At 38.0% G+C, this 576,716-nt stretch overlaps 2 protein-coding genes and 1 pseudogene across 8 annotated transcripts in view; 1 reads left to right on the plus strand and 2 right to left on the minus strand.

Moving 5' to 3' along the window:
* MAPK10 (mitogen-activated protein kinase 10) overlaps nucleotides 1–114,107 on the plus strand; it is a gene marked incomplete at both ends in the record, with an annotated part of 154,016 nt that extends 39,909 nt beyond the window's left edge. Inside the window, 10 exons of one of the 4 annotated variants that reach the window (XM_079769755.1) lie at nucleotides 25,769–25,898; nucleotides 31,360–31,418; nucleotides 33,076–33,214; nucleotides 33,936–34,101; nucleotides 36,441–36,512; nucleotides 62,260–62,442; nucleotides 64,980–65,104; nucleotides 99,216–99,279; nucleotides 101,024–101,101; nucleotides 113,965–114,107. In XM_079769755.1, coding sequence (XP_079625881.1) covers nucleotides 25,769–25,898; nucleotides 31,360–31,418; nucleotides 33,076–33,214; nucleotides 33,936–34,101; nucleotides 36,441–36,512; nucleotides 62,260–62,442; nucleotides 64,980–65,104; nucleotides 99,216–99,279; nucleotides 101,024–101,101; nucleotides 113,965–114,107 — 1,159 coding nt within the window. Of the gene's footprint in view, nucleotides 1–25,768; nucleotides 25,899–31,359; nucleotides 31,419–33,075; nucleotides 33,215–33,935; nucleotides 34,102–36,440; nucleotides 36,513–47,086; nucleotides 47,159–62,259; nucleotides 62,443–64,979; nucleotides 65,105–99,215; nucleotides 99,280–101,023; nucleotides 101,102–113,964 lie in introns of all 4 variants that reach the window. The other 3 variants (XM_079769756.1, XM_079769757.1, XM_079769758.1) reach the window with 3 other exon arrangements.
* Nucleotides 114,108–127,874: 13,767 nt separating this feature from the next.
* On the minus strand, nucleotides 127,875–377,372 carry ARHGAP24 (Rho GTPase activating protein 24). Of its 3 annotated transcripts, XM_079782175.1 has the most exons (9): nucleotides 377,354–377,372; nucleotides 314,420–314,676; nucleotides 187,733–187,855; nucleotides 170,880–171,087; nucleotides 151,030–151,162; nucleotides 148,649–148,722; nucleotides 146,271–146,392; nucleotides 136,716–137,793; nucleotides 127,877–129,703 (listed from the first exon to the last, which is right to left on the minus strand). In XM_079782175.1, the coding sequence occupies exons 3-9, from the start codon at nucleotides 187,836–187,838 to the stop codon at nucleotides 129,460–129,462; spliced, it is 1,965 nt and encodes a 654-aa protein (XP_079638301.1). In that variant the 5' UTR covers nucleotides 187,839–187,855; nucleotides 314,420–314,676; nucleotides 377,354–377,372; the 3' UTR covers nucleotides 127,877–129,459. The 3 variants fall into 3 exon arrangements, with proteins under 3 accessions (XP_079638300.1, XP_079638302.1, XP_079638301.1); XM_079782176.1 differs by lacking the exons at nucleotides 314,420–314,676; nucleotides 377,354–377,372 and adding an exon at nucleotides 267,592–268,271 and having other exon boundaries at nucleotides 127,876–129,703; XM_079782174.1 differs by lacking the exons at nucleotides 187,733–187,855; nucleotides 314,420–314,676; nucleotides 377,354–377,372 and adding an exon at nucleotides 180,667–181,037 and having other exon boundaries at nucleotides 127,875–129,703.
* Nucleotides 377,373–446,416: 69,044 nt separating this feature from the next.
* LOC307092622 (large ribosomal subunit protein uL4-like) lies at nucleotides 446,417–447,638 on the minus strand (annotated as a pseudogene). Its single transcript has one exon. The product of its transcript is annotated as a large ribosomal subunit protein uL4-like (transcript).
* Nucleotides 447,639–576,716: the final 129,078 nt, after the last annotated feature.

Here is a 576,716-nt window from a genome sequence, read left to right on the forward strand (position 1 = left end):
ACGAGGTTGTAAATCTTTCCATAATGATAGGCAGTTCTCTGAAGGGGGATGGGCTACATTCCAATGTTAGCTCCTATGCTCCAGGGCGTACAACTCTCAGCAGGTTAGAATGTGCTTTCTCTAATCAGAACAGAACCATCATGGTTAACAGAGCATGATTAATATTTCTTATAATTATAATTAGTTTCCAATATCCTATTTCTGCCCCCTAACATTTCCATATATACTGGGTGAGTGACCTGAAGTAGGTTTCTTATAATCTCTGATCCCTTTTTATAGTGTCGACGGAGAAAGTGCCCATCTTTGGATGCATAGTAGGTAGTTAATTTCTGTACTTTACCTTCTTTAACTATGACAAAAATTATGAAAAACAAATGGATTTTCTCCAAAAATTATAAAGGAACAAGCAATATTTTCTGTCTCCTAGGAAAATAAAAATTCTATGAATAACTTTTAAATGAAGAATGCTATTCAATGAAATAATTGTAAAAATAATAACAGGTCCTTTATATGTCAGTTGATTTTGGGGGAAAGGGGTTGGAATCTCTTAGATTTTTGTTAACTAAAATGGAAGGAGAACTATTTTAGGATTATTTTAGGACTGAGCCAGCTTGGGCTCCACAAGGGCAGGATTGAATATTGACTCTCTGGAAGCAGCTGAATCACCAGTCTGGGCAGTTTGTATCACTATCTGGGTCTGTCTGTTGATACTTCAAGGGACTGACATAATTTGGAGTCCTAAAACAAAGTAGCAAAGCAGGTAGATAATCTAGCTGGATTATCTGGATCATCAAAAGGATGAAATTTATATTACTTTTTTGGTGGTTTGAATGTAATACCTTCATAATTGAGTTTTTCCCCCCATGGAACAATTAAAATCCAGCTGGATTTGTCCTTGTTCCATGTCAGAAATTATAATTGATTTAGAATGAAGTGAAAATTAATTGATAAGCAGGGAGATCTGGTGACTGGATTCACTGCTAAAACTTTTTCGCTTGAGGTCTGTCTTGTTCAGCTCAAAAGACCATAAGCTTGGTGGCTTATAAACAGCAGAGATTTATTTCTCAGTTCTGGAGGCCAGAAGTCTCAGATTAGGTTGCTCACATGGTCAGGTTCTGTGTCTGGTGAGAGCCTGCTTTCAAGTTCATAGATGACTACCTTTTCACTGTCATCACTTGTTGAGAGAGGAAGCAAGCTCTCTCAGGACTCTTATAAAGACACTAACCCCGTTCCTGAGTGTCCCAACCTCATGATCCCATCTCATTCTAATTGCCTCCATTGACCCCGCTTTCTAATACTACCACATTAGTTTCGACATAGACATTATTCTAGGGCCGTGGTCAGCAAACTGCGGCTCGCGAGCCACATGTGGCTCTTTGGCCCCTTGAGTGTGGCTCTTCCACAAAATACCACGGCCTGGGCGAGTCTATTTTGAAGAAGTGGCATTAGAAGAAGTTTAAGTTTAAAAAATTTGGCTCTCAAAAGAAATTTCAATCGTTGTACTGTTGATATTGGGCTCTCTTGACTAATGAGTTTGCCGACCACTGTTCTAGGGGGTGACAAAAATATTCAGTCTATACCAAGGTCTGTGGTAGACACCCCCTTATTTGTCAAACAGATAGAACCTGTGACTGACTTCTGATCAATAAAATATGGCAGGAGTGATGGGACAGTCACTTCCTTGATTAGGTTATGTCATAAGAACTCTACCTTATGAGACTCAGTGAGAGATTCTACTGCTGGCTTTGAAAAAGTAAGCAGACCATGAACCTATAACCCACAGCTAGCCTCTAGAACTGGGTGGGGATTTTCTGGCCCTTGGGCCATATAAGGACTGTGAAATAATTTGATCTGGCCCTGCCAAGGCAGTAGGGGTGAGTTCATTAAATGTTTGATCAAATATAGCAGACTAATTTTAAGTTGATAATTTTGTATGGACCTCGAAAGATATTATAAATATCCAAATGGCCCTTGGCAGAAAAATGGTTCCACACACCTGCTCTGGAAGCTGATAGGAAACTTCTGGATGATAGCTAATAAGGAAATAGAGACCTTCATCCTACAACAACAGAGACTGAGTTTTTTTCTGACAACCATGTGAACTCAGAGGAGAATCTTGCACTCTCAAAAGTTTCTTCAGCCTGACACCTTGATTGCAACTGCTGACACCCTGAGCAAAAGATACAGCTACACTATGGTTAGACTCCTGATTCACAAAATCTGAGATAATGTTTGTTTTTAAGCCATTAGATTTGAGGTAACTAATTATGCAGCCTGTAAAATTAATACGAAGTCATCTCACTTGCTCTCCTCAGGCTTCCTCAGTTGTTCCTTATAAGCTCACTAGAGGCCTGGTGCACGGATTCGTGCATGGGTGGGGTCCCTTGGCCTGGCCAGCGATCGGGGCCGATCAGGGCCGTCGTGCCCAGTCCTGATAGGGGTGATCAGGGCTGGCCGGCCGGGGTTGGGGGGAGGGAGTAAGGGAGGTTGGCCCACTGCGGGAGGTTGGCTGTGGGAGCATACAGACGACCAGACAGTTCCTGCATTGAGTGTCTGCACCCTGGTGGTCAGTGCGCATCATAGCTACCGGCCAGTCGTCCGGTCGTCTGGTCATAATGGTCACTTGGGCTTTAATATATATACTAGAGGCCCGGTGCACGGAATTGTGCACTGATGGGGTCCCTCGGCCTTGCCTGCTCCCTTTCACAATCCAGAACCCCTCAATGGATGTTGGATTGCCGGTTTCAGCCCCATCCCCACAGGCCAGGCCAAGGGACCCCATTGGTGCACAAATTTGTGCACCAGGCCTCTAGTATGCATATAAGATCTTTGCTTAATCTCTTCCTGCCCTCCCCCTCCCCCCAAACATACACACACACATACACACACACACACACACACACACACACTCACAAACATGTGTGCACACCCACACACACAGACATAAAAAGAGCTGGTGACAACTGTTTGATCTAGAAAAACAGTTATTCTCTATTCTGGTCTGGTACTGATTGTTTTTCTAAGTGTGAATTATGTTTATCTGTTTTTCATCACCTCAGTATTATATCAAAACATTGGGTAAATTCTACAGAGCTTTGTTTTCTCCCAACAGCTTTTTAAAATATCTGGGCCCATACCCTTGTTCCGATAGGAATGGCTTCTCTTTCTGTTTGTTAATTTCTCTTTCTTGCATGCTGTGACTGATAATCTTTACTATCACAAAAAGGGGATGGTGTTTTAAACCTCTTTTGGTCAGAAAGAATAACTGAATAGTGTTTAAATTGAACACAGAATTCTCTCTACCCCTGACTAAGATATGGACTTCATGACACAATTTCCTCAGGTTACTACAGTTCAGGGGATTATCTTGTGTCACTACATCTGAGACATATGATGTACATATAGTAGCCTGTTCAACAGTCAAATGTCTCTTGTTCACCATGGGACTATACTTTTTTGCAAGATACTAGCATCATTTTTTGTGTGTAAACTATCCTTTTTGTAAGATGGTTTAAGAATTTCTTCATCTAAATCTTGGTGATTAAGCATGCTGAGCTTGACCTGTGTGTTTTAGTGTGGCTGAACTCTTTAGAACATGGCACAAGATCTTATAGAACCTGGGTCATGAATAAGCTGTGAGATTTGGATACGTTATTTTCACCCTTAGCCTCAATTTCCTTATATCTAAGTAAAATGAGGGTATTGATTCAATGATTACAATCTTTCAGTTAAAAATTAGCAGTCTTGATATGTAGACCATTTGCTATTTATAGAAATGCACAATATGCTTTTTTCTTCCCTTTTGAAAATTGCTGCTGACAAGCACAGTGGTTTGAGTGTTTTGTTTGAAGTATTTATTGTGCATCTGGTAGGAAGCAGAGCTTGGGAGCCTACAAAGTAATTACCAAGTCTCAAGTCTCTAGCAGCCAATAGTTAGTTGTGTGTGTGTGTGTGTGCGTGCATGTGTGTGTGTATGTGTGTGTGAGTGATGGCAATGGGATAAAGGGAATGCCATTTGCAAGATTTGATGAGTAACTGCCATTAACTGAAGTTCAAGTTAGATATTTTAAATCTAAAATTTAAAATTTATCTGACAAAGGACCTTTTCTTCTTAGTGGCATGAATAATTACACTTAGTATGCATAGGAGGGGAATGGTTATTGAATCTAGAGCTAGGGACACTTAATTTGGAGAGAGGTTGACTTTTCAGGGACATAAAATCTTCAAATATTTGAACATACCTGTCTGTGTGTATAAATGAGTAAACTTGCTCAGTTTGGCTCCAGAGAACATACATAGGATTAGTAGGAGTTAGATTCTGGTTCGATTTAATAAAGAATTTTATCAGAGTTAGAGCTATTTATTAATGGGTTGTCTTCCTTGTGAAGGTGTAGAAACTGATAGTTTTTAAGCAAAAGCTAGCTGAATAATATACCTTAAGGATGTTGTATTTTACATAAAATTTTACTTATTTGTGGAATGTTGAATTAAATGAAATTTTAACTTTTCTTCCCATTCTAAGTTTAGGTAGTTTTTGTTGTTGTTGCATTGCAAACATTTACAGTTATCACAATTTTCAACAGAAAATCTGCTCCTACAAGGTGACTAAGTTAGTCTTATATTTAGAGTTGGAATCCGATATCTCTTCAACTATTCACATGTTGGCAAGAACTGAATCTCAGATGGAGCCACAGTGAAGATGTCTGGCTCTACAGCCAAAATATGAATCTAAAATTCTGGCTAGGTATGCTGGATTAATACATGTTAACACCCACAGAAAGAGTATCTGAAAGTTCGAACTCTTCTCTAAACACAAAACTATAGACACATGTCTTAGTTTATTTGGGCTGCTATAACAAAATATGATAGACTGGGTGGCTTATAAACAACAGATATTTATGTCTCACGGTTTTGGAAGCTGGGAAAATCAACGTGCCAGTAGATTTGATGTCATCCAATTTATGAGGACTCTGTATTCATGACCTAATCACCTCCCAAAGGCCCCACCTCCATATATCATCTCCCCAAGAGCATAAGATTTCTACATATGATTTTTTGAGTGGAATTGTGGGTCAAATAGTTTGTCCTAGTTATTGGTTGTATTCTGCACACTATTTTAGCTATAGGCATGTGAAATTCTATATTATGGACAGGGTACATCTAGGATTTGCTGGGCCTTAAGTTTATAAGAAAGTTTTAACAAAAATCACAAATATAAAATAAAGAAAATTATTTTTTAGAATAAAATAAGTTACATGAGGGAGGGTAAGGATAAATAGGTGAAACCCAGAGGACTTTTAGGGCAGTGAAATGCTCTGTGATGATACCATAATGATGGATACATTTTTCCAAACACATACAATGTACAACACCAAGAATGAGCTATAATATAAACTATAGGTTTGGAGAGATAATGATATGTCAATGTAGGTTCATCAATTGTAACAAATACACCATTCTAGTGGAAGATGTTGATAATGGGGGAGGCTGTGGGTGTGGGAGGTGAAGGGAAACCTCTTTACCTTGCCTTCAATTTTGCTGTGAACCTAAAACTGCTCTACAAAAGTAAAGCCTTAATAAAAATAAATAAATTATTTGAAAAAGTTACAACAAATTGCAAATTATTAAATAGCTCGCAAATACCACAGAATCATAAAATCCAGAAAAATCATAATTTTATTAATGAATTGATATAATACTTCTTTTTACTATGTTTTTAGCTGCATACTCTTTGAACATGTCTTCATATGACAATTACTTGGTAATATCATTACTTATAGAGAAAACAATACAATTCAGTCTCTCTCATCATAGTTGGTCAAAATGTATCTTTTATTACTGATAGTAAATATTTTTCGGCTTCACAATTCATTACTGATGATGTCATATATATGTTTAGAATTGTCAAATTTGGGATAACTCTTTCTAGTTTCTTTTATATATGGGCTGTACTAGTTGAAAAAGTTGTTCACAGACTACCTTCTGGATTCATGTAGTATTTCAAACCTTGCTGTGTTGTTGTTTTTTTATCACTACCTTTGTACCCACATACTTTGAGTGTCAGGCAGTGTTCTAATTGGACCCAATATTCGTGGCAATCATACCTATACTAGGAAAAGTTGCAGTGACTTAAATACATAAATGACTTTGAAGCATACAATAACCCACTGAACCCAAATAAATATATTCCCAACTTAATTTCCCCTTAGTCAGATTCCAAAATGTTTGTAATCACTTCAATTCTACCTGATGTAAGGGGCAGTTGATGTAAAAGAGGCTGGAGTATAAAGTGGTCTTAATCCTAGAAAATTGGAATGTAAGCCACATAAGACTTGTTCTTTTAAACCTTATACAGAGTGGGGCAAAAGTACGTTTACAGTTGTGAGTACACAAAACACAGTGTTTACTTTTGTATTATCCTTTATTAATTATTGGATTACTAGAGGCCCAGTGCATGAAATTTGTGCACTGGTACGGTCCCTAACGGTTGCTGGCTGCCGGCTGCTGGCCCAGTTCACTGGCTGGGGCTTCCCTCTCTTCCCCCGGCCGGCCCCGCCCCCTAGTCAAACTCCCAGATGAACTCCCGGTCAAGGGGACAATTTGCATACTACACTTTTATTATATAGGATTTTTCATACAAACAACTGTAAACCTACTTTTGCCCAACCCTGTATTATTTTTAAGTTAAAGGAATCAAAATTAGGATTAAGTACAGAAATAGTAGAGGCAATGTTTTGCTGAACTATATGACAAAATAAATCAGTTTGACTTCATAATCTTAAAAATGAATTTTTGATGCTTATTATAGTCAGTCAAAATTTTCAAAAGTCATATATGCTGTGTACCTTCAATAAATAAGTTTACTTGTTTAGGTGCATTTCCCAATGCAAAAAAAATGTATTCTGCTTGAGTTTTCTTTTCAGCAGTCAATAGAGGGTAATATAAAGTCATTATAAGGATAATTACTATAATATTCAGTATTTTAACTCAATATGGAGCAGCAATAAAATTACCAAAGAGCCAAAACCGGTTTGGCTCGGTGGATAGAGCGTTGGTCTGCGGACTGAAAGGTCCCAGGTTTGATTCCAGTCAAGGGCATGTACCTTGGTTGCAGGCACATCCCCGGTAGGGGGTGTGCAGGAGGCAGCTGGTCGATGTTTCTCTCTCATCGATGTTTCTAGCTTTCTATCCCTCTCCCTTCCTCTCTGTAAAAAATCAATAAAATATATATATTAAAAAAATTACCAAAGAATTATATCCAAGTCTTATTGAAGTATGAAGGATTATTTAAGTTGCTTATTAACTAATTATTTGAGACCTTTATGGGCTAGAATAGTATCTTGTTTTCTAACTGGAGACAGAAGAAAAATGAGGTAACCGAATGGAGTTAAGATCTAGGTTAGTATTCCATTACACTTATATTTGATAAACCCTTTTTGATCCAATACACTTTAATTTATTTCATTACTCTTAGAAAATATTGTTGACTGTGTTTCCCAAGTTAATATTTCAGTCTTATTTAATAATTTTTTAATCCTCACCAGGGGATTGTTTTCCCTTTGATTTTTAGAGAGAGTGGAAGGGAGGGAGGAAAGGAGAGAGAGAGAAACATGGATGTGAGAGAGACATCAGTTGGTTGCCTCCACTCACATCCTGGGGTTGAACTTGGAACCCAGGTATGTGCCCTTGACCAGGAATAAAACCCAGTACCCTTCAGTGCTGAGGCTGATACTTTAACCACTGAGTAACACCGGCCAATACATTTTGATAGTCAATGTCAGCATTTATGTAAAATTCTATTTGTATTGTCTCATAAACAACATGACTTAAAAATATGTAGTGGCAAGCTAAACACTTGTTAGCATTAAAATTTTACATTAGTTACTGACCTATAAACAGGATTTATGCTAAAACAATTGACTAATTGCATTTTTTGGCACAACATCTTGCCAGTAACTTGATCATAAAGTTGTGGAATTTCCTTTTTTTTTCTCTCATTTTCTACCTTAAAACTGCAATAAAGCTATAGTTTATGATATAAGCTGGAGAAGAATTATAGCTTTGTTTTAAAAATACAGTGATAGTACAGATGCTAAGATAAATCTGTAGCTAAGTAGGTATTTCCCTAACTATGCTGTTCAAAACTAACATATTAGTTTGGATTTTATTAAATCCTCAAATGCAATACCACATTCTACAGTGATAATTCTTTATGTTTACTATTTTCTATATTTCTACTTGACTGCTAAACTTCCTGTATGCCTGTTAAGTTAGATAATAAAAATAAAACAAGCAAAAATACCCATTAGATTTTGCTTGTATGTGTTTTTGATGATCAAATTGAAGCTAAATTAACTCTCAATGAAAAATTTTATTTCTGGAAGAAGTGATGCATTTGATTTGATATTAGTACCTTATTTTCAATAAATCTTCAAATCCACAAGGGCCTACAAATCTACAATTTGTCATCATTGCTTTGTTCCTGACCACCTGCATGTATTAACTTTCCTCCTTACAGAGCTTGGATGTTCTGTCTCATATTATAACCTATCCCCTAAATAAACTCTCAACTATCTTCTTTCTTCCTTCCTGGCAAAACTCAAATTCCGGTTAAGTCTAACTCCTCTGCACCAAGATAGATGAACATGGCTGGATAGAAAAACATTGAATTGTTTTGACTGTTCATGGCTACATTTAAGACCAACAAGATGAAGTGGGCCTTTGTTACTGCCCAGGGTCTCTAGTCCATTTACATTCCTACCATCAGGTGACAGTTTTATCCCTTTTCTTTCCTGTCCAAACTTTTACCTCTTCTCCAGGTATTGATCTTGCTTTCTATTTTACTGCAAAACTAAAAGCCAACAGAAATGAACATCCACAAGCTCCCCTCCACCACCATATCTACTTATCTACTGGCATCTGAACCCATTTAATCTACTTTCCCATGTTGCTATGCACAGTGTTTTACCTCTTGTAAACTAATTCCTACACTTTGCATCTAGACTCCACTCCATTTCACTACTTCCACCAATTATCCTCTTTTCCATCCTACATATTTCCTTAACATTAGACCTTTCCATTATCATCTAGTATTTTCTTCTCTCATTTTGGACATATTTCTAGTTTGTATTTTATTTCTCTCTCTTGTATTCCCCAATATTTGAGTATAAGAAACATGTACATTTTTCATCTATCACAATAAATATTAACCAGTTTTTGCTTAACTTTATAACATATGACATGATCTATTAACATTTAAATTGAACTTTCTTCTATGATGTTTTTTACTTTATCCAAATAAAAATATCCAATAAGTAAAAATAAAGATATGGTAGAAGATCAGTAAATATTTGCTGAGTGAATAAAGAGAGAACTATGCAATAGTCTTACGTGAACTTGATTTTCAATGAGTATCAGTTCAAATTAAAAAAAGAAATGCTGTAATAGAATTCCATTTCCTTATAGTGCTTAGCCAAAAGACAGAGGTATTATTTTTATAACACCAGAAGAAACAGAATAGAAGTGGTCAGATGGTTTCACTTATGTATTAGTATGGTGTTCCAGAATAAGATGATTAATAAAAAATGCTTACGCAGATGTGTGCACGCATGCACACACACAAGCATATATACATACACAATGCTTTCATTTTTACCAATGACAGAAAGAACCTTTGTGAGAAGAGAATTTTACTGTTAAAGTGAATCTTGTACATTGTGACCTTCCTCTAAACTCAGGGTGCCTCACAAAAGAGAACGTAAATACATCTTTTTTCCATTTTGGTGCTTATGAGTGTTGGGTACCTTGTGTTCCTAAACTGAGTACACATGATACCGCAAAAGCAGGATGCAGTGGGAGGGCTGCTAAAACCAGCTGGTCAGGAAATCCATTTGAGGTTAGTAAACAGGCTGTTAATGACATCAACTAACAGGAAGAAGTGAAGAGTACAAGAGGTGGGTATACGTTGTTTAGGAGTAAAATCAATACTTGTCTTTGATTGGTGGGGTACTTTTTTTCATAGCTGTGCAAAGAAATCCCATTGTGTAGTCTCAAAATGCCAATTTTTTATCACAGTTTAAAATTCGCAGGGGCATAGGCTATCTGAGAAGAATACTATATAGACCAAACTTTGAACAATCATGTTTGTTTTAAACTAACAAAGAACTATAAACACTTGCAGAATTTGCTATCTATTTATCTGGTTTTACCACATTTCTCAAATAAATTAATCTTATAAAAAACAATTTTGTGATTTTTCTATGGTTTTTGTTTTTAGTATTTACTGGAAGCTCAATTTGGTTTCTGTTATAAACACAAAGAGTAAAGCTTCAATAGGAGAGAAATTGACCACCAGAGCACTCATGTACAAATTGTTTTGTGAGTTATTTAACCATTCCGTGCCTCAGTTTCCTTAGCTCTAGTTCACCAAATGTTTATAAAAATACAGCAAGTTAATATTTCTATCTGTCCAGAAAAATAAATGCAAATTGTAGTTATTATCATGGCGTTAATTTTCTATTATCACTCTCTCAGTTATCTAAATAAATGTTACTTAACTATTTGTTGATCGAATGTATAAATGTATGAAAGAATGAATTAATGGTAAGATTACAATCAGAAAGGCTGAAATCTTAGTGTAATGTCTTACAAATATGTCTAGTTTCTACTTTAAAAATAAGGAAATTGTAGAAAATTCTAATAAGTTCCAGAATTTTTTGTTACATATTTATAACAAAAATGTTTTACCTTTCTTTTCTTTTCTTTTTTTTAAAATATATTTTATTGATTTTTTACAGAGAGGAAGGGAGAGGGATAGAGAGCTAGAAACATCGATGAGAGAGAAACATCGACCAGCTGCCTCCTGCGCACCCCCTACCAGGGATGTGCCCGCAACCAAGGTACATGCCCTTGACCGGAATCGAACCTGGGACCCTTCAGTCCGCAGGCCGACGCTCTATCCATTGAGCCAAACCGGTTTTGGCAAAAATGTTTTACCTTTCATTTCAAAATAATTTCAATGTGTGGAAAAATTGCAAGAATAGTAAAAATAGCTATAACAAGACTATAATAATACTCATTTCATATGGTTTTGGTGAGGATCAAGTGAGTCTAAAATGTTAAGAACTATAGAAGCAAATGAGTGGAAGAAAAACTTCTTAGAACTAATAAATACTGATTGTTATTAAACTTTGTTTTGTTTGTTTTTTACTTGAACAATAGGAGTGATAAGAGTGCCTAACTTATAAGATCATTGCATGCAAAAAAGTTAGAAACCCAGGGTTTTTCCAGCTTAAATTAATAGCAGCTCAAGGATGAAATCCAATCTTGGTTTCTAGGATTACTGGAATAACACTAAAATAAAATCAAAATGACTTATGTATAGTTCTCTCTCTTTTTGTTTTTTACCATTTATTTATTTTTATTCTTTAATAGTCACCATGATGTACATGACAGCCCTAGGACTTACTATTATTATTATTTTTAATTTTTATCTTTATTGTTGAAGTATTACAGATGTCGTCCCCCCTCCCCCCCGCCACCCCTTAACCCTTCCCTCCTCTTCCTTAGGCCTTTACCCCAATCCCTCCTCTTCCCTAGGCCTTTACCCCACTATTGTCTGAGTCCATGGGTTTTGCGTATATGCATGTAAGTTCTTTGGTTAATTCCTTCCTGCTCCCACTCCCCGCCCCCACCCCCCCACCCCCATTTCCCTTTGAGAATCCTCAGTCTGTTGCATGCTTTCATGTCTCTGGATCTATTTTGTTTGTACATTTATTTTGTTCATTTTTTCCACATATAAGCAAGATCATGTGATATTTGATAGTTCTCCTTTGAGCTAGTGTCAACAATTATATCAACTGTTCCCATTTCGGATTTACCTAGTCCTAGGCTTCAAATCAATAGTGAGGATGAATCTAGTTGATTTTGCTAAAGTGAACCTGATAAATGATTTGATATTAGGAAAATATTTACTGGTGAAAGTCACATTGTTGTTATATAAAAATGCTAATAAAATTTTGGTGAGAAAAACAAAACCCAGTCCATTTTCAAACTGGAGTCTTTGTGCCTCAGGGTGGGGGCTGGGCAGGGAGGGGTGCAGGGCAGTGGGCCAGGAGTGCTCAAGCTCCATGATAAACATGGCAGGTCTTCCTGGAACTCACATTTCATGTCAAGATTGAAATGTTGATGGGGAAATGATATTTTATATTAAAACACACATGGATCCATATGGAATTAAAATACAGATATTATATGACTTTAAAGATGAAGCATAACACTTACATACTTTAAAACTATTTGACTCATGTTTATAAAATTCTGAGAGCTATAAATTCACTCTGCTTTACTATTAGGAGTACTTCAATCATCAATTAGTTTACTTATTTAACAAGTACTTATGTACGGTCAACTATATGCCAGACGCTAAACTATACTCACAATGCAGAGATGAACAAGACTCTCATTGCAGCATATTTACAATACCCAACACATGGAAATAAACTAAGTGTTCATTGATGGCTGAATTGTTAAAGAAAATGTATATTTTCTCTGACCAGTGTCACTCAGTGGTTAGAGTGTTGGCCTGTGCACCAAAGGGACATGGATTCCCAGTCAATGGCATGTACCTGAGTTGCAGGTCTGATCTCTGGCCCCAGCTGGGGTACTTGCGGAAGGCAACCAATCAATGTGTCTCACTCACATTGATGTTTCTCTTTCTCCCTTCCACGCTATCTAAAAATCAATGAAAAAAATCCTCAAGTGATTAACAAAAACCAAACAAAATAAAACAAAAAAAGAAAATGTATATGTAATGGAATATTATTCAGCCATATAAAAAAAGTAAATCCTGCCATTTGTGACATGAATGGATTTTGAGGGCATTCTGATAAGTGAAGTAAAATAGAGAAAGACAAATAGTGTATGATTTATATGTGGAATAAAAAAATAACTGAACTCGGCGATACAGAGAACAGATTGGTTTTTGCCAGAAATGAGGGTCAGGGGAGCAGGAGGATGGTTAAAAGTGGTCAGAAGTCCAAACTCCCATTTATAAATAAGTAAGTTTTGGGGATGTAATGCTCAGCATGGTGACTATAATTAACAATACTGTATTCTTGAAAGTTCCTACAAGAGTAGATCTTAAAAGTTCTCATCATAAGAAAAATATTTGTAATTCTGTATTAACTATACTTCTGGTCATCATTTTGTAATATATATGTATATTAAATAATTATGTCGTACACCTTAATATAATTTTGAATGTGAATTACATCTCAATAAACCTGGGGGAAAATGGTGCCCAAGACTCATTGGCTTCTGCCCTCATGGGACTTACAATCAAGCAGTGGTACAAGTTTTGTTTTTGTTTTTTAAGTGAAGCTAACTTAATTTTCATAACAACTTTATGAAGTTTTATAAGTTATTTTCATTAATACTGTTATAATCAAGAGTTTTCTGATAAGGACTCAAATTAAGCAGGATTCTCAGACACAAAATAATATGGCCGTGATAGCCCAATTTAGATATAATGAGACTGAGGATGGTGAAGTATGGATTGGAAAGAAGCACCATTAATGCAAAGAGACCATGTAAGGGGCAGTCTGTAGTACATGTGACAACATGGTAATGGAAATGGAGTTAGACTTGGTTTGTATTTGAGTCATGGCACCAAAAAAGAAATAGAGTTAGAATTTAGTGGATCGGGAAATATACGTTTGAAGGTAAATATAAGCCATCTTCATGGTTGGATAAGGGGAGGAGATGCAAAAAGAGTAAAATTGAGTTCCCTTCTAAACTTGAACAAATGGGTATTTAAGGGGAAGATTGGCAGAGGGCAATTTAACATTAAGAGAGAAATCAAAGATTTGTTGCTTGGAGCCTATTAATTTTCAGGTATTTCCGAGTCTTCAAGTTAGAGGTGTTCAACAGAGAGTTTTATCTGTGAGTCAAGAGCTTTGAGAAAGATATTTTAGCTAGAGATAATGTTTTGGCATCTGTGTAACACAGCATTATTTTAAAATAGATGCTCAGTTTAAACTTTTGTCTCCTTTAGCTTTTATAATGCCCTCTTCCTAACATTTATAGCTCTGGAAATAAATGTTTAGCAATTACAAATATAATTTCATTTGATGTAGGAGATACAGAGCCAAATCTTTCAGGATTTGGGCCATTAAGGAGCACAACAACTATAAGGAGCACAACAACTTGGAGGATAGAAAAAACAAAAGCAATAAAAGGCAATATATAAGTATACCATAATGATGGCACAAATACAAACTGTTGCAGAGAGAGTTCAATTTCATAAATATTAGCATGGGGAAGTGAATAAAGATAAATAGTACACAAAGAGGGCCAGAGTAGTCAAGAAGGAAAGAAGTCCAGGGGGGCATAAATAATAGCTAATACACATTTTTAGATGTACCTGTTGGGAGATGTTTGGGGCCATTCAGACTGGGAGGGCATTCATAAAGCCAGAGCCTGTGCTGGTGCAGCCTTGGAGCAAGAGAGAGTAGGCCCATGGGCCGGGCAATGACGTTTATTCCTGTCATAATTGTATGTCCTATGTGCAGGAACCATTTGTGATTCTGTGGGTCACTTAATGGGTCTCATCAGTTTTGCAGGTGTCAAGACATAGTAGCAACCTGTGAGCCAAAGGAGCATCTTACTGTCTTTAGTTTGTTAATTTTAGACAGCACATTCTTACTACAAGGCCAACTTGAGTCACTGATTCAGAGTAGTTACTTGAACAAATAAAGGTGATGTGCTCAATAAACTTCAACTCCATAGCTAAATGACATCATCCAGGCTCTAATACTCACCCGAGTTTCCATGTAGATTTATAGGGAAGATCTTGTTAAAATAAAAATATGTAATTAAGTATGATGCCACGTGGGTATTTGAAATATTGGGAGGATCACTTTGTAAATTGTATGATTGTCTAACCTCTTGCTGTGTACCTGAAACTAATTTAAAATAATACTGAATGCAAATTTTAACTGAAAAATAAGATTAAAAAATATTGAATATAAATAACACTTTAAATTTATTGCCAGGAAAGGACCAAAGGTAGGGATGTAGCAGTAACCTTGGAAAAGCGGTCCCTTGCTTCTGCCTCTTCCATCTTACAAAAACAATGTGTAAAAGCCTCTTTATCCAGAAGCACAGTGGTCCTGTGTAGCAGGGGACCATAAGAGTTATCTCTAATTTGGGGATGTAAAAATAGTGCTATTGAAATTTGATTAACTTATTCTTAAAAATACAAATAAAATTTATTTATATTCATTGCCTAAATATTTTTTAAAATATATTTTATTGATATTTTACAGAGAGGAAGAGAGAGGGATAGAGAGTTAGAAACATCGATGAGAGAGAAACATCGATCAGCTGTCTCTTGCACAACCCCCACTGGGGATGTGCCCCCAACCAAGGTACATGCCCTTGACCGGAATCAAACCTGGGACCCTTCAGTCCGCAGGCTGACGCTCTATCCACTGAGCCAAACCAGTTTCGGCCATTGCCTAAATATTAAAAATATAACATGAGAAGATTATTCTTGATATGTCCTCATGTATTTTAATCAACTGAAACTTTCTGTCTAGCCCTATCTCTCTGTAATAGTGTTTTACTGGTATTTTCGGAAGAACTCATTTTTTAGATGTGATTTAATTATTTTTAACCTTTGATAATTTCTGGAAATCTTCAAAATTGCATAATATGGTTACTAAATTTTAAATAACTAGTGACACCTTCAATATAGATCCTCATATTTTTTATTTAAAAAATAGTCTCCAAATGGGCTAAGATGCCTGATAAGAACAAATATATTCTCAATTCTAGTTTATTTTGTATTATTATATATAAGTGGTTCAGCCCAGGTTTTTTCACAGAAACTGCCCTTCTTCATTTAGAATTCCTTTATCAATTAATAATATTTTAAGACAGAACTTGTCAGAGATGTTGCCTATATTTATGATCTTGTTAATGGTTTGCCAAATTTAGATGTTGGAAAAATATAAGCCTTTATAACATACTGATGAAGTGCAACATAAAAATATTCTGAAATTAGGAATTCTATCAAATCCTATAGAGAATATAAATGTATTATAAAATTAGGAACTCTACCTAAAAATTATTCTCATAAGTTGTATTAAGGCATATTTATGGAATTAAAAAATTAAATCTTGTCCTTTGAGAACTCAATATTTGATATGTTCAGTTTCTTTCTTGCCTCATTTTCTTTCAGCACATTTTAGTGTGCTTTTATTGCAAGTTTTTGCTTATGATAATAGCTATTCCCTAGAAGTTTCAAGAGCTAAAGTATTGTGGTACTCCATTTACTGAATACTATGATTAAAGATTTCCAAGTGATTTTACAGAAAAAAAATGCATCTAAAAATTAGGATGTGTTTACAAAAAGTTGTTCTTCAATCACAACTATGAAGGATGCCAAGAAATTGGGGATTACCTTGCTGAAGCATCTTTATTTTTAATTTTTTTATATTTTAATTTTTAAATTAAAGTTTACCTTCATTATTATTTTGTATTCATTTCAGGTGTATAATATAGTGATTAGATAATCATATACTTTACACAGTATTCCCCCTGATATTTCCAGAATCTCTTTGATATTTCCATTGAATCTGCAGATTGCATTGGGTAGTATGGACATTTTAATAATGTTAACTCTTCCTATCTGTGAGTACATATATGCTTCCATTTCACTTATTTTTATCTTCTTCAATATTTTTTCACCAATGTCTTACAGTTTTCAGAGGATAGGTCTTTCACCTGCTTAGTTAAATTTATTCCTAGGTATTTTATTTTTTGATGCAATTGTAAATGGGATTGTTTTCTTAATTTCTCTCTATGATAGTTTGTTACTGGTTACAAAAATGCACCTGATTTCTGGATATTAATTTTGTCTCCTGCTCTAATTTCTGTGGTGATGATTTGTTTAGCATGGTTCCTATCCTTCATCACATCTTTGTGTGATCTCCCCATCACTAGTTCGCTGAAGAACTATAAAGTACTAGCAGTTCAATTTCTAGTACTCTGTTTTGAGCACTTGGCTTTTGAACCCCACACATTGCCTAGTTTCAACTGTGTTGTTCATCAAGTGCAAAATGGTTTTAATAAGAATCTGTGTAACTGGGCTTGATCATTTAGGTTAGTTTGTTACACAGGTGAAATGACTTTTCTTAATGTTGAGCTCTGAGTTTTGCTACCTTTTACTTAGAGAAAGATCCAGGTGAACTCTGTGGTTTATTGCTGTATTTGACCATGAATTACTGCTTGTCAAATGTAGTATTCCACAAAAAATACACTTGGAGGTGGTGATCACTTGTGAGAGGTTTATTAGGAAGTGTACTTGGGTTAACTCCCATGAAATGGAAGGGAAAGAAAGCAGACAGAAGTTTAGCTGCAATGCAATCTCAATAGAAGCCCTATCTGACCCTTCCAGGAGTTCCGAAAATGGAAGGAGCCTGAGTTGTGGTGTGGCCAGGCTTTTATAATTTCATGTTCAATACTCACTGAATGAAGGCTGCCTATGAAGAGAGCAGAAGCTGTACCTGAAGGAGGGTAAGAGCTCAGGGATGTCTGCAACAGCACTTCCAGCTGCTGGGACAATAAGTGGTTTATTCCTGAAGGGGAATCTTAGCATGCATCACAGCACCTACACTTCCCTTTGATGCAATTAATGCAGTTCTATAATTGGCTTTTTTTTCTCCAATATGCTGAGAACATATTTGCAGAAAATCAGAAGCCCAAAGTGCTTGGGGCTCACAAAAGTTATAATGTATCCCTGAAACATGGATATGCCTACTTCTAGACTTTCTGTTATATAATTAATGTTTTTATTACTTAAGTCACTATTAGTCAGAGTTCTATTACTTATAATTAAAAACATCCCTAACAAAATATAACAAAAATGATACAGCCAATCTATTCAAAGATAAAAATAACCAATAAAAAAATTTCCCAACAAAAAACCCAACAAACAAACAAACAAACCCGAAACTATTGAGTTCTGATGGGGTGAATAGGGAGGGTATCTACTGAGAAGGACACTTGGGCTGCAACCTGAATCACAGGATAGGGCCAGGCAGGAGAAACATCCCCAAAAGCCTGAGTTCACCAGCATGGCTGTCAATGGTGGAATCAGTATCTCAGTGGTAATGTTTGGGCATGAAAATGAGATATTTGAGGGCACTGGGTGCACATTTTTTAATAGTTTTCAACTAATGTCCAGGCCTCTGGAAAAGGTCAAAGTGATAATGTGGGAATATGGAAAAAGAGCAATAGAGGTGCAGGGGTACATCTCAGGACAGAATTTGGCTTGTTGGGCTATAGCTTATGATGTTTCATATACACCAATGACACTTTTAAAAAAATTCTTTATTGTTAAAGTATTACATATAGTATTACATATGTCTCCTTTTCCCCCCATTGCCCTCTCCCCACCCACCCCACCACCCAGCACATGCCCTCACCCCCCAAGTGTCTGCATCCATTGGTTATGCTTATATGCATGCATACAAGTCCCTTGGTTGATCTCTTACCACCGCTCCTCCCCTGCCTTCCCTCTGAAGGTTACTTCATTTCATGTTGTGCCAAAGCTCCCTTAGGCTCTCCTCCTGCTTTCTAATATTTTTTCCAGTTGCTGTTCAGATTGGGTGTGTTTTTCTGCCCTATCTTCTAACTCATTAATTCGGTCCTCTGCTTCTTCTAGTCTATCGTTGAAACCTTCCATTGTGGTGTTGTTGTTTTTTTTTTGTTTTTTATTGTAGCTATATATTTTATTTATTTATTCTCGATTCTTACATAAGTTGTTGATTTTCTCATCCATCCAATTTATGAACTGTATGACCTGTACTCTGAATTCTTTTTCTGACATACCACATCCTCTGTTTCATTTAGTTCCTTTTCTGGCAATTCCTCCTTTTCTTTCCTTGGGAGGTTGTTTCTTTGTCTCCCTATTATTCTGTGTCTTTCTGGCCCTGGGCACCCTGTTTGGGGTTTGAGAGGTTGAAGACCCTGTCAGGGCAATTGTCCAGAAATCTTTAGCCCAGAGGCTGGGTCTGCCTTGAGTCTCATGCCTTCATTAACTCTGCTCTGAGTTGTATCCCCTTCTCCCATGGATCTGGTCCCTAAGTTGCCTGCTTCAGATGCTCAGGGTGGTGGGAGCACATTTACAGTTCCTCTGGTGTGTGACTCCTTGTGAGCCCTCTGGCATGCACTTTGCTGTGCAATCCCAGCACCTGTGGCAAGGTGGCACCCCAGGTCCCTCTGGCAGCACACTTGCAGAGTGGTCCTGTGGCCCCTGCTGGACTTGCTCAGGGTCACCCTGGCAGTGATCTCCTGTGGCCCAGAGTGAGGTGTGTGCTGGGTTGCTCTGGGTAGCCCCAGCACCAAGACCCTGGGCTCAGGGTGGAGTAGGTGCGGGTTGCCCTGGGTCACTCAGTTCGTGCTTTCCTGCTGTTCAGAGTGAGGTGCATGCTGGGTTGCTTGGATGGCCTCAGCAAGACTGTCCCAAGGTCTGGGGTGGAGCAGGTGCAGGTGGATCTGGGTCACATAATCAGAGCTCTCTTGTGACCCTTAGTGAGGCGTGCACTGGGTTGCTCCAGGTCACCCTTCCTGGCCAGGGTGAAGCAGGTGTGGGTTGCTCTGGGACACCCCAGCAGGGTGCCAGGTGTGGAGCAGGCACCAGTTGCTCTGGGTAACACAGGTTGCTCTGGATTACACAGTCCCTGCTCTCCTGTGGCCCAGAGTGGAGCATGCTCTAGGTCAGTGGTCGGCAAACTCATTAGTCAACAGAGCCAAATATCAACAGTGCAATGACTGAAATTTCTTTTGAGAGCCGAAAACCGACTTCTGTGCATGGGCCACGAAATTTCAATCACACTGTACGTGCGCTCCCGCATGTGATATTTTGTGGAAGAGCCACACTCAAGGGGCCAAAGAGCCGCATGTGGCTCGCAAGCCGCAGTTTGCTGACCACTGCTCTAGGTTGCTCTGGGGACCTAGCAGTAGGTCCTGGGGCTTGGGGTGGAGTGGGCACCAGGTGACTCCAGGTCAGGCTAGCCGCACGGTTTTGGGGTCCAGGGCGGGGATGGGGTGCAGGGTTCCCCCTGGCTTGCACTCACTGCAGGGTCTTGGAGCCAGATCCTAGGATGCTGGGTCCCAGCATGCTGATGAGGAGGCCTGGTGCGGGAGCTCAGTCTGTCGGCACGTGTATCCTGCAGATGTCTGGAAGCCTGCTGGGAGGTACTGCGCTACTCACTGCTGGGGCATGGTGGTAGTTCCACATGGGTTATGGCTGGCAAGTGGTGTCCTCTAGGCATCCTCTGCCCTTCCTTATTGAAAATTGTCTCCTCAGCTGTGTCTAATTGGTTAATTCAGGGTGGATGTTCTCCAATTTAGTTGCTTTTCTGGCCTGGCCCTAGGAGGAATTGCATGACACTGCAGCCTCTTCAGCCACCATTTTCTATTCTGAGACTTTATTTAAGAGATAAAGTTCTCATGATGACCAGGGATTTTGTTTTCTTTTGTTTTGTTTGTTTGTGTTTTTTTGTTTTGCTTTGGTTTTTGTGGTTTTTTTTCTTAATTAAATGTTAATATGATCAAGAAGATTTTTAAATGTGAAAGGTAAGGGGAACAAAAATGATCAAATATATTATTATAATGTAGGAAGAAAGATATTTGTACAAGAGGTGCCTGCAATTGCCAGAAAAAAACACACATGATAAGTATATTGAAAATAAGATTTATCTGCAGGGGTGTGTGTGTGTGTGTGTGTGTGTTTATTTATATAAATATGTTTAAGGAGATAAACAGCTTTATAGCATCATAGAACTGTATTAAATGGTAGGAGTATGCCAACAGAAGGCTGCATCTTACTTTTATGCATAAACCAGGTAGAAGTGAAGCTGACTTAGTACTGTAGGTAAAAAAATTGCTGGAATATTTTCAGCAAAATTGCTGTGACTTTTTATTATCTGCATGAAGATAAAAGAATGAGAAACCACTAAAAGAAAAAAATAAGAGTCTATGGACCAAGACTTAAAAAAAAGATGACTCAGGAGTAACAAAAACCTTTCAGACATTAATTTCTTACTGTACAGCACCAATGATGCCAATGTGCAGATGTATTTGCTAAATTGCTGCCAGTAATCACTCAGGAATTACAGACAATGGGAAAGACTGTAGGGTCAGCCTGGGTTCATGGCAGGAGACAGAAACATTTTAAGTAGGCAGAGATTTGATACGGTAAGTTGGGTGCTTGCAAAATCACTGGAAGGCCTAGAGAGGTGAGCACTAGTCTGGGTTTCCCAAATGACTCCCAGACATGCCAGAGCAGACTCATCAGGAAAGCTTCAACCTCCGAGACCATGGGGTTTCCAGAACGCCTGATTGTAACAGAGGTTTGGGAATTACAGAGCTGGAACTGTGCACTCATCACTCTGCTGTCACTACTCCATCGTGCGAGTGACTGCGCCCTGGAACCTGGAGTCCACCGCAGTATGTGCTTCAACTCCTCTGCCAAGACTCTGGAGGGTGCTGTCAATCATTGCTTCAGAAGAAGATCTCACATCTCCATCAGACCTTGCTTGCCAACCAAGCAGTGTTAGAAGATGACCACCCTCACTTCTGCCTACAAATCTTTCATAGTTTCATCAGTGTCACAGGACCTTATTGGAATCCAGAGCTCTAGCTGTAAAAGCATCTGGGAATTATATATTTAACGCTTAAGTCTCCTTGATGAAGGCGGACATAATACAAGGTGATCAAATGGAAGTTCAATGAGCCAAACCACAGCATTCCACACAACTCTAGACAGGCAGTATTCTTATTCTTTCAGAGGGAGGAAAGAGATGATAAGAGATACCTATTGACATTGGTTCTCAAATTGGTTAAAAAAGATACTCTGTGAGCCATTAATCACTGGGAATAGGGAGTTCCTTAAAAAACAAGTTATACTGGATAGCTTATTAAAGTGATAAGTAATAGAACTGTATGGCTATAATGTATCTAGATTTTAATAAAGCTTTTGCCTCAAACTTTTATATCATGGGGCAAACTTGTGAAATGTGGTCAAGATAGTGGTATAGTTAAATGGATTTGTAATTAACAGACAGATTAAGAAATGCTGATTAGTAGATAAACATCCAGATATAACACACACTGTAGAAATTTATGTTGATCTTGCCCTGCATTACACAATGACTCCAGCAAGGACATTGACTTTTAAAACTAGCCGTAGTCGTAGTCAGTATTTCTTGAGTGCTCACTCTAGGTGAGGCACTATAGATACATGAAGTTGTTATTATCTCCATTATAAATATGGGGAAACTGATGCCAGAAAGTGCAAGTGGGTTGCCCATAGCTTTGTGTCAGGTAAGCAGCAGTACTGAGATTCATACCCAAAATTGCTTTAAGGAAGAGGTCACAGAGGGAGACAGAATGCTACTACATTTCTAGGAGAAACTGGCCAGTGTCGTAACTGCTCAGAAAGCTGGGGAATTGCCATTCTCCATTATCCCACAAGAAGTCCAAGGCTGGCCCATTATCTTGCAGGATCTGGTCAGTATCTCATGGACTCAAACTCACATTGACAAGTTTCACTTAAAACTCACATAATAAAACCAGATGCCAATTTATTAAACTACTAGAGGCCCAATGCACAAAATTTGTGCAAGAGTAGGCCTTTCTTCCCTGGCTGCCAGCACTGGCTTCTCTCTGGTACCTGGGACCCTGGCTTCCCTCTGGCCACGGGCAGGCACCCGGGACCCAGGCTTCCGTTGGACCGCTGGCAGGGACCAGGTTTCCCTCGCAGCCCTGGCTTTGTCCAGAAGGATGTCCAGAAGGACGTCCGGTCTAATTAGCATATTATGCTCTCATTATTATAGATGAGAAATGTGACAGTCAAAGTGACCAAATTTGGACACTATTCTTGCCTGCATCATCTGAAAGAGAGCCTGATAAGCAAACGTTGATTGCAGAGGATGGAATCAGCCCGAGGAGACACTGATCAGAATGCTAACAGGCTATAGTCTCTGACATCACAACAGGAATGCAAACATCTACCTGGGAGGCAATCTCTTATTTGGCCAGGCAGTGTCAGAATTTGCCTTTCTAATGCCTTTTTTTTTTTTTAAATATATTTTATTGATTTTTTACAGAGAGGAAGAGAGAGGGATAGAGAGTTAGAAACATCGATGAGAGAGAAACATCGATCAGCTGCCTCCTGCACACCCCCCACCGGGGATGTGCCCGCAACCAAGGTACATGCCCTTGACCGGAATCGAACCTGGGACCCTTCAGTCCGCAGGCCAACGCTCTATCCACTGAGCCAAACCGGCCTGGGCTCTAACGCCTTTTTATACACTTTTATGACTGATTGCTATTCGTTCTTTAGATATTTTAATGATTTCAACTAAGTTGTTTTGGATTAAAAGTTAGGTGTTTTTGTTTTTCTCTTTAAGATGATTATTCTGATCAGTTTACTGCTGGTAAAATTACTTAACCTTAGAAATTATAATTTCTGTATTTCCAAATCCACTGTTGTCCTTGTGCACTGCCTTTAGACTGCAGGCCCATCTGATTCCTTTACCTGTGCTTCCATTGGTAAGTTAATAAGAACAAATAAGAACAGAAGCACCAGTGCTGACAAACAGAGTTAAATAGCAGCACAAGTTTTTTTTGTGTTTTTTTAAAGACAACATTTTCATTTCAATACACTCACTGTGAGTCAATAGTGTGCAATGTGTGGTTATCAAAGAATCCAGGAAAGATTTCCCTGTATTAACTGTGTCAACATAATGAATGAGCGACTGAATGTCTGAGAGAGTTGATAGCCTTACCCTTCATTGACATTCCATGCCTGGAGTAACAATGTTTATTTAGTGCAGGGCTCACATTTTCAGATGATATTCACAGACTGGAATATATTCCGAGGAAACTGATCAGATGGTGATGGGCTTTGAAATAACATTCTGACAAATGGAGGTAGGACACTGGTGATATTTAGCTTAAGGAAGAAAAGATTTAGGAGAAAAGCTAAGTGTTATTGAGTGCTTATAGGCCAGGCGTTGTGCTCAGTCTTTTAACGGACTTCGGGCATTGTGGGTCTATCATAAGGAAAAGGAAATACTTCACTTTGAGTTGCCGTGGAGGCAGGGCAGACAGTAATCAATACATCCCATGGAAAGACAACTCTGCTTAGTAGAATAATGGCATTTCTAACTCTCAGAGCTGTTCAACAGCAGAAGGAGCTGCCTTAATGTTAAAGGGGCTCAAGTTTTTGGAGATGCTCAAGGAAAGATTGGTCAGTCTTTTGATGGAGATATTTTGGAGAGGAATAAGTGCTAAGTGGAGGCATGGATCAGAGGAACTCTGAGACTTTGTCCCGCCTTATCCTGTGAGTGTATCGTTATCTTACAACACAGTTATCCTTTTTGTTTGTCTGTCAGCTTAGTGGCATTAACCTTAAATTGTAAATGTCACTTCCAATTCAATGGATTAATTGCTGTGGGGACACTAGTTGCTGTGTCATTCCTGGAAATTAAGACAACCCTTCCTGGCAACTCAGACAATTCAGCACAACTTAGAGTTGCAGGGATGGGAAAAACATTTGTGAGTAGGCCATTAGATATGATAGCAAGAAGAGGCCAACTTCCTCATTTGTCCCAGACCCATGTATTCCGAGAATGGGAGAAACAGGACCATATATTGATTGCTTTTTCAAAGCATGGTAAATGATCATTCTCAAATAGTTTGAAAGCTTCAAATGTAAGTGGCATTCATTTCCATGTTTGTATTTAAATACTAAATATTATTGATGCATCTGAAATCCCCTCTGATTGCACTCCCTATTTTGAGCTTTGCTATAGTTAATGAGGGAACTTTGAGTTTCAACCAACCTGTGCTTTCATGGCAATCAATATCACACCTTAACAACTGGTACCTTTGAATGGGGAAAACATGAATGTCCACATAAAATAACCAAAGAATGATGAACCTAGAGAACACCTAACTATCACATCAGACTAGAGGAGAATTGCAAACCTAGAGAGGTGAAATGACTCGCACACAGTCACGTGGCTAGGGGGGAAGCTGAGCACTTTTCTTTCTTCTCTTGTCCTCACTCACTGATGCAATTATATGTTGTATTCCTGCCACGATTCCTTTTCTTCCTTTCTTCTTTATTTATATTTTTGCAAGTAGAATTTTTTTATATTGGTCACTCATCTTTTTTTAAAAAAAAATCTTTATTGTTGAAAGTATTACATATGTCCCCCTTTTTACTCCATTGATTCCTTCAAGCCCTCTCCCCTCGCCTGCCCGCCCCAGGCCTACATCACCCTATTGTTTATGAACATGGGATATATATATATAATATATATATATATATACACATATATATATATATATATATATATATATATATACACACACACACACACACACACAAAGAATTTATATATATATATACACACACACACAAAGAATTTGGCTGGTCTCTTCCCACCCACCCTCACCTTCCCTCCGAGATTCAACTGTCTGTTCCATGCTTCTATATCTTTATTCACAGCCTTGTTGACCTGTGATGTGAGGAGAGAGTATCTGAGTAGGATTCTAAATATATATATATATATATATATATATATATATATATATATATATATATTACCCATATCCTTAGTTCTGTAGGCAGGAATTATAAGGACTCTTTTGTTTTTAATCCTGGATTGTTCTTGGATCTCTGCAGTGCTGCGTATGATGCTGTCCTTGACAGAAATGTGGCCATTAAGAAGCTCAGCAGACCCTTTCAGAACCAAACGCATGCCAAGAGAGCTTACCGGGAACTGGTCCTCATGAAGTGTGTGAACCATAAAAACGTGAGTTGTTTTTTAAAGCTCTGATAGTGGGAGTTTGTGAGATCGGGGAAAAAAAAATTAGTATTCCAACTTGAGTAGGAAAAGCTTTCTTTATTTTGCAATTTGTCTTTTAAGGTTGTTTATCCTGTCCATATGCTACATTTAATTTCATTATCCTCATGGTAGCTTTCTGCTTAAAAAAATCATCTAAAAACCATATGGCATGGAGGGGATAAATTTGGTAGATATTTCCCTGTTATGAAATTAACCATATTTGGTTATTGTGCTCCAAATTAAGCGGAGATCTCCATTCTTCTCCAAAATAAAAACAAACACAAACAAAAATATCCTATAGAACAATATGCAATGCTTCTTTACAATTTCAATTTAATTATTAACAGATGAAGATTTTTATCTCCTTTTTCTTTTACCTATAGTCTGGCAGTGGCCCCCACCTGTTCAGTACACACGCTGTGCTTTGGCAACTTGTTTTTGTAGGGCTGCGCAGCCGTGCAGGGGGATATTTGCGAAGCACTTAAGAACAGGATCATCAAGAATATTTCTCCTTGGAACTCAGTAGGGTTCAACCATTATGGAACTTTCTTCACTTCCAAGTATAAGCTTCTTCAACCACAGGCAAAGGCCACTAGAATTTTTTCTATGTTTTCATTCTTCTTAGTAAGGATAAATGGGAGGTAATTCATTATTGCAATAATGACTATTATTAAGAAATAAAATATAATAAATATAGTACATATAAATATATAATAAAGTTATCCTATATAATAAAAGCCCAATATGCTAAGTGTCTGGCCATCCAGTTGTCTGTTCACCCAATGAAAGCATAATATGCTAATGATATGCTAAGGCCTCTCAACGGCTCACTATGACGTATACTGACCACCAGGGGGCAGACAGTTGACTGGTGGACCAGTTTCTATGATGTGCACTGACCACCAGGGGGCAGACAGTTGACTGGTGGACTAGTCGCTATGATGTGTACTGACCACCAGGGGGCAGACAAGTTGACTGGTGGACCAGTTGCTATGATGTGCACTGACCACCAGGGGGCAGATGCTCCAACTGGTAGGTTAGCTTGCTACTGGGGTCCGGCCCATCAGGACTGGGCAATACAGGGACGGACATGCCCTGGAGCCCTCTCATGGTCCCTCCTGTGGTTCCTCCCTGGCCACCAGCCCCAATCAACCCTGAACAGGACTGGGCAAGACATCCCTGATTGGCTCCGATTGCCAGCCAGGCGGAGGGACCCCACCTGTGCACAAATTTGTGCACCAGGCCTCTAGTTATACTATAAATTATTATAATACAACTGTATAAACAGTAACTATTATAACTCCCAACAAAGTTTTTCTTAAGTAAGAAAATCACACAGAATATATGAAACTAGAGGCCCAATGCATGAAATTCGTGCATGGGTAGAATCCCTAGGCCTGGCTGGCAATCAGGGCCGATTTATGGGATGACTTGGCAGGGAACTCAGGAGGTTCCCTGTTGGCACACACCATGGCCAGCCTGGAGCTGCCCGCTTGCCGGCCCTGCCCCCCAATCACTCCGCCAAGGCCACCAGTCACCTCCTTCTGCAGGGCGACCAGCGGGGCGATTGGGGGGCCACCACTGGCACCCGCCTTGGCTGGGCTGGAGCCTGTGGGCTGGGGGCAGCTCCTGTGTTGAGCGTCTGTCCCCTGATGACCAGTGTGCATCATAGCAACTGGTCGTTCCACCAGTTGTTCCACAGTTTGGTCGATTTGCATATTAGGCTTTTATTATATAGGACTAGAGGCCCGGTTCACGGAACTCGTGCATGGGGGGGGGGCTTTTATTATATAGGACTAGAGGCCCGGTTCATGAAATTCGTGCCCAGCCTGCACCCTCTTCAATCTGGGACCTCTTGAGGGATGTCCGACTGCCCGTTTAGGCCCGATCACACTGAGATCAAGCCTAAACAGGCGGTCGGACATCCTTCTCACAATCCAGGACTGCTGGCTCCCAACTGCCCTTTCCCGAAGGCCTGGTCCCCTCCAACTGCCCTCCCCTGCTGGCCTGGTCCCCCCCAACTTCCCTTCCTTGCAGGCCTGGGTCCCTCCCAACTGCCTTCCTCTGCTGTCCTGGTCACTCCTAACTGCCCTCCCTGCTGGCCTAATCACCCACAATTACCCTCCCCTGCAGTCCTGGGTCCCCCCCAACTGCCCTCCCTTGCTGGCCTGGTCTCCCCCAACTGCCCTCCTCTGCTGACCTGGTCACCCCCAACTGCCCTTCTCTGCTGGCCTGGTCACCCCTAACTGCCCACAACTGCCCTCCCCTGCAGGTCATCTTGTGGCGGCCATCTTGTGTCCACATGGGGGCAGCCATTTTTGACAACATGGGGCGGCCGTCTTGTGTCTTGGTGTGATGGTCAATTTGCATATTATTCTTTTATTACATAGGATTATCAATGTAAGCTTATAAATAAATGAATTTGTCATAAGGCACATTTATCAATGGCACTAAGATGAAGCAAATATATGAGTGTTTAGTTGAAGGATATTTGAAATACAAATATGTGGATTCAGGCTCAATGGCATTGTTTTTCTTTTCTTCTATTACACTGTTCCAATGACTTTTTAGTTTAGTCATTTGACAAATATTTGTTGAATGAATAAAATGTGCCAGATATAGATCTAGATATTCTGGGTACTAAGAACAGAGCAGTGAAGATACCAGAGATGGAGTCCTGCCCATGTGGAACTCATGTTCTAATGGCAGAAAGACAGTCTACCAAACAGATAGGTAAAAGTATGGAATGGCAAATGGTGATTAGTACTATTAAGTAAAACAAAGCAAAGAAGGAAGATAAAAATTCTGGTGAATGTGGGGTGGAGTAGGGTTATGCTTTTAAATAGGCTGAGCAAGAAACGCCTCTCTGAGAAAAGGAAATATTATGAAGTATGTACCCATCTTTAATTTTGCTATGCAAGGAATATGGTACTTCTAGAAAGCAACATAGAAATGATGGAAAAAATAATTCCTAAGAAAAGTAATTCTACTAAAGCAATTTGTTCTTTCAATATGTTAAATAAAGACAAGAGCAAGAAAACCACATAACCTATGCAATCTATTTTTATATCAGCAAAGAGCATGAGAAATATTATAGGCAATGGAAGATGGATGGATACTAGTAATGAAGCAACTGTATGGAAAAGTATGACAGTTTGTGTTTTCATATGTTTATATTTTCCTAGTCCTCCTTCCTGCCCTTATATATAATAAATGCATTGCAAAGAAATTTCCACTTACTTGGGAATCATACTCCCCATTGTTGATGGGGAAGTTCACATTTATGTGAAATATGGAGGTTCACATTTATGATACCTAAAAAGAAGTTCCAAATTGAAGTGATAATTTGTAAATGTCATCCTATCTGCTACCACCTTTTGTGTGTGTACGCATGTATGTAGCCATGCATGCATGTATAAAAGTTTATGGAAATAAATTCTGGAACTTGTTAACAGAGAGGAAGTTCACTTACAACCAAGTGTAAATTTCACTTTAGTACTTGTAATATTAAATAAAAGCAGTCAGAATGCAGAACTTTGTTAATGCTGTGGAAAGTAAAGTGAAACAGTGAAGTAATTTCAAATAAACATTTAATAACAAAGAAGAGCATCCATTTAGAAAACAAATACTTAATTCTAGGAATTGGTAGCTGGTGTGACTGTGAGGCCCTGACAAGCACTGATTCATAGTTGTGCACTTTAAGATACTGGAATAGAGGGGCTGAATCAAACTCCTGCCTGGACATTGTTCAACTAAAATGGAAATACCTGTGATGATCTGTTTCTAAAGACAAGATTTTAAGTGCTTATTAGTAGGAATTAGAATTCATAAAGGAGCAAAAAAGAAAGAGGAGAAATCCTCAAAAGGAAATCAAAGAAGTTGAAAGTGATTTTTTTTTAAAGGGCATAGGGAAAGGGAAAATAAGAATAGATAGTGGTGTGAAATTTACCTTTCAAAATAATAAATCTTGATACGGACTATTTGTGTGTATTGTGTTGTATTTATATGTGTCTTACACCTAGTTTCTGGTGTTTTTATTTGAAAATGTCAAAATGAATTACATTCTAATACTGATAAAATACTAGAAAACCAGACCCACTATAAATATGTTCCAATGAGAGATGTACTACATTGACATTTTTCAACACGGACTATAACTAAGTATATAGAATGACAAGGTACTTTACTAACAAGCTTTAATGATAGTTTGAAATGATTTTATTTCTTTATGAATATTCCATACTGTACGGTTGCTTTAGTAGAGATGATCTTGGGTTTTTGGTATGTTATAACCATTGACATATATATGAAAATAATGGGTGATATTATAATATTTTTTCTTAATAATTCCTCAACAAATGAAAACTACTTAAGGCCTAAAAGCATTCATTAGAATTGATTGCTTTTCTTAGATGATTAAAATAATTTTGTTTTATTTTATTACTTCATTTGTTTCTGTACAAGTTATTGTTTATTAATTCATGTTTTAAAGTTGTATAAATCTTAAACTTGTACTTATAAAATATTTGTGAAATGGTTGCATCTATACTGTGAGTAGAAGATAGTTATTATATATTTTTTATTTCCCGTTGGCACATTAGTTCAGAATATTTAGCAGAAAGAACATTTTTAGTTATCTGTGTGTGCAATCTATTTGGAAACATGTCAAAGGAGATTTTTTAATTTACTTATACTAGAAGGTGAAATTCTTTACTATCAAATATATAGCACAAAGCAGGAAACAATAAGTTTAATACTAGTAAACAAACTTTTGAAACCTTTTTCCCATTTTCTACTAAATTTGTTATTGGTATCATCCCAGATATACCTTCCCCACACATACTATTGGAACATTAGTTTAAGTAATATTTGAGTGTGAAATAGAAGCAAAAGAAACTAAATTAACAATAAAAAAATCTTGAATTAGAGGTTCACCTTGAATTAGAGGTTCACCTTGAATTAGAGCATCATCTTGAATTAGAGCCCCACCTTGAATTGGAACACCACCCAGCTCACTTAGAGGAAAAACATGGCCTTGCTAAGTCTTGTTGGGTGTTTCACTGCTGCTCCCTTTTCTTACATGCTTTTCCTTCTTTGTTTAATGACCTTGTATTCTACCAAGTAGAACCATACTCTAATGTAGTATCACAATTACATATCTTCTCTGACTCTTTCTTTTGCCTAAGAATTTCAGCTTTTTAATTGTATTTTAACCTGAAGACAAACTATATGTCCTTTCTGAGTACATTTTTTTCATGTTCTGTGAGACAGTTCTAGAATTTTTTCCAACTTTTCTATTTCTATCATAGAGCTAGAGTGTGACTTTGAGTTGGAAAAAATGCTAGTCTAAATATGCTTTTAAAATAACTCATTCTCTCCCTTTTTTCTTTCACTCTTTCTTCTGTCCTTTCCACTGTCTCTTTTCCAGATTATTAGTTTACTAAATGTCTTCACACCCCAGAAAACGCTGGAGGAGTTCCAAGATGTGTAAGTAACAAAACTCATGAAGGAAGGAAGAGCATAGCACTCTAATAACTCAAGGGAAATTGACAATAATAAAATAGATGAACTCCCTTGTAGAGATCAAAGGGACATGAAAGCTGGCAGCAAATGAAATGGATCTCTAGTGACAGGACAGAGTTTCTGTTTCTGGTGTTACTTCTGGTTCACTGTGCTTTGTTGTTCCATGTTCTTGTTTCAGTTGGAGAAGATATATTATTAATTATGTGTTTTTCGTTATTGTTGATTCTGTGAGTTATTTAGAATGAGTTAATTCCCTTTGAGAAATATTACTAAAGAGAGATCTGATAATAATTATCTGTAATATTTGTTTTTATGGTGCCTTTGATTTTGTGTAAAAAGAATCTACCTAGAGGTATAGTGATGACAAGCAGAGGAGAGAAAGTGAATCATAGTACCTTATCTTGTGTAATACAGATGCATTGCATTTAGTGGAAGATGCTATTTGGAAAATTTTTCTTATTTATAATCATAACTAGAGGCCCGGTGCACAAAATTTGTGCATTGGGGGCTGTGTCCTTCAGCCCAGCCTGCAACCTCTCCAATCTGGGACCCCTTGGGGGATGTCTGACTGCCAGTTTAGGCCCAATCCCTGTGGCTGCTGGCTCCTAACCACTCACCTGCCGGCCTGATTAACACCTAACTGCTCCCCTGCTGGCCCGATCGCCCCCAACTGCCCTTCCCTGCTGGCCTGATCATCCCTAACTGCTCTCCCCTGCTGGCCTAATCTTGCTCCCAACTGCCCTCCCCTGCAAGCCTGATCTCACCCCCAACTGCCTTTCTCTGCCAGCCAATTTGGTTCTGATTGGTCAGTTTCTATGCCAGTCAAAAGCTCTGCCTCCTAAGCAGCCATTGGCTCCTCACAGTTGACCCAGATTTGGTTCTGACTGGTCAGTTTCTATGCCAGTAAGTGTGAAAAGCTCGGCCTCCTAGGCAGCCATTGGCTCCTCACACTTCACCCAGATTTGGTTCTGATTGGTCGGTTTCTATGCCAGTCAGCGTCTCTGGGTCTGATCAGAAAGGCGGGGCTGATCGGCAGCCCAGGTGGAGGCCTGGAGAGAAATGGAGGCACAGCTGCTGACCAGGCCTGGAGCTAAAGAGAGGCAAGTGCTGATCAACAGCTGCCACAGAGGCTACGGATCAGACCCTGATTCTCTCTTTAGGCCTCTCTCTGGGCCTGATTCGCAGCCCCCTTAAGCAGTCAGTGCTGGGTCACTGTGCCTGCAGCCATAGCAGTCAATGCTGGGTTGCCACGGCAACCCAGCGCTGACTGCAGGACTGACTTCCAGTTAGTCCAGCCTCCCATTCGTTGTGGACATGATGGACTCAGGGATTTTATATATTAGGATACTTGGGAAAGAGTTTCAGGAAATTCAGGGAAAAGTGAGAACAAGACAAAAGTAGGAAATATTTGGTAGGAACTACACACTAAAAAATGCTTCTTCTATTAGCAACGTGTGGTAGAGTTACCATGAGTTGCATGCATGGTAATTTTTCATATTCTTGATCCAGTCAAATGTGGAGCTGGGGAGTTAGAAAGACTTCCAGATTTAGAAGAGGATTCTGATGTTATTTGAAGGATTAAACAGATGATTTGGAACTAAACTGTGGATTTGTCTTCCAGTTACTTAGTAATGGAACTGATGGATGCCAACTTGTGTCAGGTGATTCAGATGGAATTAGACCATGAACGAATGTCTTACCTTCTATACCAAATGTTGTGTGGCATCAAGCACCTTCACTCTGCTGGAATTATTCACAGGGTAAGAGCACCTACTACAGAAATATAATGAAGATGTTTTAGAGAAGAGAAACTAACTGTAGATTATTTTCTTTATGTATGGGGCTTAATAGACTGTCCTTGGTTAAATATACTGTCCTTCCTCATTTCTTTAATGTTAGAATTAGCACATAATTCACTAGTGTGTAGAAGGAAACTTTAGCTATACTGTAGTTGATGTTGTTAAATGTTTTGTTTCAGCTCATTGAGAGTCAGCTTCTGAGAAGCCTCATGTCTTCTAGTCCGTGATTGGCAGAGGTCAATATGTGAAGTTGAAATAAGACAGTTCCTTTATTCAGTTTGTTTCTGACAGAATAGACAGCTGCCCCAATCTGCTCTCCTGTCAGGCCATCATGAAATATAAGCTGAAAAGTTTATGTTGCCATAAGGAGAAAGCTAACAGATGACAATAAATCCCCCCCTCCGCCACTGAAAACGTTTTTCAATATGAGCCTAAATTGTAAAGACGATAGTACATTTCTCTTCTGTGTTTAACAAGGTTTCTGAGATTATTACAAAAACTCTGAAAACTCATTGTAAACTCCTTTGGGGCAAGAATCATTTGCATTATGTAGGGCTCTGCAGTAGGGGGAGGGGGCCACCAGTGCTCCTGCAGGACTACCATGTTGATTAAGTAAGTAAATGAAAATCACAGGTCCCGTGTGATGCTGGCTTTTCATTCCTTTTCTTGTTCCTATTGTCAGGATTTAAAACCAAGTAACATTGTAGTCAAGTCTGATTGTACATTGAAAATCCTCGACTTCGGACTGGCCAGGACCGCAGGCACGAGCTTCATGATGACTCCTTACGTGGTGACACGTTATTACAGAGCCCCTGAGGTCATCCTGGGAATGGGCTACAAGGAGAACGGTAGGGATGCTTCTGACTCACAGCCACGGAGACTGTGAAGGAAATGAGTACATGTTTCAGATAGCCAAGAACAATGTTCTCTTTCATGTATATAAATATTATTTTTAATAGGGCTGCCAGCTTTCGTAGTCAGAGGTGTTTGTTTTTTTTTTTTTTGTGTGTGTGTTTTTAAAAAACATACTACTAGAAAAACTCACTCATTAAAAAGGTGAAAGATGCCTCCGAGAAGTAAGCTTTGCTAGAAGAGCACTAAAATGTTATAGCTGCTCCCTTTTCTTACATGCCTTTCCTTCTTTGTCCAACTAAACAGTGAAATGGATACTACTGAGCACACATGCTTTAGGTACTGAGGAAAATATGCTATTTGAGTTGCAGATCAGCTCAAAGTGAGTGAGAAAATAGGAATAAATCTGTTACATTTAACCATTGGCTTTATGTCATATATTAGAGAGATGGCTCTAGTCCTAGGGAAAGACAAACAAAAATACACCACACATCTTTGGAGTGAGAATCTTTACAAATGTACAATGAATACTTGATTTAAAATAATCCAGATTGTTCAAGCTGGATAAGAGTTTCTTTATTGCTTTAAACTGATCTGTATGTAGTATTTAGGGTACCAGTTTTTTTATAAATTCCAAAAACCATAGAGAGAGAAAAATATTTTATACTACTGCTTTCATAAAACAAACCTTGTAGTCATGACCACTTTAAAAGAAAAGGTAGAATCTTAAAAATGTATTCCAATATGATTTTATTGATTAAAATGAAAGATTTATAAGTACCTATCAGAAAGTACCGCAATATGTTACTTTGAAAAGAATTTCTAACAAATAATATAGCATATTAAAAATAACATATCTAATATATTTAAGAATTAAAATAGTTTTAAATTACAATTTTATATGTACTCAGTACCTTTCATATTTATTTTATACTCTATTCTATTTAGTCCTAGCTGTCCATTTTATTAAGTTCTATAAAAATGATCACCATTGTATTTTTATGTGCAGGTACTATAGGTTAGGTACTTTTATGAAAAATTTGGAGCCATCAAAGTTTTAAAAAAATTTGTGTACTTCCAGACTAGAAGAAAGCCAATACTTTTGTGCATTTGTATAGAAGAAGAGAAAAAGTCAGCCCCCAAGAAAGTCAGGTTCACTTTGATGGACAATTGGAAAAGTCTGTTACCTTTGACTTGGAACAGGCAAATCTAGTCTAAATTATTTGGAAAAGCAGATATTTGTATACATTCTTCCCAAGTTATTTTTTAAAATCAAAGGTAAACAATTTATAAAGTCAAGAAATCAAGGATCTACAGAGGCAGGGGAGGTCTGAATTTGCCTGTTATGGGTTTTCAGAGCTTTGCTGCACAAATGGTGCATAATCTCACCCCTTCTCCTTTCCTCACTAGAAAGGGTTGCAAATTACTGCCTTAGTTTTTTGGCATCTCTAGATCCGTGGAGAAACTGCACCTAGCACCTATGCTGTTCTCCCACTTACGAATAGGAGGAATGTTATCATGCAGAAAAACCTGCTTGCTACATCAGGCATGTCCAGCTAACCCGTGCACCTAACCCTGCCTTCCTTCCGCAAGGGGTGTTTCAGCCTAATGTTTTTGCCTCCAACTTCCCTTTGTCCTTACTAAAAATCTAGTTGGAAGAGGAGAAAGACTGGGAAGAGAAGGTGAAGCATGTTTGGTTAACAAGTATGATAAATATATGAATATAACAATTTTTAAAATACCTTTAATACCTTTTTTTACTTTACTTCCAGATGATTCTATTAAACATGTGCTAATTAATGTTATGTTTTTTAAAAATTTTCAAGTAGGTATTTATTTATAAGAATTATTTATGAAGGAAAAAACTAAGTCCTAAAACCAGGGATTCAAATACTTCTGCCTTAAAACTATGGTTCTGGCCATTCCCTAGTTTCTTGGATTGGGTTGCACGTACCAAAAAAAAAAAAAAAAAAAAAAAAGTATTTCATGTAACTGAATAGGATAGAAAATGGAAACAGCCACTGTCCGTGTTGATGAAGATACTTTTAGTTAGTTGCTGCTTTTCCATGTCACTATTTCCTGGCACTAAAGAGGCAGTCTAAGGCACCCATAAAGTAATTTTTAAAAATTAAATTGAGCTCTCATACTAGACATTAGACATTGATTATGTAATATTATAGTGCTGATTTTAATTCACCTTCTTGGTCAACTTTTGGTGGGAAACAAAAATTGTACCTTCTAATCAACTGTTCTTTTTCCTTCTCCTTCAGAGATCAATTATCTTAGTTAACTTTACTTTCCTCCCTTTTCTTCACTTCCCTCTCTCCTGTTCTAGTGGATATATGGTCTGTGGGATGCATTATGGGAGAAATGGTTCGCCACAAAATCCTCTTTCCAGGAAGGGACTGTATCCTTGTACCTTTTGCTGCAGCTTTACATGTCTTGTTCTCTCTCCCTTTAAACACCTAACAGTTTTACCAGGAGAGTAAAGATAGAAGCAAAAAGTTGGGTAAGTGGTGTAATTGTGATTTTTTTAAAAAGTGATGATTTCTATAATCTGACCAGTACTGAAGACTATCTACCACAATGACTTAATTAAATTTCAGTGGGCTTTTTTCTTTTTAAATTATTTTGTATAAATCTCAAAGTAGCAGTGCTATTTTTTTTCATAAATAAGAAAAGCAACCAAATCCCAAATTGTTAAAATATGCTTATCTTTATAACTAGAAAAATAAGCCACTATTTGCAAGTATTTTCCATCTGCTTTCTAAAACTAATTTATGCTTCTATAACACTTAGGCAAGCTTTTGTCTATAGCTTCATTCATTTGAATTGCTCTTGACACTATATCCAGTCTTAAATAGGTCATTATAGCATTTTCTTCTTAAAACATGAGTTTCCACATTTAAAAATCATAATTATTATTCAAATTGCTGGGTGCCTGGTGGGTTTAAAATAGGCCTCTCTCATTTGACTTGGATATGTGACTTAGACATAGATAATTACTTTTCCAATGAAATGTAGAATTTTTAAAAGCAGTGTTGATTTGAGTTCTACCACTGAGTCCTGTACTAGATTCCATTAGAAATTCCTTGGAGTGATATTTATGATCTGGAATTATTAAATGAGCTGGTATATTTTTGAAATGAATAAAAGTTTACTCTCTAACAAAGGCACATATTTGTCATTGGAATATATAGATAATAAAGTTTATATATTAATAGAGAATATACTTTTTAAAATACAGAAATACCCTGCTAATACACAATAGTGAAATATAAGTGCAGCAAAAGTTGAGAACTTTCACAATGATAATGCAAGATTGAGTTCAATATATTTACTACATAAGACATTTTTTTGGAAATTACCAATAAACATGTGGCCCATAACACTACTATATCTTATATTTGACTAATAAGAAGGCTCTTTAAGGAACTCTTTTATGTAAGAAAGATTATGATTGATATTTAGTAGAAATAAAAGAAGAAAAGGCCTATAATAAAAGAAAATTGGACTCAATAAGAAATTAATACCATATTGAGCATATATTTATGTGGACATTTGTTTATTCTGCTGGATATTAATGAGATATTCTCTAAATTTCAGTAATAATGTAAGAGTAATGACAACTTCTAGAACTATACTGCCCAATAGGTAGCCACTAGCAACATGTGGATATTCAGCACTGGAAATTACAGCTAGTCTGAATGGAGATTGTTATAGGTGCAAAATGTATACTAGGTTTTGAAGGTATAAAAAGGAAGCATGTAAATATCACATTAATCATTTTTATGTTGATTATGTATTGAAATACCATTTCATTTTACTTTATATTAATTATTTACATTTTGAGGATCAATTTTTTATTCAATACAGTTGATTTGAATAATATTAAAATTCATATTTATATTTAAATGTACTGATTTCATACAAAAGTAGAATTTTTTTTCCTTCATGCTTTTGCCTTTAGGGTATAACACATTTCAGATTAAAAAAAACCTTCTCAATCAGTACTTAAAGACGTCTATTTCTGTAAAGCATTGTTAATGAAATACAAAAAGTCACAATGCCTCATTTCCATGTGACGTTGTTGCAGCATCTTTGATTTTTTATTAGCATGGTTCTCTGAGATCTGATTTAGCTCTTCAGACGTTTTTTTTCTTTATTGATTAAGGTATTACATATGTGTCCTTATCCTCCCATTTCCCCCCCCCCCCTCAACCCCCCACTCATGCCCTCATCCCCCTGTTGTCTGTGTCCATTGGTTAGGCTTAAAGACATTCATACAAGTCCTTTGGTTGATCTCTCCCCCTTACTCCCACCCTCCCCTACCTTCCCTCTGAGGTTTGATGGTCTGATAGATGCTTCTCTGTCTCTGGATCTGTTTTTGTTCATCAGTTTATGTTGTTCATTATATTCCACAAATGAGTGAGATCATGTGATATTTATCTTTCTCTGACTGGCTTACCATAGCTAAGATTTGGAAACAGCTCTTCAGACTTTTATCAGAGTTGCTTTTTACTTATTTTAACAGTTTTAATGTCAATGAAATGAGAAGGAAAAAGAACATTTTCAACCCCTTCAGAAAACAAGCAGGCAAAAGATAATATTACCATATTAATAATTCTTTATTCTTCCAAAAATTGTTCTCTTGGACTTTTTATTCCCCCTTTTTATTTTAATTTATATTTCAGAAAAAATGTTTGTAACTGAAAGTAAATTATGCAAAAATCAATGCATAAAATAAATAGCCTTGATAAGTTTGATTCTAGAAATTGAATACATCCTACTACACAAAATGTAGATTGTGATAAGAGCTTGCATTCTGAATTCCTTTATCTCATGTTATGATTATGAAGAGTGGTCTTTGATAGCCTCCTGCCATTTATGATCATGAGCCTGAATGAGGACCTAATAGTAAACAAGGAAGTTACATAAAGACATTTATAGTGGAAGACATTTTGCTTAAGTTAGATTCTACTTAAATATGGGTAAATAATTTTGAAATTGAAACGAGTTAGAACTGCCATCTTATTGAAAATGTATCAATTTGGATTTAAATCCTGTTTATTTTACCTGTAATTAAAATTATAATTTAACATTGCAAGTCATCGCCACAGTTTTAAAATGAACTAAACCATAGAAATCCCAATTAAACAATGAGCTACACATACTCTGTGTTGTTTTTTTTAGTGGAATTGTTTCATTAATATTTACATGAAATTATTATCATTTTATGAGTACAGTTTTCTACCAAGAATTGAGAGGTCTTTGAATTAATTTCACTAAACAATGATGGTCAGACACAAGTTGAGGGGCTGATGGAGATTATGTATCAGAAGAATCATACCAATATTTTAGCATTTAAATGATTCCAGCATGTACTGGAAGGAATATAAAAGATTGGTATATGCTAATTGATACCTTGATTACTTCCATGATTCTTCAGAGACTTAAAAATAAAAAGATCATAGGTTCTCTTAACTTTCACTTAGAATTATTCAGTTTTTCTGAGGCTAAAAAGTGTTTCATAATACTTTATCATCCCCAATCAACATTCAACATTATTCCTCTCTCTCCATAGAACTTCTTAATCCTAATTTTTCTAATCTGAACCTTAAACACTTTGACAAATTGAGAAATCCTATGAAATTGTTATTGATGACTACAGTGTTAGCTACTTTCCTACATTGAAACTAGCTGTATTTGAGAAATATTTTGTAGGTTTCTTAACTACTGAAATATGACTCAGATGATATCACATGATAGATTTTTAATTACTAAATTAAAGGGTTGGCTAAATGAACAAATAAATATACATATTTGCTTTTGCAATTCAATAGGTTGATAATTTTTTAATATCCAAAGTAAATAAAATACTTAATATTTATTGTACACTTTTAATTTATATGAACATATAATATTACACACTCAATTTTCATTATAGTGCTATGATTAAAACTTATTTCATACATGTATGTTGACATAATATATAGTATTAGCCAAAAGTCTTAGACCCATGCTGAATTCAAGTCAGAGAGCAATAGATATGCCAGGTCAATTATTTTCTTTACATAATCCAAATATCACATGAAGTATGAGTGACTTCACGTTTCATTCAGATTCTGTTTCTTTTAATAAGAACTCACAATAAAGCAGTTTTATGATGGTTTTTTTGTTTTGTTTTGTTTTAGAACTATCTAGTCACTTACTCCCTTCATTTACTTCACACACAAACCAGGGCTTGCCATTTTCTTGATTACCGAAGGCTTGTATTATACCAGTATACTTTTCATGACTTCTTTCCTTAAGCCTGCTTCTTTTAGATACATTCTACTTTATTTTTCCCCCATCTTACTTCACATGGTAGCACCTTCTTTGAGCAAGACTTATAATGTTCCTTTATCTAACATTCTTGGCCAGAGTTTTCTGGACCTGGGTGATATTAAAGACAGATACACCATCCTTAGACCTCAAGTATATTATCTCCAATTAATGCTCATATCTGAGCTGCTAAAACACCACCTCTTGCCTTTCTGTCTGAAGATATGAGAAATTTCAGTTAGAATGAAAAGGATATATACCTATAACCTTGCCAAAGAGCCAAGTTGTTAAGAAACTGGTAGATGATTTTTCAAAATATATTTGAAGAAATAAAGAAAACACTCTCAAAGTAATTGACTGTCATATCTTTTCTAAGCTCAAACATGAAAATTAGGAATAATCAAAGTAAATGAAACAAAAATTGAAGGTTGTGGATGATTATCTCCAGATAGTGTAGATAGATGCTCTTAGTCCTTTTATCTCCTTGAAATAACTGCTTCCTTCCTAATAGTTTGCAACTAATACATTCCTATAGTTACAATCTGTTCCTCAATAATAAGGTTATACAGGGTTATCTCAAACAATATATAATCTTGACTTCAAAGAAAGTTTGGAGGTAAAAATCCAGTAGTCATTCTTTCACATTCATAAGCAAATTGCAGATAATCATGAATATAAAGATTATTCATTTATTATTTCTCTGTATTTATTTTTTAAAAAGATTTTAAAATATATTTTATTGATTTTTTTACAGAGAGGAAGGGAGAGGTATAGAGAGTTAGAAACATTGATGAGAGAGAAACATCGATCAGCTGCCTCCTGCACACCTCCTACTGGGGATGTGCCCGCAATCAAGGTACATGCCCTTGACCGGAATTGAACCTGGGACCCTTCAGTCCGCAGGCCGACACTCTATCCACTGAGCTAAACCAGTTAGGGCTTCTCTGTATTTGTTGAAAAGAATATATTTTCAATAATATGCTTACTATTTTTTTCTTTTATTATTAGTTTGAGAAAATCTGAGTGAGACAGGAATCTCTAGAATGGAAGCTAGGGATTTTGAGGTATCTGAAAAGATGGAAGTACTTAGTTATGAGGAATATCCCTTCTCCAAGGTGGTTAGAGAGGACCAGAGTCCACTAGAGGGCAGGAGCAGGCATAATGGTCACAAAAGGAGGATTGAGGGCTCTACAGCAAAGGAGGCAGAAAGTGAGGGAGGACACAGAGAACCGACTTCTGGGGTGGAACAAAGGCAAGAAGCTGAAGAGCTGGACCTGGACCCCGTAAGGCCTTGAAGAGGAAACATTAAGTGCTATCAGGCACAAAGCTTCACTAGGGCCCCAAACATTCCCTGTCTCCTGGAAATACGTTTGTAGAAAGATTTAAAAGCATAGTGTATGTTTCTATCCATCTAAGTTCTATAGAAAGAATACTGAGTCATTTTTTAAAATGAAGTGAGACACTGAGGGGGGACTGCAAATAATGAAATGCATCCCTTAGTCATTACCGTGACATTCCATTTAAGCTGCCCTTGGGCCATTTGGCCCTTAGGACAGAGGTCATGAGTGGCGACACCCACTATGGGACTCTTCCCTTCAGCCCTCAAATAAGTCTTGAGCTCATGTGGGAACAGGGCTGCAAGAATGGCTTCTGGTCCTATTCACTTTAGTCCTGTGACTTACCTCCTACATGTCAATTTACTTTATAAAATACCTTCTTGGCCTATCTTACAGGATTGTGGTGATGAGAGTCATTTGATACATATAAAACATTAGATATTTACAAACATACACATATCTGCAAATACCTTCAAATATAAGTAACTTCAATTTTTATAGTATAAAGTTCATTGGGGGAAACTCTAGCCCAAATAACCTTTAAATTGAATTAGATAAGCTATAAAAAATGAAAATAACTAAAAGGCCATCTAGAGTAAAAAGTAATTCTCTCAAATGATGAGAAACCAAATATCCATGAATCAGAGAACAGGAAAAGAAAAACAATGAATTAATTACCATTTACTGAGGCACTTCTGCAAGTTAATGTACGGAATGAAGTGAGGACACACTTGGATCTGAAGGGAACATGAGTTTAATTTGGTGATAATGTGAGATAGCCAGAGCCAGCATTACACTTTGTTGATCAGAACATAAAATGTTTAAAGTAAAATACCTTTCCATCATTAGAATTTCTTTAAATTACTTACTATATACACCTCAGAATTACATAGATTTTTAAAGATGAAAATTTTTAAAAATGTGATGCAATAAAAACATTACTTAAGTGTTTTATGGCAACATATTTTGTAAGTTCATTAGTCTATAAATTCAATTATAATATAATTATAAACCTAAAAGCTTTCTTCTTTATTGTAAGTTTCTCCATTATTGTAAGTTTCCATGGATATTTCTGTTTTGTAAAAATGCAAGTAAAACTATAAATGATTTTAAATAAAGGTTAAAATTAATAATATGATGCCATATAAGTTATAAAGAAAGAAAAGCAAGTAAAACATGTTGATTCAAGGAGAAAATCTTCCTTTGATTTCCTGGCATTAGAATATTTATGTTGTGCCTCATGGATATTGTTTCTTTTTCTTACTTAGATTCACATGTGCAAAATATGGACCTTCTAAATTTATTTATGCATACAGTGGTCTTTTATAATTCCATTTTGCATCGAAGTTTAAAACAATGTGCTTTTGGTAAATATCTAGTTGAATTTTTAACTTTTGAAACATAAGTGTTTCAAAGAAATACTGTTCTAGTTTTAGAAAACCATATTAAATTTTGCTTTTGTACTTCGAGGTATCCAAGAAAATGTATCAAAGCACATTGTCTGAATCCTATGCCAAATGAAGGTATAATTATGTTAAGGGGAAAAGCAGTGTGGTTTAAAAATCGTGTTACCAGAGCCATGGAAACATTTGTCAGGATGCTGAAACGAAGCTTACATAGTCCAAAAAATATTTTGTTGTGAGTAACAACCCAAGTCACTACACAGAGTGCAGAAGCAGCAATACATTGCTTTTTAAATTTAGACTTAAGCTGCCAGGGCCTACATTATATTATTTCTATTATCTTGGCTAAAAGTAGAAAAAAGATAATTCAGAATAATCTAATGCCTAACAAATGACATGACACCTGATATTTTTTGTAACTTGGAAAATTAATAATCATATTTTGTTAGCACCAAAATTTACTAACATTCATTTTAAGAAAAGTGAGTAAGCTTCTGAGTGTTCATGTTGCAAATGAATCTGCTTTCTGTCCCTGGGAAACAGATGATGGGAGGGGGAATGTAATGAATCAGAATAATAAAAGCAACCAGAATTCTACCTGGGTAGCATTAATGTACAAAACTCTTATGGAGACCCAAATTCAGTTTCTAACCGTGATTGGATTTGCTAATTTCTCCTAAGGTTTTCACAGTTGGTATTCATTGGAATATCTTGAAAAGTTCATAAAATACTCCAGTCACCTTGATAAACATGAAATTTGGTTCCATGGCTTTATTTTGAGAAATAAACCTGTCTTGAGTAAATAAAAATTCATATAAATTCATATGCATACACTCCACTTTTGTAATTCATAATGATAGAGTGCATAATTTCCAGGCACAAGGCTTAGCAGTTTAGCATGTAGGTGTCATAAGCATGAATAGGAATAATGAATAGTGAGCAAAGTTAAATGGAATTTGGAAAAGTTTCCAGGGTATTACCACCTAGAAAAGATACATTAAAATACAGAAAATGGAATAGAATGTATATTCACCAGTAGTTCAGATATAGATTTTATATCTGTGCATAGTTTTTATGCAAGATCCTCTATGACTTATTAAGTCTATTTTGGGTTCTGACATGAAGATACGTTTCCCAAAATGTTCTCCTTTTACTTTGGAATATCTGTATCCAGCAGAGCCACCCAAAGGAGAACTGGCAGATATACAGTTACTAACACCAGTTATTCAACCTAGAACTTTCTAGAACCAATTGAGACTAGTGCAACATAGTGACTGAAATTCCATTTAGGTCAATTGTTATTGTTGTTGCTGTTGTTTAAAGGCATATGGGAGAAGTGAAAAATCCAGGGCTATTAGTCTGAAAGATAGCAATTTTCCAGTTTTAGGATAGGAGTGGTCAGGGATCATAAATTATATTCATATATTTAAAGATTATTATTTGGATGAGGGAACAGGGTGATTGATTAATTCCTGTTTAGAACATGGAGAGAAGTTCCATAGAGTCAACTGTGGTTCAATATGTGGAATGCCTTGCCAAGTGCTTTTGTAATTCATAATGATAGAGTGCATCATTTCCAGACACAAGTAGTGAGAAGGATCATCTAGTGAGTGGTGAGTTTCCCTCATTGGAAATATTTTTTATTATGGTATATAAGTAAAATATGTAATATAAATATAAAATAAATGACTTTCATATACATAATTTCAATATACATTTAATTCATGATGATAATGATAACTAACATTAATGGAGACTTACTATGTACCAGGCAATATGAAAATATGTTTATCAGGCATAATACTTTCAAAGTCTATTAAAAATTCTACATAAATGCTATTTATCATTTGCATTTTAGAGGATGAAATTGATATTAAGAGAGATGAAGTAATTTGTTCAAGGTTACAGTTAGAAAGCAATGGAATTGGTTCTGCAGCAGGAAAAAAGAAAGAGCATATGCCAGAGATATCACATTGAGTTTTTGCATTCAATAAAAAAGTGGAAATAGATGTTTTCTAAGTTGCAAATAGGTTTGTGGCAGAAACAACTTTTCCCCAAACATTTGAATAGATACAGGCAAGGGGAACCCCTGCATACTGAGTTTTTAGCTCTCTCTATTTTTTGTCTCTCTCTTTCCCAGTACCTATTAAAAACACACAGATACACTGTAAATAGCAACTTAGTCAGACTGGTCAATTTGGATAGTATGATAAGAATACTTGCAATTCAAAAAACAAATATCTTTTCAGAGATCTTTTCCTTTTTTTCTTTAAATCAAAAATTCTCACAGTACCAACCTCTTGTGAGACCGATATTATCTGGAATTACAAATGCATTCATATTAAAGGGGTGCGCAACTGTTTGCTCTATCTTTCCCTGATACTTTTGCATGTCACTTGCTTTCCTAAAATGGAAGCAAATCAAATTTGCTTCCTTCGGTATGCTTATCACCTTCAAAGCTGTAACCATTCCTTTGCAGTGATCACTGTTTAGGGAGTTGAATCAAACTGAAAACTTTGAGTGGAATCTGAGTGAGATTTTCATCACAGTGGAAAGAATCTCATGAGGAATTATTTTTTAAATATATATATTTGTATTGATTTTGGAGAGGGAGAGAGAGAGAGAGAAAGAGAGAAACATCAATGATGAGAAATAATCATTGATTGGCTGCCTTCTGCAGGCCCCACAATGGGGATCAAGCTGGCTATCTGGGCATGTGCCCTGACTGGGAACCGAACCCTGACCTCCTAGTTCAGTGGTCGGCAAACTCATTAGTCAACAGAGCAGTGAGCCGCGGTTTGCCGACCACTGTCCTAGTTCTTAGATCAACGCTCAACCACTGAGCCACGCTGGCCTGGCTCATGAATTCTTTAAGGTCACTGCCAAATTACAAGATGAAATTTGAAGAGTATGTGCAGCAAAATTATAGTGCGCTGCTATCTTAATGTCTTTCCCTATTTGTTCCCCCTTCAACACCCTTTTTTCTTCTAGGTTATTTCCACTCCTAAAAATGACCTCTTTCTCTTTATGACTTTTCAGTAGGAGCAAGTGGGTAACCAACTGCAGTTAAAGAGAGAGATTTCACATTTTTTTTGCTTCACCTTTCCCCACTTTGCCCCTCCCTGTGAACCCTCTGCCCGAGCTTCCTGGTTTTAAGTTCTGGATGATAACTGGCAATAGCGGACATTATAATTTCACCTTAAATTTTAGGTTTCTTTTGATTCACAATTTCCAGAAGAAGTATCAGCTCTCTATCATGTTGTTTATTTCATGTTGAACTGTCCTGTTTTGAAAGCCAGCATTTCTTACTATTACAAAGCAACCATGTTTATAAAGCAAAGCTCCTGTTTAGAAATTTGCTCCTTTGATGGAACTGAGCCAGCATATTCCAATACATTCATTCTTGAACTACCATATCACTTCATGAAATTTATTCATATTTATAAATGAATAAATGTGTTTTGTGAAAGAAATCCTTTCTTTTGAGTTACTGGCAGCTCCCCCCATCCCCAATGTAGTATACAAAAGAATAAAAATTAACTGATTTGCACGGTTCCCATATTCACACCATCTAGAATAATTTACAATACAAATCAGTAGGATTCTAGTAGATGAATGCAAATTAGACCTTTTAAATCAGAAGCTAAGTTAATCAATGAATTATAATTGCAAAGTAACATTATCATGCATTGGGTAACACTGAGTGGTATTGTTACTTTAATTGCATAGAAGACAGGGCCCTGGCATTCTCCCCCTTTCACTGTTTTAAAAGACTATGAATGATCATAAGACTGGCCTCTAATTCAATCAGTGAAAGATCGGGCCATTGCTCTATGGCATGGATAGTCAAGTGTCTTCATTTATTTGCTCTTCTATTCCTGTCTTCTTGTTTATCTCCATGTCATTTTTGTTTTCAGTTGACATGTGGTCAGTAGGGTGCATCATGGGAGAAATGATAAAAGGTGCAGTGCTGTTTCCTGGCACTGATCGTATCCTTCTTAGCAGCCAGTGTTCTCTGTGGGTGTTATTCTCAGTCAATTTCCTTTGGTTTGATTATACTATTGCTGATGGGATACATTTGCTGCCTTCTATGAGACTCCAATGTCAAATATTTACCAGCTAGCATCATGGTACAGTAACTGTGTCTAGGGCTTCTATGAGACTTCAATGTCAAATATTTACCAGCTAGCATCATGGTACAGTAACTGTGTCTCTTAGCAAAATCTTATGTGGATTATATAGTATCAAATATGAAACACAGAGCATGGTATCAAAAGGTCTGTCTTAATTCAGTTCTATGAAACTAATAACAATGATATACACTTCTCTATTGATTTTTGTTGTAGATGTTTCAAAATCAAGTTCTAGTCATAGCTAGATAATAAATGACAAAATATTTAATTTTAAGATTTATGCATCTATATCACAGGAAATACTCACTTGGCATAGAAAATTTAATCAGTTAGATTTATGTTCACCCACAAATACAATAGGTTTATTTTAACACATATTGAAAAAGTATGCATGTGTATTTTGTTTTTAAATTGATGGTCTTCTAAAGTTCTTTTTCTCATTTACTTCATTTATAGGAATGATTGCTCCAATTCCTGCTATTATTTTCTTCATGTAATTAACAAATGTAATACGTAAAACCTCATTAATTAATAATAATTATATAAAACTAGAGGCCCTGTTCACGAATTCATGCATGGGCAGGGTCCCCCAACCTGGCCGGTGATTGGGGCTGATCAGGGTCGGCTGGTGGGGGGAGGGACTGTGGGAGGATGGCTGCGTTGAGTGCCTGCCCCCCTTGTGGTCAGTGCGCGTCATAGCTACCAGCCAGTCATCACTAGTATATATATATATATATATATATATATATATATATATATATATATATACACTAGTGGACCAGTGCACGAAATTCGTGCATGGGGGGGTTCCCTCAGCCCAGCCTGCACCCTCTCCAATCGGGGATCCCTTGGGGGATGTCTGACTGCCAGTTTAGGACTGATCCCACAGGCCTATCTGGACCACTGGCTCCTAACTGCTCACCTGCCTGCCTGATTGCCCCTAACTGCCCTCCCCTGCCAGTCTGATCTTGCCCCCAACTGCTCTCCTCTGCTGGCCTGATTTTGTCCCCAACTGCCCTACCCTGCCAGCTTGATCTTGCCCCCAAATGCCCTCCCCTGCTGGCCTGGTTAACCCCAACTGCCCTCCCCTGCTGGCCTAGTTGCTCCCAACTGCCTCTACCTGCAGATCGCCCCTAACTGCCTCTGCCTCGGCCCCCACAACCATGGCTTTGTCCGGAAGGAAGTCAGATGTCCAGAAGATGGCTTGTCAACCCAGTCTAATTAGCATATTACTCTTTTATTAGTATAAATAGATTATATAGGATAGGATTGCTTAAATGGGGGGGGGGAGCCTTTTTCATCAGGAGGAGATGCTCTTGGTAGACAAAAATACATAATCCTTATATCTGGACTGATAGCCAGCCATATGCACTATACTACTAAACCAGTCATTAAAAAATTGAACCACTTTTTTACACCTTACACCAAACAGATGTTGCCCTTAAAACCCCTCCTCAGCCCCCACCTTAGGTTCTGCCTTCGCAGTTCACCCAGATTAGGTTCTGATTGGTTGGTTTCTATGCCAGTCAGTGTCAGAAGCTCAGCCTCCTAGGCAACCATTGGCTCCTCACAGTTCACCCAGATTTGGTACTGATTGGTCGGTTTCTATGCCAGCCAGTCTTTGGGTCTATCTCCAGGCCTGATCAGAGAGGTGGGGCTGATCAGCAGCCCCCGCGGAGGCCTGGAGAGAAAAAGAGGCATGGCTGCTAGTGAAGCCCGGAGAGAAAGAGAGAAGCAAGGGCTGAGCAACAGCTGCCACAGAGGCTGCGGATCAGACCCTGCCTCTCTCTCTGGGCCTCTCTCTGGGCCTGATATGCAGCCCCCTCAGCAGTCAGTGCTGAGTCGCTGTGCCCGCAGTGGCGGCAGTTAGTGCTGGGTCACCACGGCAACCCAGAACAGACTGCAAGACTGACTTCTGGTGTTCGTTTGAGCCTTCGGTCATTAAGGACCCTGGGTTTTTATATATTAGAATATCTGAAGAAATAAATTTATATCATTTATATTAGTAAAAGGCACCCTCTGTTAGGCTGCAATTAGTTAGCAAATAAAAATTCCAAGTCTCTGCAGTATTAAATATATATGAAATGAACATTTGTCCCCTGTAAATTAAAATGGTTGATTTTCATTACTTTCCATATATTTTTATTAAAGAAAATCTGATTGATTTTCACAACTGAATTATTAAATACAAATTAACATTTTTTAGAATCTATTTCTTGGGAGGAGTTGCTGAGTGATTAGTATATGGGTGTATAATAACTTATTTTTAAGTGAGTTAACTATCTTCCTACACTCAGTCATTGTCATTTATGAAAATAATATATCCTCATCATACTAAAGATAACATCTCTGCTTAAATGATCATAATTCAAAACTGAAGTTGAACCTATAATAATGGGGTTACAATATATAATTGAAGTAAATCTAATTACTAATATAGTGTATCCTAACCATATTATGATTAGCCATTTACTTTGAGGGTTTATAATTACATATATGGTTACACATATAGTTTCACACATACATTCTTTGTGTGTATTAAAGGACCAGTTTACAAAATGAGTGAAAGGCATTCATTTAATTTTCGTTGAATTAAAGAACTTAACCGAAGCTATTTTATTTAGTAAAAATAAAGCTTCATTGTTTTAACATCATTCTTATTAAAATCTTGTTCTAATCTTACATATGACACACAATTATTTAAATTTTTTGGTCTATTTGCAGTTGTTTTCTACATATACATTTCTTTAAAACATCTACAATTTATCACATTCATGTTAAGGTTAATGCTATTTAGAAGTATGTTACTTGATACAAAACTTATTTCTTTGATTCTGAACCATTTATAAACTTGAGTTTGGCCTTTGGACATAAATTTGAAATAGTAATTACATTTAGGCTACTTTTAGACATTTGATTAAAACAAACTCAATCTGCTAACTTTGTACTCTTTGCTTTTTCAGAAATTCATTGTGGCTGAATAATTGATGAGTGAAATGAATATTTGCCCCCTATAAATTAAAATGATTGATTTTCATTACATTCCATATATTTTCTTTTAAAGAAAATTGGATTGATTTTCACAACTAAGTTATTAAATACAAATTAACATATTTTAGAATCCATTTCTTGGGAGAAGTTGCTTGGGTATCAATCACTTCTGAACTTTGGTATCAAAATCTCTTATAAGTAAAGCTCTAGGCTGCTGCTAATGCTAAAGTTCATATTAGATGCCCTTTCAATGCCTGAACTTGATATTTGATATTGAGTTATTTCTGAAACTCTCATATGGGGATACATTTGTAAATTTCTTGAAGGGCAAATGGGAAATATTTTTTAAAGTGCCTTCTCTGAGTCCAAGATGTGGTCTTTTAATGATTTCAAACATGTTAAAGTTTAAATTAGTGTTTTCCGTGAAAATAGTTTATGAACACTAATATCTTAAAATTGACCTCTTAAAAAACAAGACAGGTTTTTAAAAAATTCACTATTATTATAAATTACTTATCTGAGAGGCAATAAAATTATATCTGAATCTATTAAATAGAACCTTTAAAATGGAACTGGAAATATACAATATGTACACTATACATCTATACAATACACCATAAAGAATCATTATTATTAATCAAACATCTTCACTTACATGAAGATATTCTCAAAGTAAATGATTTCTAAAAATTCTTGTAATTATAAATTTTGCATGTCTTCTTAATATAGAAACTAATGCAACCGCAACACTTACAGTATTGATAAGGTCTTATACCCATTATCTTTCATGCCTAAAAGAATTCAACACATTTTTTTTCCAAAATTTAAATAGGCAATTTTTTAAAAATTTTATGTATTTATGTGTTACTTTGTTAGTAAATATATTTTAAGTACATATTAATTAAGTTTTATTCAATTGAAGTATGTTTTTAACTCTACAGAAGGATCAGAAATCAGCTGTTGACATAATTTTCCTTAGAGATCTCGTCTAATGAATTTCTTCATGCAGATATTTTTACTTTAAAAATTGCAAAATTCTTTTATACAAGCAAATTAATATTAAATATATAACTTTTGAACAAGATCAATAAGATGAACATGTATATACTACTACTTAGGTTAAAGAAAAGAACATTACCAATAAATACCTTTGAATCTTTTTGTGTGCACCTCATAAATCATATTCTTTCTTCTCTCCACAGAGATCACTACTGTCCTAAATATGTTTTTATAATCTCTTTTACTTTCCTTATATTTTTACCACATATATATATCCTTAATATATGGTTTAGTTATATGTGTTTTACATATATTATTATCATTATTATTTTGTGACTTGCTTTTTTAAAAGTTAACATTATATTTTTGAAATTTATCCATATTGATGCATTAAAAATAGTTCATTTATTTTCATTTCTGTATAGTATTTTAGCCTATGAATACTGTATGGCGGGTCCATTCTCCTATAAATAGGTTGGGTTATATTCATTTTTTTGTTTTTATAAACAATGATGATATAAATATATGTCTCTACGAGCACATGAGCAAGGCATTTTGTTTTATTTCTTTGAAAATGATAAATGCCAGGTTTATAGGTATGCATATGTTTAATTTGACTATGTAACATCAAATTGATTTCCAGAGTACAGTATATAGATGTAACTCTTTACTTCATAACCTTACTAACTCTTCATATTGACAGATTGGTTTTAAAATTTGTTAACAAACTCTTGGATATAAAATACTATTTCAATAGAGCTTTAATTTATATTTCCTTGACTACAATGGAGGCTAAACATATTTTCTTGTTTATTGTATACTAGAGGCCCGGTGCACAAAATCGTGCACTGGGGGAGTGGAGTCCCTTAACCCAGCCTGCACCCTCTCACAGTCCGGGACCTCTTGCTCCTTACCACCCGCCTGCTCACTGCTCTTTACAGCTCGGCTTGCTGCTCCTTAGGGCTGCCGTGGAGGCAGGAAAGACTCCCACCACCACTGTTGTACTCACCAGCCATGAGCGCGGCTTCTGGCTGAGCAGCACTCCCCCTGTGGGAGCGCACTGACCACCACGGGGCAGCTCCTGCATTGAGGGTCTGCCACCTGGTTGTCAGTGAGCATCATAGCGACCAGTCGTTCTGGTCATTCCACAATAAAGGTTGCTTAGGCTTTTATTATATAGATTAGTGTTTTCCCTTGGTAAAGTGTTTCTTTGTTCTTGTAAAACAATATTTTTCTATTGCATTATTTTATTGATTATTAGAGGCCCAGTGCATGAATTCATGCATGGGTGGGGTCCGGCTGGCTTGGCCCCAATTAGGATGGATTGGGGCTGGGCATGTTGGGAGGAGGAGACAGTGGGAGGTTGGCCAGCCAGCCCACCACGATCGAGGCCCGATCAGCGCCAGGCTGGCTGGCTGGGGGAAAGGTACATGGGAGATTGGCTGGTGGGCCCCACCCCAATTGGGGTGAGGGAGGCTGATTGGGGGAGGGGCCGGCTGTGAGAAGAGGCTTGGGGCCGTGGGCCAGCTGGCCCTGCTCCTGAATGGGGTGGGGGCATCTGATCAGGGGTTATAAGCCAGGGAAGGGGCCATGGGAGGTTGGCCAGCCAGCCCCACCCGTTATTGGTGTGGGGGGGTGATCAGGGGCGGATCTGGCTGGGGGGAGGGGCCGTGGGCCAATCCGCGTGGGGGGGCCCATCGGGGGCAGTCCAGCCGGGGAGAGGGGCCATAGGCAGTTGGCCAGCCAGCTCTGCCCCTGATCAGGATAGGGGCGCTGATCTGGGGTGGAGCCAGGAGGAAGGAGGGGCTGCAGGAGGATGGCCGGCTGGCCACGCCCCCTTTTGTGGTGGGAGGGGCAATCAGGGGCAGTGCTGGCCGGGGGGAGGGGCCTCGGGAGGTTGGCCACCTGGCCCCACCCCCCAATCAGGCCAGTTTGCTGGCTGCAGTGGGCGTCATAGCGACTGGTCATTCTGGTTGTTACAGTGTTCTGGTCACTGGCTTTTTATATATATAGATGAGGTCTTCTTTATATAATTGGTCAGCTAATTTTTGGCAGTTTTATGGGCTGCAAATAACTTCTCCCCTGTAGATTATTTTTCCATTTTATTTTTATAGTGATATTAAAATTTGGTAATATTTTTTATGGTTCATGTATTTTTATATCTAGTTTAAGAAATCTTTGATGCCTTTGTTTTGTCTTGTAATTTTACCATGAATGTTTTAAACTTTAACTTTTTACATTTAAAAGCCTTTAGTCCACTTGTCATTAATTTTTATGTATGGTGTGAAAGAGGGATCCCATTTATTTTGTTTTACTTCCATTTATTGATCAAATATTCTTTCTTCATCGATCTATAAGGCTGTCCTTATTGTAAGTTTCCACATATTGGGGGAGAGCTGTTATATTCTGGGCTCTATATCTGATATTTTTGTCTGAGTCTATATTAGTACCACCCTTTCTTAATGAATACAAATGTGTACTATGGGCTTATATTAGGTAGAGATAATTCCCTTTTTTGTATTTTTCAGCTTAGCTATTAATGAATCATTGTTCTTTCATACAAATGTTAAAATTGGCTAGTCAACTTCTCTAAAAATATTTCTTTTGGTAGTTATATTGGAATTGGTTTAAATCTATAGTACCATTAGTGGAGAATTGCTATTTTAATTAAGACATTTAAAAATCCTTCTCTTGCCGAAACCGGTTTGGCTCAGTGGATAGAGCGTCGGCCTGCGGACTCAAGGGTCCCAGGTTCGGTTCCGGTCAAGGGCATGTACCTTGGTTGCGGGCATATCCCCAGTGGGGGGTGTGTGGGAGGCAGCTGATCAATGTTTCTCTCTCATTGATGTTTCTAACTCTCTATCCCTCTCTCTTCCTCTCTGTAAAAAATCAATAAAATATATTAAAAATAAAAATAAAAATCCTTCTCTTGAGCATATAAGGATATTAGCACACACTAATATTTTTGTTCTCATTTTTTAGCCTAATACATTGACAATATTATAATGTTATGTATATATAGGTAGAGTTTGTTTAGATTCACCCTTTTGATTATCATTTTCTTGGCTTACCACTACTTGCAATTTGGTCCTTTATTTTGAGATTATTTTCTTTCTTCCTAAAGTACCTGCTTTAGAAGACTTTTATTGTGGAAGTCTTTGATGATAAAACTCTATTTTTTAATTGGGTTCCTTTACTTTAAAAATAGTTTAGTTGGATATAGAATTTGAGATTGACAGTTATTTTCTTAAAATAATAAAAGGCAAATATATTAGGAGGTGATAATGGCTAAGGGATATGGAAGATCAAAATGCTAGGATGGGGTGCATAGATTGTCTCCTGCTTTTTTTTTTTTTTAATCCTCACCCGAGGACATATTTTTCATTAATTTTCAAAGAGAGTGGAAGGGAGAGAGAGAAACACCGATGTGAGAGAGACACATTGATTGGTTGCCTCCCACATGCCCCTACCAGGACTGAGAGTCTGAAACCGAGGTACAAGGTACATGCTCTTGACCAAAATCGAACCCAGGACCCTTCAGTCTGCAGGCCAATGCTCTATCCACTGAGCAAAACTGGCTAGTGCTCTCCTGCTTTTTAAAAAGTTTAAGCATAAATGTTTTATCAGGTATGCCTAACAAAATAGCATGTGTTGTTGATCTCATGCAAACTTGACTGCACCTTCTTAACCACCCTTTTAATTAGTATTATACCCAGCAATGGAAGTAATCTTCAGAGCCTCACAGATCAGTCACTACAACTCCCTTAAATAGACATCTATATTTCTGTTAGTGTTAGAAACTATTTGTGTAAGCGCCTTTGTTTAAGATCATTTTGTTTACCAATGTTAAAAGGACATGGATATTTTTCAATTATAAAACACACATGTCAAATTAACTGATCTCCAAAGCCTCTTCCCAGTTTGAAAATACAGAATCAGATCATAAGGTGATAATGGCATACAATTTGAGGAGGGTGTTATGTACAAAAAATAATTAACATTATAAATACAAAATTAGGTACAGAGTCTTACAAGGGTCCTATGCAAATGAGAGGCCTCAAAGATTAACCTTTAATATCTTAATGAGAAGTCTACCATTGTGACACATATTCATTAATATATACTTGATTTGCTTATATGTGAAATGTCACTCTTTTTTGCTTTATATGTAAATACAGATCATAATAATAAATAGATTATAGTAAGATCCATATACAGTATGTCATGTTCCAAACACCAGCCTTTGGATATTTCATGTCCCACAGTATCCCAATAGCAATCTGCGCCCAGTGAACAAATAGTCTGTTACTCAAATTGTCAGCTTTGAGTTTTGGATGTGTTCTGGCTCATAATATTTCCTCTTGCTATGGTCATTTATAATGAAAATGAGTGCTAGTTCACTACTGCATATTAAATCACTTATCCATACTTCATGTTATCAGAATTTGAGGGGAATTTTTGAGAGGAAAAGACTATTTTTAAGTAAAAAGGAAAGAGTAAAAGTATTTTTAAAGGAACAAAACAACTCAAAACATAATCATGAAAATCTAGATGCCGAACTCTTTTTTATGTATATATATATATTTATATCCTGATCTTTAAACTTGTCATCCTCAGAAGAATTCTTTTGAGACAAATTTTATCATAGAGAAATATGAAGCAATTACTGAAATAAATTGTCAAATATTTTGAACTTTATATTGAGCAGTGTTTGCATTTTCTGTTTGTAGCATCCATAGGTAAAAGCATCATATAATTTCAATCTTTCCCTGGATTATGATGGGTGGAATACTTCTCCCTCTGCTGGGAGCCTAAGTTTGCCATTTGCTGAGGATTCCCAAGGTTTTTTCCGGAAAGTTACATGGGAAAATGAGATTAGGATTTTTCTTTACCTGAATATTTTCCGGTGATTGACCCCTAAGTTTTTCATTAAATATAGGTGTGGTTTTAAACTTTTGCTGAATTTAAAGCTATTTTAATTTGCATCATAAACTGAAACATGTTAGTACTTTATTCTTAAATCTGGATTTAGTAATTGACAAACTACTGATGGTATATTCTACATTGTTATTTAGTCCAGAAGCCATCTGAATTGCAATTACTATTGATGTTCTTTTTAGTAATATTATATCAGACCTATGGACTCAGAATTATGTAGATCAATGGGAAGAGGGGAAGGGTCTGTATTTTGTAATTTCCCTATGTTATGAATATTCAAATTGGAGAACCGCAGTTTTATATCATGATGCCTAACACATGGCATGCATGCCTCCACTTCCTTATTGCATATTCATTGTGGAAATTACTAATTGGTTGCAATATTCGTTCCTACAGGACTGACATAAAACCATAATACTCAACACAGAGCCTAAGCAGATGGATGGCTTGACAGATAAAATAACCTCTCTTGAAACTATTCTTTGGCAACATAATTTTTTAAAAACATAGTTAAGAATTTGGAGATAAACACTGATATTCTTTATGTTGCAAATAGGTGTCAGAAAATTTTGCACAAAATATTGTCTATAAGGCTTCAATTAGGGGAGAAAGCAAGTCTGAATTTATGAAGTCATTAACTCTGGAAACTGTATTTATAATAACAAAAGGTAATCAACTATGGAAGATAACATAAAATGAAGATACAGTTTTTCGAAGGGCATAGTAGAATGAGACCATTAAATACTCTTTTTGAATCTACTTTGTAGTTTCTGAAAACTTAAATGTGCATTGTATAAATTATGTTCATAATTATGACTTAAAATACCCATTAAAAGATAAGGTATTTTTCAGATATTATGTTCAAGGCAGTTTGTGATATATTTTAGAAAGTTCCCAACCAAAGAAGTTAAAGTAAAAGGAGTACATGAAATGTAAGCTTTTTGCTAACTGATAAAATTAACAAAGAATTTTCAATCTTAATATTTAAGATAACTCATTTTTACAATCCATATTTATTTTTTATTCATATATTACAATACTATTTACTGAAGACATCAGTTAATAGTCAATATTTGCACATTATCTTGTCATCATACTCTATAGTCAAACTTTTTGTAATATGATTATTTTTATGTAGTGAATTTAGAATTAGATGAGGAAATTTAGTGTCAAATAACTCCTATAAAATGATATTTTTCAATTTTTATTAAATGCTTTTGATAAATATGTTAAGGGTGATAAATTTCTTACTGAAATAGTAAATAAAAATATAAAACATATTTATTATTTTTTTAATAACTGCATAGTCTGGACTCTGTAAATATTCAGATCCATATGCATACAGTATAAAAATAATGGCCCTGGCACTGGTGGTCACATTTTGATTCTCAGGCAAGGGCATGTAGCTGGGTTGCAGGTTTTAGCCCTTGCCCTCATCGGGGCATGTCGGGGAGGCAACCAATCAATGTGTCTCACATCGATGTTTCTCTCTTTCTCTCCTCTTCCCCTCCATTGCTCCTTCCCACTCTCTAAAAAGCCATGGAAAAAAATATCCTTGGGTGAGGGTTAACAACAAGAAAAAATAATAGTAATGACTTATGAGTTCTAAAGCAACTAAATCCTTTCACAAAATTACTTTTGGCCATTCTTTAAAAAATATTTACCATGTTAACATTCATACATAAACACAAAAATCAGTTAATATTTTATATATTTAAAAAATGTAACCATGTGGAAATCTGATGATTAAAAATTTTTAAACATATATCACCTTATTTTTTACTTAAAATATTAATAAAAATTAATTGTTTTAGGTCAGTGGTTGGCAAACTCATTAGTCAACAGAGCCAAATATCAACAGTACAACGATTGAAATTTCTTTTGAGAGCCAAATTTTTAAAACTTAAATTTCTTCTAACGCCACTTCTTCAAAATAGACTCTCCCAGGCCGTGGTATTTTGTGGAAGAGCCACACTCAAGGGGCCAAAGAGCCGCATGTGGCTCGCAAGCTGCAGTTTGCCGACCATGGTTTTAGGTGAATATGTTAACCTGGCAAACTAAGGAGGCGGTTTCAGAGACATTCTTTAAGGGAACTGCTTGTGACAAACATACCATCAATTTTATGGCCAAATTAAAACAATTTCTATCAGATAAGTTTCAAACTTGCTCTTTTCCTTACTGGAATTCTTGCAACAAGCATTGGACTTAGAGTCAGGAGATATGACTTCCAGTCTTGGCTTCTATTTGGTTAATAATTATTATAAAGGAAAGTCATGTGGTTAAAGAAATATAGTTGGCTTCTATTTGGTTAATAATTATAATTATTATAAAGGAAAATCATGTTGTGATCCTTTGAACATCTGGGAAAGAAGCACTAACACTTAAATATAATTTCATGTATGGGGAGAAAGAACTTAAAATGGATTAGTTAAAATAAAGACACAAACTTTTAAAGATGACTATATCATCTTTACATTTGAAGTATTAACATTCAAGTATTTTATGGACAATAAAGATTCATGCCTCCTTACATTTTGTAAACTATTACATTAAGAACCATTATTGTGTTTTATCTAAAAAGGTAGAAAAATTCATTGAGTGCTTCTGTAGGCTCTAATTATCTATACTAATAAAAGGGTAATATACTAATTAGACCAGACATCTTCCCGGATGTCCTTCTGGACAAAGCAACAGTGGCAGGGCCAAGGCAGAGGCGGTTAGGGGCGATCAGGCTGGTAGGGGAGGGCAGTTAGTGATGGTTGGGCCAGCAGGGGAGCAGTTAGGGGGCAATCAGGCTGGCAGGCAGAGGTGGTTAGGGGTGATCAAACTGGCAGGGGAAAGCAGTTAGGGGCTACCATGCTGACAGGGGAGAGCAGTTAGGGGGCAATCAGGCCTGCAGGGGAGAGCAGTTAGGGGGTGATCAGGTTGGCAGGCAGAGGTGGTTAGGGGCGATCAGGCTGGCAGGGGAGAGCAGTTAGAGGTGATCAGGCTGGCAGGGGAAGGCAGTTAGGGGCAATCAGGCCAGCAGGGGAGGGCAGTTAGGAGGCGATCAGGCTGGCAGGGGAGCAGTTAGGGGGCAATCAGGCTGGCAGGGGAGCAGTTAGGGGGTGATCAGGCCAGCAGGGAAGCTGTTAAGGGATGATTAGGCTGGCAGGGGAGCAGTTAGGGGTGATCAGGCTGACAGGCAGAGGTGGTTAGAGGTGATAAGGCTGGCAGGGGAGAGCAGTTAGGGGCTACCAGGCTGACAGGGGAGAGCAGTTAGGGGGCAATCAGGCCTGCAGGGGAGAGCAGTTAGGGGGTGATCAGGCTGGCAGGGGAGCAGTTAGGGGGTGATCAGGCCAGCAGGGAAGCTGTTAAGGGATGATTAGGCTGGCAGGGGAGCAGTTAGGGGTGATCAGGCTGACAAGCAGAGGTGGTTAGGGGTGATAAGGCTGACAGGGGAGACCAGTTAGGGGGCGATCAGGCCTGCAGGGAAGAGCAGTTAGGGGGTGATCAGGCTGGCAGGCAGAGGCGGTTAGGGGTGATCAGGCTGGCAGGGGAGAGCAGTTAGGAGCTATCAGGCTGGCAGGGGAGCAGTTAGGGACGATCAGGCCAGCAGGGAAGCAGTTAGGGGGCAATCAGGCAGGAAGGCAGAGGTAGTTAGAGGTGATCAGGCAGGCAGGCAGGCAGGTCCTGGATTGTGAGAGGGATGTCCAACAGCCAGTTTAAGAGAACTGCTTGTGACAAACATGAATTGGTTAAAATAAAATTGGTTAAAATGGATTGGTTTTTGATATAACTGGCAGTTGGACATCCCCCGAGGGGTACCAGATTGGAGAGGGTGCAGTCCAGGCTAAGGGACAAACCCCCCTGCCCCCCCAGTGCATGGATTTCATGCACTGGGCCTCTAATCTATAATAATAAAAGTGTAATATGCTAGTTAGACCAGACAGCAAAGGTTCTTCCAGATGTCTTTCCGAATGATCTTCTGGATGAAGCCGGGGCTGAGAGGACTGAGGCAAGCCAGTACGGCTGCGAGGGCTGAGCCCCTTGCACGAATTTTATGCATCGGGCCTCTAGTAACTTATAAAAAGAAACATTTTAACTGTTCTTGTATTAATAAATTCCACACTATTTGACTCTCCTTAAACTTTGCTCTAAAAATAACATGGAATAGTTTGGGGAACACTACTTTAAAAGCAATAATTTTTTTTACTGAATAACTCTACAACTCTAGTTAAATATAACTAGAATATAATAGTGGGTTACCCCTTTTTTAATGACACTTTTACAGAAAACATGATAGCTTCTTTGCCTCTATTTTTAGGTTGACATCATCTGTAAAATCCTAAGGAAGTTTGACCAGTGATTAAATGATAGCTTGGTAGGACTTGATAACCTAACTGTATTTGAGAGTAAACCTCTTTTCATAATTTACAAACCAAGACCTTGAGATTTATTTAGCTGTACTAACCTTATCTATTTAAATATGTTTAAATAGTACAAGCTTAATTTTATCTATAGTACTAATGTAAGTTTTTGCGTAAGAGTAACTTTAACTTTAATCTTTTGTAACATTATTAGCTCTTTTATTTCTAATTATTCTGACTTACTACAATATTCTCATGAATAGTATTCAGTTTTTCCCCTTTCACTTCATTTTTTGATATTACACAATCATATATTTTTTTCATCCCAGTAACTAAGAGGTTGTAAAATAATTTAAATTTTATACAGCCAGATTACAAAGGAGATAGAAGATTAGCAAATTAACTTAATTTTATCTCTGTGCAATATCCTATCTACTTTGTTTGCATTATATATTATGTCTGTTAAATATAGTTAATGATTTTTGTCAGGACTGCTGATCTTTTTTAGTCCAACTGTATTGAATAGCTAGAGATAAGGAGTTTACAAACCTCAATTAAGTAATATTATGGTAAGTTCCCTGAATTGTTGCAAATTACGTTAGCAGAAATGAATTAACTTATTAACTAATGGATAGAGTTGTAAAAGAATAAACAATGCAAAGGTAACACTTCCTGTGGTATTTGATTTAAGAAGAATTTCTAAGGCTTTTATCATTCATTGACATATGGCAAAGGGATTTCTTTCAAATGAGTTTCTTCCAGTTCTTCAGAGTTTTCATTAGTGGAATTTATCATTCACAAAGTTCTGATATAACAAATGCTAATAATAAATGAAAAAGAGAATCTCATTCAGTGTCAAAGAGCTAGCTCCAATTTGGGGGAGTATTAATATTCATAGCAACAATATTTTTCCTGTAGAATTCTGCATGCTTAATGTACTTTTGAAACACATGCACTTGGATGGAATTCTATTATTTTAAATTGAACGTACTATGCTTACCCTCATGTCTTCTTAATATTCAGGGAGACAGGACACAACCAAGAAAATATGAGACTATGACTACTTTGATAAATAGAAAAGTTTTTTTAAGTCTTTGTTAGGAATTAATGGATCATCTAATAAAAATTATATTAATCTCATAAGTAATGCATATGAGTAGAAAACATTAACAGATGATGAAATTTCTTATTTGATAGAAAAAGGAAAAAAAATCTTAAGAGGAATTTAAGAAACAGGTAAATGAATCTTATGTAAATATTTGTGCATTTGTCATATTTAGGAAATAAATGATTGAGGTAATTCCACAATAAAATATGTGTCATATTTTTATCTTTTAAATTGCATGGTTATATAGAAGTTTATCTTACTATAAGAAATTCTTCTTGTGTTATTAAATACATTTTCATGTTTACAGCCCAAAGTCTATCTCATGATATCCTATTTTGTTAAGTAATGCTAGTTCTCCAATGGTGTATATGTTCCCAAAGTAAATTTAAAGTTTTAAGAGGATTTATTGCCTTACAATTCTGATTTTACATTTTTTGTCCTTTTTTGCTTATTAAAACTTCAGTTGTGTTGATGAGTGCTCAGGATTCTGAGGAGCAGTTAGTCTTCCAACTAGTGAAAGACAAGAGGTAGTAGCCTGTACTTTTGTTTGCCCTTAACTATTCAATTCTCAGATATTGACCAGTGGAACAAAGTAATTGAGCAACTAGGAACACCATGTCCAGAATTCATGAAGAAATTGCAACCCACAGTAAGAAATTATGTGGAGAACCGGCCTAAGTATGCAGGACTCACCTTCCCCAAGCTCTTTCCAGATTCCCTCTTCCCAGCGGATTCTGAGCACAATAAACTCAAAGGTAAGCCCACCAGGGACACCTGAGAACCGCGATGTGGGCGTTGGGCTAAACAAGCAAATGATAGAGATACCTCTCTAACGTGAACTACCTAAATTTAAGGAGAGGTATTTCTTATTCTTTTATTGTATTAGAATTTTATTGTGTTGACTATACTTGAAATAAGTATTGGGTAAGGCTGGAAAGTCTTTATAATAGTGAGGTTTCCATTATGATGGTGTTTATTGCAAGAGGAGCCAAACTGTAATACAATACAATTACAATCATGAATATAATTATGACTGTGTAAGTGTTGAGGGAATGCAGTAGGAAATTAATTAAAGACAAGTCATCCTAGGATTCCTCCAAGGGGTGCTGATTGATTCAGGGAGATATCCTGGTTCAGGAGAGGTATTTGATAAAAGATCTTTCTTACAAAGGGCAAGTGATGAAGGATTTTAGAACTGTCTGGATATCCAGAGAGAAGGATAATGCTGAAGTGTGCAACAGTGGTCCAGGTTAATTATTTCATGGGGCTTATTTAGAATCTTAAAACTATTTTGTCATGTAACTCTAAAGGACCAATGTAACATACATCAAAATCATTGTTCCAATTCTTTTTATTTATTACCTGGAAAATATTTTCAACACAAGTTTTTTTTTGTAAAATCTCGGAGAAGCAGGTGTCTGAGTTTTATTGTATTTTAGGGAATGCTTAGTCACCTTTTTTTTCCATTTAGAGTGACATGGGATTTTTACCTACACATTTTATATTCAGTATAAACACTTTCATTAATAAGTATTCTTTCAGCTACTTTGTCTATAGCTGTGAACTTTAGTAACAAATCTTAGTTTCTTCACAAAATTGGGATAATAATACCTCAGTAGTAGGAATAGAGACAAGGAATAAATTTGGCAAAGCTATAAAGTATAATATAAATAAATTTCTAATTCTTTTTTTAACAGGACATTTCTGAGAACATGATTTTGAAACAAATTTGATTTTTCCTTCTGCCTGGGCTCAAATCCTGGCACAATAAATACTCAATAACTGTTAGATATAAAAATAATTAATGTAATTATTATTATTTAAAATGATTCTATACATTATAAAAACACACACATACTTTTGAAATTTAACCCCATATATTCAGGGGAGCAATGTATTAGTTACATATTTAATTTCAAGGCTTAATTTGTAACTACTATAGATTTAAATGAGACAGGGAAACTAAAATGTGGCACTATTATTTCCCAGGCTCTTATCATCTCCTCCAGACTTTCATCTGGCGTGTCCTAAATGTGCAGCCTTGTTTTCGTGTCTGTGACATTACCCAGCTGCATTCCTTCAGCTGCCTCCACCAGCTCTCCGAATGGCAATAGACTAAAATTTTAACTTGTAGATAACCTAGACCCGTGGTCGGCAAACTGAGGCTCGCGAGCCACATGCGGCTCTTTGGCCCCTTGAGTGTGGCTCTTCCACAAAATACCACGGCCTGGGCGATTCTATTTTGAAGAAGTGGCGTTAGAAGAAGTTTAAGTTTAAAAAATTGGGCTCTCAAAAGAAATTTCAATTGTTGTACTGTTGATATTTGGCTCTGTTGACTAATGAGTTTGCCAACCACTGGACTAAATCATTACTAACTCTACTGCTTTTAAGATCAACACTGCCTATATACAGATCGAAGAAGATCTATGCCTATATGCAGATCTATGGATCGTTCTGCAACTTTTTTCCCCCACTTAACAACATGTCCATGTGAATATACTATATATCAACCTCATTCTTTGAAATTGCCAAATACATTTCCATGGTACGGTTGTAGCAGAGGTCATTTGGTTGCTCTATAAATGGAAATGTAGACTGGTTTATAACTTTTTTATTCCATAACCAATGCTGCAATGAACTTCCCTTCTGTGTGAATTACATGAACATGTGCAATCCTTGCTCAAGACTGTATAAGTAAAAGTGGAACTGCTGAGTCATAAGGTATTCACATTTTAAACTTTAATAGATACTGCCAAATTTGCTCTCTAAAGATCTGCATCAATTTACATTTCCACCAACATGAATGAAATTACTTGGTGTTCCTGGACATTACACCATCTTTTACTGTTGCAAATCTGCTAGGTAAAAATATTTCATTGTTTCATTTTATGTTCCCTAATCACTTGGTGAAGTTATCTGATTTTTGGGATGAAGGTACTAGTTGATCTTTGGTTTCTTTTAAAAAAATATATAAATACTATTTTTATTTTTGAATTATATTTTTATTGACTTAAGAGAGGAAGGGAGAGGGAGAGAGAGATAGAAACATCAATGATAAGAGAGAATCATCAATCGGCTGCCTCCTCCATGCCCCCTACTGAGGATTGAGCCTGCAACCTGGGTATGTGCTCTGACAGGGAATTGAACACTGACCTTCTGGTTCATAGGTCGACAATCAACCACTGAGCCACACCACTAGGCAATCTTTGTTTTCCTAATTTCTTCTCCCTCCAACAAATGTCCTTGCCAAAATAAAAACTTTATTAATTATTTTTCTCCTTCATCATTTCAGCCAGCCAAGCCAGGGACTTGTTGTCAAAGATGCTAGTGATTGACCCAGCCAAAAGGATATCAGTGGATGATGCCTTACAGCATCCATACATCAACGTCTGGTACGACCCTGCCGAAGTGGAGGCGGTAAGGCCTAAGCTTCTTTTACTTTCCTTCCACAAACAAATCATAGTAACTGGGTGCTCAGTGTTGAAAAGTGAGAGAATTAGAAACCCAAAGAGCACATCAAGGACCTTCATGAAATTCCTAAGTCACAAACTTATTACTTCCCCTCTAAAAGTTTTCTTCTACCTGTGTTTTAAATGTATTTCTTTTTCAGGATTTCCTGTGAGAGACGGTGATTTAGTCCAACAAACCTTAGCTGTCCATGAGATATTTGCATTTGTTTTTGTTAAATTGTTAACTCTTCCTTTGTGTTTAATTATCAACCTCTCCTGAGGCAAACTAAAAAGCAGAAAATGTGATAGAGGATAAGTTACTTTCTCTCTATTTCCTTGATAGGACGCCTTCAGTAAAGTTTAATACTGAAAACATTTAGATTATAAAGCTTCTACCAGGCCATTGGTGGCTTTGTGAAACCTTGCCTGAATTAGATGAGAAAATTGGATATTCCAATAAGGACATTATTTTAGGTTCATTCTAAAATGACTACCACAATAATATATATCTCCATATTTTAAATCTAGACATCTATACTAATAAAAGGGTAATATGCTAATTAGACCGGGAGACCTTCCGGACATCCTTCCAGACAAAGCCATGGTGGCGGGGCCGAGGCAGAGGCAGTTAGGGGCAACCAGGCCAGGAGGGGAGGGCAGTTGGGGGCGATCTGGCTGGTGGGGGGCATTTGGGGTCGAGCAGGCCAGCAAGGGGGGGCAGCTGGGGGTAAGAAGGCTGGCGGGGGGGGGGGGGCAGTTGGGGGTGAGCAGGCCGGCAGGCAGAGTGGTTAGAAGCAATCAAGCAGGCAGGTAGGTGAGCGGTTAGGAGCCAGCTGTCCTGGATTGTGAGAGGGTTGTCCAACTGATGGTTTAGTGGGATTGGGCCTAAACCAGCAGTTGAACATCCCCTGAGGGGTCCCAGATTGGAGAGGGTGCAGGCCAGGCTGAGGGACAACCCCCCACCCCCCAGGCACGAATTTTGTGCACAGGGCCACTAGTAGCTTAAGAATCCCCTTGGAAGCATAACTCTATCTTTTCTTTCTTTCTTTAAAAAAAGAAAACTATTTTCCAGCCGTTTAATATCTTAAATCACTTTCTTACATCTTTGCCTTTCTCCTTTTCTCTGTGTGGCATCAGGACTGTACAGTGCAAATGGGGTATTGTTGCCCATGTGTGTTTTATAGGGCTACTATTGGGGATGCCCTTTTGTCCCTCTTTTAATGGTAATATCATTAATATTACCTTGTACCCAAAACATCAAAATCTCTTCAAATTCTTAGAACACCTGTACTAAATGATCTCATTTTCTTTCACATAATACCTTCAAATTACTTTATTTGAATTGGTTCTTAATCTTCTATTTGGAATGCTCTTTTTGTTTTTTCTCTTGCATCCTTTCTTGTACCCCAAGTTAATCTTGCTCCAGCATAATTTTGCTTTGTTTCAGCTTCATTTCCTCTTCTTCATTGTGTGCTTGCCCAGGTCAGAGATGCTAGATTCAAACTGACCTAGTTCTTACCCTTTCATTCCTTTTTTTTTAAATGTATTTTTTTATTGATTTCAGAGAGGAAGGGAGAGGGAGAGAGAGATAGAAACATCAATGAAGAGAGAGAATCGTCAATCAGCTGCCTCCTACATGCCCCACACTGGGGATGGAGCCTGCAACCTTGATGGAATCAAACCCAGGACCCTTCAGTCCTCAGGCTGATGCTCTATCCACTGAGTCAAACCAGCTAGGCACCCTCTCAGTCTTCATTGGAGAAGTGAGATCTGATGGATGGGAGTGAGGATTAGGTAGAATCAAATTTTATAGACATAGTATTTAAAAAGCTACTTTTCATAGTAACCCAATCCTTAAGTAGTCACACATTTCAGAGACAACACTTCGGTGATAAATGAGTCTCCCAATTTTGGAGACAGGTGTGCAATCCTTGATGACATTTTCTTAAGATCTGCTCTCCTCAGCAGTTTTACAGCCATGAAACTTCATTTTGTTTCATATTAATTTTTAGTCACTTGAGTTTTACAAAATAAAAGCCCTAAAAGTAAATACTTAAATTATAATGCTCTTAGAACTAAAAAACTACTGTTCTTACAACTAAAAAAAAATAGAATCTTTTTCAATCTCTCACTCTTGGGAAAGACTTTCAAAAATGTTCTTGGGGTAGAATAAAGTAATGAAATAAGTAAGATAGAGTATAATGTATATGTATGGGACAATTAAGTATAGTATAGAATTTTTTCTGTGATGATTTTCAAGAAAATATTTTAGGTTATGTTGATAAATTTTTGAGGCAAACATACATTATTTGAAATTGTTGCTCCTTATTTGTTTTGGTAGTTCAAATCATGTGGCATATTTTTCTTACATCAAGTGTAAAGTGTGCAATCTGGTTTTAATGGATTGTGGCTAGTGTTTAATTGGGGTCAGAAAGTCTGCATTTGTAATTCACTTGTAATTATGTTGCCTATAGAAGAGATGGTTGCTAAGAATCTATAACAGTATATTAATGAATACTTTCAATGAGCTTTTAAACTTATTTTAATTCTTTATGAAAATTCCTTTGAAGGATAAAGAGATGAAACTTAGGGTACTAAAATGGCTAGAGCCTTTTTTTCAACCATGTCAATATTATCATGTTGGGGCAAGGATAGCAACAACTTGAGACTTATGAATTTTAGGAGAAGGATGTGATAAAGCCTGAAGGTCAAGGAAAAGGGGTCAGTTAATATATAGAGCAAGTTAGTATTTAGCACCTTGACTAAGATCATTAGTCATACAAGGGTAAACTTTTCACATCTAGAAGTGTTGCAGTGAATAGGTTGGAATCCTGACCCTTGGGCATGGTTAGTTTATTGCTCTGTGAAATGCATCAAGAGGTTACAACTCAGGATGTTAGAAGCAATGATCGCTATGCTTTCTGCAACACCCTTAGAATTAGTGCCTCTGTTATTGCATGGGAATACATATTTAAGGTATGATGACCTTTCTTTACAGACACATGGCAAAGCTATAATGGAATCATATGTTTCCTGCCAGGACTGACAAGACTGTTTTACAAAGTAAACTCCAGTGTGCCTCTGTAATCCAAATAAATGCAAGTGTGAAATAATCAAAATTTCCATGGTTAAAAGTCATCAGAAGATCCAAGATTAGACAGCTTTTAAGTAACTTACATCATGTTAGAAAGAGAAGGAAATCAAAAGATGAAATAAAAATCAGGTTCACTGGAAGTAAATAAAGCAAGTGGAGAGAGGGATAAAGGAGAAAGTGCAAAAGAATGTGATGTCTTCAGAAAAAGTAGAAAGGATAGCAGAGAGATGCTGTGTGTACTAATATGTAAATCATATTACTATCTCATCATGTTTCCAAAAGTGCCAAAGTACTGGATGAAAAGAGAAGAGCATATGAATGCTGTCATAATTCTGAGAGAAAGTTATTCATGTAATCATGAAGTTGAACATTTTAAAAGTTGAATGTCAAGGTTAATAGTGATCTTATCTGTGTAATAGTCCAGAAAGATTTTGACATTATTACTGCTCAAATTATTCACAAGTTATTATTCAAATAATGTTCAGAGTCATAAAATCATGTGCCCCAGAATGAACACAAAGGCCACACTTCATGTCAATGCTATTTCATGAAACAACTGTGGGAGGCGCTCTAACTCTGCTTCGGTATCCATCAAGCGGGCGAAGATATCACACACACACCCATGTAGTGTATTGGGTTGTGTGCATCTTCGCAGCTGTAAAAAAAATGGGTTAGGTTTAAATTTCTCTTCTGCCACTTACCATCTGGTAAAATTTTTAAACCTTTCTGCCCCTCAGTTTTTGTTGCTGTTGTTCTTGTTTTTAAACTAAGATTAGGAAACAGCCCCACGTACTGTGTAGTGTTCTTCTGAGAATTTTAAGAGTTGATGTTCATAAAGTGCTTAGAACAATACTTGGCAGCCAGGGAGAGTCATATAAATTATTATGATTCTCATTATTATTACTATTATGACTTTTACATACAAGGCTTTACTAGCTTTTGATATTAGTAAAGATAGGTATGTATATATTCAGGGAAAAAGACCAGCTGCCCATGAAACTTCAGAAATATTCTACAACATTAAAAATAACCACTGAAAATTATCTAGTTCCTACAAGATTTTAAAATGTTGCTCCTTTTCCTTTTTATCTTTTTAGCTGATATATATCCACTGCTACCTTCTAAGTGTAAGAGAATCCAGTGCCATTAATTGAAATAAAGATACAGACATATGATACAGTTCATAAATCCTCATTGTAACTATTATTATGAAACTAGGGGATATTCAAGGTGGTTTGTGGGAATCAATTTGAATATTTGCCCTGTGCTCTGTTGGAGGGAAATATGGAAATAGTGAGGATTAGTTGCCTTGTTCCTTACCCGATTCTTGAGTGTAGACATCCTGCTACGGCAGAGGGTGGTTTTCATCTTGCAACCCCTGAGAGTAGAGATGAAGAAACCCTTTAAGAGAATTTTCACAAGCTAAGGAGGAATTGATTAACTATGTGTCCCCACATAGCATATAAAAACATGAATTAAGAAGAACATGAAATGTGACCATTTTTTTTAAAGACACAGTTTTATTTGTCTCAGAAACTCCAGAACAGACCAACAAAATGCTAAGAGCAGCAGCCTTACTAATGGTTTCTGCAGTTGCTCTGCATTGCTAGGGGTGGGCGAGGGAGAGGGGGAGGAAAGAGAGGGAGAGATGTGCTTAGCCACCACATCTCACAATCCAGAAATTTACAACAGTAGAGAGCCCCTGCCAACCTTAGAGCAAGGAGATGGTTTACTGGAGCCCAGGCATGGGAAATGATGACATCAAAACCCTGAGCAATCATCAGACAGAGGCCAATTAAAACTTACAGGGCCAACGAAGGATGTGTCCTTACTCCTCAATTCATGACAAAAAGAAAGGATGCCGACCTGATACTAGAAGCATCTAAGAGGAACTGGGAGTGTTCAGTCAGATCTACTGTTGTGTTGATGCCTTCATGTCAGAGAGGCCCAGGAACAGTCTTGAGTGGTCAAAACATTACTCTGGGAATCTGGATAGAGGGGCAGGTTGAGCCAGTTAGGCAGCTAGTAGCTAAGATTCTATACTTGAAAACCCAGAGGAGGGGTGGCAAGTAACATAGGACCTTCTGTATTGCAGCCACATCCATGTTACAGGAGAGAATGTTAGAACAGAGGCTTGGAACATGGGGCTCCAGCTGAGAAGTAGACTGAGGAGAGAGGTTGGGCATGTTTTGGTGGGAATAGAAGTACATGTATCATTCTTACAGAGACTGAGGGAAAAATTGTGACCAATCTAACCAGTTTAGATGGAGCGTGATTTGGGAAGCAAGGCCCATGCTGAGCTTGTTTATAATTTCTTACCTGATTCAAGATTAATTTGGGAATTGGGATATGGCTGGGTGGGACTTTAATCTAGCTGTACAGATCCTGAGGTAAACAATCTGGTCTTCAGATTCCCAGTGAGAGTGTAACTCGAGAAGCAGAGTAACACTTACATGTATTAGTGCTGAAGTTGAATGAAAATAAGCACTTAGAAAGTGTAAAGCCAGAATAGTTAGTAATGTTACACATTTACTGTTTGTTTATAACATAAGGTAATTAACAGAGTCTTAAATAAATTATTTACTATTTCATTACTTTAGGGATTATGTTACTTTTTTTGCCTACAGCAAAATAATTTATAGGAACAATTACCCTGATTATTATATTAAGCTCTATTATTGTAAGGCCATCATAGATTTTATGCCCTTTGAGCAGAGTCACTAGTAGGCAGTATTTTAACCTTGTATTTTATTGGTCATTACCAAAGAGAGCACATGAAAGGGATGACCAACTATGCAGGAAATGCAATGAATTCTTGTGACATAGATATGTACATTTTAATGTGTGTGACATAGATATGTCCATTTTAATTTACCTGGAAAATTATTCAAGGTAAATCCTAAATGAGAGCTTAGAGATCATTGTAGAATGGATCTGTGCAGCAGTTCAGCAAATATCAATATTCAGAATATTAGGTCCATAATTGGGAGTAGCTACAGGAACCCAGGACAAGAAATTATGATGAAGACAGTAGAATAAGGCTAGACATGTGATTGTAAAATATTGAAAAGAGAATCAGAAGCCTGTGGTCAAAGTAGTACAGCTTCCAGAGCTTGATGTGAACAGTCCCAAGACACTTGGACAAATCCAACAGGTGAGGTTGTTACAACCAGTTCAGAAGAGACATTTGGTTCAAAGTTAGAGATCTTAGCAAATGCCACACTAAAGGGCATTGAAGTCAAGAGCATATCCTTTTAGAACAATCCAGAAATTTACAACAGTAGAGAGCCCCTGCCAACCTTAGAGCAAGAAGATGGTTTACTGGAGCCCTGGCATGGGAAATGATGGCCTATCCCCTGGGAGCTGGGATTACAGACACAGAGGAGATATGGCTGCTTCTGGACAGAGCAATGGGGAGAAATGGCCTGGCTTCTCCTCACTCCCTCATCTCCTAGTGATATCTCCCTCCTGTTGACTGAAACTAGCCCTAAGCCATCTGATAGGTGAAGCTGGAAATGCACCCTGCAGGAGTCATCCTTTGAGATATAGAGCAGATAAAGGATGAGGGCTCTCTCTGTAGGCAAAGAGGCCCAGGGTTAGCAAGCACCTATTCATTCTTTCCTCATTCACATCTCTGAAATCCCCAACTAAGTAAAATTAAAGTAACCAAGTGGTTATCCACACTTAATTTGGACAGGAGAAGGCTTTGGGGCCTCGCTGGGCAAAAGTGTAGTAAACATTACCCCTTACAACCCCTAATAACTATCATTTCCTCAAGGATCTTATGATTTCACAAGTTCTATACCAACCTGAGAATCTTGGCATAAGAATATTTTTCATTGGGTTTTCAAATGAATGTGTGTACTTCTTTCATATGTTGATGTTACCTTTTTCAGTTGTTTGTTATCTGGTTGATGAGGAGCGTATACTCTTCTTCTACCAAGTAGGTAAAATAAAAAGACATCTCCTTTTTGTCTTCTCCCTCACCCCTTTATGTCTTCCTTCTCTTCTTAGCCTTTTCCCTTTTATTTTTTTAAAATCAAGCTCTACAAAGTTGTTTACATAGACTTTATTTGTTTAGAGTTTTAGTTATTTTTTCATCTATTGTGTAAAAATTTATTGAACCCAAATTGTGTGTCCCACACTAACTTAGATGCTGGTGATCCAGCAATGAATTTTAAAAACAAAACACAAGGTGCTTGCTTTCATTAACCTTGGTGGGTTTTTATGTATTTAATAGCTATGGAAATATTTATTGAGTGGGACTCTTATAACTCATTATCTTTGGACATAAATTCCTCCAAATGTGGGTTATCTGTCTTATTTGACAATTTGACTTGTTTAGTATTTAATTTTCTGAATGTAAGAAGAAGCTGTAATACATCCTCACAATGTTAATTAGTTATAACTAAATTGCAGTGACTGCCTTCTAATCTTTAACCAGGTGTGCATCAGTTGCTTTAAATTAACAAATTATGATGATCTGTGTCTAGCTATGATTAGAATAAAACAAAACTATTTGGCTTCAAATATATAAATCAATGTGTCCTGACCAGGTTTTAGTGGGTAAAATGTATAGATTCTTTTTTTTAAAATTTAAATTCTTTATTTTTTTTAAATATTGCATAAGTCTCCTTTTTCCCCCATTGACCTTTCCCTGGCTGCCCCCACCCCCCAGCACATGTCCCCTCTCCCCCGTCTGTGTCCATTGGTTATGCTCATATGCATGGATACAAGACCTTTGGTTGATCTCTTAACCCTTCACCACCCGCCTTCCCTCATAGGTTGGACAGTCTGTTTGATGCTTCTATATCTCTGGTTCTATTTTTGTTCATCAGTTTATGTTGTTTATTATATTCCACAAATGAGTGAGTTCATGTGATATTTATCTTTCTCTGGCTGACTTACTTTGCTTAGCATAATGCTCTCCAGTTCCTTCCATGCTGTTGCAAATGGTAAGAATTCCTTCTTTTTTTTACAGCAGTGTAGTATTGCATTGAGTACCTATACCTTAGTTTTTTAAACCACTCATCTGCTGATGGGCACTTAGGCAGTTTTGAAATCTCAGCTATTGTAAATTGTGCTGCTATGAACATAGGGGTTAATATATCCTTTCTGATTGGTGTTTCTAGCTTCTTGGGATATATTCCTAGAAGTGGAACTACTGGGTCAAATGGAAGTTCCATTTTTAATTTTTGGAGGAAATGCCATACTGTTTTCCACAGTGGCTGCACCAGTCTTAAAATGCATAGATTCTTAATGAATAATCAGAGAATCATGAAGTTGGCATTATAAGCAATAGAAAGACTTCATTTATAGTTTAGAGATTCATCTATAAATACTGTATATTTGCTATTTGGGATCTTTAAATAAAATTAAAATGGTTGAAGGTTATGGTAGGGAATTATTCTTATTCTCTACTCCTAATTCTCTTGAATATGTTTTTATAAAAAAAGCTATCATTTGATTATGAATATCATGTATTAACTTGCTCTATTAAACCTATTTCATGAGTGAGTTATTGTTTTATCTTTATTTTCATTAACTTAGCTAGTTGTCTTCTACTGAATTCTCTTGAATCCATTAAGTTTCTAAAATAATGTGATATAGAATATGGTATGGGATAGGCTTAGAAAATGGGTGCAGTTATATATGTATTAAATACATCTGTATATACATTTAGGATTTAGAAAAAGACTATGAGCTACCATGAATATGAACAGCATCTAATGTTCAAACAATTCATCAGTAGCTGTCTACTTTTTGGTGATAAGCCACTGAGTAAATTATATATGTGCTTATTTCAAATATTTTATAATCTGGTGAATCTGAGTTTGTGTTATGTAAAACATGAAATACCTAGAAGAGATCATTTGAATGAGTTATAAATTAAAACATCTTTCTGTACAGGCTATATCTCTCCCATTGAGATGAAAGGGGATTAAAGTCTTTGTAATTGACATTTTCCTTCTGTGAGTAATAGCAAAAGGTTAGGGCATGTCTCAGCACAGCTTCTGAATAAGTAATCAACCTGGAATTCCGAAATGACTGTTTTTGTTTGCTGATTTCCCCCACAGCATACAGACACATGCTTAAAACAGTCTGTAGATGTTATTTTTGTTTGCCTTTAGTGTGCCTGAGAAAGAAGCCAGTTTGGATATGAAGTTTGTTATATAAAATTTAATAGTAACTCTCATAGTGTAGAAAAGATTTTTTAAATATATAAATACACATAACCTGCAATATTTGAGTTAATATTTTTTTAAAATAATCTGAACATTTTTATCGAGGAAGAAAAATTCTATTTCACCAAAATAATAAGAAACTAGTTGCTGTTAACATTTAATGGATGAAAAACCTCCATTGCTTTTCATTAAAAGAAAAAAAGTGTTATGTGTCTGCATATGACCTGAGATTTTACTAGTGAGCTTATTACTAGTTTGCTTTTTGTTGCTATATAGCTGTGCCCACTTTTAGTAAGAAACAAAACAAAACACAAAAATACTATTTTTACATCCTTTCAATAACTTTTTTTGCCTTGAATTTAAATTGAGAAAACATAATTTTTTTTTCATGTTTGCAACTACATGTATCATGACATGTGATAAAGCATATTCAATTGAATTTTCTCAGGAAAGCCCTATATGGAGCTTTTATAAAGGGAATTACTCTCAAGTCTTCTCAGGTTGTTTCTAGCATTTTAACAATACCAATAAAAAAAACCTGGCTGGTGTTGCTCAGTGGTTGAACATCGACCTATGAACTAGGAGGTCATGGTTCCATTCTGGTTAGGGCACATGCCTGATTGTGGGCTTTATCCCCAGTAGAAGGCATTCAGGAGGCAGCTGATCAATGATTCTCCCTCATCATTGATGTTTCTATCTTTCCTCCCTTCCTCTCTGAAATCAATAAAAATATATTAAAAAAAACACACTACCAATAAAAAATATTACATATTTATACATGTAGGACAAAATACCCCATTACAGAGTGTGGAAAAGGATGATTAACTATGATACCTGAAACTTGTAATGTTAGTGATTCCACTCCATAGTGTAATATAGCATCCACTATGTGTTTTAAGTGTGACCATTAGTCTAAATATTTCCCAAGTGCCCATCACCAGACTAATATGTAATCTGTGTGAAGGTCATGGGTGACGCTTTGTTCTCAGCAGTTGGGAAGGGGAAGAGATTGCTGACTGAGTGCTGCGGGGAGGTGAAACATCATTCCCTTCTCTCCATTCCAAAATTGCCATCATTTAAATTCTGTTCTTCTGACTAAATGTTCCTGTGAATTCTTTTAAATATGATTTTTCTCCACTCACATGGAGTTAATAAACTGGCTGAATCCCTCTCTCAGCTGTTCTCTCCATCTGTCCCGACACAAGGACTCCCTCTTTGAGTCTTATGATTTCTTATTGCAGCATGCAGCCTGCTGTGAGACAGTGAGTGCCACACGCCGGCAGGCTTCACTTGAGAAATAGTTTAGTGCCATCTATCTGTCATGGAAGAGCCTCTGAGTATGGAGTTTGTTATACTCAGAATGTATATGGGTTTAGAAATAAGTAGGAAGAAACATGGGCCACAATGAATATGAATTTGATGCACTCTAATTATGTATTTAATTATAGAAAGAGCAACTCATATTTTGTGGTTCTCATTGGCTTGGTGGAAGTCAAATCAATGTCTAATTCCTAATATCTGCCGTTTGTGGAATTCTAAATTTCCATCTGTTCATGCTGATGTATTCTTTCAGCAGCAAAATGTGAGCAATTTACTAATTGCCTTCCAGAGAAAATATAACTTAGCATCACATTTCCTTTGCCCAGTGCCTCAGCTGGTAAAGATAGCTTTTGAATCACATTGGGATCATTTTTGATGCCATGTATTATGTTGGTAGGAGCCTGTCAAAATGTTTGTTGTAGATAGATTTAGCCACCTGCTTTTAGTGGCCCCTCTCTCTGCGTGACTTACAAAAAGAATATGTACTTCACTCAAACGCTAATTCATTTGTCTCTAATTTTAGTGAATTATTCTACTGAAAATAAACATTCTTCTTGCTTTCAAATCATTGGTATATTCAGAGCCCAATGAAAACACAAGGGTCTGGAGTGACTAAGCTGTACCAGTTGAATAGTTCATTCTCAGGAGATAACTGTTTTGCTGATGGGTGGAATCTGTGTTCAGGTTTTGCTTTTCATATATTTGAACCCTTTGGACAGTGACGACTGTTAATCTCTTGAACAGACAGACCACTGAAGGAGAAGTCTTTTAAAAAGGTGGTGAGGGTGCCCAGCTGGTGTGGCTCAGTGGTTGAGTATCGACCTATGAACCAGGAGGTCACAGTTTGATGCCTGGTTGAGACATATGTCCAGGTTTTGGGGTCGATTCCCAGTAGGGGGCGTGCAGGAGGCAGTCAATCAATGATTCTCTCTCATCATTGATGTTTCTATCTCTCTCTCCCTCTCCTTTCCTCTCTCAAATCAATAAAAAAAACAAAACAAAAACATATATTTTAAAAGGTGGGGAGGAAACAAATTATTTTTCTAGAACATTCTACATCTGGTGCTGTCTGAAAGTCTGAGTTATAATGTCCTGTTGGGATTTTCTTTTTTTTCTTCTCTCTTATTTGATCTCTTAGGTATTGTGGGATCCACTTACTTAACCCAAGGGAATAAGAATTTGTGAGAATATATTTTCTTTTCTTAGTATTTTCATCCTGGAAAGAAAAATATTATCTAATGGTGACATCTGTCTAGGGTGCCACAAAGTAGTGTAATCTATAAACTGTGGAAGAAAAAAAAACACAGCAAACACTGTATTGCTTTTGTCTTTTAGAGCGGCTCCTGAGAGGTAAGCTAGTAAGTCAGTGTGGGAACTTGTAAAGTGTTCTGTCAATGAACAATTACCACACTTTTTTAGTGATAGAAATAATAAAAAGAGGGGAAAGACTAGGAGTAGCTCAGAAGAGAGAACCTCTGTTACCTCTTTCACCCTTAGATAAAAAGAGGTCATAAAAGTGGCGATTCTTTAGGAAACATAATTTATTAGGTAATTTGCATTCCTGCCTTGTTTGCCTATCTGCACTGTTGCTAAAATAATCAAACTATACTGTTCCCTTCCCACGATGTTTAGTCTGTCATATAAGAATCTCCTGTAAACCAGTGTGTATGTAATTTCAAGGGCAGCTCTAAGGCACTCCTATCCATCCTCCTGTCATTATGTTTTCAACATAGAACCTTTGTTGACAAAAAACTGATACTTCTCTGCGGAGGTGGTGATGTTTTCTGCAAGGCCCACATGTTAATTATTATACATAAACCTTGTAATTTAAAAGCCACCTTCCTCCTGTTGCCAGCAGTAATGTTTATTTGGCAGGTAGCCCCTGTTTAAGTTTCTAAATCTGCTCTGGTTTGCTACTTAAAATGTTTTTCTTGGTTCCATCTCTACCAGATTCAATGAGGTTGAATTGCATGATAGGTTCTTAATAGCATATTTTCCTTTTTAAAAAGATCACCAAATATACACGTGCCCATTCTACGCAATTCAATATAAAATATGTTTATTGTATCCATGTGCTGAGCACTGTACCAGAGTGAAGATGCACAAATGAGGGAACATTTCTCTGCCTTTTGGAACTCACGTCTAGCACTAAGCTCTCTTATCTTGGGATTCATTAACCCCCTTGGATAGGCCTCTTAGGGCTCCTAAAAACATCCTGAAATTACTTGCTTATAATTATGTATATACATCTTCCTAGGCATATAGCTCAAGGACTTGGTGAGATTTTTGGAACTTTTACCTCCAAATTTAATTCTCAATATTTTGAAAAGCACTCATCTGGTAGAAAAAGTTTTGGATGATGGGGCTACAAAATTGTGGATAATTTACTGTTAGATAGATACTTAACTGTTATTAGTTATAGACATAATGCACTTCTTAGAAAATTGGCTTATTTCCTTGAGGTAGTTTTTTATTTGTATGAAAAGACCTTTGCACCTGTAAAGTTTCTACTTTTTTCAGGAAAAGGATGTAAGGGGAAGTGACAGGTAAATATAAAGCACTGTGCTTTCAATTTTCATTATTGTAATTTTTAAAATTTACCAGGTATTGAAAATATGAAAACGTTTCCTATGGTCTGCTGAAAGTTAAAAATGACATTTCTTCAAGGACTAGCAATGAACAGCTAGTGTCTACTTTTCACATAGCTAGCTCTTTTCTTTTGCCATGAAGCTTTCAAGAGTTCACTTGGCATGTTGATTTGTAGCTTTATGGGGGGTTGTTCTACAATTAATATAATAGATGTCTAGAGAATGAATGACAGGTCCAACTTTCCTCACAATTTGCTTTCACTTTGTTTCTCCTAAGAAAGAACATAATTCCTTTGCATTGTCCATTTTTCTCTGCCATGTTTGTTCCCCAAGATTTTTGTCCATTTTCTAAGAAGGTGGTTATGTTGTATGTTACAACAACAAAAAATGAAACAAATGAACAGCAAAAGCACATAACAAGGCCTAAATTTCTTTACTATGAAGGGGAATCATAGGTTAAATTACTCAATCATCAATTTTAGAAGTCATGCTTAGAGTTTTTTATGCTTTCAAAGTTAGGGGAGAAATTGAGAAGTTTCACATTCTAGGAGAGAGGCGAAAATCATTAGAAAGTATAATCCTTAATGATGCTGAAAATGAACATGTGTGGTCATGTGAAAACAGATAGTTATTAAACCTGTGTGATTATTTAGACTTTTTAAGTCCCAAATGAAAATTGTAGAGATGAATTCGGCATGTTATCAGAATTGTGCTAAAAACAAAAATCTATAGACTGAAAGTTTTAAGAATCAGAAAAAGGAAGTATTCTTAAGTGTTAGATCATGGTAACCTTCAGTTTCAGGATCTGAACACTTTTTCCCCAAGTATAGAACCATTGCTTAGGCCCGAGGGCATTGGCTATAGGAGAGGGGAAGGTAGAATAGACTCATCCAGCAATGAGACAGAATATTGAAAAGGTTACACTCTCTTTTTATAAGTCTATTAAAAGTTTATGGTCTTTCACAGAGTATGTGCTATAATAAAACTATTATGTTCCTTTCTATTGAAAAGATGAAGTCATAAGAATGATAAAAACCATTTCCATAACTTGCTACGGGTTTAATATGAGATTCATAGGGTCATTTGTGTAATATTGGCACACACTATCTTGTAAAAGAAGGGATTTATTGTTTATGAAAAATGCTTTTAATTGATAACCAAAAGAAATTCCCCACAGTTTCCAATTTCGGGGAGAATGTGATTTCCATCTTTATGTGCTTTTGGAAAGCTGAACTCCTTTCATGTTTCTGTGAAAGAAGTGAGAATAAAATAGCTATGCCTCAGGCACGTTTTCTGAAGATTTCTTCTCAGATGTTTGTTATTTTGAATTGAATTCAGTAGGAAGCACTTTTGGTGACTTTAATGACATATGTTCCAGAATGCTGTCTTCATAGTGCAGCAGTCTGTCACCACTTCCTTTCCTGATGGAGGCTTGCTCATGTTCCCTGCTCCATTGCCTTGTGACTCCCGTTCCATCACAATAAAATGTTTATTCCTAGCCAGAATTCTTACACATGCATCCACAGAGGATCTGAAGTAATGAGTAGATCTCCCCAAATAGAAGGCTTAGCAACAATCTAAACAAAAATTGTTGGCTTGTAATGAGTTAATTTATAATATTGTGGCATATAACCTAGCTTCCTCCAACCATGAGGTTCTAGGCGGTGAAAGAAGACAGAGCTACAGAATGTGGGGACCCAGGTCATGATACAGGGAGGTAGTAGAGCACAATGAGAACTACTCAGGTCCACAACCCGGAGACTCAGACTCAAGACCTCATTCTACCATGGAAAGGTCCTCTTTGGTCATTCCCTACATTTTTATTGAGTATCAATTACGCATGGCTATTGAGGATTTCTTAATTAATGTTAATAAAGGACCTAGTTCCTATTATTTAGTATGGTAGGGTTGATAGATAAATAAATGAGAAATTTTTACCACTCTGATAAATTCTATAAAAAGGGAAGCACAACATGCTACAAAAGCCAAAGGAATATTGTACTATCCATCTTTTAGTAGACAGGAGAGGCTTTCGGAGGAAAAAAGAGTCTTAACATGAGACCAAAGCATGGGCAAGAGTTAGCCAAAAGAAAGGAAGGTGGAACAGTAAAATCTTCTAGGCCAGTGGTTGGCAAACTCATTAGTCAACAGAGCCAAATATTAACAGTACAACGCTTGAAATTTCTTTTGAGAGCCAAATTTTTAAAACTTAAACTTCTTCTAATGCCACTTCTTCAAAATAGACTCGCCCAGGCCATGGTATCTTGTGGAAGAGCCACACTCAAGGGGCCAAAGAGCCGCACGTGGCTCGCGAGCCGCAGTTTGCCGACCACGGTTCTAGACAAAAGAAGCAGCCTGTTCAAGGACCAGGAGAGAAGCAAGACCTTCTTGAAATTTACCTGAGGAATGGTGAGGTAATTGTGTTACCAGAAAGAGAGCACTGAGAAATGTGAACAGAGACCAGATCAGGGAGCACCATTAAGTCACCCCCAGCAAGCACCTGAGGCAGGGGGAATGATTGGAGAGATGTGTGTTTTAGGTAAACCATTCTTTCAGGCTAGTAGGATAATGAATATTAGTAGAAAGACCAGTTAGGAAGCTAGTGGAGTAGTTAAGATGAGATATGATGATAGAATAAACTTCAGTGGTAGTGGGGATGAAAAAAAGAACAACAGATTCAGAGCTATTTTTGATGGTATAATTGTCACAAGTGATCTTCACCTAGAAGATACCGAACAATGTTTCAAGATCAAATATTATATGTGAAAGTGCTCAATAAACTTTGAAAATATGTAATGGTACCAGAGAGGGACTTTTTAGCTTATTGGTATAATTGAAATAGTTTAAAACTAACAGTTTTAACCCATTATGGCACAAGGGAAATGAAAATGTCATTTATTTCTACCTTATTAATGAAAAGCTTAATTAGAATTACTTTCTTTTTAAATAGGTTCTTAAAATATTTCATTACTGAATTAAAGTGTGTGTTCTGTTTTAAGAAAATCCATCATATGAAATGTCTTAATTAGTGGAAAAATGGGTCAATGGGAATGCCTTACGTTAGTACTCGGTTCTCTATGATTGTGTTTGTAAAGAGGAAACTTGTGATTCTCAATTTTCTGTCTTCCACAACATACCTGAGAAAAAGTTATGACTTATTATGGTTAGCAACTCATCAACACTCATTAAGGCAATGATTCTTGATGGGATGTGTGGAGTATGTCAGATTCATGTGGACAAATAATTAACTAGAAATAATTCCTCACCCTCAGGTGATTCTGTTCCCCTCCCAATCACCCCCTGGCTCCCAGTACCCTGTCCCCACTACTCTAGGAGCAATTTGAGGATAAGGATTTGGTTTCACTCATTTGCATCATCTATGTAACTATACGTATATTCCTAGCACAATGTAGGTTCTCACAACTATTGTTTGAATTAATGAAATGTTTTAATCACTTTCATATTGTCTACTTTATCTAACCTTCCCACCCATGTTTCTACTCTTTCCATCCATGTTTCTACTCTGCATTACTCCAAAAGAATCCTTACCCTCATTGCTGGGTACCATTATTCCTATTTTACAGAACCTTAAAATGACTTTTACATAGTCACACAACTAAAAACCAAGGTTCTAAGCCAGTGTACATTTCATTATATCACAATATATATCCTATTATATATTTATAAAATATATAATATTTATATTATAAATATCCTATTATTTATTTACTAGAAGCCCGTTGCACGAAGTTTCGTGCAATAGACTTTCCTTCACCTGGCTGCAGGCACCAGTTATCCGCCAGCAGCAGTTTTCCTCTGACCACCCGCCGATCAGAGCGCCTCCAGCCAGCACGATCGGCCACCTGGAGAGGAACTCTGATCGGGAGGCGCTCCGATTGGGCGGGTGGCCAGAGGAAAACTGCTGCTGGCAGAAAACTGGTGCCGGCAGCCACGCAATGGGCCACCCCGAGTTCCGCCACCAGCGTCTTCCGCTGGCCCCATGGGTCCTTCCGCAGCTGTTTAGGCCGGCGGGAGGAGCGGGGGTCGGGGACTCGCGAGTCCCCGACCCCCGTTCCTACCGCCAGTCAATCGGCCACCCTGAGTCCCGCCCCCTGCGCCTCCAGCCAGCCCAATAGTGGGCGTAGCGGAGTGATGTAATTTTCATATTACCTTTTTATTATGTAGGATTTATATTTTTAAATTGATTTTTATAGAGAGAAGAAGGGATAAGGAAAGAGAGAAACTTCGAGATTTGAGTGTGAAACATTGATTGGCTGCCTCCTGCATGCCCCCTACTGGGGATTGAACTCACAAATCGGGCATGTGCCCTGAGTGGGAATCCAACAGGCAACATGTCAGTGCATGGGATGACACCCAACCAAGTGAGCCACACTGGCCAGGCTGTCACAATTTCCTTTAAAAAGTTATATTTTACTTCACAATAGAGGCCTTTTAATAATTTATGCACCAGTAAAATATAGAATAAAAATGAATTTACCATAATAATGTTTGCCAATTTTTACCTGATAAACATATGTGCATAAAAGTGGTACATGGCCCAGCTGGTGTTGCTCAGTGGTTGAGCGTCAACCTATGAACCAGGAGGTCACAATTCGATTTCTGGTCAGGGCACATGCCTGGGTTGTAGGCTCAGTCCCCAGTGTGGGGCATGCAGGAGGCAGCTGATCAGTGATTCTTTCTCATCATTGATGTTTCTCTGTCTCCATTTCCCTTCTTCTCTGAAATCAATAAAAATATATTTTTAAAAAAGTGGTACATGAATATTTTCTTATATAATTGGCCAGGTGTATTGAACCTACATAGATGGAACAAGTGGGAATTGATTAACAGAACTCTTCATACCTGGTTGGAAATTTTCATGAATCCAGGACATTTATGTAATGTTCTAAGATTTTTCAGAGATATCAATTATAGGAGAGGGGGAAAAAAGTAAATATTTGCAATTAAAAGTAGTACATTTTTTAATTAATTAGAACATTTTGGAATTAAAAAAGTAAATTTTAAGTTAAAATCAACTTGTATTCCTATAATGGCAGTTGAGTGTAGGCAAATCACTTTTCCTTGCAACAGTTTCTAATTCTGTAATTCAGTTTCTGTATTTACTGTGGATTCCTATCCTGGGGCTGCTCATTTATGCTAACTAGATGAGTATGCTTTCCCCCGGGTAATGTCTCTAGGATGTATTGTTATTGAGTCATGTTACTGATGTGGGAGTGCTGAAATCTTCTTTTCCCTGATCATTTTGCTTCTGTTTTGTGAATGTATGGCAGAGATGCAAATGACATGTAGCTTTGATATGCTGACTCAGCAGCGTTTGTGTTGGATGTGTTGGTTTTCCACCCAGAATGTTTTTCTGGCTCCCATAGAGTTCATTTTTTGTCCTAGAAGGTATCATTGAGGCTACTGTGGCCTTTTGCCTGTGGAAAGTCTTGTAATAAAAGCTGTTGCTTGTCAGAATTTTAAGTTAACATATTTTCTACAAAACCTTCCATATGCCATTATCATATCACATATTATGTTGGATTGATCCATTTTTATGTTTATCTCCCCCATGTTTACTGCTCTAAAGTTCCTTGGGAGCAGAAATGCAGCTTTGCCTACTGAGTGGCTGATAAATATTGTATGATCAGCACATGCCATTTGAATTTAATTAAACTGCACTGTGCTGAGCACTTCTCTAGTGTTTATAAAAAAACCTTTCTCAAATCCAGTCTTATTAAAGCCTCAGAAAAACCCTCTCAAATGATGAATGCCTTCAACCAATGTTACTGAACTCATTCCAACTACTCCACACAAGCATCATCTCTACCCTGGACCATGTAATAGTCTCTATCTTGTCTCAGCTCCATTCTTGTCCCCTGCGGTCTAGTCTCTAGAGTGCCAAGAGCTTTCCTTTAAAAATGTGAAACCAGGTAAGTGATTTCTCAGGCAATTATCTCCAATGGCTTCTCATTGTATTCATAACGAAACTCAAACTACTCACAATGGTTTACAAGGCTCTGTTCAATGTTGTTCCAAATTTTATTAAAACCCATAGTAAAAAGGTGTTTTACTTTGTGACCCAGCATACATATACTCATTAACACACACACACACACACACACACACACACACACACCCTTCATACTCTGATATATTCTATCTCAGTCTACTTTTCTAGGTTACATTAAAATGTGCTAGTAACGACCCACCAATTTGTTTCATGACTGCAGCTTGGAAAGCATGCTCTGCTTTACCTGGCTCCTGTCTACTTTTCTGATTCCGCGTTTTGTGCTCCCCCTTTCCACGTGGCTCCCATGTGCTGGCTTCCTTGCTGTTCACTAACTATGCCAAGCAAGCTCCTGTATCCATTAGAGAGGAAGAGTGCCCTACCTGTAATCAAACCATGACCTCCTGGTTCATAGGTCGGTGTTCAACCACTGAGCCACGCCTGCTGGGCTCTTTGCACTTTCTTCTGCCTGGAACAGTCTTCCTCCAGATATTCATAGGGCTCCCTCCACTACTTCGTTCAAATCTTCGCTCAAACATTTTCTCAAAGAAGCCTTGTGAATGTCCATTATGTGCTATATACAGTGTTAGACTCTGATCAACAAAGACACAATCTTTGTGCTCAAGATTCTGTCCGACTCTCGATTCCAATAATTACAGGATGTTGTTGTTCCTTGTGATTAAGCCCCTATCCCAGTGGTCGGCAAACTCATTAGTCAACAGACTCGCGAGCCGCAGTTTGCCGACTACTGCCCTAGTCTATTGAGAAGGAAAACAAGTAAATTTTGAGAGCTAAGAGCCCACATTTTAAGCTTATTTAAGCACATAGAAAAACTCAACTCAGTAATGTGGGTTAGAGAAGAGTCCTTGGAGGGACTAATATTTAAATAGAAACATGGAGGGTAAAGCAGGAATTACCTAAGTGAAGAAAAATAGGCAGAAGGAAGTGTGGTGCAAAAATCCCAGGGTCAAGAGGGGGTTGGGAGAACTGCAAATCTTTGGGGGTGCCTTAAAGGAGAAGGGTGAGAAATGATTTGGTCTGCTGAACAGGTAAGGAGAGTCTTTAAACACTGTGATGGAGCATGCAGTCTATCCTAAGATAACGGGAAACCATTAAAACTAGCAAGCAGAAGAATAGCATTATCGGGGTTGAACTTCTAAAAGGTCACTCTGTCTGCAAAATGAGGCTGGAAAAGAGAGAAGGAAGATGGAAGGCAGGGGGATAAATTGTAGTAACATAGGTTAGAACTGATGGTGGCCTGTGAGCAGACACGGGCAGAAGATCAAGGAGATGTTTAGAAGCTAACAATCAACATCGATTATAAATAATTAGATTTTGGGCTTAGGTATAGTAAAATTCAAGGATGACTTATAGCATAGAGTATGTTGGTTAATAAATAGATGTTAAATGAATGAATGACAAAGAAACTTAAGACTTGGACACTGGGTGATTGATTGGTGGTACAATCAGTCAGCCTTTTTGATGTAAGAACCATAGAACAATTTAATTTCCAAGGAACAGTAGCTAGATTTTCCATTTTCATGATTTGATTAAATTTTTTGATGGTATAAAGCTAATAAATTTGTGACCTGACATCTGAGAAAGCTACAGAACAGAATGAAAAATAGAGAAAACTGAATTTAACTTTCTTGTCAAGCCACTAAAACATTAGTTAATTAAGTTTTCTAATTACACTCAGTTCGTGTTATAATTACAATTTACATTACTAGCTTTTAAAGGTTTCTCTGGACACTTAGTGCTATGATATCTCTGAACAACATCAGTGCTTTTCATATATAATGAATTATAATACAACTAGAGGCCGGATGCACAAAATTCGTGCATGGGGGTGGGGGGTCCCTCAGCCCAGCCTGCACCCTCTCCAATCTGGGACCCCTCGGGGGATCAGGCCTAAACCAGCAGTCGGACATCCCTCTCATAATTCGGTACTGCTGGTTCCCAACCCCTCGCCTGCCTGCCAGCCTGATCACCCCCTAACCACTTCCCTGCCAGCCTGATTGATGCCTAACTACTCCCCTGCTAGCCCGATTGCCCCCAACTGCCCTCCCCTGCTGACCTGGTCCTCCCCAACTGCCCTCCCCTGCTGGCCTGGTCACCCCTAACTGCCCTCCCCTGCTGACCTGGTCTCCCCCAACTGCCCTCCTCTGCCGGCCCGGTCACCCGTAACTGCCCTCCCTGTTTGCTTGATTGCCCACAACTGTCTTCCCTTGAAGGCCTGGGTCCCCCACCAACTACCCTTCCTTGCTGGCCTGGTCTCCCTCAACTGCCCTCCTCTTCTGGCCTGGTCACCCCTAACTGCCCACAACTGCCCTCCCCTGCTGGCTATCTTGTGGTGGCCATCTTTTGCCCACATGAGGGCAGCCATCTTTGACCACATGTGGGCAGCCATCTTGTGTCTTGGAGTGACGGTAAATTTGCATATTACTCTTTTATTAGATAGGATGTTTTGCACATTACAAGTTCTCAAGAGGGGTTTGTTGAATTATCTGGAGTAGTATTTGTTATACATTTGGATTAGTGTCTTCTTAGATAAAGCAGTATATGAAATCTTTCCTGATGACCAGAACTTATTGCAAACTAAGTGACTTGCCCAAGGTCATTTGTCTTGCTTGGGTCAGAGTCAAGGGTGCTCTGAGCCCTGTGCTCTTCCCATTGTTCCTGGTGGGAAATCTGTGACTTATTAAAGGGGCTCAGAGATCCTCCTAGCTCACTTTGGCTGAATTTATTGTAAGATACAAATATCATGTCATTTTATTTGTGGTTCACAAATTTCCCTGTTTCTATTCTTTTTAAAGCCTTAGCATATGATGATTTCTGTCCCCACAGTTCATTCTATCAAGAAATAGATATCATTGAAGATGAGAGAAAACTAGTTTCTTTATCTAAGATATTTTCTCCTGTATCTATACAAAGAAAGCATACATAGGCAATTGACAAAACTTTGATTACCATATAAATTAGATAGGGCAGAGGTCTTTATCTTGATTGCATGATAAAATTACTAGGGGGCTTTTAAATATTCTGATGACCAGATCTTACTACAGATCAATTAAATCAAAATCTCTGAGGGTGGCATTCAGGCATCAGCATCTCTAAAGCTCTCAGAGGATTTCATTGTGCAACTATAGTTTAGAACCCCTGGGTGAGAGCAACTTGATGAAATGATGAACTCTTGCTCAAGCACCTTTTACTTGATGTTTGTTTTTTTCTAACCACAAGGTGGCAGCATCACAATAGAGCGCATGCACAGACCAGCCCCTCTGTTGAATGGACAGGGAAATTTGTGTCTGTAATACTAATTAAAAGCCTTGGATGGTTCCTCCAGACAGCATTGACTTTTCTGTTTCCTGTTGTACTCTGTTGGTTTGCTTGGCTGAGAAAACTTTTAGATATATTTATTTTAACAACTTAAATTAGCAGGCACTATAGTTGAGTGGAACAAGGCAAAGAACATGGATTTTGTAGTCAGATAGATTTAGGTTTAAATATTGTCTCTGCCACTCACCAATAGTAAATGTAATATCTTTGTGCTTCAGTGTGTGCCGAGAAGAGGAGGGTTGTTATAAGGACTAAATGAAGTCATATAGGGAAATCAACTTTGTATGATATGGATGGTAGGGTGATGAAGATGTTGAAGAGGAAGTAATAATTCTGGGATGGAGCCAGATACACAGAGTCCAGGAAAACCCAGGATACAGTATTTTTTTCATGTACAGTCTTTCTTTTTTCCATGTGGGTCTCTTTTTCACCTATGTAAGTTCTATCTTTCACTTTCCACCGGTGATTATACAAATATGCATGCTCTTAGTCGCTTTCATTTTAAAGAACAAATAATCAAAGTCAATTTTTGTTTTACTATACATTTAGCAATGGAAGATGCCATTAGCAAAGGAAATACCTTCTACCTTTATTCTCAAGTTTCTGTAAAAAATTATCCTATGTTTATTCACAATTATTCTAGTTCAGTTCTCAAACCTTGCAACTCTCTAAGATCACCAGTGGCCTCCTAGGAGGCCAGATGTAAAGAAAATTGGCATCTCATGCATCTTTGCCATTTGAGTTAGTGGATAACACCCTCCTTCCCGGTACATTCCCCCTTGACGGCTGTGATGACAGCTCTCCTGTTCCTCAGTCTCCATTGCTGAGTGTTCCCTTAGAATGTGACTCCCAGAAATTCTCTCCTGTAGCCCTCACTTCTTTTCTCCGTGGAAATCTTACCTTTGACCATAGCTTAATTTTTTATTGTTGAAAGTTTTACATATGTCTCCTTTTCCCCCGCTTGACACCCCCACCTCCAGCCATTCCCACCCTGGGTAAGCCCCCACTGCCCCAGTGTCTGTGTCCATTGGTTATGCTAATATGCATGCATACAAGTCCTTTGGTTGCTCTCTAACTCCCCTCCCCTGCCATTTGTCTCTGGATCTATTCTTGTTCATCAAATTATGTTGATCATTATATCCCACATATGAGTGAGATCATGTTACATTTATCTTTCTCTGGCTTATTTCACTTAGCATAATGCTCTCCAGTTCCATCCATGCTGTTGCAAATGGTAAAAGTTCCTTCTTTTTTAGAGTGGCATAGTATTCCACTGTGTAGCTGTACCTTAGTTTTTTAATCCACTCATCTGCTGATGGGCACTTAGGTTGTTTCCAAATCTTAGCTATTGTAAATTGTGCTGCTATGAACATAGGAGTGCATATATCCTTTCTGATTGGTGTTTCTAGTTTCTTGGGATATAGTCCTAGAAGTGGAGTTACTGGGTCAAATGGGAGTTCCAAAATTTTTAACTTTTTGAGGAAACTCCATACTGTTCTCCACAGTGGCTGCAGGAGTCTGCAATCCCACCAGCAGTGCAGAAGGGTTCCTTCTTTTCCACATCCTTGCCAGCACTTGTTGTTTGTTGATTTGTTGATGATAGGCATTCTGACAGGTGTGAGATGGTATCTCATTGTTGTTTTGATTTGCATCTCTCAGAGGATTAGTGACTTTGAGCATGTTTTCATATGTCTCTTGGCCTTCTGTATGTCTTCTTTCGAAAAGTGTCTATCTAGGTCCTTTGCCCATTTTTTGATTGGATAGTTTTTCTTCCTTTCGTTAAGTTGTATGAGTTCTCTGTAAATTTTGGAGTTTAAATCCTTATCTGAAATACTATTGGCAAATATGTTCTCCCATGCAGTGGGCTTTCTTGTTGTTTTGTTTTAATTTTAATGACCACAAACAAAACTGAGATCTCTACATTGTCCCATATAGCTGTCCTGAGTTCCAGATCTATAAACCTCACAATCACTGGCATTTAAATTGGTTCTCAAAATTAACATATTAAATATTCAACTGGACATATCCTCTATTGGCACAAAACCTGCTTGTTCTGCTCCCTCACATTATACCTTTCAATCTAGGGCATGACTTTCCACCCAGATAATTGAGCCAATTCCCTAGGAGTCATTCTAGATTCCTCCCTCACGCCCCTTCATACCCAACTTGTCAAAGCTTATTAATTCTTCACCACCACCCACAAAATACTTCTCAAAGGACTTACTCAGTCTTACAATTTTTTATTTCTTACCTCTCACTTACTCTTTAACACAGCGCAGTTTGATTTCTGCCACGAAACAGTTCTTGTTAAGGTCACTAACTTTCTTGTGTCATTCATGCATCCCTATCCGTCCTCCTGCCCTTACTCACCAGGGGCTCAGAGAGCACATCTCCAAATGACCACTTCCATTTGAATCCCCTCCTGGAGCCATGCTGGGGGCCAATGTAAGACAGCCTGGGAAAGAAGACTGAATGAGTTCTCAGAGGCAGATTTTACTTGCCTCTTATTCCCCATTGTGGAGTACTTTTAGCTTTTAAAGGCATTTACTTCATCTGCAGTATAAAATGTTTAATTTCTTTTCAAGAGCACTGGCACAGTTCCTAAAGCTTGCCTAAGCACATTTTAAAAATCGTCAGATAGTGCCTGACTAGCTGCCATTTGTCTGCTTTTAGAAGGCAATGAAATTTTTAGTAATTGCAAACTATATCACTGCTTACTGCATAGTAAGTTTACAATATAGATAAACTATGTAACTCTGGAGAATTATATTTAGTGAATCATGTTAATTGTGCATATTGCTATCACACTCTATTAATTTGGCAACTTGTTGCTAAGATTGTTAAGCAAATATTAAACCCTGTTGTGGATAATGAACTGTTCTTGGTGCTACAGATGATATAAGGTTTTAGAAAAAAAAAAAGACAGTACTAAGTAGTCATTAGCTAAAACTAACTAAATAAATAAAAATAAAAGTACATAGCATCATTGAGTGTGATATAATAATTATTCTATCTAGCCCTGACTGGGTGGCTCAGTTGGTTGGAGTGTTATCCTGTGCACCAAAAGGTTGCGAGTTCCATTCCTAGTCAGGGCACATACTTACCTTGCGGGTTCAATCAGGGCACTTATGGGAAGCAACCAATTGATGGTTATCTCTTCTCTCTCTTTCTTTCTCTCTCTCTCTCTCTCTCTCTCTCTCTCTCTTTCTCTCTCTCTATTCCTTATATCATTGGGTCAGATTAAAAAAATAGATAATTCTATCTAATGATTTTTCTAATGAGGAGGTCAAAACTTCAAGAAGTTCTGTTCATCAAAAATTTTAAATTCATTTGGGCCCTGGCCAGTTGACTCAGTTGATTGGAGCATCATCCTGTACACCAAGAGGTTGCAGGTTCAATTTCTGGTCAGGGAACATACCTAGATTGTGGGTTCCATCCCCATCAGGTTGAATTTGGGAGACAAGTGGTTGATATTTCTCTCTCTCTCTCACTCTCTCCAAAACATCAATAAAAACATATCCTTGATGAGGGTTAAAGAAAAAAAAATACATTTGGAAAACTTATTCTATGTAGATTTAAGGAAATATAAAATCAAATTTGGCACCTTTTCTTTTTCTTTTTCTTTTTCTTTTCTTTTCTTTCCTTTTTTTGTTTTTGAGGCGAGAAAGACCTGCGTGTCTTTATTTATTTATTTTTTGTTTAAAACTTGAATTTATTTGTATTATCATACTTTTTAAAATTTAAATTCTTTATTGTTTAAAATATTACATGAGTCTCCTTTTCCTCCCATTAACCTCTCCCTGGCCGCTCCTACCTCCCAGCACATGCCCTCACCCCCCTACTGTCTGTGTCCATTGGTTATGCTCATATGCATGCATACAAGTCCTTTGGTTGATCTCTTAACCCTTCATCCCTCACCTTCCCTTATAGGTCGGATAGTCTGTTCGATACTTCTATGACTCTGGTTCTATTTTTGTTCATCAGTTTATGTTGTTCATTATATTCCACAAATGAGAGAGAGCATGTGATATTTATCTTTCTCTGACTGGCTTATTTTGCTTAGCATAATGCTCTCCAATTCCATCCATGCTGTTGCAAATGGTAAGAATTCCTTCTTTTTTACAGCAGTGTAGTATTACATTGTGTAGCTGTACCTTCCTTAGTTTTCTAATCCACTCATCTGCTGATGGGCACTTAGCTGTTTCCAAATCTCAGCTATTATAAATTGTGCTGCTATGAACACAGGGGTGTATATATCCTTTCTTATTGGTGTTTTTGTTTTCTTGGGATATATTCCTAGAGGTGGGATTACTGGGTCAAATTGAAGTTTCATTCTTAATTTTTTGAGGAAACTCCATACTGTCTTCCACAGTGGCTGCACCAGTCTGCATTCCCACCAGCAGTGCAGGAGGGTTCCTTTTTCTCCCCATCCTCACCAGTACTTGTCATTTGTTGATTTGTTGATGATAGCCATTCTGACAGGTGTGAAATGGTACCTCATTGTTGTTTTGATTTGCATCTCTCGAATAATTAGTGACTTTGAGCATGTTTTCATATGTCTTGGCCTTCTGTACATCTTCTTTTGAAAAGTGTCTGTTTAGGTCCTTTGCTCATTTTTTGATTGGTTTGTTTATCTTCCTTTTGTTAAGTTGTATGAGTTCCCTTTAAATTTTGGAGATTAAACCCTTATTGGAGATAACATTGGCAAATATGTTCTCCTAAGCAGTGGGCTATCTTGTTGTTTTGTTGATGGTTTCTTTTGCTGTGCAGAAGCTTTTTATTTTGATGAAGTCCCATTTGTTCATTTTCTTCTTAGTTTCAATTGCCCTAGGAGCTGTACTGGTAAAGATATTATTACGACAAATGTCTGCTATTTTGCTGCCTATGGCTTCTCCTAGGATTTTTATGATTTCCCATTTTACGTTTAAGTCTTTTATCCATTTTGAGTTTATTTTTGTTTATGGTGCAAGTTGTGTCTAGTTTCATTATTTTGCATGTATCTGCCTAATTTTCACAACACAATTTATTGAAGAGACTGTCTTGACTCCATTGTATGCTCTTGCCTCCTTTGTCAAATATTAATTGAGCATAATGGCTTGGGTTGGTCTTTGGGTTCTCTGTTCTGTTCCATTGGTCTATATGTCTGTTCTTGTGCCAGTACCAGACAGTTTTGAGAACAGTGGCTTTGTAATATAGCTTGATATCTGGTATTGTGATCCCTCCAACTTTGTTCTTCTTTCTCAAGATTGCTGCAGCTATTCGGGGTCTTTTTTTAATTTTTATTCCAGATGAATTTTTGGAGAGTTTGTTCTAGGTCAGGGGTCCTCAAACTTTTTAAACAGGGGGCCAGTTCACTGTCCCTCAGACCGTTGGAGGGCCGGACTATAGTTTAAAAAAAAAACTATGAACAAATTCCTATGCACACTGCTAAGTAGGCTGCTAAATAGGACAGGCAGTGGCGGCAAAAACACCCGGCGGGCCGGATAAATGTCCTCAGCGGCCCGCATGTTGCCCGCGGGCCGTAGTTTGAGGACCCCTGTCTAGGTATTTGGAGTATGCTGTTGGTATTTTAATGGAATTGAATTGAATCTATAGATTGCTTTGGGTAGTATGGACATTTTAATGATGTTGATTCTACCAATCCATGAACATGGTATAATCTTCCATTTGTTTATGTTTTATTCTATCTCTTTCTTTAGTGTCCTGTAATTTTCTGAGTACAGATCCTTTACCTCCTTGGTTAAGTTTGTTCCTTAACCAAGGTATCTTAATTTTTTTGTTGCAATAGTAATGGGATTTTTTTTTTTTTTTTTTTTTTTTTTTTTTTTTTTTTTTTTTTAGTTTCTCTTTCTGTGAGTTCATTGTTGGTGTATAAAAAAGCCATAGATTTCTGGGTGTTAATTTTGTATCCTGCTACATTGCCAAATTCATTTATTAAGTCTGGTTGTTTTTTGGTGGAATCTTTATGGTCTTCTATGTACAATATCATGTCATCTGCGAATAATGACATCTTTACTTCTTTTCCAATTTGAATGCCTTGCATATTTTCTTAAATGGAATTTCTGATCTAATTTTGTACTGGAATTCATTCTTCTTGATTGAAGCCTTGTAATAAATAATGCATCTTTTGGCAATCCTCCAACTGCAAAGGTTAATGAGGGAAAAAAAAGGAGATAACATTATTTTCTTTGGTCCAGTTTCTGAATTAATGGAGAAAGCACACACTGAAAAACAATGCTATTTAAAACTCTCATTGACATTTTCAAGGGGGCAGCTGAACACAGAGAGAAAAAGTGGAACATAACCATATTGCCTGCTTAATTAGGACAAAAGAAGTGGAATACAAACATCAGCAACTTGATGATTGTCATATGGTTCAGAACATGACTGATTCGGAAAAAATGTTAATTCAGGGCTCAAAGATGGATAAATGGAACAACATTGTACAGCTTGGATTTCTTATATCTGTTTCTCATCTTTTTTGAGATGCACGTGTGTAGAGTTCATGATGTTGTCCAAGATATTTTGGCAAACAGCATTGAGAAATATAAGTGTTGACTACTTGGGTGATAGTTGCCAGATCTAGCTACATGTATAGAGTGACAGAAAATTGGAACAGAAATCAGAGTGGCAGACTCACATTTGCCACTAATGTAAGTCTTTTGTAAGTGTTGAATTATTCAATTTAGCATTTCTTCAACCCATAATAACTTTGTTATTCTGTCTTTTTTCTAAGAGATCATAGATTTTATTCCTGCCACTAATTAACTCCATGACCATGTACAAATCACTTAAGCTTTCTGAGTTTTTATATTCTTATTTGCAAAGTGAACAAAGGTGGCATTAGGTAATTTCTAAACTCTCTTCTAACACTGACAATCTATGATGCTGTTGAAATAGATTTATCTTGAAGATTAAGGAAAGAATCAATTCATACATTTTATTCAATGAAGAAGTATTATTTAAATATATGATATAAAATGAAGTCACATGAGAGAGCAACTTGTGTCTTAGGAAAATCAATCAGAGATTTGAATAGGTTCTGATTAGAGATCTCTTCAGCAAGAAATCATGCCCGGCAACAAGAACCAAGAGAATGCCAACAGAATTCAGATTCCTCAGTCTCAATTTTATTATATAGAATTGCACTCTTTTATGTACTTTCTGGCAAGAGGCATATTTTATAGCTAAGTTTTATATTTCTAAAGATGGAGAAAATGCAAGGAAATACTGACTTGATATCTTAGGGCAACAAAGGGTACAGCTACAATTGTTGAGACCCCAGTGGTAGGGAATTGTTGTAATTCAGTTGTTTTCTTCATCCTTTAATTACCATCTTTGTGAGATCTCTAATATGCCATGTCACAACATTGCCATGTAGGATTCTCACATAATTAGCCCCAAAACATTTATGAGTGTGAAATGACCAGGGGCTATTAAAAACTACAAAGACAGGCAGTTGTGGAGTAGAGGGATAGAAGGGATCAATGGGGTAATACTTTCAACAATAAAGGTAAATTTAAAAGAATAAAATAACTACAAGGACAGCTAGAACAAGCCAGGACTCTTTGGGGCAAATTGAGACCTACAGTCTCCCTATTGGCTTGTGTTTCAATTCTTGTTTTATAAAGATGTTGACTTTAAATATTGTTTCATTATATCTTATTTTAGATTCATCTCAATTACCATTTGCTCTGACTTATTCTTTAAATTGGGTTTTAAGCGAAGTCTCATCATTAATTAGCTATGTAACTTTAAGATATTTTAAAAGGAATTTCTTTGAGTCTTAGTTTTCTAATCTGAGGATTATTAGGACATAGATGGAGCCTAGTTTATATTCTCAGAAAATAAAAGTGCCTTCCCTTAGTTAAAGAAAGAACAGTTCTCTATCAAGCCCTCAAGGATAGTTGAGAGAGCAGATATGAGAGTATTATAAATGTCTTTTTTATCTTTTCAGTCTCACAGTCTGTTGTACAGTTCCTTTTTGTTTTATTATATACAATGTCTATATTGGTAAGAGGATATTTCTCCTACATTGTTCTGATTATTTAGGTGTTATCTTCTACTAATGTTCCCTACTAAGGACCTATCTGGATCTTTCTAAGTATGATGGCAGTTTTTAGTTTTGGAAAATTCTACAGGGTTTAAAGTCATAGTTTATTGTGCCTTGCAAACCAAAATCTTTGTTTCTCTTTCAAGAAACTTCCAATTATTTCCTCTTTTTGAAACTCTCTGATCACAGGACTTCGGTAACACTGCAATATCTTCATTCTCCATGCATGTTTCTAAATGATGCTTTCCTCCTCTCCCTCCTCCCTTTTCTCTTCTTCCTCCTCCTCTTCTTTCTTGGACTTGTGCTCCTCTGGCCAGCCTTTAACCCTTGGTATCTGACAGGGTCCACTTTGACTTTTTGCTCTTTCTACCTGCATTCCCTCCATGGTGACCTCATTCATCCACTGTCATGATTTCAGGGAACACCTCTCAAATCTGTACATCTCTAGCCAACAACATTCCTGTTTAATAAGGTGGGGACAGGGAACAAGTGGGCAGTAGAATACTGGCTTCTCTGTGCAGATGGAGGCAGGGAGTGTAATGGACCATGGCATGCTAACGGTTGCTGAGTAAGCACATGTGTATGTGTGTTTGAATATGACATTACTCTCTTTGGTTTACTGGTAAATTAATCTCTTATATTGTTTTGTAAGAGACATTTTTATGTGAATGTACCCTTTCACGGCAGGTGATTGCATCCCTTCTTTAAAATAAAAAAAGAAAGGAAAACAAAAACCCTGAACATGGAGCCCTTTCAGCCATAACTATAATGCAAGTGTTTTTTAAAGCAGCCCTCTTGGGTTTTTTGAAAAGAAAAATATTGGACTCAGTACTCTGCTTTCTTTCTTGTGGTTGTTTGTGGTTAGAATTTATGTACTTTGTAGTTTATATATCAGCAACAGCTGGATGCTGAAGCTCCAAGAAAAACTTCTCTCAAAATAGTTTTGTTGCAAAGAGAAAATGGCATTCATGAACTTTGGCAGGAACTGTACTCTTGAGCTATGTTCAGTTTTGAAACTTGAAAAACCCACTGCATGGAGAAGCCAGCCATACAGGATCCTGAGCTGGTCTATTGTTACAGGAGGAAAGTAGTGTCAACAATGCACAGAGCTCCTGAGACCTCTGAGAACTTGTGCACACTGTGTCCGGCAGGGTGCGTAGGCCAGGCCCACTTAGATGGGGACCTTACCACAGAACTACACAAGAGCTCAGGAAGAGGCAAAGCAGGAAACCTGTTACTCTGCAAAGTGTCTTTCCATGACCCGAGTTGGCTCTGCATTAGCTGACTTAGAAGACAGCTTCACAGATCTTCAAAAATGACTTTGTTTTACTCATTAAATCATAAAATTCATATAATTTTTGAGTCCTTTATAATTAAGGTAGAAGATTCAGCCTTAGTCAGGTCTCCAGGGCAGTGCCCTATTATCCCAGTCCCCTTACCTTTCAAGTCAGTGTTTCTGTGTTCTCAGTAATGTTGTGGGGTAGGAGGGTCTCATTCTGCTTAGCCCTTTCAGCTGACCACGTCTGAATCACAGGAGCTGGTTTAAAGCCTTAAACCCCAGTAGCAATCACTGTTGTTAAACGAATATCTGACCTCATCAGTACTTATCCTACATAATAAAAGGGTAATATGTAAATTACCATCACTCCGCTACGCCCAAGATTGGGCCAGCGGGAGGCGCAGGGGACGGGACTCGGGGTGGCCGGGGTGGCCGATTGGGCCGGCGGGACGCTGAGCTCGCGTTGCCAGCGGTGGTGCGAGCTCAGCGTCTGCGCCATGGCTGTGCTGCGGCACAGAAGGGGCCTCTGGGGCAGCGAGCCCACATCCTGCTGCGGACCATCAAAAGCGGGGAGCGAAAGCGGGGGAGCTGGCTGTCTGTCCGCTCCGGCACCAGGCCTTTCGAAAGCCTCCGCTGCGCTTTCGAAAGGCCTGGTGCACCAGCGGACAGACAGCCAGCTCCCCTGCTATTGAAAGTGGGGAGCTGTGTGTCCGCTCCAGCACCAGCGGACCCCCTGCCATCAAAAGCAGGGAGCAGGCTGCTAGCAGTGTCCGCAAAGCGTGCTAGGCTTTGCAGGGCAGTGGATATGGCCTGGATGGCAGGTTAGGCCTAGGGGACCCTACATGTGCATGATTTAATCATGCACTGGGCCTCTAGTTGCTCAATAATTAAGTTGCCCCAAAACAACTAGTCAGTTTTCTATTTTTCCTATGCAGCTGCTTCTGTAGTATGTGAGGCTGTCCCAGCCTGCCAGGGCTAAGACCCCTCTGTCATGATCCATGCTACTAGAGATCTGGATGCAGTAAAGAAGAGCCCCTATGGTATGTGGGTGCTGCTCGTGGGCCAGAGACCCTTCCACAGAAGCCAGAGCTGTCTCTGAAAACCTTGTCCAAAGCCTTCCTACAACAGCTGTCTTGGAGGGATGTGTGTCCTAATAAGCCTGAGCCACTTTGTTGAGTACCTCTTTTAGTTTCTCACAGAAACTGTTGCTTTAGGAGTGTTGGACAGGATGAATCCTGGAGTCCCCTCTCTCATGGCATCTGGCATTTTGTAGTTCTTTTCTTTCACTCAATCCGTTGCCAGCTGAGGCAGCTCTCTGCCCCTTCTCTCTTTACCTCCTGGAGATTGTTTTTCTTGTCACTTGGCCTGAATTGGAACTACCTTAGGTCACTGTGATAGATCCTCAGGTCCAACCACCAGGAAGAAGAGGTCAGGAAATTTATCTGCGATCCTCCTTCCTGGCTGAAAATTTCTCCTTTTCCTTCTTTGAACTTCTCATAGCAAGAGGACTGCTGATTCCATGTCAGACTGAAGGCCCTGTCTCATCATTTCTCCCAGAAAGGACTGACAAGGAGCCACTCAGGGGTTCAAAGTGGCCAATCTCTATAGACAACTGGCAGCTTCTCCTGCCTGAGTGGGAGCAGAATATCTGAAATCATTTACCTATAGGGCACAAAGCTATACATAAAAGTGTTTTATTACGCTTCCTGAGACATAAAAGGGTGATTAGATCCGGATATTCCTTTACACTGGAGTAGTACTAGGGTCTACTGAGATGTATTAATCCCTCTTTTGCTGGGGGGTCTAAAAATGGAACAAAATCTTATCTGGGATAGTTTTAATAGGGTTCTCTCATAGGGCAAGTGAATGGATGACATCGAAGCTTCTGGTTTCTTGTAATCAAGTGTCTTGCTTGCTTTTTAAAGACTGGGTGTTGGTTGGGCTTGGGTTTGGAATCAGAACATTTGGGTATATGAACTCACAAGATTTGGATTCTGCTGCCTTATTCAGTCAGAGCAAATATTGGCATATAAATGAATCCTCCATAAATTTGTGGGAAAATGTTAACTTCTGCACCATTGTAATTACTCCTTATTTTATGAGATTCTGATCACCACCAAAATCAATTGCTAGCAAGGAATCTCATGCATTGTAAGACTTTAGTCATTTTAATTTATTGCACAAAGTTTATTGTTTGTTTTTATTTTTCAGCCTCCACCTCAGATATATGACAAACAGTTGGATGAAAGAGAACACACCATTGAAGAATGGAAAGGTGACTCTACTACTTAAATAAAGTATACATTTTACTTATTGAAACCGCAAAATATTCTCAAGTCTTTTTCTTTTAAAACAACTTAGTAAGAGAGGATTTTCTAATTGCTACCCTCTTATAACCATTTTCAAAGCTCCTAAAACTAAATCTACCTTTTCATATTACTAGTAATACTTCATTTACTCAAGAATGAAAGAAATTAAATACTGACATTTTTTAAAATAGTACTGATTATCAAGGTATTTGCCATGGTGGAGGGCAAACTTTTCACAATAGTTTAACATTTCACAATTAAACATGTTCTGTTTGTATATAAATTTATACAAAATGGATAAAATCATGTCTGAGATGATTTAGACATTAGAAAATAAAAGATAATTAATATATTAATTCATTCACTTGATATGTAGCACTTGAGAATTTAAATAAAAAGTACACTAAGTAGCTTATTTTCTTTAAAGTTAGAAAGAATGAATGAATCCATTAATTCATTTTTTCCCAAACTGTATGACTGAGATTATACTTAGACAGAAACTATAAAGAATAGTTAAACTAATATAACTAATTACAGAGTAGAATAAATATGACAAAACCAAATACAGATTAAATGAGATCAAAATTAAGAGGAACATAAATGGAAGATCTAAATGGAAGAAATGTTTGTGCCACGTTGAATAATTAATTCTTATAATTTATAATTAGGAAAATGAAAAAAAACACAGAGGAAAATTCGAGAATGAGGACATAAGAGGAAAACAAAGGGTAGATATGAGCAAGAGGTATCATAAAGATAGTAAAGAGACTCCAGTGGTCAAGAGGTCATGTTGAAGAATATGGAAAATGAACATCCTCCTTCCTTTCTGTGCTATTGCAAGAAAATGTAGAATACAAACAGTGGATCAAGTAAAACAAAAAGATATTAAATGATGGATGGAAAAGATTTAATTTGATCAAAATAAGGACCAGAAGGCACTCTTTGGGGTTTGTGTTGAGTAAGTAAGTGAAAGGATATAAATATCACTTAAGAAGATAAACATGGACTAAAATGTGAGCAATTGGATAAGTAAATACCTGCAAATGTATAAAATCTGTAAGCCATGTTAAAGCAGGTATGAGTAGCACTGAGTGATTGCTAGTTAGAAGGGGCAAAGTAAAACAAAATGAAAATATACAAGTTTAACTCTAGTAACAAAAAGCCAAAAATAGATGCCAGTTTGGGAATAAATGTAATAATATTTTAATGGTGGGTTTAGGCAAGTTTGGTTTGATAATTCCAAGAGTTGAGTCTGGAAAAAAGGTGAAGTAAGAGTTAAAAAATTGATAGAAACTAATGGTTTGAAGTCATGAGAATGTTATTTATACAAAAATATAGTGATTTTTTTACAAGAATAGCATGACACCCCTTACGAAGAGAGTAGAAAAGAAAAATGAATGTTCAAAACTGAACCATTAAAATCCTTAAGAGATAAGTTAGAATGTGTTAGGAATCCCCCAAAGAATTCAGAAAACAATTAAAATGTGTATTCCTCATACATTTATTTGGCCAAATGCTTTATTGAGCAACTACTTTTACCAGGTTCTGTGCTATTGCAAGAAAATGTAGGATTAGAGGAGTAAAGGACTCCCAATTGTGTTCTAATTTACTCAGCCCCATCAAAATATTATTTGTCATTAAATAAGGAATTTTCTTTGTGGACTAGGAAGAAATTTATTTTTTAATAACACTGATTATTGTTTCTTACAGAACTTATCTATAAAGAAGTAATGAATTCAGAAGAAAAGACTAAAAATGGTGTCGTAAAAGGACAACCTTCTCCTTCAGGTACTCACTCTCAGTGAATAACCAATAAACCAATACTTATGTATTTCTCTTGGCCTTGAGCAGGAATTGCGACCAACAATATTGCTTATAGCGCTTATGAACAAGTATCACATGACTGTTTTCCTCTAACAAATTTAGTTTTACTCCCCCACCTTTTGTTAGCTAGAAGAGGCAAAATGAAAACATACAAGTTTAACTTCAGTAATGATAAGCCAAAAATTAATGCCAACTTGGGAATAAATGTAATAACTTTTTAACGTTGGTTTTTAGGAAAGTTTGGTTTTACAGATTCAAGAGTTGAATCTAGAAAAAAGATGAAGAGTTGACACATTTATGGGAAATAATAGTTTTAAGTTCAGCGTGACATTCTGACTATTCAGATTATGAAGACCCAGCACAGGAGTTCTTTTAGAACTTATTTTAAGATAATGAGTCTTGCAGAAATGTTAACATGGGCTGCTTCAAAGGTAACTGCTGCTCATCCAAATGCAGAGCTGTGAAGCCCTGTCTACCAAGACAATAGAGAGGATAAGAAACCCTGCAGCCCAAACCTCTTTCCTCATTCACTCCAGTGTTTGAACTCTTCACAAGGTTGGTGTGACAGTAGTTGAAGCATTAACCAAGATGGGCATCAATTAATGTCAGCATGGAAAACCTTTCAGTTTGTGATATACAGATTTGTGCATATCCTATCTAATAATAGAGTAACATGTAAATTACCATCACTCCACTACACCCATGATTGGGCGGCGGGAGGCTGGGGGGCGGGACTTGGGGTGGCCTATCCGGCCATCGAGAGGCACGGATCCGATGCCACTGAGGGGGGCTACGCTGCTGTTGAGAGGCGCAGGGGGCGGGACTCCTGCCCCCTGCGCCACTCAACGGCCAGATCGAGGCCAGATCCGTGGCTGCTGAGGGGGCCTGCGTGGACACCCAGCTGCACCTCTCAACGGCAGGGTAGCCAGGTGTCCGCGGCAGCCCCCCTCAGCAGCCGTTGAGAGATGCAGGGGGCGGAAGTCCTGCCCCCTGCGCCTCTCAACAGCAGGGTAGCCCCCCTCAGCGGCCACGGACCATCAAAAGCGTGGGAGCTGGATGCCTTTCCGCTCAAGCACCAGCAGACAGGCACCCAGCTCCCCGCGATCAAAATCAAAAGTGTGGCAGCTGGATGCCTTTCCGCTCAGACACCAGGCCTTTCAGAAGCCTGACCTCCAGACCAACTGGATGTGAGGACCCACTGTGTCTATAATGGAAGAACTGCTGTGCTGGAGACACTCTTATGGGGCAGGACTTGCTTCAGTGGGGCTTTGGTGCTCACTGAGTCTGCCTCTTGAATGTGTCACTTATGGATGTGAGGAGTTGAAATCTGGTGTCGTCTCACACTGACCACTAGGTACACTGGCTACTGGATCTCCAATGGGGTGCAGGTCAGCTACTGTCTGAGGCCACCCAGCAGGAGCTACAGCAAGAACTACAGTTTTCTCCTCTTTGCTTGGGGTTTGGAGGTTTTGGAGCTGTCTGACCAGAGCTGCAGTTTGTTAGGTTAAGCTGCGATAGGGCAGGCCATTTATATGCAAAAGCTGCTTGGGTGGGTTTGTAGATTGTGTGGGGCGGGGTCTCAGGGATTCACTAGGCTAGGGCGTGGCAAACATCGATGGCTGCCAGTCAGCCATCTCTGTGTCTCCGAGTTTCCGCGTCCCTGCATCTTGCGTCCCAGCGCAGTAAACAATGATTCCTGCACGCAGCTCTGCAAGCAAGCCACCCTCACTTTCCAACCCAATGGCAGACAGTCCAGCTTCTCCCCATAGGAGTTTGGGTCCCCAGCGTCTCTCCAGAAACTGGAGTTCAGAGTAATCGGGAGCTTGTCTCCCTTTGGGTTGAAAGAAGCAGGGCACCCAGACACCCGCTGCCAGCCTGATTCGTGTGCCTCCGTACCTCAGCTTTTCAGCACTTGTGCACATCTCAATGCTCTTTAACTTTCCTTCTAGTTGTAGAACTTCCACTCATCCAGCTTTCCCGTGGTTCTGGGTGATAGACATTTTGTCCTTTAGTTGTAGTTTTGAAATTGTTTTGCAAGGCAGCAGTTCAGGTGTTTACCTAAACATCTTGGTTTCCTCCTCGGTCTTTAGCACTGGATGCTGCTTTGGGGGTCGCACTCAACTCAGCGCCTCACTTGGTGCTTCCCACAGCGCAAGTCAGGGGCCGAGAGGCATGGGGGTGCCCGGGCGGTAGGGACGGGTCCCTGAGAGCGGGGCACACAGAGGCTGCAGCACCACGATCCTAGGGTTCTCTCAGTTCATTTTTCTTTTTCCAAAGCAATCAGAATCATGCTACCCACTTCAGGACACCCCTTCTTCTGCTTTTTTCTCTTCCATTTCCCCCTCAGCCATAACCAGGTCTCCACAACAGCTAATCTTTGATGACGTAAAATTCGCAATTTTCTCTTTAACACTTTCACAACACTTCTACAAAAATACTCTTATTTCTAAGATTCCTTTTATGTAGCTCAGGGAAGGCAAAAGGGAACTGAGGAGTGTAGAAGTGAGATTAATTAATCATTAAAGGGATGGGATGAGTGGTCTGCCATATGAAGAAAGCTTTAAATATTTGGCAAAGGAACAAAGTTTGTATATAATCAAAGCATACTTTTTTAATCATTAAAACAATAGTTCTTATACAAAAGAAAGTGAGGACATGTAGTAGTTTCTTTTAACTCATTAATGAAGAAAATGGCAGAATGACAATGGCAGGTTGATGAAGATATAAGAAATTAGGATTTATGTAATCTGTGTGTGGAGGTGGGAGGGTAAGTTATAGATTTGAGCAAGAATTCTACTGATCAGTGCTCTCCAATGGCTTTGCATCACTTATGATTTAAGCTTAGTAACCTCTTGCTAATATTGATGGCCCTCTATAATATACCCAGGCTTTTTCACATGGCACCCCTTCTAGGGTCTTATATTTTTACTAGAGGCCTGATGGATGAAAATTTGTGCAAGAATAGGCCTTCCTTCCCCCTGCTGCCAGCACTGGCTTCCCTCCAGCCCCGGCTTTGTCAGAAAGGACATCCGGAATGATGTCTGGTCTAATTAGCATTTTACTCTTTTATTATTACAGATATGGTGAGGTTCACCACCCTTTAGGAGTTCTGTTTACTCTAAAGTGTTTGCTTATTAAATACCACATTGTCCCCAAATATCTTTTATATTTGTCCCAAAAGACTTTTCGTAACATCCCAAATGAGTAGGATCTTTCTGCCTTATGGGTATTACTAGTTCCTGTATTTTAGATGTTGTCTTATTACACCTTTAGTGATTATAAATTCATTGAGAAGAAAGCCTGTATGTATTCATCTTGTGTACCATGCAATGCCTAATTGCTGTGCCTTGTGCATAATATTAACTTGATAAACATTTATTAATTTAAAAATTGCTACTCAGGCCCTCCCTTAGCATATTTCTTGGTGCTCTTCCAAAGACAGAATTCAAGACAGCATCATAACTTTAACACAGTTTGCAATTCAGTATGTTCTGATGCTAGTAAATATTTATTCACTCTATTAATCACTATGAGATAAATGAGCCAAGAATCAAGTATATGAAGTGTTGCTACTGACATTTGCTTATGTGTCAGATAAAGCTTCACTGCTTTCAGGTAGTTATTTGATTTACTCATTTTTGGTAAATCAAATGTATATTTCTGATTTTTTTTGCAGGTCTGTTTATAATGTGTTAATGATTAATTGTAAACTATGTCACTTATGCTCTACCTACATGTGAGAAGGCTAAACCACTTTTTAACCACTTCAAGTACTTATAGCAATCACAAATTATCTACCTTATTCACATGCCCTAAATTATAATTATATAATTATTAAATGAATTTTTTATTTTGCTGACTTAACCAATTTATAGGAAAAATGAGTATGAATTTAATCTTTCACTTCATGATTTTAATGTAAAATATTCATTGCTTAATTGAGAAATCATGTATATATAACATCTGTTATGAGATATTTGCATATGATGTATTTGTATGCATAATGCAGAGACATAGGACAGCCATGCACTAGAGCCTACCCTTCTAACTCCTGAGAGCCAATTGTGCTAATCTCTCCCAACTATGAGTTTATTGACCTCATATTGGTAGCTTGAAACCCACCATGCAGGATTTAAGACATGGAAATTGCCTAATTCTACAAGTCAGATGGCCCTGGAGAGCCAATTATTACATTTTTATTGGCACACCCCTGTGTTTTTGTATGTGTGCAGGCACAATATATACATATGCAGAAAGCCATGCTGGAAAGAAAAAGCAACTATGCGAAAAGTCAGCTTTCTTGCATTATTCATTATTTATCTGCATATCATAATTTATTTTGTAAATAGCTAAGATGAAGTAATATTACAACATAGACTCCCTTAATATTTAGTCTTGGCAACACTGGGAACTCAGCAGCAAGTGAATAAGTTAATGCAGTTTCTCAGGGACAGAATGTTTCTTAAACCCAAAACCATGTTTTAATGATGCATTTAAAATATAAATAGGAAGTGAAATGTGCATTTGCAGAAAATACATAGTTTTGAAATTTATTTATGGAATTGTTGTATATCAATAAGAAATACATCTAAATTTCAGATACATTTCTAAATAAATAATTGTACTCCCTTCTGCTATCTGATTCCACTTGCATAGTGATTTATTTTCAAGAATAGCATGGCTGCTTGCTTTCTGAATTGATTTGTAAAGACTGCTGAGGGAATTTCAGCTCATGAATAGAAATTAATTTTCTTCTGAAAGCATTTGTCATAGAATGTTAGAGCTAGAACAAATATAAGAGGTCATCTAATCTAAAAACTCTGCTCACCACCTCCATTCCACCTGAGAAATAAACCACGCAGAATTAACAATGACTCACCAAGGTACCGATGCTGAGTAGGATGGATAGAGCTTTAGCAGAATCTCTAATTGAAGATAAAGCTCCACAGATCATTATAATCTACTAGAGGCCCAGTGCACAAAATTCATGCACGGGATGGAGTGGGGGAGGTCCCTCAGCCCGGCCTGCACCTTCTCGCAATCCAGGACCCCTAGGGGGATGTCTGACTACTAGTTTAGGCCTGATCCCGCAGGGATCCATGAGGGATTGGGCCTAAATCGGCAGTTGGACATCCCTCTCGCAATCTGGGACTGCTGGCTCCTAACCGCTTGCCTGCCTGCCTGCCTAATCACTCCTAACCCCTCTGCCTGCCTGCTGATTGCTCCTAACTGCTCATCTGCCTGCCTGATCACCCCTAACCACTCACCAGCCTGCCTGATTGCCCCTAACTGCTTGCCTGCCTACCTGATTGCCCCTAACTGCCTCTGCCTCGGCCCCTGCCACTGCGGATTCATCCAGAAGGTCATCTGGAAGGATGTCTGGAAGGTCATCCAGCTGTCTGGTGTAATTAGCATATTATGTTTTTATTATTATAGAAAACCTCTCCCCCAACTATATTCCACACACCGTCGAAGTGTGTTCTTCCCAATTAGAGTCACTGTTCTAGTCCAATAATATTGTTTTTCTTAAAAATCTCAGCCCCAAACAAGTTGAGGCTCAATGTCATGCAGAAAGAGAAAGAAATATATTTCAGTGACTTTTTTTTTCATTTTAGTATTTCTTATAATTCTTCATGTCTATTTTTGTGTGTGGATAGGTCAGGAAAACTATTTCCTTTAAAAATGCAGAACAACATTTTTCACTGAAATAATAGATACCTTTTGGCTTGATAACTTTGAGTTGAGAAATTTTCAATGATGTAAGTTACTTCTTTTCATGAAATGAAAACTTTCTCGTACAGGTACAGTTGAAAGTAGCTAGTAGGTGGTATTCCTTATTTGCAACCTGCTAGTATTTTCAGTACTTTAAATTCCATTTTTATTTGCAAACATTTATAATTCTTTATTGATATCAAAACATTTCTTTAAATGCACATGTCTACCTGTTTCCCTGAAAACAGTATAATAGGAATATTTATCACATTGTTAGGATATCCAGGACAAGTGGCACTATAATCAAATTCAATTCAGTTCAGTTTTGTTTAGAAGATTTTCACAAACTCTTTGGCAATAAATTAACAACTTGAAGCCAAGGTCCATGTCTTGACTCTTATATTTGTGTTTGGTTTTATGGTCTTCAAAGTTTATTTATTGCCTACATGAAAACAGTCTTAGACGTATCATCCAGTAAAGCCATTATTGGCTACAATCAAGCAGGCATTTATTATAGTGCAATACAGGAAGTCACACAGAAGATCTTTCATAGAACAGTGAGGGACTGGTTAATCTTTAACAACTATCTCTTTTAAAAAATCAGAACTGATTATATAGTATTTACCAATTTCTGGGGTGTAGGTGTTCTCACTGTGACCAATTTCAGGCTACCAATGTGACATCAATGAAGGCAGAATGGAAAGAGATGCTAATAACTGGCTTTCAAAAGCCACTAAAAGCCAGCCCAGCATGCTACTTTAGTTTTTGCTACCTCCATTCAATATTATTTATAAACTAATGGCCTGGTGCACGAAATTTGTGCACATTAAAAGGGAATTAATTAGAGAAAATATTTTAATATTGCTATTTGCCCTTTCTCTATAATTGCACACAGGCAGCATTATGTCCCAGGCGGGGGACACACGCAGGCAGCATCACGTCAGCCCTGGGCGGGGATGCACGCATGCAAGGTCACATTCCAAGCTGGGGACGCAGGCAGGCAGCTTCCCCTCAGCACTGGGCAGGGACACATGCAGGCAGCGCCACGTCCCAGGTCAGGGACACAGGCAGGCAGCGTCATGTCCCTGGCCAGGGACGCAGGCAGGCAGCTTCACCTCAGCACTGGGCGGGGACGCACACAGGCAGCAGGACACTAGCACTAGGCAGGCCTGCACACACCTCCGCTGGGAGCGGAAGTCCCTGCCCCTGTCCCCGCCCACCAGGTCCTGCCTACACATGCCTCCATCGGGAGCAGCCTCCACCTCTGAGGCAGCATGACATTAGTGCTGGGCAGGCCTGTGCATGCCTCCGCTGGGGGTGGAAGTTCCTGCCTCCGTCCCCACCCACCAGCTCCTGTGCCCGCGCAGCCTGTTGACCAGTCTTGACTGGGACACCATTAGAACCAATTAGCATATTACCTCTTTATTGTATAGATGTAAATTTGTGTTTTTTCTAGGAAAATTTCCTCAGTGTTCTTTGTATAATTTCTCTAGCTGCTAATGTTGTGGTTTTGTGTTTATTTACAATTTGATTAAACATCAAATTGTTTTCTTATAAAGGAGCCTTATCTCAGTTAAGTCCTATCATCCTTGTTTGAATCAGTCCTCAGCTTTCACTGTGACAATTAGAACAGATCCACACAATCAACTGTTTTGGGCTAAGGAGAAACACCTATCTCAAGAGAAGACCAGGACTATCACGTAGAGATACTTTAAAATACTGTTTGGTTTGCATTATTACAAAACTTTATTTTAAAACTTTTAAATTGTTTATTTTGTCACAATTTAAATAAAGCACACTAGCAAAAATCTTCCTGGTTACATGAATGTTTTGATTAATTATACTATTCATGAGATGCATATTTTATCATTTGCTCTATTTAGTTTCCAATTCATTGACACTGAAACTTCCTATTCATTAAATCAGCTGTACTTCTACAAACTAGCAATGAACAGAAAACAGTTCCATTTACAAGCATGGAAAAGAATAATATGCTTAAGAATAAATATAACAAAAGAAGTGCACATTTTTTACTCTGAAAAATACAAAACATTGTTGAAAGAACTTAAAGATCTAAATAATGATATGTCATTGTTCATTGATTAGAATATTTAATATTGTTAAAATGACAATACTGGCCAAATTGATCTGTAGATTAAACACAGTCCCTATAAAGATTATAACCACCTCTTTTTTTTTCTCAGAAATTGACAGAAATTTTTTTTCTATTTTTAAAATTTACATGCATGAGACACAGAAAAGCCAAAATGATCTCAAAAAAGAACATAGTTGTATCATTCAGACCTCCTGGTTTCAAAACTGCAGTATTCAAGACAGTGGTGTTTGCATGAGAATCCTATGTAGATCAATGAAATAGAATTGGAAGTCCAGAAATAAACCCTTGCATTTATGGTTAATTGATTTTTAGCAAGGATATCAAGGCAATTTCGTGGACAAGAAATAGTCTTTTTCTTTTCTTTTTTTTTTTTTATAATCCTCACCTGAGGATATTTTTTACGTTAATTGTTTAGAGAGAGTGGAAGGAAGGGGGAGAAAGAGAGAAAGAGAGCGGGGGCGAGGGGGGGGGGAGAGACAGAGAAACATCATTGTGAGAGAGAGAGACATTAATTGGTTGCCTCCTGCACGTGCCCCAACCCAGGCAGGGATCAAACCTGCAACCCAGATCCATGCCCTTGACCAGGAATCGAACCTGGGACTCTGCAGTGCTTGGGCCAACACTCTTAACCATTGAGATACACTACTAGGGCAAGAAATAGTCGGTGCCGGACTACTAGCTAGCCACATACAAAGGAATGAAGGTAGACACCTACTTCATATCATATACAAAAATAAACTCGAAATGGATCATAGATTTAAATAAGTGTAAGAGCTAAAATATGGGAGATAGGAGTAAGAAAATATAGGAGCAAATCAGAAAATGTTTTTTGTTTGCTTGTTTTTGGTGTGTGTGTTTTAGATATGGCTAAAAGCACACCTAACAAAAGGAAAAAAAAATAGATAAATCCAATTTTATCAAAATTAAAAATATCTGTGCTTCAAAGGACACCATCAAGAAAGTGAAAAATATTATATAATAAGGGACTCATATTGAGAATATATAACCAACTTTTACACTCAATAATACAAAGAAAAAAATTAAAAATGGCCAAAGGATCTGAATAGACATTTCTCCAAAGAAGATATACAAATGGGTAACAAGCACATGAAAATATACTCAACATCATTAGCTGTTAGGCAAATGCAATTCAAAGCACAATGAGATACCATTTCACATACTCTTGGATGGCTATAATAAAAACAACAGGTAAGAAGTGTTGGAAGGGGAGAGGGAAATTGGAGCCCTCATACACTTCTGGTGGGAATGTAAACTGGTACAGCCACTCGTATGAAACATAGAGTTGCCCTATGACCCAACAATTCCATGCTTAGAATAAAACTTTTACATGACTGTTTATAGCCACATTATTCACAATGGCCAAAAAGTAGAAACAACCTAAATGTCCATCAGCTAATAAATAGATCTGATGCATCCATACAATAGAATATTATTTAGTCATAAAAAAACTAAAGTATTGATACATGCTACAGCATCAATGAAACTTGAAAACATTATGCTTTGTGAAAGAAGCCAGTCATGAAAGATCACAGATTGTACGATTCCATTTATATGATACTAGAGGCCCAGTGCACTAATTTGTGCACGAGTGGGGTCCCTCAGCCTGGCCTGTGTCCTCTCACAATCTGAAGCAGCAGGCAGCCAGAGAGGAGCCTGGGCCAGGCGCAGCACCACTGCCGCTCTCGCTCATCCCGGCCCCACTGCTCCTGCCACTGCCGCTTGGTAGTGTGCTGCCGCGGAGGTGGGAGAGACTCGCACCACAGCTGCACTCGCCAGCCGTGAGCCTGGCATCTGGTGCCCCTCAGTCAGCTGAGCAGCACTCCCGCTGTGGGAGTGCACTGACCACCAGGGGGCAACTCCTGCATTGAGCATCTGCCCTTGATGGTCAGTGTGTGTCATAGCGACTGGTCAAATGGTCGTTCGGTCATTCGGTCGCTTAGGCTTTTATATATATAGAAATCTAGAATAGGCAATTTTATATAGACAGAAAGTAGATTCAACAGTGCCTTGGGGTGGGGAGTAAGTAAGAAACAAAGAACAGGGTTTTCTTTGGGGGTGATGCAAACACTACCACATTGATTGTGGTGATGGTTGCACAACTATGTGAATATCCTAAAAACCACCAAGTTGAACAAATCTGTGAATTATATCTCAATACAGCTATTGCAAAAAGGTATACGGGCAACATTTTGTATTTCAAATTAAATCTAAAGCATAGCACCATGATTTGAAAGCCATTGTTGTGTAGGGATATATCACCCAGGAGATGAATGAACAGTAAGAACAAAGTAATCTCACTCCGTCAGCCCACAATTGATAGAGTCATTCTTAGAGTTCTAGCTTTAATCTCTATCCTTTAATAAGGATGTGGAAAATTTGGAGACAGTTCTGACAAGTACATTATAATGATGCAAATTATTGGAGACTGACGCTTATGAAAAAACATGAGGATGGTAGTATAATTTAATCCAGAATCAGGAGGAAAAACAGAGCCTGGCACTTGGGATATGTCAGGGAATCAAGGGTTGTCTGCTAGTGTGAGAAATCTAGTAAATGTCACGAGAGGAAATGAACTAGCCTGCACTATCTCTATAAAGGCTATAATTAAGTATAGTTGGAATAAATTGAAACCAGACAACTTTACATTACACAATGTTCTGATAATGAGAGAGTAATTATTTATAAGAGTTTTAAAAATCTAGAGACATTCAGCATTAGGAAGTACTGATACTTCTAAGAGTTTAAAGAACACGAAAAATATATTGTATATGAAAATATACATTTTGTATATGAAAATATGTTACAAAAGAATATATATTAAATAATCACAATTAGAGAAACTTCCTAGCAAAAAAGACAAGAAAGAAATATACCAACTTGAATAGCTCCTATTGTTAACATGATGATCAGTGCACATTATCTTTTTTCTGTCGTTTTTCCCATTTCCCATAATTTAATGTATGTATTTAATCAACAAAGAAAAATTTAAAATACATAAAATCTGTCTTGGTTTAGATGTATGGTCCTCTCCAGATACTTTCACATTTTAATCACATTTTTCCACAGGCAAGAAATGTCTACCTCAGAAGCAATCACATGGTGTTGACTTCTCTACTTCATTCAACTATATTTTTTTCTGGTTTACTCGATTTAAGTAATAATACTACTATAACTTGCTTTGGATTTATTGCTTTTTACCAAATATATCTAGCACACTATATTTGCTCAAATGAGGTGCAATTTTGAAACAGTTCTTCACCTCTTATTTTATTAGATGGTTATACTGCAGGTATTTTAAATAGCAAACTTTCATAAAGTATACCTTAGGCCACTCATATTGCTTTGGTATAAAGATTATAAGGCCTGAGGAGGGGTGTGAGTGGGGTGGAGGGATTCAATGGGGGAAAAAGAGGACATCTGTAATACTTTCAAAAATAAAGAGAAATTTTAAAAATTAAAGAATAATAAAATGCAAAAAAATGATATGTAAAGAGAAAAAGTGAATTGACTCTCTCCAGGATGCTGTGGTTTAATTATCCTACATAATAAAATGGTAATATGTAAATTACCATCACTCCGCTACGCCCACGATTGGGCCAGCAGGAGGCGCAGGGGGCGGGACTCAGGGTGGCCGGGGTAGCTGATTGGGCCAGCAGGACGCTGAGCTCGCGGCGCCAGTGGCGCCGCGAGCTCAGCGTCTGTGCCATGGCTGTGCCAGAGGCTTTCGGAAGGCCTGGTGCACCAGCGGATAGACAGCCAGCTCCCCCGCGATCAAAAGCCAAAGTGGGGGAGCTGGCTGTCTGTCTGCTCCGGCACAAGGCCTTTCGGAAGCCTCCGCCGCGCCGGAGGCTTTCGGAAGGCCTGGTGCACCAGCGGACAGCCAGCCAGCTGGTGCACCAGGTGCATGATTAAATCATGCACTGGGCCTCTAGTACCTTATAAAGCCTCTGGTTCATCTTTCCTTATTGTTCTCAGTTTTAACTCGTACGTATTTACTGAGCCATTACCATGAACAGTTTTCTTCTTGGAGCTGCAAAATCATTATATTCCCACATAGCTGATATATAAGAGAATTATTGCAGATTATTCTAAGTTAACAATTCAGAGTTCTTATCTGTAGATTCCCAGGCAAGCAAGCTTGCTGGAAAATAAATACACAATTAGAAGGTGCGCTCTGTATTAGGGCCCGTTAACCCCCTTCATTTTAAAAATAATAACAAAAAAGAAGAGTCATACAAACTAAAAAAAATAGAACTGGGCTCTGGCTTCTCCTATTTTCTCCCCTTTGGTCTATGGCAACTTTCATCAAAAGTCTTACTTGGTTTTTCTATATGGATTTTAAATCTGATGTCACATTAATGACTATGTAATAATATTTACATAATATCCCTTTCTTTCTCTAGAGCTGTCGTCTCTAAGAAACGCAGATATCTGGGCTTCACCTCAGCCCATATTTCTGGGATAGGACTTTTACATGTGTTTTTTTTTTTTTTAAAGCTTCCTGCAATAAAAGCATCCAGGTTCAAATGATTACATTAAAGGGTTTTGCTTGTCTGCCTTCTCCATAGACAGCTGTCTTCACCCCTTGACTACACAGTTTCTAGGAAGCTTTTAAAAAATGCAAAGGCCTTGGCTCCATTCAAGGCCAGTTATATTACTATATTGGAGGTGCAGGGAGTGACTGGGGTTTTTGGTGTTGTTGTTTTTCTCTTTCCAGTGCATTACAGGTGATTTCTAAGGTAAAGTGAGAATTGCCAACTACTGCACTCGTCTGTGAGTGACTAGTGACCAGGGACTTTGTGCTGTTATGTCTTCATTTTCACCCTCCACCTGGTGCTCTGTATTAGTTTTGCTGTGAAGGCTTGTCAAATGAATGATGGATTAGCCGTCCCCTATTGCATTTGCCCGGGCTGCATCCTGAGAGACACCGAGTCTAGTTCCAGATTTAGTCATGTTGGTCTTCATTTTCTTAGCACAGGTGCAGCAGTGAACAGCAGTGAGAGTCTCCCTCCATCCTCGTCCGTCAACGACATCTCCTCCATGTCCACCGACCAGACCCTGGCGTCCGACACTGACAGCAGCCTGGAAGCCTCGGCGGGACCCCTGGGTTGTTGCAGGTGACTAGCCGCCTGCCTGCGAAACCCAGCGTTCTTCAGCAGATGACGGGATGGAACACGCACACCCGCACACACAGACCCGCACACACACAAACGCAGACACGCAATGGCGAGAACACAGCAAGGGAGAGAATCCAAGCCTAAATTGAAACCAATCTTTCAGCCTGCTTCTTCTCCAGAGTGCTCTATTGCAGCTAAGCCCGATGCGTATTTAACTTCTAGTTGCTCTTGCTTTGATCTTCTTCCAATGATGCTTACTACTGAAGGCAAATCAAACACAATTAGGGAAGCCTTTTCCATAAAGTGTAATTTTAATGGCTGCAAAACCAGCGACCTGTAACTGCCCTTTCAAATGGCATGACGAGGTGTGCAGTGGCCCCATCCAGCATGTGTGTGTCTCTATCTTGCATCTACCTGCTCCTTTTGGCCTAGTCAGAGGGATGTAGATACAGATCCGCATGTGTCTGTATTCAGACAGCACTGCTTACTTAGAGATGCTACTGTCAGTGTCCTCGGGGCTCTCCCAAGACATCCTGCACTGGGGTACCACACGGTCCATTTCATGTGATCTGTTACTCTGACATGAAACCCATCTGTAATATATTGCCAGTATATAAGCTGTTTAGTTTGTTAATTGATTAAGCTGTATGTCTTATAAGAAAACATGTAAAGGGGGGGAAATGTGGGGGGAGTGAGCTCTCTCGGACCCTTGAAGATGTAGCTTCCAAATTTGAACTGATTAAATGGCACCTGTATACCAATTTGTAGAAAGAACATATGTGATGCTTATGTACATTGTGGGGGCGGGAGCGGGTAACAGGCGCTAAATGGTCTGGCTTTTAAAGGAAGGCGGGAATGCAAGCTGAGCATCTTTTCCCTGACAATGTGCGGGTAGATTGACTAGAGTTGTGTTGAGTATGGAGGAAGACCTACAGGGGATTACTGCTCCGTTACTAGGAGACACTGACATCCATGTTTTAGAGAATAGACCCCATTTGTCATTTACAAGTTACGTGTCACAACTGGACAGAGAGTAGCAGGTGGGGGGCAGGGGTATTGTGCATGTGTCTGATCCTAAGAATTGCTCTCCGGGTGATGTCCTTCAGAACACGAGCCTACTTAGACCATCCTCACACTGTGGGTTGTGTTTTCCATGCGTGTGCTGCTTCCCAGGCTTATACTCTGCCAAGGTTTTCCTTTGAGAAGAAATATTACTTTCCTCTCCTGGAATCAAAAAATAAGAATTACTTTAAACACACACACAAAAGCACAGGGTGATCTTCAGGTTAGCATTTGAAAACATTTCCACTGACATTGTTTCTCACTTCTTAATATGGCTGATGTTTCCTATTTGTTTATTTTCATCAATTTGAACCATCCAAGAAGGGTTAATAATTCGAGTTTAGTACCGCAGTTGATGCCACAGCAATAACTCCACCCATACGTTCCTGCTGCTATTTAGCAATAGGAGTTTGTCCTAAGAGCCACGAAGCATTGACGTCCGTGGTTAGCAAAATCACGAGTTGCGCATCCATTCAGTGAAAGTGCTGCCTGAGCTCCTGAGGAGGCAGCGGGCAGCACCTGGGTTAGGCACAGGCAGGGCCAGGGTCACTTCTCAGCAGTACTCGAGACCGGTCGAGGCTTCCCTTCTTACTTTGCTGAGCTCACCGTCACAGCTCTGTGCACTCTGGCCATTTTGGTGCTGACCCAGGTGGTGACCTTTCACCTGAAGAAGAAGTGAAACGCATGAAATAGATGGGTGATGAGTGTGATATGGCTGGCCAGTGGAATCTCTTCCAAATGAGAGCAAACAGGAACGCCAGTGCTCTGAACACTGCCTTAAACGCACTAGGGGCGTTTGTCTCTTTTCAAGCAATAGAATCAACCCCCACCGCCACTGTGCAGCGGCACTGCCGTTTATGGGATTGCTGCACACAGGAGGATTCATGACAAGAGGTCATTTGTTTAAAATGGGGAGAAAAAACATTAGTCCATGCAGCTTGTCCCCAAGAATAAAAGCACCCCAGGTTCTCTGTCTTGCTACCATCGTTTTTGGTTAATATTGCAGACAACCTGATTTTCAAAACGTCTCTCATTTTTCCTTCTGTTACACTCTCCCATCCCCAACCCCTTAAAAAAAACAAAAAAACGTTTCTTCTTTGTATCCATAATTCTTTACTTGTCTTCTTTGTGCTCTTCTCTTGCTTCACCTGTGGCCTCTCTCCTCCTGGCTTTCTAGCACTTGCAATCAAGCGCAGAGAGTAAGCAACTCTTTGAAAGAGAGTCACAAGGGGAATGTATTCAGCCACAAAATGACATCAAAAGATAAAAAGAGGTCTCCAGTCAACATCTTAGCAGTGCTTGGCAGGTAGACTGTTTCTCATATGCACAGAAGTGACTTTTTTTTTTTTTTACTTAGATTAAGCCAGGCAAGAACTAGGTAATGTCCCTCCCCTGCTATTACTACCTTTCCTAAACTCGACTAGTCCGATCTCCCTGTTGTCTGGCTCTTAGGAGCTGATTGCCTTTAGCCAGATCTCCCTTATGGACAAGCACAGATAGAACAAATCCCTCAGGTGAAGCTTCATGTGCAAATAGAACTAAGAGTTTGGCTTTTTCACTGCTTACAGGATTAATTTCACTAGGTTATCAAAGCAAGATAGGTGATGTGACAACAAAGAGAATTATTTCAAAAACCCACGAGCCCTTCACAATGTTGGGTCTACTTTATTATAATATTACTAGAGGCCCGTGCACAAAATTCATGCACTCGTGGGGGTCACTCAGCCCGGCCTGTGCCCTCTTGCAGTCCGGGAGCCCTAGGGAGCGGGCCTAAGCCAGCAGTCGGACATCCTTAGTGCTGTCACAGAGGTGGGAGAGGCTCCCACCACCGCTGCTGCACTTGCCAGCCACGAGCCTGGCTTCTGGCTAAGCAGTGCTCCCCCTGTGGGAGTGCAATGACCACCAGGGGGCAGCTCCTGCATTAAGCGTCTGCCCCCTGGTGGTCAGTTCGTGTCATAGTGACTGGTAATTTTGCCATTTGGTCTATTTGCATATTAGTCTTTTATTATGTAGGATGTTTGGCACTGAGCCTTTTTTCCCTAAAAAAAATTCCTATATAGTCACATGTAACTTCCAAAGCACTCTTGCTTTTTAGTCAGGGAGGTGTCAATTCACCTGGACTATGTTCCTGAAAAAAGGGAAAGTCCTACCTAAGATTGGGATTCATTTTAGAGTGTGTGGCTGGCACTCATAGACTTAACCTGTCACTTCTGATAAGGCACTGGTTTTGCAGCACACACACATCCATACACACATCACCCTTCCAGTTCTAGATCAACCCTGGAAGGCAAAACCATGCCGGTTTCTTTGCAAGGTCTTAGTGAAATGCTTTCTTGTATTTTGTAGGAAGCATGGCTGTGGGCCCACAGGCAGGAGGAGTTAAATTGTTGGGAGAGTTTGGCAAAATCCACCACCATATTGATATGTTTATATAAATTTTGTGAGTCAGCCTGTTCATTTTTTTTTAAGAAGACACATTGGCCTTACAACCAAATTTCTTCTTGTAGACTAACAACCGATAGCGACCTTGCATCTTCAAGAATCTGATGCCTGAGCTTTGTGAGGATGTACACCCCAGGGGGACCAGGGCCTGGCCAAGTCCTTCCACTGGGAGAGCTATTTAATTGAGGGCCAGGGGGCAGGGGTGTTTTCTGATAATTTGTTATCATTATCAGAAAAACATTACCTAAGGATACTAGGAACAGAAAATAGACCTTGACAAATGGAATACATGGAATAGATAAAATACATAATCTTTCTATGACCTGGTTGGGGGGAGTGGGCGGGAGGAAGCAAAACTCACTTTTAAATTTTAAATATTCATTGCAAAATCCGAACTATACAAAAACCTATTTCTTTTTAATTCTTTTTTTTTTAAATTCTCACCTGAGAATATTTTTCCATTGATTTTAGAGAGAGTGAAAGAGAGAGTGAAAGAGAGAGAAATATCAATGTGAGAGAAACATATCGATTAGTTGCCTCCTGTACTGACCAGGGCCCGGGCCAGGGAGGAGCCTGCAACCGAGGTATGTGTCCTTGACCAGAATCAAACCTGGGACCCTTCGGTCCACAGGCTGATTCTCTCTCCACTGAGGCAAACTGGCTAGGACCCTTTTTAATTTTTTTAACATATGGCAATTTAAATCTTAAAAGCAATGCAGTTTATTAAGAATGTTGTCTGCCAGCTTTGCTGAAAAATTTATCTTTTACAGCTCAGAGAAATAAATAAAATTGCTCCAAGAATCTTTGGTCCCAACCACTTTGGGTCCAAAGATAAATTCCACCCCTTTCTCACAATCCTCCCCCGCTCTTACCCCTCACACACATTTTAATTGTGAGAATCCAACATTTTCCACAGATATCATTAAACCATCAGGAAAACTCCATACTGTAAAAACAACAAACAAGTTACAATGTAAATAGTTATATTAGTTATTTTCCATGTGATTAAAATATAAGATTTTGTTATGGGGGAGGGCACTTAGATAGTCTGCTTACTGTCTGAAATGATTTACTTTTACCCATTTCCTTGGTCAGTCAAGCTGAAATGGACTTCTGTATATCTAACCTTTGATTCTGTGGGACCAATGGCCAGTATATTCTAATGGAAACAAATCTTCCAACCCTTATCTAGCATTAAACTGTTCACATTGCCATGTCTATCTTGCAACAAGACCTAACTTGCACCTGCCTGTTATTCTGCATGATTGAACTCCCAAGACTATTACCAATGATGAGAATTGTCCTGTGTCAGTGTTTATAAATGGACTCACAGCATGCACACATTCACACACACCTCACCCTTCCATTCTAGATCAACCTTGGAAGGCAAAACAATGCCAGTTTCTTTGCAAGGTCTTAGTGGTGAGAACTGAAAGTCAGCCTAATGGATCAAATGCAGTCTTAGTGATGTTTAATAAGGATTTGAAATTATTTAATTCATTTCTGTGTTCTTTCTCACTCTTTTTTTTTTTTACTTCTACTTTTTTTCTTTATTTTCAAATTGTTGGTGGAATAAGAGCAAGAATAAAGGAAAACTTGGCTTTTTTGGACTCTTTGTAGGTGGATATTGAGTTGATACATTGTGATTTCTGTTTCTTATGATTATTAAAAACCAGAGTAAATCTGCTTCCCTTAACATAAAATCAAATCTAAACCAGACTTTGTTGGAGTTTGCTGTTGACAATGGTAGTTGTTCTGCTCGTTGTCTTGGTTTTCCTGTCTTGCCAGTAGTTCTGAAGCGTCTCACGTGGTTTCCTAGTGTGGTCTGATTGTGCTCGGGAATAAATAAGAAGTGAGGAATGACCCACTTTCTCCCTATGGGTCAAGTGTGTGTGACGTGTATGAGACCACGTAGAAGGCTGTGCTTTCATGTGAGATGGGTTTCTTCTAAAAATGACCTTCATTTCTGCTTGGGGACACTAGTTGCGTGTCTGCAATTTAGTAACTTTTCTTAAACGTATAAAATCAGTGAAGGGGGAAAAATCGTTTTCTGGAAGCATTCTAGGTGAGTAGAACAGGGTTAAATATCATTGGTTACTTTATCAGAATTACTAATCAGTTTAGTTATTACCCAAGAGAGAAGGTAAAAAGTTTTCTTATCTACATGGTAGCTAACTTAATACCTCAAACTGCTTGGTGAATAAAAAATATATAATTTTGTGGTTTGATAAGGAGGTCACCAAACCTATGTTAATTTAGCTGGAAATATCTGAATGATGTCAAGGAATGGCCCTTCTATTTCTGTAAATTAAACATTTCATTTAACCAATTAACTATTAGAAAATCTGGAAGATAAAAATACCTATTCTTTTAAGTTAATACAATTTACACCAATGCCTTTTGTTATTTCTGGCATAGGTTCTATTCTAATTTAAACCTCAGATCTTTAGTCTCTTAATAAAATAAGTTGAACAATGGTCAAGTAAAGGTACCTGAAAAGACTCACAATATTAAGAAGGGAAATTGCATTCCACAATATTACTCATGGAGAGAAAGGAGTTATTGGTGCATATCAGGTACCATAAAAGTTACTAAATGTTTGGGGAATTTTAACTCATTTTGCAGTGAGGAGAAGAAAGGACTCTTGAAAACTACCTTCCTTATAGCTACTACTTAGGCAACAACCAACCCAGAAGGATGATTCCCTTTGCTCAGTAACATCACTGGGTTGAACACAGGATGGCAGGTTTTGACATTGCCAATTCTTCCCAATGGTGTTTTGTACTTGTAACGTGTCTTTCCTCCAAGGGTTTTGAAAGTCATGCCTGGAGACCTTTGCAAAGTAGTGAACCACACTGAAAATCTCACCACGTCAGATCACTTCATGCAGGGGATCACTGTATGTGGCAAATCATCTCTCTCTCTCAGCTGCAGACTGAATCCCATCTGCTCAACCTTTTAGATCAGCATGTTCTGATTTGGTTACAGAAAACGAGCCAAGCTGTAGAGTGTACATTTCTCAAACACACAAAACTTGGTGACACCTACAAATGAGAGTCAAACGCCCCTTTGGAATTCCCCACCCTCTCTGTATCACATATTTCTTGCTTAAATAAATGCTTCTCTTGGTATGAAACTCAACATAAAATAAGTCTGAATTGCAATTTAGAACATTCAAGTTTTACTCCATGGAGTGGGTGGCTTCACTTCCTTGTCACTGAACTTTGGGTGCTGTTGTTCCCTGGGCCTTGTCTGGAATCTTTTGTTTACTCAATAGTTCAGATTATTTGTAACTTAGGAAGCAACTGCAAGGTAGTATTCATTGAAAAAACTCTCCACACTCTTCCTGGAAGAGGGTCGCACATATAACTTGCCTTCCATCGGCACTTCTACATTCACATTTGTGAAAATATTGTCTGAACAATTATTATGTACAAAACCAATTTTTATAATTCAAGTATATTTTACATGGACAGAGGAAACCAGTAATATTAAAGTATTTCTTTTATTAAAGGAAGACTTCTGAAAAGCAATTGCTCTTTTCTTAATGTTAATATATTGCAAATTTGGATTTGGTGCAAATCAAGCTCCAAGAAGATTGCTCTGAATTTCTAGTTTAATTTCTGACCTACATTCTTTTTAAAAAACTGTATTTGAATTTATTTAGATTAATAAAATTATTTCAGGTATACAATTCTACAATACATCATCTGCACACGGTATTGTGTGTTCAGCACCCCTTCCATCAGCATTTATCTTCCCTTTACCCTTTGGACACAGAAAACAGTGTGGTGTTTGCCAGAGGGAAGAGGGCTGGGAGGAGGCAAAAGAGGGTAAAAGGGGAATAAATGGTGATGAATCTATATTTTTAAGTAGTACATTCATTCACTTTAAAACATTTATTGAACATCTATCTAAGTGTGTTAGGTAGGGGATAAATACAGCATAATCTCCATCCTTAAAATTTTAGAGTAAATAAATCATTCAGTTTAAAAATAAGTGGTTAAATCAAAATATCTATATCTCACTTATTTACTTTCTTTTAAAATAATGATGTGTTCAAAGTAGTGGTGTGACTTAAATGAGTTCATTTTTATTATTCCCTTAACTCAATGAAACAAGAAATCTGTTTCTTTCATTGTTATCATTTTGTCTAATTATATATAAGTGAACTCAATGAATTAGTATAAGATAATTTCGGATATTTTCCATGACATTATAGGAGATGAAACCATTTTTACAACTTTTTATTTTAAAATAACATTGCAGTGAAAAATACAAGTAGGCCTGCATTAACTCAATGAGAAAGTATGTGTATCTTCACTATTGTCCTTTTAATTAAAAGCTAGAGTGCTATATTTTGGTCTGTTTTAAACTATTGTCATTACACAGATAAAGGGAGAAATTTGTTGACATATCGAGACCTTAACAATAACTTGCAATATTTGTATCCTAGAAAAAATAGGTAAAAAGTTTGGAGGCAAAAAAATATTGACAACAACAACAGAATAGCATGATGTTTCTTTTCTGCATTACATAAAGTTGATTGTTGATCTATGTTTTCTCTGAGAGCTACTGAGCCTGGATATTGAGTTCAAGGCTCATAATTCTAGCATCACAATCGGCAAATCAGCAAACGACATCAAAATGGATACTGGAGTCACTCTGCAGTGACACTGTCATATTACACACAATCTCTGAAATTTATTCAGTCTGTGATGATGGGTGGAGCCCTAAAATAACATAAGGTAAAATGTAGTCATTTATTATTTTCTGTTAAAAGAGCCAACTCAGAACATCCCTGAATATCTGAACCAGAAATCTGACATTGTGCTGTGAACATTCACTCAGGCCACAAATTGATTCATGCCACAGATATTGATTGACTGCTTCAGTCTTCTGAGAACTGTTCATTGTGATGAATTCAGGCACCCTTCCTGCCTTCGTGTATTCTACATCCCAATGGAGGAGTAAGCTAATGGGAAGAACCAAGAAGACAAAGCTGGTTAAGAGGATAAGGTATCATAAGGGCTGCTATTTAGACAAGGTAGACAGGGCAGGCCTCTCAGAAGGGGTGATATTTGGGCAGAGACACAAAGTAAGGGAGGGAGCCATATCAGTGTCTGAGGAAAAGCATTTTAGACTGAGGGGAAAGTACTAGTAGTGCAAGGGCCCTGGAGTAAGTGCTAGCTTGTATATAGGAATGACAAAGAGTCTTGTGGATGAAGCAGAAAGGACAAGAAAGAGAAAGTGTGGTAGTAAATGAAATTGGAGAGATAGGCAGGGGTCAGAGCATGTCAAGATCTTGAAATTTTATTCTAAACTAGAGGCCTGATGCACGAAGATTTGTGCAAGAATGGGCCTTCCTTTCCCTGGCTGCCGGCACCGCCTTCACTCCGGCTGGAGCCGCCTTTCCACCTTCCCATGCTGCCCAGAGGCTGCATATGCAAATTAACCTGCCATCTTTGTTGGGTTAATTTGCATACTCACTCCTGATTGGCTGGTGGGTGTCACGAAGGTACAGTCCATTTGCATCTTACTCTTTTATTAGTGTAGATATCAAAAGATGTTGAATAGATGTGAGCTGGAAAATAATATAATCTAAATTTTCCTTTTAGATGGATCCCTCTGGCTGCTCAGTGAACAGAGGATATTAGGAAGAAAGATAAGAATGGAAACGAGGAGTTCAGTGTAGGGATGACAGTCTAGAAAGGTGTGATGGGCTTGGGTAAGAAAGTGGAGGTGCTGAGCATTTCAAGAAGCTGAGTAGCCAAGTTGGGGGGGGGGCATAGTTGATTAGGTGCTAAAATATTGTCATGAGGCCTCTGCTTCCAAAGAGGTTATTAGGGAGGAGTGGGGAGCAAAGTTCTGGAAGCTGAAGCAAAGAGCAAAGTAAGACCTACCTCTCCTTCAGGCTGGTGACATGCAGGTTGTGGGAAGGCAAATTAGCCATCCTTGAGTGAGCTGTAAGGCGAGTGATGCCATCAGGAGGTAACTGTGTCACTGAGACTTAGGTGATGGTGATGCCAGCTGTAAGGTCTAGACGGTGTAATGGAAAGGTATAAAGTGGTGAGGGGATCAGTGTTCGAAGCAAATGAGGGAATATGCTGAGGATAAGCATACAGGGATAAGCATATAGGTGAAGGCAAATGACATGGGAGTTTGGACTATTTTGGCAATAGGTACTCAAGGATGAGGTCATGGTGGTGTGGTACATAATCAATGCTAGTGAATCATTAGGAGGCAGGGCATGTGTGTGTTGAGAAGAAAGGGTTGGGATAAACATGATGTTTTCACAAGAACAGGTAGTTCACTGAGAGCCTCCCTCAGAGCTAAGAGACAACTTCGCTCAAGGCAAACAGTCTCAGTTTGACTGCTCAATCAGGCCATTCAGTATTCTCTGTTACTGATACTCTTTACTTAGGAAAGGTAACCCTCTCTACAATGGGCTGAAGCAGCTAAATACACAGTACATAAGTAGTGTCATTTAGCCCTGGACCTGAGCCACATAAATGATGCATTAAAAACAGTTTTCATGAGTTAATCTTGTTACTTCAAGATCTACAGTAGGTTCAAGTTTTGGCTTCCTGGGGAATTATCAGTTTTCTAAGTCACTTTGTAGCAGGAGGCCCTTAAGCTGGGAAGTTCTAACTTTCAACTCATCCTCCCCACCCCCCACCCCCACCCCTCGCCCACTTGCACAATTAAGAAGACCACAGAGAGAATCATAGATTGACCTTTGGGAGCACAGTTCCAGCACTCTTTTCCTGTATTTGTGAGTTCAAACAAGGCAAATGTGTCCAGCTTTTGCTATTTTCTTTGAATAAAACAGTACAGGCGCCTGGGTCCTAAGTGTTTTCAGGTCCCATCATGTAAGCATAAATTGTTGGGCACAATGACACCTCAATGGTACAGACTTGATAGTTAATTTTATTTCATTGAAAAGGCTCCCTAGGGTGCACACCAAAGGCACTGCTCATACTGTTCCATGCACAAGGGAGGCCCTGCTCCCAAATGGCCACTCTGTCTGATAACGTCCTATTCATCCTTCAGGACTCACATCATAGTCATGGCTCTGCATTGCCTTTTCCAGCCTCTCTTTGTAATCTCTTGCTTTCCTTCTTCTTTTAAAAATATATTTTCAGAAAGGAAGGGAGAGGGAGATAGAAACATCAATAATGAGAGAGAATCATGGATCGGCTGCCTCTTGCACGCCCCACACTGGGGATTAAGCCCATAACCCATGCATGTGCTCTGACTGGGAATCAAACCATGACCTCCTGCCTAGTGTATAGGTTGATGCTCAACCACTGAGCCAGGCCAGCTGGACATTTTTTACTTTCAAAGTCATTCATCTTATGTGATGATTAGCGTTATAAATTAGGTATCCCAGGGCACCTGGCTTAGTGCTGGCCTGGCATAGAGACCTTCAATAACCACTCACTAATGGTGGTGCTGATGTGAGTCTAGACATGTTCACTGGTCTGTAATTACAGGTAGTTCTTTGTACATATCCTTAGACACTTTTATTAGAGTTACTGGGACAAGGACTTAAGTATACCTTGTGCTGGTGAGCATGCTAGCCTTTCACTGCTGACCGAATTCCTGAGGCTAGGACTCTGCTATGTTCTTTGGAAGCTTAAACACCCTTTCCATAGAGGTAATTTGAGGGTTGACAGCTACCATTTATTGAGCACTTACTATATGCCAGGTACTGTGCTAATCACATCACTCATTCATTAAAAAAAAATAAAACCAAAAAATCAAAAACAAAACAACCCAATGAGAAAGGGATACTATTATTATTCTTATTTTATAAAAGAAAATTAATGCCTGGCTGGTTTGGTTCAGAGGTTGAGGCTCGACCTATGAACCAGGAGGTCACGGTTCGATTCCCGGTCGGGGTACATGCCTGGGTTGTGGGTTCAATCCGCAGTGTGGGGTGTGTAGGAGGCAGCTGATCCATGATTCTCTCTCGTCATTGATGTTTCTATCTCTCTCTCTCTCCCTCTCCCTTTCTCTCTGATATCACTATAAATATATTTTAAAAAATTAAGACTTACAAACATATGTAACTTTTCTTAAGGTCATATAACTACAAAGTGGCAGATCTGGGATTTGAATCAGGCCTCTAAATCCAAAAGTTCATGCATGTTCTTTCCTATGATGCTCTTCAGTCAGGGTGCAGCTCTGCAATGGAGGGAGCACTGGGGTTCATGGCCAGCACCACAGTTTTCATTCTCCTGATTTCCAAGGTGAGGTAAGTATACTAGGGCTTTAAACTGTCCTACCTGGGAATGATCAAATGTTTTTAAAGGCCTCAGCTTGTGAATCAATAAAAATAAACAGCAATAACATTATTTAAATTCCACTTGGGTTTTTAGTCATTTCATAATAAAATTGCATATAAAAGATACACTTGAGTTGTCCTGATGTCCTAGGCCAGTGGTCGGCAAAGTCATTAGTCAACAGAGCCAAATATCAACAGTACAACGATTGAAATTTCTTTTGAGAGCCAAATTTTTTAAACTTAAACTTCTTCTAACGCCACTTGTTCAAAATAGACTCGCCCAGGCCGTGGTATTTTGTGGAAGAGCCACACTCAAGGGGCCAAAGAGCCGCATGTGGCTTGTGAGCCGCAGTTTGCCGACCACGGTCCTAGGCAATTCTATTTTAAATGTTCTCTAGAGGATTCCTGCCATATAGTTTGACTAGTAAGACCAATATATTGTTTTCTTTATTAAGGTATTACATATGGGTCCTTAACTCCCCATTCCCCGCCCCCCTCCCCCAATCTCACTCCCATTCATGCCCTCACCCCCCTGGTGTCTGCGTCCATTGGTTATGCTTATATGCATGGATACAAGTCCTTTGGTTGATCTTTCCCCCTTACCCCACCCTCCCTACCTTCCCTCTGAGGTTTGAGCATCTGATTGATGCTTCTCTATGACCAATATTATAGACTCACCACTTGTAAGAAAATCTTTTATTCTGAGCTCATAATTTGAGAATTATTGTAGTCAATTGTTCTAGCCAGTCTACTAAGTGGTTAGAGCATCATGGGTTTGATCCTCAGTCAGGGCGCCTGTGTGAGGCATTGGATTGATGTCTCTCTCTCTGTCTCTCTGTCTCTCTCTGTCTCTCTCTGTCCCCCTCCCTCCCTCTCTCTTCTTCTCTCCCTTTCTCCCTACCTTTCTCTCTAGGATCAATGAAAAAGTATATCCTTGGGTGAGGATTTAAAAAAAGGGGAAAAAAGAATTATTGCTGTTAGCCTAAATAGTTTTATTTATTTTTTAAATTGCAGGTTTGATCTGCATGTGTCTAACTGCAGATCAAACCTGCAACCTGGGTACGGGTCCTGAGCAGGAATCAAACCCCACAACCTCCTGGTGTATGGGAAAATGCTCCAACCAACTGAGCCACATGGCCAGGACTAACCTAAATAATTTTAAAGAAGTATATATAAGATGTAGCAAATGAATTCTTGATACTACCTAAGTACTTATTTCCAATTTATTCTTATGTCAATTTGTATTGATGTTTTCTAGGCTTTTAGCTTAATTAATAGGAGAACTAATAGAAACTCAGTATCCATTAATTAGAGGTCATCATCACCAAAATCAATAATTAAAATTAATAACAGCATCCCTCATAATTTTTTGCTAACTCTCTGTGCTGGCACTCTATAACATAAATGGTGGAGAGTGAGAGATTTAAAATCAATAAGATATACACTGAGTGGCCAGATTATTATGATCTCTGAACGCATAATAATCTGGCCACTCAGTGTATATCCTATATAATAAAAGGCTAATATGCAAATTATCCCCTCGACCAGGAGTTCGACCAGCAGGCAGGCCGGCCAACCGCCCATGTCCCCTCCCCCTGGCCAGGCTGGCCGGACCCCACCCATGCACAAATTCATGCACCGGGCTTCTAATACACACACACACACACACACACTGAGTGGCCAGACTATTATGCATTCAGAGATCATAATAATCTGGCCACTCAGTGTAATTCTGGTATCTATTTTTTTAATCCTCACCCGAGGATATTTTTTCCATTGATTTTTTTTTTTTTTTTTTTTTTTTTTTTTTTTTTTTTTTAGAGAGAGTGGAGGAGAGGGTGGGGGAGAGAGAAACATCGATGAGTTTCTCATATCGACTGGTTGCCTCCTGCACACACTCTTACCCTGACTGGGCATTGGTATGTACACAGTGGTTGATACTAAAGGACCATGTAAGCTCGATCCTTGAAGGGCTGTAAACAAAAGCAGCACAGTGACAAGAATGAATGCTGTCAAGCCTACTCTCCCCATTGAAAAAAGAAACACACACAAACAGAACCTTCAAACACACCAATCCCATAAACTCAAGTGGTGTTTATTTCCAATTATGCCTTTAAAGGTGACTTTCTGTTTTCCTTTGAGAAAGATGTATTTGTTTGGCTTCATAAAAGCATTGTCTTATTGACATGTGAAGAACTGTTCTCCTCAAACTCTCGCTTCTGAGAAACATGAGCTTCTCTAGAAAGTTATCATTACTAATGTTCACAAATTCATCAAAATTGGACCTTGAAGCATTCTCATTTTAAAATTACCGTGAATGACTATGTTTCCAACAGGGAAAAACAATACTGTAAAAAGCAGAAGCAAAATTGTTATTTCATTTCTTCTGTCTCCTCCTCCTGCTGGTCCCCTTGCCCTCCATCACCTCTCTCTTGCTGCAACATGCCTTTGCCCTCCGTGTGCTTCAGAGAGAATCCCAAGTGACAACAGAACAGTCGGCCTGACTGAGAGGAGAATGTCACTTAGTGGTACACACTCTAGTGGTTTAACTGAGAGTGACAAGCCCCAAAGTGCAGTCACCCGGCGGGGTGGGGGGAGAGGTCTGAGTGGGAGGCAGGTGCTCAGAAAATGGCATTGCAGGGGTGGGGCAAGTGGTTTAAGCCTTTTTCCTAACTCTCAAAGGGCAGGAAGACTTTCTCAGGTAACCGTCCAGCAGTTACAGAGACTCAGGCCAGAAGGACAGAGTAACTCAAGGCATGACTGGTTAAATGCTTTCCTTTCCCACTTTGCCCCTCTAAGGTGCATCCTGTGTAGCAGACAGGCATCTGTGGACCTGGCCAGGCAGACCAGGGGGCTGAAGAAAGGGATCTTTTTACACGGTCCAACATGTCCAGTGCCAAATCATCACAAAGCAAACTGAGCAGTGTCGAGGGAAGAATTGACAGAGCAGTTCAAAGGTTCCTGGTGATTCCACTGTATTTCATAGAACGTTTTACATTTCTTTTTTTGGTCATGGTAAGGTCTATTGGCACAAATAGCACAGCCACAAAGTATTCTTTTGCTTTTAATAACTCATCTTATATATATATTTATATATTTTTATATATCTCCTTTATCTTCATTTCCTCAGCAAAAAAAGGGAAATAAAAATATTGATCTATAAAATAAGCTGATGATAACACAATGGCAAAAATAGCTTATGTTAAGTGCAAGGGGTGAAGCTTGAAAGCAAGCTAAATTGCAACAACATATTGAATTAACATTTTAAATACAAGACTTGCAATAAAATAATTCTTGAGATATGCTTCTCATTTTTAGTTTACTTTTCAAAAAACTACTCTATATACACATATCCAGTTGTAACACTTGACAGTAGCATATGGGGCGTGATATAACTTTGGTACACATTGCAGATATGGATGGGTAATGTCTGTAAATGATATTCCTTCACCAGTTAGAGCACTGTACAGCCAGGTGACCTGTCACCTGATCCCCCGTGATCCTCCCACAGGAACCCCAGATTCCTTCCCAGATCCACCAGAGACAGCGGGAGAAAGCCGGCTCACTGGATCCATATCGTGTTTCCTCTCTCGGTTCTCCTGGGTTCCACCGTCAGCTCCCCAAAGGTGGAGAAAAACTGCTCCATTTCTTTCTGAAGCATGTCATTTCTTTTCTCGGCGTCTTCTTTCGCTCGCTCTGCGTTCCGCATTTTGATTTCTATCATTGTGAACTTTTTCCTCTCCTGATCCAGTTCATCATGGAGGTTCATCATTTCTGTTTCCAACGTCAAGTTTCGCTGCTCTAAGCTACAAAGGGTTGGGGAGGAAGTAAAAGATAAAGCGATTTTATTCACGTGCAATCGGACAGCGATACAAATATATTTCTAAACTCTGTCTCTGCAAAGCTTAGGAAATTGGAGTGAAGTAAGGTCCAGTGATTTGAAAGGTTTTTGTTGCTGTTGTTGTTTGAGGATTTGCTAAGATGATTTGCTATCATGTTAACAAGATACCCCCAGACCTCTCTCAGGAGCACTTCGTTGCCATTTGAAAGGTTACGTATAAATGTCAGCACAGAGGAGTCAGAAAGCCAATGTCACACAGCACAGAGCAGCAGAAGCAGAAGGCAGCCCAAACCACAAGGCTTCCTGGATCCTTACTGCAAACTGGGCTTTACTACAAGAAAGGGGGAAAGCCCAGCAAAGAGGGAAGAAAAGGGGAGCAATCCTATTTGGTTTCTAGGAGAGGAAAAATAATGATAATAAAAATATCATTGTTAGAGTCCACTGCTAAGGATGAACTTTCCGAGACATAGGAATATTATAAAAGTGGTACCAAAAGTAGCTAACATACATGCAGAAGAGTGGTGGAGGTAACATGTGGTGAATAAGTAATCCACCTGACATTTTGTGACAATGAAGTCCACCCAAGTAACCTGCTATCCCTAATTCTCACTGCTTTCCAAGTTACTGTATCTTAGGATCTCTAGATTTATATTTCTATAGATTGATAGATAGCTGTATCCTTTTGGATAATTGTATGATTTTAGATAACTTTCTTGAAAACAGTTTTCTCCATAATCAGTAAGCTCCAAAACATAATTTGTTGTTGTTCAAGGAGGAGTATTAAGCACTTGTTTACTATATGATGAATCTTAATAATAGTTCACTTTTTTTGTGTCTTCTCTTCTGAACTAATATCCCTGGGATATGTTTAAAGTTACCATAACACTAAAATTTGAATTTCAGAAATCTGATTATCTTAATAACAATTTTCAAACTTAAAATATCAATTGTTTTTGTTTTGTAATGTCTCATGTGTTATTTCATCCAGATAAAAATAATGACACTTTAGAAATAAACCTGTTCTTCTTTTGAAAGTAACTAGGATTTAAAAAGTTATTCTTCATATTCTCTAATCAGTTAGAAGGCTGTTTTGATCACATGATCACAATTTTTTATATGACAACCTGGGAGTGTGCTGGTTGCAAATCAGAATTAGTCTACAGCCGAAACAGGTTTGGCTCAGTGGATAGAGCGTCGGCCTGCGGACTGGAAGGTACCAGGTTCGATTCCGGTCAAGGGCACATACCTTGGTTGCCGGCACATCCCCAGTAGGGGGTGTGCAGGAGGCAGCTGGTCAATGTTTCTCTCTCATCGACGTTTCTAGCTCTCTATCCCTCTCCCTTCCTCCCTGTAAAAATCAATAAAATATATATTTTTTAAAAAAGAATTAGTCTACAATACATTCTCCTTGCTTTTTAAAGCTGTTTATTTTAGAAATAAAAATACTGAAAGAAACTCAAGCATAAATACCAATGAAGACAACCCTTTAAACAGTACTGATACATTATACGTATCAGGCGCGAGTATGAAACTTCCAGGACTCTAACGGCCTGAGTGGAATACAGAAGGGAACCCCGCCCACTGCAGACATAGAGTGATGCTGGGAAAATACATAAAAACGTTAAAAATACATAGCAAGGTTAAAAGAAATACAAGAGCATCTTCAAGTGTCGTAACCGAGGAAGATACTCCAATTTAGAACAGTAAGTGGAAGCACACAAAGGGTATTGGTCCTGGATAGAGGTCTGAGGCAGGAGCTAGTTGGTTGTTTTTTTTTGTGTTTTTTTTTCACATGGGGGAGAAGAGGTCTCTGGTATAAGAGAGGAAGAAAACTGAGAGTGATTCAGATGAGAGCTTATAGCATTAATTACCTTTATACAAAAGGGACCAGAAAAACTCTACTCATGGGCCGAGTGAAGTGTCAGAATTGAATCAGCAAAATAAAAAAAGTCAGTGTTAAGCTATACATTTTTGGCTATGTCTCCTTGGGCAAAGGCAACAAAAGCAAACTGTAACTACATTAAACTTAAAAAATTTTGCAAAGTGAAGAAAGCCATCAATAAGAAAGACAACCCAACTGAATGGGAGAAATATTTGCAAATGATAAATCTGGTAAGTGGTTAATATCTAAAATATACCAAAAACTCATATAATTCAATATCAGAAAAGCAAATAATCCAATGAAAAAATGGTCAAAGAACCTAAATAAACATTTCTCCAAAGAAGACATATAGGTGGCCAACAGATACCTGAAAAGGTGCTCAACATCACTGATCATCATGGAAAAGGAAATCAAAAGCATAATGAGGTATCACTTCACACCTAAAGAAAGGCTATCATCAAAATGACAACAAATAAGTGTTGGCAAGGGTGTAGAGGAAAGGGAACTCTCCTGCATTGTTGGTGGGATTATAAATTAGGTACAGCCGCTATGGGAAAGAGTACGGAAATCCCTCAAAAAATTAAAAACAGACGTACTGTATGATACAGCATTCTATTTCTGGGTATTTATCTGAAGAAAAAATCCCAATAATTTAAATAATATATACACCCTATGTTCACTGCAGCGTTATTTACAATAACCAAGATATGGAAGCAATGTAGGTGTCCATCAATAGGTGAATTAATAAAGGAGTGGTACATATATACAATGGAATATGACTCAGCCATAAAAAAAGACTGAAATCTTGCCATTTGCAACAACATGGGTGGACCTAGAGAATATTATGTTAAATGAAATAAGCCAGAGAAAGACAAATGCCATATGATTCTACTTATATATGGATTCTAAAAAACAAGCCCAGCCGGTGTGGCTCAGTGGTTGAGCATTGACCTATGAACCAGGAGTCACAGTTTGATTCCCAGTCAGGACGCATGCCAGGGTTGTGGGCTCAATCCCCAGTAGGGGATGTATAGGAGACAGCTGATCAATGATTATCTCATTGATGCTTCTATCTCTCTCTTTCCCTCTCCCTTCCTCTCTGAAATCAATAAAAATATATTAAAAAAAAAACACAACACAATTGAAAAAAAACCCAAAATGAAACAGAAGCCAACTCATAGGTACAGAAAATAAACTGATGGTTTTCTGAGGGGTGGAGGGTGGGAGGTGGGAGAAAAAGAGGAAGAGGATTAAAAAGCACAAACTTCCAGTTATAAAATAAGTTACAGGGGTGTAAAGCATAGGAAATATAGTCAATCTACATATATAAAAGGCTAAGTGACCATCTGACCGTCGGGTACCTAAGATGTGCAATGACCACCAGGGGGCAGACGCCCAACACAGGAGCTGCCTAGCTGCAGTGACTTGGCAGCAGCAGTTCTCGGGTGACGCACCCTGGAACCAGAGAGGAGGGAGCCCAATTCCTAGAGGGACTGCGCGATTTCACCTTCAGCCGTGGGTTATGGTCCTGGGGCACTGTGGGCCCCAAATCTGGTTTACTGCAGAGCTGTGGTGACTGCAGACGCCCTTCAACCATGGGAGGTTGGCTCCAGAGCGTGTCCGGTTGTCACGCCCAGTCCCGCCCTGGCAGTCACATTCTAATTAATTTCCTTTCAATGTGCATGAATCTGTGCACCGGGCTACTAATAATATTATAATAACTATGTATTGTGACAGATGGTTACTAGACTTATTGTGGTGATCACTTAGTAAGGTATATAAATGTTGGATCACTGTCTTGTACACCTGAAGCTAATATAATATTGTATGTCAACTATAATTAAAAATAAATCTTAAAAAAAATAATTAGTCAACTGGAAAACAGGTCTGGGAAAATTGTCCCTAATGCTTCACAGAATGAGAAAGATAGAAATTTAATGTGAGAAAGAGAAGTTAACAGAGATGGAGCATGGATTAAGAAGGCCCAACATACTTGAATAAGGGTTTTAGAAATAGGAAGTTGAGAAAATGGGGAAGATGAAATAAAAAGGTGATAGATAAAAATATTCCAGAATTGAAAAATACATGTCCTCAAATCAAATAAAATTTGAAAGGTAATGGTAAAGATAGCAGAAATTTACTAATCAAAATAAAAAATGGTATAGCAATGCTAATATCAGAAAAAATAGACTTGTGGGAAAAATGCATTATTATAACTAAAGATGACCATTACTCAATGATATCAATTCATCAGAAATATACAAACAACTCTGAACTTTTATTCACCTAGCAGTGTAGCCTCAAATAAGTCAATATAAATTATAACAGAGTTATAAGGAGACATTGATAAATCCATAAACATTAGGAGAGTTTAAGTTACCTTTGTTAGAAGTTATAGATCTATCTGATAAAAATGAGGAGAAATGTAAAAGATTTAAGCAGCTTGATTAACAGACTTGCTCTATGGTCATATATAAAATCCCAAACCAATCAAAAAAGAATAGTTTTTATAAGACCAAATAATTGATATCATAAAAATAAATTTCTCTGACTATAATACAATAAAGGAAATGGGGGGGGGAGAGTGGGGGAGAACACTAAACTCACATGTTTAAAAACTAAAAAACATATCAATAATTGATAAAGTACTATCCATCTATTTTATCTATCACCCACTGAGCTATTCAGGTATGTACATATATATGTACACATGTATGTATCATCTATCTATCTAACATCAATATTTGTGGGAGGAGTTAAAAAGAATTTGAAAGCGAAATGTGTAAGTCTAAGCAGGAATTCCTGTGGCCTGGGCACGTGGCAGCTCCTCTGCTCTACTTTGTGAGCCCCTCCCTTTGCCTGTCAGGTGGTAGGAATGCTACAGTGAAAGGGCCCCGTGAGATGCCACTCCATTGGAAAGTTCTATTATGTTATCAAAGTCTCTGAAATGCACCATAGACTCAGAACGTAAATGTATCACCAATGTCCTCGAAAAGGAATATGTTCATCTGCAGCCATTCAGGATGATAACTTATTTCCAGGATGGAGATAACAGTTGAAACTTGCATTAGGATGAATGCAAGCTTCAACTGCTATCTCCTTTCCCAGTGCTAAGTGCTCATTTATCACCACGCACTGGCAGCGATGCAGAGTTCTGGTAGCCAGGGCTTCTAAACATCACATTTAGAAAGAGGAGTAACCTTAAAGATGTTGATGCCTTTTTCTTCTTATTTAAACTTCCCGTCACTCGGCATTATGTAGAAAAATTCAAATCAACTTTCCATTCAGCGAAGTTTACAAAAACGGCTTTCGAAAGTAATTTTTCAACTTAACATATAAATAGCATTTTAGTCTATATTTACTCTACCATAGCTCTTGAAAATAAGTATCTTTTGGCCTGATGATTGATAAATGGATGGAAAATGGTAAAATAAAGTCAAGTTTATATACGTAAAAGGAACCATGTGGGGTGTGGAGACATGGAAGCAGTTGAAGCAGGACAAAGACTGATGTTCACAAATGATAAGGGTCTTAGGACCCCCACATGGGGAGAGGTCCACCCAACACATAGCCTGAGCCTGGAAGTGAGAACACTAGAGGGGTTCCCTCACACTGAACTGAGCCTCAGGCCTTCTGACTTGGGAGCTCAGTGTTCTTTGCCCTATCCGATGCTGAAAGGAGAACATAAAAACAATCAGTTTTGCCTGGCCGGTGTGGCTCAGTTGGTTGAGCATGGTCCCAAGCACCAGGAGGTCACCGGTTCAATTCCCTATCAGGGTACATGCCTATCAGAGTTGTGGGTTGGATCCCCAGTAGAGGGCGTGCAGGAGGATGTTTCTTTCTCATTGATGTTTCTCTCCCTCTCTCTTCCTCTCTCTAAAATCAATTAAAGCAAACAAACAAACAAACAAACAAAAAAACACACACACATGCAAACAAACAAAAACAAACAAACAAAACAAAAACAGTTTTGCCATTTCTGTGACCTCAGTGACATGTGAATGTGGTGACTTTCAGGACAAGATTATGTTTGTGAGCCCTGGGCTCCATTCTCCATGGCCTGACAGTCAGGCCCTGTGAACTCAGGACACTCAGACAATGCCCCTTTAGCTTGCCTGGGTTGCTTTCCTGGAGAAGTTGCTAAGCAAACTTCTTCCTGCCTTGGCTATCTGATGAGAAGATGTGAATGGTTTTAGCATAGCTGTTTCCTTATAAATCATAGTTTTTGCTTCCCATTTAGGCTACAATTTTCCTTGTCCATCTGAATATACTTCATGTCAACACCTTCCTCAAAAACCTTTATGGATTCTTATTTCAGAGTAAAAGCTAAAGACTTAATCTGATCCCCAAGATCCCATCACCTGTTCCCTGTTCCCTCCCTGAGCTCCTGGCCCAGCCCATCTCACAGCATTTCCGCCTGCTCCTCTCCCAGGTGTCTGCACCGCTTCCCCTCTAACCTGTCACAGGCCCTGCCCTTAAAACTGCTCTTCACCAACTCTCTTCCCCCTCTTCCCAGTTTACCTTAGCAGAGGACCTATTTTACTTATTTATCTGTCGTCTCTCGTACAATGGAGGCATGTTCCATGAGGACGGAGTTTATATATGTTTTATTCACTGCTAAATTCTCAGGGCCTGAAACTGAGCTTGGCAGGTAGCGGACACTCTCTCAGCATTCGACAATCAAAAGAATAAAAAAAGGTCTGATTATTTTGACAACTTTAACCTCATTCCATCCTTTTCCTGTCAGTGAAAACAGGCTCCTAACCCTCCGTTCATTCCCCTCTCTGCTCCTCTCTAACCAGCCTCTAGCACAAACCCTCACAGCATCATTGAGTACCTCTGCTGTGCAGGAACAAGGCTCAATGGTTTCTTACCTGCTCTCATGGGAAATACTACTAGCATTTAATTTTTTCATATGAAGAAATCAAGGCTCACAAGAGGTAAAGTTAACTTTCCCCAAGTCCCCCAGTTTACAAACGGGGAAGCCAGGCCTTGAAGAGGGGACGCTGGCTCTGGAACGAGCATATTCAACCCCCTGTGTGAGTGTGACCAGTAGGAGGCTCTCTGGCAGTTTTGAGCTCCAGATTCTCCTCACCTCTTTATCTTGGACTCATACTCTATCTTCTGCTTGGTCATTTCCTGCTTCAGGCTGGACACTAAACTGTGCAGTGCACTGTGGTTGCTGCTGTTGTTGCCCACAAACGTCTCACTGTTGTCGCTGCTGCTGGTGGCACGACTACTTCGACCTCCCACACTCCTCCGGTCACTTTTGTTTTCATAGTCCCCCGGGTGGGAAAGATCGTCCTGCGGGGGCCCATCCAGCACAGGGTCCTCAAAGTTCCCGCCATAAAAGTCCTGTTCTGGACAGGTGGTGGTGGAGGAGCGACAGGAGTTGGAGTTCTCAGGGAGGGAGATTTCACAGGAGGAAGTGGACCAGGTGGCACTGTCAACACTCTGTTTGTCATCAAGGTTCATCATGGAGAACTGCTGGTGGACGTTGTCATAGGTGGAGAGCCTGTTGTGCTGGCCTGACTCTCCTGTTTGCTCTTTCTGCTTGTTGTCTCTCAGCGTCACGTAGCCATTGGGCAGCCAGGACATGCCGCGGCTGTTCATGGGGTTCCCAAGTGAGTCGCTGTTTAATATGCCCATGCGCACCGTTCCGTTCTGTACACTGTGGGTGCCCATTTTGGTGCCAGAGCCCTTCAGTGATGAGGTCCTTCTGGCCTGTAAGCTCCCATTGGGGGTGGTTTGGGCTTTCTCAAGACCTTCTGCGTTACTGCTGCTGAAGGACCCGTTGGTGACGATCCCACTGCCCTTATTGAAGGCGGGGTTCTTTTTGACCATAAGAGGGGGGCTCCTGGAGACATCCGGCTTGTGAACACTGTTCCTCGGGCTGTTAGTTTTGCTGCCTGACAGAGCTGTCGGGGAGCCGTTATCTACGCTGCTTCTCTGGGGAGATTCGGACTTCTCCCAAGAGCACTGCCTAACAGGACTGTCCTTGGTATTATTGTTCTCTTTGTTCTGTAGCTGACCCACGCTGGTTTTCTTCTGAATTTCATTGTTGTTGTTGCTCATTCCGTCTTGGGGCTTGCTTTGCAGTTCTGCATCTTTGGGGAAAAGACGATCATGTTTGCTAATCATCATCGACATCAATTGCTGGACCACCACAGTGCCTAGAAAACAAAGTCATATGAGTGAAATAGTTTTGATTTATTCCCCATTTTGAAAGTGATCCTTAAAGGACCACATTCAGGTGAACATTCAACATTATTAGTAGCAGTGCTGACTGAACTATATTCTTAATGATGATAATGGCAACAGAAACTAAAATTTCTTGAACATGTACCATGAACTCTACCAAGCACTTAAACGTTTGTTACAGCAAGTAAAATAACTCAAAAAAATGAATAGAAAAATTGATCTATTATCAAAAGCAGTAATTTATTTAAAAATTAATGGGTTTATCAGATTAATGGTATATTAGCTGAAATTCCAAATACATTTTTACATATTTCTCACTGATTTACAATCTGGGCTCCAATCCCTTAAAACTGGCTATCACCATAAACCAGGCTTCTAAACTAGTTTCCTTACTTGGGGGCCATAATTTCCCTAAGAATCTTCTTAAGTATTAATGTTATTCATGTACCCACAATAAAGCAGTTTAGGCTAATGCAAACATCAATCATCTTTGCTTTGGCTTGAACTGTATTAATTTGATATAAACTCGGTTTATATCATGTTGATGAAAGTTTGTAAGAGTAATTAATGTCTGATAAGTACACATAGGGAATAAATTTAAATTTTAGTTAGTAAATGTAGTTTCTACATAAAATACTTAAACCATGATATCTGGTGAGGAAAATGATGACAAAGGCTTTTGACAATGCAGATTTCCACAGAAACAGCTGCTAATTGAGTGGCTGTCAGACTTACAAACCTGACCTGGTCGGGAGGCCACTCTGTAGCTTAAAGCAACACCTAGGCGAGATTTGATTCTGAATATAAATCAAATCAAATTTTGCATAGGAAAAATGTGTTATATCTCTCTCTGTTCTGCACATTTCTTCTGTGATGATTCAAAACTTATATTTAAAACAAGGATCTGCCATGTGCCAGGTCTGGTGCTGGATCAATGTTGCTGAAACACTAATATTTATGCAAATTATTTGGAGATTCTGTCAAAGTGTAGGCATTGGGTGGGGCATACGACTTTACATTCTTAACCAGCTCCCAGAGGACACCAGCAGTAACAGCACAGGAACAAGGGCCTCACCTGGAAGCTTCACAATTTCAGGGCCCACTGAGGGCCTTCTGAGTCAGAATCTGCATTTTGACAATATCCCCAGGGTGATTTCTGTGTTAGAGTCTGAGACACACTGTGCTACATGGAAATGTTTCATTTACAGCGTCTAAATTAAGTTTCTCAAAAGACTGTGAGATAGGACTTAACATTTTTCACATGAGAAAACTGGAGCTCAGAGAGGTTAAGCTTTTGCTCAGGGCCATCCTAATATATAAAAACCCTGGGTCGTAATGTCCGATAACAAACAAGGCTCGACCAACTGGAAGTCAGTCCTGCCTCAAAACTGACTGCTGAGGGGGCTGCAAATCAGGGCCAGAGAGAGGCCTGAAGAGAGAAGCAGGGACTGATCCATTGCCTCTGTGGCAGCTTTAGATCAGGACTTGCCTCTCTTTCTCTCCCAGTCTGGCCAGCAGCTGCACCTCCATTTCTCTCAAGGCCTCCACCGGGACTGCTGATCTGCCCCACCTTTCTCATCAGCTCCATTGATAGGCCCAGAGATGGTGACTGGCATAGAAACCAACCAATCAGAACCAAATCTGGGTGAAGTGTGAGGAACCAATGGCTCCCTAGGAGGTGGAGCTTTTGATGCTGACTGGCATAGAAACTGACCAATCAGAACCCAATCTGGGTCAACTGTGAGGAGCCAATGGCTGCCTAGGAGACAGAGCTTTTGACTCTAACTGGCATAGAAACAGACCAATCAGAACCAAATTGGCTAGCAGAGGAAGGGAGAGGGACAGAGAGTTAGAAATATCGATGAGAGAGAAACATCGATCAGCTGCCTCCTGCACACCGCCTACTGGGGATGTGCCCACAACCAAGGTACATGCCCTTGACCAGAATCGAACCTGGGACCCTTCAGTCCACAAGCCAACACTCTATCCACTGAGCCAAAACATTTAGGGCGTAGTTCATTCTTTTTATTGCTGAGTGGTGTTCAACTCCATGGCTGTAGCTCAGAATTAAGACTTTTCATGACCAGAGCAAATTAAAGCAACAGGAGAGATTACTTTGCTGCTCCATTTCCTCCCTACTCTTTAAAAATACCTACTTGTCCACTTGTGCACCTATCCCATGCACATATTATTACTGTATTTAGAGAAAATTACTTTTCTCATTGGGCACCAGGTTTCTTAGGGGCAGAAAGAGGCCCAGGACTCCTGTTGAAATGGGGTTCTTCGGTGTCCTAGGAAACTCAGAGCTCATGGTTCTGCTTCTCTGCGGAGCAGCTTTGCTCTCTTCTGTGGTCAATACTGGCAGGGGGAGGGGGAGGGTGGACCAGGCAATTTTTATAGGACGTCTTCTAAAACAGCAACAATAAGAGTTCAAACAAAAAGACAAAAAAAAAAATCACTGACTTCTGGGAAGATGGTGGCAGCATAGTATTGAACCTCCCCAAATCCCCACATAAAAACAGAGCAACTAGTTAGCAAATCCCAACTCGTGGACAACATTCACAATAAAACTTGGTGGCAAGATATCCTCCCAAACCTTATAAAAGAAATTGCTGCAGACAAATCCCTGTTGTCACAAGACATGCATGGTGATGGCATCTGTGTGAGAGGAAGCAGGAGGAAGAAATAATGGGCCAGAGAACAGAAAATCCCCCAAGTATAGGAATTTGCTGCAAAATGCAAAGGGCTAATTTAAGAACAGCAGGTGAGACTGGGAGGGAGTGTGCCTAATCCCATAGAGACAATCTCTCAGCAAGCCTGAAGAAGTGAGAGCCATCTAGCACCTGTGAACTGTCATCACAGGCAAGCCAGAGCGCCTTCCAAACTCCACATGAGGGGAAACTCTTGCGAGTGGAATCAAAATCAAGCAGGGAGGACTAGGACAATAACGATGAAAGAAAGGGAAGGTTAATTAAAACCAAGGATTGGAACTAAGCCAGTACATCTTAGAAAGCAAGCTGCCACATTGTGGTACTCTGTGAAAAACTGAAGATTTGGCTCTGTGAAATCAGAGACCCTAACCTGCACGCTGACCAGATCATCTACACATGCCTGGCTTATGACAACATACATTTGAAAAATTCACTGCGCAAGGCAGATCCTCCAGATGTTGGTACCTTTAATTTTAGAGTATCAAAGACATTTAATTGTGTCACTGTCAACACAATCTCACCAGAGGATAGACTAATATTAATAGCTAAATATTAAGAAGCTGTCAAGCTTAAGGTGTTAAAGTTTTTTACTTGTTCAAATTTCATCAACAGCAACACATTCTGTCAGAGATTTTCTTAAAGTAAAAAGATGAACTTAGTTCATTTTTGATAACCTGTCTGCCAAAAGCTCAAGTCTGCATGACTATCGTTTGTCCATTGCTCTCTGAAGTAAACATGAAGCACCATGGAAAAACAGTTAGTGTAGCTCTCAACTCAAGTAATCACACAAAGGCATTTCCTTGAACTGATTATTGTATTACCTTAAAAACGGTATGTGGAAGAAGCGCTTTACACACAGAGCTCATCTCTCCACCAGATTGTTCTCAAGGCGGGTATTTAGTACAGTTAATATGTTCTACTGTCTAACAAAAACATTCTTAAGTAAAATTTGTATTTTTTCCTGTTGCCAGTGCATGGCAGTGAGAAATGTAATGTAATGATGCTAGTGGAGTTTGGTACCACTACCTTGATTCACACTAAGTTAGTTATTTTTTTCCATCATTGCTTTTGCACCATCAACGCAAATGTCAACATAGTGAAAGGACATAAAACATCTTGGTATAACATCTTAGTATTTTTATGAAGATATGTTTGAACTTGGAAACCTCTGGAAGGCACCTTAGGGGCCCCCATGTATCCTTGAACCACATTTTGAGAACTACTAGGCTAGAGAGACAATAATGTAAGGACCAGTGATGATCATTAAATGCATAGTTACATATAGAACTAAGACTGGATAAGAACTAAAAGAAAGAGAGTATAGTATCTAATGTGTATATGTAGATATAGTATAAATATCTATAAATATAAAAGCCTAATATGCAAATTGGCCCCCCAGGAGTTAAACCAGGAGACTGGAGTTCGATTGCTTGCTGTGACGTGCACTGACCACCAGGGGGCGGCACAGAATGAAGAAAGGCCCTGGCAGCAGCTGAGGAAGAGAAGCACTGGTGGCAGCCGAGGAAGGGAGGCAGCCGGCAGCCTGGGAAGGGAGGCCCAGGACGGCAGCCGGAAGGAAGGCCCTGGCCAGCAACCAGAAGGCCCCGATTGGCCCTGATCGCCGGCCAGGCCTAGGGACCCTACCCGTGCATGAATTTCATGCATTGGGCCTCTAGCAAAACAGTAAAAGGAGAATTAAAAGATCACATATAAAAAGTTTTTAAATGTTTGCAATAAACATACTGGTATTAATAGTATTACTATTGTTATTCTGAGACTATTATGTATTTGATAAGAGGTGGAGAACTGATTATTTATCAGATATTTGAATTTTGTAATTTCCAATGTCTTTGAGAACCAGGATTCATATTTGGAAGGAGATAAAACTGTAGTGGAGAAAATAATAAATTAAAACGCTATAGACATGATTTTGAATTGGAAGTACAGTGTGAACTTGGGAGGCAGTTTGTCTTTAACATATGACAAACTGCCTGGTGTGTATGTATGTATATACATATGACACACTGCCTTGGTGTGTATGTATGTATATTTTACATGTAATAAGTATGTCTGTAAATAGCATTTATATCTACTTGCTCTGTCCACTGAAAGGTCTAGAAATGACCAAACCGGTAGCAATGAGCATCACTGGCACCTGTATCTTGGTCTTAAAATATCATTTCCCACTAAAAACAACTTTTTTGAAAATTGGACTCTTTGGAAATTGGTTGATTCAGGTTTGGGGCAGGAAACATATGAGTCTGGGAAATCTGAAATACTAAAAAGAAAGGAAGCTACCAAAAGCAATTCAGGTCATGTCAAAAGGACTGGGAAGGCTAGTTGAAGGGGCTTCCATTGTCCAAAGATGGAAAACAGTAATTACAAAGAACAATAATTACAATGCATTGACTCATGAAATAGATTTAAATACGTGAGTTCATAATTATATTTTACAAAATAATGTTAATAATAACATTTATAATAGGATGAAGAATAAGAAGGATGAGGAGGAGAACTCACAGTTAGAGAATGTTAAAGAAGCCACAGCTTGATGGACCTGGAGAGTATTATGCTAAGTGAAATAAGCCAGTCAGAGAAAAACAAATACCATGTGACTTCACTTACATGTGGAATCTCATGAATGAAATAATTCAATAATCAAAACAGAAACAGAAGCATAGATACATAGAACAGACTGACAGCTGTCAGAGAGGTGGGAGTAGGGGGACTGGGTGAATAAAAAGTAAAGGGATTAAGTAAAAAATTTATATATATACATAGACACAGAAAACAGTATGGTGATTACCAGAGGGAAAGGAAGTTGGTGGGTAGAAGAGGGCAAAGCAGGATAAATGGGGATGGAAAGAGACTTTACTTTGGGCAATAGGCACATGATGCAGTGTGCAGATGATGTTTTGTTGACTTGCACACTTGAAACCTGTATGGTTTTGTTAATAAATTCAGTTAAAAAAACAATCTATTTCCTTATTTAAAACCTAATAAAGGGAAAGACTCAAGCAGCATTTATCCTGTCTTTTATTTATGAAAGCTAACACTGGATTACTAAGTAGTAGATGAGGAGAAGAGGTTTTGTTTGTTTGTTTATAATAAAAGTGTCCCAATTATTAAGTTAAAACATTATGATGCTACAATATGGATGAACATTGAAGACTAAAATAAACCAGTCACCAAAAGATAAATACTCTGTGAATCCACTTACATGAGGTATCTACTAGTAATAAAATTCATAGAAACAGAAAGTAGAATGGGGTTACCAGGAGTTGCGGGAGGAGAGGCATTATATTTAATGGATACAGAGTTTCAATTTTGCAAGATGAAAAGAGTTGTAAAGGTGGATGGTAGTAACTGTAGCATGACAATATGCATGTACATAATACTACTGAATTGTACACCTAAAAATGGTGGCAAATTTTATGTTATGGATATTTTATCACATTTGTAAAATTGAAAAACAATTATAGAATTAGGATATCACCATTTCAACATCCAGTGAATAGTTTTTAGAATTGCACTAAGATCACACAACATAAAGATAACCAGATGTTATATAACAAGATCTATAGCCTTGCTAATATTATCAGACATGAGTTTGATCCAGGTTCTAATTTATAGAAAATAGAGGGCAGAGAACTATGCTAAACTGCATTATGAATATGCAATCAACAAAATTCAGGATATGGGAAACTATACAGTTTAGATAACCTAGTTTTTCAACAAATTGTAGGGATGCTGTATATTATCCTATCTAATAATAGACAAATATGCAAATTTACCATACCTCCGACACACCCACAAGCCACGCCCACAAGCCACACCCACCACCCAATCAGAGCAAGTATGCAAATTAACCCAAACCAAGATGGCTACAGCCACAGAGAGCAAGGTTTCCTAGGTAACAGAGGAAGCCAAGCTTTCCACCTGCCCTTGCCAGGCCTAAGCCTCCACTCAAGCTACAAAGTTTCAATTATAGAAGGTAAACAAATTCAAACAAATGGCGGCAGAATGGAGCTTGGGAGAGCAGGCCAGGGTTGCCGCCAGCAACAGGGGAATCAAAGCTTTCCTGGCCGTGCCCACCCACTTAAGGCAACAAAGTTTCAATTATAACCCCAACACAAATGGCTGCCTGCCTCGGAGGGAGCCCCAGGCTTGGCTCCGCTCCAGGCTACAAAGTTTCAATTGTAGAAGGAAAATAAATCCCAGATACCAGGGCCTCCACTTGGGTTGCCAGGGGGCGTGGCCGGCCTGCAAACCACCACAGGCCCCTCGCTCAGGCCGCCCCACACCCCAAGTGAACCCCCACCTGATCCGGGACGCCCTTCAGGGCAAACCAGCTGGCCCCTACCCCTGTACTAGGCCTCTATCCTATCTAATAAAATAGTAATATGCAGATTGATCATCACTGCAACACACAATATAGCTGCCCCCATGTGGTCAAAGATCCTGCCCCCATGTGAACACAAGATGGCCACCACAAGATGGCCAGCAGAAGAGGGCAGTTGGGAGGCACCTGGCCTGCAAGGGAGGGCAGTTGAGAGGGACCAAGCCTGCAAGGGAGGGCAGTTGGAGGTTATCAACCCTGCAGGAGAGGGCAGTTAGGGGTGACCAGGCTGGCAGAGGAGGGAAGTTGGGGGCAAACAGGCTGGCAGCAGAGTGGTTAGGGGGTGATAGGCTGGCAGGCAGAAGCGGTTAGGGGCAATCAGGAAGGCAGGCAGGCAAGCAGTTGGGAGCCAGCAGTCCTGGATTGTGAGAGGGATGTCCGACTGCCCGTTTAGGCCCGATCACTGGGATTGGGCCTAAATGGGCAGTCGGACATCCCTCAAGGGGTCCCATATTGGAGAGGGTACAGGCTGGGCTGAGGGACAACTCCCCTCCGTGCACGAATTTCATGCATTGGGCCTCTAGTAAGATATATATATATATATATATATATATATATATATATATATATATATATAAAATAAAAGACTAAAGGGTATGCCGGGCCGGCGTGGCTTAGTGGTTGAGCATTGACCTATGCACCAAGAGTTGGGTTTCAATTCCTGGTGTATAGGAGGCAGCCAATCAATGATCCTCTCTCACTGTTGATGTTTCTAACTCTCTCTCCTTCTCCCTTCCTCTCTGAAATCTATCTATCTATCTATCTACATACATACATATGTATACGTGTGTGTATATATATATACACATACATGCACATACACATACATATGTACATATATATACATACATACACACACACACATATATATATATACATACATACACATATACATATGTACAAATATAAAAGAAACCCACAGGTAAATAAGTAACATTGTCTTATAGAGGATCATATTTTTATACCTCTTAAAATCAGTTAAATAAACCAAAATTAATAAAAACATATTACCTTAAAACAGTAACTTTTGAATTTTCTGAAAATTGCATTGGACTCAAAAGTGAACTTGAGTTTTCTAGTTCTTGTCTAATATTTTACAGATGACTTATAGAAGTTCCATTCATTCTTGTAAGGTTACTAAGGAATCAGCCAATTATTATGTTTAGTAAACTTAGAAAAAAGTCTGACTCCCAAAGGGAAGATTTTTTTCACTTAAAAAACCTGAGAAAATAAGTGGAATTATTATGGATTTACTTATTTCTCTCATTTGCTCATTAAGTTTAGGCCAATCAAGAGACAGTGATTTTTTTATCAGGGTATAAGATAATCATTTACTTACCCTCCATGATGGTCAAAGGATCTTCCATTTTGGGGCGCAGGATATTAGGGCCAAAGACAGTGGCCAAGTTCTGTGCACTCATTTTGTTAACTCCTGAATAGGACTGTACTTCATCCAAGAATCTGTTGGGTGTAAGAACAAAACACAATGAGGTTAAATTTGCCAATGGGATAAAATGAGTCATCCGATATAATAAAAGGCTAATATGCAAATCAACCGAACCGCGGAACAACCAGTTGCTATGATGTGCACTGACCACCAGGGGGCAGATGCTTAACGCAGGAGCTGCCCCCAGGTGGTCAGTGCACTTCCACAGGGGGAGCGCCACTCAGCCAGAAGCCGGGCTCACGGCTGACGAACGCAGCGACGGTGGTGGGAGCCTTTCCCGCCTCCGCAGCAGTCGGACATCCTGAACTGTGAGAGGGCCCAGGCCAGGCTGATGAACCCCCACAGACTGCACAAATTTCATGCACCAGGCCTCTAGTTATAAAATATTTATAAACTCAAGAATGTTAAGCGATGATTATGCAGGTAAAATTATTTAGTAATTCAAACATCTCTTAATCAAATGTGGAGAAAATATGTTGCAAATTATTAAGAATCAGACTTGAGGAATCATATCAGATATCACCTCTGGCCTGGCTTGACTTGGTTTCCTCTGTCAGTTACAGAAACAAATGTTTGGATAATACTAATATGGACCTAGATTGAAGAATATGAGTTCCCTTCCGACGCCTCAATAAAGTATTAAATATGTGTATTCAATTTGAGAATTATAAATAAGATCATCTGGTACAATCCCTTATTTCAGAGGGGAAGAATCGCCCCTCTTTGTGGAGTAATTTGTGAGCTTTCCATTTATAGTCTGTTAAAAAATGAGATCCAACATTTTTAAAATTAAAACCTCATTTCTACTGACGTGAAAATTACAAGCAGAAATTGTTTCAATTTATTAGGTGCTAACGAACAAGAGGCATGAAATCAGCCTTCCCCTGAATGAGTTTAGTGGCAGGGGTTGTTTTTGTAGTCTTTCAGCATTTTTTTTTTTTCATTCCCTCTCCCTTCTTCATTTTGGCAAGAACTTCTGTTTTTCATGGCTTACAGAGTTAATCGATAAGACAAAAAAGGAAATCATGGAAAATAACAGTTAACTCATTTATGTGTTATTTAATGCATGCTATTATGTGTCAGTCATTGTGCTAACTTGTTAAATTCTCACAGCATCCCTGTGCGGTAAGTACTAGGACTGTCCCCATTCTACAGGTGAGACACACGAGGCACCAGAGAGGTTAAGTCTTTTCCAAGGACACGGACTTAGGAAGTGGAAGAGCTGACCTTTGACTCCGGTGTTCTGACTCTAGAGTTCGTGCTCTTCATTACTACACCGTGACTTTTCAAAAAAGGTGCCCATTTCCGCATGTTCATTACTGTTATACAGACTAAACTATAGTAAAACTGAAGGACAAAAAGCCAAACGACCATTTCTTATTTGAAATAGCGGAAATTAAAAGTCTGCTTAAATGTTTCAAGAGAAGTTAAGTTTTTCCATTGTGAAGATAAAGACTTGCAATACGGTTCTCAAAGACTTTCCCCCTTCTACTTAAAGAGAATTTAACCTTTTTATTATCCAGTACAGTAGTGATCATTTAAGATACTCTGCAGTCGTGTCAATCATCAATTTCTTTATTTAAATTTAATACGTTTTGATTTTATGTTTGGCTTTTTTAAACAGGAGCACAGACATGGTGCCTCCCATCCCAGGCTCTAAGTTAAATATGGTCACTGAGAGAGAGCTTTGCCAGGCACAGCTATTTTTCTAACAGAGTTGAAGTACAAATGTCTTTTCAATGAGTCTGAGGTGGGAGAGGAACTGAAAGAAAATAAAACGCAGTGAGCACTTATTACATATACACTAATTAGTTAAAACTATAATTTAATTTTTAAAACAAAAGTGTGAGATGCGTGTTGTTACTATCATTTTACCGATTAGGACTCTTAGATTCAAAGAAAATAAGAAATTGCATAAAGATAAGTAAGTAGTCAGTGGTAGAATCTGGCCTCCCATGCAAACCTTTGTCATGCCAAGGAGCATGTTCCTTCTCTTGAACAATAGTACAAGGTACATGTACAAACAACTTTGACTAAAGTTCAAAGTAACATAGCTTTAATATGTGGAGCTAAGAGAGATTTCAGAAATAACAAATTACAGAATCATGCAATCTTAGTGCTCAGAGAACCTTTGACATCACTTTGTCAAACCTCTTAATTTTACAAAGGCCAACATCGCAGCTCGAAGCAGTAAAATGATTTCATTCACTGTCAAACATTAGTTAGTGTCAGGCTAAATATAGTCTGGTTTTGTTTAGGACAATTCTTACCTGCAAATATACTTGAGGAGATTATAATTGACCACTGGCAAACTCTTCACCTGCTTTGCTAATTCCTTAACGCCCTGGGGATAAAGAAAAAGAGAATAAATATTACCTTTCTAAGTATTGATCTTGGAATTAAAGCCAATGGGAAAAGGAGACATACAGTGCTGTTTGTTGTTGTTGTTTTTTTAAATTAATTTCACATATTATCAGTGTAGGATCCTGTCCTAAAAACTTGCTACCATCACAGAGAGAATGTTAGAAATATTTTAAAGGATGTGAAAGGATTTCAAATATTTCCACAAGTACTATTTGTGGAGAAACACATTTAAGTGAAGCCCTTTTAACATTTTAAGCATTTGTTCACACTTGCCTGAAAATGGGAGGTAGCCTCAATTATACTAAGGTTATTGGGGAGAAAAAGTAGTGTTGATGTACTGAGAGTCCTTCCCATTTTCAGCATGCCCCAAACATAGAGAAACACACGTCTACAGACAAATAAGTCTCTCAAAATTGGTCATGTCTAGGACACATCGTTTGGGGTGGGATGCAGGGCTGGAAAGCCTGATCTTTCTGTAAATTTCACAAAGGGATTAAATGCTTTGTTTCTTCTCATTGTAGAACTTCCTCTGAAATATAAATGGTCCCAGAAAAGCTATCGGATGATGTAATCTGATTTGTTCTTCTCCCTGTAATGGGCCAGATAGTAAGTATTTAAGCTTTCTGGGACATATGGTCTCTGTCTCAACTATTCCACTCTTGTGTTTTAGTGCAAAAGCAACCACAGACAACATTATATAACAAACAGTCAGCAATTTTGACAAGCTTGCCAAGAAAATCCAATAGGAAAAAAGGGATAGTCTCTTCAACAAATGGTGGTGAGACAACTAGATATGCCCATGCCAAAGAATGATACTGAACCCTTTCCTCACACCATAAACACAAATTAACTGAAAGTGGAGCATACAGCTTAAATGTGAGAGCTAAAGTTATAAAGAGCTTAAAAGAAAATATGGGAGTAAATCTTTGTGACCTTGTGTTAAACAATGCCTTCTTAGATATGCAAATAAAAGCACAAGTGACAAAAGAAAAATGGATAAATTAGGCTTTATCAACATTAAACATTTTTGTTCTTCAAAGGATACCAATCAAGAAAATGAAGAGACAAATCATAGAATGGGAGAAAATATTTTCAAATCACAGACTTGATAAGGGACTTGTATCTAAATTATATAAAGAACTCTTACAACTTAATAATAAGATAAATAACTGAAATAAAATGGGGAAATGATCTGTCTATGATGTTTCTCCAAAAAAATACACCCATAGTCAATAAGTACATGAAAAGATATTTAAAGTCATTAGCCATGAGGGAAATGCAACTCATACCTCAATGATATACCACTTTACACACATTAGAATGGCTATGATAAAAAAGAGAGAGAACAAGTGTTGGCAAAAGAGAAATAGGGACCTGCATACATTGGGAATTTACATGGTGGAGCCTCTTCAGAAAACAGTGTCACATATGACCCAGCAATTCTACCTCCTAGATATATATACCCAAGGGAAATGAGAACACATGTTTATAGCAGCATCATTAATAACAGCCGATCAGTGGAAATGTGTCTTGCAATCGATGAATAAATAAATAATGGGATATTATTTAAAAGTAAAATACCAATACACAGTACAATGTAGATGAACCTTGAAAACAGTGAAAGAAACCAGTTACAAAAGACAACATATTGAATGATGCCATTTATATGAAATGTCCGAAATAGGCAAATTTATAGAGATAGAAAGTTGATTAGTAGTTGCCAAGAGTTGGGAAAGGAGAAGCATGGGGAACAGATATGAAGTTTATGGGGTGATACAATGTGCTAATATTCTACAATTAGATTTTGGTGACGGTGGCAGAACTCTGAGAATATAGTAAAAAGTACTGAATTGTACACTTCAAACGGGTGATTGTATAGTATCTGAATTGTATCTCAATAAAGCTGTTTTTACAAAAACAGGCAGTAGGTAGGATTTCTTAGGAGTCATTATTTGAGGTGATTTAAGAGGCACAGCATGAAAAAGAAAACATGAAGTAAGTCATCCACTTTGTTCATAGACTATTTGGCACCACAATTAACCTTGTAGGGGAGCATAGCGGCAAGGAGTGCTAATTTCATTTATTCAGTCATATTTTTCGTTTTGATGAGAGAAGGAATTAAAAATGGGACCTGAGTTATGTGTGCCAAGTCTAAATGTGTGTGATATCAATACACAGAATAGTGGAACACAATCCAAGGATAGGGCAAAGGAAAGATGATAAAGGCAAAGGACCCTGACAAAACCCTCAAACAAAAGCTTTCGTAGAAATAAATGCAGAGACTTACGGCTTCCTCTTCCTTGCTGAGCAGCTTGGCACATGACAGAAAATCTTCATACTTCGCATAAGGAATCACTGGTTCTGGAAGTTCTCGGAGATACAGTTTGAGAAGTGACGCCACTGTGTGCACATCCGTGTTGCTGTGGAGAGAGAAGTGTGAAGATCATATTTGGACTGAACCTTATAGTATTTTATTTTTTTTTAATCAAATATATATATAGTAGAGGCCCAGTGCACGAATTCGTGCATGGGTAGGGTCCCTCAGCCTGCCCGGCAATCGGGGCCAATCGGGGCATCTAGCCCAGTCCAGGGGGCGGGACTGCGGGAGGTTGGCCAGCTGCAGGAGGTTGGTTGTGCGAGCTCACTGACCACCAGGGGGCAGATCCTGCATTGAGCGTCTGTCCACTGTTGGTCAGTGCGGATCATAGTGACTGGTCAACCGGTTGTTTGGTCGACTGGTCATAACGATCACTTAGGCTTTTATATATATAGATGTGTGTGTGTGTGTGTGTGTGTGTCTAAGTGTCAGAATTATATATGAATTTGCAATTAAATCAGTCAATCCAGCTTTCAAGAAATACATACTTATGTGACGATGCCTACTAGATGCTACCGCAGGTGGGAAGGAAAAGGAACATACATAGAAGGACACTTGCAATTCTCAGTGTGGTTTGAAAATATTTGGAAGTTCAGCATTTTGTTTTTGTGTGTATTTGATGTTAAGCAAAAGTGTTAACTTTTGAAAACAATGAGTATATACCAGACTTTAAATAAAATAGAACACAATTTACAAAAAATACCAAATTTACTTATGTGTGAATTTAATGTCAAAATTAATTACTTCTGAATCTTAACTTTATTTCTCAAAATATCTCTCATTCCTGAGAAGACACTGGTGATTGGTTATAGATACCTGAGGCTTGCCATGACATGCTGCAGCTTTTAAGCAGAGCCCATTTTGAAAATGATTGAATATCAGCATGATCGCTTGTCTAATATTCTAAGATAGTTGGGAATGCTTAGAATCTTTTAGAAAGAAAAGGAAAGTGCTACAAAAATAAACAATGAAAACTTAACATGAAAACAAAATTTTTATTCTCTGCTGAATATTAGAGTGGCAGGATAATTTACTGAAATGTTATTTTATATTTTGTTTTCTGTATTTCCCTATTTCCAGTTAATCCATGAAGATGGCTGACAGCAAAGACAGAAAAAGGTGGGGTTGTCTTTTTCTGTAGTTTTGGTTTTGTTTTTTATCTGGGGGCAGAGAGACAGGAAAATGGGAAGGGGTGATGGGTGAGCAGGGCATAAAAAGGTAAGTGGATTCCCAGGAAGTAGGAAGAGTGGTAGTGAATGGGGTCAGGGATTTTTGTCAGTAATGAGAACATACACCCACTCCCAGACCTCGCTGAAGGAAGTGAGAAGTCGCCAGAGGGATATACCTGGACAAGCTGGAACAGAGGCACTGAAATTTCCTGCCTCTGTGAATATTCTGTTGGCCCAAGAGCACATGAAAGCAGAGTTGACTTCACCAAACTAAGTGGGCTGAGACAATGGGCATTTCACCTCTCAGTTTGGGACTCAAGTTGATTTCATCAGGCATTTCCCACACAGCTCATTTGTGTTAGACGTTACAGAAAACACAGTGGCTAGGACCCCAATGAGTTAAAGGAATGTATTATTCTAGCCTGCTTATAACTTATAACCCGGGGCGGGTTGGGGGGAAGGGACAGCAGATATTAAGCAGATAATAATAAATGTTCATAATCACAAGGTGGTAATAAGAAAAGTATCAGATGCAATCAAGAGAGGACTAATCTAGAGGCTGTTTCTCTGAGAAAATGATGTTTGGGCCAAGATCTGAAGCGTGTGTGTAAGCATTAACTACGTGAAAGCTGAAGAATAGAAGGAGACCTTCCTGATTAATGCAAAGCAGATAAACAGAGGAAGCGTCCGGTCCTTGAGGAGCTGACAAAGGCCAGGGAGACCAGATCTCATAGTGGGACTGGACCACGGACTTCACCTCCCTTAGAATTAGAGCAAGGACAGAGGTTTTCCATTTTCACACTGAAGTGAGTCAAAGGAGGCATTCTGTCAATCGTTTTGCAGATATTAAAATAATAAAGGTGACCTGATAGGGCCTGTATTAACTAATTTTATTCTTTCCATAATTAAGTAACTATTTTTTCTCTTAAAATTCTCAACTGATAGACAATATAGAAGTCATCTCAAAGGCTTGTAAAGAAAATAAAAATCATGTCTTCCAGATGTCTTAAAAATTGTGACCAAACTCATTAATTCCTAAAAATACTTTTCTCCAATTTATTTTTAAATATAGACCTAAAGTAGTCTTAATGGTAAGACATGAAAGACACTATTATTTTTTTCCTGGCAAACCACTCTACTTCATGCATATCAAAGCCCTTCTGTGTTTCTTGTGCTGTGTTGTAAATCACCTGACCCTTGAGGGTGCAGTCCTCAGTAGTAACAAAACCATGAACTGATAGGATGGGCAGTTCAACCAAGTATTAAAATAAACTATTCCCATCTTTTGATTCTACTCGAATCCAAACCACACTCTAACCCAACCCAATTTATGACCGGGTTAGGTTGTGTTCAAAGTCAATGACAATTTTGTTAAGTTATAGGTAGGTACAGAGAGAAATATAAAAATAAAATATCAGATAAGTATAATTTCAATATATGGAATATATCATGTATAAATTGTATGACCACATAGAATATATAAAATATTTATGAAATAAATAAATGAGACAATAAGAAATAAGAAATATGTATATTTAACAAAAATCTGTTTTAGTATGTCAATGAGGATTCATTACTCTCCCCAAGCACACTGTTTTTAAGGTAACTTGCTGTTTTTTTGTTTTTTATTTTTTCATGTTTCTCACTGCCTTTGATCAGGTTTTTATTTAAAATTAGCTGTCCAAAGTGATTTGGCCTTTATGGAATAAACAAAGTTAAGTTTATGCCGCAGGCTTCTTTTCTTCTGCGGAGGGTATCTTTTCTGAGGGCTTCTTAGTTGCTGGTTTCTTGGTACCTGCAGCCTTTTTACTTCCTTTATTATTTTGCTTCTAATGAAGTTGAGCTATAGCACTGAGGACGTTTGAACACTAGATGGCGCGATTGCAAAGTTAGACTAATCGAGATGGTGTGAAAATTGTGAGGGATGAAAGGCTGCAGAATCATTCTTCATCTGCCAGCAATATTCTTAGTTCCAAAGCTGCAGTAATTTCCCAAGAATAGAAATATTCGAGCTATGAATCAAGGTAAGAGATGTGGACTGGGATGATTATAGTATCCCTTCCCTACGGTAATATGTTACATTAGCTTTTTAGCTTCTAGTATATATAAACCCACACACTGTTAAATAGAAATAATGAAGAAAAATTACAATATATTTTCTTGTTTTTTTTTATTAGCAAATGTTATTAATTTTTTTGCTTAAAGGATAAAACTTAAATTTATGACTCTTTTTGGGGCTTTATTAAACTTAAGTTATTTTGTAGGAAAAAGACTTCTACATTCTCATTTTTGGCTTTGTCCTCTCCCACTGAATGGAAGAAGACAATCACTTCTGGACAGATGCCAACATATTTGCTGGTTCTGATTCACTTCAAGAGCCTCACAGTGCATCCACCCCAATTGCCAGTATGCTACCCACTACGATAGGAAGTCTGGGGTTTCTCGAAAAAAAAAAAAAAAAAGTCACTCTATAACAGAACCACATTGTGCATCAAACTTTCCAGCCTGACACCTCTTCCTGATAACTCATTATTTAGCCTAATTTTTAAAAATATGTTTTATTGATTTCAGAGAGGAAGGGAAAGGGAGAGAGAGAGATGGAAGGATCCAGCCTGCAACCCGGGCATGTGCCCTGACCAGGAATTGAACCTAGGACCCTTGAGTCCTCAGGCTGACACTCTATCCACTGAGCCAAACTGGCTAGAGCATTACTTAGCCTAATTAATATTTGCTTAATATATGGCCAATTAGGTAAATACCAGTTAAGATGAGTTCTATATTGTCTACTCATTTAGAATTTTAAGGTAAAAATATTTTTAATTATGAAAAGAATAAAATTAATTAGAAAAGACAGGCCCTACCTATAAGATCACCTCTATTATTTTAATATCTCAACTGTATGTTAATTGCCCAATGTACCTAGAAAAACGTGTTCTTTTTGCCTCAGAGAAATATATCTCAGTCTTCATCTAAGGGAGGTCAAGTGACTGCATTATGGCAATAGCTGGTGTACATGGAGAATTAAAACCCCTAACCCAGCCAATAATAGTAATAACAACAGCAGTAGCACCCACCTACGCACATCTCTTTGTGCATCAGGCCTTCAAAGCAGCTCATTGAATGGGTTCTGTTATTAACTCTCTTTGGGGTTCTTGAAAGGAAATTGCACATTATATGAAATTCTTTTTGGCTAATTGCTGATATATGAGGGTTTTTATTGTAATACTCTTTTAGTAGGAATTCAAAACTATTGCTAATGCAAAATCATTATACAAACCTCAGGTCTCTTTCATTCACCTGGCAGTACAATCTGTTTTCAGAAGCTAAGATAAATAACCGTGGACATTCTATTCAGTGATAGCAAAGAGGCAGAGCCAGGCCTGGGGATCCTGAGTAAAGGAGCTGTCAGGCCAGAAGATGCTCGAAGCATATGCCCCTTTATTGATCAACATACGGGTTTTGTTTACAACCTATATTGTACTTGTACTTCTGAATTCTGCAGCTCTTTCTATTATACTTAAAGGGAGGGTTCCATGAGACCTTCTACAATTGACCTAATTTTATATTCTCAGAGGTCTCCCTTTGGTCATTCTGGGGTTGTTCTAGAAATCACTGCCTCACCATACAGTTTACGAACATTTATGGTGTGCAATGCCCCATGCCACACACTAGGTGAAGTAGAGATCTTTTTTTATCCCTCTTGGTTTTATATCTCTAACCAATCACCAAGATGTTTCCATACCATTTTTCATTCGTTCAGCTTCTTAACATTTTCTGTATAGTATAGCTGCTAAGTCCCTGCCAGGTCTGTAATCTTAAGAATAGTTTTATACTTCGTGAAAATGACCTGTGTTATTTATAATCTATGCACAGTAGAGGCCTCTTGCTAAGCTGAGCAGGGATAAAGGAGTCTGATAACAGTCCCTCCTTCCTCTTCCTCTAGACTCTCCCCTCCTTCTCCGATAAACAGACCCACACACAGAGATCAGTCCAAATGCCACAGTAATTACAAGCATAATACTACACAGGAAAAATCTTGAAACCTTTAAGCCTCAAAATGAGAAATGGAAATTTTCTCTTCAGATATGAGGCACAGAACATAATATAATCCGTTGACTTAACTGAATAGAGTGAATTTCCAATGCACCCACATGGAGAGTTATTAAAGATATCGTGAACTTATTTGCAACCCGCAGAGTGAGATAACCTAAAGTTCACTTGGAACTAAGAAAAAATAATGTCATGTCCATAGAACTCCATGAAGATAAGTAAGATGGAAATCAGTCAACAGCACTACCAAGATGAATACTGCCACCAGCATGTCTTAAACAACACATGCTCTGTCAACCGAGTTCACCAAGACATAGAAGAGCAAATCCAAAGGTGATGAATAGTTCCAAACTAAACCAAATGTCTACCAGAAAAGCCTGGCTCTGTTCAAACTTATTTTCTTTTGTGTCTATCAAAACTGGTACACTTTTTTTAAAAATATTTTTTTATTGATTTCAGAGAGGAAGGGATAGAGAGAGAGAGAGAGATAGAAACATCAATGATGAGAGAGAATCATTGATTGGCTGCCTCCTGCATGCCCCACATTGGGGATTGAGCCCGCAACCCAGGCATGTGCCCTTGGCCAGAATCGAACTCGGGACCCTTCAATTACAGGCCGATGCTCTACTCACTGAGCCAAACCAGCTAGGGCAAAACTGGTACACTTTCGGGCAGTGAAACTTGAACCGAATTAAAACTGCTGTGGCTTTTTTTTACCATTATGTAAGTGTCACCAATGAATTATATACAACACCAAAAGACAGTTTTTACCTCCAGGTAGAGTCCTGGACTACGTTGATTTACTGATTGTACCAAACAAGTCTTCTGTGTTAAAAGAAGACTGTGGTAGAGAACTGCATGATGACTCCTGCAATGGACTGAATTGTCCTCTACCAAATTCCCATGTGGACACCCTTGGCTCTGATGTGATGATGTGATGTATTTGATGTGGGGCTTTGGGGAGGTAATGAGATTTGGATGAGGTCGTGAGGGTGGTTCGATAGGATTATGCCCTTATAAGAAGAGACACTAGAGAGCTTGCCCCACACCCTTTTACCCGCATGCATATGCAATAAGGAAAGGCTATGTGAGTACACTGGTGAGAAGTTGGCCATCTATAAGCCAGCAAGAGAGCCTTACCAGAATCCAATCATGTTGGTACCCTGATATCAGTCCATTCTCTAGAACTGTAAAATAAGTTAATCTCTGTTGTTTAAACCACCCAGCCCATGGAATGTTGTTTAATCCACCCAGCCCATGGAATTTTTAATCTTTATCCTCACCTGAGGTTATTTTTTTCATTGCTTTTTAGGGAGAATGGGAGGGAGGGAGGGAGGGAGAGAGGGAGAGAGGGCGGGGGGGGGGGGGAGAGAGAGAGAGAGAGAGAGAGAGAGAGAGAGAGGACATTGACTGGTTGCTGGGTGCTGGGGATCGGGGATTGACTGGGAATGGAACCCAAGACCCTTCGGTTCGACAGGCTGACATTTAGCCACTTAGCAGCACTGGCCAGGGCCATGGTATTTTTTCCACATTTATGAAATATTGTCAGATAGATCAACGAGATATGGAAGAAACCGATTCTAAAACCTGGTTGTACATGGAATGTTCTTCAAAATACTGATGATTGGGTCTTATATATCCTTATATGTAACTGGTCTGGGCTGAAGCCTGGGCATTGAGATTTTCAAAAAGCTCAAGTGATTTTTATGTACTGCCAAGGTTGAGAAGCACTAATACAGAACACGTATTTGGGGTGGAAAACTTCGAATGAAAGGAGGCAGTTCCAATATGTAAAGTTAACAAATTTAAATATGGCCACTCCACCATCCACTGGAGCCAACTAGTTACATACTTGTCTCTCTAATGTTCCCTGGCAGAAGAATAGTGAGAGGGGTGCTGTTCATGCTTAAACCTGTCACACTGACCTTTTCTTTCCTGCTTCTAGAATTATTAATGTTTATAGAAGAATGTGTGTGTAGACCTCTCCCTTACAATGCTAGTTAATTACATAAATATAAACCAACATACCATATACATGAACATGTGCATGCACACACATGTATACACACACACACACATCCCTGCGTGTGTAAAAGATAATAGAGTAACAAAATATCCTGCTTTGCATCTGTAGGAAGATATTACTTTGAGCATCTGAGTTTTGTGAGTCCAAATAACAGACCCCTCAAGTGGAAGAAAGTAGCTACATTCCCAAACTAAAAAAAAAAATCATGGGTATTTGACCATTTGCTACTTCTGACAACTAATTCCCATGAGTAAGACTCTCATTTCATTGTGTGTGTTTTTTAATGCCTCACTTGCCTGTGGCTTCCATCTCTCTGCCTTCTCCTCTGGCCATCATTCTTACCAGTCAGTTCCCAAGCTCTTCTTCCACTACTGGCTCTGTTTTCCTAGACTTTATGCCCATCCCCTGGACAAATCCATGAGTCCAACTACCACTTTTCTACAATGACTACAAAGTATACTTTTCCATTGAATTCTTAGCTGATCCATATACTTTGAACTCTATACAAACACAGCTGGACAACAACAAAGAAATCCCTGCAACAAAATTATTCCTTTACCATATTCTCAACCATAAATGAAATCAGCAGTCACACAAACAAACAACAAACCTAGAAGTCAACCTGAATGATGCTGTTCTGAGACCCTAAATCTATCAGTAATTAGTGATTCTCATACTGAGCTGCACAGTGGAATCACCTGGGAAGTTTTAAAAATACTAATGATGCACCGAAACCGGTTTGGCTCAGTGGATAGAGCGTCGGCCTGCGGACTCAAGGGTCCCAGGTTCGATTCCGGTCAAGGGCATATACCTTGGTTGTGGGCACATCCCCAGTGGGGGTTGTGCAGGAGGCAGCTGATCGATGTTTCTCTCTCATCGATGTTTCTAACTCTCTATCCCTCTCTCTTCCTCTCTGTAAAAAATCAATAAAATATATTAAAAAAAAATACTAATGATGGGATCCTTCCTTCTTCAGCAGTCTCATTGACACAGCTCAAGTTCAGTGTATCATTGACTTCCATTAATATAACAGCATGTTAGCTGGTCTCTCTACTACAAGCCTCTCTTCCCACACCCAACCCTCTGAACATGCCCACATAGGTGGTTATCATCATAACAAATAAATGTAAATAACAAGTAAAATGCCTTGTTACATAGCTTTTGAATACCATATTCAAATACAAAGGGCAAATGTTTAAACATCCTATATAATAAAAGGCTAATATGCAAATTTCCCCTCAGAGTTCGACCGATCAGGAGTTCGACCACTCGCTATGACATGTGCTGACTACCAGGGGGCAGTGCAGAATGAAGGAAGGCCCCGGTCAGCAGCTGGCAGCCAGGGGAAGGAAGGCCCTAGCTGGCAAGCAGAAGGCCCTGATCGGCCCTGATCGCTGGCCAGGCCTAGGGACCCTACCCATGCACGAATTTCATGCACTGGACTTCTAGTATTTAGATAATATACATTACACAGAAACACATATACTTATTTTATAGACTAGTCATTAGAGTTGTTATCACTTAGTTTGGGTAAGAATGTTGGAGAGCATTGATTCAGTTTATAAATAGCCATATTCTAATTGATCTAAGTAAATTAAAAAAATTAAGAACAAAAAATGAAAATAAAATCTGACGTTTTTCATTATAGTACCAAGGTTCTTTCATCAGAGAGAAAAGGCTTAATAGGATTGAGACACTTATAAAGCTTGATGTAGAATATTCAGGAAAGTTCCTTAAAACAGTATAACATCAATATAACTCTATTTTAATAGGCTACCTTGTACATACATATGTATACAATTCCAACAACAACAACAACCAGAAACTAATCAAAAGCTTAAGTGCTGTTAGTTATAATATTAATCAACATGGCTGTTAAAATTAGTGAATATGTCCCTCCAAGTCTAGTGATTTTGGACCCAAGGTTTAATGTCATATCTAAATGTAATTTAGAAGTACTGTTCGAATGCACATGATACATTCTTGTACTACAAATGACATTAATGTTTTCCAAACTCTTAAGGTCCAAGTTATAAAGATGCCATAAATTCCTCTACTAGAAATTAACTCTAAAATCAATGAAGTTCCTTAGATTTTTCTATTAAACTAAGATCCTATTCATATCAATAACATATATAATTACTTAGAATAAGTATTGACATAAGGAATTGTTTGAATTTCATCAGTGATAAAGAGTTTATAGATAGCCTGTTTGCCAATCACAGAGATTTTATTGTATACTAGAGGCCCGGTGCATGAAATTTGCACTCTCGGGGGGTCCCTCTGCCCAGCCTGTGCCCTCTCACAGTCCAGGAGCCCTCGAAGGATGTCCAACTGATGGTTTAGGCCTGCTCCTTGTGGGCCTAAGCCATCAGTCAGACATCCTTAGCGCTGACGCAGAGGCGGGAGAGGCTCCCACCACCACTGCTGCACACACCAGCTGTGAGCCCAACTTCTGGCTGAACGATGCTCCCCCTGTGGGAATGCACTGACCACCAGGGGGCAGCTCCTGAGTTGAGCATCTGCCCTCTGGTGGTCAGTGTGCATCATAGAGACCACTCGTTCTGCTGTTTGCTCGATTTGCATATTAGCCTTTTATTATATAGGACTAGAGGCCCGGTGCATGAATTTGTGCATGGGTGGAGTCCCTCGGCATGGCTGGCTATCGGGGCCAATAGGGGCCGTCTCGCCCAGTCCCGATCCGGGCCCATCGGAGCCAGCTGGCAGGGGGGAGGGACCAAGGGAGGTTGGCCGGCCACGGGAGGTTGGTTGTGGGAGCACAGTGACCACCAGGAGGCAGCTCCAGCATTGAGCGTTTGCCCCCTTGTGGTCAGTGTGCATCATAGCTACCGGCCGATGGTCTGGCCATCCGATTGTTTGGTTGTAACAGTCACTTAGGCTTTTATATACATAGATGTGTGTGCCTATCCACATACTATATATACACATATTACATGCACACGTACTACATATATATATGTGTGTGTGTGTGTGTGTGTATATATATATATATATATATATGTATATATGTATATATATATATGTGTGTGTGTGTGTGTGTATATATATATATATATATATATATATATTATTTTTTTGTAGAATTTTTAAAAACACATATCCAATAAGTTCTTTGGTGTGAAGAAAATCAATCCAGCCTCTTCTTGATTATCTCTATGTGTTAGATTTCTTCTCTCCCCAGTGCCAGTGGACCTTCATTGAATTTATTTACAATTGCTTTAGGAGAATGCTCAAGCTTTCAAGGTTCCACAGAGTATCTATAGTTGTCCATGAACAAAGTTGGTTTGCTCAGGATTTTTAATAAACATAGACATTCTGAATTTAGGTTGGGAATAACGATAGTGTAATACCCACACTTGGGCACTTTCTCTGGCTGTGCTATAGAATATTTCTTAAATTCACAAACTGTAACATATATGCCAAAAATTGCAAGAATAATTAAAATGATTGGGAGGTTACTGTCAATTCTGATTACCTGTTTTCAGGTGGATAGAAATAACCTACTCAAGAGATATGAGAAAACTCATTTACATAAAATTTTAAATTATACTTAACAAATAGCACTTACTATTCAATGAATAACAGGGCTATAGTTTGAAAGAGGTGGGGTGGGATACTTCTTGCTTAGTTTGCATTTCTCCCAGAAATGACTCAGAAATAAAGATAACTGGAAGAAATCATATACTAAATATACTATGACCATGCAATAATCTAGTTAGGTTATGTAAATGATGAGCTTTTATTTCTTGTTTAAATGGGATATGCTGTTTTTCCTAAAATTTGACTCCTGGTATACAGACCCTTGCATATGACTACTAATTTTCATGTCTTTACATTAGTAAACATATGTACCTGAGACTTTATCACAGAACCCTTTCTTGCTTCAGTTGTACCCAGGACTTGAAGTGCTATGGGTTGTAATTTTAGTTTCATATGATTTTCAAAATCTTGGCAAACAGTTCATGAACTTGCCTTAGCTAAAACAGAGAAGTTACAGCTGTATTTAGTTACTTTGCGATTTTATACTGTCTGCCTACATGTTTTTCCTTCACTAAACTCTGCAGATGGAGTTTCAGGAGAAACAAAGGAAATGTAACCATCAAAATACATTCAGCAATTTATTTTTTCTGGAGGTTTCAGATTATGCAGCCCAGAATTTTCTAGAAAAGCATTATTGATGTTCTGACACTGAGGAGGTATATTACGCTAAAAATATTGTTTTAATTTCCCTAACAGTTCTTAAAACCCATATACATTCTTTAATAGTTCTACTTTAAAATAAAAAATAAAGTAAAACAAAATATCAAAAATAATTTTTCTAGCTAATAAAGACTAATTAGCAACCAGTTTCATATATTTCATATATATAATGAATATACATAATGTGTTCCTAAAATGACCCTATTGCATATTGCCCATTACCTTCTGTAACTGTTACAAGTTTGGAGAATTTTGATGATCTGATTCAGGGACTAACAAAAAAGGATATAATGTTCTTTTATAGAAAACTTATTTTTTTCCAATAAGATAGAAAACAAAACCTTTGTGCCTTATAAAGGAGATGAGTAAGTAGACGGCCAGTTTTACATTTTGAAACTTTAACTCATAGTATTAGGGAGGACTTAAAAAGGATTTTATGGTGTATCCAGGTGAGTCTACAAATCAACACCAAAACCATTGGAGTCCATGCAAAACTTGTTCCTTCTCTGAACACTCTAACAGTCTTTTATTACAACACAAAAGCATTCCCAACATATGGGCTAAATGATACCACTCCACTTTATTATTCCTACAGTGTTCCTTTTGAATAGGCATACAAACACCAATTGATAGATATACCAAACACTGGTTAAGTGTCTATTTTTATTCATAACTTAACCAGATTTTAATGGCCATGAACTCAAACTTACTCGAAGATAAAGTGAAACTTGTGACCTCATCAGCATATGTATAGACAATTAGATACATCACCAAGAGAGTCAAGCACAATGAAACGGGACAGATTTCTAGATAACCTATGTTATGTCCTACATAAACTATGTTCACATACGAGATACTTCTCTCTTAAAGCTCATTAGTTTTTCAGACCTTGGTATGTTTACAAGGGGGTTTCATGGAACCCTTGAGAATTATACCCATTGTTCCAATTAGACAGGAAGCCAAGCATTGGGGGAGTAGGCCTGTCAGAGCGAGTGGAGAGTGACCTGACTGCATTTCCCAAAGTGTGGACTATTCCAAGTCTGGTGCCACACAATACGGACACTAAGTGACATCAAATCACAGGGAAGCAACACTCGTGTTTTTCCCCCATTACCTTTCAATTCTCCTGATTATAGCAAACAGGAAGTTCCAGTTGGGAATGAGAGAAGTGTTAAAGTGGTATTACCATTTGCTAGTCTTTATTTTTATCAAATAAGGAGAGGGCCTTGGGGTCAGAGTCTACGGAAAGCAGCTGTGTTCAGCTAGCATTTAACAACACGCTTTGTAATCACTGCATTTATGCTATGTTGACTTTGTAACTATGGCAAATGATGCTGGTTTGCAACCAAAAATAATGATACAAAGTTCCTTTTACAACAAAATTGACAAAAAACAGTGAATAAATGTAAAGAAAAATATCAGTAAACCTGGTACAGTTGCTATATGGATATGACCAAAGCCGATGGTACTGTATGAATGACAAGTTTGAGAAGTCCTCTAATATAATGGTTACCAAGTCTTGTCATGCCACCATAATATCTAAGAACTGCATCAAAAGATAGGAACGTTAAGAGTGACCATCGCTAAACAGGAGTTTAGAGGGCTGATGCCTCTGGACTTCAGAGAATCATTTAGGGTGCTGGAAATAGAGAGCCAGTTTACCACCCAGACGTAAGTGTGTAGGGGTCCAGAATGAGTCTCAGCAGAATGTGCCTCCCTGGCATGCAGATGATTTCAAGCTTTTCAAGTTGAAAGCAAAACCCAACAAACTCAAATGGGCGGGGGCAGGAGGGGAGGGGGAGTTTCCCTCCTCCTCACCTGCCTAAAGGAATTCAAACCAAAAAACCTGCTTCAGGAAGGGAACCTTAGCATATTCACCTTAGCACATAGGAATTAACTATGGCAGACAGGGAGAGTCCAAGAAAGTCTGTTAGATTCCCCTCTGTGTCCCATTGTTTCTGGGTGGCCATGCAAGAATTAATTTGCCACATGTTTGTTCTTTCTTAACTACCTGTAAATTGCCTACTTTTCCTTTGATTTCCCAGGCCCCTGCCTTCCTCTCCTCAGTCCAGATGGCATATAAGCCTCAATTGCCCAAAGTGCTCTCCAGTTTCTTAGTCTTATGGAACTCCCTGCATGTACGTACATAATAAACTTGGTCATTTTCTCCAGGTAATCTGTCTCATGTTAATTTGATTATTAGTCCAGCAAGAACAATTTAGAAGGATAGAAGGAAAATCATCTTTTCATTCCCCACAAGGGCTTGCCTTAGGCAAACTCCTGGAAATGTGTTCTTTGCTTTTTCAACTTTTTATCCACATGACCTTAAGCTACCACTTGCTTTTTTCACCTTCCTCTACCAATCCCTATCTTTAACCTTAAATATTTCATTCACACCATCACACAAGGGCTCTACAATGGATAGTTTGCTACTAAACTCTCAGTGTTTGCTTTCTCACATGGATCAAGGCATAAAAGTGCAGCGAAGTACTTTTCAATATGTTCTAAAATTTCAGCCCATTTTAGAAGCTAGCAAAGTGTATATTTTACACATGGACTGAATACCCCAGAAAATAATTTATCTTTCACAGTAGCACAACACCTACCTAGCTTCATCAGAACTAATATGTTGCTTCCATTAATACCATGAGGCTGATGGTACTTTTTCTCATTTCATATATGAGAAAACTGAGGCGCATCACTTCAAATGAGCAATTTCCCTTTACCCCACATCCCTGTAGCCTATAGTCTGGCCAATATCTCCCAAGTTATGGTTTGAAGACCAGGCATATAAAACTCAACTCAGGATTTATTTTGAATGCAGATTCCTAGGCATCCTTCAATCTTTAAAATCAGAACGCTAGGCAATGGGGTCTAGGCATTTGAATCTTGAGATATCTTTGTAGGTATTTCTTATGTAAACTAATGTTTGAGAATCTCTACTATGTCAGTAATGCTCCTCACTTTTAAATTCACCTTTTATAACCCTGCTCAGTAATGCTCAATCCTACATTGCTGCCCAGAGATTAAAACTAAAATGTGTCTGGCTTTTCTGACTTCTAAATTTTCAGATTAGGATTTTCCCCCCATTTTATTTTTGTAGACTTACAGTTTGTTTAGTGGCCCTAATTCAGTCACCCAAACAAATAAAACATAAAAGGGGAGACGCTGAGAAGGAGGAGCGGGGACAGAATGGACTGGGTGTGTGGCAGGGCAGCTGGAGTACTAGGACAGCAGCTGTTTTATGGGGTTCTTAGACAGAATGTGTAAAATCACTGGCTTCACACAGCCTGCTGTCCTTGCTCTTGAACGCTGTGTTGTAAGCACGCAGTTATTTTGTTGCCGAGCAATTAATGCTGTGAGAGTGATACCCACAAGGCCATTCTTGACTCTATGTTCCCAACTCTTCCAAAATGAATCTTCTTTAACAGCTGATGCCATGTGGAGAGCTCTGGGAACAAGATAACACTTGGCTTCTAATTCGATTTTACACATTCTGTTTTCCATTGTGCCCCCTCAAAGGGGAGGAAGCTGAATAAAAAAATGTTGAGTTTTAATTTGTTTTTATTCCTAAATAGAAAGAAGAAATGAAAGAAAGAATGGATAGAAATGATTTCTGTTGTTTTTTAATAGTTGACATAAACTGATAAAATACAAAAATTTTCAGGTCAATGTGAATTTCGTTTCTCACAAAATTCATTTTGGTCAAGGAGACTGTGGGAATATGTCATCTAACTGTAAAACACAGTAAGTCATGCATACATGAAAGTCTTAAACTTGGATCTCAGAACTGTAAAAATAACATTTGATATAATTAAAGAAGAGGAGAAAATGCATGGTTTATTAAAAGCTGGCTCATGCACTTACAACCTCTCTAAATTCAAATAGTGTGTGTTCCAAATTTCTTTTTCTCTACTATCTTTTTTTTTCTTCCACAGGACAAAATGTTTCTCTCATTCAAACACAAAAATATTATCTTCCAAATGCATCTATAGTTTCAAAACCACAGGCCGATTTATCAATAAAGACGCTTGTCAGCATAGGTCTGATGTGTACTAAACATTGAAAACAACAGAGGGGGAATCAAACAAACTGAGGTCCTAATATGATAAATTATTATGTAGTCCTTGAATCATGTTTTTGAAAACTACTTAGTAATATGAGAAGTTGTTCATGATATATGTTAACAAGAAAAGGCAAAATGTAAAAATTGTGTGATTCCAATATTTACATATATATATATATATCTGCATTTTAATATAGCCTATATGCCCAAGTCTATATGTATATATTTATGTTATATATAGCAAGAGCTCTCTGGGTTGTTTAATTTTGAAATATTCACCTTTCCTTCATAGATATTTCTATACTAGAGACCTGGTGCATGAATTCGTGCACAGGTGGGGTGCAGCCGGCCCGAACCGATTGGGGCTGATTGGAGCCAGGCCAGTCAGGGGAGGGGGCGTGGGAGGTTGGCTGGCCAGCCCTGCCCATGATCAGGGCAGGGAGGCAGATCGGGGCTGCAGTGCAAGTCAAAGCAACTGGCTGTTCCAGTCGTTCCGGTCGTTCTGGCGTTCTGGTCGCTTGGCTTTTAGATACATAGATTATAAATCATATACAAAATGTTATCATTTAAAATGATTTTAATAACATTTAATTACATTTTAATAACACTTTATATGTTATAGTTTTATAATCTTATTTTAAAAGTTCACTTTAAAAATCCAATTTTAGGCCTTAATATTAGTGCTATAATAATAGTAATCCTCACTATTAAAATGAGAGATTGTCATTGCAGAATTCCTGTGAGAATAATTTTTTCAGATTTTAATAAGTGTAAAGATGAAAGCTAACTCCTGTTGACTATTTAGTGAGATGTAAGCATTATTCAAATAAAGAAGAAAAATATTTATTTACTCGCTCATTAACATATTTCACAATAAAAATCTTTTGTACTTTGCTTTAAATCCTAATAATCTATATTTTTAAAGTATTGTTGTTTTTTTAATCATTCTGATTTTGCACACTGATGAGATTAACTTGAACTAGCAAATGTACTTTCTGAAAACAGAAACCTGAGCTAGAACTTGGTCATGCAAAATTTCAAACTCAGCCAATTAACTAAAAAATGTGAAATACTCTATTTGGATATGGTTCTGAAAATAATCTCACTCTCCTTGGGAAGTTATAGATTGTTTATTTCCCTACCAGTGTAGTATACAATTACATTTTGACACAAATATGTTACTCTCTTCTTTTTATCTCACTGTTCATGGATCTTGGAATCCTTTTTATTTAATAAACAGAAACTGGTAACTTGCATATCTGCCTCCCTATGACTGGCCTCAAACTTGACAATCTATTTATCAAAACAAGGACATTCAGATTGTCAAGAGTATAATATTGTGATATGATAAGAAATATGTATATATTTTGGTTTTCATCCCTGGCTTCTTGCCAGAGCTCCTAAAACCCTTACAATTTCCACAATGATAAGAGTAATAGAAGTATTTCTTGGTTATAATATTTGGATTTTATCCTCAGTTCTTGCATTTTTAGTTCTGGGTGACAAAGATGAAGGGAGAGTCTTTTCTTATTTAGTTTTCCTTTATAGAGTGACCCTTTTAAACATGTAAATAAAATGACTTCATTTACTTGTTAAAAATCTATCAATAGATTTTCCTTTCACTTAGAATAAAAACTAAGTGTCTTATTATACTCTATTGGACTCCACAGGATCAACATCTTTAATCTCATCTCTGAGGACTCTATTCATCACTCATTGTATTTCAGCCGCAGTGGAGTTATATCACTCCAGGGTCTTTGTACTTGCTCTTCTACCTGCAATGTGCTGCCATGGTATCTTAGGTCTTTTCATTCAAGCTACACCCAAATATTACATCCTCAGGAAAGAGGAGTGTATCTCCACCAGGCCGGCAGGGGAGGGCAGTTAGGGGCGACCAGACAGGCAGGGAAGGGCAGTTAGGGGTGATCGGGCCGGCAGGGGCAGGCAGTTGGGGGCGATTGGGCCAGTAGAGGAACAGTTAGATGTCGATCAGGCTGGCAGGGGAGTGGTTAGGGGCAATCAGGCAGGCAGGCGAGTGGTTGGGAGCCAGCAGTCCCGGATTGTGAGAGGGATGTCAGACTGATCGGGCCTAAACCGGCAGTCAGACATCCCCCGAGGGGTCCCAGATTGGAGAGGGTGCAGGCTGGGCTGAGGGACACCTGCCCCCATTGCACAAATTTCGTGCATCGGGCCTCTAGTATATTAATAACATACTAGGGAGAGTGATTAAGAAAAAAGTATGTCACAAATTGATAACATCGGAAATAAAACGGGATATCTACAGACATTACACAAAAAGTAAGATGACAATGAATTTGAAAAGTAATATGAAATGGACAAGTTTCATGACAGATATAAATGAAATGGTACAAGAAAAAGTTAGAAGAGCCATATCTAAGATAACATCAGACTAGATAATGTCACTAATAAATTTGATCAAAGTTTTATGGGACAAATAATAAAAACTCATACACTTTTCAGAAAACAGAGGGAGAGAGGACACTTTCCAATTTTGAGGCCAGAATTCCTCTGGTGACAAAACTAGTCAAAAACATTACAAAAAAATTTGGTCAATATAGGTCCAAAAATCCTTAACATATTATTTGCAAGTCAGATATAGTAATATATAACAAGGATAATACATCACAACCAAATATAGTTTATCATAGGAATATAAAGTTGCTTTCACACTTGCAAATAAAAGAATGTAACTCATGACATTAACATAATAAATGGAAAATATATTGATGAAATACTAAGGTAAAATACATTGAAATAAAATTTAAGGTAAAATATGTTGAAATATATTGAAATAACCCAATTTTCCAATTTTTATTTTTATTTTTTTAATACATTTTATTGATTTTTTTACAGAGAGGAAGGGAGAGGGAAAGAGAGTTAGAAACATCGATGAGAGAGAAACATCCATCAGCTGCCTCCTGCACACCCCCTTCTGGGGATGTGCCCACAACCAAGGTACATGCTCTTGACTGGAATCGAACCTGGGACCCCTGAGTCCGCAGGCCAATGCTCTATCCACTGAGCCAAACCTGTTAGGGCCCATTTTCCAATTTTTAATATGGAAAAATCTTTGCTACACAATGTTAAATTAATAATATTAAGATAAAAATTATTTCTTTTTTCTACTAAATTAGAGAAAGGAGGTAATTCACAAAATAATAACAATGTTTAATTCTTAACTTGCTGTATACTTTCTCCTCTGGAACTTCCATTATTTCCTAACTTTCACCATGCTATACTTCTTGTTTCTTTGTAAATTTATTCTGGGTTAAGATGGAGGCATCTATTTAAAATCTAATGCTTCTTACTATCATCATAACAAATAGTTATTTTTAATTACATTGCCAATATCATAATCATATCAATATTTTTAATATCCCTTAGCTTAGGTAAACAAGTTAAAAAATCAAACACGAGAAGACTTGTACTTTAAAAGTTCACTTTTCCACCTTAGCTGGTTTGGCTCTGTGGATAGAGCATCAGCCTGAGGACTGAAGGGTCCCAGGTTTGATTCCAGTCAAGGGCACATGCCTGGATTGCGGGCTCGATCCCCAATAGGGGATGTGCAGGAGGCAGCCAATCAATGATTCTCTCTCATCATTGATGTTTCTATCTCCCTCTCTCCCTCTCCATCCTCTCTGAAATCAATACAAATATATTTTTTTAAAAAGTTTCACTTTTCCTATGTTAAATACAGTTTTAATTTAGAACCAAAGAAAAGTAATCAACAAAAATGTTTTTAAGGGGGCCCCTGACCGGTGTGGCTTAGTTGGTTGGGCATCATCCCAGGCACCAAAAGGTTGCTGCTTCAGTTCCCAGTCAGGGCACATTCCCAGGTTGTGGATTTAGTCCCAGGTCTAGAGTGCTTACTGGAGACAACCAAACTATGTTTCTCTCACATTGATGTTTCTCTTTCTATCTCTCCCTCTCCCTTCCCCCCCTCTCTAAAATCAACAAAAACATATTAAAAAACAAACAAACAACTGTTTTTAGGGGGTAAAAAAAAAAAGCACAGAAGAGAAAAGACATCTGAAGCACCAAATCTTTGACTCTGCAACTTAATAAAAACAATCCATAATTGTGTGACCATGTAATTAACATCATCTAGACTATTACAACATCAATGACAATGTCTCGGCTCACTGCATCCTTTCAGTTCAGATTGAATTTCCCAGTAAAGGATGGTTAGTAAAATCTTAAAAGCTACCTGTCAAATGATGGCTTCTCTCCACAGTCAAAGGCATCCTGGAGCTCCTTGACCAGGTTAGCCTGGCCTGGCAGCCGGAAGAGACCCTCCTCCTTCAGCCCCCTCTGTCGGATGAAGTCCACGCACTGCTCCACCAACATGGGAGCCAGGCGGTTCCCATATCTCTTCTCATAACGGACAGTCTCCTCCAGTTTCTGCCCAAAGATGCCTGAAGAAATAAAAAAAATCACAATGAATTTAAGAAACCTATCTCTTCCCACTCAGATGCTTTCTTTTAAAACTCAATGTAAAGGAAAAAGAAAGATTGGAATACTAGCAAGCATTTCACATTTGGCACCTCACATTATTACAGAATCAAGTTCAAGAAAAATAACTGTTGCATGTTCAAATTATGTAATACCCCAGCGATGGGTGGGGAATTATTTTAAATTGCAAAAGTGAGTAAAATAGCATATCTTTTTTGTGCTCCAATGTGGTAATGACTAAACTGTACCGGTGTATGCCATGCAGCATATCAGCATTTCTCTCAATTAACACTCACAGGACTCTGTGAGGGAGGCACCACCAATATACAATTTTATTGAGGAGGAGACTAAAGCATAGAAACAGTAAATAATTTGCTGAATGTCACACAGCTAGTAAACGGTGGAGCCAGGTTTGTTCACGGTGGTAGGATTCAGAGTCACTCTGTTTGTACAACACAGCAGCTATAACACAGTGATGCGTAGTGTGCAAAATGACTAAAAACTGAGCCATCGAGGAAGTAACCTGCCAGCTTGCTAGCTTGCCTACCTCAATTTTTGTTGTCATACTAGGATGGGTGATTTCTGCTGAGAAAAGTTAAATTTATGAGAAGGTCAGAAAAATAAATAACGAAGCAAAAAACTCTGAATATTTATGAGTATGCTACCCAAGGAAACTCTTTTTTTTATGTAAAGAGCTATGCCTACTTAGCAATATCATATGTAAGAGTTACAGCATGTAGACAGTAGTTACATGTATTTAGAGATTCCTGTGGAGAATCATCGTTTCTCCTCTAGATCTAGTCTTGATAAGAATGATAATAGATGTACACTTCCCATTCTGTAGCACGGAAACAGGATGTCCCAAATGTCTCTGGCTTGCAATGGTTGGTGTGAGTTAACCTCCTGTATGAGAATTTTTTATGAGGAAAGTGAGGGGGGAAATTATTTTTTTAAAATATGTTTTATTTACAATTTTCTTTGAGGGAGCAGTGAAACTTTAAATTTTAAAATTAATAAAAAAAGAACAAAGGTTATGAGCTATTCCCAATTAGCAGCATAGGAAAAAGACATATTGATTAGTAGATTATTAATAGGAATATTCTTTGTTACGGGAGTCTGCAAACAGTTCCAGCTATGCCCATTTAAATTACCAGTGAGCTTTCATACCCCCTGATAAAATCCTGCCAATTTCTGGGTGATGATAGTACTTCATGCATACTTCCCCTAAAAGAACATTGTTGATGTCATAAAGCATTACCCAGGACATGAGTTTTCATTGGACTGAGAAAGAAAATCACACAGGTGAACTTATTATATCTGTGTGAGGCTGTTTAAACTGGAGAGGGAGAAGAAGAGGGGGAGGGGGAAGGGGAGGGGAGGGAAGGACAGAAGAGAAATCTAAGCAACCTTCAGGGTTTGTGAGATTCCTCCTTTACTGTGATTTATAAACCAAATAGAGGCAGCCAGTGAAGTTAGTGAAAGTGATCAGATAGATATATTCAAATTCCATTAATTCTAAAAACAAACAAATACATGGCAAATCTTGGACTCTCTGCACCCTGCAATTTTTTCTTTGCTCCTAGTATCCCAGGTACTACTCTGGCTTCAGTTCATCCCTTTCTATCTTCTTGCTTACCTACTGCAGTTTGGCCTATGATACCACCATGCCACTAAAATAGCTTTTTTAGCCCTAGATAGTTTGGCTCAGTGGATAGAGCATCAGCCTGCGGACTGAAGGGTCTTGGGTTAGATTCCAGTCAAGGGCACAGGCCCAGGGTTACGGGCTCGATCCCCACTAGGGGGCATGCAGGAGGCAGCCGATCAATGATTCTCTCTTATCATTGATGTTTCTATCTCTCTCTCCCTCTCCTTTCCTCTCTGAAATCAACAAAAATATATTTAAAAATAAATAAAAGAGCTTTTTTTAGCAACTTCCTAGTTGCCAAATCATTGACAGCTTATTTTTGTAATACTTTATGCCTCACTTCCCTTAAAATTATCAATCTCACTCTTCTTCCTGATGCTGTTCACATGTCACATAATTCTTGCCGTCCAGAATACTCTTCCCAGCCTCCTTTTTGATATGCTACCTACTCCCCCTTCTCATAGGTTTGCTGGTTCTCTGGGTTATGTCCTCGGGCCTGTTTTCACCTTTCTTGTCACAATTCCTTTGCAGGACCCCACTTGATTTCACTGCATATCAATTATTCCCAGATCTGTGTCTCAATATGGGCCACTCTGTGGTCTCTAGCGTTACATTTCTAAGTGCCCATTAGAACCCTCAAAATGGATATCTCAAGCTCAAAATGTCTAAAACTGGCTAACTCATCTTTTCTTCAAAACACGTTCCACTTCCTATAGTTCTGATTTTAGTTATCAGTTCCAGCTACCCACCCCCAAATCATGGAAGTGCCATCTGAGAGCCACGCTAGATTCCTCCCTCCTTCACTACCCTCCTTCACTCACCAGGTTGGTCCTTTCCAGAGTCATTACTACTACAAGGGCGAGATCCTCAATATTTCCTAAATGACTTTTTGAAGAGTCCCAAATCCAAGTGTGTGCTGCCATAGTGATCTTCACAGTATTTAAATCGGAGCGTGCCAGTCTTTTGCTGCATTTCTTCCAATGGTGCCTGCCCACTGGCCAATCAAACTCCTTTGCATGAAATACAAAGTCCCCACAATGTGACCTTCGTCTTTTTCCACCATCTTTTTCCATTAGCAATGTTTAGGTGACATCCATTGTGTGCCAGGCACTGTGCCCTATCCACCCTCATTTCTGCGGCTTCTTTACAAACAACATGCTAACTATACTGAATGTTCTGTTGCTTTCTTCTAGAAGGTAAGACCTGCAATCACGAGTCAGTCTAGAAAAAGTTACCCTGCAAGATTCAACTCATATCATCTCCTGTGTTAAGTCTTTATTAACATTCCCTCACCCCCACCCCGGAGGCAAAGCTTGATAAATTTCTTCTTTGATTTCTTAACACATTGCTGTGTAAGAATTTCCTTAGATGACTCTCTGTACTGAACTAGTCCCTCAGTAGTCAAAAGAGGAATGTGTTGTCACAATTATTATAGTAAGATAATTAGTTTACATTTATTATTATTATAAATAATATTGAAAAAACAGTTGTATACTATATATCTATCTTATGAACTTCAGAGGGGCTTAGGTAGTCTTTATGATGCCACACACACAGGAATAAAATGGGGTGGCATCTGATCTGAACGTCTCCAAGATTCACATTCCATTCTACCATGCTGCTCTGATCTGTGTCTGTTAAAAATTCCTATGTTGAAAACCCAAGGCCTGAGATGATGGTATTAGGAGGTGGGGACCTTTCGGGACTGATCAGGTCATGAGGGCAGAGCTCTCATGAATGGGATTAGTGCCTTTATAAAAGGGACCCCCAAAGAGCTCTCTCATTCCTTCCCTTTCTGTCAGGTGAGAATGCAGCAAGAGGCTGAAAAGTGGCCACCTGGAGGAGGGCTCTCACCAGAATGTAGCCATCCTGGCCTGGTGTCAGAGTTCCAGCCTCCAGAACTGTGAGAAATAGCTATCTGAGGTTTACAAGCTACCCAATCTCTGTCATTTTGTTACAGCAGCCTGAACTGACTAAGAAACATAGGCAAACTCTCTTGCTTCTATCCCTGACACTTAATACTGAAGTGAGTAAGCATTGAGTGTTCCATAAATATTTGTAAAATTAATGAGTTCATTGAAGCAAATTATTTCACCTCCTCAATTATAGGAAATATACGAATAACTTCCAAGTAAAAGGGAACTGATCAATAGTTCTCAGGTTGTGGCATTGATGTCTATAAAAACGTGAAAATTAAAAAAAAATCCTTAGTTTGCTGACAAGAAATCAGAAGTTTAGAAGCATTTTGCTTATTGCTCCAATTCTCTGTTATCAGTTATTTTTCAGAGTTCACTATTCCTCCCTTCCTATAGATCACATGCTGAGCCATAGAGAGAATTTGCTTTTACTTATTCTTCTGCTACTGTAACCCTGGTAACAGAATAAGTCTTGGTACCAGGACTATAATATTTTTCTATTGAAAATGAACATTCACCCATGGTAAATGGACAAGTCAAAATAAAAGACATCCAAACTAGTACAGAAGCAAAACCAGCTAAGGCTTACTTCAGACTCATCAGCACTTTCCAAGGAGCCAACAAATCTTATATGATAGAACATGTAACCAAAGGAGCTCAGAATCTGTAATAACCAATAAATTCTTGGCAGAATCTTGACTCTTTTTGTAGTCAGAGTGGGAAAGGAAGGGGGAAAATGAAGGCCTGGAAAAATTAAATGTAATAATGTGAACATAGTGACCCAGTGGCCTAGGTCTTAGACCAGCAGAGTAATTACTAGTATAGATACCGTTTACATCTTGTACAAGCCATGCAATTTAAATGCATTTTTTCATGACACTCAGACATTCTACAAGAAGGTTGCTCTTCTACAAACAGATTCAGAGATGTTTGGTGACCTAAAGTCACACACTTGGAAAGTGGCAGATCTGGGGTACAAATGTAGGTCCATATAATTCCTCTTCCCCCTTGTTATGTTATTTCAGTTCAGACATACTTTTGCATAGTGATGACCACTCTCTTTTCGTAACTTCCAAAGACTAACTCTGGTTTCATGTAGTTCAGGGAAATCACTGCCTTTGCAAATGAGCCCATAGTCAAGTTTTTGTTCATGGGCTCCTCAGCCATCACCCATAATTCAGTGTATTGTTATGTTATTTCAGTTCAGACATACTTTTGCATAGTGATGACCACTCTCTTTTCGTAACTTCCAAAGACTAACTCTGGTTTCATGTAGTTCAGGGAAATCACTGCCTTTGCAAATGAGCCCATAGTCAAGTTTTTGTTCATGGGCTCCTCAGCCATCACCCATAATTCAGTGTATTGCTTATCATAGAGTAATTACTTCTTTCTTTCTTTTTTTAATCCCCAAGGAGTCTGTGTATTCATCCCCAGCATCACTTGGTAGATGCTCCATAAAACTTTGATATATGAATTAGTGAGCTTTTCATTTATAGTACCATATAAAATTATATGGATTTGGATAATAGCAATCTGTTGAACAAATCAATTTCCATAGTGTAATTACAACATGAACAACATACAATAATCTTTAAAAAATATGTTGGTTTTATCCATCAACATTATAAAGACATTTTGCTTTAATTCCTTATTGCTTATAGACTAGCAGGAAAAGATAGATAAGAATACTACTGTTTGCCATAGATCTATTCTTTTTTACATATTTTATTGATTTTTTACAGAGAGGAAGGGAGAGGGATAGAGAGCCAGAGACATCAATGAGAGAGAAACATCGATCAGCTGCCTCCTGCATACCTCCTATTGGGGATGTGCCCGCAACCAAGGTACATGCCTTTGACCAGAATCGAACCTGGGACCCTTCAGTCTGCAGGCCGACGCTCTATCCACTGAGCCAAACCAGTTAGGGCATAAATCTATTGTTTTACTACAAAAGTGCATACAGCACTTTAAGATGGCTATAAAGATAAGATGGCAAAATGGCAGCATATATGAAATAAAAGGGCTGCAAGGTAAAGAGTATGATGCATGTTCATTAGATCCCAAAATAGAACCAGAGGCATTGATAAATGGAACAGACTGACAGAGGTCAGAGGGGAGGGGGATGGGGAAGACTGGATGAAAGAAGGTGAAGGCATTAGCCAAAGAACATGTATGCTTAGCCCATGGACACAGACAACAGTGTGGTGATGGCCAGAGGGAGGGGTCCGAGGGGTGGAGGTGGGCAATGTGAGGGAGTAATGGGGACATCTGTAATAGTGTCAACAATAAAGAAAAATATCATTATAACATAATGCAAAAAAATATATAATGGATGACGAAACAACAGCCAGCATTTTCTTGAAAAGTTTGGATAGACGACAGAGTAGAGAGAGCATTGTAGCAGAGAGGACACAGTGAACAAAAGCAAATTTAGTGATGTAGGAGATGTGTTTAGGGAGAAAGAGTGGGGCAGTGTGGAGAATTGGGGGTTATTTATAAGGAATAGTTGGAATTGGCTAGAAGTTCTGATAATTATATGAAACAGGTAGGACTTCCTTTAGATGCAACCAGGAGTCAAGAAAATGTTCAGCTGTGGAATGCCGTTGACGGTACTGCTTAGGAATACCTGTTAGGTGATGCTTTACAAATGGACGACATGCCCTGGCCTGTTTTTCTCAGTGTTTGAAGGATTGGTCTGTAGACCAAAGTGTCGAAGTTCCCCGGCTCGGGTAGGGAGGCAACCAATCAATGTATCTCTCTCACATAGATGTTTCTCTCTCTCCCCGCCCCTCTTCTTATTCCTTCCACTCTCTCTAGAAATCAGTGGGGAAAATATCCTCTGGTGAGGATTAAATCAAAAACAAAAACCCCATACAAATGGACTGTATGTTGTAGGAATTTGTGAAGAACGTTGGGGATGGAAAGAGGGAAGGATGGGTGCCGTCTTGAAGAGCCACCTTTTAGGTTAAAGTGAGTTGTGTGCATGAAGCAATAGAGACACAGGGGACTAACATGATGGGAACAGAAATGGAGCTGAAAGCATACAAAGAAGGAAGAAGCTAAGTGGCTATGAATGGGGGGGTGGGGGGAGGAAAGCACCGGAAAATGAATGATACCTTATCTCCAAGAACAGGGCACCTCAGGACAAAAACAAAACAAAACAAACAACAAGCTAAAGTTAGGGTTAAAATTTTACTTTAGTCTTTCCCATGATCACAATAACCTTAAACCAGCCAGCCTATTACAACTAGAAATTAACACTAACATTCATGATCCCAAGTGTTACCCACCCCCAGGGAATCAAAAGACTGGTTGTGCTTCGAATATTAGATATTAATTTTAAGGAGGTAAAAAAAAATCAAGAGAATAAAAACACATTGTAATCTTTATCTCATCTCACCGGAACATAAACACTGAGTATCCCCCATCCCCAGCTTCCTGCCTATTAGGTGTTTCTTTTTCCTAGATTTTTAAAACCACTGGCAAACCTTTTCAGTGACCTGTATTAGTACCTACACAAAGACAGAGAAAGATGACAAGGACAGAAGAGTCTGAAGAGAAAGGAACCCTGGGAAGGTAGTTAGGGCTCACACAGCATGCAAGCTCCAATACCACCAGGGCTCTGGACACGTGGACTCAACGCCACTCTTCATTCTGAGGGTGTTCCTAAAGCTGTCAGTCTCTTCCGTCCGCCTGCCCTTGACAACAGTAAAGAATATGCCCTAAATGTGGGCCAGGAAAAGCAGACACGTCACCATTCTTATGTCTGGGCGCTGGGCCATAATTCCTGCCCTCTCCCTTTGGCTTTCACTGAAATGGCTTAAGCTGATGCTCTCCAACCGGCTTGGGAGAGAAACTCAGAAACCAGGCCCACTTCTTGAACTACTTGAGCGCCCAGGAGATGAAACAAAGCACAAAGGAGCCCTCTCTTCTTAAGGTGGCATGGTTTGGGAATCCAGGACTGCAAGAAAAGTTCGTTCTTTTCAGTGCCAGACCTTAAACAGCCCGTGCTGCTGGCTGCTGCTGACCTGAAGGACTAGGGCGGCAGGAGACAGCAGGCCAGCAGCCTGCACCCCGTCCCTCCCAGAGCCCCACTGGGTCCCCACTCCCTGTGCTCCTGCAGCCAGTGGGCTGAGGGAGGCCCGTGTGCACTGACTGGCTCTGGAGAAAGGGAAAGAAAACTTCCAGCAGCTGAATGCTTCCCGCACCTCCTCTCCTTCATGCTTCTGACAGAAACCAGAATGCAGCTTTGTAAATTAAAAATCGGTTAATCCTTGACTCAAATGCTGAGCATTCCTCAGATTACTGGGACTTTGCTGCGGAGGGAAGGACAATGCTTTAAAAATAGCCCGCAGGAGGTGAGAGACAGAAGCTGCTCCCACTCCTGTGACTGCCTTCGCCAGCCCAGGGGAACTCTCCCTGCAGGCTCTGCCTCCCCTCGCTGGCGTTGAAGGAGAAAGGGAAGAAGGCGGAAGGGATAGCCCTGCAAGCCAGGATGCTTGCAGATCCGCTATACCTCACTATTAAAGGAGAAAAGGTGATACAGATAATAAAGACCTTGCTCTGGGCTTCAAAAATACATGAATTGTCCCCAGAACGTCTCATGTTACAGATGGAGAGCAATAACCCGGAAACGTAGACTGTCTCTGGTATTTGGATCAACCCGGTTTCGTGTCTGAGGGGTGAGGGAACTAGAAGAGGGAATGTCTTGTAAGCAATTAGTTCCTAGTCTTCAATTTCTATCCTTGTCTGTTTCTCTCTCAGTGCTGCAGTCTTACTACAGTAACCCTAATCTGTGCTCTATCACCCTGTTCTGAAATCTCTATAATTCTCTAAAATGTGAGACATGTACATGTAATTATCTTTATGGGTGAGAGAGGAATAAAAATTAACACCTGAATTCCTTGCTAATACCATATGCTAATGATCCTAGCCAGACCTTAGCTGCTGGAAGGGAAAGACTCAGAAGGAACAAGGTTTAGTTTTAAAAAGTTCCCACTATATTTTTCTTTATATAAGTAAGTGGTTTTTCTTAATTCTCTCTTTGTTGTTGTTCTTGGTGACTAAGTAGAGGGGGTTAATAGGTGGCAGATTAAAGAAAAAAGGGAGAAAGAACGACCTTGGATGTTACTCAGATCAGCTCCTGATGAAATTAGCTCTCTGTACAGGACATTAAAATGATAATTACCTAGTTCCAATTTAGATAATCATTCCATTTATTATTCCCATTTTGAAGCAAAATAAAATGTTAAAATCTTTTGATACATCATCATTTTCTAGAAACATTCATTTTACTTATGCTGTGCTCTTTAACTCTCCCTTTATTCATTAATTCAGAAATGCCTTAGTTCCTTTTACTGATCATCAATTGTTGTGTTTCCCCACCCCTTATTTCTGATGGTTCCTAGCTTTGGCCCCTTCCAATGCCACCACTTTGGGAAGTCAAGGTGACTTCTATTCCTAATCAGTGTTATTCAGTGTGGCTGAAAGCCTCTGGCAAAGGTCACAACAAGTAACCTGATTATTAACATTTTCTCAGCAGGGGAGGGGAGGCAAGCACAGGCAGTCAGAGCCAAACCCATATGATGGGAGAACAGAACGGGATTTATGAGGGACCCATCTCAATGGGTAGCAACATGGCTGCTTGATTTGGGTCTGGGAACAGCCCAGGGTGGTCGTGGCCCCTCCTATCAGGATGGTCAGCCCAGCCTGTTTACTTCTCCATCAGTCAGTCAGTCACTCTAGAGCCCCACCATTCTGTAAGCCCCACCTACCCAGACTCTCCGCAGGCAGTAATAAACAGATCAATCTGAACCTTGAAAATTCGGTCTAGACAAGCAAAGACGCACGCAAATCACTTCTGCACAGTTCTAATCTCTTGGCTTCCAAACTCCCATTTTATCTGAGCATAAACCAACCTTACAGCTATCAGAGAATATATGCAGACTTTTAAAAAGGACATTAACATATCATCTACCTACCTTTCCGAAAACTAAAGCATCTTTTGATTCTTCTGTATGTAGTTTTAGGAATGAAAGGAGTTGACGCTAAGGCACCTGAGGGGCGCCCCCCCACGTTTCGGTCTTCAGGCATCATACAGGCCCGAAGTTCTGACAGTCTCAGCTTCCTTTAAGACCTGCCTCGGTAGGATACCCCACAGCCACTCCTTCTCATGTTTGTTTATTTGTCAGGTTTTAAGTGCTGACTCCTACAACTCATAGGTTTTTATCCTCCAAGTCCTGAAACGGGTAAGTTACCACCTCTCATTTACTTCTTTTTGGCAAAAAAAAGCACACTTCCTTTTTCTCTTGCCTAATCCAGAGAGTTTTTAAGGTTTTTCTTTTAATTTCTGCAGACATTCCAAAATAGCACAGCAAAAAGAACTGCAGCAAGCAAGCTGCGCCTCCCAGTCAAACAGCAGGATTTTTTTTTTAATTTAATTTTTTATTAAGGACTGTCTTCTCAGCTGGAACTGGGGGCACTGAGATTCTTCTGGAAAGGTCAGCAAAGAGCCATGTGCAAGGGGACAGAGCAACAATGACAAAAAGGACCCTGAGAGATGCCCCAGGACCGTCCTTGCTGGCTCCTTTCCTCTGAGCAACAGGGGAGGCAAATAATGGCACCTTCTCCAGAAAGCACTTCAGTGCATGACGGATTCTTTTCAGAGGGCTCCCCTGTTCCTTTTAGAGCACCCCCTCATCCTTGGACGCTCTCTGCAGGCTTCTCCTCCTCCCTTTTCCCTTCCATCTTCAAACTCCGGGGGCTCCCGAGGGAATCGCCACGTCAGAACAGCCAAGTGCTGATTCCTGGAGACTCCTGGGGTCCCTGGAAGAGGCAGCTTTGCGGGAGCCTCTCCCCTCCTCCGCGCGGCTCCCTTTTCTCAATGAGAGCTGGGCGGGAGCTGGCAGGGCTGCGGCTGCCTCGTCACCGCTGCTGTGGCGGCTGCTGCCTTCCGTGCCCACTGGTCACATGCAGCAGGTGCAGTCACAACAGTGTGCGGGGAGGAGGGGGAGGGCCACCCCGCGGCGTGAACCCCTTTTTCTTCCTTTGACTTTGAGTTCACTCCCTGGCTCTTGTCTGGGCTGCACCTTTCCAGCCGGCTGCATCATTCCCTCCAGAAATCCAACAGCACCAAGCCTCCCCCAAGTGGGCAGCGTGTTGCCCCCTCCTTCCTGCATCTACTCTCTTCCCACGCAAGGTTTTTAAAAAGCATGCTTTGCCGTTCAGTCTATTTGTGAGTGCTGATTTAAATGCTCAAGCCATCAAAACATGTGACGTGTATGTATTTGTGAAAGAGAAAATATTCTAAATGTAGTGACAAAAAACCTGCAGGTATAACCACAAAACAACTCCACTCATACGCATGCACATTTATATATAAGTATATTTCTCTGGTTATGGTTTGAAAACCAATCCTGTTTGCAGCTTTCTCCCCTGCTCTTGTATGCACCCTCTGCACCCAGCCCCCAGGTCTACCAACCCTCTGGTCCCACTCACTGAGCAATTGACTCCTGGGTTAATCATTCACCCACCTGGCTGTTCCAGGTGCAGATTTGGAATGCCAGTGCTTTAACCCCAGCTGACCCCCTGGGCCTCTGTGCGCCTTCCTAGCCATTCAGCGGGAGCTTTCCAAAATTGAGAGGAGTACTAATGAGACACTCCCTTTAGAAAATCATTACTCCATGCCCAGGTAGGAATACTTTGTCACTGCAGGGATCATTCTGAGTTATTCATGCCCTATGGTTCAAACATTGTTCTCAGCTCTGTGTCGCAGCGTGCGGCTAGGAAAATAGGAAGTCCCAGAGTGAAGCTCAGTACTACCAAGACAGTGGCAGGGCTGGGCCGGGCGGGGCCCTGGCCCAGGGAACACTTCACTGACCTCAGCACTGGCAGGAGAGAACATGTGGAATCACAGGACTGGAACTGGAGTGAATCCTAGTAAAAACCGTGTTGTCCAGTTTTCTTATGTCACAAATGAGGGGACTAAAGGTGGGGGTCATTTATCCAAGACCACACAGCCGGTCTGTGTCAGAGGCCAGACCACAGTGCCTCTTAATTAACCCTGCTGGCCCACACGCCAATGATTCCTTATGAGGATTATTCACGTTCAGCGGTTTTACTGCCTTGGTGGGTCTCTGACTCAACTCTTTTCATAAGAGACAGACATATCCAGGAAGAGCCAGGTTTTATTGGTGAAGTTAGGCTAATCACACAGATCTCACTCCCCAGACCCTGGGTGAGGCATTTCCATACACCTTGCTTCAAAAACCACTGAAAAGAAACCCAGTGTAAAACAAAGATAAACAAACAACACCCCTAAACTTTTCCATAGCTAAATCAATGTTTTGACATTCCAACTTTGGGATTTGATTGTCAGGCAGAAATGATGAGCCTGCCCGTCAGCATTGTTAACAGGCCGTCACAGTTTCTGGGAGATGGCAAGCAGATCTCACAAAGTTGAGGCATCTACATCCAATACCAAACTTTGCTATCAGGCTAGGTTGCTAAGAGAGGAGGTATACTTCACCCATTCCATTGGTTCTCTTTCCCCATCTGGTTAGCTGTTGTCTAAGTTTTCCTTATTTAACAAAAAGGAAAGCTCTACATTTTATGATTTTCACTTCACAGTTTTTAATTTCTAGAGATTGAAAGCTAGGTAAGCTCCCCAGGCTTCTCCTCTATTTTAATCAAATGTCTATTATTGGAGTGGCAAGGGAGGGAATATTTTACATGTATACTATATGCAACCTGAACAAAGATAAGCTTAGGTGCCTCATGAAAAATCTTTAACTTTTTAAAAATGCAGTTTGTGAAACTGCAATACAGACAATAAAATGCCCTCTCTGTAATAGACATTTAAAATATGTCCAAAGTTAGTATACAAAAATCAACAAACCAGGGAGACATGTCACCTTCCAAATGCCTTTTAATCAGTGACGGCACCAATCTTTGAGTGGTGGGAAGGAGGTTGGAAGTCAAAGAAGTCTTCATTTAGGATCAACAGGGCCATACGTTCCATACAGAGATAAGAGGGGAAGTGTATTCTCTTATGTAAGGTATTGATGGCAAAACCCTTTAAAAGAGCTTTATTGGATTATCATTCACATATCATAGATTTTCCCATTTAAAGTTCACAATTAGATGGCTCTTAGTATACTCTCACAGATATATGAAACCATCATCACAGTTAATTTTAGAAAATGTCGTTACCTCCAGAAAAGATTCCATATCTTCAGCTATTTCTCCCCTACCACCCCCTTACTCTCCCATCCCAGTCCTAAGCAGCCACTAATCTCTTTTCTGTCTCTATACTTAGATTTCCTAGTTCTATGCTTAACATGAATGAAATAATATGATATGTGGTCTTTTGTGCCTAGCTTCCTTCATTTAGCATCATAGTGTTTTCAAGGTTCCTTCATGTTATAGCAAGTGTCAGTACCTCATTCTGGCTGAATAATAATCTACTCCACGGATGTTAGTACATTATGATTATCTATTGCCTGCTGATGAACATTTATTTTCACACTTTGGCTATTAGGAATAATGCTGCTCTAACTATTCATGTACAAGTTTCTGAAGGACATATGTTTTCATTTCTCCTGAGAGAAATAAAATGTTAGGTCCTATTGTAATTATGTTGAATCATTTGAGGAATTGATAGACTTTTTCAAAGCAGCTGCATGATTTTACAGGTCCGTCAGCAATGTAGGAGGGTTTTGATTTCTACACATCCTTGCCAATACTTATTATTGGATTTTGGGATTCTAGAAATCATAGTGGGTGTGAAGTGGTATACCATGGTGGTTTAGATTTGCAGTTTCCTGATGATTAATAACTGCATACCACCTTTGGATTGAGCATCTTTTCATGTGCTTATTGATCATTCGTATATTTTCCTTGGAGAAATGTTTATTTAGATTCTTTGTCCATTTTTAATTGAGTCAAATTAGCTCCAAAACTTGATTTGTCTTAATTATTGAGTTATAAATGTTCATTATATATTTTGGATACAATGTATAATTTGAAAATACTCCCATTCTATGGGTTCTTTTTTCATTTTCTTTTTTAAAAATATTGATTTCAGAGAGGAAGAGAGAGAGAGAGAGAGAGAGAGAGAGAGAGAGAGAGAGAGAGAAACCCCTACTGGGGATCCAGCCCGCAACTTGGGCATGTGCCCTTGCCTGGAATCACACCTGGGACTCTTCAGTCTGCAGGTTGATGCTCTACCTACTGAGCCAAAACGGCTAGGGCTTTTTTCATTTTCTTGATGGTGTCAATTCAGGTATTTTTGAAGGACTTGATAAACTTTATTCATTCGAATTATCACACTTAAAAAAACTTTTGCTTTTAATATAGTAAAGAATATACTATCAATGAGGCATGGACTTGTAATTGCGTTTTTGTTGTTGGTTTGTTTGTTTTTTACTCCTACAGTAGAAGTAAGAGATCACACTATTGGGCATAAAAGCAGGAGGAAGCTCACAAGTCGGGAGACCTGGGTTTTCTCCCTGGTTCTGTTACTCCCAGAGTGCCACTTGTCAAGTTAGTCCTCTACCCTGGGTCTTACTGATCTAAGCCATAAAGTGTGGGGTTGAACTAAAACAGTGTTTCTAAAATATTCTTAGTGAGTGGGGAACTTATGTTCAATTAAATGTTAAGTGAAACCCTAATATGTAAGATAAGTGGGTTTTTAGTTATATAAATTTATTATTTGAAACTCAAATTTATAATATTTCTGTATAATTCAGTCAATGAGCACAGGGGGATGATACTGATGCAAACATTTGAGACCCATGAATATGGGTGGTAGTTGGAATCACTGTCAAGATTTAGTTCAGCCCTAACTGGTTTGGCTCAGTGGCTGGGGTGTCGGCCTGCAGACTGGGAGGTCCCAGGTTCGATTCCGGTCAGGGGCATGTGCCTTGGTTGCGGGCACATCCCCAGTGGGAGGTGTGCAGGAGGCAGCTGATCGATGTTTCTAACTCTCTATCCTTCTCCCTTCCTCTCTGTAAAAAATCAATAAAATATATATTTAAAAAAATTAAAAAAAAGATTTAGTTCAGTTCTATACTCTGTATTAACTTTAGAAAATTCTGATGTTTAGATAAATCACAAAGGATTTCCTGCAAATTGAATGAGTGCTTTAAAAGCTTGCTTTGCAATCTCATGATACTCTTCAATTAAACAAAGAGGGCAGAAGATTTATTTTTTGGTGCATTGTTTCTGTGATAAGTACTGTATGCCAAAACATCTCTCTTGAAAAGTAAATTTGAATCAAGCATTCATAGAATAAAGTATATAAGCCAATCATCTACTAGAATATACCTTCCAGGTTCATAAATTTGAAGATTCATTTATAGCTTTTGCCCAGTCCCATTGGGATCATTTCTGATATTCTTGGGCTGATAGGACCTCTTATGGTCACTCATTTGGTGAAGCTTGCTGAATCTCATTCATTTTTTCTTGAAAAAAGGATAGACAGAAGAAGAGGAAAGGGAGAAAACAGGACATTTGATGGAAATAACCCCTCACCTCAACAAAAATACCTCCTTCAGCAGATATTAAGGATTCTCCTGAACTAAGACACCCAGAAATCTCATAACAGAGGGCCTCCTGTTTTGAAGGTAGACACATCCTCAGGCTCCCCACAAACCCATAGCCCTGGAGGTACCAGCAAACCTCTAGCAGTGAAGTATGGGTTTCACATGGATAGCCATGTGCAGAGTCCTCTGATAAGGCACTGGGGTAGGGGTCTCAGCCCCATAGTCCTTTTTGAATATTTTTCATAGTCGCTCACCAGACATTTTAGTATATGAATAGGGTGGCCATATAAGTTGTCACCCAAACTGAGACACTGTGAGAGTGAAAGGTAATACTATCAATCATTAGCCTGGGACAACAGTTGTAAACCAGGCTGTTGCCAGGCAAACTGGGGTGAAGGGTCATCCTGGTTAGGAACCAAGTTCTCCCCAACAGAAGATAGTGCTAAAAAACAAACAATTGGCAGATATGTATCACCAATCTGGCAAAATATCAACATGTCTTCAATGAATCTTTACTATTTTAACCTGAACCTAACTTTTTAATTTTTAAATGAAGCCTTTGAAATTTTTCTAAAATGTAAAGTCAGCCTAAGGAGCCTATGATATGTTAAGGGGAAAAATCACTTTTGAATGCAGGGTGCTGACAATACGTAAGGGAATATAAAACAAATATGGAAACTGTAATTGTTTTACTAAATATGAATTATTTAATACAATTTGTTTAAACTACAGCAATATAAAATAATTAGTCTGTACATTCTTGGAAACACATGTCTGTTATAGATGAATATTTTGGGGTTCTTATTTTATTGGTTCCATTTACTAAATGTTTAAATAATTTTCCTGTCCATATTATTCTATTTTATATTCCTTGACAGACAAAGATCATTTCTGTCACCCTTTCTTCCTCCTTTTTAGTTCTACTCATAGCACCATTTTGTTTATTCTTCATACGGTTATTCTTCATATGGTAAACTCTCAACCCTGTATGAACTAAGATTTTTTTACAAAATTATTATCAAATCCACAAACACTCCCCTGATTACAAAGCATTTTTTTATCCCCATATTCATCAGATCTTCATTCAAAGCTTTGCCATTCCTTTGTTATGTTATTGAACATCTGGCGGTTTGGGATCTCTTATAAAGCTACTAGTCAATTTTTTTTTATTTATTTTTTTTGCCTCATACCTACATGTTCTTAACTAATCTACTTTGATGGTATCAGTCTCATAACTCTTTATTGTTAGTGAAATAAAAAATAAAAATAAAATCCCTCTTTATAATTCAAGATATTCATGGAAGGTTGGTTATTAATGATAATGCCTCAATGAAACTTTCAGTAGTTACTTAGAAATGTGTTTAGCCATAACATAAAATAGTTTACTATTTATTTTAACATTTATCCTTTTGAAAATAGGAGCTAATAGTAATATTAGCAGGAGGAAAGGATGAACAGGTTTGGTCTACTTTTCCATTTTTCCATGACTTAAAAATATACTCACCTCCTCCAAAAGGTCCCCATATGACTCGGCGGATGGACTTCACCCAGTCTTCCATATCATTCTGGGTGCTCGCCATGAGGAGATAGCTCTCATGATTTGCTGTCATCCGTTCTCGATCGCCTCCTGTAAGAAGATAGTCACACATGAGAGTGTGCTCAGCTGAAGATTCCCCATCAGCAGGCTCCTAGGGAGTTCCTGACACACAGACGAAGACAGCCAGCACTAGGTTCCACCCAATGAATTGGAAATATTTACCATGATTTCAACATGGGGGGAGGGGGGGGAACCTGCTTAAAAAGGAAAGACTCTTATGTTTCCAAGGGAAAGCTGGAAAACAAATACCATTCCCCAAACAAAGCCTGCCTTTTTGTCCTAGCAACAACCCATAGGCCTGCATTAACTCATAAGCCAATCTCTGCACACTGCACTGCTGAAAAGGGAGAAACAGCAAAAGCAAAATGAAAGATGGAAATGAGATCTGCAGAGCCTGGGGTTTTGTCTGAAGCAAGTGCATGCACAGTGAGGCCACCAGCCCAGCATGGATGAGCTGGGGAGTTCTAGGAAGCAAAAAAGCCACATGAAAAACTTTTGACCCCAAGGTCCTCCTCTGTCACTCTGTCCTGGCAGGGAAGCCTTCCCCCGAGATCATACTTTCAGGAGGGCAAACAAAGAGGAGAGAAGATACAATGCTGGCCAGTCACAAGGCCAAATCAGTGCCCCCACCCCTATGGGCCTCACGCTGAAGAGTGAGACTTAGGAAACCCCAGTGGTGCCTCCATGCAAAAGGTTGGTGGATCGATCACCATTTAATTTTCACTAAGTGTTGCAAAATGTGCAGCCTTGGGTTGAATTAATTCATGTCCAAGTGCTTTGTTTTGTTAAGACTGCTGTTGTTTGTTTGTATTAAGATGCATCTCAATACCTTTATGAGGCGCTTGCAGACTCCAATTTACAACACTGCCTTTTCTTTCACATCCAGTCTATTTCCCACATAGCTCTGAATGCTATAGGCATTTGAGTTTGTGACCTCTGAATTCTATACAAATGCCCTAGGTTGAGAAATACAACTATTTTACCACTGCTGCAAATTTATAGAACAAGTGAAAGGTTAGAAAAGTGAAATAACCTTAAGCCAACCAAAGAAACAATTACATTGGTATTTTACATTTTAATACCACTGGGTGGAAATGGGAGAGGGACCAAGGGGCACATCAAATAGGTTTCCTAATGTCTACAGGTCTCTGGAATAAACAAGACTAGCCATCTCATATTTTAAAGAACATCTCACTATTAGGGAAACAATGGCATTCTTACACCTTTAGGTGTATGCTAGGTCAACCATCACTTTAAACAACTTTTACCTGAAAAAGCATAGGTTCAGGAATCAAAGAAAACCCTCCTAAGCCCTGGCCCAGTAGCTCAGTTGGTTAGAATATCACCCCCATACACCAAGGCTGTGGGTTCAATCCCCAGTCAAGGCCCATACAAGAATCAACTAATGAAAGCATAAATAAGTGGAACAACAAATCGATCTTTCTCTCTCTCTTTGCTCCTCTCTCTCTCAAATAAATAAATAGTAAGGCATTTTAAAAAGAGAAAGAAAACCCTGCTGAAATTGTAATTCTATCTTATATTAGCTGTTTGCCTTCTGGGAAATTATATAATTTCTGGAAACTCACTATTTAGAAATAATAATCCCTATATAATAACCTTTCATGAGAATTAAATGCAATAAAGTAGAAATACCAGCACTATGTTAAGCTAAAAGAGAAATTCTGTAAATATTAATTCAGTCTCATTTTACTGCTTCTCATCCCTAAAAATGCTAAAAGGACATATTACACTTAATTTGAACTGAGAGATAGTATGTCTAGTAAGTGCTTGAGAACAATTTGTCAATAGTACACATATACAGGGATTATTAAAAGGCTACCTCTCTTTGACACATAACAATACACATAAAATTGTCCTGTATATGTATGTAACTATGCCATACATTAGTATGCATATTCATGGTTGTATGCCATATAAAGTGGCAGAAAAAAACTGAATGACAAAAAAAGGTGCTTCATTTAGCATGGCACAGAACTATAGATTTAGTTTGTATTCTGATCCACTTACACTACAGCACTGGGCCAAAAAGAATTACCATTTGAAGTGAGAATATTATAATTATTCTCTTTGCCAGAAGGATGGCTGGCAATTCGGACAGCAATATCCTGCTGTGTCACTCCGGCCCAGGCAGAAGCAGCCCTGGTAATGAGAGTGAGTGACAGCGGCTGCAGTTTCTGCCTGAAAGCTGAGAAAAAAGAGAATGATGAGCACAACTGACTTTTCATGTGATTCTCTATCTCTGCAGGTGGTGCTGTGTGTCTCACCCTAAAGCTCATTTAGACTGCCAATCACAGGTATGACAGCCCATCTGTGAATTTCACTCATGGAAATAGAGCTTCAAGCCTTAGTGTATTAGCAAGAGAGGGGGAAAGACTTAGACTTTTTCTACGAGTCTCAGTGAGAATGCAGACTCATTGGTAAGAATGCGATGAAAACAATTGGAGGCATTTATATAGATATAAACTAGATATTCTGTACTAAAAATATGTGATTTCTAACGGAGATGCTATCTGTTCTAATTCTTAACCTTTCAGTTCTAAAGGCCTGCTACTGGTACTGCACCTCACAATGGAGGGGGCTCAAAAACAACTTATTAAATACATGGTTAAATAAATGAATAAACTCAATATTGACTTTCAACCATGTGAATCAAGTTTTACTCTTGGTTAATCCTTTATGGGGGTTAATGATCCATTTAACCATTGTGAATCTCAAATTCTTTCCAAAGGTAAAGCTTTAAAAAGCAGCTTTGAGATTTATCACTGGAGGGAGTGTCATTGTCATCTTTAATCCACATATATGTATGTATCTGTGTTTATGTCTATATTATAGCCATTATAAATTCTCCATTCTTAAATTCTGCTTCAACATAAATTCATATGTAGTTTTATTTTTATTTTTAATACTGCTTTCTATGAAAGTGGATTGTACACATTTTAAAGGGCACAATGTATTGGTAAGTTATATACAACTTTTAGATGTTAACTCAGATTGGTAGCAATGCTTTGGTGATAGTGTTAATATTTCAAGCATTTGTGATTTGAAGTTAACTAAGTAGGTTATACCATTTAATTTTACTTGTTTATGTATGTAAGTGAAAGGATTTGTACATTTCATTGGGATCTTCTGTATATTTGGATTCGATATAAAATTTTCTTTCCCAGAAATAAAACATATTCTCTGAAATAAAATAAATAATTGACATGTTTGATTTTGAAAAAAATTTAAAGAAGATTAAGAAAAGTTTCATGAATTTAAAAGACTAAGAAAAAGCTTAATCTAAAATTAAAAGGCATGCTAAAGAAAATTACATTAAAATAAAAGCACAGTTAATTAAAAACAGGAATACAAATATCTATTAATCATATGAATAATTACAAAACAATATTTTAAAAATAGTTTTTGATAAACAACTTTGCAAATAATATTTTATTATTATTTGTTTTAATCCTCACCCAAAGATATGTTTTTATTGATTTTTAAAGAGAGAAGAAGCGGGAAAGAGAGAGAAACATCAATGTGAGAAACATCGAACCTGCACCCTAGGTATGTACCTTGAACAGGAATCGAACCTGTAACCATTTGATGCATGGGATAACGTTCCATCCAACTGAGACATTGGACCATGGATGCAAAGACTTTTTAAAATTTTTAAGACAGGTATTGGAAATAGTGTTCCAACATATACATACTCATTGTTTATAGGAGTATGAATAATATTTCTTATGATGCAGTCACCAAATTAGGGTTTTGAAGAATATTTATTAATTAGTGGCCCGTGCATGAAATTCTTACACGGGGAGGGGGGGGGTGGGAGGGGGGGGGAGGTGTCTCTCAGCCAGGCCTGCATCCTCTCCAATCTGAGACCCTTGTGGGATTGGACCTAAACTGGCAGTCGGACAACCCCCTCACAATCCGGGACTGCTGGCTCCTAACCGTTCACCTGCCTGCCTGCTTGATCACCCCTAACCACTCTGCCTGCTGGCCTGATTGCCCCCAACTGCTCCCCCCTGCCGGCCTGCTCACCCCCAACTGGTCCCCTCTGCCGGCCTGATCACCCCCAACTGCCTTCCCATCCTGGCCTGCACCCCTAACCGCCTCTGCCTCGGCCCTGCCACCATGGCTTTGTCCGGAAAGACTTCTGAAAGGTCTCATGATCTAATTAGCATATTACCCTTTTATTAACCTTTTGCACTCGGATGTCGAGTGTGACTCGACACAGTTAGCATTAGAATAAAGGAATCGAGAAAAAAGCAAGCGAGTGCAAAGGGTTAATATAGATATGAGCTTTTATTACACAAAAGGAAGTATACAAATTTTACATATGATACTATCTCAATTTTCATATAAGTAGACAGCCAGATAAATAAGATACTAGATTGAAATACACAATAATGTTAACAATGGTTATCTCTAAATGTTAGGATTAGAAAAATTTTTTTTCTTCTTTTGTTCTTTTCTGCATTTTCCAGATATTAACCCATTTGTTGTTACATAATACAGGTGTTATTTCAGATGTTTTATCATATATTATTTTATTACCATAAAAATTATTGAAAAGAACAAATTATAGGAATCATACAGTCAAGAAAGCACTAATAATAAAAAAAAAAAGCCAAGATGAGCTGAAGATAATTATCATTAACCTCACTGTTGCCTAAGATGGCTCACTGTGAACTCTCACTAATTTTCCTTTAACCTTCTCCCTCTCTCCCGCGTACTGACCCAGAGCACCTTCCCAAAGGAAGATTTGGGACAAGAGACCGGTGTTGCTCAAAGTGCAGATGACACCAGGTAACTAGGACCTCCTCAGTAAAAGAGAGACTCTACTATAATGTGCATTATCTTTCTTAAAAAATATATATCTAAATAAAAATTTTATTGAGTTTATTGTGTAGAAATTTTCAAGAAATAGTCACCAAAACAATTTTGTTATTTTTTTCTAATAAAAAATTATTGTAAATTGTCAAAATTATGAAGTAAAAAGCCAAACAATTACTTAGAAGTGATGTATTTATATGTGTGCCATCTGAGTAAACAAACCTTTAAAGAGATGCAGAGAATTATTTGTCTTTATTTGAATTTTAAAACAAGTTTATCAAGGGAAACTGTGGTCATAGGCATTTGGGTTCGTTTCCAAACAGTTCATGAACAGATCTGAGGACATTTCAGCAAATACCTCTGATATTGTTAATAATTTCAAGGGTGAACTGTTTCCTCATTCCCAGGTACAAATCAGGTTAAAGCCAGACCTATTATACTCTCAGTTTTATTATAGTTAAGAGAAAAATATTTCAATGTTCTAAGTTGGGTTATTAATTTTCACTCATACAACTACAAAGTCTTTTTTTTTGAAGCATTACTTTTCTCAAAACTTAGTTTAGGTCTTTATTGGCAGTAGAACTCTAATGATAAATTACAAGATATAAAGTAAATTCTGAAGCATATCAGTAGAAAATTACTGAGATGGAAAAATGCAACTTTCCTTTTATGGAAACCGATACTTGGAAGACAATCAGTTACATGAAATGATAAGCTTCTATGGATACTATCACTTCTTAATAAATAATAACAATGAAAATAATAAAACAGCACATAATTAATAAAATAAGGGCAGAGAAAAAAATGGGTGTCACATTCAATATCATATTTAACTTTTTCATATTGTTTTGGCTATTATAGAGCTATTGTTATCTGAAAATTAATAATGCTGGTATGTTTTCCTAATTAAAATTTTTTCAAGTATTTCTTCCTCAAAGGTTAATTTCAAAAATATCAGAAGGGCAAAATTTCAGTGCAATCCAGTTCATTCAATGCAGAAAAGTTGCATTACTCTAAAATTAGATTTTTGAATATTTTAAAATCCCTAAACTAGAATATGAGAATTAAGGATCCAGTGGCATTAATAATCATTCTGTTTGTATTTTGTAGTCAGTACCACACACTAAACAGATAACTAAATATTATTTTGCATTATAATAAAATTAATGCTACATTTAATTTAATGAGTACTTCATAATACTGTTTTACATATTTCTTATGCCCCCTATACTAGTTCATAATCCCTTTGTAAGAAGAAATCATACTACAATATATAGCTAACTTATGTTTAAGGTGAAAGTAGCTATATAATGTTACATTTATATATATATAAATGCACATTTGTTAACCAGTTATAGATTGATGAGCACTTATTAATTATGGTAGATTTCTAATAATTAAATTTAGAAATAATTTTGTTTTTGGGAATCTATCTACTTGGCTACAGACAGAGAAAGCACTGAACTAAAAATTCTATACTATACTAGTTATTTCTGAATGCCTTACCTCAAACTTCACTATAAAAAAAATCCCAAGAAGTGAGCAAAAGTGCTTCCTGGATCAAATTACAAAAACATATGCGTGCTTATAAAGAAACTAGAGGTCTGGTGCACGAAATTTGTGCACAGGAGGGGGGGTGTCCCTCAACCCGGCCTCCACCCTCTCCAATCCAGGACCGCTCAGGGGATGTCCGACTGCCGGTTTAGGCCCGATCCTACATCGGGCCTAAACTAGCAGTCGGACATCCCTCTCGCAATCCAGGACCACTGGCTCCTAACCACTCACCTGCCTGCCTGCCTAATGCCCCCAACTACCCTCCCCTGCAGCCTGGTTGCCCCCAATGGCCCTCCCCTGACTGCCTGATCTTGCCAACTGCCCTCTCCTGCAGGCCTGGTCACCCTCAATGGCCCTTCCCTGCCGGCCTGATCTCACTCCCAACTGCCCGCCCCTGTCAGCCTGATCTCTCCCCTAACTGCTTTTCCCTGATGGCCAGTTCGTCCCCAACTTCCTCTGCCTTGGCCTCCACTACCATGGTTTTGTCCAGAAGGAAGTTGGACATCCGAAAGATGGCCGGTCGACCCGGTCTAATTAGCATATTACCCTTTTTTTAGTATAGATACTGAAAAATTACTAAGAATTAGGACAATGAAACCAGATTCTTCAAGTTCAAATTAGTCATTGACTAGCTGTGAGATCCCTCATCTTTAATTAAGGGTAACAACAACACCTGTCTCATAGCTTTATTATGAATTAATTGAATGAAAAATACTACAAAATACGTTGAATAGTGTTTGGAACATAGGATGCTCTGCTCAGATTATTATTGACATGCATAATAATGTTAATCCCCTAAATTATTAATATGTTAAATATTTGTCATTTGAAGTCTTTAACCTTTTGCACTCGGATGTCCAGTGTGACTCAACACGGTTAGCATTAGAATAAAGGAATCGAGAAAAAAGCAAGTGAGTGCAAAGGGTTAAAATGCAGGAAGATAGATTACCTTTGGGAAAATATTCTGAATATATTTGTAAAGAAAACCCCCTTTTATAAAAATGTATATTTCTTTATTGATTTCAGAGAGGAAGGAAGAAGGAGAAAGAGATAGAAACATCAATGATGAGAGAGAATCATTGATTGGCTGCCTCCTGCACGCCCCCTCCTGGGGATCGAACCTGCAACCCAGGCATGTGCCCTTGCCCAGAATTGAACTTGGGACCCTTTAGTCTGCAGGCTAATTCTCTATCCACTGAGCCAAGCCAGCTCGGGCAAGAAAAACCCTTTAAGAAAGTAATTATTATTTATTTTTAAAGTAAATATTGATTTTCATATTGGTCATGTTTTTAAAAGTATAATTGTGATATACTTAATTTATAAATAATTAACAAAATTATTTATCAAGACCTTGATAGACATAGTTTATGTTTCCACTAATTTTTGACATTTCTTGGACTTATTCTTTCAAAAAAACTATTTGGCAGAGCACAATTACTCTAAAGATGATATAATCTATTACATTTTAGATATTTGTTTTCCATATTGCACTGGGCCATCAATAGGATCTCAATTTAAGTCCAACAATATATTTTGACTTTCACTTATGTCAGAGACTCAGAATCTAGTCACTTCCTTCTCAGCATCTTATTAAATTCTGATTAAAATTCCCCAAAGCAAAGGCATCTAGAATTTAAGTCCTCTTCTAATTGATCTTGGCTTAGTTTGGGAGATCAGTGAATTCAAAATTTTATCTGATTGCTATAGAAGTCAGACAGGTAGAATAAATTACCTGTAGAGTCAGATCAGTTTAGTCCAACAAAGATGATACAGACTGGTGTCCCAAGGGAAAGCAAGTCCCAATGCAATAATTTAAAACTTGTAATAAGTGGAATACCATCCATACTCAAAGAAACAAGGCAGAGTTTGCTGACTTGGAGAAATCAAAAATCAAAAGCATTTTTTCTATGAGGAGGTCCCTTACCACAAATGATGACTTAAATATTGAGAAATATTAGAAAATTTGGGGTTATTTTTTGATATATTGAAATTTATACTTTCCATGACTATGCCAGTAAACCCTCTATTGCAGTATTTCTCAGTGTGATGCAACTCTAGTCTACATGTCTAGGAAGATAGGAAGCATCTGAGAACTTGTTAAAACTACAAATGTTTGGGCCCAAGCCCAAACCAACCGAATCAGAAACTGGTGGTGAGACCCAGCAATCTGTTCTTTAAAATGCCTGCTATAGGATTCTGATGCAAGCATAAAGTCTGAGAATCACCCTCGTAAGAGAATTCACTCTAGTAGGCAGAGGCTATACATTTTAGAATCCATGTATTTCAACTACATTCATCCTATTAGCTTGTATTCATGTTTTATTCTTTCAGTCATAGCCAGCCAGCCAGAAAGTACTAACTTTTAAAGCTAGGGATCATATAACTTATCTAATTGCTTATTTGTATTGTAAATGATTAACACTCTGCAACTATCTTTGCAAGGACATGTCATTCAAGTTGGGATTACTGAGTCTAGCAAATTTGTGGGCCTCATGCATTAAAGATACCATATTTTATCAGAGCAAACATTAGAGCATTTCTTTTGCATTTAAATACAGTGTCAATATACGTGTTCCCCTGACACCCAGAGTTTGATGAGTGGAATAGAACACTGAATTGGGGGAGACATGCCACTCTTGAAGATCTAGATTAGAATGCTGAAATCCATTTTAAAAATCTCCTAGTATCCCACTCCTCTTATTGTTTTTGAATAGCACAAACTTGCAAGATTAGTGATAATGTCAGTTGACACTGCAGGGTGATTTACATTTTACAAATTACTTTATTCATTTATTCATTTGGTTTTTACAATAACCCTGGGAGGTAAAGCAGAGCATTCATTCATTTATCCTGCACATATTTACTGAGCACCTGTATTGTGCCATTTATTATTCTAGGTTCTCAGGATATAGCAGTGAACAAAACAAAGGATGGAGTTTAGAAGTGAGGTCTGGATGGCAGATATAGTCATCAAGGTGATGGTATTTTAAAACACGAATGTGGATGGGGTCCCTTGGGAATACTGTAGCAAGATAAAGTTCAAGTGAACTCCAACATTTATAGACTGAGAAGAAGAGGAATCAGCAAAATAAATTGAGAAGATGCAGCCAGAAAGGTAGGAAGAGAAACAAGAAAGGCTGGGTAAAGAAGGTGATCAGGTGAGTCAAATGCTGTTGAGAAATTAAATAAAGTGAGAACTGAGTACTGACTAATAGAGTAGGGAAACGGAGGTTATTGGATTAGGCAACATGGAGATTATTGGTGACCTTGAAAGCCTGACCAGACTAACACAGAAAACAGAAACAGCCAATGCCAACAACTCCTCTAGGCATTTTATTGAAGAGGGAAGCAGTGGATGGGTCTCAGAGTCATGGGGACAAAAGTGTTTAAGATGAGAAAGATCACAGCATGTTATATGCTTATGGAATTATTCACTGGAGAGGAAAGAAACAACGATGTAGAAGAGATGAGATTTAAAGATTCATTCACATTTCTTTAATAAAGCTATGCTCACAATCCCTCATGCTCTTCAGAATCTTTAATAAGATCTGGCAATTGACATAATTGATTTCTGCTAAAAGTAGTTTGTTAACAGTTTGTTAAAAATATGTAAAACATCTAGAAGAGAGATATTGAAAGAAAAAGAACTAGTATTGTGCAGCTAGTTTCTACACAGGTCTGCCTGGGGGCAAAATAAGAAAGGAATGGTGTTAAATTCATAAATCATTTTTTCAAAACTAAATTTTTCTATATTAATTTGAACACAATTTTTAGTATTTGTGCAATAGGAGATTTTTGGCAACTTAATTTAATTGGGACAATATTAGTATACAATATTAGTTTTAATTGTCACAGTGTTAATTATCTAACTTTACATAGCAGCAGTTTTATAGAATGTTTTGATATATACAAAAGAACTCAAAATTTAAAATAAAATACTATGATAGATTGTAATTAAATTATCCCAACCGAGAAATGGCAACTAGTAATTATTCTAATAATATAAAACTTAAAGAACGCCTTTGATTCAGTTTGAATTTTGTTCTCTTAATCAATTAAAATTAACTTGGCGATTAGAACACTTCACTGTCCATTGTACTTCAACTTTCACAGTTCATGATTTCCTGGGTGTTGTGAGCTCTAGTGTGCATATTTGGAGGGTTAGACATAAGATTTGTCTTACAAGTCTGAAATTGGAACTCAGCCATTCAGGTAAAGTTCACTGCTTCACAGAGCACACAACTGTACAATGTGTCAAAACCCCAACACTTTCAAAAACATTGGTGTTTCAGGAATATTTTTAATTCCACTAATAAGGATACTTGTGAATTTCCCTAATTTGTTTGATATAAACACCTTACACACTAATTCCATGATTTCCTCAAGGGTAAACCATTTCCTTAATCAGTGTTGAAAAGAGTCTCTATGTTCACTCTGCTTATTCCTTAACCTATGTCTGGAGTTAGGGGACAATGGTATGTAAGATGAGAAGTATTAAAGAATGTTGTATACTTATGGGAATTATTCACTGGAGAGGGAAAACTTAATTGTCTCATTCTATTTACAAATAATTCCAAGAACCTGCAAAAGGAGTCAGGGCCACAAGGTCACATGTTGTTCACATGAAGTTCCTATAAAGAATACTACTCCATATCTGCTTCTTAATCCAAGCCCTTGTATATTAATCTAGAAAGGTTAACACTGTCAGAAGGACTAAGTAGACTTTCTCTTTTTATTTCTCAGATTGCTGTTATGAACACATTTTAGGATGATTTCTTTTCAAATAAACACATATGAATATACAATTTCATAGCATGCATTTAGGGTTGCTATGTCAGATAGAAACATTATTATTAAATGAGGATGTCGAATCACTTCAGTGCAAGTCACTTGGTAAAAGGATGGCTTAAAACTAAGTGGAGTATATGTGTGTATGGAATCCAAATAATAGAAGTAAATTTTTGAATTTATAAAAAATAAATTATGAAATCTAACAGTTTGGTTATAAGTGGGTAAGTACTCATTACATTACTTGGAAGATTTTGTTAGATCTCTGTGTTTGCCTTGGAAGGTGACAGAAGTACTTGGGGAAATTAAATATATTATGATTTAAAACAATTCCAAGATTTCAATTAGTGCATAATCAGTGTTTAAACATTGAGAGAAATTTTGTCAAATTCATAAGTTAATTGAACTTTAATAAAAAACAAAAGCTATTTTTAAATCACAACACAAAATTTATACATAAAATAACAAAAACTAGAGCTGTATTTGAAGGCTCAGAAAACTCTAGGGTTCTTTATCTTTAATTAATAGAATATTAATTTAAAAACAAGAAGTATTATGGAATGTTTGTCTAACAAAAATCCCTTCTTACACAATTTTTAAAAAATTCAACAGACACAAATTAATTTGAATGTTCAGAACTATATCAAATCCATCTTACTAAAACACTAAGCTTCTTTCTTTGTACTCCAAATTAGAATCAATTGGGGTAATTACATCAGAATTATTATAGAGGGGTTTTGGAGGGATTTTTAAAAAGTTAATTTCATAATTTTTGATAATATTAAGTAAGCAAATGGATGAAAATCTAAAATTAAATAGCAAATAGATGAAAATCTGAAATTCTCCCTAAAACTATGACTCCCCCAAACTATTTGCATATAGCTGAAAACATAAATCTGGAGTCTTATGTTTAAAAATTACTTTTAACAAATGAGAATCTTTTTAACCATCATAAAGCTGAAAAAACTTAAAATATTTTAGGAATTCCTTCCCACCTGTTAAAATAATTTGCAACTACTTCCAAAACTTTAAAAATGGTGACTGTTCTTAGCAAAGATAATTATAACATCCACTCAGGGCATCAACAAGATGCTCAAAATTCTCATAATTATCCACTTATCAACAAATCCTCTAAAAAGTAAAAAAGTCACCTAGCTTTTACATGAACTTTGGATAACTGAATTCAAATGAGAACTTCCTAAAATTAAAGAGGAAACAATGGCAAGGAAAAGCTCTTAGAAAAAGCTGTCAGACCTTTTATATTGTATCATTTTTTATATATATTATCTTTCAAATCTAGTACAAATATCTACTTCTTTAAATTACTAAAGCCCAACAATTTTTCTAGACACATGAAAGAAATTAAAATTAGATCCTGCCTGCTGATAGATTGATACTGTGTAGCTCATAATTTTAAATTAAAGAGTAATCAGCCAGACTCCACAAGTTAATTCAACTCAGTATACCATTATTAATTAACATTTAATGAATACCCACGAGTCCATGAAGCAGCATTAGAAGTTGGTAAAACAGCTGCTGTTTGGGGCATGTAGTCTGATTCATAGATAATTATCAACCTAAATCTGGCTAAACTCTGAATACAGATTGGCAGGTTGATGGGCATAGTGTTAAACAGAAGCCATATTCCTAAAAGCATCCAATGAGAAATGGCATTATTTTTCAAATATAATGTAAGAAAGCCACCAAAGAGGTAATAGATGCATGTTATCTTTCCTGATCTTTTTTGTTGGAAGTTGGGGGTTGGAAGCAAGGGCATAAAATAAATGGATAGGCACACAACGTGTGCATACAGATTCACCAAAATAGAAAAAGAAAAGGCATATAAAGCCATGAAAGAAGAATGTTTTGTAGTTGAAAGCAAGATTAAATCAAGGTCACTGAGTTTCTCTTCAGTAGAATCTATAAACACCTCAATGTTAGCAAACTCAATATTTTAGATATGACCCTATTCAGAAAATGTGAAGGAACTTGTTCTAATAGTTGTTGAAAGCTCTTTCTTGAATAAATGAATGGAGATTGAAGAATTATATGACTTAATTCATTAAAAGTTATTACTTATTGCTCTTTAATATGCACACAAGCTAGACTTAAAATATATTGAAACTCACATAGGAAGAGCATTTGATGGAGACAGGGGAAATATTCAGCACCAAAACTGGATGTCAGCAGAGAACAACCATAAAAGGGAGACAGTGGGATGGATTGCTTACAGACTGTTATAAGTGATCTACCACCCAAAGCAAAAGTTATCCTATGACTCCAAGATGGAAAGTTATTTTGTTGATGATTAGTGTTTTGTTTTTTTTTACTTTTTAAAATAATTCTTTATTGTTGAAAGAATTTACATATGACCCCTTTTTGTCCCCCATTGACCCATTTTTATCTATAGTTTATCAGCCTAATAACAAGTTATTACTTCGTAACCTAGAATGAAAATTTGAAAATAACAGACTCTGAGACTAAAGAGAGTGCTCCTAACAACTGGCATAACTATTGGCACTTTTTATACATTATTTCATTTCATCAGTAGAAGTGATCTGTGAGGTAGGAATTACTTTGCCTGTTTTAGAGATTATAAAATTGACCATCAGAAAGGTTTTATTCATTTCTCAAAGTCACATAGCTAATAGATGGCAGAGTTGGGGTTTATACAGGTTTCAGATTGACCTCCAAAGTCCAACGCCCCCATTACTCTTGGTTTGTTCAGGATCATGCTGTCCTTTGTTATAACTCACCTGTACTCACTCCATAGCATTTCCTTCTTCCTTTCTTCATTGGGATCAAATGAGAAACCCTGCTGACTCTCCAAGTAAAGTTGTCTCCACCCCTGTCACCCACAGCACTTTGCACCTATCTCTAGTATAGCACATATAACATTATTTTATAACTAGGGGCCCGTTGCAGGAAGATTCCTGCAAGCGGCTGCTCCGCCGCCTGCCCCGCCCACGCTTTCCCTCTGGCAGCCGCCTTGCTTTCCGCTTTCCCTCCCTCTTCCTTCTATGTTGTCTTCAGTCTTCACTCCTCCCTCCCTCAGTGTATGCAAATTAACCGCCATCTTTGTTGGGTTAATTTGCATGCTCGCTCTGATTGGCTGTGGGCATAGCGAAGGTACGGTCAATTAGCATTTTTCTCTTTTATTAGTGTAGATTCAAGTGGAATGGCATAATATAGGCATTTGACTTACTGAATTAAAATGTATGTGTTTATTACTGATTTTTAAAAGAAAATAATGCCCTTAGTGGCACCAAATTTCAAATTATCAGGGTAGGTTCTAGTAAGAGATAATGTGCCAGATTATCTTCCATATACCCTTTCAAATACACTCTCTGCACTTTTCCACCTAGCTCCCTGCCACAGAGACTAATTTGTACAGATGATAGTAGTGGGCTCCCATCCCTATAGCTTTTCACAGAGCTTGGCCAATAGGCAGCCACGGCAGGAGATAGCAAGGAGGAGGAAACATGAAATCAGGGTATTTGTATTCCTGCTCCCCAGCTCTGGCGTTGTTCTGGGTTGGCTCTGTATCTTGATCAGAAATCAGTTCCATCCCCAGAAGACTGTTCTCAATGGCACTCTTCTTCCGAGTCCTACTAAGAACTCTCTGTCATTGTCCCTTAGATGGCAGCCTGGAAAAGCTCTTTGATTATTATTAGGCCCAGGTTATTCCACTATTGTTTATAATCCCCCTGCACCTCACCCACCCTTTTCTAAGTGATACCTTTGTATAGAAACCTTATTCAAATTATCCTAATTTGAGTGTGCTGCCTTTTTCAGTTGGGACTGTCATGAATACAATTAAGTTTGGGTAGGAGATGCATTTTGCACCCTTTCAATCACAACATCCTCTTTATTCCTAAAAGCCTAGCTACACAGCAACTTCACTGCAAAGGAAAAAACGTAATAAACTTACAATTAGTTTAATACCACACCTACTTAAATTTTATGTACTTGTACTCCAAGGCACTGTGAGGAATACAAAAGGAAATTCATGACATGCTCTTCCCACTGGGACATTATGATCTTATTAAGCAAATTATAAAGTGTGAACTGAAACAGGTGCAATCCTTTGTGCTACAGAGAATAAAGGGTATTAGTTATTAAGAAAGGAATAAAGATGAACATGTTATCAGGAAGAAGGTTCTCAGAGCAGGAGAACTTGAACTGTGTTTTGATAAGTAGTCTCAAAGTGAAGGCCAGGAAGGACTCTATGCTCACGTGGAGCTCAGTGTGGTTGAAGACCTTGCTTCTACAGGGAAGTTGTCTTGGGTTGAGTTGACTCCCATAGGCTCTGGACTTCCTCCAGCCTATGTCCATGCTCAGAGAAGCTCCCTTACCCTGGCAAGAGCATTCTCTTTTGTCCCATTTCCCTAAGCCTTCCTTAGCTCTTCCTGTATATTGCCATCTTTCCCCAGGATTATTGTTTGCAAATAACTGTTCCATTATTAGAAGATCCTCAAGTTAGATTACCGCAAGGCATTATTTTTAGATGAGTTCATCTGGGCAACACTATATGTCAGGCACCACACTTGTTAAGAGCCATGGATACAAAGATGATTAAGTCACAATTCTTGTTCATAAGTAGTGTGTCATCTAGTGGGGGAAATTAATGAGTATAAGATCTCCAATTTCTAATCCTAACAAAATCAGGGGCATTGTGGGTAAATACAATGCTAACATGCACACACACACAAACATATATAGATATACACATCACAGAAATGCACACAGACTATCATACATATCCACACATGTACACCTTGGCTGATAATTATGTGTCAGACAGGAATTGATTTACACATGAGCTAGTAGAAAAGAGAAAATATATAATGTTGAAATCATCCAGGAAATCAATTTCAAAAGGAGTATAAAGTGCAGGATCCTTGATAAATATCAAGATAATACTTCTTTTAATCAAATTCATCTGAATATGTCTACTTAGGTTTTATAAAATGAGTCGAATGAGAAAATATATTAAAAATTGAGATAGATGTAAATTTTTAAACAAAATAAACTAGATTTATTTGGCTATCCATTTGTAAGTTGGCAGCTACAGAAATGCCAAATGATAAGTTGGCCACAGTGGGGCTTTTTTTCTTAGAACCTAGAAATATATTAACACTCGGAATGTATTAATAACTCCAAAGGAACACAGTGGTAATTTGAAAATCCAATATGGGAGCTCAGATTTTCATCAAGACTGAGAGTCCTTATTTCATAGCAAGACGTCTGAGCAAGCAAAATTTCATGCAAATCAGATTTAACTTTCTATTCATTTTGCTTCTATAATAAAAATGAAAAAATCAGTCAGCTTCTTGCATATTCAGTGTCATTTTCCACTAATATGTGCCCTTCTTCCAGAACTTTACACTTCTCCCTTATTTAAAATAAAAGTAATTAAAATGACTCTGATTGTAAAGAAGAGAGTGAACTAGTGGGTGAGGGGATCCTGTTAAATATAGGACAGCACCCATTTTAGGAAGCTTAGCCACGTCTTCCGTATCCCTCTTTTCATGAATTTTGGCCAGGAATTAATTATTAACTTCCAGTAATGCTGATAATATTAATGCCCAATACTATGCACTAAACAACTCCAATGCTAGTAATGGTGAAACTTGGAGATCTAAACCCCCATTTCTGCCAAGTGAGCACACACCTGCCTTCCAGATGACGTGATCGTCATCCTGTAACTGAATATAAGAAATACCAGAGACTGATATAGCAGCTTTTATATATGAGTGATGGGTTTTATGATGCTGGAAAAATCTATAATGTACACTTTGTATGCTAGTAGTGGTAAGCTATAATTCTGAAATATCTTTAATAGGTTTTCACTTTCTTTTGCAACCCGAGTGAAAAAGAAAAAAAAAAAAGCCTGCATATTCTCTCTTTATTGTAAGGCTCCTGCATATAATACAGCTCCTGAACTAAGCAATGTCTTTGGCCTTTCACACCAGGTTAAGTACAGCTTAGCAGTGACCTTGGTGCCAAGAAAATGAGCCGGTGGCTTTATTTCAGCTCCTTCTTGGCAGATGTCCAGTGTACTAATTGGCACCGGGGTGACAGCATCATAAAACCAACCAAGGTGAATCAAATGTGGAAAGTAACCCATGTATACAATATCAGATCATCTACATACTTGAAACCAGGCATAAGAAGTTTTATTTTGCTTTGCTTCACTAAATATGAGTGGGAAATGGATTGCTTCTGACAGTCCTGCTATCATAATTTCAGATAAAATGCTCTTTGTATGTGTTTAAGAATAATGTGCAGCAGAAGCTCAGGAAGAAGACAGATGTTCAATGGAAACTGAATGCAGGGGAATGTTCTCTCCACAGAACACAAGGGAGCCCAGCTCTTCATTTATGTGCTAACATTTTCATGAATCTCACTGGGTGATGAGCACAGGAGTATTTTTAAAAGGGAAGAAAGAACTGGAACAAATGAGAATGAGGCAGAGGAATTAAGAACAGGAAAAGAGCATGTCTAGTGTGCATATAGATCCTATATAATAAAAGCCTAATATGCCAAGTGTCTGGTCACTCAGTCATCCATTCAACCAATCAAAGCGTAATATGCTAATGATATGCTAAGGCCGCTCAACCACTCGCTATGATGTGCACTGATCACCAGGGGGCAGACAGTTGACTGGTCGACCAGGTGCTATGATGTACTCTGACCACCAGGGGACAGACACTAGACCAGTAGGTTAGCTTACTGCTGGTGTCCAGCTGATCAGGACTGAGCAAGACGGGCCAGACATGCCCTGGAGCCCTCCTGCAGTCCCTCCCCAGCTGGCCAACCTCCCACATCCCTCCCCGGCCCTGATCGAGCACCAGTGGGGTCCCTTGGCCAGGCCTGCGCCTTCTCACAATCCAGAACCCTTGTGGGATGTCAGAGAGCCAGTTTAAGCCTGATGGCAAAACATCGCTATGATGCACACCAGGGGGCAGATGCTCAGTGCAGGACCTGCCCCCTGGTGGTCAGTGCCCTCCCACAGGGGGAGCACCGCTCAGCCAGAAGCTGGGCTCATGGCTGGCGAGCACAGTGGTGGTGGCGAGAGCTTCTCCAGCCTCTGTGGCAGCACTAAGGATGTCTGACTGATGGCTTAGGGCTCCTGGACTACAAAAGGGCACAGGCCAGGCTGAGGACCCCGCTTCCCCCAAGTGCGTGAATTTCGTGCACTGGGCCTCAAGTAGGGTACAAAAATGTCCATTATCACAACTACTTTTCTTTAAATCACTCCAAACAATAAGTAATCTTTCTGTAAGTATAAGAGGATTTAAAGAATAGCTCTTCTACTTAAATGAAGAATGTACATAATGTGCCTAGCTTAGTGACTGGCCCACGTGACCTAACAAAATGCTGTTTAATAAGTCACCCTTCTTTGTCTTTTTCTGGAAGGTGACACTGATGATTCTTTGCCTTCCTTTTTTACTAACATTTTGCAATGCTAAGGAAATGCTTCCTTTCTTAGAACTGTGACTGTATCTCTACCTACAGACCCAGAGCTTCTCAACCCTTTTCCTAATGCTAGAAAAAATGCAAATTAAATGTAACTTAAACTTCTTTGAGCATATCATATTAAATAAAAAAATCAAGTAACTTATTTAGACAAATTCTCTGTCCCCTGAGCATAATTTTAGATTGGCTTTTTTTAATGATTGATTTGAGAGAGAGAAAGAGAGAAACATCGATGAGAGAGAACTATTGATTAGTTGCCTCCTGCAGGCCCCATACTGGAGATTGAGCTGCAAGGAATTGAGCTGCAACTGATGCCCCAACTATGAATCAAACTGACCCAGAATCAAACTTGTGACCTCTCAGTGCATGGGATGATGCTCAACCAACTGAGACACACTGGCCAAGGCATAATTTTAGGTTTGATTCTACAATTAAAGACAACAATTAAGATTTGTAATTTGTTTTATTTTACCAGTCTATTTTTAAAGTCTTGTGATGTAAGATCACTCAGCAACAAATACATTTACTTGCAAACTCCAATTCAGCAGATATTTAATAATATTGTGACAAGAGCATTTTAATAATGTTGCTTCACAGAATCACTAGTCTTTTTAAGGAAGTGTCACCTAAACCACGAAAACAAGCTAATTGATTAATTATTTGTTTGTTTGCTTTCTTCCTAATTAATTCATGTCATGAGAAGATAAATCAGACACAAATAGTGTGAATCTTTAGTGTTTAATTTTATGTGCCACATTCATTAGGCAACAGAAATACTCCATTTACAGAAATACTCTTAACCAAGGTAAAATAATTCTCAGTAGCTTTGACAGTTGTACATTCTGAAAAGCATCATAATCACATTGCATTGAAATGCAGGATTGATGTAAATAATAATTTGGATCTTGTCAAATTTCATTTAGCAGCATTCCTCAAAGGATGTTCTACAGAAAATAGGTTTCATGGTCTAGAGATGTGATGTGATAAAAAAAAATTATCCAGAATCAAATACATCTGAGAAACTACAGGTCCAACCAAGTTAAACAGATTTCCTCTTTGCGGGACTTCTTAGTCTTAATATTTAGAAATTGTTCTAAAAAACCTCCAAGAAAGGATAAATATGAAGAGGATCCCTTATAGACATGACCATGGAAAGTTTTCTTTGCAAATCATCTGGAGTAATTTGTGTTTTATGGAACACACTTGGGAAATGCTGACTTTTATTCCAGTCACTGTGCTGTACCGATGTCTGGGGTCACAAGCAGATCATCTGGGGAGGGTTTGAACAACTGGGGGCCCGGGTCCAATCCAGAACAAGTGAATCAGAATCTCTGAGAATGCAGCTCAGAAATTCGTATTTTTAAAAAAGCTCTTAAGGTAAAATTTTTGATGTCTTAAACACCCATGGTTTTATTTGTTTGTTGCTGTTGTTTTAAGAATGATTCAAACTGTAAGCAGTTTTAAGTCTTCAAGCTGTACATTGCAGTAGTTTCACATTACTAACAGTGGAAAGTTTCAAGTATATCTCTGTTTATGGTTAATTTAGTATGTTTTTATACTTATTGAACTAAGTTGTCCAGTGTCACTAGATTCTGGAAAGAACACACCAAAACATGACTGTTATACAATACAAGCATCCCAAGGGGAACAAACTATAAAATTGTTAATAAACATGAAATTAAAGGTTATTTTAAACTGCAATAGCCTCGCTGCAGTAAAATCAAATCTAATATGTACCAGGGCTCTTAGCATTGCCACAGGTCCAGCATAGATCAGAGACTTTTAGATTTTAGATGCTTTTGACCAAAGATCAAAGTATTCAGTTAATTAGAAAAATTCTTTGACCTTGTTCCCCTTTCTCACATGGAGTATAAAAGTGTACAAAGTTTCTCATTTAAGACAAAAAATTAAACACAGTGTTTTTGATCTTTTCAATAAATCAAAAGGAAAAAGAAATATTTTCCAATAAACTCTCAATGACATCCCAGCTTTATTCTTAAAGTACACACAAAAATAACCTGTTTACTGGAGGAAAAGAAAACTGGATTAAGCATCAGAACAATTAAACCCTTCACCAAAGCCCAGATTAGTTTCAACTAGAAAGTTTTAAGTTTTCATCAAATTTCAAAACTCTGGTCAGATCTGATTGGCTCTGCTCGCCTTCTGTTCCAGACAGTACTGATGGGTTTTTAAAAGCAGATTTGTGTCCCAGCCCAAGGGGAACATGTTACAAATAAGGACAACCCCTGGTTACCAGACCATGGAGGTTTTAGTTTCTTCTCTCAGCCAACCTTAAAAACGAGTGGGCAGTTCAAGCTGGATTGTTATTTGAGACAGGGGACTACGGTGCTGTATCAACCTGCATTGGAATGTAAGTGTGAAGGCACTCCAGCCACTCAACGTTACCATTTGGAAACAAAACTTCCTGGGAAAGAAAATATCATAATCTCTAAATTAGACATAGCAGTGAGCTTCAGTTGTCAACCCTGTGCACTGAGTGCACAGATATTTTAAGCATCCTCAGGAGCCTCTACCACAATGGAAGGCAAACATATTAAATGTACTATTAAATGTACCCAGAAGAATGGGGTTCGGTCAGCATAACCCAAATGCCATTATGGTTCCATAGATTGCCAATAGAATGAAGCATCTTTTCTGGGCTACAATAAATATTTACTTCTGTTTGGCAAATAAATTACTCCTTCTCTGCACACTGAACATTCTTGAAGTAGCAGCACTACAATAATGTTGTTAAAGCAACTGATAAGCAATTTGGCTTAATTGCTTCCCCATGTATGTTCCCAAGTTCCTTGCTAAGGAAATCACATGCATCTCTCAAGAAGGCAAACTATCTATTGCCTAGCACATTATCCATGCTAATCAGGTTTTCAATATGTTATTGAGATTCAGGATTATAAAGTTCAATGTAAAAAGCTGGTCATCCAGCCCACGCTAGTGTGATTCAATTGATTGAGCATCATCCCATGCACTGAAAGGTCACTGGTTTGATTCCCAGTCAGGGCACATACCCACGTTTCGGATTCAATTCCTGGTTGGGTTACAATATGGGAGGCAATATGGGAAGCAATGGATCAATGTTTCTCTCTCACTTTGATGTTTCTCTCTCTCCCCCTCTCCTTTCCTCTCTCTCTAAATAATCAATAAAAAAACATGTTTTGAAATCTGGTCATCCAATAAATGTCCTACTGGTCTGCTATCTTATAGGTAATTGGAATATGAGAATAGAGATTTCTTATGGTTTCAAGGTAATCTTGTCAGGCCTTGTGTGCTTTTTTTCTCCCTGGTTTTCCATAAAGGACTCTGACAAGAAACAAATGGACACACCTTTCTTACAATTCCTGCTCCTTCAATATAAAGGAGTAACAGCAAGTTAAAATGAAGGCAGGTCTCTGTGAATAAATAACTGCCTTTTATCAGCCTCAACTCAGATTTGTAAATCACTTATTTTTCTTATTTTCCCCAATATGGTAGTATTTCTAGTACCAAAAACAAGTTAGAAAGTATGTCCTAGGTAGAAGAAGTTCAGTAACTGGTCCTGAAAAGGTTCCCTTTACCCAAGAGAAAATAAGGTGATTGCATTTAACAAGTTTAAGTATGCATAAATAGTGAAAGGGTTACTTTGCCTTTAAGAATGTGGGCCATGGTTGCAACTGAGAGGGCATATTGTGAGTGTAAACAAAAGAAAAAAGTAGTATTTATTGTTTGTCCACTCTGCAGTAAACACTGTGCTCAGCACTTTTTAATATTTTATTTAATGCCCATAATAATTCTGCAATGTATATTCAATATTTAAATTCAAAGTCTATTATACCGATGAAGTAACTAAGGTTTAGAAATTTTCAATACTTCAGGGACATCCAAGAGTCACTGGTGAGACACTGATACTCACTCATTTCGTTTCTCCACAGCTAAGAATTAAACTATTTTCCTTCATGCTTAAACATAAGTGGCAAGTTTTATGAAGAGGTACACATAATCCTGGGTTTGTTGATGGTAATGGTAATAATAAGAACATAATTCAAGGAAAGTAGTGGCAACTGAATTTTGCTTATATTTAATTTTACTTTGGCTTTCCTAACTCAACAACTCAGAATACCATAAAGTCTCCCTTCATAGCATTTGCACCATTCTTGACCTTTCCTTCTTTCCTCCCAATCACAAAAGTGGAACTTGCTGATCCCAATCACAAAAGTAGAACTTGCTACCAGCTAAGGTCCTTCTACTCATCTCTCCTCTCTCCTTAGTCAATTGCTTGATGCTTTAATATTTCATTGTTCCTAAAGGTCTACTATGCAATCCAGGAATAGAGAGTTGGCAGATGGAGTAAACTTGGGATATGTATAACACTTTGCCCTCTTTGAGAGATGCAGAATATCCATTAGATATTGAAAACTTTGAAGTTATTCATCAAGAAACTTCCATAACACTAGTGTTTTTAAAATTTAATTGATCTGAAAAAAATTTACTCCCTTTTAATTATGGGGAAATGATTTCAGAAGCTCAGTTTCACAAATACTAATATTTTGTATAATACACATATCAAAGGTTCAAATCTGATAACCCCAAATAGCCTTACACATCAGTAAGACCAAATCACTTACTTGTTTGAATGCCACCACCAAAACTGTCCTCAGATAACCTGGTAGGGAGATGTGTGTTTAAGTAATTCATTCATCATACTGTTGTATCAGCAAAATGTGCTATTGTGTAGAAACTTTAAGTCACTTGGGAACCAACTTTGCTACTCTTGGTAGTTCCCAAGTGAGCAAAATTTACTGTATTCTCCATAAGGCATTAGCAACATCTTTACCCTGAGAACTTCCAAGAAGATCAACAACATCTATGAGCAAGGGGGCTTAATCATGGAAACCAAAAATGTAGTTATAGATGACAAAGTTTTGCCAAATAAGCTGAGAAAAAAAAGAATAGAAGAGAAAGAAAAGAAACAAAAAGAAAGACAACAGAAAGAGATAGATGGGACCTTGAGAATGGCTGTTTGCCATCCAGAATACAGTAATTCTGAATTATTTACTCTGCAGTGTATGGATGAAGACAATTCCACCTACTTCAACAGACATACCTTTAGGACACGAAGTTTTGCAGCCTTGACATAATAAAATCAAATTTATAGGAGAATGTCTTCACTAGCTTTTATCTCATCAATGCTTTGGATAACAAATGTTCTTCATTTCCTGCTATAAAACAGGTTTATTATTACTCACAGAACCCTACATTTTGTGGCTAATTATTTTCTGGCATGTCTGCTCACTTCAGCATTCACCAGCTGGGTAAGCTGTGTTTGCTGCCAAACCCATTTATGTAAGTCAGGTTTCTTTCAGATGTCATAAAAATATTATTCAGTTAAGAAACTTGCCTAACTTGATATGCACTAGCATTTCCTAAAATTATTTGATCTGATACATTTACTCCCCTGCCATACCTAGGGGCAAATGGTCTGTAGAATTTAGTTTCGTGAATATTATTTCGTAATGTATACAACATGAAGTGTTCAAATATGGATGCAAAAACTGAGAGAGGTGTTTCCATGAAAACTATTTTTATGCTTGCTACACAGGATTGACATAAAGTTACTATTAAATTAGATGTGAGAAAAACAGCACCAATTATTGGTTTAATAAAATCATATCTTTTAAAAATATATATTTCTTTATTGATTTCAGAGAGGAAGGAAGGAGAAGAGAGAGATAGAAACATCAATGATGAGAGAGAATCATTGATTGGCTGCCTCCTGCAAGTCCCCCACTGGGAATTGAGCCTGCAACCCAGGCATGTGCCCTTGGCTAGAATTGAACCTTCAGTCCGCAGGCCAATGCTCTATCCACTGAGCCAAACTGGCTAGGGCTAAAATCATATCTTAATATACCTGAATTTAAAATGAAATCATAGTGATCTAAAAGGGCTCACATTACTTTAAAAATTACAAGTGATAAATTATAGGAGCAGCTTACGCAAAAAGGACAAGAACACCAATTATTAGACCCCTTATCAAAGAAAAGAATTTGAACTCATATGCAAATTGGCAAATGCTTATATACTTAAATATTTTACCCTATATAATATAATCAAAGCATAATATGCAAATCGACCAAACAGCAGAATGAACAGTCGCTATGACATACACTGACCACCAGGGGGCAGACACTCAACGCAGGAGCTGCTGCCTGGTGGTCAGTGCGCTCCCACAGGGGGAGTGCCGGTCAGCCAGAAACTAGGCTCACAGCTGGTGAGCGCAGCGGCGGTGGTGGGAGCCTCTCCTGCCTCCGATGCAGGTGGGTGGTAAGGAGCGAGGGGTCCAGACTGTGAGAGCCCTGGACTACGAGAGGGCGCAGGTTGGGCTGAGGGAGCCCCAACCAGTGCACGAATGTCGTGCACTGGGCCTCTAGTATTGATATAAAATGTCTGTGCTGTACATGTATTATTTCACAGTTCCCTAATTTAACCAGATTTTTAAGTGGACTAATTATCTGAACATGTATCAGTCTAAATGTGGTGATTAAGATGTCTTCAATTGTATGGCTATGATGTTATCCAAACTTATTAGTACCTGCTCTTCTTTCTAAAGGAACCTGTCCTTTTCTGCTACTGCAAAAATCAACATTCAAACATAGGTAGAATTTGGAAAATTGTTTTTGTTTAATGCAAAGACATCAAATCTGGGAGACCAGCTTCAGCATTTCTGGTCCTCAGGAGAATCACATGACCTCATGGTGCAAGAAACACTATTCTGTATGAAGAAAGTACTGCTATTAAAAATGATCTGCAGGAAAAGGTGACCTTAAATTCCACACATTACTTAAGTTTTTTTTCATTTAAATGAATATTAATTGTGCTTATACATACTCTATTTCTTCCCAAAGTGTCAATTGAAATGATCAGCCAATGCTGCCAGACCCATTCTGAATAATTAAGAGAAGAAAATACACTGAAAGAAGGGAAGAAAATATTTGACATAAGAATATGTAAATATATAGATTAACCCTTTGCACTCGCTTGCTTTTTTCTCGATTCCTTTATTCTAATGCTAACCGTGTCGAGTCACACTCGACATCCGAGTGCAAAAGGTTAATAGGTGGACAGCTGTTATAGACCAATCACTATGTTATGTTTTATTTTCAATAATTTCTGTGATTACTCTAACTTTGCTTTGCAGCACAGATTGATAGCATAAACATTTTAATAGACATTTATTATTATTATTATTCTGGTTTCTTTGTTATGTTAGCCATTTTAATGTTGTAGAAATTATCAAATATTACTAAACTAGTATGTTTGTAATCCTATTTATTCTGTGGCTCATCACATCCACACTAATAAAAGAGAAATATGCAACTTGACCATCACTTCACGACACCCACCAGCCAATCAGGAGTGAGTATGCAAATTAACCCAACAAAGATGGCGGCAGCCCTGCTCCTCAACCACTCCGGGCCTCTGGGCGCAGAGTGGCCGTGCAGGATGGGACGCCTGCTGTGAGGGGGAGGGCAGGGGCCGGAGGGAGCTACAGGAGCTGCGCTCCAGCTGGAGTGAAGACTGAAGGCTCCGGCCCAAGAGAAGATGGAAGGCGGTGGCCAGAGAGAAGGCCTGGGTCCCGGGTGCCAGAGGAAAACCGGTGCCGGCAGCCAGGGGAAGGAAGGCCTATTGCACGAATCTTCATGCAATGGGCCTCTAGTTTAAAAATATTGTCTTGAAGAATATGAGCTACTTTTAAATAGTACTCTATATTATAAGTGGAGATACTAAGAATCACGGATATTTTAGGACTTTGAATAGCATTAGAAAGAAGCTAGACTTTAACTTGACTGTTTGAATTAAATTAAATTTTACCTGGGAGTTGGCCAGATACTGTAACAAAGTATATTTTGTTTCCGGAATTTATTATTTTTTTGCCACATAATATCAGTCTCATTCCTTTATCAATGGATACTATCTTAATACTATTTCACCTTTTAAAAATAATTTATTCTTTTGATTCTGTTTCTACATGATAAAAAATTCAAATAAAAAGTAAAGAAAGAGTGACCTCTGAAAGTGTATGGATGAAGCAAAGTTAGGAACTGAAAGGCACCACTAAGAATTACTTGTAACACAACCAACTTCACTTACTGATTAACTGACCTTGTCCTGAATGCAAGGGAGGTAAAACTCTATTTCAGTCGCCAACATGATTTTGTTCTCTTATTTGCATTCTATAAATTAATTTCAAGCTATCTATCTAGTCTAGAACATTTTATTCTCTCCAAAACTTTTTGCTTCACAAATTAGAGATTTCCCCAAATGAGGCAAGAGGAGTTTTTACCTTAAAGCCACTTACAAACAACCTTGTGCTTTAAAATTATCAGAACAGTTATCTGATTAATTTTTTTTTAATTTAGGATTCAACACTATTATACCTGAAGGCATTTAAAAAACGTATACATAAATGAAATCACTATAAGTCTGAGTGGAATAACTCTATCACTTATTTCGGGATGTTTGCATTTTCTGAAGAGAAGTGGTGAATCAACAAGATCCCAACTCTGCCAGCTGTTCCACTGATTTGAAAGTGTCAGTCATTATTCATGCCCACATCCTGACATTCTTCTTCGTAAATAATTTACCAAATGCATTTTTCAATCTCACATGTAACCTAGACTAACTTTACTCACAGTGGGCATCTCATCAACTCCAGTCTGGAGTAGTCATCTTATTCTTTAATCAATGAAGAGCCATATGGACATGTGTATATAAATACATGCATAGGAGGCTATGTAGACATGGAGCTGCTAGTGATCAGTGCAAAGGGCCAAGAAATACAAATTCTGTTGTCAACTCAGGCAAATCATGCTGGAGTTTTATCAGATTGTCCTGTGTCCAGCAGGCATATAATACTGGGAAGTTGCTAAAACTCCTTGTGTAAAAAAAGTTGCTAAAACTCCTTTTTTTCACTTGTATTAAAATATAGCTAAAAAAAAGTATTATATTCGTTTCATGTGTACAACATAGTTATTCGATATTAATATATTTAACTAGGGGATCACCATGCTAAGTTTAGTAACCATCTGCCATTGTACAAATTTATTACAATATTAAGCTATATTCCCTATGCTGTACATTACATCCCTGTGACTTATTTATTTTATAACTGGAAATTTGTACATTTTATCTCCCTCCACTTTTTTGCCCTTGCCTCCACCTCCTTCCTCTCTGGCAACCACCAGTATGTTCTCTATGTCTATGATACTATTTCTGTTTTGTAATGTTTGTTCCCTTGTTTCATTTTCTAGATTCCACATATAAGTGAAATCATATGGTTTTTGTCCTTCTCTGCCTGACTGATTTCATTTAGCATAATATCCTTTAGGTTTGTCCATGTTGTCACAAATTACAAGATTTCATTATATATATAGATTTCAGAGATGAAGGGAGAGGGATTGAAACATCAATGATGAGAAAGAATCATTCATTGGCTGCCTCCTGCATGTCCCCTACTGTGGATGGAGCCTGCAATCCAGGCATGGGCCCTGACCAGGAATCAGACTGTGACCTCCTGGTTCATATGTCGACGTTCGACACTCAGCCACACCAGCCGGGCAGATTTCATTCTTTTTTATGGATGATATATAACAATTTCTTTATATTTATCTATTGATGGACACTTAGGTTGCTTCCATGTCTTGGCTATTGTAAACAATGCTGCAATGAACATGGCGATGTATATATCTTTTTTAATTAGTGTTTTTGTTTTCTTCAGATAAAAACCTAAAAGTGGAATTAATGGGGCATATGGTATTTCTATTTTTAATACTTTGAGGAACCTCCATGCTGTTTTCCATAGTGGCTGCACCAATTTGCAATCCCACCAACAGCGCAGAAGGGTTCTCTTTTCTTCACATCCTTGCCAATGTTGTTCTCTAAACAAAAGTATAATAATTGATTTAATAAAAATAAAAACAACTATACCAATAGTAGTTAATAAGCAGGAATTTCAAGAAAGATAGTAGCAATTTAATGTTTTTGAATCCAATTTCAAAGATCTCTTCAAAGAGATCTTTCCTACCCTGCCTCCCATCCCCAAATCAACAAACATCCCCAAATAACAACAAAAAAGTGAGTTGTAAATTGCTGTATAGGAAACATATTGTATGCCTGCTCCATCTTTATCCCCTTCAACTCATAGCAGATTCATATACACACACAAAACTTTATTTTCCCCTCCTGGGCATTTTCCCCCTCAATCATTTGTCTCTCTCTGCCTATCAATTTGACTGCTTGTGAAGTTGAAAAAAGAAAGGAGGAAAATTGGAAAATGATAGGAGAAAGAATATGAGATAAGAAAATATAATTAGAGAATGAGGGAGATAAATGAGAAAGAGCAAATATGAGAGCCGCAGGGAGAGAAATGGAAAGCCACTGGCTGCAGTGATAATGTTAACCCCTATATTGGAAGCCACAAAATGGAGGCCTCCCCAGTGATCCAGCCCACCACATTACAATCCAAACCTGTCAGACCGTACTTCCTGGAAACCCTTTGTTGTCAAGGAAATCTAAGATTAATCACCATCAGCCAACTCAGCTTTTGCTAGTTCACCTTACCCTGGAAAACTGGACCTGCCAGTCTCATAAGGAAATCCCTGCCTTCCCAGCCAATCAAGACCTATTTCTGTATGCAGTCGCTAATGCTCTATAAAACTTGCTTTTGTCCCAAATCCCTTGTGAAGAGTACTCCACTGCCTGTGAGGTACTGCACTCCCCAAATCCATGGATGTATCCCCTCAAATAAAGGATATCAAAATCGTCATCAAATTGCTTTGGTTTTGTCATTCGACAATGGTTGATCACCCTTTTAATTCCCTGTGAAATATTTGTCTCTATTTTTTACATAGTTGAGTACTGGCAAATTATCTGACTGGTATCATAGAATCAGTTACTCCTTTAAAAAAAATTAGGAATAATAATAGTAACAATAATTTGTAATTCCTTAACATTAGTCCATAGATAGATGTCTAAACCTGGAAATACATTGCAATCGCATTTACCACTCTAATAAATAACCCATGTGAGAGAAAGAAAGTTAGTACATACACATTCCTTAAACCAAGCATATAAACAAACAAACAACAAAGTAAGAAAAAAACAATCTATTTGTATGCAGTGTACACAGTAATTTTCCCACACATTTGCCTTTTGAATTAATATTTACTTGAAGTGGGTGATGCTTCTGTTTGCAAATTGATCAATGTTCACACTAGCATTCAGACTAAGAGCATGGCAGAGCTGGGGCTGGACTTAATTTAATATGTCATCTTATATCCTTCAAGAAAGAATTCATCCCATGTGAAGAGAGACTGAGATACCACATGTGCCCCGTGGGAATAGGTGATTGCTGAAGAGGAGGAAAGAATCATGTGGCACAGTGTCCAATGCCTTTTACTCACACTGTCCTCGGCACAGTACATATGCAATGCCTAAGGTGAAAGGTTTCAATAGAGACAGAATAAAACCTAAAAGAGATTTTAAAACCAAACTCCATACAAGAGTTTGAGAGTTCATAGAAGCACCCTTTCTAGCCAGCATTCATGGGCGTAAAGTTTCACTCTACTATTAGAGCATGATAAGTCATGAAGAGAACATACCGTCTTGAACATCAATGCAGACCAATGTACATTTGAACAGAAAAAAAAGAGATAATGACATTTATAGTAAAAGAGATCCCCAGAGCAGTAGACAATGACAACTGCAGCAATGGGATCTGAGGACCATTGAGCAGCAAGCATGGAACACCGCTGGGGCTTCTGAGCATATAGAGGAGCTTTAGCCTCTATCTCCCAAATAAACAAAATAGTAAATGAATGCATTGTATTTGCTAAGCAAATGAAACCTCAAGAAGAGAAATCTGGCACCGGCTTCGAAATACATTCTACCCATGAGCCACTTCTACAAAGAAATTCTACAACAACACTGTCAGGGGAGACTTGAGGAGGCTAGAACTCCTGGCATGGGATTCAGGGTGAAGGGTTCAAAACAAGAGAAATAGTTTTCTCAGTAGGAGATGGCCACAAGATAAATAGATGGCAGTTTCTTTGAGATTAAGGAAGAAAATTCTTTCATAAAGTAATAAAAATGTAATTAAGAAATAGTAGTAAACCTAGATAAGGTAATATTAACCTGATAATTGCAAAATGATGTTGGTTACTTAATGTCAACAAAATAAACTATGGAAAATATTTACATCACTTCATTGAAACTTAGAAAGTTGGTTTAAATATCCCACCAAATATTCTCTTTATTTAGCTATACCTGATGTCAAGAAGTATGTGCTTACTTAGGCATGGGGACTCGTTCTGTTCTTGTGTTTTTGTTTCAATAAAGTAATTATTCTTATGGATTCAGTCACGGAAGCCATTAACTTTACATTGATGTATTCTCTACCATGGAAATTAAAGTAATTGATCACAACAGGCGGTGAGATCTATATACAACCTCTGGAAGAGGGAAATGACCTATAAATCTTGCAGACAAGTTTTGGGAACTGGCATTAAATTTCCATATATTAAGGCAGGCAGCCCAGAAAACATTCAAAAGGCTAAGAAATAAGTTGTGAATGGCCTAGCACTAAACTATTTGAAGCTGGTTTGTAGATTATTAGTCTTCTATATACTAACTAGTTCAGTAAAATTCCCACATAATACTCTTCATCCATATACTGTATCTTTTGTATCTAGAATCAATTCTGATTTCAAAAGTGACAAAGACAGAAGTCAGGGTGGATACATATTAGGAGATTAGAAATTAAAAATATGAATTCTTCCATAAAATATTGATTCAGACCAACCAACATTTGAGAGAGAGAGAGAGAGAGAGAGAGAGAGAGAGAGAGAGAGAGAGAGAGAATTGCCCCAAAAGAATTTTTCTCAGGAAAACAAACAAAAGATGGAAAACCCAGCTGCTCAGCGTGCATGGGACAAATTCATGGTCATTTATATGTGTGTCTTTCAACAGTGTCCCACTGGCTTGAGCCCAGGTGATCTTCTTTGGGATAAATGCCTTTAACATGAGAAACTAGTCATAGCCAAGAAAAATTTCTACAGACTATGCCAGTTCTGGTTTTAAACTCGCCAGTGTAAAATTCTCCATGGCAAGCTACAGAAGCTGGCAGCAATAGAAAAGTGTATTATGTCCTGTATTTTGATTCCTTTACCAATTCTCTGTTTTATCTCCTGCCTGCTAAATATTTAAATGAAAAATGTCAGCTATCCTTAAATTCCTAAGTCATTCAACTTTACCTAGAGTTGAAAAGGAAGATAACATTTTCATTGTCACTATGTTGTCTGATGTGGATGAGCCTGTTGTGCCTTCAAAGACCAATAGAAGTAAGTTAGTCGTGCTAAGGAGAAGAAGGAGAAGACAGAGAGTGGACTGTATACACTTTCTCCTGAACCTCTCATTTACTTTCTGCTGTGTTTTCCTCATCCTTTCCTTTTGGTACGTTTTTCTCTATCTTGCCTATAAAAAGTGACCCTCTTCTTGTGTAAGCCTTTTCCTGAGGAATCTTATTTACTCTTATAAGCTTGGCTATTAACCCTGGTGTGACGGTTCTTAATTTAACATCTCCATGTTAATGTAGTTGAGAGATGTACTTCAAACACAGAATACTCCTAAATTTCACCTCAAAGCCTGTATTTTCTCTTGTCTTTCTTATCTTACTTGAAGTTACTCCAGTTCCGTTGTGCAACTCTTTAATCTCCCCACTGAGGTCCCAGTCCTAATCAGTCACTTAACCCTGTCAATACTGTCCCCAACATCTCTTCCCAGTTCATACCTCTCACCAAACTGTTGCCCACTGCCCTGGTTCAGGTGTCTGTATCTCTCACCTAGATTACTACAACCGTCTCCTTGGGGTGACCCTTTTGCTGACATTGTCTGTCAGCAATTTCACTGCCACACTAACCCATGTAATCCTTAGGATAGACATTTGTAAAGCATGCACTTCCTGGTTTCTGCCGACTCTGTTCCGGGGATTTAGAAGTGAATGAAACAAAGTTTCTGCCCTAATGGATTTTATGTGCTATTGTCATAGATTTAACTTGATAGATATTCTGATTAAAAATCTTTGCTAACAATCCATCACCAGAGAATTAAAGCCCCCAGTTCTAGAGGCACGCAGAGCCCTAAACAATCTGGCTTCAAACACATTTCCAGCCCTCTTTTCAATCCCAACCTCACTCATCTCTCCCTGGTTTCTAAGCAGACTCTTTTAGCTGCCATTGTTTGCCTAAACATGCTTTTATTTGTTTCCTCCTGTATTGCAAATTTTTTATTTGTTTCCTCCTGTATTGCAAAATCTGTATTGCAAATTTTCTATTAAAGCTTTAAGACCTAGCTGGAAATGTTCACTTTCAGTGAAGTTGTCCTCACTCTCCTAGCCAGACTTCATTGATGCCTCCTCTGTGGCTCTGTTTGTTCCTGCCCCTCTCATCTCCCATATTCACAGAATAATAGAATCCCTTGCCTGCATATCTGTCTCCTTTACCAGGCTGTCATGTCCTTAATTGTAGGGAAAAAGATGTAGTCATCTTTGTATCTTGAGCCCCTAGCAAAACTTATGTCTTGGTAAGAACTCAATAAGGGTTTGTTTAAAGAACAAAAGACACACACACACACACACACACACACACACACACACACACTAAAAAAAAAGAGTGAATAGAAAGTCAGGGGCAGGGAAGTCTTCAGGGTTGAAAGCTTTGGTAATAAAATAATTAACTGCCTTTATTTTACACTCAGTAAATGCAAAGGATTAGGTGTCCTTGTTAACTGACAGCTAAGAGGAAAGACACCAATTGTGCCCAACAGACCTTTCATCCATGAAGTGATTCATTTGCTTAGGTCTGTTTTTTTTTAAGCTTTTCTTTCCTACAACCCTGATGGCATGAATGGGGAAGAAACTATATATGCATCTTTCACAAGAAAATAAGAATTATAACTGCCTTTTAAGCTCATGGATTTAGGAAATTAATAAAAAAGAGGAAAGGAGAGGCAATAAAAAATGAATGAAAGGACAATACAAGTCTCAGAGCATCGATACAGGATTCTGCTAGGACTCAGATGACTTATGTACAGATGAGGCATTTTGGGGGATTCAGAAATATTGTGCTGATGCTATTCTTGCTACTAAAAGCTGTAATAATAGAAATACCTGGAAGCATGGCTTTATTAATAGAAAAGGTTCTTTCTTTCTTTTTTTGTGTGTGTGTGTTGTTTGTTTTTTTGTTTTTTTTCAAGATTGTTAGTGAGAGAACAAGGAAGAGAGAGAGAAAATTGGAAAATCGATGAGAGAGTGAAACATTGATCAGCTGCCTCCTGCATGCTCCCCTACTGGGGACAGAGCCTGAAACCAGAGCATGTGCCCTGACAGGGAATCGAACTGGCAACCTTTCAGTGTACGGAACAATGCTCACCCGACTGAGCCACAGGGCCAGGGTGAATATTTACCCGCTTGAAGCTTTAAATTTTTTTTTTTTGACTGCTGTAAAAATTGCTGCTCAGAGCAAATAACTTAATGCAATAAAAATACATATAAACATCACTTGCAACTAGCAAAAACAGAACTTTTAAAATTACAGATTCACTAAAATACCCAAAATATTCTAATGAGGGCCTCAGAAGTTAAAGACCACACAAAGTAAGATTTATTTTATTACATTTGTGGATAATTAGAAAAAATGCATTACGTACCAATTTTCACAAAATATATGAAATTACAGAATATAGACTACTTGTGCTAGATAAAGAAGGGAAGGTGAAAGATAAGGGGAAAGAAGATAGAAACAGAAAGAGAGGGAGTTGATTTACATGAAGAAATTGGATGGGAGTGCTTCCTCTGGGCCCTAGGTAAAATTTGCAGAAAAAGAGACTATGTTAAGCACCATTCAGACTTGTCAATATGTATCATGTGATCCAGGGAAAATTATGATTCATACATGACCCAGAATATTCACTAATTGTAAGAGAAAAGGTCAACAGATTATCCAAACTCTAATAAAAGCCTAGGTGGTCCTTGCGCCCTCACGCGATGCCCTCATGTCGCCACAAGATGGCCACCACAAGATGGCCGCCAAAAGATGCTGGCAGTGGAGTGCAGTTGGGTGCAACCAGGCCGGCAGGGGAGGGCAGTTAGGGGCGACCAGGCATGCAGGGGAGGGCAGTTGGGGGCGAGATCAGGTCAGCAGGGGAGGGCAGTTGGGGGTGATTGGGCCAGCAGGGGAGGGCAGTTGGGGGCAATCAGGCCAGCAGGGGAGGGCAGTTGGGGGCAATCAGGCCAGCAGGGAAGGGCAGTTGGAGGCGATCAGGCCAGCAGGGGAGGGCAGTTGGGAGCAATTGGGCCAGCTGGGGAGCAGTTAGGCATCAATCAGGCCAGCAGTGGAGTGGTTAGGGGGTGATCAAGTTGGAAGGCAGAAGCAGTTAGGGGCAATCCAGGTGGCGGGCAGGCAAGCAGGTAGGAGCCAGCAGTCCGGGATTGTGAGAGGGATGTCCGACTGCCGGTTTAGGCCTGATCCCAGTCGGACAACCCTTTAGGGGTCCCAGATTGGAGAGGGTGCAGGCTGGGCTGAGGGACACCCCCCATGCACGAATTTCATGCACCAGTCCTCTAGTCTATATAATAAAAGCCTAGCAACCATTATGGTGGAAGGACCAGAATGACCAGTCGCTATGATGCGCACTGACCACCAGGGGGCAGACGGTCAACTCAGGAGCTGCCCCCTGGTGGTCAGTGCGCTCCCACAGCTGAAGTGCTGCTCAGCCAGAAATGGGGCTCATGGCTGGCGAGTACAGCAGAGGTGGCAGAAGCCTCTCCCACCTCCATGGCAGCGCTAAGGAGCGACAAGCCAAGAGGTAAGGAGCGAGCAGGTAGGCGGTCAGGAGCGAGGGGTCCCAGATTTTGAGAGGGTGCAGGACGGTCTGATGGACCCCCCCACACACACACACACACTAATTTTGTGTATCAGGCCTCTAGTATATGATAAAACCTCTTATTGTTTCTATAATGACCAACAATAATCTCTGTGCACACAATAAATACTTTCTGTGAGTCACTCTTTTTTAAGCATTATCATATCAAAACATTTTTGGACTATTGTCTTCATATCTGTGTGAGTGTATGGAATTAATTTCAACTGTTTTATTTGTAGTTCTTAGGGAAAATAATGAATGTGTTCTAGCTTCAGTATTTTGGCTGCATTATGACATGATTTTAATTTGTAATGTATTTACCTATTTGGAAGCAAAGAAGCTGTGTAGTTCATACTTTCAAAGCTCCAGGAATATGTACAGATTTTTAAAGTGCTGTTAAGAAATCAACATCAAATGACTATCATTTCCTCTCTCAATCAGTTTGAGTAGCATAAACTCAAGACTCTTGTTTTAGCAGCAATTTTAGAAGAGACACATAATCTTGCTCTATGATGTAAAGGTATAATACTTGCAGGACCATTTCCTGGTGCACTGGTTGTCCATTGATAAAGTGCATACCTTCACATGTCATCATAATGTTAATCTGGAATCAGGATGGAAAGTAACCCTGAAAAGTACACTCACACCGAAGGAGCAGTTCACTGCTGTGTATGAATTAGTTCCGCAACTCAAGCTGTAATTTCTACTTCAATTAGGAAAAAGTTTCTATGGTTGTTCTCTGAAGTTTACCACATTATAGGAAACAAATTATGTTGTCAGATAACAAACATTGCTAATCACTAAATTTTTGCTAAAAACATGATTTGCTAAAGAGTATTCTAGGTCCTTAAACAACAAACCACTTCTGAGTTCAGACACTGCTAAATTAAAGATGGAGCTGAACATAACCTCCTTAAGGTATTTTGTAATAGCATAAGGCGGTTCAAAATTCTGTGCAGCACTAGGATATTGATGTTGTGACTTTGATTAATATTTATCTTTAATTTTTTGACAAATGCAACAGTGAAATTGATTTTAACCCTCTATTTCAAATTTCTCTAACTGAGGGATTCTCATTCTAGGCAGTGCTTTAATTATCCAGAATGTTTCTCTCTTAGGCATAAAAATAAAAGACAATCAATAAAATATCAACGAACATAATTTATCCACTCTAACTTTAGCTTTAGACAATGAAAGAGCCCTAATAATTAAGAGAAATAACCCCTCTACTAACTATAATAATGCACCATTTTAGTTTTCCATATGGTTTCACACATGAGAAATTATCAAATATTTGAACGCGTATGGAAGCCCCATGAAAAACTGTTTCCCCAATTTACCAGATAACTCAAAAAGAAGTAAAGGAGTATTAAAATTAATAATATTGTCTATTACTTTATAATTTAAGCTATATAGTGTCAGACTAAACAATGCTTTTGATATATTTCACATGTTTATATTTTAGAGATACTGAAAAACCTTCAAAAAGATGCTCTTGAAATTTTAAAAAATGATTATTGCATTCTGAGAAAGTTCATAAAACCCCCAAACTGGGTAAGAGTTAATAGTTATTTACAGGTTTCCATAGAAAATGTATTAAGAATCAGAATGTGTAAAAATGGTCCTTACTAGAAGAGCACAATTTAAAGAGACTACAGATAAAAACATGTATTTAGAGTTCTATAAATAGACAGCAAGTTTCCAGCAGCAAGTGCAAGCCTAAATGAGGCTCTCCCGTGGATTACAAAACTAAAAGGCTGGAATGGTTATATAGCACTTAACTTAACACACTGTAATCAAGACCACAAAATTGGACATTAAGCTCTACAAAAGGAATCATGATGCACCTAATATGTACAACAAAGAAACCAAATCCTAAAAGGTCTTCCATCAACACATTGGCTAATAATGAATAAATCAATAAATTTGAACGGACACTGAAGAAAGGCTATTTGCCTTAAATGGGAAAAGTACCCGCAAGTCTCACTTTTTTCTGATTGCTTCTACATGGTGACCTCAGGGCACTCCTGGAGTTTCTCTGTATTTCCTGACAGACATAAAAAGTCTATGTAATTTTGAAATTTCAAAACCTATTTTCACCATATTTAACTGTGTAGAAAGTAGCAAATTGTAGAGATGATATTTATACAAGCAATTTATTTGTGGAGGCACCAAATAGTAAACTGATATAAGACTTTAAATAACAATTTTAGTTGATGTAGCAATCTCTCTTTGCACCCCAAGCCCCCAACTCCCAGCCCAAGATTTCTTTATTAAAGCTTCCATGTATTTCTAATAAGAAAAAAACACACAGTGATTTACCTGCCATATTTTCTAGAAGGAATTCAAACTTTCCACAACTAGACAGTTTCAGAAGCAATCTCCCTTCATTGTAGGTGTGCTTGTGAAAAGTGGGTTCCTTTCCGGACCTCCAGAAGACAGCTAACCAGACTAGAGGTTTGATGACTTCACACTCATCTCTCCTTTTATCAGCTAAGGGTGAGAGACTAGTGACCACACATAATACTTCTGTAACTTCCCCTTAACAAATGTTTAGAAAGCTAGTCTTGACAGAAACTGATTACAAGGATAAAAATCACACCCCCTTGTCCCCTCACAACAAAGGGCTCAACAATGAGAAGATTAAAAGACAGGCTTTGAAGTGGCTTACGGTCCCAGTGGTCTTTAAAGTCAAAATAGGGACAAAGTTTTCCCCCTCATTAACTTTTAGCATTTTCTGGTTTGAATGGACTGGAATCTTCTGAGATCAGATAGTGCCTACAAGTGATTGTCTGAGAAAGTTTTGTCTGAAAAATAGGCTATAGAAAATAAATTGGAACTGCCAATTCACTAAGTAATGATTGGGGAAGTTGGGAGTGTTAATGAAATAAATATTAAGCTTGTGTCATTATCAATTACAACTTAACCTATGTGTTCTTATTCAGGGGTTAAGCATTTTTTACTTTTTGTGAGAACAGATGCTATAAACAAAATTTCACACACTTACCCTCAAAATGACCATAAGAGTTTTAAGCGAGCAAGGATTTTTTGTTGCTTAAATTTGTACTTTGTAAATATAGAAATTGAGGCCTAGGGTGTTTTTCACTAAACATGCATAAAAAACTACAGAACAATGTGCAATAAAACTAGGAAGAGCAGTTTTAGTATACTTAATCACATAAGAAAAAAATGTGAGGGGAAAGATTACTTAGCTTCTCAATTTGTATTATATTTTCCTGATGTCTTTGTATTTATATGTTTGGATATTTCTACTACATGACCATATCATTTTCCCAGAAACTCTCACCATTCTGTGTACTACCAACTGTGTACTACCTTGTTTTCTTCCTTTTTCAAGGCTTTGTCATTGGACCTCTTCACGCAATGATTTTTTATTTTCCTTCTCCCACTGTAAGTGTACCTTAGCAAGTGTACCCTGCCATCTGCACCAGCGAAACTAGATGGCCCCTAACTAAGCTTGGTTCTTTGTCTTTGAGTCTTTGTTCATGGCATTCCCACTAGTTGGAAGAGTTTCCTAACACAATGTTTCTTCAAACTTGGTTGCATTTTAGACTCACTAAGAAAAGAAAGAAAGCATAACATACTCAATAAGCAGTTCAGGTGATCTAGTTGATTCTGATATTCAACAAAGGTTGAAAACCACAGAAACATATTAAAATTCTCCCCATGACTTCAAACCCTTTTATTAACCCTTTTGACCATATGTGTCCATTTCATCTTTTGAAGTTCCTCTTCTTGAAAATTTCCAGTGATCCTTACCAAATTCTTCTTCGTATGCAGACTTCTACAAGTCCTCTTACTCAATGATAAGCTTAAAAACAACAGGTGTCAGTCACACTAACTGCTCCATCTTTAAATCCCTTTGTTTCCTAGAGCTATCCCTGCTGATTTGCTTAACCTAAACTGTTTGAACAGAGAGCAGGGAGTATTTAAATACCTTCAATGTCTTTCCTCACCAATCTGGGTCAACCCAACAAAATCTTTCTCCCAGATGGCAGCTCCAGGGAGCTGTGTAGTCAGGAAGTTTTTCTTCCCAACACTCTGGTCTCCAGTCTGCTCTGGGCAAAGCCTGCTTTTTGGTTTCTGCTCAGTTCTCATTGGAGACTCTAATTTCACTCCAGGACCTTATTTCAATTGCTGGGATTTGGACAGCCCTACACTGATCTTGGTATTCCTTTTAATGCCAGCACTGTCCTTTATACTGTTAGCTACATTCTAGCCATCTATTAGGAACTCCAGACATTCTCTTGGAAAATCCTTGCAGAATAGTTCCTGAATCCCTTGACATGTAGGCACTGTATCTTGATGTAGTCACTAAGCTGATGGTCAGCTGGACCAGCCTCCTGGCGGTTCTAATTGTAGAAATTATGCAAGGTCCCCAATATATCCTCATCTACCCAATGTGTCTTTGGCTCTTAGAAAGTGCCAGGCATTAAACTTGAGCCCTAATGTAGGAAAGAACTGCTATCTTTGCTGTAACGTCGCACAAAGTGCCTGGCACATGCTAAGTGCTCAGACTGTTCTGAATATTTTATTAAAGTATAAAATACACAAGTTTACTTTTTAAAATTAAATATTCCTTGTGTAAAGTTTCTATCTTTCCCCCTCCTGGTTCATTTCATTCAAACATTTCAATAATCAGAATTTTAAAAATAGAATATAGAAAATCACAAGGATTGTTGTATTTATATTTATCACTTCACAGATCAGAGATGAGAAAACAAAAGTGTCTAATGAACTGGCCAAGATCCTACAACTAGTCAGTAGCAGAGCCGGAATTTAGATTGAATTATCAGGCAGGTCTAATGATGAACACAGAGTCATTGAGTGGAAAACGGGAGAAAAATACTATAGATGAACCGCCTAGAGACTAAACGCTTTGCATATATTTTGTCATCTAATTCTCACAACATCTCTATAGTAGTGATAACATTTGCACATTTTAAAGAAGAGGAAACTTATATTCAACAAACCTAAAAGTTTTTCCCCAAACTAACTAAACCAACCAATTCTAGATACCAATTGAAGACCAAGTCTATCTAGCTCCAGAACTTAAGGCTTTTCACTGCTCACCTGACCAGAGGGTTGGAAAGACAATCTAGTATAAATTCTTGATTGAACTCAGAAATTCACCAAATAAAATCCCTGAAATAGAACCTTCTGATTTTTAACTCCCTAATCAAACTCCAAATTCCTATAAGAATATGTCTGAGGGCATTTTCCTTCACTGAGGATCAATATGAGTAAGGAAGACGTACAAGCCTGAATTCCAGGCTGCAAAGGACTGGCTGACTGACAGTGATGCTCAGTGGCAGTGCCCATGGAGTCTTAGCAGTGCTGATATTGGTATGAAGACTGTCATCATTCTCATTTCTGCTCTGTTTTCTAAATACTCTATGTTTTGAGTAACCTGGTCCTAAATCTATGGAAAATCCCAAGCCTTAATATTTTCATTCAGCAATTTTGCAAGGCACTGCATTTTTCAGGAACCTTTAGGAAGTGCCTAATTTAATCACCCAATCTTAAAATAATATTTTTTACATCCTAGCTAATAAAAGAGTAATATACAAATTGACCATTACTCTAACACACAAGTGGCTGCCCCCATGTGGTCAAAGATGGCTGTCCCCATGTGGACAGAAGATGGCCACCACAAGATGGCCATCAGGGGAGGGCAGTTGGGAGGGATCAGGCCAGAAGGGGAGGGCAGTTGTGGGCAATCAGGCCAGCAGGGGAGGGCAGTTGGGAGGAACCAGGCCTGCAAGGGAGGGTAGTTAGGGATAACCATGCCTGCAGGGAAGGGCAGTTAGGGGTGACCATGCCTGCAGGGGAGGGCAGTTAGGGGCAATCATGCTGGCAGGAAAGCAGTTAGGCATCATTCAGGCTGGCAGGAGAGTGTTTAGGGGATGATCAGGCTGGCAGGCAGATGCGGTTAGGGGCAATCAGGAAGGCAGACAGGTGAGCAGTTGGGAGCCAGCAGTCCTGGATTGTGAGAAGGATGTCCAACTGCCTCTTTAGACCGGATCCTAAACGGGCAGTCAGATATCCCTCAAGGGGTCCCAGATTGGAGACGGTGCAGGCTGGGCTGAGGGACACACCCCCATGCACGAATGTCGTGCACTGGGCCTCTAGTGTTTTGTAATAAAAAGACATTAATAAAAATTATAAAAGCACATGCATACATTTGCACTGCACTGCACGGTCCATTTGTCTTATTTTATTTATTTTTTAACTGAGAGGAAGCACAGTCAAAAATGTTTTGAGGCCACTGATCCAATCTATACGACCTCACATGGAAAGGAGTGAATAAAAGCAGACATCAACTTTAGTGTGGACAACAGAAGTGAGGAACTGTCAAGAATGGGTCAGGCACAAGACAGAAATACCAGACACATACACTGAAATAGAAATGCATGAAATGATGCCTCATGAAACGGATGCTTGGAAATAAAAAGCAAGACAGACTTGGGTCATGCAGCAGATAAGAACGGGATCGCTCATTCTGAACATTCTGAACACCCTGTGGCAACAGAGATCACATTCCACCCCGGTTAGTTTTTCCTGCCCTCCACTCCTGTGTGAGCTCTGGGGCAGTGGACCATGTCTAATTCAGCTCTGTAAATCCTCTGCACTTGGCAAAAGCCCGGTACATAGTAGACGATCTCAAGTATTTGCTGACTGAATACGTGATTTATGGATAAAGATGTGTGTTCACCTGAAAAGGAAACAGGGCAAAAAGCACGAGAAGAAAGGAGACATTAACATTTATCAAGTGGCCATAATGTGTCAGAAGGGGAGTCAGGTATTTTATTACTCTAAATTATTCTTAAAGCTCTCCTATGAGGAACATATTCCCACTTACATGGAAGGAGCTCAGAAGTTTATTTGTTTGCCCAAAATGGACACATCTGGTAGGTAGCTGGCCCAGAGTTTGCAATATGAGCTGACTTGGCAGTCCACTCTCAGGTCTCCCTGCTCCCTCCTGCTGACAGTAAGGGGTGGGATTTCCACCTAGAGGAGCTGTAGTCACAAACCACAGCCTTTCTAGGCAAAACACTAATGCCAGCCACAGAACTGTCTGAAGTCCAGATTACCAGCAATATTATGGCTAACTATAACTTCCCAATCAAGGAAGAAAAATCGGTCATTAGTAACTTACCCTCCCCACCCACCTACCCCCATTTTTTATTTTTCCTTCTTTATAGCTCAATTTCAATAGATACATTTTAGGTTGTTTGAGATATGTTTTAAAATGTAGAGAGCAATTTCTATTTTAATTTGTTGATTGATTCTGTCTCCAAAATGTAAAATATAAGACTTAGAAAATACAAATGTTCTTGTAACAAATAAAAAGTTTCCTAAGTTCAAGGTCCCTGGTCTCTAATCAAAACATAACATATTAGATAAAAACAAACACTCATTCAGCCTGTTTAAAGTTTGTGAGTAAATAATTCATCTATATTTTCATAGTTCTCCTTGTGGGTATATTGGTAATGTAGATTTAATATGTAGTGCACACTAGGCCTCGGTTAAATGTCTGGTTTAAAGAGCAAATACTGGCTATAATCATTATTTTTTAATGAATACTATTTATGCTAACCCTCACCTTAGCATAATAATGTCACCCAATAATTAGGAGTCTGCAGAGATAATATACTGGGCCTCTTTGTTGGTGAAAGAAAGGGTGAATGTGCTAGCTCTGCTTTGTCCCTCAAGCAGAGAGGAGCTAATTCTGAAACAAATGAACCTTAAGTTTCAAGGTCCTTGAATTACATGAGCCTTTTCCAAGGTCCTGGATAAGCTATATCAATGTGCTCACATGATCATATGTTTTTGTAAAATTCACAAAATTAAGATATTTTTGCCACAGTCCATTTCAATTTACCAACCATCACACTTTCCCTTGATCAGGTAATACCAGCATCTTTTTTGTATCCTGATAAATTGGGGATTCATTTAGCTTAGGTTTAGTGTATATGTATGCATATAGCTTAAGGAAAGGCTGGATTATCTTTTCACTCTTTAGAAAGTGATATTACAAAATAATTTTCAAACAAAGACGTGATTAAGTAAGGTACAAAGAAGGTGTGTTGTGCATTTTATAAGTAACAGTCCTGCTATATTTCTGGATTCGTGATGCTTCTGGGTACTTGTCAGCTATCAATTTTTTATTTTCATTCTCATGAATTCTTTTTCATTCTAAAGCAATAGTGGATTTCTTATTTATAGTTTTATATTTTTTCTCCTAACCATCCCTCCTGAAATGTATAAAATCTAGGGCCCTCAAAACCTGGAATCTCCTAACCCTGGAGAGTAACCTGAGACATTTGTAGAGCTTAAACTCTCGGCTCTGTAACAGAGTTATACACATTCCTTTGAATAGATGAGAAAATCAATACCCTTTCTCCCAGCTAGGAATTATTTAAGAGATCTTTATTCAAAGGAGGGAATAGATGGGAATAACAAGTTTAATCTCATATCTACTTGATAATTCCTCCTCTTATTTCAACATTACCCCTGGTCAGCAAACAGAAATACAATTGTACCATTTAGTAGGTACTATTCAGTACAAGGAAACTTGAAGTAAACAATAAAACAGAGTATACAGCCACCTTTAAGACAAAGAAGGTATTATTCTTTTTGGCCTCCCCCAATCTCTTCTCCTTAATATGCCTGAAAAATATTTCCTCCATACACAATATCAAAGAAAAGAGACCTAAAACCCTCATTAAATAATTAAAGAGTGGGTTTTGAATGTGCTCAGAGCACTAGGTAAATCCTATAGACATCTATCCTAATGTGCAAAACATTTGCAACTTCTAAGCATGCCTATGTTCATATCACCTCCAAATATGTAAGTTCATGGAAAAGGAACATCTATATTAATTAGTGGACTTTAATTCTGAAAAAGTTAATTAAACTTTTAAAGTTAATTAAATTTATTGCCATAAATTTGGAGGCAATATAGACAAAAGGCCGCCATACACACACAGAAGCACAAATGAGAGCGTTCACAGATGAGAGATAAAGATCAACAGTGTACTCTGCGCTTACATTTCCTCCTGGAGAGCAAAATCAACAATTGAGGTCAATTCACTTTATAGCCATACCTAATGAGGGAGTTCTACTGCTTAAATTTCACCCTTAGGGAAAGAGGAAAAAAAGATGAATCCTATATAGTATAAGAAAATATAAATAATGAGAGCAATTTCATTGTTCTCTTATAATACTGACATTATTGCTAATGATAATAATAAGGGCTAATATTTATTAAATGTTTTCTTGTGTCAGGCACTTTTATAAGAGCACTACATGCATTAACTCAATTAATCTACACAACATTTTAGGCAGTTACTATTATCATCACCACTTTTCAGATGATGAAATTAAGGCACAAAACAAAACAAAAACTCCAAGATTTTACTCAAAAGCACAAGCCACAGTGCTGGGAGTGCAGGATTTCAAATCCAGACAGTGTGGATGTATAGCCCAGGCTCTTTGCTTTTAGGCCATGAGCTGACTTCCAGGCCTTTTCTAAACGGAATTCTCGCTTCAAATATTCTACCCCGAATCCTCAATACAATTCTGTTTCTCTGATATGTGCCTCATCTTCAGCTTCAGAAAACAGAATTGCCACAAACCCAAAATAATCAACTCCTTTAGCAGATGCTTCTGTTAATCCATAAAAGACAAATGAAATGATTCAGGAAATTTGTGTGAAAATAAATCTGTTCCTTTCCTTCAAGTTGGTGTAAAAAAATATGCTCCCTTTTTCTGTTCATCAAGTGGGTGTCAAATTGGTGAGCTGAAAGCTTCTCAGGGTTAAGATTGTTTTGTTAATGCTTTTCCCCCAGAACAGGACTGTAGTAATTTAGAGTTAGGTGATCACAGCAGGCACCACTCAGATGCAGCTAGAAGCATCATCTCCTAACAATGCCTGGGAGTTCGAGCTAATTCACGTGGATTACCGGAGTCCCCTGGAAAGAATAATAGAAACTGCATGTAGTGTGATCTATTTGGAATGACAGAAGCTGAGGATTGGCTATATCAGCAATTATTGCCTAGCTCCTGATTTTCTAGAGACTGAGAAAGCAGGGCTCTTTGCTGGCATGGGACAGGGCTCTGGGCAATCAGAAGTAAGCAGACAGCCCAAGGAGTGAACGCAGGGGAGTGAAAAGGAGAAAAATTTGGCTGTTGGCTCCCTTTTGTTCCCCGTCCCTGTTTTGAAGCTACAGTAGCTCATTTGTGTTCACAGGAAAGCCTAGGAGAATTTCTGAACAGCAAGGGCCACTGAAACGCCTCTAATAACCACCCATCTCTGGGCTCCTGGTTAGGTCAGAAATAAACCCCCATTATTTTCAGCATTGTGGTCGTGTTCTGTTATTTGTTGACAAGTGCAATACTAATGGACTGACGTTGAGGGAAAGGAGAGGTCAGTATGGACCAATGGAATTGGTAAAGTATCATCCATCGGCAGTAGGTAGTAGAAGGTACTGAAACAAGAGCATTTATCATCATACTTGTGTTTAGAAGATGGATCCTGGCAAAATGTGGAAGATGAGTAAAAATAAGAGGTTGTGATCTCTTTTTGAGTGACCTAGTTATGGTTGATACTTAAGAAAAACTTTTAATTTTAGAATAGATTTAGTTGACAGAAAAATTGCAAAGATAGTACAGAGAGTTTCCATGTAACTATAATTAATATCTTAGATTAGAATATCATTAATATGGTACATTTGTTATCAATGAACCAATACTGATGCATCATTATTAACTAATGTCCATACTTCATTCAAATTTCCTTAGTTCTTACCTAACCCTTTTGTGTTCTGGGATCCTGCTCAGAACACCACATTACATTCAGTCATCTAATTGGCTTTGGCTTCTTGTGGACATGACCGTTTCTCAGACTTTCCTTTTTTTTGATGACCTTGACCGTTTTGAGATGTATTGGTCTGATACTTTTTCTAATGTCCCTCAATTAGGGTTTGTCTGATGTTTGTCTTGTGCTTAGCCTGGAATTATGGTCTTTGGAAAGAAAGACCACAGAGGTGAAGTGTCCTTCTCAAATCATATCTCATTAGCTTTCTTAAAAGTAAATGGAAGCTTTTACTCCCTGGCTACTTGAAGATTTGCTGTCATTACGAATGACACAGGAACTATCTGGACCAAAAACGTTCATGACCAACAGACTACTTCCGCGGAAACAAATGGTCATAAATATCCTTTACCCAGGAAAGGCAATAGTATCCCAGACATAAATTCATGAAAAACTTGCCAAAACATATAAGACCATATCAGATGTCACTTTTATATTTTCATTTAGAACCCTTTTTGGTGGTGGGGAGACAACTGGCTTTGGCACGATTTATGATTCCTTGGATTAGGCAAAGAAAAATGAACCCAAATGTAGATTGCAAGATATGGTCTGTATGAGAAGACCTGGAGCAAATAGCGAAAGAAACTCTGAACAGAATGAAGAAAGTCAGGGGGACTGCAAAAGCCAATGCTGGTGCTGGCAAAAGTGAACTGGAGACTGGACAACAGAAGAAATAAAGAACCGTCAGTAAATGATTACGCAGATTTTTCACGAGAAGAGTAATAAATTAAGAATTTTTATGTGTCTGCTTGTTTAAAATATATAAAAAGTAAACATAAGTGCTATTCCAGCTTTGCACGTATGATAGTACAAAGGTTGTGGGCAATCCTTTCCCCATAACTTCCTCCCTTTCCTCCCTGCTTAAGAGCCATCTCAGTTTCATAACATCCCCCGTTGGTCACTATGTTCTTATTGTACTATAGTCACTGGGAGGGATGTAGATGCCTTATAGTTAAGGCTTTCCAGTTACAAAACTAGCAAGGAACTATCTGGAACTAGCAAGCATCAAACAGAAAACCAGCTTCACCCTACCCACCTGAACTGTAATCACCACTTCTATGCTCATATCAGGCTGCACACTTCCAAGTCAAATAGGACTTTTGGGAAGGGTTACCTTTTGCTGCTGTATATCATCTCAGTGTTACATGTAAACTCTTAAGGAAATAAATATAGAGCATTTACAATTACCTAAATTACTGTTGCCTCCTAATAATAGCACTGGGAATTGACATTGAGAGTTGAATATAAAAATAGGATTCTAAAATAGAATGGGAGCTGAAACTTCTAGGCACTGTTATGTTTCCATTCCATTCCATTCCAAAAAAAAAGCAATGAGTGATTTATTGAGCAAGCATTATGACCTGTACTATTTTGAGGAAAAGAGGATGCTCCAGCAAAAATTAAAGAAAATCATATGTTTATTATAACTTAATCCCAGGTCAACTAGAATTATTACCATAGGTCTTGTGTTCTTTAAATGTTGACATTGAGTATAAATTTAGTAGAATCCATGACAATAAGCCAAATTATACTGAAATATGAAGCACACAGCATCTTAATAAAATAACAAATTAGAAGAAAATAGAGCTCTTCAATCGACATTAATTTTTTTTTTTAATGAAAATGACTGCCATGTGCTAGGTACTTTACAAAAACATAAATTATTTCATTTCATCCTCTCACTTAGTCCTCCTGAATCAAGTGCTTTAAAATCCATTAAAACAAATAAAGGTGAAGTGATTTGTCCACTGATAAAACTTTCAGAAAAGTACAGATTTAAAGACTTTTTTCCAACTAAAATTCATATAGCATACAGAACCACTCATGTGCAGTATACATTGGGATCCCAGCAGAAAACAGCACATGCAGATTAGGGTAATCCATTGAGGGTTTAATAGAAGACTATCCCCAAAGACATGCACAGACAGTGAGGAAACCACAGTGGCACTACTCCAGGATACAGCCAGCCACAGGTGACCCACTCTGAGGGAGTCAGGAAAATTGACACACAACCACTATTCTCCTCCCTCCACCCATGACTTGATTAGGTTTTCCACAGGCCAAATCCAACCACAAGGCAAGGGGATGGGAGGCGTAGAGGGTGGTCCTTACAGCTCTGCCCTCTAGAGCAGAGAGCAGTATGGGAGTGGACACTGAGTGCATCAGGAGAGGTGAACAGAATGCTGACACTTCTCTAACTGTTGGTCTGAGCACAGAAATAACATGGAATTCACATTCATTTAAGTATGTGAACTGCTTATCCTCCTGAGAAGAGACTTGAAAACCAGCAGCAAGAGACCTTCGCACTGAATCTTTCTAAAGGTATAAGAATCAAAGGTGAGTTCGCTCAAGTGGAAAAAACAAACACACAAACAGAAAAAATGCCAAAGGCTCTAGCAGAGCCTTGGTGGTGGACAAGTTAAGCCAGAGCAAGGCCCTGTAGTATGCAAGACGTTGTTGGGAAGTCGGGCGTCTCCAGGCATAATTTGTTTAGTGAAGCACTTCTGAACCATGAGCAGTTGTTCCAGGTTTCTGAACTGTGGCTGTGCTCTGTCACTGAGTGGTTAGATGTGTTGAGACAAGTGATTGAAAAGCTTTGTGCCTTTGTTACTTTTTCTATCTCTACCACAATGCTGGATACTTAATGTTGCATATGTGTTTATTTATCAAATTAACATTGCATCTGATTAATGCAGAGTGAACAGGTAAGTAAATAGGGCCAGCACAGCAATAACTGTTAGTGTGAGAACCACAGAGATGGTGAATGGCAAAAGATATCATTATGCTAAGAAAACATGAAGCACACTGCAGAATAGATGTTTCCAACAAATATACCCATTTTTCTGCTCATTTTAACTGATTTTCCTTCTGGTTTTCTTTTCATTGTCTTATTTTCCAATATAAATTGTCTAAAATCTTTATAACTATACAGGGAATCAGTTCAATATAAATACAACTAATAAAGTGTTACGCTAACTTTTAAAATTCAATAATAAATTCAATAATTCTTTGAATGTACAGTCATGCACCATATACTGACATTTTAGTCAGTGATGGACTGCATATTTGATGGTGGTCCCATCCTATATAATAAAAGTCTAATATGCAAATCAACCAAACGGCAGAACGACCAAATGGCAGAACGACCAACTGAACGATCGGTTGCCATGACACGCACTGACCACTAGGGGGCAGACACTCAATGCAAGAGCTGCCCCCAGCCCTCAGACCCTGACCCACAGTGGTAGTGGGGAGCAGGGCAGGCGAGCGGGCGGCACCAGGCCAGCCAAGGTGGGAGCCAGCAGGGGCCCCCAAATCGCCCCACTGGTTGCCCCACAGAGGGAGGTGACCAGCAGTGGTGATGGGGTGATGGGGGGTGGGGCAAGCGACTGGGGAGTGCCAGGCCAGCCAAGGCAGGTGCCAGTCACCCCACAGATCATCCCTGATCGCCCGCCAGGCCTAGGGACCCTACCTGTGCATGAGTTTTGTGCACCAGGCCTCTAGTAAGATTATAAAGGAGATGAAAAATTCCTAACACCTAGTGATTCTGAAACTGTCCTAATGTGATAGGGAAATGCATTATTCATGTGTCTGTGGTGATGCTGGTGTAAATAAACCATCAAAGTATAGCACATGCACTTAGAGTAGTAATGCATCCCGTTTAGGTGCGTGGAAGTACACTCTCTGATTCACAGAATAATGAAATAGCCTTAAGGCAGCACTTCTCAGAACATATCCCCATTGTTAAGCAGCACGTGACTGTATTACAGATGCTTTCTACAAAAGAATCCGATTTGAATTCTTTTCTAATATAAACGTTCTTATTTGAAATGAATCATTCCTCCTATTTGCATACACATTGATTTCAACAGTCCAGGCTTACTTCTAAAGTAAATTAGACAATTCTGAAAAACATAAATAAAATATAATATGTTTCCTGATCATAGTTTTGTGATTTATTAAAAGTAAGGAAGTGATTTTACCTCAACTGCCAACTCATGGAATCTTAGGATTTAATTTGGCCACAATAATAATTAACTCAGAAAATAAAAATTTAACTTAAAAAACTTGCTATTCATAAAATGAAGTAGAATAATATTGCAAAGAGATAAATAAGCATTCTTCTGAAACTCAACCCAACAAGAAAGCCGAAAGAAAAAAATCTTCTCCAAGAGGAACCAGCCAACTCCATCCACTCATTTCCCCATCTGTGGCACAGGAAGCCTGCAAGTGCTTCTTAATGAGTGTTGGATGGGATCTGGTCCATTTGCTCATAGAGCTGAGACTACACATGAAGCAGGGAAATGGATGAGGCATATGGAACTTACTCATTTCAAATGTATGCATATTCTCAAGACATTATTATAAATGATTTATTTTGAAGACATTTTAGTGAAAAACTTTAGCCAGAACTCCTCCATTCCTCTAACACATAAAAAGAAAAAGCAAACAAAGAAGAAAATTGAAAACTCCCCCTCCCTAACTGGTCTGCGTTTCTGTGTACTTCTTACTGCCCTTATCTATAGCAAACAAGTCAGGCTCTTGGTGACAACTCTGAAGGACTCTTATTTCCTTATTATCCTCTCATTAATATGCTCCGACCCCCACCCCAAAATTATATTCTGTGTCTGTTTATAAAAATTATCTGAATTTCCTCCTTTTCAAAAAAAAATTGCTCATTCACCATAAGTTTGGCCTCAAAGATTTTGCATAAATGTCTTTGCCAAGCCAGAGGAAAATAATTCTCTTTTTCTTAGAATATACTGAATTCAAGACAAATCTGTACCAAATTTTACATCACTAATTCAGTCCTCTTACATGACTATACTGTTTTCTTTGCCAGGGCTATACTAAAAGTCTTATTCAAAGTTCCTTAACGCCGTTCAGATTTTTATTTAAGGAATAATAAGCTGATTCCTAACAAGTAAACACTCAACCCAAACCCATACACTTAATTTGACAATTCAGGTTTCCTATGTCATTAACATTGACAAGATAAAAGTATTGAAGTTCAAGTATTTGTAGGGTTCTTTACTAGACATTGGGGAAGTAACATGTTATAAGACAAAGTCTACAACAATGGTAAGCACTAAGGAGAGGATAATAATCTATGCCCCAAAGGCAATGCCCAATCAATGAACTAATCCTCTCTGGGCATCCCTTATGCCAGGCACAGTGCTAAGTGCTGGAAATACAAAGATAAACAGGCAGACCTAGTCCTTGACTTCATTGAGCATACATTCCACTTTGGTGACAGATGATTTTTTTTTAAAGGCTACAATATCAAGTAAATAGATAAATAACCAAATAAGTAGAGATTGTGGTAAGTGCCATAAAGGAATTATATAGGGTGTTGTGATAGAAAATAATGGGGTGGTGGCCTGAATTATTTAGGGTGATTAATAAAGGCCTCTCAGAAACTGAGATCTGAAAGAGAAGCCGGCCAGCCAAGATCAATGGGCCTGTGGGGAGGCAAGTGGCTCCAAGTGTAAAGTTTAAATCCTAAATTTAAAAAAAAATAAAAAAAAAAATCCTAGTGGTGTATCTAGGAATTACCAGAAGGCCAGTTTATCTGGAACATACATGCCATGGGGAGAGTGGCCTAAAATGAGGTTAGAGATGGACCTTTTTATGCTGAGCCTACAGGTCATGAAAAGGAATGTGGACAGTTCCAGGCAGGGGAGGGAAGGATCTGATGTTTGCTTATTTTAATGGCTGTTTTGTGGAGAATGTGTTTGAGTGGGAGAGAGACATGCTAGAAGGCTATGGCAGCACTCTAAGTAATGGTGGTTTCTGCCATAGTGATAGCAGCAACCACTAAAAAAGTTGAAAGATGTGAAATGTATTTTGGGAGTAGAAATGATAGGAGTTGTGAATGAATTGAAAGTGAGGAATGAGGAAAAATGGGACTCAATCAAATATCAGATGGATGGTGTTGCCACATACCAAACTAGGAGAAGACAGAAAAGGAACTGGTGGTGGCAAAGAGTGCATATAGAGTTGCATTTTGAACAACTTATGTTTGTGATGCCTACTAAACAGGAGTTGGCTCCCTGAGTCTGTATATTAAGGGAGAGGGCTGGGGTAGGAATTCAGAAGAAGAGATTCGCTCTAATGGAAGAGCAGCTAAAACTGCATAGTCAAGGAACAGTAGGACTTAGAGAAGTAGAGAAGGAGGAAATCACCCAGGGTACTTAGAATTATGAGTTGATCTAATTGTGAAACAATAAATGATAAGCTTGGCTGCCACAGAGTTTTCATGTAAAGATATATTGAAAACAAAATGTTGAAATAATAGTAGGGGCCAGATTGAGAGAACTTTTAAATTCAACATTATGATTTCTTTTGTTTATTTTAACTGAGTGGAGATGTAAAGTGGGAAGGGTATATAAAAGAAACATATATTAAAATAACTATGACTATTCATGTATAATTTTTGGAGATAGGGAAAACCATAGTCTGATGTAGGAATCTCTCAGGTCATCATTTCAGTGAACTTGGTGTTAATGAATGAGTGTTTGAGCTGAGATGGTGGGCACAGAAGCAGAAAGAAAAGAACAATATAGAAAAGAATAATATAGTATATAAAAACAAAACATCAAAAAGATTTGTTTCCTGCCCTGGCCAGTGTGGCTTAGTTGGTTGATCATCATCCCATGCACCAAGAGATCGCTGGTTCCATTCCCAGTCAGGGTGCATGCCCTGGTTGTGGGTTCACTCCCTAGTCGGGGGCATGCAGGAGGCAGCAGATTGATGTTTCTCTCTCTCCCTCTCCTCTCCTCTCATTCTAAAATCAATACAAATATCTTTAAAAAATATTTGGTTCCTGAGATATTATGGTGGGGGTGGAAATAATTTGGTAAATAACCATTAATACTCTTTTTCTTCCTTAAGTATCCAGTGTACCTTGGCAATGAGCCCAAGTGGTACACACCGAATGCTTTGCTTTATGCTCTGTTTCCTCCGGAATGGCAGGCACTACTTTACCAAGCAGTAACGGTAGACACCAGGACAAAACTGGTCATTTCTGGGCCACAGACATTGCAGCACAGAAATAAGGAATGTTGTAGGATCAGATTCATATCTGCAAGATCTGTACATCGATGAAGGAAACATGTAAAATGAACTGTGTTATACAGCCCTCACAGCATAGCATTTAATTTTTCCTTTCTCCTTCATATTAGGTGTGTTCTTATTTGGGAAGGGGATGATCACTAAAATGTGAATATTCAAAAGTACACAAAATAAACAAGTAATGGAAAAATATTGTCACAATCAGGAGCTAGCTGAACAGCAAGGCAGATTAATAGTCATTTTTATGTTTTGGCATTCTTATTTTTATGTTCTTAAAACAGTACTTGGTCTTAGGCAATTCTTTCCTCTTTTTTTTTGTGCCCTGGTTTTATCATCTACAAAAGGAAATCATCTAATCTAGTGAAGTTGGAGCTGTGTGTGTGTGTGTGTGTGTGTGTGTGTGTGTGTAGGCAGAATAACATATTCTTATAAGAAATGAAAAAAATAGAGAGGGATAACATAGATAAAAAATACTGACATAATGCCTCTTAGCAAAACAATATTAAAGATAATGCATTCCTTTAAAAGCATTTTATTCAAAATATCAGTAAAGAAAAATTTAATATTAATAAACAACCAGCTCACAAAATATGAGTAGAAAGAGTGACTCTCATGATTCATTTTAACAACTAATGAAAAGATAAGATGGATGCTAGCAATCGCCTACCTGCATTCTACTGGTGATTGACAAATTATTTTGTATTGCACCTAGGGTACAATATTAAATCCATGCGTAGTCATTTATCACTTCATGGCTGCCCTGTTCTCAGAAACTTCAGTTATGTTTAATGCCTACCTTCCTTTAGTAATTGGTGTTTCACTCAAAGTGAAGTCATCTAGTCAAAGCTAGCCTTGGGTTTTGAAGAGACACATGCTTCTAGCCCCTCGAGACTATTATGCTGGTGATTGTACCATAATGGATCCTACAATAAATGGTTGAAGAGCTTCCCCTGGCTAAGAGGGCTGACAGGTTTAATATTAAACTATAATGAAGAGATGTCACAAAAAATATCATGTGTACTTAGTATTTGGTCTTTGTAGAGACCATCTCTGTAAATCTCAGTTTCTTCTTGGCATCTTCCGTGTTTTCTCTGGATCATGTGTTAATGTGCCCTCATGGGGTTCCATATTTCAACAAGTCACCCTGCTTCCCCCACCTGTCTACACACTTGCTTTTTATATTCTCCATAAATAGCACCTTGTCCTGTAATTCGTCTTCCATGCCTCATTCATTCTAAATCTAAGCTTCTTGGCTCGGTTTGTGCCATATTAAAATACTTCCCATGGCAAGCTCATGTTTAAAAAGAAAATCCATTTTTCTGATTCATTTGACATGAGCTTCTGGGTGTTTTTAGAATTTATTGTTCACTCTCAAATCAATACCTCTATGATACAGTCATTAAATATTAAAGGTTGCTTAGGGCACACTCCTTATCAGAAAGCTTTGCCCTTATAATATCAAGGAGAATGATACTCTCTCTCTTGGGAGGAAGCTTGAATTCTTTTTAAACTGTAAGCTCTAAAACTCGGTTTGCCACTTCGATGTGGTAAGGAAGAACAAAGAGTACTGGCGACTAAAAGATAACTAGGGGAATTCAAAATGAAGGTTGTCCCTGGCTCTCTCTTTCTTCCTGCTGCAAAAACTGCTTCATTACTAACCTCAGGCCCTTAAATGAAACAGGAAGTTTTGAATACTATCCTTTCCCATTTCTGGTTAATTCCTTCTTAGAATCACCCTAAGAGGCAAAGCCAACTTGAAGAACCATAACACGTGATGTTTTATTTTAATGTCTGCACGAATCACTTTGTTTTAATTTATTGAACTCCGCGTGAACACTGCTTAGTTGCACAAAGCATTTATTTATTTTCAGGTAAATGCTACTACTGTGAAGGTTGAAAAGGAGCAAATACATCACATTAGCACCAGGCACCATTTACTGGTAACCTGTTACTGAAAAAGCGAGGAATTGCAAAATAAATAGCAGAAAATATTTTGTGTAATAACATGGATTAAATGAATTGTGAAGGCATTATCAGTCAAGTAAAACACTCTGTGGATGCATTGGTCACCAAACATGAGTTCAGGGGTCTAAAGACCAACTAAGGTATCCCTGTTGCCTTGCTCTTGTTTCACAAATGTTAGAGTTGTCTCCCTACTCCCCAAAGCTTGGAGCAGTGCTTTGTATAATTGGGTATTTAATAATAGTTCTTGACTGTTACATAAGTGAATGACTAATTGAAGAATGGCATGTGTCTATGTGTCTGTTCTATTTATTCTATATTTCTCACAACTCTTATAGTAAGGAAGAACTTATTTTGTGGTAGATGCTGAAAAACAGGTTAAAAGTAATATCTGTTCTACTGAAAGTGCTTAATTGCAAGCAAAAGAAATTTTAAAAAGTGGCCAAGCCCTAGCCGGTTTGGCTCAGTAGATAGAGTGCCAGCCTGTGGACTGAAGGGTCCCACATTTGATTCCAGTCAAGGGCACATGCCCGGGGTTGCAGGCTTGATTCCCCAGTAGGGGGCGTGCAGGAGGCCGTGATCAATGATTCTCTCTCATCATTGATGTTTCTCTCTCTCCCTCTCCCTTTGAAATTAATAAAAATAAGTTTAAAAAAGTAAAAAATTGGCCAAGCAAAAGAAGACTTATTAGAATATGTTATGGGCTCAGAATCAATGGGAGGGTGAGGATCAAGCTTTAGAGCTTCAGTGGGTCAGAAAAGTAGTTAAATAGAAATAAAAAGCAAGAGTTGAGAGGCATAGTAACAGGTCTACCACAGTAACTAAGCTGTTTCTATTGCTTCCTCTGCTAACTACTGTTCAAATGTCTAGCTTCCAACCATTTATCCCTGCCCTCTGTATCTTAAAACGAAGAGCGAGCACCTTATTGGTCAACATAAATCCATGTGCCTATTCTCTGTCTCTGTAGTGCTGGAGGATTAAGGGATTTTTCTTCTTGAAGAAAAGATGTAAACCAAGAATTTTCCTACCACTAAAAGTATAGAGATTATTTCTAAATAGGAAATGAAAGTATTATGAGGAGAGTAAGTGGAATCTAGAAAACCAAAATTTATATTCATTTGTTCTTAACAATTAATCTGAATTTATAACCCATGCTTTCTTATTCTTGAATAAACTAACTGTGAGAAATTGAATATATGCAATGCATTCCCATGTTTTCAGAGGGTACACTATTCGAATATCACTTGCTACAGTATGCATTTACTTTTGCATTCATTATAAGAATGTTGATGAAGTTTTGAAAATGAAATTAAATAGTATAGATCACCTTTGACCTGTTTTCTTCACAGTCTTGACATATCAAGGTAATTTGTTCTTGTTAACAGTTTTGCTCGTTACCCCATACTAGTAAATTCCCGAAGAGCAGAAACTTCGCTTTGTTCACAACTGTATCCTTAACGTCTAGAACAGAGCCCAGCACAAATGCTCAGGAAATACTTGTTGAATGTTGATTTCTTAAGAGCATACATTCCAGGATACTTCCTGCGTCATTGCTTTGATACCACACTGACAAAAATGGGAACAAGCTATGTATCCAGCAAAGGAGAAATAATCAACACATTTTTGTACGTCTGAATCTATGAGATGTGTATGATATATTACATTTTTAGAATGTGAGTTACCAAAAATACTTACATGTTTTTTTTTAATATTATATGTATACATAAAAGTGGTAATAGAAAAAGATATGAAAATGTTGAGAGCTTATCACTAAGGATGAGTTTAGAAGGGAAAAATAAGATACTTTCACTTTTTATTTTGTATATTTTTTAAAAACCCTTTATTATTATAAAAGTGTAGCATGTGTATTGTAAAAAAAAAATAAGAAAGTACTAACAAGCAAAACTAAAAAAATTAAAATATCAGATTTTCACTATTACCTTAGTAATCATGTCCTTTTGTAGTGTTTGTCCTTTCAGATCTTTATCTTTATGTATCTATTCACAAAGTTATATGTATTTTTTACCAATATGAGCTCATTCTGTATATGTGGATTTTCTAGTAAATAATACCTATAGTTTCATTTCAGTAAATTTTTGTCATCCAATATGTAAATATATTTGCAAATTAGAACTCATTGAAATTAAATTTTTGTTCTTAGAAAGAAACAGTTAATTAAACAAAAAGAAGCTCTAAATTGAGAGAAAATATTCATAATACATATATCTATCTGACAGAAGACTTCTACCCATAATATATAAAAAACACTTACATTAGTAAGAAGATATGTCCTTTAAAATAAATGGGAAAATATTTGAAAAGTTGACAAAAAAGACATATGATTGGCCAGAAAGTACATAAACAGATACTCAATGTCATTATTTATCAGAGAAATGCAAATTAAAACCACAATGAAATACCACTAAGCTCCTATTAATAACCATACATTTTAAAAAGACTGACATTAGCAAGTGGTGGCAAAGATGTGAATCAACTGGAAATCTCATATACTAGTGAGAACATAAAATGGTACAAATCATTTGGAAAACACGTGGCCAGTTTCTCATAAAGTTAAAAATATACTTAACAAATCACTCAGCCATTCCACTCCTAGGTTTCCCTCAAGAGAAATCTAAATATAAGTCCACGAAAAGAATTGTTTTTGAATGTTCAAAGCAGCTTTATTTTATAAAAGCCCAACACTCAATCAATGCTACTACAAATTGGTTTCATATCAGGGCAGTAAATTACTTCCAGAGGTCAAGTCTAAAGCTGGCCACTGGACCACTCAGATTCTTCACATGGTAGACTATTAGACTCTCTGAAGTTAAACCTAGATATGCTGACCCTACTACATTTGCTTATTTGATCAAAGATAGGATCAGCATGTATAGGCTTAATTTCACAGTCTTTTTCCTATGTACCCAGTCATGTTTGATTCCAACATGTCAGATTGAGATTTTATGTGGTTTAGGGATGAAAAGAGTGGATTTAGAGTCTGACAATTTTAGTTTGTTTTTTGGCTCAAAGTCTCTCAATTTTTTTTTAAACAGTGGGCTAAATAAGTGTTTATTCCTTTAAAAATATAGCTTTAAAATAGTATGTATCATTTAAGTATACATAAACGTAGAAGTGGAGCATTTAAAATAGTCACTCTGTTCTTTTTTAAATTTTTTTACTTTTTAAATTTCTTTATTAAGGTATCACATATTTGTCTTCATCCCCCCATTCCCATCCCAAACCCCTCCCCATGCATGCCCCCACCCCCCTGTTGTCCGTGACCCCTGGCTAGGCTTATATGCATGCATACAAGTCCTTTGGTTGATCTCTCCCCCTTACCCCCACCCTCCCCTACCTTCCCTCTGAGGTTTGATAGTCTGATCGATGCTTCCCTGTCTCTGGGTCTGTTTTTGTTCATCAGTTTATGTTGTTCATTATTTTCCCTAGATGAGTGAGATCATGTGATACCAGAAATACACTTATAAGAACCGAAAATGAGACAAGCAATAATGGTTATGCTGAGAGGCAAATGAATCAGTCTGTAGTAAGTTTCTTTCTAGGCCAACAGTTTTTTGAGTCCCAATTTCAATGTCAAACAGTTCCTATGTGTACATGTTAGCAATGATATTTCAGTTCTGGATGGTGGACAAATGGTGGTAATGCAGGTCTTACGTACACATATGTACACACAAATAATGTCCAACTACATTGGGCTAGTAAGGTAATACCAGCCAACTCACAGGGTTACTATAACTATTAAATGAGATAATGCATAGAAAATTGTTCAAAATGGAAAGAGCTCCACCAATATTAGGTATTAGCTGCAATCTTCAGGACTGATGGCGGGAGGCTTCACTGTAGGCATAGGAAATAGCTGACACCTCTTCACCTGACACAACTGCTATGAGAACAAAACCAACTTACCACAAATCTAGTATCTTGAAAAGCACAGAAGTTTTGTAAATAGTCCTTTGTTCCATAGGACAATTTCAGACATTTAGAATTAACAAGTGTTGCTATTGTTTTTCTCTCAGAAATGCTGTCTACTAGGTGCTGGAACTAATGTCAGGCATGGTTGAGCATCCAGTTCCTATATTGTGAAGGCATTCCTGAAAACCCCATTTGAGGTGGCAGTACTCCAGGGTGAAGTGTACACATCATGTCTAAGCTCACTCACTGGCTGGGCAGAAACACCAGTTCCACATTAGAACTGTCCTGGTGTAAGAAGACATAGCCACTAACTATGAGGCCTCTGGGCTTTCTAGGCTAAAGGAAACGGGAGAAATAAAAGTAACAAGAAAGAGATGCACTTATGGAATTTTGAAACTTCCCAGAAGGAGCTGTAGAGATTTAGAGACAATGTTTTATAACACCTTTAGTTTATAAATGAGGTGGGAAAGGAAGTGAAATGGAAAGATGGGAAAAAAGAAGGAGTGATTTTCACCAAACAAGGTTGACCAATTTGTTACTCTTAGAACTTTGCTGCTTATCTTTTTTTAAATTTTATAGTGTCTAATAATATACCAGTACCAATATCTAAATAGATCCTTGAGCTTAAATGTTGTCTGAAAGTCTCCAGTGCCTAAGGAATAAATTTTCTAATTTTTCAGTTCTGCAAATGAAAAATGCTATTTTTCAAATGTATTTAAAATGCTATTAAACAAAAAAATTTAAAAAATGCTATTATATATTGCATATGAGGTTTCAATTCATATGGATAAGATTTCTGTAGCAGTTCTCATTTCATAAAACTGTCTTCCTTTTAATATACATAATTTAAAAACATATATGTAAATACAAAATTTGTCTAATTTGTATCTGCTCTGAACAAAATTACAAATGGGAAACATTTCATCTATCAGCTGGTGTGTTTCTATCTTGGATAATGAAGTGGACACAGCAGATTTGCAATGCTGTGGAGACAGTGTAGTGAACTGGGAGAGAAAGTATAGAACACAGATTAGACTACCAGCTTTGCTATTTATTAACTGTGTAATCATGTGTAACACACTTCACTCACTTATTGTGACATGTCTCCATCTGAGAACAAACAAAATTCTGCAGTATTGGGAAGCATTGAACTATTAAACCTGTGACTTGAGGGGTGCGTCTTTTTCAGCCTTACCCTCCACATACCACCACATCCTGGCCTCTAAGCTCTAAGTCTGTGAATAAAGAGATGGTCACACATTTAGCCAGAGAGGACTATATGTGTGCTATCACCTCTGACCTCACCCACCCTCCTTGCAGTTCCTCCAACAGGCCAGGTGCCTCCCACATCTGAACCTATCCATTGCAGTTCTCTCTGCTTGGGCAGCTCATCACACAGCAGGCTCCTCTAGGCTTCTGCTTACAGAGGGGCGTGTCTTGACCATCCTATATAAAAGAGTAACCCGCTCCACCCAAGCCATGCATTTCCCTTACTCTGCTATATCTTCCTTTACAGTCTTTACTTGCCTGAAATACTCTACATTTATTTTATTAAGCATTATGTATACCTACAATGTATTATAATTATATATCTCGAGTCTAGAATGTAAGGTTATTGAGGGTAAGGGATTTGCCAGTTTATTTATTTTTAAAAATATATTTTATTAATTTTTTACAGAGAAAGGGAGAGGACAGAGAGTTAGAAACATCGATGAGAGAGAAACATTGATTAGCTGCCTCCCGCACACTCCCTACTAGGTATGTGCCCACAACTAAGGTACATGCCCCTGACCAGAATCAAACCCAGGACCCTTGAGTCCGCAGGCCAATGCCCTATCCATTGAGCCAAACCGGTTAGGGTGGATTTGCCAGTTTAATTCATTGCTATATTCCCAGTATACTAAGAATAATACTTAACACATAATGTGAATTAAGTGTCATAACAAATATTAATCAAATGAATAAATAACAAATCAAACAAATTTTCTAGGGGTTAAAACCATCAGGTGATACTTTAAATTTTCTTATTATAAATTCATTGCAGGTCATCAAGTGAATGGTTAAAATCTAGATATTGAAGCATTATGTTGTTATAAAATGTATTGATTAGAATTTTTTTCCATGTGCTTCACTAAGTTTTAGTAGAAATCTGATATCCAGAAATTGCCAATGTAATTCATAGGGGTTTGTGTTCTCTAAATTCTCCCTTTTGTTTCTAGAACCAGTTGGCATCTAAGATCTATCTGAAAAAAAATGTGTAAACTTAGTTTACTTTGGTTGAATTATGTTCTAGCCTCTGCAAGACTTGACATATAAGCTGGTGGTAAAATTATTGTAAATCTTTCTCTGATATTTTATTCTGGAACATAAATAACAAAATAGTTCTAAAGGTGGCCCCATGACTGAAAGGCAACATTCTATTTAACTTTATTTCAAAAATCGAACTGTGAAAGTCTGTTTTCTTATTGCTTTTCCTAGTTAAAAGGCCACAAATCAAATTTTCTCAATACCCATGGCATGGTGGTAAAAAGAGTACTGGAATCCTGACAAATTATCTTTATCCAAGATAACAGGGTAGAGTGAAAGTTGGTTAAGTACCACACAGCAATGTCTGAGAATGACCCCATTACCGTTAGGTGAGAATTAATTGATCATTTTATAGTTATTCCAACAGGGAATGTAAAGTGTGGACTTCAGAAGGGTACTTATCTAATCCTAATGATTGATAATAGTTGATTTATGTTGCACAGTCTGATTCATTTTAACAACTGCAGCAATTGGTAAAATATTAAAGTAGTATCTCTCAACAAAAAGCATCATTAATCAAAAACCCTGACTGACGATGGTCAAATGTTGCGTTTCCCAGGCTCTGACTTCAGTGAGAACAGAGCAGGGGTGAAGACAAGGTCTTGTGGGAAGGCAACTTTTATTTTTAATTGTTTTTCCTCCCAACGTCAATAACAACCCCATAAAATTAAAATAATAGATAAAAAGATCATATTTTTTACTTTAAAAAGTATAATCATCAATCTTTACATCCTCTTAGTAGCTGAATAAGTGTTCTAATGACTGAAATTTTTGCTATTTAGAAAAAAGTAAATTCTAGTGTAACCCTCTCAATACCCACCAATAGAAACTGTTACCCCTTCACTTAATTATTCTTAACTTTATGAACATAGTTGGGAACTTCCAATCTGCAATTTAGCATTTATTATTTATGTAAGACAATCGTGTTGCTACTTCTCCCTGAATGAGGTGGATGCTGATAAAGAAACACTGTTATGTCTTGAGTGTGTGCCCACAAAACTTGTATGAAAGGGAGAAGGGATATTAAAAGCAGAGAAAAATCCTGGGGAGCAAATGCAAATATTGTATTTAAATTCTACAATATTTATACAGATATACAGTAATGTATTAAATGGATGTATACAGTAATGCTTCTACAGTTTGAAAGCAAGATAGATGAATGAGAATGGGGCTCTGCCACTTCCTGCTTAATCTCTATTGGTCTTAGTTTTTAATCTTTAAAATGAAGATAATAGCAACAACCTCCTAAATAGTTGTGAATAAAGTTAATTAAGTAAAAACATAACATAAGTTGGTATTCAAATTTATGTGATGAATAGAGTTCTGGTGTGCATAATAAAATTTTTACAGAGGTTACATAAATTAAAAACAATTCAAATTATATTTAGAATCATAATTAGGATTTAAAATTGTCAGATGTGATAAAGAGAAAGTTAGAATAATAGTGTTTCTTTTATTGCTCAGACACTATTCAATAAATTTGACCTGCAAAAGGAAATATATATATATATATATATATATATATATATATATATATATATATATACATATATATATATACACACACACACACACACACTGTACGTGTCACTTGCTGCAAGGTTGAAGTTGAAGTGATAAATCCTATAAAGTATAAAACAATTCAGGTGGAACTAATACCAAACTAGCATTTTCCAACTGCTTGGTCAATGATACATCTGTCAAATTGTTGCCATGCAACAGGACATTTGAAGGGATAAAGTGGCCATTGGTTCCATTAACCTCACTGCAATTTCCAATAACCATCTCCACATACATACATCTGCAATGCCCCCTGCCTCCTCAAAGACTCGCAAAGGCTACTATCATTTCCACACATTGCAACTGGAGCAAAAATTGAAATGAAAAAAGTGGAATTATGAGGTACATCAACAATGTTATTATACTGATAAAAATTTCCTAGACCTTGACTACCAAGTAAATTATCTAAAATGCAAAGTACAACTGTTATTACAATTTATGTAAGACATATTCAAGCCATTATTTTAAAAAAGTGTAAAATATCCCTTTATCTTCTCTTTTAGATAAATACAATGCTTAACCATGTTTTTAGTTACTAAAAAACTGTTTGTGGTGTGTGTGTGTGTGTGTGTGTGTGTGTGTGTGTGTGTGTGAATTGCTACTAACACTTGCTAACTAACACTGTGGAATAGAAGGAAGATTAGACATTTTTAAATTTAATTCCCCAATCGCAAAATATCACTGCAAAGCAGCCTAAATTAACACTTTGTAAGTTTTGTACATTCACTCAATGAATATTTATTAATGGCTTAGCGTATATTGGTACAGAGCTGTGTGCTAACGATGCAAGAGTGAATAGAGCTGGGATCCTAGCCCTCAACTAGCAGACTCTATTGGAGAATCTCTCTCTTCAGAATTTTGTGCCAGTGTTTACCCATTAAGTTTTCTTCCATCTGAATTCCTAAATCTATTTTATAACATTTCCCTGCTGCAAAATTATGTATAAAAGTTCGTTAATAATACTAATACACCTAATAATAGCAATGTTGATAAAGATGACATAGGTCAATGTACATTTTGAATCAAAGCCAACATCTATAATATATCGTGAAAGGAACCAATTATATATAGTTAATGGTTTTTAAATGTTGCATTATATAGTTAATGGTTTAAATTTCCAACAAATTTTCTAATTTTATATTTTTGTAAATAAATGGATTTCTCAAATATTTCACAGCATCCTTTTTTGGGTAAAATTATATTTTTGTCATGATAAAACGTAACTTTATTGAAGTTGATTTTCTGACTTACTGTAATCTTTTCAACTTCATACAACAATGTACATTCTCAGACATTTCTTGGATATGAAGTTGTGTTCATTGGCCTCTAGTATAAGCGAAAGTGATTTGAAAACTAAATCTATAATAGAGCTATATACCTCTAATACAAATTAATCCCCCATCTCTGTAGTACACCTTAACGTGCTAAGTTCAATATATATGTAATCTAATAAAATAAAATGTTTTGCTCTCTTTTTAAAGACAAATATCAGTACACACTCTTGTTCCATCCTACTCACTAACAAAACACACACACACACGACATACACATATTTCCACACATACACATAGACATCTATCTTATTTCCACTATTGGAACACAAAACAATGTAGAAAAATTTACCCTTGGAAACAATTGAATTTTACTTTAATTACATTTACATATCTTTGTAATGTAATAACACTGTAATATCTTCCAGGTCATATTCAATGTCACATAATTAATTCTACAGAACAAAGCATATTAAAGAAAATTTTCTTCCAGTACTAGTGAAAATCACATGAAAAATGTTGATTCACAAGAAAGATTTAGCTTTAAATGAACAAACCTTCCATAACATGTTAATCCATACATATATATACATTTATATTTGTGAGAAAATATTTTAAATTATTATTATTTCTAAAGAATCTTTATTTCTTTTCTTACTTTTATTATATACCAATCTCCAAATTCAGATTTATTCTGTCAGCTGGAATTAGTAATCAAGCAGTTAGTATTCTTTGATTTAAACTTGATTATCTAATTAGCTTAGGAAAATAAACATTACTGTATTTAGAGAATAATAAAAAAACACAATCTGCCTTCTGATCTACAATGGATGAAGCAAAAAATTTAAAGTCCAAAATTAAGATTCTATTATCATTTTCTTTCTCATCCTAAGTCCTCTTTGCCTCTTTTGTTATTTGCATCTTAATTTTGGAAATTAGCTTTGCCACTTACCTAACTGCTTAACCCTTCCTCATCTGTAAATCAAAGATAAAAATAGAATCTAGAACTGGAATGCAAGTTTCCTGACAAATGATCCAGTTTTTATTTTAATTCTGTTTATATTTATATTATTAGATAAAGAGAATACAAAAGAAATACCTGACTAACATTGTTAAGGCAGTATTAATCTAAATAGCAAACCTTACTGTACCATCAATCCAATCTTTTTAATTATTAAAGGCAGTCATCAAAATTCTAATGGTATCTTGAATATTTAACTCGATAATGACAGATGTATTACTTCCCATGGGTTCTTTTCTTATGGACACTTATGAGAAAAAAGTCTTTGCATTTTAAATTTTTTCATGCATTTAAAATTTCTTACTTAGGTACATAATGTTATCTCTTCCACAGTTTTCCTCTCCCTTATTATCTTAGTAATAAGGATGATATATGAAAAGTTATAAAGAGAGAGAACAAAAATGCAAGTAAAAGACACAGAAGCATTTGAGTAAATTATTGATGGCAAAAAACAAACAAACAAAAAACACCCTAAAAATTAGAGGCCATTTATAAACAGCATTTGCTGACTATACAATTTTTAAATATATTAATGTGAACTGTGGTATTTCTTAATGTGATTTTTAAAAATTTTTACTACTTATCCCAACTGGCCAATGATGAGTATATTTAGCATCATTAAAAGCAGCCAATGGCCAAAACCGGTTTGGCTCAGTGGATAGAGCGTCGGCCTGTGGACTGAAGGGTCCCAGGTTCGATTGCGGTCAAGGGCATGTACCTTGGTTGCGGGCACGTCCCCAGTGGAGGGTGTGCAGGAGGTAGCTGATCGATGTTTCTCTCTCATCAATGTTTCTAACTCTCTATCCCTCTCCCTTCCTCTCTGTAATGAATCAATAATATATATATATATATATATATATATATATATATATATATATATATATATATATATAATAAAAAATAAATAAATAAAAGCAGCCAATGGCATGGCCTGATTGAATTTGTAGTCCGAATCCCATTCACTACCCGCAGGTTCTTGGCTGGGTTATTTGACCTCCCTCATCTCTCTCCCCCATGTGTATATCAGGGGTTTTCATACCATCCCACCAGCAAGTGGGGAGAACTAAATGAGACAAGTTACACAATGCACTTGGCACAGGTAGGTGCTCAATGAACATGAGCTGCCTTCCTCTTCCCCTAATGCCAGCTGCTGGCAGACCACATTCAACAAAAAAGGAAGCTATGTTCTTTTTCCAGACAGCTGGTAATCCAGCCTCACAAGCTTCTACAAACAATGCTGACTTATTTTTGCCACAGCTGATGTGTATATAACGTGCCTTGCCAGTTTTCCTCATGGGCTGACTTCATGGCCACAGAATAACTGACTTGTTTTCCTTTATTGCTCCTCATTTTATGAGATCAGATTGAGGTAAAGTGGCAGTTCTATAATGTTTTTCACATTTCATAGACCTGGAGGACTTGTTTTATTGTCTTGTAATAACAATAATAAAAGTGTTTTACATTTTTCAGTCCTCACCACAACCCCATGATGTATGTTATTAGTACTTCCAATCTGTGGATGAGGCCACTATGAAACACAGGTTAAGTAACATGCCTGCCATCACCAGGGTAGCAGAGACAGAGTCAGCATGTCACTGAGATGTCCTGACTCCAGAGCTTGAGCTCTAAACTCATAGAAATGAAAGGAGCCTGGCTGGTGTGGCTCAGTATTGAGCATCGACCTATGAACCAGGAGGTCACGATTCGGTTCCTGGTGTGGTGGGCTCGACCACCAGTGTGGGGAGTGTAGAAGGCAGCCAATCAATGGTTCTCTCTCATCATTGATGTTTCTCTCTCTCTCCCTCTCCCTTCCTCTATGAAGTCAATAATAAAAATACATTTAAAAAAGAAGAAGAAGAAGAAGAAGAAGAAGAAGAAGAAGAAGAAGAAGAAGAAGAAGAAGAAGAAGAAGAAATGAAGGGAGAGCTGGATTCACACACAGGGTGAACATGGGCCTTAAACTCTCCTCTGCTTACCATTGCACTCAACAGAGGGGTCAGGATAGGGGATAGAACCCATCTCCCAGCACCTGGATGATAGGGATTATGCTTTTATTTCTTCGAGAGGATATGTGCATCTCCTTTATCCACTCAAGTTCAGTACCTACAGCATATATGTCCAACAGGCAACACGATGATGACATCTAAAATACCCCAGTTTCAGAGGCACATTCCTGCTCCTTTTGTCTCTTTTACCTATGGGGAAAGGGACTCAGAAGCAGACTTATGTGTAAATGCCTGGAGTAGTGTCTGGTACTTAGTCAGAGCTATATTATGTATTATTTTTGTTAATATTTTAATATTATTATTATTTATAATTCAGAAGCTATACAGCATAGCATTTAAGAGCCCAGATTTGGGAGCCAGACTGCCTGGATTCCAATTCTAAGTCTACTCTTTACCAGCTGAGACCTTGGATACGTCACTTAACCTCTTCAGTTTCCTCACCTATGAAATGAGAAAACTAGATCATATCTCCCTGGACAACAATAAGAATTACTTAGAGGAGTTTCTGGCTTATATAAACCTCATTTGTTATGTTATGTGGCTTGATCCTATTCAGTTCAGTGAATCCGCCCATCCCATGATATATATAAAAAAAAAAAATTGGCAAAGGAGCCACCCTCTCTTTATGTGCTGCATTAATAAGGACTCAACCTACACCCCTTCTAAAAATAAGGAATTTTAAGTTGAGAGAGACCTCAATGCACTTTGTTTCCAAATTACTAGAAATATTGATTGTGGAAGAAAGTTCCTCTTTTATCTGGTGCTTGACCACAGATTATTCACTTAAAAAGGTTAAGATATACAGACATTCAAATAACCTGATAGAACCTTCCATTCTTACTCATATTCTTACTTCTATAATCCAAATTTCAATGAGAGTGTTTTTCATCATGAGATACTGTAAATTTTTAATACGTGCACTCTAATGGACATACAGAAATAGGCCCTACTAAATGAAAATATCCTACTAAACAATTATTCTAGATCTCATTTAAAAACTATCAATAAGTAGGTCTAAAATGAAACTGAGGTAATAAAAATAACATCTTTTGTGGTTTCTCTATTAGATATCACAGTAGCTAATGTCTCCATTTATTCATACACTCGGGGGGCGGGGGTGGGAATTCCCTTCAGCCCAGCCTGCACCCACTCGCAGTCTGGGAGCCCTCGGGGAATGTCCAACTGATGGTTTAGGCCCACTCCCCGGGGAGCAGGCGTAAGCCAGCAGTCAGACATCCTTAGCACTGCTGTGGAGGCGGGAGAGGCTCCCACCACTGCTGCTGTGCTTGCCAGCCATGAGCCCGGCTTCTGGTTGAGCAGCGCTCCCCCTGTGAGAGCGCACTGACCACCAGGGGCAGCTCCTGCATTGAGCATCTGCCCCCTGGTGATCAGTGCATGTCATAGCGACCAGTTGTTCCACTATCAGGCTGAAACTGGCTCTCCGACATCCCCCGAGGGGACCCGGATTATGAGAGGGTGCAGGCCAGGCCAAGGGACCCCACTGGTGCACAATCAGGGTGGGGAAGTTGGCCAGCCAGGGAGGGACTGCAGGAGGGTTCCAGGGCATGTCCTGCTCGTCTTTCTCAGTCCTGATAGGCCAGACCCCAGCAGCAAGCTAATCTATAAGTTGGAACATCTGCCCCCTGGTGGTCAGTGCACATCATAGCGACTGGCCGACCAGTCAACTGTCTGCCCCCGGTGGTCAGTGCATGTGATAGCGAGTGGTTGAGCGGCCTTAGCATATCATTAGCATATTATGCTTTGATTGGTTGAACGGCCGACTGGATGACTGGACACTTAGCATATTAGGCTTTTATTATATAGGATTTTGTTTTGGGTGGCCTCTTTCATTTTAAAGTTTTATCTTTCCATTTGTCTTCATGTAATATAGGCTCTACAACCACAACTTCTAGCTGAATTAAAATTTTAGGGAAGCACAAAGACTATGGAACAAAAAGACAGAAATAAAACAAGCATGAGTTCACATGTTTTTCATCATTTAGAAAGCAATGCTATAAATTCAAATGCCTTTTCCCCAATACTAGGGGTTTCTTTTTCCTCTATGGATCTCATTTCAGGATTAAGTTGTATGACTCAGCAGCTAGGTCAACTCAAATTGTAGACCAGATTGGCAGAAGAGAAGCAACCTAAACAAAGTAAGTGTAGAAAAAGGAATGTGAGCTCTCTCTGCATATGATGATCTTCTGAGTTCACTTCCAAGGAATAATCAACAGTAAAGGAGATGAATGATAATTGAACCTGAACTCCTAAAACTATCCCCAGAGATCAATATTCTCTTTATAAGTAACGGTGCCATAGCTGTGTTGGAACAATGGCCCATACTTACTACGTGCACATATTAATGATATTAATGAGCCTACACTCATAAACACTGTGCTTTTTTTGTTCTTTACATTTGAGGATAGAGGTTTTATTCTATGAGCTAGAACAACTCTTCTCAAAGTTCAGTGTAAAAGCAGAGCACTTTGAGATCTAGGTAAAGATGCAAATTCAGCAAGTCTAGGATGAGGTTTGAGGTTCTGCATTCCTCACTCCTAACCAGCGCAGAGGTGACATTGATATTGCTGGCCCATTGACCCCATTTTGAATAGCATGGAGATAATAAAGCAGCCAGTCCTATACTCTGAATTTTCCTAGGTTCTCTCCTCATTGTCACCTTTCTTGAACCAAGATTATGGGTTGAATTGTGTCTCCACCCAATATATATTTTAAAGTCCTAGCCCTAGGTCTTTAATTTGGAAATAGGGAGGGTCTTTACAGAGATAATTAAATTAAAATGGTAAGTTTAATCTAATATAAGTACTGGTATCCTTGTGAATTCTGGTGTTCTTATAAAAGGGGGGAAATTGAGACACTCATGCACAGAAGGAAGATGGTGCAAAAGACACGGGGAGAAGACAGCTATCTACAAGCCTAGGACTACTGGAAACTGAGAGAGGCCTGGAACAGATCCTTTCCCAGCACCTTCCCTGTTGACTTGCTAGCACCTTGATTTTAGACTTCTGGTCTCCAGAGCTGAGATAGAATTAAGCAGCGGAACATTTCTGTTGTTTCAGCCACCCAGTTTGTGGAACTCTGTGATGGCAGCCTGTGAAAAGTAGCATAGCTACTGTATTAACAAATTCCCCATGACACCTCTTCTTCCTTCTCTCTGACACACAGGGAGCATTTCAGTACATCACAAAATTTAGGACCATGTGAGGAATGTGAGGCCAACATCCCACACACAGATAAGGTGACACAAAGGGGTAGGTCATGATTCTCAGGGTTGCCTGAGATGAAAGCCTGGGTTGGTCCTATAGGTGTTGATCACTAAACAGGTTAAGTGTTCTGTTCATGGTGTCTGTTGTTAATGCCCCTTAGAAGTCAAGAAAATTGACTGTGAATACTCTCAAGGGATATATCTTAAAATTTTTGTGAATTCTAAATTCTAAAATACTTCTATAGAATATGATTTCCTTCAGGAAATGAAGGAGAACTAAAAACTTGGGTGGCCTCTTAATAATTTTGAAAATAGGGGCCTAAAGTAAGTTATAAAGGCATTGAAACAATTTTACAAATCACTGTGCTGTTGCTGCTGTTGTTTCACCACACATTTGGTGGATTTACTTTGACAGAGGTGACCAATACTGCCAAGTTTGCATTCCATGATTTATTCAACACTGTGATTGTCTATGAATTCCCATTGAATTTACCTCTGCTCATCCTTTGTGCATCATTAGCAGCCGTACTGACTGCTTTTCTTTTCAGAGACATTTTTCTACAAAATCGTTCACATTATGAGAGTTATTATGCTTGCAATGAACATAAGCATAAAAAAAACCTACACTGATTTATATGTGAGGGTGTAGGCAAGAATGAAATAAGCTAAACTCACTCACTAGTATCCCTACAAATCATCCTCACACCAAACATGATCCAAACACATTCCTCAGCAAAAGGACAAATTAGTTACAAGGTATTATAAACCTTTGTTCCACTTTAGAAGAGGAGAAAGTCATGCTTACAAGTTCCATGAAAGTCAAGTTCTTGATTGTTAAGTTCTTGATTGCGACCCCTAGCCATTAGATTTCTTTTGAATATAGTTCATCCTATTTTTTATACTCTCCATGGCTCCCAACTGGGCGGTGGTACCACTCCCTCGAGAGGTGTTTGGAAAAGTGTAGGAATGATAAGAGTGTTTGAGTTTCCACAATAAATGGAGGGACTTATTGGTACTTAATGATAGGAAACTAAATAAAGCAAAGCAAGAGATAATAAATGTTTGCCCCTCACCAAATGCCAAAGGCTCTTCTATGTTGAGGCCTTCAGCCCGTTCAGACTTTTTTTTTTTTTTTTAAGATTAATGTTCTTTCCAGTTTAAGCTCTGAGTTCACCTTTTAACTTCTACCAGAAACCATGCTGACTTCATACATCTCTATCTCTTAGAGTTGACAGGTGTGTCATTCCTTTGTGTGTCCAAAAAACACTGGTTTCTCACTCTACCCACTCTATGGACTATGCTAAAGAACGTACTGTATTGCCCTAGCTGGTTTGGCTCAGTGGATAGAGCATCGGTCTGTGGACTAAAGGGTCCAAGGTTCAATTCCTGTCAAGGGCACACGCCGGGGTTGTGGGCTCCATTCCCAGTGTAGGGCATGCAGGAAGCAGCCAGTCAATGACTCTCTCTCATCATTGGTGTTTCTATCTCTGTACATACTGTATAACCAAAATATCTGTTCTTCTTGGTTTGTTGTCTTGTTTTTTGTTTTTGTTTTCTGTTTTGACTATAATAGATAAATCTGACCAACACAGTATACTTCAGTTAGAACATCTTAGAGGTGTTTTTAAGTATTTTTATGTACCCTTCCAGTTCCCTCCATCATTACTGTTATTATTTAATTATTTCCTTTATCCATTCATTCTTCGAGCATAATTAAGCACCTACTATGAGTAAGATATTGCATTAGGCCCCATGGAGGGAAGTTATATACAATGATAATCAGATCTTCCTTCTGTGACAGTCAGATTTACGCTATTTTATCTCTCATTATTTTTCCTTGTTTTGTCTGATAACTTTTCCCAACTTCATCCTTTTGCCTGATGTAGAAAAAAACTCATGCACTCATCCACAAAATCATGGCAATCCCATTTGCTAAAATAGCTCTATTCACAACCTATACTGATTAGCTTATATAGGTAAGCCTATATACATATCTTATCATTTTCACCCCCAAATATGTGATTTATGATACTATTATTGATGTAAAAACTCTGGCTTAAAAAGTTAAATAACTTCCATAGTCAAACAACTTGTTTGTGGATTTAATAACAGGTCTAGCTGACCCTATTGCCTGTATCCTTAATGAATATAAAATAGTCCTGATAATTAAAATCACCTTCCTGTGACTGCCAGTGAACTTTAAATGCCCTACTTTCACATTTCAGCATAGACACATTTGGCATTCATTCTCAGCGCCCTGACCAAATTCATCACGACTGTTTTAGAAACGGGTTATACCTTCCAAGTTTCTATTAAAAATAAACCAAAAAAATGCTTAAAAACTTTTCTGGATTTCTTAGCTAATACAAATCCACATAGCAGAAGTTCCAAATATAACTACGTAGTCCTCTGTGATTTTTCAGTGCCTGCAGGCTTTGAAGTGCTGTGGACTTGCCTTAATCTGTTGCTAGGAACATTGCACATCGCTCCAAACAACCTGCCAGTCCGAGAATCCTAGCGTGAGTGACATAAGTGTTTCTTTTATCCAGGTCAGAGGATAGTGTGAGGCGGTATGAGAGGTCAAGGGAGGGGAGGCATCCCAGGATAAAGAAATTAGCTAGCGGAATAGGAAGTGAAAAAGAAGAAAGAATCCACAGGCCCTAAAGAAAAAGCTTTCTAGCTGAATCCCTTCCGTTCCCCATCACCCACACGCCCCTCGAGAGCTTTTGGAATCGGTTCAATCTCCTGTGATAACACTTCAGAAAGGCCAGCGCACAGCTGACAGTGTCTCGGTCCCTGGTCTCACCAACGCAAACCACAGATCAGAACCTGCAGATGCCAGCGAGGGATGCCACTCTGAGGCCTCAGTCAAGTGTCAGATTCAGGAATCCGGGGACTTAAGAGCGAGAAATCAATCTATAATTTTCCCTTCACACTAGTCTGGCCGCAGAATAAAAACAAAGCATCGGCTTTACATTAAAACAAGAAATTAGGGATGGACATTCATACCTTCTTTGCTTGCCTTTATCTCAGGACCGTAGGCATCTGGAACACAGAGGATGATGGGGCTGATGGTACAGAGAAAGAACCACTGCTTTGTTTTCGTTTATTTTTAATTTTTGTTTTTCAATTACAGTTTACTGTCAGTGTTATTTTGTATGTGTTTCAGGTGTACTGCACAGGGGTTAGACAATCATATACTTTATCAAGTGTTCCGCCTGATGTTTCCAGCACCCACCTGGCAACCACACATATCACGCTGTCATTGACTATTCCCTACGCCGCACTTGACATCCCCGTGACTACTCGGTAACTACCAATTGGTACCTCTCAATCCCTTCACCTCCAGAAAGGACCAGTTTGGACACCTCCCTTCTGCTATGGTCACTGCCATGACTGCCACCAGCCCACGCCCCTCTCAGGCAGTGGGATGCCATTTCCATACCTGCTCCTGGCTGCCTTGCGTCATGGTGAGTACAGACAGCATCAACTCCGTGCGAGTTAGCACACCAAAGCCCTCTTCTAGCACGCATGCAATTTCATGTTTTACATCTAAATCTTCGTTCAACTCCTTTAGAATTTATTTCAGCATAAGGGAGCAGCTTTTCCCCTCTCAAATGGATATCTAGTTGTATCAATACCGACTGTCTACTCAAACATCCTTCCCTCGTTGTTTCAAAGTTCCATGCTTATTACACACTAAATTCCTATGGGAAACTTGAATAACTGAAGTGAAGAAACTAAATAGGGAGAGTTAGAGATTCCATGTCCTTTGAAACACTATATATATGCTTTCTCCTTTCCTAAATGTTTAAAAATGAAAAGGAGAAAGGGGAAAACACCATATTTCTGAGGCTTCTTCTGCCTTGAATAAGGGGTTATTTTCAACACATGCTCATATATTCTAATTTTATAAGTTTATTATTCTATTTGACTATAAAGGTTTTTTGACCCCTCTGTACATTGCTGCTGACTCCAGGAATAGGGACATTATGAATGACAGTTTTGCCAGTTAGGCTGAAATTGAACTGCTACCTAATTTGTGAATGTTCTTTGCCACATTTTATGTTTGCTTGTAAGGGCATGGTTGTTTATGGCTGTTTTTAAATAATAGATCAGCTTTTGTTTAAGCAAAATAATCAACGTATTTTACTCTTCTGAACATCTTTAATATGAAAATCAGACTGGAAACAGGATACAAAGCTCTTAAGGGATGTGAAGAAAATTCTGCCAATGAGTAGGGTTGATTTAATCATTTATTTGTTCATTTAACAATTATTTATTAACTAATGCCTGATGATTCAAATCAAAGGTGAATAGTGAATGTCCAAAGAGAAAATACCTTTAATGATTCTAGTCTAATGAGGGTTTTACATGAACACGAATATGCAAGCATTTATTGCCAGTCTCTAAATCAAATGGCAGACAGTGTGGGGCAAGTAACATGTACCTTGTTATTCAGCAGAGGATTCGATGATGGCCAACCCTGTTGTTGTTAAAGTACTGAATTTAAAAACCAAAAAAAAAAAAAAAGGAAACAAAAACCTTCCTGTAGTGTAGTAGGAGGGGGACCTGGATCACTGGGAACCTTTGGTGACTAGAGACTGTGGTCCATAGTGGACTAACCAGGTGAACACCACACTTGGCAAGATGATGCCAAGTAGTCTGTTCCTGTTTGGGTGTGTTCATTTGTATTACTTATGCCTTTTTATTTTCTGCATTTATGATGCTTTGACATCTCGGGTCTTGCTGACCCTGGCAAAGCTGGCCCTCCCAGGGCTAGCCAATTCCTAAAGATAGCAAAGACTCACCTAGGAGCATGCCTTTTATGTACAAATAAACAGATCACCTCATACCCTAACTATTCTTTATCTGGCTCTCACACTCTGGGCCACTTGCCATCTGCTCTACACACCTCGAGGCCAGGTGTCCAGAAAACAGGAGACGGCCCATAAGGTCCTAGAGCCTGCTTTAATTATTCTCACTGGCCACTCCTAAACCTGCCTACCCTTCCCTGCCTGTCCCTTCCTGAGGGAACTACAATAAAAGCTCTTACCCACATTTGCCCCTTCCCTCTGACCACGTGATCCCTTTGTGGCATGACATGCCCCTCCTCCAGGGAACTGTGAGTAACAACCTTTTTCAATGGAAATCATCTCTTGATCTGTTGGTCTCACTCTACCTGAACAATAATAAAACCTACCATTTAAAAATATAGTTCTTCCATAAACATATAAAGAAAAGGAGACACTGCTAAAGGTACAAAGTAATGTCTATTAACATGTCAATGGGCTTTTATAAGAGTCTTTAGTCAAGTGAAATTCATTCTATGAGAGAATAGAAGTTGGAGAAGGGACATCCTCCAGTTAGTTTTATAATTTATTAACAAAATAGTCAAAGCAGGCTGATTGTTAAAATATTCCATCAGAAGAGAGCACGCAAAAGTCTCTTTTTATGGATTTTGATAAGTTGGAGTAGAATTCTTGAGTATTCCATAAAATCTAGTATGCTATAGAAAACTTCAAAATAACTTCCTATTGATGGTTTCTTAGCCATTAGAAATATTTGGAAATTGCAATGAGATTGTCTTAAAGTGACTATTTGAATTGCATACTTATGAGAATCATTTGGCTATTAAAATGTAAAGAATTTAATTCAATATTAGTATTTTTAAAAATTATTTGCTGTGTGTGGTAGGGGGTAGCTATTAGAGGAAGCCTGGGTAGACGCTGGAATCAAATTTGAAGTCTGCCCAATAGAAATGATTTAAAGGTTTAAAAATATAGGAATTGTATTAGTTGTAAAAATAAGTGAGATAAATTACTTTGGTTAGTACTTCCTGTGGTGGCCAAGGACAACAGGTGGTCATGATCTGGTCCCATCTTGCAGCACTATTCCATTTCCTTAGAAGACACACTGGATTCTGGGCAAATGAGGCAGACTGCTTGAGCAGCCTTACAGAAATGCTTTTTAGTCTCTGTCTCCCAAGGAAAATCGCCTGCTGTCTTCTGCTTGCTCCCACTCCCGCTGCCAAGGTCTTGCAGCCCATTGGCCCACTAAAGAGCCCAGTGACTGGCCTCCGAGGGACATCCTACAGAGGAAGAGTCATATCACACACCTTGCCTTTCATGTTCCCTGCCCCAAATAACCCAGGCCTGCTTTAAGGAATCCGGAAGTAATAGTTAAAAGCTGTGTGAGTGCCCATTACTTCATCTGAATCTACACTACTTTGGGAGGAGTTAGTAAGAAAAAAAAAAAAAAGAAAAGAAAAAAAAAGAAGAGAAAGAATTTAATCATCTTATTGCTAAGGTAAAGAAACAGAAAAACTGTTAATAATGCTTTATGCCAATCCCATATACTATAAGCATATTTAACCTCAATTTATCAAATGTCTTTGTGAAAGTGTAACTATGTCAGTATGTGTAAACAATTGTTAATAACGTTTTCCAAGCCTAGTTAGAAACTAGATAGTAAGAAGCATGAAGAGCAGAAATGCTAGGTGAAATAGACAAGACCATCCCCTGCCTGGGAGCCATTTGCCCCATTCTTTCCCACTAACAACCCCACTTATCTGCTCACAGAGGGGGCAGTGATCTCTTGATTTCAAGGGATGTGGGTCTTTGCCCAGTCCCAAGGGACAAATCACAATTGTTTTCTTGCCCAGGCTGGAGAGATTGAGTGTAGGTTTAAAGAAAGCAGGTTCAGTAAATTAGGAACTTAGTAAATTGAAATTCTAGAATAAGAAGGAAGAAAAGGAGAGAGAACACATTGTGTTAAGAAGTTTATGCTTTTAAAAAAGAGATACTTATCAACTATATAAATAAAAGCTAATCTTTTTCTTTAACTAGGAAGTTTAATTGCATAGAAGTAAATGTGTTTGAACAGATTGGCATGTGCTTCGAGGTCAGTACCTATAATCTCTAAACCTTTTTAAACCTCTTTGCATGTCGCAGTAAGCTAGTTATCTAAAGAATAAACACAGACACAATTCAAGGCTTTTCTTGGCTGTTTACATGGATATGGTTCATCAAATAGATGATTAAGTTTCTAGTCTTTTTGCACAGAAGGTAATCATGGGTGCAGAGGGACACCACCTTGGACCACAATCATCATTGAGACGTGGATATTCTTGTGTTTATAAAACAGTGCTCAGAGGCCCTCCATTACGTCATTCCAGTCATGGTGATCAAGTCATGTCACACCCTCAGAAAGACACAGCCAATGTTAGGTCATGGCAGCAGCAATCCAAGGCAGTGCAGGTTCCAATAGAAACAGGCCAACCATCGATCCTTTGTACACCTCTCAAGTTACACATCTTTTCAAAAAACTATTACTGTTCTTAACTTGCAAAGGAAGTGTGACAGGGTTGGAGGTGGGTATTTCCTGCTCACCATTCCCCAGTGTTCTAACAGAGTCTGAAAACAAGGAACCATGAAGAAGGTGTCCAAGGAATTAGCAGTTTGAGTGTATGTAGCAAAGGGTGACATTCTAGTTTAGAACATTAGACGCTTCTTTGTAAACTGACATCATTCCAAAGTATGACGAACGACTTAGATATTGTATGTTAGTTGGTAAGTGTTTTGAACAATTTCAATGTTCACTGCATTTGAATATAACTTATTTTACCTGATTAGTTTTCAAATGCTGCCCAAATGGAGACCAACTTTTAAGTACAACTTTAAAATGGACATTTAAAAAAAAATTCTAACACTACCAATCTTGGAAACAAAATTCAACTTAATTGAGACAGATAAGTACTTTCTGCAGGTTGACAATGTGTTTTATTAAGAGTTTTTGCTCTTGGCTTCATTTCTGCTGACTCTGAATTTTCTTAAATAGGCTATTGTTCTTTCCTTAGATCTAAAATTTGAACAGCTGAAGGACTGTTCGGTATTCCATCATAATTATTCCTCACATTAGCATATTATCTTTTCCCTCCATCTAAAATTTGATAGCTTTTGGAACCTTTTTCTGACCCATTTATACCAAATACGTTCCTCTTTTCTAGGCATGTGTTTCATGAGTACAAATCTCCTATATTTTTACTTAGATACAACAATACAATGTATTGCTTATATTTTGTGCAGGTTCGGTTAAGTAGGTAATATACAAAACTGTTGCAGGAGGAAGGCCTGCCAGGTTACCCTGAGCACATTCTGGAATCCTGCTGTGCTGAGCATGAGTCCACACCTATGTCCCCACATACCTGGTGCACACTGCAGCTGTACTGTCCTTGTGCACACAACATGTGGAGTTCCAATTCAAATACGCTAATAACAGAGTAATTATAAGTACATCAAAAGATAGCAAAGTATTACTTGGTTTTCTTTTGGTTTCAAACAGTTGTGTGTTTTCTTTTTAAACACACACACACACACACACACACACAGCAATGGCCAAACAGAAGTTTTCATTTTGATAAGCAAAAACACAGAACCTAAGGCATTCCACTCTCTCCAAAGTTTCAAACACTAACATGTGGGTGAACAAACAACATACCACAGCAAGTACTCCAAAAATCTAGCAATTCAGATTTACATCTAAAGCAGTTGCCATATGCTTCCAAGTCAGCACTAGGATCCTGCAGATGAACAGCTACATCATTTGGCAGCAGCAATTAATGAAAGAATCCAAGAAAATGGCACCAAACTGATCACATTTCAGCTTAAGAGGAGCGTATGTCCAATCTGCTGCCACGATTTGACAGTATGGAAAGCTGAATGGATCATGTCAGAAAACAAGGGCATAAATAACAGCACACTCAGTCTAGGACCTGAATTTGTGGTGATATACATATCCCCAAACCATCAAACACAATCAACAGCAATACCTGGCAGTTTGTCTCCAAATTAACGAAAAAGCACCCAGCTCTCACCTTGCACAAACACACACTCCAGTGGTCAGTGACAAATGCAGGCTGCACTTGCAGGCTGGGAGACAGAGCAGCTGCTCTGTCCTGAGCGGCTTAAAGCACATTTGAGCCCAGCAGGCTCGGGTCCTACCCTCTGTTGGTTCGCTGCAGTTTCTCCCATGACTCCATCACCCAGGAATGGAAACCACGGCCCTCTCCCCAGCTACTGAGCTCAGGTAAAAATGCTGAGTCCTGCAAGGTCACCACAAGGTGAACACAGGCAAAAGGGGTGTACGAGGAAGAGGAAGAGGAGGGATCATCAAGGGAAGACCCTAAACTCCAGACACCTTGCCTTTCAAGACATTCTAAACTCCATAAATCAGAGCTGTGACAATTATCAGAGGAGCAGTAAATTTGATGGCACTGAGCCAATCTCTTTATCACCTCCCCCTCTTTCACACACACACACACACACACACACACACACACACACACACACACACTTCAACAAGCCATTCTAATTGCCCAGACATCCTTCTTAAGCTAAAACATTTGCAAGCCCTTTCCAGGTAACAAGGCATAAAGAAAGGTCTTAGAAAATTGAGTATTTGCCAAAATCAATATAAAATAATTCTTTTAAGAGCAAAATCATTTCTGGTCTATAAACTAATTCATATTATTGAAGTCTTGCTTTTTGTGTACATACTAGAATTATGCAAATACCACCCCCCATATTAAAATGATAGCAAAGATGTTTTTATTTCATAGATGACTGTCAGAATCAATTACAATTTCTCATAAAAATTCCTCGCATTTTTTCAAGATTAATCTTGACTTCTACACATTTAATTTGGAGAGGTTTCAAGAAGGCATTTCTTGTCTAAAATATAATCATTCAGCATGTATATGTTACAGACAGATACAAACATGCATATAAATGTTTCCCTGTAGAGTCTCTCTAGGGTCTTACTTTCCATATTTTGGTTTTCCTATCAAAAGCGGAAAAGTAACAATTTTTAAGCTTGCAAGTATATTGCAAAACATTATTTATGTTAGCTGTATATGTTTTTACTTATAGGTATATAATTATTTACCTATATTTAGATCCACAGCTTTAACAGGAAATTATTCTAACTCTTCAGTCCCTTTCCTCTCTCCTCCTCCACTATTCACTAGCCCTGTGATTTGAGCAATTTATCTACTCCCATGTGTATTAATTTTATAATCTACAAAATGGGGATTCGTTACTAGTGTCTGCTCTGTCTACATCGTGGGTTGGTGTGAGGGTGAATAGAACAACGTATGAGATAGTACTTCGTAAATTGGAGTGCCGGAAAAAAAAGGACTTACTATACTTTCCTGCCTTCCATTGTCCTAGTTAGTACTGGGACTACTGAGTTACTTTCTGTGTTTTCAAGAGGACTCAGGCTTCACAACAGTGTTTGTTTCAAGTGGGCTATAAATAGAGTTCAAGATTTTACTGCACTGCTGTCCTCCTTGTGGCGGATCTAGATGGCAGCAAGCACATGGCCAGTCAGTCAGTGAGCAACGTGCGTTCCATCTGCTCTCTGAGGCAGAGCCAGACCAGCCGAAACTCTGGTAGAAACAGTTCACAGGTTTGGCTGTTTCACAGTTCGCCTGGTGTCCCCAGCACTCCTGGGTTTGAGGGGCTTCCCCACAGGGATTAATGAAAGGGAAAGCTTGGGGATGGAATGCCAAATTCACTGCTAAGTTAACTCAGTAACAAATGCTTCTGGGCATCCAGGCTAATGTTCCTGCAATTATGTATGCATTATTCAGACATTAGGTTGTTTCTGGTGGGGGTGGGAGCGGGCAAGAGAAGGGAGACCAGTGGGGAACAGGAAAGGGACTCACAATGTGAACACCTGTCTCATAAGACACACAGGGCTGGAGCATCCTGGATGTTACCTCAGTTAATCCTCACAGTAACCACACCAGGTTGCTGAAATTATTGCCATTTCATAGATGAGAAAAATCAGCCTGCACACTGTTACCACAAAACGGTAGAGCTCGAATTACAATCAAGGTCAGCATGGCCTAGAGTCCTATATTCAGAGTAAATATGTTAAAGTATAATTTTCTCAGACAGAGAAAATTGATTTTTAAATAGTGGGGGGAGGAAAGGCAAGAATGCAAGTACCAAGAAATCCACTTGAGATTATTTACTGCATGTTAACCTTTATAGAATGCAGACATTTTTAGAAAAAAAAGACATACTTTGTTCTTTCAAAAAACAATAAAGTCATTTTAAGATACAACAAACAAACAAACAAACAACAACAACAACAAAAAAAACCCACACCAATTTTGTTAATATGTGCCAATAGCTCTTTAACATCAAGTAGAAGAAGTGAATTCAGAGGTCTTTCTCTATGGCAGAATACCTGTTTTCCAACTTACACTCAATGCATTATTTTATTTCAATCTGTTCAAATTACCAGATCCTTAGGAATGTCCATAAGGAAGCGAGGCAATCTCCTACCCTTAAATGTAGCAGAGAAGGCATTTTTTAAACTGTATTTGGAGTACAGTAGAGGAGTCATAATTTTCAGTCCTCTGGGTCTGAGGATGTTAATAAAATGCCAGGTTCTTTCTTGCAACGTTATTGGAAAGCTGGAGGCAGAGTCTGCCTGCTGCCTGCATGGTACACGTGTCTGCTCTCCCCTTTTCCAGTGGCATTCCCAGTTATAAGAGTAACCTTGGAATTGCATCTGCAAGCCAGCAGTCTGATTCATAGCAAATTCTCAATTTCTGCATTCAATCTCCTTTTTCCATAGTTTTGCAGTCTTTTCAGAGAATACCATTCTTTGATCATAACTTGCTTCTGCTTTTAACATTCCCATCTGCAAAGTGCACCATCCAAAATTCCTTCATGAAATCTGCCTCCTCATCCTCCCCAAACCTAGCCTTAGAAATAAATTCACAAATTTGGAACTCTTGCAGAGAGAAATGGTTTGTTTCAGAAATTTTTATTAAAAAGAGGTTTGTACTGGCATTTGGGCCATTGACTAAGTTAGTAATACATCAAAATAAATAGTGGATAAAAAGAATAAATATGCATACTTTAATCTCAATTTTCCATGTCAAGTTGTGAAGGAAAAAAACCCCGAACACTAGCAGTATGCTAAATAACCCATCAACCCTCATAAAAGGAGGTGAAGGGCCTTTAGCTATTTGGTGTTCAATTCATTGCTCCTTTGGCTTAGAACATGCATTTTGACCCTCACGACAACCCACTTGTTCTAGTGGCATCACATTTAACTACAGAACAAGTAAAATAAGAAAGAGTTCATCTGCGATGACATACATAACATACAGCCAAGTGGAAAGGCTGCTTCCTCTCATTCCCAAATCCATGTTATTCCTGAATGCAGAAAGGATGAAAAAACAACCACAGTCTGTTTTTTGTTGTTTTTTTTTTGCTTGTTGTTGTGTGTGTGTGTGTGTTTTAATTAGACACTATTGCACTATGTTTTCAGTTATCTCTCAAGTCAGAAATGATAGAAATGAAAATACAGTTTTGGGCACTTTCTTCAAATTATTATTCTGGCCCGTTAAGGTGTTTTGTTTTTCAAACACTGCAGCTAGTGTCTCCTGAGTGTAACTCCACCGCAGAAAACAAGAGCACAGGCCTCCTCCCTTTCTTTGTCTCGGTCTCTTCAATTCTTCTGTTGGATTTTAAGAGCCTCATTTCAGGAACATGTATTAAAACAACAACAACAACAACACACCAAAAACACTTGCATTGAAGGTTAAACGAATTAAGAAGAAAGCACGTGAAAGCAGGGGTTACCATTAGTGATCCGGTGGAGATCAATGTCTTGGTTTCCTATTTGGTTCTTGCTATCTTGTCCAATGATAGTATCTTCTAGATTGTCCTAGTGGGAGTGTTTACCTTCACACAGATATTCAAGGCAGTTGGGCCTGAAATCCTTTGAATCTTTCCACTTAGGGTGGAACTGGGTTCCCGGATGAGTAGGACAGAACTGTTTCTGGTTTGTAATCCAATGAGAAAAGGTGTTTTTCTAACACATTTTTCCCTGCCGCTCCCTTCAGTTTGATTCCTTTTCTTAGGCCTTAGAAACAACTCCCATGATAATATCTATAAGCCATGGAAAGCAAATACTGTTCAAACATTGAAGGTCTTCAGGGAAAAATTTAGAGTAATCTGAAATGTGCAAGCTTTTAGCATTCCAGCCACTTTGTATGGATGCTTAAAGATATGTGACTTCTCAATCTTTATATAGTTAAAATCATGAAACTGAACATTTCCTGCACAGTCATAATTTACTGTATCTTAAAAGATAACTTTGCTTTTTACTGGATGGTGATTATATTTTTTGTTTGCATAAAGATCTATTAATGCCTTTCCTACTCTAAGATGTGAAGAACCACTGTCCTGACTTTCCTGAAAGCTTTCCTAAATACCTCCAAGTGGTTTAGAAAAAGAAATACTCGGGAGTATAAATAAGGTGGAGAGGGGAACCTGAAGATTATCCCTTCTGAATGCAGAGAAAGGGATTTCTGGGAATTTAAAGTGACATAAAAATGTACAGTCAGGCCCTCGTCGGTTTGGCTCAGTGGATAGAGCATTGGTCTGTGGACCAAAAAGTCCTGGGTTCGATTCCAGTCAAGGGCATGTACCTCGGTTGCAGGCTCCTCCCCACCCCTTGCCCTGGTCAGAGCTACTGCAGGAGGCAACCAAGTGAAGTTTTTCTCTCACTTTCTCTCTGTCTTTCCCTCTCTCTTCCACTCTCTCTAAAAATCAATGGAAAAATATCCTCAGGTGAGGATTAAAAACAAAAAATGTACAGTCAGGATCACTGGAGATATTTAAGTTTTGTAAAAATATAGTCTTACAGTATAATTGCGGCCCTTCACAGCACCACAGAACATCATAGGCAGGTAATCTGCACAAAGGGCTCTCAGCACCTGGCCCCCGAGACTGGTGATCACAGCCTCACTGCGTTCACCCAGAGTCCTTCGGTAAGAGCTCCTTCGGGAAGCCTGGGACACATAGGAACAAGGGTGCTCCTCTTTTCCATCAAGTGAATCCTTGAGGGAAAAGTCTTCCAAAACTTCCAATGCCCCTGATATATCTTAAGATATATCTATATGCCATGGTATAATAATGATTGACATTTACAGCACCATGTTAGGACATTTAAGACTCTTCATTGTACATTTACTGAGTAAAGCATATTAGAAAATAGTGTGTGCAATGTTATCTGAATTTTGTAATAAGTGTTTAATAGTGTAGAAAAATCTGTAAAATATACATTACAATGTTAATAATTTTATCTCTAAGTCAGTGGTTCTCAACCTTTCTAATGCCGCAACCCTTTAATACAGTTCCTTATGTTATGGTGACCCCCAACCATAAAATTATTTTCGTTGCTACTTCATAACTGTAATTTTGCTACTGTTATGAATTGTAATGCAAATATCTGTGTTTTCTGATGGTCTTTGGCGACCCTGCTAGTGGTTCTCAACCTGTGGGTTGCGACCCACAGGTTGAGAACCACTGCTGTAGAGCCTAAGACCATCGGAAAACACAGATATTTGCATTACGATTCATAACAGTAGCAAGAAAAAAGAAAGAAAGAAAGAAAGAAAGAAAGAAAGAAAGAAAGAAAGAAAGAAAGAAAGAAAGAAAGAAAAAGAAAGGGAAAAAGGAAGGAAGGAAGGAAGGAAGGAAGGAAGGAAGGAAGGAAGGAAGGAAGGAAAGAAGGAAGGAAGGAAGGAAAAGAAAGACTACCAATTCTAGTTCAAGACGATGTTTGGGAATCATTTTTTTTTAATTTAACTTCATTGCTGAGAGTATTACAGATATTGCCCATTTCTCCCTCTTTCTTAAAAATACATTTCTTGAAAAAGCTAATTCACCATGCTTATAATCTTTGCAACTCTCACCATCTGCATTAAAAATATTCCCGAGGACACATAAAACATTTGAGATGCTATAGTATTATAACATAAGGAAACTATAGAGTAGTTGGTTTTATTGATTTTTAGAATATAAAAAAGGGAGATAAGCAAAATAACAGGTGTATACCTGTATGTAAAAATATAGAGAGAATGGATATGGTACAAATATAAATAGCATGGTATATATTCATGAATACATAATCATAGTTTGGGGTCACTACTTATTTCTGAAAGGGGGAAAGTAAACAGACAGTATATACATGACCAAGAAAAGCTATTGTCTTCTAAACAATGACGTAGCCTTAGTACATCTTTTAGGGAGATCTTTTCGGTAATGGCAATACTAATGTCTTTGGGGGTAAGCAGGGTGCCTGGCTGAGAGATTGCATTACTGATGTTACTTAGGCCTTACTTGCACCTCCATTTGTGTTCTGTATACCTTTCTGTCCTAATTGGGAGCCAACTGGTAGAGAACTCAGAATTATAAGAATATTCAAACATCATCCTGTTAATTAAATGGCAGACTCCAGTCCTCAGTGTGTATATTTCTTGGGAACAAAAGTGTTGAGCACAAAACTCTGGAGGCCAGTGAAGATTATTTGGATTCAGCCTAAAATTCATCCACCTACTAATGTATTATTTGTTTGTTTTCTGAAATAGCATTTGAGGAACTGAAGAAACAGACTTAATCTATAACTTGAGCATTTAACTTTTTATTAATTAAGTCATAGTCATGTGCTTATTTTTAAATTGAAATAAATTTTCTTAACATGCTCATTTGGAGAAAAAGGTTCATGAGCTGAGTAGGGTTCTACTTCAAGAGAATGGGTTTTACTCTTTAAACAAAAAGTCAACACAAATGAAATTGAGAACTCATTATGTTCTTCAAATATTATTGAGCTAGAGGCTCAAAACTATGAAAGTGTGGCATTTTCAAAATAAAAATTTCCAATAAATTATCTTAAGGAAAACACTAAATAGTACTTTTACTTATGTTCTATCTTCATTCGGACTGTAACTAAACAAATTTCTATTTGCATTATTCCTACACTTTAGTTGGGCTTCAGCTAGAATTTCAATTATTTTTGGAAGCTAAATAAAGTTTGAATACACTTATATTTTATTTATATGGAATGAGCTAATATAATTTATTAACCTTCCTTTTGGTTGATTAAAAAACAATTGAAAAACTCAATTTATGCATTCATATAGAAATAATAGTAAGATACCTGTTTTATGGATTCATTTTATCATGAAAAAAATTTTTTTTAGTTTAATCTATTCAAGGGGAATAATCACTCTATGTACCTGTTTAAATTTTAACAGTAACAGTATTAAGGACAAGTTTCTGCCTAAAATTAAGTATCTTAATATTAAAGAAAGTGATATCTATATCCTTTTCACCAGTACAGTGTTTGTGTGTATCTATCTACATACATATATACATACTAGAGGCCTGGTGCATGAAATTCATGCATGGAGGGGTGTGTCCCTTAGCCCAGCCTGCACCCTCTCCAATCTGGGACCCCTCGAGGGATGTCCAAATGCCCATTTAGGCCCAATCTCAAATGGGCAGTCGGACATCCCTCTCACAATCCAGGACTGCTGACTCCAAACCGCTCACCTGCCTGCCTGCCTGATCGCCCCTAGCCACTTCTGCCTGCCAGCCTGATCACTCCCTAACCACTCCCCTGCCAGCCTGATCAATGCCTAACTGCTCCCCTCTGGCCTGGTAGCCCCTAACTGTCCTCCCCTGCTGGCCTTGTCCCTCCCAACTGCCCTCCCCTGCCAGCCTGGTCACTCCTAACCGCCCTCCCCTGCAAGCCTGATCACCCCCAACTGCCCTCCCCTGCCGGCCAGCTTGTGGCAACCATCTTGTGTCCACATGGGGTTGGCCATCTTTGACCACATGGGGGCGGCCATCTTGTGTGTTGGAATAATGGTCAATTTGCATATTACCTCTTTATTATATAGGATAGATATGTATTCCAAGCTTTATCCATGTGTAGAGTTTTATATGGTTATAGTCATAGTTCCTACACATATATATTTATGATATCATTTGATTATTTTATAAGCATTTGCCTTGTATCATTAAAATAAGATTTTGGAGAAAAAACTTTGTAAACTGCAAAATATATAACTAAAATCATTACTATATTTGTTATTTTAAATGCCTGCATAATAATATTTTGAATTAATATGATATAGGTTATTTATTCATTCTTCTATAGTTGGGCTCAAATTTTGTTACCAGTTTTTCTAGTAAAATTACACTATTATAGTATTCAAAATGTGTTTTTCTGTAGATTTCTTTTTTGAAAGTCTTCTCTTAGAATAAATTTCTAGAAAAAAAAAATCACTAGGTCAAAAAGTCTATTCTAATTAAGAGCTTTGTTTTTTAGGTGCCAAAAATTTGGCATACATTAGTTTTACAGCATCTCTTTATGGGATGGAGGATGGGTGAGTAAGTACATTTATAATTATTTGTTATAGATTGTGTTGGATATTTTAATCCACATGCCAATTTTCTGTGTTCTGTTGGTCCAAGTTGTTTGTACAAATTTTATAACCATGTTTCTCCTTATCCCTAGAACAAGGATGAACAATAAATATTTTATCTCAATAACACACTAAATATAGGTGATGCCGATCTTATGTTTCATTTATACATGCTGATAAGTTCTAAATAACTACTTATACAGTCTGTTTACAAAAACATATATTTTACTCAAAGAACCCATTGTAATTTTTACTTGATAAATTACATGTGTGGATTCTTTGAAGCTTGCTGTAAGCTTGCTTTCCTAAACTGAACTTACTTCGGCTATTTCAACGAAGAACTTTTAAGGAAAACTCAAACACAAGGCGGTATTTTCATTCAATAAGTCTACAACAAAACAGGTCACAAGGTCATAAAATCTGCATATGCACAGGAACTTCCCTAACACTGGAATCATATTGCACTAATATAGTTTTATTTGCTTTACTTTTCTCTACCATTGCCAATTTGCAAGGGGAATTAGAGAAATAAGGAGAATCTAAAGTACCTCCAAGAATCAGCAGCAAATGGAGAGATATCCTTTTTTGGTGGAAAGAGACCTGGCATGGGGTCAGGTGGACTCTACCACTTACCAGCTGAGCAACCCTTGGCAAATCACTTCTCCCTCTCTCTCATTTTCCCTAGCCATCAAATGAAACTTAAATCAGATTGGATGTTGAAATGCCATATAAACTGAGAATCTAAGGAGTTGTTATTTTTATGATAATCTACACTAAATTTTATGGATTTGGTGTTACATTGATTTGGAAATGAACTCCATGATTTTTGTGGCTAGTCAAGTATAAATAATAACACAATATAAAGATACTAGAGGCCCATTGCACGACATTTGTGCACTGGTGGAGGGGGGCTGTCCCTCAGCCCAGCCTGTGCCCTTTCGCAGTCTGGGAGCTCTCAGAGGATGTTCAACTGATGGCAGAGTGGGGAGCGGGCCTAAGTCACAATTGGATATCCTTAGCACTGCTGCGGAGGTGGGCTGCTGCGCTTGCCAGCAGTCAGCCCAGATTGTGGCTGAGCTGCGCTCCCCCTGTGGGAGCACATTGACCACCAGGGGGCAGCTCCTACATTGAGCGTCTGCCCCCTGATGGTCAGTGCACATCATTGCGACCAGTCGTTTCGCCATTCAGTCAATTTGCATATTACCTTTTTATTATATAGGATTACCATCATGTCATACCAATATTTTATTCATAAAGCAAAAAATAAAGGAATGATGCATAAAAAACTGAATTTATAAGCATTTCCATGCAGCTTTGCAGTTGCACAACTTTCCAACTGGTTAAACAGTGGTTCTCAAAATATTTCTTCTGGTAGCTACTTTCCTCCTCAGGCCCCATGACATTTCCCATTAAAACAACAACAAAAAAGAAACTATATAATGGCAGACAATCTCTTGTGAAGAGGGCTACTGTGACATCTTGAGAGAGAGAGGGGAAGGCTAGGAATGAACAAGTGAGCACAGGCTCTACCAGAGGCAATAAACATCTCTACCCACCACAGGGGATCAATAAATGTTGTTAACTGGCTGCAGAGAAGGACACAAACAGAAGAAAGATTTCACTGAGGTGGAAAAGGGCCTGCTGTTCTTGAGCCCTATTTCTCTCTAATGAAAAGATATATTACCTAAAACTAGTTTTCACTTTCTCACCAAAGTTCTAAATGTTATGGTCAGCAATATTAGAAGCAGAAGGATGCATTTCAAGGGATCTGCTGGCACCCAATTGAGGGCCTTTTGATGATAAAACCAATCACTCCCTGCTACCTAAATGTCTTAAATGTTCCCTTTCTGATTTACATGGTCCCAAATTAAGCTAAAATGGACAAGAAAATGAAAAAAACCCATGTGACATCAGAAGTTTCTTCCTGACCTTTCTGAGAAAAAAACAAAAAACAAGACACAAATTATGGAGCAGTGACTTACTGAGTATAATTATTTTAATTTTACAGATAAGAAAAATGAAGCTTAGGAAATTCAGTATCCCTCTGTCAATACATTAATATCATTCAGTAAGTGTTCAATAAAGCAACATTTTCTTAGATCTAGTCCTAAAGAGATAGGTACTTGGATTTAAATATTGAACGTTACGGTAATATCTGATACAGATCATGCTAACTAAGAATTTTATCAAAACAAAGCAGTTAGTCAATTGGGACAGAATTTAACCGATCTGGGGTACAGAGCTATGATTTTGTATTACATATCTTATTAAAAGTCTTTACATTGAAAGGATTATCTCCACTTGGATTTATACTTGGGTTTAATAATATGATCAGATGTAAAACTCCTAATTCTAATAAAATAGATTCTGTGGGGAAATTTCCACTTTTCACAATTCAGTAAGTTTCCCACAACTACATTTCATGAGTTCTCTCCTAATTTCAATTCAGCATTTACTCCCCATTTATAGATATAATGAATACCCGTCAAGTAAGACTTGTTTAACTGTTTAGGAAATTTTCACTTTAAAGAAATAGACTTTAACTCATAGATATGAAAAAGACTTCGGGGATTGGACATTTGAGGACACTAACACCATTAAGTAAAGTCATATATATATATATATATATATATATATATATATATATATATATAAGCATTTGAGTCAGGCCTAGAATACACAATGAGATTTTCCATTTAGTTGTTATTTGTACTTTACTACAAAGTTCTGTCTCATGATTTCTACTCAGGTAGTTAGGTTGTTTTTTCCCATTGTTATAGATCAGTTGCTCCAGTCAGTCAAAGCAAGGCAGTTTACTGGTATAGATGAATAAAAAATACATGATTCCTATTGCTCCTATGCTTACCTCCTATGTGAACTTTGACCCATTGAGGTGAACTGAGGTGGTTACTATTCTGTCCTGGTCTTTGGTCTTGGTCTTTCCAATGAAGAGCTTGACTATTTTTTTTTTTTTATTATCCTGGAATGAGGTAGGTTTTTCTTTCTTTATTTATTTAAAATGTTTTTATTTATTTCAGAGAGAGAAAGGGAGAGGGATAGAGAGATAGAAATATCAATGATGAGAATTATTGATCAGCTGCCTCCTGCATGCCCCCTATTGGAGACTGAGCCTGCAACCTGGGCACATGCCCTGACCTGGAATGGAACCATGACCTCCAGGTTCATCGGTTGATGCTCAACCACTGTGCCACACCAGCCGGGCTGAGGTAGTTCTTTTAAAAAGAAAATAAAGCCAGAGAGAGGCTCTCAGAGTAGAGGAAGAAATTATTTTCTGGTTATCGGGCTTAGTTGGGTTGAGCAACATGAATGTCTAGAAAGTCTCCTAAGTGATAGGCTCCAAGATGGTAGCAGCTACATCAGAACAGAGGAGCGGCCATGGTGCAGTCGGGACAGGTCACCCTGAAGACCAGGTGGTATTTCATGGCCTGTTGTATTCCTTTGTTCCCATGGGTCCTTTGTAAGAACCCAGTCTTATATGACGCATTCCATTGGTTATAATAGGGAAGGGTATATTGAAAACTATGAAAGCACGAGGTCTAATGTAGTCCTCATGGGATGACTGCAAAGAGCTAATGCAAACACATCTCCTGAAGGGAAGGAAACACTCAAAGCTCTAAGGAAAAGAGAGTTGAAGCTGCGTGGCCCCATGTGAGATAGTCTTTTTATTGACAACGTGAAGAATCTGGTTTTATTGAGAAGGTTGGGAGTAGTTTCCATAAAACAAGGGAAGATTTTTGTTGTTGTTGTTAGGGGAAAAATTCAGTATATATATATATTCCTATTATGTGTTAGATTTAGCTAGATTTTGAAGGAATTCTGAATTAGTTTTTCTGAAACCTAGTTGATGTTATAACAATAATCATAACTTTAAGATATTTATTTCATAGTTATTAATGCCCTCACCATGAACCTATATTTGTCAGAAACAAACAGCCAGGTTTATTTTAATTAGCTATTATTATTCAATAATCATGACATAAAAATATATAAAATTATTTTTTGGAAATTCTCACTTACTTGGAGCTCTGATTCATTTTGTTGAAAAAAAAAACAACACATTTATTATAAAGGAAAATACTAATTATGTCACCAGCTTTTATTTCTTTCTCTCTCTTTCACTAAAGAGTGATATGAGCATAATTTAAAAAGATGCTAAAGTTAATTTTGCATATAATACATGTATTAACTTTTCTCTATATGCTCCTGATAATTTGGTACTTATCTACATGATAATAACACATGTGAAGATCTTCTCCAATCTGTAAATACCAGTAGCTGCTCTTAATTGGGGCTGCATCTTCACTATTAATTTTTTATTTTACTTTTTTACTACACTATAAGTGGAATAAAATGATAAACGTTTAAGAGATGGCAAAAAGAAAACAAAATTTCATAGTAGAACCAGCCTAGAAATTTTGTCATAAAGATCAAGTAGCATGAATATAAGAGGCAATAGATTTGGCTGATAATAGGGTGACCTCCTTGCATACCTTACAATGCTCTCTTTGGGCTGAGCATTTCATTTCCCTTGACTAGGATTCTGTTTCTATCCATATAAGCCAGCTGCTGGATCTCAAGTTCCAGGGTGAACTCACCCCTAGGAAGAGGAATAATGAGGAAACATCCACTAAAATTTACATATCTTTAAAATTACTAAAAATATTTTATAGTATTTACAATTCAGCATCCTGAGACATTCTTTTTGACCTGTTTACTAGCTACACCACTAGAGGTCATTTCAAATGCTGACATTTTTAATAGCCAATAAACTTCTCAAGGAACACATAAAAATCTTAGGATCTCAGCATTAGAAAAGATGCCAGTGGCCATGTAATTCAAATTCCTATCTCATTATTAAGTTAAGAATATGATTGAACAATATTTTTCCAGTTCACTATAGTAGACCCTTAATATTGGAAGAGAGAATTGTTCTAACCAAAGCTTTCATGAATACAAAATGTTTGAACAGGTATTATATGTCGTGAACCTTCAGGGTCACTTATAAAAAGTAAACCCACCAAGTAAACTTTGAGAATGTGTTGATTAATGGATGCATTACCTTCATTGCTCTTCTCTGTATTAATAATTTTAATAACATTTAATTTTTGTGAGAATAACTCAAATTTCTCATGAACATTTGTTATAATAATTTTATAGGTATCTAACTTAAAGAGAAATGGCACATTAGAAATGTTTTTGTTTGATTGGGGTGAGAGAATGAAATGTTGGTATTTAGCCAGCTTGTGTTAAAACTTTAATATCTTTACGAAAACTATTTATTACATTTGCTAAGTAGAGCAACACCAGAATAGATGATGTAATAGAAATTTAAAGATTTTCTCAATAAATCATTAGAAAATTACATTGTGCTAAGAAAGTCCAGAAAACAAAGAAACTGAGGCACAAAAGAGCTCAGTGACTTGGCCAGGATCACTCAGCCATGTGATGTAGAGGAATCCATGAGTAGTAACAGTTCACCTGGCCCTGGAGTCCACACTGCTGCTGTGCTTTGCTACATTAGGAAACACTGATTCATATGCTTGTACTTGGCTATAATTATGATTAAGAACAAAATGGATAGCATGCTATTAGCACCATGTCCTTCAGAGCTCTGGCATTACTCAAGATATTATCTCTGTTATTTCACATGGGAAGAAATTGAATCATATAAAGGTTAAGGGCATTTTTCAAAGTCACAGCTATTTTGTGCTGAATATTAAAGATCAAGAAGATATTGTCTAACAAAGTTGGTAATTCACTTATATCAAAGGCAAGGCTAAAAGTTTAATAAAGGAAATTTCAGTAGTAATGTCTATCACTTATGGGGCGATAGTTAGGTTCCAAGGACTTTACATACATTCTTATTATCCTCTCATCAGCCCTGAAAGGTAGATTCTCATTTTCTCTCATATTATAATCATGTTACAGATGAGAAAAACTGAGTCTCAAAATTTTAAGTGGCTTGCCCAAAATTATGTATGTAGCAGGTATCAATCAGGATTTAACTCCAAAGACCATGTACTTTCAGATGTACCTTTGGGGGACCCCAAATGATATTCTAATGCAGGAATTGAATACAGGTAAAGATGAATCGCTTACTAGGCACACCTGTTTTTTGCAATCTCTCTTTGCCATCAATCCCCCTCCACCCCCCACTCCATGCTGCTGATCCACTTCTACCACTTATCCCTCCCTCTGGTCTGTAAAACTCTATCCTTGTCATTACATTAAAACCTTCCTTTATCTTTTAAGGTTGCCTCGTCAGAGTGTTCTGTGAGCCAGAAACTTTATACAACAATAATGATGTTAGAACTAAGCACTGATGTTAGAACCTAAAGTAGATTCAATCCCTGAAAAAAAAAGGGGGGGGGGCGGTGGGTGCTAAAGAATGCTAAATAAACTTTTAAATGTATGACTATATTCAGTTATGTTGTAACATTTTGTAAGTGACTAAGCCTTGAATGGAATAAGGTAATTCTGTCTTACCTGGAATACTTGTTTAATGAATTGCATGAATAATTCATTTACAGGCTCTGTCACTGACACCTTGACATATCAGTCTCTATATAACTAGCTAGATATTATTGTCTCTTTTATTAATTTTATATAACAGTATCTTTATTCTCACCCAATTCAAATAGAAGGGCTAACTTGTTTTTGAATTTTAATTCCTTTCATTACCTAATACAGAACCCCACAAAATGTTGATCTTGTTGATAATGGTGGCTACATACATGTCAATAAATGCTTATAGTGATGACTAAAGAACTGTATTTAACCCTGTTTGAAACTATATAAATAGAAGGTCCTTCTGTCCTAAGCCAGTTACCTTTGGGGCTGTCATCTCCCTTTGTTTACCCCAAACTGTAATAGGGTGTCATTATGATTTTCTGCCCAAGGCTTATGACAGTAGCTCACCTTAAGTCTGATGAAACATGGGAGGGGTTGTGAAAAGGATTCTTTAATGATCCTTCCTATGACCTCCAGGAAGGCGAAGTTTCCAATTCATATGGAACAGAGTTTGTTTTCTGTCTATAGATTCATTTTCAAATCACCTACCTTCTTTCTTTCATAAAAAAAAAAGCCTTTTTTTTTTTTTGCATTACTCAATTGCTATTCCTTTGGGGCCTTTTTCTTTCATAATTAAAGCAGCAATTACTACCATATGGACATGGAGACTGCAGAACAGGAATAAAAAACATGTCATTCAAAATACCGAAACAAGACTGGGAAAGAGCTGCCTCACCAGGGCCAACTTTCTGTAATGCTAGACCCATAGTTCACACTCTCAAGATGATTTTTCTTGACCTTCCTTCTTTCTGACAACATTTAAGAATAAAATATTATGAACAGAGGCAGAGAGAAGATGGAGTGAAGGAATTACCTTAAAATGAAAAGCTGGTAACCAACACTATACTTGTAATTCATTTTACCTAAAAACAAACAAACAAAATACTTCTGTCTGAGGCAACTGAAGGAACATTGGAGAGAATAGGATGTAAGGAGTGAGGGATTCACAGTAAATGAAGAAAGGTTAATGTGGTAGAGTGGTTAAAGCAGCTGAAAGGAAGCCAATATAGAGCCCAGTGCTGCTCGGAGGAGAAGAGTCAGCACCTGCCTGGATACTGAGCTGGAATGGCAAGGTTTGAAAGTGTCCATTTATCACCCCTAGGACTTAACATTGAGAATCTTGCTTTCTATTGCTGTCTGCTGCATAATTTTTTTTTTTTTTAAAGGATCACACTGAAATTTTAAAAAGCACATTTTTGGAATTGATGGGAACGCACAAGAATGCTGACCATCTTTCATTACAAGAAGAAACAAACAACTGTGTAAAACTGTCAACAAGTAAATTAAAATATGTATAAGGGTTAGTTAGGAAGGAAAAACTCTTCGGCTCCCAAGAAAGACAGATCAACATTGTGTTTATAAAGGCCCAGAGAGAGGAAAAATGTTTGGGGTTGTCACCGAGGGAGGAGACAAGAGATAAAGAGAAGTACTTGGAGGGATGCACACCAAAGTTGCTGACATCAGGGAGGATAAAGTTGCTTAAAATGCCCCAGGGAGATAAGACCAGAGGAGAATGATGACATGATATAGCTTTGGGGCCAGCCCTGAGACCCCTGGGCTCCAAGGCTGGACAGAGCCTGAAGCCCCTAGTGAACTTAGAACAGAAGCAGCAGAGACATCTGTCATCAGAATATGACATTGACCATTTCGGCCTGCTTGGGTTAAAGACCTGTGAGTCCTCTCTATGAAATTTTAACATAGCCCCAGTTTGGGAGGTAGGAAAGATGGCATGAGGTTAGTTCTTAAATATCCTGGTCACCTGGATTTCAGAGGTTGAGTTAAAATAATTAGAAAAACAATGGAACTATTTGGCACAGGATCAGCAGTGGGGTGAAAATTACACTGTCACCGATAGCTATGTTCCCGGCAGTGTTGGAGGCAAAATTGGACCTTGGTTCTTGAGTTTGGCAAAGAAAGACTGTAGAGGCAAAAACTCAAGTTATAAGAGAAAGTTTATTTAGAAAGTTACAGAGGTAGAAGAAGCGAGCCAGCGGGGCTGCATAGGATCAGGAAACAAGTTGCAAAAACAAAGAAGGGCCCTTGGAGCACAGGCGAGGGAAAGCAAAGGTCACGCGCCTTGCAGTGCTGGGGGGGGGGGGGGGGGGGATGAGGAAGAGGGGGGAGGGAAGGCATGGGTCCTGGGTTGGTCCTCTAGAGGGTTTTAAAAGCTGAGAGTTTATTGGACGTCTTAGAGGAGGGTCTCAATAGAATGTTCATCAGCTTTATGAGCTTTGTTCCCCTGACTTCATTTCTCCTTTGGTGTGGTTGGCACAAATGGCACTAACTGGAGTTCTGTGATCTACCTCCCTGAATAGGGTGATTTAAGCTATTTACCTTCTAGTTGGGGAAAAGAAGAGAAAACCATTTTCTCTTAAGTGTCCTTGGTTAGGGAAAATAGGATTTTGCAATTTACCAGATGGCTGTGAATTGCTTGGTCATTTAATTATCTGCCTCAGTTTCCCTATTCCACCTGTCCTGGCTTAGTAGCCTGTCTCAGTTATACAATTCTTCAAGTGAATTTATGAAAATAATAATTTAGCCCAGCTGGCATGGCTCAGTGGTTGAGCATGGACCTATGAGCCAGGAGGCCATGGTTTGATTCCCGGTCAGGGCATATGCTCGGGTTTCAGGCTTAATCCCCAGTGAGGGACGTGGAGGAGGCAGCTGATCAATGATTCTCATCATTGATGTCTCTCTCTCTCTCTCTCTCTCTCTTTCTCTCTCTCTCACTTCCTCTCTGAAATCAATAAAAATATATTTTTAAAAGAAAATAATAATTTAATGAGGTGGTGGAAAGTTTTTCTTTTCTTTTCAAATATGTTTTTATTGATATCTTTAGAGACAGAGGAAGGGAGAGAAAGAGAGAGATAGAACATCAATGAGTGAGAAACATCAACATGAACACACCCTGCTGGGGATCAAGCCCACAGTTGAGTCATGTACCCTGACTGGAAATTGACCAGCAACCTCTTGGTGCATGGGTCAATGCTCAACCACTGAGCCATACCACCAGGCTCTTTCTTAAAAGTTTTTATTTCTTAACTCCCATTTTTGTGCTTGTGTTATCAAATATCAAGGGATCAAGCAGCAATCTTATCTTGAATTACTAATCCAGCCCTCAGTTAAAAAAAAAATCACTTCCACAGGGAATGATTATTACACAATTGAGTATGTCATTTGCCTTGGGCATGTTAGAACTGTTTCTTAAAGCCTTCTCTTAAATGTACTGAGAAGTAGAATATCTGACTTTAGACTATGTAATTAAATTCATGATTGTCAAACAATATTGCCAAATACAAAACAGCTTCAATAATGACCCTGCTATGCACACTAAGGGGCAAAGAACTTTCACTTTATTGGCAGAAAGCATGACTTCCTTGCTAAGGTGTAGGTTGACAGAGTACCCTACTTGTATCTTCTCTTAAAATCTACTTCAAATTCCCCTCTTCCTTCACCTTAAATAGATCAGTGGGGGAAGGGGGTCCAGAATGAGTCACCCCAAGATGTGCCTCTGTGATATGCAGATTGTTTTGAGCTAAAGGTCACTTTAGCCACATGCTCAAGAGATACTTCTGTCCCTCTCTTTACCTAGCAGAACTTGAATTAGTGGCCTTGCCCATAAGAGATGATCAGAGATAACTTCTTTTGATCTATCTAAAGGGCAGCACAAACATTTTTTTTTTTTACTAAATGTCTGTTCTTATCATCTTGCAATAATCCTTTGAAGCCCCTAAAGTAAATCATTACCTCATCCCTAGCTCAAGATATCTTATGTACTTCAATTCCCCATTCCTATCTCTGAACCTCTCCTGCATGTGGGTCTCTCCCCTACATATGTATGAATTAAATTTGGTTCTTTTTCTCCTGCTAATCTGTTTTACATCTACTGATTTTTAGAGCAGCCAGAAGAACCTTGAGGGCAGAGGAAAGTTTCTTCTTTCCCAACTAGTGGAAGCCAAGAATGATGACTTGCAACTAATTTATCACTCCTCCCAGTCAGGAGTGAAACGTACTCAATTGGGAACCAAATTGGAACAAGTTTAGCTTCTAAATTCAAAGTTCATGTGTGCTGAGGAACCCTAAAAATCTGGTCAAATGAAGCTGTTAAATGAAGTAGGCTGTTGGAATGTCATGGATACAATTCTGCATGTGCAAGAGACAATTAAGACTGTGTGTAAAAAAGATATTTAATCAAGGATTCACGGATTTAGCATAAATGGTCTTCAGAGAGTCCCCCTCTGAAGAAATTGTATTCACAATTCTGTGGTTATGTACACAAGTGAGATTTACTAGGGAGATCATTGGGAATTTACATTAAATTTCCAAATACGTTTGTTAGGAACCACTGTCAAGGGTTTGGGCTTGGTTGGTTCTGGGTGACCTCTTCTTGAAGCTCAAAGTTCACCAACATGACTCTGTGGAGCTTGCAAAAGTAATGAGTGCTAATGGGGCATTAACAAAAAGCCAAAGGAAAAACAATGTGAAGCTCAGGAAATTTACATTTTAATTCTGGAACACCTGAACAAAGTATTTCACATCATAAAGCCTTTGCTACTAACCCTACACAGCAGAAGAATCTTTGGGGATCAAGATGAATTTTAATATAGCCTCTAATCAACATAGCTGAGGAGAGAATTTTACATCTTTCTATTCCAGATGGTGCCATTTTATCAGAGTTCCACTCCTTGGTGTGCTTAGTTAATTAAAGTCCTTACTGTTTGTTAATGACAGATTTGTACAGCAAAAATTACTCTGGAACAGATGTCGGCAAATTTATCAAAGTGGCTGGGTAATCATCCTAACTTTTCTGAAGGACTATTCCAACTCACGCACACTGAACTTGCCCAGGACCTAAATATCACCTGTGCCTTTACTGCTTTTCAAAGGGAGGCAAGGGGAAGAAGAGGCAATGGGAAGGGGAAGACCAATGGCAAGCTCTTTGGCCAAAGTTACCTACTTTGCAAAGGAGTAATCAGTAATGAAGGCATTGCAACAGTTTCCAAGGCAACAGTATCAAGATGATATACAGGGTGTCCCAAAAAATGTATATACACTTTAATAGCTGATAGCTCAATTTGAAAATGGAAAGTATTTTAATAAACACCGCCTTTATAATTATTCAAAGTGTGTATATACATTTTGGGGGGGTTACTCAATATATACTACATATTTATTTATTTGTGGATCTAGTTATTTTTTACAATTAAATTTAATGGGGTGACAAAGGTTAACATGGTTATATACGTTTCAAGGGCACTTCATCTATATAGTGCATTGTGTACCCACCATCCAAAGTCAAATCTTCCATCAACATATATTTGTGTATTTTACCCTGTAACCCCCTTTCCTCTGGTAACCACAAGACTGTTGTCTGTGTCTATGCGTTTTTATTTGTTTGTTTTTTTTGCTTATTTATTTGTTACTTTCATTTTTGTATTCCACACATGAGTGATATCATATGGCTCTTAACTTTTCCTGCCTGACATTTCAATTAATATGATAATCTCAAGATCCATCCACGTTGTCACAAATGGCAGTATTTTGTCTTTTCTTATGGCTGAGTAGTATTTCTTTAAAACATTTTTTTATTGATTTCAGCGAGGAAGGGAGAGAGAGATAGAAACATCAATGATGAGAGACACTCACTGATCAGCTGCCTGCTGCATGCCCCACACTGGGGATCGAGCCTGCAACCCAAGCATGTGCCCTGATTGGGAACTGAATCATGAACCACTGAGCTATGCCAGCTGGGCTGGCTGAGTAGTATTTCAAAAGAACTCATACAAAGAACACCAAACAAACAATCCATTTATACAGTGGGCAGAGGACCTGAACAGACACTTTTCCCAAGAAGACGTACAAATGGCCAACAGATGTATGAAAAGATGCTCAACTTCACTAGGTATTAGGGAAATGCAAATCAAAACTACAATGAGATACCACCTCACACATGTTAGAATGGCTACTATCAATAAGACAAGAGATAACAAGTGTTGGAGAGATTGTGGGGTAAAAGGAATCTTCATTCACTGCTGGGGGGAATGTAAACTGGCACAGCCACTATGGAAAACAGCATGGAGGCTCCTCAAAAAATTAAGAATATGACGCAGCAATCCCTCTTCTGGTTATCTACCTGAAAAATCTGAAAACATTTATTCACAAAGATATATGCACCTCTATGTTCATTGTAGCATTGTTCAGGGTGGCCAAGATGTGGAAACAATGGAAGTGACATTGGCTAAATGATTGGATAAAAAAGATGACATATTTTTATGAGACTCTCCCAATAAGTCCCACGAGAGGCTTCCTAATCACTTACATTCCTATTTGCTATAAACTAGCAGCTCAAATAAACTTTTATCTCATATGTTTGTTCCAGTTTTGTCAATATATACCTGCAACTAAAACGGCAGCCTAAAATAACCAGATCAAAGGGGGTGGGGAGAAAAGGATGAGACGCCATTAATTAACACAATAAAACAACAACCAAAGTTATGACAGGTACCTTGTCTCACCTCAAGAGCTCTATGGATCTCTGAACTCAAAATTGCAGGGGTGGTGGTGGGGTGTGTGTGCGAGCATTTGAATACTGTCTGTTCTTTGGCAATTTCCAAACACTGTCTATAGCTAATGCCTTCAAAAGAAAAGCCCAAGAAAGGGTTAGAGTAGGTAGTTTTCATTAGGATAAGATAGAATAAAGTGATTTGAAAAATATAAATCCCTGTATAGATGTCAGATCTTTTTTTTTTTAATCACCTAGCTCTCTTAAAGGGAAGACAAACTGTTTTTTAGTGATTCATATAAATCTTATTTCATATAGAATGTTATATTTAAAATTTGCATAGAATCTATTGCATTTCAGTATATATTTATTGCAGTTATTGGCATAAGTACAGGACATTATACAAGACCTGTTGTAAAGGTGATGAAGAGCTGCTGTGTAGAGACACTGAATTACCGTATTCACCAAAGTTACTGGGGCCGAACAACAACTAGACCTTGAGTTGCTTCCATACCAAGCTATTTATTATAAATCTCATAATAATAAACTCTACAAAGTCTTAGTAAAGATTTTCCTAACTCTAACAGTAAGTATAATCCCACTCCATAAAATCATATTTAAAGAATTTGTCTCTTTATGAAAATAGCTTCACCTGGGACTAGAAAGAGAGTGCTTACATTTATTATAAATAAAAATGTTTCAAAGCCATTGGGAGCCTTTTACTCTAATACAAATATGCAAAGAGCCAGAGCACACTGCTTTCAAAGTCACGTTATATGATGCCCCCTGGTCGGGTGCACAGTAAATCACGCAGAAAATAGGTGTGAACTGCCTTTTAAATTGCCAACCTGGGCAAATGGCAGAAGGGATATTGTGGCTATAAATTTTAGAAAAAGAGAATCTCTTAACATTTAAAAGGTTTGGGGACAAATTAAGCTTCAAGCTCATGAAACATAAGGAAATATGTGCGAACACAAAGAGTAAAAAAAAAAAGAACAAACTGAGTATCATAAAAATATATTAAAATTGTTCACTGTGTAGGTATGAAAGTATTATCCTAGTTCCCTGGTGGTCTAGTGAAAGTTTTCCTGCTTCTCCTCCTCTTCACCCCCACAATGGGGGCAGAGCCCTGGAAGGGATCCATGATAGAGCAAACACATTGAGCTCTATTTTAGTTAAGGAAAATGTTACAAGCAGGTAAGCACACCTTTCTATAGCTCTGGTATTTTCTAGTATTTAGAAAACTCTAGTCATGAAAAGCTCAACTATTAGAAGAGGTGACTGTAACTCTCCATGTACTCACTTATCAGCCTCAGTCAAGCGCAGAAGCCAGATCCACTTGTGTCCTCTTGGTCTTCCAAAGTTTGCACAAACATACCCACAAATACAGCACTAACAACCACATGCTGAACTCCTATTGTGTGTCAGACAATTTACACACCTTCATCTATCACTTGTTTTGCCCTCACTCCATATTTTTTAATAATAATTCATGTTTTGCAAATGTGGAAACAGAAAGTCACGAGTGTTAAGTGATCTCAAGAAGCTTTGCTAAGGAGCTGAGTTAGGAATTCCAAAGCCAGTCAGTCTAACTCAGAACCCCCTCATCTTTTACACTCCAATGTGTTGCCTATTGAAACGATCCAGATTTGCCATAAAAATTATTTTTCAAACTGGATATTAACTACTTTAAGTTTAATTGTCTTGATTCCTTCCATTTAAAAGTAAAGTACTGTTATTCTTTAGCCACCATTTATGGATAAGTCAATAATCATAAAACATGACTATTTTTCTGAACATGTGCCTATTCAGCTCTTAAGTTAAAGTCTGCATGGGTCTACCTGAGCAATTATTCTCTTGCACAAAAGCAAAGAGCTAAACCAGTATTATAGGGTTTATTCTAAGTTTCCTGTTGCTTTCAGTATAGCACATTTAACTGGAGATGAGTACCTGAAAAACCATTTCTTAGCTCAGCTCTGCATCACTATAATTTTGTCATTTCAAAAATTTTATATAAAATAAAATCGTGCAGTAGGCAGCCTGTTGAAATTGACTTTCCACCTCAGCATAATGCCTTTAAGATCACCCACATTTTTTCTGTATATTAGTAGTTTATTTCTTTGGATTGCTGAATTGTTTCTGATGACATACATGGACCACTACTGCTGAGAGAATGTTAAGTGAATATGGCTTCTCATCTTTGATAAAAACCTTACATCTATAACTTTTTGATTCAGTTTGAACAGAAATCCTGGCTTTAAAACTTAATGCTGACACTGGTTTTTTTCTTAGCTAAAGTCAAGGGAGGCGACTAAACTAGATGACCTTTAATTTCATTCAAGCTCTCAAACTTTATATAAAAATGATCTTAGAAAATGAAGAAGCTCCAAAGGGTGTAAGGCATATTTCTTAAGGCATACAATCCATTCTTCACCTTTAGTACATCTGTTGTCAAAGTTGTTTTGGCCTACCCAGCACAACCCACCTTAATACACTAATAACACTCTGATTAGGACACAGGTAGGGAAGTATAATGCAGATGAGGGGGGGGGATCACATCCCTCCAGCCACACTGGTTTTGGGGTGGCATGTGGCACAAGTCAAGCTAATCTGAGTCTACAATACTCAATAATGGAATTTTGCTACAATTGCTAAGAAGAGTAACTCTTTGGTTGCTAAATCACAATTTGGAAGCAGCCTGACTACAATGAAGCCACTCCAGAGGAAAGCAATACTGAGAAATGGAGAAAAAAAATCTGTTTACATCATTTCAATCTTTGGAGTTTGCCACATTTGCTTTAAATTCATCCTTTTTGTCTGCTGTGTGAAAATGGATATGGTCCCTTTAATACTTTTTCCTTTGCCAGCTGGCACCATGCTAAATTCTGTCAGTAGGGGGCGTGAGGGAGACATTGCCGAAAACAATAGTTTTTCTGCTCCCTGGTTCCTGGGTGTTGGCTCTGCAGGCTCCCGCAGAAATGCAGCTGCCAGCACCAGCTCCTCCAGTGCACACCTGGCTTCCTCAGTGCCCAGCAACTTCAGCACCCACAGCCTCTTTAGCATCAGGCATCTGCCACTGCACACTGGTCCGAACATTCGGTGGCCAGCTGCTTCACCCTGGACCTCAACAGGCGGTTTTGCAGCAAAGTGCCTCCAGTGAGACATCTCTCCATGAAATTTCTGTCACCAGAGAGTGCATTCAGGCAAGTCCCAGAGGGAAAACTTGCAGAAAGTTCTGCTTGTGCCCCGCAGCCAAGTGACTGCTCAGGGATGCAGTGAGGCAAGACCATGCTTTCTCTACAAGGTCTGAATCTCAGCCTGGGAGGTGGGCTATTCCTTGGGTGCTCAAGCTCACCCTGGAGTTGTGGCTACTCCTTATATCTGCTATGCCTAAATTCTCGAGAGTTCTTTTTACTCCCTACTAGCCAATCAATGGATATGCTAACTTCTTGTTATAGTTAATAAATCCTTATATTAAGCTTTCCCTGTTCAAGTTACTCTGTGGTTTCTCTCTCCTGATTGGACCCAGATTGATACGCCAGGCCTGAAGGCTGAGCCACCCTTAGACTTCTCAATTTTATGATCTGATAAATTCCATTTTTTGCTGATGTTGGCTATAGTTGGGTTTTTATAACTGGAACTGGAAAAATGTTGATACAAATAAGATCTATAAAATTAATAAGTTTAATTCAGAGAAAATGATCTTAGAAAGTTTTATAAATATATTTTATAAAAGTAAATTGTAATTCAAATTTAATTGGTACAGATTCCAAATCTAGCAAACTTTTTTTCTCAGCTACACAGGGATGATATTATATTGACAACTTGGAATATGCTCTAATTTTTTTTTTTAAGCTATGGGTAAATTTCATAACTTAGAATTAGGGCTTTAGTATAAGGGACCAGTTTCATTCAACACACCTCACCACATGCAGTGAAGAACCTGTCTCAGGAAACTGATAGAATTTCTCTCTGGTGGTGAATCAATGTAATCAAGTAAACATTAAGGAGTTAATGCACTTATATTGATCCAGAGACTATCCAACATGAACATGTGTGACTGAGTGAAATAATTTAATATAAGATATAGATACAGTAAGCTGAGTATCCTTAAACAAAAAAATACTACAGTTTATTTTTAATTTTGGTTTGTGCTTTTATTATTATTTTATGTGTGCACAGAAGTTGGTTCTTAGCTGATTTTTTCCACTATGCCATATTAATAAAAAACATCTGTCCTATTTTTAGAATAGACACAAATGGTGCAGCCAAATTAAACATGCAAAGATAACAAGTTCTAAAAGATAGTCTCCTAGTAAAAAAATAGCATTCAAATAAATAGATTTTTTTCAGATTCTGAGAGGCAAAAAAAATAGGAAAGAACACAGTGATTTGTATATAAATACATAATCATTATTGCATATCTTCAAATTTCCAATTAACTAAGATGACAACAAGCAAAAGTGTTCTAGATAGAAGTAGCCATTGAAATCAGGTCAACAGGTATTTCAAAACTTAAAGAAATATTGACTAAAACCCAAACAGGTAGAGTGTAAAACTCCCATTCACAAGCCTTCAGTGTCTACTGTCAACAAAGAGTGGGTGGGAGGAGTCACCAGAATTTTAAGAGTCTCAACCCAAAGCCCATGTTTCTATGACTGATATAAAGGGCACAGAGACCATTATATGACCAAGAATTAACAACACTGGACTTCCATCTCCTTCAAAAATAGATAAGGGCCCAAGAGGTTCTAAATTATTTGGGTTAGAGGTCTTACCACTGAAGTTTGGGGTAGGATACAGGTTGGAATACTACTGAGGTTTGATGTTTTCCTGGATAATAAGAAGTTCTGTTTTTAAGAAGTAACTTGATTGGGTTCTGCCATTAATATCTCTGAATTTTATAGATATTTAGAAAGAATTCATGCATTTTTCTCTTACAAATTCTTTTGATGTTTTCAAAGAAAAGTTAAATTGATATTTAAACTGAAGTGTTGAATACTTAAAATTTGGTCTTTATTAATCAGAAAAAATGAATTAGATAGTTTTCCTTTTCCAATCAGTTAAGAATATATTAATTTAGTCTCATATCACTATAAATAGAAAGTTTATGTTTCTGTTATCATATTGTCTTTTTTTTTTTTCAATTGCAGCCTCCTTAACCTATCAATAAAAGGGAAATTACACGTTACACGGGGGGATATGGCAAAATAAAACAAGGAGTTCCAGCAGGAGAATTGGGCCTGGTGCTCTGAGAACATTGGAAAAGGAACCCAATTACCTTTACTACACTTACGCTTCCCACTAAAAACTTGACATGTAGGCTCCACAATGGCCTTGTAACAATGGCATTATTACTCTTCTATTGAGAAAAAAACTGAGGGCCAAAATAGTTAGGACTCTCGTTCAAACCCTAACTTGTCAAAATCCACAACCCATGGTCTCTCTAATAAACCATGTTCTTTCAGTGGGAGAAAAAGGAAGAGGTTAGAAAACAAAGCCAAGACAGAGAATGATGAAGAAAAGGTCATTAGGTTGTTACCATATTTTTGCCTGTGGGTAACATTGATTCCTTTGTATGAACCTTGTATGAATTTCTATGTCAATGTACATATCAATTCTGAGACAGATGCCAATGTTAATAATGTTAAAGTGTGACAACCGGTAACACGGAATGAAGAAAATGTGATAGTGAGAAGTGGCATCCTTCTGTTTACCTGGTGGAGTTTCCTTGCAACTGGATGCTGTCTACTACTTATGAAAGAATTTTTGGCTTATTAAACAACGTTCCTTTGGCCCAGTCCTTATACCTCTGAGGCTGCTCTTGGTTTTTTCTTTTTAATATATTTTTAAATTTTATTGTTTAAGGTATTACAAATAGTAGTACATATATCTCTCTTTTCTTTCCCCCACTGACCTCCCCCAGCCCTCGCCTCCCCTACCTCCCAGCACTTGCCCTCGTCCTCCCCATCCCCTGGCCCCAGCATCTTGAGTCTGTTGGGTGTGCTTATATGCATGCATACAAGTCCTTCGGTTGAGGGTTGAGGGGGATAACCTGAGAGGTGCTGGAGGGCAGACCTTTATTTTGTTGGCTGGAGAACAACATTACACTAAGTCACTGATGAGATGAAACAGAGGGTGAAACCCGGTTAAAGGCTGTGTGACTCACTGGAAAGATCACAATGGGAATTCTCTAAGATGGTCAAGATGTTTAAAAAATATTCTGCAATAAATAGCATATTTTAAAAACACATACTAACATTTCACTTGGGTATTATTTGTTATCCTTTGTTCTTTATTGATTATGCCACTGCCTTCACAACTATTGTTACAAAGGACACTAAAAACATCAGCAAAATAATCTTTGGTGGCAGATCTCTTTTACATTCTACCACACAATTATTTCAATGGAATTCAGATCTCCTCTAGAATGGATGTAAATTGCATCACAAAAGACTCACACAACTACCTTCAGTAGACTCAAACAACTCTAAAAAGAGGAGATTATTTCCCCCCAAAGTTCCAGATTGCATGGTTTTATCCCCTCTCTATGATATGCATTTAGATTGCTTCATTACGCTGTTGGACATGCCTTTTCCCCTCAGCATGAGGAATACTGTTGCCTAAAGAAAGTGGCAAGAGCTAGATGGTCCTCTTAGTCATTACCTCATACTGTTAAATAAATTACATTTCTTCTCAGGTGAAGCCTAAGTACATTTCTTTCAAAATCCCATTATTTATACCCCTATCATTTTGCTCTTCCTCTCTCGTGTTATACAAGCTTACAGTGAATCATAAATTCTTAAAAAGAGGACACTGTTTCGTGTGTGTTTTGGGCAACACATAGTGAACCATGGATGGTGGACTAATATTGAAGAAAACATACTTAGGAACTTACTCGTTTCTTCTTTTCAATGTATGCACAAGAACATTTTATTTTTGTGACAGGAAACAGTGAACTTCATCCCATCCCATATTTTATTTGAAATAAAAAGGAGTATATATAAACTGAGGGTCATAATTTTAAAGCTTGGGAGATTTGTTTAAAAATAGAATGTGATGGAAAAGAGTTTGCCAGGTACCATAAACAGAACTAAAAGAGGAAGAACTCTCCTAAATTTTTTATTATTCTGTGGGAAATAAAGCTTACAATCTCTAGCAAACCCAATTTGAATTTATCTGGACTATGCTTTTTCAAGTTTGGTGTAAACCCAACCCCAATATTTTGAAACTGTGGCCCCCTCATCAAAGCATACATCTCTAAGAAGCAATTCTTTCATGATCTGGGGACAAAAGACAAGCTCAACTTTGTTTCCTTCAGGATTCCTCATTATAAATGTTATTGTAAATGAGCAGTTTTTGCAATATACATTTTGGAGGTATTTCATAGTCAAATAAGTATATCAAACTTGTTATGTAGAGCACATATATTCTGTACTACTTCATGCTCATACAAGTAGAGGGTAGTGAATGGTGTGTGCTGCAACATTTATGACCTTCTGCTAAGACAAAATTTCATTCTTTAAAAATTTATTGGTGCTTTATAACTGGGAGCTAATTTTGCTTCTTTTATAGCTGTCAACTCCCTATTTATCTTACTGACTCTAATTTATGGGGCTAGGAACAATATTCCTCCATTTCAATAAAAATGTCTTTCACACAGAAAAACAGTGATATCTCTGCATACTATGACATTTTTGAGACTAATTACTAGTAAATGTACAGAGAGCCTAAAAAAAAAAGTCCAAATATTAGCTCATAGGTATAATTTGTTGATGTACTTCAGTGGTGTATGACAATGAGGTTGACAGAGATTTGAACTGTACTATAAAAAATCAACTTTATGATCTTAGATTTCTGAAACAGGAAATATAGAAGCTCTTGGAGATCAGATATTTCCTAAGAAACAAAAGCCAAATAGGGAAGATGTTGGGAGGAAACACATATAAAAAACGTTTCCTGAATGAATAGCATTTCGGAACATTATTCATAAATAGTCATAATATCCCTCAAAATACCATCAAGGTGTGTGCCAGAGTATATGGTTTATCTTTTAGCTAATTCTACCTACTTTCAAGGGGAAAACCACAACATTAATTTTAAAGTATCTGTCTATGCAGATGTAACCAATGGGGTACTCCCACAGGTAAGCTAAGGCTGATTTCCTGAAAGCTCATCCCTCTTAAATGTGTCAAATATAGGAGGGGATATATATATATATATATATATATATATATATAAAATTTTTATTTATTATCCCCTTTTGATAGCTACAGAGCATTTTGTCTTCGACTCTTGAGTTTTTTCACTCCAAAGAATACTGAGAGTCTGCCTGCTCCATTCTTGGCTTTGGTTGAACAAACTGGATAATGGGTAGAGAGAGCTGAGAGAATCAAGGAGAATAAAGTGCTTGAGGAAGAAAGGGGGGATTTTTAAAAATAGGAAAAGGAAAAACAATTTTGAGAGTCAGACAGGCTTTGAGGCCATTGCAAAAATGAATTTTAAGAGATATTACAATGATTTCAGAACTGAAACATACTCTAATACACTTTATTGAAGTTAAAAATATATGTATACTGAATGATTTTTTTAAAGCAGTCTATGCTATGCTGAGACCATGTGTGCCTGGATTTTTATACAGATAATGTGATGTATCATGCTCCATTTTTTCCCATATCCTTGATTTTAGAATGTTCCTTCAGGAAGAACATATCCTGAATTCTCTTAATCCTGAGAAACATGTTTTCTCTGAAATATAGTTTTAAAAATTATTAGAACTTTAGCCCGGCCAGGGTGACTCAGTGGTTGAGCATTGACCTATGGACCAGGAGGTCAAGGTTCAATTTCCCATTTAGGGCACATGCCTGGGTTGCGGGCTTGATCCCTAGTAGGGGGTGTGCAGGAGGAAGCCAATCAATGATTCTCTCACATCTTTGATGTTTCTCTCTCTCCCTCTCCCTTCCTCTCTGAAATTAATAAAAATATATTTTTTAAAAATTATTAAAATTTTAGATTTTTATTGGGGGCATGGCATTACATTTTCCCATCTTTGTATTTTTAAGTATAAAACTGCTTCAAACTTATTTGAAAAAAATGAATTGTTAAAAGGCAAAGTACAATCTCCATTGCATTCACCCCCATTCTCACTTTTCTAATGTCATCATTATCGACAGTTTTGTTGTATATTCCTGCTCTTTACATATCCCATACTGAAAAAAAATAATCAATACTATTTTTTGCATTTTAAACTCAAACCAGATCCTACAATTGAAGTAATAAGCACAATTCTTTCTATTAGACTGGTTCTAGAGTTCCTTTAAAAGATCAACAATGCACAATCATACATATTGATAATCTTCAGCTTTACTTGGGAAAGCCCCAATTTTCTATCAAAACACTTGAAGTGTTTTTTGTTTGTTTGTTTTTTGTCACCATGTTTATGTTTTTACTAGTTAGGATTGGCTAAGTGATGTTGCACTAACAAACAGTTCCATAACAGCATTTATTCCTGACTTACACTATTGTCTGTTGTGGGTCAGTCAAGGCCTTCACTCATCAGAGTCATTCAGGACCCAATACTATGTGCTTCCACAATCCCAGAGCAGAAGGAAGGGCACACGATGATCTGAACAGTAGTATCTAAACTCCTACCTGGAAGTGAGACACATCACTTCTGCTCCTTTTTCATTGGCCAAAGCAAGGTGCAAGGCAGTGACTAATTTCAAAAGAGGGGGAAAGTTCAATTCTGATGTGTGACAGGAGAGCAGAGTGCTAAAAACTTTGGTGGGCACAATATATGACTCAGTATTTTTTTGGTTCAACTCTCAAGTCCTAACTATTTTTGGTAAAGACCTATATTTTACATTATTGCTTCCTATTTTCACCCTCAAATATGTATTTTTGCTCTATGTGAATATGTTATAGGAGGAGAATTCATAACACTGAACATAAGGTCATTATCAAAAAATTTTTTATTGACTTAAATTCCAAAACTTGAATTCCCCAAACCTCACAGATTCCCCAAATATGAACATTTAATTCCAATTCTATCTGCATTTTTTTAGACAATTTGCTTTATATATTATCTCATGGAGTTCCTTCCTTTCTGTAATTCTTTATTTCTTTGTTGGGTTAAAAAAGGTAAACAACACAATAACAATTTTAACCAGCATTGAACTCTCAAAGCATGGCATAAGCTTCCTATTTGATTCATATAGACCTTAGTAATAATAAATGTTTACTGATTAGTGGTTAAATGCCTGATGTATTTATTTTTAGACCAGGTTTTCATTTTTTCCAATCTAGTTCATAAAGAGCAAAATCATATGTGAAACAGTCACACTGAACTTGGCCAACAACAAAAGGCTATGACTATAGTGCCTGGAAGAATGCTTATTCGTTATTCCCTAGACCAGCATATTTCTCAGCAGAGACAAGAGCATATACTGTAGCCATGGAAAATCTGGGGAACTGGAGCTCTTGAAAATACCATTTATGCTACATCAAACTTGAGCCTACTCAGGCAATGTAAATCTTTCCCATATGTGATGACTGCTTGCTGCCCAGCTTCCAATTCTAAAGGACTCATAAACATCCCAAATACTCTTTTTAATTTCTACCAGGACTCTGCAGCTATCTTATGCTTACAATTGAAAAAAACAAAACAGTTCTCTAATAAGCTAGAAAGAGAGATATTTCACCCTGGGAAGAGAAAAAAATACAACCTTATAATTCAGGTATAAATTTAAGACATTTTTATATTCCACGATAGATTTAAATTTTAATAAAAGTAAATTGCCCTTTAAAGTATAGATACAATAATATTAAAGACAGCAAAAGCACTATTTATCTTGAATTCTGAATTGTATTCTAAGACTCTCTCTCCCTTTGAGAGAGAGTCTTAGAATACAATTGTTTTGGCCCAGGATATAGGTATGGGGATTTTCACAGGCCAAAATCAAGATATATGGTGTGAGAAAGAATGACTTGTGCTGCTACATGGGGAGTAAGGGGCAGTCTGAGAGATGTAAAATGGCCAAGGAATTGGTAACTTTCTCAAGGCATTTAGAGGACTTAAAACAGTGCTTCTTAAAGTGTGGTCCATGGACCACCTGTCTCATAATCACCCGGAGTTTCTGTTAAAATGCATATTCCAGAGCTCCATACCAGGTTAACTAAATCAGAGACTGGGCAAGGACCCCAAATCTGCATTTTTAAGTTCTTCAGGTGATTTTTGCACCTGCAAAAAAAAATATCTAAATCCACAGATTTATTTAAAGAAGACAGAAGAAAAGAATATTTTAAATTAAAACCTTAAAAAGACAGGTCAGAAATTCAGGCAATGAAGCAGTCTTACTTAGATCTTAAAGCAAGGGGAAGTAAGAATCTCGTAGTCTTGGAATAGCAAATGCTATACTGTTGGTTAAATAAGACATCTCGAGGGAATTTTAAAGTATCCTTAACATCACATCTCAGGCCCAGCAACAGTTCCCATAGGGAATGCATTGAAATCCTGTCACTGACTTCCCCATCCCCCCTAAGGTCATCCAGTAGTCGACCATGACTATCAGAAGTTCAGAGCAGACATACTCCTGCAGACTACCTGGCTTTCTCTGATTACCAATACCTTTAATTTGCTTCTTTCTGCTACCACACTGCTAGTTCAGCCCTACTCCACACACTCTAGGATCAGATTTTGGGTTCCCTACTATAACCCAAGTTTTTTGCTTTTTCTGGTGTATTTCTATCTAGGATCTAATTCCCAGTTGTTTAATGAAACTGCATCTTGCTTTCCATTTCAATCTTATGAAGAGTCCTCTTCTGAACTCCAGCCAATCTGCTGACTGATTTCCCTGAAAACGAAAGCAAAGCCTGCTGCACCTGTTTAGTATACCTGATCTTTGCCTATCATCTTGCTCACTCTGGCTGGTTGGATCTCATTTGCCACATCATGGTACCCCTGATGTTCACCGCTTCCCCAAATTAAACCAGAATGTTGTTAAACCTGTGGGCTGCCATGACTGGCTTTTCAGAAAAGATTTTCATTTAGAGCCTTCATTTGCATACAGTGACAATTTCCCACCCCGCCCATGTATACAAGTCTACTTCTGCATACCACCCCTCTCTGTCTACACCCTGGGTAGTAGAAAACTGGGCCACACCCAGTCAGTTGCCAAGTTTTGGCCAAGAAATTCCACAGATGTCCCAGAGGACTGGTGAAAACCTAAATAGGCCATGAGTTTGGAAAAATCTCACAACAGTAAGATGAGTAAAGAACTTCTCAGGACTTAGATCTTCAGAGGGACATTCTGGCAAGTCCAAATTTAGCCTTTACTCTGTGAGTAAACTGTAAACCCCTCAGAAAGCCAGTAAATGATTTATTTTTTTCTTTCTGTTTTTGATCTCTTTGGAGTCCATAGACACTGAGCAGATGTTACTTTTTGGGCAGTTTAACTGTGCTTTAAGAACATGAGTAAGGATCACTCATTACCAATAAGGGCTCATTTTATAAGGAACTTTTAACCAGGCAACAATCCTTTTGAGCAATTTACCAAAAGTTCAGCATTTGCTCTGTGTCACTTAAGATAACTTCAATAAGGATTAGAAAGATAGCATGTTTCTGGTCCTCAGAGATCAGAATATGGATGAAACAGAAACTAAAGTATGAAGCTCCATTAAGATGTTGAGAGTAGAGATTTTCCTATAAGATTATTCTTTTCATTCCCTAATCCTTTCACCTCTATGCTCCAGACCTAAACAAGTCAAATCTTAGACTTTGTCTTTCTAACCTTGATATTCCTCCCTTCAAAGAAACAGAAGTATAATTCAGACTTTTGATAAGATTATAAACCATTATTTTTACACTAGCATTTTACAGAGTAAAATAGATAGCTAAAATAAATTGGTTATATATATATATATATATATATATATATATATATATATATACACACTAGAGGCCCAGTGCACAAAATTCCTGCCTGGCCTGTGCCCTCTCGCAACCCAGGATACCTCAGAGGATGTTTGACTGACAGCTTAGACCCACTACCCCCAGGGAGCGGGCCTAAGCTGGCAGTCGGACATCCTTAGTGCTGTCACAGAGGCAGGAGAGGCTCCAACCATCACCACTGCGCGCTCACCAGCCATGAGCCTGGCTTCTGGCTGAGCAGATGCACTGACCAACGGGGGGGAAACTCCTGCATTGAGCGCCTGCACCCTGGTGGTCAGTGCACGTCATAGCAACCGGTCGTCCTGCTGTTCAGTCGATTTGCATATTAGCCTTTTATTATATAGGATATCTTACATAGCAGGAAGGAAGGAATATTGGTCTGCAAAATCCAGTATATAAAATGTAACTGTCTTATTTTTTTTTTTTTAAATACTGTTTGATGGCAAAAATGGCAAAAACTTAATCTTGGTTAAACCAGTGTCTCCACTTTCCTGGGACTATATAACCTCGGGGATCTCCAAGGTTCCATGTCTTGGATGGGGGAAAGTGGGAATTCGTTTCATAGTCATCATCTTCCACACATGGGCATCTCTGAGATGCTGTTTCCCCTTCACTTCTGTTCTTGGACAGCAGTCCACAGACCCAGAGACTAAGTCTTCCTTGCCATGACTCCAACCTCCTCCAGGTTTGGCTCTCACTGTCCCTTCTCTTCCCCTCTTGGCTGCACGCAGGGCATGGGGATAGGTGGGGAGGCCGTTTTGGACATGTATGCCTGGATACCCATTTCTAAGGACCTGCCATCAAGCAGAGCAGCACTAAAAAATGATTCTGAGTTTTTTAGCCTTCATGCACTTCACACAGGAAGTGATTCACAGATTCCTATGCTCTTAGATCTCCCCAGTCTGATCCAATTCTTCAGTTCTGTCTCCCACATGCAGCTCAAGGAGTGGTGCCAAGGGTGGCAGTACGTGGGGCCTTTACTCAGAATCCCGTCATCCTGCAGGAGCTCAAGGTCACCTTGTTCCCTCTGATTCTCCCCTCTGGCCCCACTACCATGAGAGTCATTATCTGCTCTTAGCAATGGATAAAGAGATCTGTTTTATTTGGTTGTTGTCACTGTTGTTGTAATTTAAACTTTAGATTCTGAGGCTTAATGGAGTTTAGCCTTTTGAATCTCAAAATTGTTTTAAACAAAAAAAATCCAAAATACTTTTTTTTTCCTGACTTATTCCTTTTCAAGGCAGTATTTTTTTGTAAAATAAATGAGATTTGAGCAAATGTAAGGAACAGACTCAGTGCTGACATTCAAGAAATATTTTGAGATGTTTACTCGTGGCTTAAGTTTCTGTCATGTGGAAGGGCTGCTGAAACTCTGACAAATGTGAGCAAGCTAAGAGAAGCAAAGTTTAATAAAACACTAGAATGCTCATCATCTTTATTTATAATAATAAAAGGGTAATATGCTAATTAGACCAGATGTTCTTCCAGGCGTCATTCCGGACATCCTTCTGGACGAAGCCGGGGCCGGAGGGAAGCAGCCCAAGTCCCGGGCGCTTGCCAGTGGCCAGAGAAGGAAAGCCCAGGTCCCGGGTGCTGGAAGGAAGCTGGTGCTGGCAGCCGGGGGAAGAAAGTCCTACTCTTGTACAAATTTTCATGCATTGGGTCTCTATTTATGACATAAAATATATGTAGAGCAGAAACCTGAAGTATTTTACCAAGTGAGAATAAAAGTAAGCTTGTGTTTTTTGTCTCTGTCCTTTCACGTCCCAATGACTGACCAGGTGTCTAGTCTGAAAAGTTGACCAATTCTTTAACATATCCTTGAGTGAGAACACTTCACACAGGATTCATACCCTTTTGTAACAATAAGACTACAGAAATATTGGGTCCTCTAATTGGCCATTCAGGTGTCAGGCACTGTGATAAGCACTGGTCATACAAAAATGGAAGACAAAGTCCCTGTCCTTACAATGTAGCTGAGCTAGGAGAGTGGGCCATTGAAGTAAGAAGTTAACATGCAAAGGGATGGGGGCCATGGGAGATACTGTGGGAACCAGGGACAGAGATGGAGCCAGGAAGAGCATCCCAGGAGAGGTGATGATTTCCCAAGGACAAGACCCAGCAAGCAGTCTAGGCTGAAAAATCCCCTGCATGTGGCAAGAACACAAAGGGGAGGCTGCAGAGAAATGCTGAGCCTAATGTTTATATGAGAAAGTGGCAGAGGAGGTTACAAACCCGAGGGGAGAAAGGGAAACGTTCACGCTTATCAAGTTATTATCCCAAGACGTTTTCTCCCAATAACTGTGTGTATGTGTGTGCGTGTTCATAAGAAATATGGTATTTCACATTATAAAACTGCCATGACATAACGTTAATATATTTGAAATGTGTAAGTATATCTCTGATGCAGAGATTTACTTTACTTCAAAGAACACTGTGGAGCATTGGGAGTTGCACTTTGGGGATGATGCTAAACATTTCATTATTTCATTTGTGATGTATGTCACATACTTCCATTTCAGGAGCTGAAGAAATTTAGTCAAGCAAACAGTGTTTGAAAGGCTTTCTCCACCAAAAGCAGCTCCTATGAATGAAAAAGAGGATGGATCTCTAATATACACACTGAATTCCAATTATGGAGAGAGAAGTAAAGAGAAGACTAGGTTTTATTTCTATTATAATTGTGAGACTATCAAATGCAATGAATATTCCAACAAGTTGCTGGGATCATTGTAAGGCACATGTTCATAGAGAGGAAGCATGTTGTAGTCTTGCTCTATGGCCATTGATAAGTCACTAAGCATACTTTGGACTGTTTGAATCATCCTATCTAATAAAGAGAGAATATGCTAATTAACTTCCATGCCCTCAAAGATGGCAGTGCCCACAGCCACAAGATGGCAACACCCAGTCTCCTCAGCCCCACTGGGGCAGCAGGCACGGCATGGCTGGGCCCTCCCCCAGGCGGGTCCGGCCGCTCCACATGCCTGCCTCCAGAGTCCCCTAGTCCCTTCAGCCCACCAGCCACCCAGGGCCGGCCTGAGGCACAGACAAGCCTTGGATGGCGGCTGCCCAGCCGCCCAGGGCCAGCCCGAGGCACAGGTAACCAGGGCCAGCTGAGGTTTGCACTGCCGGCAGTGGTAGCAGCAGATGTGTGATAGGGCATCACCTTCCCCTGATAGCTGGGTCGCCTCCAGCCCCTGAAGGCTCCTGGACTGTGAGAGGGGGCAGGCCGGGCTGAGGGACCCCCCCATCCAGTGCATGAATTTTCATGCACCGGGCCTCTAGTTAAGAATAAAAGGAAGCTTAATTGCAATATCTTTGAAATCCCATCCAACTCCCCTATTGTCATGATTTATGCAACTTCCATTTATAAGTAATTAATGAGTTGATTAAGGAAATGAAATAAGCCACAGAAGCCTTTGATGCTAAGAAAGAACTTAAGTTCTGTGACACAAATAACTTGGCAGTTTCTGGGGAAAAGCATTAGAGCAGACACTAATAATAGCTTTAAAAAACCATATTGGATACTAAGGCATATGATCAGTTTGTCTACTCAAAGGGACAGGCACATGTTGATTTGGAAAAGCTAAATTAACCTATTATTCCAGGATCAAATTATAGTGAAATAATAGTCCTGGCATACATCTGAAAACCTGTACTCATTACTTTGGAGTATTCCCACTTAAAATGTGACTGTGTTGCTGCATGGGTTCTTAAATTCAAAGAAAAGCAGCGTGCAAATGAAGCAGAGAGCCTGTTCAAAAAACCTGGGATCGATTCCTAGCCACTCCACTTATTTGCTTCATGACTACAAGGCTGAGTCAGAAAGAAAAAAAAAAATAGAGAAAACCCATAGAAACATTGAATAAAGAAGTGTTTATTTGCATCATCTATTTGTAGTTATTAAAAAAATTCTTTGTTTTACTTTTCTTGCTCCACTTTCTTAATGGGAAAGGAGATGCCTTTGTCTCAAAACAAAATAAAACACCCACTTGCCCTTGTTTGACTACACTTGCAATTGGACCAAGGTCATTGGTATTACCTGGGTTTAACTTTAGTGTAGACTTCTTCAAAAAGCACATCAAACTCATAAAAAATAAACCAGTCTATTTAATATTAATTGGATTATATATTTTTAAGAATGTTAATAAAAAATTGCTTTTTGAGTACTAAATGAAGGGATGCATTAGAAGTGCACAGAGAATTGGGGCTGGCACATATAAGGGTTTGATACATGTTAACCATTACCGGTACCCTGATTTTATGTAAAAAAAAAATGGAGGTTTAGAATTATTAAGTAACTTGCATAGGATGATACATGTTAAATGTGCCCAACCTAAAATTCAATTCCATAGCCCTTAACCATCTACTAAAGACTCATTGGAATTTTGAGCAAGGTGGTAGCCATTGAATGGAGAAAAGGAATGCCAGAAATATATATTTTAAAATTCTGTAATAACTGTAATAACCTGGTGTACAGGAAGTGAGGAAAAAGATAAAGATAAAGGGCTGGTTTGAGTGCATAAACGATGTTGAGTTCAAAGCACAAGAATACTCGAGACAGCATAGTACAGGGGCTCTGGCTGGCATGGCATCTATATAAGGTGGTGCCATAAAGTGTGGGCTGAAATGCAGCCCAGTTCCCTGCCAAGCCCAAGGTTCTGATGCATATGCTGTGCATCCAGAGGGAGGGAACCTTCATGACAACTCGCACAAAGTGTGAATTAGAAGAGGACTTGCTAACCACAACTATAGATTGCGCTTTCAGTGGAAACCATGCGTCTGGGTGCAATCTTCTGAGGAAGAAAGTGTAAAGGGGAAAAATGAAACAAACACAGACACTCAGAACCAGAACCATGAGGTGGGAGGAAGACAGGAGCCCTCTAAAGAGAGTGAGGGAAGTAGAGGAAGAGCCATACGCTATTATAAGATCCTCAATGTCAAAAGACAAGAAGAACATGACAGCAAACCATGTAAAAGACAGAAGGAGCCAAGATGAGCACAGGGATAAAGAGCTGTTGGATTTCACAGCTCATTCAGCCATCATTAGCAACTCCTGAGAGGTATTTTCAGTTTTATGGTAGAAATAAATGCCAAACGGCAAAGGGTTATAGAGTCAGAGGGAGGTGAGGAAGCAGAGACAGAAAAAATACACATTTTTCTTGGCATCAGGAAGAGAAAGGTTGGATAAGAAAGTTGAGTGTTTGTTTGTAGAGCTGCAGAGGCTTGTACGTTGGGTGTGCACTGAGGAAAAGCAAAAGATGCAAGTAAGAGAATATAATTTCTGAAGCAAGTTCTAGTTTCATCTTCATAAATATTTTGTTAAAAAATTCCATGAACAACAGTGGCCCAGGAAATGCTTTAGCAAGTACTCATTAATGAAATGACAGCTGTTTTAAGTGTTCCCATAGCTGCTGTATGTTTATCACCCCTTGTGTAATAAAGACTTTGGCATGGAATCTTGAGTTCTTCCTTTAGTATGAGAAACCTTCCGTTCCCTGAGGAATTTTCAGAGAATAGGGTACATGGCTGACCACTTACTCAGACAGAAGGAAACTGTGCTTTCACCTCTTGCCCCTGAATAAATTTATCACCCAGTCATTACTTCTGGATGGATTTAGACATTAGACTGAAAGCCGGAATTCTAGGGTCTAGACGAGTAATATTTCTGGACTTATTTTCCTTACTTTGTGAAAAGAGAGGTTTGGACTTGTGAATTTCGAAGTCATTTACAGCTCTAAAATAATCAAATGAAAAAAAATCATATGAAAATAAATGGTTCTCCTTATTTTATTATTGACAGAACACACTGAAACAATGTAGATCCTTAACATGTGTCACTATGTACTCTATAGCCATAGAATAGACTATTATGCAGTCGTAAATTTTTTCCAAAGTGTTCTGAATGATATAGAAAAAGTTCCCAATAAAATGTTAAATGAGAGAAGGTAGAATCCAAGTATGCAGTATTAAGCTAATTTTATAAAAATAAGATAAAAGAAAAATTGACACCATATTATAGACACAGTCACTGAAAGAAATCTGACAATGGAAATGAATCCACTACAGTATGGAATGGGTGACAATAACTTATTTTCCTCTTATATTGTCACGCTTCATAATCATGGTTGTTATATCCCTTACTAGAAGCCCGATGCACAAAGATTCATGATAGAATGGGCCTCCCTTTCCCTGGCTACCAGCACTGCCTTTCCACTCTGGCCCAGCCCCAGAGCCGCCTCTTTCCGCTCTGGCCCCACCTTCCCACAGTGCCCAGAGGCCCTGAGAGACCAGGGGTGGGGCAGAACGACAGTGTCATCGCCATGGCGACGATTCAAGCATCGCACCCTCCCCCAGTTGCTCGGCACCTGTGTATGCAAATTAACTGCCATCTTTGTTGGGTAAATTTGCATACTCACTCTGATTGGCTGTGGGTGTAGCAGAGGTATGGTCAATTTACATGTTTGTCTATTATTAGGTAGGATGGGTAATGTTGGGCATTTTACACATGAGGTTTGCAGGAAGGTTGTCTTCAATTCCATTGTATTCAGTTCTACTCATAATGTTTTCAAGTGTGGGGATGGACATACAAGTGCTATCCTCCCTGTGGGACTAGCGTGTGCTACAGAGAAGCACCCCAGAGGACAACCTTGGTATTAAATATAGTCAAAAGAACGTGGGTTAGAAAGAGAAGCTAAAGCAAAAGGAAATTGCTCCTTAGGATTATTTTTATTTTTTGTTAGTTTGGAAAGATATCAGTGTTTACCTAGAATTCTATAACTTATACAATCTTTAAAAATTACTCTGTAAAATTTCAAATTGACCAATATCATATTTGTCTTAGCCCAGCCAGTGTAGCTCAGTGGTTGAGCATCGACCTATGAACCAGGAGGTCATAGTTCAATTTCTGGCCAGGCCACATGCCTGGGTTGCGGGCTCCAACCCCCATGGAAGGCATGCAGAAAGCAGCAAATCAATGATTCTCTCTCATCATTGATGTTTCTATCTCCCTCTCCCTTCCTCTCTGAAATAAATAAAAATCTATTTTAAAAAATTGTCTAAGAGTCAGCCATAATTTTATTCTTCTAATTTCCCCCTATTTTTTTTACCAATAAAATAACAACAAAAAATAATATCCTATATAATAAAAGCATAGTATGCAAATTGTCCCCTTGGCCGGGAGTTGTCCAGGAGTTCGACCAGGGTGCGGGGCCAGCTGGGGGAATGGAGGGAGGCCCTGGTTGGCGGCTGGCAGCTGCTAGGGACCCTATCAGTGCACGAAATTTTGTGCACTGGGCCTCTAGTTAGTAAATAAAATAATAGCAATACCTGCTTGTAGCAAGTGTATTATAAATTCCTTAACACTTTCAGCAAAATATACCAAATAAAAGAATACAGAAAAAAAGGCTGACACTTTCATGTCCTCCAACTCTAATTTTTAAATTATTATTGACTGCAGGTACTAGATATTTTTTCTTCATAGCAATTTACAGTTCCAAATTGTGTTTGCTAATAGCAATTTCATAATTTATTAAGTAGCATTGCTTAATGAAGTCTTCATGTTTTATCATGACCCAGCAGTGAACTAATACTTCAGTAATAACAAACACTTCAGTAATAAAATATGAAGTATAAAACACATAATTTTAGTATATTTTATTTGTTAATGCCCCTTTTTTAAAAAAATATATTATATTGATTTTTTACAGAGAAGAAGGGAGAGGGATAGAGAGTTAGAAACATCAATGAGAGAGAAACATTGATAAGCTGCCTCCTCACACCCCCTACTGGGGATGTGCCCGCAACCAAGGTACATGCTCTTGACCAGAATCGAACCTGGGACCTTTCAGTCTGCAGGCCAACGCTCTAACCACTGAGCCAAACTGGTTAGGGCTGTTAATGCCCTTTTAATTTAAGGATTGCATTCAACAAAAATGTATTGCATGACTTAGATGCACAAAAAGAACTTTGGTCTTTAATCATATCACCTCTTAAATTGTCCAAAATACCAATTCAGTACATCAAACAAAGGCATTTCATATAGAAGGACAGACCTGAGTCATTTTGAACATATTTTCTGAGAGGTTATAACTGAAAATGTGCTAAATGTGGATTTTTATGAGAACAACACAATTATCTTTCCCTGTTCAATACCTTCAGAAACATCCATAGCTTCTCTCACCTGTCCACAACCTCCAGCACTCAACTTGACAGCCCCTGGGAAACCATAAATCTTGCTCACTGAATTCTGGTTCATAAGTGGGTAGGTTCTGAGGCTTTGGGTGAATTCTTGTGAGGTTGTGTTAAGAAAGACTTTAATTTATTTCAGTGGTTTCTTCATTTTCTAGTTTTAAAAAGCATTTTGTGAACAGCAAGCAATGTGTATTCATAATGGCACTGAGTTTATATTTAGGCCTGTGGTAGTATAGTTCTGATTATAAAATACATGCTCCTTCATATGTCAAATGCTAATTAGGTATGGGTGTGAAAATTAAGTTTTGATTAAACTGAAAGACTCAGTCAAGTAAAGAAAAACTTTATTGCATTGTCTCAAAATATAAAGAGCTGTATTCTAATTCTAAAGAGCTGTATTTTAATTGGAATAAGATTTTATTTTAAAATAACTCTTATTGTCTCTTATTCCATTTAACAGAAAGAACAGGGAGTAAAAATAAGTGAAATCTCTAGCTTTTAGATAGATAATACTTCCAAACATATGTAGACTCTAAATTTATTGTTGCATACAAAACAAAGTCCCTAATTCATTATTTGAAACAGAGTTGCCATATGCACCGCAAGAAGCTTTAACAGCCAGAAATAATTTCTACAATGACTATGTAAAATGTGTATTTTAAAAATTACTTAAGCCAAGCCCTAGCCAGCTTGGCTCAGTGGATAGATCATCATCCTGCGGACAGAAGGGTCCCGGGTTTGATTCTAGTCAAGGACACATATCTCAGTTGCAGGCTTGATCCTGGGCCCTGGCAACCAATTGATGTGTCTCTCTCACATAGATGTTTCTCTCTCTCTCTCTGTCTCTGCCCCTCCCTTCCATTCTCTCTAAAAATCAATGGTAAAATATCCTTGGTGAGGATTAACAGCAACAACATATATATCCTATATAATAAAAGGCTAATATGCAAATAGACTGAACGGCGGAACAAGTGGAACAACCGAACAACCAGTCGCTATGATGACGTGCACTGACCACCAGTGGGTGTGCGCAGAACATGGTGGGCATCGGCCGCGGTGGGATGGTGGAGCAGGTGAGCGGGGGCACCAGACCAACCAAGGTGGGGCGCCAGTCATTGTCTTCAGGGCGAGCCTCTGATGGTTACTGAAAATTCTTTGCTCCCGCATGCCTCAGTCCTGCCCTGCTCTTGCACCTGCTGCTGGCACCGGCCCCTCTCGCACCCACTGCCAGCGACTGGAGCCAGCCCTGATCACTCGGTGCCATCAGTGGGTGCGAGCGGCGGCTGCTGGCCCCAATCACCTCTCAGGGCTTCTCCACCTCGCCCTGCTTCTGCAGGGAGATCGGAGCCAACAGCTGCCTCTCACACCCGCTGCCAGCGATGGCCCTGCTCATACCAACTGCCGGTGCTGGAGCCGCCACTCGCACCCACTGCCGGTGCCTGGCACCAGTCTCGATCGCTCGGCACCATCAGCGGGTACAAGCAGCGGCTGCCAGCCCTGATCACCCCTGAGGGTTTCTCCACCTCCTCCTGCTCCTGAGGGGCGATCGGGGCAGCAGCTGCTGCTTGCACCCACTGCTGGCGCCGGCCCCAATTGCTTCGCACTTTCAGCAGGTGTGAGCAGGGCCAGTGCTATCAATGCGTGGAAGCGGTGGCAGCAGGAGCAGGGATGCTGGCAGACAGGTGATGGGGGCCACAGCAGGAGGGCCCGACAGGGGCGCAGAGAATGGGCCGAGACCCACCCCTGTGCCTACCACAGCCTCACGGCCCATAGTTCCTTTCAAGGTGCACGAATTCGTGCACTGAGCCCCCTAGTAAGTAAAATAAAAAATAACAAGCCCAAAGGGCCTCTAACACAAAGGCCTCACAACGTATTTCTGAAGCTGTATGATCAAGTAATTAGCAACGGACTCTAATTAAATTAAAGTTGGGACTTAGAATTATCTTGGAATCCCTTTATGGTTTCATGTATTTGTCTAATATATGCAGTTTTTTTTTCTTGTGTAGAATGGGATTAATAAATGTGACTTCCAGCATTACCAAGATCATTGAGAAGCTAGTGATTCCTTTTGTTCTGAAATGCACAACATAAAAGATATTGAATATAAGGAAACTTATATGGTACTACTAAGTTCAATGTACACAGTTTATAAAATTGCTTTATAGTATTTTCAGTTTAAAAGAAATTACTTACAAGTAAGGACACCATTTAAGAAATCAAGATATCATTGAGAAAATTAACCTTGCATTATTTTTGTCCCTAAGGCATAATCTCCATACAGGGGAATTATACAGACTACAGGACAAATATTTTTCCTTTTTCCCTTCCCTAAAAGCATTATTATGCGATTTCCCAGCCACGTATGCATGTGAACAGCACATGCCTGAAGTGAATGGGATTAAAATAAAACACTTAGTACTTGGTTAATATTAAGTCTGCCCCTTGGGGCTTGATTAGTCACTGATTCCTTAACATATACCTCCAATAACTTTATAAAAAGGAGAAGAACCAGGATTTTCTGTATTAGATGCAGCAATGCCTTACTTCTCCCAAAGCCACATCTATGGCAACTTCTACTACAGAACACAAGTAAGAACTTGGACACAAACCAAAAGTCTTCTGAGCACCTAAAATAGATGTTGCTGTGTCTATGCACTTTGGTACATGCATTTTTCTCATAAAAGAATCTCATGGGCCCTTGGAGAATGTTATTGTCTCTCATTTCACCTATACTATTTTATAAACCTTTTTTTTTCTGGTTTTCTTGTGCACAGCACAAAATAAATAATAATTATACAGGGGTAGTTGAGATTGAAAGGAGTTGTTCGAGGAATGCAAACTGTCCACACTGATAAACAACAACAACAACAACAAAGTCACACTTCCATATGAATGGTGCACACAAGAGAAAAAAAAATGTCCTATAAACATAATACAAGGATTTTGAAAAGCACTGTGATTGTGTGATCTTGTGACATAAGAAGTAATAGCCTTACATACCACAGAATAGGCCCCCACAGTACATTACATTATAGAATAGTTCCACAGTGTGTATACACAAGGAGAATGCTGAGTAATTCAGAAAACATTGAATTAAATTTAGTTCCCTCTAGAGAGAGATCAAAATATAGAGTGGATCTCAGAAAGTTAACTATCCCAAAATAACTAAGTTCTTTCTAAAACTTTTGGATTTTTAGTGGTAAACTTGTAAGCTTTCACTTTTCTTGCCAAGGCCACATATGTAGAACTCCTTAATTGTCTCTGTTATTTGTCTTTTGATCAGCAGCAAATGGTATAAATCAGCTATCTGGTTCTCTGGGAAAAGAGTGGCACCTTGGATGACAGGGGTGGAGTCCCTCCTGTCCCCTGCACTGCCACTGTGGGCTATCCCCTTTTTGCTCCCAGCGCCCCTCCAGAGTTCAGTGATTTGAAGACTTATTGCAAATGTCACTCTTCTTAGGAATGTACTTCCTTTTAAGTGGATGAGCTTCAATAAGACAAACTTCATTTAAAAAAAGAAAAAGCAGGCTTACCATTTTTTTTTTACATAAATGGGAATAAAAGGAAGGGTTAAAATTAACAATTAAATATAAAAGCAAACTAGAGGTTAAAACCCCAATTCAAAAATGTATGTTTTCCAGGTCAGATCCATGAAGTTAAGAAGGGGTCAGTTAGCCTCCACTGAGTCAGTTAAAGTGCCTGGAGCGTCCCTGCCCTAGTCCTCTTATCTGATTGGCTCTGTATTGGTTCTATACTTCAAGTTGAAGATGCATTAATCTATCCCTCCCCTTTAGTCAAGAACATTCTGTACATTCTGTAATGTTAAAGCATCTCCCTCTTTATCCCACACAAACAATAAGCACAAAAACCTCCCATGACAAGAAGCAGCAGCAGAACAAAGCTCAACTCTGCTTTAAAATAAAATAGCAACAAAGATCATTTGGCTCCTGAAAACAAAGCGTAACAAAATGAAGTAAAATCCTAGTAGCTTCAATTATCAACAATCACAAAACACTGTCATCAGAAAAGCTAAGATATCTTAAAGAGTGTACTTTCTCTCAGAATAGAGGTAAGGTGGAGGAAAAAGGTCAAATGACCACGGAATACGTGTGCCCAGAAACAAATGACCCCTGAAGGAGATTTCAGTGAGTAAAAAACAGTACCTTATAAGTAACTGGTCTTGTCTACTCACAGCTGTTCCCAGTGCCGACTCTTGTTTAACTGTCTACTGCCTTCAGTTTAAAGTTTGTTCTGTTGGCAAAAAAGTACAGAGCTTGTCTGGAAAATGCTGTTTGGACATAAATCATTCCTTTTAAAGCGGTGGTAGCTGTATTCAGGCTTTCTTGTAGAGGGGCTTATAAACTCTTCCTAGAGCTAATTTTCTTCCTCCTCCTTTCCTTCAGACTTTCACAATATCCTCCTATCCCATATATTGAAGAAAGAGACAGAGGGAGGAGAGGGGGGAAAAAAAAAGAACCACTAGGAAATATACCTTAAATAATGTAGTAATTGAGCACTTCGAAAGTAAAAAATAAAAATCAATGAGAAACATAGAAAATACATCGGAGTCTTAAACATAATTTATTCATGATGACCTCATTTTATAGATAAGGAAACTGATGTCCAGAGAAATATAATTTGAACAAGGTCACTCACATAGCTAATTAGTGCCATAGCTAACAACAGAGACAGGGTTTTACAACTCTCAATTCAATGCTCTTTCCACTACATTAGTTAACTTAGGGGAAATGGTTTACCTTTTTTCTCTGTATCCTTGTATAATACCCAAATGAGCTGGCAGGGAGCAGTAACACAATTAATAATATAAGAACAATCTGTTCCAAGAGAAAATATTTATCTCTGTTTTAAAATTAATACTGAGAGTTTCCCTATAATGTTTAATTTATTTATATACTTAGGGTATAATCTTTTTCTTTGCTGATTTTCCAGAATATTTGTTGTTGTTGATTATTTATTTATTTTTATTTTTCAATTGCAGTTTACATTCAATATTGTTTTGTATTGGTTTCAGATGTATGGCACAGTGGTTAGACAATCATGTACCTTCCAGGATATTTTTATGTCTTGGGAGTTGTCACTTTTCAGGGGATGTTAATAATATCCCACAGTCCTTAACAAGGACTACTTCTATAAGACTTGTTGCTATGACAGGTGTTACAGTAAGTCTTTAACATTTCTACCCAATACCAGTGATATTGTTACATGGCTCTTGAACTAGAAACATATTACTATTTCCACAAATGCCCACTTCCAATTTTCAAAAATTTTAAATCACAAATATAAATTAATTCTGATTATTACTGATTATATATTCTTTTAAATAAAGAGAAGCAGCATAATAATTTTTATTTGCTGTCTTTCAAATTAAATGTCCTACTTATATATAAAAAAAAATTATTTCCTCTAACTGAAGGGGGGTTGTCCTTAAATAATTTTTTAAAGTTTTCCTTTCTGAAATGTATTCATTCACTTATTTCATAAATTGAACATTTATAAACTTACCTCATCCTTACATTGTGGAATATAATAACTGACAAGCAATAACTTTTTAAGAGAAGTGCATAATTTTCAAAGAAAATCAAAGGGTTTAGATAGGAAATAAGGCCAATTTTCTATAATTACCTTTTTATCCATTCTCACACTTTATGAGAGAATGTGCTCAAAATTTATTTATATTCTATCCACTGAGTTGCCCACTGACATCAATGTACATCCCCAGATGAGATAAACCAAAATATGAAGTGGCCCAGATTGAAATTGCTCTGGTCACTTACTAACCTTTCTACCTGATTTAGTTCCTTAAAATATTAAACCCGGAAATCTGAGAGACATTACCATCTACATTTATACATAATACCAATATGTCAAATATGACAGGAGTTTGGCACATTGATAGACATTGCTTGGCTTTACTAAAAGTAATCTGTATTTTTCTTTTACTTCTTAAACTTTACTTTTGACTTGAACCCTTTGCCTTTTGTCCGTTAAGAGGAGCAGGAAGGAAATATGAGTAAAACCTTGAAAGAGATGTAGACTGTGAGGAGGCACACAGAGATTTAGATGGAATGAGTCAGGATGATTCAGGGTTGGCGAGTGGACGCAGGAAGGAAGGTGTAAGGAGGAGTCACGTACCAGCAGGTTTTTTAGAACAGAAGTGGGCTGAACCACAAACAATAGATTATAGGTATTGAATTCAAGAACCAGATTCTCCCAAAATAGGTTAAGCAAAGAGGGAAGTAGCAATTTTGGTGACCAGTGCAAGCAATAGGAAATTGGCCCTCAAACGTACTTTGTAATTCATGACACGGTTCATTTCTACCCATTGGAAGGGAGGCATGTGCTGTCAAAATATGTGAATTCAACACAATCCAAAATAGCACAATAATATACAACCATTTAAAAAAATTGCCCCTCTATATTTAGGTCCCTTGGACATACTCCAGGTTGCCCTACATACTCCAGGCATGCTTTGGATTTCAGAGTGCTAGGGTAGTTTGGAGGGGAATAGTTACTGTGTTATGAAGGCTGGACCTGTGGAGTTGAATTTCACTGATGGGAGAAGTACTTAGAGAAGAGGTGAACTCCAGGGCAGACTATATTAACACAGGCAAGGCAGTCGGAATTCTCTAACGCTTGATCTCCTCCTCTCAGTTTTCACGTTTACAGTAATACTAGAAGAAGGCTTTTACTAAGGAATCCCAGAGAGCAATTTTGTGATAGCAGTGAAGGGAAGTGATTGCACAAACAGCTACTGGGTTATAATATTCTAGGCTTGGGTGGAGATTCCTCACATGGAAGTTTTTAACCATCCCAGGAAACAAATGCACATAAAAATCGCAAGCATCAACTCTTAAACCAATTCAAGCTCATGCCTACTTTGTTGCTCAACTCCTCTCACAATCCATTCTCCAGCAGCCAGAGTGATTGTTCCCTTCTTCATACCCTCTGATGATTTCCCATCATTCCCCTGCTTTATATCTTCCAATGATTTCCTATTATTCCGTTTCATACCCTCTAATGGTTTCCCATCATTCACTTCTCTCATATTTCCCAATGACTTCCCATCATTCCCCTGTTTCATCCCTACAATAATTTTCCATTGTCCTCATTATAAATCCAAATGATTAATTATGGCCTCCTAGGCCCTGCACAATTTTGCCTGTTTTCTTTCCTACTGATTTCTTAACATGATAAACCTATCATTCTAGAATTTTTCTCCCTCATATATTCACAGGACTACTTCCTTCTCAGCACTCAAGACTCCCATCTCCATCCCAGCCAGCATGGCTCAGTGGTTGAGCAGCGACCTGTGAACCCGGAGGTCAGGGTTTGATTCCTGGTCAGGGCACATGCTGGGATTGTGGGCTCGATCCCCAGTGTAGGGCATGCAGGAGGCAACCAATCAATGATTCTGTATCATCATTGATGTTTCTATCTCTCTCTCCTTCTCCCTTCCTCTCTGAAATGAATTAAAATTTTTTTTAAAAAGAATCATCTCCAGTGCTACCTCCCCAGAATAAAGACTTCTTGACCGCTCTAGCTAACCATCTTCTCCCCGACATATACTCACTCTCTACCCCATTTCCCTATTTTAACTTTTCTCCATAACACTTACCACTATCAAAAATTATCTTTGGTCCTTTTTTACTTATTCACTAATTCAAATAGTTGGTTAGTTAGTTTAAATATGTTTACTGTATCTCCTTAGTTTAAATATGTTTACTGTTTCTCCTCTAGAATAAGTTTTATAAGATCAGAACTATATCAGAAGTTACAAATAAGATTAGGAGCATAAGATTCAGAGTTTTTTAAAACCACATTATTCCCAGTGTTCAGAATAGTGTCTACTATAAAATAGGCATTTGACAAACATTTTTGGAATGAATTAATTATATTTCCTCTCTGGGTTACTACTCTTCAGTCAACAAACAACTAGCATAAGTCCATAAGTGTGAAGGCAAAGGTGAATCTATTTCTGCAATTGGCTTTGCAAACCTCCCTATGGCTCAGAGCTAGGTATCACAGGAAGTAAGAGCCCCCACTGGGCTCTAGGCATTTATATCTTCACAAGGTGCCTCTAAGCCCTTGGATTTTGCCAACACAAAGGCCGGAATATACCCTTGACTTGCCAGAATATCGTCTTTAGTTATATGCACCTGACTAGATAAGTAATTACATTTGCTAGAAGGTCCTAAGAGCTTCCGGACATGTCCTTTGTTTCCTGAATCTGGAGTAGCTGCCATTATTGAAACAGCAGATATCCTAAAGTTAATTCTATCCTTTCCAGGTGTTTTCAAGAAGTCGCTCTTTGCTGCCAGCTCTTTAGGAGCAGAAGTAAATCCTTGCATTCACAGCATATGTTTCTAAATGAGAAGGGTACAGACAAAATAATTTCAGAGAGGTGAGTTCACAGATAATAGAATCTCTCACCTCAGTTCTCCTCCACACTGATTCAGAGCTCTCCAGTGAGCTGTAAATTAGATTTCCTCTCCTGTCTCATGTCCTACAGCTTCCTAATTACCTGCACTAGTGAGTCAGCCTTTCTGGACCCCACGGCTCAGGAACATTGTGGGATAATGTGACTGGCTCAACACACCCGGGGTCCAGCCACATCAGAAAGGTGGCTGTGTGATGGCAGGCAAAAAAGAAAGTGATTCTTTATTTGGAAGACAATGATTTTCCCTAAGCCTCAAAGCAGCTGTGTTCCCTAGGATACCCAGGAAGAGAAAATTTCTTGACTAAACACTCCTGCTGCTCATTGGTACGTAAAATAATTAAAATCTTTCTTGCAAAAAGTGCCCTTTTTATGGTACTAAGTGCATATTAATCTCAGTATATAAGTGGCATTTATTTAGTCAATGAAACACAGCTACAAATATTTATTTATTTTAAATATATTTTTTTATTGATTTCAGAGAGGAAGGGAGAGGGAGAGAGAAAGATAGAAACATCAATGATGAGAGGATCATTGATCATTGATCGGTTGCCTCCTGCATACCCCCTACTGGGGATTGAGACTGCAATGCAGGCATGTGCCCTTGACCAGAATCAAACCCGGGACCCTTCAGTCTGCAGGCCCATGCTCTATCCACTGAGCGAAACCAGCTAGGGCTACAAATATTTATTGACTGTCTCCTATAGAGAAGGCCTTGTGAAAGGCAATGATGTTTGTATAAGTATTCCTTGTTATCTCATGGGATAATATTTTTTCTTTATCTAGAATACAAATTTCTCTAGGAAAATAAGTAAAAGTTTATTCTTTCCTTCCCTCCTTTCTCTCTCTCTCTCTCTCTCTCTCTCTCTCTCTCTCTCTCTCTCTCTACCTCTACCTCTCTCTCTCTCTTTCTTTTTTTTTATTCCTTCCTTCCTTCAATTTCTTGAAGCCCATGTATATGAGTTCATATATTGTGCAATGCTTGGGTATAAAGAAAGAGACAATATCCTTTGTCCGGAAGATTACCCTTGGAGGTGGGAGTTTATAGACTATTGGGGAGACCAGCATGGGGTTATAAAGAAACCTGGACTTAAGATGGGAAGGGACCAAAGGAGGCTTCGTTGAGCAGGTGAAATCAGAGCACATTTTGAACACAGGAGGGGGAGAGGAGTAACACGCCAGGCTGGAGAGGGGGCACACTTGGATCACTTCAAGTAGTTCTTCTAAAGCTGGAAGGCAGAATAAAAGTTATAGACTAATAGATAAAATATGCTGAAGGAATATATACAAAACCCAGGCTCAGGAATTTGGTTTTTATCCTAAGGAAATAGGTAGCTACTAAAGAATTTTAAACAGGAAATATTTCGTGTGTAGAATGCTAAATGAAGAAAGGATTTAGAGACAGGTGGTCTAAAGGTCTGCTTGAGAGGTTGTTTCTTTACCCAAGTAAGACATTGTGGTGGTCTGAAATTAGGCATTAGAGACGAGATGGCCTCAAAAGATATTTAAAACTTTCCATAAGTAAGAAGATGTGAGAAAGGCAAACTTACTTCCAAAATCTCCAGAAGATCATTAGAAAAAAATGTATCCAGTTATCAGAATTGCATGGAAATGTAGTAAGTCTTCATTACAAAAGAGAAATTTTTCATAAACACGTTCCATTTACAGATGTAGAAGCTGAGGCACAAACTTGAAAGGGTGACAGCAGCACGGGACTCCTGTCTATCTGACTACAAAGCCCATGTTCTGTACACTAAATTTCTCTTTGAGGTCATACATTTTGAATACCTTTGAAAACGTGGGTGACTAGATTTGAAGAGATTGGAATATAACTTGGCAGTATCATAAGATATTCCTTAGGCAGAACCGCTTACGTTTTCTAAGCATAATCATGTTCATATTGGAGATCTAATGTACACACAATTTGTATTTGCACTCTTTCTATGGAACTATATGTTTAACTACCATGCAAGACACAAATCCTTCATCAAATTCCTCTAGAAAATCTAATTATTTTTTAGCTTGGAAGGTTTATTCACACTCTATTAGGACAGCCAGTTGAAACCAAAATAAAAGTGGGCTTGGAAGATCAATCAAGTCAAATATTGAGTTTTGAGTAGAATAAAGTTTGGAGGACAACTCAGTTTCAATGAATCTAGGAGGGCAACAGGTAACACTTTTAAGGCATTGAAAATAGAAAGGAACAAATGTAGCCCAAACAGGAAATGATGCTGAGATTTGTCTCAAAGGCTGGAGTAGGAAAATTCCTTTTCTAGCATATTTTACATCTACTCCGGGTAGGGCTACCATACACTTTACTGCCCAAACCTTGACTCTTTGAGAGTAAAAGGAGGTGCTATTATTAATTAAAATGGAAAAGCAGGCAAAAACCAGGACTCATATAGGCAAACCTGGATATACACCACCTTACCTAGAGGTTGGCACTAAAGCTGACCTTCAGATGATGACAGTATCAAGAATGAAGTCGTGCCCTAACCGGTTTGGCTCAGTGGATAGAGTATCAGCCTGCCTACTGAAGGGTCCCAGGTTTGATTCTGGTCAAGGGCATGTACCTTGGTTGCAGGCACATCCACAGTGGGGGGTGTGCAGGAGGCAGCTGATCGATGTTTCTAACTCTCTATCCCTCTCCCTTCCTCCCTGTAAAAAATCAATAAAATATATTTTTTCAAAAAAAGAATGAAGTCTTAGGTCTTAGAGTAACTGGCTTTTAAAGCGAGGCAAGACAAGCAAGTCAGAATTCTTATACAACTTGGACAAGGTATTCAATACAAAGGCCAGATCAACTTCACCATTGGGATATATTAATTATTTCAGTTCTGTAACTTTATTAAAAATGATACCAAACAATAAAAAAGGCAGTCACAGATAATATATATAGTATCTAGTCTCAAATAAACTAATGTATTCATATGAACATTTTGGCTACAAGTGATATTGGTATAGATGGGTGCCCCTAGCTATTTTGATTATTTAAAAATAAGCACAAGCTTTATTTTTCAATGTATTAACCATCAGTGAATCAATATTAGTAAATGCAAAACTGTCCCAGCCAGAGTGGCTCAGTGGTTGAGCGTGGACCTATGAACCAGGAGGTCAAGGTTCAATTCCCAGTCAGAGCACATGCCCGGGTTGAGGACTTGATCCCCAGTGTGGGGTGTGCAGGAGGCAGCCAATCAATGATTTTCTCTCATCATTGATGTTTCTATCTCTCTCTTCCTCTTCCTTTCTCTCTGAAATCAATAAAAATATATTAAAAAAAAAACAAAACCAAATGGAATCCAATCTTAATCCACTCTTCTGCCCCACACCTGACTTATTTCCTGAAATGAGCACATCCTTGCTTATAAGGCAAGGCTCCTTACTAGACTGGAAAAGGGAAGGATGAGCATAGGCCAAATAGCCAACATGCCCAGGGACAGACAGCACACAACAGCCAGAATTAATTAGGTTTCCAACTTCAGTTCTATCAGCAACTAGCTGTTTGACCTTGGACAAAACATTCCACTGAGACTTATTTTTCTCTTATATAAAATGAGAAGATATCATAAGATTACCTCAGAGGTTCGATCAGATGTGAAACTTAACTATTATCTGAAATAATTGCCTCCCATATGTTTTACATTTGCTTAAGGTTTATTTATCCATGAGGATTGGGATGATGTCTGTTGCATCCTGAAGAAATTTAAACAGCCAGTTATTGACAAAACAACTGTAATAGTAACAATAATAATGATTTTTTAAAGACTCCCAGGGATATAAACAGAGGCAATGGGGAGGCATTTCTTTTTTTTTTTAAGCGTATAATAGAAAGACTATTAGGATTTTCTTAGGGGAAAAGTCATCAGATGTAAAATGCCGAACCACAATGTGCTTTGTAGTTTTGAAATAGTAAGCTTCTTCTTTGGGCTCCCAAAACACACCGAGGATCAGGCTCTGTGAGTTTATACAGAACAAGAAGGCTTCCCTCAGAAGCGTCAGGTTGTTTCCCTATGCTGTCATTCTTCACAAGCAAAGAAAGAATCCACATTTATAGGACAGAATGTTGGGAATGGTTAGAGGAAGCACCTTCCTGGGTTTAATCTTTGACAAGTCCCCAGGCACTCAAGCATGGTTCAAAAAATAATGAAAACAAATTGCCTGTTGATCCGGTGCTATTGGGCTTCAGATGTCAATGTAACCAAATATAAGGAAGCTGGACTTTTCCCTCATATTATTTTGATTCCTTTTCAAACAGAAGTAACATATTTTCTTATTAAAATATAAGCAACATGAAATGATATAATGTATAATTTTAGCTTTCTTACCCTCTCAACCCTCACCAATATTATTTCTAAGAATTAATCACTCTCAACAGTTTGCTGTGCCTTTACCCAGGCTTATCTATCATCTATCTATCTATCTATCTATCTATCTATCTATCTATCTATCTATCTATCTATCATCTATCTTATCTATCTATCTATCTATCTATCTATCTATCTATCTATCTATCTATCATATGTCATCTTTCATTTATCTATATCCATCCACAAAGGTGTATATTTGTACACATACATTCATGTGCACAGCCACAAATCTGTGTTTGAAAAAGAAAACATTATCTTCCTTTATCCCAATCTTGACACAGTTATTAAATTTATTGACTTTTACAGCCAAGTCAGCAAGCATTGTAATAAATGTGTCCCTTTTCCCATCATAAAATCTCTTCTCCATCTTTAAACCCCTGGACCTATCTGTACAACTGTCAGGTGGCAAAGAAAAAAATTGCAATGTTATTTTTACTAGCAATCAAGATGCTAAGCAAAATGAGTATCTAATGAATGAATGGATGAATCACATCAAGGACCCTAATTTCATCCATGTGGGAGAGGCTGCCAGGAAACAACTATATGTGAATTGACATCCATAGTATCCATTTCTCTTTTTATCAAGAGTTCAAAATTGCTTTTTTGAATGTCTTTTAATCATTGCTTTGTGTGAGGATGCCTGTTTCAAACCTGAATACTGAATTTTTTATCCTCACTATATGACCACTAAACAATGAAAAGTGTGACTTGAATAGATTCCCCTCCTTCATCATAAATTGGTCTCTGTACTGTCTCCATCATTTTAATCAACACTTGGTCGGGTTTATCAATCCCAGTATCCTTGGTGAATTTACAGTGTCTTATAAAAGATGCCAACGCACGTTTCCCACAGCCTTTCTAGAAAAATAAAGCACTACTATAAGCCAACCTTTAGCCAGCAGTTATTGAACTGGTAAGCTTATCACTGGCAGTTTTAGCCTATCCAGAAAATAATTTTATTTTTCTTAGAAATTTTAGTCAGTATATTCTTTGTTTTCACCTTTCAAACTACATTTGATAGCCCCTTGGTCATGCAATGAACTTCAACTCTTAAGACTTTTTCTTCACAATACTCAATGAATCTATCATCGCTTATGTTATTAATATCTTCCTATGAGAGAATATATATTTCAGTCATGGGGAGAGTTGTCATTGTAATTTGTTATGGAATGTTACAGTGTTTATATTCTACAAACTCAATTTGTTATTAATAAGTAGATGCTATTTAAAGACATAAGACAGATGAGATTGCCAAAAAGAAAGTGTAGTTAGAAAAGACAAACAAGGACTAAGAACCATAGCACGCCAATGAAATGTTAGATGTGTTAATAGTGTGTATGCAGTTTATAAACATATGAATTAGATATAGTTGCAGTGAGTTATGTTGTTCATTGAAACGTCTGGAGATGCCTGCTTTCACTCGGTTGAATGTGGTAACAAAAATCATTGTGCAAGGGTAGAAGGGCTATAGTAGAAGTATGAGTCATTGTTAGGTTTTATAACATTTTATTTTGGAATAATTTCAAATTCACAGGAATATTGTAAGAATACTACAAACAAAACCCAGGTACCCCCCCCCATTTAGTAATTTTTATCTATCATAATATGTATATGCATACATTTTTTTCTGATTTACATTAGTGAGTTAGAGACAATATATACCTTTATCAGTACACAATGTGTACTTCCCAAGAGCAAGAATATTTTTGTTCATAGCTTCAGTATAATTCTCAAAATTGTGAAATTTAACATTAACACAATATTATTACTACTCTACAGTCCATACTCAAATTTCTAAATTGCTTCACTAATCTCACTAATGTCCTTTATAGCCACTATTTTTCCATTTCAAGATCCAATCTATAGTCACACATTGTGATTGGTGTCAGTTTTCTATATTCTCCTTTAACCTGGAACAGTTCTCAACCTTGAAATTTTTAAAGGGTACAAGCATATTATTTTATAGTCTCTCTCTCAGTTTGAATTTGCCTAATATTTTCTCATGATTAGATTCAGGTTACGCATTTTTAGCAGAAACGCCCAAAGTGATATTGTGTCCTTCTCCATGCATCATATTAAGAGGCACATGCTGTCAGATTGCCCTGATATTGATGAAGTTAACTTTGACCCATTTTCGTATCATATTCTCACTGAGTGGTTTTAGCATCCACTGATGGATTAGTTAATTCTTTCCATTCCTTCTATATATATTAGTTGGCACTCTATTATAAGAAAGAACTTTCTCATCATACCAAGTTTTTATTCATTTAGGTTAATATGAACTCATGCATTTTTATTTTATTCAGTTAGTCAAACCAATTATTTTATTAGGTGCTTTATTAATTTTTTTTGAAAAAAAGAATTTATTACTTACAAGTCCTGGAAATTATATGGTACACCTAGGAGAACTACACTGCAAGGTCCTGAGTAGAAAGAGAGAGAGCGAGCAGACCTTGCTTCTGCTTTTACTGGGGTCGAGGGTGGAGCCTAGGGAATTTAAAGTGCCACAAAAGGAAAAAACAAGCAGCCCCCAATGGTCAGTTATAAAATCAAACAAGATCTCTAAAACAAAGGAGAGGTGGGGGCTGGTTTCTTATTAAGTACTCTAGTACTTAAATTATTTTAGACTTAGCCAGTAGGAGCCCCTTCAGGCTGGTTTCTGTGTCCTTTTGCGATGTCACTATCATTTTTTGAGTACTTCCTTAATTGTAGGCTTTCCCTGTTCCAGACTTCAGTCAGTCTTCTCACCGTGATTTATTTTAATGCAGAATGGTATTTAGAAACCAAGTGCTGAACATTCATGACATTGCTTCTAAACCCCCTCCTCAGATAGAGTTACTAAATATTTATATATATATACACATACACATTTTATATTTCAGTTTTTTAATTTTTAATATATTTTTATTGATCTAAGAGAGGAAGGGAGAGGGAGAAGAGATAGAAATATCAATGATGAGAATCATTGATTGGCTGCCTCCTGCACACCCCCTACTGGGGATTGAACCCTCAACCTGGCCATGTGCCTTTGACCAGAATCAAACCCAGAACCCTTCAGTCTGCAGGCCAATGCTCTATCCACTGAGCCAAACTGGCTAAGGTTTATATTTCAGTTTTTTAATCATGTTTTGAGTTTTGACAATATTTGCATTTTCAGGTTTAAAATATGGGACATTATCATTTATATTTCCTCCCACCTCTCCTCCCACCTCCTCCTACACTTTTATTATATATAAATATTGACAAAATAATAAGGTTATATCTCCTTTCTGTTCTATAACCCAATTTTTGCCAGTTGTTTAATCTTAGTCCCATAGTTATATTAATTCAATGTTACTGTGAGAATTTTATCATATATTCCCATCCCCCAGTTTCTTATTAGATTCATTTTCAGTTTCATGAATTTCACATTGGAATAATTTTTTCAAGGAGGCCTGGGTATTGACTGTACAATTGCCGCAGCCACTGCACCTGGCCTTGATGCATTTTCATTGGTATCACTTTATTATTCTCAGAACTTCCGGTGTCTTCTGGCAGTAAACATTGCTGTGAATAAGTCTAGGTAGGTATGTTTTTTACCCTTTGTCTGCAACTTGATTTTATCATCTGAATGCCAGCATAATTTTTTCTTTTCCCTTATTCTGGATAACAAGGATATGCCCAGATAGTACTTACGTTTTATGTCAATCTGATGTGTCCATTTAATCTGCAGATTAAGGTACTCCTTTTACTCCACTTTTTTTTTTTCTTTCATTATGTCTTTAAATATTTTCCTTAGTTCATTTACTGGCTTTTGCACTTAAGGGATACCAATTATTTCCTTCTTGTCTTTTTTTTTTTTTTTTTTGGTAATTATTCTAATCTCTGTGTCTCCCCTCTGCTTTCACCACAATTATTTCAAATATTTCTTTCCTTCCTGCCAGTGATCTCATCTGCAGTTCTGTCTTTCTACCTTTCTTCATTCTAATTTATTTTTTAGATTTATAAAGGTCTTTTTAAGTTCTTAATTTATCCCTTCAACTCAGAACCTTTTCTTTTCTTTCTTTCTTTTTTTTTTTTTTTTTTTTTTTTTGCTTTATCTCTGTCTTTGAGCTCACATCTATGGAATTTGTGGTTTCTTTAGGAAATTCATTTTCTTTTAGAATGCACAGCATTGGGTACTTGTGGAGGACTTTAGATTTCTACTTTGTTTTTATCCTCTATTGGGTATTTTTCAATCTGTATTTGGCATGCTATTCTCATGTTCTTATCTTCGTTTCTTTTTCATTATTTTATTTTTTATTGTTGTGATTTGGCTGTAATACTGCTGCAGGCGGTCATGCCACTTCATTTCACTTTGCTCATGGTTAACACAGCAGTCGCTTCCAGACAGTCTTTTCCCTGAGTCTGTGAGGGTGAATCTCTTTGGCACCCTCCCAACTTTGTAAGAACATTGTTTATCTTTCCTTCAGAGCAACGATGATTCTTCAGCAGTGGGTACATTTCTTTGGCTGTATCCTTAGAATATCTTAAGCTTTTCAACTTTACAGCAGTTCCTTTTGTCAACAGCCACTTCCAAGGATAAACAAACATGAATAAGGTAGTAAGCATCGTAGCATTAAATATACAAACATGTGCTGTCTTTGCCAGTCATTTCAGTCGCTCATTTGCCAGACAAAACAAGGATAAGAGAGCTGAACTCCTACCAAGAATGTCATGGTTTGGGAAGAGCCTCTCTTTCTCTCTACATCATATTTGACACTTGGTAACATCAGCTACAAATACTCTACCACTGCCCTGACTAAAATACAATAGTGAAATCTGAAAGTATCTTCTCTCTCTTCTTTAATAATTTGCCCGTCTAAAGAAATCTATACGCCAAAGAGCAGATGTCATTTCCCTGCCTCCCTCCCAGGTACACAGGTTGGTTTGGTTGTTGCTGGGATGCTCTGCTCAAGTCTGCAGGGATTTAGGTGTATCTGGACACGCCTTCCTCCTCTTCTACAGGAATGCCATAAGCTGTGCTGTGGGCTCAGAGCATGTATTAAAGGTGGTGAGGCATTTGCGTGTGAGTGCGTGTCATGCTCATAGAACACATACATAGCAAACACATAGACGTTCTAAAAAACACATACCTGTATGGAAATGGACAGAAGCAGAGCAACCTGGATAAACAGTTAAATTTATTCAAATCCAAAACATTAAAATTTTAGAAGATGAGCTTGTAGGACCAACACACCCTTTAAAACTATTTGTTAAGCATTAAAATTGTGAGAAAGTTTTGACTTTGAGAAGCAGAAAAAGGCAAGTGGACTCAGTGTAGTTTACTGTTGCAAGTTAGAGCTAATAAATGACCTTAGTGCTTTCTTGTCTCGTGGGAGGCACTTGGCACAAGTGGGGAATTTTGTATTTTCTCTTAATTATGTTTTTGTCTTAGGAGATTTTTCTTCTACTTTTCACATGCTGTGTTTCCTTGTTTGTGGTCCTAAGTCATGCAGAAACAAGCGCATGGTCTGCCAGAAGACACAGGGCCATACAAGGCTGTACTTCTTAGTCTTTAACAAGTATATTATCACCTAAAATATACACTCTATCTAAAATACAGATTCTGATTCTGGCTGAAGGATGGGGTGGAGACCTGAGAATTTGAATTTATAACAATACTGCTCATCAGAGGGGTACACTATGAGGGACAAGGGATATGTATACTACTGGTTTTAAAAGAATGGTTCAGTTTTAAGGGTCTAGAGTCACAGCAATGGCCAAGGAGCAAGGAGTTCTTTCAGGGTGTTAACTTGTATCTCGGACCTTTATGTAAGTACAATAGATTCCAAAAATCTTCCAATGTTTTATTATTCTCTCCTTCTTAATCTTTTTCCTTTCTTTCTTCCTTCTTTTCTTCTCTCTCTCTTTTTCTTTCTTTCTTTCTTTCTTTCTTTCTTTCTTTCTTTCTTTCTTTCTTTTTTTGTCTCCACTTACTTCTTTGATCCCAGCCCCCACCCTCTTCTCCACTTCCTTCGTCTATATATAGAAGGATAACTGAGTCACAATATTCCAATTTAGGAAATGGGACCATTATTTTTATGACTTTTTCCTCCAGAGCTTTAAGTATTTTGATTTTGCACTATCATTGTTTATGTTATTTTAGGCTGAAAACAGATAGCAAAGTACAAGAACTCTCACTCAACAGTAAAGTACAGCAAATCAACAACTTTAATGTTTGCACAAATTGTATGTTTGCACAAATTGTAATCTGTAATTCATAAGTGCAGGGGCGGGCAAATACATGCTGGGAAAAAATCAACAACCCCAACACAAAAAAGTGATTCCCCATTATTGTGAGTAAATTTACTTCTGCTCTGTTCTCAACTTTTCATTACCAAAGGATTATGCTGTACATGAGATTTCATGTTTCAAGAGTATGGCCACTGCTTTTATTTATTTATTTTGTTTGCTAATCCTCACCCAAGGATATTTTTTCCATTGATTTTTAGAGAGTGGAAGGAAGGGAGTGAGGGGGAGAGAGAGAAAAGGGAGGGAGAAGAGAGAGGGAGAAAGAGAGAGGAAAAGAGAGACATTTGAGAAATGATACAGAGATTGGTTAACTCCCGCATGCAAACCGACTGGGATCTGGGATCAAACCTGCAACCTAGGTACCTACCCTTGTCCAGGAATCGAATATGCAACCCTTTGGTGCTCCAGCCGACATCCTAACCACTGAGCGCACCGGCTGGGGCATGGCCACTGATTTTTTAAAAAGTACTTTCCATTTGGAAAAGTTAGCCTCTGTCTTTGAAACCTAGAACTAGATAGGCTTTCAAGGTGAACTTTCATAAAAAACAAGCACATCCATTCTCATGACCTATCCCCACTGTCTTCCATAGTTATTTTTCTAATTTTTGTCCTTCTGAAGCTGCAAATACATAGTAATTTATTTTACTTAATATATCAGAAGCTCGCTAATAAAAAATAGATGTTCACGGTTTCTTTTTGCAGCTGCTATTGTGCTTTGAGACAGACCTAAGCAAACATGAAAACACTTCCACCCTGAAGAATGTTTCTCTCCCTCCCCCAAGAGTATTTTTGCATATGTGCCTTAGCAAACCTTTGGACCCGTTTTTTCTGGTGCTCATTCTCTAAAGATTATTCATTCTGAATCCATAGATAGCACTTATGTGCTCTGAATTAAACCCATGAATCAATAAAAACAAAGCTTCAATATTCTACTAACAAGTATGTTCTTTTATTCCACTCACTACATAGTATAATTCACACACCATTAACATAACTTTATTAACTCAGTCTCACCAAATTAAGTTGAGGAGCTCAGTTTTAAGTAATAGCTACCTTTGTTAAACTCTTTCTAGACTATGTCGTGTATTTAAGAGTTGACTTTCGTTTAAACATTAGCTTAGAAATGAAAGCTTATGGGTTGATTTCCATGTTATCATTCATTAAAAAGCTAAACAAATATTCTTTTACTATTGTATGGAAGCAGATTCTTATCATACTTTTCAAAGATAATCAGCCATTTGGGCCAACAGGCAACAATCTGTAGGTCTTTCCTATGGTAACATATGCCTTTCATAGGGCAACAAGTAAGTGTACCTGGTTTATTCAAATACAAACACATGTAGAAGTAGTATAAGTTTTCTGAATTGGAAAGTACTAACGAGGAGATGTATAATGAGAAATCTTTGAGAGTAATAATAACAGAAAAAGTGATGTACTTATGCCACACCAAAACTGTTAATATAAAACATCTCCATCCTTATGAGCATTCAGAATTTGTCCTTGGTTTCACCTCTCTGTTAGGTGACGATTAAAAAAACAACAACAAAAATAACACGCACACACACACACACACACACACACACACACACCAATTACTTTGGGGAATGGAGAAAAGGAAAAGAATGTAACTCTAGTTTCTGTCAACAGCTCGACACTAGAACAATTTCAGTGTCAGATATTGCTTCTCAATCAATACCAAGCTCTGTGGTTAAAAGAACTGCATCAAACCAGTGTTTCATCTGGTTAATGATATCAGTAAGGGTTATCTCTACACAGAGTGAAAAGGGCACTGATCAAATAGCAGTGACTCCCTCACATTGTTATTGCTCATTGATTGTTTAATGACCCCTGTATAGAATCTTCTCCTTTAAGGCACTGTGTTGGCAGGGGAGAATAATAACCAAATGTTGCCTCTTAAGAGCCCTCACACTAGACAGAAAAGTGGATCTCATCAGCCTATCCCTTTATAATAATGTACCTAAAATAAAGTATGAGAAGGTACATATTAAAAAGAAGCCGAAGAAAAGAAACTCTGGCTTAAAGATTTCTTGGTAGTAAAGAAACAAAATAAATAAATAAATAAATAAATAAATAAATACACAAATAAATAAACAAATAAATAAAAACTTCAAGAAACCCTCAGTGTTGTTAGTAAATTCCATGGCATTCAGCTAATATATGATGCTGAATTCTATACTTCTTAAACAAATCGCAAATCTATTTCCTCACAGACCTCAAAATTCATTAGGAGAGACAGAAAACAAACATTTAAAAAATAAATTGATATGGAAATGATAGGATTCTGACTTTCGGATAATACAATGAATGGAAATAGCAATCCTGTTTATTGCTGCTTTTGCATCTTGTAAAGGCCTTTAGTTTTGTCATGCCTGGCAAGAAAGTACAAGTGTGTGAGTGCTTAGAAGGTACTTTATTAGCTTTATCACAGACTTCCGAAAATTTACAGTAATCACACCCCACCAGTATTATATCAGAAGGGTAAAAGAGAAGTATTTAAAACACTCTGTCCTTTAAACTAAATAAATGAACAAACAAATGAAGTATAAATGACTAAGTAGTCCTGGCTCCTCCCTCTGCCACTTGAAGGCTCTGGGCTCCTGGCCTTCCTTCCCTGTTGGTGGTTGGACACTGACTCTTTCATTCGTTCAGGCCTCTTCCCTCCTCAGTGCCTTGCCTCTTGTTGGTAGGTGCACCCTGCCTCAGGGGCCTCAGTTATTTCAGTGGCACTGGGATGGACCTAATGATTTTTCTGTAAGTTGACAAACTACTAGGTTTTATCACCTGAAAAATAGAAGCAACAACTGTTTATGTAAGTGCCCTAGGGACCATAGTTAATCATTCTTGCAAGTAATATTACATGGGATATAATTCGGGTTTACTGCATTCAGTGTTTTCCCCAATATAAGAAAATAATGGCCTGGCCAGCAGAGCAAAGCGCCAGTGATTTATCACAAATGAATGCTATACCGCGTGCTTTTTAGGACTAAGTTACTGTGTCAAATCATTCCACTGGAATATTGACTTCCTGCAACTATAAAAATACCAGAATCTGGCAGTAGGTATACGTTCAAAATACTGATAACATGTTTGCAAGATTCAAAAGTGATAATTTTTAAAATACTTTATTTTAGATAGTAATAGGAAAATCAGGCATAAAAAGATTTAAGCTATTATGTCATTAAATTTTAAATATGTACTTTAAAACAATCACAGATACTCTAAGTCTTATACCATGTCCTCTTGGTTTTCCTTTCTTTAAAAAAACAACAGTATCTCCAACCTTGCTGATCTTCATAATTCTGCTAATTTAACCAATGGTATCGAGTAAATCTATTTTGGGCACACAGGAATTCTTTGCATAAGTGTCATAGGAAATTGCTTTCATCTCTTTGGTGGGCCTGCTGTTGGAGGAACTTCTGGCAAGAAAGGAGGCTGCAGAGCCTAATGTGGAAGCCTGAGCGGAGTCAGACTGACCTGGACCAATCCCAGCTCATTGCTCCTGGGGTGCATGAAGATGGGCTTTTGTTTCTTTTAACCATTTGGTTTCCCTTATTTGGCTCATTTGTAAAATAGAGATAATGTATCTCACAGATTTGTTTGAAGGAATAATTCAGATAAAAAATATTCAAAGTACTTAACACTGTCACCTTTAAAGAAACCATCATTTTAATAATAATGCTATTTGTTAATTTATGTTAATTAGCTTTGGTACAGGGAAGGTTGAGAAAAGTGGAAGACTGGCAGCAGGGCATCATATATTTTCCCTCAGATCCTTTTTTAACCACCTTCTCATCTTCCCTTGTCATTCTCATAGAAAAGAATACCATGTGATTTTCTGGACATGAGAAACCTGCTCAAACAGGGTCAAATTTAATGTATACATATAATTGCACAATATAGTTTCTCTATAAATATAGACTCAAATTTCTTAATGAATTGTTCTGTATTGTATCTTAGTATTGGGACAACTATTTTGAGCAAATCACCTTTCCTTAAATACTGTGCTGTATTCACCCACAGCCATATGACATTTCAAATGGAAAACTGAGCTTAAGCAGAATACTGCAAGATGTGTTTGCTGATGGGATGCCTTCATGTGCACTAGCAATGCAATTATATCATGGCCACTGGCCAACTGGCTCAGGTCTTGAAGAGACAATAGAAAGGCCGTGAGACATAAACAGGAACTTTGGGGAAGAAACAACATAGCACTGTTGATCATAATACAGCCGTTACTATGGACTCAGTCTTTCCTCTCTCTACACAAACCTTAAATGCATTTGTTGGTTCACTCGAACTCATGCTCTGTCCAAGGAGAGAAGAGCCAGCACTCAGAAGGTTAAAACTTCTGGTCTGACACAGTGAAAAGGGGTCACCTCTGCTGCCTGCTCCTTGGGGTGTTCTCTGCTTCTGAAACTCACCTTCGTTACTATGCACAGAGAGAACGTGTATATGTGTTTCAGGCATGTTTTTTGCTTACTCTGAAACTCTACCCCTTTCTCTTACTGTATTTGTTTTTCATTTGACCCATGCATCAGGACCACATTATTTTCTCTTCCTTTAATAATATCCTTTCTCAGTCAACTCAGGTTTCCCAATAGAACTTCCATTGGTTTCCCTTTAATTCCTTTTTCTCAGTTTTATCTCCCCCACCCCCTTTTTGATTGTAAATTCCAGCTTGGGTGAACAAAGAGGAGAATTCACTTGTATAAACAAAAGGCCAATAAAGATTGGCATGCTCCCAGTGGGGCTCATTCAGGGTGGGAATCAGGTGATGGTGAGAGATGAGATTGGAAGAGGAGAGCATTCTCACTACTGGGAGGTGTCAGCACATGGGGAGACTAGGGAGATATCATCACAAGAAATGGCTCTAGAACTATCTTGGTTGCACTGATAAGACGTGGGTGCTTGTTTCTTTACATGCACTTTGATAAAGCATGAGACAGAATCAGATTAGGAAGAACTCCAGCTATCTCCAAGCTGTTGTCCTAGTTGGGGAAGTAACTTCAACTTCAATACCACAGTGAAAAAAATGAGAACCTATCCTCCCAAAGTAATCAGAATAATGTTTTCCTTCATTTTTCCTGTTGACATTGAAATGCCTACGGAGATCTCATTACTGTTGTTTTTCATATTTGAATTTTAAATCATTGATAAGCTGCAGTAATACTGATCCATGACTAAAAACAGGCAGAGGCAGGGAGCTAAGAAATATTTTTCAGAGAGCAATTGGAACACTGCAGATATGCATCTGTCAAAATTGGAAGGCAGAAGATGTACATAAGACACAGTTGGCTGTTCAATTTGTGAATTACTTGAGGCAAGTCAGATCTCTTCTGAGTAAAATTTATAAGAATCACTAATGTGATGGGCCTTGAACTCTTCCAAGCTCTGTCCTTCTTGGCTTAGGGCCTTCTGCTCTTCCTGCATCTCATCCCCATAGCGATTACAGTCCAAAAAAACCTCATATGGCAATGATTTAATTGGCTTCAAATCTTGCTCCAAAGGTGTCACAGGTGTTTTGGTCCTATTTCCCACTTTTCCCATTTAGAAGCAGATTACTCAAATCGCAGAAAGAAAATGTCATTTCTGTTGCCATATGGGAAGCTCAGTGCTATAGTTAAAGAAAAACTCAAATAGAAAAGTCTGAGTTTCTTAGACCTGAAAGTAGTATTCCATTGCAATATAAATGGCATATCATATGATTGAAACATTTATTAATAAGAAGTATAAAAGCATGTTTTAAAAGTTTCAAGGTGACAACCAACTCCCTTCCTTTTTAACATCTGTCTAGTTTATCCACACCTTCCAATCCCACTGCCACTGAACCATTGCCCACAGACTCATTTCCTCAGACCTACTCCTTAAATAGGCCTCAAGTGCAATTCTGTTCATATAGCTTTGTGCGGATACCTGCCAAAGAGACCACAGAATAAGAGTTGAATTTCTTAACACTCTGCATTAAGCCTTTCACAAGCTGGGCTCAACCACTATGCCAATATTACAGCCATTAGTCTGTCTTCACCAACCAAACAAGTATCAATAATCATTCTGTTCCTTCTTGCTAAATGTTATTTCCACTACTTTGATTATAAAAATCCTATCTGTATTTTGAGAACCTGTTCAAATGCCGTTTTCCTCATTACATCTTCCCCGATTCTTCTGGCAGAAAGTAATTTTCCCCTTCTTTATGTTCCCCTAAGATTTGGTTTTATCTTTCTCCTATAGTCCTTATTAAATTCTTCCCCCTAAAATTACTAGTGTATAACTATCAATTCATCCTGTAGGATTCCGATGAAAAGGGTCCCAGAATGACACATGAAAAGGGTCCCAGAATGACACATAAGGCAAAATTGGGATTGAGATTAATATTTTTCCATAATATTCAGGTTGAAATTAAAATTCTACAATGATCCTATATAATAAAATCCTAATATTCAAATCAACCGAACAGCAGAAAGACCAGTCGCTATGACGTCACTGACCACCAGGGGGCAGATGCTCAACACAGGAGCTGCCTCCTGGTGGTCAGTGCACTCCCACAGGGGGAGCGCTGCTCAGCCAGAAGCTGGGTGGCGAGCACAGCGGTGGTGGCAGGAGCCTCTCCTGCCTCCACGGCAGGCAGACATCCCCTCGGGGTCCTGGACTGCAAGAGGCTGCACGCTGGGCTGAGGGACCCCCTCGCCCCCCGGGCCTCTAGTATGTTATATTTATCCTCATTGAATATCTGGTATTAAAATTTGGATATTAAAGTGATTTTTTTCCTGTTAACTGTCAACTAAGTTGTACACATCATGCCTTCCTGTGGGATACACTGGAAGGGATATGGTAACAATAAAAAGAATAATAAAAATAATTTTTATATTTGTCTCACTAGCATAATTATAGCAATATCTGTCCCCTAACCTCCTTTTCTTAGGAGGGTCCTGGGGTGGCTCATGCATCATTTTCCTTGACAATGTGCTTCTCTTCCACACACGGTGGTCTCTGTGCCTTTCATGCTTACTGTGTGGTACACAATGACACAAATCACTATTCCCTTTGTGCCCCCCTTGTCACCTTCCAAAAAGGTGTTCCTTCTCATGATGTCTTGTTAACCTGCTCACTTCCCTCCCTCTATTGTGCTGTGTGTTCTGAGGTGCTGGGCTCCCCTCTCACAGCATAAAATTGCAAAACAAGGTGCTCACACTCCTTATCCAAATTTCCTTAGAGGACTGTATTGGAAGAGAGTGGAAGTGATATTCCTTCCTGCAGACACACCATCTAGGTGGAGCTGGGTATTTGGGCTCCTTATCTGCTGGAGGGGAATACCTCTTCACTTGGCATCCCTTGCCTCCCCATTACCCCAGCCCAGTCCTTGTCCCTCATTGCCCACTACTGGACTTTAGGCGTCCTCCCTCCAAATCCCCTGAACTGTGGCTTAATTCCTGGTATGAACACAGAGAACAGGCCCCTTTGGGATCCACACTCCCATAGGTACACAGCTGTCTCCAGGAAGTGCAGCTGATGCACACCTTAGAGTTGACAGACTTTCATTATAATGGCTAGGCTACATTTCTCCTTTATTCACATTGTGTGTGTGTGTGTGTATGTGTCTATGTGTGTGTGTGTGTGTGTGTGTGTGTGTGTGTGAGAGAGAGAGAGAGAGAGAGAAAAAACACACTCTCATGAATAGATTATTGACATCACTGCATTTTATAATGGAAGTGGCAGTGAGTAAACTTTTAAAAAACATTTGGGCCTTTAAAAACTTTTAGAGCCCATAATACAGTTTAGCACTTTCCTAGTCTTGTTTTCATTGACCCCTTGCTGCCCTCTAGTGAGTGTCTGGTATATCCCCCTCGGCTTCCAATTGGGATGAAAGTTGACCTGTGGAAAGAGAGAGGAAGACTGACTCAAATGTGCTAAGTGGATTCATTTCAGGATCAGAAAGGTCATCCAGCCTCTGGAGAAGAGCTGGATTCCAGGAACCTTCAGACACTGTGCTACTTTGGTCAGAGGACAAACAAGAAAACATGCAAAAATAACTTTGGAGCATAGTTAACATTACTCAGGGCCCAGTAATACCCTGAAATGCATTTGCCCCTGCATCATTGCTGTAGAATTAGAGCCAATTCAGCCACTGAGAGATTCCTTCCATCCTAGTCTGAATTCAAATCCCCTTGGTCAACAAGGGACTTTGGAATTACGCTGCTGTTCAGCAAACACCTCTTGAGTCCTGGAGGCCAACAAAATACAGCCAACTGCAGGAAAGAAAATGCCTTGTGATAGCAAGCAAACAATAACAAAGTGTAGCGATGGGATTGGCACTGACTAAGGTGTGATTGCTGAGAATTTTCTTCTCTACACAGTATGAAAACTTACTTGACTGAAAGTTATTAAAGTCTTTGAAAAGTTTCAAGTCATTGAAAACAGAAAAGATACTAAGAGAAGAGTTCGCTCAGTATCCAGAAATATTTGTTCAAGATCCCCCTTCTTTATTTTTTACTGACTCAAGTGAGAAACTAGGTTCTGTAAGTTCTTCTCCAATAAGTACAAGTGAGTGTTAGTTACTAACACCCAGAAATTATATTATAATAAAAAGCTTTGAGATTAAAATAGTAACATTTTAAAGTCAGATATAGAATCTTAAAGCTCTAATTTTTAGAAGGTAATTTAGGTGTGAATCATAATGTCCAATTCCTAAAAATATATCTTATTTGATTAAATGTATAGAATGGTTTAAATACTTGCAATTATTTTGTACGTGTATGGGACTTTTAGTTTAATCAGTTCATTTATTGACTATTAAGAAAAAATTTAATGGGTATGGATATACTGTATCATCTGTTGGCTATTATAATCTCAAATATGATTGCATTTCTTAGTGCCTTATCTTTCACTAGAAGGGGCCCCGAACAAAAGCCTACTGTTCCCAATTATAACTGATATAAAATATGGGAAGCCTCCCATAGTTCAGTAGCCGAAACAGTGTTAACACATAAAGGAATAAGTTTACTTACCCCCTGAAATTAAGGAAGAAAACATGCTATTCAATTGTTGAGGAATCCAGCGTTGTGAAACCAATGTGTTGGTGTTTTTATTTCATGTGTTGTAACACTCAATACCATACAAGCTTTGACGTGTCTACATTCTGATGTCTGACATCAAATACACTTAGAAATGCATTGCACTGAGATAAAAAATAAACTTATTCATAATAAATGTTTACCTACTATGTTTAAAGGCTCTTCCCAGGTAAGCAAGTTAGTTTACACAAAGGAAGAATTGTGCCCATAAGTATGTGGAAATGGTAAATGAGGGAAAAAAAAAAGTTAGATTTTATGATTCTAAGAAAAAATGTGAAATAGCCCACCTCCCAGAAAATTACAGTGGAAGATTCACCTCCCTTCATTCATTTGTTCAGGACTTAATATAGTGTTCATAAATCAAAGACACAATTTTTGTCTCAAAAAGCTTACACAACTTAAAATAGAGGCTATCCATACCAAGGCCTTATATCTGAATAGCACTTTATAGCTACAAAGCTCTTTCACATGCATCATCTAAACTTTCTTGCAACAACCAAGAGAGTGAAAACAGGACAGAAATAATAATCCCAATTTTACAACTTGTGAACCAAAAATTAAGTGGCTTGCTCAGTATCACATGATTCACAAATGTTTTAGCCAGGACTAAACTGAGTTCTTCTGACCTAAGTTCAGCGCCCTCTCCAGAATTCCTGGCTGCTTTCACTATTTGGCAGACTCTAAAGCTTCTTACCAATTGCTCTTCCCCATCTTTACAAATGCTCAGGAGTCAAACCTAGACATTACTTACTCACAAGAACTTAAAATTCATCATCTACCCAACTATGAAGTATTAAATTCTTCATGGATTCACAGGATTTTAAGCAAGACCATTAAAATTGTGTTGTCTAACATATATCTATCTCTCCTCCAAGGACTATTTCTATGTGAGGCTTCTAGGGAATACGATGAGCATCTAAATACTACTGAAATTATTCTAATAAGAATAATACAGGAGAAAATTCTACTGTGTACTGTCAATAGAAGTCATAATTTGAAAGTTAAAGTTAAGTGAAAGATATTGCTTAACCTTTTGCACTCGGATGTCGAGTGTGACTCAACACGGTTAGCATTAGAATAAAGGAATCGAGAAAAAAGCAAGCGAGTGCAAAGGTTAAGCATCCTATATAATAAAGAGGTAATATTCAAATTGACCATCACTCCAACACACAAGATGGCCACCCCCATGTGGACACAAGATGGCTACCACAAGATGGCCAGCAGGGGAGGGCAGTTGTGGGTGATCAGGCCAGCAGGGGAGGGTAGTTACGGGTGACCAGGCCTGCAGGGGAGGGCAGTTGGGGGTGACCAGGCTGGCAGGGGAGGGCAGTTGGGGGTGACTAGGCCTGCAGGGGAGGGAAGTTAGGGGTAATCAGTCTGGCAGGGGAGGGCAGTTAGGGGTGACCGGGCTGGCAAGGGAGGGAAGTTAGGAGTGACCAGGCCAGCAGGGGAGGGCATTTGGGGGTGACCGGGCCAGCAGAAGAAGGCAGTTGGGGGTGACCAGGCCATCAGGGGAGGGCAGTTAAGCATCAACCAGGCTGGCAGGGGAGTGGTTAGGGGTTATCAGGCTGGCAGGCAGAAGCAGTTAGGAGCAATCAGGCAGGCAGATGAGCGGTTGGGAGCCTGTAGTCCTGGATTGTAAGAGGGATGTCCGACTGCCCACCAGGATTGGGCCTAAGTGGGCAGTTGGGCATCCCTTGAGGGGTCCCAGATTGGAGAGGGTGCAGACTGGGCTGAGGTACACCCCCCTGCGCCGGGTGCATGAATTTCATGCACTGGGCCTCTAGTTACTAAATAAGCACATTTCTAGGAAAATGGTTGCTTGTTCAGAAGAATGATTGCTTATCTAAAAATAAGCCAGAGAGAACATTCCTCTTTTTCAAAACCAATTTAACAGACAACTGTTTGTGGAAGCCATCAGCTAGTGCATAAAGGCTTATTTTGGGGCCCACAAATTGCTCTATTGGTACCTTGGATTCTAACACTATTTTGAAACACATCATGATTCAAAGGCTAGAATGATACCATTGAGTTAGGAGATGGGTTTCTTAGCTCTTGAAGCAAAGGCAGGTATTATTAAACTTTGATGTGGTCATGAGACTTTGAAATGAATGACACACTAAATACTATCTTACTACCTGAGAACTTTATATATTTGAGTCCTCCCTCCTTCCTAGGTTGAAGTCCTATGAAAAGTAGTTAACATTTCTAATGATACCAAGTCCACTATTCCAATAAGCCAGAATAAGAAGAAAAATAGAAAACAAAAAACAAAAAACGCTTCAATTATCAGAACATGTTCCTACAATAGTAATATCTCTATACAACTCAAATCTGTATTGTTATTCTGAAGGGGGCTTTCTAAACAATAATGGTAGCTTCTAAAAAGGTGCATTCTTTCTTTTGTAAAATGTTATTCTGTATTTTTTATTTTATTTTATTTTTCCATCACCATTTATCCCCTCTTTGCCCTCTTCCACCTCCACCCACTCCCTCCCTCCACAATCACCACATTGTCATCCATATCCATGAGTTCTCTCTTAAAAGAGGTATCCTTTCTCTTCTGTTATCAGTGACAAATAAATGTCATAAGATATCTTTTCTGTTCATTCTCCCATCTCCTTTTTTAAAATATATTTTTTAATTTATTTCAGAGAGGAAAGGAGAGGGGGAGAGAGGGAGAGAGAGAGGAACATCAATGCTGAGAGAGAATCATTGATCGGCTGCCTCCTGCACACCCCACACTGGGGATTGAGCCTGCAACCTGGGCATATGCCCTGACTGGGGATCAAACTGTGACATCCAGGTTCATAGGTCGATGCTCAACCACTGAGCCAAGCCAGCCAGGCCTCTCATCTTCTTATACCAATTTAAAAACTTTTCCCAAATTAAACATCAACCAGGTAACTGAAAAAAGTTCAGTTGCTAGTACTGAAAAGAATATTTTAATCATTGCTATCTAAATTTGCATTGCCTTATCCCTGGCAATCCAAATCCGAATTCTGGGAGTGTTCAAAAGCAAGGATCTCTAGGGACAGATCACTCTAGAGAATCATACATCCAACTTAACATTTCTGTAGGGCTTCTTTGTGCCATGCAATCTGTCACCCACATTACATCTCTCAAGTAACATGGGAGAATACAACCCAGCCATTTTAATGAGAGTTATTAACCCTGTTTGATAGAAAATGAATCTGATGAAACTGATGATCAGAAAAGTGATCAGTTTGCTCACAGAATCAAGATACTAAGTGCCAGTGTGAGGATTTAAACTCAGGCATGTCTCTTTCCGACTACTGGGGTACCTCTTCCATGAGTCCAAATATGTAAGCACAATGTCTCCTCATCTGTAAAAGAATGATGGGCCTTCATATTTAATACCAACTGATTAGCATTGAATGACAGCCAACTCACAATATGGAACAGTACTCACATTTCTTGAGTTAACAAGGAGATTAACCACAAAGTCAGTTGAGTATAACGAAGGGCACTGAAGTAGGAATAAGGGCTTCATGGAGTTGAGTGTTGCTCTGTGGGAACTTGCTCTGAGAGAAGATGCTTCCTGGTGTGTTTTGCAAGTGTGGGTAGTAATGTTGGGAAAGTTGTGTTTATCCACTGAGTTCCCCACTAACTATACCCTGATTGGGCCTCAGTGGAACTTATCCAGACCCTGAGGTGCAGCCATTGAGGGCACTGTTCTTGCCATAGACCCATAGGGGGAGGTGGGCACCTATCAGATGACAGAAGTAGCTCAGTGCCTATCTCTGAGACAGAAATGGTTCCTGGATGCATGATGATGCTTGTATGGTTACGTGGCCCAGAGAGGCTCTATTCCTTGCCATATCTCTGTAGTTTGGAGATTTAGAACACAGAAGTGAAGGAGGGAGGAAGGAACATTTGACTTATTAAGCAAGAATTTAAGATAAAATACTATGCTAGTCAGTACTATAGAAATCGTCTCATTTATTTTTATGGTAGGTATTATCTGTATTCATTAGTTGAACCAAGCTAGAAATGTGAATGATTTACCCAATGTCATTTTAAAGCCAGCCTAGAATATACCATAGGTCTGTATTTTCTCCTCTCCCTACCTAATTTCTATAGTGGCTCTGGCTTTGGCACCACAGGGAATGGGAAGACAGTCTCCTGGGAACATTCCTGAATGAAAATGTTGGTCTAATTAATAGAAAACCATGATTTTGTAGTGATAACAATCCATATAGTTTTCTCACTTTATCCAGCATGGCTTAGCATCCAAGTTATTTCCTCTCTGTTTCAACAGCTATTAGAAATTGAAAAGAAACAATTTTGGACTGAGAGTATTGGGGAAAATTTTGACAACATTTATTAGTTTAAACTTATAAAATTCTCAATATTTGACCAGTTTTGACCCATAGGCCCTGGAATTTTTTTCTGTATAAATTCAGTATGCACACACCAACACTTGAGCCAGCTAGTATGCCAAGATGTATTTATGAGAGATTACAGTTTTGTTTGCAATAGCAAACACCATAAACAACCTAAATATATATTCAGAGCAGGATAAAAATGTTAATTATCTGTATCTGTACAATGAAATACTATGTAGCTATTAAAAATAATAAAGTAAATCTATATGTATGGATATAAAACATATCTAAAATAAATTATTAAGTGATAAAACAAGAGACAGAACAAGAACAACACATCCAATATATTTACAACTGAATGTGTGTATATGAATCATACTTATTTACAAACACACAAGTAAGTTTGTGATTTGAATACACACATTCATGTATATACATCTAGGCAGGAAGATTGATTATTAAAGTCAGTAACTCAGTAAAACATTTATTTTTATGTATATTCTTTTGTAGCATTTGAATTTTTTACTGTCTGTGTAGTACTTTGATTACAAATGATTATAAAAAAGCAGAGAAAACATTCTTTGAAAACCATAACAAAAGAGCTAATGTTTCCAAGAAAGGAGGGGAGGGGAGATCTCTGAGACTTCTCCCCTGACCGGGAGCAGCAAAGGGAGAAATCTCTGAGTCAAAGAAACAAAGATGGAAATAGAAAGGGAAGGGAGGATGGGAAGAGATTAACCAAAGATCGTATGTGCATATACACATAGCCCATGGACATAGACAATAGTGTGTTGAAAGCCTGGGGTGGGGTGGGGGCTGGGTAGAGGGGACCAAAGGGATGAGGAATATCTGTAAAATGCTCAACAATAAAATACCCATACCTATATCTGCAGGACCACAGTTTTCAAACAACAATAAAAAGGAATGCGAAGTTTGACCATCTGACAAGATTATGTAAAAGTAGAACAGTCCTGAAAATCTCTGGTGTGTGATTCCCATGACCTCTATAGAAATTAATAATAAAATTTCAGATGCATGGTGTGTTAATCATTTTTTCACTGGCAACTATTTTCTTTTAGGGGAGGGTTGGAGTGAGATTTTCCTATTCCATACAATGTGGTATAACAGAGTTGACACAGGATATCGTATGTTTCCTGAATTCCAAATGTCAACTCACAGGCAATCATTTATATATTTGTTTGTTTGTTTACTTATTTATTTTTCAGGAAAACATTTAAATGTAAAAGGGAGACTGCTTAAAGAGCAAAAATTAAAGGAATCCCTAAATTCTACATTTAGGAAATGACATGAGGACAACATGTTATGCCTATATTTCTGCTGCACATTTCTCTCCTGATGGCTACAGCTGGTTAGCCTCAATTGAGCATCTCATCCATGTTGCCAAGTGAATTTTGTAAAGGAGCTTAGAAAAGGACATTCGGTATCTCCGTGTGACTAAAGGTGTACAGCTTCCTTAGAGCTGTGGGCAGCCATACTCTGCCACGTGGAAGAAGGGACTGTCAGCCTGATGGAAAGATGGGAATGATGCAGATGTACCAGACATATAAGGACAAGAGCAGGTACTGGTACAATTACTGCCTGGGAGACTTTCAGGTTAAGTATTTTTTGTTTATCCTGAAACTCAGTGGCAATATTTCCTTAAGCTCTGGAAAATAGACTCTGAATGGCTATAATAGTCAAACTAATATGAGTTGAATTCTGCTACTTATAGCTAACATCCTAGTGAAGGTAACAGTTGAACCCTCAGTCTCCACGGAACCTACATATATTCTTAAGAATTTGTATAAATTAAGAAAACTTATACAAATACTTAACCCTGGACAGAGTTATATAATAACAGCGAATACTTTTCAACTACTTATAGTTAACATTTAATTTCACAACTGAGGCTCAGAGATTTTTAGTAATCGACCAAAGCTCACGTGATATGTAACAGCACTGAGATTTGAACTTACTCCCATTCTACTCTCATGCACCAGAAAATCCTGCCTTTCTGCACCATAGTTGGGAGGTAAAACATATTTCTTTTTCTATACATTTTATATTTCTATATGTCTTTTTGCAAAATTTTCATATATTACATCCTATGATTATCAGTTTCTTACTGTTTCTCACATGCATCTACAATTAGAAATGTTTGCATATCTCATTTACACACCCAAATATTTGGCCTGGAAGCTAGTTTGAATCAGATACTTTGTCTCCTTTTTAGTTTTAATTAACAGGGAATACTGATTTTACTTTCCTAATGCTTCCTCGACTGCAAATAAGAAAATGTGGCTATGAAGGAGCATCACTGTTTTCAATCTTAAGCACTTTCTTTAGACTTGATTTGCTCCACCACCTTTCTAGCATAGCAGACTACTTTAAGTTCCATGTGACACGTGCATGAGAAAAGGAGGTACTTATTGCTCACTGGGTCACAGAATGAACATCTTTTAAGAACGTTTCATATCATATAGTCATAGAAACAACCAGGATCATGTGTCTCTTCTAGATTATTTGATTTTATAGGTGGGCATCACGCCCTCCTATAAAGGTAGGGATATGGTCCAGGTTGCTTACTGCTATGACAGACATCAGAAGCAAACCCACTGGAAGTCTTCGAGGTAAGTTAGGGTTCATTTTAAACTCGCTAGCCATTTACACACTTGAAGACAAGTGACTGTTTTACAGGGAAACTGTAGAGGGCAGTATTGCTGTGCATTTTGTATATATTGATTAAGAAACTTTCCACACAGCCCAACAACCCAGGCATGAACAAAAATAGGCCTGCTGGCTTAAGAGTTTAATCGGTTCTTTTTTTACAATCCTTATATATTACTCTATTTTAAAGTCACTCACCAAACTTTAAAACATTAGATGGCTGCTCACCCACCCATCCCCCAAATCCTCTTCATTTATTCACATCACCATGTGTATTGACTGTTCTGTCTTAATGACTATATTGTTTTAATTAAAAATTATTCTGTTTCAGACTCTCATATAAATGATAGATGTTCAATGTTTGGCTATTTTAATGTCATGTTGTGGTTGGTTTTGTTTTTGTGCTCTTGTTTCATGCTTGGTGCTTCTTTTTGCTCAATAGAAGTTTAAATAATATCCTCTAAGATTACCTCTCAAACAAGGTTGTTGTTTTTTTTTGTTTTGTTTTTTCAAAAAGTAGTATTAGATCTGTTATTCTATGGAAATGTTTTAATATTGCCACATTTTATAACATAACTGAAACCCAAACTGATGCTAAGAAATAAGAAGAGCAAAAAATCAAAGTGCTAATATTAAAAAAAGGTTTGTTCCTGTTGCTCTAGGCCCGTGGTCGGCAAACTGCAGCTCGCGAGCCACATGCAGCTCTTTGGCCCCTTGAGTGTGGCTCTTCCACAAAATATCACGGCCTGGGCGAGTCTATTTTGAAGAAGTGGCATTAGAAGAAGTTTAAGTTTAAAAAATTTGGCTCTCAAAAGAAATTTCAATCGTTGTACTGTTGATATTTGGCTCTGTTGACTAATGAGTTTGCCGACCACTGCTCTAGGCATTTCCTTAAAAGTGGAAAATGTTATTTCTAATGCTGTTTATAATGATTCTAAATGAAATAAAGAAGCAGCTATTCTCAATATGCATTAATACTGACTGGCAATGGGATTCAAGCCATGGTTTGGTCACACACAGATAAGGATTCTGAGGTTCTATATTCAAGCCAATCAACCATCCTTAGAGCCTCTCCTATCCAGGTATGTTGCTAACGGATACACAGAGACAAACCATACCCCTTTCCCAAGAAACTCGGTATCTATCTGAGAGGTGAGGATATGGGATAAATGAACAAAAGGAAAAGAAAATTGTACAAAAGAAAAAGAAAAATCAGCCCTAGCCGGTTTGGCTCAGTGGATAAACTGTCGGCCTGTGGACTGAGGGATCCCAGGTTCGATTCCGGCCAAGGGCACATGCCCAGGTTGTGGGCTCGATCCCCAGTGAGGGGTGTGCAGGAGGCAGCCGATCAATGATTCTCTCTCATCATTGATGTTTCTATCTCTCCCTCTCCCTTCCACTTTGAAATCAATAAAGATACATATTTAAAAAAAAATCAAATACAAGAAAATAATGTAGCCCAGTGGTTCAGGGATTGGTTATTGTGAGGTTTACTAGAGAAGGACCTGGGCCAAAAGGATGGGTAAATTCGTAAAAAAAACAATAAAATGAAGAATGGGACATTTCATGAAGAATCAACCTTGTACTCAAAGGGGAAGAGGACAATATATCACCATTTTAATATATGAGTCCCTAAATGACAGTTCTTGAAAAAATAGCAAATTTCCAGGCCTGCCTCCTCATTCCTGGTTATCAGACCATTATGTCCCCAGTGAAGAAATTAGCTCACAGTTCCTTCACTTACCCTCTTTTTCCCATCTGAGAAAAACACAGTGAAAAAATGAGGCACCTCCATTACTGCTTTCACTACCTCCTCCTTCACCACCCCAAGGAAATCTCTATCACTGCAGGAGAGCAAAACAAAATAAACAAGCAAAAAAATTATAACCAATGGACACAGACACCAGGGGGTGAGGGCATGAAGGGGGGGGGCGGGGCAAAGGTGGGATAAGGACACGTATGTAATACCTTAATCAATAAAGAAAACAACAACAAAAACCACCCTTGATTCTAAGTAAGTTAAACCAAAAGTGCCTTTGACATGCATTGTGGTCATTTGCTGACACACCTGCTTTCTTAGTCTCCTGGACTGTTAGTCTCCCAGGGAAGGGAGTGGGGTGTGGAATCATAGTACCAGCATCGCTGTAGGGGGCCAGGTGAGGCACTACAATAACCTGTAGAACTTGAAATCATACAGATTCAGCCTCCAGTCCAGTCCAGGGATGCAACTTTCCCTTCAAGGGACTCCTCCAGTATTTTATTTTGCACAGAGAGCATTCTTCTATCTTCTATACTTACTTTGGTACATTGCAACCAATCTCTCTCTATATATAAAAGCCTAAGTGACCGTTCGTCCGGTAGCTATGACATGCACTGACCACCAGGGGGCAGATGCTCAATGCAGGAGCTGCCAAGCTATGGTGATTTGGCAGCTGCGGTTCTCTGGCACCCAGAACCAGAGAGAAGGGAGCCCGATTTCAGGGTGCGTCACCCAAGAACTGCCCTCTTGCAATCTGGGACCCCTCGGATGTCAGAGAGCTGGTTTTGGCCCCATCCCCACAGGCCACGTTGAGGGACCCCACTGGTGCACAAATCCGTGCACCAGGCCTCTAGTTAGATTATAAAGGTCTTGAGTTTATGTTATTACATGTTTTATCCATTTCTTACATCTTCCACACTGTGTACTGTGCAAGCGGGTACATGACAAGTACTTGCTGAATGTAAAAGATTCTCCTCTTTATAAGATTCACCTTTCCTAGGCACTGATTTACCCATATCTGACACTGACAGCCACTTTGAAGATAAAAGCACCTTGCTTTAACCTCACAGCCATACTTAAACATTGTTTCGAATTAATAATGGAGAATACTGAGAATAGATTAAGGACTGGGAGGCTTCTGAAATGGAGGGCATATTTAGACTTGTCTGGCTGTGTAATGGAGTCTTGCATATGATATTCTGTACCACCTGGCTAATTCCCTCTAATGACTAAAATACCTATTAAGAATTCTCTGAAATAAAGGCTTAACAAAGGACATTTATAGGGATATGTATTTTTTTAAAAGACGAAAGAACTATTTTAAAAAAGCAAGCACTACATAATGGAAAATATTCCTGAACCAATGTGAAAGATGATTCATGTCCCTTTTGTTACAAGTTATTCTGTGGTCCTGTCAGTCAGGACTGCCAGAGCTACAAGCTACTGTGTGGTTTTCTCCTAACTACTTGTGGAAGGTTTACTGGAAACCTTGGTCAATCTCTTCTCAGCCTGAGAATCTCTCCCCGCCCCCTACCCCCCACCGTCTCTCTCTCTCTCCAACAGTGAATTATCATTTAATAGCCAATATGCTAAAGGCATATTCTCATTAAATTTTCACACAGAGTACAAAATTTCATTTGGGAAATTCTATTCAGCCATTCTGTGTATTGGGCCTTATATCTTTCTCTCACACATAAAGGATAAGGATATGACTGAGATTACCAAAAGAATTCTAAAAATTTTTAGATTCAGTGGCCATGGGATTTGAAGTCATGCGAATAATGATTCCAGGGAACACAAGCCAGGCTCCTGCCTCTCCAGGGTTAACGTTTAATGCTGAACATGGTTGAATTGTGGTGTTACCTGTAAAGTACTCTGGGGTCTTACATAATGAAACGCATTTTTTAAGTGGAAATGGCTCCCATGTTTTTCAATGTGTATTTGGAAAAAGCTGAATTCATATAGGATAATCAAAGCAAACACAACAGAACCACTGAGGAAAAATGCCTTTATAAATGGATGGATTTCTTTGAAAGAGATGCTTTAAAAAAAGATATTGAAGGTGAAAATCATCTACTGAATAACAATTCAATAATGCTTAGGAGCAACCATCAGTAAATTTTGTGATTCAAGAGCTGGAAGAGTCTACAAGTTAAATAATTAAGCAGTTTTCAGCTTTCATGTGTTTGTTGTGTCATGAACTACTTTGCAACCCAGTAGGAGCTAAAGATCAAGTAGTGGCATTTGTAAGTGATTTGCTTATTTATAATTAAAATTGATTTCAGGTTACTTTCCCTCAAGTTCTGCAGTGCTTCCTTGAATGGGAGAGAAAGGGGTGGAATTACATAGAGTCAGCCTTTCGTATTGGCTGATTGAACCAACCCTGGATCAAAAATATAGGGTGCCCCAAAAACATGTATACACACTTTAGTAGCTGATAACTCAATTTTCACTCCTTTTCAGGCTTAACTGATTTGAAGTAATGGGTAAAGCCAGACTAAGCTTTAAACAAAGAAAATTTATCTATTACACTGTTTTATGGGGATACACAAGAGATAAAATTTATGGTACAAAACCAGCAGCGGTTGACGAACTGAAGGCGCACAAATACCGAATGAAATGATTCTTGATGTGTATGAGTCCATTGCTTCATCAGTAGTGCCTCGACCAGAATGTCATCAGTTTGAAAATAGGTGTTGACAAAAAAATTTAGTCATTTCTGTAGGTTCTTTTAAATTTTGAAAATGAACTGTATGTTAATAAACACTGACTTTACAATAATTCAAAGTGTGTATACATCTTGGGGGACACCCTATATTTGATTTTAAAAAGTTATATTGCTGCTGACTGTATTATGTAGTTAGGCCTATGGTTGTTAGCTATCATGATGCCTGTACTGAACAAGCACAGTTTTCCTCATCATTAATCCCTAAAAAAATAGAGCATGACAATTATTTATATAGTGTTTACACTGTATTAAGTATTGTAAGTAACCAAGAGATGATTTAAAGCAGCCAACCTTTTGGGCCTCACGGACTACCAGCGGTCTGCAGACCACCAGTTGGCGACCACTGATTTAAAGTATGTGGGAGGATGTTCATAGGTAATAGGCAAATACTACACCAACTATCTACACTAATAAAAGGGATATATGCAAATTGAGCATACATCCAACCAATCAGGATGGATTATGCAAATTAGCAGGTCAAAAATGGCTGCAGCCCCGACCCCACCTTTCCAGGCCCATAGAAGCTGGGCAGGGCAGGACTCCTGCTATAAAGGGGGCGGGGAGGTGGGGGCAGAGGGAGCTATAGCAACGGTGCTCTGCCCAGAAGGAAGTCAAGTGTGAAGACCCTGGCTGGAGCGAAGGCAGAATGCTGGGGCCAGATCCAAGGCCTGGGTCCCGGGTGCCAGATGAAAACCGATGCTGGCAGCCAGGTGAAGACAGACCTATTGCATGAAGCTTCATGCAACGGGCCTCTAGTATATACATAAAACCCTAAGCAACCAGTCAACAGGTCGACCATTTGACAGGTTGCTATGATGTGCACTGACCACCAGGGGGCAGATGCTCAACACAGGAGATGGCCCCAGGTGGTCAGTGTGCTCCCACAGAGGGAGTGCCACCGGGCAAGTTTACCAAGCAGTGGCAGCAGGCGCAGTGGGGCCAGGATGAGCAGGAGCAACACAGCACCTGCCCTGGGCTTGGGCTCCTCCCTGGCCACCTGTGGCTTCACACACTACTACATCTCCCAAGGGGTCCTGTATTTCAAGAGGGCACAGGCCAGGCTGAGGGACCCCACTGATGCATGAATTCATGCACTGGGCCTGTAGTTTTATATAAGGAACTTGGGCATCTGAGGATTTTGGTATCCACTTCAGGGTCCTGGAACCAAGCCCCCACTGATACCACCGGACATTGCACAGTCATTGCACTCGGCTGACCTGTGTGTCCCTGTGGAAATAGCAGAAAAGACTGACAACTGCTACTCCAGTGCAACAGTACTATGTCTAGTCCCCAGGTGCTTGGTTTCTTTGATTCTTTCTAACATTTAACTTGATGTCCCTTAGTCGTCATCTCAATTTCACCTTCTAAGTCCTAGACTTCTTTTACTCTCCTAAATATCTTCTTAATGATAGGAGATAACTTCCATTTAAATTTACGATTTACTTTTTTCAGCATAGTAACCATACACAGTAATTTAACAACATAGTCTTCCATGTGTTTTCAACATCTTCCCAGCAAATCTGAATTTCAAAAACATCCAGCTTTGCTCAGAGATTCAGATTCTCTCACTTTAACTGAGACCCAGGGACCCTGATGCTGCACTGAAACCTTATCCTATCTAATAAAGATTGAATATGCAAATTGACCATAACTCTGCGACAAAATGGCAGTGCCCACAGCCAATAAGGAGGGAATATGCAAATTGACATGGGAAGGTGAGAGGCGGAAAGGCGGCTCCAGACTGGTGCGAAGGCAGAAAGGCGGCTCCGAGCTGAAGCGAAGGCAGAAAGTTAGCTCCGGGCCGGACCGAAGGCAGTGCCAGCAGCCAGGGGAAGGAAGGGCAATTCTTATACGAATCTTCATGCATCGAGCCTCTAGTATGAGCCATAATTATTCCAGACTTCAGTCTCTGGGTCTCATGTAAACCAGGAGGTCCACAACATTTAAAACAATCACAAAAATGATTATTTGTTGTCTATAAACTATGTGTAAATGGCACTGAGATATAACAAAAATTAAGATGTTCTCCCCTTAAGAAATGTATAAGCTAGCTAGTGATCTATAATATGAAAGCAAAATATGCTAATTAGACCAGACAACCTTCCAGATGAAGCTGGGGTTGCGAGGGAAGCCCGGGTCCCAGATGCCAGAGGGAAGCTGGTGCCGGCAGCTGGGGGAAGGAAGGCCTACTCTTGCATGAATTTCCTGCATCGGGCCTCTAGTATAATAATAACTTGACAACAATGAATAACAGAAATAATATAAACACCGAATAACAGCACACGTTTAAAGTTTTATAAACCAGAGACTGAACCTTGTCACAAAACTTAGTTTCCACATCTTTAAATTGGACCTAATCAAAGAACCTACCCTAATGGCATCACTTTGAAATTTACCTAATACATCTTTGTCTGGTGTAGATTAATTCAATACATATTTATATCTATGTCTAGCTATATCTACATATTATGTATGTGTACACACATTTTTCATTATCTTCTTTCTCTTACACTTACAGTAATTTGGTAATTCTGTTATTTATTCAATTCAGAAATGCAGGTTGCCTATGCCATTAGTGAGCAAAATCAATCTCCAGCTTAGCTGAATAGCCAGGCGGAGTTAGTAAGTATTCCTTTTCTTTATTTTCCTCTTTCCCCTCTCTTGGGCCCTCCCTAACTTTCTCCCAGTTTCCATGTTGCAGGATATGAAAGAGACATCATCACTATCTCAGCTCAATGACTGCCTATCTCTTCTAGGAGAAACAGACTTTTGGGTCAGCTGCCAGCTTCTGCCTCCAAAGTCAAGGACAATTGCCCACTCTGTGCCCTGGCGACCAAATCCTGCCAAATGGTGGCAGATGGCGTCTTCCCTGCAGACCCTCTAAGAGTCACATGGCAATTGGCCCGGGTGACTTTTCCAGCTCCTCTATCGCCAGTCCACTCCACTCCACCCGACTTTTCCATTCCCTCCCCCATGCTGGCAAACGGAACAGAGACTTTTAAACACTGTCATTTTTTTTTTCATAATCCCCTCAATGAAAATGAGGCTTTTAAAAGAGATCTTTTTATTTGTTTTTGGTCTTTGAACTACATAATCAGACCACGTGGCGTGGTGTCTGCTGCCTTGTAACATTTGACAACCACATAAAATGTGAATGAAAAGGCTCCAGGGCCTGCAAAAGCAGTCACCTCCTCGAGGTGCACTTCTTCCCCCTCCTCACACTCATGGAAACGGAGCTGTGATTTTGTAAAATTGGGCACCCACACGTCACTGGACACTGAAACAAATCCAGTTTCCCTCTCAACTTTCAGCCAGTTTCAATATCATTGCCTTCTCCCAGTTCCAAGGGAAGAAAATAGCCCACATCCAGCTAACTGAGGCGATTCTTTGCCACAATGCTTGTAGCCATCTACCAGCTATTTGGCATTTCTATCTATCTCCAAGCCATGCACATGCCCAGTTGAACCAAACTGAACATAGACAAATAAATTAGTCATAAGCGGAGAGCAAGGAGTTTTACACATATAATGTCACCAACTCTCAAGCTATTTGCATTCAGAGATATTTCTGAAAAAGCAAAATGCACACAAACAACACCACCCAAACCTGCTTATATTTTTTAAAGTCTCCTGTTTTTTCACTTGAGTTATTTAGTAAGCTATCACCATAGAAGCTATCCCCATAGATGTTCTCTAACATGTTCTCATCTTATTCTAACAACAAAAGCCATTTGAGCACCATCTTCAGTATGATCTTGATATTCTGTTCCACAGTCTCTTTTCTCCTGTGCCAAAAGGGGCACAAACATCCATCTGTCTGGTATGGAAGAGAGAAAACCCCTCTGTGTCTTTTGTCCTCAGCTCCTTCTGAAAGAAGAGCAAAATGATTATGTGAAAGGTACTTTGGTCTTGCTGTTTTGCTAGCTGATGAACAACTGATTTTACCTTGAAGCTTTCAGTTCTATGTAAAATGAAGACAGTAATAGAAACTACCTTATAGTACTGTTAAACTAAATAAGAATTCCAGCATAACGGAATAAAAGCTCAAAAAAATTTTGCTGTTACTATTTTTCTCTTATGCACAGAGAATTTGTGTTTCCAGGATAACGTGGGACTGGTGCAGGGCAGCTATAAGGTAGGATTATATTAGAAAATATCTCTGAACCAAGGATAATGGTGGATGAGGTAGGTACTTGTTTCATGATAAACTAAGCCATGAGTTTAAAAATATGGCAAAGAATGTCATCTTCCATTCACATGAAGGAAAAAAGGGTGAGAGGAAGGAAAGAAAGATGATAGTAAAGTACTTTTTAATATTTGATTAGTTATCTGTTGTATGTCAACTATGAGCTGAGCCCACAGACTATAATGGTGAATAAAATAGGTTAAAAAGTTAAACAAATTATTAAATCCAGAATATAAAACCCTATGACAGATGTGAGCAAGAAGACCAATAATGAATATCAGATCAGAGGTAGCTACTTTCAATAAGAAGTCTCCTCTAAGACATTTAAATTGAGATTCAAATGATAAGAAATTACCAGGAAAATACAATCCCCAAAAATTTCCAAAAATGGGGGCAAGGGCATAAAGACATAATCCAACAGGTACAAAAAGTCTTACATCTGAAAAATCTGGGGAGTTTCATGAACTACAGGGCAAGCCATTGTGGCTGGAGAGTGGTGGGTCAATGGCAGTGGGGAAGGGGGGCCTGGGAGGCTGTGAAGATGTGCCGGGAGTTTAGACGATACGCTAAGTTCTATGGGGAGCTGTTGAAGGCTTCATTCAGTGCAGACTTGGTTTAGCTTGTTTGAAAATGACCTTTCTGGAATCCTGGAGGAAAATGGAGTCCAGAAATCCAGGAAAGAGATGATATGGCCTAGACAAGCATGAGAAAGGGGTAGAGAGAAAAGAACAGCGTGGAGAGTTTGGGAAGTATAATCCGCATGACATGCTTATGGACTGGCTATTGAGGGTGAGGAAGAGAAAGGATTCCAAGGGTCATGCCGTGAGTTGTGGCAAGTGTTAAGATTTTTTTCTTTTATTGTTCATTTAATTAAATACATATTGGCAACACACTAGAAGAGGCCTGGGCAGACTCAAGTTATCAAGGCACTGGGGAGGGGAGAGGGAAACAGGCAGGCAAGAATAGAGTCAGGGGGAGCAAAGGCCATTCTCCGGGCCGGAAGCTAGAAAAGGGGCAGTGGCCACATGAAGAAAAGCAGTCAACAGAGCAAGCCAGGTGAGGCACAGTTTCTAAATGCTCCTTTTATTTTCAAGGCTTTAAGAACATCAAAAGGCAATCTATGGTGATCCCAGGCTAGAGCTCAGGCACTCTCCCTGGGGCTAAAGTAGACAATAGGCAGCAGACAAGAGAATTATTGAAAATAAAGAATGAAGCTTTTTAAGAAACATGCTTGGTCTTGTGTTATCTGCAGCTGACTCAACCAGAGGGAGAAACCATCATAACTTAAACACACACACACACACACACACACACACACACACACACACACACAAAAAAAAAAAAAAAAACAGTGCCAAGACAATCTATGGGAAAAAATAATACTCTTTTCAACATATGATGGATAAAACCACTAGATATTCACATTTAAAAAATGTTGGACCTCTTCCTTATACCACACACACAAAAAAAACTAACTCCAAATGAATCATAGACCTGAATGTAAGAGCTGACCTATACCCCTATTAGAAGAAAGCATAAGAATAAAACTTGAAGACCTTGATTTAGGCAAAGTCTTCTTAGATATGACAAAAAGTGACCCCCCCAAAATAGATACATTGGACTTCATCAAAACTTTTGTGCTTCAAGGACACCATCAAGAAAGTAAGAGGGCCCGTGGCTCAGTGGTTAAGAGTCAATCTATGAACCGGGAGGTCATGGGTTCAATTCCTGGTCAGGGAATATTCCCAGGTGGTGAGCTCAATCCCCAGTAGGGGTTATGCAGGAGGCAGCTGATCAATGATTCTCTCTCATCATTGATGTTTTTCTCTCTATCTTCCTCTCCCTTCCTCTCTGAAATAAATAAAAATACATTTTAAAAAAGAAAGTAAAAGGACAACCCATGGAATGGGAGAAAATATTTGCAAATCCTATATCTGTTAAAGAAAATTGTATCTAGACCACATACTAGTAAAGAACACTTACACATCAATAATAAAAAAAGGCAAAAACTTTGAACAGATATTTCTAAAAAGAATATATGTAAATGACCAAAAGCACATAAAAATACTTGATATCATTAGCCATCAGGAAAATAAAAATCAACAATGACATCACTTCTCACCCACTAGGATAGCTAATACTAAAAAAGATAGATAAAAACAAGATTGGTGAGGATATGGAGAAATTGAAACCATTAAATATTGCTGATGTGTGTATAAAGTTATGCATGTACTTTGAAAAACAGTTTGTCATTTTTACAAAATGTTAAACATTAGAATTATAATATGACTTAGCAATTCCATTTCTAGGGATATACCCAAAAGAAATGAAAATATATATCCACACAAAACTTGTAAATAATAATGTATGTTCATAGCAGCATTATTTATAATAGCCAAATAAAAATAACTAAGCAAAAAACCTTCCAACAACAGATGAAGGAATAAAAGTATATGTCCATAAAATTAAATACTATTCATCAATAAAAATAAATGAATATACAATACATGCTACAACATGGGTAACCTTAAAAACTTGATTAAGAAAATAAGACAAACATAAAGACCATATATTATATAATTCCAATTATATGAAATGTCCAGAATAGGCAAATCTATACAGATAGAAAGTAGATTGATGGTTATCTAATGCTTGGGGCTTGGGAGAAATGGGTAGTGACTGCTAATGGGTCTGAGGTTTCTTGTATTAATGAACATATTCTAAAATTGATTGTGGTTATGGCTGTATAACTCAGTGAATACACTAAAATTATTGAATTATACATTTCAAATGGGTGAATAATATGATAATAAAGTTGCTATAAACTAAAATCAAACTTTTTCTGATAGAACAATTAGGAAATCAGGAGTTAATTAATAATATGTTTGCCCACACTGAAGTTAATATAAAATAATACACTGCCTTTTAAACAAGCCCTCAAATTTGTCATTTTACACCAATTAGCTCACCATTTAAGAAATACAGTTAGTCCTCACTTAACATTATCGATAGGTTCTGTTACTTTAAACAAAATGACATATATCAAACCCAATTTTACCATACGCTAATTGACATAAACAAGAACCAAGTTCCTAAGGCTCTCAGCATGTTATAATGAAACTAGAGGCCTGGTGCATGAATTCATGCATGGGTGGGGTCCAGCCGGCCCACCTGATTGGGGGCTGATTGGGCTGGGCTGGCTGTGGGGATGAGACAGGGGAGGTTGACTGGCCGGCCCCACCCTGTACACCCTGCCTCCATGCTGACACTGAACAGTACTACAACAATATCTATATATAGGATCAGTTAAGGAAGGAAAGGCTTCCTATTTTTCTGCCTGTCCCAGAGACACAGATACAACCACTACAGTATTGGCCACTCAGTAGGTGTGCCGGGTGAGGCCATAGCCTCTACAGGAGATGGGTTGGAGATAAGAGCAACAGACAAATGAACGCAAACACTCGTGTTTAGAGTAGGCATCTCTTCAAAATGTAACACCATATCAAACATTAATTTAGCAAGAAAAAATTCTGATGACTAATATGGAAACAATTCCCTATTAACACATATATAAAAATAACAGAAAATATTCATTAAAATATAATTACAGTTAGCTAAAGATACTATGTTCCAGAGAGCTAATAAGATCTCACAAATATAGAGTAGAGAACAAAATGCTAATTTCTCTGATCATTTTCTAATGCTCATCCTAAATAAACTAACTTTGGAAGAAAAAAACCAACTTGGATCTGAACTCTGTGTCACTCACTAGTTTCATGAACTTGGAAAGTTCCTTACCTTACTATACTAATTTTATCATGTGAAAAAAAACCCACAATATTTAACTCATAAGAGTGGCAAAATTAAATAAAATAATCCATATAAAGGACAATACTATACTTAGCACATAGAGCACATCAAATTGTAGCTATTATTATGATTATTAAATTGTCATTGCTATATTACCAAAATCAAGTGAACTAGGGTGGCAGTAGTCTTGCCACTTAAACTTGAGAAATCACAGAAATTTAATATTAATATAGCCAAAGAGAATCTGGAAGAGCAGAAAGACTACTCAACTGGGAATATGGGAATTTATACAAGGTTAGGCACAATAACCTCTCTGAGACTCATATTATTCATCTGTAAAATAAACAAAATGATCTGTGATGTTACTTACAACTTCCATAAAATAAGGGGAAGGGACTTACTGATTTTCATTTTCCTTACAATATTCTTTTTTTGCCTTAATTTCAGGCTCAAACTAGTTTATTTGAAAGCCAACTCATGTTTCCAGTAAAGTAATGGAGACAATAATAGCAACTAACACAAACTAGTGAAAATATATTTTAATGAATTTAAATCTATAATCTTAGGAATATTAAAAAAGCCATTATTACTCATCCGTTGGTTATAAAAACACCTTGAAACAGTCAGGAGTTTCCATGAATGAACCAAAGTTGTAAAGTCTTAAAATGCAAAATATCTTATGTGATCCAGACTGCAGATCTTTCAAAAATAAAAATAGCACACTAGTCCTTCTACTGCACTTTTAGCCACATCTAAAAATACAGACAATCATCTCTCACCAAGCACTTCAATCATTATAATGTTTGCTATGTGAGATAATTTTATATAATGTATGTGACAGGTATGAAGAAATGTCAAGAAGCTACTTTTTATTATTTTTATAAAACAGAAAATAGTAACTGTAATTTGGAACACATTTTGAGTTCAAAAAGTCCTTTCAAAAGTATAGAATATTACTCACATTGTCAAGGAGATTTATTTTAAATCATGTTGAGCTTTTAGGAACAAAATTATATTCCCCCATTTGATTTGCTTTTGCTGTTAAAGATAAAAATCTGATTTTACTAGGCGAATCTTAAGGTCCTATTTAAAAGTAATTTTCAATATTTATTTGGTCAAGGAATTCTAAATATTCAAGTTTTGCTGGAAGGGTATTAACTCCATTAATTGCATCAAAGATACATTGTGCTTGCTAGAGATCTAGCCCAACTTGGCAGATAGCATATTCATACAGGGATCAGTGTCTTAGCAATAGAAGCCAAACTATTAAGTGGGAGCCATCATCATTCTTTTCATTGTGGACCTCTTATTCTAACCCTTTTAGTACATTTTTTTTTACATTGTTGGGGTTGTCAAGATTCTAAGCTCTGTCACATTTTCAAATAAGTAATCTGAAGGTGTGAATTTGCAAATGCCATGGAAGTGAGAGCATGGAAAAGCTCCAAATTCATTATCTGAAAAAGAGACCTCCTACTTATTTTGAGGAGCAATAAGAGGGTCACATTGCACTTTGAAAGGAATGGTGTTTTCAGCCACTATGAACGTACTGAGCCATTGTGCCTGGCTGTTTCTATGTAATTGAGTCAGTGATCGGTAGACTGAGCATACAAGCAGACTGCTGCCTGCAGTTTCCCATGCAGGATTGGTCCCATCACTAGCAGTTCCATCAGTAGCTATAATTTCTGCCCTGAGGCTTTATGTGCCAAACCACAATGAAAAGGCACTGCTGGCTGCTGGAAAGTGCAGAAGGAGACATTCATCTCAAAGGAAGCAGCGATCAAATCTATCGGGTTCACAGGTTAGCAGCAATGAGCTGAGCAGAATTAGTGGGTTTAACATTTGGGTGCCTGCTCTCGTTGACTGAGGAGAGGTGTTATTGACAGCTCGGGTCTGGGCTTTTAGAAGAAAGAGAACACAATTGTATAAAAGAAATTCATGTTGTACACTGGCACACAGATCATCCCTTTCTTTATCTGCTGAGTCCTTTCACACCATTTGATTTTCACACATCACATTAACTAGAAAAGAAAATGATGGAGAATGATGTTACTAAGACAAATTAATGGATTCTAATACATAGAAATAATGAGCTCCTTAAAGAGAGGTAAATTGAAGACAAGTTAGACCCACGAATGACGGTAGACTAGCGGGACTAATTTATACAAGTCACTGTGCTCATTTGGGTGACACTAGTTTTCAACATTCACACACACTGTCTCCTCTAGAAGTTCCATGTTGTGATGATGAGGAAATGGATGCCATAGAGATTAGAGGACTTGCCTAAAGATATAGCAGGAGGAGAAATTCCATCTCCCCCACCTACTGGTTCTGTAAATATTAAACTGCTCCATAAATGGACTTCATCAGCATTACCTGGTGTGTTCACTGGAACTCTGCCCCCAAAGATGTTCCCTGGGATGAAAAACCACAGCTCCTCCAGAATAAAACCTGACACATAATATCTGGCTCATGGCTGATTCTTACTAAATGTGTGGTGAACTAAACCAAACCTTGAGCTTGAATTGAGCCATAGAATCAGTGCAACACTGAAGGCTTCTGATAAAGGCTTCAAACTATTTCTAGATTTCCCTGACTTCCGATGTCTCCCTTTCCCTTTATTTTTCACTCTTCCTCTCTCCCTTCCTCCCTCCCTTCCTTCTTCCTTTTTTAAAAATAGTTATATTGATTTCAGAGAGGAAAGGAGAAGGAGAGGGAGATAGAAATATCAATGATGAGAAAGAATTATTGATTGGCTGCCTCCTGCACAACCCCCACTAGGACTGAGCCTACAACCTGGGTATGTGCCCTGACTAGGAATCGAACCGTGACCACCTGGTTCGTAGGTCAACACTCAACCACTGAGCCATTCCAGCCAGGTCCATCTTTCTTTCCTTCCTTCAACAAATAGTTATTAAAAGTCTATGAAATGTCAGGCAGTTTCCTATGTGCTAGAAATAAGATAATGAGCAAAAGCAGAATTCTTGCTATTATGCAACTCACATTCTGGTGAGGGAGATAAATATCATTTATATAAGAAAATGCTAAGAAATATAAGTCATGGGCCTTCAATAGTATGTTAAGACAGACTGGTAGGTTTCTCTGAAGTAGTAACTGAGGTACTATATGAGGGATGAGTGGGAGTTACCTTGTGAATCTTGGACTGAGTGGAAGGAACCATTTACAAAGGAAAGAACAGCATATGTAAAGATTCTGTGGCTAGAGTAAAGCATGGCACATTTGAGAAATTGAAAGGCTGCTCATGTGATATGAGTTCAGCGAGCAAGAAGAAAGAATGAAACATACTGGGATAGTCTATTTAGGAGTCTGTAGGCTGTGATAAGATTTTTTTTAAATAGAAGGTGACTTGAAAATAAAAAGTTTCACTGGGCATACGGGAACTCTCTGTACTTTCTGCACAATTTTTCTAGAAACCTAAAACTAGTAAAAGAAAAGTTTATTAAAATATCACTCTGGCTACAGTAAATGGGACAGAAAGGAGTGAGGTACAGGGTCGAGTCTGAGAACAAGCTAGGAGAATACTGCAGTTCTCCAGGACAAAGAGGACCAGGACCCGAGCCCCAGGGCCCTCCAGCATGAAGAGGTAAAGGAGAAGAGGAGGGACAAGTATGGTGACTGAGAAGACATGGGTGGTGAGGGAGGAAGAAAACCAGAAAAGAGTGGTGTCCTTGAAGCCAAGGTAGAAAGTGATCAAGAAAGCTGATCAAATGCATCAAATGGCCTGATGGACAATTATTATAAGGGCTTAAACTCAGTCATTAGATTCAGGCAAAGAGGCCTTCGATGACACGAATAAGGAAAAGCCTGGTGGAGTGGGGTGAGCACAAAAATAGATTAAGGCAAAACAAGAATTGGAGAGAGTATATTATAGAGTATAGAGCTGTTTTGTTGCAAAAAGAAGCAAAATATAGTAGGAGAAGTGTGGTCAGGAGATTATTATTATTTTTTAATCAGAGGAATAATAGCATGACACTCATATGTATAAAACTTTAGTATGCATAAGATTAATTTGCTTTTTTAAATAAAAATGCCAGTTCCCAGGCTACTCTTATAAGCCCTGGGAATAATCCAATATAGAGGATAAAGCTAAATAATAATACTGAAACAATATAATCAATAAATTATAGCTCCTGAAAAGGTAGGAGTGGATAGAATTCAAAGACAGATGAAGGACTGGACTTAGGAACGAAAAGGGAGCATCACTCTGTTTTAATAGAGGGAAAGAGGACCAAATGTCACATGTAAGTAACTTTGTATATTTGGTATCAGGAAATCAGGATAATTTCCATAAAATTAAGTTGGCAGTAAAGTTATCTGTGGGAGAGAGAGGTTGATCACAAATAAAATACAAAATAACTCAACGATTCAAATGATAATTGATTTGCATCAGTTACATCCACATCAAAATGAGTTATTTGTCTTTCAATCAAAGAGCCCATTGTGACAAATCACAGCCCTTAGATTAGTGCCAAAGAGCCCCCCAGCACAGTTCTGTCATTATCTCCCCTGTGATTTCTGTAAGCAAGTGACACATCAGAAATAATGAGTCATGCGAAGGACAATGTAATTGGTGCTGGAGAAATGCACCCCACATTATGTCATGCCCCTGCACTAATCGTTTCCTAAAGCCTTAATTGCCTGTTCTGATACTCCTAGCTCTTCTACACCCTGAATGACAAGTTGGTAATTCACTGCAGAAGGCTTGGGCAACTGGATAAGATGTACCAAGGGCTCCCTTTGGCTTTCTTGCACTGACTAAACACATCACAGTAGTATTTATTGCCTGAGTGTAGCACTTTTAGAAAGGAGTTTGTTCCCAAATAAAAATTAGCCTGGACTTAAAACAAAAAAATCTAAAGATAACGACACAAGGCCAGATGTCTAGTCTATTTCCTTTAGGCAAAGTGTTAGAAGTAGAACAACAAAAACAAACCTAAAAACAAAATTAAGGAGAATTTTTAAAATCCAAGGACAGGATTTAAGTGTGCCGGAAAGACTAGCTATATAAAACATTTGTTGTTGCCTGGCCGGCATGGCTCAGTGGTTGAGCGTTGACCTATGAATCAGAAGATCAGAGTTAGATTTCTGGAGAGGGGACATGACTGGGTTGTGGGCTTGGTCCCTGGTGGGGGGCGTGCAGGAGGCCGCCTATCAATGATTCTCTCTCATGATTGTTTTTATCTCTCTCTCTCCCTCTCCCTTCCTCTCTGAAATCAATACAAATATATTTAATAATATAAATAAACAAAATATTTGTTCTTTCTCTGGGCAGCCTCCATTTCTATTTCACATGTCATCAGTTAATACTTTGCTTCCTAAATCATTCAGGTTTTCCAACATGTATGAAAAGATTGAGTGGAATTCTTGACTGTGGCTTAATGTATAAACACAAAAATCTGAATGGTTGCTCCTTTCTTTGAGGAGTAGAATGGAGCTCAAGTAGTCAGTAGTAAACATGAGGAAGAGTCTGCTTCATACATATAAAAGCGAAGCCTTTGGGAGAACAATGATACCTCATCTTCTTTTATACTAGGTTATGGGCTGAGTTGTGTTTCCCCAAAGTACATATGTTGAAGTCCTAACCCCTTGAACCTCAGATCCTGACCCCATTTAGAAACAGGGTCTTTAAAGACCCCATTTAATTTCAATTAAGTTAAAATGAGGTCCTGAGGGTGAGTCCTAACCCAATCTGACTAGTGTCCTCACAGAGAAGAGAAATTAGGACACAGATGGGCACAGAGGCAAGACCATGTGAGGACACAGGGAGAAAGTGGCCATATACAAGGAAAGAAAAGAGGCCCCCAAAAAACTGATCTTACTGATACGTTGATCTTGGACTTCTAGCCTCCAGATGGTGAGAAAATATATTTCTGTTTTTTAAGCCACTCAGTCTGTGGTTCTGTGTTGCAGCAGCCCTAGCAAACAAATACTCTTTCTACCAATCCTTCTTTCTTGTCACAGACACATAAAATGTTATTTTTTAAATAGTGCTGGTTAGTAGGAGTTCAGGGGGAAACCTTGTGTATGGGACCGGAGGATCCTTAAACCAGTGCCACTCCACGGCAATACTCTAGTGCCGTGGTCGGCAAGCTGAGGCTCGCGAGCCACATGCGGCTCTTTGGCCCCTCGAGTGTGGCTCTTCCACAAAATACCATGGCCTGGACGAGTCTATTTTGAAGAAGTGGCGTTAGAAGAAGCTTAAGTTTAAAAAATTTGGCTCTCAAAAGAAATTTCAATCGTTGTACTGTTGATATTTGGCTCTGTTGACTAATGAGTTTGCCGACCACTGCTCTAGTGTCCTCTTACGTTGGTGAGACTTATTAGACCCATAGCTGATTTGATGAAACTGAACATAATATAGAAGTTTGAATTTAGATTTATTACTCCGATGTTTGAAATAGAAGCATTGATTAGCATTTAGCTGTATATTTTCACAAAATTAACTGATTGCCAATGTGGGGGCAGCCTCATGTCTACACACTGCCAAATCCCCTAGGACTCAGGGCTCCCCCAAGGTCCCTGTCAAAGAAATAACCAAATGGCCACCTCTCCAGGACGTCTTGGATCAGCAGGGTCACACGTGAGTCACACTGCATGTCCCGGGCACATCCCCGTCTTACTCCATCAGTACCCCTGTCTAGTCTCAGAACTTCCTTCATGCCTCCTCCAATATTTGTTCAGCCTGTGATTGTAACACCATCGTCAGCAAATCAAAATCCTGTGGGTTCTTTAAATTCCAGGGGCCGACTCACTGACTCTGGGAAGACTTCCTTGATTATTCTAGTCCCTGACACTGACCTTTTGCTTTCTAAATTTCACCGAGTTTATAATCCCATCTAAGACAATTCAGTATCCAGCACCTATTTATACACAGCACTATTTAAACCATTGTTCCAAAATGTTACTACTTATCACTAAGATTTACTTCAGGCCAGGCAGAGTCTGAAGTGATCCCCATACTCTTGTCTCTTTACATCCTCAACACAACCTGAAGAGGGAGGTGTTCTTACTTCATACTTGCTAAGAGGAAACTGGCTTGGAGAGCCTAGCAACTAGCTCCAGCAGCGCAGCTGGGATCTGACCTAGTCCTGTCTGACAGAGAAGTCTCAGACCTCTCTCCTCTTCTTTAATTGGCCTCCAGGGAGGCCCTCTCTGTGTTCCTTTCTCACCATCAACTCTTAGCCTTCCTCCCGTAGGCATCTCTCTTTCTAAATCACCGTGAAAAAGGGCCTTTTTCTGCCCTACTCTCAGATACCTCAAGAAAATAGTTTTGCATTTGGAAAAATATTTAGCAAAGCACCTGGGATAATTGGGGTTTTATAAATCCTAGGTGGCTTTGCCTTATGTTGCCAGCTTTCTTATTTAAGGAGTAGAGATTGGACCCTACATTTATTTCTACAAGATCCAGGACCCTTCAGGCCTTCCTTGGCTTGGTATAATGGGCCGTGAAGATGGAACATTTTTAAGAAAAGCAGCATTTGAAAAATGGACAGGGCATATGAACTCACAGACTAACAGACAAAGACAATTCTTTTATATTATATTCTGCCCTCTAACTTTTTTTATTACAGAAAAGGCAATAAAAATGATACAATGGTTTCTCTCCTAACTTTGTTAGAACATCATATTAATATGACCCACAACTCATCTTACCTTTTTGTTACTAGATTAAACTTTATTAAAGTATAGTTGATGTACAATATTGTATTAGTTTCACATGTATAACATAGTGATTCGACATTTTATATCTTACAATGTGCTTGCCACAGTAAACCTAGTAACCATCTGTCACCGTGCAAAGTTATCACACTATTACTGACTATATTCCCCTTCATCTTTCTTACCCAGCTCTCCCTCCTCCCTCTTCCCCTGTAGCAATCTTCTGTTTGTTTCTTGTTTCTATGAGTTTGTTTTTGTTCTGTTTGTTCATTTGCTTTTATTTTACTTAAGCCAGGAAGTCCAAAAGCCCCAAGGACACATTATTGGGTTGCAGATGGTCCTTAAGGTCTTGCTTTTTGAAACATTTAGGACCACTTCAGCTCAGTTTTGAATTACAAAAGAAAATATAAATAAAAAAAGACTTCCCTGGTTCCCTGAGAGTTGGCATAGGACTTAGTGATATGCCAGTTTCCCCTTGCGGCCAGCTTCTCTCCCACCCCAAATGATCAGTGTGTTCTCTGCACACTCACCTTACTCCTTCTGATATGTTCTTTTTCCTATGAAGTATACTTTTTCTTTCTCATTCCCTTATCCTTTCCATTCTACTGTTTTTTCTGTCCACTGGCCATTGACTCATTCAAACACACTTTCTCCCTAGCTAAGATACAGCTCAAAAGAGCCCTACCACAGAAAAGGAACCGCCCGGAGAAACTTTCTTTTCATCATAGCAGTGGCTGACATTTGCCTACCACTTTACTGTCTATTTTCTTAGCTTGATTGGATTGCAAAACTCTTCCCAATTATTGGATAAAAAAAAAGACAGGTGAACACAAATAGCCTCTGAATGCCTAATGAAACCATGCCACAAAACACAGTGGGGAGGAGGATCACATCTGCAGCAAATAATTTGCAAATAAACACCTTCTGTTACCAAAGTACTGACACTATTGGTTTTAGCATTAATGAAGGATGAGGAAATGCAGACTACTTTTTAAGGAATGTGGTCTGTGAATTAATGAAAGTCTCTAGTTTCTTGTCTTCTAAGGCATTGAGAGAAAGAGCTGCAATCAAGTTAAATGATTCAGAGTGCAAGGCTATGTTGATTTTGGCTAACCCAATACAATTATTACACAGACTAGAGGCCTGGTGCACAAAATTGTGCACTTGGGGGGCAGAGGGGGGGAGTGCACCCTCTCGCAGTCTGGGAGCCCTTGGGGGATGTCCACCACTCTGTGGGGAGCAGCAGGCCTAAGCCGGCAGTCAGACATCCTTAGCGCTGTTATGGAGGTGGGAGAGGCTTCCACCACCGCTGCTACACCCACCAGCCGTGATCCTGGCTCAAGGATTCTGGCTGAGCAGCGCTCCCCATGTGGGAGCGCACTGACCACCAGGGGGCAGCTCCTGCATTGAACATCTACCCCTTGGTGGTCGTTCATAGCAACTGGTCGTTCTGCTGTTCGGTCAATTTGCATATCAGCCTTTTATTATATAGGATGATAAACTGAGGTTCAGTTTACTCATTAATTCAACAAGCATGAATTGAGCATATAGTAAATGACAGCCACTGTGCTAGACACTAGGGATGGAAGGCATTGTTTCTACTTAAGAGCTTTAAATATAATGGGAAAGAAAGTGAATACAAACACTTTTTAAGATGTTGAGTCTCATGAGAGTGGAAGGAAATGCAGAGTACACGAACTTTTAAACCCTTAATCTCATTTCTTCATTTGTCATCCTTATGTCTCTTAATTCTTGGATTTTCGGCCTCTGTTGGATCTAGATAATAAGCCTATCCATATTCTTACTGGTAGAAGAAAGCTGTAGCATGTGGTGGTTTTGTGGCCTCAGATAAGTGTGAAGCTTAGTTTTAGCGTTTGTTAGACATGTGAGTTTGTACCATGGTTTACCAATGAGGAGGATGGTATCTAACACAGGCATAGTCATATTAAGTGAACCATTGTAGATAAAGCCTGACATGCAAGACTACAGGACCTGACACAATTTCTGTAAACATTAACTACAAATATTAAGGGAGTGTTTTTCACATGGATGTTACAGAACTGGTGGGTGAGGGATAGAGATGTTAATAAATGCGTGGTAGGATAAATAAACCACCCCTCTGAGAAAATTAATTTGTTAGTTTTACCAGTGAAGACAGTATTGTCCTTTTCTGTACAATAGTTAGATCTTTAAGATATGTACATTGTAAAAAGGAGAGTTTTGATGATACTTCAAGCTATTTGATCTTGCAAAAAATGCTTCCTTTTCAGAATATGTATGAATATCTCCATGAACTTGTGTGGACTGGACAAAGTATGGGGAATTTTTTTCAGGCTAGGCACACCCAACATCCTATTAATGGTATTCATTTCTTAAAAACTCATAAAACAGAGTTTAGCTCTAGTCAGGATCAGGAGTTCTAAATGAGACAAGACATGGTTTAAACAGAGAATTTCAGTTTGGTCACTAAAACATTTTTTGGTTCATCCTGGTGAAAAAAAAAATAGATAGCATTCAATGATAGAGCTGCTAAATAAAGAGATTGGCAAGCAGCTCCTGCATCCTGATTTTGAGGCAGCCAGGGGGTAATGCCATGGCCTGGGGAGACAGGCTGTCTCAGAGCTCTAATTCTGGCTCTGGCGGCACCAGCGAGGATTAGTGATTTATATTAGTATCCTCAGACTCCTTTTCATAGGTTTGCTTTTTTTTTAATCTCGCTACAGGGGTCTAAAAGCTATGGCCTATGGGCTAAATCTAGCCCACTGTCTATTTTTTACATTTTTAAGCTATTAGAAAAAAACTGAAAAGAAGGATATTTCTTTAGATTTGAAAATTATATAAAATCCAAATGTCAGTGTCCATTAATAAAGTTTTATTGGAACAATTTCCATATCCATTTGTTTATGTTACAACAACCAAGTTGAATAATTCTAACAGAGACTTTATGGCCTATAAAGGCTGAAACATTTACTGTTTTTGTTGTTGTTTTTTTCCATAAAATATTTGCTGACCCTGATCTAGCATGTAGAGTGAATGATAAAACTAAATGTGCACGGATCCACATGTCCACAAACACTATAAGAGAGCACGCTGCATTCAGCACTTCTCATAAGAGCGATCATGAGATCACACTTACAACTGGTTTATAAATGCCCCAAATGCCTTCTGGTTGACGAAGTATTAGCCAGAATTTCAAGAGAATACAAACATTTTAAAAGTCCTTTAACCATTTGAATAGCCTCTTTTAAATGTATGTTTTAAGGCATTTTAACTAGCAAGGGAACACAGAAGCAAAAAAATCCCAAATACATTTTTTATATGAAAGAATACATAGTAGCTAAAGCATGCTGATTTCAATGCATTTATTTAACTCATGTTCAGAACTACTTGTGTATATAGAATTATGTTTTCATGCCATAAACAACTCCTACTCACATTCTCTAAATAATTTGCACAAATTAAGCAAGAAAGAAAAAGAAACTTTTAAAAAACACAAGCTTCAAGGCAGTCTACAGACTTAGGCAGATAAAAAATATTGTTGCCTTTGGATAACAAATACAATTGCATGATTTTAACTTACTGTACTAACACAAAGAGAAAGATGAGATAAAGAGAGCGTTCTAAAAGTAAATGTTCCAGCAGCATATTTAACTAATGATCAAGAAGATGATGTTGATGCTAAAACACTTATAATATCCCCACATTTTCATTTAAAATAGACACACCAAATACTGGTTTTCATTTTTGTTGTTGTTGTTGTTGTTGTTGTTAATCCTCACCCACTGATCTTTTTCCCATTGATTTTTATAGAAAACTAGAGGCCCGGTGCACGAAATTCGTGCACGGGGTGCGGGTGTCCCTCAGCCCAGCCTGCACTCTCTCTCCAATCTGGGACCCCTCTCACAATCCAGGACTGCTGGCTCCCAACTGCTCGCCTGCCTGCCTGCCTGATTTCCCCTAACTGCTTCTGCCTGCCAGCCTGATCATCCCCTAACCACTCCCCTGCCAACCTGATAGATGCCTAACTGCTCCCCTGATGGCATGATTGCCCCTAACTGCCCTCCCCTGTCAGTCTGGTCACCCCTAACTGCTCTCCCCTGCCGGCCTGGTCACCCCTAACTGTCATCCCCTGCAGACCTGGTTGCCCCCAACTGCCCTCCCCTGCAGGCCCGATTGCCCCTAACTGCCCTCCCCTACCTGCCTGTTCACCACTAACTGCCCTCCCCTGCTGGCCTGGTCACCCCTAACTGTCCTCCCCTGCAGGCCTGGTTGCCCCTAACTGTCCTCCCCTGGTGGCCTGGTCACCCCCAAATGCCCTCCCCTGCTGGCCTGGTCGCCCCTAACTTCCCTCCTCTGCCAGCCCGATTGCCCCTAACTGCCCTCCCCTGCCAGCCTGGTCATCCCCAACTGCCCTCCCCTGCAGGCCTGGTCCCCCCCAACTGCCCTCCCCTGCAGGCCTTGTCCCTCCCAATTGCCCTCCCCTGCAGGCCTGGTTGCTCCCAACTGCCCTCCCCTGCAGGCCTGGTTGCCCCTAACTGCCCTCCCCTGACAGCCTAGTCACCCCTAACTGCCCTCCCATGCAGGCCTGGTTGATCCCAACTGCCCTCCCCTGCAGGCCTGGTCACCCCTAACTGCCCTCCCCTGCTGACTTGATCGCCCACAACTGTCCTCCCCTGCGGGCCATCTTGTGTCCACATGGGGGTGGCTATCTTGTGTGTTGGAGTGATGGTCAATTTGCATATTACCTCTTTATTATATAGGATGGATGAGAGGGAGGGAGGGAGGGAGGGAGGGAGGGAGAGAGGGAGAGAGGTGGGGAGTGGAGAGAGAGAAACATGGTGCACACCCAGATTGGGGCTGGAAATTGAATTTGCAACTCAGGGACATGCTCTTTACTGGGAATCAAAACCACAACCTTTTGATGTGTGGGTTAATTTCTAACCACTGAGAAACACCACCCAAGGCCTGACTTACATTTTTAAGTGACAGAAAATTAATATATCCAATGACTTTATTTGTTTATCCTAGAAGAAGTTGCAAATACAGACATGGATGATAAATTTTAATTGCTGTTTGTAACATCAGTATCTCAAAAACTCAAATATTGGCCTATTATATAGCACAGCTGCACTGACCATCTAAATCAGTTCAAGTTTTGGGAAATTAAAATTTTTACAGTCTCCAGACACATAAAATGTTCTATCTAGGGAGTTCTTTTATAAATGCATGAAATAGGTCTGTAGAATTATAATCATAGGACCAGGAGAAAACTGAATCTGAGAGGTAAAAGTAAAAACTGATTAATAATATAGCATGGAATTGTGAATAATAGAAAAAAAATTGTCATATTAGACACGTGTGTATATAGATAAATAAATAGATGCATAGGAAATAGAGATAATGAGAGAAATATGAAGATAGATAGACAGATAAAGACATCCACGTTCTCTAACTTTTCATTTAGCTCCTAAAAATTCTTCTGGAAAATAATTACAATGAAAAAAATGTTAGCGAAATTTACAGAAGTAATATGCAATTATCTGAAGTTATTGAAAATTATTAGTGTAGTCATGGGTAATGGTGGGGAAAATGACACCTTCACTTTTTTTGAAGGACTTAATTTCATTTCCAGGCAGATGAAAATCACTTCAGGTTACCCTTCAAAAAATATTTTTTCTTTGTTTCTATAGCCAACATTTTACCCCTCATCCTATTTTCTTGTGTTTTCTTCTTTTCTTTCCTTGTGAGAAGGAAGAAGATGAGAAAACCTCCATGTTCTAGTTCTTACTGATTTGGGGCACTGGGGCCAGTGGGGTCTTGAGAGATTGCAATATTGGTAATTGCTTTTGAAACTCATAATGGGTCTCTGCTTGGATAATATCTATGCAGGTCTGTGGACTGATTGCCAACAGGTGAGTCTGCTGCTGGCTAGATAGTGATAACTTGGCCAGTGTGTGGAGCAAGTTGGTGAAGAAGCTGAGACGGTTTCTGCAATGTGAGTTCTGTAATGAAGAGAAGCGAACCCCAGTGTACCAGTTTTCTGTAGGGAAAAATTACAGGTGTAGATTCTTCCCTTGGCATAGTTATTTACATGTAAGTAAGGACACTGTGGACAAGTGTATTTCTCTCCCGGCTTTTTCATGACAGTATAGTTTGGCTTTAGAACATACATTCAAAAGCACTATGAGTAGGCATCTTTAACCAGTGCCTATTTTAATGATAGGCATAAACATACAAATAACTGCAAACAAATGAAAATGCCTATTCTCACTTCAAGTGCTGAAACTCTCATTTTTGATGGAGGAGTTAAGAAGAAATCCAAGTATATCCATTTCAGCTAATAATAACAAAAATATTCACATATTCATATTTCACAAACTATGCTCAAAATTCTAATACCTCGTATTTTGAAGTCAGATTTTATATATATATATATATATATATATATATATATATATATATATATATATATAAACATTAGTTTAATTTCTGGGAACTTTACCTTGGGAAAGGTAAATCAGTGATGCATGATCACACACACACACACACACACACACACACACACACACATGTGCGCAGGTATACATTCACTAGCTGTGTTAGCTGTTTTACCTTGATCAAATTACTTCTCTCTTCCTCAGTTTCTTTATTTGGGAATGGAAATAATACAATAGGCTGCCTCCAAGAATTATAGTAAAGATTAAATAAAGTGATTCATGCAAAGAGCCAGGACTTGCCTGCGATACAGATAAGCTGTAGATGCTATAATGGATATTTGATGCTCTAAATCCCAGAGGCTGGGATATTGACTGCTGGTGGCTCACAGAGGCCCTCATGGAACTGTTCTCCACTGCAACAGGATACTATTCATCCTAGTTTATTTGTCTCCCCTCTTTCCAATCAATGACTAAGGAAGCTGATGCCAGGAAACAGGTCTGGTCCCTCACTTTAGAACAACTCTGAGGGGCAACCCAGCTCCAGGGCTCACCATACCATCAGCTGAGACTTCAGTTGCAATGATGTCAGGGGACAGCTTCTCCATCTGACCATCCTGTTTTCCTCACTTCCTCACAGATGAAGTACCTTCAGAGAGCACTCCCCAATAAACATTTGATCATAACTCTCCATCAGAATGTGTTTCCCCAGAATCCAGACTAAGATTTTAGATAGCTATAGATTTTTAAAAAATGTCTTTCCATTACCCTGGAATTAGAAAGATCTAAATATGAATAAAAAAGTGCTAAAAACTAACATTCCAACTTGTAAAGAACAGCAGAAGTTGTGCCAAGCCACTTCCCTACAGGGTTTATAGAGAGAAGGCATCTCAAAGAAATCCAAACCCCATTTTCCTGCCCCTGACTACTACAAGAGAAAGACTAGAAAAGAGAAAGTGCTGCTTGGAGACAACATTTTCAAGAGAAACACTATTTTTTTTGACAAGGAGGAAAAGAATTTCTCTCAACCATCAGAACAAATCAGAAAATCATGAGAGAGTTGCTCATAAATTTTGAAGTGTGCTGGAATGGTCGCCCACTACTTCTCCAAGCTGAAGACTTGCGTGAAGGTTGGCAAGACACTGAACCCACTGGGTCTGAAGCTCACACTCCATGGAGACAGGGGCAAGGTGGCGGGTGGAGTGAGGCAGCGGCAGCAAAACAGCCTGCACTACTCTTACTTGGCAGGTACATGGGCTTCCTGGTAGCTGAATAAGCACCAGGAAAGCAGCTGGCCTTTGAGCCCCTTTGTTGGCGTCCCATCCAACAAGATCATGCCCAAGGTAGAGCATCCTACCATGTGAGGTGCATTTCCAGTTCTAGGGATGGTGAAAAATCCCCAACTGCGCTCCGTGAGAGAGTCAGCATTTGGGGAGACATGTACTAAGCAGGCAGTACAAAGGAGCTATCACTGCAGAAGCTTTTGGGTAGGAAGATTACCTTCTTCCATCTTTCTCTCTCATTACCAGAGAGGAAGGCAGAGAAGTGGGAAAAGGAATGTGAGAAGCTGCCCACCACTTCAGCCACGATTGTCACAGAGGTCTTAGCTGCATCAGGGGATGGAAAGATCCTACACAGCAGGAAGTAAGAGATCAACATCACCGAGTTGGAGTAGTGGTAGCCAATCAACAACAAATAACAACAAAAACAACAACAACAACAACAACAACATTTATGTGATTGAGATTCCTCCATAAACCTGGTAGATACATACACTTCAACCTTTTTCAGCACCTTGCATTATGCTGTACTAGGTGTTAGGGATGAAGTAATGAGAAAGAAAGGTGTTGTTCCTGACTCCATGGAGCACATACTCTCTTGTCTCTCTCTTCCGGTCTCTGTCTTTGAACCACTGTTGCCTTTTCTCCGTGTGACAGACTATTCTTCTGAGAATGTTAAGGCATCATCATTCCATTAATTACTCTGTTAATTTTTGTAAACATCACAAGAAAAACTTCCACAGTACACATTTTGAGAGAAGCAAAGCTCTTTCTTTGAGCACTATACATTAAAAGGTCTGCCAACATTCTTTTCTCAACCACATTTCCCAAAAGCTTAGCACTTGGCCATAAAATGTAATCCAGTCTAAAATCTGGCATGTCAGACAGCGAAGTATTCAAATACGCCAATTTGGCTAACACCTCCTTTTTGAATAACAAGTAGAGAAATGGAAAAAAAAAATTGAAGTGAACGGCTTTAAATCATGGCATTATTCCGAGATAATTCATTTTATGAGACAGCAAATCTATAAAAAATTAATCCTAAATTATGGTAGATTTTTTTCAGGTAGGTTTTTACAAAAGCTTAAAGCCTGTACAGAAATATACTACCCAAAGTAATAAATAATATAGCCTGCCTCATAGAATTGTAGTAAGATGCCCAATTCTATTGAAAAATCTTGCTTTTCTTATTTGCACATGATTAAGACTTAATATCATAAGGTATTTTAGATTAAAGCAAAAACAAAACAAAGATCTGGGAACTATAAAGATATATACACATATGTCATAAACTCTCTTTCTCCCTCTATATATAGGGTGGGGCAAAAGTAGGTTTACAGTTGTGAGTATGTGAAACACAGTGTTAATAAAGTTACTGTAGTCTGATCTGCATGGCTCAGAGGTTGAGTGTTGACCTATGAACCAGGAGGTCACAGTTCAGTTACCAGTCAGGGCACATGCCCAGGTTGTGGGCTCAACCCTCAGTGTGCAGGAGGCAACCAATCAATGATTCTCTCTCATCATTGATGTTTCTATCTCTCTCTCTCTCTCCTTTCCTCTCTGTAATCAATAAAATATATTTTAAAAACAAATCTATTGTAATAATCATAACCTGCATTTTTTTCCATATGAACAACTGTAAACCTACATTTGCCCCACCCTGCCTGTGTACACACACACACACACACACACAAATGTGTATGTACATAGTAATATAATATTTGTCAAAGGGCTTCCTGGAGGCTATTGCCAGTTTTTTAGATACCATTATAGGCAGGTGGGATTAAGGTATCCTATTAATGGCTATTCCTTGGGTAGTTGGGCTTAAGGTGCATGTCCATAAAAACAGAGTAGTGCTGGTTCTGTAAGCATCATCGTCAATATGGGTTTTTAGAATTGGTAATCAAGAGAATTTCACAGAGAAAGCAATGTAGAATAAGTATGTGTTATGACGATATGCCTTCAGTATGAAGAGGATTCTGTATAAGGCACTGATCACATTTTCACCATCTTTCCTGTCTCCTATCCTTTCTGATAAAATAAAACATTATTGCACTTTGCAGGCTCCCCATGTCAAACTATTTCACAATTGGAAACCTTAGAAAATATTATTGTGTCATTCCCATTTGCAAAAAGAAATCATGTCACTCTATTCCTGAGTAATCCTGATTTTGCAAAAATTGATAAAAATCATGTGATACAAATCCCCATATTTTCATACAAATACAGAAGCATTTGCCTGAAATGCCATCCTGATGTCAGGGACACACCAATAAACCCCTAATGACTAAGATTAATGGCACAGACACTGAATTCTCATTGTGGCCATAGTGATTTTCCAAATCCCTTTTCAAAGAAGCATTTGGCACAATTCTCTTGTCACTTCAGAATTATAAATCCTAATTTAGAAGCTACACATATTGGACTAATGATTCAGGAAGCATCTTTTCAAATGAGCTCTGGGCTCACTTGTTTTGAAAGAACAACCTTCAGATTCCACATCATAGAGTCTTGAGCTTCTTAAGCTTTGCTCATCAAAAGCCATTATTTCATATGCACTGCATGTGCAACACATGCCCTAGAACAGCAATCTTGGAAGGGAGGTTTCATGACTTCCTGAGCTCGAAGACACAGCTGTCTCTAGAATTCTTGACAATATCCATTTATATTACATCAGAACAACAGAAAGATGAAATCTCTACACAGTAGTAGACCTTTAGAATTATTGGAGGTAAAGAGCCAAAGCTGTCAGTTTAATACCATGCTCATTTAAAAGCCAACGGGCCCTAATGTTTGAGGATAAATAGGGAAAGAAATTTCCTCTACTGATACTTCAAAGACTTTGCAACATCTGGAATTTGATTCCATACAGAGTATTCCACTAAGAAGTAAGTATAAAAAAAGCTCTTAATAGGGCAAACAAGATTCAGGTTTCTTGCAATATGTTCTCCTTGGAGGGAAACAAATAACACAATGCATCTGACTAACCTTTCTGCACTTCAGCTGCATTAATTAACATTTAGTCATGGATTCCACTGTGAGCCAGATGAACTCAATGCTACAGCTGTTTTCATTGAGGGAAAAAATATGCTTTCACATTTTAGATTCCCAACATTTATAAATCTGGGGGAAATATTTTGTTGACTGCCTCTGTGCCAGCTTTATTGATATTCATTACATATTAGTCACCCAAATAAATTAAAACTCACCCTAGCTATGATTAAATCAATGTCAATAGCACATCAACTGGGTCAGTCAGCGTCAATGCTATAAAAAGGACATCCCTCTTTTTTTCTTATATTAAGGATTAAGGGAAGGCTAAAAATCTCATCCAAAAAGCAGACAATGGCCTTGGAGAAATTGTTGCTGGGTGAGTTAAAGGTCTAAGTGAAAACCAGGTACTCTGAGAGGGATGAATGAAGATGACTAGAAAAAAAAATGAACAGATGTTGAAGAAATTTAACGGCAGGATCTGATAACTTGGCAGAGGCATCCTCAACTTTACAAGCCAAACATATGGAAGTGGTTGGTTGGGAACAAAGTTGAGGTACAGAACTGCAACATTTTGTCAGTTGTTGAAGGAGGTTTTTTTCTTTTCTTTTTATAGCAAAGGCTTCTTTACAATGTCATTTTATGAGGAAATTATGGCAGTACATCAGCTGACAATGCATTCTACCTGTAATACCTTACCATAATTTTCATATTGCAAGAGCACTGTAAAGTCAACTTGTCTCCAATAGTGTCTTAGTGATGTTGTGTCATGACTTCTGGTCACTCTGGAGTCTGTGGACAGATGGATATCCATCCAATAATCATGTGGCCATGCGTTTGTGTGTGTGTGGGTTAACGTTCATTTGTATCAAGTGGAGATGCCTGGAATCATTATCTCTGTAAATACGAACCAAATTTGATACTTGCCTCCTCAAATTAATGTGCTCAGCCATGAATAAAGCCTGCCTGACTTGTTTTCACCTTTACCAATATAGAACAGCAATAATGCAATCAAATCAGAAAACTATCTTACCTGGAATTACTTCAAAAAGGAATTTCCCTGGACTCTCTTCATTGCAGGGATGTTCCAGGACTTTATTTCCAGGCAGAAAAATAGCACCCTGTGAACACAAATGCCCAAAACATCAACATCATCAGGTGGCAAATATTAAATATTGTCATCATCATAATCATCATCAGTGAATATTCAAGGTGCATCTATAACCAGTGTATCATGCATCAGACTCATTTATATTCCCATCTAATCAAAAATCATGTAATAGAATCATATTCATTCAACATTTAACAAATATTTGTTGACCATCTAGTATGTATGAGATCGTGTTAGGTGCTGGATCCATTTTAAGCACCAATGTATAAAATGCATTCTGTATGCCAAACTTTTTACTAAACATTCTATCAACATATTATTTAATTGTTAGAATAATCTTATGAGGTAGGTATATTTTCCCCATCTATACTTGTGAAAACCAAGGCAGAGACAATAAATAACTTAGTCAATGTTACCATAGCTTTCTCTTAATTATCCTTTCTCTTTCTGTTAAAGTTCTCTCTCTTTAGCAGATCATGCTCAGGGTTCTGAGACATGTTTAAAAGTTTATCCAGGGTTTTTATATATTAGGATAGATTCAGTGTAGATAACTATGCTAGGCAAGGGGATTAAAAGATAATAGCTGGAGGGGGAGCTGGAGTCTAAATTATTTAATAGGATAAACTTTTAAACATGTCTCAAAACCATGAGAATGATCCACTAAAGAGAGAGAACTTTAACAGAAAAGAGAAAGGATAATTAAGAGAAAGCTATGGTAACATTGACTAAGTTATTTATTGTCTCTGCCTTGGTTTTCACAACCAAGCACTGCCATGGCGACCCAGCACTGACTGCAGCACTGCGGCCACCTCAGCTGAGGCGACTCAGCACTGACTGCTGAGGGGGCTGTGATCAGTCCCAGACAGAGGCTGGGAGAGAAAAGCAGGGTCTGATCTCAGCCCTGGGTCAGCGTGGCGGAAGTCAGTCCTGCAGTCAATGAACATAGGTTCAAATAACATTAAGTGAACATAGGGTCAATTAATATCTCTTTGAGAGGAGTTGAGAATATAAAGTACAGTGTAGAGCAATTACTCATATTATTTCACATAAAACTCTTTTCAACTAAGATATCTGCCTTTATTTAAAATGTGTCTTTATTGTTGAAAGTATTACAGATGTCCCTTTGTTTTACTTTTTTTTCCTCCCCATTGCTCTCCCCTTCCCTGAACCTGCCCCTTCCAGGCCTTTACCAGACTATTGTCTGTGTCCATGGGCTATTCCTATCTAATACATAAAAATCTAGAAAGATTTAGAGAAAATAAAATAAAATATATGCCAGGTAAATACTGAACAGAAGAGCTGAAGTTGCTGCATGAATACTGGATACAGGCTTGAAGCCAAAACACAACTCATGAGATAAAGTTAGTCATTGTAACATAACAAAAGGTTCCTTTCACTAAAGAGATAAGATGGTTCCCAATACTTATACACATAATAGAACAGTGTGGGGGTTCAGAATAAGCCTCACCAAGATGTGTCTCAGTGGTATGCAGATTTTTGAGCTAAGGACAATTTTAGCTTCAGGCTCAAGTGAAAATTCTGCCCCTCTCTTTAACTACGTGAAAAAAATTGAATTAGAGGCCTTGCCCATAATAACACATTATCCTATATAATAAAAGGCTAATATGCAAATCGACGGAACAGCAGAACGACCAGTCGCTATGACACGCACTGACCACCAGGGGGCAGATGCTCAATGCAGGAGCTGTCCCCTGGTGGTCAGTGTGCTCCCACAGGGGGAGAGCCGCTCAGCCAGAAGCGAGGCTCATGGCTGGCTAGCACAGCAGCAGTGGTGGGAGCCTCTCCCACCTCCTCAGCAGCTTTAAGGATGTCTTATGGGGGGCGGGCCTAAGCCATCAGTCAGACATCCCCTGAGGGCTCCCAGACTGCGAGAGGGTGCAGTCCGGGCTGAGGGACCCCTGCCCCTGAGTGCATGAATTTCATGAACCGAGCCTCTAGTATTCTTATATGTATCCACTATACTCTAGTTTGTGCACCTATAATTCCAATTACATGATTCTCACAAGGTTCATGCTTGACAATTTTAAATCTTCAGTGAACTTGACCTCACAGGAGCTTTCAGCACTATTAATCATTCTTTTTTGAAGCACCTACTTTCCATGGCTTCTTGGTATTTTTCAATACTTTTTTTTTAAATTACTGAATACATTGCAAATATTCAGCATAATTAAGACTTCTTTTATAGACAGGTTTGAAATCTATATGATTTCTATAAAAAGTGATAAGATCAGTTTTTTCAATTACAAGTTTATTTTACTTAATTAAATAATCTTGTGAAGTAATTAAATTTGTGGTTTAACTTAGTTTTAGAACATAGCATCTAACCTTCCAGGTAGATACAATATTCATTTATGCATGCAGGTATGTGAATATGTGTGTGTATATGTCTCCTGTTTAATACTATGCCTTCTGGCTCTGCTTAGAATATTAAACTGTACATGTGTTTTATAAAGTAAATTCAAGCCACTCTCCTAAATAAACAATTGTCCTCCACACCCCACCCCCTCCCAGGCCACCAGAACTTCCCTCCACTCATCACTCTATTCTGTACCTCAGGAGACAACTCTCTATAAATTGCCAAACACACACACACACACACACACAAAAAAAAAAAAAAACAAAAACAAAAACAAAAACAAAAAAAAACACAGGCTGCAGGTTGGGTTTGACAGGCCATAGCAGGAGGTCAGAAGATAAGATAATTATTGACTTGTCTTCTCCATGTGAGGCAGCAGTTTGGCCCTCGTTACCTGGGCAGCTGCCTTAGTCCACATATCCTTAGGTTCCTGTAGAGCTAAGAGTGGTAATGGGTTCCTCCCTGTTTTTAGCTCCAGGATGTTTTTCACTATCTGTTAGTTTCTATTAACCTTTGCAACACTTTGTCACAAACCCTACAATTACTACTTTTGAGGTGGAGACATCAACTTCTTGCTGGGATCATGAGTGACAAATAGCCAGGGCACAAGTACGCTGAGTTTTCTAAGAAAGAGCAGATTACCCCATGATATTTAATATGCCTCACTACAAATGATCAGAATGAAGAAACTCAGGAATAAAAAGAAATGTAAACTTTATGATAAGAGTTCAATACATATGTCAATAATTAAATGCCAAGAATTAATCAGCATATTCAGAATGAAATCATACTTATTTTTTGTCCTTTCTGGGGACTATTCCTTTTTATAAAGAATCTTTAAAGTTTGAAAATGGAATACTATATTTAAAATATTATTTTATAGTTTGACAGCTAAGAGTTGGCAAAAGAAACAGAATTCGGAACCACGCTGTATTTTGTTTCCAGCTAAAATTGCTACTAGAAAAGAAACTCTAGTTAGTGTCAGATCATTAGCATATTATGCTTTGATTGGTTGTTCTGCTGTTCAGTCTATTTGCATATTACCCTTTTATTATATAAGATTTCTAATCAATGACTGCTATTGAAAAGAGTTTGAAGTTTTATAGTTACCAAGTTTCTTCTTGCCCTCTGAAATTATTTACTCTCATACCTGGGATGCTGCCAGAAAGACAAGAGAGGGGAAACTTGCAAATTGGTATAATTTTTTAATTTACTGAAGTAATTCTGATGTGAAAACTGTTTGGGGAATACTAACCTAAGCATTGTTATAAGTTGTCTTTTAGAGAAAACAGCATGATATTCGTATCATGTGAAAACTTTGCAATGTACTATTTTTCCTCAGCTAATAAAACACATAAGAGCAAGTAATACACGTAATATTGTTCAACTGTTATTTAAATTAACAATGACAGACATAATAGCTTGAAGTTATTTCTGAATAAATAGAAATAAACTCTCTATAGAGATGTCTCATTTTGCTGTGTTTTTTATATTTTATTATAAATTGCAGACTTAGCACTTGAGAAGCATTTGTCATTCTAGGTTCGTTTTAATTTTAAAACAATATTTGCATAATATTACATATGTTCAGATCCTAAGAAGCTAACAGGATGCCACTAATTGTGATAGATAAAAATATTTACAGTATTTGGATGAAATTATTTAAAAGTTTTTAACCCTTTATTTTCATACACAAGGATCCCATACCCCTTGTGAACTCTCCCTCTCGACAGAACAGAAGTACACAAGATTCCTCCCAGAGTCCTTCTGCGTAACAGTTTCCCTGGGAACATAACCACCACCATTCTAGCTACATTTAAGTCACTTCTATTTGACTACATGTTTTTGATTCCTTGGAAAATGGGCAAATTCCTTGGTTGTGGGGGGAAAAACAGATTGGATATATGGGAAAGGAAGGAATTATTATTCTAAAACCAAAATTGTATAATAACACTCTCAAAATTTGTAGAGACCTTAGAAATTACCTTTCTCAGGCTTATCTAACATATGAATCTCTCATACCAAAGGCATTCTGAACTTGCTCAGACCATCTCTTATTTCCTTTCTTAAGGTGTCCCATGCCATTTTGAAAGATTGCAATTGGGGGGAAAACTCAAATGTTGCTACAAAAATGTTGCTAGAAAAAAGGTCTCTGCAGACATGATTAAATTAAGAATTCTGACAGAGTTATCCTGGATTATCTGGGTAGACCTTAAATCTAATCACAAGAGCCTTTATGACAGAGAGACGAGGAGACTTGATGCACACACAGAGGAGAGAGCAAAATGGAAATGGAGGCAAAAGTTGGAATGACACAGTCTCAGGCCAGGAAATGCTGGCAGTTACCAGAAGCCAAAGTAGTTCCCTTCTAGAGCCTCTGAAGGGAGTCTGGGCCTACCTACACCTTGATTTTGAACTTCCAACATACAGAACTGAGAATTAATTTCAAAGATGAAGACTGAGGAATCTCAGAGGAAAGTGGGGGTGGCAGGAAGAGAACCAAAGACCTTATATGCTTACTAGAGGCCCGGTGCACGAAATTTGTGCACGGAGGGGGGTTGTCCCTCAGCCCAGCCTGTACCCTCTCCAATATGGGACCCCTCAAGGGATGTCCGACTGCCCGTTTAGGCCCGATCCTGGTGGGATCGGGCCTAAACGGGCAGTCGGACATCCCTCTCACAATCCAGGACTGCTGGCTCCCAACTGCTTGCCTGCCTGCCTTCCTGATTGCCCCTAACTGCCTCTGCCTGCCAGCCTGATCACCCCCTAACAACTCTGCTGCCAGCCTGTTTGCCCCCAACTTCCCGCCTCTGCCGGCCTGGTCACCCCTAACTGCCCTCTCCTGCAGGGTTGATCACCTCCAACTGCCCTCCCTTGCAGGCCTGGTCCTTCTCAACTGCCCTCCCTTGCAGGCTGGGTGCCTCCCAACTGCCCTCTCCTGCTGGCCATCTTGTGGTGGTCATCTTCTGTCCACATGGGGGCAGGATCTTTGACCACATGGGGGCAGCTATATTGTGTGTTGCAGTGATGATCAATCTGCATATTACTCTTTTATTAGATAGGATAGAGGCCTGGTACAGGGGTGGGGGCCAGCTGGTTTGCCCTGAAGGGTGTCCCAGATCAGGTGGGGGTTCCCTTGGGGTGTGAGGTGGCCTGAGTGAGGGGCCTGTGGTGGTTTGCAGGTGGGCCACGCCCCCTGGCAACCCAAGCGGAGGCCCTGGTATCTGGAATTTATTTTCCTTCTACAATTGAAACTTTATAGCCTGGAGCGGAGCCAAGCCTGGGGCTCCCTCCGAGGCCGGCAGCCATTTCTGTTGGGGTTATAATTGAAACTTTGTAGCTTGAGTGGAGGCTTAGGCCTGGCAAGGGCAGGCGGAAAGCTTGGCTTCCTCTGTTACCTAGGAAACCTTGCTCTCTGTGGCTGTAGCCATCTTGGTTTGGGTTAATTTGCATGCTCGCTCTGATTGGATGGTGGGTGTGGCTTGTGGGCATGGCTTGTGGGTGTGTCGGAGGTATGGTCAATTTGCATATTTGTCTATTATTAGGTAGGATATGCATTACCCATGGACACAGACAATAGTTCCGTGAAGGGCTGGGGGGGGGGGGGGAAGGGGGAGTAGGTAGGGGTTTGAAAGGGTCAATAGGGGGAAAAAGGAACATCTATAATACTTCAATAATAAAAATAAAATTTTAAGAAGAGTAAATGTCTGCTGTTTTTAAACCACCAAGTTTGTGGTAATTGGTTACAGCAGTCAAAGAAAACTAATACAAATACAACATATTTTGAAACAAACCCTTCAGTGACCCCTTGGGAGGAGCCTGTAAACAGCTGAGGTTTTAAAAGGAGTTCACTGCTCATTCTCAAGTGCTGGTGAGTGGGTCTAAAGTTTACTTAGCCAATGATTTTTGGGAAGAATCCACATTGTTCAAGGCACTCAAATAGGTTGTAGCCAAAGAAAATCCCTCCTCACCCGATCCTCAACTCTCAATAGGAGAAATGAACCCAATCAGTGTCACATTCTCATCCTGGACTGAAGACCTGGGGCAGAGTTAGGAGTCCTTATTTGGAGAGAACTGAGCTTACTTGATAATCTTTCTCAATCAATTACTGGGCCCTTGACCTTGTATTTGGTATCCAATAATACATGCCATTTGATAACATTTATTATTTCTCAACTAGAAAATGAAAGGTCAGCTGCTCAGGGAATGGTAAATGCCAAAGATTCAAAGTGAAATCTATGGCAGTAGGAGAGAAAACAAGAAAAGTTTTTGCATATGTCTTGTTATAAGACACGAAGAGGAAAAAGTCATCTGTAATAATAAAAGGATAATATGCTAATTAGACTGGATGTCATTCCGGATGTCCTTCTGGACGAAGCTGGGTCCAGAGAAAAGCCCGAGTTCCAGGTGCCCACTGGTGCCCAGAGGGAAACCTGGGTCCCGGATGCCAGAGGGAAGCCAGTACTGGCAGCCAGAAGAAGAAAGGCCAACTCTTGCATGAATTTCGTGCACCAGACCTCTAGTAGCTATATAATAATATTTGTTAGGAAAAAGCCTGGACCTTAAGGAGAAGGGTATAATTAGCCATTATCAATGGAACAGAAAATTGATGATAATTAGAATAGCCCCATTTAACCCTTTATCCTAATTAGCTAGTAAGCCCTTCGTGTTTTTAAAAACTGAAAGTGAAAAGGACCTAAGTTTAACCTTGGAAGAAACTGTACAATAGTTAAATCTATAGTATCAAAATAATGTGGGATACTGAATAAAATGACCTTGAAAATTTTCTTACAACCTAGTAAAATTATTTTATAGTTATTTTGATAATTTTCCATACAGTTGAACTTTAAAATTAGAAAGTAACTGGGAGAAAAAAGTCATTAGCAAAAAGAAGAAAACTTAAGACTTAATTGCACAGCTGTTTTGGACATGCTGAGCTTCTTTAAAAAAAATCTCTCCTTTGCCTTATGGTTCACCTATTTCTCTTGGTATTCCTCTACTTCTTTGACTTACAATCAATTATGTTTGTTGTAATTCTTAAAATTTGTTGCTGAAATTGCAAATGCAATGTGATATTTATTTGTGGAAAGAAAACATGCTCTTGCAAAATTCTGTAAATTTGACAACATATTCTGTTGGTAAGAAAACAGAACTCTCATACATCGGTAGTAAAAGGGCAAAGTAATTATTTTTAAATATTTTTATTGAATGTATTGGAATGACATTGATTAATACAATTATAAAGGTTTCAAGTGTACAGTTCTATAATACACCATCTGTACACTGTATTGTGTGTTCAGCATCCAAAGCTAAATTCTTATAGCAGGTACTTTGGCAATATTTATCACACCCACACATATAAGAAATGGTTTATTTCTAAGTTTATTTTCATTAAAACAGCATTGTTTGAAAGGCAAGATTTGGGACAAGTCAGGTGTCCATCACTAAAAATCAATCACCATCATATCAGGGGTTTTATATTATACTAGTGGTCTGGTGCATGACATTCATGCCTAGGGGTGAAGGGAGGGATGAGGGGAGAGTCCCTCAGCCCAGCCTGTAAGTCAAAGAAGTAGAGGAATACCAAGAAAAATAGGAATGAACTTTAATATATAAAAATATTTTAGTAGATATAGCTTATCTTTTTATAGCTGCATAATACTTCATTATACATGTTTCCTATATATGATCTCTATAGGAGGATATATTATAAAGAGAAAGGATAGTTTAGTTTAGATATACACATTCATATGCTATATTTTACATAAGAAAGAAATGATACTATAAAATATATTTGCATTTGCCTTGACTCACATAAAAAAATCACAGGAAGAATACACACGAATCTAATCAAAGTAGTTACCTATCAGGAATATGAGGGCAGCAGAATAAGAATGGATGGAAAGTGAGACTTTTCTTGTGAAAATTTACTACAGTTTTGATTTTGAAATTTTATGAATGTTTTATGTATTCACAAATTAAATTAAAAATGAATATAGTATTCAAATAAGAAAATTTCACAAAAATGTTAGTACTTTTCTCTATATAGTTGAATTTTTAAAAATTCTTTATACATTTCCTCCATAATTTCTATAGTGCAAGAATATTACTTTAAAAATTTTTATTTTATTAATTTTTAGAGAGATAGGAAGGGAGAGAGAAAGTGAAAGAGAGAGAGAGAGAGAGAGAGAGAGAGAGAGAGAGAGAGAGAGAGAGATTTGTTGTTCCATTTATTTATGCATTCATTGGTTGCTTCTTGTATGTGCCCTGACCAGGGATTGAACCTGCAAACTTGACATACTGGGACAACACTCTGGCCAGGAAAGAATACTACTTTTTAAATTAAAAACAACAACAACACCCTTTTGTATTAAAAGTGGTTTTAATTCACTCACAGTGTTAAAGACATAGCTAGTGGACTATATATTATTCTAGATGTATTAAGGCACCTACTTGGGAGCTGAGAGAGAGAAGGTTTTTAATTTAATTTTGACCTTTCTTGGCAAGGAGCTAGTTTTCTTGCTTAAGAAAATAATCTCAGGAGAAATATCAGTGACTAAAGTTTTGGATTCAATGCTCTAATATTTTTCATCTTGTAAGTTCCATTGATTTTATAGTTGCTCTCACGCAATTTGTTTGTTCCTGGCTCCTGCCCTAACCCATTCAAATGCCATTGATTTTTTTCATCTACCTTCAAAATACTGACTTGGCTCCTATGATTAAGAAGCAATGTGCTTCAATTCCAAATATTCATTTCCATGCTGCTCCTGTCAGATTAATCAGAAACAATGAATGTGGTAAGGCAATTAATATTTAGTTTAATTTGGAATAGTTAAAATTAGCATGTTTTCCCCCATCTAAAATTATAAAATTAAAATTATTTCTTTTTTTTTTTTAATAGCTGTTTTAACATGCCTTGCTTTCCTATATTAAAGAAGGCACTATAACAGAACACAAGCATCCAGCAAGGCCAGATATCATGACAATGATAAAATCAGAATGCCACATAAATTTTTATTGCATTTCTCTAGGTCAGACAATGTTTTGAGTGCTGGAGATAAAGCAGCATAGAAAGTGGACAATGTTCCTGTTCTCACGAAGGTTACATTTTAATGAAGGAAGAAATAAATATATCCATTCATATATAAATAAATTAAAAAAAAAACGTAAGGGAATTACTCATGCAATGTGCTGTGTACTATAGTTAATTAAAATAGGGTGTATGTTTGAAAGTGCCTGGGTAGCTACTTTGGAATGATTATTCTCTGAGCTGGTGTCATTTTAGTTGAGATCTAAATGCTAAGGAGAGTCTATCCACACAAAAATGAAGAGTGGTTTATCTCTAAGAGGAAGGCAGGGGTGATCAGGCCCCCTTCATAAGCTAAGGTTGTGTTTGGATGTTTATTCTAAGTGCAATGAAGAGCCATTGGATGAGTTTGAGCATGGTATCATCTGAATTTTATATTGCAAAGAACACACAGGTTATTGAATTGAAAATGGATTGTTGAAGGGCAAGAGTAGAAACAGGAGTCCAGGCTAGTTCAGATAGAGAAGATGGGCAGCCATTAAGATGCAGTGGTTTTATTTGGATTATGTTTTGGAGGTAGAGTTGGTAATGTCTTAGATGTGAGGCTTAAGGAAAGAAGGGAAACAAATCTAATGCCTAGAATTTTGTTTGAGCATTAGAACACTGCATGGTCTAATGATAGGAAAGATAGAGAAGGGGAAAAACAGGATTTGGGGGGAAATTAAGAGTTCAGCCATATTCAGTTTGAAACACTCATTAGACATAGGAAACTGACAAGTAAAAAGTTTGATATATAAGTCTCAAGTTCCAGACATAGATCCAAGAGATTTAGTTTTGAGAGTCATCAAAGTTTAAATTATATTTGAAGGCACACAATTAATTAAAGTAATCTAGGGAGAATGTGAGGACTGGTGAGGTAGGGAGTTCAGGGAAGATCTCCAGGGCATGCCTATATCTAGAGACCTATAGAGGAGAGGGAGCCAGAAAGAAGGCGGGCGGGGGGGGGGGGGGGGGAACAGAGAAATAGGAGGGGCAGGCACAGGATCCTGAAAGCTGCATCTTCCTCCATCATCTGTTGAACACTCCAGTGAAAAGGCATTATCTTGAAAAAGTTCATTCCATGATGGTAAGCTCTGGTCCTTTCCAAGTTCTACTTTATACCAAGCCGAAATCTGACTCCAGAGATCCTCTGCCCCCTCAACCCCCTCCACAACCATTGGTTAATAATACTCTATGGCTCTAGACATCTTTACCATGCCCCCATTAACCCCCCCCCCCTTTATTTGCTTTTTTTTTTAGTTAATCCTCACCTGAGGATATTTTTTTCCAATGATTTTGAGAGAGAATGGAAGGGAAGGAGGGTGGAGAAAGAGAGAGAGAAACAGAGATGCAAGAGAGACACATCAATTGGTTGCAGCCTGCATGCCCTGACAGAAACAACATCATTACCAGGGGCTGAGGGTGGGGAGGAAAAGATTATGAAGGGACATGGGAATTTTTGTGGGGTAATGTAACTATCCCAAACCTTAACTACAGTGGTGATTACATAATTGTATGGAAATAATAACTCAATAAACCTGACTTTTTAAAAAGAGGGGTAAGAGATCAACCAAAGGACTTGTATGCATGCGTATAAGCATAACCAACGGACACAGACACTAGCGGGGTGAGGGCTTGCGCTGGGGGTGGGGGTGGCTGGGGAGAGGTCAATGAGGGAAAAGGAGACATACATAATACTATATGTAATACTTTAAACAATAAAGAATTTTAAAATAAAATAAAATGGTCTGATTTACACTATTAACAAAAATAAAAGTGCAGTGTCACTGATGTTCTGGGGCTTGGAGAGCTCACTGCCGCCAGATCAGTCAACCTCATTCCTAGCCCAGACTTGAGGTTCCTATGCCATCGCCCACTGTCCCTGAACACATTGTCTGTGGTAGCCTCTGTACACATCTCTCTAGTCAGAATGATCTACCCCACACCCTTTGAAAATAGTTTTGTGAAGTTTTTCTAACAGGAATGCTCAATTACTCTTTTACTCTTTATTCTCATCTAAGTAATATGCTCCAAGACAGGAGTTATGAGCATTATGCATTTTGCATAATATCTATCACACTTCATGCAGAGAAAATAATGTCATCAGATGGTAGGTACTCAAAAATATTTGTGGCATGAGTAAATAAATCGAATTTGAAAAACACACGATTGACCTTATTATTGAACTATGGCTTTTGGGTGACCAGGCAACTATCACTTGAATTTTCCTCTTTCCTATCCTGCCTTGATAGGATCTGTTTTTAATATAAACAAAAGATAAAATTTCCTCCCCAGCTTCATTTTTGTCAACAATGACCCAATTGTCTCAGGCATAATATTGGTTGGGTCTTTAGTTTATTTTTATTCATTTTTCTCCTTTATCCTGTCCATATGCAGGCTTCTCTTCTCTTTTCTTTCCCACATGTAACCTTTCCTTTTACACGTGTCTCTGATGATCTCACTGACAGCCCCTGACCTACACTTTATTGCATGCACTACTGACCTTACACAGAGCCAAGGAGAGTCTTCATGAACATATCCTGCACTTATTAGACTCAAAGAGTGGCCTTTAAGGGTCATTTGTAACAAGTTAAATTTGTGTTTATGCTTACTCACAGGCTGGTAATGAAGCTGGGCGGATGTTAGTTTGTAGATACTAGAATTTCAACTCACAAATATAGAAACCTACGTCACATCAAAGTAAGCATAATCTACATTTTCACAATAATGAAAGCTGAGGTTAAATGTTCAAAACTGAGTACAAATGTTGCTGTAAATTAAATCTGAACTTAATTTTGACTGTCTAGTCATGTACTCTAAGAACTATCTCAATTATAATACATCAAGACTCACAAACCCTTATCTGGCCAGCTCAGTGCTTAAATGTTTACTTACGAACCCAGGAGGTCAGGGAGGTCACAGTTCGATTCCCAGTTAGGGCACATACCCAGTTTGTGGGCTCCATCCCCAGTAAGGGGTGCGCAGGAGACAGTTGGTCAATGATTCTCTCTCATCATTGATGTTTCTATCTCTCTCTCCCTCTCCCTTCCTCTCTGAAATCAATAAAAATAAGTGTTTAAAAAAGGGGAAAAAAGACTCATAAACCCCCAAAACAAACAAAGAAATATAAACATTTATATATCTGATTTTTTTTCATTATACTGAAGAACTTATTGATGATTTAGGTAAAAAAAATACTAAATTGAAAAAATTTTTTTATCTTTTCTTATAATAATTTAAAATCTATAGAAACATGAATATAGTAAAGGATATTGAAGTATTTCAGCTAAAATATATTTAAGAAGTATATTTCATAAAACATGTGAAAATCAATGACTAAATTGACATCTATTTACTATGATGCTAGGAAGTAACTTGAAATGATCATTTTAATGCATATATTATTCTAATTTTATGAAAACTGCACATGTAAATATAAAGTACATCTGTTTCTGTTACCAAAATAGAAGAGTAGATGTTTTTTAAAAACTTGTTTCACTTCTCTCTTTATTCTGCCTCTTTACCAAAACATAAAAGAGTATATACTTCCCTTTTTAAGTTCCTCCTCTCCCTTCATTTTATCTATATACTCATGTGTAATAGTCATAAAGAGAGGAGTTTTATTACATTTGGGTACTTATATTTCATACACATGCATGTTATAACCAAACAGAGAGGAAAAGAGAGATGTGCATATTCACAGACTGAATTTGGATGAAACAGAGTGGAGTGTAGATGAAATACCCTTCAGAAGGAGAAATATGCACAATGCGACTGATGGGACTTTTGAACAGCCTTCTTTAGGCTGAGGAACTGGGTCCAAATCTCTGGTTATTTTTTCCTCTCAGACGAGACATGAAGGAAGTGTGATATGACCACACTGCAGATGGTTTGGATGATCAGCTTTCAAAAAAGAATTTTATTAAATCCACCTACCACATGTTTTCAGTCATATGGAGCTCTCGTTTTATTATACAAACATGCAAGTACACGTATGCATATGTACAGGCATGTACATGTCTATGGATCTTGATGTCACAAACCCTATAGTTTGTGCTAATGTGAGAGTTTTCATGGTTGCTAAACATCTGTCAGAACCACACAAGAAATTCTCAATCTTAAAAAAAAATTGCAATCAAGGAAGATCTGACCAGATAGAATATGAGATATAAGGACAGACTTTTCCTTTTATCACAGCTGTTTCAAATTCTTGATTTATAGATGTTATGCATTTTTCAGAAAGATGCATCCATGCATAATACACAGCTTTTTAAAAATATGCAAACAACAAAAATAAAAACCAAAAGTAACTGGTGCCAATACCTTATTTCAAACTTCCAGCATCTAGAACTGGGAGGAAATAAATTTGAGTTGTCTTTTAAAAAAAAGTAGCTAGTGGTTCTCAGGCAATAAATACAACAGATGATGAGTTCATGAAGATAAATGAGGTATTAAGTCTAATGTGTTCATATTTAAGAAGAAATGTAAGTAGCTGATGGAAACAGAGATAGCAGAAGTGGTTAGTCTTAGCTCTACTTTCTATAAAAATTTTCTTTAAAATTCCTGTAATTATACTGACAGACTAATAAAATATCCCAAAGTTTTTCACATTTTTTTCTTACAATGGAATATTTATTCTTTTTCAAGGTCTACACAATTATTTTCCAATAAAAAAAGCTCTATAGGAATAAATATTGCAAAGTATATCTGCATCAAAAAATAATACAACTGTTTATAATTATCAGAAAGAAGTGGTTTATTTTTCTTTTGCCTACTGATAGACTACAAAAGGGAAATTCTCAAACAGGGCACATGCCAAAATTTTCCATTTTTTGCCTCAATGGTATCTTAAAATTAGCACACATGCATAGTTTATTTTGCATCAAACTCACAATAATAGAAGTTATAAAAAATGGAATCAACATAAAATTACTTAATTATTAAGAACAGAAGCAATGTATTCAAGTACTTACTTATCTCCACCTGGATGTCTGACTAATTGATATTTTAAAACAACATGACCAGGACTGAGCTCCTCATCCTACCCCCACCACCACCCCTCCTGCCACGACCACCACCATCTGCAAAGCAGGTCTTGTAATCTTTCCTATCTCAGTTGAGGGCAATTTGGTCCTTCAAGTTGTTCAGCCTCAATTCCTAAAATTACCCTTGAGACTTCCCTCTTTTACACTCACATCCAGTGCAAGGACAACTTCTGTTGACTTGGTCTGCAAAATATAACCACAATTAGCCTGCTTCTAATTACCCATACTATATAATCAGTTCAGGAAAGTAAAAATCATTGTTTTGAAATCTTAATTTAGTTTTACAACATAGGGTTTTTGAATAATTGTTAATGCTCAATTGATGTATATCCTTTTTATCTAGTTGTGCACATGCTCATTCAATAATATAGAGGGAGTGCCTACTATAGGACAGGTACCATGCAGGTACTTTATATTAGTGAGCAAAATAAAGATCCTGACCTTGGGAATCTTATACTTGATGACTGGATAAAGGCAACAAATAATACATAAAAGAAATACATTATGTAGTATTTATTATCTTAAAAGATAATAATGACTATGGTGAAAAGAAAAATACAGTCAGTTAAGTGAGTCAGGAGTTACTGGGAGGTAGGGAGGGTGTTAGTTTACAGTATTAATAGGGTAGTCAGGATATGCCTCTTAGAAAAGTAAAAATTTAAATAAAAACTTGTCAGTCTGGTTCCCTTCTGCATATCTAACAAGAGGATTAATAAGGAAGTACCCATATCCTGCCCTTGTCTCTGATTCAAGTCTTTCTCCAAACAATCAGCTAGAAAGAGAGAAAGCAAGGAATGGATGGGATGGGGAATAAGAATAGACAACCAAAAAACCTGTTTGTTATGGACTGAACACTTGTGTCACCCCCAAATTCATAATTCATATATTGAAATCCTAACCCCAATGGGAAGGTAGTTGGACATGTGAGTCTTTGAGGGGTAATTAAGTTATGAAGGCAGGGGTCTGGTCTGATAAATTTAGTGTCCTAAGGAGAGACTTCAGAAAGCATAAATGTATGCCAGTTTATTAACTAAGTTGTAAAACAACATCCTATATAATAAAAGGGTAATATGCAAATTGACCAAATGGCAGAACAACCAGTCGCTATGATGCTCACTGACCACCAGGGGGCAGACACTCAATGCAGGAGCTTCCCCCTGGTAGTCAGTGTGCTCCCACAGTGGGAGTGCCGCTCAGCCAGAAGTCAGGCTCATGGCTGATGAGCACAGCAGCAGTGGCAGGAGCCTCTCCCGCCTTCGCGGTAGCGCTAAGGACCCCTCCAGGGATGTCCGACTGCCGGCTTAGGCCCGCTCCCTGGGAGCGGGCCTAAGCCGGCAGTCGGACATCTGCCGAGGGGTCCAGGACTGCGAGAGGGTGTAGGCCATGCTGAGGGACCGCCCCGCAGTGCACGAATGTTGTGCACCGGGCCTCTAGTAAAACTATAAGACCCTGTCTTCTCTAGCTCATCTTGATTTATCTTCCAAATATCTATAACTCAAAAGGATTTTTCTTATGCTCCCAATTGTAGCACATTCAGCCTTCACTGTTATTGTCATCCTCAACTATATCCAAACTACATCCAAATGCAGCCTATTAGGAAATCTTCTGCCATTACACATCCCTCCCACTGCTGCTTTTTCCATTGGCAGGGCAATTTATCCAAAACTTGATAAAAATTCCATTTATCTCATCATTTCTTCATGGTGTCCTTTTCTATAAGTCAACCAGGTCCTCTGGCACCTCCCCTTTTTGACCAACTGCAAGAACAGCCTCACCTTAGCATGAGAATGATTTCATGGGAACTTTTAGTCACAATGAGCACAATCCAGTTATGAGTTAAACTGAAAGAATTTGCTTGAGAAATAAAGTGCTTGCACATGTAATGTCAATGAGTCCTTTCCAGCAAACGGAATTGTCATTTAATGCAAAATTTAAAACCCTATAAAAGGACACTCAACTGAAAATAACACAAAACCATTACAGGCATTAAAAGTGGAAATACAATGTGTTAGCAAAGGGAAGGAAACAATAAGGTTTAACTCAAAATCAAAGGTTGTGATTTTTTTCTATCTATGGTACAATTAGGCATTCTGGTTATGCTTCCTGGGTTGTAAATAGGGTTGATATTTCTTTTTTTTTTGTAATATATTTTTATTGATTTCAGAGTGGAAGGGAGAGGAAGAGAGAGATAGAAACATCAATGATGAGAGAGAGTCATTGATTGGCTGCCTCCTGCACGCCCCCTTCTGGAGATCAAGCCCGCAACCCAGGTATGTGCCCTTGACCGGAATCCAAACCAGGATCCTTCAGTCTGCAGGCTGATGCTCTATCCACTGAGCCAAACCAGCTAGGGCAGGGTTGATATTTCTTAAATAGACATTTACCCTTTTCTCATTCTGATGGTAAATGTATTGTATAAATACATTTTATTACAATTATTTAAGTTACCAATCTGAATTTAGACTCTAATAAAAACTGATGATGAACCAGGAAGAAATAAATATATTCAATACATATTCTCTCTTAGGAATTAAAAAAAAAAAAGAAAAAGCACAAGGCATTTTAGGACTCGTTTTCAATAAAAACAAAAACCTGTTGGCCTCTAAATGAGACCCAGTACTCCAAAGTAATTTGTATACTCTAAAAATTACAATCATTCTAATAACCGAAAAAGCTAGTCTGTCTACAAAATGCTACATAATGTTTTATCTGTGTATGACTAAACATAGATGGAAACAAAACTGTCCTTCCTCTGATTACTTTAAACTATTTGTAACTTTATCATTATGTTTTCCTTCACAAAAATAAATTCAAGTTCTGCTTTATCAGTATATTTCTCCTATGGAACTTATTTGCTTTTGTATACTATTTGTGTTAGAGATAGGAGGTAGGGATTAGCAAATATATTATACCAACTAACTTTCTCCCTTTCAAATAAAACAGATTAAGATGAAATTAAGGATTTTACTCTAATGATTATTAACTAGTAGTAGTAAATTTGAAAACATTTATCTCTAATTTATTTGACTTGCTGCTGTTCTAGCCCATCAAATGACTTATGTGTGATTTACTTAGCTTCAGGTTGTCAGTTCATAAAGACATACCTCAGACAAGAATGTGATTTTTACTATCTATGGGACAATGGGGCATTCTGGTTATGCTAAGGTAAGTATCGCTTTCAACCTCTTCCAAGTGGATAAATGAGCCAAGAAGTAGCTATAACCTCCTCCTGCCCCTGTTATGGACAAATATCTTAGGTGAAGACAAACCTGGTCTTTATTGTACATATCCTGTGGCCAAAGAGAATATGGGCCACGGTTTTTTGAGGGTGGCAGAGATCTAGCAAAATCTGGTATCAGGATTATTTAATTTTTTATGTGAAGATGGACAAATGCAGCAATGAAAACATTCTGTTACTTTACTTTTGACAGTAAGAAGTACAGAATAAGCCACAAACAAACTTATCTATATAATAAAGAGGTAATATTCAAATTAACCCTCATGACCTCACAAGATGGCTGCCTATGACCAGGCCAGCAGGGGGTTAGTGAGGGATGACCAAACAACTTAACAGCAGACTGTGCGGGGCAACCAGGCTGGCAGGGGGAGAAGTTGGGGGTGATCAGGCCAGCTGAGGAGGGCAGTTGGGGGGGACCCAGGCCTGCAGGGGAGGGAAGTTGGGGGGGGACCAGGCCTGCAGGGGAGGGCAGCTGGGGGGGACCAGGCCTGTAGGGGAGGGCAGTTAGGGGTGACCAGGCCTGCAGGGGAGGGCAGTTAGGTGCAATCAGGCTGGCAGGGGAGCAGTTAGGCAACAATCAGGCTGGCAGGGGAGTATTTAGGGGGTGATCAGGCTGGCAGGCAGAAGCGGTTAGGGCCAATCAGGAAGGCAGGCAGGCAAGCAGTTGGGAGCCAGCAGTCCTGGATTGTGAGAGGGATGTCCGACTGCTGGTTTAGGCCCGATTCTACAGGGATCTGGCCTAAACAGGCAGTCGGACATCCCTCAAGGGGTCCCAGATTGAAGAGGGTGTAGGCTGGGCTGAGTGACACACACCCTCGTGCACTAATTTCATGCACCGGGCCTCTAGTAATTAATAAATAATAATACAAGAATAAACTGTGTTCATATATTCAAACTATAAACCTAAGTTTGGCCCACCCTGTATATTATGTATCTTTAAAAGTACTTAATGTGTTAGATAAGCATGAGATGCACTGTCTACATTGGTGATAGACAGGAGCAATACTACTCCTTCAAAGAAAGTTCCCTCTACCCTGTCTCTTTTGCCCCAAATGCAATACTGTTAAGATCATGAATATAGTTTTCATAGTACCTGTTTCTGAAGGTCCATTAAGAAGAGGTAAAGTGTGTTATGCAAGCAAGGTTCAATGAACCACAGAAGTGGTGGGATTATTTTTCTCTTGATTATTTAACTCCAACCCTGAACTTTCGCATACCTTAAAAGCCACTTATTAAATTCTGCTTCTGGAGGCTGAACAGATGATTCTGCATTCCCATAGCATCTCTAGTATCTTTCTTCTTGCTGGCTCCCCAAACAATGCAGTTTGGTTTACACTGTGGCCATGTAAGAAATCTGAGAAGACCGCAGCAGCTGGAAGAGCAGGATGGCTGCCTTTGGGTTCCCTCAGTGTATTCTACAGGGTTCACAGGGTAAAGCCGCATTGCCGCTCCGTTGTAAAAATGCACAAGTCTGAGACAACCCAAATGACTTGCTATTCTCTTTCAAGTAAAATACTGAGGCTTTCTGGTAATATTGTAAATTATCATATTATTTTCAAATGAGAGCACTCTGTTGGGATAATTGTAAGGTCACACAATGTAAGTATTCAGGAATTCTTGTCTACTGGCATCTGAGGCTAATTTACATTTCTGTCTATTTTTCTTCTAATGTAGTGGCAGTGGGCCACTAGTACTGGTACTTAGAGAACATTGTCCAACTCAACTTCATGAATATTTCCTGAAATAGATGCTCTTTTAGAGCAGAATGCGACATGGTAGTTAAGAGTCCCAACTTCAGTCAGACTGATGTGAATTCTACTCTAGACTAGTTCCTGACCTTGGCCAAGTCTCTTAACTTTGTACCACTTTCCCCATCTATAAATTTAGGATAATAATAGCACCTACATTCTGGGTGTGGATTTTTTTTTAAAGATTAAAATATATGTACTTCATCAAATCATCTAAAATAGCACCCAACACATAGTAAATGCCCAATAAACCTTAGCTACAATTTTAGTTTCCCTCTACCCTTTTATAAGAAAGCATTTTATTATTGAATTAAAATTACCATTAAGATGAAAATAAGGGTGTGAATAATAGACATATATTAACAAGGCTCACTGTTAATATCACTTGTTAGTATCACTTCTTCCCAACTGGAGAGTTCAATTTCTTCCATGAAGATCATGTAAAGACTGTCACCTGTTACTTCATGTATGGATCTGAATAGATAGATTTGATTTTTTTCTGAATCAGTATGTTTAAGATTCATACATATAAAATTTTGGACTCTTTCCCAGAAAAACTGAACCACTCTCTCGGGTAATCTTGTGATTTCCAGATATATTCAGAGAGCTCAATGCAGCTGTTATCTTCTTCTAACCATCCACAACTGGCTCTAAGTTCTCAAACAGGACGGAACCTGGGAGGGAAGTGGGGAGCTGAATGTTATGTGAATTAGCAAAGGCTTTCTTGAACTTACATCATGTTTAATTATATCAAATGCTGTTCATTATGTGGTTAGGTTTGTGGTGCTTCTTGGAGGAAGGAGCAAGGAGAAAAATTACTGGCATCTGAAACAAAACCATAAATCTCTGTTCATTGGGGACCTCAAATTAGACTTGAGTCATGGGATTGTCAAGTTGCTCATGCTGGAGTCAGCTGGGCTGATTGGCTTCTTATAGCACAACACAGGCATTCTTGTTAATCTCATAAAAATTAGGAAAAAAACATTCTCATAAAGCAAGATTTGGGAAGAGTTAGGACATCATGTTGGTTTCAAGTCTTAAAATGATACTAGAAGTTTTTCTACATGTTTGAAGGCTGTTGAGCTTAAAGAAAATTTTATGGTAACTCAAATAAAAGCTCCAATGTATTCATACAAGATATACTTCTGGGGGCCAGAACAATCCTTTGAACAAGATGTGTTTTAAGAGTCTTTCCTATAGTATCTGTCACTTTATCTTTAGGAAATCATCAGGACAATATAAATAGAGAGGCTCATCACTGAGATTTTTTTCATTCTTGTTAAACGGTATCGTTAAGCTTTGGGAAACTTGGGATACTGAAAATACACACCCTAATTCATGATATATGCAGTGTTACAGCCATCCATAAAAATGAGGAACAATGGAAATGTATCCATACATGTGCGCCTGGCTTCAGAATACTTCAATTTATTTTTATTTCACCTCTGTCCCTTACTATCCATGTGACTCTCGGCTATTCATTTAACCCCTCTAATCTAAATCTACTCTAAACATGTAATAATAACATTTATCTCACAAATTTCAAATACTGCCTGAGTGCATAATGCACTGGGGTGAAGAAGCCATAACCCCTATGCCCACAAGCTCACAGTGTAGTAGCACCAAAATTTGAATGAGAGAAGATACATGAAACTTCTTTGGTATGTTTTGACTCTCAGTATTAACTGGTTTCAATTCAGTAATGTCTTTCAAATCTGCAGTTTTCTTTGACAGTATGGCATTCAATAAAAGATTGATTATGCATTGGGTGGTAGGCAGGGTTGTTTGTTTTTTTAATAAACTTTCTTACTGTTCAGTTTCAATAATTAGATGTTGCACCATGGATAGGCATGACAGAAAAAAGGAGAAGCCATCAGAGGATATATTTCAACAATAAAAGATTTTTTAAAAAAATATAGGAGTTTTTCAGACAAAACAGACTCATAGGTACATAGGACAGACTGGTGGTTGCCAGAAGGGAGGGGGGTTGGGGGACTGGATGGAAAGGTGAAGGGATTGAGAAATATAGGTTGGTAGTTAAAAAGAGTCGCGGGGATGTAAAATACAGCATAGGGAATATAGTCAATAATATTGTAATAACCATGTATGGTGCCAGTTGGGTTCTGGAAATATCAAGGGGAATACTTTGTAAAGTACATGATTGTCTATCCACTACGCTATCTGAAACTAATACATATAATTGAAAAAAATTAAAAAGTGAAAAATAAAAGAGGTGTTCAAGAACAGAAAGGGAAACAATGGGATGCCAGTAGTTTCTTGCCAATGGTACTTTAAAACAGAGGTACTGCTTCTGTCCACCAGATTCACGGTATTGAGATAACTGCCGGATGATATAGGTGTCGGTAATGCACTTCTCCTGAGCGTCCTCATTGGCTCATGACCATGCCACACGTGAACCACTGGAAGGACCATTTAAACTCCTCAGAGGGGAGTCAAATCAGAGAGGACAAACTTCAAGTGAGTAGCAAAGTTCTAAAGCTTCAGACAAGAATCCAACAGGAAGTCCAATGAGGCAGAACAACTATATTTCCTCTTATCTATGTCCTATTTCCACTTTGTTATCTAAGAAAACTGACATTTATTTACAATTACATATATTTGCATGTCACATTGTTTGAGAAAATGTTCTTCAAAATCTTTACAGTAATTGCCTCTGAGTAAGAAATTTTTTGAGATAGTTTCTTATTTATGTTTCTCTAGATTTTTTTTTTGAAGTGTTAACATGATAATGTAACATCTATATCATAAAAGGCCTGTGGTCGTGACGCCGTAAGGGTGGAATGACCAAACAACCGGTCACCAGGAGGTGCATGGAGCACCTCTCACGGGCCGGGACTTGAAGCTCACGTGGCGACGCGGGGCTGGCGCTGCGGAGGCGGGGCCCGTGGCTCGTGCAGTGCAGGTCTGGGGTCCCGCCGGCACAGCAGGTCTGGGTCTCGGGCAATTTTGGGTGCTGGGCCTCTAGTTTCATAATAAAAATATACTTTCACTTAAAAAAAGTCAATTATATTTTAAGATAATATATGCCTCGAAAGTCTTTCTAACTGTTCCTAAACTCAGTTTGTATGTTCGAATTGCCAAGGAGCTCTTACAGCATGCAGGTGGCTTCCTGGGGGTCACATCTGACCTAATGAATCGGAATCTCCAGAGCTGAGCCTAGAAATCTAGACTTTGAAAAGCTTCCCAATTAGTTCTGCTGGAAATGAGTACATTTGCCCTTGGGTCAGCATTCAGAAGCCTGTGACTTGGAAACAGCACCTGCAGGCCTGGATTGCCCAGGTGTGGACTCTCCCTCTCACGGCTGATGTGTAGGCTGTAACTCTAATGAGGATAAATAGCCACTTCTCTGCAGTTAGCTGCTGCCAAGGAAATCTCCTAAAGGCAGGTACCGTTAGTCGTGCCGCTCTGCTTATTTTGAGAAGAGTAACTGAAGTCTTAAAAAAGGGTTGAAATCTGTGATGGAAAGGCTCCAGTCCTCATCATTCCAGCTGAGGGCAGCGGCCAAGGTCTACAGAGGCGGCCCTGGACCAGCCTCAGGCCCAGCATGGAAATGGGATCAGTCCTTGTTCCAGGCAACCCAGGAGCAGAGGCAGGAGATGAAGTCATCCTGGGTGAGAAGAAGGTGAGCCTTATAGCATCCCCAGCAGCTCTGCTGAGATGCTGTCCATTTGTGAGGACTTAGGTTTAAAGGTTAACAAATGCCTTCTGGTTGCTGATTTTTGTTCAGAAAAATTGTTCTTGTTCTTTTTTATATTGAGTTTATTGAGGTGACATTGGTTAATAAAATTATATAGGTTTCAGGTGTACAATTCTTTAATAGATCATCTGTGTATTGTGTGTTCACCACCTCAGGTCAAGTTTCCTTCCATAACCATTTATCCCCCTTAACCCTTTTTTACCTTTCCCACCCTTCTTTTCCTCTGGTAATCACCATACTGTTGTCTGTGTCTATGAAGTATTGTTTTGTTTTGCTTTTTTTTTTTTTTTTTTGCTTAATCCTTTCACATTTTTCACCCAGCCTCACAAAATCTCCATCTCCTCTGATATCTGTCAGTCTGATATCTCCTTGTAGTTTTAATTTGCATCTCTGTATCTCTAAATCTGTTTCGATTTTGTTAGTTTATGTTGTTCATTAGATTCCACATATGAGTGAAATCATATGGTACTTGTCTTTCTCTGACTACCTTATTTCACTTAGCATAATGCTCTCCAGGTCCCTCCATACTGTAGCAAAGGGTAAGATATCCTTCTTTTTTATGGCTGAGTAGTATTCAATTGTAGTAGTACTAAATAAAAGAACATAGTATTCTAAATGTCCCACAGCTTTTTTATCTTCTCCTCTACTGATGGACACTTGGGTTGCTCCAAATCTTGTAAAAAAATGCTACAATGAACATAGGGGTGCAGATATTTTTTCAAATTAGTGTTTCTGGTTTCTTCAGAAGTGGAATTGCTGGGTCATAAGGCAGTTCCATTTTTAACTTTTTGAGGTAATTCCATCCTGCCTTCCACAGCAGCTGCACCAATCTGCATTCCCACCAACAGTGCATGAGGGTTCCCTTTTCTCCACATCCTCCCCAATACTTGTGGTTTGTTGATATATGGATGATAGCCATTCTGACAGGTGTGAGGTGATATTTCATTGTCGTTTTAATTTGCATCTCTCTGATCATTAGTGAAATTGAGCATTTTTTCATAAGTTCATTGGCCATCTGTATGTCCTCTTTAGAGAAGTATCTATTCAGGTCCTTAGCCTATTTCTAAATTGGATTGTTTGGGTGTTTGTTTGTTTTTTTTGTGTGTGTGTTGAGTTATATGAGTTCTTTATAAATTTTGGATATTAACCTCTTATCAGACATATCATTGGTGAATATGTTCTTCTATTCAGTGGGTTCTCTTTTCATTTTGTTGATGGTTTTCTTTGCTGTGCAAAAACATTTTAGTTTGATGTAGTCCCATTTTGTTATTTTTTTCTTTTGTTTCCCTTGCCCAAGGAGCTATATCAGAAAAAATACTGCTATGAGAAATGTCCAAGATTTTATTGCCTGTGTTTTCTTCTAAGATTTTTATGGTTTCAAGTCTAACTTTTTAGTCTTGGATCTCTTTGGGTTTATTCTTGTATATAGTGTAAGAAGGTGATCTGGTTTTATTTTTTGCACATTATCTGTCTAATTTTCGCAGCACCATTTATTGAATAGACTATCTTTACCCCATTGTATGTTTTCTGTCTCCTTTGTCAAATATTAATTGACTATAAAGGCATGGGTTTATTTCTGGACTTTCTATTCTGTTCCATTGACCTATATGTCTGTTTTTATGCCAGCCTATTTTCACTTTTAGCAAGATTAAAAAGAAATATAGACTTGGACCTATAATGAGAGAAGTACTGAAGGAGAAACAAGAGAGATATACAGGTGAGACTTGTGTCCTGATAGCCTCAAGCTTAGGCTCAAGGTGAGTTTTTCTAGAAAGCAAGTGTTAGGACTTCTCACCTCATCCCAGCATGGTGCAGTATCTGTAGAATATGGGATTTCAGGGAACATGCAGGAGCAGTAAAATTATTATGTGTCAAATGAGGGCATGGGAGTTAGCTGAGAGAACAGGTTTGGTATTTTGAGTAAGACAGAAAATTCGTGGACTGAAGGCCAGGCAGTAGTAAGACCCAGGACATTATCTTAACAGACACAAGTATGCAGAGGTAATTTCTCTGAAGGAATGATTTCCAGTAGAGTGGATACCAAAAGGGTCTGGATACCTCTCCAGTGCTCTAGTACCATGAACTCCCTAGAACATGCTAGAGACAAGGAAGGAAAAGGAAAATCCTGTCTCATCTGATTGTAAATCTGAAAATGGCTAAGAATTGTGTGAATCATATTTTATGTATTAGTCAGGATAGGAATTTGAAATTTAGAGGGATAGACATTATATAAAATATAGTTACTTTTTATTTTACACTAAGTTTTGTACTCTGAGAAGTAGATACTGCCTAACTTTACAGTTAATTATTTACAACCCTGAGTTCTAGAATTATAGTCTGAATAGGGCAAAGCTTTCTGGTATTAATTATATTTCTCCAACCCCTTTATTATTTGGATCTTGTTTTGATGTTTTATTTGTGCCTTTTATTGTACGCCTCTTAAATTCTTTTTGAAAGTGTTATAAATAAAAACAAGTTTTGGAACTGGAACCAGATTTCTTGCTAATTATGTTGAGCTTTGATATGGCTTTTCACATTAAAATTGCCTTTTAAAAATAATTTAGTAAAACACAATCTACAAAATTGAAAAATTATACATAATATCAACACACAGTTGGCACACATTTGTTTCCCTGACATTTGATAAAATGTGTATCCCTGCCTTAAACAGACAATGTGTACCCATGGCATCACCTGTCCGCTAGCAAACCTGGCCTTTATTCCTTTTGAGGGAAAACCATTAAAAGAAATGAAAAGATCAAAGGGATTTTACCATTGAACTGTTATCAGAGGACTCACAACAGTTCACAGTTAAAAACTCACTTCCCCATCAACAGCAGCAGCAGCAGCAGCAGCAAAAATGGATACATCATTAGCAGCCTGCCAGGTCCAAAGGCTAGCTGGGAAATAGATTCTGAATGTGAAACAGACTAATTAAGCCCATTGTTCCCTGCTGTCACTCGAAGGAACAGCAGGGACATACAGGCTGTGTGCTCAGCTAGGCTGAGTGGCAAACGTGAATCCCTTCACCTCCCTAATGTGCATATAAAGTGTGGACTGTCTGCCAAGGTCAGGAGTACAAGCTAAATCTCCGTATAAACGTGCTAACGCAGATATGGAGGATTAAAGGCGCATTAAGATGTTGTGAGGAGGATGAAGAGAGAAGACCACAGCAGAAGGAAAAGCGATGACTGGTGCACGTGTGTCTTTTGGTAATGACCTTTATCTCTTCAAAGCTTCTTATTTCAGCGGATGCCCATTCTGCTTGGGAGCAAAGCTGTTATAGTAAAAAGCCCGCACAAAATCACCATTTCCCCCAATGTGAGCGCCCTGCAAGGCCGGGAAAAGTCATTCCACTCTGTGTGGCAGAAGCCTCCATTCTGGCCTTGAGGAGGCAAAGCTTGCTCCTCTCATGTGCTGCCACTTTACAAATCTTGCTGGGACTTGTGTCTTTTAATGACATTGGAATAGGAACGTGGGAGTCCTTCCCGTAACATGCTATTGTACTTCAAAACATTTTTTTCTTCCGACAGAGTTAGAGGACAGTGTGTTTAGGGAATGAGCTGACATTGCTCTGTTCGCCGCAGCAAGATTTCCAGAAGATGAATAAGCACTGAGCCACCACACACACACACACACACACACACACACACACACACACACATGCCAGCTGGACCCTGTCTTACTCATAGCCCTGCATAGAGGAAGGGCACTGCACATTCCAACAACGGATCCCCAGGAGCCAGAGGCCACCAGCTCACAGTTGGAGAACCAAGACACAGGTTTAGGATTCTCGACTCCTTGTCCAACATTCCTTTTCCACTTCACTGGAGTTCTGACTCTCCACTCACCCAACCCTATTAGCTCTGCCCCCAATCCCTAACCCTCAGCCCCAATCAAGCAGCAGATGTCAATATAAACTCAGGGGGAGCTTGCTTAACAGTTGTTGCTGAATTCTAATGTAAAGATCAGTACTGCCCTGTGTAGAGAATTTTGCAAAATGGTCTCTTCGAGTTCCTGGAAGGCAGCAGCAAAGCAAAATGTCAGCATTAATTTGATATGGCTTTTTGTTGAATGCAGAACAGTTCATTAAAACCTTAAACAGGTGGCAGCTTTGGCAGCTCACTGTGTGCACGCCACGGACAGATTTATTATGCCTTTCATTGTAAAATATTTATGCAGAAACAGACTCAGTGAGATAAATTATCTTGTTCACAAGAGCATTCTATTTGAGGCTGCTATGATAACTGCCATATCAATCAAATGATGCAATGAAACTTACCATCCATTTTATAATCATCATCCATTATTTGTAACAGGAAACTCTTTTCATTACTTCTCCATTTTAATTTCAGAGTCTTCAAGGCAGCTCTGACCTAACTGTGGGGGACAGTACCACAAAATGGGGACTGTAGGCAGGACATCACCCCGTTGCTGTTGCTGAGGTTCAGGGTGGGAACGGGATGTGCATTTCAAAGCAAACATAACTGTGTGTGAATAGCATGGGCTCTACCCATCCTCCGTGATGACAGTGGGTGAGAGGAAAGCATGTAAACATCAGAGGCATGTTTGAACACGGAAGTTCTGCTTCATCAACTGAGGTGTGCCACGAGCCAAGTGAAGCTCCACATAATGTCAAGTGAAGCAAAGCACACACTCAGAGTCACTAGCGAGTCCTTGAATAATTGCAATGACTCCACAGGCCCACTGTCATCACCTTTCTAGGAGCTGGAAGTTTCTACTGAAACTTCTGCCATTTGGGCAAGGTGAGTCTCATCAACTTTAAATACAAGACATTTTCTGCAAGAAGGGTTTCCAGATGTGGATCTCCCACAGTCCAGTCTCCCACAGAACTTTCCAGATTCTTTTGCTCAGTGCCATGTCTGGAGTATCACACACATTAATCAACACAACATTCTACCAGCTACTTTCTAGTCTCACAACTGCAGGATACATGCTGAACCCTCTGTAAGCACACTTTCCTATGGAAAACATTCAAAGCAGAATAGAAAGGGAAGGTAGTTCTTACTTGGGTACTTTCCTGACTTCCATTAACAAAACCCTGGTTATACCCACCTACTTTCTTAGCCAAGGATCTCAGGGTCACAGGCATCTTGGTTTTTCAACTGGCTTCTCACTTATTTATTTGCCCTCATCTTTGTGCTACATGCAGCCTTTAGTTTTCACTCCTGCCAAAGGAAGAAGGCTTACTGATCTTTACTCACTTTCCTTATCAGAAGTGCCCTCTCCTTCTCTATCATAGACAACATTAAGTATCTTTTCTCAAAACAGTGCTCAAGAATAACCTTTATGAAGATTTTTCAGCCTAACTCTGATTACAAATTATTACGGCTGCCCTTTTAGCACCTGCAAATAGTTCTGTACAACTTTAATTGGATAGTGGTACATTCATTTGTGGTTATTTCGGGCTTTGCTTTTGTCCCCATCACCTATTACAAATTATCAGACAAAAAGTAGCAAAAAGCCTACCTCAAGGCAGATCCTTCAGGTCAATTCAAGATGGTTTTAAAAGTCTTGGAATGTTAATATTTAGATCAATGTTTACGGGGCTAATCCTCATATATCCTGCATAGCCAATATTATGCAGACTGACACATTCTATATGACAATGAAAGGTGCCCTGAGGTCATTGATTTTCACTACTAGGCTCTCAAAAGGACATAGGACTTGGAGTCAGAAAAACTGAGTTCTAATACTTTCCATCTGTGCACTTACTAACTGTGCAATTATGTCACTTGTGGCCTTAGACAAGGCTCAGCATTTACATCAATAAAATGTGCAAAATGACATTTGCTATGGAAACCTTAAAGGGAGGTTGACTTAGATAAATTATATATGTATTTATTTAGTAAAATATAAAGGAAGATATAATATTATTGTTACCACCATATATCAGTCAAAGAGATTTTGTATTATTCTGGGATAAAATATAAAATAATATAATTTATAAAATGTTCTTAAAAAGATGAGTACACTTGTCCGGCTGGTGTGACTCAGTGGTTGAGCACTGACTCATGAACCAGGTGGTCAGGGTTCAATTCCCAGTCAGGGTACATGCTCATGTTGTGGGCTCCATCCCCATTGTGGGGTGTGCAGGAGACAGTCGATCAACGATTTTCTCTCATCTTTGATGTTTCTATCCCTCTCTCCCTTTCCCTTCCTCTCTTTGAAATTACAAAAAAAAAAAAAAAAGATGAGTACACCTTAGAAAATAGAAGATAAATTATCTGAGTTTAATATCAGCAAGACATGTTGAATTTGCCTGCTTTAGCAAGAGAAAGAAAACCTGCTACTTCTGCTAGAGCAGTAGTTCTTAAAATGTGATCACTGGTCCCACAGCACCAAGAGCATCTGGGAAGAGTGTTAGAAATGCAAATTATGGAGCCCTACCCCAGACCTACTGAACCAGCTCTCCAGGTGCTCTGATGAATGCGGGAGCTGGAGAATCACTGCCCTGCTCAATAGTCCGGGGTTTTGTCCAGATGCCATGAACTTGAGTGAGCTTGGAGCCTACGTCAGGATAAGACATCATGAGAATATGTGCATTAACCGCAGCAATAAATTATCCCAGATTTTCAGTCAACGCAGATTTATTGTTATGTCATCATTTCCATTCAATATGAGCTAGGCAAGAAAATGTGATTTTGTAAAACTTTGTCAGTCTTTTTTTAATATATGTAAATTCATGTTGCTGGGTTTTTTTTAGTGCATTGCCAGACCAGAGTACCAGATTTGTTGGTTCCAAAAATATGGCCTCTGCAGTTACAGGGGAAAGTCTCTGACTTTAGGTGACATGCACTAGCTCACATTTAGCCATCAACTCTCAGAGTGCCTTAAGTCAAGTCAGCCTCTCAAGCTTAGAGTCCCCTCTGATAAAGTGAGAGGGTTGCACTAAAATGCACCCTATGTGCTTCTTCAGCTCTCCCTGTCTGAGTTGTAGACCTTTCTTTCTTTCTTTCTTTCTTTCTTTCTTTCTTTCTTTCTTTCTTTCTTTCTTTCTTTCTTTCTTTCTTTCTTCCTTCCTTCCTTTCTTTCTTTCTTTCTTTCTTTCTTTCTTTCTTTCTTTCTTTCTTTCTTTCTTTCTTTCTTTCTTTCTTTCTTTCTTTCTTTCTTCCTCTTTCTTTCTCATTCTGAAAACTGAATTCTTAAGACTAGAACAAAAGGCATAAAGGAAGGGCCAGAGAAAGAAACACTAGCTGAGAATCAGAGGAAAAAGAAAGTTTTGAAAGGACTTTCATTTAGCATACCATGAATCAATCGGGATAAAAAAAAATCATAAAAAGTAACTAAAATTCAGCTGTAAAATAAATATGAAACAGTACCAGATTTTAAGAGTTACATAATTAACTGTGTTCATCCTTTAAGAGAAACCTGCAGAGAGGTAAAGAGGAATGCCTCAAGGAAGGGGATCATGAAGGGGATGAAAAGCTGTGGGTGCAGATATGGGACTCTGCAAACCCAGTCCACTGAATGGAGGTACAGTTTGAGCAAAAGGGAGGGCAAAGGCAACACAGCTGCTCCAGAGTGAACACATTCCCTTTCTAAATTCATCTTTATAGTATTAAGGGAAAACCTCTTCTCCAGCTTATTCTGTCAAAACCAGGCCAAAGCCACTGGTTATCTTTGTACAATGAAACTCACACCCCGCTAATCCTAGAAAGGAGAACTGAACTAAAGGTCTATAAAAAATCCAGTGCCCTTAGAGAAAGAATGACGTATATTAGTGAAGAGAGCATGCTATTACACCATTATGGTTGCCGAACATGAAACTAGCAGACATGAAGAAAATAAGCCCTCCACAGGGGAGATATTTAATTACACAAAAAGGAACAGCCAGACTCTGAATAACAGAATTCACCATTTTTCATTTCCACTTCCCAAATGTTCTTCAATAAAGATTTCCCCCCAAACCTCATCCCGATTGATAATCAGTGGAACATGTTTCCTTGCCATGAAGATAGCCACAGAGCCCGCTTCTTCCTGAACCACCAGAACTCAGCTACAACCAGGAGTCTGCCTCTCTTTTTCTGTTTGGCACCAAACTTTGCTGCTACAACAGATGGGTCAGCTGACTGGAGAGCCAAGTCTTATCTGCTGATACTGAGCAATAATCAAGCCGGCAATGGGAAAGATCCACCTTAACTCACTGCCAAGACCAGTCTCTCCAAGACCAATGGGATAGGTGGGCAAAGGACACTCAGTACAGTCACGCCCATTTGGCGAGTCCATTGTGACATCTATTACATCCTGGAACAGAGTTATGAAGTCCCAGTCAGTTGAGAAACCAATCACATACTCCTAAAGGAAAGCTGGACTAAAAGAAAGCACAAGTTAAATAAAAATTCACAAAGAAAGGAGATTTGTAAATGAAAGGGCCCATCTTGTCACAACATGGCTCAATTAAACATCTTCTCTTCCTAGTTCATTCCAACTGTACACAGATTTTCTCCTAGTGCTTTTCCTCTGTGCACAGGCTAAGGATTCTTCAGAGAAATTCAATCTACAGGGTTTCTTCATTGATAAACATTAAAACACATCCGAATAGCAGCAGAACAGCTACTGATGTGCAAAAAGCTTTCTGGGCCTGTTTCCTCGTTAGGAATGGAAAACTGTACTGTGTTTATATTAAACTCATTCATCTTTATATTGGTTAAAGTTTTGCTAAAAAGCTCAGGTCACAAAAGGACAGAATATGTTGAAAGTTGGTAACTCTGTTCCTTAAATGGGGAAAAAGCACTTCATTTAGACCCTAGGTCTTTTGAGGTTTCCCAGGCATGTCCTTAAAGATTTTCCTGCATTTGGTCAGTGGTATATTTGCAGCACATTCTCTTTTTAGTAGACGCATCAGCAGGTATTCATTTATATAGGCAATCCTACTCTTCAACTATAATTTCCCAGCCTTAGAATTCAGCATAAGAGAAGTTCTACAGAAAGCTCTGCTTTCAATCACATAAATGTACTGGGGCATATAAAAAGTGGTTTTGGAGGCTCCAGAAGAAAAAGAAGTTCACTTCTATTCATTCACACATTCATTAGTCTACTCATACTTTCATTTGACAAACATTTATTTCACTGTATGCTTAGACCCAAATTATTGGAAAATAGAAATTTAAATATCATGTTTTATTTCTTAGAAGGAAAAATGCAAACAAAAACAACAATCCTATATAATAAAAGCCTAATATGCAAATTGTCTCCTCGGGAGGTCGTTCTACTGGGAGTTTGACTGGGAGACCAGGAGTTCCACTACTCACTATGATGTGCGCTGACCACCAGGGGGCAGCACGGAACATAATAGGTGTTGGCGATGCAGTGCTGGCAGCAGGAGGCAGTGGAGGCACTTCAGGCCCCCATGGGACCTGACGAGAGCCGGACCATGGCAGGATGGTGAAGCAGGTGAGGTGATGGTGCCAGGCCAAGGCGGGGTGCCAGGCAAGGCTCTGGGGCTGCGAGGCTAGGGGCACAAACTGGGGCCCCATCTCTGCAGGCCACTCTGAGGGACCTCACCCATGCACAAATTTGTGCACCAGGCCTCTAGTATGATAATATGCATAACGGATCTATGGACAAGACACACAGAGAATACACAAAACAGACCTTATAATTCTTGCTGAGAAAGGCAGAAAAGCTTGAGAAAGCTAAGCTAGAAATACATGTAGGCTTTTTCCAGGTGGATGATTAAAAAAAAGGTCTGTCTAGTCAGAAGTAACATCTAGTGCAAAGGCACTGAGGAATAAAGGAAAATGTGTTCAAACTAAAAGGAGTTCAGTACTGAGGAAGCAAAAATGTATGACATAATCTGAGAATGTCTGAGGCAGGAAATAAATACTGAAGGGCTCTATATGTCATACAAAAATAGATTTTATGTTGTAGGACAGTTGTTCTTAACTGGGGATGCCCATTTGAATGACCTTGAAATCCTTCTCTAAGCATCCACCTTGGCCCTAAACCAAGAGATTTCAATGTCGTAGGTCTTGGGTAATGCCTTTCCCCTATATTTTCTTAAAATTCCACAGATCCTGTTACATGTCATTGTTTTAGAACTGCTTTAGGCTCCTAGGAACCAGTGAAGGATGGGAAAGCTTTGATCAGCTTGAGAGTTGTGGAGCATGTGAAGGGATTTTTGCAAGTTATAAAAGAGAATCTAGGCAAGGCATAGTTTAAGAGGCAATACAAACTGTCAATGAAGAACAAATGAAGTCCTGAGTTAGGACATGGCAAGAAGCAAGGCAAGTGGGTTTGAAAGAAACAATGGGGATTAGATCACTAGGAACTGGTGACCTAAAATTACATCCTCTCCCTAGTTTCTGCTTTGCTAACACCATTCCTACAAGACATGGAGTGGAGGAGATAAACAAGTGAGTTCAAGTTCTCATCTCCTGAGTTGATTGGGTTCAAAACATAATGATGTAGGAGACTGAGCAGGTATTAATTTAATATTCCCTAGTGCTTTCTCCTCTGCAATGTTGGTAATTTAGGCGTGGTTTTATTTAAATTGGCTAACATAGCACTTATTAAGATTTCAGAATTCCAAACACTGTTGGCGAGTTGCAATTCTAACAACTTATAACAAGTAAATGCCAAATAAAATCACCCCATCCTCCTCTGAAGATTGGAAGGGCACTTACATGGCCACCTCATAGACTTATCCCCACTTCCCAATCTTTTCTCTCTGATGGAACCACCAGGCACTGTGGTCCATGCTCATCTTCTTCATGCAGCCAAACAAGCTTAGTATTTTATTGGATAAAATAGTGGCTGAGTTACATAATATTAAAGTAGAAGAAATTGTCTTGGGATAGAGTCAGATTTGCAGCCACCCCATGTTAACCGAGATGAAAATTACTTTCTCCAGCCTCACATCCCTCTTCTCCTCCCTTTACTTTTTCTGGCCCCTTTCCAAGGGTCTGTGATCTTGGGATCTATATTAAAGCTCCAATAAAAGGCATTGACATAATTTCCTATATAACTGGTGATCCTAGCTTGCCAACATCCTGGATTTACTTTTCCTGAATTACTGAGAAGATCTACCCATTTGATTATAGTTTTTTCTTATAATATCCCTATGTGCAGAAGTAGATGCATTAAAACATTTTTCTATCGCTATCTTCTATGGAGGGTGCAGTCCACTAAAATATATGATTAGATTGAAATTTCATTTATCACATAGAAACTGTGTTCTATGTTTGAAAGTGCAAGGCCAAAGCAATCTATCTTTTTATCCAGATATTATGCCAGTATTGGCATTTTTGGGGGTGTGGTTTTATCTGAATTGGCTAACAGCACTTACTAGGATTTCACAACTTCTCACACCATGCATAGTCAACTTGCAATGCTAACAATGTATGTCAAGTATAGTACATACAGATTTTAACTGGGTAATAATACTTGCATATATGATACCTAAATATATACATTTTTATTGATCCTCATTTCCTTTTTTACAGCACTCTCTCCTATCAAACACTGTCTCTGTACTTCTCTTCTCAACTTTCTCTTCTCATATGTCTAACAAAATATAAAGTGTGACTGCCCCAGAGAAATTAGGATGGTCCTATTTACTTGTTTTTATCCCCCCCACCCCCCCATTCTCCAAATAATTTTAACTGCATGTGTTGTCACAATATGTTGACAATATGGTCCTGCTAAGAATTTTTAACTGCATGTGTTGTCACAATATGTTGACAATATGGTCCTGAGACCTAAATCAGTCTTATAGCATAGTCATATTAGGGTCAGACTTTTTCAATTAAAACAAAAACAAACAAATCATGTTGTTTCTCTAAATATATTGCCTTGGAAATGAAGACTGAATTTTGAGACAATTTTCCTCTGGGTGTTAGTATAACAAATGGAATTTGAAGCCTCAACGTTCTTGAATTTTGTACACCCAATCATGAATAGGAAGCATGGCCACTGAGCCAGAAGCTGTGACCACCAAACATTCCAAGCAAATCCTATCACTTCAGGAAGAAATGCATCTAAGAGAATCATAAGAAAGGCACAATACAAATGGCAATGTTAGAAATGCTACCACTTAACATAGCCTCTAAATCTGTACACTTTCAGCATTGAACTTGGTTTAGACAACCAACATCTCTCTCCTTGAACACTTCACCAGCTTCATAATTGACTACCTTTACTCTGGTCTTTCCCCTCCCTTCTTTTCTGCAAAGGTAGAGCCAGTGTAATCCTTCTAAAGTGCATATCCAACACTTTAGCTTCCAGCTTAAAACCCTTCCATGACCCTCCATTGTTCTCTGGATTAAGTTCTAACTCTTTAACCTGGATTGTAAGACAGGGCTCATCATGAAGAACCACTTTCTACACCCATCACCTTATTTCCTGAAGCTTCCCCTCTCAAACTCACACAAGGCAAGAGGTTCATAATCCCAGGCTCTTTGCAAGGACTGTCACTTCTTTTCTCTTTCTAGCTAACTCCCACCAACCTTTTGATCCCAGACTAGAGGGTATTTCTTCTAGGAAGATGACATTAGCCCCTTCTGTATGTTACTACACTAACTGTACTTGCTTGTATTTATATAACACTTTGAAAATGCACCATAATTGTCTATAACTTCCTGTTCTCTTTCATTTGTGCCACCAACTCCTGTTTTATTTTCTTAGTTGCCTCTGTAGCTGGCTCAGTACCTGCACATAGTAAGTTTTCAGTTACTAGTTGTGGAAGAGATGAGTGCGTAAATGCATCCATGAATGAGTAAATGAATAAATAAAGTAAAACTGTACACTGTTTTGTTTTGTTTTAATGGTCTTTGATCTGATGGCAGAGGGAAAAAATTACAAGTCTAGTAAAAGTCTATAAACAAAAGATTAGGGTAAACCAACTGAAACCCTGAGGAGAAATGGGTCAAATGTTCTTTAATATGAAATTTATTATGCTCTGACTCTTGTTTCTTTTTCCTATCAGAGTGTCAAGAAATGCCACCAAACTATAGGGTATTTCAAGAGCATCCCAACCAGTGTTTAAATAAAACTTGAGATGTGTAACTTTTCCATATTTAAAAAATTGTTAGGATTTATATTACTCACCCATTTATGGAAACTTATTTATTGATTTATCCTTACTAATTATGATTTTTTGGTATTACCAAACTCTTTAGTTTTAAGTGTATTTCTTCTTTGTTTCTGAACACAGATGAGAGAAAAAAATAGTAGTTAAACAATTGTAAACCTCATGAGAATCAGAAAGCCAACAGGTAATTTAAGAACCTCTTTTCTGCCCGGCAAGTGTAGTGCAGTGGTTGAGCATCAACCTATGAAACAGAAGGTGGCGGTTCAATTCCTGTTTGGGGCACATGCCCACGTTGCCAGCTTCATTGCCAGTGTGGGGCCTACAGGAGGCAGCCGATCAATGGTTCTCTCTCATCATTGATGTTTCCGTCTCTCTCTCCCTCTCCCTTCCTCTCTGAAATAAATAAAAATATATTTTTTAAAAAGGAACTCTTTTCTGTCTTTCTGGTAAGTTTTTATTTATCTTTATGGGTAACCTTTGATTTTTTAGGATATTGGATACAGAAAAACACAAATATTGACCTTACTGATACAGACAGAGTTCAGAAAGATAATTTATGGATTTTAGGGAAAGAACAGAAAATAAATGGCAAAGTTAGGCAGAACCTGTATATTTGATCAATTAAGTCACATTTTTACATACTTCGTAGTTGCTGAAAATTAGACTAGAGTAATAAAATAAAGAAGAACTTGATAAGCAAGCTGTAATAGATTAAAATCTATGGGCTATTTCCTTTTGACAGCCAGAGAAAAAGAGTCCAGTAATTGGGTTGCCCTGCCCCTTCCCTATTCTCTAGAACAAGCATGTCAAAGTCAAAGGCTAACATGGGCCAAATAAACAAGGTTTAAGTTTATGTGGGCCACAAAAGAACAAAAGCTTCAATTTTCATAGAAACGTAGGTTTATTTCGATAGAGACAAGCTGAATACAAAGTGCTGAAATAAATGCGTAATCATTGACATAAAATAATAAAACATTTTAATAAAAAATAATTTTTTTCTTGAACATTAACTTACCAGACACTGAATAACTGCACAAATAAGCATAATGCAAATAAACCTATTTTTCTTGTTCTCCAAAAGCGAAATATTTTCTGTCATGCACACCAAACAAGTCAGTCCAAGACTAATGACGTGGCAATTGGCTGCTAAAATATTCGCTGCTGGTATTAGTGGAGAGAAATGGTGTGCCTGCACATAAAGGTGTGTAAGGGAAATTAATGCAACATGATTATAGTCATCAGTCATTAGTGAATGTTGTAGTTCATTAATAATTATGTATAACAGGATAGTGTAAAAATTAAGTTACGAAATTTTATTCCATACCATTATATTGGCTGGGCTGCAAAAATATTTGTTGTGGGTCACAGGTGGCCTGCGGGCTGCTAGTTTGACATGCTTGCTCTAGAAGATTCATTCCCCAATTATTCAATTTTAGAAACTGGACTATTTTCCTTCTTTTCTGATTATTAACTAGTCGCAATCTGTATTTTGTATTTCTGACATTATCTATTCACTAGAGGCCCGGTGCACAAAATTCATGCATGGGGGGGAGGGTGTCCCTCAGCCCATCCTGCACCCTCTCCAATCTGGGACCCCTTGAGGGATGTCAGAGCACCCGTTTAAGCCCGATCCCACCGTTGGACATCCCTCTCACAATCCAGGACTGCTGGCTCCCAACCACTCACCTGCTTCTGCTTGATTACCCCTAACTGCTTCTGCCTGCCAGCCTGATAACCCTCTAACCCAGTGGTTCTCAACCTTTTTAATGCTACAACCCTTTAATACAGCTCCTCATGTTGTGGTGACCCCCAACCATAAAATTATTTTCGTTGCTACTTCATAACTGTAATTTTACTGCTGTTATGAATCTTAATGTAAATATCTGTGTTTTCCGATGGTCTTAGGCTCTTCAGCAGCGGTTCTCAATCTGGGGGTCACAACCCACAGGTTGAGAACTGCTAGCAGGGTCGCCTAAGACCATCGGAAAACACAGATACTTACATTATGATTCATAACAGTAGTAAAATTACAGTTATGAAGTAGCAAAGAAAATAATTTTATGGTTGGGGGTCACCACAACATGAGGAACTGTATTAAAGGGTTGCAGCATTAAAAAGGTTGAGAACCACTGCTCTAACCACTCCACTGCCACCCTGATCGATGCCTAACTGCTCCCCGGCCAGCCCGATTGCCCTTAACTGCCCTCCCCTGCTGGCCTGGTCACCCCTAACTTCCCTCCCCTGCCAGTCTGGTCGGGTCCTCTGCTGGCCTGGTCACCCCTAAATTCCCTCCCTGCTGGCCTGATCACCCACAACTTCCCTCTTCTGCAGACCTGGTCTCTCCCAACTGCCCTCCTCTGCCGGCCCAGTCACCCCTAACTGCCCTCCCTGCTTGCCTGATCACCCACAACTGCCCCCCCTGCTTGCCTGATCGCCCACAACTGCCCTCCCTGCTTGCCTGATCGCCGACAACTGCCCTCCCCTGCAGGCCTAATACCCCCTAACTGCCCTCCCCTGCAGTCCTGGTTCCCCCCAATGGCCCTCCCCTGTAGGCCTGGTCCCCCCGACCTGCTCTCCTCCACCAGCCTGGTCACCCCCAACTGCCCACAACTGCCCTCCCCTGCCAGCCATCTTGTGGTGGCCATCTTGTTTCCACATGGGGGCAGCCATCTTTGACCACATGGGGGCAGCCATCTTGTGACTTGGAGTGACAGTCAATTTGCATATTAGTCTTTTATTAGATAGGATTACCTTCAATTCCAGGAAGATGCACCTACACATTAATTTTGTTATAAAACATGTTTACAGTGAAATCCTTGCACATTTCCAATGACTATTCTAGATTTGCAACACACATCAATCATCCTTGTAATGTTTCTGATCAAATGTCTGAAAATAGATATCTTCGTAAGACATAAGAAAATAGAAGCCACCTGCATCATAGCATTCGTCTAATACTGTTTCTATTTCTGAAGTCTTAATAAAAGTGAACATGAACCGAAACTCTCAAAATACCAAATGGACCAGAAATTGAAACTCTAAAAATAACAGACAATTATGTCTCACCAATAGCTTTCTAAAGAAGCCCCGTGTACAGATTTTCTTTGAACTTAATTCAGCCAACTCCTCTCCCTTTGATGAGTCTCACCATTTCACTACTTGCAGTCCTGGCATCTGGACTATTGACATCAGTAGCTGTGAATTATTTATCTTGGCTCTTTTGTTCTAATCGCATGGAAGATGTATTCTAAAGCTACTTTAACAAAGTATTTCAAGAGACAAATTGACATTTTGGACATAACACAAAAATTGGAAATATTGAGCAATGTTAACTAAAGTGTGATAATTAATTTAGTCACTGGCAACTATATTTTTCTTGCTTCATGACTGGTGAGCAGGTCTAAGGTGTTTACTTTTTGGTGAGCTTCCCCCAGAGAAAGGGATGCACGTAAGGAGAGAATGACAGGGACAGTCACAACTTAGAAGTTAATTAAAAAATTCAATTTCAGGCACTCAACTGCAAAGTCAAAAGACTAAAATCATAGCATAAGCACATTCCATTTTTTCCACCTTACCCACCTAGCTTGGGAGAGAAGTAACAAAGTCAACTTTCCCTAGCAACAGGTCACACTGCCCTTATAGCCGCTGTTCAGCTGCAAGCATTCTGGACTTAAAGAAAAAAGAAAACTATTTTGAAGGCCTAATTGGTAAAAATAAACCAAATATATTTAGGGGTAGCATGAAAAGAATATCTTCCAAACTACCAGAAATGTTGCTTGGAGAAGAGTGTGGCAGTAGCTCCAGATCCTAAGCAAGAAAAGAATGTCCAAGGGAAAGATCCCTAAGATAATCTTTTATTTTCCCATTTTTCTAGCATGAAAATTTTCTCTTCATAAAAATCAGACTGAGCAAGGGGAGAAAAATGTACTAGGAAACATATTAATTATAATTGTCATACTTTAGCTATGAAATTTTTTTATCTGAATGATGAGACAAAAATTTCTAAGACTAGAATTATATCATTTTAAATAGTATGATAGAACTGGCAGAGAGAAAATTAATATGGCCACTACATTAATGATTTTTAATGTATATTTGAAATACTGAAACCTATGTAAAGCCCTTTGAAGACAGTAATAGTTTGAGACACTCTTTCTATTCTACAGAAATTTAATTTCTAAAGGCACCATTTAAAAATAACTTTTTAAAAGATAAACTTTAATCTCATTTTTATCTTATGACATTTTAATATTTTTAATTGGTCTCCTAAAAATCTAATAAACACCCAAAGAGACAGCATTCCTAATTTCACTTCCTTAAACTACTCCACTAGTAGCCTCTTCATTCTGTTCCAGGCAACTCCATCCCCTAGCCATTCAGACCAGAGTTTTCCAGCTTCAGCAGTATTGTTGATATTTGGAGCTGAATAATTCTTTTTTTTTGGGGGGGAGGGTATAATTCTTTTAAATATATATATATATATATATATATATATATATATATATATGTATATATATATATATATATATATATTTCAGAGAGGAAGAGAGAGGGAGAGACAGAAATATCAATGATGAGAGAGATCCATTGATTGGCTGCCTCCTGCACATCCCTTACTTGGGATCAAGCCTACAACTCAGGTATGTGCCCTTGACTGGAATCGAATCTGGGACCCTTCAGTTCACAGGCTGATGCTCTAGCCACTGAGCCAAACCAGTTAGGGCCTGAATAATTCTTTGTTAGCGAGAGTTGTCCTACGCCTCATAAGATGTTTAGCAGCACCTCTGGCCTCTGTCAACTAGACACATATAGCACCCTCCCCAGCTGTGACAACTCAATATATCTCCAAACATTGTCAAATAGTCCTGGGGGCCCAAAACACCAAACAGTCAGATACTACTAAAATGTCATAAACTTCTCCATACAACATCTTCCAATGGATGTCAGTCTCACAATGAGTAAAAGCCAAAGTTCTTAAAAAGGCTTTTCTGATGTCATCTCATTCCACTCCAATAACACTGACCTCCTTACTCTTTCTGGGGCGCTTCAGGCATGATTCTGCCTCAGGGCCCTCATACCTGCTATTTCCTCTGCCTGTCAGGCTCATTCCAAGTCTTTGCTCAAATTACCCAGGAGTTAGGTCATCCCTGACAACTGGATTTAAAAATGATGTGTCCCTCTGCCCCCATTCTTTATCCCTTCCCTTGTTTATTTTTCTCCAAAGTACTTTTCATATTACTGTGTCAACACACTTAGTTATTTTGTTTATTTTCTGGTTCTTCCCACTAGGTTTTATGTTCCATAATGACAGCACTTTCTACCATTTTCACTAAGTTCTTGTGGACAACAGTTACTGGCCCATTATTGAGAAGCTGCCAATCAAAATATATTGAATGAATGGCCTCTGCAGGGTTACTACTGAAGACTATCAAGGAGAGCGTTTGGAATTTTCAAAATCATTTATTTACATTTGCTTATTCAATTTGGAGAATTATAATGTAAAAATTGTGTTTGTGATCAGTGTGTGTTCAAATTTTTGAAACTACTTTGAGGTATTAGGAACAACTTTTATTATGTTCCTGAATTTGACAAGCAAGGTGATAATATGAATTACTGCCCTCACAGAAGTCCAAAAATTGTTTTTCAGATTTTATTACGCTTGTCAGTTAAAACTATGCAAATCTTTAGCAAAAACCATTTAGTTAACATTGAAACTTAATATTTAACACAATCTGGAACCACAAATTTTTTCATTACTTCATTCAACCTATATCAAATTGTAAACCTCAACTATGTGCAAAGTATAATGCTTGATGTTGCCAAATGATGCATCTTACAATTTGAGAAAATCCAACTTTAATTTCTTCCAAGAAGCTTTTTCTCATTTTTGTCTTGGGTGACCTGAGCTGATAGCTATGTGATTGATACTTATCTACCTTGGGACCATTCTTTTCTTGTTAATTCTTTTTCTAAATCAAAGTAAATAAAGAGGAAAAATCTTCAATTACTTGAATGTTGAAAACACTTAAGAATAGTTTAATTTTTCATGTAGTTTGTTTATGAGGGAATATATTTATGTTTAATTAGTTTTACTCTTAATTTCCTTTTGGGAGTGTCATATATGAGAGGCTGGAGGGCTTGAATTTCTCCGCTTACCTCACTGGTCGGGTGAGACTGTCTTTCCCACGTGTGCTTGCCAGCACCGTACTCAGAGAGCCTGTTAAAAGGAGATCTATGACTTGGCCAACCACACAGAAAAAATGGCTTCAAAGATTCCCCATGGCCTATATTTATTACTCAGCTGTGTGAGAACATGCTAATATAACAGTGAAGATGGTTCTGGGAAAATGAGTCTAGTGTTATGGTGCTGAACCAAATTACGTCTCACATAATCAAATACTTCTCCATGCAGAGTGGCCTTCTACTATAGTAACTTGGGGTTCAAATAATATTTGTACAAATGTTTCTACTTTGTACCACAAACAACAAGTTGATAATAGCAATTTTTACTAGGGCAATTTTCTAGCAAATGGTTAAAAAACTTCCAAAAAGCTCTCTTAATTGGTTTCTATGGAAAGAACACTATAAGTGCTGAACTTAGCCTTAGAGTCTCAGGTAATACATTTTAAAGAAAGACCAGCTGTATGTTCCTTTGTTACAGGCAGTTAGGCAGACGTGAGCAGAACAAGGATGATGGGCCAGGTACAGAAGGTCACCAGGGTGGAAAGCCCTGGGTACTAGCAAGGGACAAAATTGGAAAAACAAGAATCTCCCCCGCAGGGTAACCTTCCCTACACTAGAATATCGCTGGTCATGTGGTTTGGACCTCCTGACCTTTCATATGGCTAGTCATGCGGTTTAGACCCCCCTGACCTTTCCTCTCTAAAGATAATATCTAGGTCTCAGTTGTATTTCAGCTCCAGGCCCAGAAAAGCAGCAATACCAGACAAGTGATGCTGTGGCTGCCTCAGGATCCCCTGCCCTAGCACCAACCAATCAGTGGAGATTATGACCCTGAAAAAGCACACCTGGAAAGCTGAGGAATATTCTATTGAGACCCTCCCCTGAGATCTCCCCTAAGATTCCCACCAGAAAAAGAGAGATAAGCGCCCTCAACATAAAGGACCCAGCACAAGCTCTCCTCCAGGGGAGCATGCCCTTGCCATTCCCTTCACCCTCTCCTTCCCCCCAAGGCACATATGCCCTAAACTCTTAGGGACCCCAGGAGACTTGCAACTAGGGGAGCAATGGGCAGTGGCAGTTCATTCCTGGCTAACCCCTTGAACCTGTCTCCAAGGCCCCCTTTTCTTTGACTTCTCAGGGAGCCCAAGCAGCCCAGTCTAGGCTCTCCTGTTGCTTCTTCTATGCCCTTCCTTGTTTCACTGTCCTAAGTGTGGTTTTGCTGTGGCCAATTCATTCTTGGTTCCTTTGAGGCATTTTGACTCTTGATTGAAATCTTTCCTTCAAGAAGATAAGAACTGAGATTTCATCTTGCCAGTAAACCTTTACATTTAATAATTTTGCTTTGCTTGCCAAGATAACAAAGGGTGGGGGTGGGGTAGTAGATCCAAGAGTCCCAACAGTAATGACTTGAGCTAATTTAATTATTGAAAATGTTTTCTATAGACACTTTATATAGGAGTTTCTATAGACACTTTACATAAGAGCAGCAGAGAGGAAAGAGTTTGTTCCTCCTTTTTTTGTCAGTGACAAAAGAAAATCTTGACAAACTGAACAGCAAGAATGCAATTATAAGTGAAGAATAACTGGAGCTGTGTTATTTTGTAGTATTTTTATTTTGTAGTTATCATCTACCCCTGAAGTAGTTGTACTTTGCCAATCAAATGAGAATATTATTCCTCTATGAAAGTGCCCTGGGGATAAAGTCATTAATTTGCCTAATGCCCTATCTCCTTGGGCAGCCAGGCTAACAAAAAGTGTTCTAAAGATTATTGTGTTTTGACCACTTTCTATGCCAGATTTCTGCAAAAAACTATTAAAAGTTTCACTAATAGCTATATATTAAAGATTCACTGTTAATTTCAGCACACAGGTTCTGAGAAGGAAGGTTTAACAGAGAGAGGAGGTGTTTCTCCTTTCCTTGGAGAAATTCTTCTTAAATCTATGGAACTTGAAAGGAAGAAAAAGGAAAGGTAGACCACTGAGAACACATCAAAAGGTTTCAGTGTGCTTGATGGCACTTTATTAAAATACGAGAGGCCCAGTGCACGGATTTGTGCATGGCGGGGGGGGGGGGGGGGGGGGCGCTCCTCAACCTGGCTTGCACCCTCTCGCAATCCAGAACCCCTCGGGGATGTCCGACTGCCAGTTCCTGTGGGGATCGGACCTAAACCAGCAGTCGGACATCCCTCAAGAGATGTAGCAGTGCGCCAAGTGGCAAGCAGCTAGGGAGGAGGCCAAGCCGGAGCTGGGCGTTGCGCAGCTCGCGCTTATCCCGGCCCACTATGCCTGTGGCCGCCACTTGGTAGCACTGCAGCAGAGTTGTGAGAGGCTCCCACCCTCGCAGCTGTGAGCTTGGCTTCTGGCTGAGTGGTGCTTCCTCTGTGGGAGCACACTGACCATCAGGGGGCAGCTTCTGCGTTGAGCGTCTGCCCCCTGGTGGTCAGTGTGCATCATAGCGATGGGTTGACTGGTCAGTCCAGTCATTCTGGTTGTTTGGGTCATTCGGTCGTAACAGTTGCTTAGGCTTTTATATATATAGATTGCCCTGAATAGAAATTCTCCCCATTGTATACTTTCATAAATTGAGGCTTGAAAGATGAAAAAATTCAGTCAAAGCCCAGAAAAAATTTAAAAGGTAAATGAAAAAACAAAAATCCAGCTCTATTCATGTCTAAAAACAGAGACTAAAATAAAGACAAGACAAAAATGATTTCCTTGTTTTATTCAATAGAAAACTCTTCCAAAACACTACTGAAATGTTAGATTTGTATTATTTATGTCCTTTTTAATGTTGACCCAATTTTGCAACATTTTATTTGAGTTGCTGCAAACTTTTTTACCAATCTATACTTTTGCCAAAAATAAGTCCCAGTGAACTATTGAAAGGAGCAAGGTTTCTTAAACACTAGAACTGTAAGCTAGGCCACTGGAGTGTGAAACTCATATGACGAGTATGGTTAAGTGTGGACATAGGCCATGATTATCATGCTTGCATTTATTAAAAAGCCAATTACTTAATAATAAGCTTATTAAATAATTCACATGAGCTAAACTAATTGACTAAAATATGGTCCGTCTTTCTGTAATTTTATGCATTGAAGTATTTTTATGGCAAAACATTTCAGGCAAAATAAAAAATTCTCATTTTCTTAAAATGTTATTTAAATTTCTTCATTATAATTTCAAATTCAGTGGTTGCACAAATTGTTTCTTGCTCTCATTTTATAACAAGCAGTATTTTTGAATACATCTCTGAATTGCCTCTAAAGAAAATCAAGTAATTTTTGGTTTATGGTTTCCACCTTCTCTTATATAAGTAAATGATTCACAGAATATGTTTTGACCCCAGCCTATGGGATCATAAGTGTCCACAGGCTGCAATAGCTGTAGGCAAATTCTAAACTGAGATTTGCAACTTGAATTTATCCAGCAGTACAGGAGACAGCATATTTATTCTATTGAGAAGCAGCTCAATAAAAGATTTGGCATCAGCTACTGAATGAAACTGCTTCATTTTATTTTGATAAAAAGTTTCAAACATCTTTTTCAAGTATACAGCACATTGATTCTCTAAAGGCATGGTCTAACCAAACTTCCATTTTAAAGCTTCACTTTCTGTGATGGAGAGTTATGCATAAAGAATTTCCTCTGGCAGTTATTAGACTAAATTATTAAAATGAATATGAATTAAAATTCCTTATTCAGTTCATTTCATATAAAAGTTACTTTGCAGTAGCAAGTCCCTAAAGGACATTACTCAACAACAATACTTAAACAATATGATTGTATAAGAAACTTAATAAAATGTCCATCAGATACAACAGGATTTACGGAAAACAGTTACCTAATTGTAAGGGCATTTATCACCCTACGCCCCTGAGCACAGTTAGCTCTTGCAATCTGACTGTGAGTAATCTAGTATGAATACTGTGTTGCAGCAAAGAATGTTCATACGCTCAATGGGCCTAAAAAAAAAGCTGCCAAAAAGTTATATGTTATTAATAAAAAATATCCAAAAAGTAAGAAATATTTTAAGAATAAACACTTTAATTGAGTTAAACGCTTTTGTGCCAGTAAAAGAGAGAAAAAAAAGATTAGAAACAGACTACCTTATAAAATTATAGCTGATTTGTATATATTAAATTTAATTTTGTTATGAATTACAATGTATGCAACTTTTACTTATATTCAAAACGTGTACACTCTAGTCTTCAGTTATTAATTCTAAGGCAATATACAATGTACACATATGTACATGTATACATGTACATCATAATATATCATATCCATTGTCATTAATCTGACTACATATCAATTTTTTCCTTGTGCTGTATCCTCATATTTTTTTAATTGTGGTTAAATTGTTATATACGATTATATATGTTTCAGGTGTACAATATTATAAGTCAATATTTGTATACACTACATAGTGTTCATCTCTAGTTTCCATCCATCACCATACAATTATTACCCTGCACCTCTTTTGCCCTTTCCTCTCACTCTTCCTCTTTGGTAACCACTAGTCTGTGCTCCATCTATGAGTTTTTTTCTTGTTTTGTTTATTCATTGCTTTGGTTTAGATTCCACCATAAGTGAAATCATACAGTATTTGTCTTTCTCCGTCTGATTTATTTCACTCAGCCTGATACCCTCAAGGTCTATCTACGATGTCACAACTGGAAGATTTCCTTCTCAATTCTATACATTTTTAAAGTGTCCATGGCTAGGATAAGAATCTGTAGCCAAATGCCCCCAACCCTCCTGCTCCCCATTCAGTAAGATATAGGTTTCCATCACTTACATAAGTAGCTTCAGATTTTCTATTTGCAAAATGTAAATTAAAATATTTATTTTTATTCATGAATCCATTTATAATTAAAGTTTAAATATAAGAAATATCATGGTGTAATGCATGAGAGAGGCCTGGATTTGAATCCCATCTCTACCTACTAATTTTTTCATCATGGCCATGGTTTCCTCATGTGTAGAGTAATGAGACCTACAATGTAGGACTTTTTTAAGCATCCATAAATGTTAAATCCATGCATATATGTTAAAATATGTATGTTTGATGCATACTCTTGTACAAAAATGTTAGCTTCATTTGTATTATAATTATACTTATTATTAATAGTAAAATAACAGATGAGAGAACATGTCTAAGTTGTATCTAGAGGAGCAGTGTCCAATAGAATATTCTGTTATGATGGAAATATTTTGGAACCTGTGCTGTCCATTTTGTAACCACTAGGCATATGTGACTATTAAGCTATGAAATGTCGACAGTGAAATTGGAAAACTGAATTCTTAATTTTATATAATTTATTAAGTAATAAATTATGTTTATTTTAACAAATTATGTTTACATTCAAGCAATTTATGTGTAAATAATCACATATGTCTAGTGGTGACAGTATTGGACAGCTCAAATCTAGCATGCTTACATCTACTCAAGACTTTCATAATGTTCAGCTTTTACTAACTTTTTCTACCACATATTACATAAAGGGACTTCTCTAGATCTGTTTGTAAAATTAACATAATTAGTATAAAATTATCCACTGACTTTATAATTATTCATACTCATAAAACATAACTTCTCTATCTACAACAGTGATGTGTTCTTGTTTTATCCAGTTCTATATAATCAAAGGTCACATAATTAAACATAGTAATATTGCATTGTATCTTAATATTTTCATTTGGAAATTTTATCAGATTCTCCCTTGCCTTTTGAACATAATTTAGCCTTGTTTCAAGTCACAAGTTCATTATGAATATCATTTATGGGAGAAATATTTTACTATCATATATTTATCATGTGTTTCAAGAGTGTTTAGAATCTTGAGACAAAATAAAAATTCAAACAAAATCAGCACTAAAAAAATAAAAAAAAACAAGGATGAAACTTATGTTGAACTCTAAAATAAACAACATACAAAAAAACTCACAAAAATCCTTGGTAAAAATTATCACATAAATATATGGGTTCTTTCAAAGTTCCCGCTTTACCCAAGCAATCAAAACAAACCAGTTGTTTATGCAACAATTATCCTTTGTAGTGGAAGCACACCAAACACACCACCACTACTTGGCCTTCCAAAAATCTATAGTTTCTGCATCCCTCAAACAGTGGTGCATCTTCCTGTTCACTTGTTTTACATTATTACTTGGAGAAAAGGAGCATTATCACTCATGTCTATAAGAACTGGGGCCAGAATGTCTCAGGAAGTTTTTCCTTTATAAAACTTAAATTTATCCTTCTTCACTTTCATTGTCATTAGATACTTCTGCAGACATGAGAATTTTTGCTATGCTTTAAAAAAGTGTTTGCCTTAATAAATTTTAGGCACATAAAATGGGAATGATAATATTAATGACCTTGAAAACCACAATTTACATTCTAATGAAGATTAACTTCTTATTGGTTTCTTCAATAAATAGAATTTAATATTCTGAATTATATCCTATTTCATAGGCTGAGTCAATAAAATAATATTGTAGGACAATAAGATATTACAACTATTTCTAATCAGTAACTATTTTCTTATGTAGAGTACTATCACTCTCACTTTTGTTTGTGACATTTCACTAAAAGTATTATAAAGTTAAAAAGTCAAAATCATTTAATCCCTCTTTATCTCATTATTGAATAACATATAAATGTAGAACACTTAAAATCTCTAATACGAACACTGGTCATTATTTTCTTCATTGTAATATAGCATGCATCATAAAGACATGTTTTGCTGTAACACTAAAAAATACTTGTTGAAATTGAAGAAAAGAAGAAAAACAATAGATCAGTTTCATCAGCATTTTAAAATTTCAAGTCTATAAGATGTGCAAAGAAAAAAGTTTTCTGAGAAAGACATTAACTTATTCACTATCAGAATTTTTTAACAATTTTCATAACTCCAAGTCCATCTTAATATTGTGTCTAATTTTGGAAGATCAAAACCATCCTTTTAAAAACCAAATCTGGTTTACTCAATGATCCTTTTCATTAATCTTAATGAAATAGCTAATAATGAAAATGGCTAATTTATTAAAGATATGAAGTCATCAAAGTTATTAAATTATATAAAGATGCAAAATAATGTAAGGCCACTTATATGACCTATTAATAAGTGAAAACAAAAAATTCAACTACATATATACTATATTCACCGTTATAAAAACCACACATTTGGATAAGGCTAGAAAAGAGTATTGAAAAATGAAACCCTAGTAATTATGATACATTTTAAAAATTACATTTTAATATTTAAGTATTATTTTTATAATTTTTAAAAAGTAAGCTGAATCATAAACACATGACTTTTCCATTTCGGTGAATACAGAAAAGAAAAATATTGGGGAAAATCTAAGAGTTTTCCTGATTCCCCTGTGGCCCTCATGCCTTGGATCCAAATAAATCCATCAGCAAGTCTTAGTGAAAGAAAACTTTATAGACATTAAATGCCAGAGAAAATACCAAGTCATTAAGGAAGGGGGCTGGGTGTAGTAAAATAATCCCTAGACTTAGAATATAAATACCTGGTTTGGGGTTCTTGTGCAATTTATAACTGTCAGAATTTTGTATAAAAATTAAACACATTGAAACTGTTTCCTCAATGCTAAAATGGTCATACATATCTCACAGGACTATTGTGAATTTTAAATATGATAGTGTGTTTAAAACACAATACCTAGTTAATATGCTAATTAGACTTGCTAATGAGACAGTCAAGATTTGGGAAACTGGCTACTGAACTGAAGCCATTCTGGACTAGGGAGTGGATTGTTCTTATAAAATGTAGACATTTAGTAAATGTGTGGAATTAAAGTACATAACAAAGAAAGTCCTTTTCATTATATCTGCCAATAATCACCTAGTTCATTTGCAGCCATTTTTAGCATTTTACTTTCAGAAATAGAACCTATATAATAAAAGGCTAATATGCAAACTGTCCCCTCAACCGGGATTTCGACTGGGAGTTTGACCAGGGGGCGTGGCTGGCCAACCACCTGTGGCCCCTCTCACCAACCTGGCCTGATCTGATGATCAGGGCTGGCCAGCCGGACCCTACCTGTGCACGAATTTGTGCATTGGGCCTCTAGTATAAATATCTTTTTCAAAATCCAGAGTTCTGAATGGACATATGTGACACAGTTGTAAACTCCTTTTAGGAAAGTTAATTTCTAATTGGCAATGTTTTTAAATGCCAAATTTTAATATTTTCTCTTTCAGGACACTTTTTAACTGCTTGTACTGTTAAAATACAAATATGTAGGGAAATTGAGTGGCAGGTATTGAGAAGCTCCCCAAGGATACAATAATTAAGTTCCAGGAGGCAAGGGTGACAATTTCCAGAAAGAAAAATAAAGCTAATTTTTTATAAATAATTAAAATATATCAAACCGGCAGGAAATTCACAAGCTGAGACACACTTTTTAAATTTTCTGTTCATAAATCACTAGCTATATCCTGATGGAAAATCTTCCCATTAAAATCTCAGGACACAAATAACAGTTCTCACTTGCCTAACGCATTTGGTTTTAGGATATATGGTAATAAATGGCAATATTACATCTTTTCTCTTCAAAGTTGTCTGTTCTGTCATTGGTGATCTGTGAAGTGAATCTAGTGTATCTATTTGAAAAATCCCAATGTATAATACATAAATATTCCTGTGTTTGCAAAGAACACTCACTGCCATTCTTTTTATGTGTAAATCTTTTCATTTCTTCCTCAACTGGTTTTAACTAACTGATGTACAAATACACCCCAAACTCAGTGCAAACTATATTAAACTCATATCTATAAGTAAAATTGTATATCTAAGAATAATATGCACTTCACAGTAAGATGACAGCGTAGCAGAGAGAAAGTTATCTCATCTCAGGACTTTTCTTGGCAAGACCTCTGTAAGACACAACTGACAAAACTTTACCTACTGCTCCTCCAATGTGGCATGGGGGCAGGAGTTTGTACCTTTAAAATAACTAGGTTAAGGTTTTGTTGCTGGAGATAATTTGTAAATGCATACATATTGCCTAGGTTGGGTATGAACAAGTCAGCATAAAGGATATTGAGCTGACTACATAGACAGACGTACCTAGAGTCATTTATGCACTTCTTCAGTCAAAAAATATTCAAATAATGACAGTCACTTTCCCAGGCAGTAGTGATATAGCAGTGAACAAAGTAGAAGAAAATCCCTTCCCTCACAGAGCTTACATTCTAGTTGGGGATAAATAAGTAAAATGTATAACAGATGGTGATAAGTTCCATGGACAAAAATAAAGCAGAAATGGATAGAGTTGGTTTCAGGGAGAGGATGGCAATTTGTCACTAAGATGACATATGAGCAAAGATCAAGACACTTGGCATCTGCGTATTCGGTGCATTGCCATTGTACCACCACAACCCTGTCACAGTGGGCAGCACCCTCATCGTCAACTTTTATGTAATTTTTATGATTGAAGATCATTTTTATATCCATTCTTGTATTTCATTCTTTGAGGCAGGTATAATATTCTATTAATTTTATATGTGAAAATAATAGAATGACGAGTGTTTTAATAACTTACACTTGGGAAAGGTAGGGTTAGGACTTCAACTCAACTCAGGTTGTTTGACTCTCAAGCTTACACCCTTATTACTGTACCACAATGACTCTGGGGATGGGTCACCACAGCTGAATGTCTCAGGACATTGTGTTAAGTGACAAACTCAAGTGAAGGTCACGAAAAAGAAAAGTGAAAGAATTTTGTATAATTTTGCTCAATTTGCTACTTTGCTATGATTTGGTCATATTTGTTTTCACAAATATACCTCAATAATTAAGTAGAGTACTATGCAAAGTAAATACACTTCATAAAATGATAATTATAATAATTAAATCCAATTTCACAGGTAGAATAATTAAATTACTTAACCCCTTGCAACTAGTCAGTGATATAGTCAGACTCAGATCTCAGTCTTAAACCTAATATTTCTCTTCATTAAATAAAATTACCTCCCCAAAATAATAATTACATCAATATCTGATGATTATCAAGTGGTTGCCATGTGCCAAGCCCTGTTCTAAGCTCTTTACTCATTTAGTCTTTACAACTACCAATCAGGTAAGTACTAGTTTCACCATTTTATAGAGAAGGAAACTGAGACAGCAAAGTTTAAGTCATTTGCCATTCAGATAACTAGGAAGACATTGAGCTGTTTTAGACCGGGAATGATGGCTCCAGGGTCCTTGCTCTCAACCAATAGATACTATTGTATTTAATAATAGATACGTTTCTCCTCAAGGACTTCACCAGGAGTGAAGTCAAATAGTTACCATCTTTGACTGAGATTAACCTCCAATCTGATACTTAATAATATTATAATTAAAGATAATTAAAGCAGCCTTCAATCTCATCTTCCTGGACTTATTTGGGAGACTCAAACTCACAATTGTCAGTGACAATTTAAAATAACGTTTGAATTCACATTGACTAATTCATTAACTTGTCCATCCCTTCAACAAATATTTATTAAAAGCCTACTGTTAACCAGAAACTCTACTAGAGAATGAAACAAAGATGTCTGCTCTCATCAACTTGTGCTCCTGTGTGGGAAATAAACAATAAACAATAAACATGATAAAAGTAAATTTTATATTATATTTTAAGTTCATAAATAGTGTGAACAAAAAAAGAAAGAAAAACCCCTAGTTGGTTTGGCTCAGTGGATTGAGCATCAGCCCATGGACTAAAGAGTAACGGGTTCCATTCTAGTCAAGGGCACATACCTTGGTTGTAGGCTCGATCCCTGGCTGGCCTGGTAGGGGTGAGTGCGGGAGGCAACCAACTGATATATCTCTCTCATATCTACGTTTCTCTCTCTCTGTCTCTCCCTCTTCCTTCCACTCTCTCTAAAAATTAATGAAAAAATATCCTTGGGTGAGAATTAACCAAAAAGAAAAAGAAAAGTAGAATTTGATAAGTGTGGGGAGAAGACAGTTTGCAATTAAAAACAAAATCACTTTAATATTCAAGAAACATAAAACAAACAAAGAAAGCTCTCAGTTCCAGAGTTGGTAGTTTAGGGAAAGTCAAAGAAAATTAGCCTTTCCAGTCTCCCATGGAAAAAGGGGGTGAGAGGATTCAGAATATCACTAGTGTGATACAGATGAGCTCTTTGGTAAAGTGACATTTGAATAAAAACATAATGAAGGAAAGAGAGTTAACCATGGAGAAGGAGGGAAGAGCCACTACAAAGCCCACAAGTATGATTATGACTGGAGTTCTGATCCCAGGCTGTAGAGGGATCAAGGGAGAGAAAAGTGGAAAACACTGTCAGAGAAATACATACGGATCAGATGATGAAGGATCTTGAAGGCCACTGCGAAGACCCTGGCTTCTGTTTAAGTACCACAGGGAACATTGCAAGATTCCTAGCAAAGGATTGACATGGTCTGACATTAAGTTTTAAAAGAATCGCTCTGTCTGCTTTGTTAAAAATAGACTGTAGTGAGATAAGAACAGAAACAGGGATGAGCAAGTGGGGTTTTGGAGTAATTTAGGTAAGAAATTATAGTGGTTCAGACCAGGGCAGTAACAGCAGAGTTGTAAAAGTGGTAAAGTTTTAAATATATTTTTAAGGTGGAGCCTACAATTTTTTAATGTCTTGGATGTGAGATATATGAGATATGAGAGACTGAGAATATCCAAACATTACTCCAATTTTATTTAACTGAATAACTATGAAGGATGGGACTTCCACTAACAAAAGTGAGGAAGGCTATGGTTGAAGTTGGTTTAGGGGTAAGAGCAGTAGTTCAATTTTAGGCATGTTAAGTTTAATATATCCATTAGTCATTGAGTAGATTGTTGGAAGCAGATGAATAAATGAGTCTAGAAGTCCAGGAGAAAGGAATGGATTGGAAATTCATATTTGGGAGCCATTGAAATATATATGGAATTAAAACCATGCTTCTGGACCCCAATAAAAAGAGAAAGTAAATAGAGAATAGAAGAGTACTGAACACTCACTTGCAATATTATGTAGCAAAGTGGTTGAGTAAAAATTAAAAAGAGAATTGGCAAAGGAGACAGAAATGAGATAGAGGAAAACCAAGAGATTGTGTGACCTGAATGCCAAGTGAAATTTATCAATTGTGTCAAATTCTGCTCATAGTTCTAGTAAGAGGGGGAATGAAAATTGACCATTGGACTTAGCCTCACTTTGACCATTAATGGAATGGCAACAGGTAGACGCAAGAAAAGCTGGATTCTAATATTATTTTATTCTAATTATTCTCATTATTAATTTCATGTATATGTCTCCTCATTAGTTTTTGGGCTTATGGAGAAAGAAGTCATACTTTATTTATCTTGATATTCTTCAGGCTTGATAAACAGTTTCTGATCAATATCAAATGTTCAGGAATTTTTTACCATTGAATGGATGAATAAAAATATTTGAATGTTCAACAGTTTTATCTTTAATGAAACTTAACTATATAGTTGGAGAAACAAAAATCTGATTAAAACTAAAACTATTATAGCCATTTAGAGGAAGGTGCATTCTTTGAGGACTGGGTGGTTAATTAAATAAATAGGATTTGAGTTGGACTTTAAACAAGTGTGTCAATGTGCAAAAAACAAACAAACAAACAAACAAAACACCCTTTATTTACTCTCAAAGACAATGTGCACTATCATTTTGCTTAATGACAATAACCTCTCTCTCAAAAAAAGGAAGAAAACAAATTGGCATTTACCAGTTAATTTGCTAAAATATTGATTTTCTTTAAAACTCTATTGCAATGCAGTATGGGATGTACTAGAAATCAAAAAGAGATTAACAAAATAACTTATATGCATATATTCATAACCCATAAACACAAACAATAGTGCAGTGAAGGCCTGGGAGTAGAGCAGGGTGAAGGAGGTTAATGGGGGGAAGAGGGAGATATTTTTAATACTTTCAAAATTAAGACAAATTATTTTAAAAATGATAAATAAAAACTCAGATTCACTTCTTACTTTTAGCTCAACAATCAGATATGTAATATGTTATGGGCTGAATTTTGTCCTCCACTCCCCCCTCACCCCCCAAAAAATAAACTCCACAGATTCATGAATAAGTCCTAAGCACCAGTATTTTAGAACAGGACTACAGTTTGAGATAGGATCTTCCTAGAGGTTATTAGGTTTAAACAAAGTCATTGGGTGGGCCCCAATTCAATATGATGGCTGTCTTTATAAGAAGAGAACATTTGGACAAAGACATATACAGAGGGAAGACCATGTGAAGACACAGGGAGAAGATGGCCATCCACAAGCCAGGGAACAGATTCCCTCTCACAAACCTCGGAAGGAACCAGCTCTGTTGACACCTTGATCTTGGATCTAGGCTTCAGAATTGTGAGGAAATGCATTTCTGTTTTTTAAGCCACACACTTCGTTACAGAAGCCCTAGAAAACTCACGCAGAGCATAAAGCTAACATGGCTCCTCTTTTGTATTTACCTACAAAAAGAAAGGAAGATTCCCCAAGAGCATGGAAGGTAAACTAGGAAGTTATTCAGTTTCTTCTGTTAGCAATGACTTTCCTATTTGCTTGGATGCTGCAGTCCTGATTTAGCTTGTACAGTATTCAACTGTACAGAAGTTGTACACCCTGAGAAGGAAGATTCATTTGATGTGAACCCCAATGGCAAATTAGTCTGTTGAGATGGACTCTCCATTTATTATTTATAAATAATAAAAGTCTAGTAGCCATTTGCTAATAGGTGCTCCTCACATACTCTGTTTACCTGGGAAACCCTCAGACTGAACTCTCATCTTCTGTGGAAAGGAATCGGGGAGGCAAGATAAGCAAGTTTGGGATTAGCTAGACTGGATAATTTCAGTGGCCCCGGGGGTTATAAAGGCTGTTAGTGGTTGTGTGGTGCCTGGCTCTGGGGTGATTAGGACAAGGGGATAGTGGTCCTGGAGTAGAAGAGTCTAATACTGGAGGTGGTTGGGTGTGGGATCTGGATTAGTTTGTTTGGATTGAAAGGGGTGCTCTGGGGCAAGTCCTGTGCTAATTTGAGATATTAGCTAATCCAAGGAGGGGCTGTCCCTCCAGGATCAGCAAGGTCTCGGATGTCAACATGGCGGAATACATAAAATAAAAAGACACGCTTAATACATAGGAATTGCTTCCCTTCCTAGTAATTTTCTTAGTGTGGACAAAAAGAGGGCCACATACTAAACCTGACAAAGGCAAGGGAGGCAGGCATGGCAGGCCCTACAAACTCAGAGATTGAAAGTAACCACATAGGATGGTCGTAACATAAAAATTCCTAACTGAAAGCAGGCCATGGCGGGTAGTGACGTCCTAAGCCTGTAGCTTCCTTGACCAAGGTCAATCTTTACCTTAAGTGAGCCTGTCTACTGTCTTTTTGCATCTAAGATAATATACCTTTGAAATGTCAGAGTAATCTTTTCCAGACCCTTTAGGGCACAACCACCACACCAGACCAAGAGACCACAGAACGCCTCATTGTTATCTCATTCCCAGCATACCATCTCTATGTGCTGTAAATGTTCATTGTTAACGATCCTGTACCCACCAATGTAAAAGAAGTATTTGTCTCTGTTTTACTCTTTATCCAACCACAGAGATTTCCCCATTTTGCTTTCTCCTGTCCCCTTAATCTGCCAGCAATGGATTTCATGTAACCTTTACTTCTCCTCCTTTTATTCTAAATGTATACAACTGTCATTCTCTGGAGCATTTTCCCAACATACAGAAAACCAAAGGAGTGGACATAATGGGAACTTGAATTCCAAAACTCTTTAAGAAGCAAAGAGTTCATTATCCAGGAAGATCTGTGCTGATGCCCTTTACCCTAAATGGCCAAGCTCCCAGGTCCTCCAACTAAATCTTGCCTCACTAGCATTTCCACATACCTGTTCCCCCTAAACCCTTAAAAACTTCCTGAACACTGGATAGGTAGTTTGGGCTTTTGAACATTAGCTTCCCTTCTCCTGAGTGGTGCCATTCAAAATAAATTAGCCCATCTTTCTCTGCTGTAATTCTTAGTCTTCAGTGTTTGTCTCTGCTAGTGCCAGGTGGATCAACTCTTTCTGTTTGGTAACATATTAAACTATGTAAATATCTTAGAGCCAACTTTGAGAGTTCATTAGCTATTTAGGTTTATTGAACACTGGACAAAATATAAAGAATTCTATTCTCCTTCCTGCTTTTGCCTGATATTGAGATTAGGTGCATTAACTTCAATACCGTCGGGATGATTTGCTTCTTCCAATGAAATACTCAAGATAACACCAGCCATATAAACATAGGCTCTTAAAATGTATTGAGATTATAGAATTTACTGAAATAGAGAATAGTACTGAGTTATCCCCAGTCAATCTGTCCTAAAGCTGCAGAGTGAGAAGTAGGTTTTCTCCAAGACTGTGATTAAAGATAAGAGAGTCATGTCTGATTCTCATTTCCATGTGCTACATTCCCATCTTCTGGGTGATGCTAGGACAAGTTGAGAAATAATCAACAAAAATAGAAATTTCTGGTATGGAATCATAAAACAGATTGCCATTTCATTTGGTACATATTAGAAGCAACTATCTAAAATTATTAAAATTAAAATTATTCAGAGGATATACCCTATCTGCTTATGATAATATACTCTTGTAATAAAATGAAAATTGTAATTTAATATTTTTTAAAACTCTGGAGACTAGCCCTAGCTGGTTTGGCTCAGTGGAGAGAGTGTTGGCCTACGGACTGAAGGGTCCCAGGTTCTGGTGAAGGGCACATGGTTGGGGGCTCGATCCCCAGTAGGGGACATGCAGGAGGCAGCCGGTCAATGATTCTCTCTCATCATTGATATTTCTATCTCTCTCTCCTTCTCCCTTCCACTCTGGAATCAATAAAAACATATTTAAATGAATGAATGAATAAATAAATAAAAACTATGGAGACTCTTTGTGTTCACTGATCTGGATTGACAAGGTGACCCACACATTGTGGGAGCACACAAATATACACATGCACACAAACACACAAACACACATTCATGAAATTAAATGTTAATGCTAGAGGGGAAGAGAAAGGAGAAAGAACACAGAGTCCTATATTGTTAAATTCATTGTTATGGAGCGTCTTTGGGTTTAAAATAAGCTGCTATCATTTATAGAATTTCTCTTCCCATAACTACTGGAGGGTTTTGAAGAAGCCACATGTCAGTTGAAAAATGTATCCCTTTACTTTTTCAAGTGGTGCCAAAAGGTGTTAAGAAAGAATATTAAATTGCAACAGGCTCTTCTCTAAATTCATTAGAACAGCTGATCTAAAACTACTAAGTCAAGCAGAACCTTACTCAGAAGAAGTTGTATCATATTACATGTACAAGTCTAGTAAGTATCCTTAAATGTGGTATTTATATTTAAAATACATAAAGTACCAGAAGACTAGCACAAAATTATTTCTCTAGCTAAATAACTACTGCAGTTCTTCATAAATCAAGGTGAAGCTGGAGTTATGAACATACAGAAGGCCATCATGATTAGTAAGAAGGGGTGGAGATGAGATAAGTTATTACAAAGCTATGCCACATTCCTGGCCTGCCATGGTACTGATTACTAAGGATATGGACTAGGACAACAGTGTGGTGTGACTGAGATGATGTGTGGAATAGAAGAAGCTTCTGTTCAGGAGATGAGGCAAAGGGAGTGTAGATTTTGGATAAACCCTCATAGGAATGTAAACCACAGACCTAGGTCTTAATAGTCATCTGCTATGTTAATACGTGTTCCTATTTGAAAGAAAACCTCAAATATATCTTTGATCTAGATCAGCAGTCTCCAATAGAAATATAATGTGAGCCAACTTTTTGATTTAGCATTTTCTAGTAGCTACATCATTAAAAGTAAAAAAGAAACAAGTGAAATGAATATTAATTATACATTTTACTTAATGCAACAAAGCCAAAACATTCAACATGCTGATATGTTGAAATTATTGAGATATTTTACCTTCTTTTTTTCCATATAAAGTTTTGAAATCAAGTGTTGTTGGTTTTTTTTTTTTTTTTTACACTTAAAGCACATCTCAATTCAGATTAGCCACATTTCAATCCTCAATAGCCATATGTGGTTAGTGGTTACCATTTGTGGCTATTGACAATACATATATAGATATTAGAATCTATTTTGAGGAATCCTTAGAAGGCAAATGTATGTTTTAAAAAGAAAAAACTAGTGAAACCTAATGAATGTTGTGTATCAACCTAAAACTTCTACTCTTGGTGACACCCACCCCATATTTGTTGCCAAAATTTGAGGTTTTGGAGATTATAAAGTTGATATAAAAGATCTTTGGACTCTCACCCTGGCTCTAACCTTGGCTGAGATTAGCTTCTTTGTTAGTGGATCTGAACTATCTTTGATTATGGTTATACTACCCAGGGAGATGATCCAGGGAACTCATCCCAGTATCAGATACCTCATGAGTATGCATTGATTCACAATTAAACCCTTAATACCAAACAAACAAACAAAAAAAATACATTGACTTCTAGGTAACACGGATTATCTACGAAACTCATGCATTCAATTAATGTAACTTGTACATTTTTTCAGTTACACTGGGCTTCACATTCAATATTGCTGACACATTTAACTATGTGGAAAATTACTGTGTGTCCATAATTGTGACACTTTGGGGGCTTTTAAAGATTTTAATCTTTCCTTCTCTCAAAAATTTATTTAAGAAGTGCTTACCATGTTCATAGATAGCAAAACACTGAGAGCAAGACAGGAGAAGTATGAATTTATGTCACTAGTCACTTACAGTTTGGTTAAGAGGAAGATACACATCAAATTAATGTATATGATTAGTGTAAAAATTACATTAAAAGAAAAGGGAGAAATTCATTAGCCTTGGATTTGTCAGGAAAGACTTCATGGAGAGATTCAAACTTATAATGGTCACAAGGATAATTTGGTTGGATTGACAATTCAGGACTGTGGAAAGAGTTTCAACAGAGGAATAAAACTGAGTCTTTCCACTGTATGTTCAGTGGATGGTAATAAGAACAGCCTAAATTAATTGGAATTTTGTGTCAAGGGATAATGATAATGGCTAGTATTGAATGTATGAATGGATATACATATGTGAACATACATATATGAATGAATAGATACATATATTCACAACAAGCCTATAAAACCTACTATTAATATTTCCCTTTTATAGATGAAAAACTGAAGTACAAAGATGTTAAATATCTAAGGTTTTTTTTTAGAGCTGGAAGATATATGATGAGTTTGGGTTGGCACTTTGAATTCAGAATAATGGTAGAAAAGTCAAGTGTCAAAGGCCTGTGTAATGAGAACATCCATATAAGACTGAGACTAGAAATGTTATCTTGGGAATGAAGTTTATATTATTAATTCACTATAAGAAAGCATTTAAAGAGAAGAATAGTGAAGGTCAAGGTCTGTGCTATGAAAAATACTAAAAGTGGGAAAGGGAATAAAAGAGATAGGAAAGATAGATGACCCACAAGGAAAGTACAATATGATAGAAGCCAAGGAAGGAATAATGGAAAACTATATCAACTGGTGCATGAAGAGCAAGAAAAATAAGTTTAAAAAAACCCACACAAAACCCATGGGATCTATTTAAAAGAAAAGAGGAATTCAATAGAATGTGAAGGCAGTTCTCAGTGAAATAGGAAAAAATGGAATGTAAGTAAGGAAGCAATGAGAATGAACTTTAGTCTTAGAATTCTGGTATGGTACAACAAAGAAGAGAAGTGTAAAGCTAAAGAAATAGTGACACCTCTGAAAAACTTCATTAACAAACTACATCACCAAATAGTTGTTGAATGGGGATGAATGTGTTAGCTAGGTCCTCCAAGTTACTTCCTTAAGCACAGAAAGAAAGATGAAAAGAAACGGTAGGCAATGGTGGCAGACACATTAGTGAAAAGAGGGCAGTCTATGCAGCCTGCAGAGAAAGTATGCTTTTTTTTTTTTAATTTTCACCTGAGGATACATTTTTATTGATTTTTAGAGAGAGAGGAAGGGGGGAGAGATAAAAAGATATTGATGTCAGAGAGAAACATTGACTGGACTGGAGGTTGAACCTGCAACCTAAGCATATGTCCAGACCTGGAATTGAACCTGCAACCTTTGGTGTACTGGACAACGCTCCAGTCAACTGAGCCACCCAGCCAGGATGAGAAATTTTACTTTTTAAACTAGCAAAATCATCTTCCTACAGTTAAGAACCATTGAGTGGGATTGGGAAATTATTTGATAAAAAAAAAACTGATAGAGAATTGATATGAATAAGTTATAGTTGAATATTGGGAAATGTTTAATTGTGATTTGACACCATGCTTTCATAGTAGGTAACGTCTTCATGGCTTTCCATTTTCCCCAACAAAAGTTTCAACTAGAAATGGAAAGAGAAACTGGCAGTTAAAATATAGTTCACCCTGGGTGGTGAGCTCAGTGGTTAGAGCATCAACCAGTTCACCAAAGGATCACAGGTTAGATTCCCAGTCGAGGGCCTGTACCTGTGGGTGGGAGGCAACCAATCTCTCTCTCTCTCTCTCTCTCTCTCTCTCTCTTTCTCTCTCTCTCTCTGTCTCCACTTCCTTCCCTCCCTTTCAATTTTCTAAAAATCAATGGAAAAAATATTCTTGGATGAGGAGTAACAATAATAACAAAAAATTCATGTACTCACTATAAAAAAGCCTTATAAAAATAATCATATAATGATCTAGTGAGCAGAAATAAATAGCTGATAATCATAGGTTGCTTTGAAATATTATACTGTTTTCCAACTATTCTCCACCTGATCTGAAGGTGTATTCATCTAAGGATTCAGGGATGTTTGATTAGGTTTTAAGTGTATGGTTTATATTTATTTGAATCATAGGAGAAGATAATATATTTTTCAAGGAGGTAGATGAGTCAAAAGGTAGGAATAATTCTGAGTATCTCAGGGTCTGTCACTGAAAAGGTCTTTTTGGCCCATGCACACAACCCTGAGATGTAAGACAAAAAATAAAAAGAGTGAAACTTGAAAGATTTTACATTAGTGGTAGTTTCATTGAGGATAGGAATATCTTAGGAACACAGGTCAAGTTCAACACTACTGGATTGTCAGTAGTGATATGACAAATATGAATAGCAGTGCCTTTTGTGAGCAGAATTAAATGTGGGAGATGATGCAAAGAGAAATGCAAGAGAGGAAGAAATTGACAGTATCTATTTGAAGTCAAAGAAATACCTCATTGAACACACTCTAGACATCTCCTGAGAATAGTCATGAATCTTTGGACATATTTGAAGATGCTAAGGTTCCTGAAAAACAAGAGAAAACTGAGCTTTTATTTGACTATTATGACCTTAATAACCTCCAGGCATAAATTAGAAAATAAGTTAAATTAAGCAATATTAGTGGTAATTAGAGGCAGAAAAATTTATTAATCTGAGTAACTACAGAATATTTGGCATAGAGATCATAAATTTTTAAAACAAAACTGTTAATATTTAGACAAGATATCATTTTATCTCTCCATTTCATATTAAGTACATCAATATACAAAGCTCACTGACTGGAAGGGAACCAAACCACTTGTGAATTTTTTTCATTTCTTAGTTAGACTGCTAATTACTACATGCAAAATATCAGTTGCACAATTACATTGAAGTATAATGGCAAGTCACTTAAACCCAAGAAATCATAAAATAGTAATCTATATCTTCAGAAGGATGAATGTTTCTGTAGTATGCAACTGAGGAAAAAATTAAAGACCTATCTATAAAAAATAATAAAATAAAATCAAGTTGATTTGTAAGGGCCAGAACCAGAAGCATCTGGTTGCCAGTTAAATATAATGAAACTTAGAACTTGACTTTAGAAAGAAGGAAAGGTCCCCAAAAATATTTTAGGAAATACATAAAAATTACACCTATTCTAAAAGTATTTTTTGAACTGTTGATTTATAATTGTTAATTAAAAGGGAATAAAAATATGATTTTAAGCTAAAATTACATTCTACCTTCCTAGATCTTGGTGAGTGAGAAGTAAAATAAGGTAAACAGGTAAGAAGCCAAAGGTTGTAAATATCACTCTACTAGAGGAACTTTTGGGCAAGAAATCATGTATTTCATATAAGGCAAAATAAATAGAGGTCAGTTCAAGGAGCAATTGCATTAAAAATTTAGAACTGTGCAGATGCCTTGAGTTATAAGAAATTGCCCAATTTAAACACATGGTAGCACAGTTCTGTACTAATAGAAGATGCCGAGTAAATACTTATTAAGGAAAGACTAGACCCCATACTAATTTGTCCAAAATACCTTCCTTATGTGTGTAATTTATCATTAGATCAATAGATAACCAAAAAGTTACACATCAAGAGAAAAAGAGACTCAGAGAGGCAGCCAAAGAAATGCCCGACAGTGAGAAAAGCAAAGGAAAACACAGACAGCCAGTCAGATAAACTGTTAATAAGAGGAGTGCCAAGATTTCCATATGGGCAGAGCGGTAACACTGTATGTAGATGTACACTAAGCATTTTAATGGCCAAATTTTACTAGAAACTGAAAACAGTAGGTACTAGACAACAGTGTGCTCATTATTATTTTTCCTTGAGCCAAACACACATATAAAAGGGGGGAAAATGCTATCCATTGGAGCAAAACCAAAAGGGAGAATTTTTAATGAGTTTAATATATCCCAAGTAAATGATACTGTTCCCAGAATAATTAGCATCTTAGAACATCTGTTATCTCATCAGAGAAAACAAAATCTAATTTTATTTCCTGATATTCTAAAACATTTATAAACCTCCAAATGACACCTTCGTGCTGTGAAGAAATATACAGCGCAAGGTAATTGCAGTTGCAAAACTAAATGGAGCTGGGAGAGGCAAGTATTTTATTGGACATTGCTATTAGACATTAATTTGCTATTAATTAATGCAGACTTGGCAGCTGGGCTGCATACCTATGAACCCTAAATTCCTATTGTGTATATATGTGATAAAAGCTTAAAAACACAGTAAGACCACAGGAATGTTTTCATTTTGTATGTCCTTTAACAACTTGTGTAATATACCTTGGGTTCTCTCATTATATAAAATCCAGTGAGATGAAACTCTGAGGCCTTGCACCTCAGAGACACAAGAACATGCCTCCTGTCCCAATAAAAGATGGTAGTTCTTCAGGTAACACATGTTCCCAGTCCCCCAGTTATGCGACACTCAGCTTAGGACTACAGTCGGCAAACTGCGGCTCGCAAGCCTAATGCGGCTCTTTGGCCCCTTGAGTGTGGCTCTTCCACAAAATACCACGGCCTGGGTGAGTCTATGTTGAAGAAGTGGCGTTAGAAGTTGAAGTTTTAAAAATTTGGCTCTCAACAGAAATTTCAATCGTTGTACTGTTGATATTTGGCTCTGTTGACTAATGAGTTTGCCGACCACTGGCTTAGGACAAGAAAAATTTTCTCTACAGAGGCCAGTCTTAAAGGTAAAACTGCTAATTGTCTCCCAATATGTATTTTTTCATTCTTATAAATAGTAATATAAGCTAAGTTTTATATGGGCACATGGCTATATAAGAGACCAGAGAACAGATGGTGAGAAAACAAAAATAGATAATGAGCTGATAAAGTTCAGGAAAGGAAGGGAAGAAAATAATAAAAACAACAGAGAAATTAAGACAAAATTAGACACTACATCGCAAAGCATGGGAGTATTGGAAGATAAAAGAAAAAATTTTTTAAAGAGAGTGCAATGGTTTTTATGAAATGATATATATATGAAAATCAGACAAAGGAATACACAAAATATTAAAATATCAATTATAAAGAAATTTTCCAAAAATAGAGAAGGAATTGAATTTATGGATACAAATGACATACCATATATCAGGATCATTTCATAGTGAAATGTATCCTAATTACATTACTGTTTTGTAAAATCAAGAAAAATTCTTTGGGTTGGCAGGCAGCACATCTGAATAATTTCTATGTGGCTAAATATCAGTCTGATCTCAGTTTTCTCTACTACAATATCCAACATAAAAAAATAGCAGAAGAAAATGATGACAAGCTCCACAAAAACAATCATCCAAAAATTAACACCCATATTTTTGAACAAGCAAAACCAAGGAATATTGCTATGAGCTCATCTTGACAATGTGACTTGGGTAATAATTTTTCCAACAGGAAAAAAAATGGGAAAATTACATTAAAGTGATTAAAATAAACATTGACTCTATTTAACGAAAACATATGGGAAGACAGGGTTATAGAACTTTTTATAAATGTTATAAATCCTGACAATGTAATAGTTGAGAAAAATAGGCAAGTTAAGAAAAAGAGATTGGAAAATGTTTTTAAATGTAAAGTTACTTTTCTCTTATAGCTAGTTAAAAAACTATATACCTTAAAATCAATCAGTTGGATAAGTTTTAGTTTATTTAGCAACATATAAGTACACACTAAGAAATATAACACTGTTAACTAAATTGGGTGAGGAGAAGGAGAAACATGGTAAAATAATCATTGTCCCTTCTAGAGTAAATAGCTATTTGTGTAAAATATAGAGAATTAAGAATTTCACAGAAATTACTAGGTTAAAGGTATTTTCTTGAGTAAATGTAAAATTTTTTTATTACCAAAAGAAACACATGCAAAGCAAAGACCGATCCAAAAAGCAAAATACATTAAATAATCCTATACAAACTGAAAGCATAATGTAAAAGAACATGAAATAATTACATCAACCATAAAAACATATTGTTAATGGGTTAATCTCAACTATTACATATGAAAGAAACTAACAAATAGGAAAACAAAGTGAGACCCAATTATATGTTGAACCCAAGAGATTTCCTAAAAAAAAAATTTAAAAAAAAATGTATCAACTGCGCAAAAACCTCAATATGTTCCAAAAGAATATAATTTGTATATAAAGTATTTTCCAATAACCATTAAACAAGAAAATGAGGAGAAAGAGCTAAGAAACTAGAAATGTAAAACAAATCACCTTTCTTTTCAAAAAACACAAGTGAAAGATGAAATCAAAACTAAAATTTTAGAATATGTAGATAAATATCAGTATTAAAATAATTGCCTAGCAAAACTCATGGGAGATACCTGGTAGAGCCTTGAAGAATAATTCTACTTTAAATATTTATGTTATAACAACTACATATAAAAATCTTTGAAAAAGCATAGCACCAAAACCCAGGAAAAGCAAAATTGAGGAATTAATAAAAATACAAGTTGAAATAAATGAACTAGCAAAACACTAAAAAACTATCAGATAAAATTGGTTGAAATCATTATTGGAAATAGCAATAAAATAAACCATTAGCTAAATGAAGGGGGGGGAAAGATTCATGAGAAATTACTTAGCTTAACTTTATGAAAATGCATTTTAAAATCTGGATAATGCGATAAATATTCTAGATAATATAATTTGTCAAATGTCATAAGAAACAATAGAAAATTTTAACCACTCATTTACATAGAAAATATAAAGAAGGCTGTCAGAATGCTACCATGACAATAGTACCTCATGGTTATACAAGTCATTCTAAAGATGGTTCCAAAGTGGTTCACTAACTTTAGTGTATATAAGAATCATTTGGAAAGCTTGTTAAAACACAGATGGCTGACCCCAATCCCAGAGATTCTGACCCAGTATGTCTGGGACAAGGCCCTGAATTTGTATTCCGACCAAGTTTCTGTATCAGTGGTTCTCAACAGGTGGAGCTTCTGTCCAGCAGAGGCCACTTGTCAATGTTTGGCAATTATTTTTTTGTTGTGGCGACGGTGTGGGAGGGTACTAATGGCATTTGGTAGGTAGAGGCCATTTGGTAGGTAGAGGCCAGAGATGCTTCTACACACCATACCACACATAGAACAGTCCCTACAACATAGAATTATCCTGCCCGAAATGTTAACAGTGTTGAAATTCTAGGTGTTGTTAATTCTACTGGTCTCTACATTACACTTTGAATAGTACTGTTCTAGAGCAAGAGTCAACAAACGTTTTCTCTAAAAAATCAGATGGCAAATATTTTAAGACTTGTGGGTGACATACAGGTTCTGTTGCACACACTTTGCTTATTTTTACTATCTTTTAAAAACATAAAAACTATTCTTAGCTCACAGATTGTACCAAAACAGATCCTTTTATAAATAGTAGGAATACAAATTTGGTTGTAGAATACAGATACAAAGAATATAAATTCTTCCATAAAATGATAAATATATATTTTACACTTAAACCTAGTTATCAAGATTAATGCAAATTGTAGCAGGTCATTAAAATCAGAGACAATAAAAGCCCCTTCATTATCACCACTTTGGTTCACATTTCTAGTGATGGTAGCCAATGTAATTATACAAAATAAATTATTCTTCTAAAGGTTGTCAAGCAAAATATAGTAGAAACAGCTGGATGATCACCATATCTATTTTTCTTACTTTTCTTGTGTACATATATAAGCTAAATTTCCCAATAGGTAAGGTCATATAATTGAGTTCTACAAAGCAGAACATGAGCAGAAGTGAGGTGTACTAATTCCAAGTCTGTCTAATAAAAACATTCCATGTCATCTTGATTCTTTCTTCCCACATCTGCCTGCTGGATACAGAAAAACCAGTGTAGCATTCTGAGGCCTGAGAATGGGAGTTGGCAAACTATGGCTCATGAGCCAGATTTGGCCCCCACCTGTTGTTAATTAGGTTTTATTGCACAGCCATGCTTTTTCATTTACGTATTGTCTGTGGTTGTTTTCAAGCTACAACAATTATTGAGAAGTTGTGATAGAGATCGCATGGTCAGCAAAGCTTAAAATATTAACTGTCTAGCCCTGTACAGTAAAAAGAAATAAAAAATAAAAATTAAAAACCCATGCCCTAAGATGATGGAAATAGAAAATAGAAGAAGCTTATATTCCTGAATTACTCCTTGAGTAGAGCTGTCTGACCCTATCATACTGTATTTGTGCATGTAGTAAAATAAAACTTTATTTAGTTAAGTCACTGAGATTTACTGTTTATTTCAGAAGCCAACTAATGCTGACTACTTTGGGAAGGTAAACTTATGAGCAAATATGATTGCTTACCTATAATGTTCAAGGGAATCAACTGAATGTTTGTGAAAAATGAGAAAAAAATATATGAAGGCAACTGGATACAAAATTAATTAAAAGAATCAATAATATCCATACATATATGATAATCCATTTTATATATATAATCACCAGTAATGGTTAAAAAAAAAAGAACCTTCTCCATAAAATTGAAACAAAAATAAGAAGTAGCTACATTAAATTTAACCTGAATTTGGAAGATCTATTTGAATAAAACATTGCTTGGAGAAGAATTGGGACATATATATTGATTAAAATATTTAAATTATTTTAAAAAGTCAAATTCTTTTTCATGTTCCTTACTGCCTTTGATTCGATTTTTTAATCAAAATTAGCTGTCCAAAGTGATTTGACCTTTATGGAATAAGCACATTTAAGTTTATGCCACAGGTTTCTTCTCTTCTGAGGTGGGTTTCCTTTCTGCAGGCTTCTCAGCTGCTGGTTTCTTGGTAGCTGCAGCCTCTTTTCCCACCAAAGGCTTCTGCTTCATGAGGCCAACAGCCTTCTTTCCTTTCGTCCCTACCACAGGCTTCTTGCCTGGAACCCCTTCTCATCTGCTTTGGCTTCTAGCGCTGCTGCTGCTTTATCCAGCCCAAGCTGTGGTTCTTGGCCCGAAGAAGAATGGGGTTCCGGTGCATGGGCCGGGGTTTATAGGGGCTTAGCTTCAACACGATTTTCAGATTTTCCAGTTCTTCTTCAGGACTCTGTGATGAACCTACTTGTGTGGTGCTTGGTGGGCTCGTTGAGTCTCTGGGCTTTTCAAGATTCTGCTCAGGTCTGTGTTGAGCATCTTATGCATGGGAAGGTGGTAGTTACTCTTGAGGGCGGCAGCTTTACTCCAGGTGCCATACAAATCCTCTAACTTGCTGGAAGCACTTTCAGTCCAAACTCAGAAACATGTCCACATGCCACCAGGAGCAAGTTTCAAAATGTTCAGTTTGCTTAACATTAAGTAGAGTAATTCCAGGGATGTTTCTGAAGGCTTTGATGATACCATTGTCTTCCTTATAGATGATGCAAAGTCCCCTGCACTGGATACAATGGTTTCTCATGTTGCCCTTGCCAGCTCTCATTCACGGAGGGGCAGAGACCTTTTTGATATCATTCCAGGCCTTAAGTTTCTTAAGAAGCATAAGAGCCTCCTTGGTTTTCTTGTAGCCTTCAACTTTATCTTCAACCACCAAAGGATGTCCAGGAACTTCCTCAATATGATGACCTTTAGACATGACTAGTGCTGGTAGGGCTGAGACAGCCGGGGCAGAGCAGATGTGTATTGCTTCTGTGTTGTGTTCACTCTGTGGTGCCAATGGTGCCAGGTTTTGGTTGGTGCAAACATGTGGCCCCCACAACACACATCCCAAACCACCCTGGCCATAATGATGAATCTCACCACCATAAACTCTGGGAATTTGAGCCATAGCTCTGCCAGTACCCCAAGACTCAGCATTGGTTTGATGACCTGCCACTTCACTGACCGGATAGGGCTGTCTATTTATTTGGCGCAAGTTGGTATGAACAAAGTTCACAATATCTGGTCAAATGGGAGTCTTGAACACAGCAGGCTCTGTGTACACCGATGTCAATGGATGAGCATACGTCATGGTGTGGCGAGAAGGCCACACTCCTCTCAACTCGGTGGCTCCCACAGGAAAAGGCTAAAGATGTCAGTTTTTACTAAGTCAATGCAGAAATTTAACTTCTTGGGATATTTTCCCCCAATTAGACAAGCTTATTATGTACTTTATACAGAAAAAGCAACATGCAGAAGTAATTAGCCTTACATCTTATACCAGATGGATCAATGATGTTAAAGTGGAAAAAGAAAACATAAAAGTACTAGAAGAAACCATGAAAAACATCTTTTAATAATTTCAGAATGTGAAATACCTCCCCAGATATGATACAAAACTCAGAATCCACAATAAGAGAGGGGGAAAAAATGAAAATTTCAACTCTAGAAACACCACCAATATCTGTGTATCTCTTTTATATATACATAGAGAGATAGTACACACACACCACACACACATATACACACTCACCATACACATGTATGTGTGTGATAGAATAAACTGTCAAAGAAAAACAACAAATTAGAAAATATATTAGCAATAGGTATCATAGACAAAGGCTCATTTTCTTAATGTAGTAAAAGTTCCTAGAAATCAAATAAAAATGAATATTTTAAAAAGAGAATTAAATGTGCAAACATGCAAAAACAGTTTAATCTCATTTATAATAATATATGGCTAATGGTAGTGTAAAAAAATTGATGAAACTCCTACAGGTGACAATTTGCAAAAATCTATCATATTAAAAATTACTTTCCATTTTTAGAAATTTATCTTAGTAATACATTTTACATGTGCAAAAGTATAATTTGTAATAGCAGAATATTGCAAATAATCAAATACTTATCAAGACAGGGCTGATTAACTAAATTAGGGTACATCTATATAATAAAATGTTATATAGCAGCTATAGAAATGATGAAGGCCCTTGTATGCAGATAGATAGATAGATAGATACCTAATAGATAGATATACACAAAATCAGACATATTTTTATGGGAAATAAAAACAAGGTAAAGAATAAAATCTATAGTTTGCTGCATTTTTATAAAAAAGAGGAAAAACACACATGTATGCCTGTGTATACACTGACTAGCTCCAGAAGGATACATAAGTACTAACAGGGGTTGTCTCTGAGAGGAAAACTAGTTGGCTGAGGAAATATTTCACTGTATGCTCTTTTGAACATTTAAAATTTTGCTTTAAAAAGTTAAATATATCTAGATGTCCCTATATACAGAATAGACTTAACAAGTAGCTATATTACATTTAAAATTGATATATTTAACATAGATATGTAGATACATGAAAAATTTTTATGCTTTCCTATAACTCATTGGTATGTAAATAAATGCACATGTTTGCTTTTTATAATTTGAGATTTACAGAAAAAGAATTTATTTCTAAAGAAAGCAAAAATACAAACAGGCAAAGGAGAGAGCCTTTGCAAAACTGAGACTAAATGACAGAAATACAAAAAAAAAACAAAAAACTTAATACCTTCTATAACATGTATCTTTCTAGGCCTTATCATTTACAAAAAGTCATGGCCAACAAGAGAACTAGAGCCAATGATATCAAGTGGCCTCAAACATGAGAAATATCTAAAAAATTATAAATAAGAGAGTTATAATAAGGCACCATCACAAACTGTTAAGATTAATTTTTTCAAATATTACGAAAACTAACAATTTCAGTAAAGCTAGAACCCACAAATGCTTTGCGACACATACACTGGGCTTTACATAACTGCCCACAGCCATTCGGATCACAACATTACTTGGAAATGTGAGGAAAGCTGTTGCTACGCTAACTTCAAATCAATTATTTTAAATATGTCTTTCATGGTAGACAATAAGAAGAATTCAAAGATGCGGAAAAAACATAAAAGTGTCTATTCCTTTAAAGGTAGCTGTTTGTGGTTACTCGAACTCTGAGGGTCCTATGAGTCTGATCTGCTCTGAGCACATAATTCAAACACCCACCCTTCCAGCATTAGAGAAACACAAAGACACAAACTAGATTTTTCCCCAAATCAGTAAAAGACATTGTCTTGAAATAGATACTCTAATAATTATGTTTCCAATATAAATAATATAAACAATACTCTCAATGACCACATAGTTTTATATGTTTACACAAATTAAAAATACTTGTTGACTAATAAAATGGGTCCTTTCAACTGACTGATTTTCACGAATTCCTTATGAGCAGGATTCGCACATTAACTGTTAATTGGCAATCAATACTAGAAGCTGTGTAATCACTGGTCTGCTCTCGACAAGTTTATATTCGCTTGAAGTTTCGTAATTATAACATAATTTATTCTACATCATGGGTTTGTGTATTCTCAATGTTTATGTTATCAAAAATAGCATCTAGCAATTTTAAAGATGGCTATGAGCTATGATACACGTCTTGAGTTAACTGAGAACTGGGGAGAAGTTTCTGGCACCCACAATGTGCAGACCAGACAAGGAGCAAGCCTTGCACAATGGTGCCCTGGTGAGCTTCATTTACTTCTGGTCAGGTGGGCAGCATATTAAATTACTGAATATCAAGAAAATCAATATCAGTGATTATGATTTCTTCTAGTAATCAGTGATAAAATTAATTTTTACCTTTCTTTGTTTTAAGGAGAGTTTAATGTAAGATTTGTTTTAAAGATTAGGAAAGTAAAATAAATAAAGGTAAGATGGCTGAGATGGAAGAAAATGAGGAAAGGAAAACAAAATGAAATACAAAGGAGGTTAGTATATGCTATACATTGCATGGCCTAAAACCTGTGCACTAACCCTGAATCAAGGGGCAAATGTTTTAGAAAATGGATAGTGTCTGTAAAGCAAATACAAATTGATAGTCATGTAAAGAAAAATTACACTCTATTTTCTTTAATGAAACTGAAGAGAAGTTTCTTCTGTGGAGTGTTTTTGAGAATGGAACAGTAATGTGATAAACAACATCCTGACAATAAATACAGTGACAAGTTGGTTTTCACAGGTCTTCTTATAGTGTTTCTAGATATAGGCATGTGATCATTTCAAATTACATTTCAAAAAAACAATGCTGCAATGGGAAGAACAACCATTTATCAATAAGTATCTATGTTACTCTTTATGGCCTAGTTTAATCATAGGATCTATGAGCATTTTTAAATAATAACAGGGTTATATGGGATGATGAATCTCCTAACATCTGATGTTATCAAAAGGAGTTAATGTGACATTTAAGTGCTTTAAAGGCATGGAAAGTTTATCCTGGGGCATTATATAATGGAGAGCAATTGACCAAATGTGTATAATATGCTCTGTGGTTGGTGCCTAGGCTCAGAATCAGTGTACATGCATTCTGGCTCCTGGATGGCCCAGGATAGATGGTCCTGAGGAAATTAGGGCTATTCTGAAAGGAATACAGTGCAACCTTCTACGGTTGATCAGAATAAAGCTGGCTAACATTGAGTCATGGTTTAGCGATTATGGATATAGAAGGTTAGACTTTGGAACATTATTTATCCTGAAAGGTCCTCCATGGCAGCTTGCAAATAGTTACTTGCCTTCTTATATAAGGTTGTTTGTCCCTTTTTTAGAGACAAAATGAAGTGTGTTCAGATGCTTCACATCTCAGGAAATAACACATGTCTGCTTTTGCAAAATGAAATGATGAACTAAACACCAAAGTAGACTTTTTTCTTAATCTCTTCCTACATTATCCATTTCTCCAAGACAGATTTTAGTCTTCTCTTCAGTTTCATTTTCTCTACTTCCATGTTTCACAGATAGTTATAAGGTAGCTTGCATTGAATTTTCTCATTATTTGTTTTCTCTTTTCTGTTTAAGGATATACAAAGAAATATCCCTTATTTTTCTCTAAAATTAGAGTTAAGTTTCTGTGATTATTCCACTTTAACCCTTTGCACTCACTTGCTTTTTCTCGATTCCTGCTACCGATGCTAACTGTATCGAGTCACACTTGACATCCAAGTGCAAAAGGTTAATGGTTCCTCATTAAAGAAAATACTTAATTGAGAAAGAAATATGTAGTTATCAAAATACACAGTAAAACTTTTTTTTAAATTTCCAACAGTTCTTATTTCCAATGACTCTACCATTTTCTCAGAAGTCATAACAATTTCAGTACTGATTCTGACATTTTGTATATTCAGTGGTTATCACAGAAGCTAATCCTAAAGGCCAGTACAGTTTAGGCACCTGAGTCTGAATCTCCTCTTTCAAGGAAGGTTAGAGGTATACAGGTATCTATTTGGCAGTCGGATAGATTACATCAGATTCACACTGTTCATGAGTTCTGCAGCACAGAAAATCAACCTCAACGACCTCTGCATATTTTATTTTAAACTAGTAGCCCATTGGCTACTCCCACCGGGAGCTGCGCTGCTTCCACGGGAGGCGGGAGGGACCCACGTTTATTCTTCAGGAGGCAGGCCCACCGTCTCCTCTCCAGGCCTGTGCTTGGCCACGGAGGCGGCAGGCCAATCCCCCTGTCCCTGTCTGTGTCTGTTCCGGCTCTGGGGGGCCAGCCCAAGCCGGGTGCGGCGACGTAGCAAGCATTCCGCCAGGCTGCTCATGCTGCCCGCTCTCAGCAGCTGCCCCCCCAGGACTGGGGGACTCCAGCGGGGCTGAGAGGACTGGGTGCCGCCATCTTGTGGCTATGGGCACTGCCATCTTTGTGATGGAGTGATAGTTAATTTGCATATTACCCTTTTATTAGATAGGATGACCTCCCCCACCAGAACAAATATGCCAATATGCAGCCAACATGGTATACATACTTTGCTAATCTAATCAGACACCTCTGGTGAGTTGTCTATAAACACGTGCTGCTCTAGTTCCATAAGCATGCTTTGTGCTTTCTTGTTTATAACATATCACTAATCACTTTATTACTATCAAAGAAGAAATTTGGGGACCTAAGATTTTTTTTCTGTTTTCTTCCTGAAGATTCCTTTGTGAACAGAGAAGGCAGAGTTCTTTACCAATGCACACCAGTTTCATCAATATAATAATATTATATATTTTGCCACTGACATTTTAATGAAGAGGGACAGCCACATGCTTGAAAAACATTAAAAAAGAAAATGCAAATTCAGATTTCTTATTCTGACTCTAAGCTTGGTCCATTTGCCTTTCCTGTCTTCATTTTCTTTGGTCCCAAATGGATAATTATGTTTATCTGTTTCTCACAAGAAAAGCAGTGAGGATAACCTGTCTCTAAAGGATACATATTACACATACTAATTAGTACTACTATTTATTAGCACTATTATTAGTAGTATTAATGTTCTATGACTATATCTAATTTTTTACATTAAAGTTTTGGGAAATAATTGAAGTTGTAAGGTTTTTATTAGAAAGAGCATAATTCTGGAAACCTAAAGATATGGATACAATTCCTGACTTTTCTACTTCCTAAGCAAATTAGTTACCTCTTCTAAGTCTTAGCTTTCTTGTTTGAAACATTGAGATAATGATACATAGCTCATGATGGAGGCCGGAGAATTATGTGTGTGTATGTAAAGCACCTATTGCAGTATCAGGCACACAGGAGGCAATCAATTAAAATATTCTTTCTTCTTGTGGGCTATCACATTATTTGTCTTCATTCTTTACTCCTCCCCCTGTACATCATTTGCCATGAGACTTTAGGTACCCTTTCCTGCCTCTTGACCTTAGGCTTTAACCAATGGGATGATAGCAGACATGATGTAAACAGATGGTGCTTGTGTTACTGACTGATTTCTTTGGGGCTTCTGTGATTACCAAGAAAAGGTCAAGTCCCAATGAGTCCATGGTCTAAGGAAGAAAAAAAAAAAAGGCATGTGTAACAGAACTGGATTCAACCTGCAGTTTGCAATCCAGCCTAGCCAAATCCAGACTAGAGCAGCCAGTCTCTAGCTGTGAAAATCCAATGTGAATGCAAGAATGATTGATGATTGGTATAAGACACTGACTATTGTGATGGATTGTTATGCAATACTTTGGCAAAAGATCAGTATATAGAAATGGGTACCTAGAATTAAAGTACTGTTATGCCAAAACCCCAATATATGTAGCACTGGTTTTCAGATCAGGTGGTGAATGACAATAAACTACTATAGGAGGCTAGGTAAAATATTTGTTTAAAAATGTTGCCTGTGATAACTTGGAGATAGAAAATATGCCTAACAAATTTGTGAACTTAGGGAAGCAGATGTCCAGCTTGAATATTAGAAGAATGAGCAGGCTTCTGGTAGGAGTAGTTACCAAAGTGCTCCAGGAAATAGACAAACTTGGCAATGAACTATTGGTTTGCAAACAGATTAAGAGGACATTCAGTAAGCTCAGAAATGGTAGGTTTTGCTGGGCAAAAACCTAATTTTTTTCCTATTCTAGCCTCATCAATCAGTAAAATACCATCAAATTAAGGTTTAACCTCTGACAAAAATCAAATATCTATCATGATGCCCGAAACTTGGAGGCATTCAATAATTTAAGATCTCTTGGCCCTGGCTGGGTAGCTCAGTTGGTTAGAGCGCCATTCCCAATATGCCAAGGTTGTGGGTTCGATCTCCAGTCAGAGCACATACAAGAGTCAACCAATGAATGCATAAATAAGTGAAGCAACAAATGGATGTTTTTCTCTATGTGTGTGTGTGTCTCTCTCTATCTCTCCCCCCCTTCCTCTCTCATGCTCTAAAAAATATTAAAATTTAATATCTCATAACCTGGTTTTATGTAATGTAATATTATAAAGCACTGAAAATCAGTGAACTAAATTTTAAATGTATTAACATTGATAAAATTTTAAAACATAATACTGAGTGATAAAAGCAAACTCTGAAAGGAGTTATAGATCATGATGAAATTTATTAAACTTTTAAAACATACACTTATTTGTGTATGGGTACACACATATATATAAATATATAAAAAATCATGCCTGAATATTAAATACACCAACTTCAGGAATAGTTAACTCAAATGTGGAAAGGAGAGGATAGAGCTTCACTGTGTTTGTAACATTTTATTCCTTTACAAAAATGCAATCTGAAGAAAATATAGAGAAAGGTTAATTCTGTTAAATATGGGTAGTTAACTTTTAAGTTGGTTTACATGATTAAAACTAAAAATAATATTAAGTGGAAAAGAAGTAAAGAGCATGTCTTTTAGTATGTAGCTTCATACTAGTCATTCATAATTAAGTTAATATTAAAATATTAAATTATGCACTTTGCCTCTTGGATCATCTTGCTGTACATTGGTCTTAAAATAGAATTTTCACAATTTGAGACAAGGGTCTAGAAATTAGCATATTGTTCCTTGCACACTGTGTGTGAATGTAATGGAAGAGAACTCAATTTAGCCATATATTTGACTGACTAGCTACCAACACCAAAGAACTATAACCCTAATTATTTTACCAGTTATTTTTTAAGGGTCTCTTGCCAGTACATGCAATCAGGTACCACATACCTACTGGTAACTATAACAAAACCTGGAGGAAAGCACAGGTCCAGTAGGGGATTATAATTAAATACCTGAATGAAGAAAGAATGTGTCTGCCACATGAAGCCAGGAGAGTTAGAAAACAAGCAAGTTGTTGTGCTCACATTTTTCCTGCATAACCCATCTAGTTTCAACAAGTAGGCAGTGCATACTTTCATCAGACTTTTACCACTGACTCATGAATAATCTCAATTTTCAATCGTACTCTGCATTTCCGAGACTCATGTGCCTGAACTGTTTTCCTTGGGAGAGAACATTGAGAGAGGAAGAAATCAGGCCACGGAAGGAGGGAGAGAGAGTAGGAATGGTACTACCAATAAACAGCTCATGTAATGAATTACTGACTTTTGTAGTGCTGATGAATAAATTCAAATTTTTCCATAAACTAAACATTTTTTTTTTAAATCAGAAGAGCTAAATGCAATTTCTAAAGCCTTAAAAATGCAGACACTTTTTAAAGCCATCATTTTTCTCAGGTAGGTAAGTGTCTTGGGATCCAGTGGAGATGCATGCTTACTATTACATAATGGCTCTCATTTATCCAACATTACGGAAAATGTGTCCTGTGCATATTAGTTAATCCACATAATAACTTCAGGCAAGTTTTTTTAATTTGAAAATTTATTGTCCAAGTCCCTATGCCTACAAGGTCACATCAGGCAGCAAAGACTTTGATAATACAAAATATTCACTTACACACTGACCTGAAAGATTAATTCCCATTCAAATATTCTTCTCAGCTCTAAAAACAGCAGTAGCACATAGTTACAAATATGAAATGTTTCATATTAGACAAAATATGCTCATTTACATAACTTTATTTCAAGAGAAAGTCCTAAATAAACTTGTTTATTATTATAAAACTAGAGGCCTGATGCATGAGATTTGTGCAAGGGACTCAGCCCTCGCAGACCTGGCTTTGTCCGGAAGGTTGTTTGGCTGTCTGGTGTAATTAGCATATTACGCTTTTATTATTATAGATGAGGTTCTTCTTTTAAATCAATTGACCCTTTTCTATGTCAAATTTTCTTTAATAATGAGCATCCTCTGCTCTAGTATTATCATAATTTTTAGATGAATAACTGATGGCAAAGGCAGTCTTTCTCAGTTTCTCTCATATTCATAGAACAGTACACCAAGAACCTTTACAAATCCAGACCTAACTGACTTCCAAGTTAATGCTTTCAAGCATTATGTAGTCTATTTTCCAGGAGAAAATAATAAGAGCCACCATATATAAAGCACAGTAGTACAGGGTCCTAAAGAGAGTGAAACAGACAGTAATTGTGAATGGAAACCATGGGAGCTACTAACATACACAAGACCTTTGAAACTGAGAACACCTGCTCACCATAGCAGTAAGAATTACTACAAGTATACCACTTTTTCCTAAGGAGCTAGAAACCAATTTGAGAGATTGAGTTCTGATATTCTTAAATTCATCTTCACCCTTAGCATCTGATCTACTTCTGTTGATATTGAGCCAAATCCATTAAAATGTATTATTCTGGCTGGGTAACCCATAGGTGTTCCCAAGGACATAGCATCCTATGTTACCCCTTCAATTCAACACACCAATGCAAACACTCTGCTAGACATGAATGATAATAAATTGATTCAGATTTTATCTATGCCCCCAGGGTGCTCACAGAGATAAGCAATACTCACGAAATTTCCCCATGCCCCATCACTATGTAGCCTAAAAATATGCATTATGAAGAGGCTAAAAATTAGATAAGCTATTGCAGATAAAGTACAGTTTGATGATATTTAAGCTGAAAGTGCCATAGTGCTAAGCAATGAAGGATCTCTTTTTAGTTCATAACCCAATCAAAAACTTCATTCTACTCTACAAAGGGAATGCATTGGTTTTTCTTCCGCACTATTGTAAAGGAAACAACAGAGAAGACACAAAAGCAAAAACTACTCAAGTTTGAAAGAAATGAAAGCATTCCCAGGTTAGTTGTGTTTTTTGTTTTTTAAGTAAGAGCATGCATTTCCAGGACATGTTAAAAGAGAACAAAGTTGCCTTAGAAATTGCCTAATATTGGACTGACAAAGAATTTGGAGCATTTGCAGAAGCAGTGACAAAAACTCGGCCCCAAAACGAAGTAACAGTGCTATTCCAGAAGAGGGTGGGGCATGCAGAGAAGGATCAATTGGACTAAGACAAAGCAAAATGTTCTGAGTAGAACAGAAATAATGTCACTGTTCCCACTGGCTAATGGTGTTCACCAATTCCCCAATGAAGAAAAAATTCAGTTTATAGCAGCACCTTATACATACTATTAATATTATTCAGTCTACATTTAATGAAATAGATCATTGCATAGGGTTCTCATTTTAGAATGTGACTTATTCAATTCCTAATTAAATAACAGTCACCATTATTCTAGTACTTACTGTATGCTAATCACTTTTCTAAGTATTTTTATACATAATTTATTTATCACTATAATCCTTTGCTGTAGGCAATATTTTTCTCAGTTTACAGATGGGAAATTGGAACCACAGAAAGGTCAAGTAACAGGTTGAAGGTCACAGGTAATGGGTGGAGGAGCCAAGGTTCAAACAAGGCAATTTGACTCCAGAATTCATCCCTTCACACTGTGCTGCACATCTTTCTAAAGAAAATCCACAGGTTTGATTACAATAATGAATTAATCTCAAATATTGTGTTGCCTGCCTTTTTAAAGAAAATCCATAGGTTTGATTACAATAATAAATTAATCTCAAAAATATTAATTGAGCACTGTCAGCCAGATATTGTATTAAGCATGTGGCTACACAGATGCATACTACTGGGTACATGTTTATATGTAAACAATAAATGCAAAAGGTCTCACTATATATGTGACATCAGTGCAGGGAATAAAGGAGAGTGATCAACATATTATAAACTGTTTGGCTACTTGCACTGACTGTAGCACTTAACTCTGTTGCCTCTATTGACAAAAATAGGGGGGCATTAAGTAATTAGCATTCTTTAAAAAGTTCCATATTAACATTTATTTTCTTAAGTGCTACATATTACAACAGCCCTCTTCCCTCCCTCCTTTGTTTTGTGTCTCCTTTCCTTCGTCCTCTCTTCTTTCCTTTCTACTTAAAATCAAGTCATATTTCTTGAGCAAACACTAGAACAGACCCTTTCTGCTTGTCCTATATAATGAAAACCTAATATGCAAATTGACCGAATGGCAAAACAACTGATCACTATGACGTGCACTGACAATCAGGGGGCAGATGCTCAATGCAGGAGCTGCCCCCAGCCTGCAGGCCCCAGGCCAGCCAAGGCGGGTGCCAGCGGGGGCCCCCTGATTGCCCCACTGGTAGCCCTGCAGATCAGCCCTCATCACTGGCCAGGCCTAGGGACCCTACCCATGCACAAATTTCATGCACAGAGCCTCTAGTTCATTATAAACATGTAATACAATCTGTGAAAGACAAACAAACAAACAAAAAAAGGTCATAGATAGAAGACATCTTTAAATAATTCAGAAATTTTCATTTCATTCTTGGCTTTCTCTTATTCCTGACACATTTTATAGCTTCCTTTTTATAACTGAAGATCCACAGACAGGAAGAGGAGGCACACCTGCATAAACACCAAGCCCGAGCTTGGAGCTGGTCTACAGCCAGCACTAGGCCTCGTGCTCTCATATTCCCTCTCACTTGAGCCCCATCAACACCTGAGGGAAATCACACGGCCCAAGAACGAAACCCTGAGAAACTTGGCAAGTGTGGCCAGGGCTCCAGCACCTGGGCTGAATGAGAAAGTATTGAAATTAATATGCAACCGTTTTCAGAAACTTTCCTTTTCCTTTCTTATGATTGAATATTCATATCAGGATGGCTGAAGAGAGACAAATTCACAGATAAATATCTAGGCGAGATTAAAATGAACTGAATTTACTAAAGATATTAGGCAAGGGGTACAGAGGCAATTGGTAGGTGACCTTTTTTAGTGATATTTGATGACCTGATACCAGTGAACTTTTAGGTTGTGTGGATTTTTGTTTGGGGCCAATTCTTACTTTTTTGGGGGAATATATTTATGGTTAAAATAAAAGGGACCTAAAGGGGCACTCACTGATGCCAAGGGCACAGCTGCCTAGAGGGAATGTTATCATGTGTACTAGTATTTCATTAGGTTCACTTAGGCAGAATGGAAATGGCCTGACCATTCTGGCTCTGAGAGAAGTTCTATTATTCTCGTTCCATTTATTTTCAATGTCTACTCCATCTCCAAAGGGAGAATGCTCTTAGGTAGAGGGAGCTAAACTCAGGCCCTGTCTTAGAAAAGACAAAAAGAGCTTCACAGAACTACAGAGAAGATACCATTCTACATTTGCAAAACCCTATCACACAATTCTAACAACCCAGTGAAGGAAGTAAGGCGTTTACTATTACAGTCTCTCATTTCCTTCAAGACTTCCTCAACTGTCACCACATCGGTCTTTCTTTGGCAACTCTTTATAAAACAGCAACCATCTTCCACTTTGCCTTCTAGCCACTCCTATTTCCTTGCTGGTTTAAGTTTTCATCAAAGTGTTTCACTCCATCTGGCATGTTATGTATTTGTGTATTTACTAGTATCCCTGCACACCCTCCAGTAGCTCTCTGCCCGCTGCCCCACCCTCCTGTAGCTCCCCCCGCCCTCCGCCCCTCCCCCCGCCTCCCCCTCATAGCTTGCTGCCCTTCCCCCTCCTGTAGCTCTCTGCTGCCTGCTTGTAGCTCACTGCTCCACCCTCCTGCTGATCCGTGATCCTGGTCATTACTTGGTCGGTCATTACGCTTCACGCTGTAATGACCATTTGCATATTACATCTTTATTATATAGGATATAGTGTCAGTTTCACTCTACTAGAATGAGAAGAGTAACTTTGTTTTGTTTGCTGGTTTATCCTTGAGGCTTAGAATAGTTCCTGTCAAATTTAGTCAATATTTGTTGAATGAATAAATGAATGAATATAAGGACTCAGAAGACTTAGACTTGCTCAAGTTATAAAGCTAATTGGTGGAAAACTTTAGACTCAGACTTTTGTCTTAGAAATCTATATCTTATGCTCTTTCTATAGAAATCCTAAATGCCCCTTTGAGGCCTGATGCCCTAAAGGGTGAAGATATTTCATGAGGTGTTTAACATGTAGTAAGTACAATGAAAGTGTATTATAAGTAAATGTTTGTAAAATTCTCTGATTATTTTCTTAGAATAAAACCCCTATTTTGAAATTGCTGGCTGAACACTTCTGAGGTACACTGTGGACTTTATATCTATCTGGGAAGATTATATTACCTTAAACTCTCTTTAACAATATAGTTCCCTAAAGTTTTACCAATATTTTATTATTAAAAATATATATTTTCCAACTTGATAGGCAAAAAATAATCTCTCATCCTTTATAACTTTTTTATGACAAAAATGTGTTTGTTTCAGAAAACATGAAAAATCTAGTTATTAAAAAGAATAAAATAAAAATTACCCATATTCTAATACACACAAACAAATACTGTTAATACTAGCATGAATACAGTCAGCTTTGGTTCTTTGTGTGCATGTATGAATAGCTATAGTCATATATCTAAATACAATAACAATTGTTAAGTGGGATGGCATCCATATCTATTAAACTAGTAATATCATGAACATTTTCTCCTTCCTATTAGTTGCTCATCTATAAGAACATTTTAATGGCTGCTTAGTGTTCCAGCATACAAAAGAATTTAGCTTTCCAAGTCCCCTATTACTGACTATAAAGATTAATTCCAATCATATCATTTGAAGCTTATTTAATTTTGATAAATGGATTTTTCATAGATTTAGTGACCATGGGTAATTCTTCAGTGATTTGTCTCATCTATATATTTTTTCAAAAGATATGCCCATTGTTTTCTTGTAAGCATAAGCTTTTCACGTGGACATGCAGAGGAGAACAGCATTGTAGTCACCCCCATTCAAAGAATCTCATTCAAGCCTAATGAGTCATCTAAGCCTGTTACTGGAAAACAGGAAGTTTCCATTTCCAATCCAATTTTGACATCATCTGCTTTAGTAGTCTAAGACAACATCTTGTTCTACAGACTTCATTCTGCCCAATAGATGGGACAGGTACTGAACTGCCTTACCAGGATTTGCAAAGATGTGCACCATCTTTTTAGCAGTCCTAAAATTACTAGGAAAGGCGAATGAGAGTCTCTGTTTGCTCAGTGTATTACCAGATATCAACTTAAAAATAATAATGTTTCCTAATGGAAGCTTCAATTTTGAAGACAAAAATTATATGGATACCTAATTGATTCAGAGAGACTAGCCCATCATCCCTAATAACCTAACTAACTACCTGACTTTGAAAAACAGAACAGTCCCTACACAGATGCATTTGGAAGGTAGTCAACCACCTCCAATATGTTCTTACATTTTCAGCCTTCAAATAAATGGCATTATCAAAGACAATTTATTATGTGCGTTTTCTTATCCCCCAAGTTAATAGAGGACAAAGGGCCATGTTAATTAAATAAAAATTTAACTTTAGTTTCTTCTGAAAATGAAAAATTTTAGCTTGTTTACAATGATTAAGCAGTTTACTTCCTTACAGTGCCATGAGGTATAACTAAATGAATGGGCTGGTGCGTTTGGAAAAGCAGCACCTTGCCCATAAATGTGGCTGAAAGTAGGTTTTTATGAGCTCGAAATAGAAAATAATCCCTACCATATTAAACATTTAAACAGGTCAGCTTGATGCAATGCGGTGACAATGATTCATCAAAGATACTTTTCTCAATTTCATGACAAAATACTTACTGAAAGATTTCTCTCTAAAATCTAATATTTGGAACATACAATGGAAGTCCTTTTTATCAAGGAACTTCAAGAGAAAGATAATCAGAACTTTCTATGGCAACAAAAGAGAGGCTACGGTGTGATTCCCCAAAGCAGCTGAATTAAAAATACCACTGAGGATTTAGTATAAGACAATAAATTATATAATTTTGGATTTATTTGTGCATTATTGTGCCATTTGCTTTCACTTATAATACCTTAACTTAAAATCATATTGTAAAATAATTTTAATGTAGACTAATATGTGAACTACATGAGTTAAAAAATGGTATTGTGGTGAGCAGGGAGGATGCGGTAGCAACACTACTGATTTTTGTATGATAATTAGTCTATTGAATGCCAGTAGCATATTTGTGTAACTTAACTCTGTGTTTGAAAGCATCCAGACATTCTTACAAAATAGAATTATGATTTCTTTCTTTACTAGTAAAAGTTGTAAAACAAAATAGTTGGTGGAAGAATGATTAATAGTGCTATAAGCTTTGAAGTCGTTCTCTCTCTAATGCCACTCAAATGTTTCCTTAAACTTTTATGTTTCTTTAGAAAAAACAAGCCTCATAAGCTATCTATCTGGTCATTTGCTTTGATGATCACATTTTGCCTTGGAAATTATGTGAGATATGACATATTTTCCCCTTCAAATGCCACTTCCTTTTTCATGTTTAATGCAGAGTTTTATCTGGAAATAGTAATGTAAACATCTCACTAAAAGCCCTATTACACAAAAAGATTCTGGCTATCTTCCCTTATCCTTACTTAGAAAAGCCATGCTCCCCAACTCAATTTGTACATTCAATATGATCTCAATCAAAATCCCAGCAAGTCATTTTTTGGATATCTACAAATCAAGTTTATACGAGAGTACAAAGACCCAGAAAAGCCAACACAACACGATACTAAAAGAGAACAATAAAGTCAGAAGATGGAGACTACCTGACTTCAAGACTGACTATAAAGCTATGGTAATCAAGACAGTGTGCTTTTGGCAAAAGCATTGACAAAGAAATCAATGGAACAAAAGGGAGAGTGCAGAAATAGACCTCCAGGAACATAGACAATTAATCTTTGACAGGGGAGCAAAGAAAACACAATACAGCAAGGATAGTCTCTTCAAAAAAATGGTGCTGGAACAACTGGACATCCACATGCAAAAAAAAAAAGTTACTAGACACAGACATTACACCCTTCACAAAAATTAACTTCAAATGGATCACAGACCCTAATGTAAAACAAAAAAATTATAAAATGTCTAGAATACAGCATAGGAGGGAACCTAGATGATCTTGGGTATCATCATACCTTTTTAGATACAATACCAAAGACACAATCCATGAAAGAAGTAATTGATAAGCTGAACTTCATTGAAATTAAAAAACTTCTGCTCTGTGAAAGATAATGTAAAGAAAATGAGATAAAAAGCCACAAACAGGGAGAAAATACTTTCAATAGACACATTGATAAAGAAGTTATCCAAAATATACAAAGGACTCTTGATATTCAACTGTAATCTGATTTTAAAATGGGCCAAAGATCTTAACAAACACCTCACCAAAGACATACAGATAGAAAATGAGCCTGTCAAATGATGCTCCATAGCATAAGTTACCAGAGAAATGCAACTTAAAGCAACAATGAGATACCACTACACACCTCTTAGGATAGCCAACACTGACTGCACCAAATGCTGGCTACACTGTGGAGCTCTCATACACTGCTGCTGGGAATGCAATGGTAGTCATGTCAGAAGACAGTTTTGCAGTTTATTACAAAACTAAACATATTCTTTTCATATGGTCCAGGAATCATGCCAAAATTCCACCGAAAATGAACAAAATTCAGTATTAACTGCCTCAGAACCTAGGTATTTTCAACATTGTTAATATGTGTATCGTGAAAATAATTCTTCAAGAGTTCTCAACTGAAGGCACTTGCCAATGTCTGGAGGAATTTTTGTTTGTCACAACCTGGGGAGGGAGTTTTACTGGTATCTGGTGGGTAGAGGCCAAGGATGCTGCCAAACACCCTGCCATGCACACACAGCAAAGAATTGTCCAGCCTCGAATGCCAATACTGAAGTTGAAAAACCCTGCTTTAATATAAAGCGGGTTAAAGGGGGCGGAGGGTGATTCAAATAGAAGAGGTTGCTTCCTGTAACACTGGGCAAATAGTAATATAGTGAATGAGTTTTGACATAGGAGGAATATCAAAGTTTGTTTCCAAGTGTACATTTAGTCACCCATTTATCTAACAAATATTTTTCGAGCACCTATTATGTGCCAAGAACTCTATGAGTCCCTAGGGATACAACCTTAAACCGAATACAATTTTGCTTTCACAAAATTTATATTTTAGTTAAGAAAAAGAAAACAAAATAATAAATTAAAAAATACTGACTGTAATGAATGGCATAAAGGATAGAAACAGAAGGGGCTCTTACAGAATGTTGAGAAGAATTAATTAAAATGAATAAAATATGCTCCCAATGTCATAATATCACTGCAGTGTTTGGGTGAAATAAATACATTCTTTTGTGCTATAAAAGCCACCCTATTCAAATCTTATTCACCACTTACCAATAATCTTGCTGAGGAAGAAAGGCTGATTTGAGTATCCACCCCTTAAATCCTTTTATAAATGATCACCAGAAAGCAAAACCAAAAAGACTTTTCAAGGCTCACATAATTTGAATACATTGCCCCAGGAATGTTAAAAAAAATATTTTCGTGGGAGTTGCTAACAGAGTTGAATAAGTATAGTATATTATGTGCGCCTTGCATGAAAAGCATATTGATTGAAATCACATTACCAAGGAGAAACAATACAAGTTCTTCAAGTGAGTAGCTCAGCACAGAAATGCCTGAACTATGAATATACTTCACACATGGGGTTTTGCCTTCCCAAGAAAGATAAGTGCTTTCTCTAAGGCACTTCAATGCAAAGATTATTCTATGTCAAATTTGAATGTGCTGTGCCTTCTAGATCTTTCCCTGTGATAGATACAGGCCCCATCTCCTCTCTCCTCACCCAGAGTTACGCAGTGGCCTTCCTATTTCTTGCTTTTCTGAAACCCATTCTCCACATAGTAACCACAGTAAAATGTTTAACATAAATTGGATCATATCACTTCCCTCCTTAAAACTCTTCAATACATTTTCCTGTTAGACAATAGGAAAATGAATATCCTTAATGTGATTAACAAGAGCCTAGATTACTTCATTCCTGCCTATAGCTCCAGAAGCTTCTGCCCCTGTTGCTGAAGTGCTCTGCATCAGTCACAGTTATTTCCTTTCTGTGACTATAACCAACACCCAACCTCTTTTCCACCCCATGGCCTCTGCACCTGCTGTTTCCTTTTACCATCTGAACCTTAAATCTGCAACCCCATCTCCTAATTCTTTATTTCAGTACACTGGTTTCTTTTTCCTCACTACAACACTTAACACAGTTTATAACTATATATTAATCATCAGTGTTCTCAAATAAGATGCTAGCTCCATGAGGCAGAAACCCTGCCACCTAATCCTCAATTTTAGTTTCAGCATCTAACATAACAGGTTGTTGGGTATACCATGAGGGTGAAATGTATATTAATTTAATGAATTCATTTAAAAAAATGGTGTTCCCTTTGCAGAGCACAATTTGCAAAACATCTACCATTACATACTTACAGAATGTATTAAGGGCATCCTATATAATAAAAGCCTAATATGCTAAGTGTCTGGTCATCCAGTGACTGGTGGACTGTTCAACGAATCAAAGAATAATATGCTAATGATATGCTAAGGCCGCTCAACCCTTGCTGTGACGTGCACTGGCCACCAGGGGGCAGACTCTCAGACCAGTAGGTTAGCTTGCTGCTGGGATCCAGTTAATCGGGACTGAGCGAGATGGGCAGGACATGCCCTGGAGTCCTCCTGCATCCCTCCCTGGCTGGCCAACCTCCCACATCCCTCCCTGGCCAGCCGGCCCTGATTGCCCCAAGGCTGAGGGACCCCACTGGTGCAGGATCGGGGCCAGACTCGCTCTGGAGCCTTCCTGCGGTCCCTCCTTGGCCCCGATCCTGCACCAGTGGGGTCCCTCAGCCTGGCCTGCATCCTCTCGCAATCCAGGACCCCTCAGGGGATGTCGGAGAGTTGGTTTGGCCCAATGCCACAGGCCACTCCACTCGGGAGGGCGCCAGACTCAGGGCTCACAGTTGGGAGTGCTGCTGCAGCAGCGCGAGCCTCTCCCGATTGGACTGATTGGGCGCGAGCCTGAGGCAGGCTCAGTGGGGCCAGGATGAGTGGGAGCAGCAGGTAGGAGATGCAGGTAGTGTACTAGATCGGGTTTCAGCCCGATCCCCGCAGGCCACCCAGAGGGAACCCACCCATGTACGAATTTGTGCACCGGGCCTCTAGTACTATATAATAGTAACTAGAAATAGTAGAGTTATACTTGAATTTTACATGTAGAAATTGTGATACATATAACACAAAACTATACATCCATTTAGAGCAATTCACATGTGTCTCTTAGGGGAAAATGTTTTCTTTCAATAAAATCATGAGGTGCAATGTTATTACATCAATGTCACCAAAGTGTGGTTCTTCATATAACATCTATTAAGAGGGGTCACCTGAGTAAACAAATCCAATGAAAGTTTTCCATTCAATAACGAAGGATTTCCCTGTAAAGTAAAGAGGACTCTATGAACCTGTGAAGAACCAGGTTAATTTTCTGACATAGTTTGCTGATTTCTTTTCCCAGAGAAGACACACAGGACAGAGGAAAAAGGACTCAAAGTCCAAGAGGAGCTGAGCTCTGTTTCCAGCTCCATCACTCTAGCCATCCAGGCTCTCAGGCAGGGTGCTCAACACCACTAGGTCCCAATACCCTCATTTGTGAAATAAAATGTTTGTCTTCATATGTTTTAATACTTAAAATAGCACCCTATCCTAAACATGTCTCCTGAGTAAGATAGCTATCACTTCCTCTCTTTAACTCCTCCTTTCTCTCACTGCTAGCAGCAGGACAGACCATTAAACCTGGATTGTACTATATGGTAACCACCAGCCACACGCGGCTACTGAAAATTTGAAATGCAGCTAGTTGAAGTGCTTTGCGTGTAAGATACACATAGATTTTAAAGATGGAACAAAGAAGAAAATGTAAAATATCTCAATGATTTTTATATTCATTACATGTTAGAATTTTAAGTTTTTTAGACGCACTGGATTAAGTAAAATAGAACAGTAAAATTGATTTTGCCTGTTTATTTTATTCTTTTAAATTAGGCTACTAGATTCAATGCACTCCGCATTAAAATACCAATGGCATATTTCACAGACCTAGAACGGACTCTCCAAAAATTCATATGGAATAAAAATAGACCCCAAATAGCTGCAGCAATCCTGAGAAAGAAGAACAAAGTTGGAGGGATCTCAATACCAGATATCAAGCTATATTACAAAGCCACTGTCCTCAAAACTGCCTGGTACTGGCACAAGAACAGACATATAGGCCAGTGAAACAGAACAGAGAACCCAGAAATTGACCCAAACCACTATGCTCAATTAATATTTGACAAAGGAGGCATGAACATACAATAGAGTCAAGACAGTCTCTTCAATAAATGGTATTGGGAAAATTAGACAGATACATGCAAAAAAATGAAACTAGACCACCAACTTACACCATACACAAAAATAAACTCAAAATGGATAAAGGACTTAAACCTAAGATGGGAAACCATAAAAATCTGAGAGGAATCCACAGCAAAATCTCAGACATATGCCGAAACAATATTTTCACTGATACAGCTCCTAGGGCAATGGAAACTAAGGAGAAAATAAACAAATGGGACTACATCAAAATAAAAAGCTTCTGCACAGCAAAACAAACAAACAAACAAACAAAAACGTCAACAAAACAACAGAAAAGCATGGGAAAACATATTTGCCACTGTTATCTCTGATAAGGGTTAAATATCCAACATTTATAAGGAACTCATACAACTTAACAAAAGGAAGATAAACAACCCAATCAAAAAATGGGCAAAGGACCTAAAGAGACACTTTTAGAAAGCGGACATACAAAAGACCTAGAGACATATGAAAACATGCTCACAGTCACTAATCACCGAGAGATGCAAATCAAAACAACAACAAGGTACCATCTCACACTTGTCAGAATGGCTATCATCAACAAATCAACAAACGACAAGTGCTGGAGAGATGTGGAGAAAAAGGAACCCTCCTGCACTGCTGGTGGGAATGCAGACTGGTGCAGTCACTGTGGAGAACAGTATGGCATTTCCTCAAAAAATTAAAAATGGAACTTCCATTTGACCCAGTAATCCCACTTCTAAGAATATATCCTAAGAAAATAGAAACACCAATTAGAAAGGATATATGCACCTCTATGTTCATAGCAGCACAATTTACAATAGCTAATATTTGGAAACAGCCTAAGTGCCCATCAGCAGATGAGTGGATTAGAAAACTGTGGTACATTTATACAATGGAATACTATACTGCTGTAAAAAAGGAAGGAACTCCTACCATTCGCAACAGCATGGATGGACCTGGAGAGCATTATGCTAAGTGAAAAAAGTCAGTCAGAGAAAGATAAATATCACATTATCTCACTCATTTGTGGAATATCATGAACAACATAAACTGATGAACAAAAACAGACCCAGAGATGAGAAGCATTGATCAGACCATCAAACCTCAGAGTGAAGGCAAGGGAGGGTGTGGGGAAGGGGAAGAGATCAACAAAGGACTTGTATGCATGCATATAAGCCTAACCAATGGACACAGACACTAGGGGGGTGAGGGCATGAGCTGGGGGGTAGGAGGGAAAATAAGGGGATAAGGACACATATGTAATACCTTAATCAATAAAGAAAAAAATTCTTTATAAAAAATTTTAAATTCCTCATGTGGCTTGAATTTGTGACCTGCATTATATTTTTATTAAATAGCCTGAGTGAGATAGTTTTTTTTGTTTGCAATTGTTTGCCTTGGGAAATTTTGTAACTAGTATGAAAAATTCTTACTAAAATGTCTTCAAACTTGAATATCCAAGTTTCTATAAATCTATGCTTATATAATCAAATGGGATTATTATTATAGGTCACCATTAATTACTATAAAAATCCAACACTAAGTTCAACCTGCTGATTGATCCTATTCATCTTATTTTTTTCAAATAATCATTTCAAGCACCAAAAATCAAAAGTAGTTTCCATACATTATTATCTTGATGAGCTACTGAGAAACATCAAATTACAGTTTGGCCAGGAAGTAAACACACACACACACACACACACACACACACACACACACACACAGAATGCCACTAAACACTTTGGGACAAGATATTTATCCTTCTGAGCCACAATTTCCTTACATAGAAAATAATGGAGGAGTTTAGGAGGAATTAAAATCAGCCACCATAAGTCTGATATTTCTACGTATGAAATGAATAGTTAGAATGGGATATATACTAGTAACTGTAGAGTGTGAGAATGCCTCCATAGTTGAACCTAATGACTTCAAACTCTTTTGGTAGCTTAAGACCTTATATTCATTCATTCATTGGACGGTATATAGCTAAAATTTTAACTCATTTATAAAATAAAACAAATGAATTTTCAAAAATAAAAAGATGAATTGAAATAAAATTCATCTTTTGAAAAGTCATGACATTTCTACTTTTTTGCATTATAAGGTGGCTGCATAATAAGGATTTTTGTGATATCGTAAATTTTAACATATTCATCCCTTGGGATAGCTTGAAATCATTCTCCAAGTTAAAATGAAGGATGAAAGGTACATTTGATAATTTCTCAAGTGTCATCTCAGTTGTCACAATACCATCATCTGCCATAATTATGAATTCACAAGTCCTTAGATATCTTTAGTGATCTTTTAATTAGGAAATTTGCTTTATTTCACGTTACATCCAAAATGTGGTAGATTTAATTTGTAGAATATTCTGAAAGTTAAATTTCATTTATCAAGTTACTATAATTATCAATCTACTAGAGGCCTGGTGCATGAAAATTCATGCACTGGAGGGGGGGCATTCCTCAGACTGGCCTGCCCCCTCTCACAGTCTGGGAGCCCTCAGGGGCAGGCGGCAACCCAGCGATCAGGGGAAGGTGATGCCCCATCACACCTCTGATGCTGCCACTGCGGGCAGCATAAGTCTCAGCCGGTCCTGGTTACCTGAGCCTCGGGCCGGCCCTGGGCGACTGGGCAGCCAACATCCTAGGCTTACCTGTGCCTCAGCCCTAGGCGGCTGGGCAGCTGCCATCTGAGGCTTGCCTGCACCTTGGGCCAGCCCTGGGCAGCTGGGCAGCTGGGCAGCTGCCATTTGAGGCCTGCACCTCAGCTGGCCCTGCTTGCCTGAGCCTCAGTCAGTGGAGGTTGCAGGAAGATCCGAGGCACCTGGCGAGGCTGAGGGGACTCCGGCAGCAGGCACGCGGAGCAGCTGGCCCCGCCCCTGCTGTGGGTGCTGCCATCTTATGAGGGCATGACAGTCAATTTGCATATTACCTCTTTATTATATAGGATTGAAAAACCATTCCAGATGGAAACTACCAAGGTATTTATAACAGCTATAATAATCTACTTCTTTACATATATAATATTCTCATTAAGAAAACATTTATTTAATGCCTCCTATACATCAGTGTATATACAGAAAAAATATTTACTCCCAAACGGAACATAAAGTTTATATTTTCAAAGAGATTCCATGAAGACCTAGCCAGTTTGGCTCATTGGATAGAGTGTTGGCCTGCTAGAAACTGTGTTAAACTGTTTTATGTATAAATTTTATTCCATTTGTATTTCAGAAGAATATTCCAGATTTCAGCCCCTTGGGTTTGCCATTTTCTATTGTAGAAAACCTGGTCTTAAAACGGAAGGACAAGTAAGATTATGGGGATGAAAATGCATGCAGGAGTTTAACTGTCTCACTTACAGCCACAGGAATCCAAGCTAAAGCAGAAAAGAATTCTTTGAAACTGTGAAAAGTCTCTATCTTTCTTCTCTTCTCTTACCTCATCCAGTACTCATCTAACCATCAGTGGGACACAATATTTTTTCGGGAAGACAAAGCAGAGACTGGGAAATGCCCACTCATCCGTTGTTTCTAAATAGCTACATTTTAAGGCTGAGGACCTTGAATCCTAATCTTTTTGGCTTCCCACTCTCTACTTAATGCTTGACCTTCAATGCTGTCACAATTCTGGCTCCATTCCCAAAAGCACAAAAGACTGCAAGGCATGTAGGCCTTAGCATCCTTGAGTAAAACTGAACTCATAAACATGCATCACAATTTTCTTCAAAGAAAATTAAAGCACATTCTGGAATTATGTGGTTTATACTTGCAATGTTTCATTCTGTCTACACCAAAAAGCTTTATAAGGTCACCAATGGTGATACTCTAAAGGTAGAAAAACTAAGTTTTCATGTGCAAAATGATATTAAATTTTCACATACATAGATGTTTATTATTGCAGTGGTAAATACTATAAAACCAACAAAAATACTGAATCCAGGTTATGGTAGTTTACTTGGAGGGATTTACCCAGGTATTGTTAATGAGAACAGCAGGATGGAGAAAAGTAGGAATGATATGATACATTATTTGATAAGGAACATACATCCCTATATTCATGGATACTAGGAGTACTGGTAGGTATGATTATTCATATATGTGTGTGAATATAGAAAAATATGAACGAATATGCACTAGCTTGTTGACATAGGACATTGTTCACTGGGGAGAAGATGAAAAGAAAAAGGAGAGAGGAGTATCAAAAAAATGTCATACTTCAAAAGTCACAAACATGCTTCCTAGCATTGGAAAGTAAACATGGAGGACCTTGCTAAGAAGAGATGGGAGTATGGTGATGGCTGGATGAGGAAGATTCCATTTATATACATACTAGGAACCCAGCGTGCGATTCAAAATTGTGCGACACCGCCCACCCTCGAGTCACCGGTTCGGCCCTGGCTCACTCTCTGGCCCTTGAAGCAGCTGCAGCTGCTGCTGATCAGGCCCTCCCCCAGCGCAGGCACACAGAAGCCCCTGCTGCCCCACCCCCGACGCTGAGTGCTCAACCTCCTCCTTCCAGTCAACCAGTTATGGTGTCCTGGTTAATTATCATATTTCTCTATTATATATATATATATATATATATATATATATATATATATATATGTAAAATTACTAGTATGTACACAGGCATATTTACAGAATTTTAAAAAATGTGATGAAAAATAGTGTCTTTGATCTTTCTGTAAAATATCTCAGCAGTGTCTTCATTGAATTACCAGTGGTTTCATACTAGTGTGGCTATTTAGACCCATTAGTCCATTCTCCTTTATTGTATTTCTCTGCCAAACCCAGTTATTCAACAGAAACTTTCCATTATGCTCCCCAAAGTCTTTTTACATAAACCACAGAGGAAAAGAAGATACTGATTTTCTAATTCAGCAGTTATTTGCATTTCTGAGCAAATGCTACACACTGAACTTCAGTAAAATATAAAACAACTAGAGGTCCGGTGCACGAAATTCATGCATGGGGGGGTTCCCTCAGCCAAGCCTTCACCCTCCATGCAGGAATTGGGCCTAAACCAGCAGTCAGACATCCCTCTCCCAATCTGGGACTACTGGCTCCTAACCACTGACCTGCCTGCCTGACTCACCGCCGCTAACCACTCGCCTACCTGCCTGATCGCCCCTAACCCCTCTGCCTGCATGCCTGATTGCCCCTAACTGCTTGCCTGCCTGCCTGATCGACCCTAACTGCCTCTGCCTCTGGCTTTGTCTGGAAGGACTTCCAGAAAGACATCCAGAAGGTCATTCGGCTGTCAAGTCTAATTAGCATATTATGCTTTTATTATTATAGATTAATCTCAACCTAGGAGATCTTGGCTTGACTCTTTAAAGAAACTTTGCCACTTTGCCCCATGCCTACCAGTTAACTATAGCTACTACCTGATTTGTGTATACTTAAGTGCTTTATGTTATCACTTTTTAGGTGCAATATGAACTGGGCACAAAATAAACACCCTACCCACTGTAGCCAAGAAATACTCATTTCTAGTGGGATCTTCTTATATTGGGTGTCTGAGTGGAAAGCAGCTTCCCATTGCCTGATATACTCTATCAACCTGAGGAAGAGATTATTCTTTTGCTGTGTTTGGGTTAGTAGTTCAATATACACCAGTTGTTTGATAGGAGAAACGTTTCCAAGTTCTGCAAGGTTTATTCAATACAGGAGGTACATTATTTGTTCAAACCACATACTTTAGAGAGAATGGGCCACTATTACTTTCTGATGACTCTTAATGTTTTCATTCTTGTACTCAGAAGAGATGGACATTGTTTTAGCAAGTACTCTGAAATAAAAAAAATAAGATTCCTTTCCTTATATATCGATTAAAAGGTCAAATCGATGTCTACTAAATCTAAGTCTAAGCTGGCAGATAAATATCATCTCTCATTCAAACTCTAAACAATTTTCTTTTAAAATCCTCACATGAGGATATGCTTTCATTAATATTTTTTTTTTTAGAGAGAAAGGAAGGGAGGGAAGGAGGGAGAAATGGGGGGTGGGGAAGGTGAGAGGAACATTAATGTGAGAAACATCAACTGGTAGCCTCCCGTGGATGCCCTGACTGAATCCACAACCCTGACTGGAAATCAAACTCACAACCTTTTTATGTACAGGATGATATTCCAGCCAACTGAGCCACCTAGCCAAGGCACTCTGACTGTGGCTGTTCTGGAATGTTAGATTAAGAAAGATTTCAAAGATATTTATCAGGCTAATGGAAGGAGTGCTTAGATGGAGTAGGCAAGTCTGCCATGGGAAGGAAAGGACAGGTGGGACCACATTTGCATAACCTAGCCTAAGATCATAGGTTAGGTTGTATGTCTGGTAAAAGGTTTTCAAACTTGTTTTTTGTTTCTGCCTTGATACATCTAATTGACAGTAAAGCTAATAATAACGTAAGTTTGTTGTGTTGTTGTAGGTGGTGATGCTAGTTGGATGTGGTATGGTAATACTACTAATTAACATTTACTTAATGTTTTCTACATTCCAGGTATTTCATACCAAGCAGTTCATTTAATGCTCAAAACAATCCTTTTACATAGTGGCCATAGCTGCAAGTCCTTCCCTCTTTCTTCCAGTGAAGAAATGTCAGAGTGCAAGTGAGTAACTCAGAGATAATCTTGAATGTACTGAAATTTATAAAAAGTAAATTTTCCTGAAGTTTTACTATTTTAACTAATGGCATGGCATGTCTCATAACTAATTATGACAGGTGAGCATGTGGACCCCAAAGTTTTGCACTCCAGTATTATTCTTTGCCATTCTGGTTTTCCAGATTCGCTTGCTAATTCCAAAATGAATGCCGTGGAGATGTGTGTGTTTTGATGAACATTAAAGATGATAATTGGTAGAAGTGTGATTACCAATCCCCCAACCGTGCTAGCAAATCATTTGAAAATCCAGATCCTACAGCTGAGTGGGGCTGCATGGAGTTTTATAAAATTACCTCTGTCAATTCTTTTAATTTTGCAGATGTAAAAACTAAGACCAATTGTGTTCATTTATATTTGATTACTCTTTAACTTTTCCCCCCATACACATTTCTAAGAATTGTGGCAAACTGGTTGAAAATAGTGAGGGTAGTTATATTAAATTTAAATAAACATATATTAAGGTCTACTTAAAATGCATTAATAATTTTGATAAGAGTTGTAGTGGGCTTCTAGCAGTAAAATTAGGTCTACTCTAAAGAAGGTCTCCTGAAGGATAAGCATGGTAGATAGATGGACGATACTCCATGAATGTTCATTTTAATTTTAAAAAGAAGTAAAGAAGGAAGGAAGGGGGAGAGAGAGAGCTGGAAGAAGAGAGAGAGGAGAAGAGGGTTGGAAGAAGTTTTTCCATTCAAAACAAAATTAAATCTCATTTACATTAGATAGTCATTTTCTAAACATTAGTATCTTTGAACTAACAATTCACTGTCTTGTGGTCATACATTAAGCACTGCCTTAAGAGGGAAGTCTCCCTCTCTGCTTAAAAAGGGAATAATCCAAATTAACATGCAAAATATGCATTACAGTAATTGGCACAAAAATGGGGCGTAGTATGAAAATTTGCTGCAATGTCTTTGAAAAATAACCAGATCTAACTTCCAAGCTTATAACTGGAAGGAAACATTTGTCAAATAAAAGTCCATATTTTATTTTTTCCAACTCCTGAGTCTACTTTGAAAGCATTCTTTAACATATAGAATTAATATGTGCTGCATATGTGTATCAAAGTTTTTTTTGCTAATTGCTGTCTCAAAACTGAAACCTCAAAGAAAAAGTATTTAAAAAAAAACCCACAAAATACAAAATTTCATCCCAAAATTCACACAGTGTCCTGTACTGTTGCTGTGAAGGATAAAGTGCCTCTGTGGCAAATTAACCAAAAAACTTGTTGTTGAGTTGGCTTCCCCTGAAGCACACCCAGCCTCCACTCTAACCAACCCAATATGTCTCTAGCTCTATCTAAAGACAAATTATTAAGCTCAAAAGAGAGGATCAAAGGCAAGGATAACTTGATATTATGAACCAAAGGAAATGAAAGCTTTATACATCTTTGGCTAATGGATTAGCCAGAGGTGCAGATGTTGTTAACAGGAACCAGATTCATTACCTAGTTAGTTTTCAGACATGCCCCCAAACTGGCAATTATCATGATTACATGATAAAAAGAACTTGTTCAAATATTAAATTAAAAAAATAAAAAGTCCTTCCCTCAGTCAAGTTTACCAGTGCTACAATGATATCCTCTGGCTTTTTTTTCCATTAAAAAGTTAATAGAATTCATAGAATATTAATAAAAGGTATATTTCAACAGTTTTCAAAATTCAAACTAGAAGAAATATTTGATGTTTTCCAATGCAACCTATTTCTTTTTTAAGATGAGAAAATGAGGCTCTAGAGTCATTAATTGTTCAGGTTTTAAGTAACAGAGTTAAGACTAAAATCCAGGTCCCCTGATTCCTGCTAGCCGCCAATTTTATTTGTTATCAAAAATAATTCACATCCATGCAAATGCCCACAGAAGCTTCACTCTGCAGAGCTAAAAGGAGGTGGTGAGTTGACAGAATCTCTGTCCATCATATGCCAATGCCTCTGAGGCCCAATGCAATTTCTTTTACAAAGTCGTCTCCCTTGCAAGCTTCACCTTGCAGGTGATTTATGTCTAAGAATATCACTTGGTGACCTTTAGAGAGGAGACAGCTTCTCATGCTTCTCCACTTTAAATCAGTTAACATTAAATTAGAAATTCTATGTGTCAGAAGGAGAAGTTAAGAATTCAAGGTACAGAAACTTTCATAATCACAGTGTTAATAGTCCTTCCTAAGGATGTTACAAACCTCGCATTGACAATAACATATAAGGCTAAAGTTTTGTTTGTTTCTTTTTAATATAATTTTAGTGATTTCAGAGAGAGGAAGGGAGAGGGAGAGAGAGATAGAAACATCAATGATGAGAGAGAATCATTGATTGGCTGCCTCCTGCATGCCCCCGACTGGGGATCAAGCCTGCAACCTGGGCATGTGCCCTGACCAGGAATCGAACCGTGACCTCCATGTTCATAGTTCGATGCTCAACCATTGAGCCATACCAGCTGAGCATAAGGTTAAAGTTTTAAAACTTTGGAAATTAAATGAAGATTTAGTTTATTTGAACTCCCATTACTAATCTGTTGTAAACGTGGAGAGTCATCATTCTGAAAAATGTGTACTCCTGCGTAATTCTTTTGATAACTGTACACTTTGAAGAATCAAATGGTCATGTCGAATATGAGTTTATGATTTCTTCAGTCAATAGACGTGAATTAAGTACACACTGTGTGCCAGATAGTGTGCTACGTGAGAAGGTATTTGGACTCAAGGACTCACTGTAAGACAGGATGTGCTATCAAACAGATGTTCACTGGATTCTACAGGAATTCACAGGAGGAAGCCACTAATTTCCACTCTTATCCCCCAAGCTGGTCAGAGAATATAGAAGGGAATTGTGGAAGAGCAGAGTGATGTGATACATACTTTTATTTTCTCTTAAGCAAATAAACAAACAGAAGCTGTTACATTAAAGGACAGCACAAGGAATTTAGCAAGCGGGAAATCACCAATCTAGGATTCAAAAGCAACAGGGGGCTTAATGGAGAATCCAATCATGTGCACACATAGCATTAAGTGACTGGCTGATGGAGAAAAGCAGTCCTGCCTGTTGGTTGGGCTGAAACCATTTCCAAGATAAAGGTAGTGATGACCAGAAACCCCTTGCTAACAAAGCTACTAGCACACAGGCCTGTTTTCCCTCTTCTCTTCGCATGACTAGGTCTTTGTCATTGTTCAGCACCCACTACCACCACCACAACTACCATGTATCAGTGTTGTCTCTCTAGGTATCTATTCATTTCCTTCACACAGCATTTCACTGTCTCCCTCATCATAGCTGAGCTTCACAAGGCTTGTTTTATAACAAGCACTACACCTGGCATATATCATCATGCATACATCTATTCATGAATTAATACAGAAGGATGGAAGGGAAGGGAAAGGAGGCCAAGAGTCCTATTCTATCAAGTCTGAGGGATCAATCCAACTGTATTTACTTCACCCATTCACATGTTGCTTCCTTAGGTCACTATTTGTCAGATAGAGGTACTTCCAAAGGAAAACAATTTTAAATACAGGGTAGGGCAAAAGTAGATTTGCAGTTGTAAGTATGTAAAACAGAGTTTACTATTTCTTGCTAGAAATGCCCAAATCTATTTTCCAACACCATCTCGTCAGGTGTTTAAGCCCCGTGGACTTTTTGTCTTCTAAAGCCACAACCCTAAAATGGACATGCAGTTTAAAAGAGCACCTTTCCCCTGGATCCTTTCGGGCTCCTTTCAGCCACCAAAGATTCATTTCAGATTTGTTTCCAGAGAATCCACAAAAATGAGGGAGAGGTGGGTTTCATAGACCAGTACATGCCCTCCTCAGTTCCCTGTCACATGGCCAAGAAGACCATCCCCAGTACATGTCCTTATTTTCCATTTCTATTTTAGGTATTGTAGTAATTGAGCAGACACTCATCAGCCACTGCTATGCATCACTTTTGTCTTGTGTCAGAAACGGAATGCATCACATCTGCTTTGTCCATGAATCCTCTTCACTGTATGATTTTGTAAAGACAGCCAGAGATAAAGCCCAGGTTTATATTAGATGGCGCTGATGGATCAGAGTGGTGTAATGTGAAACAAATACAACCGGGGACCACCTGCAAATGCCTACAGAGCTAACAGAGGTTCCTTTCATGAATGGCTGCAAAAACTGAGTATTAGGTGTAGGTAGATGTATTTTAGCAGGATCTGCAGCCGATCATAGATACATACTCTTTGAACATACCGCCAAATCAGCCAATTATTATCCACAGAAGGCCAACACTCCTCTCCTAGAACTTCTCGCTAAAAATTATGAGTTATTAACATAATTCCTAGAACTCTGTGGATGCCACTAAATTGTCATCTTTATTTAAAAAGTATAGGGTTTTGCTTGGCCGGCGTGATAACTCAGTGGTTGAGTGTCCACCCATGAACCAAGACGTCACCAGTTCGATTCCTGGTCAGAGCACATGCCCAGGTTGCAGACTAGATTCCCAATAGTGGGTATGTGGGAGGCAGCTGATCCATGTTTCTCTCTCACTGAAGTTTCTATCCCTTTCCCTTCCTCTCTTTCTCAAATCAATAAAAACACATTTTCTTTTTTAAAAAAAGTATAGGGTTCTTCTCTATGAAAACTATATTCCTATTTATTAAAGTAAGTGTCCATGTCTTCTTTTGTGCTCTCTTATTTGATAATTATAAAAACTCAAAAACCTCTTGACTATGGTTTGCCCACCTCCTCAGAACATTTTTCCCCCCTTCCTGGACTTATATTATTTCAATCGCTATTGTTCCTAGTTTTGTCAATTGTTAGCCTTGGTGCATATATTTTTTAACCCTTCCAAAATGTAGTCTCTGCATCTATAAAAAAACAAAAAACAAAAAACTACACATAGTACTGCTGTGAGAATTAGAATTAATAAGAAAATAATGTCAGTAGAGTACTCAGCACAGAGCATAACATAACAGTTAGTAATAAACATCTACTCCCTTTCATCTTCAATTTTTATTAGTTGAAACTATTTTTAATTGCCACCCTAATAAAAAAATTGAAGAATAGCTTGAGTTAATTATACTCAAAAATAAGAAAGCTTATTCTCTTATTAAGCTCCCAAGATTTCAGAAGACTGCTAATATATTTTACAAGAGAAAATCTGAAAATCTCAGGCATCAAAACAGAAAGTTAGAAAAGTAATAACTGTGTGAAATCCACATAATAAAAGTCCTCAGGGATAGACAGCATTGCACAACTCCTGTTTCGCAATCTAGAATGTAAGAGGGAAAAAGGTCAGAAACAAAAATGCAATTTCTGTTGAAGTTGCTGCTCAGAGACACGTAAATTTGAAAAGACAAAAAATATTGCTTCTAAAAATGATTATTCCTATGATCAAAACCAATTATGTGGTTCAAATATATCTATTAAAATATGATACAATTTTCAACCCAGGCTATTACCTGGCATACATAAGTATTTTGAGGGTTTATTTATCCCCCATATTAAAATGTGTTATAAGAATTGGAAAATTAATGCTCTATATTTAAATTGACCCAATTGTAAAGGTTTTGAATAATGATACAAAGAATGTCCGCAGTCTTTGCTTTGAAAAATGAACTCATTGAGCCCTAACCAGTTTGGCTCAGTGGATAGAGTGTCAGCCTGCAGACTCAAGGGTCCCAGGTTCAATTCCGGTCAAGGACATGTACCTTGGTTGCGGGCACATACCCAGTAGGGAGTGTGCAGGAGGCAGCTGATCAATGTTTCTCTCTCATCCGATGTTTCTAACTCTCTATCCCTTTCCCTTCCTCTCTGTAAAAAAATCAATAAAATATATTTTTTTAAAAAGAAAAATGAATTCATTGATAGAATTTCAAGCAGTAAACAACAGTCTGATGAATGACAAGTTTGTTTTTAAAAAACCAAACATGCTCCCTATATTTTGTATCTCATAATTTTGGAAGGAAAGGACTTCGGAGTGAGCAAACTCAGTTGTATCTTTAGAATATTCTCAATCATTTTTTAAAAGTCAGAAAGAGAAACATTTCCAATAAACACTGCCTTTTTATTATAATTGCATGTGAAACTATGAGACTTTAAAGAGGATGTTTTGAAAACTGAGTATTTTAGATAAGCAATTATGTCACTGCCTGTGATAATGACTAAAACTGCCTTCACCAAAGATTTTTGCCTAAATATTCAAAATGCAGACTAACATAAACCACTGAGAACATTTATGAAATCTTTGTGTAGTTTGAAAATGGAGTTGCTGCTCATTTTCCCTCAGGATACTCTAAAAATAAATTGCCCATTTCTAAAATAATCTATGGATATTACATTGCATATTTTACAGGCAAATGAAATGTGTTAGGAAATAAAAGTATTAGCTCACTGGAAGAATCATGAGACTTTACACTTTAGAAGGCAGGAGTGTTTGTGTGGCTAAGCAAAACTTCTAGAACCTTGGGATCGAGAAGCAATGTAAAACCATTGATGTCATCTCTTTATTTGATAGGGGAAGCACAGGAGAAGTTACTAATGCAAGGTGATGTACCTCATTAATGGAAGAATAAAGTCATAACCCAGGAGAGCCTTTGGCTCATGTACTACCATGTCTGTTATAAAAAACAAAAATTAACAAAATGTGGAAATGTCCTTTAAAATATTGAGCAAAATTTACACATTAAAAAACAACAACACTAAAAAAAGATTCAAAATTGATAAAGGAATCTGCACCACAAAGCTATTTGAAAATGTATTAGCATCTTAACTGCTGATGTTTCCTGGCTTCCTTGGAGGAGATTATAAATGAATGTTAAGTAACACAATTAAGTTAGGATTACTGTTGGTTTATTTAAATAACCTGTGCATACTGCAAGCTAGGCCAGGACTATAGTATATTTAACCCACAACTAGGACACTGAACTGATAGCTACAGATTCGGTTCTTTATTCTAGTCATCCATATTACAGTTTCTTAAGATTGACCATTGGTAAATCAAGTAAAAGTTGTGCATCTATCTATCTAAACATTTTTTTTTAATTTTAGTGAGGGATGATGTATCACGTAAGCATTTGTGATCCCATACCTAGAAAAATATTTTTACATAGAAATCCAGATTCACAAAGATGAACTGAGGGTTCTGCTAATAAATGAAACTGATTCTATTAATCTCTTCTAATGACTGTGACACAAACAGGATCAATGAATTAGAAGAAAATATTATCACAAGTTAGAATCTATATCTTTAGTGCTTTAGAATTTTACAATATTAAGCATCATATTTATGTATCTGTCAAGGTACTTGGCTCAAAAATGGAACAGAATATGTTTCAAGTTAATAATCATAGGAAATCAGACACATGAAGGACTTTGACAATTTCTAGACAATTTGAAGGACTTTGACAATTTCTTTGACAATTGCATATATGGCTAATATGCAAAGTGTCTCCGTGGGAGTTCAACCCAGAGCCAAGGAGTCCTATTGCTTGCTATGATGTGTGCTGACCACCAGGAGGTGGCACAGAATGAAGGAAGGCCCCGGCAGGCAGCTGGCAGCCAGGGAAGGGAGGCCCCAGCTGGAAGCTGGGGAAGGGAGGCCTTGGCCCTGATCACCAGCCAGGCCTAGGGACCCTACCCGTGCACAAATTTCATGCACCAAGCCTCTAGTTGTTAATGAGAGAATGTTAGTCCCATTTATCTGGGAGAAAAATGGATGTACATTTGACTGGGAGTTGTAGTTGAAAAAAATGTAAAAGTATAAGTTTTTATAATAAGGTGCTGAGTAAGAATTATCCTATTGTCCCAGAATGATTTCTGCAACAAGAAAACAGAAATAAAGATACGCTAAGTGCCTTGCTGTTCTAAGAAGAATAGAATCCAATCCAACCAGATACCACCACTGTGGCCAGCACCACACCTGTCTTCTGCTTCCCATCTGTGAAAAGATGTCTTCGGGAAGCCCTGACTCTCTCAGGTCAAGGGAAAAGAAACACCAGGAGAATCACTAGCAGCTGGGCAGTCTGGAAGCTCACTCCTCTGTTTGTCATTGCTTGGGCTGCTCTGCACCTGTCCCTGAGTAATGGATGAGAGAACTGGAGAAAGACGCAGGGCAGATAAAATTCTGTGGCCATGTGGAGGAGGCTGCAATACCACATTTGTCATGGCAACCAGGAATGAATTTCCAGGAGCTCACATTTAACCAGGGAAGGTAGGTCTCCAGGTGATGAGATTCCAGCAAGTGTACTGCCCATTCTGAGAGCTAAAGCAGGGGATAAAGGTCCACACAAAAACTTGTTTGTGAATGTTCAAAGTATTATTTATAATACTGCAAAAGTAGAAACAACTCAAATGTATGTCAACTGAGGAATGGATAAACAAAATGTGGATTGTTGATACGATGGAATATTATTCCACCATATAAAGAAAGGAAGTATGAATACATGCTACAACATGGCTGAACCTTGAAGACATTATGCTAAGGGAAAGGAGCCAAATTCCAGAAAGTGGGAATAATAACTCCTGCATCTGGGATTTAATCCTTTAACATAAAATGTGATCAAGTGTTTTCTAAATTACAATGTATGTAGTTTACAATTGATAAATTGCCATTGAATGAATGAACATATGGTAATAGTGCTAGTGCTAGAGAAAATAGAGAGCAGCTGGATTTGGAAAGGATAAAGCTAAAGAAGAAAAGACAGAAGATAAAGTGCCCAAAAGAAACCTAAAAGAATACGTAGCACTATTCAAATATTCATAGGTTACGGGGGGATAAACCAAATAAACCAATAAACATATATGCATAACCCATGGAAACAGACAATAGTGTAGTGAAGACCTGCGGGAGGCTAGAAGGGGTCAATGTAGAAAATAAGGGGGACATGTGCAATAATACTTTCAACAAAAAAGATTTTTTTAAAGCAACTTTTTAAAATACATTACTCTAAACACTAAAAATGTAAATGTTCAAATTGCATTTTCACTCATTCTTTTCCTCCCCAAAATTTTTCTTCTCCACTACTTGGGATAATTGAAATATGTCTGTTATTCTAATAAGATAGGGAAAGTCCATCTATAGATTATTTGGTTCTGTATATTGAACTGCATCACAAATACAAAAGTCTTCAGTCAATATGAGTAAATGTTAGAAGCAGAACTCAAGGTACTCTGCTCCAGTAGTTCTTTATGCAAATTGGTATTGAACAGATACATGTGCTTACTTGGGTACATGCTGTGCATGAGGCAAGAAAACCAGGGCTGCCTCTCTCTGGGAGGTCCAGTTTTGCAAAGGGAATCCTTCAAGTCTCTTTGGCTGTCATCATAATCATTTTAATAAGCTTTGAAGGAGCCCAAAATGTAATTTAAGCAAAAAAATAAGACATACTACAAAGGTGAGCATTGTTTTTTTAATACTCTTTCCATGAGTTCAGTGTTTTGGCAGCATAGTTCACAAGTGAAAACAAGTTCTCCTCTGCTCTGAGGTTAGCATTACTTACATGAACTGATCATCTGTTATTTCCTTCATTATTCAAGTAACAAGGTGTATATTACAGATCCTGACTTCTAAACTGATGTGTCAGGGTATCCTTATGGTCAAAGATGGTAAAAATGCTGGTGATGATAATGACAGTAACAACAATAGTTAATATTTAGTGAGTGTTGAATATGTGGATAGGTACTGTGTAAGTATTCTGAAAACATCATTTCATGTTTGCTAACAATTACTCTGTGAAATGGGTATTATTATTATTTACATCTTTCAGAGAAGTACTTTACCAAGTAAGTAACTAGTAACTAACCAAGGCCTATAACTAGTGATGGAGTTGTGAGGTAATAGAAAGTAGATATATCGGCCTTTGCCCCTGGTTCCTGGCACAGAGTTCCTAAAACCCTTGTAATTCCCTAAGTGATAAGAGTATTAGCAGCATCTTTTTTAAATAATATTTGGGCTCTGACCTTGGTTCCTGACAGGAATCCTTGTAATTTCATGGCTGATAGAAATGTCTCTTATTCTAATAAAGCTACTCTGGATAGGTTTCTAGATGGCTTCTGCATGGGGCTATGGTCAGAAATACCAAGCCATGATTGGAAGTTTAGAATTTTCAGCCCATCCCTCTATCCACCAAAGAGGAGACTGGAGCTTGAAATAAAGTTAATAATTGATTAGGCCTGCATGATGAAGCTTCCATGGCTGTTCATCTGTGTCTTTTATTATATCCTTTAATAAACTGGTAAATGTTCTTAAATGTTTCCCTCAGTTTTGCAAGCTGCTTTAGCAAGTTAATCAAACCCAAGAAGGTGTGACTTATGGGAACTTCCCATTTGTAGTCAAGCTAGACAGAAGTTGTGAGTAACCTGAGGACCTACTCCTCACAATTGGCACCTGAAGTCTTAGAGAATTTCTTGGTGTGGAGGAACCCCAACCCTAAATTTGGTGACCAGAAGTGTCAGAAATGAGAGCTCTGTGTGAGTAGTAAAGGACACATCCTGGTGGAAACCTGAGTGGTATTCCTCTACGAGTCTAGACTGAGCCCAGACAGTCTTACTCCTGAATTTGTATATAAAACAACTGAGCTCAACTGCTTCCCAAGGAAATGCCCATTCTGGATCAACAGTTCTGGAGAAAAGTATGACTATGCTATTTCTCTCACACTGCGGTCCCTCTGGCCACCATGCCCCTCCCATCAATGTCTGCCTTTGTCCAAGAAAGACATCCTCTGCTGCTCTTCACCACCGGTGCCCTCTCCAGCAGCCACAGAGCTTCTCGGTTCTTCCTCCTACAGTCAAAAGTGACTTGGCCGGCATTCCCACAGTTCTTGCTTAGGTAATAAGAGGTGCTAGAAGCATTTATCGGTAGCACAGTTGCTTTTTAATCATCTTTCCAGAGATTATGTCATAAGACAAAAGAGGCAGTACTAAATAGGAACGACAGACAGAATTGCAGGACTGTCAGAGGAGGTCTTTTTGGATAGGTGGGCATTGTGAATTCCTTCGCAATGAACGATACACAGAATGATCCCTATATTAAGTGGTTAGCGATAAATCAAGGAAAAGGGCACAGAAATGCAGGGGAAATGTAAAATGTCAAGATAAAATATACAATCCTTAATACTGGACTCATACTTTCTGTGCTTACTTCTCCAAATTCATCTCTCATCACTGCTTGTCTTATTCTTGAGTACTGAAATACTTGACCACTGTCAATTCCCCAAAAATCTACTGAAGGACCATGGCCTACACCTTTTAGTCTGCCACATACCCCATCCCTGCCAAAAGCTTGTGATAAAGCTATATCCTCCTCCAATTCTCAGGTTAAATATATATATATATTTGAAAAGGTCTCCCTGAACCTTAAAGTAGTTATAAGTGTCCCTACGATGGCCTCCAGTGGTTCCTTCTATTTTCCTTATTAAAATATTCATTGCATTATACAGTAACTGCAATTATCTATAACATCCTTTGGAATTTAACACCATCTTCATGGATGTTTGGAATGATTTGGTCACCTGAGGCAGAGACTGCTAACTCTTTTTCAATACCCATGTTCTCCTCTGCTCCCAGGATGAAGCAAGGCTACATGTCCAACCTCCTATGCCGTTAGGTATGATCATGTGACTCAGTTCTATCCAACGGAATGTGCACAGAAGTGATAAGAGCTATCACCGTACCTGTCCATCTAAACTCTCTATGCAAAACTTCCTTTTATATCCCCTCTTCTAAATCTGGGAAGGAAATGACCCCATGGTGAACGTGGAAGCCAAAACTTAAAATTGCAAAATCACTGGCAGTCTAAGTTTCTAAACAATCATTTAAGGCTGACTCCCTTCACTTAACCTAGAATCACTTCAGACTTTCACTTGAGAAAGAAATAAGCTTCTTCTTTTTAAATCTTTATAGCATTGGTATGCACATTAGAAATTTATAAATATATGATGAATAAAAAAATACACACAAGTGGATGAATATTTGAATACTTTAAGAAATAAATTCTATTTTTGTCATACTAATAGTATAAGATCGCTAATATTTATTTAATGCTTATTATGTGCTACTGCTTTCTAAGATCCTTTGCATAAATTATTTTATTTAATACTCTTAATGATATCCCAAGGTATGTATTATTATTATCTCATTGTAAAGTTTAGTAAATTAAAGCTTAAATCGGCTTATTCAGTGCCCAATGCATCAGAATTATTAAGTGGTAAATTAAGATTCAACACAAACAATTAGACTCAAAAGCCCAAGTTTTGACCACTCCAAAATAAATAAATTCCATGCCTAAATAACTTATGCAAGCAATAAAAAATTATCCAACTACTAACAGAATAAAATAATATTTTATGTCAATAATACTATCTCTTGATATAATCATATTCAGGAAAGAACTAAGAATGATGATGCAGAATACCATCTTGTATGCCCTTTAAAGTACAAGAAACTTAAATGATACATAGAAATTCAGTTTTAGATTTGAAGATAAAATCCAGGTTTTAAGGTTTCTAGTGTTATTTTAATCACATAAACAGGGTTTTGGCTTCTTCTGGCTCATATATTTTAAAAGAGAATAGCAATTGCCTTAGAGAATTTTAGATTTCATTAACTCACCAGTTTCATTAAATATATAAAATTAGAGCTTATTCTTAAATCATTAATCAATTCATGCACATTTAGAGGTCAGCCCTCCGGTTAAAATTCACTCAAAATCACTTTGTTCTCTAAGTTAAAAAAATCCATTGTGAGATAACAGTGTCATCTTCATCATGTCCAGAAAAAGCCTCCCCACACAATTGGATCAATATCTATTGTAGAAAGTCTAGACTAGATTAATTGGGTTGGTGCCTATTTGGATTTTAGTCATTTTATTAGGAGTCTCAGACTGGCTTCTAAAAATCAATGCTTTCCAGCGTCAAATTCTAGTACCAAGGGTATGTCAGAGACATTCACTAATTTGATACTTAGCTATTATTTAAGTAACAATACGTGTCATGATAGAAGTAAAGCAGATGGTTCCAAAAAGGCACTAGATATTTATCATTGGATTTGTTTAACAATACCTACACTTATTAAGGATAACTGTAATAAACATACTTTATCTCTGACTCAGTTGATTCCCACATGTTATAGTGTCTATAAATAAGGCCACAGTCATTTATCATAATTATTCAAAAAATAGCCAAACAGCTATTGTCACAAACCCAGTTTATATCTGTTTTTAAAGCTGTTTAAATAGCTATTCAAAAACCCAAAGGATGTGTAGGTGATAGGAGATCTTTATTTAAATGTTTTTATTGGTTTTAGAGAGAGAAACAATGTGAGAAACATGGATGGGCTGTATGCCCCCTACTAGGGATTGAGTCTGCAACCCGAGAATCGGTCAATATTTTGGTGCATGGGAGGCTGCTCAACCAACTGAGCCACACTGGCCAGGGTGGGAGATCTTTTTAAAATAGATTCTTCTCTATAGTATAATTTTTAACTTGTTTTTTTCAAATACAAATATGACTTTATTTTAGAGATTAAAAAACAAAATAAAATGTTACCTAAACGCTGGAAAAATACAGTAGTGTAAATTCTTATGGTGGTGGCCTATGAGTGACAGACATTATGAATGTATTAACGTATGTTCAAAAATTGGCTGCATACGGTACATCATTTTTCTGTATTTTGTTTTTCATAAACAACCAAAATCAACTTTATTTTTAAAATCAGTTATGAATAAAATTTGTATCTATGTAAGTGTAAACACTGTAGAAAGTGGTTTCTGGGAAGAGTTTTGGCCCTGAAGAACTGAAGTGTTTTCTATTTTTAAAATTATAAAATACTAAACATTTTAGCTTGGTTTATCTTAAATATAAAATAGTTCCATTTGGGGGCACCCTGGCTAAGGTCTGGAAAGTCTTGTTTACAAATCAGGCACTCTCTCCTGAGAGAGGAGTACCTAGAATCACTTTTGACTTTTGCTCAAAAAGAACGTACAAGAAAAGTGGCCGTGAGGCTTTCTGGGTTCTCACACTTGTGCAAGTTATGGAATATTTGGAGACCAAGGTACAATTTGAAAAAGAACAAGTAATTAAGTATATAATGCAGTAAAACAGATACATTAGGTTCTAGTAAACATAAAAGTTGATGCTATAGGTAGAAGGAAAACCTAAGTGAAAAATTATATTCATCAGCATAGTTTTACAACATATTAAGTGTTATGGACTGAATTGTGCCCTCCTACCTCAAATCACATGTTGAAGTCAAAATACCTTTAAGTGGCTGTGTTTGGAGATGGGCCTCTAAGGAGATAATTAAGTTAAATGAGACATTAATGGTGAGGCCAATCTACTAATATTTCTGTCCTTATAAGCAGAAGAGATATCAGAGCTATCTTACTCTCCCATGCTCAGAGAAAAGGCCATGCAAGGACACAGAGGGAAGGAGATTGTCTGCAAGCCAAGAGAGGCCTCACCAGAAACCAACTCTGGAAGCACCTTGATCTTGGACTTCCAGCCTCCACAACTGTGAGAGAATAAATTTCCGTTAATCAAGCCCCTCAGTCTATGGTATTTTGTTATGGCAGCCTTGCAGACTAATACAACTGGAAACAGCTGCCATTATTTCTTTCTAACAAATTTGTGCAGTTTTGTAGCTTGAAGAATAGCACAGGTGTTATGAAAATAACTTTGCTTTGCCTACCAGAGAATCCGTTCTCTTTGTGCAACACATGCATCCCACTGTGTTGTGGCTCCACCTATCTCTCTAACCCCATTTCTTGTCCTTTCACTTCCTTCTCAATATGGAACTACCCCAGATGTTACCTTTACAACTCCATGTCTTTCCTCTATTCTGAATTCTTTTCCAAATTCATGTACCTGGAAAATGCCCACCAACCCAGGTAAGGGTCACTCTTGCTTTGTGCAGCCTTTCCCAACCCCTTACGACAGAGTCACCCACCACTCACTCCTAATTATACCTGGCACTAATTATACCTGTGTTTTCAGAGCCCTCAGTACTTACATGGTAGCCGGTCCAATTATAATTTTGCTTATACAGGGTGAGGTAAAACTACGTTTACAGTTGTGAGTACATGAGATACAGAGTTTATTCTTGTATTCTTAGTTATTAATTATTGTATTATTTTCCATATGAACACTATAAACTTTTTGCCCCACCCTACATGTTTTCCTCAACAGCTGGGTAGATTTTAATAACAAGCTTAATGATAGAATTTCCTCTCTTTATTGAGTTGTTGAGGAACTCAATTAAAGTTCTATTATATTAGAGAAAGTTCTATTATATTTCTAGTTCCTCATCTGCCATTCATTACTACCCTTTGGTCAATACACACATATATACACACAAACACACACACACACACACACACACACACACACATACACACACTAACGCATACATACACTGTCTATAAAATGAGGGCTTTTATGACAACTACTTATTTCCCAATGTAAACATTTTTCAAAGTGTTCAATTGTTCGGCATTGAGATGATCAATTCTTTAAAAGTTATTCTATAATTATCACTATGGAATTTATTTAATGTGATTTAAACATTCTTGTTGTAAATACAGAGTTGTGATTTTGATTTATGAAGCTGAGAATAGTCAACACTACTCACAGTGCCTGGTTCTGGCCTCCCCTCACATGGCTATAGACTTTTACTGACTCACTCACCAACTAATCCAAAAATATGTGTTAGCACTTACAGAATCTACTTTAAAGGAAGGAATTAGTCTATGCATAGGCAAGTATATGGTTATTTAAACTAAGTGCCCTCTGATATAGAAATTGCTGGCTTTTAATCTGATTCTGTTTGCACGTGTTTAAACATCAATGTGAAAGATTAAAATTTAAAAGTACAATGTTAAAATTCACAATGCTTGTACTGCTGTGAAATGTGATCAAATATACAGTATATATATATATATATATATATATATATATATATATATACTATTTATCCCATGTGTATAAGCTATTTATCCCAAAATTTTACTGCTTTAGTAGCAAATCTTTAATAAATAGTATATAGAAAGAAAAATTAATGAAACAGCACACAAATCACATTGACCACTGGTTCTGCTTGCTTTAAGCAGCTTGGTGATCAAGACAGTTCTTGAGGCATTTTACAGAGACAGCACTGCGAATGTGCCACCCCTGTCCCACAGCTGCCCCAAGGCAAAGTCTTGACCCCTCCCGTCAGACCCAAGGATTGGGACTTGACTGGACCTTGAACACTGGAACCCTCAGAAGCAAAGGATCCAGGAAGATCCAGTGCTAAAGCGCCTCACCATAAATGGTCAAGTTCCAAAATCTTCCAATTGAAACTTGCCCCACCAGCGATTCCTGTTCTCTGTAACTGCTTAAAACCCTCTGATTGTAAGCCTTCAGGAGTTCAGGTTTTGAGCAATAACTTCCCATTCTCACCCAGCAATAAAGCAACTCCAATTTCTCCATTGCAATTCTAGGTGTTTAGTGTTTCACCCTGCTGTGCACCAGAAGGGAGAAACTCTTTTTTGTTCGTTACTTAAGAAAACGTTTTGAGGAATGATGGTAGGCTATGTTTGGTTTGTATAAGAATTAGTACTTTCTTGTCAATACAATTCTATTTTGTACATTTCAGTTATTATAAGTCTACAAATAGTAGTGGCATACTAATATGAAAAAACAACTTACCTTAGACATATTATAAAAAGTAATTTTCATTTTAAGGCCAGTTTTCTTTTGCATTAATCAGAAGTTTTTGAATTTTCTCATTTATATTTTCAAATGTTTATGAAAGTTAAGGACACTGCATGGAATATTGTCTGTGACGAGACAGACCTGAGAAATTACATAGAGAAGCATAGCCAAAGCAATAAGATGATACCCTCTTTGAACAGCTTGGGGCAGAGTTCCTTAAAGGGGGGGGGTTCATTTACATATTCTCTGAAACCTGCAAGTCCTCACACTTTAGAAACATTGAACTCAGGCTTGATCCATTGTATCCTACCTTCAGTACTAGAAGGTACATGAAGCTCACCAAAGAGAACTTTTGTTAGGTCTGCTTTCAGTTCGCCACTCATTCAGCTCCTGCATTCTCTGTTCGCTCCCCTAATCCTTTGTTTAGGTCCAGGATCAGACCTAATTAGTCATTTAATTCATACCCACTCTGGTTAACAATCCAGTTCACCTGAAGAGTCCACGGGATGAAATATTGAATCTTACTCATACTCCTCCTATTTATTTCAATGTGTTCTTCCATATCAAAGACCCCATATTGGATCCCCCATGTTCCATGATTTTTCACATTAACCTGATCCCTTTTTCTCAGTTTAGCAAAATGATTATATGTTCAAGATAATATATTTATATGACTATTACATAGTATAAAACATGGTGCAATGAGAAAAGAACACTTGAGTATGAGATGAGAAACAAAAGACTACTGCTTTGCTTCTATCTCTGCAGATCTTGGTTATCTCACTTGCTATCTCTATTTCTTCATCTGTAATGATAATCTCAGATTCTCTACTGGTTTGCTATGATGAATGCAATAACAGGTATAGAAATGCGCTATAACTGTCATGATCCCAATATGGAATATTCTCACTAATTATTTATGAGGTCTTTGGCTGAGGCCACAGGAACTTAGACTTATTTAAAGGCAAAACTGTCTAACTTTGGGTAATCTGCATTGTACCTAAACCTTGGTCTCCGAATGCATACATGAAGATAATCCTACCTCATAGAATTATTTTAAGCATTTCATAAAACAATATAAATAATTCTTAGTCTAATGCCTGGCTCTGGTAAATGCTAAAAAAAATCATAGTATTTTCAAATAATGACTGAGGTTTGGAGTATGTATTGGCATTACTATTTTTATCTAATTCAATTAGATTAATAAAAACTGTGAAATTATAATGTCTGAGGAATTCAAAATACTAAAGCAGAGCGCTGATCCAAATTACTTCTTAAGTTATTGAACTTTAACACAAGGGAACTAGCCACAAGAACATACTGTTAGGGATACTTATATAAACTAATCTAAAATGTTTCTTCTCTTATTCATATATCTTATAGATGTAAAGGAAGGAAAAACACATAGGTGATGCAATGCCTCAGTTCATAGCTCCTTTCATCAACTGATAAGCAATGATCAGAGCTAAACAAAATCCTTGTAGCTACAGGGTGAGAAAGAGATTTTTCTTCTCTCTCATTGTAGCCTAGAGATTTGTGGCTGAGAAAATGACTAAGTAAGTAAGCAAGTAAAAGAATACTTAGGAACCACAAAGAAACATAGAAACTCTTCCCAGAGTATATTGTGTATGCTGGTTGGATGTATCAGCATTGTTCACTTTAGCTCCACATCCATATTTCATATGAGTTAAAGTGGAGGGAAACACCCCAGAGAATTAATACTAAAGGTGTCGCAGAAATTACTGAAAGGTGCATTCACAGTCTTCCTTCGCTTCCAACTTATTTTTGAGAAAAGGAAAGATGTTTGGCTACAATATGTATGTTCTAGCAGATGTCCATTAACATTTTCTCATGAAATTAGTTTGCTTGAGAGACTCAGACATAATGTTCCAACTTCGTAGAAATCAAAATTATTATTAGACAAATATAATTTGCTTCTTGGCCTCAATTTGCAAGTTCATCATCTTAAACCAAGGTAAACAATGAGAAAAAGTATGAAAGATGCCAGTGAACTGAGGAGACCATCAGTTTCAAGCAAACCCCTTTACTTCTTAAAGTGATTGGACCCACAGTGCTTTTTATTTCCTTACTTACCAAGGGCTTGGTTTCATCTTCATCTTTGAAATAATATAGCTGATCTCCCTTGAGCACAAACCAGCGGGTATGCCAAGTCTTGACAAAGCCTCCTTGCTTCCTCAGCCACCCACACTTGACTGCATTATTCCGCCCTTGGCCTTGTTGGGGGTTCTCAGCGGAGTCATTGTTCTCCTCCATTATCAAGCTGATGGACTTTCCTATTTAGCAAACAAACAAAAGAAATAATAAGGTGCTTGATATATTCACTCTTGAAAATCACTCCTATCCCTAAAAAAAACAAAAAAAAGACAAACAGGATGAGGAGTGAAAAATGTATATCAACTCACTTGCCAAGTTTCTAGAAGCAAACCACAGACCTGACAACATTGTGCCTGGGGAAAACTTGGAGAGAGTTCCTTGTGTCTTCCCTAAGTGAGCTAGTCAGCCGGGCAATAACATCCCTTTTTTTACTAAGTAGAACTGAAGATAGGAAAGTTATGTAGGTAATGGGTTAAGAAGCAATTTTTTAAAAAACTAAAACAACCAACAAAAACCATAACTCTCATGATAATGGGCCTCTTGTCTGGTGTGTACTGATTGGGGCCCATTTGCGCAGGTCTGATTATCTGAGCAAACACTAGCCTGACACATGTTAAAGTTTAAAGGGACTATTTTAAAAACCACAATGGAAGACATTTGTTTTACATATGTGAAAATTTCTCAAGATGTATCTGGCCCCTTTCCCCCAGAGTGTATCCTGTTTAGAGTTTCTTTGGATGGTCAGGAATTAGTGCAGCTGAAAAAGTTTAGGGAGAAAAAAATAAAATTAAGAAAAATAAAGACCCCAGCTCAGCCAGTTGAGTTTCCTTCAAATACCAGGACTAAGTCAATTGCATGATGAATAATGTTGCAAGTTTATGTGTGAAGGAGTATAGGACTGTACACACTATACATAGCAAGGAAATGAGTTTATTGTAGAGAAAAGTCTTAATCAACAGGGGAGAAGCTAAACTGCCACAGTAAAATGGGGAGGTGGCTTTCTGGGAGAACCAGGGACAAGTGGCTAAGAATAAAAGATATTTTCCTGCCCCAAAGGCTTTCTGCAAATTCTTACTAATATTGCATATTTTCATGAAAAGTCCACCCTTACCCTTGTATCTTTGATGAGCATATAAAGATTCAGACTAAGTAATAAAACAGAATATTCCTATTCTGGCGTATCCAGGCACAAAGCTCCTACTTTTCTGCTCGATTCCAGAAAACAAGCTGACTTTTTGTCTAGTCTTTCTTTTCACCATTGATTTTTTTCCATTGATTTGTATGTACACAGTCCTAATTATCAATTCCATGAAGTTCCCCTTGTCCGCCCTTAGTTACTTAAATTTCTTCTTTGAAGTTTCCGGGTCAAACCTTTCATTATTGGGCCTTTCGTTTCTGACTTTAGTCCTGCCCTCCCAGTTGCCTCCGCAGAACTTTGGCTCCAATTAATCAGGTTGTGAGCATCTCAACCATCTTCTCAGTAGTTTTGCCTCTTCCATTGGCATGCATTCCAAGCTATCTCCATCCTTGCTTTCATCTCCATCTCTATAAACCACCTTTAAGCTTCAAGTAGGCCACTTGACCACCATCTGTCTCATTCAATATTCACTTTTTCCTTTTTAAACTGAAACATCTTTCTCACTAAGAGGCATTCATCTCTGTAAAACATCTTGAAACTTCCTTTGCTGCATAAGGCATTCCCAAGACAGAAACACCTTACTGCAGGAAGCATTCCTCCATCGTGTGTGTGCATGTGTGTGCAGATTGGATCATGCCCAATGCTTCAGAGTTTGTTATGCCCTCAGGGCAGGAACTTTCATCTCATCTCTTTTACATTACTTGACCAAGTATAAGGAGCCATGTAAAGCTCACTCTAAATGAACAGTAAATGCTTAACATAATTTAGATAATAAGTATGCTTATTTAGACCACTCTAAGTAATCGTTTTGGTCTCCTGGTATTTAAATTATTTAAATTGTTCAAATCTACACAAGTTGTTATTTCATCAGCACCTATTGATTATTTGACCAAATACCTTAACTTATAAAGTTGAACTTATAAAGGCATTCCTTAAAACAAACATTCTAACACACACACACACACACACACACACACACACACACACACTTAGAATCCATGCACAACAGACTCTTTCCTTTGGCCCATCTCTTTTTTTTCCCTTTCCTCTTATAATTCATGTTTTCTATTAAGTTTGAAAAATCCCCTCTAAAATCCTTCGAGGTAATTAGAAACCTACCATCAATAATGTAAAAATACAACTGCCCATTTTTGTTTATACCTACCATTAATTCCTTAGAAAAAAATGTGTGCACATTAGAACATTGTTTATAATCCTTCTTACATAAGTTGTTTACAAGTCTGGTGAAACCAATGACAGCATCACCCACTGAACTCCTGGCTATGATGCCTCTAATTTCATAACTTCAGAATGCATCAGCAAGTATTTTAATAGTACTAATTGTAACAATTCATTAAACAGAAATGAAAACAAATCGTATCATATCTCCAAGAGAAAATAATGCCACAACTATTTCGGATGAGTAAAACTAAGGTTTACTAAAATAACTATGATTTTTATAGAGGAGTCTTGATATTTCTTCAGAAGTTAAATGGCTCAAATTCTACCCTTCACCTATAAAATGACAATGCTGGCCTGATCATTTCTAACTATTGTGCCTTCCAGCACACTGAAATCTACCACCTCTCTAATTCCATACGCTTAAGGACACTAGATATCCTCAGCACTTCATACCATGTCTGGCATATGGTGAAGCTCAATCAATGTTTTATGAATTAATAAATATTGCAATAGGTTTGGTGCTAGATATCTAAAAGTGAACATGACCTCCCTCCAAAACCTGCCCCTGCCCCAAACCTGATCTTAGGAAATGGCACCATGATACACACAGTTGAAAAAAAAAATCATCTTTTGAGTCCTGATTCCTCCTCATCATGAATATCAGATCCATCAGTAAATTCAGAAATATTTTCAAATCCATCCCATTGGGTCCATCTCCATTGCCACCCTATGACCCAAGCCATCATTATCTTTGACTAAATGATTCTCATAGCCCTCCAACTGGTCTCACAGTTTCCATTTTAAACCACAAACACTAAGACATGGGCACATGTTCACACATATTTTATTCTCCACAAAGCAGCCAAAGTGAGCTTTTAAAAATTTAAATCAGGTAATGATTCTCTACCCTTAAAATTTGGTGGGATCTGATTATGCTTCTTTTAAAATCTGAAGTCTTACCATGGCTTACAAATCAGGAATCATGTGGCACCTATTTATTTATTTATTTATTTATTTATTTATTTATTTATTTCAGAGAGGAAGGGAGAGGGAGAAAGAGAGACAGAAACATCAATGATGAGAGAGAATCATTGACCAGCTACCTCCTGCATGCCCCACACTGGGGATCAAACCCATAAATCAGGCATGTGCCCCCAACCGGAATCAAACCAGGGACCCTTCAGTCTGAAGGCTGACACTCTATCCACTGAGCCAAACTGGCTAGGGCGAAGCACCTATTTATTGATCTAACCTCATCTCACCTTCAATCCCCCCATTCCAACACACACACACACACACACACACACACACACACACACACACACACACTTAAAAGCTCTGATGCAAGCAACCATACCAGCTTACTACCAATTCTGGAAACACCCAAGTCCTTTATGCCTTGATTATTGATACTTGCTGATCTCTGCCAAAACTGCTCTGCCCCATGCTCTTTGAAGGCTGACCCTTTCTCATTTTTTAAGTTTCAGCCTGAAACTACCTCCTCCCAACAAGGCTTCACTAATCACCCGGAGAGTTACTTACCCTTGTGTTATTCTCTATCACTGAACTCTGTCCTCTGTCTTCCTGACACTTCTTTAAACTGATATTTCTTTAGCTGTTGATCGCTAATCATCCCTCCAGGAGATCATTAGCTTTAGGAGGCCAAGGACTTGCTTTTTCTTACTGCAGTTTACCCAGTACCTTTAAGAGTGCTCACTTGGTGTTCAGTAAACAATGTAAACTTGGTGAATGAAGCTATGTAACAACCACAGTAGAATTCATACAAGCATACTTTGGAGAGTTTTTACATTGCATTAAATTTCTTAAAGAAGATTGTATACTTTAAGAACTTGATTTATTTTTCTCTGACATAGGAGACTTTAGCATCAAAACTGTTCTTAAACACAATGTCAAAATCTTCAAACTTAAATGAACCTGAAACAGTCCTTTATGAAGAAATATAACATTCAACATTTACACGTGTTATCCTTGCAGGAAATGCATGCAGTCAATAGTGGTTAAGCATGAAGAAAAGTATAGTGTACTCATTCAACTTCTGAGAGAATAATCTAACTGAATCTCCACTAGGAAAGGACTTTCACTGTGTTGGGGCAGCTGGATGGTGCCTGAGATTACAGAATAGAACTATCAACTAAGGTGTTTAGCATATCAACCTAACAATGACAATATAACAATAACATAATTTTTTACTCTAAACTAACAAAATATAATTGAAAAGTTGTATCTTCATATCAATCTTAGAACAGAGCCTTCATGATGGCTATTGTACCATATCAGGGCTTAGAAAATTACCATCATTTGATGGGTATATAACTTTGAATTATTTTCCAGGTGTGGAAACTGATTTGTACATCTATGTGTATGGTTCTTTTTTGCATCCAGATGGTCTAGGAACACAACAGTATTCCATGGTGCAATCTGAGATGAAATTCCTGCTCCTAACAGAGTTTCTAAAAGTCCAACAGCCACACACATAGGTATTTCTATTTGTGACTTCAACAGAGAAAATATAAACATGCATGTAATCAAAGATGTATGAAAATAGAATGCCATATGCCATAGAGTTGCAGTGTGTTTGGATCCATCTGTGGGACTACACATGTCTAAAAAACACAAGAGACTGACAAAGAAGGAGGGGGCTAGGGAATCAGTCAGAGAAAGACAAATACCGTATGATTTCACTTATATGTAGAATCTAAAGAACAAAATAAACAAACAAAATTGAAATAGACTCATAAACACAGAGTGGACTGGTGGCTGCCAGAGAGGAAGAGGGTTGGGGGACTAGGTGAAAAGGTAAAGGGGTTAAGAAGTACAAATTGGCAGTTACAAATAGTCACGGGGATGTAAAGTGCAGCATAGGGAATATAGTCAATAATATTGTGATAACTATTATGTATGGTGCCAGTTGCGGTACTGGAAACATTGAAGGGAACGCTATGTAAAGTATGTGACTGTCTAACCACTAAGCTGTACACCTGAGATGGACACAAAATAAAATTGAAAGTGAAAAAAAGGAGGAGGGAGCTAGATGGAGAGAGAAGGGAGAGAGAGAACTGAGAGCATAAGCAGTTTCCCCATTAAGGCCTCCACCGCACTCAGTGAACACATGGTCCCGTGGGTGGGAGGCGTGTGCTTACAGCCAGTGTCAGTTCCCCGGGCCTCTGCGGGGTGTGTCACTGTGCAACCGTGACCCCGGAGTTTCAGAGTTCACATGATTTCACATGGCGAGGCCCTTCAACACACACTACTCCAGTTGTTGAGTGAAAGAACAGTGATCTGTTCTATCGCTCTGGGAGACAACAAAAATCAAACTGGCAGGTTTGATAAAATACTGCAATTTGTGAGAGATGTATGTAACTTTCAAGTGTAATTCTGTTCAGATCCAATTGTTGCCTTTTGTTGACATTAGAACCTAACTCCTTTGTAAAATGAATGTGATTGCACTGTTCACAAAAGCCAATATTTATCTGAATTCTAACCTTTCTTATTTTAAAAAAACAACTTTGTCTTGTAGCTGTTGCTAGCATGCTGGTTTGTCAGGCAGGTTTGTACATTTTATTGTGCTGTACATCTCAATGCTAGCATATATCCTTTCTACGGGTAATGGTTCACAAAGCAAAACATAAAGAAGGAATGAGATAATGTGTGCATGTGTGCATGCATATGTTTATATGTGTGTACATGTGCGTGCATACATGTGGGTATGTGTGTGTGGAGTGGGTGTGAGTATATATGCACTGTGTGTGTTTTCTCCCTAAGGCAGAAAATTCTTAAAAGGCAAAAACATTTGTTGAGATTCTTTTCTTATTTTTCCAAAATTCAGTTCCATGCCACTGGCAGACATGTATGTATATTCCTGCAGATCCCACATCCTTTGATGAAGTAAAGAACATAAAAGAGCTTTGCCACTCAATGTTCATGGAACAATCTGATCGTGGTATATTACAGTCACACAACCCGTGAGTGTATAGATTTATTTTTATTATTTTCCAGGACATTTCTTCAATAACTACAATTATTTACCTCATTTAGAACTTAATATTCTAAGTATTTAAATAATTTCAGGCTTGATCTGGCTTTCTCTCTCTCTGCCCCACTCCCTTTCCTCCGGCAGGCGCCAAGGGAAGGCTGTGTGAGCACTCAGGGGAAAGGGGTTCCCTGCAGGCCAGGAACGAGCCTCACCAGAGCCTCACCTGCTGGCCCCTCAATCTAGACCTCCAGCCTCCGAACTGTAAGGAAAAACGTGTCTGTCATTTATGCCACCCAGTCCATATGCCATTTGTTATGGCAGCCAGAATAGATGAAGGCAATGCATATCTACGAAAGAGATGTATAAGAGAAAATTAGAAGAACTAAGTCTTACAAGCTTGTTGAAGAAAACTGATGGGTGAAGCACAGTTCACTTTCTGTCCCTCACTCTCGACAACTTGCCTCTCCAATTGAAGAATGAATCAAACCGTGGTGCCTACAGGGAATAAACACTCTAGGTCTGATATTGCAGAGGCTCTGGTGGAAATTGTTTTAGCTGCAAAACCAGTTCCAGGGGCCTAAGTCTGTTTTCAGGATGCAATTGTATTTCTTAAAGCACCTTGGGTTGCCTCACATGGTTGGTTGTTCTCACTGCCAGGATTTCATGGTTAACTTTTTTTTAAGGTTCATTTCTTTTATTTTTACTTTTCAATTGCATTTTGCATTCAATATTATTTTGTAATTATTTCAGATGTACAGCATAGTAGGTAGGCAATCATATACTTTATAATATTTGATATTTCAAGTACCCACCTGGCACCATACATAGTTATTATAATATTGTTGACTATATTCCCTATGTTGGACTTTACATCCCTGACAATTTAGTGACTATGAATTTATAATTCTTAATCTTTACCTTTTTTACCAAGTCCTCCAATCCCTCTCCCCTCTGGCTATCATCACTCTGGTCTCTGTATCTATGAGTCTGTTTAAATGTTGTCTGTTTATTCTGATCTTTAGATTCCACATATAAGTGAAATTATATGGTATCTGTCTTTCTCTGACTAGCTTATTTCACTCAGCACAATATCCTCTAGGTCTAGCCCTGCTGTAGCAAATAGTAAGATTTCATTCTTTTTTATGGGCGAGTAACATTCCATTGTATACATGTACCACAGCTTTTTTATTTATTCTTCAGCTCCTATACAAAAGCTTCTCTAGTGCCACTGCTATCCCCTAACTAGACATCCCCTTCCATGAGAACATCATCATTACGAACATCATCTTTATCATCTGGTCATATGCTTATTACTTTACAGTTTTCTACACCGTAACTCATTGACGATAAGTGCTCCCTGGAACCCCCCAAACTAACCAGGATATACTGAATACACAAAGGTTTGTTGAATAACTGTGAATGAATGAAGGAAGGAATGCATGTAAAAATGCATCAGTCAGCCTTTGGGGCCTACTAGAATTGACCCCAGAGGCCTCAAAGTTCCCCAAAGTACAGTGCAAAAATCCTAAATATTTTATTATTAGACAACAATGCAAGCACTTCAGTCCAAATTCTCTCACCTAAACCTAATCCTTTCAGCTTGTAGCAGATGAAAACTAAATTGAACTTCAGAAACTACTGAGTTTCTGTCTCACTGGTGATGCTAGCCCTACTCATAATTTGAGTTAAAAATAAACTGTTTTCCTTAAAACTGAAGAGTTTAAGTGTGAAGAGAATAGAGGAATTGAGTAAAGTGCCATTTAAAGTATTCACCAGAGGAGCGCACCTGGGGGAACTTGAACAGTAATAATTTTTGTAAATGTGCAGTTATTTTCCTGAGGAAAAACTAAATACCCTGTTGCTTGATTCATTTGAAATTATATTGTCCAAAACATCAGGAAATAGAAAATTATGTATATGTTGGGATGAATCAGGAATACCAATTTACATTTTATATTTTAAGCTTCAATATTGTCATATTCATTTGGTAAGAAATCAGAATGATTTAATGGGATTAATTATTTAAAAGAAAACTTCTTTTATGCATTTACTTTGTTTTTGTTGTATGTAAAATGCCTCATACTTTGTAAGGAGGATCTTCTCCCTCTTAAGGAGATTTTCATTCAATAAGGAGAAAAGTATTTTAATATATACTAAGGTAGGTTCCCCACCTCCACATCACTATGAAAGGGAGGAGTAAAAAAGAGAACTTTTGGAATTCCCAATGCTGATAACCTGAGTAGAAACAAAAATCAAATCAAAACACCCAGTGTTTTGATTGCAAGCTCGTGTCAGACATCGTTAATCAATCACAGTTCTTTTTCCTGCAGAACCTAGATACACTCCCAGATGCCATCTCAATACAACAACTCTAAACAGTCACGTCAATCAATTGCATAGGAAAAGGAGAGGGAGACTGTTTGTTACTTCAATTCTATAAACAAACCAAGAACTAAAATAAAATGGAAACTCATGTACTTCCTAAGAGAGAATGCCATTTGAAATGGGAAAAGAAGAGAAAATCATCTCCTTTTTCTTTCTTTCTTAAATTGAGTTAAAATTTACATAACATTACACATACATATGTAGAATTAGTACACTGTAATGATTCTACATTTGTATATGCAGTTATTCATCAAATAACAACAGGGATACACTCTGAGAAATGAATCATTGGGGATTTTGTGTTTGCACGAACATCATAGGGTACACTTACACAAACCTCGATGGTAGAGCCTAGTTCACACCTAGGCTTCATGATATAGCCTATTGTTTCTAGGCTACAAACCTACACAGCATGTTACTGTGCAAAACTACACGAGATAAAACCAAGCACAAGAAAAAAATGAAGCAATCAAGAAAAATGGGAAATAAGATGTATGAGGCTACTGCCAGCATCACACAGCATACTGTTTTACAGCAATTAGTAGAAAGAGTGCACTCTAAAATAATGATAAAAGTATAATATAGAAAATACAGAAACTGATAACATAGTTGTTATCATTGTCAAGTATTATGTACCGTACATAATTGTGTGTGCTGTACTTTTATATGACTGGCATTACAGTATGTGTCTCATCAGTATCACCACAAACACGTGTGTAATGCATTGTGCCATAATGTTAAGGTGGCGATGCCATCACTGTAATAGTAGTTTTTCAGTTCTGTTATAATCTTACTAGAGGCCCGGTGCACGAAAATTCATGCACTGGATGGGGGGTCCCTCAGCTTAGCCTGCCCTCTCTCACAGTCCAGGAACCCTCAGGGGCAAGAGGTGACCTGGCGATCAGGAGAAGGCAATGCCCCATCACACCTCTGCTGCTGCCATTGCTGGTAGCGCAAGCCTCGGCCGGCCCTGGTTACCTGCGCCTTGGGCTGGCCCTGGGCAGCTGGGCAGCCACCATCCAAGGCTTGCCTGCACCTCAGGTTGGCCCTGGGCAGCTGTGGGGCTGAGGGGACTGGGGGACTCCAGAGGCAGGAACGTGGAGTAGCTGGGCCTGCCTGGGGGCGGGCCCGGCCTTGCCACACACCTGCTGCCCAGGCGGGGCTAAAGGGACTGGGCGCCGCCATCTTGTGCCTGTGGGCACCGCCATCTTTGAAGGTGGGGCAGTCAATTAGCATATTCCCTCCTTATTGGCTATGGGCACCGCCATCTTTGCAACAGTGTGAGGGTCAATTAGCATATTCCCTTTTTATTAGATAAAATGGGACCGCCATCCATCAGATCCATTCCTTTTTTTTAAAAATATATTTTTATTGATTTCAGAGAGGAAGGGGGAGAGAGAGAAAGAGATAGAAACATCAATGATGAGAGAGAATCATCGATCGGCTGTACCAAGTCCACAACCCGGGCATGTGCCCTTGACCAGAATCAAACCTGGGACCCTTCAGTCCCCAGGCTGACACTTTATGCACTGAGCCAAACCAGCTAGGGCCATCATATCCATTCTTGACTAAAATGTCATTATGTGTGCATGGCTGTACTGCAAAATGATCATCACAGTGGGTCCAGTTAACATTTGGCACCATACACAGCTACAGATTTTTTCTTGTGATGAGAACTATCAAATCCACTTTCCTAGCTACTTTTAAATATGCAATGCAGCATTATTACCTATAGGCACATGCTCTACATTACATAAAAATATGGACTGCTTCATGAATTCGCCTGTCATTCTTGTATAGGGGCCATGCTAATCTTCTCTGTATTGTTCCAATTTGGGTATATGTGCTGCTAAAGCAAACGCAAAAGTCATCTTCTTTTAGGAAAGAACTAATAACTTGCTGAGAGCTCAAAGAGGGCAATAGTCATTGCATCACAAAACAAACAAACCAAAAAAAAAAAACAAAACAGATCTGAAGCAGAGAAAAGAAAATAGGAGTTGGATGTCCCTTATTTTATTTTAATTAGTCCAATCTATTACTAGACCCTTAAAAATAACATCAGAAACCCAATTTTATAAACATCTTAATTTTTCAGCTTTTTTGTGTCCCTCCCCTCCTCTTACTCATAGTTCAAAATTTTGTTTTGAAAAGCTGTCTCAAGAAACAAAGAAAAGAGGTTTTCCACACCTAAATCTGAAGAGTAATGGGATAATAATACCCACAGGATGGGGAAACAAGGGCAGCAATGAAGAAGAGCTTTTGCACACAGTGGGAGGAGTGTGTAAAAGGGGTGGGGGATTTGCAAAGCTGAACAAGTGGAAAGCTGAGAAAGACAGTCCGGCTGAGGTGGGGAGAACCCGATCAGCTGGGTCCTCTGCTCACAGTAGAGAAATAACCTCCTGGCCTGTCACTTACAGAATTTCTCTATCTTTGTCCCCTCATGGTCACATTTTTAATCTTAGATAAAAACGCAGACAATAGGGTGGTGAAGGCTTGGGGCAGGGCAGGAACCAAGCCTTCACCACTCTTGGAGGGCAAGGGGGGGAAAAGGGGAGATATCTGTAATGTTCTCAACAATAAAGATTTTTAAAAACTTGTCTGAAATACTTGTTTAAAAAGTTATCTTTATTGTTGAAAGTATTACAGATGTCCCCCCTTTTGTTTTCCCATTGACCCCCTCCACCCTACATCGGCCCCTCCCAGGCTTTCATCATGTCTGTGTCCATAGGCGATACATACACTGAGTGGCCAGATTATTATGATCTCTGAACCCATAATAATCTGGCCACTCAGTGTATATCCTATATAATAAAAGGCTAATATGCAAATTGTCCTCTTGAGCAGGAGTTCAACCAGCAGGCAGGCTGGCCAACTGCCCATGTCCCCTCCCCCTTGCCAGGCTGGCCGGACCCCACCCATGCACGAATTCATGCACCGGGCCTCTAATATATATATATATATATATATATATATATATATATATATATATATATATATATATACATATACATATATGTATGTATGTGTATATATATATATATATATATATATATATATATATATATATATATATAATGGATCCTCCCTTCCCCCAACGGGTGGACAGAGTATGATGTAACCTATACTTGTGGCCTGGACATTCCTGAGTACCTAACCAGGCACCTTATATGGACTATACATTGAACCGCCAATCAGCACCTGCCAAATACCCTAAGCCCTTGATTCCTAAGTACCTAAGTGCCTAATCATGTGCCTTATATGAAGCCACCAATCAGCACGTGCCGAGTACACTAAGCCCCATCCCCATCCTTTCCCATTCCTCCCCTCAAAAGGCGTGTTCACCTCTGCACGTGTTGCTGTTCTCCCCTTGCGAGACAGCCCTGCAGGGTCCTTCTTCTCTAATAAAACCTGTAGTCCTGTTTTTCGGCCTCTGTCTGATATATATATATATATATATATATATATATATATATATATACACACACACACACACACACACACACACACACACTGAGTCAGATTATTATGCATTCAGAGATCATAATAATCTGGCCACTCAGTGTATATGTATATAAGTTCCCCATTAATCTCTCCCCTCCCATCAACCAACCCCTGTCTTCCTTAAATACTACTTTTAATGTCAGATTCCTTTAATGAATCCAATGCAGGAAGATCAGATATGTTGTCGATTATATTATCATTTTAAGGCTGTCTATGGAGCCAGCTTTTTATTCAACCATACTTTACAAGTAGGTAACTGAGATAGTCATTCGTCTACAACAAACTCTCAGATTTTCTCCTTCAAATGCAAGCTGTAAGGTATTTAGTGATTTCCAATAAGGACCTCTTCTTTATCAATTAATCCTATGGGTTGTACATCATCAGCCTTCTTTTATAAGTTCTAGAAAATCACTTTTCCCTCTAAGTATATTGAAATATTGACAATACAATTCTTTCATTAGAATTTAAGGTAAGTGGGGAGATGTCAAAGTGAAAAAAATCTGACTTCAATTCCCCTTTATTCAGCATCATTCCCATTATCATTCACTTTGATGCATTAAACTTTGATCTTTGAGGAGGTGCCATTATTCTCATATAATATGAACATATTATAGTTCTTCAAAATATCTAATTAATACACACTTAGTTTTAGATAAACTGAACAGAAACCTAGCTTTCATGCACTTGAATATATTTAATCAGCAGTTCAGTGGAAGATAAAGAAATACTATACATAAAAAGACATTTTTTAAAATATTAAGCTTGGTGGGACATATGATTTGGCATGTCCAGAGCCTATCTTTGGGGAACACTCTTTTGTGCCATGCTGTTTCCCTTGGTCACACTACCCCACTGCCAGAATGTGGATCACACATAGGTCCCGAGCTGCCTAGCAACAGTGACCAGCCCAGGGCATGGAGATGTGACTGAAGCAGTACCAAGTGGGGTCCTTTCTTAGGTCAGCTAGAGACACATGATGGATGAGCATCTGAGGCTGAAAGCAGCCATCTCCCCCGCCCAGCAGAGGAAAGCTGTCTGCAAAATGAGGCTCTTCAGAGACAAGCAGATGTGAGAGAAGAAAGGAGAGAGCTCTGGAATATCCATCCCAGTTCTAATTCCTGAAGTCCTGGCCTGTGTGTACCTTCATTGGATCCTACGAGATATCTTATTATTCCAAGCAAAGTGAACAAATAAATTCCTGCTTGCTTAATCTTGTTTGAGTTACTTACTACTCTAAAGAATCTTGATTAATACAAAAAACAACACATAAAATTATTTCTGAAAATTTTTTCCTTAAAATAATAGAATTCTAGGCTTACAACACAAAGAGCTTATCCTACTTTGCATCGAACACAAAAATTAATTCAAGATAAATATTAAACCTAAATTTAAAAGCTAAAACTTCTAAAAGAAAACAGGAAAACAAATTCACAACTTCAGGGAATAAAGTGATTTTTTAAAAAGGATACAAAAAATAATAACTATAAAAATTTATAAATTAGACTTTATTAAAAATAGAAATCTGTTCATCAAAAGGCATCATTACAAATGAACAGGCAAGACAGTCACTGTCAGAAAATATTTGCGAAACATATATCTGCCAAAAGAATTACATCCATAATATATAAATGCTTCCTATGACTCAATAATACAAAGACAAAAGAAAGAATTTAGAATATAGAAAAAATTCATGTAGACAGTTCACAAAGGAAGATATACAAATGACCAGTTCTCATGAAAAAGTCCCAGCATCCTTATACATCAGAGAAATGTATATTAAGATCCAATGAGATGCAATAACATAAACATATGAATAGTTAAAATTAAAAACAGACTGATAACACCAAATGTTGGTGAAAATATAGAGCAACCAGAATTTTCATACATTTGCTGGTAAGAGCATAAATGGTATAACCACTTTAATAAATGATTTGACAACATCTTGTAAAGTTGAACATATGTCTGCCTCTGACTTAGCAATTCCAACTATAGATGTATAAACAAGAGAAATGGAATTCATATGTTCACAAAATATTTGTACAAAAATGTTCATAGTAATTTTATCCATATTAGCCCCAACTTGAAATAGCCCAAACAGTGCCCATCAATAGTGAGTAGATAAACAAATTTAAAAGCTAAAACTTCTAGAAGAAAATCATTCAGTGGAATACTCCTTAGTCAATAACAAGAACCAAATTATACATACACATAACACCATAGTTATTATGATGAGTAAAATAAGCCAGATACAAGAATATAGATTTCATAATTCCATTCACATGAAGTTCTAGAATAGGCCAAACCAGTCTTTGGTTGTAGAAATCAGAAAAATGGCTACTCTTCAGGGGGTGGATATTGACTGTAAAAGGGCACAAGGGACTTTTTATGGTTATGGGAAAGCCTAGTATCTTGATAGGACATGACTTACATGAGTATAGACATTTGTCTAAACTAATTAACTATATCTCTAATTCCAATCACAAATCACAAGACGCATTCTTGTCTTCCCATTTCCATACTTGTAACTTCCTTTTCCAATAGTGACAAACCTGGCTTTCCATTATGTTCAACATATATATGTATTTGCTCAACTTGTAGACATTTGTCTAAACTAATGAACTATACACTTCAGATCTGCACAAAATTATGTTGTTTTAATAACTTAAAAAACCCTTGGAAAATATTGAATTCTATTTAATAGGCTTGTTTTGTACTAATTGTTATGAGTTAACAATACTGAAATTATCTTCTGTATCTTTCAAGTCAAACAAATAAATATACATGTTGAACATAATGGGAAGCCAGGTTTCTCACTATTGGAAAAGGAAGTTACAAATATGAAAATGAGAAGACAAGGATGAATCTTGTGGTTTGAGATTGGAATTAGATATATCATTATGAACTTATGGCATATAACATGATGATTTGTTTTATACACACACTAGAGGACTGGTGCACAAAATTTGTGCATGGGGGAGTGGGGGTCCCCTCTGCCCAGCCTATACCCTCCAATCTGGGAACCCTCAGGGGATGTCCAACTGCCAGTTTAGGCCCAGTCTTGGGGATCGGGCCTAAACCGGCAGTCAGACACCCCTCTCACAATCTGGGACTGCTAGCTCCTAACTGCTCACATGCCTTCCTGCCTGATAGCCCCTAACTGCCAGCCTGATCACCACTAACTGCCTCTATCTGCCAGCCTGGTCGCCCCCAACTGCCCCCCCTGCAAGCCTGGTTGCCCCTTACTGCCCCCCTGCTGGCCTAGTCACCCCCAATTGCCCCCCCATTGGCCTGGCCACCCCCAACTCCCCTCCCTGCCAGTCTGGTTGCCCCCAACTGCCTCCCTGCCAGCCTGGTTGCCCCTTACTGCCCCCCCCCCCTGCCAGCCTGGTCACCCCACACGGGCTGCTGTTCAGTCATTTGGTTGTCCCTCACTAACCCCCCTGCCGGTCGGTCGCCCCATGCAGCCTGCTGTTCAGTCATTTGGTCATCCCTCACTAACCCCCCTGCCAGCCTTGTTGCCCCACGCAGCCTGCTGTTTGGTCGTTACTGTTACTGTGAGGGCATCCCAGACAATTTGCATATTCCTCTATTATTAGTATAGATAATGAAGTGATGACTACAGTCAAGCTAATTTATATGTAACCTTATCGTATAGTTACCATTTTTATGTGTGATGAGAGAACCTGAAATCTACTCTTAGCAAATTCCCAGTATTCATAAAGTATTATTAACTCTAGTGATCAGACTGTACATTAAATCTCTAGAATTATTCACCCTACCTAACTGCAACATTATACCTTTAGACCAAGATTACATGGTTTTTAACAGTTAGCTACATAGATATAGAAATAAATATAGATATACATTTACTAATGCTGTTAACTGAGAGGGCCTAGAAGTAATGGCACACCAGTAACATTGAATAAATACACCTGTTGTCCAAACATTGACTTGTGAGTGCCATATACTGTGAAATGGAAGCATGACTACTTGGATGAAAGGTTCATTCCAGGGGTTGGTCAGGAAAAGTATCAGATAATCCTAGAATAATATGTTCCAGAAAGTCAGGAAATACTCAATAATCATGTGGAAATATTAAAAGGCTACAGAAGCTAGTTTGAAGTGGTTTTCACTGGCCAAAATGGGACAGTTTGAGAATCTAAATAAATAATGACAGTATGGGTAATAACCATAGAATAAAAGATAAGACTGCATCAGTTCTATTTATATAATAAATAAACAAATAAACAAGCAATTAAACTAATAGAAGACACAAGAAAGCTCTTCTTTTCAGAATGTCAACTAATAAATATATGGAAGCAATAACAAAGTTAAAAATTATAAATGGATGCAAAAACTAGTGCTAAAATTTTGGTGAGTAAAACATATTTACATAATTTCCAAATATCTCCCCACATACTATTTAGAAAGAGTAAAAATAGTAACTTTACTGTGGAGAAACCTGGCAGATACAACACAATCCAAGTTTACACCATCAATACTGGAATGAACTGGCATTATGTGCCTCCTGATGTGATGTTCTAAGAAGGACACACGATCTTTCACTTCTGTGGTGGTCCTGCCCAAAATGCATAACCTGAACCTAATCGTGAGGAAACACTGCACAAACCCAAACTGAGGAACATCCAACAAAACAACTGGTCTGTATTCTTCAAAAATCTCAAGGTCAAAAAGACTAAAGAAGGTAAAGGACTGTTCATAATGAAAGTACAATAAAGAGACATGACAGTCAAACACAATGCTTGACCCTGGCTTGGATCCTGAGCCAAGGGGGGAAAAATACAGAAATAGAGCATTATTGGAAAAATTAATAAATTTTAAATATAGTCTGTGGCATATAAAATATTATTGTATCTGTCAAATTTTCTCATTTTAATCATTGATAATTGCAGTTATGTGACAGTGTACTCGTTGTTAGGAAATACACACTCCAATGTTTATAAAGGGGCAAGATGTCTCTACTTTAAACAATTCAGAAAAAAGCATGACAAACAGATAGGTATATGGCTAGAATGATAAAGCAAATGGAACAGAATGTAAACAACTGATGAATCTAGGTAAAGGGGGTTTAAGAGTCCCTAGTGCTATTCTTTTAACTTTTCTATAAATGTGAAAGCATTTAAAAATAAAATGTTACAGAACACATCTGGCTTATTGTAAGATGACACAAAGAAGAAGCAAGTTCTGTTCACTGGACCACCACCAGTAGGTTACAAATATGCCAATGTAATTGAAAGGGTACTACACTAGAAGTTAGCAAACGTGGCTCTGGAATTGAATAGTTAACTGACCTTGAGAGAGTCATTTATTTTTTTGCCTTTGAATTGTGAGCCCTCAAAATAAAGAGGTTGAATAACTATTTGATGTCTAAGATTTCTGCTAATTCTAAAATGTTGTGATTCTTAGAAATTCTTAGCATTTACTTCTAGAGGTAACATGAGTAGTAGGAAGATTTCCTAGTTGTTACTGTTAAGACTGCTAAAGGTAAAAGGATGGTGATAGAGCAGAAGTTTTGTTCCATTCCTGGCCCTTGTTATTGAACTGCCATGCCATTTTAGTTTTATTTTTTGAAAATGTCATGCCTTAATTTAAAGACTATAAAAGCCATTAACTACCATTGAAAATCTATATATAACCTTCTCCATGCTTTTAGATAGAAATGATTTTTACTTGTTTAATAAATAATATGTAGTGTTTACTATATGCTCACTATTCTAATATATATGTATATACACATGTGGATATGTGGATATGTGCATATATATATATATATATATATATATATATATATATATATACACACAGATGTACTAGTCACAAAAACTCTATGAAGTATGATTATTATCCAGTTTATAGATGGGAAAACTAAAGTATCGAAAGGTAGCTATAGTCCTACTGCCAATAAGTGGCTGTTTAAAAACAACCATGCATTCAAACCAAGGCAGTGTGGCTGCAGAGACTGTATTCTTAACCATTGCTCTACACTGTCTCTCAACTATCACATGAAAATAAACTCTAGCATTGAATAGCCCAGGCATTGAAAAATTCCATGAGAAACAAAGTAATCCTGAATTATAAATCTATTTACATATATACTATAGCCTCAGTTGCCAGATCTACCCCTAGTATATTCCTATTTTGATATTTATGCACACATGTTCTGTTCTGAGTTTTTACTTTAAATTCTAATACTTGGCAGACCCTTCTATGTGAGACATTAGCGACATTAATTTGCTACTCCTTCCCCTTCAGCAGCTTGAAAGCAGTCAGGTGAGAGAGCTCAGAAGCTGCTGCTTGTCCGTTTTTGGCAGAGGCCAGCAAATAAAGCCAGCCAGGCTGCAGCACACTCAGTATTCTCAACCCAGGGGAAAAGAAGTCTCATGTGGTTGGTCCTTTACATAGAGAACATTTGCAGTGAAAGTGACAAATTCCTTTTTGCCTTTTAAAAAAGAAACTATCCAGCACTATGTCATTTTAGTTGGAAAAGTACGAAGTTATAATTCCTAAGGATTTTATCACAGTAGAACTAATACATTTCCCCTCTCTCCAGGTGCCAATATCTGTAGCCACCAGTTTAGCTCACTAAGGCCTCCCAGATGCTGTGAATTACTCATGCAAATCCCAAACTCATCTTTCATGCCTAGATTGGGGGTAAGAGATAAAGGTGGACAACTGTTATGAAAGGGTGCTTTTAACTGACAACAGAATTAACCGAGAGACATATAAGATGGGACTTACGATAAGAGGAAGATTTCGAATTCATCATATTTTAACATGTCTAACACATTATCTTGCAAAAAACATAATAATCAGCAACATTTATACACAGGGCTTCTCATAAATTCCACATACATAATCTGAATTTCATAAAGTCCATACAATCCATATAATTCCATATGTATACAGAATCCACAGGCTAAGATGACTTGCTCAAGTCATAAACCTAGCAAATATCTGAGCAGGTATTTTTTTTTCCTCTGGATCCTAAAGTGTTGTTTTTCTTTATTTTCCTTTTCTTACCCACTGAACTATACTGCCTCATACTTATACCATTACCTGATATAGACTACTACCTTATAACTACTAGCATGCCCCTCAATGAAGGAATGAATGAAGTAATAATGGAACCAAGAGTAAGCACTTAAATATTTATTATAGCTTAACACTGTTACAAAAAATGTGTAAGGAAAAATAAATAGGCAACTGAAAAATATACTTTAACAGTACTTATTTTTCATAGAGTTGCTTTAGGATTTAAACATAAAATTGAGATATTACATGAAGGGTCTTGTAAAAATTCAAGTATTAGAACAGCTTAAATTTCAATCTTAGAGTGAAAAGAAAAATAAAACATTTTAAGAATTGTAGGAAAATTCTGCTTTCTAACATGGTTATGAAATGTCACACTCAGGTTAATAAGAAGTCTAGTAATGGTGTGTTTTATAATATGAACAGATGGCCAATTTCCAATTAATTAGAAAAAATCATATTTATCATCAAAACTATAATCAACAAAATTAAGGCTTGCTTTGAGACTCAGAAGCCATTCAGGATCTTGTAATACTGTAATCAGTATTTTTGTCATTTACAAAACACTAATCCAGATTTAATCATCATTCTCTCTTTCCCAGCTGAACCAACAGTTGATGATATCATTCTTTCTATTCCCAAAACTAAAATATTCTTCTTTTCTAGCCTCTTCATTCCCTACATCATAACTTTGTTCTATCCTCACTACCACCCCTTTGCCTCACAACTAGATAATGACTTCATTCTAACCCACAGTGTCATGCTTCTAAGGCCCCCTCTCTCAGTGCTATTGCCAGACTGTTCATTATTTTATACTACAGGCCCAGGGCATAAAATTCGGGCATGGGGCAGCGGGGAGGGGGGTGTCCCTCAGCCCAGCCTGCACCCTTTCCAATCTGCTTGCTTGCCTGCCTTCCTGATTGCCCCTAACTGCTTCTGCCTGCCAGCTTGATCACCCCCTAACCACTCCCCTGCCAGCCTGATTGATGCCTAACTACACCCCTGCCAGCCTGTTTGCCCCTAACTGCCCTCCACTGCAGGCCTGGTCCCCCCCCAACTGCCCTCCCCTGCAGGCCTGGTCCCTCCCAACTGTCCTCCCCTACTGAACTGATCACCCAAAACTGCCCTCCCTTGCAGACCTGGTCCCTCCCAACTGCCTTCCCCTGCTGGCCATCTTGTGCTGGCCATCTCGTGTCCACATGGGGGCAGCCATCTTTTACCACATGGGGGCAGCCATCTTGTGTGTTGGAGTGATGGTCAATCTGCATATTACTATTTTATTAGATAGGATAGAGGCCTGGTGCATGGGTGGGGGCCAGCTGGTTTGCTCTGAAGGGTGTCCCGGATCAGGGTGGGGGTTCCCTTGGGGCATGGGGTGGCCTGGGCGAGGGGCCTGTGGTGGTTTGCAGGCTGGCCATGCCCCCTGGCGACCCAAGCAGAGGCCCTGCTATCTGGGATTTATTTATCTTCTACAATTGAAACTTTGTAGCCTGGAGCGGAGCCAAGCCTTCTGCTTGCTCCGTGGTGGCAGCCATTTCTGTTGGGATTTATTTATCTTCTATAATTGAAACTTTGTAGCCTGGAGTGGAGGCCAGGGCTGCAGAAGCTTGGCTTCCTCCATTGACGGGGGCAACCCTAGCCTCCTGCTCTCTTCATCTCCATGGCTGCTACCATTTTTGTTGGGATTTATCTATCTTCTATCATTGAAACTTTGTAGCCTTGAGTGGAGGTCTAGGCCGGCAAGGGCAGGTAGAAATCTTGGCTTCCTCCATTGCCGGGGAAACCTAAGCCTCCCTCCTGCTCTCTGTGGCCGCAGGCATCTTGGTTGGGTTTATTTGCATATTCGCTCCTGATTGGCTTGTGGGCGTGGCTTGTGGGCGTGGCTTGTGAGTGTGGTGGAGGTACGGTCAATTTGCACATTACTCTTTTAGTAGATAGGATAGTCCAGATCCTTAAATGACTGACAACTACATAGCACATCATTTTTAAAATGTAGCCTCATTTTCAAGGTGTCATAATATAACCCAGTTTACCTTTCAAAATTATTGTTTATTATCCCCCCAACAAGCACCCATGAAGGAATTATCCAAATCTGTGTACTAAATTTAACCCAAACATGCAGTACTTATTCTTACCTCTTTCTTCTTAGAAATTACTACAACTAAAATCATTATCATCATCATCACTATCACCATCATCATCAAAAGCAAACATATAAATTACGTATTATGCACCAGGAAATGTCATAAGTGCTTTAGACATTTTAACTCACATAATCTCTGCAATAACCTTGTGAAAAGATGCTATTTTAATCATTCTCATTTTGCAGAAGGTCCAAGGCAGTCAAGTAAGTTATGCAAGGTCACACCGTTAGTAAATTGTACAGCCAGAATTCAAACCAGCAGTTTGGTTCAAGATTCTATATTTGACCACTATCTGTATGCTTCTCGATTACCAAGTAATACAATTCCTTTATTGTCACTACATAATCAGCTATGAATTTCACATATGCTCCTTTATCATTTTAATAAGTTATGAAATTACCCATGTTTTATTTTTTTGAGGAGCCTCTTAGTATTAGAAAGAGGAGCCCCAAATCTCTAAGGAAGACCATGTTATTCAAAAAGTAAATATTATAAAAGGCAAAGATTCAAGAATTATGTTTAGTCAAAAATGTATAGAATTAGATCTCCTATTACCAACAAAGTCCTCTGAGCCAGGACTTCCTGCAGAAAGATTGCTGAGAGAATATAGATTGGAGTGTGAGCTGGCAGAGCCGCTTGCACATTTCTCATCAGAGGCTGTGCAGCAGCTCTGCTTGCAGGAAAGGCCAGAGATTCCTAAAACTTGCTTCGAAGCTATAGTTGCCCAACAAGTATACTTATTTAGATTATAGGTTGTAAATTAATAAAAATAGCTATCTAATGACTGATATAAAACATTTTTATTAAATTTGAATATTTACAATAACAGAATGAGTCCATACACTTTTTTTTACTTCTATTACACTTTTGAAAGACTTTAAGTCATGGTAGCTATGACCTCAAATATCAAATCATAAAAGTTCCATCATGTATGATAAATATAATCACCTGTCCCACAGCCCCTTGATTAGATTGAACCATACACAACATTTCTAATGTTTGATAGATTTTGACTTGCAAAAATGGTAATTTTATCTGATTATGTGAAATATAAAGTCAAAATGGTAAAATGGAAGTAATCAGCATAGAACACAGTGTATTCAAAATACATTGTTCCTTTCATTGCCTTTTGTAGACAAGTTTATTTGCACTGAAGACACAGTAATTTTCAACTTTCTTCCTTGAGTTCTAATAATAAAACTGATGAAAAATTCAGATCTAAGTGTTTACATTACTACTGTTTCCTAGCCACTTTATACCTCAAAGTCCTAGAAAGGGGAAACCTATGAGAATTTTATTGGGGGAAGGGAGGTTCCCCCTTAGTTATTAATGGTTACCAGGGTAAATCAAAATTTACTGTTTTCCAAGTCAGCAGGGATGATTTTTTTTTTTTGCTTAAATTGCTAAATTTATTCCCCAGATGTACATCTTCCCTAAATAATCAAGCCACCTTTCAGACCTGGGACACACATCTGCACCTTTAAGGAAGTACCTCTTCAGCAGAAGTCACTGGGGGAAAACCCTGACACCAAAGTACAAGTGAAATGTGAAGTTACTTGTACACACCACAACCTATGCTTTCTTTGAATACATTTGAATGACTATTTATAAAGTTCTCAATTCCCAAATTGTAAATAAATCTCTAGGGGTACAAGTCCAACAATTAAAATATTTTCCTCTCAGTGATATGCTGGCTACTAATGGCCAGGTAGTATTTCCTGCAAAGCATACTTAGTGATGCCAAGAGCTCATCACAATCTTGAAGAAAGTTTTCTGCAACTGTAGATGCCACAGGTAAACATGGGCACAAGAAGTGCTTAAGAACTCAAATAAACAATACTTTTCCTAAATATTAGAACCCAGTTTACCCTAGTAATACTTTCAAAATTTAGGTGGAAGAACATCATTTTTCTCTATAGGAATATCTTGGCTCTACATGGAGTTTTACAGTTGAATACGTTTTTGCTCATATTTTTTTCACACCAAAGTCCTATATTCCCTTCCATTGCTCAAAATAAACACTTTCTACCCTGGACACGAGAGGTAATAATCAAAAGAGGAAGGAAAAAATAAAATATTCTTGGAGTAGGAATGGTTGAATACAAAAGAGGAGACATTACATTAGTAGTTGATGTGTTTCTCTTTGTGTCTTAGGCCTGATCTTTACCTTAGCAACCAGATGAAAAACTTCTCAAGGTCAAGAATTGTGTCTTATAATCGCCACATGCATAGCTCAGAATTGAAGATGGAGTGGATACTCAACATGTGCCTATCAAATGATTGAAATGTAAATGATAAAAAGGCTATTAAACAACAGTAGATACAGAGTATCTAACAGCATATTAGTCAGAAAAGATAATTTTCCTTCTCTGAATTAATTTCCCTTGAGCAAAATGGAAAAAAATAATGAGACTCTTTCTCACAAAATGTGTTTGGAGTGCCATGGCCTCCTATATTGCCCATAATAGGAATGCAGTAAATTCTTGTGGTTTTAAATATTGATTTTTGATAAAGCACTGTGTAAAATTACCTATGACCTAAAATGTTCGTAAGATATATTTTTTAGTGAGAACTTATAAATATCCATGCACACACACCTCAGTGAGTGTGTACACACACATGTATATTTTCTAAGTTACAAAAAGGCACTATCCTTCAAATTTCATCAGCCAAGTTATACATTAACTAGAGGCCTGGTGCACAAAATTCGTGCACTGGGTTGGGGGGTGGTCCTTCAGCCCAGCCTGCACCCTCTCCAATCTGGGACCTCTTGGGGGATGTCCGACTGCTGGTTTAGGCCTGATCCCTGTGGAATCGGGCCTAAACCGGCAGTCGGACATCCCTCTCACAATCCAGGACTGCTGGCTCCTAACCACTAGCCTGCCTGCCTGCCTAATTGCCCCCTAACCACTCTGCATGCCAGCCTGATCGCCCCCTAACCACTCCCTTGCCAGCCTGATGGACACCTAACTGCTCCCCTGCCAGCACAAGCACCCCCAACTGCTCTCCCCTGGAGGCCTTCCCCCCAAGTGCCCTCCCCTGCAGTCCTGGTCACCCCCTATTGCCTTCCCCTGAAGGCTTGGTCACCCCCAACTGCCCTCCCCTGCCAGCTATCTTGTGACAATGTGGGGGCAGCCATCTTGTGGCAGCCATCTTGTGATGACATGGGGTGGCCATCTTGTGACCATATGGGGGTGGCCATCTTATGACGACGTGGGGGTGGCCATCTTGTGGAGACCATCTTGTGATGACGTGGGGTGGCCATCTGTGACAACATGGGGGCGGCCATCTTGTGATGACGTGGGGGTGGCAATCTTGTGACAATGTGGGGGCGGCCATCTTGTGATGCGAGGGTATGAGGGTCTATTTGCATATTCGTTATTATATAGGATAATAACTTACCATGGACAGATTTATCAAAAGGCAATTGTTCCTGACTATTCCTCATTTTTCAACATCTTAATTAAGTTCACAAAATTTGTCCAAAGTCTACCATTAAAAGAAATATTATTTGTCATAGTTGTCATAGACACTATTACTTACTTAGCAAAATAGCTATAGTTTTTGATATCTAAACATTAATTTTTCTTTCTGATCAAAAGCTCCCATACCTGCTTTTGTTTACAAGTAAAATCTTTGAAACAGTAATCTATTGTAATTAGGTAGGTATGTTGATCAGAGTTTGACCTAGTAATAAAAAGGTATTTGAAACAGACTTGAAAACAAAATAAGAAGGACCATTCAAGATAATCATGATACCAGTATATTTTCAGTAATATGTAATTATATTGTTTAGAGAAAACATGTTCATCAATAACATATACACCATCTATGCTTGGTAGGTATGGCTTGTATAGTACATATTTGAGGGTACTAAACAAAATAATGGTAGCATATTTTCTGATGTATCCTCATGTCCTATACTAAGGATTTAGTGTAGGGATTCTATAGTAGGGATGGAAATAGTGAAATCCCACCTATCTAAATGTAACACTCCTGGACACCTCAGCTATCATGATACAACAACTGCACTCCCAAACAAGGCATAGGTCATCTGGAAACAAAATAATTTACAGGTGATGCAATGATCTTCAAGGATTTGTGCAAATAACTGGAGAATAAAACATTAACTTCCTCAGGGAAGCATTTGCTAATCTCCCTGATAAAGTTTTAAGTATTTATAGCACAATATATATCTCTTCTGTGACACCACAAATATAATGTTATGTTTATTTGTGTGGTTCTTTTAGTAATGTCTAGTTGCCCAAGTAGAGTCACCTTAAGCTCTCTGAGAGTAATTTCCATGTCCTTTCTGTGTGTATAGGAGTAAAGGTCATATTTGTATTACTTCAATGGAAACAGTGCCTGGCACATAAGAGACAGCCAATAAATAACACTGTCAAATTTGTTGAATGAATGAAACACAGGTGAATGTTGAATACTAGAAATGTAAAGTTATGACATACATGCTACAGTTAACATCATGACACACAAGTAATCACCAAGTGGGAAGCCTGAAAATAGATCCCTTCCTCTTCTCAATATTCATGAGTTGAGCAATGGGAGAATGCATGGAAGAGATGGCTAAGGAACCAGAACACTCGGCCTTTAGCACAGGGGATAAAGGAAGTCAAGGAGAAAAAACTGTAAGAGTGAGTGATGCACCAAGACTAAGTACTAATAGGTGGGAAACTGAAGAGGGGCCATCAAGTGTGATTGGAAGTGACTAAAGAGTTAAGCAGAAAGCATTTCAAGTGATAGAAACAATTAAAATGGAAATGGGGAAAAAATAGGCTGGTGACTAAGGAATAGCAAGTTTCCTCTACCAAGAAAATCAGTAGTGAAGAAAATAGAGAAATAAAGCCATGGGTATATTAAACTGTATAAAGGACTGAGAGACATATTCATAGACAGACAGACAACAAACTATCATAGAAGCTTTCTGTAAACTCTATCAGTCTTTTCTGGGGGGCTGAGGCGTAGGTGAGAGAAGAGAGGTAATGAAGAATTTGATGGACAATAGGAAGATCTCTGTGAGTCAGATGTGACATTTTTTTTTTTGAACTGACTATTCATCACAAACAAATCTCATCTCTTCTTCTGAGTTTTTATGGGTTCTTTGTTATAATCATCACTAGATTGTCAACTAAGGTAATCAGGAGACTCATATCTAAATCTCCTCTGAGCCCTTCCTGACTATCATTCAATTTGTGTGCTACCAACAGCATGGTAATTGCCAGCTTCTACATTCTTAAGTATTTACCACATACCTGATTCCCACATTTCAATTAGTAGTGTTCTATTTATTAACTTGAATGTGTACTCTTCATACAGAAGTAGAAAAAAATACTTTGTGTCTAACTTGCAACAGTGAGGAATAACTTGGATACCATAAATTTTTACTTTAGCATTTTTTTTGGTTACTGTCTTCTCTTTAATAAAAATGATATAATTTATTTACCATTTATTAAAATATATAAAAAATAAATGGAACTATATAAATAATGTATTTTTCCTCTAAACATTACATGCAAAAATCTATCAGTACTTAAATTTGAGGCATTTTATAATTTTATTTGCAATGAACTCAAGGAAATAACAATTTTGAGTGAGTTGGACTGTATGTGTTCCACACATTTCAACTCCTTCTCTTGAGAGACATTGAGATCCACTTAATGAATGCAAAGCTTTAGGGAGGTTCTTGTCTTTGACTTGAAAACATGGCCAACAGAAGCCCAGCAGATATCAGCTGGGTGTGTTTTGAACTGGAGGGAGAACAACCAGAGTCCCTTTATTCAGTCACTTTCATCTAATGCCCTGAGGCCACGACTAGTGATTTAAATTAGGTTAGAAAAGTAGAGGAGTCAAAAGGTCTGATTCCACTAATGTCACATATGTCTGAAACTGGCAACTGGAGGCTTTGTACACATAATTGTATCCATCGCTAAGCATTAGGATATATGAGGACCAGCTAGTACACCCTTTTCCACTCAGCATTCTGGGCTTTAAGACTTTTCACTCATTTTTCATTGTCACCTTCTTTAACCCTCACATATTTCTATCCCTTTGTTTTCTCCAGCTGCTTTCTCTCCCAGCCAACAGGCCAACTACCCTCTGCCTGTAACCAGGCAAATCTGTTACCACATCGGTTCCTTTTATTCTCCCCAACCACAGCCCTGCTGCCAGAGGAGGTGGCAGGAGGGAAGACCTCAGTGGTCTCACAGACAGACTTGTATGAGAATTCCGGCCCAGCCACTTCCTAATTCTGCAAACTTAAGGAAGTTATTAATAATAACCAATTATTAATACCTTAAAGCCTAAGTTATTAATAATTCATAACTTTAGAAAGTTATTTTTAAAACCAAACTTGCTGATTATTATGTGATTTGCATGAAACAAGGTGCATCAAAACCTAAAAAACAAAACCAAAAAACACCTAAATTAATGAAGTAGTCAATCGTCTATACTTTTCTTCTTCCTTTGGTATCTTTTTCAAGTTACCCTAAATTTACCTTCTATGACTGGCAAAGCTTTCCATTTCCACATCTAGTTATCTATATCTATATCTATATCTACTAGTATATCTATCTATATATATATCTATATCTATATCATCTATATCTATATCTATATCTATATCTATATCTATATCTATATCTATATCTATATCATCTATATCTATATCTATATCTATATCTATATCTATATCTATATCTATATCTATATCTATATCTATATCATCTATATCTATATCTATATCTATATCTATATCTATATCTATATCTATATTTATACCTATACCTATATCCCTATATCTATCCTCTGCTATGACCTCCATTCTAGCTTCACATACTTCCCTGGATTAGTTCTATCTGCAGCAGATCACTTCACTCATTCCCTTGTCCATGACTTGCAGATTTCTCATCCCCTAAGGACTGACCTGTCATGTACATGTTCAGCAAACTCAGTGCTGTATTGGGAAAAAGTATCTTAACTAAAGTTCTGATGTTCCTGTACACCTTCTGGCTCCGTGGAAGAGAACAACTTAACATAGACAAGCTATTTAGTTAAAACTAAGCATTTTAAATTAGTGACTCTCACAATGCATTCTAGTATATTTAGTGGGGTTTTATTGTATTTGAATGTACACTGATTTATGTGTGTAATAATATTTATGATCACATAATAATCATATCTACAACAGCACACAATTTGCTAATGACATCATCTTGATATTTTTTCTTGTATTTGACAGCTAAAACAGAAGCTGAGAGATGTATTTCAAATAATATAAATAGTACCTTCATACCCTCTCTGTGAGGGAAAATACCCTTTCTCTATGATATGAGTAATACAAAAAGCTTTGGACTATAAAACTATTTACTAGTAAGTGCTGAAAACTACATCCTCAAAGATGTGGAACAGAAAAAAATTCATTTTAGAGAATATTTTCACTCAAACTTTGATTCCTGATTGCATATAAACTAAAATAAACTATTAATACAATGCAATTTAACTGGCAGAAGCATATAAATGTAAGCCAAAAGTTAAAATAATAAAAAGGAAAAATGTTAAATGATTTTCCCTGAAGAACGCTTACCTAGCTTACCTAGCTTGGAAACTGGAAAATATCTTTATGAATAACAAAAACAAGAGAAACAAATGAATAAAAATGTCTCCTCCCTTAAGAAAAAGGTTTAGCCCTGTCCTAATTGTTCTGTTGGTTGGAGCACTGTCCTGTACACCAAAGGGTGGTGAGTTCAATTTCCTATCAGAGCACATACCTAGGTTGTGGGTTCAATCCCCTGCCAGGGCACTCACGGGAAGCAACTGATCAATGTTTATCTCTAACATCAATGTTTCCCTCTCTTTCTCCCTTCCTCTCTCTAAAAATCAATGAAAATGTATCCTCAGGTGAAGATTTAAAAAAAAAAAAAAAGATGAGGTTTTACATGGAGGTTTCTTTGATTAATAGGAAACATTTGACTTTAAAATTAATACTATAGGCCCACACATAAATATAACTAGTAGCTACTTTTAAAACTCTCCCTTAAACATCCTCACTATATATTTTATCTCAGACTGTTTTATAGCATCTCACATATAGAAAGGAAAACACTCAGCCATGTCCTTGAAGGTGACTTTGTTGCAGGTGTCACCCACAGAAAGGTTTCCTCTCCCAAGTCAGCGCTTTCTGTTGACAGAATTGGCTTTTGCCTATCAGGAGCTGCCACTGATCAGTGACTAGAAAGAATTCAGGAACTTAGAAGCTTTCCATCACTGACAGAGAATGGTAGGCAATATAAAAATAGCTTTATACACTAAGGATATGTTGAGGCTTCTTAGCCGTGACAGGACAAGAATGGCCACACCACGATGTTTGTCTTCATGGAGCAAGATCGGGAAATGGCAGAATGCTCATGGAAAACAAAAAGCCACTAGGAGAGCTGTTATCAGATGCTAGTGTTCAAACGTTTATAGTGTAATCACAGATTGTAATTTTTTTCTTTCAAAGATCACAAAACATTATGTTTGGTATTAAATATTATATAGTCTTTCATGGACAGACTAAACTCTGCAGGCTCAAATTGTAGATAAAAAAATGATGTTTTTATAATACTAATATTATCCTCCAATTGTGTATATGGAGGTTTCTTTGATTAATGGGAAACATTAATCTCTATCTGAAGAAAATCATATAGATAAATATGATTATAGATACAGATAGAGAAAATGTTTCAAAAATTAATTATACTATCCTCAGTATAAGTATTTATGTTAATCATTCCCCATTTGCCACCCACAGCCCTCTCTCCCATAGAATAATTCTATCATTCTGCCCTCATAAGAAATTAATTCCTCAAAAATCTCTTTATTTTAACCATCAAAGGTGAATTTTGTTTTTCCACAAGGACCCTAGATGAAACACTATCACTCACAAAGAGACAAACTATGAAACGTCCTACCACATAATTCTAAATTTTTAGATCACAGTTCACCTCACATTATAATGGACTCCTAAGAACAATGGTATCCTAATCTCCATTACCACTTTATTTGGCTGAGCTGTTACTGTAGCTTAATAAACATTTGTGCTTTGCAGTTTTACTATATAGATACTATATCCTAATGAGCCCAGCAAGCCTTAGGACTCTATAGTTAACAGATGCTCATTATAAAAAGAACCACAGAGATTGGCCACTCATACAGCACACTGTGGAGAGGGGATAGACTTGAAATAAGAAGCCTAGGGATGAAGTCCCAGATTGTATAAGTGATCCTGTACAAATCTGCTTAACCAATTTTGTTTCTTCACTTATTAAATGGAGGAAATAAAAACTCATTTTATAGGATTGTTGTGAACCACAAATATGAGTATTTAATGAAAAAGCAAAGTAATATACTCAGCATAGTTATTAGCTTATACAGGGGTGAACAAAAGTAGTTTACAGTTGTAAAGTTCAGAGTTTATTCTTGTATTTTTGTTTATTTATTAATTTTGTATTATTTATTATTATTATTAACCTACTTTTGCCCACACCTGTATTTAAACAAAGATAGTTGGAATACCTATCCTATCTAATAAAGAGGGAATATACTAATTGATCCTTATGCCATTGCATAGCTGACAGCATCCACAACCAATAAAGAAGGAATATGCTAATTGACTGCCACCACCCCAAAAATGGAGGCGCCCACAGTCACAAAATGGTGGCGCTCAGTCCCCTCAGCCCTGCCGGGGCGGCAGGCACATGGCAAGGCCAGGCCCGCCCCCAAGTGGGCCTAGCTGCTCTGTGTACCTGCCTCTGGAGTCCCCCAATCCCCTCAGCCCCCCAGCCACCCAGGGCCAGCATGAGACACAGGCAAGCCTCGGATGGCAGCTGCCCAGCCAGCCAGGACTGGCCTGAGGTGAAGGCAAGCCTCAGATGGTGGCTGCCCAGCCATCCAGGGCTGGCCCAAGGTGAAGGCAAGCCTTGGATGGTGGCTGCTAAGCCGCCCAGGGCCACCTGAGGCTCAGGTAACCAGGGCTGGCCCAGGCTTGCGCTGCCAACAGTGGCAGCAGCAGAGGTGTGATGGGGACTCACCTTCCCCTGATCACTGGGTCTCCTCCCACCCCTGAGGGCTCCTGGACTGTAAGAGGGGAAGGCCAGGCTGAGGGAACCCCCCTGCAGTGCATGAATTTTCATGCACCGGGCCTCTAGTATTAAATATTTAATAAAACTCAAATAAGTTCTGAGGCAAGAAATAAAATATTAGGTAATTGAGATGCTTCTGTTTTCCCACAATTATCAGCCTAAAATCAAAATGATTTGGAGAAGCTATAAATTGGTTAGACCTGGAAGGTCACTTGTGAGTAAGAATATAATCCTCATTCCTCCCACACACATACCATGTCAGTCAAAGTCCTGTGCTTAGAGAACTCATGTTATTCTATATCACTCATTTATTCATTTACTAAACAAACATTCATTAAGAGTTTCCTATGTTCCAGACACTGATGTAAGTACTGGGGACAGAGCAGTGAACAAAATACCATCAATATGTCTTGGCAACAATAATGTCATCTCCCAGAATTTGGTGTGCATTTCTTTCATTGAAATTTTCATTTTACCTTCAGAATATATGCACTGCTATGTTTATAGCAGCATTATTTACAATAACTAAGATTGGGAAACAGCCCATGTTCCCATCAGTAGATGAATGGATAAAAAAAGCTGTGGTATATTTATACAATGGAATACTATGCAGCTATAAAAAGAAGGATATTTTACTCTTTCAGATAGCATGTAGGGACCTGGAGAGTATTATGCTAAAGGAAATAAGCCAGTTAGAGGAAGACAAACATCACATGATTTCACTTATATGTGGAATCTAATCAACAAAATAAACTGACAAATGAAATAGAACCAGAGGCATAGAAACATGGAACAAACTGAGGAATCTCAGATGGAAGGGGGGTAGGGGGACAGAAAGAGATTAACCAAAGAACTTATATGCATATATGCATTGTCCATGGACACAAACAATAGCATGGTGAAGGCCTAGGGTGGGATGGGAACCAGGTAGAGGGGGGCAATGGGGGGAAAAAGAAGGAACATCTGTAATACTCTTAACAATAAAGATAAATTTAAAGAAAAGAAATCTTCATCTTCATTTTATCTTCTACTCTTGACCCTATGTCTTTTTAACCTCTAGGTCAGGGCTGGACTTACAGAATTTTGTCAAAGAGTTGGCATGCAAGGTCCATCCCATTGACATCCTTAGCACATATACTCTAAGAAAGGAAAGACAGAATTTTACACAAAAAGGAAAACCAACTATCTGCTCCATATAATTTGTGTTTCTAGAAATTGTAGAATACTACCAACTGCATAAAAGCTATTTTTAAGACCTATATCACCCTGCTTATGGAAAGTAATCCCTGCACTTATGCAAATAAAAAACCTAAAGTTGAGTAAATATTTATTTACTCAATTATTTCTTTGGACAAAAATTACAAAGTGACTACTCTCTCAGTCTTTAGAATGAGTTTCCTAGTGATCCTTGCATAATTAAATACATAAAATAATAACATTCAGGCAGAAAATCTACATTTCCTGAGAGATTTCTGACCCTATACTTATACTAAAGAATGGTAAAGAAGATCCGACAATTTCTCATTATAGAGAGCTTACAATCTATTTGGGGGACTGAGATATTATAATGGGAACAATTAGTAAAGCCAGTATTAAATATATCAGTTTTATATTTTCTCAATAAAATGTTATTTGGGTGCTTATTGTCAAGTACCAAGTACTTTTGTCCTACAAAATGAGGGGTTTAAAAATGTACAGGAGGGAGAAAGTTCTCTGATCCACTGTGTTCTTGGAAACTTTAAAGTAACAAGCCCTCTGGACATTAATAAGACATTCTTATTAAAGTTAAATATCCCAGTGAAATAGTCTAGACCAAATATCCACATAGAAGATCTGATAATACACACTGTGAAGATGAACTGCTTATCATGATTCTCATTCATTTAGAAAATGAAATATGCATTTGTTATAATTTCACTGGCTTCATATATAATGCTTTTTTTACTATTTTTAGACACATAAGACCCCTACATTTTAAAAAAAATGAAAAGTACCTTGGAAATGTTATTTGTTAACTAGACCTGGAGTAGTATAAGTGCTGGAGGCTAAGTCCAGCAGGTCATAATGAATGGGAGAAGTCCTCAAAAGGTTGAATGGACATTTTCAGCAGGGCTGAAAATCTGCATGTTATTACCTACTGCTGGAACAGCCGAAGGCAATTCCCCTAACCTGATAATCTTTTCCTGCTTACCAAATTTTACCTTTGATATGTATACTTGCTGTGCTAAAGGGAAAAATGTGTGAATAAAAAGCATTGGGTCTGGAGATTTGGAGAGCTTAGTCACCAGAACTAAGTTTCTGCCTGGCTTTCCCCTATGCCTTCAAAATTTATATTTCTTGTCTAGTTTATCCATTTACGTGCAGCCCCTTCTCCAGATTCCTGAACCCTTGCAACTGGGAAAAGACTGTGGCATATAAGCACTTCATTATTTTTTAAAATTAAGAAGCAGACTCCCTTTGTAAAGAAATTAAAAGATAGATACACATGAGAGAGAGGCCCACTGTTTCATACTTTCATATATTCAACAAATATTGACTGAATGCCACTCTAGTCTTTGGCATTGCAAATATAATATGAATAGGCTTAAATTACCCATTTTCCAAAAGAAACAGAGGAAAGTAGAAAGAGATTATTTTTTAAAGAAGTATAATGTTCATATGGCTAATACAGAAATGAAGAAATTAGCATCATAGTCAACCAGATGGTACATTGGGTTTTGCTTGGTAGAGACCTTCTACATGAAATAACTAAAATATTAATAAGCCAGTAAAATGATTTGGAAGAAATACTTTTACCATATTATCCCTGAAGAGATAAACTTATTGCCTGAAGGCAGCTAATAAAATAACTGAAATTGTTCAGATGAGCCCTGAGCAAATTGATATTTTGGATGCCTGACTCGGGAAAATTACATCTTTTTGTATTTGTTAATCATCATTTATAACATTTGTTCTCATTTAGGAGTAATCCTCTTCCACCCTACCCCACCCACACTCCTCAGGAGGTATTTGGCAATATCTAGAGATACATTTGGTTGTCACAAAAGGAGGAAGGGTTTCTACTAGTATCTAGCGGGTAGAAGCCAGCGATGCTGCTAAACATCCTGCAATGTACAGATCAGACAGCATAACAAAGAATTATCTGACAAAAAATTTTCAATAATTCTCATTATTATCCTAATTTAGGATGTCTAAATGGTGATGAAAATCCAAAGAAAGAGTGATCTAAAGAATTTCAGGCCAATTGAACTTAAGTGCTCTGACAGGTTTCATCAGTATTTTATTCTCAATCAGCAATAGTTTTACACTTAAAGTCTAAATATTAGACCAAGTCAAGCAAGTCTTTTCATACACCAAAGTTAAACAAAATTCAATTATAAAAAAAAGGTGCTTTATTTAATAAGACTTAGAAGTAGCATGCTACTGAAATATGTATCACAATGCACTTGCCAAAATCTGGAATTTTATTTATGACTAGAGGCCTGGTTCACGAAATTCATGGGATCGGGCCTAAACATCCCTCTCACAATCCGGGACCACTGGCTCCTAACTCCTCACCTGCCTGCCTAATTGCCCCCTAACTGCTCCCTTGCCGGCCTGATTGACACCTAACTGCTCCTCTGCCAGCCTGATTGCCCCCAACTACACTCCCCTGGTGGCCTGAACACCCCCAAGGCTTTTATTAGTATAGATATGACCCTTCACAGAAAATTTTACTAACCCTGCTTTACAATAAGGGCTTGATGGTTGAATCATTGGAACCAGACACCAAGATTTCCTTTCTTTGAATAGTGGAGGAAATAATTATCTTGTCTTTAAGTTGCCCTGAAATTAAAATGAGATAATGACTTAGAAAAGTATAAAAGCAACTGTCTTTTTCATCTACTGAAAAGACAATAAAGTGGTAAAATGAAAAACACAATTTTTATTCTCCCCCTTCCTTCCTTTACAGCCTTTATTTAAACTTTGAAATTTATAAAAATTTCACTCCAATTTTCACTTCTTTACATTCAATATTATTTTGTATTGGTTTCAGGTTTTATATTAGTTACAGAATAGTGGTTAGACAATCATATACTTTACAAAGTGTTCCCTTATATTTCCAGTACCCACCTGTCATCATACCATCATTACAACACTATTGACTATCTTCCTTATTTAAGTGACAATGGGTTTATAGGTTCCTTCCAGTCTTTCTTTTGTGTTGTTCGCCTTTCCTCTTCTTTCTCACTTCTTCCCTCATTTTCTTTATATAGTATCTCAATTGGCCATCAAAGCTCAGTGAAGGCACTGGGACACGCTTCATCCATTTTACAGACCAGAAAACTGCGGCCAATTCCAGTTGGCTGTGGAAGCTGACTCAGCGCACAGGGAGCCCTCAGAGCCATGCTCTCCACCCTTCCTAAGGGGCAGCCGCTGGGCAAACAGAACAAACCTTCCCGTCAGGCTTCCGAGCCTCTTTCTCAAGCACCTCTTCATTGCAGACCCTCCACATTCTTTCCTCTCCCCGGTCCCCTGCCCCCTATTCTTTACTGCCTCCCCTTCTCCGGAGCAGGTGGAAGGCTTCGCACTCACCGCCTAGGCATGCTCTGCCATTGGGCAGGGCAGCGCGGGCTTGCTTTTGGGCCAAAGCAGGAGCAGGAGTTGCCTCTGAAGTGCGAAGGCCGCCTGGGCGAGGACGGTTAGCACTGAGAGCTTCTCTGAATCACGTCAGTCAGTCCAGTACCCTGCAGTGCGGCACCCCACCACTGAGGTGGCACCGCCCCTCAACCCCCACCTCAGGGCTGCGGGTCTGCACCCCGGTTTCCTTCCATGCCCCTTAATCCCTGGCTGTGCCCACCAGCGTCTTGGGGCCACTGCAGAACCTCTCTCTCTGCAGGCAAGGCAGATCCCTGCCTGCCGGTCCCCTGCCCCAGCCCGAGCCCCCTCTGGTGCACCCCGCCTCACCAGGTTTTTGCCTTTGATCTATGGCATTGGTGACAGCACACTCCTAGCAAGCCTGGTACCCAGAGGGGCACAGGGTCAGTTCTTTGCCCAGAATGTTAGAGGTTGCAGTAGCATTTGCAGATGTTGTCCAGAGCCTGCTGGTGAAGGCAGCATCTGTGTGGGGTGTCCGCATAGAGGGAAGGTGAGGCGCTGCTCGGTGCCCCTTGGAACACCCACCTCCTGGCCAGCTGCTTTGCCAAAGCTGTGCCACTCGCCCTGGAGCCGCCCCTCAGGCAGCCCCGCAGTCGGGCCTTGTGCCTCTTCTTCCACATTCAGCCTCCATCCATCTCTCTCTCCTGCAGTGCTTGGGCTCCAGGCCCGAAAGTAAAGAACCAAGACCAAGAAGGACAAAGCCCAAAGGAAGTGAGTCTTGAACCCCCACATCCCATTCTCTGGATTTCCTCCCGCACCTCCTCTCTGTGTCACATCTTGAACGGGCACCCTGTGGCCCAGCCACATGGCCACTGGGCGGCCTGGTAGAGTCAGTCTTCGCAAAGCTGTGAATCTGTGGCCAGAGGACCTGTCTGGGTCTCAGCAACCCCATGCCTGCGATGTTCACGGGGCCCCATGGGAGCGGCTAAGCAGGCCCAGCCACACCTCCCCTGGGCTGTTATGTTCCCAGGGCCCCACAGGGGTGGCTAAGCAGGCCAGCCTCCCCTCCCCAGGGTGGCGATGTTCACAGGGCCCCACGGGAGTGGCTAAGCAGGCCTGGCCACTCCTCCCCAGGGTAGCGATGTTCCCAGGGCCCCGCAGACGTGGCTAGGCAGGCTGCTGACCTCCCAGGGCCTGCAATGGACCCGGACCCCATGAGTGGCATTTGGCGCTGCCCACCCTGCCTCCCATGGCCCCAATGGACTGGTACCTTGCCAGCCGCATCTGGCGCTTCCCGACAGGCCTCCTCCAGCCCCCGATGGACCCAGAACCCCATGGGTGCGCCATGGCACTGCCCGCCCAGCCTGCGTAAGCAAATTTACCCGACATCTTTGATGGGTTAATTTGCATACTTGCTCTGATTGGCTGGTGGGCATGGCTTGGCGTAGCAGAGTGATAGTTAATTTGCATGTTTCTCTTTTATTAGTGTAGATGCATTTAGAACACTGTAGTTCTCCGTCTCTTCTTGGGAACAAATTTGAGTTCTAATAGAATCCTTGACGATAACCATAAAACCATTTTATATTTATGTGTACATGCCTTTAAAATATGTTCACCCCTATGTGTTCCAATTACAACTACATCTTATGCACATGAAGGATTTTGACATCACTGAAGAAACCAGCTGAAGAGCAAACAAGGTGTTATTACATACTTGATTCAGAAGAGCAAGACTTGTGTCTAATTTGATAGTATTGAATAGACAACTATTAAGTGAATATTATTATAATTATAATCAACTGAAATGAGCAGTTCTTTATTAGTGCCTATTCAGAGAATTGACATAGATACAAGTCAGGTCCAATTACAACAATCTAGGACTCATGCATAAGCAAAAGGCATACAAGCAATATTCATCTGCGTGAATTTTGTTTAACAAACACATAGTACTTACAAGGCACTATAATAATAGCTTTGAAAATATTAACTCATTTATTTAATCCTCATGCAAATCCTATGAATTAGATGCTACTATAATCCAAATATTTATGAGAAAACTGATATATGGAGAGGTTAATTCTCCCACCCATGTCTTTAGAACATAATTATATCTTTCTACATTATCATTATAATTGCCAACTGATCATCTACCACCCCCCAATCTTTTTCCTTACAATCCACATTCTATTCAAAGAGAAATATTTCTATTTTCAAAGTGATGCCAGAGCCATTTTCCTATAGCATATCTACTCATTAATTTCTCTGCTTAAATATCTCCAATTACTTCTGATTTCTTATTGGGTTATGATTAAAAACAAGCACTAGTATTTTTAGCAATAATAACAATTTTTTTTTCTCACCTGCATTAATCATTTTACATGTGTTATCTTATTTAAACTCAGTTGTTGTGGTAGGAAATTCCGGTATGCCACAATCCGACCCAAATCTACACCTTTTCCTAGGCTTCTATGTCTTTGTATAGATTGGTTCCTTCCTTTAGTGACTCTCTCTCTCCTTTCTTTCCGGCACAGTCCTATTCTTCAGCTCCTCCAGAGCTAGGCATTCTATTCTTTGTGTTCATAACACACCTCAAGCAAACACTGATATATCATTGATTATATCATATTATAATCTATTGTTCATACACCTGTCTCCCTTATCAGTATTTGAGAAACTCATTCCAGATTTGTTTACTGACACATAAAAAGTGCTAAACAAACTCATTGAATAGATGTCTCAGAAAATCAGGAGAAGAAATTGGTTTTCTGTTGTCAATTTTGAGCAGCAGGAAAATCCATATCTACTTCTTTGATCAAATAAAAATATTCTGTGCATGAGGTGAAATTTCAGGAGTCATTTAAAAAAATGGAAAAAAATACTTGGCAGGTTTGAGAGAGAATATTTCTGTTTTCAAAGTAATGCTTGGGAAACAGTACAAGAATGAGTGTACAAAAGAAAGCAGTATGTTGTTCTCCCTTGGACAAGAAGAGAACTAAAGTATAAAAGATGAATGAAACAGTTCAACACACTCAGGTAAATTTTCCATGTGCAGAATAAAGGTCTCTGAGTGGATAAGACTGGAAATGGAAGACATTCAGGAAGAAGAGTGGCTTCCTCAAGTTGGAAATGAACTTGCATATGTCAACTCCCACAACACTCCCATGGAAATATTGTGGTTCAAAACTTTTAATTTGCATTTCTTATTCTCCCAAATAGGAAATAAGCCCTGTTCTCCACTTATACATGGGTTGTTAGAAATAAATATATTGAAAAAGTTTTTGGATATTTCCTTACTACTATATTTCCTTACTATATTTCCTTACATAATCATATTGATTTTACTAGGCTAACATAAAGTAATCGTACTGCTGCTTCCTCATTATTAATGCACAAATTGTTATACCTGAAAATGAATATGAATTTCATTTTCACATTATCTTTTTATATTTGACAGCTAGTGTTAGTAATGCATATAACATCTACAATGTTTGTATCGTGTAAGACAATATAAATGTAGGTACTGACAGACAATTCACCTTGTAAACAGACAACGTAAACTTACAGTATCAAGAAATACTGTATAGTACAGTATTCAAATGTATTTTTCTTCATTATAATTTTCTTAATAACATTTTCTTTTCTCTAGCTTATTTATTGCAAGAATACAGCATACAATATATGTAACATATAAAATATGTGTTAATTAATTGTTTATGTTATTTGTAAGACTTCCAATCGACAGTAGGATATTAATTTTTGGAAATCAAGTTATACACACATATATAACTGTGCAGAAGTCTGTGCCCCTAAGCTCCTCGTTGTTCAAGGGTCAACTATACTCCATAGTCTACCTAGTGCAGATTTTGATATAATGAATGGCCAAAATGTGTTTGCTAATTGAATAGAAATCACAAGTGAAGTTTATGAAGGGACAGTGAAAATATGCTGGAGTACACTTCAATGCAAGAAACAAAAAATTACTTTGTATTCTAACCTCAGAAGAGGCAGTCATGTCCCCTCAAACTATTTCCACTTCAGCTTTCCCTACAATAATGTAGCAATATTTCTATCACACCTTTCTCTTGAATTCAGAGTGCCTATATCCATTTCATTGATCTATCCTACATCTCTTAAGAAAATCAAATGTTCAGGATATCGTTGACCCATAGTAGAAAAAGCAGTGAGTACATGTTAAGAATAAAATTACTGTGTGAACTTCTAAGAAGTAAATTACACAACAAATGCACAGATCATGCATTAATACTCCTAAAGGTAAAATGTTAACACAACATAATAGACTGCTCTCTAAGTACATATATAATGTAAATGAGCTGAGCACTATTTATCTTTAAGGATGATAGAAGGAGATTTTCCCACCTGTGCATATCTGTATAAAAGACATGTAAGTTTACTACTGATATCAGCTGTTCAATAGGAACAATTAAAGTAGTATTTGCTTTCAGAATTTCAGAAGCTATCTAAAGCAATCTCCAATAGAATCCTAAGAAAGAGAGTACATCAAAGTGAGTTAGTAAGCAGTAATAATCACAAAAAATGATCCTACAAGTTCCCCATCTCTTCATACAGGAAGAACACCTGTGATATTCAGTAGTGGCCTCAAGATAGCCCCATATCATTAATATCTAACACTTAAAATCATTAAGGTTTTCCCAAGCAACTACTTTTTATCTCACAATCTGATTCTCAGAAAGCTATATTGAGCTATGGAAAAAAAAAAAACACAAAAACATTTAAAACATATTTCATGCTCTGTCCAGTCAAGTTAATATTCATCAATACAAGTTCATCAAAACAAACTCTGAATGCATGAGGATCCATAATTTCTCTTTCAAAGGAAGGAAATGGAACAAAAGAACTCAAAGCATACATCTCTGAGAACAGGTACCCTGGGTGAGTATAAAGGCCCCTATGTGAAACCTGATTCAATTTTTCTAACATAAAGAATGAGCACAAAATAAAAGGCTGACTGTCTAAGAAAATAGGAACATAGGGAACACCCACTACTCTCTAGGAATTCCAGGCTGTGACTCATTGTATAGGTGACGTTCATGGCCAATGCATTAACAGCAAAATGTTTGCTGGGATGTTCTTTTTCTGGAAATGGTGAGAGGTTTGTACTGAAGCAGCCACCGTATATCTATCACCTATTCCCCTGGAAAGCAATCTCCAAAAGACTGACCGTGGTGGTTACATTTAATAAGCTAAAAACATTCAAAGAACATAGGACAGAACGTGACACACAGTAGGTGCTCATTAACTAGTATTACTTGCTTATACAACATTCTTGGCTCAATAACTGAATGTTCTGAAGAGTTAGCAATGTTTTTTGTCTAAAAAATTGATGACTTTTTTTTTTTTTAGAAAATTCATCATAATCATTTTAAGCTGACTTTTTAAAAAATGGGATGGTTAAAACCTCTCCTGGTTTTCTGACATGAGTTCTATTGGAGAGTGTGAGAAAAGCTTGAATCAACTATAGTGAAATATCTAAAAGGTGAGGTAGCAAAGGTGTAAAAAGAATGTCAATATATAGCATGAGCCATAAACATGAGCTACTTTATTTTTAAAATGCTGATAATACATGGGCATGTGAAACTATTAACAAATATAGCATAGAAAAAAAATTCAAATAGATCTTGAATATTTTATAAACATTACAGTAGTGTGATATCAAAGATATAATTTGGATATTAATAAAATAGTAGACATAGTATATATGTATATGAAGCCACATCAAGCTATTCTGGACTCTAGCTAAAAGGTCACTAGCTCATAGGTTATCCTCCATCACAAAATAGGCATGTAGAGCCACTCCATTTCACAAGAACCCCAAAGACAAATAAATCAATAGAATAGGGCAATCAATAAACTATCTCTTAAGCTATCTCTCTCTCTTCATTCCTATCACACTTACTGGATTTTAGTCTGTTGCCTAACATTTTTTTGTACTTATAAGATATTAGGTCTATATTATTGAGCCTTAAAATTTTCTCAGGACAAGTGTCATCTCGGCTACCACCTATAGTAATTCAGGTAGCTCACTGTACTGAGGCACCTGATGAAGAGAGGAGAGGTGACTCTACCTCCTGCCCTGAGCATGCACCATGGGCTGCATATTTCTGAAGGTCAAAGAGACTTTTTCTACTTTACATAAATGTGCTATATTACCTAGTGGTGGCCCTATGCATCACCATAAACTTGCAAATGGGCATCTGCCATTGTGATCCCATACAGGCTTTGAACTAAACCATATTTGGATTTAAATCCTAACTCGATCTCTTACTTAAGTGTGGCCTTATCCAAGCTACTGAACCCTCTCCAACCTATCTCCATATATAAAATGAGAATAATTCCATCCACTACAAAGGGCTGCAGTGAGAATTACAGATCTTGAGTGGCTATGGGACATCATTTTATGTTCAGATGTCCAATATGTGATAGCTACACTATTGTTATTAATTCTACAGTTCTGTGGTAGAAACTTTCTTAACTATATTAAATTCCTATTTATTAAGAGGTTAAACTCTTATGCACTGTGTATTCAATGTTTGCTAATCACAGACTAACAGTAGAAGCAACATTAAAGAATAAAATGCCAAGAATATGGTTATTAAATATTGAAATCTTAAGATCACCCAAGAATTTGGTAAAAAAATATAGCCCCATCCCAAGATTCTGATTCAAGGGTACAAAATGGCGAGTCAGGATTCTGCAGCATAGTTCTCTGAGTAATTCTGACATAGGTAAACCATATTTGCAAAATTATGCTACCTGTAGAGAATACTGTTATCTTAAAATGAGCTTGTGAGTAATAACTGATAAATTATCCCATCTCCAAAAGACTGGCTAGATACATAAATGTAAACCATAGGCAGAATAGGGCTGCTCAACAACACCTCTATAGAAAATGACCAACCTCTATAGGTTAATCCCCATCGCAGTGTAATCTTGCCAAGTGCACAGGTTTTAGGGTCAACAAGAAATATGTCTATTGATATGTCTGTTTTCTATAAAATTTTAACTCTGATGTAAGAAAGTCAATAGAATCAAATTCCTTCAATACTTTATCTCAGGTCTTACCAAGAAACTTTCCCCACAGAGAAGAAAAACAATTGTTCTCCCTGCCAATTCATGTATAAGGTATTTCTTTGTTAACTATTTGAGCCTAGTTGCTAACTCTATTTACATATTATGGGTGATAATTCCACTTAGAAATCTAACGTGCTCCTTTAGAAAACTCCTAAAATAACGTTTTCAACTTTATGCCTTCAATTGTTCCAAAATTACACAATTATCTTTAGTTACTAGTACAAGTAAAATTTTGGTAATTATGACATTTTCCTATCTCTTACCCTTAAGGCATGGAGAAAAGTGTTGCTGAGTTGTTTTGTACCTTGTGTTTGTAAAGCCATTTGGGAATCTTAAAAATTACAGGAAGTATAATCTCTTCAGTTGGATTTATAGGAAATAACAAATTTTGGCTTGGTTTGAAAATGTTACCACTTCAGAAGGCAAATTATGCCAGAAGCATTTACCTGCAGTCCTCACATAAGTTCCAAATATGAACACCATTATAACAGTGGCCAAGATAATGGGCCTTAGGAAATACTAACCTTTATTCTCATTCTTTCCTTTATTACTATGTTGTATCATAAAGAGAGAAACATCACATACATGAGCTCCATGAACCCACAAAGGGTATTTACTGAGAAGCCAAACACCCAGCATATCACATGATCAGAGAAAACAGAGATCCCTGAATCCCAATAGTGTAAATGACCCGGGAAGACGTTCAATTCCCTCTTTCAACAGTGACAGAGCAATTAGTGACTCAACTAGAAGTCCTGGCCATGCCTGCATTATGAATTAAGGAAAGGGAAGGCATAACTACAGTTCAGTATCATTAGGAAAAGTCTCATTTATGCTAATGAGGCCTTGAATGGCACAAATAATAAACATTTATATTTGTTTAAGAAATGCTATGTTTATCTCCTCCAGAGTTACTACCCTAATCATATTTTGATTAAGTCGTGTCTAAAACTAATTTACATTCTCTTAGACATACCAATGGATGGTAATGAGAAGCTGCTCTGGGCCTCTATGGTTGCAAGCTATAACTGTAAGGTTTTCTTTTAATTAGGAAAACCCAGGTCATGTACAATACTCAATTAAGTACTTCAATTATCCTCTAAATAAAATTTTAGTGACTTCATACATTATTTTCATCTTACAGTTAACAGTGAAATAAAAGGACACGTGGGAAAGTATTAGATATGTCATCGGCATCTATAAATAGTAGAGGCCTTCCTTACTGTCTGAGAAAAGAATGTGCTCTCCATTTATGTATGGACCTTTGTTCTCAGTACTGAATAGCTAACATTATCTGAATACATCAGATACCATTCCAGCATGTCAAAGCCTGTCAGAGCCACCTGGATGTGTGTCAGTCATCAAAGGGCCAAATGACTGGCTAATCTGGCATGTGGTCATGTGACTAGCTAGCTATTTTATATACACACATCAGGCAGAAAAATATAAAAGCAGCCAATTATTTGAATAAGCAGGGGAGAAGGCAAGCCAAAACAAAGTGAGAGACTATCATATGATCTGAGTTCAAATCCTGACTCTTCCAAAGTATGAATTATAAGATCTTAAGTATATTACTTAAGCTCTCTGAGCTGCAGTCTCCACTTCTGAAAAGTTGGGATAGCATCATCTGCCTAGTGAGGTTGTTGTGATGTTTACAGATAATCTTTGTAAGCAGTAATAATAACACATTACTTATATGCTACCCATACCAGTACCTTCACTTCTGCTGTTGCTGATATTACTACTATTACTACTACTAATACCAGCACCAATACATATAATTATATAATATTATGGTGCGTGTTATGAAAATAATGATTTGTAGCAAGCTAGGTATTTGCTATTTTGATGTTTCATCACCTGAATTGAAAAACAAATTAAAAAAAAACAACCTCTGAGATATATGATTGAGTTGGACTAAATTTATTGGTTTTATTTTATTTATGTCATTTAAAGTATATTTATCTTTACAATGGTCTTTAATAAATCAAAGGTCAATTAAATATCTTAATTTTTTAAAGATAGACTTAGCCTATACTCAGGTACTATTAAAACAGAAACCCTAGCATTTTTCTACTCATTACTCAGAAGATGGTGTTGTTGGTTTTTTTGTTGTTGTTTGTTAATCCTCACCAAGGATATTTTCCCATTGATTTTTAGGGAGAATGGAAGAGAGAGGGAAAGCCAGAGAGATACATCGATGTGAGAGAAACACATTCATTGGTTGCATCCTGCTTGCACCCAGACCAGAGCCTGGTCTAGGGATGAGCCTGCAACCAAGGTGTGTGCCCTTGACTGGAATCGAACCTGGGACCCTTTAGTCCATAGGCTGACACTCTATCCACTGAGCCAGACCAGCTAGGGCATTCATAAGGTTTTAAACTGAACACTTGTTAGAACAGTTCACACAAAGTGTGAATCCAAACACAATCTGAATTGAAAACTGGCACTATAATACATTAAGATACATATCATTTGTTTCCTTTAAACTTCTTAGAAAGCTCTACAAAACAGATATCAAACATATCAATGAGTTAAGGAATGAGAGCTTAATGGCTTGATAGTTTTAGCTTTCCACTGGTATTCTGATGTAAACCACTTCTTTCTAGCATAACAGCTTCCCATTACCTTTGGTTAGTGCCCTTGATTGTCACTAATAAATGATAACTATATTGGCCTCCTAAATGGGTCACAGTGAGAGAGTTCCTGTGAAATTTCTTGTGAGACTATGAAAAATGTGTGCTAATTCTCTTAATAGTATTTCAAGCAGGTGAAAATTAGTTAAAATGAACATCAAGGGCAGTTTTAATGAACTAAATAGATAGTACATTAGGATCAGCAGTAGGTAGTGATGTTGAAAGAGGGAATAGTAGTGACTGGGAGATTGGGAGTTTGGAAATGTCAGAGAAGAACAAACAGTCTGAGGATGATGTGTGACAAGAATGGTAAGGTGTCTAATTGCAAAGTTTCCAGTTGGAGAGCTGCCAGTATTGACGGGAATGAGGATAGAAGGATATGAACTAGAGGGTGGTAGTGCATGAGTGTGGGTATGTCTAGATGGAGGTTATAAAGAAATGGTGCACCATATGTAATGTTTATATTAATATTTCAAGTTGTTCTAAAGATCATCTGGCAGTACCTTGCCCTCCATTCACCTGATACCCACTCTCAGCCACTATGTAACTTTCAATGCCTTATCTCAACACTATTAGAGACCTTGATAGGTTAGTATTGGGGTGGGGAATTGATAAGCAGAGTGTCAGCCAAGAAAATGGGATAATCTCTTTGCTGCTTATGAGTGAAACAGAATGTCATTTTGAGAGTCAATGTATTGAGGCTATTGTTAAAGCGCTTGGGAAAAGACCATTTACCAGTAAGTGGGCATGTTATATGTTCACTAATGGGATCCTTTCCCTGCGATCCATCCTGTGACTTGCCACGAGTTACTTTGCTGAAACAAAGGTCTGATTGTATCACTGCCCTACCCCCAAATTTAGATTCTTCCCTGATGCATACCAAATGGTATCTATACTACAATTGGGCATAGTTTTTCTTAGTCAAATTTTTTGCCCTCACATCCCCCTCTAATCTATTTCCCATTCCTCCAATGAACTCTCTAATTGAGTACTAGTAATTGCCATCTATCTGTGTGTTTCCCAAGTACACCACACATTCTCACCAATTTCAGTGGTCAAATCATTAATCTTGCTCCCTTTTCCCCATATTTGCCCATCCAGGTCTAGTCAATGTTAATTCACGTCTGCATCCTGGAGATTTCCTGCACCAAGCATTTTACCTACTCAGCTGAATATCTCTGAATCAGCACTGGAAGAATTGGGCACGGCATGGATGGCTGCAGAAAGGTGACCTGGATGAGTTCAAGAACTTATAAGTAAGAGAAAAGTCAAGAGATATTGCACAATAACTTAGAAGACAGTGGAGAAACAGGAAATTTCTCCCCCCTTATCTCTGTACACATTTGCAAATATTTATTGTTGATAGAGTACCCATTGTTTTCTTGGTACTGCATTATTAAAGGCTGTGTGTCATAACTGACATTCTCAGAGAAAACATTACCTATATTTACTCTTTTTTTTAAGGGCCTCTTATATTAAATGAAATTAAAGAAAATAATATAGCTCAGTTTCGGCATTTGCTATATTCCCTGAGAAAATGGTATTGTAATCTAAGTAATCCGTCAATGCCTCTAGTGACTTATCTGCATCTCTCCCTCATCTGGGCATTGAGATTTATGGGTCACTTGAAAAGTCCCTGACAACCTTTTCACCTTTTGCATGACAAAACTGCATAAATCTTATGTTTTCCTACACTGAAAGTGAAAATTAAACCTCTTTTTACCACACTATTTGTCTTGCTTGGCTGCTTTATGGTGAGAAAGAAGGCCAAAAATGTTTTTGAAGCAATAATTCATCAAGTATAAAGGAAGGGCATGCAAACAGCTACATCTTACTAGGTAAGCATGTTTTTTAAATCCTCAGAGGATGCAACGTCATACCTCACCAAAGGTGAAGGGGGAGGAGGAAGATAATTAAATGGATAGAAAAACAACTTGCAAAAACCATCATCACAAAAACATTTTTCTTGTGGAGATGGAATGTAAAAAATGATGTAGGAGGATATTTGACAACAAAACACAGACAGGGAGGGCTTTGAAGACAAACAGCTTTCTTTTGTTTCTCTTTTATAATCAACAAGACTAAGGGATTTCCAGTCCCAGTGGAGAATTCAGTGGGAAAGGGTGAGAGCCCATCTAACATGTGACTACATACAGTGCCTTCGATCCTAGTTCAGGTAACAATAATTGTATCTCTCCCCGCCCCACCCCCACGCAAAAAAAATATATAGAGATCCTAAAAAAATCTAATGCTACTTTGTAAAGGTTACTGGCTAACCTAGTTGTTCTGAGAAAGGGCATTAAATGGCAGACCTTAAATTATAATTTGATTGAGATCTTGTTTCATGTGTAAGTCCTGTTTCTCCAACAAAGTTGTAAACCATGTCACTCACTGCCAACCTCTTATTAATAGTTAATAACTTCAAATACTTAATTTTCTGATTTGCTTGGCAAGCAGTGAACCAAGTCTAGGATGACACTGTACCAGGTATCATGAGAAAAGGATTAGCTATGTGTGTGTGTGTGGGGGGGGGGGGGGGGAAAGCATATAGTCCTGGGTTCAAAACCAACCTTGGACACAGAGCATAACCTCTCTGAGACTTTGTTTCCCTCTGGGCAAGTAAGATAAAAGGTGGGTTAAAAATCAATATCTAGAACAATGACACCCAGTAGCATTCAGTACCTATTAAAAGTGGATAAATATTTGAGAAATAAATCATGATCATTATTCCCAAGGTATTCAGAATATAGGAAGTCATATAAAATAGGCAACAAATAATTTTTATAAAATGTCATCTAATTGGTACCTCTGGGAACAAGTCGTTCTTCACAGCCAATTCTGGTTATGAATTGTATGCCTCTAATGACTATTATTTTAATTATATGAGTTAGTAGTGTCTTAGAAGCAACATATGTTTCTTTGCTTTTTCCCCATGATATCCTAAACATCACTTAATATTTTCATAACTCTACAATTGCTTCATGGACATCAGTCTAGGGCACTTTGAGGTCTGTTTACTCTACCTTCAATAGTGTTAGGATGCTATAATTTTGACAATTTCTGTGTGATAATTTTAGAAAGTCTCTTGTCCTTTCATTAGATGTCACTTCTTAAAGCTGTCAGAGTCCATGCCTGTAACATCACTTCTTCCTTCTAATTTACTGCTGCAAACCTACATTAGTCCAGGAAAGACAATTACTAGACAAGTTAGAATTGGTTTATATTTTTATAAATATTGCATATTCATTTAAAATTATAAATATACATTAACCCTATGAATGAAGATAACTTTAGAAATGACTAGTGAAATAATAAAAGCAAAGAGTCACAATTTTTCAAATTAAAGTTTAAAATATCAGCCTGACAAAATACAAAAAGCATTAAAATTTAATAAACTGGGTAAGCATTGCAATAAGCATGATTGATGAAGGATCAATATCTTGATATGAAAGTTCATATAAATCAATTAAAAACTGAAGAAAAAAGCAACATGAAAAGCAAGTCACAAAGGAATGATGATTAGTGAATGAACATTTCGAAAAATATTTAATTTTTTAACAATATAAAAAATTGCAAAGTAGCCTTTATTATTAAAGTAACTAGAGGCCCGGTGCACGAAATTCGTGCACGGAGGGGGGTTGTCCCTCAGCCCAGCCTGTACCCTCTCCAATATGGGACCCCTCAAGGAATGTCCGACTGCCTGTTTAGGCCCGATCCCACCGGATGTCCGACTGCCCGTTTAGGCCCGATCCCACTGGGATCGGGCCTAAACGGGCAGTCGGACATCTCTCTCACAATCCAGGACTGCTGGCTCCCAACTGCTTGCCTGCCTGCCTTCCTGATTGCCCCTAACTGCTTCTGCCTGCCAGCCTGATCACCCCCTAACCACTCTGCTGCCAGCCTGTTTGCCCCCAACTTCCCTCCTCTGCCGGCCTGGTCACCCCTAACTGCCCTCTCCTGCAGGGTTGATCACCTCCAACTGCGCTCCCTTGCAGGCCTGGTCCTTCTCAACTGCCCTCTCTTGCAGGCCGGGTGCCTCCCAACTGCCCTCTCCTGCTGGCCATCTTGTGGTGGCCATCTTGTGTCCACATGGGGGCAGGATCTTTGACCACATGGGGGCAGCTATATTGTGTGTTGCAGTGATGATCAATCTGTATATTACTCTTTTATTAGATAGGATAGAGGCCTGGTACAGGGGTGGGGGCCAGCTGGTTTGCCCTGAAGGGCGTCCCGGATCAGGTGGGGGTTCCCTTGGGGCATGGGGCGGCCTGAGCGAGGGGCCTATGGTAGTTTGCAGGCCGGCCACGCACCCTGGCAACCCAAGTGGAGGCCGTTGTATCTGGAATTTATTTTCCTTCTACAATTGAAACTTTGTAGCCTGGAGCGGGGCCAAGCCTGGGGCTCCCTCCGAGGCCCGCAGCCATTTGTGTTGGGGTTATAATTGAAACTTTGTTGTCTTAAGCGGGTGGGCACGGCCAGGGTGTGCAGAAAGCTTTGCTTCCCCTGTTGCCGGCGGCAACCCTGGCCTGCTCTCTCAAGCTCCATTCTGCCGCCATTTGTTTGAATTTGTTTACCTTCTATAATTGAAACTTTGTAGCTTGAGTGGAGGCTTAGGCCTGGCCAGGGCAGGCAGAAAGCTTGGCTTCCTCTGTTACCTAGGAAACCTTGCTCTCTGTGGCTGTAGCCATCTTGGTTTGGGTTAATTTGCATGCTCACTCTGATTGGATGGTGGGCGTGGCTTGTGGGTGTGTCGGAGGTATGGTCAATTTGCATATTTGTCTATTATTAGGTAGGATAACCTTTTAATATTTTTAAATTAAAAATGTTAAATTCTGTGACAGCTGTGTATCAATTATACCATTTTGGAAAGCAAAATGACAACCTCTATGAATCATAAAAATGTCCATAATGATATATTTGGAAAAGCTACATGGGCAAAGATCACACATTCATGTTATTTGTTGTTAAAGTTAGAAGCAAAATCCTAATTGTCCAAAACTAAGGGATAGATAGATATAATTTTTTTATCCTTACCTGAGGATATGTTTATTGATTTGAGAGAGAGAGAGAGAGAGAGAGAGAGAGAGAGAGAAACGCCATTATGAAACATTGATGAGTTGCCTCCCATAGGCACCCCGTCCTGGAGATCAAACCCACACTCTAGGTATGTGCCCTGACCAGGAACTTACAACCTTTGGGTGTGCAATACCCCAACCAGCTGAACCACCCAGCCAGGGCTAGTTTTAACTTTTAAGTCATGTAAAAGATTTACCACTCAGAAAATTAAAAAGAATAAAAAACAGTATCCCTCTGCTTAGGGAAGTTTATTGATCATAGGAGCTCACTTGGCCCGTGCACTCAGGTCAGAGAAGTTCTAAAGGATCAAGTTCCACAATCCAGCTTCCTAGATGAGTCAATTCGGAAGAATATTCCACATCACCTCTCAGAGGATCCCCAGCAGAACTGGGTCCCAGCTGCCCAGAGCTATCCCTCCATAAACTCCCTTCACTGGCTTTTCCTTCTCCCCGTCTGGCTTCTCCACTCCTTCACCATGCTTCCTTGGACCACCTACTGCCCAAAACTGCTTTCATTCTCAAGTCCCTTCAGTTGCTGTTGAGGGTACCAAACCAAGACAAGTACTATCACTTTCATTTACAAATTTAGTGCAATTTTTGTATTTTCTATTAATGCAAAGATAACACATGATCCATTTGGGCCAGTATAAGTTTATGGTCAACAGGTCACTGGGCAAGAAATTTAGACAAGTTTAATTAAGAGTTTTCTGAAGTTGGGAATAGTTGGAAATAAATGTGACTGTCTCTCTCCACTTCTCTTTTCTCTCTGCCACTCCTGATTCAAATGATGAATGAGTCTACAAGTGGCCAGGGATCTGAGAAGAGATCCCTGTGTGGCTGCTTCCCTGAGGCCTGAGTGAGCTCCACTTGTATCTCTTGGACTCTCAGAGCCCAAAGAAGGAAAGGACTAGTAATTCTGAGCCTCCCAGGCCCTTGAGTTTGGGAAACTAAAAAGGAAGAGTGAGCAAGGAACCTTCTTTCAGGCATCATAGCAGGAGAGTAAAGATCAATTCTCTTCTTCCACATTGAGGATGGGCAGCTGACACTTAGGGATTTCAACAAAGGGACATGAGCCCAGTGAACCGATATTAAAAATGTCCAAAAGGAGCTCTAAGAAGAAGAAAAAACAGTGTAAGGACTGGAATCTGGGTAAAATGGGCAATAAACCATATATTTTCTATGGGTTTTATTTCTACTATGAATGGCGTATTAGTTTTATATTTTGCTGTAACAAATTACCAGCAACATAATGGCTTAAACCAACACAAATTTATGTCTTACAACTTTTTATTTCTGAGGTCAGAAATCTGAAATGGTTATCATTGGCCAGGGCTGGGTTCCCTCTGGAGGCTTCTAGGAAAGTATCTGCTTTCTTGCCTTTTCTAGCTCCTAGAGACGACCTGTGTTCCTTGGCTCATGACCCCCTTCCATCCCGAAAGCCACCAACGGCAGGCAGAGTCTTGGTCATGTCACATCACTCTGACACTGTCTCTTCTCCTTCCTGCTTCCATATTTAAAGGACACTTGTGATGATACTAGGTCCACCTGAATGAATAATCCAGGATAAAACATAATATCATCGGTAAACTTAATTCCCTTTTGCCAACTAACCTGACATAATCATGGGTTTCTGGGTGAACATTACTGGCAGGCCACTATTCTGCCTACCACAAATGGTGATATTTTCCTCTGACATTTTCTAGTTGGCTGGTTGGTATTTTTCTAGGAATACTATTTTATAGATATTAATCTTGAGTCCAGTGAACATGCCAAACTCATTTTTAAATTTCTCCAGTGATGTATCTTATGCCTCTCTTGGACTTACTATTTATTTAGTTGATTTCACATTTATAATTTTTTCTTTCCTTTTTAAGTCCTTCTACCTCTTATTTTTCTTTCCTTTTAAGGTAGTACAATGTTAAATAATGGGGGTAATCTTAGGAATTCTTACCCTGTGCTACCTTTAATAGGAATGTTTAAAAAGTTTTCTAAATAACTGTACAGTTTTGGAGTGATTTCAGATGAATATCCCTTATCAGAATAATGAAAAAATGTATTCTTAGTTTACCGAAAGTTTACAAAACAAATGAGTGTTGAATTTTCTTGGATGCTTTTCCTCCATCTATTGAGATATCTATGTGGCGTTTTCTCCTAAATTATGTAGATATCTGAATATTAAACCATCCTTGCATTTTTGGATAATTATTATTTGACTATCATGTTTTTTATACACTGTTGAAAATATTTTGTCAATATTATATTAAGGTTTTGCTTTTATATTCATAAGTGAGAATACACTATAATTTTCTTATTCAAACCTTACATCTATTTTAACCTCAAAGTTTGCACTTGTTGCAGAAAGTGGTTTGGTTATATTTTCTATTTTGAGTCTCTAATCCAGTTTTCTTAAAATAGGGATTTTCTGCTTTTACAGGTTTTTTAAACTATGCCTAGAAATACCTGGGTTTGGTATCATTTGGAGATTGGGGGGGGGGGGAGCATTTTTAGCATTAATTGTATTTCTTTAATGGTTACTGATTTATTAATGATTTCCACTTTTTTAAAAGCTAAGTTAATAATTTATATTTTGATAGAAAATTATCCATCTTATCTAAAATGTCAAATTTATTGCCAGAATATGATCTTACTACTCTCCTATAAACTTTAAGGTCCCTTTGTATCAGTAGTTTTAATTCCTTTTAATTTCTAATGTTGTTAATTTGTACTATCTCTTTTTTCTTGCTCCATCTGTGGGTGGTGATTTCTCCTCCAGCTGTTTGTAGGTGGTTCTGTGCAACAGACAAATCCTCCTGTGGAAAGGAGATGAGCGAGGGGCATTAGGGAGAGGAGTAAGTAAAAGGTCAAATCACCTGAATGAGGCTGCTTCTCCCAGCCAAAAAAAAAAGAAGATGCAAATGAACTTAGAAAAGAGGACACCATTTAGCAATTTGAATAAGTATCTGGAGAGCAGTCTATTGAAGTGGGCCTCTATAAACTATCCTCTATGAATATGGAAAGAATACTACAATATCTTTGTTACCCATCTAACTCCATAATTTATCTGGTATTTTCAGATTCTGGTAAATACTTAATAAAATGTTACTGACATGAGAATTTGAGACAACATAAATCTATTTATGTAATAACTGTAAGAATCACTTGTGACTGACACTTTGCATAAGCAATACATAACATTATAGATGACATTTAGTGTATTGCTACAAAAGGCAAAACGAATAGCTCATTCTTAAACTCATTAAGAAACACATGGATTACCTATAATAGAACTGCTGGGATATGATCAGTTACTGAATGTGGAAAAGGTGAGCGATGTGACAAGGAATTAATAAAGAAAAAGGAGAAAATATACACTATGTGTGCAGTATTATGCCAAAAGGGAGGAATTTGTACCATCAGAGAATAAAAGTTGTAGAAATTTTAATACAATAGATCATTCCACAAAAACTTTTAATAAGATTTATGAAGAACTAATTTCCAGAGAGAAAAAGTGAATGCAGGTATTTTATAAGAGAACAAGTTGCAAGTAAAGGCAACATAGGACCCCTGTCATGACAGCTCCTAAGTAAAGCAAGTAAAGACATTGCACTGTGACTGAGATCAAACCTCTAAGACAAACACCAAAATTACAGACAAAACAGAATCAGCCTATCAGAAGAGAGAAGATAAGAATCCATAACAAGGGGCAAAAATTCATGGAACAAACAAGAAAACAGTAGGTATGAAAACATTTTACAGTATCAGATACATTGGGCATTTATTATTTTAGCACCCAAATATCACCTATTCTTTTGAAAGATTCTCCTTCACACATGTGGCTCTGGTGTTTGCTGAGTAGGTCTGATTCCCACCTACTGGCTACAATGCACAGATTCTATTGAACTGAGCTAATCAGAGCCTATTGAGGAGATTGATCAACATTGTAGTAGACGAGAGTTATTTTCTTTTCTCATTATCAGGCTGTAGGAACAAGAATGAGGTCTTCCCATGGATGGTTCCATTACTGGTGCAGAATGCAGTCTCAGAGAAGAAAGCCACCATGCTGAGAGAAAAGGATGAATGTAGAGAATCCTGACAGTAGTCATTCCCCAGTTATAGTCACCCCTAAAATTAACTACATATTAACCCTTCCTATAGTTTGCTTAAATGAGCCAATAAATTCCTCTTTGTGTCAAAACTATTTCATATTAGTTTTCTGTCTTTAATAGACAAAACTCATGACAAAGAGACCAGATATACATGTCCTAAAGAAAAATACAAGAAACTTTAAAAAAAGAAAAAGGAAGTAATTCTAAACAGGAACTATTTAGGAAGCTGGATATGAAGACTAAAATTTGAGCAAAAAAAAGTGTTTCTTCTTAAATGTAATGTGCTATGATTTCCCAGTTTTCATAAAGGGCATAAAAATTATGGTTATCACACAGGTAAGGGTGTATTAGAAGTCCCAGGGGCCAAACTGAACACTAAAGTAGGATTCTCCACATGGTTGAACACGGTAGCAAGATGGAAAAGATTTATGCTTCCTCCAGTGGCTGATCTTGCTGAAGAATTCCTGTTTCCTAGTCATTCAAAGTGTCTGTTGGAGGTCTGTCAGTCATGTCTGAACTGACAGCACCGGAACAAACTTATTTCCCAACATCTTTTGCAGTCAGATGGAAAATTCTACCTTTAGTGGAATATAGTATCTCAACCACACCATAGGTGAGTATCCCCTGACAGCATTTTCAACATCCACAGTACACAAATCATAATGGCTCTGAGTGACTGAGATTCAACATTTAATGAGCAACTACACTGGGCCAGGTACTAAAATAGGGTGTCCCTTACACTATAACGGCAATAAAAATAACAACCTAAATAATTACAACTAAAAGAGTGGTGATGTACGTATGATGTGGTAGGCATTTTGCGAAGCATTATCTCAAGTAATCCTTACAGCACCATGAGGTAGGAACTATAATTATCTGCACATCACAGCTAGGCTCAGTGAGGTTAAGTAATATGCCAAAGGTCACATGGTTAATTGGCAGAAGAATGAAACTGAAACCCAGGCTGCTTGTTATGGTTGAATTGTGTTCCCCCAAAAAAGAAAAAAGGATAAATAAGTCGTAACCCAGAATATGGCCTTCTCTGAAATACAGTTGTTGCAGATAGTAGTTAAGATAAGGTCATGTTGGAGTGGGTGACCCCTAACCCAATGTGACTGATGTCATTATAAGAAGATGCCCTGGAGAAGAGAGACACAGGAAGAATGCATGAGACAGTGAAGGCAGAAACTGGAGCAAGGCCCCTGCAAACCACAGATTCCAAAAACTGCAGGCAAAGCCCCGGAAGCTGGGAACAGGCAGAGGACGATCCTTTTATGGGTTTCAGAAGGAGCATAGCTCAGCTGACACCTAGTTTTCAGGCTTCTGGCCTCCAGAACTGTCAGACAATAAATTCACGTTGTTTTAAACTACCCAGGTGGTGGTACATCGTTACAGCAGCCTAAAAAACTAATATAATACCTAGCTCCAAAGCCTTCAGAGTGCCATGTTTTATTACCACATGAGCTTGAAGTCTTTCCTGGGTGAGAGAAGAAACATTTAACTACATCTAAAATAGATATAATTTTCAGTTTTAGTAAATTCTAATTACATGAAGATCCATTCAGATAAATCTTCTTAAAACCAGAAGTCCTATTTTCTGCCTCAGCTGTGGTAAAAATCATTTTTGTAGTTATTTTTAGATATTTTTAAAAATAGCTTAACTGTATTCTTTTGAATTACTGAAATGGCCCACATCTATCCTGAAGGGATTTTCATTTTCAAAAAAGGAGTCTTTGTATTTTGTGGGTGGCTGCTAGACTGTTTTATTTGAATTACCACACTCTAAGAACTCATCTAGAAGATATAGACAAGTTTACACAAAACACAGACCTCGAGCAGCCAGCATTTTACCAGAGAACAGACATGGCTTTTCCTTGCAAAAGAAGTAGTAGAGAGAATATAGACTTAGAGGAGAGAGACTAGAAAGGCATAGTTAAGATATATTGTCATGGAAGTGATAAAGAAAGAAATGAACAAAAGAGGAAAAGCAAGGAGAGCTGAGCAGAGGAAGAAAAATGGGCCTGAAGACAGGAGAGGAGGCAGATGTGACTATCTGGGAGGGGGCGGGGAAAAAGGGAGGAGGAAAGGGGAAGCAGGGGGAGGGAGAAATAAATGAGGTGGAATGGAGAGCAGAGGAAGAAAAGTGTGCTGCATACATGTGAAGGTGTGAATTGTTACTTTTCTGTTTATCAATATGCACAGCAGACATTTTCTTCAGGGTTCTGGTGCCATCTTAAATACAATAAAATGAGACACATTTCATGGCACTTTCTCATAATGATAAGTATGTAGCCAAAAAAAAAGAAAAAAAAACAAAGGAGGAAAATACTCTCATAAACTTTTTTTTAATCTTGGAAAAGTCTTTTATCTGGAACAATAGAGCAGTGTGCATTCCTATCACTTTATTTTGAAGAGTCCCTTTCAACAGCCGCCACATCACATGCAATACTTGATTACCATCAAAGGCCAAGCTTTCTAGTACCAAGAGCCAAGTGTGCTGCGGTCTGATCTTTGAGAAATATTTCTGGAGAGTAAAGATCAAGGGCCATAAATGAGGAGGCACATATTGTCACCATTCTAATTTGTGAGTATATGATATTTATTAGAAGCAGGGCTTCCCCAGTAAAAGGCACAGTGATAGCAGCCTTCTATACAAAAGTAGTATTTCAATGTAGTATATTTAATTTATAAGTATATTTACTACATATACAATGAGTGGCCGGATTATTATGATCTCTGAACACATAATAATCTGGCCACTCAATATATATATATTAGAGGCCCAGTGCATGAATTTGTGCATGGGTGGGGTCCTGCCAGCCTGGCCAGGAGGAGGGGACATGGGCAGTTGGCTGGCCTGCCTGCTGGTTGAACTCCTGGTCAAGGGGAAAATTTGCATATTAGCCTTTTATTATATAGGATATACACTGAGTGGCCAGATTGTTATGCATTCAGAGATCATAATTATCTGGCCACTCAGTGAATGTGTGTGTGTGTGTGTGTGTGTGTGTGTGTGTGTGTGTGTATAAATTTTAAATTTTAAACCCCATGAAATATCTCAGGGTTCAAAGTAAAAATCATTCTTTAATATAATCAAACCAGGAAAAGCATCAAGTTGGCAACATTATAGTTGCAGATTATAAATGAGGTGTTTATTATTTGCTTCAAGAATAACCATGCTGTCAGGTTAGAGCAGATGAGCATTTCAAAATACATGGGTAAAGAGAGAGTATCTGAGAGAGAGTACCAGTGTTCTTCAGGTACTACTTCAACTTTCAGTGCTGGGAAATGTTTATTTAATACATTAATAATTTTGTCCTCTTTCTGTAACACATTGCATATGCTTTTAAGTGGATGCATGCTTTTTTATAATCTAGACATCCCTTTCTCTTGTACTTTTGGGTGGCTGTTTGTTTGTTTGTTTGTTTGTTTTCAATTCAATTAAGAAATTTCCAGTTAGGACAATGTACAGATGAAAGTAGGATTTTATAAGTGATAAAATCAATTACATACCTAGAGTTCTCTAGTTCTCTAAAACTTCAGACAGAGGAATGATCTCTCATTGCAACAGCAGATGGGAGGAAGGGTTCATGAAAGACTAGAACTGGAGCCAGGCATGTCAAGACCAGACAAGAAGAGAGGATGGAATTGCAAGCAGGGAAAGGCCTAAAGAAAGGAGGAATATTGGAAGATGAGAGGAGGACAGTAGAAAAGGCAGCCAATGGGGAAGAACATACAGAGAAATAAGGTTGACTGGGTCCATTATAACTGCAAAGTCCCAGCAAGAGAAGGCCAATGCACATTGGTGGAGAGGGGAATACATGAAGAAAGCAGTGGACAGTAAGACTGAACTGGCACCAACATGCAAGATGGACTTAATTGCAGCAAAGGCCAAAGACAAATAGGTGAAGCTGCTGCAATGATGCAGGTATCAAATGGAAGAGGCCTGAGGAAGGGAGACAGCAGGGGGAGTGGAAGAAGGAATATTACACAAAATGAACTATCAGAGCCTGGAGACAGGGTGCTCTAAGATCAGCATTATGTTTGTCTTGGGGAGGCAGTGGCAAAAGCTTTTTGGTCTTTTTGACCTAGGTCAAATGCTTACAAATCAAATAGAGAAACACTACTATAAAAAATCTTTATCAAGCTATAATTGACAAATAAAATGTAAGATCTTGAAAGTGTGCATCACAGAAAAACACTCCTTGAAGACTATAATTTAAGAATGGAAGATCATCCCTGTAACTACTCAATTCTGCAAATATTTTTCTTAAGATGGTACCTCTCCTTTTATAAGGTTAGCCATTTTAATGTACTGTTTTCATTAATAATGATCTTTCCCCAAAATTATTTTGTTCAGTTATATTTGAATTGGGATTTGAGAAAATATTTTTGTTTTCCTGCCTGCTTCCATAACAGAAACCAAGATGAAGGTATATTTTAATTGAGGTATGCCTTCTACACAGCAGAAAAACTCAATCTTGAGGCCATATATCTACAAACTTCAAAAATCTTAACCAACACTAATTAACTAAAAATAACACAAAAAATATTAATAGTGCTGAAAAGGCAAAGAGATATGAAAATATTCACAGACTTATACCAACTTTATAATAAGTAAAGACTTCAAGCTTCTCCTCAAGGTTCAAACAGAATTTAGACAATTTTCTAGTAAGAGTGGTTGTCTGCATTTTCAGGAAGATATAAAATAGAAATATAGAAAGTGGCAAGGGTAGGGACTTCCCATCCATTCCCTGACTCATTCATTAAATAAGTGTTTATCGCTGAAACCGGTTTGGCTCAGTGGATAGAGTGTCGGCCTGCAGACTGAAGGGTCCCAGGTTCGATTCCAGTCAAGGGCATGTACCTTGGTTGCGGGCACATCCCCAGTGGGGGCTGTGCAGGAGGCAACTGATCGATGTTTCTCTCTCATAGATGTTTCTGGCTCTCTATCCCTCTCCCTTCCTCTCTGTAAAAAAATCAATAAAATATATTTTTAAAATAAAAAATAAAAATAAATAAATGTTTATTGACTATGCTTCTATGCAATGAGACAACCACAAAGATGAATAAGAACTTGTCTCAAGTGAAATCTTGGCTTTCTATAGGACACTATAGTTTATCAAGTCCTTTCACTTAATGCGTGAACATCTTCAGCCACCCTGGGAAGTATGGAATCATTCCACTAATTTAGAATAGAAAGTAGAACCATGAAAGATCTGTTGCTACGCTCATTCTGATAATGCTGATACCCATCACTGTTTCTTTGGTAATTTTCTTTCCTCTGATGAGAATGTTCTCATTTATTCATTAAGATATTGATGCCATTCATAAACATAACTGGATATTCACTGTGTGGCAGGCACCAAAAGTGGGATGGGGAAGGTAAAATAAACAGAAACATTCTCCTCAAGAATTTCACAACCCAGTGAGTAAAAAGGCAAGTAAACCGTTATGGAAAAGTAATCAATGACCCCTCTCCCCAGAAAAGCCCCCTGTGTCAATGTGCAGCTCCCCTCCCCGAGTCCATGCAAATCCAGGCTCAAGTCCCACTTTCACAGTATAGCCTTTTTTACAACCTCAGTTCACATTTGTTCAGTTTTCTCCTTAATTCCCGAACAAATACAGTCTACCAAACTTAGTCCTTTGTTATAGGTGTCATTTTATATTTATAATTTTTAAAATGTGTTTCTTACCTACTATACCATATTTCTAAGTTCTACAGGGGCAAGGATGAAGTCTCATGGGCTTCTGTAATCCACACTGAAGCCATAAGAGTTCCACATCTGAGTTGACGATTCATAAATATTTATTACTTGATTTATAAACACCGTGTAATATATTGGAACATTATATTTTGCTTAGCTAATTTTGACTTAAGATATGTATTTTTTAAAGTTATGTGAAGGAAATCTTTAATAAGAAAAATATTTTGGTAACATTTATTCAGTCCTCACTATAAATATTCCTAATTGTTTTAAGGAGTGTCTATCTATTAGGTTGCCATTAACTCCATTTGGTTAATAATCTGTGTTCTTAGTCATAGAGTAGTCAAAATATTTTATAACATTTTAATGTTATTTATTGTCATTCATCCAATAACATATATTTAGTCCTTATTGGAGCCATGCTGTTAAAATAAATGCCATGGAACAATAGACTTCTCAGTACCCAATACTATGGAAATCTGGGCCCTTGTAAACATCTAGATCATTGCTGTTTTACAGAAATAAAATGAAAACCATAAAATTTTATATCTATACTAAAAAGGTAAAAAGAAACAGGTGAAATTCATAATGTATTTTGACTCAATATATCCAAAAGTTCATCATTTCAACATGTAAACAACATAAAAAATATTAGTGAGATATTTTGCATCATTTTTACTAAGTCCTGTAAAGCTAGTATGTATTTAACACTTATAGCACATCTCAATTTGGAGGCTAACTTTTTGTCAGAAATACTCCATTGGTATTAGGTGTCAAAAAAATTTCATTTTAAAAAGTATATTCCCAGAGTCAACCTTGGACCAGGGAGCCAACCTTGAATCTGGGAGTCAACCTTGGAATGAGTTCCATTCTCATTAAAGAACTGCCTATTATCATGGAAAGATTAACAACCTTGTGGCCCAAACAATGGAGTCCTGCCCCAGCCTCCTAATTAAGCCTGTAATCCCTACTTCCCCCTGTAATCTTTGTCCTACCCTATGTAAGCAGCTGGCTTGTGGGGGGCTGCAGAGCAGATTTTTGTGGATGACCTGCTGCTCTCCCATTATTGGAATAAACACTCATGTATGATTTAAAAAAAAAAAAAGGATTTCCAGAACTAAACTATTCCAAAAAATACTTAATTTTTTTCAATCATTGAAAAAGTATGTTTTCCAATTTAAATCTAAGTTAATTAAAATGAAATAAAATTAGAAACAAACTAAAAACTCAGTTCCTCAGTTGTATATTAGGCCCATTACAAATGCTCAAGAGCCATGACTACCATTCTGAACAGCACAGATCCAGATCAATTTAAGCCATATGTTTCTGGGTCTTATTTTGCTTTTCACTTCTTTGTTTAGTGGGGCCCTCCGTTAAGAGGTGATAATGGGAGATAGTCATAGTAGCTAATGCAGTGGAAGGGCAATTCCTGGGTTCAGTCAAGAGTGCGAACTAAGTGGGAGCTCTCTTCAATTGAATCCCTTGAGAACGCTCCTTAATTTTTCATGGCTTCAAATACTGAGACCGTGAGTCATTACCATGGACAGATGGAAAAGAGAATAGAAGAGTGACAAGGCTTTTTAGGCTTCTAGGTGTTTCTTATTTAAAGCCATGTGAGTACCTGCTAATGATAGTATTGTTATCTTCTGAACAATGCAAAGCAGAGCATTTCATTAAGTCTGAACATGAACTTTGATTATAAAAATACTAGAAGCCCGATGCACGAAGATTCATGCTAGAATGGGCTTTCCTTTCCCTGGCTGCCAGCACCACCTTTCCACTCTGGCCCAGCCCCTTTCTGCTCAGGCCCCGGAGCCTCCTCTTTCAGCTCCAGGAGTCGCCTCTTTCTGCTCCAGCCCCTCCTTCCCATGCTGCCAGAGGCACTGAGAGACTGGGGGTGGGGCAGAACACCTGCATCCAGCCCCCGTCACTCCAGGACTGAGCATGCAAATTAATTGCCACCTTTGTTGGGTTATTTTGCATATCACTCCTGATTGGCTGGTGGTGTAGCGGAGGTACAGTCAATTTACATGTTTGTCTATTATTAGGTAAGATAGTCTTGATTATAAAAGCTTGAAATTGTCATAGGTAAACTGTGAAAATTTCTAACCTATCATTGATGATTTTTTAAATCTAATCAACTTAGAAGGCTATCCATTTTAATAATGCTGTCATTACCAAATATAGTAGTATATGTTGATATATTCTTTCAAATACTGATATGTGCTCTTACTCTAAAACAATCGATCTTATTTAAGTTAGGAGTCATTCTGAGCAAGATGTAGTTAAGTAGTGACTTTCATTTTCTTAAAAATGTGGATACATGCTTATTAGTTATAGATTGTTGCTTTAAAAAAAAATAAAAGGACCGTAGTAGGGTGTGGACTTTCTAGTAAATACTTTTAAACTTAGGGTACATAATACTCACTTGAAAAATGATTTAGAATGTAGATCCCAGAGCCCAATTCCAAAGATTCTAATTCTTCTCTAGAGGAGAAAGACTCCCTTGGCTCTGTTCACTCTCTGTGGCCACAACAGCATATCAGGCCTGTGGATTTCCCCACTTGAGGGAGAGTGTTCTTACCCCCTGGGCAGTTCAGCATGAGGCTCAGCTCAAAAATGAGGCAGAGAATCAATTTGTTCTAGGGCTTTCTTCCTTTTCCCATTAGTAAAACCAAAAACTTCAGAATACCAAAGTAAGCGCGTCATAGAGAAAATAACAACACAAGCCATTTGAGCTGCTTTCTGCCTAGCATCGTATTAAAGCGGCAAGGTTATGTCTGCAAACTTGAGTGAAGCCTGGCCCAGCTCATAGGATACAAGTCACATCAAATTTGGTATTGAGAGCCAAGCCAGGTATTAAAGTTGGCCATTATTTTACTGTGTCCTTAATTCCCCCTGTAGTAGGTGTCTGGAGGAGACTCAAGATGTTAGTCACCTTTGACATATTAACACTGATTCTGCACAAATAAGTATTTTGTTTCCTCACAAAAATCTCCTTGTTCCTGTCACCAAAGAAAAGAAAATAAACTATTAGCCTGCCTCATGGCTTGTGCATTTATTTTACTTGGAGAAAAGAACGGCACGCTTTTCTTTAATCAACTTAAGAGAAAAAGGAACTCAACCATAACTGCCTCTTGGTTCATTTAAGATAGAAATTAAAAAGATGAAGAAGGGAACTGAATCCTGGCAGGACCAAAGATTATGGCAAAACTGGTGTGTCCAGAGACCGCTACAGCAATGTAGATGCAAAAACAGACACACCAAGTTTCATTTTTTAATTTAACATAAAGGAACTGGCTTTTCAAATATACGTTTTTAATGTTGATGATTAACAACAGTAGAACACAGGATAACAATACATTTTGCACTTATATAGTTATCACAAAGTGAGTTCTCTTCTCCAATTAGTCTTTATAAAATCTCTGAGAAGTATTCTTTTTCAGAATTTAATACTCACAGAAGTCATTTTCCCAACGTTACACACATGACTGAACGTTGAAACATGAAACCATATTTTTAGGTTTCACAAAAGCACGATTTAATACCCTGATTGGGCTACTCACAAATGCATGGGGCAGAGTAAGACTTAGTCACTAATATCTGTGACTAATACACTCGGTTGGTGAGGGTCTTTCCAACCCCCTTCTCCTTAACCTTCTTCCATTAAATAGTCACCAAGTTTAGTCATTCAAACCCTCTCATAATTCTTGACTCTATTCCTTCCACTTCATCAGCAGTTTCCAAATTCATCCTTAACTCCTGGACATTTACCAAACATCACCTAATATTCTCATCACACCATTGTTTCTTTGTATATAGATTTCTCCTTGCCTGAAATGACTTCCTTCCTTTCTTATCCACTTGTTAACTTCAGAAAATGACTTCCTTCTTTGTCTATCCACAAATTTCCTGCTCATCCCTCAATATTTGTTGGTAGGATCTTTCCCAGGAAGGATACTTTCACCAAAAGACATTTGGGTAATATCAATTTCCCAAAATGTTTTAAACTTGTGACCAAAATATGGTGCTGATGACTATAGCTAGGAATATGGAAAACTCCCATGAAAATGTGGCATAACCCATGAACCATGGAGCACCAAAGGCTGAGCTTCTTTATTATTGCAATTGAATATACTCTGGATCTTGAGTGTTTGTCTTCACATTGTTGCACGGTCATCTTAATTAATATGTTGTTGAAGTTTATCCTTGTGATTAAAACCTGTCCAATATGACATGACATACACTTGTGGTCAAAGGTGATCAATAAATCATGCAAAAGATTATAATCTTGTCAAAATCCAGAAGGGAAATAGACTTCTCCAAGGAAGGAGTTCTTTACTTTAGGTTATAAAAAGTAAACAAATAAACATTCCCACCATACCAAGGATTCCCATGCACAAATCAACAATGACCGTGAGGGACTGATTCTTACTGCTAATGGTTCTGTCACATGGTGATACTCTCAAGCTGTTACTGTTTTGCCACTGCTAAGCCAGAAAGGCACATGCAACTCAAAGCTCTCCTAGATTTCTGCAGACAAAGGATAGCAATATCAATCACTTTCTTATTAAACCTCAGTAAATAAACACCTGAGGCATCTTCCTTTTCATGGTTCCCAGGAACTCTAAACAAGCACCCTGCAGAAGCCAAGAAGTTACAAAAATGTTGGCATTTGTATAAAAGAAAGAACTTTGGAATCACTAAGTATGACGAATAGGGGGAAATGTATTCACTGAAAGAAAAAGTTTACTATGCTATGTAAGATAACAGATCAAAATCTCACAACAAGAATAACAGTAGTCTGACTAGTTCATACATTTCCTAGGGTTTGGAAGTGACCAAATCAAAATGAGATACAAACCTATATACAATCAGTGGCACTATTGAAAGATTAAATTTTTCTTTATCTATCCAAGAGAAATAATGCTGGCCCTCATAAATTACAGGGAAGGAGAGAAGCCCTAGCACTAAATTACTATCATACCTCTATCTAGGCATCAGAAATGCTTGCCACACCCATTGTGTTATACAGTACTAAATTCTGACACATTATTAAAAATTGACATCCTAATAGAAGTTAATTTATCCTCATAGCTGTTAAATCATTGTTACCAATAATAAGTCTTTCTTGGGCTTAACTTTAGCTTGATTTGGGCTCCTCCTCCTCTCTTTAGCTTTTCCTATCCACCCCCACCCTGCTGTTCCAGTTCCCTTCCCTCTTACTGGAACCCAGGAATAAAGCAGGGAAAAGAGACTATTACACCATGTAGTTAAAGGTCTCATCTTTCAGAAGGACAAAATGGCTTGTCAGGTTGGAGTATCTATTTTTGGCCTAGGTTACTTCTTATCTTGGGGCTTTTATAAAATTTTATCTTATTGTAGTCAGTTACAGAAATTTAAAAGAAGACTATTTACTGATATTTTACTTCATATGTGAGGGACAGATCAATAATAAAGATATTAAGATAGTGAGAAACATATACAGTAGTAATGTCATATCACTTATTCTTTAAAGTTACCTCCTCTTTCACTACATCCTCACTAAGGGACTGAAGATGTCTAGTCTTGACTCCTTGTAATGCATAACTATCCCACTCTTTATGGTGATTGTATATCTCAAATATCCATGCATCTAGTCATCTAGAAAATGCAGTATGATGAGGGGAGACCCAATAAGAAGCAGGATGCACAAATAACTGTAACGTTTAGTGAGTGCTTACTATGTGCAAGGAATGCTTCTAAGCACTGTATATACCTAGTAGCTCATTTAAAATTTACAACCATGTAAAGAAGTCCTATTTTTGTTCTCATTTTCTAGAAAAAGAAGGTAAATAGAGATGAAGTAGCTTGACCAAGAACCACATAGCTGATGAAGTAAGGATTAGAACCCAAGTAATCCACCCAGAGCCTAGTGCTCTGAGCTACTGTAATATGCAGATTCCCAAAGAAGGGAGAGAATTCCCAAAGAAGGCGGATGAAGAAGGTACTACTCTATATGATGGAAATGTAAAAGTTCCACATTCTTAAAGGAAATGGAACAAACATTTCTATGAAAAGTAGAAAAAGAACATTATATGTGCTGTCAATCCCAACTAAAGTTACATGGATTTTTTAAAAGGGGCTAGGATTGGGGTTGAGAGAAGCCTGAATATCAGGTGTTTGCTGGGATTTAGTGGCATATCAGCCTTTCAAGGTTGAGCTAAGTAACAAATGACCAAACTTTCAGGACTTCTGAATTTTATTTGTTTGGGGTCTTTTGTTTTTTTTGTTTTTGCCTTTCTAGCAAATGAACGTTTTGATACATACCTATAATGACAAAAGGTATGTGCAACAGAAAAATGTTTCTCTTGTCTCAATATCTCTTATGCAGATTACAGGAACAATATAATACATTCAATGATGTTAGAAATGGGGAATGAGGCTATAAAATTGTACAACTCCACCTTTACAACATGAAGCTGATTCAACTCTCAGTGTAGACAAAGGAAGAGAATGTGGAGTTGAGGACATTGTGAAAGAACCAGGACAATGAGGATAAAAGTTTAAGAAAGTGGCTTGAAATAGCACCACAACTAAACTATTGTTGATACTATTTCCTAACCAAATTCTATCAAAAGCTGTAAAAACATAAAAAATTTCAAATAGGATGATATACAGTTTCTGTGGGGCTTTACATTTTCCTAATTGTGGGCTGCATATTTGCCCAAATTCCACAAGAACCTGAAAATATATTAGAAATAGGAGGCTTCCTTTTCATGTTGGTAGCAATACAGATATAAAATCCTATGTAATAAAGGAGAAACATGCAAATTGACCATACCTCCGCTACGCCCACAAGCCATGCCCACCAGCCAATCAGTAGCAAGTATGCAAATTAACCCAACCAAGATGGCAGTTAATTTGCATATCCAGGCGCAGAACGAAGACTGAAGACCGTGTAGAAGGAAGCCAAGCGCTGCAGAAGGGAGCGAAGCTGCAGAGAAGTAAGCAAGCAGGGCGGCAGAGAAGGGAGGGAAGCAGACCGCCGCAGGAAGCCCTATTGCAGGAATCTTCCTGCAATGGGCCTCTAGTTAGTATATAAAAAAATCGCCTTGCTTTGTAGGTTACTTGTTTAAGTATGTAAACATTCAAATCAAGATGACATCTACATAGCTTTCTATGTAGGCCATTGTGTTTTGACTCCATACTCTACTAGTAAGGCTAAAGAAAGAAAAATAAATTTACACAAATATTTCCCTCTAGTTAGCAAATTTGTTTTTCATAGAGATAAAGGTTAGCAACTCTGAAAGTCTTTTATGTGTGTTGAAGTCTTGAGGAAATAAATATATTATAAAAGAAAGGAGCTAAATTATTTTGTGAATGAGGGCATCCAACAACCAGATCTTGGTTTCAATAAAAAAAAATTGCTGATTAGAGGGCTGGATCAGAAAAAGTATAAGATGAGCCTGGAGCAACTTGTGGTACCAGAAAATAAGAAATGTTCTAAAAATGAGGGTGAATGAGGAAAGGACACAGGTACCAACTTGAAGACTGGCCATTTGACCAAATCTGGACAATTTGAGCAACAAAAAAATACCAGTTGTAATGTATTATAACTCACAGATTAAAATAAATATCCAGGAGAGTCCATACTGATATACATAAATAACTGAATAAGTACGTAAGTGGAGGAGAAGGGAAAACTCATTCTTACCAATGAATTTTAACTAACAAATGTCAAAGGAATCCTATATCATAAAAGGCTAATATGCAAATTGTCCCCTCAGGAGTTCAACCGACCGGGAGTTTGACTGCTTGCAATGACGTGTGCTGACCACCAGGGGGTGGTGTGGAATGAAGGAAGGACCCAGCCAGCAGCCGGGGGAAGAAAGGCCCTGATTGGCCCTGATCACCGGCCTGGTCTAGGGACCTTACCCGTGCATAAATTTGTGCACCGGGCCTCTAGTGATAAAATAGAAAATCACTATTTGACAAACACCACAGTGACAACTGCTTCAAACAGGGAAATTTGTGGTTGAAAGTAGAATGAAAAACTAGTCATTTACATAGTTTCAAAGTATCCCCCCACAAGATGCTTAGTAATTGCATAAATGAAACGAGCCCCTTAACAGTGGAGAAAACTGGCAGACCTGAATTGAGGAATAGAAGTTGACATATTAGTAGACTCCTCGATATCACATGCTTCCTGACATGAACTGAGAGGGCATAGCATCATTCCACATTACTCTTGCCAAAATGCATAACCTGAACTTAATCATCAGAAAAAACAAATTGAGAGACATTCTCCAAAATCAAAGTGGTCACTACTCTTCAAAAAGTGTCAAAATTGTGTAAGGCAAAGAAAGATTGCGGAACTATCACAGATTGGAGGAAACAACTAAAAATATGCGTGATTCCTATTTGTAACCAGAAAAAGGACACTGGTGGTTTAGTTGATGAAACTTGAATAATATCTATAGATTGCTTAACTTTAAATCAAAGTTAATTTCCTGGATTTAACAACTTTAAGATGCTAACATCTAAAAAAAGTTACATGGGCATTCTTCATGCTACTTTTGCAAATTTTATATTTCTGAAATTATTTCAAAATAAAGTTAAAAATAAAATATAAATTTTAAAATGCCCTATGATATTGAATGGTGTGCTTTTTAATAGTAATTCTCAGTAACAATAACTAACATTTGTACCAGGAAGCACTTTCTGCTACATTATCTCATTTGACCATTATCCCCATTTTATAAAATATTTTAAGTGACTTGTCACCACTAGTGAATATCAGAACTGACTCTCAAATCCAGAGTGTTTTGAACCATGGACCAATTTAACATTTGCTGAATCAGCTGCTATTTAGTTTTACATTTCTACAAAAGCTTTATGATGATGGAAATAGAAAGGAAGAGTTAATCATAATAGGTATAGAATACCTTTATCCTCATGGGATATGTTCCAAGACGCCTAGTGGATGCCTGAAACTGCAGATAGTACTGAATCGTATATATATCAGGTTCTGATATACATACATACATATGATAAAGTTTAATTTATAAATTAGACACAATAAGAGATTAACAACAACAATAAAATAGAATAATTTTAATAATATACTGTAATAAAAGTTATGTAAATGTGGTCTCTCTCTGATAACCTATCTAATAATGGAGACAGCTACTAAGTGACTTTGTGGATAGCATATATAGCATGGATACGCTGGACAAAGGGGTGATTCATGTCCTGGGCAGGATGGAGTAGGGTGGTGTGAGATTTCAACACACCACTCAGAACAGTGTGCAACTTAAAACTTATGAGTTGTTTATTTCTGGAATTTTCCGTTTAGTATTTTCAGACTGTAGTTGACCATGGGTAACTAACCTTGAAAAGCTAAATCACTGATAAGGAGGGATTACTGTACAACAGTTTGTTGAAGCAGTTGAGATAGTTAAAGTGGATTATTTAGTGCATGGATTTGTCCCAAATGAACAAAAATAGCAAGCAATGCAGTATATCCTGGAAGTGCCTAACTGAAGAAGAGAGAGAACCAGAAAAACACCCTAAGCAATAGTAATATGAGAGACTATGGGAAGAAATATGAGAGGTTTTAGGTTGAAAAAGGAGATGAAGCCAAAAAAGAAAGAAAATGGGAAAGAAAAGAAAGGAAAAAAAATAGTTCAAGAAAGGATAGAAGCAAGACATTGGACTTTAAAGAGGGAAGGACCTATTATTTTGAATTAGAACAGAAGTGAGTGGGCTGTTGTTGTGGTGGATAATTCAGAGCTGTCACCTGCTCAATATAGTTTCAAATTTATTAGAATTCAGAACATGAAGCAGCTGAAACTTACACGGGAATTTAAGGTTAATTCTACTGAGATGTCATTACAGGCTCCTAGAAGCACTGGGGACTGTCAACACAGGACAAAGTCTTTGGCCTTTGGTTGATAGTGTGCTCTGGCAAGTGCCTCTCCTGGACCAAGAAGCAAGTGTAATTCACGGCAAAATCTAGATGAACACACTGATTCCCAGGGCCCACTCAGTAAGTACCCAATCCACTCCAATCTCTCTCAGGACCCCTGCCCAAGAGGGTGTGAACAGACTCCAGGGGTCTGGTGATGTTGAGATAATAGTTAAGCTGAAATAAAGCCTACTGACTTAATACAAACAAGTGCAAACGTCACAGAAGTGGCAATAAACACCAGAAGCAACCAGTCTCCATTACTTATTTTTGTTGTCAAATTTGAATCTCATATTTAAAGTCAAACAAAAAATTAGCAGAAAAGATGAAAGAGAACAAAACTGTATGTTTTTTTTTTCCTTAAAGTCTCACACTAAGTGGAAGAAATGTACCAAAGTAGTCATCAGTGAACTAAAATATAAACCATTATAAATTAAAAACTCATTAACTATGAAAAAGTTATCAAATTAAAATTAGTCTAAGAAAGCATTATTTGATGTGATAAATTATAAGACATTTAATATCCTAAATTTAGTCAAAAGTTTGACAAGGAGAGAGCAAGATAATAGATCAAACCAGAATATCAAGTGTTGTACTAATACTTATGAATACCACTCACTGGTTAAAAGAAAAAAAAAAGTCAGCCATGCTTGAATATCAGAAAAATGTCAAACTAAACAAATCTATTAATAAAAAGCATATTGGAGTCTGCAGAAGGAAGCACTTGTGTTAAACTACAAACATAAAGACTTAAAAAATCTGATATCCAATTTTATATCAGATGGTCTCAATAGGGAAATAATTCATTAATTATACAATAATAAAGACTTTTTATTGTTGACACTATTAGAGATGAGAGCTTTTATGAAATCATGCCACAGAAGTTCTGTCTTGAATTTTTTTCTCAAATAAGCTTTCAAATACTAGTTAGTGACCACTTATCTGCCATAAACAAAAAGTGGTACACTCATAGGCCTGCAGAGGTAAATGCATCATTCTAATAGGAGCTGGGGCTGCCAGATTAATTCATAACTTTCCAAAAGCAGCCAGACAATCATTCTATGACTGAATTGTCTATCACAGTTTTTAACAGTCAAAAAATAATGGTCGCTCCTGACTCTGATTAGAATCAAATACAGAATCAAAATCATAGCCCAGAAAGCAGGTAGGCTGGCAGGGGGACAGGTTCCTGTGTGAATGCATTCTGAAGAGAATTCTCTGGAAACCTAACAATAGAATAACAGGAAGTTGCAAGGTAAAGACACTATCACCTCCACACACAAAAACAAACAAACAAACAAAAGCCAGTTAATACCTTTGTTTCAAATCCAAGGCCTGAGTTAAGATGAAAATAGCAGGCCAGAAGCCTTCCCCACCTGTCCCCAAGTCTGTAAACTCGGTCCTAATTATTCTGGTTATAATTTATGAGTCAACATTGGTATCAGGAATCAATCTGGAATCTCTTAAGCAGGCATAGGATCTGTTCCCTGACAACCTTGACAAGCTGCAACACCAGCTCTAATTCAGCATATGCAGGCTACTAGGAAATCTCACTAGCAATTTCAGTGCATTCCACCTTAACATCACACAAGTATTTATTTATTTTCATCATCTTTTCCTCCCTCCCTCTTTCTTTCTGTCCCTCCCTCCCTTCTTTCCTCCCTCCCCCCACCTCTTTTTCTCTAACCCTCTCTCTCCCTACTCTCTCCATCCCCATCCCCGCCAGATTCATGGTAATATGACCTTTACATATCATTTATTCATTCTGAATTATTTTAGCATTTCACATTACTAATACAGCTCATAAGTGATATTGCTTGGCATTTCCACAAAATAGTACAATATAATTTTATGTTACTTAATGGCTCTTTCTAAGACATTATGAAAAATCTTTATTAAATCATACAAACAGAAAACAGCAGTAAAAAAAAAAAATACACCACTATTATCACTACCATGCATTTGGTCAGAGTATTTCTACTAAACAAATAAAAACAAACCCTCACAAGCCTCTAGTGTCCCCTTCTTGTTTGAAAATAAAGAGATTGGAAGCAGAGGCCCAGATGTGACACCACTGAGCGGCACACAAAGATCTCAAGGGAGTCTAAGCATTTAGCATTCTATCTATAGAACCCTCTTATTCTGAGATCACATCCTACACTTCAGAACTGCCTGCACAGGTATGTGGAGCAGCATGCTCTGGCTTCCCACAGCTCAGTGGCACACAGGTCTCACCTTGCTCCTGATGAAGAGTCGCCTCCACCAGCTGAGCCATGAGCTCTATTTGTCCTCCCCCCGTTTCCAAAAGGAGCCCCTCAGAGCCCTCCAGCCCCAGTCCTGGGCTCAGATCAGGGAAGCTAAGGATACTCCCTGGAATGTTCCACAAATTAAACAGTAGAGGATGGGACCGCAAACAGTGAGATAATAAAAGCACCGCACAGAAAGAATTCTCGATTCTCAGCCTTACACAGCAGCGATGGTGAGCTGGAGCCTCTCTCCCCTCCTCCATTCTCTCGCTCACCTTTAATGATTATTTGACTCAAGGTGGAGCTGTAATCTCTTTAGAGATTAACCAGTTTTTTTTTTTATTTTGTTTTTATTTTCTACATGAAATCTCTTAACTGTAAATACCATCGGGCTTACTTATTTCTTTGTTTTTCAGGAATATGAACAGGAATAAGAGAACAATGTATAATTATAGTGTAGTTTGAAGACTAAATTGAATGAAAATCTACAGCACATTCACATTAAATGAGTTCAACACAATATTACAAGAGATTAGCATTAAATGTACCAAAAAAACAGAAAATGTGACAAGCTACACCTTGATTTTACTCTGGCATATTTTTCAGTTGCCTTCAGAGTTAATCCAGGCTCAGTAAAAATGCTTTTTAAAACGTTAGTTACAGATTCACTTGCTCTACTCTCGGCCATAACTCCTTACCCAAACGATAGAACACAGAAAATCATGACTCTTTTTCAAGTTTGCCAGATGGTACTTAACTAATACCCTTCAAGTTGCAGACCACGGGAAGTAATTCATTATATGCATTGGATGCTTTATGCTAGCATTTGGTTTTAATTTTATTTTTTAAGTTGTTTTTTTTGTTTTGTTTTAGTTTTTAATTGGTTTTCAGTTCTTTTAGTTTTATAAACTGTTCAATTTAATTAATTTTTAAAATATTTTTTATTTTTAAATTGCGTTTAATTTAGCATCTGGGTTTTATTTTGGTTTAATTGTCTCAGAGAAAGGTAAACAAGGCAGTAGAATAGAAAAACCAATCACAGAAAATCTGTATTCTGTATTCTGGGCTAATCACCTAAATCACTTTGGACTCATTGGCCTTATTAAAAGATTGAGGTAAGATGGTTATACCTATTTTCTAAGTGGGATTTTGTTCTGAGGTCTAATAAATTCATTCCAAGGGGAATGTAGCATGTAACCTCCAATTTGTTAATTGTGGAGGCCTTGCACAGGTAATAAACATGGAAGAATACCCAAAACATGTTCTTAATTCTGTAATTTCAACCTTCTTCTGAAATCTAAATTTGTACCAAATATATAGGAAAAGTAAAGTTACACAGGATTTCAACATCACCTCCTTTCCCTCCAGAGGTAGTTAAGACCCAGATTCAACCAAGAAAGGAGCAGCAGGGGTTTCCTTTCACTCCTCGAAAATACCAAGTTGTCTTTGGTTTGTTAAGACAATTATATCCATACGCTTTCTATATTCACACTATCTAAGAGCTGAATATAAGCAGTTACAAATACACACATTAACTAACCAATAACTTGACAAATATACGGCAAAAGATGAGAGAAAAGTCATTTAAGGAACTGGTCCTATGATTTAAGTGATTCCAAACAAAATTCACCTCAAATTTGAAAACATTACCTGGGTTCTTGAGACAGCCCTGGATGAGTCACTCTTGCTGACTGGGCTCTACTCTTACTTGACCCAGAACATATAAGGCCAACCCAAGTGCAGAAGGAGGTCAGAGGAGGAGCAGGAAATGCTCGTGTCACTCATAACCAGGCATAGAGCTGTTAAGCAAGTGGTACTTCTCATAGAGAATCAAATCTGTGCATTTAATGCCTTAATCATGGCATTTATTTGAACACAAGAAATGTCTAGTTACATTGAATGGAAACTTCTGTAAGCCATTTCATGTAAAATACGGTGGTCATCAGGAAACTAGTAACTTCATACCCCAAAGAACTATTTCTAGTATGTCTTCAAGTTATATTTGCACACTGTACTAACAGAGCTGAGATTTTGGCTGCTTTTCTTACTGCTTAGTCAATATATAGTGCAGGGAGCTAGAGGCTGTTCTCTCCCATGCATCATAAACACCAGTTGTCATCTAAGAATAGATATTGTTTGCATTTGTGTTACTGAAACAGCAGAAAGTATAAGACTTCACTTCTAATTTCCCACAGGACTACAAAAAATGGAGTTGAAACTCTATCCTTTAACTTCATTAGCTAGTTTCTCAATGGGGATGTGCTTGGCATTCGGGGAGGGAAAATTCTTTGTAGAGAGGGACTGTCACACACATTGCACTAATGCACCCCTGGGCACTAAATGCTAGTAGCTTCATCCAGTCATTGTGATGACCAAAAAACATCCTCAGGAATTTTCAAATGCCTCCTAATGAGTGGCCTACCCAGGACCCCAAATCCACAGCTGATGAAAACTAGCCCATTGGCAAATGAAACTTGTTGAGGAAAGGTCTAGCTAAACTTTTTCATGCAATCTATATGGCTTCCAGATCCTCATTCCTCTCTCAAGTCATACAGCCATTTTTTGAGCCCTGTCAATGTATACACATAGCCACATTTCTATTAAAAATGCCCCAAAAGAACACACTACCATTTAGCAACAGAGGCTTTTTCAAGACTGGAACAATCTTAGGAAGGATCTACTCCAGCCTCCTTATTTTACAGGTAAGGAGCTTAAGGTCCAGAAAAACTAAGTGATTTGCCTGAGTTCAGATGCTAATTAATACCAGAAGTAAAATCAGAGCACAGGCCCTCCTCACTGTTTTCCCTTTCCACTCTTCCCCAATCATAGAATGCAAAGTAGAGAAAGATCTTTCAAAACATATCTCAAGCTACTGATTCAATAAGAAATTTTGCCTGTGGTGAGCCAGCAAGTAGACTGTCTTACCTTGAAACTCTTTTTTCCTGACACTTTCTTCCTGAAATATATTTTCACATATCTCTAAGAAAAGTTCATGGATACCTATTGAAACCTGCTTTTTAGAAATCCAAGTGAATAGTATTTTTAATGAAAAAGAAAGTTTTCAGTTCTTCTCTAGTGAATCTGGATGCTATATTTTCAAAGAGGATACTGAATTTATTGGGGTGACATTGGTTAATAAAATTATATAAGTTACAGCTATACAGTTCTATAATACATCATCTGTACAATGTATTGTATGTTCATCACCCCAAGTCAAGTCTCTTTCCATCACCATTTATTCCCTCTTTATCCTTTTCTATTTTCCTTCTCCCCCACCTTCCCCTCTGGTAATCACCATACTGTTGTCTATGTCTATGAGTTGTTTTTTGCTTAATCCATCATCTTTTTCACCAAGCCCCCAATCCCCTACTCTCTGACAGCTGTCATTCTGTTCTCTGTATCTATAAGTCTGTTTCTATTTTGTTAGTTTATTTTGTTCAATGGATTCCAGATATAAGTGAAATCATGTGGTACTTGTCTTTCTCTGACTAGCGTATTTCACTTAGTATAATATTCTCCAGGCCCATCGAAGAGGATACTCTTAAGTCTTAAAATAAACACACCCTCCAACCAAAACATCAATTACAACAGTAAATTACATTAAAAACAATAATGAACAAATGCTAGTCAATGCAATAGTACCTGCTTTCTCTTTAAAGTAATGGTATACAACCAATACATATCAAACACATTCCCTGGTTTAAAATTTATCTCACTTCCATTTTTACCAAAATATTTTTTATCATCAGTATTAGTTGCACATTCATTACATTGCCAATATCATCTTGTCTGTATGTGCTTTTCAAAATAAATATCTCAATTAGTAAAATATTGAATTCAGTTTTTTAATGAATTCTTGATTTAATTTCTAACTTTACAGCTGTTCAAGCATCTGGACTTATATCATTAAAATGCTTCAAATTGAAAACAACTTAGATATTCAAGGCTCAGGGCTACTCACAAAGAATGTTAAGTTTTTATCTTGTAATTCTAAAAGAAAGCACAGGATGTAACTACTCAATGGCCTCCTACCTATAAACTAATTGATGTCTGGGAGGCTTACCCACCTGCACTATGAGCAGGCATCATAGAAAAATAGGGGAAACAGCTACACCAAATCCAAGTTACACAACACAGGATAGCATTCTGAAATAATTTTTTAGTCAGTCCAGTACATCATGTACTTTTAACCACTCACAAGTAATGTAATATTCCCTTACCTAATTTTTTTTCCTGATTTCCAAATGCCACTTTTGAATATGTAATTGTCCTCAATCACCTGGAAGCCTTGTTAAAACGCAAATGGCTAGCCTTGATGGGGCGTGGTAATGTGCCTTTCTAACATGTTCATAGGTGAAAATAATGCTGCTGGTTCTGGGACCACACTTTTAAAACTGCTACTTTAAAGCATTTTGCAAAGTACTTTGTTTTTACAGCTATCAGTATCAGAGGTACATTTTTCATTTTTACCCAGTGCGCACATACACATACATGCACGCACGAACACACACACACACACACACACACACACACACACACACACGAAAATTAAAACATTTGAAACAATTCTTACTTTTACTACATGTAATGAACCCTGATTTCTTTCTATTGTATTCCACCCACGTTTATTCCTTTTCACTTATAAAGAAACATTGATCACGAGCCCCTAATTTGATTTCATGACCACTGATAGACCAATACTTACAGTTTGAAAAATACTGCTCAGTACTCCCATGTTCATCATTTAATTTAATAATGATAACTGTTTAATTACCAGATGCCAGATAATCTTCCAGTTTCTGTACATGCATTGCTCACTTCATAAATTAAACTCATACTAACACTATGAAGTAGGTATTATTAAATGCCCATATTCACAAAGAGAAAATGTGTGGATCAAGACCAATGCAACTTGTCCAAGGTCACAATATTTGTGCATATCAGAGCCTGGTTGGAACATAGGTCTAATTCTAAAACATAATGGTAAAGATTGATAAGGGAAATGAAATATTTTAGTTTTGAATTCCAGATCTACCATTTAGTGGCTGTGTGGTTTTGGTAAGTTACTAAGCCTCTCCAAGTTTCAGTTTTCCCACCTCTAAAAGAGAGATAATAATAGAGCCTACTTATGTGGGAGTTGTGAGGATTAAAGAAGATAACTCATGACAAGTGCTTGGCATAACTAGCACATAGTAAGCCTTTAATAATTGTTATTTATCATTAGAAAGAGACTGAATTATTAATGGCCATGCCATCCACTGCCTCCCTTACATTGGCTTCTAGTTCCCAGTACTGTCTCTGGGTTTGCCTTTTTTTTCTGCTTCCTTGACTTCTAGCATGTTATCCTATGACCTTGCCTCTGCCCTTCTCTCATCCATCCTCCTCTCGCAGCTCTGCAGCTGTGCAGGAGTGCTTGGAACTCTGCACCCAGATAATGCTTTGTGGCCTCCACCCATCTCACGGCACCAAAGACCAAGGTTCCCCCATGGAACCTGCCGAGTTGAACTTAACACCATAGATACATAAAATTTATTCCATGATGAAAGTATGAATTGTTATAAAAAAGTGAAGGTTCCAATCAGCAAAACAAAAAATGCTAGAAGGCTGGAGACTTCGGTATCCCCCATAGATGCATTTATATAAATTTATCAACATTGCCCTTGACCATTTTACAATAACAAACCATCATGAGATACCAAAATCAAAATGGAACTCTGAAGGCAATACTAACATAGCTAAAGCTAGAGTATTAACTCTAAAATACTAGCCTAAAACTAAAAAATAGAACTTTATACATATTTAAGTACAAGTCTAAAAAAAAGAGTTAAAAGAATACAAAATGAAGGTAATTCAACCTGTTTCCATAACGAATTGGAGCTAACTTATTTAAAAGGGATGGGTATGACAGGTACATGAAAGCAAGGCAAATTATGTCAGAAAACCTTGACTAGGATGCAACTGAGCATCAAGTTTAGTTCAGCTTCTTGGATGACAAGCCAAAAATGAAGAAACTGGTGATTTCTTAGTTTCTTTTTTCTAACAAAAGAAACACCACCAATTAATCAGAAGAGACATGCTTTTTAAAGCAGTAAAAGCAAAGATGAATGTATTAAGATCATTATATAAGGAATATTGAAATACATAAAAATAAGTGCAGCCCTTCTCTTATGTATTGACTTTCAGTAGAAGTAGAGTATTATAGTAAAGGACAGTATAATGAAGATAATGTAACAAAAATGTGTTGTAATATAATTAGGGTAGGGAAATTTGTGATCATGTAATTTGATAAAAATGGAGAGCATGGAAGGTTTAGAAAACTGAGTAGACTATTTCTCTCAAATATCAATGCTTGCTCTTCCAGTCTTCTCAAAGATATTATACTAGAACACTTTGAGCTTAAGATACCTGACTAGTGCTGGAGACACAAGTAGTATGTATTCTTAATTGAAAAATTATCCAAATGCTAAACAGCAGGTATACAAATGACAGAAGTATTACTGCTCAAATAAAGTACAACCCCCTACTATATGTTAGGCAGCGGAAATAACTGTAGAAAATACAGTTGTTATTGTTTTGTTTATATAGAAACTTTGAATCTGCCTAAGTGTTTAAATGAGATGAAAAGAAAATCAATATAATAATGAATTGGTAACATGAAAGAAGGTGGCCTTCTGAATTTCCTCCTCTCCATCCTCCACATTCTCCTTTAATTAAACCCAGTTTCCCTCAAGCACTAGCACTCAAGATAATTATTAAATAGCCAAAATTAGTATTTCTATTTTGTTTGATTAAGATTATTGCCCATTCCAGAGGCAACAGAATCTCCCAATTTAACTCCATCATCAGTCCTCACAGCCAAATCCAGGACCTCCCATTGGGATTTGATAGATGACAGATTTTATAGTATAATATAAAAAACAATTGTGGAAAATTGGTATCTATTATAACTGTTTCTATTATCTTTAAGCTCGAGTATGTTTTGTGTTTTCCAGAAGAAAAAGATAATTCCACAGTAGCTTTATGTTATGTTTTGCTTTTGCTTTATAATTTCAAAACACAATATTTCATCTGTTGTAGAAATTAAATAGGCATGTGGAGACTGGTCCTGAAATTTAGATATGTTTTGTAGCATTGTTACTTTTGGCAAATAAACTGTAAGCTCAAATAGACAATTTTTAAATAAACTTTTGGGAAATAAGTATCTGCATAAAGTAGAGTCCACAAGTACTTTATTCATTCATGACTTTGCTTGCTCATTTATTGAGGAAACATTAACAGGTGACTACTATGTATTTCAGACACTGGGCTGGACACTAGGATACAGGTGAGTCCTCCTTCACCAACCCACCCATTAAGGAACTCACCGTAGTTAGTAAGGAGGGAGACACAAAAATTATTATTCTAAGTGTGTTCAAAACACCATGGAAACAGACAAGATGAAATGATGAATTCTTTCTGCATGGAACTGGGTACATTCTACAAAAAGAAATTCCTCTTGAAATTGACCATCAAGAATCAAGAGGGACTTTCCAAGAAGAGAGAATTCCAGGAGGATGAATATCCATGAGCAAGAAATCAAAAGTGTGAACAGTGAGGGGCCCTTAATAGGAAGAGGAAGCTACAAAGGAAGGGCTTTTAAGAGCTTTTAGTCACTATGCTAAAGAGTTTAGAGTTAACGTAGTTCATTGGGATCCACCAAAGGTTTTAGAACAAGGGACTTACACAATTAAATCTGCACTTTATAAAGATGAATTGTAGCAATGTCACGGTAGGGTGAAGATGCTACTTAAAAGCATACACGTACACAATAACTTCCAAAAACTGAACATTCTCTGCCTCCATCACAATAAGCATTTCACTTCCAAATGTGCCTTCACTTAGCTGCTAAAACCATCATAATCTTGTAAAGTTTGAGTTCGTGTGGCAGAGCCAGAGGGTTTACCACTGAGAGACTCATGTAAGGCTCCAACTCTCCACATGATGAGCATTAACTTCATGACTGAGTTGACTACTTACAATTTTGTTTTTAAATGCCTTTCTCTATTTAGGAGAAATCATAATCCTTTAGCCATGAATTTTGGAGCAAACAGGCATTTTTTTAAAAAAAAATTTAACTCTCTTCTGCTTTTGCCCTCAGTGTAGGATGAATGCTTCATATTCTTATTATCATCAATCTCCTTCCCATTCATGTGTAACCAATTGGATGATGGTCCCTTCTACTGGGCTCCAAACTGAAGCTCCATCCACAACCTCTGTCTTCTTTTTTCCAAAGCACACCTTTACCAAAAAAAATGAAACGTGACAGAAAAAAGGAATCAGCATTACTTAAGCCCAACTCAATGGCCTTTACCAATGGCCAGAAAATACCACAGAAGAATAACCACAGGTAACGAAGATGATCCAATGGCAAACACTGACAGGAACCAAATGCACGGCCTGAAATTTGCAGCGGCACCGCCAGCTTTCAGCCCTGAGAAACCAACCTGGGCACTAAGAGAGCCAGAAAGAAACACACACTTCACTCCTTGGGCCATTAGGTCACAGCGAAATGACTCGGAGCAGTGTTTGTAAACATCTAGTAGACTTTTGGCCAAGACAGCAATGCAATCAGAATCAAACCACTCAGTACCACCTGCTGCACATTCCTCACCCTTCCTGCCCCACCTCCCACTTCCCTTCACCCCTACCCTTCACCCTGGAGAGCCCAAGATCACACATTAAATAAAATCATGCCTGGATGAAAATTCTTGGAGCTGTGGCCATTCCTATCCCAGGCAAAACCAAAAAGGCTTTCCCTGGGGATTTCAGCCACAAATATTTTTCACTTTTTACACTTAAGTCTACACTCTTGTCTGGAAGGATGCATTGCTGCCAGTATTTGTTCTGCAGTGAATAGTATTTTCTTAAGAAGTTAATTCTTCCCCACTTACTCTCAGGTTTGTAGTTCCAAGATGGTTCAAATTCACAGTATATACTACAGCCCAAAGAGCATTACTGAGAGACCATCCCCCTCTCAAAACCAAACCCCTGAGATTAAGTAAGAAAACCAAGTAATGCAATTGAAAGCCAAGGACAGACTGACTTTCAACAGCCTTTCACATGTAGAAAGGATTATAGATTTTCTTTCCTTTTATCATGCTACCTGTGTGCTCCTTACTCCAACTAAATTCCACATCTAAAAATTCAGTTTATCCCTTCTTCCCACTTTAAAGTCTTCCAGCAAGAGCATCCCTCCTCTGAGTTGTAGGAGGATATTATTTATTTTTAATTTTTGTCAATTCTTTGACACTCAGCAATGGACCTAACAAGAAAAGATTTCTGGACTTGCTACCTGAAGGTCAGGCATTCAGGGAAGGCAAAAGGAGAACTGTAGTATTGGGCTCTCTGAGAAGTTCAAATATCCTGAGAGAAGAGGAAGTATTAAGAAATTTAAAGGGGCGAGAGAGATTTTAACAAGTCTTATGTGGCTTAATACCTGTTTTCTGGCTTTTTCTAATATAGTAATTCTGTGTGTTTTATGTTTTATGATGTCCAGTTTAATACCAACATCCATTCTTGCCCTTAAGGGTTGGTTTTATGTTCTAATGAGAATCAGGGGACTGGTTGAATTTAATCCATCTGTCCATCTTCTTCTCGGTAATTGAGTAAACCTCTTAACTCCACTGTAAATATCCCTGGATTCCAATTAATTTGTCTTACTTAGTAGACACAGCAGCACATACTGTTTTACTTATGGAAAAGCAAACCCGGTGTAACTTTTATATTTAAAATACCCAGCATATGTTTATTTCCTCTTTTTAGAAAGAGATGGAATAATGATGTCTTGCCAGGTTGTTGTTGTTGTTGTTTTTTAAAAAAAGAGTGACAAGATAAACTATGATGAAAGCATTACTTGGACGTGATCTTCTAATTCAAATGAATTAAAACAGATTACAAGGGAGTCTGGTCTCTCCATTGCTAGTTGGTATTGAAAAGCTAAGAAATCCAGAGTAACATTCTCTCCCTTCCTATTTGGGGTCTTATAAAAGAAACGCAGTCTAAAGTATCCTTTTTAATGAGAATATATTACACGTTTGTCCTCAAGAGAGGATGGCTACTTCCTCAAAAGTTAATGTTTGCAAAATCTAGACAAACCCTCTTGGGTGTCTTAAAATTCACCAACGATTCCCTAACGCTTTGTGTTCGCAGTGGAAGTGTGTATTATTAAAGCCTACTCCTGTGTGTCTGTTATCCAGGAAAACTCTAACAGGAGACGCTAACGGAAACAAGCAGGGAGAACGGGAGGCTGGACAGTTAGGAAGAGAGGGCACTGCTCTATGTAGGTTTTGTTTTCATTAGTTCAATCAATGTAAACATACTAGCAGCTTGCGCCGTTTTTTATCCTTTAAAAATAATTTTAAAAGGAGCATTGTTTCCCATCACGTGCGCGCGCGCACACACACATACACACACACGCACGCACACACACACACACACACACACACACACACACACACACACGAGCACCAACACACACACACGATCCTCCCTCGCCCTCGCGTCTCCCCCCTCCCTGCCCCCCGCCCCCCGCCTCCCCTGTCGCTGGCAGCTGTGCCGCAGCCCCCGCGCGCCCCCAAGGCCGAGTCCCAGCCTCCTGAGGTGGCTCCGGTGCGCACCCCAATAGCCCCGTCACCTACCCTGCTCCTTGCACCCGACAGACGCTGGACGCGGAACGGAGGACGGAAAAGGCTCCGAGGACCAGCCGACAGAAACGCAAGAGATAAAGGGGATGGGACGGCTCCTTTACTTCCCACAAGAA

Source organism: Cnephaeus nilssonii, assembly GCF_951640355.1.
Source record: "Cnephaeus nilssonii genome assembly, chromosome: 1".
NCBI lineage: Eukaryota > Metazoa > Chordata > Mammalia > Chiroptera > Vespertilionidae > Cnephaeus > Cnephaeus nilssonii.

Excerpts from the sequence above, each read along its gene's own strand:
- ARHGAP24 (XM_079782174.1), bottom strand. The coding sequence starts at position 180,781 with ATGATGCCTGAAGACCGAAACGTGGGGGGGCGCCCCTCAGGTGCCTTA. Across the intron at positions 171,088-180,666 it reads ATGCTTTAGTTTTCGGAAAG|GCATCTTTGGGCAGAAACTG; the intron begins GTAGGTAGATGA and ends TTATTTCTTCAG. Across the intron at positions 146,393-148,648 it reads CTCCTCAAGTATATTTGCAG|ATTCTTGGATGAAGTACAGT; the intron begins GTAAGAATTGTC and ends TACACCCAACAG.